At 41.4% G+C, this 498,922-nt stretch overlaps 2 protein-coding genes and 1 non-coding gene across 22 annotated transcripts; all 3 read left to right on the top strand.

Moving 5' to 3' along the window:
• The first annotated feature begins 42,182 nt into the window (after positions 1-42,182).
• On the top strand, positions 42,183-53,811 carry APOH (apolipoprotein H). 2 transcript variants are annotated; one of them, XM_032617011.1, is made up of 8 exons: positions 42,217-42,280; positions 42,674-42,850; positions 44,260-44,356; positions 45,803-45,879; positions 46,831-47,019; positions 49,392-49,571; positions 51,822-52,019; positions 53,664-53,810. In XM_032617011.1, exons 1-8 carry the CDS (start codon positions 42,217-42,219, stop codon positions 53,717-53,719), a joined length of 1,038 nt encoding a protein of 345 aa, XP_032472902.1. In that variant the 3' UTR covers positions 53,720-53,810. The 2 variants fall into 2 exon arrangements, with proteins under 2 accessions (XP_032472903.1, XP_032472902.1); XM_032617012.1 differs by lacking the exons at positions 44,260-44,356; positions 45,803-45,879 and having other exon boundaries at positions 42,183-42,280; positions 53,664-53,811.
• A 13,612-nt stretch (positions 53,812-67,423) lies between these two features.
• On the top strand, positions 67,424-493,999 carry CEP112 (centrosomal protein 112). 19 transcript variants are annotated; one of them, XM_032616342.1, is made up of 27 exons: positions 67,424-67,540; positions 73,547-73,660; positions 77,004-77,194; positions 78,919-79,094; positions 107,846-107,936; positions 110,602-110,679; positions 121,279-121,326; positions 121,585-121,662; positions 137,950-138,036; positions 140,625-140,724; positions 143,442-143,560; positions 149,608-149,751; positions 167,678-167,832; positions 168,148-168,277; positions 169,047-169,139; positions 170,018-170,077; positions 176,143-176,222; positions 238,927-239,062; positions 254,932-255,039; positions 271,382-271,564; positions 326,878-327,108; positions 392,692-392,754; positions 398,764-398,913; positions 450,958-451,047; positions 488,647-488,748; positions 492,195-492,259; positions 493,544-493,999. In XM_032616342.1, the coding sequence occupies exons 2-27, from the start codon at positions 73,555-73,557 to the stop codon at positions 493,545-493,547; spliced, it is 2,868 nt and encodes a 955-aa protein (XP_032472233.1). In that variant the 5' UTR covers positions 67,424-67,540; positions 73,547-73,554; the 3' UTR covers positions 493,548-493,999. The 19 variants fall into 19 exon arrangements, with proteins under 19 accessions (XP_032472233.1, XP_032472236.1, XP_032472241.1 ...); XM_032616353.1 differs by having other exon boundaries at positions 67,435-67,553; positions 78,947-79,094; XM_032616344.1 differs by having other exon boundaries at positions 67,441-67,553.
• TRNAE-CUC lies at positions 310,595-310,666 on the top strand. The gene has a single exon. It is a non-coding gene; the product is annotated as a tRNA-Glu (tRNA).
• Positions 494,000-498,922: the final 4,923 nt, after the last annotated feature.

Here is a 498,922-nt window from a genome sequence, read left to right as displayed (position 1 = left end):
CAATTTGAGGTTTCACCTGGCTCCAATATCCAACCCGCCCCCCCCCCCCGCCCCTCCCGGGCCACCACGCTGTTTATTATACACGGCAGGAGAAAAGGAGCTACTTTCAATCAGGGAACACGGGCCCTTTCACATGCCTCCGATTGAATTGTGCTTCACCTGCGTCTTGTAGAGACGTCTAATTTGGATGTTAGGACGGTTAAAGGACTCGTCCTGGTTGTTTATCCCGTTACTCACTGACTACCACAGTTAAATCGTGGATGATCAGGCTTTCTTGATTTTACAAGTCCAGAACCTTAATTTAGAAATCGTTTTGCATCCTAGGCTAACAACTGCCTTACTGGCAGGTGCAGAGCGCAGCCAGTACGTTTGTAAATTACCAAGTAAAACTGCTTGTGAAAGGGTGGCTGGCATGGGTCTTCGAGGACGCACGTGGGGTTGTACCAACTAATCACTTGCTGAATATTCATTAGTTCTGCCTGGAGGATGCTAAAATACATGAAGGAAACAACGTTTCATTATGGTTTAATTTCATCGTCAGATTCACTAAATTCACAAAACAACTTCATCTACTGAAGACAGCGAGAAAGGGAACATGTTTAATCCTTCGAGAGGTTTAAAAAAGCAAGAAAGCTTTCCTAAGATCTATACTATCTTAGAGCATATCACATAGACCAAATAGGGCTACCATTTTTTAAGATTGCCCAGTTGAACGCATGATGACAGGAATGTCTTTTATGTTTTGACACGTGTTAGTTATTGACCCGCCCTTAATGGGGCATGCACTTTGCTGGCTCACTTGCAATCTCTCCCGCCAATGTACTTGGAGCTTAAAGAGATTGCACCTGCTTGCTATTCTGGTCAGAAATTTTGCCAGTAGTGGTGGCCCCCTCCAGTCCAAGGGGGCAAAAAAAAAGGAATGAAAAGCAGGGGATGTCAGGAATATTGAGCAAATTCTCTGCAAAACACCATAAGCGTCTCACACCATGGTTGTTGATGGCTTAATACTTGTAAATCACATGGAACACGGTAGAAAGAAACATTCTTGCCTCACAGCCATCTCTGCATCTAAGACCAAGGTCCTCACACCTTTTATGAAGACAAGCTTCCTTCTGTTTCCCTGAAACCTTGATATAAAGACAGAAGAAAAATATGGGAGAGCTGGAGGGTGGAGTTGAAGATGGGGTGATCTCTGAGCACAGTGACAGGCAAGATGAGCTAAGAATCAAGTGGACCTTGGCAGCAGTCTGGCCGTCACCTGTGTGCGAGTGGAGCCACTGATCTCAGCAGTGGGGAGACCAGAGAGAGACAATATCTCTTTTCTTTCTGGTTGTGGCTTTGCTCTCTTGCCTCAGTGCTTACTGTCGTTCCTTACGGGCAAGGCGAGAACTCACTGGAAGTTTGTTGTTTGATGGCTGGGCTGAGCGTGAGTGCTCTATTGCCTACAGATGGGCTCACTTGTGGCGCAGGGCGTGGGGTTACACCTGGGGCGGGGAATCCTCGGGCAGTGGAACACCACCCCCGGCAAGGACAGATGAAAGTGTGGGCCACAAGTGGCCCTGAAACCGAGCCAGACCCTGGGCACTCCTGGGCACAAAAGCCTTTCTGTGTCCCCCACTTCTCAATTACAGGAAATAGGCTTCATTCAGCCTCCAGGACCTTCCCTGAGTTCCAACGGGCAGGTTCAAACAGTTACTAATCAGGGAAGGGAGGGGATGCAGAGACCAGGGAGGAGCGGTCAGGAAACAATAGTGCAGCCTTGGCGCAGGGCGTTGGTCCCCCCCTCAAAGGATACACACATAATATCTCTGAGCTGTTTTGCAGATACTGAAACCCCCTCCAGGTGGGAGAAGTTAACTGCATGCCGCCCACAAGCACGGAGACCCCAGCCCCGGTGGACCCAGAAGGCTGGTGATGCTGACTCCTGGTTACCTCCCCACCAACCAATCAGAAGAAGGTCCACGCACGAGCTGACCACGGCTCTTTGAACCATTACTAGAAAACTCCTCACTACCCCCTCCAGGTTGGGATACACAGTTTTGAGGGCATGAGCCCGCTGTGCCCCCCTTTGCCTGGGAAAATACAACTATCCTTTTCTGCTTCACCCAAAACCCTGTCTCCGAGATTTAATTTGGCGTCCGAGTACAGAGGCCAGATTCAGCTTCAGCCCCGGCAGCCCACCTGAGAAGGATCTCCATGGTGACACTAAAATGGAGGGGATTCCAGAAAGGGGAACCCCTGGGGAGGTGGAGTGGTCAGTGAGACATGGACGTTAGCAATGATTTTAGAGTCTGCTGTTTCCTGGGGAAAGTGCAGGAGAGCAGATATGGTAGACTGAACACACCGTTTGTGAGAGCCCTCCTCTGTGACCCCTGACCTTGAGGAGGAAGCCCAACACCCTTTGCAGAGGTGCTGCCTGGACCAGACTTTAGGAAAACCTCAAAGCAAAATACCATCGATCCCTAATTAGATACACTGTATTATAAGAGGCCCATAATTCCCTGGTAAGGGAAAGCAGGATGTAAAACGATATTCAGAGACGCCATTTTTAAAATGTATGTACACCCACACCTATATGATATAAATATGCTTGTGCAGTTACACACAGGTGTATACAAAGATATACATGGCAAAATGTTCATTTAAGTGACTGTCTCTGGATGGTGGGAATATAAACGCTTTTCTGTGCAGGAAGAGAAGCCTTTGGCCTAGGGTTTACATTTCGAAAGGGCATTGGAAACCGTAATTTTTAATGTTGTCACCAAAAGGAGGTATTTGTTATTTTTAACACAAAAGGTTTTATTGCCAGAAATTCACTGTTGTTGCATGGAGTAGAGATGGTACTAATTTGCATGTGAAATGCTCGGGAAGTGTTTTCAGCCGCTGACCCTCACCTCCTCCTTAGCCCCAATCCACAACTAGAAGTTAAATTCCTGAGTTAAATTCCTGAGGAAGCTTCTAGGGCTCCAAGGGTTCTGCTTCCGCCACAAAGTGTTTTTCCTCCACTTTCTCCCAGGTTTTCTCTAGTAGCCATGGCGCAAACCAGATGGAGGATCCAGAAAACCTGGGTTCAAGTCCGAGCTTCGGCACTAACTGATTTGTGTAATTTGGATAAATTAACTTCTCAATTCTCTCTCTCTCCATCTAAAAATGGAGATATTGATAACAGCCCTAGGATCTTCTTAAGCATTTAACCCGATGATACATATATATAAATGTATATAAATATAAATAAAACCAGCTGGTGGGTAGTAAATCCTAAAGTCTCCTACAAATGCAAGGTAGGATGGTGGGTCTCAGCTTTACCAAGCATGCATTTCGGAGAAAGTGAATGGTGAGACCCCCCCCTCCCACCTTTGGGGCCCATTATTCCTCCAGAAGTGACAGATGCCGTTCCCTCCACTCCCAGTGGCTGTGACTTAGGAAGCAAAAGATGACCCATGGAAGGAGTACCAAAAATGTAAGCTGGCGTTCATGTTTTAAACCCACTGCATTTCCCACCACCTTCACCCTTAAAGTGCTTTTTAGGAAAGGCCTGGATTCTTTGAAAAAACTAGTTGCAAGAGGACCCAAGCAACTCTCATAGTCTTCCATTCACCTAGAATTTAACGGGAATGGGAGCAGGTACTTAGTTGCTTCCCTGAACCTGCCTGGGGGACATATCAGCCCATGGAAGTGACAAAACCACGAATCCCATGTACCTGTCCCCCAGTTCCAACAATTATCAATTCATGATGAATCCTGGTTCATCTGTCCCCTGCCTTATCTCTCGATCTCTAGATAATATCAATAAAAGCTTAAAAGAAGGCAAAACATGCCCAAGTATCAACTCCAGGAGGAGACTTGGGGGGGAAGTTCTGTTCAGTATTTGTTGGTTTCACAGATATTCACATATCAAAACTCACCCAACTGTAGACTTCAAATATGCATGCAGGGCCTTCCCTGGCGGTCCAGTGGTTAGGACTCCTCACTTCCACCGCAGGGGGCACAGGTTCCATCCCTGGTCGGGGAACTAAGATCCCGCAAGCCGTGTGGCACTCGGTCAAAAACTAAAATAAATCAATATGCGTACAGTTAACTTAAATCAATCCTGTACTCAACAAAACTGTAAACATGTTTAAAGCTAAATAGCCAAGTCCACTAGTCCAAATAAACAGGTGAACTGGAAGACGAGGGGAAGAACCCGTGGGCCCTCCCACAGGGCTTGCAGCTGCCTTTCGCCGGAGGCTAAGGCAAGCCTGCTCTGTCCAGTAGGTGTGAGGGTCAAGTTTAGTTCCAGCCCCAAAGCACTCAGGGGCTCCATGTGTGTGGTGGGTGCTTCCAACCAGACTGTTCAAGCCCTCTTTTTTCTGCTTCCCCCCCGCCCGCCACATTCACTCGGAACCCTGCACGTTCCGAGTAGGCTCTCAGAAACCACCCGTCCCCAAAGGTATCCCCTCCTCTGCCCCCAGCTACAGGGACTTTTACTCCTCCTCTCCTGTACTATTGTTTTTGTACTCTTTATTATATATCACTTTCAACAAAACCTCCCTCTATCTTTCCCTTCAGGGTAAGACCTTCCATCCTCCTTCTATGATTTTGCATCAGAGAAAGTCTAGGAACCGCCTGTTTTAAAAACGGTATTTGGGGTAGAAACGAGCAGCAGGGTGGCTGAACAGAGGGAGAGTGCTGACGATTACTAGGCTCAATGCCTTTGTTTAACAAAGAATGCTGGGTCCTGGGATGTTAATATCTTGCGTTTACTCTCTCTCTCTCTCTCTCTATATATATACACACACATAGTATGCTCTCTATATATATATATCTGCCTTTGTGTCATTTACATTCTCTATGGTGATTTGAGTGGGAGAGGGAAATTTGTGGACACTTCTACCCAGGAAAATTGAACTCATCCACACTCTCACTTCAATTTTTTTTTTTTTTTTTTTTTTTTTTTTTGCGGTACGTGGGCCTCTCACTGTTGTGGCCTCTCCCGTTGCGGAGCACAGGCTCTGGACGCGCAGGCTCAGCGGCCATGGCTCACGGGCCCAGCCGCTCCGCGGCATGTGGGATCTTCTCGGACCGGGGCACGAACCCGTATTCCCTGCATCGGCAGGCGGACTCCCAACCCCTGCGCCACCAGGGAGGCCCTCACTTCTATTTTGATGATAGCTCTCATTTAACGCACAGGCATGACCACCTTCAAAACTTTGATCTTGTTTCAGTCTGGATGTTTCCTGCTGTACGCAGGCATGGAGTAAAAATAGCACATCTCCCACCAGTCGACATAGGGCAAAGATTCCAGGAAAACCTGGAGAAGCTGCTCAGAAGGTATGTCCCACAACGTTTATCTAGGTAAATCAGTAAGTGACGTGGCATCCCAACATCCCCTTGGGAGGAGCTGTTTCCCAAGAGTCAGTGCAGCGATGACAGCCTGGTTCTTCTGAATGCACACTTAATTTTTCTGGCAAACTCTACAATCTGCAATTGTTTCTGTAGTTGGCGTGGCCTTAGAACTAGAATGGTGATACCTCCCAAAGCCTTGGAATCCTTTCAAATGTCATTCAAGTTTCTATACAAGATATAACTCTAACAAGAAAGAATAGAAAAAGCATTCAGAAACACTATTTAATAAATATGCCTTGAGCACTTATGCTCAAGCACTGTTATAGAATATTGGGGATAAACAGTGAACAGAACAACAGTTTCAGTGGAGAGGTGGGAGTGTGTCAAAGCTTGCTTGGAGGGCCTTTAAAGAGGGGAGGGGACTTCCCTGGCGGTCCAGTGGTTAAGACTCTGTGCTTAATTGGTTAAGAGTGCAGGGGGCGTGGGTTCGATCCCTGGTGGGGGAACTAACATCCCGCCAAAAAAAAAAAAGTCGGGGTGGGGGGGAAGAAACTGAAGTCAGAGATTAAGGGGTACTGTTGCAAGCAAATGTTTTTAAAGAATGGAGGGTGGTCACTGAAATCTAAATACATTTTTTATAGGAAGATAACCTCATGTTTTTATGATCATGGGAATGACCCTGGAGAGGGAATAGTAAACAGGTATGTCAAATAATTATGTTGACTAAATACGGTTGATAGGTATTGGGGAAAAAAACTTTTCCTCTTCCCTCTTAGGTTGAGTGATGGGGGCATGTGAATTAAACTGACAAAAGAAATTAAGAGGAGAAAAGGCCAATTTTTTCCCCACGTACACAGAAGCAAAGAGAAAAATGTTACTTAAAGGGGTGGTTAGAATTTGAGGCTCATATTCCGTCTTAATAGGAGAAGAGAAGGGAACCAAAGGGCACTTATGTAAAGTCAGAGATAAATGGGCCCTTAGGAAAATAGATGGGAAATACGGTATTTTTGTGACAAGGTCTGTTTAGGTGATCTCTTACCCCACTGATTCCATCTCCAGTGATAAAAGTTGTGAAACTCCCAGGGAGGGGATTTATGATAGCTGAGTCCGTTTGCAAGGATCTGCTTTTAGGTAGATAAGGAAGTTCAGAGAAAAAGCCTCTTCCTGCATCTGTGATTCTCAGATGACTTCAGCTCAAAATAATTTTAATGCCACAGTGGTGTGTTCTATATTTTGGAGTCTGTGGCAGTGTGTCTATTAAAAACAGCCCAACTCCACAGGCATTCAGAAGAAAAGTCATTCTTGGTGTCACAGTTCCAGATTTCTTCTCTTTTGGAATGTCTGGTGATGACCTTGGCTAAGCGAAATGGTCACCTCAAATTGTAGGTCAGTTTCAATGTCTTCTCTTCAGTGGGTAAATGTCCTTCACTTCAGAGAGATCTAGAATTAGCTCTATCAATGATAAATTAAACCTGCAGTATTTGTATTTTTGAGTTAAGTTTAGAAACTGTGTATACTCGTTTTCAAGAAAATTTGGCATATTAGAGGATTTAACAGATTCTAATTGAAAATGTGTAACTGAGTAAGGGATGTGGGCTGTGATTTTAAGTTGAAATCTCACAGACTTTGTAAGCAGCATGAAGACACGAGAATTTTAAGATTCACCAGGTTTTTTCCTTTCCAGTTTTATTGAGATATAATTGGCACACAGCACTGTATGAGTGTAAGGTGTACAGCATCATGATTTTACTTACACACATGATGAAACGATGACCCCGGTAAGTTCAGGGAACATCCATCATCTCATTTAGCACCATTTTTATAATTTTAATTCCCTAGATTTATAAGACTTACTTAAGTTTTAAGCCTTAATAAGGGGTCCTTTTTTTTGCCAGAGAATTGACTGTTTATTATTGTTTATTATCCTCTTCCTCAAAGCATCTCTAAAGTGATTTGTAGGGACTTCCCTGGTGGCACAGTGGAAAAAACTCCATACTCCCCGTGCAGGGGGCCTGGCTTTGATCCCTGGTCAGGGAACTAGAGCCCACATGCCTGCCCCAACTAAGGAGTTTGCATGCCCCAACAAAGGAGCCCGCATGCTGCAACTAAGAAGCCCACATGCTGCAGCTTAGGAGCCCTAGAGCTGCAACTAAGGAGTCCGCGAGCCACAATTAAGGAGCCCACCTGCTGCAACTAAGACCGGCGCAACCAAATAAATAAATAAATATTTTTTTAAAGAAGTGATTAGTAATAAAAGAGTACCATTTGTAAACTTAAAAGTTTAAGGAAGAACTATATTTTTAAATCTAACTTCAGTTAATTAAATATGAATGTTAAAAATATATCCTTCTGAATGTTTTTCTGGACAAAAGAATGATAAAAGTGACCCTCAGTGTCATAAAAACTCACATTAACAGCTTTCTGTGTTAATTTTATCTTTGCTGTACAATTTTATCTTATACCCACATTTATATAGGGATTTTTTCCTGTCCTTTTAACAAAGGTCTCAGAACCGGCAGGAATCCCACGTTTCGTCGTTGGGGTGCTGTGCGCACATACACTTCTAAGAGTGCTTGAGTTGCTTTCTTAAAAGTATCAAACACATATTCAGAATGAATTGAACTAAAGTTGTCAAATCTTGATTTATTACCTTTGAAATTGGGTGCTTCTCTTATGGTCTGGGTGTCAGTGACTGAAAAATGGTTTGAGCTAAATATATATATATTTAATATCAATATACATTATTTAAATATATTAACTATATCAATATATTATTAATATAAATAATATAATATATTTAATATAAATATATTATCTAAATATCTATTAAATGTATTGTTAATATAAATATATTAATATAAATACATATATTTAGCTCAAACCATTCATATAGAGAGAGAGAGAGAGAGAAATGAAGGTTCAATATTGATAAAACTGGCTTACCAATTGCTCCATAGCCTTAGAAAAAAATTTTTTAGTGGAATTTCAAAGGCGTGAATGCAGAAAGCACACTGTTTGACGAGAGCTGGTCTGTCCCGGAGACAGCTCCAGAGGAGGTCTGCTGAGGTAAAGTCAGATAACGGTATTTCCTGGCTCTTTCGGACCAACGAAATATAATTTTGAAATTTATAAACATTGTCTCTAATAAATACCTCTCGTTGACAGTAAGATAATTTAGCTCTCTATAGCTGACCTAAAATGATTTAATAACTTATAAAGTTTAACGAGAGAAACGACAATAAAAAAGCATTTAACATTTACCAACATTCCTGACTATGTCCCAGGAATTATTTTAAGCTCTTTACAGGCAACTGTCAACTCCTTCAATCCCCACATCCTTTGAGGGGTATTATCCCCATTCAACCTATGAGGGACAAGGGGTGCTGAGCTGAGAGGAGGTGAAGTTATGTACCTACTATTGCTCAGGTAGCAACCAGCAGAGTTGAGATGTGAACCCTGGCTGCCCGACCTGCAGCCCATGCCCTACACCCACCCACTAAATGGCTTGCGGTCCACGGCCAGCGCCATCATCATTTTTCATGTCAACTCTTACGGCTATACAAGAGGAATTCTCCCAGGTTGGTCCTCTCAACTGTAGAGTGAGATTTTTTATTTTATTTTTTCTAGTTTGGGAGATCTTCTGGGTGAGGAACCGACGAACGCTGCTGCTGACAATGTAAATATTGAAAGAGTCAGAGAGAAGCCAGTCTTCCACCTAGTGGTGCAGGAATGGCTTTCGGTGACTAAACATGGAGCTTCCTCATGCAGCTCAGAGAAGGAATAAACAAGCAAAACAAATGTTTCAAGGCAGCTGAGTCACCATCTATTTGCTACATTTTTTTTTCTTTCGATAGAGTGTATAATTTAGCTCAGAGCACTTGGACTACAGGAAGATGGTGTAAAGGAACACAAACTCCCATGTTTGATACTTTGTAATTCCACAGTGATATCAGTTTTAACCAAGGAGCATCATTTCTTCTGTGCAAGTTAAGAACGGAGACATGCATAAGCTTCTGTGGCTGGGAACTATCCCGTGTTCCGTCATTTTCTGTGCTCTCTAACATGGACCCGGGAGGGCGCTTCTCTTATTTGCAGTAGTTTAACTTATGGACAGAACATGGTAAAGAAAGGTGATGTTATGGACTCTGACGAAGTTAGCAACAAACGGCAAGTTTGTTTTATGGTTTTTAATTGCTTTTCCTCTGCCATTTCTTAAACGCAGACTAGCAAATTCAGTAGAACAGATAAGTCTTAAACTCAACAGTTAGAATCTCAAGTACTATTCGTGAGACTGTAGAAAGACTTGAGCCAGATACACCTAGTTTTCTACCATAGATGCAACATGTTGCAAATGAAGTCTGCTGTTACTCCTTCTAAGGAGTTAGATGTCTGACCGTTAAGACAAAAATTCCTCTGCAACAGTTTCTGTCGGGCTTTGTCTGGATAAAGATAACCAGGCAGGCCTTGGGTAGGGACCACTGGGACGGCTGAGTTTGTCCCCACTTTCCTCTTCTCCAAATCAGTGGCCGGCTCTCCCCTTAGCTAGCAAGTGCTTCCTGTTGCCCTGATCCCTAACTTTTCCGTTTTGCTTCCATATACTCTGGGGATTCACCTTTTCATATTTAGGCTCACCAACCGCAAGCTTCGTAAAATCCTTTCTTGGAAACTTCCTGCTTTGTAGCCTAGCACCTAGCACATTGCAGCTTTGTTCATTCCGCAGCCAGTAAATACCCCTGGAGGTCCCACCATGCACAGGCACCGGGGATACAGTGGTTACGAAATAAAGTCCCTTCTCTTACGGGGCTTCCATTCGAGTGGGCTGGGCTGAACTCAACCATCAGAACCCAAAACGGAATCTGTTACCAGCCTTCCATACTTTGACCCAAACCTTTCATCTCTTGTTAACATCCTCACTTGATCTTATTTGTGTTAAAAATATTTTTTTTGGTCCATCTGTGGATTGTCTTTCTGGCTTTTTAGAGAAACCTGCCTGAGCAGGAAAGGGGGAGAAGATTCGGGAGGACAGGAGGCCTGCTTGCCCCTGGCATCATTTCAGTTTTGATGAGGGCCATGGAAGTAAGTCCCACTTTTGGGGCCTGTGAAATGGGAGATTGTCGGGGTGGGGAGGTCAGTCAGCCTCTCTCCTCTTCCCCCCACTTCCTTGTTCCTGCCTCTGCCGGGAGGCTGGTTCTCAGGGAGCACCGGTTTCTGAGGGATGCTGTCCAGCCTCTCCCTTTCTGTGCTCAAGGTTGCAGACTCTAGAACCTGCTCTGCCCATCCGCCATTCTGCTGCCTCCCTGCCCCCATGTCCCTGAGACCCCAAATATGCCCCAATAGCCCCCAGGGAAGGCACCTTTGTGCCATGTCATCTCAAGCATCGTGGCTGGAATCCACAGCTCAGGGTCCTGATTCTATTTGGACATCTGGCCAGGTCTTTGGAATCAGAGATGGAAGCCAAGGTTCCCGTCTTCAAGGAGCTCAGGGTCAACTTGTTTTTGTCCAATGACTCATGATCTTTCGAAGATGCTCTAACTTCACTTCTGACTGATTCCCCATAAATGGTCTTCCACACTTGAGTTTTAAGTTCTTATGATTCCCAATTCAACCAATTAATCATCTTGAAACAAATGCTAAGGTGAACTTGAAGAGCCATTACCTGAAGAAATTCTTCATGGAATTAAAAAAAGGATTTAGTAAAAACCATTCACAACATTTTTAATGTTTCTAATTTATCCTTTTATGAAATTGAATTTTCAGATATAGGGTCTCTTTAAAAAGTATACCTAGGGAATTCCCTGATGGTGCAGTGGTTAGGACTCACACCTTCATTGCCAGTCCCTGGGTTTGATCCCTGGTTGGATCCCACAAGCTGCACGGTGCGGCCAAAAACAATAAAACCAAATACAAATAAAAAGCATAACTATATCCATTTCTACCTACTCCAGTATCTAGAAAACATTGGATTATTGGGCTAAACTATCAAACACCAACCACTTTTTTTTTAAAGAGCCCTTTGGTGATAGAAAATAGCTTAACAATCACGAGTTTGCCTCGTGTCACTTCATATGAGAAATAAGTAAATATATGTACAGTTGACCCTTGAACAATACAGGCTTGAGCTGCACAGGTCCACTTACACAGATTTTTTAAATGATATTATTTATTTGTTTATTTTTGGCCGTGTTGGGTCTTCGTTGCTGCGCACGGGCTTTCTCTAGTTGCAGCGAGTGGGGGCTACTCTTCGTTGCGGTGCGCGGGCTTCTCATTGTGGTGGCTTCTCTTGTTGTGGAGCACGGGCTCTAGGCAAGCAGGCTTCAGTGGTTGTGGCACACGGGCTCAGTAGTTGTGGCACACGGGCTCAGTAGTTGTGGCTCACGGGCTCTGGAGCACAGGCAAAGTAGTTGTGGCTCAGGAGTTTAGTTGCTCCGTGGTATGTGGGGTCTTCTCAGACCAGGGCTCAAACCCGTGTCCCCTGCATTGGCAGGTGGATTCTTAACCACTGAGCCACCAAGGAAGCCCTTACACATAGATTTTTAAAAATCTTTTTACTGAAGAATAGTTGATTTACAATGCTGTATTAGTTTCAGGTGTACAGCAAAGTGATTCATATATATATGTATTATACATATATATGTGTGTGTATATATAGATATTCTTTCTCAGATTCTTTTCCAATAAATATAGTACCTATATATCCACTTTACAGATCTTTAAATGAACTAAGTGTGAGGAAAAGTCTGTGTTCGATTAGGGATCCCAGGACGTGTAATCAAAAGAACTAGGGTTTGAGGCCTGACTCCGTCCAAAGCGTTCCAGCTTCCCGCCCCTGGTGAGTCATCGACCCCTTCCCGTGCTCTTGCAGCAGAGATAGTGGTCTGCAGACTTTTGACTGTGTGGGAGGTAGGTTCCGCACCGCCCACGTTGTTCAAGGGTCAACTGTATTTTCAGGAAGGGCATGCGGAAGAAGGAGAGAGCATCTCTTGTTATTCTCTCTTCTCGCTGCAGCCAGATTGCCTGGAGGGACATGCAAAACGGATTCATAGTTATTGGGACAGATTCCACGTGGGCTCCAGCTGCAGCCTCCGAGGTGCTGGGATGCTTACCCATCCACGCGGAACCAGGCAGGGGCTCCGAATGAACCAGTCTCTGAGCTGGAAAATCTCCACTGACAGGTGGGGATGCTGGGGCCAGAGGTTCGCAAACAACACAAAGTAGAGTCGGTATGATTTCTCCTGGGACACCCAGCTAATTACAACCAAAATTGTTTCCCCTCAAATTTACAGGAGCAATGCCTCACCTTTCCCCTTCACGCTTGCCGGGTGCCTGTGACATCTAGAACCAAACAGAGCAACTCAGAAGTTAGGACCCACCCCCGAAACCCTGCCATCCGCATTTCCACTTGGTGCTCTTGCTGACAGAGGTGCTTGGGCGTTTACAGTAGGTACATCAGCTTGAGGGAAAGAGCAACGATACGTTTCCGGTGAATCTGGGCCAAGGGGGTGAGTTTTTCAAAAACACTGTCTGCTCTTGCCCCCTCTTTTGCAGGGGCTGATTTTTGCTTTTATTGAACTAGTTTCTGTTTTTTAAAAGAAGGCTCAGTTAGATACGTGGTCAAAGACAAATAGTAGAGAAGTGTTTTCTCCCCGCTGCCCCCTCCCTTCCTGTTCCCCACGGGTAACCTCTGAATGTACTTGCCTTTTAAAGAAAAATATTCGTGTTGCACGACCCAGTGTCTGGATCCAGGTTCTTAAAAAGTGAAAGACAGATGCTTCCGAGGAGCTGCCACCACTGCTATAGCCCACGCTCGTCTCTCTTTGAAAATATCAGCCATTGGTTCCACCAGACATTTGGAATGAAAAGATTAACCAGTATCACAGCTCAGGATACCTTCTTCTAACTACATCAGATCATGTCTTTTCACAGTCACTCAGCCTCGGGGGAGATCAATATGTGTTTGTTGATCAAATAGGTTATTCTTGGTTCACTAAAGAGCCATTTAATGAGAAAGTAAAGAAGCATATAGCCATCACTCTTGGCTTCTTTTACCACATAAAATATGTTCTGGGGTAGGTTTCCACAAATGAAAGAATCTCACTGCATGATCCGAAATGTAACTGGTCCAGAGAGAGGGAGAGAGAGGAAGAGAGAGACAGAGCTGAGGCTTGTTCTTGGAAAGGCCGCCAGTGGATTCATTCCAGAATTTATTACTGTTTCATTACTGCTAATAATCCAAGTAAGGGCCAAAACCCTCTTTTACTTCTTATGAAAAAGATTGGAGCAATAGCAGAAAATGCGCGTGTCTATTAGAAACTCCACCATGTCGAGTTGCTATGAAAGTTGCTACTCTTTTATGGGTTGTCTGAGAGATTCTATATAAGGAGCACATGGCTGCTGGACCCCATCACTCTGCCTGCGGGCTGAGCGCCCCGGCTGGTGGGGGGGCTGGCTGAGCTCCCAGAAAACCGAGACAGACAGCAAAGCCGTGGGTTCCTCAAGCTCTTCCTTGTGAGGATTTCTACTAGTAGATCAGTGGTGCTTGACAGAAAGACAGATCTGGACTTTATAAAAAGCAAGCAGGAATTCCATGTCTCTTTTGTGACCTTGGACTCAAGTGAGTAATTGACGTTTCTTTAACCCTTGATAGCACTTCACAAACCCTCCAGAAAATAACAGAGAGAAAAAGTGCTTTGGAATCCAACAGATCTAGTAATTCCCAGGGGCAGTTCACTTAGCTGTGTGACCTTGACCGATTATTTAAACTCTGTGAGCCTCAATTTCCTCTTCTGTAAAATGAGCGTAATAATGTAAATCACTACAAAGGCTGCTGGGAGAACTGAGATAATGTAGTTGAGACCCCAAGTCCAGTACCTGGCACATAAGTAGGTGGTCAAGAAATATAAGCTCCCTACTTAAGACATATATATTGGGAATGGGAGAAAGAAAGGATCATAAAGGAAGAATAAAAAGACAGGAAGGAGAAAGGACCGTCAGGAGAAAGAGTAAGAACTTAACAGCTTTGTGTCAAGGAGAAAATCCTCCGCGCTCAGCCTCAGCTGGTACGTATTTCTCGGACCTGCTTATCCCTCCTGAGGTTCAGCCTTTGGCCATTCCATTCCTCGTTAGCACTTTCCCCAGGAAGAAGAAGAGAGAGAGACCCAGGCTCAGATCCGTCAATTTTACAGTTATTAAGTCTTGTCAAGACTGAGCCGGGAGAAGAAAAGACACAGTGAAAATGAAGGCTGGAGCTGTGTGTGTATCTCCTCTCTCTCTCTTTCTCATTGCTCTTTACTCAGAGGGCTCTGTGGGGAAGTCTGGGTCCTACATCTCCACCTCCCCACCATCCACTCATTGTTTAACCCTTGTCACCTGTCTTCAATCACGCTCCGCTCCCAATCCAGTGCGCTGCTGAGCTTTTGCCCCTGCAGAGCTCACTAGTAACCTCCTGGTTGCAAAATCATACAGCATTTTCTTAGTCCGTGAGTGGTACCGGCACGGCTGTTCCTGCAACTAACTGCGCTCCTAAGTTTCTGGGGACACCGTAGTCCACCCAACCCCATTTGCCTCTTCTTCTTCCTTGCCATCGTACTCTGGAGGCGATGCACCCAGCTGAGAGCACATCCCAGACTCCTCAGCAGCTAAAAGCATCCAGTGAGACGTAAGCAGGACAATGCACAGGGATGGGCAGCCCGGAAGGTCCTCAGCCAAGTCTTCTGGCAGCTTGAACGCTGACCGTAGCCTCCTTTTCCACCCAAACGTGGGGGACCTGAGATCGTTAAGGAAACATTTTCCTAGGACTTACATGAATTCAGCCCTGACGAAATTCTCCCTCGTCCCTAGCCCAGGTGTGGGGTGAGTATCCTGAGTGTGTGGGTGAGGGTGTAGCTCCACTCTGGAGGCACCTGACGAGGAAGTGGAAAATCCATTTGGGAGAAGAGGGTTTCTGGGTGAAGCCTTGGGAATGACTCTTGGTGTCCTTCCTGGTGGCGGGTGACACATCCAGACCTGCCAGGAGCAGGGCGGGGGAGCCAGCCGTGGGAGAACCCCACCCTCAAGCAGCAGAGGTCCGGCTGGAAGGGGGGGACCTCTCAGCTGAGACAGGGTGGACACGCCCAGGCTCCTGCCCTTACCTGGAGAGTCTGAGGAAGGCTGGGAGGGTGGGGAGGCCAGCCAGCCAGCCTGAAATCTCCGCCAGGGCCAGGATGCTGGCTCCATCAGCAGGGCTGGACGGGGTGGGAGGGGGCGTGGCGATGAGCGTGCTGTGTGTACAGGAGCCAAGTAGGAAAGACGTGCAAAGGTCACCGGGGAGCTCTCATCATCAGAGCAGGCCACCCGGGCTTCCATGAGTCACTGTGGCATTGTGCGCAGCCCTCACTGGCTGGTTTTCTCAGTGACACAGCTTCCTGGTGTTGTGGTCACTCCACTGGCTGACCTGGAAGTTGGCACCAGCTGTTTACTCATCCACAGGAAAGACTGTCTCAACACCTCTACCAGATAATCTGCAGCAGGGCAGGGGCGTATATGTAGGAGCCGGTGAATTCCTGTGAACTGGGGCAAATTCTGTTTCTCTTCTGAGCCTCAGTTTCCTCAGCTCTAAAGTGGGAATAATAAAGCAGCTTTGTTGTAACGACCAACTGAGGTCATGTATGTAAAGTAGCAGATCTCAAACTTCATCCCTCTGAAGGGTGTTCATCTTGTTAAATTTTTATTAAATTAAAAAAAATCTTTTAATATTGTTAAAATACATGTGACAGGGCCCTACCTCCAGAGTTTCTCCCTGAATCGGGCCAGGTGGGGCCTGAGAATTTGCATTTTGAACAAATTCCCGGGTGATGCTTCTACTGCTGTTTGGGGGTCGCACTTCGAGGACCCCCCCCCCCCCGCTGGAAAACTTGCGGGCTTTCCTGGTGGTTTTAAATGCGGTTTTCACGAGTGCCTTTTCTTCCTCCCGTTCATGCAGGGGGAGTCTGTAACACGAGGCTTAGTCTGATGAGTCAGGTTCTGGCACACACTGTTCATAACTGCTCCATCCTTCTGGTATCATCCTTCTGATACCATCCTTCTGATACCATCCTAACGTTTGTGCAAAACTTTCACGAGTATACTTTTACTAGATCTTCACCAAAACCTCGTTTTGCAGATGAAGACACTGAGGTTGAGAGAGCTTCAGTAACTCGGTCAGACTCACGCAGCTGGCCGGTGGCAGAGCCTGGACTCAAACGCGTGTCTCCTGAGCCCAAAGCTGGGGTTCTTTCCACCAGATGCGGCTGACCTCATTTTTTGTTGTTATTATAACCTAATAGGAAGGCAGGTTTTCCCCTGTTGCCATGCATCTCTAATGAGGTGACTGACTCACTGCCAAGCCCCTGAGTTGAAAGGCTTTGTCACTTCCAGCCCACGGAGCAACTGCAGGTGTGGCTGGGTTTTAGTGTTTGTCCCCGAGCACGCTTGGTTTTAACCAAGGAATAAGCTAAAGCAGCTCCTTACATGAGAAAGGCTTGTCCTGCGTGGACCTTCCTCTCTAACAAGGATGCCCCCTGTCCTGTAGGACCATGTTGGAGCTGATGTGTCAAGGATGAAACGTTTGGAAACCACGGTCAATCAATAAAACTGCGGAAAAGCACATGGAAATTACATTCTATCCAGGGAAAAGGAGAGCCAGCCACTTCCCAGGGATGGGAAGTCCATAGGGCTGGAAGACACGCAGCTGGCTTCATCTGCAGGAGGCTTGGAGCCAAAAAGAAACTGTCACTTCAGTGCAGTTAGGGAATCAGAGCTTGGCCAGGAGCAGCAGGGAGGAACGGCTGGGGGAGGGGAAGAGGCCAGCCTCTGGACCGGACAAACCCGTCTGCCTGACTGGGCCCCTCCACCTGCTGGGAGCCCCGGGCACATCCCCAGCCTCTCTGACTGCACTTGCCTCTGGGGGCTGTCGTGGAATTAAATAGGAAAGGGCACACAGAGCTGGTTACTGCTCCAGGCACCGACCGTGCTGGGATCACCTTGCAGTGGACGTTTGTGTTTGTCTTATTTCGGTGGCGCTGTTATTTTGGTTTTTTTCTGTCTTACATCAGAACATTGTCCTTATTTGGAAGTGATACCTCTCCATATAAAAAATATTGTGGTGGAGAGGGGTTATTCAAGGTGGTCGTGTTGCCACCCTCAGGGGCAGGGTGGGTGGTCTGCAAATGCCATGGCTGGGCTTCCTGCTGTCTCCCCTCCTGGGCCTCTGTCTTCCTAAAGAATCCGCGGGCTCCCTGGTATCCTTCCAGTACATTCCTGGGTGCTCGCATCCGCCAGAGTCACTTGTTGTTACTTGCAGCCTGACCGATACACATCTAGACTAGAATCAGCAGAGCAACTGTTTCAGGGTACTCTGGACTATAGCCATGTACTAACACAAATCCTAGGGTCAGACTTCGTAGTATGGAGGTGACTGTTTTTAGGCAAGGTTCGACCTTTGTTAACAGCAAAATGGAAGAGGTCCAGTTGGTGATTCAGGAAAAGTGCTCTAAGCAATGCCTGTCGTTGGTGGAGGTGGGAGCGGGGGCGGGGGCCACCTCTTCTCCCTTTGCGTGTAGATAACACAGTTACTCTGACCGCAGGGCTGCCTCACTGGCTGGCAAATCCGTCTGTTTCCCGAAGATTCTGAAAGTAATGAGAAGACAAGAGAGCCATCTTGGCCTCCTAAAATCAAGCCTGCACTTCACAGCAGGATCTGGGAGAGTTACTAGGAAAAACATAGGTCTTTAACTAGGGTTATTCTCACCACTCCTCACCTGCTCCCATCCCTGGGAAGGGCAGGACAGCATGACACGTCCAGAAGCTCCTTGCTGGGGCAGCTGGAGAAATAACCGAATGGGAGCAGCTGGGAGGGAGTATGGCAGGCAGAAATGACCAGAGGGGGGCGCTGTTCCCTCAGAGCACGCATTTGGGTGCCTGGCCTGCAGCACCTCTGGCCAGTGGGCGGTGCTCCCGCCACCCTGGCCCAGAGCAGTGATGCCTGGGAGTCAAGGACCATCTCTTGGCAGTGACCAGGGCCTATCAGCAGCATCTTGGAGCCCAAAGAACAATTTGAAAGATGGGGGCCATCCTGATCACAGGCTGCGGCCCCAGCCCCTGCCCGGTTGTCTAACGCCACAGAAGTTGGGGGGCTTTATAACCAAGAAGAGGAAGACTGGACCCTCCAGAATCTCTTGAGACTGAATTTTCTGCAGTCACTAGGTAGGGGCCCAAAGCAATTTAAACTTGATTTTGAGCCATAAAGTAACAGGACCTCCAGTGCAGAATCCATACTTGACACGTAACTTTTTCACTTCACTTTCCAGCCTTCGCCGTAGTCAGTCAATGTACAGCCAAGTCAGGTGTGCACGATGATTTTCATCGCAGAAGCCATCTCTGTACGCAGACTCTACAGCAGAGCTGTGTTACGTGTTTTTGAGCAAACGGAGCTCCATCTAAGCCCGATGCAGGTCTGTAGCCCTGGATTCCCTCTTCCACTCAATCTTTGCTGTCATCTCTTTCTGGCTGCTTGAGACCCCTTCCTTGATGCTTCAACCGACATCACTCCCAGGTGAGGGTGGTCCTCTCTTTTTGGCTCCCTGGGGGCCTTCTGGGAACTCAGGACTGTGTCCCAGCCCTCAGATCAAAATGTGATCTACTTGGGCATCCGAAGAAGCTACAGGTCCCCAGCCCAGCGATCCACACTCCTGTAGTGCCTCACAATCACTTAGAGGAACATAAAAATCCATCCAGGTCCTGAACAGATGCCCTCCTGACTCAGAGGCTCAGGCAGAGGGCCAGGCATCTGTGTGTGTAACAATCTTCCCAGGAAGTTCTGAAGTACAGCCAGGTTCAGGGACCATTGTCTTGGCCAGAGATTTTCAAGCTGCCCACTTCCTAACCACAGAAGAGAACCAGCCAGGAGCCTCTGGGAAGAGTCTGGGTCCATAGTTCAACTGTCCACAAAGCTGAAATGCCTTTGAAGCCTGGTGTTTTGTCTTAAAACTCATTTGTATTCTGATTTCTTAAAGTTCACTTCTGCCCCCTGACCGCTCAGGATTTTGGTTGGAAGCGGGGTGGGATTGGAATAGAAATTACTATTTTCAATTGCTACTCCTGAGATTATTCTATAATCACCTGAAAAGTTCTTTTTTTAAAAATTAAATATAGGTGATTTACAATATTGTGTTAGTTTCGGGTGTACAGCTTTAGATTCTTTTCCTTTATAGGTTATTACAGGATATTGAATATAGATCCCTATGCGATACAGTAAATCCTTGTTGTTTATCTTATGTATAGTAGGGTGTATCTATTAATCCCAAACTCCTGACTTATCCCTCCCCAACCCATTTCCCCTTCGGTAACCATAAGTTTGTTTTCTATGTCTGTGAGTCTGTTTCTGTTTTGTAAACAAGTTCATTTGTATTACTTTTTAGATTCCACGTACATATGATATCATATAATACTTGTCTTTCTCTGCCTGACTTACTTCACTTAGTATGATAATCTCTAGGTCCATCCAAGTAGCTGCAAATGGCATTATTTCATTCTTTTGTATGGCTGAGTAATATCCCATTGTATACATGTACCACATCTTCTTTATCCATTCATCTGTCATTGGACATTTAGGCTGTTTTCATGTCTTGGCTATCATAAATAGTGCTGCAGTGAACACTGGGGTGCGTGTATCTTTTTGAATTAGAATTTTCGTCTTGAAAAGGGTTTGTAGAAGGGATTCCTGGACCTCCCTGCAGAGATTCCGATTTGCTGAATCTGGAGAGGACTCAGGGGGTAGGTCTCGGAAGAGCCTTTGGAGACCTGGGATGTACACCAGGGTTAAGAACCACTGGACTGACTGAGGGCCCACCTCCCAACCCCAGCACTAGATCTTCTTGATTCTAGGGCTGGATCATCGTTCTCAGCCGGAGTGTTTAAATTCCAACTCATTTATGAAAGGGACCAAGTCTGCCCTGAAACAGGCTCTGAAGACTGTTAAAAGTCTCTGAGAAGCAGAGCTCAGTGGCGGGCAGTGGCATCTTGACAGTGACTCAAGCACTGAGGACAAACATTAGAATGGTGAATGCCTGCAACCCCCTCAACCTCAGGAAGTATTGCCAGGCTTGGGAAGTGGTCATAATCCCGTTTCCGTGTCTACGGAAGTCATGGCACCCAGTTCAGCACCCCTTTGGACCCTACGGTGCACTGGCCCTAGCCCCATCGCCCCCTCCAGCATTGTCCAGCCCCTAACCTGTCCTCAGGGTGGGCGGGGGCACTGGAGAGAAGTGTGGGCAGAGACACAGCAGTGGGAAGCCAGCGCCAGGCTCCCTCTCTACAGTTAATAAACCCACGGGTCACCTGGGGATCTTGTTAAAATGCAGATTCTCAGCTGGTGTCGGGCATGGCAGAGATTCTGCACCCTGACACCTCCCAGGTGACTACCGACACCCACCGCTGCTGCCACATCCATGCGCGGGGGGCCGCACTTTGAGTAGCAAGGGTTAAGGGGTTCAGAGGGAGGTTCTGGGGTCTGAATCCCAGCTCTAGGTCATAACAGCTGCAAGACACTTAACCTCTGAGAGCCTCAGTTTCTGCATCTGAGAAAGGGGGAAATAATCGTATATGTCATAGAATTGCGAGGGTTACACAAGGTGTGGAAAGCACAGTGCCTGGCACGTGGTGGGGACTGAGCACCCGTATTAAGAAGCAGATTGAAGAAGGGCAGTTGTGAGCGGAGCGAGCGCTGTGAGGAGGTGGAGAACCTTCTGGACTGGACTTGAGCTGCGCTCTGGGTGCCACTGTCTCTTCTGAGGTCTTTCCTCCCCACCCCACGCATTACCCCATTCCTCAGAGACTCCACCACTCGTGAGAGTTTGTGGAAACGGCTGCTGCTTTATCACAGGCACTTTCTACGAGGCTTGTCCGGATGGTACTGATTGAGACCCACATTGCTGGTGGAAGCCACTTATGGGGTTCCCTTGAATTCGGTGCCATTGCATCTGCCCAGCTGCCACGCCTCAATGCGCTTCAGATCAGCCATCCATAAACTGCTATCCTGTTGCTTTAGTCCAACTACAGAGAAGCCAGTAATGAGTCCAGACTGATGAGGGATTCAGGTAGAAATATTCTTTTCTTTCCCCTAGTGAGATTTCATTGACTCCCCAGGCAAGACCCACTGGAAGCTGTGAATTATCCTGATCTTGTTAGCAGCTCTGGCTTACTATTGGCTGGCCCCTGGCAGTGAATACCAAAGGATGCTCATGGGGCAGAACCCTCACCTATACACCACTTTGTCCAATTTCTCCTGGAAATTCAAGACTCTGATAGGTGGGCTGCTAGCTCATCTTTTTTTTTTCTTTTGTAACTATGAAAGCTTCGTGTAACTCAGTGAGCAAAAAATCCAGGCTAGGATTGTTGCAGCAAAAAACAAAAATCTTCCAACAAACAAAAGTCCAGGACCAGATGGCTTCACAGGTGAATTCTATCAACATTTAGAGAAGAGCTAACACTTATCCTTCTCAAACTCTTCCCAAAAATTGCAGAGGAAGGAAAACTCCCTAACTGATTCTATGAGGCCACCATCACCCTGATACCAAAACCAGACAGAGATACTACAAAAAAAGAAAATTACAGACCAATATCACTGATGAATATAGAAGCAAAAATCTTCAACAAAATACTAGCAAACAGAATCCAACAATACATTAAAAGGATCATACACCATGATCAAGTGGGATTTATCCAGGGGATGTAAGGATTCTTCAGTATATGCAAATCAATCAATGTGATACATCATATTAACAAACTGAAGAATAAAAAACATATGATCATCTCAATAGATGCAGAAAAAGCTTCGGACAAAATTCAACACCCAGTTATGATAAAAACTCTCCAGAAAGAGGGCATAGAGGGGAACCTACCTCAACATAATAAAGGCCATATACGACAAACCCACAGCAAACATCATTCTCAATGGTGAAAAACTGAAAGCATTTCCTCTAAGATCAGGAACGAGACAAGGATGTCCACTCTCACTGCTATCATTCAACATAGTTTTGGAAGTCCTAGCCCCGGCAATCAGAGAAGAAAAAGAAATAAAAGGAATCCAAATTGGAAAAGAAGAAGTAAAACTGTCACTGTTTGCAGATTACTTGATATTATACATAGATAATCCTAAAGATGCCACCAGAAAACTACTAGAGCTAATCAATGAATGTGGTAAAGTTGCAGGATACAAAATTAATGCACAGAAATCTCTTGCATTCCTATACACTAACAACAAAAGATCAGAAAGAGAAATTAAGTAAACAATCCCATTCACCATTTCAACAAAAAGAGTAAAATATCTAGGAATAAACCTACCTAAGGAGGTAAAAAACCTGTACTCACAAAACTATAAGACACTGATGAAAGAAATCAAAGATGATGCACACAGCTGGAGAGATATACCATGTTCTTGGATTGGAAGAATGAATATTGTGAAAATGACTATATTACCCAAAGCAATCTACAGCTTTAATGTAATCTCTATAAAATTACCAATGGCATTTTTTTACAGAACTAGAACAAAATATCTTAAAATTTGTATGGAGACAAAAAAGACCCTGAATAGCCAAAGCAATCTTGAGGGAAAAAAATGGAGCCTGGCTTCAGACTATACTACAAAGCTACACTAATCAAGACAATATGGTACTGGCACAAAAACAGAAATATAGGTCAATGGAACAGGATAGAAAACCTAGAGATAAACCCATGTACCTATGGTCACCTTATCTTTGATAAAGGAGGCAAGAATATACAATGGAGAAAAGGCAGCCTCTTCAGTAAGTGGTGCTGGGAGAACTGGACAGCTACGTGTAAAAGAATGAAATTAGAACACTCCCTAACACCATACACAAAAATAAACTCAAAATGGATTAAAGATCTAAATGTAAGGCCAGACAGTATAAAACTCTTAGAGGAAAACATAGGAAGAACACCCTTTGACATAAATCACAGCAAGATCTTTTTTGATCCACCTCCTAGAGTAATGGAAATAAAAACAAAAATAAACAAATGGGACCTAATGAAACTTAAAGCTTTTGCACAGCAAAGGAAACCATAAACAAGACGAAAAGACAACCCTCAGAATGGGAGAAAATATTTGCAGAAGAATCAACAGACAAAGGATTAATCTCCAAAATATATAAATAGCTCATGCAGCTCAATATTAAAAAAACAAACAACCCAATCCAAAAATGGGCAGAAGACCTAAACAGACATCTCTCCAAAGAAGACATACACATGGCCAAGAGGCACATGAAAAGCTGCTCAGCATCACTAATTATGAGAGAAATGCAAATCAAAACTACAATGAGGTATCACCTCACACCAGTTAGAATGGGCATCATTAGAAAATCTACAAATAACAAATGCTGCAGAGGGTGTGGAGAAAAGGCAACCCTCTTGCACTGTTGGTGGGAATGTAAATTGATACAGTCACTATGGAGAACAGGATGGAGGTTCCTTAAAAAACTAAAACTAGAATTATCATACAACCCAGCAATGCCACTACTGGGCATATACCCTGAGAAAACCATAATTCAAAAAGACACATGCACCCCAGTGTTCATTGCAGCACTATTTACAGTAGCCAGGACATGGAAGCAACCTAAATGCCCATCGACACATGAACGGATACAGAAGATGTGGTACATATATACAACAGAATATTATTCAGCCATAAAAACGAACGAAATTGAGTCATTTGTAGAGATGTTGATGGACCGAGAGACTGTCATACAGAGTGAAGTAAGTCAGAAAGAGAAAACCAAATGTTGTATATTAACGCATATATGTGGAATCTAGAAGAATGGTACTGATGAACCTATTTGCAAAGCAGAAATAGAGACGCAGATGTAGAGAACAAACGTATGGACTCCAAGGGGGGAAAGAAGGGAGGGGGGCTGGGGGGGATGGGATGAATTGGGAGATTGGGGCTGACATATATACATGGCTATGTATGGAATAGATAACTAATAAGAACCTGCTTTCTAAGAAATAAATAAAATTCAAAAAAAATTGAAAATGATAGGATAAATATTCAATGTGTATCATTTATATCATAAATTATATGTATTATGTGTAATATAGATACACATGACTATGCATATAATTATGATATATAAACTCATGTATTTGGGTTTCCTAGCTAGAACTGAATGTGCTTCCATAGGATAATTATCATTTAAAAATTATCTGGATTGAATGTAGAGAGACACTGAAAATGAAAAGTTTTATGCTATAGTAGTAAATGCTAAAATTCATCCCCCCCTCAAAAAAAGAACCTGCTGTATAAAAAAGTAAAATAAAATAAAATTCAAAAAAAGGTCTTTGAAGTGTCTTCAGTCTCATGGGGCCTTTCTTCCTGTGTCAGAAGGATGAAGGGATGGGTCAGCTCCTCCAGGATTCTTACCTGTTATTTCAGAGACTTAAGAACTTACATCTGAGCTTTAGGTCTCCTCCATGTGATTGGATTCGCGGCAGGGCCTCGGTCTCTCTGGGTGGAAGTCTACAGCTGGGTGCAGCAAGGGGTCCTTTATTAATAAAAATGAGTCAACAGGAAAGGCAGGTGCAGGAGTCAAAGACCAGCTTGGTTTGTGGTAATGGTGGACTTGACGACAAGATTCCATTTGGAAGAATTGCACGGGTACCTGGTGCCTCAAGAGACAAAGCATTTCACACTTGAGCTGTTTCTTATGCAGATTTGTCAGAAATGCACTTCACACATCGCTGTGTGGAAAACCTAACCTTACTTTTTTAAAAAAATATTTATTTATTTATTTTTGGCCGCGTTGGGACTTTGTTGCTGCGCGCGGGTTTCCTCTAGTTGTGGCAAGTGGGGGCTACTCTTTGTTACGGTGCATGGGCCTCTCATTGCGGTAGCTTCTCATTGCGGAGCACAGGCTCTAGGCGCGTGGGCTCAGCTGTTGTGACTCGCGGGCCCTAGAGCGCAGGCTCAGTAGTCGTGGTGCACAGGCTTAGTGGCTCCGCGACATGTGGGATCTTCCCGGACCAGGGCTCGAACCTGTGTCCCCTGCATCGGCAGGCAGATTCTTAACCCCTGCGCCACCAGGGAAGCCCCCCAACCTACTTTCAATGGCAAACCCACCATTAGGTTACTGATTATGATAGTGACAAGTTCAAGACGTTTGGAAGTGTTGACCCTTATACAGAAGAGCCCCAAACCTTCAACTTTTTATAACTAACTTGTATTGCTCTCTCCGATTATGAAGTGATAGAGTTAAAAAACATTTTTTAAAAGTTACTCACGTGTATATAGTTTTACTGTCTCCTTCCAGACTATTCAGCTGTCCGTTTGTTTCTCTTGGTCCCTTTTAATCTGCTTGTAGCAACATCCCTCTGACCTGTTATCTTTGATCTAGAGTTAGGCTGAGAAACCAGACAACCAAGCTTATTACAGTCGCGTGTGAAGAGTGGCCTCAGGACAGATAAATGCTTAGCCGGTCAATGCTGCTCTTAGGATAGAAGTTTCTAGAGTGGCCTCAGGACAGATAAACGCTTAGCCGGTCAATGCTGCTCTTAGGATAGAAGTTTCTAGAGTGACCTCAGGACAGATAAACGCTTAGCCGATCAATGCTGCTCTTAGGATAGAAGTTTCTAGAGTGGCCTCAGGACAGATAAACGCTTAGCCGATCAATGCTGCTCTTAGGATAGAAGTTTCTAGTGGATAGTAGAAGAACCTTTAGGCTGTGGGATCAGATAGACCCTCGTATGAATTGCCTCTCTGACTCTTACTGGTATTGGGAGCTTCAACAAATGACCTTATCGTACTCAGCTTCAGTTTCCTCAACGTAAAATAAAAATAATAACACCTACCTTCCATGGCTGTCGTGAGGATTAAAAGAAATAAAACGCCACCTACCTGTCAGAGTGTTTGGCTCACTGCGGTGCCTTGGTGAACACTGGTTCCCCCCTTCCAGGCATCACTCCCAGGCATCACGATGCTGTGGAAGGAGAACGCCTCTAGGACCGAGGTTCTCAAACTTGAACTTGCACCAGAATGCCCTAGAGGGCTTGTGAAAATACCGGTTGCTGGGCCCCACCCCCAGAGTTTCTGATTCCATCAGAGAGGTTGGGGCTCAAGAACTTGCATTCTGAAGAAATTTCTAGTTATGCTGGCGATGCTGATGCTGCTAGTCTGGGGCGGGGAGGGCACATTGGGCACACGCTGAGAACCTAGAACTGGTCCAGGAGATCAGCAGACTTTGGTCCAAATTCTGTTTGGCCACTCGGTAGTTATGTGCATTTGAACAAGTCATTTTTCTTCTCTGGGCCATGACTTCCTAGCCCTTCATAGGTTTGAGATAGATACCTAGCATGTAATAGGTCTTCATCAATCTTAACTTTTCCTTATTTGAGGCAGGATCCCTTCCTGTTCAGCTTAAGGACTTTAGTGTCCCAAGGAACAACCACAACTAGACAATTTTGTCCCTAAAATTATGTACATCTCATCTTAGACACTTTACAAATAAGACCTCTGTCATTCTCTCAGGAGGAGCAAAAATCGACTCCGTAATAAGTAGTAAATATGGGTCCTGTCTAGGTAGCTCAGGAGATCAGTTTTCCACCTGTTGACCTTTTAGGAGAATGGTGGATTGATTACAAAATATTTCCCCCTACAGACTAGAAAATGTTTTGCAGGTGGGTACATATACATCAATGAGTACTTTTTCTGTTGGATATATGTGTGAGGTAGGCTGTAGGTTGGGGACAGTTATCTAAACTCCCTTCTTAAAGTGTGCTCATCAGTGGCCAAGCAGGTACAACTCTAACTGGATTTATTCTGTTCAAATGACACACTCTCCAGGAAAAAAAAATGTTTTTCTGCTGTGAAATTGGTTTGCTGGTGACCTGCCAAATGGAAGTCTTATCGTAGTAAATACATCAACTTTAATTATTCATTTCTATTTGCTTGAAGAAATATTCTCATGTGACATACATATGTTCGTACACTCCCTTGTTGCAGCAACATGAACTAAATAAGTCCCTTTCACACATCAATACAACTCCAAGAGCTATGATCGCTAACTTGTGTTCTCTGTACCATTCACACATTTTCCATTCGGCTGGAGAAAAGGTAGTATCTGGGTAATGGGGAAGAATTATGGAGCAAAAGATGAGGATCTTTTCAGGGTGCTTTCAAGTAAAGGGAAAAAAAGCACAGGCTCCCATCTGCTATTACTGATGAAATGAAACGCCTCTAACGACAGATTCAATAATGTACAACTGGTTCTCCAAATTCATCTACCGAATCTACGGAACCAAAAGGAGACTTCAAGTCTTTGCAGCTGATCTGCAAGTCACCTGTGGCAGACACATCAGAGTCTGTTCCGCCATCTGGTGTTCATGCAAGGAAACGTTCAGCGAACCGAGTTAAACTGACAGCCTTTCATACATTATTGGCGGCTGTGAAATGGTTACGATCTCAGTGAAAGGCAATTCCAGCCCCTCTGCCAAGTTCTGGTAGGAGGCTGTTTGAGAACATCTACTAAAATTTAAAATGCACACACCCTAAGTCTGGTGATTCCACTTTTAGGAATTCATCTTATGAATATGTTTATACGTCTGCACAAGGAAATGGGTATAAAGGTGTCTCAGCAGCACGGAATGTAATGGCAGGAAATGGGAAACAAGCTAAATGTCCATCCCTAGGGTACTAGTTAAATAAATAATGATATACCCACACAATAGGTCTAGCATGTAGCTGTTTGAAAAATAAGGCTAACCCTCCTACACTGTTGGTGGAAATGGAAATTGGTTCAGCCACTCTGGAAAACAGTATGGAGGTTCCTTAGATAACTAAAAGTAGAGCTACCATGTGATCCAGCAATCTCACTCCTGGACATATATCTGGAGAAAAAACGTAATTCGAAAATATACATGCACCCCTATGTTCACTGCAGCACTATTTACAATAGCCAAGACATGGAAACAACCTAAATGTCCATCCACAGATGAATGGATACAAGTGTAGCATATGCATACAATAGCCATAAAAAAGAATGAAATGATGCCACTTGCAGCAACACGGATGGACCTAGAGGTTATAATACTAAGTGAAGTCAGTCAGACGGAGAAAGACAAATACCATATGATATCACTTATATGTGGAATCTAAAAAATATGACACAAATGAACTCATACAAAACAGAAAGAGACCCACAGACGTAGAAAACAAACTTATGGTTATCGAAGGGGAAAGAGGGGGATATAAGTTAGAAGTTTGCGATTAACATATACACATTACTATATATAAAATAGATAACCAACAAGGACCTACTGTATAGCTCAGGGAACTATACTCAATATTTTGTAATAACCTCTAAGGGCAGAGAATCTGGAAAAAATATATATATGTATAACTGAATTGCTTTTCCGTGCACCTGAAATTAGCACAAGATTGTAAGTCAACTATATCTTAATTAAAAAAAAACTTTGAAAAAATAAAATAAAATGGAAAAAAATAAGGGAAATCTATATTAACAAGGCAAATTTATAAGCACTTGAAATTTCCAAAGAGATTTATTAGCAGAAGCGAACCTCAAGCTGGTGAGTGTCGCCGGGGAAATGGCTTTGAGCTGTCCTGTCACTTTACTCCTTTCTTCTCCCATCCCTCCACCCCCAGCCATGTATGGAGCATGGACTGTGTGTCAGGCACTGTCCTAGGTGCTGAGGGGGTGACAGGTAAAGACAGAGTCAGTCCTGGCACGGTCTGCACCCTAGGTGGGAAGAGAGACAATGATAAACAGATTATCAAAGGTAATTTCAAGTGCCCATTAAAGTGGCAGAGGAGGTAAAGCAGGGCCGTGTGGTGCCGAGTGAATGGGGGACAGAGTGGTCTTTTAGCCGGGCTTGTAGAAGGCACGAACCCCAGGTGATGAGAGGGAAGACAGCGCAGAAATTCAGGAGAAGGGTCTCCAAGCATGGAGAACAAGTGCAAAGACTCTGGCGAGTTTCAGAGAAAGAAAGAAGACTGTGTATATACTCCCAGCTTCATCCCTCCAGCCTACATGTATCTCTTCGACTCCAGATTCTTCTACCCAACTTGGCTCTTGTAGGTACCCAAGTTTATCAGGTAAAAACCAACCTCGAAGTCAACCCTTTACGGGTCTCCCCATCTCAATAAATGGCATCTTTATTCTTCAATTGCTGAAGCCTAAAATTAGGGTCATTCTTGACTCTTTTTCTGGAATCTCACATCACATCCATCAGCAAACAACAATGGCTGTTTCTTTCTAATGGAACTGAATCTGATCACCGCATACCACTTCCGTTACTACCACCTTGGTGCACAGATGCGTTATTGCAATCACCTCAGCAGTCGTTAGGGTGTTGGCTGAGGCGCGGTAACAAAAATATCATCCTGGCTAAGATGTTGAACTAAAGAGATGGCCCTTCCAATAAGATAGTAGTCTTTTTCTCTCCAGCCAAGAGGTAGAGGGCTCTATGTTGTGAGATCATCAGAGAACCAGATTCTTTCAATCGTGTGTCTCTGGTATTCCTTTAGGTATTGTTCTTTTCTTCACGGTTGAAGCAGGCTTACTACCACCCCTATTCCAGTCCACAGACAAGGAGGGGGAAAAGTGAGGGAGAGACTGAGTGTGTAGGGAAAGGGCCGCTTCCTTTGTACGGAAGCAGCCTTGAAGTTGACTGTATCCCTCCACTCACATCCCATTGGTCAGAACGTGGTCACATGGTCAAGCCTAGCTGTAAGGGAGTCTGAGAAACGTAGCATACAGGGGGACAGCCAAGGGCTCTGATTAAACTTGGGGGTGTTCTTAGATTAAAATGAATAGGGGAGAAACTCTAGCAGTCTCTGCATCCACAGAGATGCACCCCCAAAACCCTCCTTCAGGGAAGGACTTGTTGCCCACCTGAGGGGAGGGTGGCCAGCACAGGGTCTCTGCCGTCAGCTCCCCTGGGGCTGCCTCACTGCAGACTGCCTGACCTGAGGTCACACCCTGTCTGGGCAGCCTGCTTCCCGTGATGGGCAAGTAGGGGACACACAGGCTCAGCCGTTTTAGGGCCGGCGATGCCTGCTCCAGAGCCCTCGCTGGGTAGCCCAAGGCTTGCTGGGCTTGAATTTCAGTTCTCCTTCTTTCTCTGTGGAAGCATCTGGAATTTCTTCAAGCTGGAACGGCTCTTTGCCCTACTTAATCAACTTACAAGCTGAGATTTACAGAGATCTTGTGAAATTTATCCTGCGCTTTCTGGCCGATGTGTTGAGCTCTTTTTGAGATCAACTGTCCACATTCTCTCCTCTGTGCAAAAACTAACAATTTATGAAATTTTAAAAGTCTTCATCCAATTTGTTGAAAGTATTGAGTAGAATAGGACTGGGGACAAAATCCTATAGTTTTCTTCTGGAAAGTTTCTCTAACTTACCAGCTTTTCATAAAATGACCCGAGAGGATAGAAGACTGTATTGTTATGTGTGTAGTGCAAGGACCCTTGGCTCTAGGGTTCTGGTAGATAAATGAAAGATTTTGGAGCAGCGCAAATACAAGAAGGGGGGCATTCTATGCTGAAGAATCTCACATGAGCACACGTAGAAACAAAGGGAAATCACAAATAGTGTTGACAGGTTAATTAACCAGTTGGATTTATTTTTACCTAGGAGACCAGGGAAATCGTCCCTAAAGGTGCTTGATGTATTTGTATATATTCATATAATGAGATGCTTAAAGAATGTTTCTTAAAAATCCATGATCTTCTTAAGGGGTTCATCTAAATCAACATGATTGAGTGTCCACACTCACTTTAAGTTTGAAGATTTAAATTTAAAATAAACAGCAAGGGGCTTCACTGGTGGTGCAGTGGTTAAGAATCCACCTGCCAATGCAGGGGACATGGGTTCGAGCCCTGGTCTGGGAAGATCCCACATGCCGCGGAGCAACACAGCCCGTGCGCCGCAACTACTGAGCCTGCGAGCCACAACTACTGAAGCCTGTGCACCTAGAGCCCGTGCTCTGCCACAAGAGAAGCCACCAGAATGAGAAGCCCGCGCACCACAACGAAGAGTAGCCCCCGCTCGCCGCAACTAGAGAAAGCCTGCGCGCAGCAACAAAGACACAACACAGCCAAAAATAAAATAAATAAATTTAAAATAAATAAATAAAATAAAATAAACAGCAATAGATCGTTTTGCTGGGGAACATTTATGCTTCTTATTCTCTTAAAAATAGTAAACCATTCCCCAAGCTTTCTTTTACTTTCATTTTATTTATTTATCTGTTTATTTATTTATGGCCGTGCCACATAGCATGTGGGATCTTAGTTCCCAGACCAGGGATTGAAACCCGTGCCCCCTGCAGTAGAAGTGAGGAGTCTTAACCACTTGGCCGCTAGGAAGTCCCTACTTTCATATAATTTAGACTTATCAGAGCTAATCAAACGTCCTGGGGTTTGGTTTTTTCATATTATAGCTATTGAGCAGAACTTTCCACATATAGTTTGTATAAGCTGCTGCTAAGCCAGCTAATAGTACTGTATCCCAGTTCACATTTCAGCATCTCACTCGCAAGGGTACCATCAAGTGATAAGTCTTCAAATGCTTTGCTAAAATGGAGACACATTATTGCTAAAGCATTTCCCCTTATTTACTAACCTAAAACAAAGTCAGAACTAGAATTAGGCTTAATTTGTTGTAACCTGTTGGAAGAGATCACACGTTGTTTTTTAGCGATCGTTTCCCATTCATCAAACTGCACGTGAACCACCTTGGTTAACAATTCTTACCACCAGGCTGTGGATTTATGTCACACCTACTGAAGCTTGGTCTTCACAGTCCATTGGTTTTCCTCCTGTGTCTTCAGGCATCTCTCTTGTTTATCATTTCAAAAAATTCCTTTTTCTTCCACCATGAAGTGATACAAACACACTACATAAAATTTGTAGATAGAGAAAACAAGAAAAAAATCTGTTCCTAAATGAATTACTCTTTATGTTTTGGTGCATTGACTTCCAGCATTTTTCTATATATTTTCTTTACACAGATCACAATGTTGTACATATATGTCTTAAAATAAAATGTCCGTGGTACTAGATGGGCTTCCTTGACGTCCTATAATGTAAAGATTGATGACAGTGACACTGAGGTCACAATTACAAGTTCATGCAACCTGGGATATATTTTCCTGGGTTTATAGCCCCGAAATGCATTTGGGACGGCTGGTTACTTATATTACTTTCTAGCAAAGCTTCAATTCCTTCTTCATGATGTCCATTTTCCTTTTTTCGGTGTGAGTATAATTTTCTTTGCTGGATAAGCCAGAAGAAAACGAAAAATTAAATAATTCAGTTTCCTCTTTGTCAGTTAACATTACACTGTGTATAGAACCTTCAGACATTGTCAAGTTGGAACTTAAATTGGGCTAACCTTTCTGGAAGGCAGTCAAGCCATTTATGTATCAAGATCCTTAAAAATGTTTTGCCCCTTGTCCAAGTAATTCCACCTCTAGAAATAAGATCTTAAGGAAATAACTGATTCAAAGATTTTGCAAAAGAACTTAACTGTGGTGTTAGTCATAATGGTGAAAGATGCCACCTAAATGTCCAAAAGCAGGGAGATGGTTAAAGTATAGATGATGGAAGATTATGTAGTTACTTTAAAAAAAAAAGCGTGTCGTTAAAGCATAAAATAATGATCTAGGAAAGCACTTATGATATGAAAATCAAACACAAAATTGTATTCTGAATATGATACTGATTTTGACCTGGTTGTCTTTGCAGCGTTGACAAACTTATCTCATCCCGCACTTAGTTAAGTCAGCTGAGGTCCTGACATTTTGCAGACTTGGTTTATGCCGCACGTGGATTCATTCTGAGTAATATTTCCCTTCTTCCATCCTTTTTTATTTTTATTTTTTAACATGGTCTTTTTATATCTGAGCTCATCAGAGAACTTCTTGGAAGTCGTATTAGTTTTCGGGCTGCCTTTTCATTTTCTTCTACGTCAGTTCGTTAGCGAATGCATTTTCAGCATTTTATTCTCAGGCCCTCATCTGCTAACCCTCATTCCCTTCTAGAATCTCTAGTGGTGAGATCATGCTGATCTTGTCTTTGGATTTCTTACAATATGTTTTTCTACATAGTGTATGACACTTGTGTGTAGGGTCCCAGGGTTCTCTTCTTTGTGTTCCAAAGTGTAATGGCCTTTTGTCCTAACCTAGGACTTTGAGTGAAGCAGGAATAGGGAGGGAGCTGGGAGCTTTCCCTTAACCCACACGTCAGGGCTGGACGGAGGGCTGAGGAGACTGAGGTCTGGAGGGCCAGGCCAGGGTTTGTAATGACCACTAGACGTTACCTGGGTGAAAATTTGACTCTACTGAATCTCGGGGGAAACATCTGTAGTATTTTCTATACAAATGTGAGTTCCCGCAGCAGGGAGTCTGACGATTTGGTAAATAGCTCCCAGGAACGCTCATTTAACATATTGGAATTACATCCCTACTCCTGTGTTTGTGGATTTTCATACAGACATATCTTATTTTTGTTTTTATTTTTTGCCGTGCTGCGCGTCTTGTGGGGTCTCAGTTCCCTGACCGGTGATTGAACCCGGGCCTGGCAGTGAGAGCACTGAGTCCTAACCACTGGACCACCAGGGAATTCCTGATACAGACATATCTTATTTTTTTCCCCAAATGTGCAAATAGATTTTCTGTCTTACCTATTGATAAGATTTTAAAAATCAGTGAAAACAAAATAAAACAAAAATCTGACATATTAAAAAAAAGGAAGAAAGTAAATGCCCGTACTCCTCTGCCTAGAGATAACTGCTCCTCACACTTTGCAGTAGGGTACGGAATGTAGCTCTTTCTTTTTGTCTTTTGTTCTTTATGGTTTCTAGTAACGAGTACCAATTCATGGAGTCTCATTGAAATCTATTAGTTTTTTGGTGCCTTTGTGCACAAAAAATTATGCTTTTGTGAAGCAATTTCCAGGACTTTGGGGTAAGACATCTGAGGCATTGATATTGCTGCTAAGAAGGATACTAACGACGGCTAAACTTCATCAAGCCCTCAGTTTAAGCCAGGCACTTTGTAAGTACTCTGCATGCATTCTAATTTAATCCTGACCACAAGCGTGTGAAGTAGGTTTTATTTTCACCCCCATGTCAGAGATGAGAACTTAACCGTAGAACGTGACTTGCCCAAGAGGCCACAGCTAGTAAGAGGCAGAGTCATGGCTCAAACTCCAGTGTTCCCTGATTAAAGCCTCTGGCCCCAACCAGGACATCACACTTCCTCCAAGGTGGTGGGCTTGTCCTCTTTCCCTGATGGAGTCATCCTATGAAGAACCAAATAATGTGCTCCTTTTCTCTGTTTGTTTCCCATTCTCCTCCACAGACTCTGTATCCCAACTATAGGCACTTTTCATATACAGCTTTAAACCTGAACATCTGATTGATGAATCCTCCCAGCAAAATTCCCTCCAGTTTCTGAGTAATATCCTCAGTCCTTTGCTAGAATTCCACTCTTCTGGCATCTCAGGCCATGATTTGGGAAATAAAAGCCTTGCCTGCAAAGCGCGCTTCAGGAGAGCAGCACAGCTCCTGTGTCATCACGGCCAGGTGTACACGTGGGCAATTGCATAAAAATGTCCCTCGCTCACTAACGTGCAGCATTGTGCAAGGTTGGTTTGGAAAGTGAGAATGGAAGATAGGATCAGTGTGAGACGTACCAAGGGTTTTCTTTTCTCAACCCCTTTCTCTCCCACTCTGCCCACTTACCCCAATCTGTCGTATATGCCACTGTTAATATTCTTTCCAAAATACACACTTGACTTTGGTCCTCCCTTTCCCTGCAAACTCTTAAACATGGCATATAAAGAGCTTTTGTCATCCAGATCCTGCCCCCTCCCAGCCTCACTTCCCACTCTTCCTCACCTGAAATGTTCTGCTCCAGCAACATTCAGCTGTACTGCTGCTGTTGGGGTTACATCCTGCTGTCTTACGCCTTCCTGCTTTGACAGCTGCCTGGAACACCTACATCCGTATCATCTCATCCCACTCCACCTCATGCCCTCTGAATCATTAAACTCAAGGTTCTTTAAGACATAATCCGAGCGAAATATCCTCTGTGGAATGTCGGCAGATGCTTCCAAGGAAATTAAGAACCTTGGACTTTCATTTTTTCATTTGTAGCACCGTATCTCAGTCCTAGGAAACTGTGAACTCCTTACAGGCAACAGTCAAGTCTTGTGTATTTCTGAAATTCCAGTGTCAGCCACCAAGTAGAGCTTAACAAGGGCTTAAGAAATGTTTGCAAGAGAATGAATGAATATGTGGAACCTGGGAAGTAATTCACAAGGGATCAGGGAATCACGCACTATAGAAAGTATAAAAAGTAATCTCACGTTGGCAAGAGAGAGACTTATGTGGTGGAACCTTATCAGTTGAGCTTAGGTAAATACTGACATGCTGAATCCATGGGTCTTAACCCCCCACTGCAATCATAATTACCTGGGGACTTTAAAGAAGCCCAATGCCTGGACCCTTACCTCAGAAATTCTGTTGAATTTTTCTATTTTTAAAAAAAAAACAGTCTGAGAGATTATACTGTGCATCCAAAGTTAAGAATAACTGCTCTAGATAAAAATAGAAATTGCAGTATATAAACGTATTCGTTTCTACCAGGTGAGAGCTCTCTGCAAGTAGGGGATCCCAGAATTTGCACAAAGATGTCTCAGTGCAGACTTCGGCTGACTATGCATTTCTAGACGTATATAATCATGCCCATGAAGCCCTGGGACACGTTCCTTTATCCCCTCAGCAAATGTGCTCACAGCTCCTGATAGACTTTGCTGTCATAGGAGCAGAAAGGCATTTGCATCTTTCCACTGAGAGCTTTACTGGTGGATGTTAGCTGGAATCTCAATCCATAAAGAGACAACATTCAAAGCGTTTTTTAAAATCTAAACCGTTGCTAAATGTTTAATGTTACGGTCAAAGTCTCTGCTTGTGAAGTAAATAAGAAAGTTTTTGAACATGTGATGCAATGGGATTTCAGGACTACAAAACCTTGGACTCTGAGTCTAGGTCTCTCTAGTGAATTTACAAAGTAGAGTAGGAAAGGATATAAAGTCAGTAAGAATTTTTCCGCATTTTAAAAGATTGTGATAGAGTTGATGTATGATGTTATGCTAGTTTCAGGTGTATCCATATGATTTGATACTTGCACACATTGTGAAACGGTCACCACAGTAAGTCTAGTAGCCGCGTCTGTCCCCATGCAGAGCCGTCACAATATTGTTGACCGTATTTCTTACGCTGTATCCCCGTGGATCGTTTGTTTTATGAGTGGAGGTTTGTACGTCTTAATCCCCTTCACCTATTTTATCCCCCTCCCCAGTCATTAAGAATTTTAAGTACAAGGTCCTATGTCTCTTGTGAAACAAATGTTGTCATGTATTCTTCAACCTAAGTGTCTATGTGGTTCTGTATCCTTGTTCATGGTTAATAAAACATAATATCCTGTGCTTCCCTGGTGGCGCAGCGGTTGAGAATCCGCCTGCCAGTGCAGGGGACACGTGTTCGAGCCCTGGTCCGGGAAGATCCCACATGCCACGGAGCAACTAGGCCCGTGAGCCACAACTACTGAGCCTGCGCGTCTGGAGCCTGTGCTCCGCAACAAGAGAGGCCACAGCAGTGAGAGGCCCGCATACCGCAATGAAGAGTGGCCCCCGCTCGCCACAACTAGAGAAAGCCCTCGCACAGACACGAAGACCCAACACAGCCAAAAATAAATAAATAATTTAAAAAAAACAAAAACAAGAAAAAACATAATATCCTAAGTGCAACATTAAATCCCAGGGTTGGCTTCTCTTTAGTGCTGATTATAAACCTCAACAATACAAAACAGGCACTTGATTCGTCAGAATTCCTTGGATTTTTATCTTAATGCTTTTTCCATTTGCTCTGCCAAATCACACTTTAATGGCAAGTTTAAATGTGTCTTTAAAATGTCACTTAACGTTGATTCTCAGCCAGCTCTTCCGTCATTATATTATTGTTACTGGGGTGTGAGCTGCACCATGCAGAGAGGAAGATAGACCAGACTACACATCCACCAGCTGGTGCTGAAGTTATGGGTGAAAATACATCACAATCTAGAAGATGAAGGATTGTATCTCATCTTAAGGCTCATCACAAAGGTTTTTCATTAGACTCGTGTGTGTTTGTGAGGGTTCTGGGAACATTTTGTAATTCTCAGACGTGTTCAGGTGGCAAAGCACTCAGGACTAATAATAATTATAATTTATAAATTGTGCAGATTACCATCCATTATGTTTGTATTTAATTTTACAAAGAAGGGAAAGTTTTACTAGCCAAAAAATTTAAAAAAACGCAAACACTTGACTCTCCCTTAAAGCTGTCAAGCTAAGTTCGATTTAGTTGTTTCTTCATTTTCCTGCTGCTACTATTTTTTGCATCATTTTCCAAAGTTCTGTAGTTGGCAAATAGGAGCTGGTTGTCGATGATTCAAAAACAAAGTTTATATAATGATCTCATATATTATATATTAATATATATAGTATATATTTTATATTAATAGAATATATACATAAACCTAAAACTGAGAAAGTTCTGCCCACTGCATTGATTTTTAGGCAGTGATGTAAATAAAAGTTGAGGCCTCATATGATCCAGTTAAGACCAGTATCCTTTTAAAAGTGGAAACCACCAAAAGGACATGCATTCTTTCCTGTTTTTAGTCATATTTTTAAACAATTTCAAACATACAGAAAAGTTCCAAGAATAGAACAAAAAACTTCCATATACTCTTAACCCAGAGACCCCCTTCGAGTTTCACCAAATGTCCCCTCAGGCTCTCATGTGGTCCAGTCACTTCTCCTGACTCCCAGGCTCCCTCAGTCTTTCTTTCCTTTCATGGCCTTTGCCTTTTTGAAGATTACAGGGCAGTTGTTTTGCATGGTGTCCTTCAAGTTTCTCATGACACAACCCGGGTTATCAGGTTTGGGGCAGGAATATCTCAGAAGAGATGCTGTGTTCTTCTCATTGCATCCTATTGCAGGGGAGCGGGGTGGGCACACAGTGTCAGTTTGTCCCATTAATGGTGGTGTTAATTTTGATTACTTGATTCAAGTGGTATCTGCCAGGTTCCTCCACTATAAGTTTATTCCTTTCTCCTCTCTTTGTAATGAATTATTAATTTATGTGGTGACACTATTAAGACTATATGAGCATCTCATTTCACATCCTACTAACACCCCTAGTTTTAACATCCATTGATTTTTTTTTGGCCAGAATTAAATATTTCTATGATGAATTCCAAATTGTGATTTTCTAATTCCATATTCCTACTATATTAATTAGTTGGCATTCTACTGTCAGGAAGAACTTTCTTGTCTTCCCATCTATTAATGTGTTTATTGCTATCCATGTAGACTGTAGACAGATTCCTGTTTTGGTCAAAGGATTTAAGTTGTTACCATGATTATTTATTTTACACTCAAGTTGTCCCGTATTTGACTAACGAGAGTCCCCTCAGATGACTTCGGAGGTCTTTCTAACAGGTCCCTGCCATTCTCTGAGCATCACCTGGGTTGTTCTTCACCCCATGTTCCAGGCTTATCTTGCACTTACCCTGCCCCATTCCTAGAATCAGCCAATTTTCCAAGGAGCCCTGGCACCTTTCAGTGGAGAGTTGTATTTAGAAACCAAGATCTAGGCACTAGGTGTGCTCATTGCTACCGGGTATACTGCCATGCCCAGGCTATCTTAGTCGACAGAACTAGGAATTACATGTATACAGATGTACATACGTACACACATGCACGCACCTTCTTATCTATATTTATTTCTGGATCTGTCTCTATGTAAGTAAAGTTTGTACTGATATATCCACTTGCAGTACACCACCACAGGGTTTATTTGGGCTTCCGTTCTTTCCTTATTGCTACTTCTTTTCATCAGTAAGGAAACTGACTCCCATTAGCCTCAAGATATGTGCTTGTTTGCTCAATCCATTGTATATGCCTCTCCCGTGACACCACTGGGCTGCCATTCTCACAAGGGCCACTCTGAATGTCCCACTCAGGTCCACCCCATGAATTTGGAATGGAATTAGGAAGGAAGGAAGGAAGGAAAGAGGAAGGGAGGAAGGGAGGAAGAATAAAAGGAAAGGAAGGAGGGAGGAAGAGAGACATGCATTTTTAAGATATATATATATATATATTTTAACTTTTTTGGCTGTGTTGGGTCTTTTGTTGCTGCACGCGAGCTTTCTCTAGTTGCCACGAGCAGGGGCTACTCTTCATTGCGGAGCACGGGCTCTACGCGTGCGGGTTTCAATAGTTGTGGCTCAAGGGCTCTAGAGCACAGGCTCAGTAGTTGTGGCTCACGGGCTTAGTTGTTCTGTGCCATGTGGGATCATCCCGGACCAGGGCTTGAACCCGTGACCCCTGCATCAGCAGGCAGATTCTTAACCACTGCTCCACCAGGGAAGTCGGTGCATTGTTTTTAAACTGAGGTATAATTAATATATAATGAAATGCACAGTTCTTAAATGTTTAGTGGAAGAGTTTTGATAATTTCATGTACCCGAGTAGCAACCACCTACAATAAAATATAGACTGGGGCTTCCCTGGTGGCGCAGTGGTTGAGAGTCCGCCTGCCAATGCAGGGGACACGGGTTCGTGCCCTGGTCCGGGAAGATCCCACATGCCGCGGAGCGGCTGGGCCCGTGAGCCATGGCCGCTGAGCCTGCGCGTCCGGAGCCTGTGCTCCACAACGGGAGAGGCCACAACAGTGAGAGGCCCGCGTACCGCAAAAAAAAAAAAAAAAAAAAAAAAAAAAATATATAGACTGTTTCCACCCTCTCCAGAAAGTTCCCTCATGTGAGGAAGTACACCCATCAGCAAGCATCATTAACCGCCCCCCCTCCTCGGGCTTCCCTGGCGGCACAGTGGTTGAGAGTCCGCCTGCCGATGCAGGGGACACGGGTTCGTGCCCCGGTCCGGGAGGATCCCACGTGCCGCGGAGCGGCTGGGCCCGTGAGCCATGGCCGCTGAGCCTGTGCGTCCGGAGCCTGTGCTCCGCAACGGGAGAGGCCACAACAGTGAGAGGCCCGCGTACCACAGAAAAACAAAACAAAACAAAACAAAAAACCCCTCCTCATCACTGGTCCTCCCAATGTGTATCGTTCAGTTTGCAGCTGCTGCCAAAACTCTTCTCAATTTCAAACTTCTGCAGATTTTCTCTCCCTGCTGTGCAGCCCGTGGCTTCTCTCTGTTCCTCCACCCACCTCACATCTTTATTATACAGGACACCTTGGCCCTTTTCATTCGTTTTCTCTCTTTTCCCCCCATCAAGGGAATTCTCCACAGTAACGCAGAGCTTGCGAGCAATCAAACATAAATCCTTCTCCTTAGAAAAGGAAGGTGGAGTGTGCGTGTGCCCGCGCGCGCGCGTGTGTGAAGATTGTGATTTAACCACAAAGGGGAAGGACGCTTGTTTTATGTTAGTGGCAGTACACTCTCCTCCTTATCACGGAACGTCATGTTCATTAGCAGTATCGTTAAGAATCGCCGTCTGACAAGAACATTTCCCAAACTGAGGTGTCCCAAGGAACTTTAGACCTGCGCATATAAAACACCATCACCCAAATGAGAACAAGCAAAGGCTATGTATTCAGAGCTTGCTACTGGAAGGCAGTTAGCCATCATCATTTGTGTTTGGCAGACACCCCAAATCTGTTAAAGGATGGGAAAACTTTACTGCAGATGAAAAGGGAAAGCCTCAAGTATGCCCTGATGGGAGGGTGTTGGTTTGGGGAAGCTGGATGTGGACCAAATGGAAGCTGGGCATCCTATGTGATTGATTAGAGGAACACACTTGGTTTTCTCTGGTTGGTTCTAAGTTTGGCCAATTGCTAGAGATTGTGGGTCAGAGCTCTGTGTTTATGCATTGTCTAGCCATTGTCCATTTGTATACTCAGTCCCTCAGAGCGAGTGATACGTAGAACTACGGGGTCCTGGATGGTCTGCTCTGAGCCCTATCATTAGCCTTGGCCCATCCTCTCCTACTCGACTTCTGTACTTCTCAGTGTCCACACCTGTAATTTCACATCGACTTCCCAATCCCTCACACAGATCCCAATCCCTCACACAGATCGGCAGACCTAAGAAGTCTTCAGAACGGATGAGCGGGATTTTGCGTTGATTTGGCGCGGGCGGAGCTTGAGAATGCAAGGGTAGTGCTGGGGCTGGAAGCTGGCTACCAGGAGGGTCGTGTTACTCGCTGCAGGTAAGAGAGGAAGCAGTCAGTTTGTGAGAGAAGATGGTGACCTCAGTTTTTTAGGCTTTATAATCTTAAATGTTGCTGTGAAGATGTTCTTTGCTCATATATCTGGAACCTGGAACGTCATTTTAGAGGTGAAGAGACCTGAAAATAAGCGATGGTCCTCAGTTTGCATGCCAAGGCTGGGGGTGGAGCGGGTAATTCAGCCTTTGCGTTTTCTATCCACCGCTACACAAACCAAGGATGGAGAGCAAGACGTCTGGACCAGAAGCCGGGCAACCCGGAACTACCAGGATTGTATCAGAGGCAAGACCCAGCTGTTGTGTGCCATTAACATAAATGTCGTGAAGACAGAAACCATCTACCAAAGATTTCACAACAGACCCGCCAAAGTGAAAAGTAAATGATTAAAGAATGTAGGTCTTGGAGCTCCTTTCAGACCATGATCCTTTATCTTCTATTTACAGAGATAATAGTACACCCCCAAATGGTTAATATTTAAGCACTTTAATATTTACAGCTCTCTTTTTAGTAGAGGAAAGCCGCTTCGGTAGTGCCAGTGTGAGCCATCCACGATGATTCCTCCCGTCCTCATCTTGTTCTCAAGTTTTCTCTGCCATGTTGCTATTGCAGGACGAAGTAAGTACTCTTTGCTTTTGAAAAAAAGAATTCGGATATCCGTCCCCCTTGTGTATGCCAGGGATCCATAATGATTAGTTGAATTCTCTTTAGGGTGGATGCTTGAGAGAGTGGATTGGTGCTTGTTCTTTGATATAGCCATGCCTAAAGTTCCTGCATGAGGTATTTACCTTGTTTAAGCCTCAGTATACGGACCTGTGAAATGGAGATGACAATAGCGCCCTTCAAAAGTTGGTGAGATTAGACGAGGTATTGCATAAGTCAAGTATTTGGTACAGAACTCAGCGTGCATATTATTGGTAGCACGAAATACTTTTCATTTGTGTGTGCTATAGCTGAACTTAAAACCGCAAATACAGATTTCTCGGGCAACGGCTCTGTGCTCTGTTTCAGTCTGTCCCAAGCCAGATGACTTACCATTTGCCAGAGTTGTTCCGTTAAAAACATCCTATGCCCCCGGGGAGGAGATCGTGTACTCCTGCCAGCCAGGCTACGTGTCCCGGGGAGGGATCCGGCGGTTCACCTGCCCGCTCACAGGACTTTGGCCCATCAACACGCTGAGATGCACACGTAAGTCAGCCTCCATCTCATGCATTCTCCCCGTCATTCACATCCTGGACATGTTGGGGAGATGACCTACCTTGTCATGCTCGCGGTACAGAAAGCCAGCAGAACTGTGGAGTGGAGGGCTGTGAAGAAACAGGAGGGTCTGTGGGGAGTTCCACAGGAGAAGAGGCTAAGGACAGTAAGTGCTATTTGCAGCACAGCCTGGAACTAGGGGAGATTTTAAGAAGAGACTTGGTACGATAAAAGGGGAGGAAAACACTGCCGATGTGAAAAGAGAAGTGGAGATTATATTACAAATTATCTTTATAATAAAATATAAATATATTAAATTAATAATGTACAGGAATATTATATGTAATAATATATGTAATATAACAGTTATATATGTATATATACATTCACAGATATCTGACTTTATGGTAGATGGTTGCTTTTTTATTTTTTGGCCGCGTGGCTCAGCCTGTGGGATCTTAGTTCCCCGACCTGGGATTGAACCCTTGCCCTCAGCAGTGAAAGCACAGAGTCCTAACCACTGGACCGCCAGGGAATTCCCGATGGTTGCTCTTATTTATGCCTCAGAGCGTGGCTCTGCGATAGCATGCTGGCGTTATTTTTTCGCAGTCGGCTCTTGAATAATCCACCTGGGAGGGTTTCTGGCAATTTTATGTAGAAGTCAAGCAGCAAAAATAACTGTATGGACCTATCCGAGCTCGGGTTACTTTGGTTGTATGGGTGATACCATTTGTGAAAACGATACGTGTTCATGCAGTGATTTTAATATGCTTTTTGATTAAAAAAGACAAAACGTAATTGTTAATGAAAAACCACCGTAACATCATTAGGGAAAATTTTTCCGGAAATCAGCCTTAACTTTGCAACACTAACAACTTGCTTTTTCAGGTTATTTTCCGCGTGTATATTTTCCTCATTGCAGTGAGTTGACACCATTTTGTGTTTTTCTATTTTCACTAACATATCAGAAGCATGGACTGTATCTCTGTAGTCTTCATAATCCATATTTTATTGGCCGTATCACAGTTCAGGTGGATTTACCCTTTAATTACCATTAATTAAAATAATACCCTGATAGCGAACATTTAGACTGTTTGGCTTTTGTCATTAGAAGTAACAATACAGGGAATTCCCTGGCGGTCCAGGGGTTAAGACTCTGCACTTCCACTGCAGGGGGCGAGGGTTCGATCCCCGGTCGGGGAACTAAGATCCCGCATGCTGCGTGGCAAACAGTACAACGGGTGCCTTGGTGCATATATCATTTGACTTATTTTGAGTTATCTTCTTAGAATAGTTACCAGTAGAGTTACTGGATCAAAGGATAGAAATGAGTTTATACATTTTTATTTTAATAGTAAATTCTATAAATGGAAATTGACCTTTATATCTTTAAATCACAGCCAGAGTATGTCCTTTTGCTGGAATCTTAGAAAATGGAACTGTACGCTATACAACTTTTGAATATCCCAACACGATCAATTTTTCTTGCAATACCGGGTAAGGACTTCTGGCTCACAGATGCAGCCCATTCCTGCGCCCTTAAGCTAATCATCAAGGCTGGTCCGTTTCTAGTCTTTAGGCTGGACTTGCTGAGTACAAATCACCGAATACAAATCCACAGTGGTGTTGAGGGCGGGGTAAGGGGTGGCGAATACAACAGCTAGTGAAATACGAAGTCAACATTCTAAGCTTTCTGCTCCTGATTAGTTACTTATTTGAGGAGTACATTGAAATTGTTGAAACTGGGTGATAATTCTTTATGATCTCTGGGCCAAATCTTGGCATGAGGGTTAAAATATTTTAGTAATCGGACTTGGGCTTTAGTTATGAGGCTAATTTCATCGACTGTGACCTCGTGGAAGAGAATTTTATGGAGAAGGCTGAGTGTGATGATGTAAAACATAATCTTCATCCTCACAGCATCCCCAGAGGAAAGCACTTATGGCTGGTCATATGACTTACCTGCCCCATGAGCAAATACACCATCAGTGACACTGGCGAGAGCTCATCGGCTGTAGAGCAGGGCAAAATTTCACTGAGGAGGCTTGTTTGTGATTAGAGATTAAGAAATACTGTGTGTGAAAGAGAGGCAGTCCTTTCATCTGAAACACCAATTGACTGGTAGGCTTCATGATGAATGACCTTGAACAAACTGGCTTCGGGGACAATGGTACATTTGCAATGGAAATAGACTGCGTTGTTTTTAAACATTTGGGTCTGCAGGCTCTCAGAATATTAGGGATTATTCGGTTTGATTCACTTTTGTGAATTCGGTTTGATTCACTTTTGTGATCCTGAAAAAGAGGTGGTTCTTTGCTTGGAAGCAGTTAACCTGACCAGCTGGTTGGAGACAAGGGGTTTGGGCACTGGGTAGGGTTGGCTTCCATACCCACTAGCGATGGAACCTTCCCATTCTTCCGCAGTTCCCTGCAGCCTTAGGCTGGGAGACTTGATGAGCCTTAGAGGAATGTTAAGCCTCTCAGGAAAACAGTATTATAAGACGGAAAAGAAGCCAATAGTATTTTTTTTTGGGGGGTGGGGGGTCTTCGTTGCTGTGCGTGGACGAGCGGGGGCTACTCTTCGTTGCGGTGTGCGTGCTTCTCATTGCGGTGGCTTCTCTCATTGTGGAGCACGGGCTCTAGGCATGCGGGCTTCAGTAGTTGTGGCATGTGGGCTCAGTAGTTGCGGCTCGTGGGCTCTAGAGCACAGGCTCAGTTGTTGTGGTGCACGGGCTCAGCTGCTCTGCGGCACGTGGGATCTTCCCAGACCAGGGCTCAAACCCGTGTCCCCTGCATCGGCAGGCGGACTCTCAACCACTGTGCCACCAGGGAAGCCCTGAGAAGCCAATAGTATTATTCTGCAGCCACGCTTAACAGAAAAGATATTTGAGATGCCACGGGTGGGTTATTTTATAATTTAGTGGATTACATTTTCCCTTTGCAGGTTTTATCTGAAAGGAGCTAATTCTGTTCAATGCACTAAGGAGGGAGAATGGAGTCAGAAACTTCCTGTCTGTGCTCGTGAGTTTGTGGGTCCCAGTTATAGGGAGGTGACTAGCTGATTTGCCTGGGACTTCCCTGGTTTTACCACTACAAGATCTACACCCTGGAAACCCCTCAGTCCCAGCTCCATGAAATGGTTGGTCACCTTTCTGGGGACTGTCCATCCTGATATCTTACTCTGGAAGATGAAACAACCACTTTGGAATGACAAACTCTGAACCTGACCCTGACTCTAACACTGAAACTCCAGATTAGTTAGGTCAGGACGGCAACCCACTTCTGAGTCTCTGTGTGAAGCTACTCGTGTAAGCTCCATACAGACAGAGTACAAAAGCAGGAGGTATTCAACAGGAACAAACAAACCTAAACTAGGACCAAGATGTCACTCAGATGTCACAGATGACTTGTTGTCATCAGCAACTATTGCAGGAGGCTCCCTCAGCAAAGTCCTTCGCCAATTCTGACTCGCAGGAATGTCTTCCAAGGTAGCGTTTGGATCCAAGACGTATGGTATCTTAAGCAAAAAATTTCCTTCATCTTTTAGATTTTTTTTTTTTTTTTTTTTGCGGTACGCGGGCCTCTCACTGCTGTGGCCTCTCCCGTTGCGGAGCACAGGCTCCGGACGCGCAGGCTCAGCGGCCATGGCTCACGGACCCAGCCGCTCCGCGGCACGTGGGATCCTCCCGGACCGGGGCACGAACCCGTGTCCCCTGCATCGGCAGGTGGACTCTCAAACACTGCGCCGACAGGGAAGCCCCATCTTTTAGTTTTTTGACTGGTTCAGACATCGGATTTCCAGATCATATTTTCTTCTTTGGCTTCTCCAGCTGACTGTGTTTACCCTGGCATGTGATCAAAGTTTGCATTTTCCCAAGTTACTCTCTGGATTTTTTTTTGTTTTGTTCTGTAAAGAGTACTTTTAAAAGACTCAGCTATTTTCATTAAAATGATAGTTCCTTCTTTTTTCAGCTATAACCTGCCCTCCACCACCCATACCGAAGTTTGCAAAACTTAGTGTTTATCAGCCATTGTCTGGGAACAACTCCCTGTATGGAGGCAAGGCGGTCTTTGAATGCTTGCCACAGCATGCAATGTTTGGAAATGACACCGTTACCTGCACAGAACATGGAAACTGGACAGAATTACCAGAATGTAAGGGTGAGTGCAATGATAAGACAGAATAATCATGGGAGTGTAGAATCTCTTTTTTGAAGAGGATTGAAAATTTCTCTGTCATGGAGTGTTTCAAATGACCTTGTGTAACAAATGTTTATCGGCATCTGCCGGGTACCCAGGATACCAGAGGAGTAAGACCTGACTCAGCTCAGGAAGATGAGCTGTGATGCAGGGGTCTGTCTGCGGCTGCTCGGGAAGGCTTCCCAGAGGAAGGGCTCGCGGGAGCAGTGGAGAATGGGGGAACGGCATAGGCATACCACACAAGGGCGCGGGATGGCGAGAGCCAGGGGGGTGTGAAGGAACAGGATGTGTGCACGGACAGCTGAGTATTACTGTGAGGCTGGATTAAACTGGGGAGTCCTGAGAAACAGGCGAAAAACTGGGTTGCAGTCAGATTGATATAAGCTTTTGTAGTCTTTACCTAAACTTAAGAATCACAAGATTACTTGATTTAAAAATATATATGAAAATTCTTTCTCCTCTAATTTGACTCATCATCACTATCTTTGAACTGTCAACTGCATAACAAGTAGAATTTATCACACACACCAGGAATTATACTAAGGACTGTTACCTTCTCCCGCAGCGGGTGTTACAGATATCTACTGAATGATTCGAACATAAGTGCTTTTTAGCATAGGGAAACTACTACTACTACTAATACCTAGCACCTTTTGGGGGACTAAACTCTGGGCCAGGCACTGGTCTCCTCCTATATATGTGTCATCTCATTTAATTCTCCCGAGTCCTAAGCAGTGGGTTCTTTTTCTTTTCAGCCATTTACATAGATAGATCAGCCATCAGCATGTTGTGACATTCTCTCTCTTTCTCTCTATAGACGACATACTATTTTCCCCCTGAATCATGTGAAAATAAGTTGTACACATCATGACACTTACCCGTGAATACTTCAGCAGCATGAATGTCCTAAGACAACATTGTCATATGTTATCACTGTACCCAAGACATTTAACATATTTGGAATTATCAACAATAATAATTTAAACAATTACACTATATACAATTAACAAATTTATTTCATATGCAAATTACCCCAGCTGATCCAGAAGTATCCTTTATACACGTGTTTGGTTCTCTGTGAAATCTAATCATGAATCCCGTATTCTGTCTAGTTGTCATAGCTCTTTGGTTTCCTTTAGTTAAGAATTATCCCCTGCCTTTTTGGTTGTCTTCCACTGACATTTTTGAGGAGTACGTGCTAGTTGTCTTGGAGAAGTTTCCACAATGTGAATTTGGTTGATTATTTACTCATGATTGCATTTGAGTTAAATACTTTTTTTTTTAAGAATACACTCCATCACATCAGAAGGCACATGGCGTCAGTCCATCACTGTCATGCTTAATTTGATCCCTTGGTCAGGTGGGGTACGCCCCTCTTCTCTTGGTAAAGGCATCTCTTTCTCGTTGAATTAGTAAGCAACCTGTGGGTGACAGTTTGAGGCGGTGAGAATATTCATTTTCTAACGGTCATTTTAGCATCCACTGATAATCCTTGAACTCAGTCAGCTGAGACATTGCTGGTTACGAAATGGTGGCTTTCTAAGTTTATCTTTCCTTCTATATTTATTAGCTGGAATTCTTCTACAGGGAAGAGTTTTTCTTCCATGAACTATTTCTTTTTAGCGTTATTATAGACTCACAGATTCTTTTGCACCCAATTTGTGGAAGAGCCAAAGCTGATCCAAGCAGCCCAGCACTGGATTTGGTCCCCTTGAACCATCTCATTAGACTTCCTCCAAAGAGCTCTGTGCTCCTCCCTCCAGCTTGGCTTTCCTTACTGGGGTAAATAGGGATACAGGTTTGGGGTTCTACCGCCGAGGATCTAAAGAAAGCCGGGAAGCCTTCAGTTTTCTCCTTCATATTTCATGTTGGCTTCTTGTATAGTCTGAAGACAGTCATAAGAGTTAGATTTAACATTTAAAATCCAAATAATGCTGTTCCAGCGTGCATAGAGGGAATCTCTGTGTTTTAATTTCATGGTCTTTTGGTTAAAAGAGACAGACTTTTTCCGTCTTTCAAACCCACCATCTTAGACTGTGTGCAGATGAAGTTTGCAATAAATACTACCTTGTGATTATGTGAAAGCCCAAAGCACTTGGTAACTCGTTAATTTTCTTTCAAAGTGTTGTTGTTTCTATTTTAATATCCAGAGTTTCACAAGGATAAGATAAAGGGGACAGAATTAAGCACCAAGGTCCCCAGAAATTGTGTTCTAGGCACAGGGACACCCAGTGATTCAGTGGGTGAATAAGAGAGACAAGCGCGGGGCTATTCCGTAACCACTGGACCCCACGCTATTTATACTAATACGTCTTACTGCTTAAACTTTTTAGAAGTAAAATGCCCGTTCCCATCAAGACCAGACAATGGATTTGTGAACTATCCTGCAAAGCAAGTACTTTATTACAAGGATAAAGCCACTTATGGTTGCCATGATACATATGCCTTGGATGGACCAGAAGAAGTAGAATGTGGCAAACTGGGGAAATGGTCTGCACAGCCAAGTTGTAAAGGTAAGAAATATGGGTACGGTCTTGAACTGCCTCCCAATTCATCGAGTAGATCACCTTTACTTGCCATCTTCTTGTTCCAGTCATTTTCCACTTAGTTTCTCAGACTTGATTCACAGCTACTGGGATTTATATGGGCATGGGGAAACTTCACGCTTAGCAATCCTGTTTGAGATTAAACTGCATGAAATAAACATATTTTGTAAGCCTTGATAATATGGTGGAAGATTGTGTGGGCTTCCTATAATTGCTTTTAAGTCTTGGCCCATGAGCCTCCTTTTTTGCTTTGTTCTCTAGTCAAGACCCTTCTCACTGTGGCAAAACCCAACCACACATTCCGGCTAGTTCCAGGAAATGGTGACGAATTATAAACAGGTAACAGGCAATCGTACGGACATTGAATATGAGGAAATGAAACGCAACTGGTCCTCTTGAGGACTGCAACTGAAAGTCAGGAACTATTGCTACTCTTTCCACATCGCATTGGCCTCACGGTCTCTCTCATATCTCTGTTGCTCTGCTTACTCACCTTGAACCTGGCTTGATTCTACACCAGGACCTCTCAACTAAAGGATTCATCACTCACTGGCATCTTTTCCCTGAGATTCTGGTTGCTTCTGAGTTAGGTGTCTATCCTTGATCTGGTCCGTGTCATGCTTATGCAAAGAACACCGACTTTGCACTGCATTTCTGCTCAAGTTGCTGTGGGCTGGACAGTTTTGTTTTTTTTAAATAATGTGTTTATTTTACTTTTGGCTGTGTTGGGTCTTTGTTGCTGCGTGCGGACTTTCTCTAGTTGCGTGAGTGAGGGTTGCTCTTCGTTATGGTGCGTGGGCTTCTCACTGCCGTGGCTTCTCTTGTTGCGGAGCACGGGCTCTAGGCACGTGGGCTTCAGTCGTTGTGGCATGTGGGCTTCAGTAGTTGTGGCTCACGGGCTCTAGAGCGCAGGCTCAGTAGTTGTGGCACACGGGCTTAGTTGCTTCGCAGCATGTGGGATCTTCCTGGACCAGGGTTCGAACCCGTGTCCCCTGCATTGGCAGGCGGATTCTTAACCACTGCACCACCAGGGAAGTCCGGGTTGGACAGTTTAAATAGAAAAGGCAATTAGGCACAACAGGCAAAATGACATATGACTAGGTTGGGGTCCCCTACAAGCAGAGCCTGAGACAGGGATTCAAATACAGTTGGTTTATTAAGTGAGTCTCAGGAAAAAGAATGTGAGGCAGGTAGGATGGAGCTGGACACTGGTTCTCAAACCTCGCTGTGCATCAGAATCTCTAGAGGGTTTGTTTAAACAGAGTCTCTGATTTGCTGGATCTGCAGTAGGACCTGAGAACTAGCATTTCTACCGGGTTCCCAGGTGATACTGATGCTGCCAATCCAGGGACCATGTTTTGAACGAGGATGTGGTCTCAGCTAGAGTCTAACTTCAGTTTAATCCCCTGGGATCTCTGGACCATGGGAGTCCATCCCATCGAGAGGCAAGGGGACCTGATTATTTTGATCCCCTTCTCAGCCTGTCATAGGCTGCGGGCTGCTCCCTTCCCTGACCCTGGTGTTGTGGACTGATGTGCATACTCTCCTTGGAGAGGTGGCTGTCTTATGGCTGAAGGGCATTTTTCAGAGAAAGGAGCATTTATGAGCTGTTATGAGCCAACATTCACAGTGGCTGGTGGGTGGTGCAGCAACTCAGTAAATGGGAGCTGAGTGGGGTGGGGATGCTTACCTGAAACGGCAGGTATCTGATAGAAGTTCTTTTGCACAGAAGCCTAGTATCTGATGCTTCTGCTCTGACCTTTTTTTTGTTGTTGTTGTGATACGCGGGCCTCTTACTGTTGTGGCCTCTCCCTCTCCCGTTGCGGAGCACAGGCTCCGGATGCACAGGCTCAGCGGCCAGGGCTCATGGGCCCAGCCACTCCGCGGCATGTGGGATCTTCCCAGACCGGGGCATGAACCTGTGTCCCCTGCATCGGCAGGCGGCCTCTCAACCACTGCGCCACCAGGGAAGCCCTGCTCTGACCTTCTTATGTGGCTACTCCAGGGGAAGAAAAGGTGATCTTGGAAGCCATGATTAAAGGTTCTATTGATAAGGAGCAACAGTTAGCAATGATACTGATGTTACTTGATATCTTAGAACCTTCTCGTCTTGAGCACTTTGTTTCAGGTCTGAACATCTACTGGTTCAAATGCTACATTTTCTTTAAGAAAGAGTAAATGAAGTCCTGTCTTGACTACAAATATTGTCTCTTTCAGCGTCTTGTAAATTATCTGTTAAAAAAGCTACCGTGATATATGAAGGAGAGAGAGTAAATATCCAAGACAAATTTAAGAATGGAATGCTGCATGGCCATAAAATTTCTTTCTTCTGCAAAAATAAGGAGAAGAAGTGTAGCTATACAGAGGATGCCCAGTGCATAGACGGCATCATTCAAATCCCCAAATGCTTCAAGGGTGAGTTCAACCCTGGAACGTTTAGCTAGCACTTACGCTTGTCCTTCGCCATAATCAGTACTTTTATTACCTGATGACTAAAAGAAGCCATGTTAATGTGGCCACTGGATTTTTTAAAAGAGAGCGGGGCAGGAGGAAATAACAAGATGAAGCAGTAAGCTGCATTTAGTTTCCCCACATTTTCCTTTCTTTTTCTTTTCCTTAAAACTCAGGGTTGTGGTTTTATTTGATGAGTGTTGAATTATGCCATCATGTATAATTCCAGGTTATGCTTGAATACTAATAATAATATTGAATGGAATATTGAATAATAGTATTGACCACCTCTTGGTCCCAAATGATAAAGAACTCACCCCAAACTACAAAGTAACTCATGTCAATGGTCATTGGTTTATAGATCTTCTAACATTTCTTTCCTTCCTTCAGCAATTCCTGGAGTTTGAAAAGTACCCATTAGAGCAAAGTGTTCGTTAGAGCTAAACATTTTAAGGAAGATGATATTGTGTTTGTGGGTGATAAAGGAATGTATACTGGCCAGCATTAAAGCCATTAGTTTCAGGGGTTTTTTTTAAATTTATTTTTTAAAATAAATTCTGGATACAAAACTTTTTTTTTTAATTACAAGCTATGAAAATATCTTCCCTAAGAATGTGATTTTCTTTTAACATTGCCTACAGTAACTTTTTTTTATTGGAGTATAATTGTTTTACAATGTTGGGTTAGTTTCTGCTGTAGAACAAAGTGAATCAGCTATACGTATACATACATCCCCTCCCTCTTAAGCCTCCCTGCCACCCTCCCCCCACATCCCACCCCTCTAGGTCATCACAGAGCATTAGTTTCAGGTTTAAGGTCTACATATCTTTGTTTCTACAAAGGAGGAGCCAGCCAGAGGCTGAAGCTATTATTCCTTCCAGGTTTACAAATGCTTCAAGAATATTGACAGTCCTGTATCAGCTGGTAGAGGAGAGAGTTGGGAGCAGATTAGAGGAGAGAGGGGTCTGAGAAGTGGCCAGCTAGACAGAGAGAAGGAAATGATAACTAGCAAATAATACCCGCCTCATAGGTTTGATGATTAGAAATATTATGCGTGACATGGAGTAAGTACACAATGATAATAATGACGGTTATTATCACTATAATTACAAATAGTTAGAAAAGCACTGGATAAATTGTTATTGTTCAAAACATAGCAGAGCCCTAGTGAGACATTAAATACTAAAGTTGACAAAGCACAGTAATCCTAGCACAGACCAGCAGAAAAAATATTAGCAGAAGATAATTAAAATAAACCAAACAGAGCTTTGTTAATGCACTTCTTCATGCTGTTCTCTTTTACAGTCTTCAGACAGATGCAGCACTGTTGGCGCATTGGCGATTAAATAAGGGGCTGATACAGCTTTTTTCTTTTAATCTTGACTGTCAGAATTATACCTAATCTTTTATTTCCTCTCTTGGAAACGAGTGCCTTATCATTTCCCTGATTTTTCTCGAATCACTTAAAGCTCACACTGAATGCTTTCATTCACATAATTCGATTTATTCTACACGTTTATAAAATGTATTTGACTTGGCTTGGCTACTTAACAGATTTAAGAGATGACTGTTTCTCTTAAAAAAATTTTTTTTTTTCTCCCCAAACAGAGCACAGTTCTTTCGCTTTCTGGAAAACAGAAGCATCTGATGTAAAACCATGCTAAGTTGGTTTTCTGATTCAAAATTAAGTGTCATACTTGTATGTGTTTGTCCAAGAAACCTAATGGAAATGGAAAAATAAAGTGACTGAATTTATGTGTCAGCCATTGCAGTGTTACTCCAGGGTAGCTTACTTTGAATTATCTGGTTAAGAAACCCAAATATTTGGAACATTGTCCTTGCATGGCTGTGAAATGGAAAGTGTAAATAATTACCTAGGTAACCCAGTTACCCTCTCCCTAATTCTACTCCTAAACGCTTTCACCTAGAACAACTGCGAGGCAACAGTTTTCTTAGAATGGTCCACAGACCCCGGCATCAGTATCGCCTGGTAATTATTACAAAGGAAAAAAATGCTGTGTCCCGGAACTTCTGAGGATGGCCCCCAAATCTGCATTTATAACAAAGTCCCCAGATAATTCTTCGCATTCTGAAGTTTGAGACGCATCACCAAAAAGGAATGCATCGACTTTCAGGCCAATAGAAATGGATCTGAGCCCTTAAAGTTTGGTTTACATAATGCCTAAATAGCTTTCCTTACCCACTAGAATTCCGTGACCCATCACTGACATTGCTCCTTTGTTTATGTCTAACATCCTTGGCCTTTTCTCCTCCTGTAGTACGTGCTGGCAAAGCCCATCCCAGGCTCTAGCTGCCTTTCCTGTGCCTGCACCAGAGCAGCTGAACGTTGCTGGAAAAAACGAAAACCTCACAATTATGCTAATAGGTCCCACTTTGATTCATGAACGTGGGCCTCACATACACCCTCAACTGTGCCTGGCAATCCTACTGCATTTCACTAGTTTATTCTCTCCCCAACTCCCCAACGTGGCTGTGTCTCTTCTCAGCCCTTCTCAAGCCATCGTCTCTGTCCTCTCTCTCGGCCGATGACCTTGCTCCTTGTTTCGCAGAGAAAATAGAAAAGACCCTTTTCAATCTTCCCATGACCAAGTCTACCATCTCAGTCGTGTCTGTACCAGGGTCTCTGCCCTCCGTCTCGTTTCTCCGAGATCCCATCTAAGGGCAAACCTCATGTCCGGGATCCCGTCTTCTGTCTCCTACTTAAGGATTTTGCTCTTCTGATGAATGATCTTCCATGTTTATTTTTTTTCCCTTTCTATTGGAGCATTTCTATCAGCATATAAATATGCAATAATATCACCACTGTTTTAAAAAGAAAACCTTACTGTTACCTCACGTCTTTTTCTAGCTACTGCTCCGTCTCTGTATCCCTTTTTATAAAAGTCCCAGAAAGAGTTGTTTACTTTGCCATCTCCACGCTCTGTACTGCCCATCGCGACTGGTAAACTTTGTCTCCGCACAGGTGTTTCCTCCGGGATGCGTCTTCCTCAGGATTCACCTGCCTTCACGGGGTGTGGTCCGACATCTCCTCCAAGATGCTTTTCTCTTCCTCCTCCCTTTACAGAAATCAGTGTGCCCCCCACTTCCCAGGATGTCATTCAAAAGCTCCAAGTGCCCGTTACTTAACTTTAAAAAACAGCTTTACTTTTTCTTTCTGAATCCTTTCCTTCGATATTCTTCCCTCTTCCTCTCTCTCAACCTCTCTTGCTTCCCCCCTCCCTCCCTGCCCCCTCCTTCCCCTTCTTCTTCTTCTCCTCCTTCTGCTTCCCACACCCCCTTATCTTTCTCCATGACATGTATTGAGGGTCAGCTTTGAGAGTGGGCGGTTACTCCCCTTTCTAAACCAAAAAGCCCTATTTAGGCATTTTGCTGAACAAAAACCCATCAACCCTGGATTACCTCTTTTAGCACTAAGTTTTAGAACCACTGTTTTCTTTAACTTGTCACCTATTCACTTAAAACTGAACCTCCCCCGCATCTTACCTCACAGCTCTAGGAATGGAAAGAAAGCAGTAATAATTTTAGAGCCTTTCCCCTGCCCCAGACTGGATTGCTGGGTTTGCTCCAGAAAAGGAGAGAATATATTGTTCTATTATCCTCCCTTTTGTTGCAGATACTTTCCTAATTAAATTTATTGTTTCAAAAATTTTAAATATATAGACTTTTAAACTGTAAATGAAGCTTTTTTTAAAAATTGAAGTATAGTTGACGTACAGTATTGTATTACTCTCAGGTGTGCAATATTTTTATAGATTTTACTCCATTTAAAGAGATATTGTAAAATATTGGCTATATTCACTGTGCCATACAATATATCCCTGTAGCTTATTTATTTTATACATAGTAGCTTGTATCTCTAATTCCCTACCCCTATCTTGCCTTTCCCTCCTTCCCTCTCCCCACTGGCATTCATTACTTTGTTTCTATATCTGTTAAGTCTGTTTCTGCTTTGTTATATCATTCGTTTCATTGTTTAGGTTCCACATATAAGTGACATCACTCAGCATAATGCTCTCCAGGTCCGTCCATGTTGTTGCGAACTGAAAAATTTTATTCTTTTTTATGGCTGATTATTGTATACAATTGTGTGTGTGTATACACACACACACACACACACATTACATGTTTTTTTTTGTGTGTGTGGTACGCGGGCCTCTCACTGTCGTGGCCTCTCCCGTTGCAGAGCACAGGCTCCGGACGCGCAGGCTCAGCGGCCATGGCTCACGGGCCCAGCCGCTCCACGGCATGTGGGATCTTCCCGGACCAGAGCACGAACCCGCGTCCTCTGCATCGGCAGGCGGACTGTCAACCACTGCGCCACCAGGGAAGCCCTACATCTTCTTTATCCATTCATCTGTTGATGGACACTTAGGTTGCTTCCATGTCTTGGCTATTGTTAGTGCTGCTATGAACACTGGGTTGTGTGTATCTTTTCCAATTAATGAAGAAAACATAGGTAGAACACTCTTTGACATAAATCATAGCAATATTTTTTTGAATCTTTCTTCTAAAGCAAAGGAAATAAAAACAAAAATAAACAAATGGGGGCTTCCCTGGTGGCGCAAGTGGTTGAGAGTCCGCCTGCTGATGCAGGGGACGCGGGTTCGTGCCCCGGTCCGGGAGGATCCCGCGGGCCGCGGAGCGGCTGGGCCTGTGAGCCATGGCTGCTGAGCCTGCGCGTCCGGAGCCTGTGCTCCGCAACGGGAAAGGCCACAACAGTGAGAGGCCCGCGTACCGCAAAAAGAAAACAAAAACAAAAAAACAAAACAAAACAAAAAAATAAACAAATGGGAAGTAATTAAACTTAAACGTTTTTGCACAGCAAAGGAAACCATCAACAAATCAAAAAGAAGACCTACTGAATAGGAGAAAATATTTGCAAATTATATGACTGATAAAGGTTTAATAGCCAAAATATATGAACAGTTCATACAACTCAACATCAAAAAAACAAACAATCTGATTAAAAATGCACAGAAGACCTGAATAGACATTATTCCAAAGAAGACATACAGATGGCCAACAGGCACATGAAAAGATGCTCAACATCATTAATTATCAGAGAAAAGCAAATTAAAACCACAATGAGATATCACCTCACACCTGTCAGAATGGCCATCAGCAAAAAGACCACAAATAACAAATGTTGGCGGGGATGGGGAGAAAAGGGAACTCTCCTACCTTGTTGGTGGGAATGTAAATTGGGGCAGCCACTGTGGAAAATGGCATGGAGGTTTCTCAAAAAACTAAACATAGGGACTTCCGTGGCGGTCCAGCGGTTAAGACTCTGCACTTCTAGTGCAGGGGGCATGGGTTCGATCCTTGGTTGGGGAGTTAAGATCCCACGTGCCATGCGGTGTGGCCAAAAAAAAAAAAAAAAAAGACTAAAAATGGAACTACCAAATGACCCAGAAGTTTCACTCCTGAATATTTATCTGACCATATATGTTCTTTCAAATCTGTTTTTTGTTTTAATTCCTTGTCTTTTTTTTTAACATCTTTATTGGAGTACAACTGCTTTACATTGTTGTCTTAGTTGCTGCTGTATTCAAATCTCTTTTGCTGGAACTTTTTATAAGGAATCTCCAGATTGAACTTTTAATAGACTATTCCATAAAAACTCCTGGAATATGGCAAGTTTGTTGAGGATGGCTTTTTGCATCATTTTTTTCTTTGAAGGCATTTCAGGCCACTGGATAAGCTTGGGTCCTTGAAAATTAATCAGAGTAAACTTTAGAACTTAGGTCATAGTACTGATTCCTCTAATGATATTTTCACAGGAGGAAAAATCTGCTAGTTTTCATTCTGAAGAGGCAATTTGGATGAGAGGAGCCCATCAGAAGAAACTGCCCAGTTGCAGCCCCTCTATTTAGTGACTATATGGTCCATTTAGCCCCATAAGTAGCCTCTCTATGCGAAATGTGTTTCTTCTTAAATGCTTAGATCACTAGGTTGCCTGTTACCAAAATTCAGCTGTACCCTCCCCAGCCAGAGTGCAGTGACCTTCCCTGCTGGCTGAGGTACCAGAAAGTATTCTTCTTCTCCCCCACAGGCAGCCTGGTGCAGAAAGAGTGAAAGTATAATCACAAATCGATGGTTATCATCCTACATTTTAACAAGGTTGAAGGTGGTCTTCCCATGCTATGTAACGTGGCTTAACCCGCAACTGCAGACCCATGGAACCCTGTAAGCTGTTATGGCAGATGGGCTTCTGAACACAAAGGGATCCAGGTCATCACTTTTGTTTCCTGCTCTAACATGTTTCTTCAAGAAGTTATAGAAAATGAACTTTCTCATTTCTAAGACATTGACCGATCTTTCAATATGTAGGATCTGATTTCTGAGTCCCCAAACTCAATGATAAGTATTTATCAGTAAAATTTCCCATCTACTAGCCCGAGGGTCATTCCCTACCTTAACACTGAAATAGATTTAAAAGAAAGAGAAAGAAAGAGAGAAAGAAGGAAGGAAGGAAGGAAGGAGCGCTTGGGGTTTGTGCATATGGGTGTGAGTATATGTCTGCACATGTGAGAGTGTGTGTGGTTGGTGTGCATGTGTGTACGTGAATGTGTGATGTATGTGTGTACATGAGAGTGTACGAGTGTGTGCTCTGTGCCCGTATGTGCATGTGAGCGTGAATGTGTGATGTATGTGTGTACATGAGTGTGTACGAGTGTGTGCTCTGTGCCCGTATGTGCATGTGAGCGTGAATGTGTGATGTATGTGTGTACATGAGTGTGTACGAGTGTGTGCTCTGTGCCCGTATGTGCATGTGAGCGTGAATGTGTGATGTATGTGTGTACATGAGTGTGTACGAGTGTGTGCTCTGTGCCCGTATGTGCATGTGAGCACGCGTGTGTGAATGTGTGATGTATGTGTGTACATGAGTGTGTACGAGTGTGTGCTCTGTGCCCGTATGTGCATGTGAGCACGCGTGTGTGAATGTGTGATGTATGTGTGTACATGAGTGTGTACGAGTGTGTGCTCTGTGCCCGTATGTGCATGTGAGCACGCGTGTGTGAATGTGTGATGTATGTGTGTACATGAGTGTGTACGAGTGTGTGCTCTGTGCCCGTATGTGCATGTGAGCGTGAATGTGGGATGTATGTGTGTACATGAGTGTGTACGAGTGTGTGCTCTGTGCCCGTATGTGCATGTGAGCGTGAATGTGGGATGTATGTGTGTACATGAGTGTGTACGAGTGTGTGCTCTGTGCCCGTATGTGCATGTGAGCGTGAATGTGGGATGTATGTGTGTACATGAGTGTGTACGAGTGTGTGCTCTGTGCCCGTATGTGCATGTGAGCGTGAATGTGTGATGTATGTGTGTACATGAGTGTGTACGAGTGTGTGCTCTGTGCCCGTATGTGCATGTGAGCGTGAATGTGTGATGTATGTGTGTACATGAGTGTGTACGAGTGTGTGCTCTGTGCCCGTATGTGCATGTGAGCACGCGTGTGTGAATGTGTGTACATGAGCGTGTGTGTGCGTGCAGCATGCTTAGTTCTTTGTGTGCTAATGCTGCTTCCTAGTGGCATCTGCCACTTCTGAAAGTTCATGACAGACAGTTTGGAAGGAAAGGATTGACGTTTCCCGCGTCAGGCACCGGGAAGCACTTCCTTTCCCATCTAGCTCACCTGTGTTAACTCCCTCTCCCCAATCATCCCATAAGGATGGTAAAGACACTGAAGCTCACGGAGGTTATGTAAGTTGGTTTACACAAGTGACGGAGCTACAGAGCCAAACTTCAGGACTGTGTCTTTCCTCCCTTTTTATACACTGCTAGGGAAGCAACGCATTTCCCGGTGGCTTCCTGGAAATAACTGAATTCTAAAGCTGGCCTTTTCCAGCCTAGGGAGGGGTGCTGACACAGGGTGGTGAGATTTTGCATAGGTGAGGCTAGGAAGTGGCCGAGCAGGTGGTTGCTGTTTGCATGAACGTTGGTGAGAGCAACGTGTCTACAAATCTTCCTCGACGTCCAATGGGGTAACCTCCTGATAAACACATTGTAAGCTGAAAATGCATTTAATACACCCAACCGACTGCTCAGCATAGCTTAGCCTAGCCTACATTAAACGTGCTCAGAACACCTACATTAGCCTACAGTTGGCCAAAATCATCTAACACAAAGCCTGTTTTATAATAAAGTGTCAAATATCTCATGTAAGTTACTGAGTACTGTACTGAAAGTGAAAAACAGAAAGGTTTGGGTTCAGAATGGTTGGAGTGGAGGGGTTATTTATCCTCCTGATCGCGTGGCTGACTGGGAGCCGTGGCTGCCGCACTGCCCAGCATCACCAGCGAGCGTCTGACTTCAGATCACTACCTGGGACAAAAGCAAAATGCAACATTCAAAGTCCGGTTTCTACTAAATGTATATTGCTTTCGCACCATCATGAAAAATCTTAAGTTGAACCATCGTTAAGTGGGGGACTGTTTGTGTTATTGAAAGGGAGGGGGGACGAATAGCCGAGTTTATCTCTGTCAATAGCCTCTGGCACAGATCAATTGCCTCAGCTCAGTTCTGGCAAAAGAAAGGAATCCAGAATCGTGTTACAGGTTGTAACTCTGTTTTCTAGTGGTGATGAAAAGAAAACATGCCCCATAATTCTTGGTTTCTACTCTCCTTAAACTACATCTATCTGTGGTATAATTTATTCTTCTGTGACCTAGAAATAGAAAGTTCTGAATTATTTCCTACCCAATTTAAGGACTTTACTGGCTACAGGATTATTTTATTTATCTCTAATGTCTTTACATAACAATAATAATACTCATTCTTTGTATTTATAAATTGCTTTCCATTTAGATGACTGAGTCATTCATGTATTTCAATGTAATGATGCAGAGAATCTTAATAATGCAAAACGGTGAATCACTGACTGAAATTTGGTTATTCAGAACGTCAGCTTAGGCATCAGTACTGTGTACAGAGCCATTTGCTGATTTTGAAACAATAGATTAAAATATGGAAGACATGTATAACATGTGAAATTTCCCCCCAAAATGGGCAAAGGACTAGAGGACACTTTGTGGAAGAATTTGAAAAAAGGACTAATAGGAATGTTCAAATATTTCAGCTTTTCTAATAGCGGAAAACACAAATTAAAAAGAGATACTATTTTTATATATATAATTAGCACAGATTAGAAAAATTGTTGATGTGAGACAGCCACTCTCAGGGACTGTTTGAGTGGAATTGCAAATTTGCAAAACCCTTCCAGGAAGCAATTTGGCAGTAATGATCAAAAGCTTTCATTTCATTCATGCCTGCAGGAATATCTTTTATGGAGATAGTTGAAACTTCAACTGAGATGTATATATTAGAAGATAATTATTGCAGTGTTATATAAGAGCCAAAAATTGCTAATAACATATATCCAATCACAGGAAAATAATTAAGCAAATTATGTTATATCCAAGTGATGCAAAAATAAATAGACACTAAAATGATCACATATATATGTATAAGATTTGAGAATGTATTTATAATTGTTAATAGTGGCTATTCCTTAATGGTAGAATTAATTTTTATTTCTTCTTTAAACCTTTCAGTGTTTTCCAATTTCCATATAATATCATCAAAACTTTTATAACCTGAAAAAAATACGCAATTCAAAAATCTCAGCTTAGGAAGAAAAATTTTGTTTCTCTTTACAGTTAATTCTTGATTATTCTTGATAGTAAGTGGAAATAATTGCCTGATAATCCACCTCAGTGATCCAAAGTCACTAACATTTGTTTTTGTGTCTTGTACTTGCTTTGCAATGTGTTTATTATTCACAATCCTTCAAACTACTGGATAACTGACTTCACACTGAAGCTACTGAAACTTAGATTCCAAAATGTTTGAGAGGGCTTCCCTGGTGGTGCATTGGTTAAGAATCCGCCTGCCAATGCAGGGGACACGGGTTCAAGCCCTGGTCCGGGAATATCCCACATGCCGTGGAGCAACTAAGCCCGTGCACCACAGCTACTGAGCCTGTGCTCTAGAGCCCGCGAGCCACAACTACTGAGCCCGAGTGCCACAACTACTGAAGTGCGTGTGCCTAGACCCCGTGGTCCGCAACAAGACGAGCCACTGCAGTGAGAAGGCCGTGCATCGCAACAAAGAGTAGCCCCGGCTCGCTGCAACTAGAGAAAGCCCGCGCGCAGCAACAAAGTCCAACTCAGCCAAAAATAAATAAATAAATTTATGGAAAAAAAAAAACCACCCAAAATGTTCGAGAGGAAAGAATACAGTGAATTTCATAATTTTATGTCTGAGGAGAATACGGTGAATTTCATAATTTTATGTCTAAGTCAACGTTATCTAAAATAGAGCTATTTTTTGGAGAGATTTGAGGGTATCTAGGAAGTAAAATTGAAGGACTTACATCATCTTTAGTTTTGTTACCTAGAGAATCATTGTCCGCCTTTGAGTCACATCCTGCCACGTCGTTTTCCTTTGTGTGTGCGTGTGTGTGTGTGTGTGTGTGTGTGGTAAGTATGTAAATTGGTAGAATGGCTTGTAAACTATTTTGTAACTCATTTTCTGTGAGTAATATTAATAATACATTTATTACTATAGACTTATACATTTGGTATTGATCTTCAGGGAAATTAAGGTATGAAAGAATGCCTTTAGGAAACATATGTTTTTTGGGTTTTTTTTTTGCGGTACGCGGGCCTCTCACTGTTGTGGCCTCTCCCGCTGCAGAGCACAGGCTCCGGACGCACAGGCTCAGCGGCCGTGGCTCATGGGCCCAGCTGCTCCGCGGCATGTGGGATCTTCCCGGACTGGGGCACGAACCCGTGTCCCCTGCCATCGGCAGGTGGACTCTCAACCACTGCACCACCAGAGAAGCCCAGGAAACATATGTTTTATATACATATAATTTAAAGTTGAGAGAAGTAAATTACTGTATCAGGTTTAAATCTGACTGTATATAAACAGAATATTCAGACAACAGTAGCTTAAACAAAATGGAAGTAACCTCTAGTCTCTGCTATAGTTACTATAATTTTATAGAACAGGATTTTGAAATATATGGATAATCAGATTTAATACTTATAACAAAATGCAGGCCTAGCTCAAAATATCTATGAAAACTTATCTTTCTAATTAGTGAAAGTCACATTGTCCCAAGTTTTATGTAGAGAATCATTGACTTCACATTGCTCAGTATTAACCAGACTAATCCTTAATTTTAAGTTTATATTTTGAAAATAAATAGATCCCTTTCAACTTGAGAAGTATAGCAATTAACTTCCCACCTGGGAAAGAAAAACTATTTCGGGGATCACGTTTATCCTATCATTATCAACTATGTTACCATTTGATTTTTAAATATTGAGGTAAACCATTAATTTCTTTTTGGAACAATCCTTCTATTTTCATTTAAGTCATTTGTGGCTGATAGGAAATAACATTTCCAATGGAAATAATGTTTCAATTTCAATACCTTTTTAAAACCAAAGATAAAACAAGGTTCAGTATATATTTTCATATGGTAACTTTATAATCACAGTAATGTGTTTTCTTAATCTCCCCTCTATTCCCATATTATTTTAAACCAGGTGGCATAATCTGACTCTAATATGGTTATTCGGTATTTGTGTTACTACCTCCTACTATACTGTAAACTTTTGGAGGGAAGAAACTCATCTCTGTCCTCCCAACTCTTGAAGCTCTGTTATACTTGGAACCATTTGAGGTAACTCATCCATCCCCTCCTCTGAGAAAAGAACCCCAGCTACTCTCCCCTAAGCACAAGAGTGAGCTGCCAAAGTCATGTTTACATGATGGGATGCCCAGTCTCCTGACCTTACCTGATCCGACTAAGTGTGCTCTCCTGATTCACATTAGAGCAGTCAGACTCACTCTCTTAGGAAGAAATTTGGACTCCCCCATAGCAGGGAGCTATGGGGCGGCCATATTCCACTCCAGGTACAGAGAGAAGCACGAAAAACCCATCTGCGTTAATTCTTTGGTTCAATAAACATGTACGGATTGCCTCTCCGTGCTAGGAACTCTGGGTCTGCCGTGGTAAAACCCAGCAGATATGGTCCTTGTCCTGATGGAACCTATAGACATATTATTTTTAAAAAATTTTTTAGATTTATTATTTATTTACTTTTATTTTTGGCTGCGTCGGGTCCTAGTTGCGGCACGCGGGATCTGTGTTGAGGCATGTGGGATCTTTCGTTGCAGCGCGCGGGCTTCTCTCTAGTTGTGGTGGTGGGTTTTCTCTCTCTAGCTGTGGCGTGTGGCCTCCAGAGCGCATGGGCCCTGTAGTTTGCGGCACAGGGGCTCTAGTTCAGTAGTTGTGGCACGCAGGCTTAGTTGCCCTGTGGCATGTAGGATCTTAGTTCCCCGACCAGGGATCGAACCCATGTCCCCTGCATTGTAAGGCGGATTCTTTACCACTGGACCACCAGGGAAGTCCCGCCTATAGACATTTTAAAAAGATCTTTAATATCAGTTAATATTTGACTACAAATTTTGATAAAGGCAGTGAAGATAAAGAGCACGGGGCTTTGAAAGAGAGTAAGGGGTAGTTTGAGAAGCACTGATGGCCTCTCTGAGAAAGTGACGTTTAGGGTGAGCTGTCAGAACATTCATGGTAGAAGAAACATTCCGTTAAAACAATCTACACATACTAGACGTTCAATAAATATATATTGAGGTGACAAATTATTATCCTTAATGAAATAACTAGACATAGAAGTCATATCAATTGGTTGCCATAGGTCTGTGGCCATAAAACCTTCGTGTGAAATAGTATTTTTCAGGCCACGCAAGCTTGGGGCTGGCTACGCTGGAACATTTACAACAGAGTATTTATCTGTCTTCACCCTTGGGGTCCCTGAAGGGACTCCGATTCCAGATATTTCTTCCGAAGTATTCCCAGGGTGCGGCTCACGCGTGCTCTGCATCTTCCTAAGCCACCATATGGTGGGCATCATCTGTTTTTCTCCGAGTGTGTGTAGCTGTGAGGATATTTTTTTCATTGCTTGCCTCTGATGCTCGCTGAAGGCATCCCTGCTGCTGCTGCTTTTTACTAATGCCTGCCCTGAGGTAGCTGGAACCAAGTGTTGAGGGCAGTGATGTCTGTACTGAGTTTGTCCGTAACAGCTTCAGAAATTATGGACAAGAATGCCGCTATAGCTTCTGTTCTCAATGTTTAAGTTGATATAAAATCCATAGGGCAGAAGTTCTTAACCGAGGTTCCATGGATGGACTTGAGGAATTTGGGGAACCCTTTGATTTGTACTCATATTTTTGGGCATGTGGGCATTTAGGGGTGGTGAAGTACAGGGGGCAGGAGAGGTATAGCTTTTTAAGATTCTCAAAGGAAAATCTTCACCTTAAAAGATTGGGAATCACTCTGTTACAAGCAAAGGAGGAGAGCTGGAAGTCAACCCATGGCTACTACTTTATGTGGAACCACCTGTCCATTCAATGTTTGTGTACTGTTACTGAACCAGATCTGCTTACTGTCACCTAGGGTGAGTTACTTTCTAGAAGTTTACTTGGTTGTCACGGAAGGAGATTTCCAGTGGACATCGTGACACATAAGCTTGAATCCAAAGGTCAACACAGCTCAGGTTCCAGGTGGCATCCCAGCTACATATGTATTACATAAATAACTATAAAAATCCTATGTACATATCTTAATTTTTAAAATATATATATGTGTGTGTGTGTGTATATATATATGTATATATACATAGTGACAATCTCCTAGTTCTTGAAAATGTAAAAGGAGATTTTCTCTTCTTACTTTCACCTAAATATAGAAATTATTTTAAGAAACTTACCTTAATTTTTTTAACCTTTTAAGTCATGTATTTTTTTTCTGCTGCAGTTTTTTCTTAGATGAACTTGACTTTGTTGCATTTCCCCCCTCAATCCCCTTTTTTCTTCTACTTTTCTGCTAGTCTTCATTTAGACATCAATTGTCAAATTCATTTTATGTTCTTCCAGCAGCATGGTTTTGAACCTCTTCATTGGGTGGTCAAATTCCTGCAATTGCATGTGTGGGTTTTGCATCCCAGATTCTCTGTGCAAATGACCGAATTACCCATTATTCTTTAGCTATAAACATGTCAACTATGCTTTTGAGAAACTAAACATTCCTAAAAGTATTTCATACCTCTTCTTTTCCTTAGCTTTAATAATTTGTCACTGAAACCATGAAAAACCATTGGTGGGAAAAACTGTTACTTCCAGTGGGAGGGTTTGAAAAAGCACCTTGGAAAGAATATGCCTTCCTCTGGAAGCTTGAAAGTAACTAGCTACAGATGAATGAATCTTCTATTTTCTTTATGGAAAATTGAAAAGATGCTTCAAGCTGTGTTTATGTTAGATTTGGCATCACACTGATACTGCAGAAGGAATCCTGTGTGAAGTTACATGAAAAACAGTGGTAAACTGAATTTCATTTAAGTGAGTGTTTTTACAATTTAAATTTTGTTTCTGTTCGGTATTTTAAAAAATATATATAGTTCAGAGCCTTTCCAGAAATGTAACAGAAGAGCAAACCACAACATAGCAATGGAGACCGCCCCGAGGTGGATGAGACTTCCTGGGAGCAGCAAAAATACATTTTCCTCTAGAGCTTGTTATTCTATCCAGAATTGGTAAACACAAAGCCTTTTCATATTATTTCAGCATCTTCGGAATTTGGGATAAGTTTTTTCAGATCCTGGATAGTTATGAATGCAAAAAAAAAAAAAAAGCAGTGTTCATTTTCTCCTTTAATTCAACGGTATTCACCTCTGGGTTGTGAGATACCAGGCAGTAAGTTCTCAGTTCTTCAGATTCTTTCAATGTCGTTTGTCCACCCTCTGTGAATATCCTACTGCAACCCCATGTTCTTTGCTCTTTACCCGTTCTTTCTCTACAGCCCCTAAAGTGTTCACAAGCTACTGTCCGAGCCGGATGCCTGAAGCAGCAGTGTCTAGTGCGTGGTCTGCTCATCCCGGGAGTCTCTGCTTGGGATTGGTGTAGGGGCCGCCAGGCTGGAAAGCGAGCCGGAAGCTGCGCTGAGGGCCGGGACGTCGCCATGACAACGCCGCCCAGCGCAGTGGGGCGGGGAAACGCGAGCGCGGACGTGCCTGCTCCCGACCTGCTAGGCAGGGGCAGCAGAAGCCCGTAGCGTCGCCAGCGCAACGGCGCCGCGCGGCCTGGGGGGCGGGGAAACGCCAGTGCGGAAGTCTCCGTCCCCGGCCTGCTGGGCGGGGCAGCCGAGGACCGGAGCGTCGCCATAGCAACGGCGCCGCGCGCGGCCGCCGGAGGCTTGGGGAAGGGGGCGGGGCTTGCCAGCTGGGCGCCTCCTCCCGTCCCACCGCCCAGCCGGCTCCTCCCACCCCCCGGGCCTGCTGCGAGGCTGCGACCTCTGTGCCCGCACGGATTTGAAACCTTTTTGTGGCGGCGGCGGCGGCGGCGGCGACGGCGGGGGCCGCTCGGAAAGCTTGCACGTACGGGCGCCAGGTTCTCGTTTTTCCGATTTCCCCTCCGGGGTCCCCACACGCGGGTTCTCGGGTGGAATTTTGCGCGGGGAGCGGTCGCCCCGTGGGCGGGCCCGGGCCTCTCTCCAGGCCTGTGGGGCGCGCGCCGCGGGGGCTTCTGGGCGCGGGCGGCCGCTGCTTCGCGGGCGGACTGGAGTCCGGGCCGCGCAGGGCGGGGAGGTTCTGAGAAAGTTGGGGCGGGTCAGCATGTCCGGGTCCGGGCACCTGACGGGGTCGCGCCCGGGTCCCAGGCCGGCGGGAGCACTTCCCCCCGGAGCCGGACGGCGTCCTGGGCCCTCGGGGTGAGGGGCGGCCCCCGGGAGGCCCGGCCCGCCGCCGGCCCGCTGGCCACGACCCAGTGTCCCGGGTCCGAGTGTCCGAGGGACGAGGGACGTCCATGCGAGCGGCCTGTGTGTTGAGGGTCGTGCGTCCTTCCTGTTTACAGGTGCGTGGACACGGGGTAGAAAAGGCCGGTGCGGGGGCACGAGCCGCCCCGCAGGGCTCAGGCTGCGGCCCAGCCGCCCCCCAGCCGTCACTGGCCCCCCCAGGCCTCGGCGTGCTCCCCCGTCTCCAGGGTGATGCCGGGGCGCGGTCAGTGCCCGGTAACTGTCCAAACACCCAAAAGGGCGAGCCGGGTGAAACAGGCACCTGTAAACCGGCTTCATGTACCGGAGGACGGTTTTCAAGTTTTGTGTAATGATCCGCCATCTATTTAAAGTATGGTTTGATTGAACAAAATTGACTTCATGCAACTTTGAGGAGTGTGTTTATTCGGGGCCTGACGTATGTGAGGTGTGTTCCTTGTTGAGCGGTGTGGCTGCTTTTCCCCAGGACCTTTAATGTTTGTGGCCCGCTTATGCTCTGCTGACCCCTATGACAGCTAAGCACCTTGAGAAGGTCTTAGCCCGTTTTGTAGCTGTCCACATAGACACAGGTTTAAAAAAAGACAGTGCCGCTGAGTTAAATAAAAGACATGAGCCAACTATACTATAGCTATAAGCAAGACTCACCCAGTTTACTTCCTTTTTTGCGTTTGCACTAATTTATGTGACTGGCAGGCACACTCTAAGTATTTTAAACCTAAGTCAAAGATACAGCTTTCCTTATTTTTAAATTCTAATAATTTAAATCTGCAATTCTAATAAATCATAATAAAACTTTTTGATTAGCTGGGACTAAGTAGATATAACCTACTTATAATATGTAATTTCTGTAGCAAGAATTCCTTGAAAGTTTGGAACGATAACTTAATTTTTTTTTCATTTTGTTGGAGAATAAATAAGGGATAGGAAAAGCTGAGTTTTAGCTTTTACCAAGTATCACACTGATTCTTTATAGTGCTTTTAAAAAAAAGTGTACTCCAGTATCGCATGTTATTATAGCAATTATGATCGTCTTTCTACTTTTCTCCAACATCTTTACTAGTTGGAGATATTGCTGATTCATATTTAAATGACCAAGAGGTCAGATATGATGGATCTGAGAGCTAACGGTTTCAGAATTTTAGTTTGAGCTTTATGTTTAATTTCACGACTTTGGGTCTTTTTTACTGAGTTTTCGTTTCTCTAAACACTAACATCTCCTGCCTGTGTCAAAGATTTGTTGCGAGTTAGTGATTATTAGGAATCTTTTTGTCTAGCTACGGGTGCTCTCAGGCATATGTTAGAGTACATGGGCAGGATGAACTGTTTAAGCCTGTAAATACACTTCCAGGTCAAAGCTGTGCTTAAAATTCTGGGTTTATGAGTTTCCATTTGTTTGTTCATCCACTTGAATAGTTGCTTTTCAGCTTTATGATCTAACATCCAGCAGTGGTATCATAGCCTTCTGTTACCAGGTACATAACTGATGGAGTTATGTATGAATGCAGCTAGTTATTGTAGGAATGCAAAACAAAACCACGCAACCAAGTAATGCCAAGCCAGCTAACCAATCAGTAAATGCGCTTAAATAAAATTTATCTTAACCAAGTCTTGAATTTGAAATATGTTTCTTCTACTGTAATGCAGAAGGTACAACGACCGGTTTTGGTAAATAGAATTAAGGGCAATAGTATTTCTATTCTAGGGGACCTATTTGGTACTCAGAACAGAATTAAAAAACAAAACAAAACAAAACACAGGCATACCTTGTTTTATTGCGCTTTGCTTTATTACGCTTTTGCGTTTTTTACAAATTGAAGGTTTGTGGCAGCCCTGCCTTGAGCAAGTTTACCAGTGCCATTTTCCAACAGTGTTTGCTCATTTTGTGTCTCTGGGTCACATTTTGGTAATTCTCACAATATTTCAAACCCTCCACCCCCGAAAAGGTTACAAATTGCTGAAGGCTCAGATGATGGATAGCTTTTTTTTTAGTAATAAAGTAATTTTTAATTAAGGTAAGTATGTACATTTTTTTACCATAATGCTGTTGAACACTTAATAGACTATAGTATAGCATAAACATACCTTTTATGTGCACTGGGAAAGCACAGTGTTCGTATGACTTGCTTTACTGCGATGTTTGCTTCATTGCTGTGGTCTGGAACTGAACCTGCAATATTTCTGAGGTTTGCCTGTATTAGGCATGTAAAAGTAAGACATTAATCCCTTTAGTTAGCTTTTATTCACCAGTCGACTGATTCTTCAGCTTCTATTATGTGCCGTGTAATGTGCTAGGTACCTACTAAGATGTGTCAGTCACGGTCCTTGCCTTTCAGGAGCAACTCACAGATGGTGGCAGACCTGTAAATAGTACACAGATGTGTAAAAAAGAGGTAACAGCGTGATGAATGCCGTGGCACAGATGTGAGCAGTACACACTAAGATGGAGAGATGAGTCTGGGATGTGTGGGGCAAGCTCTACTCTGAAGTGATGTTTGAGTTGCATTTCTTGATGACTCCATGCAGCGGGACAGCCTGTGTGATCCTGTAAGGGCTTGGAGTGTTTGCAGAATGGCAGGGAGTTCACTGGTGGGGCACGGTCATCTGTGCACATGTGTGTGTGCGTGTGCGTTTGTGTGTAGGGAGCTCAGAAGGCAAAGGCCCTGGCAGGCCGGCCTAACTTTGGGTTTGGATCCTGTCCCGTGGCAGTGGGCGGTGGACACAGGAAGTGATGTGCGGAGCTTTGTACTTGGGACATCTCTGGTGCCAGTGAGGACTGAAGCAGGGAGAGTTAGGGTGAGTCGGCGGTGGGGAGGGCTTGCTCTGAGAGAGCGGCAGTGAGAATAGGCACACAGGCAGGTTCTGAGACCTTTTCGAGCGTTTGTTGCTGTGTTGGCTCACGGGGCTTAGCGAATGGGGACGGCGGAGGGGAAGGAGTCAGTGTGAAACAGCGAGGAGGCTCCTGACAGTGATGGAGGTCTCGGCGGCAGGGAGGACGGTCAGCGCTTCCGACGCGGGGGCGGGGGCGAGCACGTGAGGATGTGTTCCCGAGGAGGCGAGTTGGGCGGTGGAAGGAAGAGCATGCCGTTTTCTTCCCAGGAAGAGGTGAGCTTCCCACGTGGAGAGTCAGCGGAGCTGCAACGGCTTAGGGGCTTGGAGGGGGCTGGTAAAAGTTTCAGGGCTGCCTTGTGGACGGCGAAATGGGAGAAAACGGAGGATTGCGGTGGGACCTCAGGGCGGTGCCCGTTTTCTCCAGCAGACCCTCAGCTGAGGAGCGAAGGACGGTGTCGAGCGGTCTCTGTCGTGCGGAGCAGGGAGGAAAAGAGGCCGATCGGCCAGAGGGCATTTTGGTGGGCGGCAGCGATGCGGGGGGAGCGCTGGGTCCGGCCCGCTGGCGGGGGCCTCATGAGAGGGGCGTTGCGGGCGGGCTTGCGAGAGCCGTGGCTGGGAGCGGTAGCGTGGACGTCAGAGACTGCTTCCCTTCCCGGCACGGCTGCCTGCCGGCGCGGGGGGAAGATCCCCGGCAGGGCTCGTCGGGCCCCGAGGGAGCCGCCGGCCCACCGCCGCGAGCTGCGAGGGACGGCCGGGTCCAGGGCCGTCCGCGCAGGGGCTGCTGGTGTTGAGGTGGGCGTCCTGGTGAACGTTAGGGGCCCGCTGAGCAGAGGGAGGGCGTCTGTGGAGCAGGGCCGCCGCCGAGGCACACCAGAGCTTTCCCCAAACGTGTGGTTTGTAAACCGGCCAAATGACAAATTGGGGACCATGCATAGCGTAGAGATGGTGCGCATCCTTACCAAGGCATTTCGAACCTAAGAGGAACATGTGGACTCTTGGGTATATTTTTAACGCAAGAAATTTTGTCAGAAGCTCTGTGTCTGAGTTTGGGGGTCCACCCCCTTCATTTTCAGTGATTTTCTTCCTGATTAGGAAGAAGTACGAGGACTAGTATTTTACGTTTTTTGATGGAAGTTAAACAGTTTACATTTACGTACGGTTAAAATCGCTTTCTTGGTGTGCAGTGTGATGAATTTTTACACACTCAGAATGGGTTTTTATGACCTCGGGCGCAGAAGGCGCGGGACAGTCGCAGCGCCCCGTGTGCTCTCCTTGCGCCCCAGTGCTAACCCGGTGCGCCACTGAGCTGTTGTGTGCCTGTAGCTTTTGCCTTTTCGGGGATGCCGTACGAGTGGGTGTCGTCATAGAGCACGCGGCCCTCCGGGAACGGTGCCTTGCGCGTCGCGTCCTCGCGCATGGACGCTCACCCGTGTGGCGGGGCCTGTGGGCGCTTCCTTCCTCTCTCTGCCCGAGCGCTGTTTCGTTGTGTGGCGAGGCCACGGCGGTTTATCCATTTCCCGGGGGAGGGACACGTGGGTGTTTCCAGGGTTTGGTGGCTACAGAAGAAGAAAGCTGCTAGAAACATTACATCCGGGTTTCTGTGCGAATAGAGATTTTGCTTCTCCTGAATAAATGCCCAAGAGGGGGATTTCTGGCTCCTCCGCTTAAGGGTATGTTTAACGGGGTGGGCGATGGCTAACCTGCCTTCCGGAGTGGCTGCACCGCTCTGTGCTCCTCCCAGCAGTGCGTGAGAAGGCCTCTCGCGCTGTGCCCTCAGCAGCTTTGGTGGTGTTTGCCTTTTTAATTTTAGCTGTCCTAATAGGCAGGTAGTGATATCTCATTGTGGTTTTAATTTGCATTTCTCTAATGATTAATGATGTTAAGCATCTTTTTCACGCACTTACTTCTCAACTGTACATCTTCTTTGGTAAAGGAACTAATTTTTTTTGCTGATTACTTTTATTGGGTTGTTTGTTTTCTTATGGTTTAGTTTTAAAAGTTCTTTATGTATTCTTGATATAGGTCCTTTCTGAGGTAAATGATTTGCAGTATTTTCTCCCAAGCTGTAGCTTATCTTTTCAACTCCTGGAAAGAGTTCTTTGCAGAACAGAAATTTTTCATTTTGATACAGTCCAATATATCAGTTTTTTCTTTTACAGGTAGTGCTTTTATCTAAGAAATCCTTGACTAACACCAAGTCATGAAGATTTTCGTCTGTTTTCTTCTAAGAGTTTTATAGTTTTACATGTTACACTTAGGACTGTTACTTATTTTGAGTTAATTTTTGTATACAGAGTGAGGTTATTTGTTTAAATTTATTTATGCATATGGATCCCCAATTGTTACAGCATCGTTTGTTGTAAAAACTATCATTCCTCCATGAATTGTACCTTTGTCGAGTGTCAGTTGTCCACATTTGTGTTGGTCAATTTCTGGACTCTCTAGTTTGTTCCATTGGTCTATGTGTCTTATCCTTTCACCAATACCATATTGTCTTGACTACTGTAGTTTTATAGTGCATCTTAAATCAGGTAATGTGAGTGTTCCAAACTTGTTCTTCTTTTTCAGGATTGTTTCTGCTATTCTAATTCCTTTAACTTTCCACGTAAATTTTAGAATCAGCTTGTGTATATCTACAAAGAATACTGCTGGGATTTTGATTGGAATTGCATTAAATCTATAGATCAATTTGGGGGTATTTAATACTACCTTGGATCTCTTTCATGAGTTTTGTAGTTTTCAGCATACAGATCTTAATATTTTAATTTTAAATCTTCTACAGGCTGAATTATGGAAATGGGAAGCGAAGAAGAAAAATGGGAGAAGCTGGATGCGGAATTTGATCACTTTGTGGTAGATATGAAGCCCTTTGTTCTAAAATTACCCCATAGGTCAGGTAAGATTATGTTTGAAAATTACGTTCTTAAAATTAATTTTTTTCTTTGTATTATTTAGTCAAACCCATGAACTTTCAAAATGAAAAGTGGATTCATTTAATAACAGTTTTCATCTTAAGCTGGTAAAGGATTGTTTACCTTGAGCTGTTGGAGGGTAAACAGAAATTTAGTCATGGTGAACTACTGAACTGTGGGAAGGTATTATTACTGTGAGACCACTTCTCACAGGTCATGAGCTAAAATTGCATGGGTCTTTAAAGTTAGCTGTAACTGTTTTTTCCTGCGTCTTTTTCCTCCTACCATGAAGATGGTTCTTCTTTCAGGAGCCTACTGTCCACCCGTCTCTGACCCTTTTGTTTATCAAAGCAGAAAAGAATCTGTTAGTCTTACATGCTCATTGGTTGACTGACTAAAATCAAGTGTGAATGCGTTTTTGTTGGCATCTTGTCTGCAATTCCTAACCTTTTCTCCTCTGTGAGTCTTTGTCTCAAGTAAAAAAGGTTTATCAGAGAGCAGTTGAAGAGAGTTTGAGGGGCAGGGAAGACCCTCTGAGTCATAGTAGGTGTAAGGCTGGCCGTAAAGGTAAATCTGATTTGGGAGCTTTTGCGAGGAGGGTTCGGAGTGGGACCAGGAGACTGGCTTTTACTCCAGTGTTGTCCAAGTTCCCTGTTTCTGTGAGGTGTCTGAGTCAACTTCATATGCAACATGAGGAGCCGACTCAGTGTTAGATCTTTATTCCAGGGAGCTGCACTGGGAAAAGGGAGCGCAGTGTATGAGTTACGCATTCTGTGGCCACCCATCGTACCAGGCAGGGCCTGCAGCCTGTCCGGGTCCAGGGTGGCTTGGCATGGTCTTCCCTTCACGCCTCTTCCTCTGCCTTCTCTTGCCTTGTTGGATGGTAATCTCTTCTTCCTTCCTCTGCTTTTCTTAAAATGAATATTTCCTGTCCCGTGGCTCATTCACGATTAGTTGCATTAGTATTTAATGATATTTCTATACTGTGTCCTCTTCTGATACTCACTGCCTTTTTTTCCTTCTTGTCTTAGATCTGCTGATTAGCATAAGTGTATATTAAAATCTCTCATTATAAATGTACTTCAGACTATCCTCATATTTCATCTTCTTTTTTTTAAAGATGCAGTATCACTTTTTAAAAATTAATTTATTTATTTTTGGCTGCATTGGGTCTTTGTTGCTGCATGTGGGCTTTCTCTAGTTGGGGCGAGTGGGAGCTACTCTTCCTTGTGGCGCATGGGCTTCTTGGGGTGACTTCTCATTGTGGTGGCTTCTCTTGTTGTGGAGCACGGGTGCTAGGTGCGTGGGCTTTAGTAGTTGTGACTCGTGGGCTCTAGAGCGCAGGCTCAGTAGTTGTGGCGCACGGGCTTAGTTGCTCCACGGCATGTGGGATCTTCCCGGACCAGGGCTCGAACCCATGACCCCTGCATTGGCAGGCAGATTCTTAACCACTACGCCACCAGGGAAGTCCCTCATCTTCTTTTAAAAAGGGATTTGGGGTACATAGAATTGGATTAATTGTAATCTTTGGTTCATGACTCATTGTCAGTATGTATTGGTACATCCCTGACCCTCTTTTATGTAATTAATTCATAATGAATGCTCAGAAACTCACATCCCAGTCAAGAACCTGAACATTCATAATAACTTAAATTTCATTATAGTTAACTTCTACTTTTTTTTTTTAAATTTTTTTTTTTTTATTATTATTATTTTTTTTTTTTGTGGTACACGGGCCTCTCACTGTTGTGGCCTCTCCCGTTGCGGAGCACAGGCTCCGGACGCGCAGGCTCAGCGGCCATGGCTCACGGGCCCAGCCACTCCGCGGCATGTGGGATCTTCCCGGACCGGGGCACGAACCCGTGTCCCCTGCATCGTCAGGCGGACTCTCAACCACTGCGCCACCAGGGAAGCCCTTAACTTCTACTTTTGATAATGGTTTTCGCCATTATTTTAAATAGAGGAATTAATTTTTTTCATTAGCCAGATTGTTGTACTAAGTTCTATTCGTCGACTATTATATGGATCTCAGTTTGCTGCAGGGCACATAAACATATAGTTTGAAAAACTGTTTGCTTAAGTTTATCTGCTTTAGTTTGTATTTTCTTTTTGCACAAAGTACACCTGATATTTCAAGAAGTTTGTTTTGTGATTATATAATTTTCAAAGCTAAAAGTACAAAAGTTATTTAGAGACTACCTTTCATACGTGTAGTGATAAATCCAGTATGAGCAAAGTGGTAAATCTGCCCCAGGGATTTTTGTAGGTAAAACAATAAATGAATATGACCTTTAGAAACTAAGACATTGAAGCAGATTTATGATTTGTGTTAGATATATAATCCTCAAATTGAGTTAGACTGATAAAAGATTAATGTCAAAATGGTTTTCCTGAGACCTAAAAACAATTCTGTGTCGTGGTAAGATAAGATAGTCAGTAGGTCATTATATGTGGATTAAACTGTACTACATTTTTAAGGTAGCTTTTAAAGGGATAATTATTTTTCAAAATTACATGTAAATATGTAACCCTCAATTGTTTTTAGGGAGGTTAAAAGAAATTCCTAAATAAATCATCCACAAATCTCTGAAGATTACCAGTTTAATAAATAAAACATTTGAGATTCAATTATAGATTAGGTTAAAAATGCTAAATAAGATTGCATTCTCTCTCTCTTGGTTTGTGTAATGAGAATTACAGAAAGATTTTTCAACACAACTGAAATTATTTTAGAGATGGTTTTACAACAACCTTTTTTTTTTTTTTTAAACATCTTTATTGGGGTATAATTGCTTTACAATGGTGTGTTAGTTTCTGCTTTATAACAAAGTGAATCAGTTATACATATACATATGTTCCCATATCTCTTCCCTCTTGTGTCTCCCTCCCTCCCACCCTCCCTACCCCACCCCTCCAGGCGGTCACAAAGCACCGAGCTGATCTCCCTGTGCTATGCGAACAGCAACATTTTTGTCTCAGATTTATTTGGTAGCAATCCTGAGATCTTATTACTAGTTTAAAGTTAAACTCTAGACCAGGGTGGGTTGGCAAACTGTAGCCCTTGGGCCACATCCAGGCTGCTGCCTTTTTTATAAAGTTTTATTAGAAAACAGCCATAACCATTTGGTGATGTGTGGTGGGAATGGTGTGTGGCTGCTTTCATGCTACAGCGGCAGAGTTGGGTAGATATCATATGGCCGCAAAACCTAAAATATTCGCTGTCAGCCAAGCCCTGCTGCAGACTAGAGCAGATGTTTTATGGGTCTTTAAATGTAATGTTTTATTTTTTGAAAACTCAAGTCTCTAACAGCTCCTCTGTATTTCTAGAGCGGCAGAGGTGTGCACTTTGGATTAGAAAACTGTGTGAGCCTTCAGGAACAGGAGCAGGGGTCACAGGCAGGAGGAATCGGAATCTGTACGCAAAGCTTTTACTACACATGCTCAGGCGGGGGGCTCTCGAGGGCCCTTTCACCCACCGCCCTGAGCCAGGGACGCTGAAAACTTTACCTTCATACATGGTAGGTGTCTTTGACCAAAAGATGCATTCGTTTGTTTCTCTAAAAGTGTCAATTTATCATCCCATTTGGGAATGGTCATATTATTAAGCTACAAGTCCTAGAAAATATGTTAGCCAACACTATTTTTTTGCTCCCTGATTCAGTTTTTTTCCACCTTGAATGGAAATCAGATATTGAGCTCTAATGGAACCATACTTAATTGATTTAGTCATCCTGCAGTATTCTACAATATTTCTAAAAACATTAAAATGAATTTTTAAATATTGAGCCTTAATTTCCCACTAATTTTCACTGGATTATGTAATAATTTATGGATGTCAGTAAATTCTAGTTTATTAAGCTCTTCTGTATGTATTATTTAATGTAACGAGAGGTTGGATTGAATTACCTTTTTTTTAAGTTTTTAAAAAAAATTTATTTTTTATTTATTTATTTTTGGCTGCATTGGGTCTTCGTTGCTGCGCGTGGGCTTTCTCTAGTTGCAGCGAGCGGGGGCTACTCTTCGTTACGGTGCGTGGGCTTCTCATTGTGGTGGCTTCTTTTGTTGCAGAGCACGGGCTCTAGGTGCACGGGCTTCAGTAGCTGTGGCACGCGGGCTCAGTAGTTGTGGCTTGCGGGCTCTAGAGCGCAGACTCAGTAGTTGTGGTGCATGGGCTTAGTTTCTCTGCTGCATGTGGGATCTTCCCAGACCATCGTGTCCCCTGCATTGGCAGGCGGATTCTTGTTTTGTTTTTTTTTTATTATTTTTTGGCTGTGTTGGGTCTTTGTTGCTGCACGTGGGCTTTCTCTAGTTGCGGCGAGCGGGGGCTTCTCTTCGTTGCGGTGCGCAGGCTTCTCATTGCGGTGGCTTCTCTTCTTGCAGAGCACGGGCTCTAGGCGCCCGGGCTTCAGTAGTTGTGGCACGTGGGTTCAGTAGTTGTGGCTCGCGGGCTCTAGAGCACAGGCTCAGTAGTTGTGGTGCACGGGCTTAGTTGCTTCGCGGCATGTGGGATCTTCCTGGACCAGGGCTTGAACCCGTGTCCCCTGTATTGGCAGGCGGATTCTTAACCACTGCGCCACCAGGGAAGTCCCGGCCCATCTATTCTTAATGACCAAAGGTAGAACATTTTCTGAAACACATTCAGATGTTGGAATATGAGTGTATTGTATCATGCTTTCCCTTTCACACTCATTTTATGGAATTGTAGGAAAGGGCTTTATTTTACTAATGTTAATAATGTAAAGGCCTAGAGACCTGTCTTGGATTTTTCATCTAGCTTGTGAGATACTGCAGGATGACTAGAAATTTTTATTTCTGGTTTTTATTGATTTTGGTTTCTCTGCCTACTGATTTGTGTGTGTGTGTGTGTGTGTGTGTGTGTGTGTGTGCAGAGTAGTTAATGATCACAGAAAGAAATAGGAGAGCACATGATTTAAAAAGAACTTTTCACTTATCTTTACATACAGCTAATATTCCTTTTGTAATGTAAATCATTATTATCAGATGTATCTGTCATGTAATTTTATCATTTATCAGATTTCTTATACAGCACAACGTAACTAAAATGTAAATAGTTATCCATTTTATGTATTTTAATATTTCATTGAATGATGCATTTTTATATATTTTTATGTAATTGAATTTGAGTATTTGAAAAGTTGTCACTAAACTTGATGGAAATCTTAACTGATTATCTCATATAGTACATTTTGAAAGAATAATTTTTCTAATTTTTAAAAATCAGTCCATCTATTTTGATGAACCAAATCCAGCACAAGCCAAAGGATTGTCCAGCCCAGAAGGATTACCAGACTGGGTGATGGGCGAGCTGGGGAACCGTGAGCACAGATTCAGCGAGTCACGGACGCTTTCTTCTGGAGAAGATTGCTCTTTGGTACAGTCGCCGACCCATGTCCAGAGGTACGCCATGAACTTGGGGTTTCAAGTGTGTTTCATTATTTAGCCCATCTTTGGAACTGGTTAGTACATTCCATTTTTCCATGTGTTTTTTATGATAAGCAGTGGTTTACTTTATATTTTTGCTATGAAGTTGAGGGCTATGAAGGAATGTTGTATAGTTAAAATAACAGTTTTGCTTTTCCATTTGTTGTATATTCAAGATTATAGTATGTTTTTAGCTGCTTTTTGGATATATGTTAAATATTTCTATCTAGTCCACTGCTTGGAAAGTGGTGCCTGAAAATCTTTAAATGACACAGTTCTCTGTTTCCCTTTATGACAAGCATGACTTAAGAACATTTCACTGACTTCAACCAAGTATAACATCCTCCATATCCATCTTGAAGCTTATGCTTGAATTTCTGTCCTTTCCCCGTCATTGAACAGTATTCGTGTTGATTTAATAAAATAATGAATGCAAACATAAACCCTATTAAACTGTGCTTTCTTACTAGAGTACTAAGCTTAAATAGGATCTTTAGTACAAATAAAAGTGAACTTCTAAGTTTTTTAAGTACACAATAAAACAGTTGTTGTAGTATAACTTTTGGCCTTTAGGACGGATAGATTTAAATTGGAATTTTATCAGATTTTGAGTTTTACCTTTGGCACTGTTCCCTGAAATGCTAAAGTATTGGACAGTGTCAATTCATACATCACTGCTCACCATTCTCTTGGTAATTTTAATTTTTGGAATTTGAATAGGTTAACAATGTAATCTTTTCTGCTTTAATTTTTTTTGGTTTATTCCTTAAAAGATACAGAAATCTGATTAGTAATTTGAAGTGTCTTCGTAGTTGTTATAGTCTGGTTATGTTTTTCAGACCTCAGGTATTACGGTGGAAAAGAACAGGTGAACAGAAAGCAAGAGATCCAGTCCATATGAAATTTTTTTATTAGAAAGGGGAAACAAATTAATATGGAACAGGAAGAGGTGATATAATTAAGGACATGTTTCGGAAGAGTGAAAAGGAATGAATAGATGAGTCCATAGCAGGTGGTGTTAAATACTAATTTTTGCCTTCCTAGGAGATTCAGAAGCAGAAGAGGTGTGACTGGAATTTTTGTTAGCTGTGTAGCAGTAAGTTGGGGTGTAAGGAGATTGTGGTCTCGTTACAGAGACTGAGGCAGGGACAGTGTTCTTCCTGTCTGCACGGTATTTCCAGTGCCTGGCCCTGGGCGGGCACCTGTGACCAACGTTATGAGTCTTAGTTTTTGGTGAGTGCCTACATGAGTCAGTGAATGGGCTGTTAGGCAGTGCCACACATTGAATTTATTCTGGACACAGCCTCTTTGAGACAGGCATATTGTGGCAGAGAGAATGGCTCGGCTCACAAGGATTTGCAAAAAGTACTGTTAGAAAAAGTTGAGGGAAGGATAAATTTTAGAAGAAGTTAAGAGATGTGTGCTTATAGGCTACAGAGATGCCCTGTTTGTGTTCTAACCTTTTCATATTTTTAACAATGCAATTAGTAAAGGCAATGAAGGAACTGGAAAAGGCAAGTCTCTTTCTAGTCAAGTGTTAGAATTTCACTAAGGCCAAGGCCAAGTAGGGCTGCAAAAACAAAACTTCTCAGGGGTATCTTTACTTACATGCTTCTCTTAACTTAACTTGATCTATTTAAAAATTTTAATTTGCATGTACATTAATTTAACAGATATTTGTAATTTTACGTACATGAAGGCACTTAAAAATAAAACTAACATTTACTTCATCTAACGGCAGTACAATTGATTTAAGACCAGATACAAAATGTGTGAGATCAGATCAGTAGTGGTGGTGGAATCTATTGATGGTCTGTCTTCGTATTTTTTTCTGAAGTTGTTCCTTTGCTCTGAGCGGTCATACTGTGCTGCTGAAAAAGTTAGAATCTGCTCGTGTTGACCTAATACATCTCCTCCGTTCTGCAAGGAATTGTTTAAAAAGTTTAAGAGGCTTATAATATTTGACACATGTATGTTTTTGTAGTGAATAATTTATTGTTACTTAGAACTGAAGTTTAATGCTGCCTCATAAATGTTACAACCACTTCAACTTGTCCTTTGAACATCCTCTTTAATCTTAAAAGATTTTCCCCCTTAGTGTTTCTTTTTTGATCACTTTATAAAATCCTGCTTTACTTAGACCTTTTTGTATGTGAAGTATTTCTAATGGCATTTTAGATTATGCTGTTTGTGTCCTAGCCTTTTTATATTATTAAAGATGCAGAGTCCTTTTGAAGCCTCTTTGTTAGGACTCCCTATTCAATAGAGATGGCACCTTTCCTTTACCTTTATTCTTCCTGTAGGATATGGCATGTAGCCTCATTCTGGACACATTAGAAGTATTACGAGGTCATATTCTATCAGGCTTATTATCATGCTTTTTTCCACCAAATACACATTGCACACTAGTAAACTTAGCATTTCACTTCAGACAGTTTCAACACATAACTAGTCCTGTCCTGGTTTTATCCTTTGCTTTCCTTTTTCATAGTTCTTGGTGTAAGCTTATGTTATTACCCATGGTTTATTTTATAAAAACCACTTTCCAATTTGCCTTGCCATTTTATTAGAGATCTTTTATTGTATTTAATGTCAAATAGCTGCTTCCTTTCTTGACAATGAAATACTTGAATTATATTTGAATTTGGAGCATAGTTTTACAAAATGTTACTAATGAGACCATAGACATAGATCTCCTGCCTGTACAGTTTGGTTAATTTCATTTAGACAACCATACATGATACATCATGGTTGGTGTATGGAGATACATGATACACATGGTTGGTGTATGGAGATACATACATACATACATATATGGAGATACATCCATATAAATTACTTCCCGGTCATCTTTCAGGTGCTTACCATTGAGAGGTGGTAAAGATCCTAATTGTCTTTGTGGTACACAGAGTTTTAGGTGGCCCCGAGATCCTGCTCTGGGTGTTGACAGCCTTGTACAGTCCTTCCTCCTTGAGTGTGGACAGGACCTGTGAGTGGCTTCTGACCAATAGAGTATGGCAGTGGTGATGGGCTGTCACGTCCATGAATACATTACGATACATAAGACTCTGCCCTGCTGGCAGACTGGCTCTAGAGGCTTGCTGTCTTTTCCTTGCTGGCTTGAAGAAGCAGGCTGCCGTGAATCCCATATCCAGAAGGAACGGAAGCTGCTGACAACCGTGACAGTGGGGAAGCAGATTCTTCCCCATTGAGTCTCCGGATGAGAACCCAGCTCTGGGCAAACCCTGATTGCAGCCTTGTGTGGCCTTAAGCAGAGGACTGAGCTCGGCTGCACCTGCACTTCTGACCCACAGAAACTATGAGAAAATGTATGTGTTGTTTAAAGCTGGTATGTCTGTGGTAATTGGTTATGCAGCAATAGATGACTGATACAGTTTTTAATCCTCATTTTAGAAAATTATGCAGTCTATATATGATGCACGCTCTTTGTAAAAACCTCAGTGTAGAACTACGAAGGGTAAAAAGAGTCCTTCCCTTCATGTTCTTGCTTCACTTCCCTCACGAGAGGTAGTTGGCATTAACAGTTTGGTGTGTATCATTCCATAGTACACACATACCCACACGTATGTAATTAAAAATTATAGGGCTTCCCTGGTGGCGCAGTGGTTGAGAGTCCGCCTGCCGATGCAGGGGACACGGGTTCGTGCCCTGGTCCGGGAAGATCCCACATGCCGCGGAGCGGCTGGGCCCGTGGGCCATGGCCGCTGAGCCTGCGCGTCCGGAGCCTGTGCTCCGCAACGGGAGAGGCCACAGCAGTGAGAGGCCCGTGTACCGCAAAAAAATAAATAAATAAAAATAAGTTGGCTTGTACTACATGTATTGTTCTTTTGTCACTTAACTGTGTCTTAATCCTGTGTCATGTAACCTGTGTAATCTTTTTCATCACGGATAATAATCCATAGCATAGATTTACTGTAACTTACCCGTCTCGTTGCTTTTGATTCGTTAGTGTTAGAAGAACGCCTTAGTTAACATCCTGGTACATACATCATCATGCACCTGTGTGTGTTTGGGCTATTAGTGATGCTGTAGCTGGGCGCAGTAAAACATTTAATGGGTGAGCTGTTGGTGGGATTATTAGTAGGTTCAACACCTTGTGCAATGGTAACAAAAATATATGGGCTAGTATGGGCTTCCCTGGTGGTGCAGTGGTTGAGAGTCCGCCTGCCGATGCAGGGGACACGGGTTCGTGCCCCGGTCCGGGAGGATCCCACGTGCCGTGGAGCGGCTGGGCCTGTGAGCCATGGCCACTGGGCCTGCGCGTCTGGAGCCTGTGCTCCGCAACGGGAGAGGCCACGACAGTGAGAGGCCCGCGTACCGCAAAAAAAAAAAAAAAAAAAAAAAAAAAAAATATATGGGCTAGTATGGAATGATCTCTAAGATGTATAAAGTTCAAAAGAAGTACATCAAAGTGTAGTAAGCTTCCATTTGTGTGTGTGTGTGTGTGTATTTTAAAGAGGATATATGGATACGTATGGGTACGCGTGCATGGAATATTTCTGGGTGCCACGTACAAAACTGTTTTACCTTTAGGGAGTGGGAGTAATCTGGTGTGAAAAGTTCAAAAATTTTTTGTACACGTGTCTATGTTATTTTTAATAATCACACATTTTTTGATAGATGGTGTCAAGTTGCCTTCCAAAACACTATCTTATTAAAATGCTTGGGCACACACGCTGTTTACAGTAGTGGTGCACATTAATAAATCTCACCATATATAGCAAATACACAGATTTAAACATAAGAGTGCAATTTTCCCAGGGAACAATCTCAGTGTTTGTGGATTTCACTTGTATTTCTAGTTTGTTAAAATAGGAACCAAGTGAGGCAAGTTGTACGTTTATGGAGCACCTACTGTATGCTAAATACTCTTCTAGAAATCTTTTGTAAGTTATCTGATTTCATCCTGTCTGTAATTCTGTGAGGTTGACAAAATTGCCCTTTGTATTTATTGATGAGGTAACAGCTTCAGTAAAAGGTCAATAAACTTTCCCAGTGATGGATTCAGTATTGGAATCTAGGTCTTTGTGATTCCAGACCCCATATTCTTTCTGGTGTTCCATGTAGGCATGAGTACTTTATGCAGCAAACATGGGAACTTCACTATAATCCATTTTTTCTCCACTTGTTAGCAATCTTGGGCGACTATACCTTTGTTCTTGGTTATTTCTAGGTTGAGCTGAAATGAGGCAGTTTGCCTTTGCTCAAATATCACTTCTGACACTTGGCAACCATGTATCCTCAGGCAACTTACTTACTTTCTCTAAACCCCAGTTTCGTCTCCTGTAAGTTGGAGATGGGGGTAGTACTAACGTCAGAGTTGTGTGGGTGAAGTGCATACTGCATGTCGAGCTTCTGACCCGGGACCTGTGAAAGTGCTGGCTGTTGCTAACGCCATCATCAGTGGTGCGGGGATGGTTACTTTAACAGGCCACACAGGGGCTTGCTTGTTAGAGTGACTGCTCTTTTGCTTCTCTCATTATCTAATCTTCCCAAAGCGTATTGTCTTAAGATCCATTGGTCATTAATTATTTTCAGTTCCTAAAAGTCATTCTGTGTTCCTGAGAGAAAGAAATTAATGCTATGCAGAAAAGTTCACATTGTAAGTATGATTCCTGCACACTCTCAGAATAAAGAGAGGTAATAGTATTCTAGAAGAGGCTTTTGGGAGTTCCTTGGTGGTCCGGTGGTTAGGACGCAGTGCGTCCACTGCTGGGGCACCGGGTTCAATCCCTGGTCAGGAAACAGATCTTGAAAGCCACGCAGTGCGGCCAAAGAAATAAAAAATAAATAAAGTAAAAATAAAATAAAAGAGGTTTTGAATCAGTCTTTATTTAGATAACTCAGCAAGCCCCCTTTTCCAGGATAGAGGGAACACAGTGTGGCTGGCCCTGTTTTTAAACATTTTATCACAGCGTGTATTAGAAGCTGCCTAAGTGACATTAGACTTCAGTTCTTGTCGTCTCTCTGTGCTTTTTTCTGTGCATTATCCCAAAGACAGACACAAAGATAATAGATTTTATTTTGTCCTCCTGTTCTGTGAAAAATGTTTTGAAGCTTCTTTTTTTTTTTTTTTTTTTTTTTTTGTGGTACGCCGGCCTCTCACTGTTGTGGCCTCTCCCGTTGCGGAGCACAGGCTCCGGATGCACAGGTCCAGCGGCCATGGCTCACGGGCCCAGCCGCTCCGCGGCATGTGGGATCCCCCCAGACCAGGGCACGAACCCGTGTCCCCTGCATCGGCAGGCGGACTCCCAACCACTGTGCCACCAGGGAAGCCCTGAAGCTTCTTTTTAATGGCTTGTATTTATTTTTATAACTTTTCAGTCAAGTATGATATGGTCTGGTAGCTTATCACCAGAGTGTAGTTAGGTTCTGGGATAGGGGGCGATGAAAAAGAATGATGTAATACCCCTTATTATTTCTACTGGAAACTTTGGTTAAGAGTTACGAGTTAGGAGGAAACAAAGAGGAGAGATGTGGAATCAATGCCGACCTTTAAACACTGCTTCACGGGGGAGGAGAGACAATGCTGCTTATTTTAGAGGACTTCACTGCTGAGAAAGAAGTCATCAGTTGTTTACATTTCCTCAGATGCCACTTTATAAAGAGTCATCATCCAGATTGCTTAAGAATTGTAGGAGCATGCAAGCAGAATTATTGTTTATTATATATGACTTTTACCATATTAGATTTAGGTTAATTTTACATAAATTAAAGTTTTATCTTTTGATTTATGTTGTGTCCTTCAAATAACAAATATGTTCATACCGTTAAGAAAGGACTTGGAGAATAATTATCCTATTTTAAATGAGTATAGAGGACTATAATTTCCGCATCTTGCTTTAATGAGATCTTTCCATGGGTTATTTGATGCCAGATTTTAGTTTGGAATGAAGAATCTAATTATAGTCCTGCCTTTATGGAAAATATGATTTGCTTTACAATGAGCCTCTTTATGATGTGGTTTTCCAGGAATGCATTGTGGCAAAGAGCTGAGACTGTGTCCTTTAAAAATGTCTCCCAGTACAGCCAGCGTTTCATGTGCTGGTACAGTTTAAGAACATCGCCAGCAGATGGTGACCAAGTATAATGAAAAAATGTACTTATGGTTGAGTATGTTGATCTGTGTGAAAAAACATTTTTCACTTTAAAAATATTGATTTAATTTTTAGTCTGTATACTCAAACAACTGTAGTAGATAGAATCTTTTAAATTTGTTAAACTCCATTTCTATATGTAAATGGCACTGACCTATAAATAGCCCCTGCTTCTAAATTGTTGGATGAATTTATAGGGGAGCTTATCATTACCTTTCCTTCCTAGGGTTTCTTTATGTCCATTGGCATAGATAATTATGGTTAGGGTTACATGTAGTAAAACATCCTTAAATATTATTCACAAAAAGTACATTCATTTTATTTAAGAATTGCCCTGTTGATTAGGCAAAGATACATTCTGCATTAGTACATTACATGTCTTCATTCCATACGTATACTGCGTATATTCCGTAGCAGTGTGATACAGCGTCCCGCGGTGGTGGGCATGTTCCGCAGCTGTGCTGTCCAGTATCGCAGCCGCTATTCACATGTGACTGCTGAGCACTTGCAGTATGGGTGCTGTGGCTGAGGAACTGAATTTTGGGTCTTAATTAGTTCAAGTAGCCATATGTGATTAGGGGCTACCAAGTGGGGCTTGGAGTTCTAGACCTGGGTCTTCCTGTCAGGTGGAGAGCTGCTGTCTAGGTGGGCAGTGGGAGGTGGGTGTTGGTGCATCTAAACTGCCTCTGCCCCCGGGAGAGACCTGTGTTGTGTGCTTACTGCACTTCGTGGGTATCTCCCTTCTTTGGTGAGGATCGCCTGTGATCAGTATCTGGTAGCTTCCTGTTGGTCAGTCTAAGGTTTAAGAGGACCTCTCCCCACCAAGTCTTTTTGGAAGAAAGAAAAATTAATCATTTTTCTTAAATTAATGAAAGAAAAGTCAATCTTTTTCATCATTGTGTTTGGAGAGAACGTTTAGTGAGGAACAAATGTGATTAACTTGGTCTTTTTGCCAGAATGCATACTTGTTAGGTAGATGTTTAACCTTGAGCTCTAGGGGTAAGACTGCTTCATAAACAAGGGATGGAAACTTTCTTAGGATCCTCAATAGAACAGTATGTTTCACACCCTCATGGGACCACTTAGCTGCTCATTAATTTTCAACAGTGATGTGCTAATTAAATATCATTCTTAGGTATTTACCAAGGCAAGGCCAAGTGACAACAATTTGTAACTGAGATGGAATAGCTTTGAAAGTAATGGCCTTGCATTTCTTTTAGGCTTTTTTTTTCATTGAGTCAGATTTTTGACAAATTTAGTCACTTCTAACTTTTTAAAATTTTTTAACGAGTGGGGCTTTGTAATAAGTATCTCTTTGTTTCACAAGCAAGTTTCTTTTTGTGAGATCATAATATTGAACAGTTTAGTTCTGATTGTTCTTTTAAACAAAAAAGGATGACAGTAAGCTTATATGTGTTGTAAAACTTAGAGGGAATTAAAATACTCTCTTGAGTGTTGATACTATTAAACCAGAGATATATTAATAAACGTTGATTTAAATGAGTGACTTAAAGCTGGTTTTTAATTTTAAAATCAAACGTGTTATTTTAAAGTAGGAAATGGGGAAAAATACAAAGTCTTAAAAAGTTTATGAATCTCTGATCATTTTTTGGTTTGGTCAAGCTTCTCATTTATTTAAAATTTAGTTTTGTTTTTCTTTTTATTCCTAATAAAGTTCTCTTTGAAATATTAAAATAAATATATTGTGGATCCGTGGAAGTTATTTTCATTTTCTTATTTTCAGTGTTATTTGATACTTTACTGCGGTATTAGTTGTTGCTAATTATTTTTGTGTTTCATTGATATTTAGCAATACCATAAGAAAACTATTCCTCAGATGGTATATAACAGTATACTTGCTGCTCAGATGAATGCAAAGATGTGAAATCTAAAGTTCTCATTTTAGTTTCCTGATTTATAAGGCAGTAGTTGTATTACTCTTAAAAAGTTTTACCTCTGTGAAACATAGCATGTATGTAAAAAGTGTATGAAAATGACAGGTACAGTTTAAAGAGCAGTGAGAAAATAAACATCCCTATGCTGCTAACCCAGCCAAGAAATAGCACCTCACTACTCCAGGAGACCTTCGGCCGTGCCTCCTCCCCCTTGTCCTGAAAGGCCAGCGCTCTGTATTTTGTGTTGATCATTTCTTTGCTTAGATCAAGATAGAGAACATGACCAGCTCTCCAGAAACCTCTCTCTCGCTCCCTCCCAGTCATTTATCGTCCCCGCAAAAGGTGACCACTATTCTGCATTATATCAACATAGGTTAGTTTTTGGTTCATAAAGTATTTTCACTTTTTTCCAGCTGCTTTTGTTCAACATTATGTAGTGAGATTGATCCATGTTGTTGCATTTAGCAATGGACTTTTCTTTTATTACTGTGTGAATATATCACATTTTTATGTCCATTCTGCCATTGTTGGATGTTTGGGGTTGCCCCAGCTTTTAGCTATTAAAAATAATCCTGTGAACATTCTTTCACATGTCTTCTAGTGCACGTATGTATACTGTGTTGACTTGGAAGTGTAATTATGGTAGATACTGCCAAAGAGTTTTCCAAAATGGTTATAGCAATTTACATTTCCACCAGTAAGGCTTTCAAAGTCTGTGGCTCATCGTCTTTACCAGTACTTGGTTGGTCAGTTTCTTTTAGCTTTAGCAACTCTAGTCTGGTACATGTGAGTTTTAATTTGCATTTTCCCTCATGACTAATGATATTGAGCACACTTTTCTATGCTTGTTGACCATTTGGGTATCTTCTTTTGTGAAGTTCCTGTTTGTTCCCATTTTAATAAAAATGGTTTGTCAGTCTTTTCTCCATTGATTTGTTGCAACTCTTTATATATTCTGGAAACAAATTTGATACATGTATGGCAAATGTCTTCTCCCACGTTCACTGGTATGTTCTGTTGAACAATATTTAATTATAATATTATTTTTAGTCAGTCATCTCTGATATTCTCTTTTGCATGTGTCCTGTTTAAGATTTCCTTATTTTACCTTTCTCATTTGGATATGTGCTATATCTGGAGTTGATTCTTATGTATGAAGTGATGTAGGAGTCATCCCCCCACCCCTCCTGTGGATAAATGATAGCCATCTGACCCAGTATCATTTAAAAAAGTTATTTTTCCCCACTACTATAGTTGACACCATTATTGTAAACCAGAAAATCTTACTTGTGTGGGTTTCTGGACCTTGTCTCCTCCGATGGTCTCTTTGTGTGTGCACTAATACTAACTACACTGCCTCAGTTACTGTGGCTTTAAAATAAGTCTTGATTTTTGGTAGTGTAGTGCATGCACTCCAGGTTTCTTCTTCTTTAAGACTGCCTTGACTCTTTTTGGTCCTTTGCATTCCCATGTAAATTCTAGAATTATCTTGCCGGTTTTAATAACACACATACACATGCCCCCGTTGAGATTTTGATTGAGAATGCATTGAGTCTGTAGATCAACTTGGGAAGAATTCATATCTTTATAATATGGAATTACTCCACGCCCCAGGCAAGCAATGCTCTGCTCTCTGTCACTATAGTTTTGCCTTTTCTAGAAGTTTCTTGTGAGTGGAATCATGAATTATGTAGTCTTATGCATCTGGTTATTGTTTTTGAAGTTCATGTGGCATGTATCAGTAATTCATTCCTTTTTATTCCTGAATGGTATTTCATTGATGAGTATATTACATTTGTTTATCCACTGACTCGTTAATAGATATTTGGATTGTTACCAGTTTTTAATTATTCTGAATAATGCTGCTATGGACATTCATATACATATTTTTGTTTGGACATGTGTTTTTCATTTCTTTTGTGTAGATATCTAGCAGTGGGTTGTGTGGTAAGTGTATTTTTAACTTTTTTAGGGAATCAAATCATTTTCCAAAATAGTACCATCTGACATCCCCATTAGCAATATGAGTGTTCCAGTTTCTTCACACCCTCAACTCCTGGTATTTTCTGTGTTTTAGATTTTGGCCATTGTAATGAGCATGTTAGTGGTATCTCGTGGTTTTAACTCACATTTTTCCTAATGACTAATGATGCTGAGCATCTTTTCACATGCTCACTGGCCATTTGTGTCTCTTCTTTGGAGAAATGTCTACTCCAGTAGTTAACTGCTCCCCACACGCCCAACATACAATAATTACTATAGACATTTCTAAAAAGGAGAATAATAGGAGGTACAAAGAAGTCCATAGCAATTCTGAAATCCAGTTGGGTAAATGTTGGAAGTTCCTTAATTAAGGCTCAAGATCTGGGTATAATACTCCATGTCTCTTGGCTCCTCCCGCTAGGTTTTTGATTGCATCTTCTGAGTTATCCTTTCTTTTTCATGAAAAATAGTAAGTGTTTGCGTTTCGGTAGTTTGTGTTTGCAGGTGAGTAGTTTTCTTAGTCTGCTTCCTTCCAGAAGAATTTTGGGGGTCCAATGGTCCCTTTTCATTTTGTACTCTGTCCCTTTCAGTCCAAGGACAGTGATTTTGCTGATATAATTTTCTCAAAACCTTTGTAGACCTCCTGTGAATCCTATGTGTGTTCACTCCATTAGACAAAAGCCACATATACTAATCTCTTTTTAGGTTGGGTTACTTCTCAGAAGATTGAAGGACAGTGTCCTTAAGTTTTTCAGAAGCCCTGTTGTTTGAGATGCACACCCTTAATCTTTTTAAAGGTCTTTATGTATGAATGTACTCTGATGTACCACCTTTGATCTTCTTTTTAAAAAAATAAATTTATTTATTTTATTTTTGGCTGCATTGGGTCTTCGTTGCTGCGTGAGGGCTTTCTCTAGTTGCGGCGAGCCGGGGCTACTCTTCGTTGCAGTGCACGGGCTTCTCGTTGTGGTGGCTTCTCTTGTTGTGGAGCATGGGCTTTAGGCGCACAGGCTTCAGTAGTTGTGGCTCGCGGGCTGTAGAGCGCAGGCTCAGTAGTTATGGTGCACGGGCTTGGTTGCTCCGTGGCATGTGGGATCTTCCTGGACCAGGGTTCGAACCCATGTCCCCTGCATTGGCAGGCTGATTCTTAACCACTGTGCCACCAGGGAAGCCCTGATCTTTTTGATCTTAACAAAAGGTTGTTGATTTGTACTGTTGGCTTAATCTCTAGGCAGTGCGCAAACTTAGCTTGGTGCCATTTCTCAATTGCTCATGTTTTGCCTCTGGAGAGATGGAGAATTTTTAAAACCATGAAGCCCCAGTTCCTTTTTCTTCAATTGTCCTTCACTTACTACTCTCCTCTTGCATCTTACTGTAAGCAGCAAGACATACTTTGCTTGGAAATCTACTTAGCTGTAGCACTCACCCAATTCATTAGGCACGTTTTCTATTTTTCATGTTATTGAAGATGATGGTGTGGCTTTCTACCACTGTATAAAAAGGATTTCTCACTTCCTTTTGAGCCCTTACTGGCAATGTCCTCAAATTCCAGATTTCTACTAACAGCCTGTTGAAGTCAATTTCGTGTTTCTCTGGCACACTACTGAAAATCCTTCTAGACTCTGACCACTACCTGGTTCAAGAGACACTTCTGAATTTTTAGGCAGCACCTCACTTCCATGTACCCAAATCATTATTAGTTATCTATTGCTGTGTAACAAATTATTCCAAATCTTAGATGCTTAAAGCAACAAACATTTATTTCATGAGCATAGCTGAGTTTTCTGGCTCAGGTTCTCTTATAAAGCTGAAATCAAAATATTGGCCGAGACTGTGGTCTCAGTTGAAGGTTTAACTGAGGGGATAATCCATTTCTGTTCTCACTTATGTGTTTAATAGGATTCAGTTATATGTGGGCTCTTGGTTTGGGGCCCTCAGTCTTCTATGGCTGTCATCCAGAGGCCTCATCCAGTTACTTGCTTCTGGACTTCTCTGTAGGACAGCCCACAATAAGGCAGCTGGCTTCCATCAGAGGAAGTAAGCAAGATGGAAGCCAGAGTCTTTTTTTTTTTTTTTTTTGCGGTACACGGGCCTCTCTTGTGGCCTCTCCCGTTGCGGAGCACAGGCTCCGGACGCGCAGGCTTAGTGGCCATGGCTCACGGACCCAGCCTCTCCGCGGCATGCGGGACCTTTCCGGACCAGGGCACGAGCCCGTGTCCCCTGCATTGGCAGGTGGACTCTCAACCACTGTGCCACCAGGGAAGCCCAAAGCCAGAGTCTTTTCATAAGGTAGTTTTCGAAGTGATAATCCATCACTTTTGCCAGATTCTGGTTATTAGAAGTAAGTCACTAGGTTCAGTCCACACTCAAGAAAAGGGCATTACACAAGGGATTTTGGGATAACTGGGAGGCATATTAGATATTGCCTAGCACAGGGTTCCCCAACCCCCAGGCTATGGACCGGTAACGGTCCGCAGCCTGTTAGGAACCGGGCTGCACAGCAGGAGGTGAGCGGTGGGCAAGTGAGCAACCTTCATCTGCTGCTCCCCGTCGGTCACATTATCACCTGAACCATTCCCCTCCCACCCCCCGTCTGTGGAAAAATTGCCCTCCACAAAACCGGTCCCTGGTGCCAAAAAGGTTGGGGACTGCTAGCCTAGCACATACCTCGAACAAGTACTAAAAATATAATAGGCATACAGCTAGAAAGAAATATAACTAGAGGGTTTAAAATGGAATACAATGAAATAGTCAAAGAACACAGTCAAAGGAGGTAGGGGAGAAAGAACAGGAACAAAGAAAGATGGGACAAATGTAAAACCAATAGCAAAATGGCAGAGTAAATAGAACTGTATCAGTGATTACGTTAAATGTAAATGGACTCAACACTCTAATCTAAAGGCAGCGGTTGTTAGACTGGATCAGAAAGCACGAACAAACTGTATGTTGTCTGTAAGAGACATACATACAAGGACAAGTAAATTAAAACTAAAAGGATGTAAAGAGATGTGTAATGGGAACAACAAACATAAGAAAGCTGGAATGGCCATATTAAATATGAGATAAAATAGACTTTAAGACAAGGAGAATTACCAGAGATGAATAGAATCATTTTGTAATGATACAGGGGTCAATTCATAAGCATGACATAACAGTTATAAGTGTGTATGCATCAAATAATAGAGCTTCAAAAATACATGTAGCAAAGGAACCTCCATACTGTTCTTCATAGTGGGTGTATCAATTTACATTCCTACCAACAGTACAGGAGGGTTCCCTTTTCACCACACCCTTTCCAGAATTTATTGTTTCTAGATTTTTTGATGATGGCCATTCTGACCAGTGTGAGGTGATACCTCATTGTAGTTTTGATTTGCATTTCTCTAATAATTAGTGATGTTGAGCATCTTTTCATGTGCCTTTTGGCCATCTGTATGTCTTCCTTGGTGAAATGTCTATTTAGGTCTTCCGCCCATTTTTTAACTGGATTGTTTGTTTTTTTTGATATTGAGCTCCATGAGCTGTTTGTATATTTTGGAGATTAATCCTTTGTCTGTTGTTTCATTTGCAAATATTTTCTCCCATTCTGAGGGTTGTCTTTTCATCTTGTTTATGGTTTCCTTTGCTGTGCAAAAGGTTTGAAGTTTTATTAGGTTCCATTTGTTTATTTTTATTTTTATTTCCGTTACTCTAGGAAGTGGGTCAAAAAAGATCTTGCTGTGGTTTATGTCAAAGAATGCTTTTCCTTTGTTTTACTCTAAGAGTTTATAGTATCTGGTCTTGTATTTAGGTCTTTAATCCATTTTGAGTTTATTTTTGTGTATGGTGTTAGGTACTGTTCTAATTTCATTCTTTTACATGTAGCTGTGCAGTTTTCCCAGAACCACTTATTGAAGACACTGTCTTTTCTCCATTATATGTTCTTGCCTCCTTTGTCGTAAATTAGGTGCCCATATGTGAGTGGGTTTATCTCTGGGCTTTCTATCCTGTTCCATTGATCTGTATTTCTGTTTTTGTGCTAGTACCATATGGTCTTGATTACTGTAGCTTTGTGGTATAGTCTGAAATTGGGGAGCCTGATTCCCCCAGCTCCATTAAAAATAGAACTATCATATGACCCAGCAATCCCACTACTGGGCAAATATCTTGAGAAAACCATAATTCAAAAAGAGACATGTACCACAGTGTTCACTGCAACACTATTTACAATAGCCAGGACATGGAAGCAACCTAAATGTCCATCGACAGATGAATGGATAAAGAAGATGTGGTACATATATATAATGGAATATTACTCAGCCATAAAAAGAAATGAAATTGAGTTATTTGTAGTGAGGTGGATGGACCTAGAGTCTGTCATACAGGGTGAAGTAAGTCAGAAAGAGACAAACAAATGCTGTATGGTAACACATATATATGGAATCTAAAAAAAAAATGGTACTGATGAACCAAGTGGCAGGGCAGGAATAAAGACATAGACATAGAGAATGAACATGAGGACACGGTGGGGGAGGGGAAAGCTGGGGCGAAGTAAGAGCAGCATCGACATATATACACTACCGAATGTAAAATAGATAGCTAGTGGGAAACAGCAGCATAGCACAGGGAGATCCGCTCGGTGCTTTGCGATGACCTAGAGGGGTGGGATAGGGAGGGTGGGAGGGAGATGCAAGAGGGAGGAGATATGGGGATATATGTACACATATGGCTGATTCACTTTGTTGTACAACAGAAACTAACACAGTATTGTGAAGCAATTATACTCCAATAAAGATCTGTTTAAAAAAAAAATACGGGTACCAAAAAGTAACAAGAGCTAAAGAGAGACATAGACAAATCTACAGCCATTGTTGCAGATTTTAACATCCCTTTCTTAGGAATTATGGAGCAACATGACCAAAGAATCAACAAGGATATAGAAGATTTGAACAATACTCTGAGCTACCTCAACCTAGTTGACATCTAAGAAATACCCCATCCAATAAGTGCAGATTACACATTCTTCAAGTGCACATGGTATGTTCATCGGGATAAGTCACGTCTGGGTCGTAAAAGAAATTCAGTTGGTCTCAAAGGATGGAAGTCACACGGAGCATGTTTTCTGATCTTATTGGAATTTAATAAGAAACAATTATAGTACATCCAGAAAAGCTGTCAAACGTTTATAAATTAAAAAAACACTTCTAAATAACCTATTTGTCACGAAAGAAATCACAAGGGTTTATAGACATTTTGAACCAAATGATAAAGAAAATACAACATATCAAAATTTATGAGATGCAGCTTAGAGGGAAATTTAGAATTTTTAATGCTTGTGTCAGAAAAGAAGAAAAATCCAAAATCAGTGGTCACAACTTCTCCCTTTGGAAGATGGAAGAATAAGAGCTGAGTGAATCCAATGTAAGCAGAATGAAGGAAATAAAATAGATAAGAGTGGAAATCAATGCAACAGGAAAACAATAAAGTCAATGGAGGCAAACATTGTTTTTTTTTTTAAAGTTAAATAAAATTGATAAATTCTAGTTAGACTCATGAAATAAAAAGAGAGAAATACACTGGTAAATATAAAAACCTGTAGAATGGTAATTCTGGTTTACAACTCCACTTTTTATTTTTTATAGGATTACAAAGGCAGTTGAATAAAATGATATCCAACTATATGCTACCTACAAGGGACAAGGGACTCACTTTAGATCTAAGGACACATCCAAGTTGAAAGTGAAAGGATGGAAAGATATTCCATGCAAATAGTAACCAAAAGAGGGCAGGAGTGGATTTGTATTATAAGAAATAGATTAAGTAATAACCTGTTACAAGAGACAAAGAATGAACTTATATAATGATGAAAGGGTCAATGAACCAGGAAGATATAACAGTTATAAACATACATGCACCAAACATCAGAAGTCTTAAATATATGAGTCAAACATCAACAGAATGGAGGGAGAAATAGCTCTACAATAGTGGTAAGAAAACTTCAGTACCACACATTCAGTGATGGTTAGAACAATCAGAAGATCATAAAGAAACAGAGGACTTGAACACTGCAGGCCAATTTGACCAAACCAATATATAGAGAACATTCCATCCAACAGCAGTAGAATACATTATTCTCAAGTGCACGTGGAATATTCTCCAGGATAAAACCATTTGATAGTCCACAAAACCAGTTTTAATATATTTTAAAAGATTGAAATCATACAGAGTATCTTTGCTGATCAAAGTGTAGGGAAACTAGGAATCAATAGTAAAACTGGAAAATTCATAAATATGTGGAAAATAACACACTCATAAGAAGTCAAAAGAAATCAAAAGGGAAATCAGAAAATATCTTGAGACAAATGAAAATGAAAACACAACATACCAAAACTTACGGGATGCAGTGAAAGCAGTGCTATGAGGGGAATTTATAGTTGTAAAATCTTACATTAAAAAAGAAAAATCTGACATCAACAACCTAAATTTACATCTTAAGGAACTAGGAAAAGAACAAACTCTGAAGCTAGCAGAAGAAAGGAAATAAAACAGAAAATGGGAAAACATTAGAGAAAATCATGGAAACCACTAGAAAAAAGACAACTGAAATCAGACATGAAAGAAGAGACATTGTAACTGATTTTACAGAAATAAAACATTATAAGTGAGTACAATGAGCAGTTGTAAACCAACACATTGGGTAGCCTAGATGAAGTGGATAATTTCCTAGAAACACAGTCTACCAAGACTGAATCATGAAGAAATAGAAAATCTATTTCTATTTCTAGAACAGACCTATAACTAGTAAGGAGATTGAAGCAATATTCAAAAACCTTCCAACAAAGAAAAGCCTAGGACCAGATAGTTTCACTGGTGAATCTGTCAAACATTTAAAGAATAGTTAACACCAATCCAAACTCTTAAACTCTTCCAAAATTGAGGAGGAGGGAATACTTCCAGATTCATGGTATGAGGCCAGCATTACTGTGATACCAAAGCCAGACAAAGACACTACAAGAAAACTACAAACCAATATTCCTGATGGAATGTTGATGAAAAAACCCTGAAAAAAATACTAGCAAACAATTCAACAGCACATTGAAAGGATTATACACCATGACAAAGTGGGATATATTCACGGAATGCAAGGAAAATTTGACAAATGAAACAATCATTATAGTACACCACATTAACAGAATGATGGAAAAGAAACACGTGATCATCTCAATTGATGCAGAAAAAGCATGTGACAAAATTTAACACCCTTTCATGATAAAAATACTTGACAGACTATGAATAGATGGAAACTACCTCAAAAGAATAAAGGCCGTGTATGAAAGGCCCACAGCTAACAGCATACTTAAGAGTGAAAGCAAAAGTTTTACCTTTAAGAGCAGTAAAAGACAGGGATGCCCACTCTCATCACTTCTATTCAACATAGTACTGGAAGTCCTAACCAGAGCAATGAGGCAAGAAAAAGAAAGAAAAGTCATCGAAATTGAAAAGAGAAGAAAAATGATCTCTGTTCACAAATGATATGATCTTACATACAGAAAACTAAATATTCCACAAAAAACTATTAGAACTAATAAACAAATTCAATAAAGTAGCAGGATACAAAACCAACAAATAAAAATCAGTCACAATTTTATACAGTAACAGTGAACAATCTGAAAAGGAAATTAAGAAGACAGTTCCATTTACAACAGTGTCAAAAAGAATAGAATACTTAGGAATAAACTTAACCAAGGACTTGTACACTAAAAACACTACAAAATATTGAGAGGAATTTAAAAAGACACCAGTAAATGGAAAGACAGGAGTTCATGGATTGGAAGACTTAATATTATTAAGATGTACAATACAACCCAAAGTGATATATTGAATAATATTGGGTTGGGTAACATGGGAAACCCGAATGAACGTTTTGGCCAACCCAATACGATCCCTATCAAAATTCCAGTGGCTTTTTTTTCTTTTCAGAAAAGGAAAAATACTTCCTAAAAGTCATGGAATCTCAAGTGACACTGAATAGCTAAAACAGTCTTGGAAAAGAAAAGCAAAACTGGAATTCTAACATTTTCTAATTTCAAAACTTCCTACAATCCACAGTAATCTAAACAGTGTTGTGCTATCCTCAAAGGATAGAGTGAGCTTTCTGCATCAGTGTGCAGTTTTAATCTTACCTCCCTTCTAGTAGCTAGCACCTCATAATAGAGATTAGAGGTGTGGAAAGAAGAAGAGGTAAAAAGTGGCTATAAAATTGCTAGAGTTGAAAAAAAAACATCAGAAATGTTACAACCATGTAAATATTTTGGATATAGCAAGGATAGATTTCCCAACCCAGGTATAGTAGTCTTCCTGTTTCTGGGAAACAAGGCTATTTTGCAGGACGGTCAATGCTGATGCTAGTCTAAGATACATGAAGGAAAGAGAGAACTGTACACAACCCTACAGTTCACTTTCACGTTTGGTGTTTGTGCTGGGAAACGTGGGAAGCTAGATCTGTTGCCAGTTTTATTTACCTTTTGTAATGAACATATTTTTTTTTGCATTTTAAATAAAAAATAACTAGCAGTTTTTGAATTAAATAAGTTTCTTGCTTGGCTACACTGAGATGCTAAATTCACTTGGAGAGAGCACCAAAAAAATATATATAAGTCCACACACCTTTGGAGATTCTAGATGTTCTTTGTACTCGGTATTTGTTGAAGCAAAGAGGAAATGTACCCAAACCAACCTCTATACAAAGGACAGACAGCACTGTAAATGTGAGTGTGCCTGTTAACACATAATACATTGACCAAATTTGGTAAGTGAGGCACCACAATTTGTCAGTGTTAATGATATAGAGGCCACGGTACTTAGGTACCTGTATGTAGCAATCAATAAAGCGTTTTTTTTTTCTCCTTATGACTTCGTGTTTTATGAAGATGATGCAAAGACTGTTGGGAATGATCTTTAACAAACTATAGAAGGGGTGTCGTCTGCTCTGATATCAGTCTGTGGTTCCTATTCACAAAGCTCCTTGAGGAGAGAGACTGTCTTGCTCACAATTATATTCCTAAGGCCTGTCACTGTACCATGGAGCACAGTTAATAACTCAGTTATTTGTTGAATGAATATGAATGAATGAACAAATTAAGGATTGGATAAATTAATAAAAAAGTCTGGTACTGGCATAAAGACAGACATATAGACTAATAGATTAGAATAGCGAACCTAGAGATAAGCCCTTGCATATATGGTCAAATGATTTTTGATAAGGGTGCCAAGACCATTCAATAGGAAAAGGACAGTCTTTTCAACAAATGGTGTGGCAAAACTGGATATTCACATGCAAAAGAATGAAGTTGGACTCTTACTTTTTACTATATATAAAAATTAAGGGGGCTTCCCTGGTGGCTCGGTGGTTGAGAGTCCGCCTGCCGATGCAGGGGATGCGGGTTCGTGCCCCGGTCCGGGAAGATCCCACATGCCGCGGAGCGGCTGGGCCTGTGAGCCATGGCCGCTGAGCCTGCGCGTCTGGAGCCTGTGCTCTGCAACGGGAGAGGCCACAACGGTGAGAGGCCCGCGTAACGCAAAAACAAAAACAAAAACAAAAACAAACAAAAAAATTAACGCAAAATGGATCAAATACCTAAAGGTAAATATCGGGGGAAAGCTTCATGACGATGGATTTGGCATTGATTTATTGGATATGATACCAAAAGCACAAGCAACAACCAAAAAAAGCTCTAGATAAATTGGACCATGTCAAAATTTAAAACTTCTGTGCATCAAAGGACGCAATCAGCAGAGTGAAAAGGCAACCCGTGGAATGGGAGAAAATATTTGCGAATCACCTACCTGAAAAAGGGTTAATATCCAGAGTATGTGAAGAACCCCACAATTCAACAACAGCAAAAACAAACAACCTGATTAAAAAGTGGGCAAAGGACTTGAATAGACATTTCTCCAAAAAATTGATCAGTAATCATTCTGGAAATGCAAGTCAAAACCATAATGAGATGCCATCTATTAGGATGGCTACTATAAAACAAACAAAACAAGTGTTTGGCAAGGATGTGGAGAAGTTGGACCCCTCTGTGCTGTTGGTGGGAATGTAAAATAGTGTAGCTGTGGTTGAACACCGTCAGCAGCTCATCAAAAAAATTAAAAATACAATTACCATATCATACAGAAATCCCACTTCCATGTATATATCCAAAATAATTGAAAACAGGGACCCAAACAGATACTTGTATAGCCTTGTACATAGCATCATTATTTTCAGTAGCCAAAAGATGGAAGCATCCCAAGTATCCATCAATGGATGAATGCATAAAAATGTGGCATATAATACAATGGAATATTCTTGAGCCTTAAAAAGGAAGGAAATTCTGACACATGTTACAACGTGGGTGAACCTTGAAGATATGCTAAGGCAGATAAGCCAGTCACAAAATGAAAAATACTGTATGATTCCACTTACATGAAGTATAAATTCGTAGAAGCAGAAAGTAGAATGGTGTTTGCCAGGGGCTGAGGGGAGAGGAGAAAGGGAAGGTATTGTTTAATAGGTAAGGTGTTTCCGTCTTGGGAAGATGGAACAGTTCTAGAGGTGGATGGTGATGGTGGTTGCACAGCACTGTGATTGTACTTCCAGCCACTGAACTGACACTTAAGAGTGGTTACGATGGTAAACTTTATGTTCCATGCATTTTGCCACAGTTAAAAATTTAAAAATGGGAGAGAAAACACAAATTCGCAACGTCAGGAATGAATGAAAGAGGAGGCTCCACACAGATCTTACAGACATTCAGAATATGACGAGGTGGGAATTCCCTCGTGGTCCAGTGGTTACGACTTCTCACTTTCACTGCTAGAGGCCCGGGTTCGACCCCTGGTCAGGGAAGTAAGATCCTGCAACCACGTGGCATGGCCAAAAAAATAAATAAGTATAATGAGGCTACAATGTGTAGCAGTGAAAATTTGGATGAAATAGAAGAATTCCTTAAAAGACAAGAAGAAATGGGGAATCTGAGTATCCCTATAGTTAACCAAAGAAGTTTATTTTATAATTAACTACCTTCCTGTAAAGAAATCTGTAAGCCCAGATGGTTTCCTTGGTGAATTCTATCAGGCTTTTATGGAAGAAATGATATCATCTTACATGAATTTTTTTCAGGAAATAGAGAAAGAGGGAATGCTTCCCAACTCACTTTGTTAAGTCTGTATTCCTTTGTTTTCAAAAGAAGACAGACATGCCCAGAATGTAAAACTACATACTAATATTCCTGCATGAATATAGATTTAAAAATTCTTAATTAGCATATTGTATCCAGAAAATATACAAAGGGTATTATATCATGAATAGATGGTGCTCCTTGCATATAGAGAAAATATTCTAAATACATATATCTGATAAATGATTTGTGTCTAGAGTATGTGCAACTCAAGGAAAAGTAGACAACAACCCAATTAATGTGCAAAAGATTTTACAGACACTTCACAAAATGTATATATAAATAAATGGCTAATGTACACACATGAAAAGATGGACAACATCATCCTTTATCAGGGAAATGAAAATTATAAAGCACAATGTGATACCACTATACACCCATTAGAATGGCTAAAATGATAAAGACAGAAAACCAAGTATGGTGACAATGAGATGAAACTGGAAGTCTCGTACAGCATTAATGGGAATATAAAGTGCCCCCACCACTTTGGAAAACAGTTTACCAATTTCTTACAAAGTTTTAGATAATTTACCATATGACCTCACAATTCTATTCCTACATGTCAAGAGAAATGAAAATGTATGTCCACATAAATTCTTGAATGTCCATAGCAGCTTTATTCATAGTAGCCAAATGTGGAGACAAGTGTCCATCAGTACATGAATCAAAAAGGAAATTAAGGTTCATGCATATAATGGAATACTTCTAATCAATAAAAAGAAATGAACTTTGATACATGCAACAACATGGCTAAATCTCTCTACCTTAGTGAGAGGAGCCAGACATAAAAAGTGCATTCTGTTTGATTCCATATATAAGAGATTCTGCAAAATGCAGGTTGCCTGGGTTTGTGGGAGGGAGTAGATTGATTGCCAAGGAGGCCAAGAGAACTTCTGGATGTGATGGAAAGAATCTGTATCTTCATTGTACTGGTTACACAGGTAATATACATTTGTCAGAACTCTACATTTTAAATGGGTATGGCTTTACAGTACATAAATTATACTTCAGTAAACCTAATAAAAGTCATATCTAGGTGTAGGTGAGACTTTCCTGGTGTGGCTTCTTCCATTGTAAACACCTGTGAACTAAAGTTGTAAGTTACCTCCCCCCCACCCCCCAGTGGTGAGAGAGGGACTGGAGAATTCCCATTTAAAAAACAGGGAAAATGGGAGACAAAAACCAATGACAGTTCTATAGAAATTCTGAAATCTAGCAGGTGCTGATTGCCAGTTTCTTGATTAGGGCTTAGTGCTGCTTCCTGGAAGTGTTCTTCATGGTTCTCTGCTCTGTCTTTTGGGTTCTTGACTTTTCATTCTGAATTATCTTTTTTTTTTTTTTTTCTTTTTAACAGAAGCAATGATTTGTTTTAAGCTGAGTAGTTTTCTCAGGCTGCCTCCTGTTTATAGGAATTTGGGGAACCAAATGCCTCTTTTCACTTTTTTTTTTTAATTTTTAAAAATTATTTTTGGTTGCATTGGGTCTTCATTGCTGCGTGCGGGCTTTCTCTAGTTGTGGCGAGCAGGGGTTACTCTTCATTGCGGTGCGCGGGCTTCTCACTGCAGTGGCTTCTCTTGTTGCGGAGCACGGGCTGTAGGGCATGTGGGCTTCAGTAGTTGTAGCACGAGGGCTCAGTAGTTGTGGCGCATGGGCTTAGTTGCTCCGTGGCATGTGGGATCTTCCCGGACCAGGGATCAAACCCGTGTCCCCTGCATTGGCAGGCGGATTCTTAACCACTGCGCCCCCTCTTTTCACTTTGAACTCTGTCCTTTCATACGAAGAGTCTAGTTCCTTGGCTTTGAGGCCATGTCTGTGTTCCTTGCCTTTCCAGGGCACAAAGCTTCTTATAAGCCAGAGCTTTCCAAAGTGGTCACCAGCACTGATTTTCAGCTTCTTCTCAAGAACAAGGAACTCCATCCTTGCTTCTGGTTTCTTGATGAGTTTGACTTTGTCCTTCTACTTAGAGGAACTTTGATTCTCTCCTACTTGTCCAGAGTCATACTTCCTGCTCTTTCTAGCTGTCTCTGAAACCAGAGCCTGGCAGACCTTCAGTTCCTGTCCTTTTTATGACGTTACATTTTTAAAAATTAAAGTATAGTTGATTTACGATATTATATTAGTTTCAGGCATACTACTAGTGATCCGGTATTTTTATAGATTATATTCCATTTAAAGTTATTATAAAATATTGGCTATATTCCCTGTGCTGTACAATATATCCTTGTATCTTATTTATTTTATACATAGTGGTTTGTACCTCTTAATCCCCTCCTCCTACCTTGTCCCTCCCGCCACCCCTCTTGCTACTGGTAACAATTAGCTTGTGAGTCTGTTTTGTTATATTTGTTTGCTTTGTTTTTCAGATTTCACACATAAATGATAACATTCAGTGTTTGCCTTTCTGTGTCTAACTTATTTCATTCAGCATAATACATTTTAGGTCTATCCTTGTTGTTGCAAAGGGCAAAATTTTATTCCTTTTTATGGCTGAGTAGTATTCCATTGTATATATGTACCACACCTTCATCCATTCATCTGTTGCTGGACATCTAGGTTGCTTCCATGTCTTGGCTATTGTAAATAGTGCTGCTGTGAACATTGGGGTGCATGTATCTTTTTGAATTAGTGTTTTCATTTTCTTTGCATATATACCCAGGAGTGGAATTGCTGGATCATATGGTAGTTCTATTTTTAGTGTTTTGAGGACGATCCTTACTGTTTTCCATAGTGGCTCCACCAATTTACATACCCACTGACAGGGTGCTAGGTTTTCCTTTTTTCCACATCCTCACCAACATTTATTTGTGGTCTTTTTGACAATAGCATGGCATTACATTTTTTGGGGTTTTTTGAGCATTGCATTTTTGTCCGAGCTAAAAGAGATGTTCTAGGTTATTCCTTTAGGTTTTTCTCCAATGCAGTCTTGACTGGCATTGTCACTACTATTTCTTTAATTATTATTTTCCCAGTTTCTGTTTTATTTATGCCTTCTGGAATTCATATTATTTTGGTATGAGAGATTTTGAATTTATCTTCCTTATCTGTTGCATTTTTATTTATTATATTCATCCCTTAAATTTTTTGTGTGTTCTCAGAATATTTCTTGAAGTAGTTTTCTAATTCACTGATTTGATTTTATGCTATATTTTATCTGCCATTCTCTTCTTACATTGTGGTTTTAAAATTTGGTAATGATGTTTTTCATTTTTAAGCACATTTTTATGATCACAGATTGTTTATTTCCTTTTTATATCTGAAATGTCTACTTGAATCACATTGAGGACACAAATTAAAAAGACATTTTAGAAATTTTCCATATGTATAAGTTTCTTTTGCAGGAAGAAATTCAGTCAGTCTTTGTTTAGGCTTTTAAAGCTTATTATATGTCTCATTACTTATCTCTTTATTTTTATAGTGACAAGTCTATGTTTCTGTAGTATTTGGAATCAGCAAAGATGCTGGGAGAATGTTTCTGGATTGTCGTTGAAATATTTTAGCATTAGGAAAAAGTGAAAGGGAAAAACTTACATTTCCTCTAGTTTTACTCTTCCAGAGGAGGAAGGAGGCACTTGCACGTCAGGGAATCTTACTCATACTCCGAGACCCTGCTTTCTGGGCTAGCTTGGCACCCACACGTGAATGAGCCACAGTCCCTCCTCCTCATTGGCACAAGCTCCGTAGTCCTGACCTCGCTGTAATCGTGTCCCCCGTACCAACGGTAGGCTGTCTTCATAAGCACCATGACTTGCTATTTATTCTCTGTGGCAGGCAGCACCTGCTGTTCTTCCTAAAGGATAACACAGGGTTAAGCTTTGCCCCCTGCCCTCTGTCTCCCTGTTCACCCTGACCTCCAGCCCCATCACTGTGAATGTGAGCCGTCTTTGTGCCTCCTTAGAGTTCCAGTTAATTGTGTTTCCAGCTGGAGTCATTATCAGTGGCAGGAGATGAAACTTCTGTGCTTAATGCCCCATGCTTCTTGTGCCAGCTGGATCTTAGCAATGATGCTGACCTCCTTCTTTAGTTGGCTCAACTGCCTTCACAAGAAGCTGACTTCAGCAATGCCTCTGCTTTACTTGGCCTGCACTGGAGCATGTTTCAGGGGAAATAGAATGAATTTAGTTTGGGGCATGTTGAATTGGAGGTGGGGCTATTCAGTTTGTATTTGCAATGGGGTTGGAGGCCAAGAGAGCAGTTTGGGCTGGAGATGTAGATTGGTAATCAGAGCTTCTCCTTATTATTTGAAAAACTAATAGTATATTGGATTGACCAGGGAAAGCACATAAAAGGAAAATAAATATGGTTAGACACAGAACCCCAGGGATTATAGCATGTATGAGATGGGCAGAGAAAGAAAAGCTAGTGAAAAAGCTGTGAAGGAGATTTCTAAAGGACCAGATAGGAACCGGGAAAGAATGGTTCTGTGGAGCCAATAAATGTGGCATCTTTAAAGCACCACCCCTAACGTTTTAGTGAGAGCAGCCAGGGTAAGAACAGATCGCGGGTCATTTGCGTGAGCACCTAGGAGATCAATGCTGACTTTACTTACAGCACTTTCAGGATGAGTGGAAGTCAGATTGTAGTTGATTGGAGAGGACATGGTAGGATAGGACATAGATTCAATAACTTACTTTGAAAATTTACTAAGAAGGGAAAGAGGTAGGATCGTTACAGAAGACAGCTACATGTGACTTAAAAGGATGTGTTGTTTTATGTATGCACCCTGTGTAATAAATAGATAAATGTTTCAGTCCTCTTTTTTATTAATATTTTCTATGAGAAGAATTACTTTTAATATTTAAGCATTTTTCAATTTTTAAGTATCGCTCTTTTTATGATTGTTTAATCTATTCTTAAAGAAGAACAGGCCACTACTTAGTATGGTATATCAGGGTGTCTCTTCCCACATACTAAGTTTTAAATGCTTTATATCAGCTCAAGCACACTGGCTGATGAGATTATTCTCAAAATATTACTTTATCTCATTTATTTTTAAGTATTTGGATATCTGGACTACTGAGTAGGGGTATAAAAAAAATCCACAGCTCTCTTTAAAACAATTTTTTCAGACATTCTCAGTTACTTAGTAACTAGTCTAAGGAATGTTATTCTGTCAGTGTTAACTACCAAAAAACACATTAATTTTAATCTTGTCTTTTTGAACTACTGTTCTGTCTTTTGAGAATACTTAGTATGACCCACAACTTGTGAAGGAAATCCTGATATGGCTAGTGGTTGAAAGTCAGTGGCTTTAATTCATTAAATAATGGTTAGTTTTCATTTTGTGTCTCTTGAAGTAACCATTCAGAGAATAGATATTTGTAATCATGGAACTTCCATTGAAGTAGCTCGAATAGAAATATATGGGAGAGAAGTGGACATGAAGGGAAGTCAAATATTTTCTTAGGAAACTAGATTCCCTAGGAAAATGGGTAAAGTAATTTATCCATTATCCCTGGTAATATAAAAATATGGCAGTACAGGAAGATGATTGCACCAGGTGCCATCCACATAATCCAGTTAAAGAGTTAACAATATCGCATCGTATGTGTCTACCACTTCTGTGCTGTCCATTTCTCTGTTAATGGATACTTGGGTTGTTTCCATATCTTCAGCATAGTGCCTAGTTAACAATGTAGTATTGTGCTCTTCAAAATTTGTTAAAAGGATAGACCTCATATTAAGTGTTCTTACAACAAAACAAAAACAAAGGGTCACAGGGAAACTCTGGGAAGTACTGGATATGTCTGTTACCTTGATTGTGGTGATGGTATCACAGGTGTTTGCGTATGTTCAAATTCATCAAATTGCACACAATAAATATGTTCAGTTCTTTGTATGTCAATTATACCTCAATAGAGCTCTTTTTTAAAAAAGAAAAAATATATGGGAGACTCTAGGCTAAAGTAGAATATTGAGAAGGGCACTTTTTTGTACTATATTTTATATTGGAGAAAAATCTTTTTGTTCTAATTCATCTGGAAGCTTAAACTATTTTCCTGTTTATGCTCTACTTATGTTTTACCTAAATTAACATGGCATATTTTTAAATTTAGGACTTTGATTTATCTGTGGTTTCTGAGATGGCTTCAAATTAATTCAGACTTTCAGCTATGTGAAAGTTTTGTTATTTTATATATTTTAAGACTTCATCATGATGTGAAACATGAATCCAACAAAACTTGCTAACCTTTTAAAACAATTATCTTCTCTGAGAATGCATGCTTCAATTTTTCTCTTCCTACACGTAGGAAAATGGGAAATACATGTGGTTTATTATAGTCCCACTTAACAATAGCATTTGTTGGTAAGCAAGCATGTGGCATTTAGGTGACATTTTACTTATAGTTTAATAAATACAAGTGGTTATTATTCGTATTTCTTTTTTCTTTGCTATTGAAACGTCATTGTTAATATGAACAGTCATCTCATTTCCAAAAGGAAAAAAATATTGTAATCCTAGATTTGAATACCGCTGTGTCCTCTGAATTCCCCCAATTCTGACTGTGACTGTTTTGGTCTCTTAATAGGGAACAATGCATTGCAAAGCTCCAAACCAGATCACAGTCTATGAGTCCAACCTACAGAGATGATGGACAGATTATTACCCCAAGGAGTCATGTAAGATCAGATTCTACTTTTGCTTTTTGTTTGTTTGCTTCTTGTTTTCAAATATCTCCACGTAGGGCTTTCCTGGTGGTGCAGTGGTTGGGAGTCCGCCTGCTGATGCAGGGGACATGGGTTTGTGCCCTGGTCCAGGAGGATCCCACATGCCGCGGAGCGGCTGGGCCCGTGAGCCATGGCCGCTGAGCCTGCGTGTCCAGAGCCTGTGCTCCGCGACGGGAGAGACCAGTGAGAGGCCTGTGTACCGCAAAAAAACAAAACAAAACAAAAAAAACTCCACATATTTTTAGTTTCATATTGTTAAATTCCAACGATTACTTACAAACAATAAAGTCTGAAGGTTTTGGTGAATATCCTGGTTTCAAAGAAAGTGGTGTATTTGGTATGTTCCATAGCGTTCCTTCTGCTTTCTCAAAGACTCTGAGGCATCGTGTTAATCAGTCTATCATTTTTCCTGTGCATTGAAGAATAACTTTGAAAAGGTTTTGTTTTTTAGTTACTTTTCCCCTTTTACTCAGTATATGTCTAAAAATGATTAGACACACAATGGTCATAAACTTAAGAAACTGGGATTAGTTTGTAGTGAAGTAGGGAACACTGCCTTCCTGATGAAGGTGAACTGTTCCTATCTTGAAATATGAATACTTCTCTTGCATGTAACTACTTAACATAGATTTGGTTTGACCATGGAGCTAATGAGCATTCCAGTCAGCTGGATAAAGAGAAGGATTCTGCCTGCTTCCTACAGCATAACTCAGCTTGTCTTGGGTGATGAGACTTTTAGTTACAAGCAAGTCGAATGTGAAACATGACTGTTTTAGAACATTGGCTCTGAAAATAACTCCTTTCATTTTCTCCAGTGATGAAGGGTTCCAGTTTGGAACTTTCATAAATATCTTAATATAAAGAGCAGCACATTTTAGATATTTGTGAATTTATTATCAACCATATTTACTCAAAATAAATAAGGGAGGTGCATTTTAAAAGACATTCTCATTCACACATACACACACAAACATTCAAAAAGCAAGGGACCAACAGTAGAGGCAATAATGAATTTTAATATAGTGTATATAATAAACCCAACATTTTGTTCAATAGAAATCTGGAGATTCAGTAAAATATGAAGAACATTTTTTTTCTTTTAAATTTTGAATTTTATTTTATTTATCTTTTTATACAGCAGGTTCTTATTAGTCATCAGTTTTATACACCTCAGTGTATACATGTCAATCCCAATCGCCCAATTCAGCACACCACCATCCCCACCCCACCGTGGCTTTCCCTCCTTGGTGTCCATATGTTTGTTCTCTGCATCTGTGTCTGAAGAACATTTTAATGTATTTTTCATCACTTCAGATAATTTAAATGACCATAGATAAATAGATTTATTTGTTAGTAGTGAGGTTTTCTAAAAGCATGAAAATGCTATACCAAGAAATTAAATTTAAATTTAAATAAAATAAAATATTTTGGCTGTACTGTAGGATGTACATTATTATTTTCCACAGACTTACTTTCTAAGTTTGTAGGGCTTTCAGGTCATTGTCCATTTCTGGGTACAGATCTTTGGCTGTCCTCAGTTAATTATAATTTTAATCTGGTTTGATAAGTTTGTAATATAATAAATTGTATGGGAGGGAAAAGAGCATGGAATTTTATTTTATTTTATTATAAATTTATTTATTTTTACTTATTTATTTTTGTGTGTTGTGTCTTTGTTGCTGCGCGCGGGCTTTTTCTAGTTGCGGTGAGCGGGGGCTACTCTTCGTTGTGGTGCGCAGGCTTCTCATTGCAGTGGCTTCTCTTGTTGCGGAGCACGGGCTCTAGGTGCACAGGCTCAGTAGTTGTGGCTCGCAGGCTCTAGAGCGCAGGCTCAGTAGTTGTGGCGTACGGGCTTAGTTGCTCTGCGACATGTGGGATCTTCCCGGACCAGGGCTCGAACCCGTGTCACCTGCACTGGCAGGCAGATTCTTAACCACTGCACCACCAGGGAAGTGCCTTAATTTTTTTAAGAAGTAAAGAATTACTCTTTCATAATAAATAATTATGTTTTCATGATGTGAATCCAAAGCTTATTTCTCTTTATGTACAGTGTATGAATGAGAATTAATTTAAGAACAAAAAGCTTCTTGGACAGCAATACAAACTTCCCTGTTAACTAATTTTAATGAGAGTAAATAATCATTTTTTCAAGTGTTTCCCTACCCCCCTTTAAAGTTACTGTGGTATACCACAATTAAAACTTTTTGTGAAAGAACTTAAAGAGAAGGGTCTGGATTATTTTTTAAAGTATTCTTTTGATATTTTTTTTCTGAAATCTAGTTGCTGTGTGAATATATTGTGAAGGCCTCTCATAGCCTTAAGCAGCTGTAATAAACAGTCATTACTTAGAATTGAGAACTAACTCAGTTGTAACATAATCCTTTCCTCTGAGGGTAGTATAGCATTACTAAAAAAGGCACACAAAACTCTTATTACTCTGAATGACATATATTTTGTCCTGTTTTCTCCCTCCCTCCCTCCTTCCCTCCCTCCCCTCTGCCCTTCTTTCCTTCCTTCTCTCACTCCCTTCTTTCCCTCCTTCCTTTCCACTTTTGTTTCTTCCCTCCATCCTGTCTTTTTTTTCATCCTGCTTTTCTTTTTCTCTTTTGTACTTTAGGAAATTCATTCGAGGAAATCTGCTGTTTCTTTGGATGACAGTGACATCGAAGCTCGCCTTAATAGTTGGAATCTTGGGGTAAAAAAGTATTTGTTTCATGTATGTATGTTGATGTGGCAGAATCATGTTGTATTTGGAAAACATCTTCACTAATTCTAAACAATGACTATTACTGGCTGTTAGACATTTAGTACTGTGTGAGCACTGGGAAGGACTTGGGGAACAGGAAAGAGAAATAACATTCCAAAGAAGCGTGAATGGTCCCTGCCCTCGACAAGCTGACTTTCTTGTTGGTGAAATAAGAGATATACACATGAAACAGTTAAATAAACTTTAAGATGGTGTATGATCAAACTATATAACCAAAGTGAGTTATCTAGAAAGTAGAATCCTGAGGCGGAGGAGAGAGTAGGAGGACTTGGAGAAGCAAGGTCAGCTGGGTTAGAAACATTCTCCAGGCGGCCTCAGGACGAGCTGTCACCGTGGATGGCGGTTCTCATGTTCAGAGGCCGGCTGTGAATGTTTCTGGGTGGGTAGGGAGGAGGGGGCAGGAACTAGAGGCAGAAAGAGGCATGAAGAAAGGTGTGGCCGTGACCGGGACTCAGTTATGGTTAGAGGGCAGTGCCGTCAGGTTGGGCTGCATTGGAGCTTTGAATACTAAACTGAGAAGTTTAGCTTTTAAATTTTAGGCAGTAGTGAGATTAATTTTTTTCCCCTCCACATTCCACTTTACATATATGCTGTTTAAATGCTTTCAGGAAGTGAAAAGGGGTTTGATCAATTTTTTTAATCCCACTTTATTATTATCAAAATAATTTGTAACTTGAAAAATTTGAAAAACACATAAAGTCAGATGAATAAAATTTGTATTAACATTTTGTTAAATATATCTTTCCCTCATTTTTTTCTGTGTGTATTTATAAAATTAAGATTTAAACAAAATTGGGGTCATATTATAATTACTATTTTATTATGTGCTGTTTTAAATTTGGTATAAGTTAATAATAGTTCTATTAGCATGAATATTAATGGTAGCACTAATTTTTCTTTTGAGTAGATAGTTCATAACCTATTTAAACATTCTGACATTTTTGGGCATGTAGGTTGCTCCCAGTTTATTGCTAATATAAGTAATACTGCAATAAAATTCCATAAAAGAGTCCTTTTATACCTACTTGGTTGCTTTCTTAGGTTATGTTAGGTCTTGGTACATTGCCCTCCAGAAGGTGTATACCAATTTGTTCTCCAACCAGAAGTATATAGGACTGTCTATTTCTTACTTCTTCACTGACATCAGGTGTTGTTAGTTTTTTAAAAAAAACGTAAAACCCTTCCTACTAACAATGTTCTTTTTTTAAAATAAATTTATTTATTTATTTTTGGCTGTGTTGGGTCTTTGTTGCTGCGGGCGGGCTTTCTCTAGTTGCGGCAAGCGGGTCTACTCTTCATTGCGGTGCGCAGGCTTCTCATTGCAGTGGCTTCTCTTGTTGGGAGCACAGGCTCTAGGCGCACGGGCTTCAGTAGTTGTGGCACACGGGCTCAGTAGTTGTGGTTCACGGGCTTCAGTAGTTGTGGCAGGTGGGCTCAATAGTTGTGGCTCGCGGGCTCTAGAGCACAGGCTCAGTTGTTGTGGCACACGGGCTTAGTTGCTCTGCAGCGTGTGGGATCTTCCCAGACCAGGGCCCGAACCCGTGTCCCCTGCATTGGCAGGTGGATTCTTAACCCCTGCACCACCAGGGAAACCCCATATAAATACCAATCTTTAATGAAAGCAGTGCTTTAGGACATGTGACTAGGTGGTATTAAGAAGGTCACAGCGGGTGTGCATAGACACGGAGAAAGGGAGCCAACCCTCCTTTAGGTGTCTGTGGTGGACTCCACGGTGGTGTAGTTTCTGTGAAGACGGAAAGGATAGGAAAGAAACACATTTCAAAGAGAATAAAGAATGCTTAGTGGCTGATTGGTGGGCTGAATAGGAGGGCGTCTGAAGGTTTGGTTGCAGGAAGATGGGAAGGTTGTGTCTCTGTCAGTTAATTGATTGTCTGATGGGGGAAGCATTTCAGGGGTTTCAACGTGTTATTCTAGACTGGTAGGGTTAAGAGAGGCGGTAAGATTAATTGGGGAGTTCAAGGTTTTCAGCTCCATGAGTGAGTCTCCAGGGTTGGTGTCTTGTTTTGCAGCCGCACTGCTGTAGGTGGTGGCTGTATCCAGGGCCTGGGACAGATCGAGTCTTCAGAGACTTCAGAGTGAGGGGGCTGGCTGCGCAGTGGCCACAGTTAGAGGGGAGGGGACCCGGAAGGATTTAAAGCAGTGTGAATCTCCATGGCATCTGGGGAGTATGCTAATGAAAGAGAAGAAAGAATTGATAGTGAGAGGGCAATAAGAAGACCGTTTTCACATTTGAAGGGGTAGGGGAAGCTGCCACTGGAGGGGAGTGCTGAGTTACTGGTGTGGGAGAGGAGCACAGGAAACCCCTCAGAAAGACCCATTCTGTTTGCCAGAAAGCAGTATCAAAGTGAAAAATAAAATTCTGGGCTGTCCTTTTAAAATTGCCTTTGCCCTTAGCCATTTGAAACTTCTGCTGTACATTTCTTAGCACATAGAGTACTTTTCACAATTATTTAACTGTTCAGAGGATTAAAATTTTTATTCATATAAAAAATTAAGATAAAACATCTAAAATATTTTGAGGTAATACCCTAAAACTAGGACTGCCTGGGGTTTTGTTTCACATTTTTATTGTTCAGAGAATGCACTAACAGTGTAAAATATGAAAGTCTTGCGTTTTTATATATTTTTAACGCATATGCATTAATCAGGTTGAACTGTATCTCTTGATCACAGTAGAATAATTTAAATACCCAGTGTATTCAGAAGCTTCGATTTTGCTTTGATTTTAGTTTTGTATGGGAATGTGCAATGCACTCTTGTGTCTTTCTTCCTCTGAATGGTCGGTTTATAGCTAGTGAATTTTGTGCTCTGTACTAAGGGCACGTGTTTTATATTGCTGGCATGCCTGTCAGCACCTACTTTCTGATTCATTAGATGTTCTAGATTTTTAATTTTGTAGTTATTGTTGAAAAAATATATTTCTCCCCCAATTATATTCTTTCTTTTCCTAGGAGTGTGTTAATACTTTCCCTAGGAATGCATAATTCAAGTAGGAATTTACTTGGTAAAGCTAGCAATTAAATAATACAATTCCTCCTGTATTATTTTTTAAATTACTCTTTAACCTTTTTAACCTTTAGCTTTTGGGAAGCTTTCTTGCTTTGTTAACGTATATTTCATGCATGACTGTCTTTATGTAAAAATTTTTTCTTTTTTCATGAGCACGGCTGTGGGACCCGGAAGGGGAGGTCTCTCCCAGGCCTTCCATCGGGTCACCAGCCCCCCACCCATTCCCACCCGGGACCTAGGTGCTGACTGAGAGCCTCGCTCCCATCAGGAGCGAACAAACAGTGGTGACGCTTTAGGTGACGCCCTTAGGTCAGGTCTCTTCAGAATTTGTGCAGGAGATCTCCCAGGACAGTGGAGGAAATGGGACCCGGCGGAGGATGGAGTGGGGGAGGTCAGCGGGAGTGAGGCCCCCCGATACCGCGGGGAGCTCCCGAGGGTGGACAGCACCCCTACCCTAGTCCGGCGGCCCCATTGAGGGCAGAGCCCATGGGGGAGAACTTCCTGTCCAGGGCTGGGGGGCACCTGCAAGCCCTCGGCAGCTGGAGACGCCCCCGAGCCCCCCTGTAAGGAGTGAGGGACCCCTGGCTGTCTTCCGTGTGGTCGCCCTGCCGGGGCCTGTCCAGAGCTGTGCTCAGTCACTGGGCATAGCTGTCCCCGCGGCTGAGTGGACACGTGGGCGCGTCCAGGTGAGAGGAGCGCCCACGCTGCCGAGCCTCGGAGTCCTGGGCTAAATAAAGTGTGCTAGTTGGAAGCCAAGGAGCTCAAAGCTAATGGATACGGTAGATGCTGCCAAACAGTTTTCTAAAGTGATTGTGGCAGTCTGCACCGTCATCGGGATGCGGCGTGGACCGGTTCCTGCCCCTCTACTTTCTCTAACATACTTGGTGTTGTCTGTTAGTTTTTCTTTTAATTATAAAGCTTAGCCGTTCTTGACAGTGGTTAGTGACATTGGGAAATGTGCTTTTAATATGTATTTTCCTGATGACTGATAGAGTTAGATGCCGTTCAATACGTTGACTGACAGTTTGGGTAGCCTCTCAGAGTTAAGTGCTTACTGAAGACTTTTCCAGTTTTCCTGTTGGGTTGTCTGCGTTTTTCTTCTGAATATGTAAGAGCTTTGTATCTGTTCGGGATGACTACTTTTGGAATATAGTATTGTAAATATTTTCTTCCACCTTGTTGCTTTCCTTCATTCTCTTACTGGTGTCTTTGATGAACAGAAATTTAAAATTTTAATGCTGTTCATCTTCACATTTTCATCTCATGAAAAAATGCTTTTTCTGTCCTGTTTAAGGTCTGTGACTATCTTGAGTTCCTGACGATGTTCTATGTTTTCTTCCAACGACTCTATTGTTTCACTTTTTCTATTTAGATTTACATGCCATCTGGGGCCGATTGTAGTTATATGTTGTAAGATAGGAAGTTAAGATTTGTTTTCGTCCCTTATAAGTATCCAGGTGACACTTGCATTTATTGCAAAGACTATTCTTTTCCTGCTGCGCTGCAGTGTTACTTGTCTCATAAATCAGGTGACAGTACATGTGTGTTTCCATTCTGTTCCTTTGGCTTATTTGCTTTTCCTTGTGGCAGTGATTGATGTCCATATCTGTATTTCATTTGTGCTCATTAAATGTTTGTTGAAACGTGAGGAAACCAACAAATGAACCTTCATTTGTAGTATTTTTTTCTGTGGAAAACATTTTTCAAGTTCTAAAATATTGACTTAAAAACATTATTTTGGAGCATAATTGATTTGACATTGATGACTGAATTAATTTTATGCTATAGAAAGAGTTTTGGCAGTTCTGACGGATGCTGTGACTTAAAAACGCGTATTCTAGTTGTGCTGCTAGTAATATATTGCCCGAGAATGTCCTTTCCTCTAAGACAGCTAAAATATCAGATAAAGTGTCTTTCTGTATTTCTGGAACCTTGGAGCATCTCTGTCTGATCAACATTAGTTAGTCTATAAGGAGGTCAGTTTGACCAAGTCCTGAATAATCTCTTCAAGAAACAAACTGACAGACCTTTTTGTAACCGAAAAATTAGGCTAAAAAACTTAACAAAATAAAATGTTAAAAGCCAGTTTTCATTAGAGAGCATTCAGATATTTGTATTTATGTCTAGTTTAAATTATTATTTATTTTATTATTGTGACTGTTTTTCAAACAAGAAATGTTTTGTCACGTGATTTATTCATGCTATTGGAACTAAATTATTTTTGGCTTTGCTTTCTGTATAATATTTTGTTAGACTTTAATATTTCACATAAGTTCTTTTTATCTTCCATTTTGGACATTTCTTATTGTGGTATTCTTTCTTGAGGTGTTATGAGAAAACAAGAAGTCTTCTAAAAGAGCATGAAGAAAGTAAATGTTAAGACTACAGATTGCTGCAAGTCCATGTTACTTGTGGGCTACAAAGTGGGAACATTTAACTTCAAAGCACGTCTGGCTGCTGTTATAAAATCAGAAAATAGACTACTTATTTCCCTCAAATAGACTAAAGAACATGCTCTGCTATGAATAGTTCTCATTACATTTTAAAAGTGGGTATGAGACAAACACAATGTATTGTAAATGAGTAACAACAACAGGAGATTTATACTTGTTTACAGTGTTCATTCTTGCTTTTAAATATTAGAATAGATTTTTTTTGGGTCAACTTGAGAGAGGAAATTTATGATAACAGGATGACTCCTTAATTTCTGTATTTAATGGCTTTTAAAGATGAAGAGGATGAAATAGGAGTTATTTTTGCATAGTTGAGAGGCTACATTGTAATTAGCTAAACCAATATTTTGTACCCTGCTTATAAATGTAGAGCCGGGTAAAAATAAGTCACAGATGGTTTTCTTGGCTTTTGGTTTTAAATTTTAAGCTTAATTAGAGCTTGAGCATCTTTGGGAATTCTCTGTTTCCCTCTTCCTTTATTTTCCCCCTTATATTTAATTCTGCTTTATGAATTAGGGTTTTATATGCATGTGTCTTTGAAGGACTTACTTTCTATGCTGGTTTTCTCCATTCCAAAAATAGAGAATGGTTACTTACTTTTCATATATATACCTTCAGACAATAAATATTTATTGAGTGTACTTTGCTGCCTGCTGGAAATTTGCTGCCTCTGTTTTTCAAAAAGTTGTATATATGTATAGTACAGTGTTATTTACTAAAGACTGTGCATCTTTCTCTGGTATGCTATTTAAGTAGATTTTACTATTATCTTAATGAATGTTTCCCAAAGTAAATGCACTAATTCATACACCCAACAGTAGTGCTCCACATCTGGAACACTTTTATTGTCAAATTTTTAATGTATGCCAATCTAGTGGCTGTAAAATACCATCTCTTTGTGGTATTACTTTACATTTTTCATATTTCTCAACAGATTGAGCATATTTTCATGTTTATGTTATTCAGAGTTCCTCATCAGTGAAATGTGTCTCAAGTTTTTCCCATTTTTTTTTTCAAATGGGCTGTTGTTCTTTCTTTTATTTTAAAAGAACTTCTTTACACATTGTGTAGACTAATTATTTGTGCAAATATCTCCATCCAGTTTACGGCTTGCCTTTTCAATTTATTTATAATATTTTATTTAGAGAGAAGTTCTTACTTAAAGTGGTCAAATTTATTATTTCTTTTTTGTTTATGCTTTTTTAATGTGTTGTTTAAAGAAATTTTCTCTACTCCAAGGCCATGAAGTCATTCTTCTCAGTTGTCTTCTGAAAGTTTTTATAGTTCTGCTTTCAATTATAAGTATTTAATCCTTTGGGAATTTATTATACAGGGTGTGAGGAAGGGATCTGCTCTTATTTTCTTCCTCTTATTGAACACATCCTTATTTTCTCAATAATTTGCAGTGCTATATCTTTCATGAATCATATTCTTATATATATTTGAGTTTCTGGTACTTTCCAGTTAGTTCCTTTGAGTTATTTTCATTACTAGTTTTATTATGTCTTGTAAGGCAACCCACCTTGTTTTTTTTCCTTCAGGCATGTCTTGGCTATCCTTGTCCCTTTATTTATTTATATACATTTTATAATGAGCTTATTAAATTTTCCAAAAACCCTATTGAGATTTTGGTTTGGATAAATTTAGTCACTAGATCTAGTTAAGGGGAATTGACATTTTTATGATATTGAGGCTATCCAAAAACATGGTTTCACACTCCTTTTATTTCAGTCTTAATGTCTTTCAGAAAAAGCTAAATTATTTTCTCCATAAAGGGTTTATGAATGTTTTCTTAGATTTACTTTTAGGAGTTATATATTGTTTTATGATTATAAATTATGTCTTTGTAAGATCGTCTTTTTTCCTAGATGATTTTTGCTAATTTATAGAAATGCAGCTGACTTTTACGTATTGGCATCCGACAGCTTTGCCAAGCTCTTATTTGGTCAGCCTCTACTTAACATCTTTCTATTTTTTGTCTTTATTTGTTGTGTTCTTTATGAACTTCCTGAAATCATTTAAAAGTTGTACTTGAATATATATTGTTCTAGTGGTCGTGGAATGTAAATATCATCAAATATTGACCTGCAGGAGAGTGGCCTACCTTAAGCGGGCTGTCCAAAAAGCCTGATGAATCAGAGCACTGCAGACAGGGGAGGCAAAAGGGGGGCTGTATGACAGTTTTCTTCTGTTTCATGGATTTTTTAAAAAGTGATTCCTTCTGCTGACAGGTTTTGATTTTGATGTTCTATTTTTTTATAGTAAGCTTTTATGGACATCGGATTCTTTTTTCTGTTCATGATTATTTCTGTTAGGTTTTTCTGAATGAGCAATAGCCAGTGAGCGTACGGGAGTGGTGGCTCGGGTAGCGTACTTGCTTTATTTCTTAGTTCAGGGAGGCTCCCTTCTGCTCCACTGAACTGCAGTACCTTTAGTAGATGGTGCCTTCTGTGGCTGTCATTTTGGCCTGTCTTCAGATTCCTTGATTTCTTCTTGTTTCTGTAGAGCCCTTTTCTGTAGCCCCCTTTTCTTTTTTCCTTACGGACAGCCTTCCTTCCAGGGCCCTCCCTCTACTGCAGAAGTGCTCGCTTCCTAAGACCGCCTTCTCTGGCCCACACCCCGTGACCCTCTTTGACTCCTCTGTCTCCAGCACTCTCATCTCTCAGGCTTTTTGTCTGACCCACTTAAGCCACTTTCCTTCTACAGGTCAATATTTGATGACATTTATGTCCCACCACTAGTAGGACCCTCAGGACTTGCTTTTTTTCCATGTTATCACTCAGGTTTGGCTTAGGATCTAATTCTGCTGATTCGTGATCTTTCTTTGGCCACTTATATGTTATTCGAGTTTTTTGAAATCTCTTTCTCCTTGTTGTGATGTAGGCATGGGTGATGGGTATTAATAAAAATAAATGCTCTCTTTGTTCATCTGTATGGATTTCTGGAGGATGTGGAGAGAAATTTAAATCCAGGCAGTTGCCATTACTTTATGGGAACCAGCCTCCAGGTGAAAGAAATTATTTTGTAAATTTCTTCTAATCTAGGTGCAGAAATATAGTTATTCTTCAGATCCTATCTGTCGCTATAGAGGCTTAAAATTTTTTTTTGAATTTTATTGAAGTATAGTTGATTTACAATGTTGTGTTAATTTATGCTATACAGCAAAGTGACTCAGTTATACATATATATTCTTGTTCATATTCTTTTCCATTGTGGTTTATTAAAGGATGCTGAATATAGTTCCCTGTGCTATACAGTAGGACCCTGTTTTTTATCCGTCCTATATTAAAATTTTTTTTTTTTTTTTGCGGTACGCGGGCCTCTCACTATCGTGGCCTCTCCCGTTGCGGAGCACAGGCTCCGGACGCGCAGGCTCAGCGGCCACGGCTCACGGGCCTAGCTGCTCCGCGGCACGTGGGATCTTCCCAGACCGGGACACGAACCTGTGTCCCCTGCATCGGCAGGCGGACTCTCAACCACTGCGCCACCAGAGAAGCCCTATTAAAATATTTTTTGATTACGTTCTATTTTTAATTTCATTGCCGCTATATTCTCTGATTAATTGATTCTTTACTCCGAACTTTATTGTCAAATTGGGTATGGATTGTTCATCTTCCAGAATTATTAATTATAATACACCATTTGAGAAGCTGTTTGAAAACTCAGTGGGATTTTGGAGGAGTGGAACCCAGTAACATATATTTGAAAAAGTTTGTCAGTTGATGCTAATGGTTTACTTCAGGGTAAGAACCACTATTCTAGGTTGAAGTCATAATTAGTGTTACATTCATATTCTTGTACATTTTGAGATTATCCGTGTAGCAAATTGTGAGTTTATGATGTTAAGAGATTGGAATTCCATGATAATGATTTTTAATTATCACTTCATTTGTGCATCAAATAGTTGAGATTACAATCAGTGTTTCTAATTGATCATATAGTACATTAATTCAATAAATACTTCATTGAAAGCCTGCTACATGCTAAGTATTATGCTAGGATCCAGGAGTACAAAATTGAGAAGTCATCATCCTTGCACTCACTGAGCTTAAAGACAGATATGGAGACATACTGATAAACACGTAAATATGACAGAAGAGCCATGAGAGACACACAGCGTACTTCGGGAGATGATAAGAGGGTGGGATCAGGTGCAGTTTGCCCCTTCCTTCCTTCTTTTCTTTCTTCTTTCCTTCTTTCTTCTCTTCCCTCCTTCCTCCCTCCCTTCCTTTATTCCTTCTTACTGAATATTTGCGGGACACCCACTCCCTACTGGGTCCCGTGGTGGATGTGTTACAAGGCAGGCACAGTCTGTTTTCAGAGTCCACAGCTTTTGCAGAAGATAGATGCTAGATCGCAAGAAGCAGATGAACCTCCAGGGTACTGCTGCAGTAGTAGGAAGTTAAGTAAATTTCCTGGTGGACACATTCCTGAACTGAGAGTCTGGAATAAGTTAACCACATGAAGAAGTTGGGAGAATGATTTCACAGGTTGCAAAGACTCAGATATAGGAGAGAGTGTAGTGCTTTCAAGGTGAAGCAAGTTGTTCGGTGTCCTTGGAACATAGGGTGTGTTGGGGGATAGAAAGGTAGCTATAGGAGGAATCCCAAAGGAATTTTGTATTCCAGTTCTTATTATGGAGATAAAGTTAAGGATTCATACATCAAATCTTCCTGGGAGTGTAGCAATTAAATTGGGACTCGAAGGATGATAGGAGGGTACTTATAGGGGTTAGAGGGGTAGACAGAGGTAGAGAGGCACAGGAAGACCTACCGTATTCTGGTGATGTAGGTCATTCAGGGTCCTGGGGGATGAAGTGTGAGGTGAGGAGAAGTGGGGATGAGGCTGGGTGGTTAGGCAGGTGCCTTTATGGCACAAAGGAGTTTATGCTTTATATTTTATTTGTTCATGGGGCACTAAAAATATATTATGCAATACCCATTCTAAGAAACATACTAAATATTAAGACATACGGGAAACATTTTCATTATAGTTTAATTAAAACTCAGATATTAATGTCTTTATTTTATTTAAAAATTTTCAGATAGAAAATCCTCGGTACCTGAGACAGAAGCCTATCCCAGTTACTTTGGTAGGTGAGAAATGCATTGAACTTTTCCTACAGTCAGATATTTTAAAAGAAAGTAATCCTCAAGTTATTTAGAGAAAATAATGCAAGTCCACATTATGCAGCATTATAGTCCTATTAATCCTATCACGTGGAAGTGAATAAATCACTATTTTTCTCCAATATTGGTATTATTTTGGCATGAACTTCAGCCAATTTAGAGTTTACTTTTTAATAAACCAGGCCTGAAAAAGTATTGAATGACTCTTCCTCATTCAACAGATGACTCCCAAATTCAGCCTGAGAAAATCCAGCAGTCTCCAGGAGGATCAGTTACTGTCTCGAATGCATGAGAAGGAGGTAGGATCAAGATATTTCTGATGTATCTAATTTATTAAACAATTTTTGTATTTTGTGTAATGTGAATTTTCTGGTTAGAATAAGGTTGCATGGTAGGAAGAGGTTGTCATTGGTACGGATATAAAATACTGATGCAGGTAAGGCAGGGTGGTCTTCAACTTTGTGTTGCCTGTCTTCCATTTTGTGTGTGCTGGCCCCAGGCCTGCTGGACAGATTGCGCTGAGGGGCTCTCTCCTGACTATCAGTTCCTGCTTATCAGGGCCTGGGGGGGATGGCAGGTTTTAGAAGCAGTATCTTTGACCTCAGTGAATCTCTTCATCCTCTCTTTATCTCAACTTCCTCGTAATGTATCTTTCTAATCTCACTATTTTTACTGTTTCTACTATTTTAAATTGATCTGCTAAATTCAGCTATGCTAGAGCTGCTATAGGACACAATGTGCTATCTTTCTTTGATCATTTGAAAATAGAATTATTAAAGAGGCAGTGGTGTTTATTGGTTAAGAGCAAAGGCTATAGAGTCAAGAATATGTGGATATAAATCCTCCTTACCAGCTATGTGCAAATGGGCAGATACTTATCCTCCCTGAGTCTCAGTTTCTTCATCTTACCTGGGAGATGTCTGCTTTACAGGATTGGTAGGAAGATTTTGTAGTCTTTGGGTACCTGTGTACTCCACATGTATAATAGTAGTCATTAATTTGCTTTATTATTTTCTTTTAAAAACTTTTATTCTGGAAAATTTTAAAATCATCATTATTATTATTTTTATGCTTATGACACCAATGAAACACTGGTCATCTGTGTAGTATGATGAAAGACAATTAGATTAGGAACCTGAAAAATTATGTTCTTTTTTTTTTTTATTTTGCGGTACGCGGGCCTCTCACTGCTGGGGCCTCTCACTGCTGTGGCCTCTCCCGTTGCGGAGCACAGGCTCCGGATGTGCAGGCTCAGCGGCCATGGCTCACGGGCCCAGCCGCGGATGTGGGATCTTCCCGGACTGGGGCACGAACCCATGTCCCCTGCATTGGCAGGTGGACTACTCTCAACCACTGCGCCACCGGGGAAGCCCCTGAAGAATTATGTTCTTAATCTGCCTTAACCATTTTCTAGTTATATGACCCAGGGAAGTCAAGAATATTAGTTTAATTTTTGTTTAAACAGGGTTGTTACGAAGTCACATGAGAACAGTGAATATGCATCTAACTTGTAAATGGTAATGCACTATTTAAATGGGCAAATTGTGAAAAGTATTATTGGACTTAGATTAATGGTTCTAATTAATTTATTTCAATAATTTTATCTTTCATTTTAATGGGAGGCTTCTACAAATTTCTGAAATTTAATTTCAATTTGGGTATTTTCAACATGATAGAGTTTTCTTACCATCCTACTTATAAAATATCACAGAAGACAATGATATTTTTCTTAGATATTCCAAACAATATCATGAGCGTGTAAGTTTATTTTTGTTGATAACAGAGGAGGAAGTGCTATTTTTTCTTTTAAATTTCTTTTTTTAAAAAAGTATTCATGTATTTTAATTAATTGATATTGGAGTATAGTTGCTTTACAGTGTTGTGTTAGTTTCTGCTGTACAGCAAAGTGAATCAGCTATATGTATACATACATCCCTTCTTGTTTAGATTTCCTTCCCATTCAGGTCACCACAGAGCACTGAGTAGAGTTCCCTGTGCTATAGGGTAGGTTCTCATCAGTTATCTAGTTTATATGTAGTAGAGTGTATGTGTCAATCCCAGTCTCCCAATTCATTCCACCACCCCCCCTTTTAAATTTCAGTCTGGTGGCGTGACTGCTGCTGATCTCAGTAGTATTCCGTCGTTTTGTAGCTCCAATTTAAGGCATGCAGGGTTTTGTTCCTTAGTGCACTGCTAGTGTTTGAAGAACCTGTTGAAATAAAAAGAAGTTACACTCTAAAAAGTGTTTTTGAGGGTAATACTTACATTCAGATGCACCTTCTTTGGAACTCTTGTTTCGAAATGCTTTCCTTTTTTTTTTTTGTGGTATGCGGGCCTCTCACTGCTGTGGCCTCTCCTGTTGCGGAGCACAGTCTCTGGACGCTCAGGCCCAGCGGCCATAGCTCACGGGCCCAGCCGCTCCACGGCATGTGGGATATTCCCGGACCGGGGCACGAACCTGCGTCCCCTGCATTGAAAGGCGGATTCTCAACCACTGCACCACCAGGGAAGCCCTGAAATTCTTTCCTTTTAAAAAAATTGTCATTAATTGTTTTTACACGTCATTCTAAGTCATTACCAACTAATTTTCCTTTTCCTTTTACTGTTGAGAGTGCTTACCATAGAATAAATAATTGAAAGGACCTGGTGTCTTTTTGAATTTTTTTTTTTGGTGTTTCGTGAAATAATGTCCTTATTCTTTATGATGACATCTTGGGTCAGGGGTAAACATACCAAAGCTCCGCACATACTTGTTGAAAGAGAAAACATTTAAAGCTATTGTGTATTGCATTTGAGATTCATAATTTTAAATGTGTGTGGCTTTTTTTTCCGCACCCTTATGTTTTTGTTTTTCTTTTTGGCATACTGTAAAAATATTTGTGGCATCATTGAGAAGTTTGCAGGTAAACATCAACTTACACCATATCTTAAAATATATCCAGTGTATATTTTGGCTAAAATAACTCTTTGTGTAGCTACATAGTCATTTCTGACTTTTTTTTTAAACTCCTTTATTAGAGTATAATTGCTTTATAATGGTGAGTTCGTTTCTGCTTTATAACAAAGTGAATCAGCTATACGTATACATATATCCCCATATCTTCTCCCTCTTGCATCTCCCTCCCACCCTCCCTATCCCACCCCTCTAGGTGGTCACAAAGCACCGAGCTGATCTCCCTGTGCCACGCGGCTGCTTCCCACTAGCTATCTGTTTACAGTTGGTAGTGTATATATGTCCATGTCACTCTCACTTCATCCCAGTGTACCCTTCCCACTCCCTGTGTCCTCAAGTCTGACTATTTTTGATGAAATTTTTTGATCATATTTTTTTCTCCATCCTAAAATATTTAAAAGTATATGCTGAGTTGCCCCAGTGTGAGAATTGTCTTAGTTTCATCTTTCTTTTAAAGTAGTATTTGTGATTATAAAATAATTTGTGGATTTTTATTAAAGAAAACTTGGAAAATATAGACGTATGTAAAGAAAGAAATAAAATCGTCTATGAAATAAAAACACTGGTAAAATGTCATTGGGTTGTCTTTTAGTCTTTTCTTTATGTATCCTGTAAACATGTTATTTTTCTTTAGAAAATTGAGATGATATCATGTACATTGTTTTGTATAACTCAAGTATTTTATGCTACTAAATATTGTTCCTAAGCATTTATTTTCAATGGCTGTATTATAGTTCATATTATACAATTATCCCCAGTTAATTTAAATTATCCCTATTGTTGGGTATTGAGGTTGAGTTTTCACTAATATAAATAATTCTGGGAAGAATGTCCTTAGATGTCTGTCTTTATAAGCATTCTAAATATTTCTGTGGGGTAATGAATTATGTCTTACATGGTCAATTGAAATGATGGATTTTTGTAAGTTTAGTGTCATAAACAATTTAACCTCTAAAATAAAAATTAATGTCGGAAGTGTCATGAACATTGTATGTGATTATAAGGTACAAGTAAAGGATGTATTATATGCAAAAATGAGAATGAATATAAAAAGGCAAAGATAATTAGGAGCCACTTGAAGGTAGAGGAAGGTAGCAGTTTAGATTGCCTTTTGTAAATGTAAGATGACTAATTATATTTTTAATAGAGAACATGTATGTGTTTAAAGTTTTTTTCAGTTTCAGGAGATAGTTTAAATAGAGAATAGAGAATACTAATCATTAGAAGAAAGATATTCAGACTTTAGGAAAAACATTGATTTTCCTGAATTACATGTGTATCTCTATGCTAAACATAATATAACTGTTAGAGATCATGGTGTTTCCCCTGTTCTGGTCACTAGAAAGATCAGAGCTTCCACAGCATATTTTCAGCAACTGTAATATTTTATGACATGTACTTTTGTGTGCTGTCCTAAATCTTTGTCCTTAGTGGTCTCTTTCTATTGCGTATTCTTTTCAATTTTTTGTCTGTGTACTTTAATCTTATTATATTTGTATATATCAATATTTCTGTAACTGTATCAAATTCTTTCTAGAATGGTGCATGAATAGATGGATAAATAAAAAAGTCCATTTGCAAAAAAAAGAATTAACAAAAAAGAAAATACCAACCATACCGCTTTAATATTTTTGTCTGTTTTCAAGAGATAGTTTTCTAACTTGGATTTTTCCCTAAACTTAAATGCATAGTTACATTGCGATGTGTGTAGTTATCCTTTAGAAGGATGATCTTACGTCTGCTTGATTAAGTCACTTTTGTTAGACATATACTTGTGGGCATGAGGATAAATGCTTTTCTGTTTTGAAATTCAGCAGGCTCTTGCATGTTCACATCAGACAACCCTGATGTGTCTTGTACATGTTCTCATCTACAAATGCTTTTGTTGTTGCTGGGTGGCATTTTAAAAATAAGAAATAGCATTGTTTCAGGTGAGTTAAGTTTATTTTAAAATTAAATATTAAATGAAATAGTAATCTTCATTTCCTCAGCACCTGATCTTTACAAGGTAATCACTGCAGAAAATTTAACATGTATTCTCTTTAAAAGTTTTCAGGAATACCTCATTTTTAAAATACAAATAAGATCCTAGCGCATACTCTATATACTGTTTCATTTTGCTTTTTAAATGCTAACATATATTCTGATGATTTTTTTATATCAGTAGTATGGCATCATCTTTTTAAATAGTTGCATTGTATTTTATTTTACTGATGGACCACATTTTATTAATATAGATTCCTATTGAGGGATAGAGGTTTGTAGAGTATTTTGCTACAACAAATAGTGTTTCAAGAATATCCCTGTGAATATTTTTATGTATTGCATATTTCTTCTTATACAATAAATTCTGTGGAATTGAATTGCCCAGTAACAGGGTTGCAGGTTTAAAGTTTTGATTGACATTGACAGATTGCCCTTAAAATGAGGTTATGTCTGCCTCGGGCTGCAGGCTTGGGTGGGAGTAGGGAGTGACCGCCAGTGGGTGTGAGAGTTCCTTTTCGGAGTGATGAAAATGTCCTAAGTTAGATTGTGGTGATGTTGCATAATTCTCTGATGTATTAAAAGACATTGAATTGTATATTTTAAGTGGGTGAATGTTATAGTATGTGAATTATGTATATCTTAATAAACTATTAAAAAAGGTTAGGTCTGTTTGTACTTGCACCAATAGTGTATGAGAATGTCTATTTTCCCATTTCATCAACACTGAATTATAAACATTTTTGATTATCTGTGAGATGAAAAATAGCATCTTGTTGCTTTGATATTTCCATTGCTTTTATGTAAGTGAGAATGGACATATTTTTTGTCTGTTTATTGTCTTTTTTTTGCGGACCTCTCACTGTTGTGGCCTCTCCCGTTGCGGAGCACAGGCTCTGGATGCACAGTCTCAGCGGCCATGGCTCACGGGCCTAGCCGCTCCGTGGCATGTGGGATCTTCCCGGACTGGGGGACTGGGGCATGAACCCGCATCCCCTGCATTGGCAGGCGGACTCTCAACCACTGCACCACCGGGGAAGCCCTGTTTATTGTCTTTTTAATTTCACTTTTGTGAGCTGTCTTTTCTTATACCTTTCCATATTTTTGTTAAATTGTTTGTCTTCATTGTGATTCCTAAGAACAATTTATATGTTAAGGAATTCAGGTCTTTGTCATATATCTTACAAGTATTTTTCTCTGTATGTCTTTTGATTTATTTCTATTTTTTTAAGTATAGAAGTTTTCTTTTCAGTAGTTGGATCTATCAGTCTTTTCTCTATGGCTTCTGGTTTTTGTATTTTGTAGAATAGACTTTCTTATTCCAAGATTATGAAAAAAATTCATATTTTTGTCTCTTTAAATCTTATTTTTGTATTTAAATCTCACATCCATTTCACAGGGTTTTACTATGAGTAGTGATGATAATCTAGGTTAATCAATTCTTAATGTTATAAAATCAAAATTTAGGAAGTTGAAATGCTTAAGTTTAAGAATGCAGTAAGTGTGGAGAGAATTGAGTGACATGAAATTATATACAGATTACAGAGCTTGTCTGTGTTTAATAAATGATGCAAGTCTTTTGATGCTTTAGAGAGTCCTAAAATATTTAATTAGCCTTTGGAAATCAACCTTTATAAAACACAACTTCCATTTTAAGTTTATAACTGTGTGGAAAATACCTTAGATGTTAAATGAGTAATATTTGCAATATTATTTTATTAGAGTTGAAGAACTGTAGTAGTTTTCTTTTGATTGGTAAAAACACACCTATAAAATATTTTAAGATTAGAAGTTTTTTTTCAATTTATTTGGCATTGTGGGAAGACGATCGGTGACCGTGATCCTTTATTTTAACCTTAGTCTGTCATTCACAAACATACTTGGACTTGTTTGCCTTTGTAATTGCTAACACATTTCCTGTGATATCCACATCACAGAATTGTGTGACCTTGAGCACCATCAAGCAGTGGGGTTCTTTTTTTTTTAGTATTCTTAAAAAAGATTTCTGACATAGATTAAGACATTTGGAAAACTGTTGTCACTGAAAATGAAAGAAGAGACGACACAAGGGGAGATCAATTTTCAGAGCAGCCGTCAGTTTTCAGAGAACAGACAGTAGAAACTGCTCTTTTTGTGAAATAAAATAGAGTATTTCCTTTGAACTTCACCTCCACCCATATTGAATGTTCCCACCCATTGCCTAAAAAGGGATATTGCTTCTTTCTTACACAGAGTGCCAATTAGGCATTTCTTCTTTCTGCAAATCTGCTAGTTAAATGTAGAATTTAGATAAATCCAAGATGATGTAATCTACAGTCATTGACATAATGAGAGAATTTATATTTTAAAACATTTCTTATGAATATAGCATTCAGATACACGGAGTCTTACAAACTATAATAAATAATTATACAAAGGAGAACCATTGGAAAGTGCACGCAGGCAAGGATGAGATCATTGCCAGACGTCAGCAGCCTGCTGTCTGACTCTTCCCCATCTTACCTCATCCATCTCCCCCAGCAGTAACTGCTATCCTGACTTCTCTGGTAATTTCCCTCCTTTGTTTTTAAGGTTGACTTTACCACCAATGCCTGCATTCTTAAAAATGAAAGTATTTCTGTTTTAGTGGATTTTGACCCTCATTTAAATAAACCTAAACTTCACATATTTTTTTGCTCAATACTATGTGGGTGACGTTCATCCTTGTTACGCCATTTAGCTATGGTTGGCTTCATTTGCATTACTTTCTGTTCATTGAATCTTCCACAGTTTCTTGCCATTTTGTCGATGAATCTTTTCTAATTTTTGACTTTTGCAAACAATAACCCTATGAACAATCTTGTACATGTTTCCTGACACACATGTACAAGAGTTTCTCTAGGGCAGTGGTTCTCAGCGTGTGGGCTGCGAACCCTGTGGTCCCCAATACTCTTTCATGAGGTCTATGAGGTCAAAATTATTTTTGTAATAATTTTAAAATGTTATTTATTTTTGTGCTGTATTGACACTTGCATTGATGTTGCAAACACAGCGCTGGGTGAAACTGTACCCTAACCCACATCAAGGCAGTGGCACCAGATTGTACTGGCAGGCGTATTCTTCACTGTCACATGCTCACAGGGAAAAAATGACCAATCTGATTTAAGAACATCCTCGATGAAGCAAGTAGAAAATTATTAATTTTACTAAATCTCGTACCTCAGACATGCATCTTCTGGATATCTGAGTGACGAAATGGAGCCATGTATAAAGAACTTACGGTTCATATCCAAGTGCATATCCACGTGCCAGAGGCAAAACGCTTGTGTGCTTTTTGTCACTTACGAGTTGCAGTAGCTGCTGTTCTCGGGGAATATCATTTTTATTTGAAAGAATGACCAAGGGACAAAATATGGTTATTTGGACTTGGATAGTGTCAGACATTTTCTCAAAAATGAACAAATTGAGCCTGTCACTTTAAGCAAAACAACTGACCATATTTGCTGCTGGTGATAAAATTTGACCTTTTAATACAAATTAGAATTTTGGCAACCTTGTGTCAGTCACTGTGAGCTCAAGAACTTTCCAATACTAAGACCTTTCCAGTGAGATCGGTGGTGACATGAAACAGTGTGAAGTTTTTATATTAGGTAATGAAATTTTCAGTATTTGGAAATCTCTGTAACTCATTGAACTGATGTTTTCCAAATGAGTAATGGATGATGTTATAAAATCACGCATAGGCAAAAGAGCCATTCCAAGTTCAAGACAGACCAATAGAACTTACTGTGACAGTGTGAAAAGTGTCATATTCTATAGTGCAAGTGACTTTAAAAACCTATAGCACTTATGAGTGTTGGTTTACTTAAAAAGAATATCTACGATTATTCAGAAAGGGTACTAAAATACTCCACTTTACGACTACGTATTTCTGTAAGGAAACATTTAAGGAAGAACTATATTCCAGTATATATTACACAGGCTCTTTGAGATTGTGGAGGAGGAGGGAATACTTCTCAACTGCTTTTATTAGGCAGTCCCGACATGGTTAAAACCAAAAAGAACATTCCAAGAAAAAAATCAAATCCCCGTAAAACTAAAAAAGTAGTAACAAAGTTCATTGTCAATACATTGAGAACAGACTTTTATTTAGTAAATGATCCTGGTACAACTTTTCATATACTTGGAAGAAAATAAAATTGGGTCCTCTCCTCTAAAAACAAAAATAAACAAAAACAAATTCTGGATGTACCTTTAACCTATAGAGGCCCAGACAAAAAAAGCTTCAAAACAACAAAAATCTTGACATCAGAAGATCTTTCTAACCCAAATACCTTTCCAAACCCAGAACGTATAAAAGAAATGATAGAAATATTTGACTCAAATGAAATAAAGACTTTGTAAGGTAAAAAAAATACAACAAAAGATCAATAGAAAAATAATCGATTTGGGGAAAATATTTGAGACAGACTGTGTCTTAATGTGTACAGCATACCAGGTTTTACTGATTGACAGACAGAAGCGTGGATTAAAATTGTGAAAGGGCATTTCATAGAAGACCAGATTCATAAGGCCCCAGAACATGTGAAAAGGGGCTGACACACAGTAGTTTTCAGGGAAGTGCAACTTAGAGTAGTGGTGAGATATCTACTCTCGGTGGAAATGTGAATTTGCCTATAACAGAGGGCAAAACCTATTAAGATATAGCCACCATTGAATCGTTGGCATGTCTTTTGAGAATCCACCCTGTAGAAATCACAATTCAGGTGTGTTGGACTCATATGTGAGAATGTTTTGCAGTGTTGTTTGAAGTGGAAAAAGACTGAAAATAAAGTGAATATGCATTAAGGAGGATATGGTTGAACAAATTTTGTTTTCTCCTCATTAAGGAATAGTTGGTAGCTATTTAAAAGAATGAAAAAAACTGTAGCAGGTGTTTTTAGAGTGATTTCCATGAGATATGGTTCAGAGAGAAAAGCAAGGTGTAGAAAACATGTGGTTTTTTTTTTTTTTGCGGTACGCGGGCCTCTCACTGTTGTGGCCTCTCCCGTTGTGGAGCACAGGCTCTGGACGTGCAGGCCAGCCGCTCCACGGCATGTGGGATCTTCCCGGACCGGGGCACGAACCCGTGTCTCCTGCATCGGCAGGCGGACTTTCAACCACTGCGCCACCAGGGAAGCCCAGAAAACATGTATTTTTGTGTGTGAAACATTCATAATAAAAAAATCATATATTGCTAAGGGTATAACATATTATTATATATTGCTAAGGGTATAACAGTTTAAAGACGAGAATTTACTTAGCTGTCATACGACAGTGCAGGGCATGTGGGGAGTGTGCTGCTCTATGATGTCATCAGGGACCCAGGCTGGTGGGGAACCTCTCCGTCCTCAGCACACAGTTTCAGTCTCTGCATCTGAGGTCTCGGTTGCTCACCAATGCCTTATCTCTTAAGCGTGATCTTTCAGAAAGAAAGAGGTTGGAGAGAAAGCCACTTCTAAAAAAATATGTCCATCGAGGTTGCCTGCATTATTTTTGTCCCATCATCCCGCTTGACCATACTTACATATGGAGCAGCCATCTGCCCAGCCCAAGTTTGGTGGTGTTAGTGAGGCCCCAAAGGAAGAAGAGGAAAATAAATGTCTGGGGATCCGCCTAGTCTGTGCCACAAACCCCCATATTGGTGCATGCATTTTGCCCCTTTATATTTATATACGATTCTCTGAGCATGGCAGAAGTTACGAAAATATACTCCGTTGTTGATGTCCGTATTCCATACCCCATGCAGGTGTTGATGGAGGAGAGGGAGAGAATCAAATAGAAAAAGGAAAGGAATACCAAGGAGTACAGAGGAGCTGAACAAAATAAACAAAAACTCAGTATGTAATATGATTATCTCTGTGTTTCATGTAAATTGTGTTCTTGTATGAACAAAATTTTAAAAATTAGAAAAAAGAAAATACCAGCATACACTCTGTATGTTTAAATATCACTTCTTCCCTTAATGTGATGAGTTCTGAGGAGATTAGAAAGTACTGTTTAGGAAGATTTCATACATCTCTAAGCCCCAGTGTTAAGACAACAAGAGAAGGAGACACATTGTTATTTGTGCTGTGCTTATAAATGAGCACAGTGAATAACAATTGGCATTATGCAATATTACAAATGAACATTTTGAGAGTAGGATACTGGAGATGTTAATCAGGAAGAATCTTAATCACTGACACCGTAATTTCCTCTTACTAGTAACTAATAGAATTCTCTAAAAAGATGATTATAACAATTAGGTATCTGAGTAAGTAGAGTGATGATTATTTTATAAATCACTTCTTCTGTAATTTGCTGTGATGATTGTTGAGATGTAGAAAGTGTGACTAAGCAAACACATCATTGGGTTGTGTTGCTGATAATACTTTGGAAGTAGAGATGGTTGACTTCAGTCATGCTTTGACCATGCAGTAGAGTTGGTTGACGTCAGTCATGCTTTGACCTTCTTTTGTGCCTTACAATTTAAGGCACACAAAATATTTCAGTGATATTACAATGGCTACATTTTATACATCATTTAAAACTTGGCAAGTTGTAGAGTTATTCTTTGCATGAAAATAAGTCATGCTGTTTTGTACATTTTGTTCCTTTAGACATGGTTGAGGTAGTCGGTCAACATTAAAGCCTTGAAATAACATTGAAGGTTGTTCCTTGGTATTTTAAAGTGTGTAGTGATTCCTATCTAAGTAACTTTAATACGTTATTTTCCTTAAAAACTCATTAAAGGTTATTGTGCTATTTTATTTTGTCCTTCTGCTAATTTCAGTTCAAATGTTAAACATAACTTGCATATGGAAAACTAGTAATAGTAAAAGGTAGGATTTTGAATAAGAAACCTGCTTCTCTGTAAGAGGGAATGTTGATTATCTGAGTGAATAGATTGGTAAGTGTTCCTTTAAAAAAACCCTTGATCCAAAATTTGTGAATATTCAGTTGAGTAAAATGACATTGGTGATATTCCTAAAATCTAATTAGTTATACTGTAAGTAGGATATTTTTAAACCCAAGGAAATACTTTTACATGAAGTAAGTGAGCATTTTCGTCAGCTTTATTCATTTGGTAGGAATGTCCAAACTCAGAGCTATTCTTTGAAGGAAATACTTCAGAGAAAATGGGGCCCAGTGGATTTTGTAAATAAAAAAGCTCGTGGGAAAGCCCTCTTCAAAGCGAAGCTGCCCACTTTCAGTTCCTTCGCTTTAGCAGCCGGTTATCCGTAGAATGGCTTGTCACACACTCCACTTACCCCTGTGGAGCTGTCACCATCTCTTGATGGCTTTTACTTCTCTTTCTAGAAGTAGGTGGTTTAGCCCTGGGGTGTTTCCAGTCATCGTCTGAGTGGACCTTCTGGTCATATTGCCTAGGGACTTGGTCCAGTGAGGTGAGGCTTTCCTCTTGTGTTTATCCCAGTGATTCTCACGGTAAAATACTTTTGGTGGGGGCAAATGGCCCAGAGGGATACGTCAGTTCCAGCCCAGACCTCTCTGGCATTAGAGGCTTGCCATCAAGGTGAGAACAAGTCTGCAAGGACTTTAAAATGGGACAGGAGAGCGCTCCCCTTTCTTCCGCACTGCTTTACGAGGGACTGCTGTGCTCACACTCGTCGTGGCTCCCTCTGCCTTAGCCCGACACTGAAGATTCTGTCATTGAGGCTCAGTTATTTCTCTGCCTTTGCCATCTTGGTTCAGTAGGGCTGCAGTTCTAGCTGGGCTTTGGCTGTTGTGTCTGTGCAGAGAGGCTGAATGACAGTGGGGCTTGGCTTAGGAGGACGCCAGGACTTACTGCACTGCGCAGCTTCTAATACCGGAGAATGGTTCCTTCACAAATTGTATCCTGTTTGATGGCTATTAATAGTGGGAGGTGAGGTTGGTACTAGTTACTCCATTACAGCCTGAAGTAGATCTCCCTTCTTCTTAAGTCTGAAATTGATAGCGTATATTCTGAGCTCAGTATGGAAAACTTAAATGTTGTTTGTAATCAGAGTTACTTGGAGGTCAAACAAGTTAGAAGTGTTAGTCAGTCTTTCAATTTCAGTCTTTTGTGTTAAACTAAACTAAGCAAGGCTGTTTAATGTCTTTTCCATACACCTGTGGGTATGTGTATAAAGATACACACATATGTATAGCTATCTACATTGATAGTTATATCTATATCCTGTATCGTCTTTATATGCTATACTAGTTAGATTGTTTCCATGTTGTAATTCTGATGATTTATTATGAATCATGCTGTAGAGTATAGGGCAGAAAGATAGAGCTATTCTGTGGTGTCGAGGTCAAGGGAGGAGATACTCTAAGTAAAAAAAATTTTTTTTAAGGATGTCAGTAGAGAAACTTTATCATACCACCTTGTGATAACTTGGTGTTCACTATCTTAACCAAGTTATTAAACCTTACATTGGCGATATTGGGACAAACCGACCTCCTAATAAGATGGAATGAAAAAGGACGCAGCATCACTTTAGTGTCATTCTTGCCAAAATCTGCGAAGTCTAACTAATCATGAGGGAACATCCGACACATCCAAACTGAGGGACACTCAATAACCGGCTGTATTCTCCAGAAATGTCAAGGTCAAGAAATACAGAGAAAGGCTTTTCCCAGTTAATGGAGATGCATTGATATGACAACTAGTGGCAATGTGTCATCCTGGATTGGATCCTGGATTGTGAAGAAAATACATATAAATGACATTAGTGTGATAACTGATAAACCTCGACTCTAGACTGTACATCAGATAATATTATTGTGTTAATGTTACATTTCCTGATTTTGATGACGGCTGTGGTTATAAAAGACAGTCTGTTTTAAGGAAACATACACTGAAGTCTTTAGGGATGATGTCTCTGGCTCCCTCACAAATAATTTGTATTATATATATGTTGATATAGGTATAAAATGATAAAGCACATGAAGCAAAATGTAAACAGTTGGTGAAACTGGCTAAAGAGGAGCTCCTTGCAACTTTTCTTTAAGTTTAGTATTACACCAAAATAAAAAGTTAAACCAGAAAAATAGAATTTAGATAGATCTCTTTGGTTACAAGAACGGAGGTTCATGAAGCTACCTAAAGTAAACAGGAACACAGAAATTCTTTTGAATTCAAGTAAGGCTCGTCTCATGGAGACCATTGAAGCTGCTTCCTTCCTATTTCAGATGCTGTGCGGCTTCTAGTCCTTGCTGTTTTGTGTATTTGCTTTACTTTCTTCTGTTTCCTGGATTCATCCGCTTTCTCTTGGTTGCTGCCCCTAGAGAACTGGGGTTTGTTCCCCAACGTAGCTGAGAGTGAGAATCTGAACGATTCTTCTCTAGCTAGTGGATTCCTGAGGCAGGCGCCAGGCGTCACATCTGCCCAGCTTTGTCATGTTGCTGTTTGAGTTCGATTCCTCTGCAGTAGACCCCTAGTGCTTCTGTTGAGGATCTTAGGTGGATGTGGATCACCCAGACCCCTTTCTGCTAAAATGAGGAAGGATTATTGCGTGACTTAGAAGCCAGAGGATGGAAATGTTCAGAATTGCGTCCTTTTGCGTAGTAACCGGACAGCTCCCTCCCTGTCTGCCACTTGGAACATTTATTATTTTTTCTTTCAGTTTTATTGAGATATAATTGGCACACAGCACTGTGTGAGCGTAAGGCACACAGCATAATGATTCGCCTTTTACACACATTATGAAACGATGACCACAGCAAGCGTCGTGAACATCCGTCATCTCACAGAGACACATTAAAGAGACAGAAACATTGCTTTCCTCCTGTGGGAGTGCTTAGGGTTCCGTCTGCCAACAACCTGCAGTTATAGCGCACAGCAGGGTCCATTCTGTTTGTCGTGCTGCTCACTACATCCCTGATAGCTGATTGTCTTGTAACTGGAGGTTTGCACCTTTTGACCACCCACCTTCCTCCAGCCCTCCTTCCCCCCATCCCCACCTCTGGTCACCACAAATCTGATCTCTTTTTCTATGAGTTTGTTTGTTTTTGAAGTATAATTGACCCACAGCACTATGTGGGTTCCTGGTACACAGCATAGCGATTTGATACTTATATACATTTCAAAGTCATCACCATGATAAGTCTAATGACCATCTGTCAGCATACAAAAATATTACATAACTGTTGGTTATATTCCCCACATCATACCTTTCATACCCTTGAGTCATTTATTTGTACCTGAGAGTTTGTACCTCTTAATCTCCCGCACCTATTTCTCTCCTCCCCGGATCCCCTCCCCTCTGGCAGCCGCCTGTTTGTTCTCTGTATATATGACTCTATTTTGTCATGTTTGTTCATTTGTTTTGTTTTTCAGATTCCACGTATAAGTGAGATCATAGGGTATTTGTCTTTCTCTGTCTGACTTACATCACTTAGCGTAATACCCTCTAGGTCCATCCATGTTGTCGCAAATGCCATGAATTTATGTTATGTTAGCTTTTGTTTGTAAAATTTTAAACTTTCATTTTGATATATTTGATTATGCACATTTATCAGTTCAGATTCATTATTTATTTAAAACAGTAATTGAAAAATATGAAGTATGTTTCAAAAATTTTCAAGAAAATGTTTTGACAGTACGTTTCTAATATTTTAAAAGCAAAATTTCCTGAAGGTTGTAGACTAATGTTTTTTGCATTCCTACTTTGTACCAGTCATTGTACTGATTGTGGTTACTTAAATGATGTCATTGAATATAATTTTCACAACTCACTGAGGTAAGATAATTATCCTTAACTATTAGAAGAGGAAATAGAATCTCAGAATGGTGACTTGCCCAAAGTCACCACAGTTAATGTCTAGTGAGATTAGAATTAGAGTTAAAAATGAGGCCTGTCAGACTCCAATGTACATACTCTTTTAAATAGTAAGGAATCAGGTCAAATACTTTCACATTTAAGATAATCAGTTTTCTGTTGTTCTTCTTAAAACCTGTCACTATTACTCTTTTAATCCTAGGATGCACTCATTATTATTAACAAGTGTTGGTTACATTTTGCTGGCTTTGCTCAGAACACTGGTGGGTCAGGGGTCAGTCTGAGGAGTCTAGGAGGCTAGGAGCTGTTGACGGACGCTGGAGAGAAATGAAGTCACTGCCCTGAGGGAGTCGGAGTCTGTAATTCCAGGAGCGAGAACTGGAAAATCTGTGCATTATCAGTGATAGGCCTATATGGACAGTCTTTCACAAATTGTTATATTTAAGTATATAGGTAAATAAGAGCATTTAGAAATGAGTACGTAGATATGAGAAAGGAAAAAAGTAAAAAGTTGAATAGAGACTTACTCAATTGAAAAATAATAAACAAAGGCTAAAATACCAAGTGGGTTTAGCAAAATATCGCTTTAAAATGACTGCTTTTTGGCGGTGGAGTGGACTGGGAATCACTTACGAATCTGAGTTCGGTATTGTCACTTCTGCCTGTCAAGTGAGATTTATTCAAAAGACTTTTAATTAGCTTAGAAGTAATCGAAGAATGTGACCAACATATTGGTATATGTAGTATGATTGCTGGACTAGTGGCTATAAGGTAAAGGTGGAAAATGATACTCTCTTTCATATAGGTAGTTATTTTAATTTGTGTATTTTTGCCAAAGGGAAAAGTAAATTAATCACACCTTTGAAATATTTTCCTTGAAGTTGGACATGAAAACAAAAATGATGGAAGCTCAATATCATGAAGAGAAACTTAAACTGCAGCAGAAGCATGACGCTGATGTTCAGAAGGTAGGGTGTGTACAGTTTATTACTTTATTGATATTGACTGTTTGAAAGACTCTAGGTCTTGTGACCATCCCTCCCTCCATCCATCCACTTATTTAGGTACTTATGGGAGTCTGTCTTATAAATGGGATTTGCTAAATTAATATCCTAGCAAAAGTTGATCTTTAAACTTCATTTGCTAAACAGATGTATTTATGTAAATCCTTATAGTTTACATGACCTTTTAGTTCTTCTTTATCTATCGATGGAAGGCTGGTCTTCTTATAGTCCTTTACAGTCTTATCATTACCTTTCATAAAGGCTGAAATAAGTCATCAACTGTAAATACTAGAGTTTGTTTTGGTCTAAGATGCTTTCAGTTTTCTGGCAATTAAAAATTCCTTTATTTTTATTTATTTATTTATGGCCACACCTCACGGCATGTGGGATCTCAGTTCCCCGACCAGGGGTCGAACCCACGCCCCTTGCATTGGAAGTGCGGAGTCTTAACCACTGGACCGCCAGAGAAGTCCCTAAAATTTCCCCTTTAATTTAAAAAGAAACCCTTGTATTTAGCTCTCTTTGCTATAGACTGAGTGCACCGTAATGCTGGCACTGCCAGGTGGGCTTTTTGTTTTCAGTAGCTCGTCGGGATTTATGCCTTACAGTATTTCAGTTTGTACTTTGAAGTATAATTTTCTTCTTAATGAGCACAGCAAAAGTCATCAATTTATAATTATTGTACATTGAATTTGAATTTATAACTATATTTTAGTATTGATTTAAAAAATGTAATGGTATATAATGTATAATTTTAATATGTGATGTATGAATTTGTAACTCATGAAAATTGATCCAGATGGAAGCCTGGTGTTGTCTGTTTTGGAACTCAGCCTGTGACCTGCTTCACAGAGTTAAGTGACAAAGGTGGAGATAGGGAGCTGAGGCCACAGCATCACGTGCCCGTGCTTCCGTAGAGCTGAGAACATGCTAGTATTTAGTCAGGTGCCTGTTTGGCTCACCTTCTTTCAGAGCAACAAGACGGAAACCACTGGCTGAAAATTAGAAAGAGAAAAAATATTGAATCCTTTTCCTTCTCCTTTCGTCTTTTCCATTCAAATTTTAGAGGCAAATATTACTTTCTGCTCTTACTAGTATTTTACTTTACTTTAAATGGTTCAAGAAAAACAGTTCTCTTTCATGGATATGTTAGAGATTCAGTAATATAATTTCAATATAGCATATGTATATGTCCAAATGAAATAGAACCTATTGATGTATAAGATAAATAAATATAGAAATATATTTGGGAAAATTGTGGTAATAGAATTTGAAATGGGCTTCTTGGTATGTCTGTTACAAAGCTCTGTTCTAAGAAAAACATTTAATAATAGAATCCTTTCCAGGAATTTCTCTTCTAAAATAAATTCTGCATGAAAAAAGAAAGCAATGCAACTAGTTTGAAATGCCAGGTAAAATATAAATAAAATCCTTGACCTCATGCTAGATTTGGAAAGTATATTCATCAGTTTGTTGCATGTATGCCATTTCCTAAGTGTTAGGAATTGGGAAGGAATAAAATTGAGAGTGTTTTATCTGTTTGCATACATTCTTTTTCTTTTTTGCTTCTTTATGGACATCGGGCTCAAACTATCTCCTTTTCTTATTTACCAGTCATTCTTAGAGGTGGGACTAAAACAATGAAAGGTGAAGTAAAATGCTGGTAATAAAAGCACTAAGAAAAAGTTGGTTAGACATTGGTGAATAACCTGTTTTAAAAAACTGAATTTGGGTATATAGGAAATATACCTCAACCACAAGAAAAGTGGATATTCATACTTCTGCCTCAATTTGGTTTTCTTTTTTCCCTTTGGTTAGTACATTTTTTTTTTCTGCTTGCAAACTTTCTTACTCTTTGGTTATTCTCTAGTTTTTTTTTTTTTTTTTTTTTTTTTTTTTTGCCTGTAGATGTACTTAGAAGCATATAATCATAATTAAGTTTATTAAATGATTCATTTAAAAACTTCTGACACAGTATAAATTAAGGATGTAAAATATCCATGCAATTTTTGACATATTTTGAGCTGACTTTTTTGATTCCCAGTAGCAGAGCTAAGTATAAGAGAAGCCTATTGCATCACGTGTTCCCACGTGTCTGGGAATTCTTGTTATTGTGCGTGAAAGTGATAGAAGGACACTAGTGGGAGGGTTCAGGGATGTGCGTGTCTGCAGATGTTCTGTCCCAGTGTGGTGGGGAGGTGAGTTGTACTGTATCAACATATCAGGTTTCTGATGGCTTCTCTCTGCTAGTTTGTGACGGCTTAATCTCTGAAGTATATTTTAGAGAATCACCTAATTTACCATTTACAGTCCCCTTAAGAATTGGTACATGAAAATTCAAAGCAGGTAACATTTCTTTCGGTAATCAATTATTCTGGTGTAGTTAATATTTTGTCGATGCACTAAAGTATAATTTTTTCATCTTTTTTGGGAAGCCATTTATGAGATTAGCTGAGATAGACTTGCAAAAATATTGTGCTATTTTTTAAAAAAATTATGTGTTCCATACATAAAACATATTGTATACTAAAATATTTTAAATTCATTTGCAGATTTTAGAAAGAAAGAATAATGAAATAGAAGAAATGAAAACTTTATACAAAAAGAAACAAAATGAAACGGAGGAGACTATTAGAAAACTTGAAAAGAAAGGTGATGTTGTATTGTTATATAAACCTTTTAATAACACTTCCATCTTATTTTAGTTCTTGTATAAAGTAAAATTTTATTTCTGACCTTTTGTAGTATGAGAAGGGAATGTTTATGTGGGTTTCCATCAGTCGATCTGTTGATGTGAGCTTCTACAGGACTTAAGAAAAACTCTGTGTGTGTGTGTGTGTGTGTGTGTGTGTGTGTGCGTGCGTGTGTGTGGTAGCAATGGTGGTTGGTTTGGTTAAAGATTTGGAAGAGTCTGTAACTGTTACTCCTTCTTAATTCTCTCCCTCTTCACTGGGCTGGAGCTGCCATAGGTCAGTCATAGAATTAGAACTTACTGGCTTTCACAAGGAAGTCTAGAGAAATTACTCCTTTTGGTCTAATAAAATTCATTCCATTAAGTATCTTTATGCCTTACAGTATATGCTAGTATTGTGATCGACAGAACAAACATTTAAAAAGTATTCCCCATTTACACTTTCATTATGAAGGAAAAGAGAGCATGTAATCAAGTGTTAAATTGACTATGACTATAGGTTGAAACATTGAAATGCAACAGACAGTCATTAGGGAGAGTGCTGAAAATATTTTGTAAGATTGGATTAGTTGAGAGAAGAGTTCCAAGTCCTGGGATAGGAATGTGATATTGGTAAGTTGTGGAGGGGATGCTGCAAAACCATGTATCTAGAGTGGAGATCCTATACATTAAGAGACAGACTGAAAAAGATTAAGATAGGTGACTTGGCGTGACCTAAGCATGACCTTGAATTTCAGATTTAGAAGTTTATCCCATAGATGCTGGGGAGTCAGAGAAGATTTTTGAGAGGTGAGTTTTAGGACCTCATATTTTGGGTGGAGTAGTCTGGTAACAGTGGGCGTGTGAAACATGCTGAGGCCAGTTCCCGGTCTGTTATAATAGTCAGAGGCAGAATGGAGGGAGAGAGAGAGACAGAGAGAGAGAGGGGGAGAGGGAGAGGGAGAGAGAGGTGAGCACCCCGCTTATTAGGAAACTTGGTCTCTAATCCCAGACCTGCTCTTCAGCGTCTGCTGTGTCACATCAGCACGTCTCTGCGCCTCGGCTTACTTGTTACAAAATGGCCATCAGATAAGTAATGTATATGAAGTCCCTTCAACTCAAGGATGGTATGCTTCCATGCTTCTGGAATTTTGTGTGTAAGATGATGAGGACCCAGAATATCTGAACGATGGCAGTGGGAGTAGTGAGAATGGGATGGAAGAAGAAATTTTGAAGGGTCTGGTGAATGATAAGAGGTAGGTGATGAGTAAGAGGAAAGTGGAGAGGTTTTCCTTGAGCCGCTCCAAATTCCAGTGGCTACAAAAATATTTAAAATTTATTCCTAGGTTTTCGTTTTTTACCCTGATTCAAACCAGGCAGTTTAAACATGCCTAAGGTTTAAAAATATTATTTCCTAAGGCTTTTTGACTTGCAAACAGGGCTTAGTTTTAATTTTAGAATTGTGAAGTAAAATGTTGTAGATGCTTTTAGACTAATATTAGGTTAACTTGGATTCTTCTTCTCACCTTATTTGCTGCACAGTTGAGATATAAGAGTGAAAGAAATTTCTATGTAAATGTTTATGAAAATTTTGCTATCTTGAAGTAAGTGAATAAAAACATTCAGTAAGCTAAGGAAATACTGCGTTCAAGCAGATACACAGCTGAATTTATTTTGCCATCCAGATGACATGAATATATTAAACACATTTTCACTTGAATCAATGACAGTTCAAAGCATTTTTAAAAAGAAGATAGAAATTTAAATGATTTATAAGGGAAATCTTTTATATAATTTAAAGCGTATTTTGTTTCAGTCACACCAACTTTGGCAGCGATTTTAGTGTGTCCAGCAGCAGCATGTGGTAATGACGGCCCTTCATCTGTGCACTCAGTACACGTAGTTGGGAGCACTTGCCTCTGTGCCACTCTTTTGCTCTGTGGATAAAAAGTTGAAATATCTTTCTCCTCAGGAAATAAGCGAGTAAACCGCTATAACACATAATGTAATAAGTGACTTAGAGGAGAAATCTATGAGGCTCACGGGGAATAAAGAGGAGCTTCTTTCTGCCCCTGCAAGAGGAGGAGCCTGGTTGGCGAACGTTCCATAAAGAGGGCGCGACTTGGGCTGAGACTAAAGATGTGCAATGTTGCAGCAGGGAAGGCTGGGGCGTGCCAGGTAGATCAGTGATCGCATTTGGGCAGCGGTGCAGGAGCGGACATGGGCTCAGGGATCTGCAGATAGGCTGGTACGTTTATGAGTTTAAACATATGGAAGTGGCAAAAGGTGAGGCCAGAAAGCAGCCAGATCATGAGGAGCTGTTCTCACGCCAGAGGTTTTTGGCCGCCGTCTTGTAGGGGAGGGGAGCTGCGGGGTGATTTTAAGTCTGGGGGTGGCGCTATGGGATCTGCGCCGTAGGAAGACCTCCTCACAGCGGCGGAGGATCCATTGGAGGGGAGTGGTACCGAGGCCAGCACACATTGTCGAGGGAGTGAGTAACGGGGGATTCAGCCAAGGCTGTGGTAGTGGAAATGAGAAGAAGAGGGGAAAGAATAAGAGAGATTTTAGGGGAGAGAACGGATAAGACTTGGAGGGAAATGGAATGATCTGTTAACTGGTACACTATGTTTTTATTATCATCAGACTCTTAACGTGGCAGCTAGAATTGGTTTAACTATGTTTTCATCATTTTTGACAGTTCAGACCCTCGTACGTGAATGTCAAGTTATCAGAGAGACCAAAGATAACCAGATTGCAGAGTTAAAAAAGATATGTGAACAAAGTACAGAATCTCTGAATAATGATTGGGAAAAAAAGGTAAGCCACATAAAATAAAATAGTTATGGAAAAATATAAAGGGTTATACTTGAACGGAACAAATTTAATTATAAAAATAATGGGTGTTCACAAAATGTACAGAAATGTTTGAAAAAATAAAAATAACTTAATATTCTAGACTAACTGTTCATGTTTTGGTATATTTTTTCTGGAATTTTAATGGTTTGTAAACTAGTTTTCATTTAGAAAAGTTACTTTTAAGAATTCTTGAATTTAATTAAAGTTCTGAATTTTTTGTCAGAGCCAGTAGATTTTAAGCGAAATTAGCAGGGATGTAACAACAGGTAGTTTTTGGAAGTTAAACTGTTTAAACTTTAGACGTAGGCCCTGGATCATTTCTTTTCTGAAATCTCAGGTAACACAATATTTGTAGCATAAATTTGTTTTTGATGTAAACAAGATCAGTAGTGGATGGCTTATTCTTGGAGGAGCATTTAATTCCGAAAAATATTTTCATAAAATTCAGCAGTGCCAAGAGTAATGTAAAACATGCTCATTATGAACGAGTCTTACCTAGTCACGTGCAGTACTTTCACTAGGAGCCCTTAGCCATTAGTTGACATCACAGTACGTATGTAAGAGGAAAGAAGCACGTTACTTCTTTTGAGGAGCTCTGCGATAAAGATCTGCAGTTAACTCCTCCTCCCGATTGATAGTCCCCGATTAATCTGGGTTCAGTCTGTTTTCCTGAGAGCTCTGATGCCTCCCCAGGCAGACACAGGACTTATCTGTCCTGGCTGTGGCAGCTTCAGTGCCAGCCTGGGAAGGGCCCGTGTTCAGAGGGGCAGACTTAGCTCTTTTCTAGTTGCATTTTCATTTGAGTGGTTTTATCTTTTCTATAAATTTGGCATATTCTTCTGCTTGCGTCAGGTCCATTGCGTTCATAGTAGCCCCTGACTCCCTTTCCCCTAGTTCCTTCTTCCGCAATTTAAGTTGTCTGGTGTTTGCAGAAAAGAGTCTCTGTCTCCTGCCATGCGCAAGGGTACGTTTTATGCTTTCAGCTGGACCAGCAGCTCTTTCTTACAGTTAACACGGTGTAAAACACCGTGATGTGAAACACTGCAAATGTGGTGAAAGGTCTTTTTTGTGAAGTACAGTTGCATGTAAATCTGGGCAGAGATGAATGCCTGGTGCAAGCAGGGTAGGTGCCAAAAATGAGTAAGCAGAGGATAGATGGATGTTGTGATTTATGCGGTCATCCATTCAGAAAGTGTGAAGTATCTGTACCGCCGAGGTGAGGTGATATGTGTGTGTGTGTGTGTATGTGTGTGTGTGTGTGTGTGTGTGTGTACTCCCTCGTAGAATTCTCCATCCTACGTTTCTCACTTTAAGGCCCAGGTATCCAGCTACCTAGTTAAGATCTCTCCTTTTTAGCTTTTTTAGAGTTATCCTATGATTGACGCAGCAATGCCTTTCCTACCTGCATACCCAAGAGAAATGAAAACATGTGTCTGCACAAAAAGTTATACATGAATGTTCATAGCAGTATTATTCATATGAAAACCAAAAAGTAGGAATCAACTGCTGAGTGGATAAATAAAATGTAGTATCTTAATACAATGGAATATTGCTGGGCAGTGGAAAGGTATGAAGGACTGGTACACGCTACAACATGGGTGAACCTTGAAGACATCGTGCTAAGTGAAAAAAGCCAATTATAAAAGACCAATTCTATGACTCTGTATTAAATGTTCAGAATAGGCAAATCTATAGAGGCAGAGAGATGAGGGACGTGATAGCTAAAGAGCACAGGTGTTCTTCTGGGGTGATAAAATTGATTTTGGTGATGGTTGCGTAAGTCTGTGAACATACAAAAAACCCTTGAACTGTCTGATTTAAATTGGTGCTCTGTATGCTATGTGAATAAAGCTGCTAACGTTAATAAAGCTGTGGGGAAGAAATGGATCTCTCCTTGATCTAAATTCCATCATTCTCCCCAAACTCCATCTTCTTCCTTTGTTGCTGAAGCAGCCTCTCCCCGAGGCCCCCCTTCTCCCTGTTCCCGATGGTGGTGGCATCTGCTCGGCTGTCGCACACTCTTCTTTTGCCTCACCTCTCACACCTCATCACTCGCACTTCTGTTCTATTTGTTGTGATTTATTCACATTGTCCCTCCCCTAGGTCTGGAGACCGTGTCTCTGGCCTCCGCCGCTATAACTGGACCCTCGGCAGCTCCGCAGTCCGTGCCCCATGACACAGCCGTGTTGACGGTCTTTCTGAAGCACACATCTGGTGTTCCTCGTCACCGTGAATCACCCCAGTGGTTCCCAGCGGCCCCTGGGGCTACGAGGCTCTTTGTGATTGAGACGCCTCTCCCCTTTGCCGCAATCCGGCTCCCCTTCGTGCACTTTCTACTGGCTGCACAAGAGTGCGCCAGCTACCCGGCTCTGCCGTGCTGTTTGTCACCTGTGGGCCTTTCCAAAAGTGAGTTACGACTCGCGTGCCGTAAGATCTACCCTCTTAGAGTGTGCAGTTCAGTGGTTTTCAGTCTGTTCAGGAGGTCCTGCCACCATCACCACTGTATGGTTTTCAGGGCATTCCTGTCAGCCCAGAAGATACCTGGTACCCGCTGTCACTCTCTTCCCGTGTTCCCTTCCTCTGCCCTCTGCAACCACTCATCCACTTTCTGTCTCCACACTTTGGCCTATGAAATCATGCAATACATGGCATTTTGTTACTGGCTTCTTTCACTTACCATAATGTTTTTAAGTTTCCTCCGTGTTGTAGCATGAATCAGTAGTTCAGTCCGTGTTATGGTCAAATGATAGTCCGTTGTGTTGATGCACCACGTGTCACCAGTTGGTGGACATTTGGTTCCACTTTTTGGATAATAATGCTTTTATGAAAATTTGTACACAGGTTGTTGTGTGGCCTGTGTTTTCACTTGTCTTGGCTCCTGAAGAGGGAGAAGCACTGCCTGCATTTTCCTTTCCTCGCCCCTCAAAGCACTTCTGACGCCACATGTGTGGGCTTTGCACACATCAAGCAGTTCCCTTTGATGCCAGTTGGATGTCCTATAATTCAGTTAAATTTGACACTATTTACCTAGAATCAGTATCACATCCCACAAGTTAAGGTCTCAGTCCCACAAGAGTGCGCCCACTTCAACGTCAGTCGAAAGTCCCAGGTTATTGCCTGTACGTCTGACCAAGCGGCTGTAAATAGGAGTTCCCACCACTTCCTCCCTGGATTCCGTGATTTGCTGGAATGGCTCACAGAACGTAGGGAAGCACTCACTGACATTCTACCATTTAACCATTTTATTGTAAGGAATATAATAAGAGATGCAGGTGAGCAGCCAGATGAAGAGATGCACAGGGCCAGGTATGTGGGAAGGAGCGCAGAGCTTCCCCGCGCCCTCCTGGCACACTGCTCTCCCGGCACCAGCTGTTCACCCACCTGGAGGCTCTCCAAACGCTGTACTTTTGGGATTTTTATGGAGGCTTTATCATGTGGGGATGATTGACTATAAATGCGGTCCTGAGCCCCTGTCCCCTCCCTGGAGGATGGGGGTGTGCTGCAAGTTCCCGGCTTCTGATCATGGATGGCTTGTTCTTTCGGGTGACCAGCCCCCATCCTGAAGCTGCCCAGGAGCCCACCCAGAGTCGCCTTCTTGGAACCAAAGACAGTCCTGTCACCCAGGAAATCCCAAGGGATATAGGACCTCAGAGCCAGGAATTGGGGGCAGAGATCAATATATATATATATATTTCTGTTATATCACAGGTATATAATTAAGAGTGGAATTTCTGGGTTATGTGCTAATTCTGTGTTTAACATTTCAAGGAATTCCCATACTGTTTTCCAGAGTGGCTACACCATTAACCTGTTGGCTTTTACGATACTTTTTCTTCTATTTGGACAGATTCCTGGTTCCTCTAGGCCTCCTGTGGCGTGAGGCAAGTCAAATGTCCAGGCTATAGACCAATCTGTAGGATACTGAGAGGGCCTTTGCACCCCCTCAACCCGTTGCCAAGCCCTGGCTAAAATACCTCCTTGTGGGTTTATAGATCCCTTTATTGTCAGGGCCACGATGGCATCCTATGGCTTAGCAGGGTTTGTGCTTTAGAACATAACTAATAATATTTGCTGCTTAACCAGTTTATGCCTCAGGGGAATGTTTGCCCTCTAAAGGCTCCCGGGCCGAGTGACCTGGACTCCCAGTTCATTGCTAGGCTTGGGGAAGCTCTCGGTGACGCATTTGCTTGATATATGGTAGATGCTAATAAAATGTGTTGGATGGATGCAGTCAAAATTCGCTCTGCAGTTAGTTGGCTAAGTCCGTGGATGTGAGACCTGCGGGTGCGGAGGGCCGACCGTATTCTTTGGACGACGCCGTTTACGTTGGGGCCTGAGCACCGCGGATGGTCCGGAGCATACGCCTGGTGGCTACCCAGGACCGACGGAGTGCGCGATTAGTCCCCAGTCAGACCTCTAGGCCAAGTGCGCCTGTCCCCTCCTCAAACAGCTAGGCAAGTTCTAGCACACTTGTGCTGTGGCTGCGCTCACCCTGTGGGCTCTGCTCTAAACCCCCGGGTGAGCTATAAAGGGCTCAGGCTGACTGCAGACGCGCCCCAGGGGCAGCAGGCACCGGCCTGAGAAAGCGATGCACTCACGGGCCCCTGCGTACAGCAGGGGTGTGACGTTCAGGCGGTGTGTGGCGTGGGACGTATGGGGGACCACACACGTGAAGAAACCACCGCGACCTTCCAAGTGACTCCTTTACACCCTTTATCAGTGTTGCTGTGCACGTCAGTCAGCAGCTGCAAAGCGGTTCTGAGATGCAGGCGCTGTGGGCTTGGCTGCATTCACGTGCCAGACAAGTGACTGACTTCTGAATACCAGACATGACACTGGTTTAAAACGTGTACCTTGGCAAAGAAATATACCATATCAGTGATTTGCGAGACCACTTACAAATAGTCAAAATTGCATTTGTTAAATTTGTGAAACCCCAGGATCTTCTGTACGGCTATTACTGAGCCATCCTTGCTCTTCCTGTTCAGCCAGAAACTAGAAGGAAAGTTCCTGGGACCCTTCCCACTAACAGGCGTAGTTATGTCCTGTCTTCTCCTCTCGTTTCCACCATCTCTCAGGGTTTTCCCTGTCCCTCCAGTATCTTCCTAGTCAAATGAGGTCTCTGTGCATGTGTCATACCCTTGTCTGTCCCGCCTACTCAGGAATGGGAAGTAAAATGTATCTTTTAGACTGTTTTGGGCTCCTGCCCCCCACCCAACCTTGGATGAGTCAGGGATTGGATACAGGGGAGAGGAGTTATATTCTGAATTCCCCTCCCATGAAAGTAAGTGAACAAACGCCCACAAGTCTGGGAGCACAGGTGTTCAACTCCCTTTGGAACCTGTCCTTTGAACTTTGGTTTCCTTACCTCAGTTACATTGATATCTTAGAGCTTCATCCGTTCAAACATGTGTACATAATCTTCATAAAAAAAGGCCAGTATGCATGAGGACATAGAGTTCTCCCTAGAGAACTCTCTTTGATTTACAAATACCATCTTTGTGCCCACTTTTGTAAAGGTTATGGGATGGATAAAAATAGTTTCTCCTTGGGGGTAGGGTGAAGGGCAAAGCATTTTCAACATTACTCTTGTGCAAAATTTCACGCAACTAAGATGAAAGTACAGACGGTGAGATAACCTTCCTAAACAATAGCAATATTACAGATATTTCTGTTTTCTGATTTCAGGCTAGTACTAGTGTTGTTTAGCTGACGAATTGTATTATCTGTCTGATCTATTTACTGTTTGTACCTGAGGTGGATAATTCCCTTAATTATTTGTTTATCCATTAAAATTTTCAGTTCAGGAAAGTAAACAAAAAATTGTTTCTTAATCATGCTCTTTACGTGGTATCTTTACTTTGAATGTTTATTTATGAGTTTTATATCTCTGGTTGTTCAGGTCACCATATAAATAGAGAAGTGTAGGAAAACATGTTTTTCTGAATTGCAAAACAGTCTATTCTATAATGGTAGTGAAAGAGTCAGTTTTTGATTTCACCGTGTAGCTCCACAATGCTGTAGCAGAAATGGAAAAGGAAAAGTTTGAACTTCAAAAGCAGCACACTGAAAATATTCAAGAACTGCTTGAGGACACAAACATACGTCTGAACAAAATGGAGGGTGAATACATGGCACAAACACAGTCCACAGTAAGTCCTTTTTCTTTTCTTTGTCTTTTATTGTTGTGTTTATAAACTGTCCTGTTCATCTCCGTGTCCCCATGCTTCCAGGATGTGTGCAGTGCGTAAATTAACAGGAAACATCTCACCTTCCCACTCGACACGGGCTTACGCGTGACAGTGGACGGTCTCTTGAGGTGTGCCGTGGGATTTCACCCTGGGTTGTTTGATGCCACTGTTTGTTTTAAACCCACAGAAGCCTTAACAAATCTTTCTTCTTGTTTTCTTCACTGACTTTCAACCTAGAGATAATTTCTTTTCTTGCTTTATTTCTGTTTTATTGTTTGTTTCAGTCTTTTTAACTGAAGACTTGATTGTTTTTCTGAAAACGTCTCATGCTAGTGTGAAGACAGTCAAATTGGAGATGGGAGTAGTGTGAGCGATCGAGGACAGGTTTTCTTAGTAGATTTGTCTTGACCGAGGAGCCAGACATGGATACCACATGGGTAAGCCCCAGAGTCCCCTTCCGAAAAGGATGCAGAAGGAGGGCACTGTAGTGCACAGCAGGAGACAGTAACTTTCTCCAAGGGAAGACGGGGAACCCCTGAGAGCCCCCTCAGTGAGCACTGCTTGCAGAGGGTAGGTCTGAGGGTGTGAATGTTGTCAGCCTTCAGAAGCTCAGCTGACTTCCTGAGATACAGAAGCCTGGGCAGGTGGGCTCAGGGGCCCCTGGGCCAGGGCTCCTCACGTCTGGGGCAAGTGCGCCTTGTCAGTCTTGTTTCTGATATATGATACGGCTTTGTGGCGTAAGGAGCCCTGTGTCCTTCCCTGACCACTCAGCTCACCCAGGCCAGCCTGGCTTGGTCCAAAGTGCTTCCTTGAATTTAAAGCTGTGGAATTTGAGCAAGAGTCCATTACCCGGGCTTGTCTTGGAGACCCTAGACCAGCTGAAGGGCCTGTGTCAGAGGGCTAAAGAAATGGGGTGCAGGATCCACAGTGATCTGGGGCCTGGGCTTTAGGTCTCGGGCTCAAATCCCAGATCCTTAAAGCCGTGAGTGCCATGCGAGCTCTTCAGATGTTTAGTTTCCTCATCTGTCAGATAGGGTAACAGTAGTAGTAAAGTGTAATACATGTCGTTGAAAATATTAAATAAATTAATATACATAAGTTATTTAATAAGAGCTCAACAGATAATTGTTAATGTCTTTGAAATGGATAATTGTTAATGTCTTTGAAAATGTAACATACAAGAAAAGTAATCAAGAGAGCCATATACATGAGAAAGTACTCAATTCAAGAAGTTAATCAATGTTTGCGCAAAGATGGCAGGTTGAACTTGGTGTTGGCCTCCATTCCATCCCACAAAAATGGTAGTAAAGGGATAAAGGAAAAGGCATAGCCAGAAGGACAAAGAGAGTGTGAGGGCAATAAAATTCTGGAGTTGGAAAGGCAATGGATGAGCTGACACTGACCCAGCTGGTTCAAGAAAGCAGGACCCTACATCGGCATTGGGGAATCTAAGAAGCAAGCTGAGTTACACGTGGGCTTCCAGGGGCTCAGGACCTGTTGTACTGCTCGCCTCTGGAAGACGGGGTGCAGGTGCTGCTTCAGCACATGGAGAGCTGGGTGGTTTCAGATGCAGCTAGATGTGAGATCGGGGTGAGGAATACAAGCCGGCTTATTATACCATTCCTCCTACTTTTGTACGTTTGAAATGTCCCATAGCAAAACTTTTTTTAATGATAAAATTAACAGCAAAAACCAGCCGGCTCTTTACATCCTCTCCCCCACATCGTGAAGCGTGGGCCTGCTTCTCACCCACCTCAGCGGAAGACAGGAGGTTACCCTCCGGAGGGAACAGCAGCCTCTGGATTAGGACACGGGGGCACAGCTGGGATTTCTTAGCGCAGCATCTCTCTGTGTGCAGAGAGCATGTCCTTGGGGGGCCCGTGAGGGGCCAGGTTGTAACCCTCTCCCCACTTTCCACCACAGAGAAAGCATCAAAAAATCAGGTCGCTTGTTATAAGGGGAATGATGCTAAGCTGTCCTCAGATTTCTTCACCTCAGCGTTCCATGCCAGAAGACAGTGGAGCAACACTAAGAGATAAACTGAGAAAAAGCGTGGCCTAAGGCGGTTTTCAAGGGAAGGACACAAGCAGTTTCAAACATCAGCAAATACCTTTGATTTTTATCTGTGTTAAATGTCACTCCAGTGTCTCTAGGTGTGAGTACTGGGGACATTATTTGAGCCCTTCAAATTTGTGTTTTTCATTTTTCTTTAATTCCGAGTAATTTATATACATTATTTCTTCAAAAAAGTCTATCCTTCCTACTCCTTGGGTCTTATTTTATGTTTTCTGTCTCCTTGTATTTTCTTCCTATCCTCTGCTCCTAGGATAGTTTCCCATTCTGATCTTATTCTTACCAATTAATTTTTTAGTAGATTTCCTTCTGCTGTATTTATTTTATTGTTTCTAATTGTATCTATTACACCTTTTATTTAAATTATTATTGTTTTCATATCCAGTATTTTAATTTGGTTTTTCTTTCTCCCCTCCTCCTCCTTTATCTTCTTTAGGAATTTCCTGTTTTTCACATTGTTAATATATTCTTTATCTTCTTAAATATGCTTATTAGGCTTATTTGAAATTCTTGGTCCATCTGTTTAATTATTTGCCTTCAGAATATTATATATTACATATTACTACATTATATATGTATTATAAATTATAGTTGCTATATATTTTATTATTTATATATACATGTATTGCTGGCTTTCTTTCATAGTTGTCTGAAGGTGTCTAATTATTTTGTACTGTGAGCTCATGTCCTTTGGGTTTATCCATTATTCTAAGGTGTACTGGGGAAAAGCTGGAAGACCAGATCCTTGTGGGGATCAATTATACTTTAAATAGTGAGGAGGAGGTGACCCTCAGGGCAGAGAGCCCCAGAAAGCACGGGACCACTGCTGAACTCTCCTTGGCAACTTCCCATTTGTAACACACAAACCTCTTTAACCCTAAGGAAAATGCAACTTTGGAGGGAGGGCATCTCCCTAGATTGTCGTATATCAGCCCCCAAGCTTTGGAGAGAGAGATGATCTTTTGATGAAAGAAGATCTTATTTTTAACTTATTCACATTTATCAATCTTTTATAATTAGTGCTTTTTAAGTCTTTTTTTAATATAAATTTATTTATTTTATTTATTTATTTTTGGCCGCATTGGGTCTTCGTTGCTGCACGTGGGCTTCCTCTAGTTGCGGCGAGCGGAGGCCACTCTTTGTTGTGGTGTGCGGGCTTCTCATTGCGGTGGCTTCTCCTGTTGCAGAGCATAGGCTCTAGGCATGTGGGCTTCAGTAGTTGCGGTGTGCAGACTCAGTAGTTGTGACTCGCAGGCTCTAGAGCATAGGCTCAGTAGTTGTGGTGCACAGGCTTAGTTGCTCCGCGGCATGTGGGATCTTCCCGGACCAGGGCTTGAACCCGTGTCCCCTGCATTGGCAAGCGGATTCTTAACCCCTGCACCACCAGGGAAGCCCTTTATGTCTTGTTAAACAAATCTTTCTCCAGTACAAGTGCAGAAAGGTTCACCTATATATTCTGCTAAAAGCTTTAAAGTTTTGTTTTTAACAGTGAGTTCTTAGTCCATGTGGAGTTATTTTTTGTGCCTGGTATGAGATAAGGATCTAATTTCATTATTTTCTACCTGGATGACCTTCTTTCCCACATGCCCTCCTCCGCCAATTCCTACTTTTGGCTAATTCCTCCTTTACTCATTGATCTGCCATGCTGTCAGCTGTCAGACTTCCATATGTATGAGGGTCTTTCTTCTAGTTGGTTGGCTAATTTGTCTACCTCTGCTAGTGTCATACAGTCTTCATTATTATAGCTTCATGGTTACTCTTGATGTCTGTTAGAGAAGTCTTCCTTTCTTCCTTGTCCATCAGAAGGGGCTTGATTGTGCTGAGTCCTTTTCTTTTACATATACATTTAGAATCAGCTTTCCGAGTTGATAAAGAAAATAAAACCCAGGGGTCTCTTGAACTCCTTTTGTAATGTTTCTTCCTGAGTCTTTTAAATTTTTGTCACATAAAATTTTTATACTTTTGTTGTATAAAAGACTCAGGAATAAATGTATGTGTCATAACTTTTAACTCTTAGCATGTATATAATAAATATTTTATTATAGTTTATTGTACCTTGACCAGAACTTGCAGAAAATGTTAAATAATGGTGATGATAGTGGATTTAAAAATAAATTTTTTTTCTTTTGGAAAAAAATATACATATACTCTCATTATTGAAAATTTAGAAAAGTGATATAGTCAAAAAGAAAAGAAATGAATGTCTACATAATAAAATTACTCTTATTGGAAGTGTGTGAGAGTGCCCATTCTTCTACGTTTTGGGCCCAACAATGGGTGTTTTAATTAAAAACAAACAGACAGACAAACCAAAACTTTGCCAATTTGATAGGCGTCTTAGTTTCCTAGACTGCTGTAAGAAATGACCACACACCTGGTATCTCAGAACAAGAGAAACTTATTATCTCACAGTTCTGGAGGCTAGAAGTCTGAACTCATGGTGTCCACAGGGCCCTGCCCTCCCTGAAATCTCCAGAGGAAGATCTTTCCTTGCCTCTTCCTATCTGGTTATCTTTTTTTTTTTTTTTGCTTTGTTTTTGTTTTTTTGATGATAGCCTTCCTAATGGGTACAAAGTGGTATATCTCATAGTGGTTGGTTTTGATTTGCATTTCCCTAATGATTAGTGATGCTTAGCATCTTTTCATGTGCTTATTGGCCATTGTATATTAACTTTTGAGAAACGTCTATTCAAGTTCTTTGCTCTTTTTATGATTGTGTTTTCCTTGTTATTGAGTTATAGGAGTTCTTTGTATTTGTATAGGAGTTCTTTGTATTTCCTTGTTATTGAGTTATAGGAGTTCTTTGTATATTCTGGGTGTCAATCCCTTATCAGATATATGATTTTTTTAAATTAGCTATTTAAAAACTGTCCAAATACAGTCACATTTTGAGATGCTAAGGAGTTAGGACTTCAACGTATGAATCTGAAGGAAGACAATTCAGCCCATAACTATTGTATAAGTTAACAACAAATGTAGCATGCTGTATAAAAGTGAAAAAGCCTAAGTAGTTTTTGGCTCATGAGGTTAAATTTACCAGGCACCTAATATGACCAGGCACTGCAGTGGACCCTGGGGACAAAGTAGTAAACAAGAAGTCCCTTCCACAGTGTTCATGTTTCCATGGGGCGACAGCCAGTGAACAGCTACAGGTATCCAGTAGTGATAAGTGGTGTGATGAAGAAGAAGCCACTGTAAGACATGCATTTAAATGGGGTGATTTCAGCATTCCCTCTTTCGAGAGCACTGGAATCACAACTAACTGCTGAACGATCATTGACAGGAAGACACTGGAACTCACCAAAAAAGATACCCCGCATCCAAAGACAAAGGAGAGGCCACAATGAGACGGTAGGAGGGGCGCAATCACAATCAAATCAAATCCCATAACTGCTGGGTGGGTGAGTCACAAATTGGAGAACATTTATACCACAGAAGCCCACCCACTGGAGTGAAGGTTCTGAGCCCCACGTCAGGCTTCCCAACCTGGGGGTCTGGCAACGGGAGGAGGAATTCCTAGAGAATCAGACTTTGAAGACTAGTGGGATTTGATTTCAGGACTTCAACAGGACTGGGGGAAACAGAGACCCCACTCTTGGAGGGCACACACAAAGTAGTGTGCACATCGGGACCAAGGGGAAGGAGCAGTGACCCACCGGAGACTGAACCAGACATACCTGCTAGTGTTGGAGGGTCTCCTGCAGAGGCAGGGGGTGGCTGTGTCTCACCATGAGGACAAGGACACTGGCAGCAGAAGTTCTGGGAAGTACTCCTTGGCATGAGCCCTCCCAGAGTCCGCCATTAGCCCCACCACAGAGCCGAGTAGGCTCCAGTGTTGGGTCGCCTCAGGCCAAACAACCAACAGGGAGGGAACCCAGCCCCACCCATCAGCAGACAAGCGGATTAAAGTTTTACTGGGCTCTGCCCACCAGAGCAACAGCCAGCTCTACCCACCACCAGTTCCTCCCATCAGGAAGCTTGCACAAGCCTCTTAGATAGCCTCATGCACCAGAGGGCAGACAGCAGAAGCAAGAAGAACTACAATGCTGCAGCCTGTGGAGCAAAAACCACATTCACAGAAAGACAGACAAGATGAAAAGGCAGAGGGCTATGTACCAGAAGAAGGAACAAGATAAAACCCCAGAAAAACAACTAAATGAAGTGGAGATCAGCAACCTTACAGAAAAAGAATTCAGAATAATGATAGTGAAGATGATCCAGGACCTCGGAAAAAGAATGCAGGCAAAGATTGAGAAGATGCAAGAAACGTTTAATAAAGACCTAGAAGAATTAAAGAACAAACGGCTAGAAGAATTAAAGAACAAACAAACAGAGATGAACGATACCTTAACTGAAATGAAAAGTATTCTAGAAGGAATCAATAGCAGCATAACTGAGGCAGAAGAATGGATAAGTGACCTGGAAGACAGAATGGTAGAATTCACTGCCATTGAACAGAATAAGGAAAAAAGAATAAAAAGAAATGAAGACAACCTAAGAGACCTTTGGGACAACATTAAACGCAGCAACATTTGCATTATAGGGGTCCCAGGAGAAGAGAGAGTCCAGGAAGCACAGAGAGCCCCAGGCAGGATAAACCCAAGGAGAAACATGCTGAGACACTTAGTAATCAAGCTGACAAAAATTAAAGACAAAGAAAAATTATTGAAAGCAACAGGGAATAATGGCAACATACAAGGGAACTCCTATAACGTTAATAGCTGATTTCTCAGCAGAAACTCTACAAGCTTGAAGGGAGTGACACGATATATTTAAAGTGATGAAAGGGAAGAACCTACAACCAAGATTACTCTACCCGGCAAGGATCTCATTCAGATTTGACGGAGAAATCAAAAGCTTTACAGACAAGCAAAAGATAAGAGAATTCACCACCAAATCAGCTCTACAAGAAATGCTAAAGGAACTTCTCTAAGTGGGAAACACAAGAGAAGAAAAAGACCTACAAAAACAATTAAGAAAATGGTAATAGGAACATACATATCGATAATTACCTTAAACATGAATGGATTAAATGCTCCAACCAAAAGACACAGGATCGCTGAATGGATACGAAAACAAGACCCATATATATGCTGTCTACAAGAGATCCACTTCAGACCTAGGGACACATACAGACTGAAAGTGAGGGGATGGAAAAAGATATTCCATGCAAATAGAAATCAAAAGAAAGCTGGAGTAGCAATACTTATATCAGATAAAATAGACTTTAAAATAAAGAACGTTATAAGAGACAAGGAAGGACACTACATAATGATCAAGGGATCAATCCAAGAAGAAGATACAACAATTATAAATATATATGCACCCAACAGAGGAACACCTCAAAACATAAGGCAACTGCTAACAGCTATAAAAGAGGAAATTGAGAGTAACACAGTAATAGTGGGGGACTTTAACACCTCACTTACACCAATGGACAGATCATCCAGACAGAAAATTAATAAGGAAGCACAAGCTTTGAATGACACAATAGACCAGATAGATTTAATTGATATTTATAGGACAGTCCATCCAAAAACAGCAGACTACACTTTCTTCTCAAGTGCATGCAGAACATTCTCCAGGATAGATCACATCTTGGGTCACAAATCAAGCCTTGGTAAATTTAAGAAAATTGAAATCATATCAGGCATCTTTTCCGACCACAGTGCTGTGAGATTAGAAATCAATTACAGGGGAAAAAAACGTGAAAAACACAAACACATGGAGACGAAATAGTACGTTACTGAATAACCAAGAGATCACTGAAGAAATCAAAGAGGAAATCAAAAAATACCTAGAGACAAATGACAATGAAAACACGACGATTGAAAACCTATGGGATGCAGCAAAAGCAGTTCTAAGAGGTAAGTTTATAGCAATACAAGCCCACCTCAAGAAACAAGAAAAACCTCAAATAAACAAACTTACCTTACACCTAAAGGAACTAGAGAAAGAAGAACAAACAAAACCCAAAGTTAGTAGAAGGAAAGAAATCATGAAGATCAGAGCAGAAATAAATGAAATAGAAACAAAGAAAACAGTAGCAAAGATCAATAAAACTAAAAGCTGGTTCTTTGAGAAGATAAACAAAATTGATACACCTTTAGCCAGAGTTATCAAGAGAAAGAGGTAGAGGACTCAAATCAATTAGAAATGAAAATGGAGAAGTTACAATGGACACCGCAGAAATACAAAGCATCATAAGAGACTACTACAAGCAACTCTGTGCCAATAAAATGGACAACCTGAAGAAATGGACAAATTCTTAGAAAGGTATAACCTTCCAAGACTGAACCAGGAAGAAATAGAAAATATGAACAGACCAATCACAAGGAATGAAATTGAAACTCTGATTAAAAATCTTCCAACAAACAAAATTCCAGGACCATATGGCTTCACAGGTGAATTCACAGGTGAATTCTATCAAACATTTGGAGAAGAGCTAACATCCATCCTTCTTAAACTCTTCCAAAAAATTGCAGAGGAGGAACATTCCCAAACTCATTCTATGAGTCCACCATCACCCTGATACCAAAACCAGACAGAGAAACTACAAAGAAAGAAAATTACAGAGCAATATCACTGATGAACACAGATGCAAAAGTCCTCAACAAAATACTAGCAAACAGCATCCAACAACACATTAAAAGGATCATACACCATAATCCAGTGGGATTTATCCCAGGGATGCAGGGATTCTTCAATATACGCAAGTCAATCAATGTGATACAGCATATTAACAAATTGAAGAAGAAAAACCATATGATCATCTCATCAGATGCAGAAAAAGCTTTTGACAAAATTCAACACTGATTTACGATAAAAACTCTCCAGAAAGTAGGCATAGAGGGAACTTTCCTCAACATAATAAAGGCCATATACAACAAACCCACAGCTGACATCATTCTTAATGGTGAAAAACTGAAAGCATTTTCTCTAAGATCAGGAAGAAGACAAGGATGTCCCCTCTAGCCACTATTATTCAACATAGTTTTGGAAGTCCTAGCCATGGCAATCAGAGAAGAAAAAGAAATCCAAATTGGAAAAGAAGAAGTAAAACTCACTGTTTGCAGATGACATGATACTATACATAGAGAATCCTAAAGATGCCACCAGAAAGCTACTAGAGCTAATCAATGAATTTGGTAAAGTTGCAGGATACAAAATTAATGCACAGAAATCTCTTGCATTCCTATACACTAACAACGTAAGATCAGAAAGAGAAATTAAGTAAACAATCCCATTCACCATTTCAACAAAAAGAGTAAAGTATCTAGGAATAAACCTACCTAAGGAGGTAAAAGACCTGTACTCACAAAACTATAAGACACTGATGAAAGAAATTAAAGATGAAACAAACAGATGGAGAGATATACCATGTTCTTGGGTTGGAAGAATCAACATTGTGAAAATGACTGTACTATCGAAAGCAATCTACAGATTCAATGCAATCCCTATCAAACTACCAATGGCAATTTTCACAGAACTAGAACAAAAAATTTCACAATTTGTATGGAAACACAAAAGACCACAAATAGCCAAATCAATCTTGAGAAAGAAAAACGGAGCTGGAGGAATCAGGCTCCCTGACTTCAGACTATACTACAAAGCTACAGTAATCAAGACAATATGGTACTGACACAAAAACAGAAATATAGATCTTTGCAACAGGATAGAAAGCCCAGAGGTAAACCCACGCACCTATGGTCAACTAATCTATGACAAAGGAGGCAAGGGTATACAATGGAGAAAAGACAGTCCCTTCAATAAGTGGTGCTGGGAAAACTGGACAGCTACATGTAAAAAATGAAATTAGAACACTCCCTAACACCATACACAAAAATAAACTCAAAATGGATTCAAGACCTAAATGTAAGACCGGACACTATCAAACTCTTAGAGGAAAACATAGGAAGAACACTCTTTGACATAAATCACAGCAAGATCTTTTTTGATCCACCTCCTAGAGTAATGGAAATAAAAACAAAAATAAACAAATGGGACCTAATGAACCTTAAAAGCTTTTGCAAAGCAAATGAAACTACAAACAAGATGAAAAGACAACTCTCAGAATGGGAGAAAATATTTGCAAATGAATCAGCAAACGATTAATCTCCAAAATATATAGACAGCTCATGCAGCTCAATATTAAAAAAACAAACAACCCAATCCAAAAATGGGCAGAAGACCTAAATAGACATTTCTCCAAAGAAGACATACAGATGGCCAAGAAGCACATGAAAACATGCTCAACATCACTAATTATTAGAGAAATGCAAATCAAAGCTACAATGAGATATCACCTCACACCAGTTAGAATGGGCATCATCAGAAAATCTACAAACAACGAATGCTTGAGAGGGTGTGGAGAAAAGGGACCTCTTGCACTGTTGGTGGGAATGTAAATTTATACAGTCACTATGGAGACCAGTATGGAGAGTCCTTAAAAACCTAAAAATAGAATTACCATATGACCCAGCAATCCCACTACTGGGCATATACCCAGAGAAAATGATAATTCAAAGAGACGCATGCACCCCAATGTTCATTGCAGCACTATTTACAATAGCCAGGTCATGGAAGCAACCTAAATGCCCATCAACATACGAATGGATGAAGAAGATGTGGTACAGATATACAATGGAATATTACTCAGCCATAAAAAGGAACGCAGTTGGGTCATTTGTAGAGACGTGGATGGATCTAGAGACTGTCATACAGAGTGAAGTAAGTCAGAAAGAGAAAAATATCGTGTATTAACTCACATATGTGGAACCTAGGAAAATGGTACCGATGAACCAGTTTGCACGGCAGAAATAGAGACACAGATGTAGAGAACAAATGTATAGACACCAAGCGTTTCAGGAAAGCAGTGGTGGTGGGTGGTGGTGGGGGTGGGATGAACTGGGAGATTGGGATTGACATGTGTACACTGATATGTATAAAATTGATAACTAATAACCTGCTGTATAAAAAAGAAATAAAATAAAATTCCATAGAAAATCAGTGGGGTGATTTCATCCTCAAGGAGGTGGAAATTGGTTCTTGGGATTACAAAATTTAGATATTATACTGGATTGTGACCCTCCAGCGGGCATAGTTTATAAACAGCAAGACTGTGGTATTAAAATTTCATAGTAGGGGATGATTAGAAGAAAAATATCTAAACCAGCTTCTTGGTTAATTGAACAATGGCAATAATTGTTTTTTGTTTTTTGTTTTGCGGTACGCGGGCCTCTCACCGTTGTGGCCCCTCCCGTTGCGGAGCACAGGCTCCGGACGCGCAGGCTCAGCGGCCATGGCTCACGGGCCCAGCCGCTCCGCGGCATGTGAGATCTTCCCGTACAGGGGCACGAACTCGCGTCCCCTGCATCGGCAGGCGGACTCTCAACCACTGCGCCACCAGGGAAGCCCTGGCAATAGGTTGAGCAACACTGGTATGTGGAATAAAGCAGAGGCGAGCGCTGCTGCAGACAGGTGCTGGGGAGCCTTTCTTCTGAAGGTGCGATGCTTACACAGCGCCTTTGAGAAGTATGGGGACCGTGCGATCCTCTGCGAAAAGCGTTTCGGGCAGAAGGAATGGCCTGTGCAAAGATCCGAAAGCTGGGACTATCCGGCAGGTTCATAGAAGAGCAAGGGGCGGCACGGACGGGGTCTGTGAGCAGAAAGGAGCAGAAGGGAGCGTGGTAGGAAAATTCGTCAGTGGGCAAATCAGGGAAAACCCTGTATTGGGTTATTGTTCACCCAGCCTCACAATTTTAAAGAAAAACTCCCACATAGCACCAGTTCATCATTTTGAACAAGATGACCGTTTAGAAAAATAGATTTTATTTTTTAGGACAGTTTTAGATTTACAGAAAACTTGAGAAGATGGTACAGAGCGTCCCTATATACCCCACACCCAACTTCCCCTCTTTGTAACATCTTTACGTTATTTTGGTACAGTTGTTACAATCAGTGAATCCACAGGATACCTTAATAAACTGAAGTCCATAGTTTATTCCGTTTTTCTTAATTTTTACCGAATGCCCCTTTTCTTTTCCAGGATCTCATCCAGATACCACGTTGTATTTTCTGCTTAGGTTCCTTTTGGTTGTGGCAGTTTCTCAGACTTCCCTTGTTTTTAACAGCCTGGACAGTTTTGAGGAGGACTGGTCAGGAATATTGTATAATGCCCTGTATTGGAATTTGTCTCATGTTTTTCTCATGATTAGACCGGGGCTATGGGTTGAGGCAGTAAGATCACAGATGTACAGTGCTGTTCTCAGCATATCACATCAAGGGTATATGCTACTAATGACTTACTGTGGATATTAACCTTGATCATCTGGCTGAGGTAGTGTTTGTTAGGTTTTCCACTGTGAAGGCATTCCCTCCCTGCCTTTCCATACTGTCCTCTTTGGAAGGAAGTACCTATGTGCAGCCTGTGTATAAGAAGTGGGAAGTTATACTCTCCATACTTGAGGGTGGAGTATCTATGTAAATTATTTGGAGTTTTTCTGCATGGGAGATTTGTCTCTTCTCCCTCATTTATTAATTTATGGAATCATTTATTTTTATCAGTATGGACTCATGGATGTTTATCTTATGCTCTGGGCTATAATCCATTATTCCTTTATTTTGTTGCTTAAATTGTTCCAGCTTCAGCCGTTGGGAGATCCTACAGTAGGCCCCTCTGCCCCTTTGACCCACCCCATCAATGTGGATTATATGGAGACTGGTATTAGAAACCAAGATCTGTTTGCTGGGTGTACTTATTACTGCTGGGGTGTCATTTCTTTTATGTCCTCTCACCAGATAGAGTATTTGCATATATATAAACCTGTATATATATGCATATCTATAAACATTAGTATATGTAACCATCTGTATCTGTATTAAGCTAAACATAATCTCTTAATGATGTCTGTAACTCTAAACCATTACCACATGGATTATTCTAGCCTTCTCCTCCCCTCTGTAAATTCTCAATCCAACATTGGAAACTTGGCCTCCACCATCATCTTCTAATTGTTCAATTTCAGTGTACAGAAATGGATATAATCAGAGTTGTTGACCCATATCCCCATGGGAACCAACTTTGTCAACTAGGGAACAGTGCTGACGTGCAATTCCTTTTGCCTTTGGTCTCACAGATGCCACTCATTTCAAAATTGCGTAGGTCATCACCTTTCCCGCTACCCCTTCAATGAGGTTTTTATGTATTTGTAATAGAACTAGATTCTTTTATGTATTTGTAATAGAACTAGATTCTTTTTTCACAGCCTGAATTTCTTCTGGGGAAGAATGTGCCAGTTCTCTTGGCATATTAGATTTTGAACCTGGAAGATTTATGATTTTTCCACTTCTCATCTCCTGCATTTAGTATTTTACTCAATCATACTATTTACTTCTCTGAGAATTTTCCTGGACCTGCTCTCTCCCCTTCTGTTTCCACAGCTACCACTTGAGTTCAGGCCATTGTTGCCTCATTCCGGGATCTTCCAGTAGCCTGCCGGTCACTCTCCCATTCTCCTCTTGTTCCAAATCCCACAAGTGCAGTTTGTCCCATTTTCCCATGACCGAGAACTTGAATTACTAATCTAATGCCTATTATAACTTCTGTCTACAAGCCATGTCCTTTTAAGAACTCTAACCTCGTCTTCCGAGTGCCACCTCTGAGTTCACAATGTGGAAAGACATTCTTTGTACCCAAGGTAATCTGTTTGTTCCTTCTCTGATCCTGAAGTTATAAACTCTGGAATTCCCCTCCAACACTGTTTGTTACAGCCTGAAAAATGTGATTCTACATCAGCATCTTTTTATGATTCTACATTAGCATCTCTTTTTTTTGGCGGGGCGGGGTACACGGGCCTCTCACTGTTGTGGCCTCTCCCATCACGGAGCACAGGCTCCGGACGCGCAGGCTCAGTGGCCATGGCTCACGGGCCCAGCCGCTCTGCGGCATGTGGGATCTTTCCGGAGTGGGGCAGGAACCCGTGTTCCCTGCATCGGCAGGCGGACTCTCAACCACTGCGCCACCCGGGAAGCCCTCTCATTTCTTTTTAGTGCTGAACAATGTTCCATCCTCTGGATGTACCAGTTTATCCACTCACCTACTGAAGGGCATCTTAGTTGCTTCCAAATTTTGGCAGTTATGAATACAAAGCTGCTATAAACATCTGTGTGCAGGGACTTCCCCGGTGGTCCAGTAGTTAAGACTCTGTGCTCCCAATGCAGGGGGCCCTGGTTCGATCCCTGGTCAGGGAACTAGATCCCACATGCTGCAACTAAAAAAAGATCCCACATTCAGCTAAAGATCCCGCATGATGCAATGAAGATCCTGTGTGCCCCGACTAAGACCCAGTGCAGCCGAATAAATAAATAAATTAAAACAAGACAAAACATCTGTGTGCATATTTTTGTATGGACACAAGTTTTTAACTCATTTGGGTAAATGCCAAAGAGCATGATTCCTGGATTGTATAGTAAGAGTATGTTTTATAAGAAACTGCCAAACTGCCTTCCAAGACGGCTGTACTACTTTGCATTCCTGCCAGTAATGAATGAGAGTCCCTGTTGTTCCACATACTTGTCAGCATTTGTTGTCAGCATTCTGGATTTTGGCCATTCTAATGGGTGTGTAGTGGTATTTCATTGTTTTAATTTGCATATCCATGATGATATATGATGACATGTGATATGACATCCTTTCATATGCTTATTTGTCATCTGTATATCTTCTCTGGTGAGGTGTCTAAGTCTTTGACCCATTTTTTAATTAGTTTTTTATTTTATTATTGTTAAATTTTGAGTTTTTTGTATATTTTGGAAAACAGTCCTTCATCAGATGTGTCTTTTGCAAATAGTTTTCTTAGTCTGTGGCTTACATTCTAATCCTCTTTTTTTTTTTTTTTAACAGTACGCGGGCCTCTCACTGCTGTGGCCTTTCCCGTTGCGGAGCACAGGCTCCGGACGTGCAGGCTCAGTGGTCATGGCTCACGGGCACAGTCGCTCCGCGGCACGTGGGATCTTCCCAGACGGGGGCACGAACCCGTGTCCCCTGCACTGGCAGGTGGACTCTCAACTACTGTGCCACCAGGGAAGCCCATGTTCTAATCCTCTTAATATATATTATCTTTTATGGAATAGAAAATGTTAATTTTAATGAAGTCCAATTTATCAATTTTTTTTTCATGCATTGTGCCATGGACGTTGTGTCTAAAAAGTCATTGCCAAACTTAAGATAATCTAGGTTTTTCATATGTTATCTTCTAGGATTTCTGTAGTTTTGCATTTTGCATTTAGGTCTGTGATCTGTTTTGAGATAGTTTTTAAGATGTGTCTAGATTCTTTTGTTTTGCACATGGTTGTCCATCTGTTCTAGCACCATTTGTTGAAAAGTCTATCTTTGCTCCATTGTATTGCCTTTGCTCCTTTGTCAGAATCAGCAGACTGTATTTATGGGGGTCTCTTTCTGGCCTCTCTGTTCTGTTCCGTTGATCTATTTGTCTTTTCTTTTGACAGTACCACAGTGTTTTGATTACTGTAGCCTTATAGTAAGTCTTGAAGTAGGCAGTGTCAGTCCTCCAGCTTTGTTCTTCTCTTTCAATTTTGTATTGGCTATTTTGTGTCTTTTGTCTCTCCATATAAACTTTAAGAGCAGTTTGTCCATATCTGTAAAATAACTTGCTGGGATTTTGATTGGTATTGCATTAAATCTGTAGATCAATTTGGGAATAACTGACATTGACATTATTGAATCTTCCTATCCATGAACATGGACTGTCTTTCCATTTATTTAGTTCTTTGATTTTTCTCATTCTTTCATCAGAGATTTGTAGTTTACCTCATGTAGATCTTGTACATATTTTGTTATATTTGTATGTATTTGGTTTTTTGGAGTGCTAATGTAAATAGTGTTGTGTTTTTAATGTCAACTTCCCCTTGTTTATTACTAGGAAAAGTGATTGACTTTTGTATATTAACCTTGTATCCTGCAACCAAGCTATAGTGTCTTATTATTTCCAAGGGTTTTTTTTTTTTTTCTTTCCCTTCCCCATCTTTCCCTTTGGTAGCCATAAGTTTGTTTTCTATGTCTGTGAGTCTGTTTCTGTTTTGTATATAGATCCTCTCTTCATTTGTATTATTTTTTAGATTCCACATATGATTGATATCATGTAATATTTGTCTTTCTCTGACTTACTTTACTAAGTACAATATTCTCTAGTGTCTTATTATTTCTTAATGTCTTATTATTTTCAAGAGGTTTTTGATGTTTCTAGATTTTCTACATAGATGATCATCTTTTTGTGAACAAAGACAGTTTTATGTCTTTCTTCCCGATCAGTATACCTTTAATTTCCTTTTTTATATATTGCATTAGCTAGGATTTCGAGTTTCATGCTGAAAAGGAGTTGTGAGAGAGAGAGCATCCTTTTCTTTTTCCTGATCTTAGTTGGAAAGCTTCTAGCTTCTAACTGTTATCTGTAGGTTTTTTGTAGAGATTTTTTCCTCAAATTGAGGAAATTCCCCTTTATTCCCATTTTACTGAGTTTTTTTTTTTATCATGAATCAGTGTTGGATTTTGTCAAATGCTTTTTCTGCATCTATTGATATGATCATGTGATTTTTCTTCTTTAGCCATTGACGAGATGGATTACATTAATTGATTTTCAAATGTTGAAACAGCTTTGCATACCTGGGTGAGAGTTACTCTCTTTATTTGTATTATTGATGAAGTAATTGGGAGTGCACTCTTCATACTTGTATGGTGCTAGAGTAGTTGTTGTTATAAAAAGTGAAGCATAATCTTGCTGAGTTAGAGAAGTCTTCCATCATAAAATTCAGGACGGACAGTTTAATTTGTTCAAATGGGAAAAAGACTACATATACATATTACTGAATGAGATGATTTGATCATTACTCACCATTATACTGCTGGTATGGGTGTAAAGAGCAAAGTAAGGAAAAGGTTAGAGTTGTTCAGGGCAGTTTGGAATGCAGGAGTCAGAAGGTAATCGTATGATACCCAGTTGCATTGCCACTGCCTATTAGAGGGGCAGATTGTATAGGTATATGTACAATATGTACTTTATTTTGCTTATTTTATTTCTATTTTATCATATATATTTTATATATATATATATAAAATATATATTTTAATCACTGTTATTCTGTATAATGATATACACACAGCTGAGATCAAAATATTGCTTCAACATCCTGGACTTTCTTCTCTGATTTGTTGGGTATGTTTTCCTCTCACTTATTTTTTTCTTTCTCATATAACTAGTACTTTTATTCTTTTCTCTCATGTCCACTGTATTCAATATTCATATTGTAGAAAGATGGCTGACTGCTTTTCTGGCTAATAGAAACCCTTTTTCCTTAGCAAATTCTGGAGAATTACTTATTTGTATCAATTCAGTACTCTTTGCCTTGGTTTCTTTAACAATTTCTAATATTTTATAAGGATCACGTGTTTCTTTTTGCATTGTAGTTTTGATTTGTATTTCTCTAACAATTAGTAATGCTATGTCCCTAGATGAGAATAGTGCCGGGTTCAGTAAATATTTGTTCAGTGAATGAATGAATGGCTAAAAGCATATAAACACGTTAGCCTTACTTTTGTGGTAGAAAGCACTCCTTTTTTTAAAAAAAGAGACTTGGTTAATTTAGAGGTTGGTTTAGTTTTTATTAGTATGGTTTTTGATACATTTGTTTTTTCATATTCTTATCTCTCATATGTTGTATTTTTTCTTCAGGCTATTTAATGATACAGAATTGTTATAAAGTTAGAGGCTTTCTTAACAATGACCCATTATTTTAGAACCAGATGATCAAAGAACTGGAGTCCCGTGTCCAGCAGCTGACTGGAGAAGCAGAGAACAGTAATTTACAGAAGCAGAAATTAATTCAAGAAAAATTGGAACTTGAGAGATGTTACCAGATAACATGTAATGAATTGCAAGAAGTAAAGGCAAGGTATTGTCTGAAGTCAGATATCTCTCAGGTGTGGCTATAAAGTACTGATATTAACTCTATTAAATTACCTGCTGAAATTAATCACACGTGCATTTAACTTGGGAGGTTTCCAATCTAAATGCTGCCATTTATTAAATTTTTTAAAGTACCACTTAATATAAGAAGCATACTGTTTGAAAACAGTTGATAAAAATGTGGATACTTATTTGATATGTTGAAAGGTAATGCATTTGGATTTGGTTGACTAAAAAGTTCCATTTTAGAGACTGATTATAAATATATTGGAAATATGTTTTATTCTCTGATTGCTTTTAGACGCAACACATTGCATAAAGAGAAGGATCATCTTGTAAATGATTATGAGCAAAACATGAAGCTGTTACAAACCAGATATGATGCTGATATAAACCTTCTGAAAAAGGAACATGCTCTTTCAACTTCTAAGGTATTATAGATGCTGGTAGATGTCCACACAAAGTACTTATTTCCTTTACTCAGCATATAGCCAAAGGTAGTAGAAGCTAACTACTATCTGGCCTTTAAATTAGTCTCTCCTTCAGCTTAATTTAATGCTAAGTGTCTAATATATAGCATAACACAAATATTTAATAAACTAAAATCTGCTATAAATTAACCCTTTTAATTACCAAAGTTTTTAAAGGAGGAAACATAAAAATCCGAGAAGAAATGTTCAGTTGTGTTAATAATACATATTTTGGAGTAACTCTATACATTATTATTATTATTTTGAAATCTTGGTTATGCGTTAGTTTTCCTGCCATCACATACGCTTATATGAGCCCACAGACACCCTCAGGGGCACTCACACACTTTTGTGTCAGATAATTGAAACTTTCTGCAAAGAAAATCCTATAGCCTCAATACTAAAATAGTCAGTTACTTGATATTTCATGAATTAAATATTCTAGTGGATTTGGTTTTAAAATTAAAATTTAAAAAGTTTTCTGTATACCTATTCTTTTTACATCAGTATTGTATTTTCATAACTTTAAATGCCATGCAGTACTTAATTTATCTTTTTACTTTAAAAGATTTTTTAACTTAAAATTTTTTAAAAATTCAGATTTATAGATAATTTTAATTCTAACTGAAGCTTCAGGGGGGAAAAAGTTAAATTTATTGAACCAGAAGTTTGTAGGATGGTAGAAAAATCAAAGTTTCATTTTTTTATTATTTTCTTAAAATCTTTTTAGGCATCTGGTATGATTAAAGAATTAGAACAGAACATCTGTCAATTAAAACAGCAGTTACAGGAATCAGAACTTCAAAGAAAGCAACAGTTAAAGGTGAGTCCTGTATTTTTACACAGAATAATGGCTAAAACTCACCTCTCCTTTTCTTGGTGTATACATATAAATGAGAGTCGATGAAAAAAACTCAGAAATGCAGGTAGCCATTTCTGATTCTTTTATTGCACTGTATCATTTTTCGTCTTATTTACTTTAACAAAAGTAGAGGCTAATGGGATATAGAGTAAAAAGAACGATAATTTTAATTTGAACAATCTACTTTTTTTGAGATTAGTTAAAAGAATAAACCTTATTTAAATACATTATTATTTTAGAATTATTTCCTCTCTTTAAATTATTATCTGCCATTCTTTATAATTTCTCTCTCTTTCTTTCACACCTTTAATTAATTAATTTATTGTTTTGGCTGCACCGCTCGGCATGTGGGATCCTAGTTCCTCGACCAGTGATTGAACCCATGCCCCCTGCGGTGGAAGTGCGGCATCCCAACCATTGGACCACCAGGGAACTCCCTCTTTCACACCTTTTAGATCTTGCCTTTTCTCTCATGGTCAGAAAATACCAAGCACTTCCATATGATATAACTTCAAACTTATTATTTTCATGTTGATTCATTTGGTCATTTTTAAGTGATCTCCTAATTCTAAGGGTCAGAAAGTTTCTCTTTCACTGTAAAGTATGTACTTTTGAGAGTGGTAACATCTTCAGATAGCTAAGGTTCTATGGCCTCCAACATAAAGCTATGCATGTTTCTAGTTGTAGTTTAGAAAACTGGACAGGTAGGGCTCTCGTAAATATGCAAGACTCAAATAAGGTTTGTCATCAAAGAGATTGATTTGTTTCATTAGATTACCAATTTTATTGACCTAGAAGCAATTTTAAGTATAATAAAGATAAATATTTATTATTCACAGGATCAAGAAAATAAGTTTCAAATGGAGAAATGTCACTTAAAACGCACCTATGAGAAAAAGGTAATATGTTTCATGGGAAGCTATGACATTTAAAATAGCACATGAGGCAGTTAAGAATGAGGGTTGATTTTTATACAGCCGTGCATTCCAGCTCTTATTTCTGAGTTCATTTCAGTTAGCCAGTAATCAAATTTTTCTTCTTTTTCATGTTTATAAACAGCTTCTTTTTCATGTTTATAAACAGCTTCTTCAGTTTGATTTTTAATTATATCAACATTAAAACACCACTTCTCTGTTATATTTGAGTGAAGAGTATTATTATGTTCACCTTTCATAATAACCTTTTGAAATTATATTTTCTTTCTACCAGTAAAAATGTGATGTGACTGTTGGGTGTTATTTTTTTCTGTTGTGTCATATGTGTAATAAGAACTCTAAGAAATTAACCAAAGAATATGAAACAGCAAAAGCATTGTCTACTACGATCGATGAGTAAGAAATGGATTAGTCATTGTCTCTTGCGATTTAGAGCAGTGACGGTAGTGACTGTTTCTACTGGTGCATGCTGGTGTCCTTGTTACCAGTAACAACTAGGGTCACTGCCACACTGTTGACACCTTTGGTGATAAAGTATAGAATTCTATGTCTGTGGCTTTCAAACTTGAGTTTTGAATTTGTTGTTTGCTGTATGACTGTAATTGAAATAGCAAAGATTTTGTTGCTGCTTTTGTAATTATTTACAGTTCTAACATCCACCAAATCAATCCTCTTGTAGAATACCCACATAATGGAAAATGAGAAAAAAGTTACCCCTTCAACTAATTAAAATACATACAAATTAAAATTAGACAGATTTTATAGCACAAAGTTGTTAAAAGATGTAATACCACATCTTATCTATGCATATCGTCACAGCAGACATGCATTAAGTGCTTTCACGGGACGAGGTATCACACCAGGCACTGGATGCAGGGGAGGGGTTGAGGGTGAGCTATCCATAGACGCTGCTCCCCAGCAGCTTAACGTCTGGGAAGAAGAAAGTTTCTGTCCTTCGGAAAAGTGAGTGTTTCTTCTGATGTGCATTGACCTAAGTATGTGCTCTTTAAAATTCTAATTAATTTTCTTATTGTTAAAGTTTCCCTCCCTGCAGTTTCACTACAGCTCAGTGCAAGATACTGAATATATTTCATGCCTACAAAATGATATCTGAACAGGAGGGAGAAATACTGCTTTCACTGAAATAAAGAATTTTTTCGGTTTCTGCTGTTGAGCCATGCAGCTGCTTAACAACCTGGCTTGCCCAGGGCAGACCGTGCGCTGTCATAAGCCTTGCCCCCCACTGCCTGAGGCACGCGCATCCTCCGGGTGTACCTGTTAGTCCTTTGCTCTTCCTTTGGGCAGATGTCTGGCTCCCCATCCACCAGGGCCACCTTCCTGGCCTCCTGCTCTGTCACACTCCGTGGTCAGCCCTCCTCCTCAGTGATGGTACCTGCTTACCTGTGAGCCCCAGAGGGTTTGGTACCAGGAGGAAGGTGCACACTGACTCATATACAAGATTGTCTTCCTACCCCAAAGTTGAGTCCTCCTGTGGGCCGTGACATACAGAGTTGGGGCTGGAGAGGCAGTCTCTCCTACCACGGTCTTTTCTTGGCTGTGCGGCCACTGAGTAAATTCAGGTTTCTGCACCAGCCCCTCTCCCTGATGGACACACACAAGAAACAGAATGTTAAAGCTCAGTTCATCCCTAGCCAGCCACCTTCCCCCTTCCTATTCTGTTTCACTTCAGGGAGCAGACCTAAATCCTTTTAATTAGGTGTCGTAACTACAGCTTTTCCCTTTCCGTGAGCTATCAAGTGGTCTCGCTTTTAAATAACGTAACTAGTTAAAGAGTGTTAATTGTTTTCAGTGTAAATAAGATGCGTTTAAAATAGCAGCCATCTGTAAAGAAAAATAAGTGTAGTTGTACATATTGCATACGTTCTAACGTTATTTGTATAGGAAGAAAATGGCGCTCAGCGTGCCACTTTTTGTTTTACAATTAATTCCATAATCTCCCCCTTTTAAATTGACATCTGTTCTTCTTTCTTTATTAAACCTGCTGTGATCTCAGCCCTTGAAGATTTGATGTCCTGTACCCCCCTCAGGGAATATCCTCTTTGACTGCTCAGAGAGCTGACATAAATCTTACCGAGCACCAGACTGTGTAACCGGATAGCCAAGTGGGATGGATAGCGCTTTTGTTTTTGTCTTAGACAGTGTTACAGGTGTGCGCATTCAGTAACTTTTGGTATAAAACTAAGTTCTGACTATCTGTTCAGGAGGAGGAAATGCCATCTGAATGACATTATTTCCTCATGCCAACAAGAAAGCAGCATCAGAGTCTAACTTGTCTTTGAGGTAAGAGAAACAGCATCAGATGCTGTCCCGGACTTGAGCACACACACATTACCTAACGGTCTTTATTGATCTCTGGTGGCTGTTACCTGCTCTTCAGATCTTCGAACATCAAACAGATAATAGGTAGTAAAACTAAATTTCATTGTTTGATGAAGTGTCCTAATCTGTTAAATCAGGAAACGGTTAGGCTGAATGGTTTTACTAGCAAGGAAACACCTGCCTCCTACAAGTAACCTGTTGCCTGTTTTCCACACAGGCACCAGAGAGTTAAAAGATGGTGCTGTTTACCGGAAGACGTTCATGAGGCAGATGTTAAGCATGTATATCCTAAAATGTGCTGGAATTGAAATACCTACTTATAATAATTCTGATGTAACTGTGTCACACTTGAGATCTAAAGTCTAATGGAGTTCAAAATTATTAGGAATAGTTATTCCAGTCTTTAGTGTTTATATATAATTCTTCTAATTAGGTTAAAAAAATTTTTAATTTACACAGTTCTACGTGTATTGCATAGTGTTTCCAACTACTACCGGCCTAATTTTCTTTAAGAGGACAGGTGTCTTGAGTGAAGCTTTAAAAAATGAAATGGTGCAGTGAAATGATTTATAGAGGTAATGGCGCGCAATGCACCGTGTTTGTCATGGTGAGAAGCAGAGTGGGCAGTGTGGTTGTGAGACGCGGTGGGGCCGTCGGCTGGCCCGTGCACGAGCCAGCCGCGGTTCCACGCTCTCCTTTATGCTGTGGTGTCTGCCGCCATCTGTTTCCTTGCACGTAGCAAGCCTCTTTCTTCTTTACACAAGCACACCTTTTTGATAACTTAACTCCTTAGGGTGCGCGGGAATGAAATCTACATTTACTAAGTGCTCAATAAATGTGCTTCTGGCTACCTGACTCACTCATTTACAGCAGACGCCCATGTTGGAGAATATATGCTGTGTCTTTGTCTATCTGGTTTGTTTCCATTATTTAAATTATTAAAATTCATTTTTGATGCTAACTATATAGTAGGGAAAGGATTGCAAGCAAGTCAATTTAAGGCGTATTTCCCACTGCCGTTACTACATTCAGAAGCAAAGGTTGGCGGTAGCATTATTGCCGTCACCCCCAGCTCTCTGGAATATAGGTAAAAACTAAAAGTATAACCCCAGGGGTCCCTTTAGCATTCAATACAAATATATTCAATTAAGAACAAATAAGCAAAAAACAAACCCAGAACAGCATTTATTGACTATTCTAGTGCGGGCCAAGTGTTGTGCTGAGTGCCGAGGATATAAAAATAAATGAGAAACAGCTTTTAGCTTTGAGGAGCCACCAGCTCAGAAGCCTGTGCGTTGACACACGCATGTTTCACTCAGAAGGAAGGCTCTCATTCTCCCACCCAGATAGCCTCATTGCTGCTTTAGAAATGGTCCTAATAGTGTAGAAGCGATAAATTAGATCAAGGTGCTTGGGTAGCACAAGCCAATCAGGAAGTGGCAGCTAGAACTTGACCAAGGTTAAGATTGAATCGTGAGTGGTAAAAAGTGCTTACGAGAACTCAAAATTCTTAGCAATTCAGGGGCCGTTTTCTGAAAGGGCAAATAGTCCACAGGGAGTTCCATTATGTGGCATGCTGTATTGTGGTTTGGGGTGTTCATCATGACCTTGAATTTTCAAGAAAATGTTTGTGATAGAGTAGTCTGAGGAGGTGATGATCATTAACACTGCTGAGCGTTTATCACGTTCCCAATATTGTTCTAAGAGCGTTACCCGGGGTCACTTACTAACTCCATCACAGTTTTTGAAAAGAATGCTCATCCTGGTTTCCGTCCTCATTTTCCAAAGAGGCGACTGAGGCACAGTGTCGAGTAGCTTGTGAAGGGGCGAAACCTGTGCAGTCTGGCTCCAGAGCTTGCGGTCATAATCACCGTGTAACCCTAATAGATTTTTCTCAAAGTTGGTTCAGTTTTTGATATCTTCACCAAAGCGGGTAAATCTCAATTATGCTAGCGTGCAGAGAGTCCTGAGTCCCAGAAGAAAACCGAGCAGGAAATCGAGGGGGAACCCTGCTTGTGCAGCCAGCTGGAGGCCAGTGTGTCAGGTGCTGTTGACTTGCCAGTGACTCTGATCGCGGCTCCTGCGAGGTTTCCATGTAACGTGCGGTTTCGCAGAACCCAAGACCTAGTCTGTGGGGTGAGGGAGGACCTCCCCAAACCCTCCTGGGGATTTCCTGGGAACTGGATTTTCACTGCAGCTCAGGGGAGACCTCACTAGGGGACGTGGGACAGGAGCAGCGTTATGCCCCCCGTATTTTTTTTTTTTTTTTGTCAAGCACCAAATCTGAACAGATAATACTCTGTTTAAGAATGAGTAAGGGGAAGAAGCCAGAATGGGGTCTGTGGAAGAAATATTGTGGAGCAAAGAGAGGAGAGCGTGATACAGGCGACTCGGAGAAAGAAGTTTCTTCAAAAGAAAACATTAAGAAATTCATCAGTAGAATCCCCGAAGACATGATGTCCATGAAAGAGAAACAGGTATCATAGGGAAAGAAAAGGCTGAGGTGGAAGTGGAGGTAGTCTACACCTTGGTGATCGCCATCACAGCAGCCAGTAGGCGCTTTTCATCAAATATTGTCCTGGAAAAGCTCCCCTCTGTCCTCGCTCTTTCACTTTACAGGCAGTTTATTTTATTTATTATTTATTTTACTAAAATACCAAAGGAGAAAAATATAAGAGAATTGTAATAGGAAAAGGCTAAAGAACATAGAATTTTTGAGCTAAATAGTTCTCTGTCCAAACCAATGAATAGCTAACTAAATACAGATATTTTTGAGGAGCACTGATTCAGTGTTTGAAAAGGTTTGTGACTGTGTGTGTGGGGGCGTGTGTGCGTGCGTTTCGTTGACTTCGTTCTTCTCACTCCTCCTCCATCTCCTGTGCCCCACCAGGCACACAGTCCGCCTCACCTGGATTGCCGGCGGGTTGTGCTCGGGATCCCCGCCCGCTAAATGACTTGAGCTCCCTTACCTTCCAGCTGGGCTCTGCTCCCTCAGCTGTCTCCTCTGTGGGACCACAGCTGCTGTTTTACTCTCCCCTTCCCTCCAGCTGTAGCAGTTTCCTTTTCCTATGTTTAGATCCGTATAATGGGTCCATGTTAGGTATGCTTATCTGCATTTGCATACGAAGAGCTTTCTGTGAAGAGAAATATTCATTTGACCCTCATTATTCTTGCTGCCGTCCCACCTGTTCAGAGGATGCCACATTTAGTAAAGAGATTCTCAGGGTGGGGGGACTTCCCCTCAAACTCAGTAGATGTTTATATAGATCATTCCCAGAAGTGGAAGACTGTTTCATCATAACCTGTATGTTTTTGGGGAATATAGACACATTATTTATTGTATTCTCCTGTGTCTTGTTGGATTACTTTCCTTTGGTTAATAGGTAATGTTAAAAAAATTCAAAAGTGATTCCTCCCTTTCTGAATTTCTTACATATCAGTTTATTTTACAGGGAATCCACGTGCAGGTACATTTAAACAATGATTAACTTTGACCAGAAAATTATTACTGGGAGAATACTGTTAAGATAATTCTATGGTAAATGATTATGGTTAACCAAGCCTCTATCTTGAAAAATCTAAATCTAATTTTATATTAAAAATAGATTTAAGATTACTGTTTCATTGTATTTCTCCTTTGAGTAAACTTGACTTGTCTTTTAGTAAATTTTACATCTTTGTCATGGCAGGTTCATGACTTGCAGACTGAACTTGATAAAGAAAAAGAAGATGCTCAAAAGAAGATGCATAAATTTGAGGAGTCTTTGAAGTGAGTAAAATTGTAATATAGTTAATTAAAAGAAATACCCTTATTCTAAACTGTGAGCCAAATTAAGTAACTAAAACTCAAACATTATGATATTTTTATCATAACCGTGCTGTGGTTTAGCTCGAGTCGGTTTTCTATCATCAGTCTCTATTTTCAGAATTTTATTACTAGCCAGTAAAGGAAAAATATCAGTTCAGCTGTCTTTAAATGATAGGAAGGTAAGAAAGACAACTTAGTGGTTTCAGATGCTTTCTTCCTCTCAACTGAAAACAGATTTAAAAACAACAATAGCAACAATAAGATTTAGATCTAGGACATTTAGAAGTCCCTCTGTAGCTTTTTTGGGAGGAATTTGGGTAATGAAATGTTTCAGTTGTTATATTTAAAAATGGACTACTATACAGGCATTGTTTAGCAAAGGTTTTGTCTTATGGTACGTAAACATACACATTAAAATGTTATATTTTACTTGTCTTTTCCATTCATTTACTAAGTCGATTAGGCCCTACTTATCACTAGGTATCATCCTGCAGCTTTTAGCTGGAGAACATTGATTTATTCAGTAACGGTTGCGTTCTCACCATGTTTCAGGCAATGTCTAATTCCTTCCTGGAGGACCTGTATTGTAGTCCAGTTGGGAAGATATTCATGCACTTTGGCAGTTACAGTCCGGAGTGATGAGAACTTTCACGGGATAGAGGTCAATAGGGTACCTGCCCCAAGAAAGTGATTTAGGAAGGGAAGCTTACTTGGGCACAGGATATCTAGCTAACTCCCAGTGAATCAGCAAATTCCATTTTTTATGCTTTTCCAAACCTCCAAAGAGGAAAATTTAGAGAAAGGCCAAAAAGAATATCTAGGCTCAAAGAAACCTAGTATCAAATTCTTCCTGGGAAGATTGCATAACCGGAAGTTCCCTCTCCTTCGCTCTGCTTGTTAGTAAAATGTCCTGAATGGGTTGCTGAATAGGACATCTTAAAATAGTCTATGTGCTGTGACATCGCAGGATATCAGTTTCTTATCTATACCAGGATTGGTGCTTATTTGTTCACATCACCACATATGAATTAGGTGAAATTAGGGGAGAACTGTAATGTCCATTAAACATTAAGCCAGATAACTGTATTTTATAGCCCAACTTGAATAGTGACACAACTAGGGCATTCTTGCTTTATGGATGGGATGCCCTCCCTTTATCCCTCATTAATTCATTTTTTTTCCTCCTTAAAATGTTGATTCACAACTTTCTTCGTATATTCAACTTACCACACTTCCGTTTCTTTTTTGTTCTACCTTGTCTCTTTTTTTTTGTAATTTCTTTATACTTTTTCCATTAGCTTGTTGATGTGTATTTTATATCCATAAAGGAAGAGGTAATTCCTTCAAATAACAGGAAATCAACAAATATTTGTCTAGTACCTACAATGTCTATATACTGTATTATCATACGAAAGGAAATCGAAGGTTTAGAAACTATAGCTCAAGACATAATCCTGTTCTTAACAATTTTATAGTCCAGGGTAGGCATTTGAAGTCCCTGGAGTGTTAGGTATCAAGTTGTTGACATAAGTGCAATTGGAATAAGAAAGACTGTTGGCAATTGGAGAATTGGGAGTCGATGTGTAATTACACAGCATGGTCTTTTAATGTTCACCAGTGGACGGTGAAAAAACCCTGTGAAGCCTCTGTAGTTGCTATATGCAACATAATCTATTTAAGGCTTTAGAGGTCTTTACCAAAATACCAAATTTTACTTGGAGTTAAAAAAAGCTAGTTTAGATTGTTAATAACATTCCCCTGTGGATCTGTTTCTTCCATTCCTTGTGTAGATGATGTCTTATTTACACTAAATGTTGGTATGACCCTAACAATATAGCACCTGGTATAGCAGGAGCAATCTGGTCTGAAAATAGTAGCGTAAGTTATTGTGTGGTCTGAACTTCAAAGTAAACAGTACAACCTGGCTGTCTTCCCAGAGGAAAATATTCTAGGGCAACTGCTACTGCTTTTCAATCTAAGAATAGTGTTAGACCCGGTTGGTCCAGAGACAATTCCATTTTCCTAAAAGACAGGTATATGATATGGAAATTTGCCATGATTATTAGCATTTTTTTCTGTAATAAAAATATACACAAAGGTGAAAAAAATCTCACTTTTAGAATGTGGTGGTATTCATTCATTTATTCATTCATTCTTTCACTCAGTAGGGTTGTTGAATGTATAGTGGAGGATGTCAGAGAGCTGGAATTAACGTGTGCATTAATGTACATATAAATACATGATAAGTGGATCCAACTCAGTCTTTGGTTTCGAGCTCAAGTTGATACTTCAGACCCTGTTGGTTTTTAAGAGGGACACTGATTTGAAGTTAGCACTCACTGTAAATGTAACTCCTAAAGCTAATTTGCCTACTTGTTACTGTTTTTCAGAAAAATAAGAACACTTTAATTAATATTACTGTCCTACTACTTACAGTTTTTATTCTATGCATATCCTAAACAGGTTTTTGCTTCCTATTTCATTTCTGTTGCAGAAAATATTTTAATAACCTCCAGTAACTGAAAATTATCTGAAACTATAATTGTAAGTGGTATGAATTTTTTGTTTTGCGGTACGCGGGCCTCTCACCGCTGCGGTCTCCCCCGTTGCGGAGCACAGGCTCCGGACGCGCAGGCTCGGCGGCCGTGGCTCACGGGCCCAGCCGCTCCGCGCCATGTGGGATCTTCCCGGAAAGCGGCACGAACCCGCGTCCCCTGCATTGGCAGGTGGACTCTCAACCACTGCGCCGACAGGGAAGCCCAATGGTATGAATTTTGTGTGTTCATTTTTCAAAGATAGGTAATTAAAGTAAATGGGAAACGTAGTACTGAATGGAAAATTACCATCGGTAATAAAATAACTTGGTGTAACTCTCTGAAGGACTAACACTGAAAAAGTATGTTATTTTTTTGGAGGAGTTAAAACCTATGAACAACAGATGTAGATAGTATAGATTTGGTTTATCCCTTTTTTGATATTTATATGTTTACCAAATTTGATTTCTAAGTTTTTGGTGCTATAAAACTAATAAAGCATTGTTCTGAGATATTGTATAAATTGACTATTTTAAAGCATTCAATGAGACATTCCAAAGTCATCTTTTTGTAAAATATTTATTTATTTTTATTTTATTTATTTTTAGCTGCATTGGGTCTTTGTTGCTGCGTGCAGGCTTTCTCTAGCTGTGGCGAGCGGGGGCTACTCTTCGTTGTGGTGTGAGGGCTTCTCATTGCTGTGGCTTCTCGTTGTGGAGCATGGGCTCTAGGCACGTGGACTTCAGTAGCTGTGGCACGTGGGCTTCAGTAATTGTGGCTCACTGTCTTCAGTAGTTGTGGCTCGTGGGCTCTAGAGCGCAGGCTCAGTAGTTGTGGCACATGGGCTTAGTTGCTCTGCGCCATGTGGGATATTCCCGGATCAGAGCTCAAACCCATGTCCCCTGCATTGGCAGGTGGATCCTTAAGCACTGCACCACCAGGGAAGCCTCATCTTTTTGACTGATAACCTTTTTCAAACTCCTCTCTGGCAGTAAAATACAAAACTGTCTTGAAACATTTATTCCGATCCATTTTAACTTTTTTGTATTGTCAATTGTACACATCATAAATATTTCTACTCTGACACTAATATATATAAGCTTTCTGTTTTTCAGTTAGTACTGAAAGTGAGTAGTGGTAATTTCACTAGAGCATGTTACAAAATCAGTCTTTAGATGATATGATTATGAATGACCCTACAGGAAGCAAGCCCTTGTTTAACTAAAACATATTCTTTCTGTTGTAGTTGCTAACATATACATGTACATGTATACATGACTGTGTCTGAATGTATCCACCGCAAATAAAGCTTTTACTGGGTTTAAAAAAGTACAGAGAGATGAGGCAAATTTAAATCTGGGCTGTAACCTCTCAGGCCAGACGCTTTGATGTTACTAAAACAAACAAACATGCATTTTTGGTAATAGGAGGTGTCTCATGAAAACTGGATATTTCATGAGTCCCCTTTTAAATCATTATCTTGAATTTTTGTCACAATTACTTTATAACCCTGAAACATATGTTTAGCTGACTTTTTGCCAATTTATATGATACACAAAATGTAGATATATGAGATATTTGATTATATAAATATTTAGAAATGTCTGTTAAGTTGGCTCTCATTTAGACTTTGCTGTCAATAAATATAAGGAAAAGTGAAACAGTGGCTTCTTGTACCCTTACAGTTTTTAAAAATAACTTTTTAAAGCTAGGTAATAGAGATCCATGGTTTGAAATATGAAAGATAGGAAAAATGAGCATACAGGGAAAAGTCCCCTTCCATAGGAGCCCTCTCGCTATACATTTTTCCTCTTGGGAAGGAGCAGTGTTACCAATTCCCTGTGTATCCTTTCATATGGAAGCATCGATACTCTTTCCCCACTATCTCTTCCCCTTATGTGCTACCTATATCCTGATCTTTTTCACTTAACGTACCTTGGAGGTTATTTCATGTAAGGACAGAAAGAGCTTCCCCATTCTCTTTTATGTATTTGATGTACTTTATTTCACTAATTCTTTATTGATGAACACATGATGAAAATGTTTCCATTTTTCTCCTAGTACATATATGGTTTGGTTTTAACATTTAAATCTGTGACCCGTTTGGAATGTATCCAGTGTAGGTTGTGAGATATGGATCCTGTTGTTTTTGCTTTTTGTCAAATGGTTACCCAGTCATGTCAACATCATTAATTTAATGATCTAGCCTTTCCCTCTTCAGAGTTCTGCTACAGAACCTTTATCATTGGACTTGGGTCTAGACTTTTGGTTCTGTTTGAGAGATCTGAAAATGCTTGTGCCAGTCCCATACTCTGTTGATTTCCACTGTTTAAAGGTAATGTTTAGTGTCTAGTCAGACTACTTATCCTGTTACCCTGTGCTTTTTCAGAATCTTCCTTTTTTTCTTGTTTATATTTTTCCATTGGAGATTTATAATTAGCTTGTCTAGTTAAAAAAGAAAAACCATTAGTCTTTTTGTTAATGTTGCTGAACAGATATAGTTCAACAAAGGAAGAACTGACATCTTTTAATGTTGAATCTTTCCACACACATGATACGCCTCCCTTTGTTCAGGTCTGCCTCCGTGTCACTCTACAGCCAGATCCTGTTTTTGAAACAGACAGTTTGCAAGGAATTTGTGTTACTTAACTATCACAAGTTGGTTCTTTTATATTAAGTGTGTATTTTGACTGTCTATTAGGGTATGTGTTATGAAGCTTAAAATACGTAGGGAGTTGTATATTCTGGGTTTGAAGTTTCATACAGTTTGGGATGTGGATTTTAAACTCTCTGTACTTTGGGTCATACTGTTTATTTTTGAATGAAGAATGTAAAACTCTTGCAGGTATCACTTGTTTATACTTCTGTAGCCATTTAATACCTTAATATGTCATTTTAATCAAACTCATTTATTAATTCCTCCCAACATCTATTTTGTTCTAGGAACTTTGTTGGTACTGAGTATAAAGTGCCTGAGAAGGCAGGCAAGGCCTCTGCTGTGGCCACAGTACGTGGCTGCACAGCTTTCCTGTTGAATGCCCCACCGTGTCAGTGTATCAGTGCAGGACACTGGGTGTTGGTCCCCACAGAGTGCAGGGCACTTCCACAGAGACCCTGGGTGACGGTCGGTGTGTTTTCCCTGCTTCACTTGGTAACATGAGATATTCTTGATTTTATTTTATTTACTTTAGTGTAAAATAAGCACTTTGCCTCCTAGTGAACAACGCATTGTTGGGATTGCTGCATTGTTTGTAAAAGTAGACATTTTGGGGCTTCCCTGGTGGCGCAGTGGTTGAGAGCCCGCCTGCCGATGCAGGGGACACGGGTTCGTGCCCCGGTCTGGGAAGATCCCACGTGCCGCGGAGTGGCTGGGCCCGTGAGCCATGGCCGCTGAGCCTGCGTGTCCGGAGCCTGTGCTCTGCAACGGGAGAGGCCACGGCAGTGAGAGGCCTGCGTACTGCAAAAAAAACCAGACAAAAAATAGACATTTTGTAATGTGGGAAAAAAAAATGAAGTGTTCCAGTCACTGTTTCAGGAGTTACGATAGTAATTTATAGGAAGTCCAGAAGCAGTCTGCTTAACCTTCTGTGTCCATAACATCCTTTTTAAAGCTCAGTCGCCTAAGGGCCTCCTCATCATCTTACTGCTCACCTGGCTCTCCCTCAGCTGGTTACCATGGACTCAGATGTTCAAAGTGCACCATGTTCCTCGTCTGAGTAATTTTTTTCTCTATTCCTGTATGCAGAATGAAAATCAGTGTTTTTTCTTCCAGAGGCTGACCTAATAGAATGTCTTTAAAGCTACTCAGCTTTTCCTTTTGGAGAAAAAAAATCTTAGGGATTTAAATACAAAGTCTTATTTTCATCATGGAATTTCTATCCACAATTTTTTAGAATGCTACTGATCTTTTATAGTTCTGATTCCAAATAGCACTGTGAGTTTTAAATGCTTCCAGGATCATATCATTAAAATAATGGGTGAATACAGGAAAAGTAAATAACAGTAATGTTTTTTTTCATTTTTATTAAACTTTTTATTTTGAAATAATTTTAGGTTAACATGCAATTGTAAGAAATAATACAAAGAGATCTTGTGTACACTTTATCCAGTTTCCCCATTGGTAACAGCTTGAAAATCTGTAGTACACTATCATGACTAGGAAAGTGACATTGACATAATTAACCCATCTTGTTCAGATTTCCTTGGTTTTACATGTACTCATCTGTGTGCTTGCACGTGTGTGCATGTGTGTGTGTGTGCTTGGTTCTATGCAATTTAATCAGAGTTGTTTACTGGTATATCCAACATCACAGTTCTGTCACAACGAAGATCCCTTGCATTGCCCTTTTATAAACATAACCATATCCTTCCTACCCTCTCCCCATCTTGACCTTCCTGTCTTGAAATTCACTGACTAATTGTAATTTGTTCTCAATCTCTATTTTCTTCAATTAAAGAAAAATGTTATGCAAAAGAATCATATATAGGGAATCACACAGTATGTAACCCCTTGGGATTGACTTTTATAATTGAGCATAGTTCTCCTAAGATTCATGGAAGTCATTGTGTGTATCAGTTGTTTACATCTTTTTATTGCCTAATAAGCAATTGTATGGATACAGCATTTTTTTGTTTGTATGTTTTGTTTCTGTTTTGTTTAGTTTTTACCAGTAAACCACTGACGAATATTGGATGTTTTTAGTATTTTCTATTATGAATAAAGCTGCTATGAAGATTGCGTACACGTGAACATGTGTTTTCATTCCTCTGGGATAAATGCCCAGGAGCGGAATTGCTGAATTGTATAGAAACTGCATGTTTAGTTTTATAAGAAACTGCCAAACTGTGTTTTGGTTGCTGTGCCGTTGTATTTTCCCATTGGTAACGTATGAGTGACCCTGCTGCTCTGCATCCTTACCGGCTTTAATGTTGTCACTATTTTTTTTTTTTTAACATCTTTATTGGAGTATAATTGCTTTACAGTGGTGCGTTAGTTTCTGCTGTATAACACACAGAATCAGCCATATGCGTACATATATCCCCATATCTCCTCCCTCTTGCGTCTCCCTCCCACCCTCCCTATCCCATCCCTCTAGGTGGTCACAAAGCACGGAGCCGATCTCCCTGTGCTGTGCGTCTGCTTCCCACTAGCTATCTGTTTTACATTTGGTAGTATGTATATGTCAATGCCACTCTCTCACGTCGTCCCAGCTTACCCTTCCCCCTCCCCGTGTCCTCAAGTCCATTCTCTACGTCAGTAACAGTAATTTTTATTAGAGTTTATTTCAGCAAGTAAATAGTTCCTGTACTTATAATACATAGTTACAGTGAACTTATTACAAGAAACAACATAAAATATCTGTCTTTATTTCTAAAACAGACTGAAATGGTTTACAGTATAAGCAAATGTTAACATATAATTGAAATTAAAATCTATCATATGCATGTAAAGAAGGGTGGATATTATTGTACCAGAAATAAAATTATTTCTAATTTAAATACTAAATTTAGTATTTAAATTCTAAATTTCCCTTGACCTGAACTCTTTCAGGTGGTTTTGGGAGACATTTGAGTTTAGTGTACATTTAGAGAATGGACTCTGGATCCACTTATCACGGGTCCACATTCCAGCTCAGATCACTAGCTGTGTGACCTTGGGCGTGGTGCTCAATCTGTGTGATTAGTATTTACAGCTGTAACATGAGGATGATAATAATATCTTCCTCCTGAGATTGTTAGGAGGCTTAGAATGTTTAATACAAAGCACTTCAAACAGCGTTTGTTGTATATGTATATTAGCACTTATTATTTTATTTCTCATTATCTTATAAAGGATACAAACAAGTTTGTCAGAAGAAGTAATCTTTTCCTGGCACAGTTTTTTTTTTTTAACAGCTTTATTGAGATTTAATTATCACCCCATAGAATTTACTCAGTTTAAGCATGCAGCTCACTGATTTTTAGTAGAGTTGTGCAATGATCACCATAGTTCAATTTTAGAACATTTCCATCATCCCAAAAAGATCCCTCATGGCACCAAATTTTAGAAGGAAATTATCATGATTGATTTTTTTCTGACCAAAAGGAATAAGTAATAAGGGACAGGATCTTCAATAGTTATTTTGCAGAAAATGCTAAATGGCCACTTCTCATTCTGACCCTCAATGAAAGCTGAAATCATAATATTAAGATGTGTTTTGGCATTTTGTGGAGACCTGAGCTAATGTAGCCCTGATACGTTGCTTCCAAGTTGACTGTCTGATGTTTTAACTTTGGTACAAGGATGAATTTGAAAACAGATTCTGTGTGTGCGTGTAATGTGCTGAAAGGGGCCTGGAAATACATATATGCCAAAGTGTTGGGGTGATATCCATGTTTTCCTCTTTATATTTCTGTATAGTTTGAATCTTCTCCAATAAGAATATTGTATGTTACTTTGGTATCTTAAAACAATAGTAAAGACAAAAGAAACCAGTAAAGATTTTCGAAGGAAGAATGACAAACATTGATGATGGTTATCTTTAGTTGGTGAGCATATGGGATTTTAAAAAATTCCTTTACATTTTACATATTCTACAATAACTGAGCCCAGCAACCCCTCAGAGTCTTGAGAAGTTTCAGCTTGTCTCAAATCACTGAGCACCGGGTGGGGCAGCCTGTGAACTCAGACAGTTTCTGGAAATACCTGAACTCTAATTATTTTGGGGTTTTGACCAGAAAAACCTTTTATGTCTTTCTTATAATAAATGGATAGGTGATAAGGTTGATATTCCATTTTTTTTTTACAGGTGAGAATTTTTCTCACCTAGAATGGAAGGACACCCTGGCACAGCATTTTAGGGGAGGGTATTAGGAGGTCAATAGGATACAGACTACAAAATACAGCTTTCTAGTAAGTGTAAAATTAGGATATTTTCAATGAAAATACAAGGTATTTTCCATGAAAGGTAGGTTATATTACATTTTAAATGTGCTTTTTATGTTTCCTTACTGTGGAAATTCACATGAAATTCATAGATTCGTTTTCCACATTTATCAGTCTGTTTTTGTAAACTTGAATCTGATTTTAGCACATATATGTTGATTCCTACTGTCAGAGCAGGTTACTGTGCACTGGTTACCAATCCCAAGAGAGTAAAGCACTGTGCACTGGTTACTGATTCCTGGGGAGGACTCCAACTACTGAAACCGCACAGGACCCTGTGAGGCTCCTGGGCACAGAAGGCTTTCTGTCCCCTGTTTGTTGCTTGTAGGGAATAGACTCCAGCCTCCACGACCTTCCCTAGCCCCAAAGGGCAGATTCGAAGAGTTGCTTATCAGGGAAGGGAGGGGATGCAGAGACAAGGGAGAAGCAGTCAAGAAACAATGGTGCAGCCTTGGGGCAGGTCCTGGTTCCCCCTCAAGGGATGCACACAACAGTATCTTTAACCTCTTCTGCATAACTAAAACTCCAACCAAATGGAAGATGTTCCAGAGAAAAGGTCACAGTTTGATAACCTTGAAGCTTATCAGGAGACCATCTGAGACCAGATTAAAAGAGCACAGGCCCTGCACACACCCTGCTCCTTATCAGAAACCCCACCCTTGAACCATTGCTATAAAACTCCTCACCAGTCCCCCTGGGTTGGGACACACAGTACTTCAGGGCACAAGCCCGCAGTGTCCCCCCTTTGCCTGGCAAAGGAATAACACTATTCTTTTCTACTTCACCCACAACTGTCTCTCTGAGATTCGATTCGACACTGGTGCACAGAGGCCAAGTTTTCGGCGTGACTGTGGAGGAAAGCAAAGGTCATCACGATGCCAGGCACCAGGAATAGAAGCGCAGACGTTTCTGCCAACAGCATCTTAGCACTGGAGTTACCAGGGATACACTGCAGTCCAGCCCTGAATGGAACAAGCTTCACTTACACAGAAAGAGGCAGAGAAGATCAGCTTCCGGGGCACTGGGTCTCTCCTGTCCGCTAACACAAGACACAGGGCAGTTTTCCTGCCCCTCCTGTGCTCCCTAGAGAGACTCCGTCCCCTCTGTGTGAGGACAGAAAACAGTGGGGTTGGACAGGTGCCCTGTGGTGTACACACTTCAAGCCAAGACAAAAGAGCTTTCTTTGAGCTGAAGGGAAGGATATTCACGCACGAGGCCATCAGCCCAGCACAGACTTTGTGGGCTCTTTATCTCAGACAGGAAGCCTTCCGGCCTGAGGCCCATCCTTACGTGGCTGAGTGGCTTTGGAGGACTGCATGCAGGAGACTGCCTTGCCTGACCCCGAGGTAGCCTAGGATTTCAAGGTGCCTGAGCTGTTCTTTAGGGAGATTATCCTGGCAGGAGTGAGGATATCATCAGCTTGAGTAACAAGCAACAGGAAGCAGGAAAATAAGGAAGATGAGGCTACAGTAATAGTCCCTGTAAGAGACAGTGGACCCTGTGAAGGTGGCAAGTCAGTGATGAAGAGAGTAATTGCAGCCTCCAGGAAAACAGCCTCTCTGGAAACACTGTCTCATCTCAGCACCTTTATTTCATTCAGAGTCAGAATCAACTTTCACAAGTAATTTCCAAGGTATATACTGATGGAAGAGCTACACACACTGTTTTATATTTTTATTCCATGTGGAAGTAACTTAAGATTGTTGAGTAAAAGGAAACATGAAATATTAATACTGAATTTTTTAATACTGTTTCATGATTTCAGATGATTCCAATTTAAAGATGTCTTACTTATTATTAAATATAGTTAAATAACGCTGCAGTGAACATGGGAATGCAGATACCTTTTTGAGGTAGGGTTTTTGTTTCATTTGCACATATTTCTAGAAGTAGAATTGCTGGATCATATGATTCTATTTTTAATTTTTTTTCAGGATCCTTCATACTGTTTTCCCATAATTCAGCTGTTATTTCTTTAAATATGCTTTCTACTCCCTTCTGCCAATCTTCTCCTTCTGAAACTCCAGTAATTCACAAATGGGTTCTTTTTTTTTTTTAACATCTTTATTGGAGTATAATTCCTTTACAGTCGTTTGTTAGTTTCTGCTTTATAACAAAGTGAATCAGCTATACATATACATATATCCCCATATCTCCTCCCTCTTGTGTCTCCTCCCTCCCACCTTCCCTATCCCACCCGTCTACGTGGTCACAAAGCACCAAGCTGATCTCCCTGTGCTATGCGGCTGCTTCCCACTAGGTATCTATTTTACATTTAGTGGTATATATAAGTCCATGCCAACTTGAGTGATTTTTGATAGTTTGTGCTTTGGGGGTAATTTGTTTCATCCAAAATGTAGAATTTATGGGCAAATATTGTTGATAATATTTGCTTATTATCCTTTTAGTGTCTTTAGGGATTATAGTGATGTCTCTTCTTTCATTACTAATATTTGTAGTTTGTATCTTTTTTGCTCTCTGACAGTCTGGCCAGAGGTTTGTCAACTTTATTGATATTTTCAGAGAATCAGCTTTAGGTTTCATTGATCATTCTCTGTTAATTTTCTGTTTTCAACGTCATTGATTTCTTCTCTTTGTTTTTTTCATACACACACACACACACGCACACACTGTATTTTATTTTTACAAGAGATAAATAAACTGACACCAAGCATTGTAAATGGATGACCACAACAAAAGCAACAACGATTGCAATTACCAAACACGAAACACACTCACAGTATGTCATAACGTTGATATTCAGTCCAGTAATCCTCCAATGTAACAGCTCCTTTACTTTGCAGTGAAAATTCATTTATATACTTTTTGCCTCTGAGTCCTTGTGGGATTTTTTTTTTTATTCAAACAGAAAGTCACAAAAATTATAATCCTCCTCATCAGTTCACTCCGTCCCATGTAATTATTTTTTCATCTTGATCTTTCGTTAGTACTGTTATGAGTTCATCAGTTTTCCATTAGAGTTCTGAAAATGCTTATTCATTCAGTTCAGCAGTATAGTCAGTTACCAGAAACCTGTACTTGTCAGAGTCTTTTCCATGAATTCCTTGAAGATGAAACCCTTTTATTTATTTATTTATTTATTTATTTATTTATTTTGTGGTACGCGGGCCTCTCACTGTTGTGGCCCCTCCCATCGCGGAGCACAGGCTCTGGACGCACAGGCTTAGCGGCCATGGCTCACGGGCTCAGCCGCTCCTTGGCATGTGGGATCCTCCCGGACCGGGACACGAACCCGCATCCCCTGCATCGGCAGGCGGACGGACTCTCCACCACTGCGCCACCAGGGAAACCCTGAAACCCTTTTATAGGAACGTATTTGCAAAGCATCAGAGTACACCCAGAACTGTCTGTAAATGACAAAAGACTTAAAAATGACCACGGTTAAAGATTTGATGAAAGTTCATAATAATGCAATTGACAAGGAAATTTAGTTATTTCTGAGATATACATTTTAAAGTAATATCTAGAATTATGACTTATAACATTATACCAGAACATACAAGATTTTTAGAAATTTCATGTAATGTCTGAAACATTTATATTAACATATTTCCATACAATTAACCCAAAGAAAGTTTAGTGTTAGTTGGGCTTTTTTGTTGTTGTTGTTTGCTTGTTTATACTGCAGGTTCTTTTTAGTCATCCGTTTTATACACATCAGTGTATACATGTCAATCCCAGTCGCCCAATTCATCACACCGCCACCCCGCGGTTTTCCCCCCTTGGTGTCCATACACAAATGAGTTCTTCTGATGGTATTTCATAGCCCGTGTGGGCTTTCCTCACTCTTTTTCCTTTGTTCATCTCTCCTCTGACTGGGTAGTTTCAGAGTTCCTGTCTTCTATCCCACAGATTCTTCTGCTTGATTCATTCTGCTGTTGATGCTCTGTATTGCATTTTTTATTTCATTCACTGTATCCTTAAACTCCAGAATCTTTTTTTTTTTTTACATCTTTATTGGAGTATAATTGCTTTACAATGGTCTGTTAGTTTCTGCTTTATAACAAAGTGAATCATTTATACATATACATATGTTCCCATATCCCTTCCCTCTTGTGTCTCCCTCCTTCCCACCCTCCCTATCCCACCCATCCAGGTGGTCACAAAGCACTGAGCTGATCTCCCTGTGCTATGCGGCTGCTTCCCACTAGCTATCTATTTTACGTTTGGTAGTGTATATATGTCCATGCCACTCTCTCGCTTTGTCACAGCTTACCCTTCCCCCTCCCCATATTCTCAAGTCCATTCTCTAGTAGGTCTGTGTCTTTATTCCCGTCTTATCCCTAGGTTCTTCATGACATTTTTTTTTCTTAAATTCCATATATATGTGTTAGCATACGGTATTTGTCTTTCTCTTTCTGACTTACTTCACTCTGTATGACAGACTCTAGGTCCATCCACATCATTACAAATAGCTCAATTTCGTTTCTTTTTATGGCTGAGTAATATTCCATTGTATATATGTGCCACATCTTCTTTATCCATTCATCCAATGATGGACACTTAGGTTGTTTCCATCTCCGGGCTATTGTAAATAGAGCTGCAATGAACATTTTGGTACAAGACTCTTTTTGAATTATGGTTTTCTCAGGGTATGTGCCCAGTAGTGGGATTGCTGGGTCATATGGTAGTTCTTTGTTTAGTTTTCTAAGGAACCTCCGTACTGTTCTCCATAGTGGCTGTACCAATTCACATTCCCACCAGCAGTGCAAGAGTGTTCCCTTTTCTCCACACCCTCTCCAGCATTTATTGTTTCTAGATTTTTTGATGATGGCCATTCTGACCGGTGTGAGATGATATCTCATTGTAGTTTTGATTTGCATTTCTCTAATGATTAATGATGTTGAGCATTCTTTCATGTGTTTGTTGGCAGTCTGTATATCTTATTTGGAGAAATGTCTATTTAGGTCTTCTGCCCATTTTTGGATTGGGTTGCTTGTTTTTTTGTCATTGAGCTGCATGAGCTGCTAGTAAATTTTGGAGATTAATCCTTTGTCAGTTGCTTCATTTGCAAATATTTTCCCCCATTCTAAGGGTTGTCTTTTGGTCTTATTTATGGTTTCCTTTGCTGTGCAAAAGCTTTGAAGTTTCATTAGGTCCCATTTGTTTATTTTTGTTTTTGTTACCATTTCTCTAGGAGGTGGGTCAAAAAGAATCTTGCTGTGATTTATGTCATAGAGAGTTCTGCCTATGTTTTCCTCCAAGAGTTTGATAGTTTCTGGCCTTACATTTAGGTCTTTAATCTATTTTGAGCTTATTTTTGTGTATGGTGTTAGGGAGTGTTCTAATCTCATACTTTTACATGTACCTGTCCAATTTTCCCAGCACCACTTATTGAAGAAGCTGTCCTTTCTCCACTGTACATTCCTGCCTCCTTTATCAAAGATAAGGTGACCATATGTGCGTGGGTCTATCTCTGGGCTTTCTATCCTGTTCCATTGATCTATATTTCTGTTTTTGTGCCAGTACCATACTGTCTTGATTACTGTACACTTGTAGTATAGTCTGAAGTTAGGGAGCCTGATTCCTCCAGCTCCATTTTTTGTTCTCAAGATTGCTTTGGCTATTCAGGGTCTTTTGTGTTTCCATACAAATTGTGAAATTTTTTGTTCTAGTTCTGTGAAAAATGCCATTGGTAGTTTGATAGGGATTGCATTGAATATGTAGATTGCTTTGGGTAGTAGAGTCATTTTCACAATGTTGATTCTTCCAATCCAAGAACATGGTATATCTCTCCATCTACTTGTATCATCTTTAATTTCTTTCATCAGTGTCTTATAGTTTTCTGCATACAGGTCTTTTGTCTCCTTAGGTAGGTTTATTCCTAGGTGTTTTATTCTTTTTGTTGCAATGGTAAATGGGAGTGTTTCCTTGATTTCACTTTTAGATTTTTCATCATTAGTGTATAGGAATGCCAGAGATTTCTGTGCATTAATTTTGTATCCTGCTACTTTACCAAATTCATTGATTAGCTGTAGTAGTTTTCTGGTAGCATCCGTAGGATTCTCTATGTATAGTAGCATGTCATCTGCAAACAGTGACAGCTTTACTTCTTCTTTTCGATTAGGATTCCTTATATTTCTTTTTCTTCTCTGATTGCTGTGGCTAAAACTTCCAAAACTATGTTGAATAAGAGTGGTGAGAGTGGACAACCTTGTCTTCTTCCTGATCTTAGTGGAAATGCTTTCAGTTTTTCACCATTGAGGATGATGTTGGATGTGGGTATGCCATATATGGCCTTTATTATGTTGAGGAAAGTTCCCCCTATGCCTACTTTATGCAGTGTTTTTATCATAAATGGGTGTTGAATTTTGTCGAAAGCTTTCTCTGCATCTATTGAGATGATCATATGGTTTTTCTCCTGCAGTTTGTTAATATATGGTGTATCATGTTGATTTATTTGCGTATACTGAAGAATCTTTGCATTCCTGGAATAAACTCCACTTGATCATGGTGTATGATTCGTTTAATGTGCTGTTGGATTCTGTTTGCTAGTATTTTGTTTAGGATTTTTGCATCTGTGTTTATCAGTGATACTGGCCTGTAGTTTTCTTTCTTTGTGACATCCTTGTCTGGTTTTGGTATCAGGGTGATGGTGGCCTCGTAGAATGAGTTTGGGAGTGTTCCTCCCTCTGCTATATTTTGGAAGAAGTTGAGAAGGATAGCTGTTAGCTCTTCTCTAAATGTTGATAGAATTCACCTGTGAAGCTATCTGGTCCTGGGTTTTTGTTTGTTGGAAGATTTTTAATCACAGTTTCAATTTCAGTGCTTTTGATCGGTCTGTTCATATTTTTTGTTTCTTCCTGATTCAGTGTTGGCAGGTTGTGCATTACTAAGAATTTGTCCATTTCTTCCAAGTTGTCCATTTTATGGGCATAGAGTTGCTTGTAGTAATCTCTCATGATCTTTTATATTTCTGCAGTGTCAGTTGTTACTTCTCCTTTCTCATTTCTAATTCTGTTGATTTGAATCTTCTCCCTTTTTTTCTTGATGAGTCTGGCTAATGGTTTATCAATTTTGTTTATCTTCTTAAAGAACCAGCCTTTAGTTTTATTGATCTTTGCTATTGTTTATTTCATTTCTTTTTCATTTATTTCTGATCTGATCTTTATAATTTCTTTCCTTCTGCTCACTTTGGGGTTTTTTTGTTCTTCTCTTTCTAATTGCTTTAGATGCAGGGTTAGGTTGTTTATTCTAGATGTTTCCTGTTTTTTAAGGTAGGATTGTATTGCTATAAACTTCCCTCTTAGAACTGCTTTTGCTGCATCTCCATTTTCATTTGTTTTTTGGTATGTTTTGATTTCCTCTTTGATTTCTTCAGTGATCACTTCGTTATTAACTAGTGTATTGTTTAGCCTACATGTGTTTGTATTTTTTACAGATCTTTTCCTGTAATTGATATCTAGTCTTATAGCGTTGTGGTTGGAAAAGATACTTGATACAATTTCAATATTCTTAAATTTACCAAGGCTTGATTTGTGACCCAGGATACGATCTATCCTGGAGAATGTTCCATGAGCACTTGAGTAAAATGTGTATTCTGTTGTTTTTGGATGGAATGTCCTATAACTATCAATTAAGTCCATCTTGTTTAAGTATCATTTAAAGCTTGTGTTTCCTTATTTATTTTCATTTTGGATGATCTGTCCATTGGTGAAAGTGGGGTTTTTAAGTCCCCTACTATGAATGTGTTACTGGCGATTTCCCCTTTTATGGCTGTTAGTATTTGCCTTATGTATTGAGGTGCTCCTATGTTGGGTACATAAATATTTACAATTGTTATATCTTCTTCTTGGATCGATCCCTTGATTATTATGTAGTGTCCTTCTTTGTCTCTTCTAATAGTCTTTATTTTAAAGTCTATTTTGTCTAATATGAGAATTGCTACTCCAGCTTTCTTTTGATTTACATTTGAATGAAATATCTTTTTCCATCCCCTTACTTTTCAGTCTGTATGTGTCTCTAGGTCTGAAGTAGGCCTGTTGTAAACAGCATATATACAGGTCTTGTTTTTGTATCCATTCAGCCAGTCTCTGTCTTTTGGTGGGAGCATTTAGTCCATTTACATTTAAGGTAATTATCGATATGTATGTTCCTATTCCCATTTTCTTAATTGTTTTGGGTTTGTTGTTGTAGGTCTTTTCCTTCTCTTGTGTTTCTTGCCTAGAGAAGTTCCTTTAGCATTTGTTGTAAAGCTGGTTTGGTGGTGCTGAACTCTCTCAGCTTTTACTTGTCTGTAAAGGTTTTAATTTCTCCATCAAATCTGAATGAGATCCTTGCTGGGTAGAGTAATCTTGGTTGTAGGTTTTTCCCATTCATCACTTTAAATATGTCCTGGCTTGCAGAGTTTCTGCTGAAAGATCAGCTGTTAACCTTATGGGGATTCTCTTGTGTGTTATTTGTTGTTTTTCCGTTGCTGCTTTTAATATTTTTTCTTTGTATTTAATTTTTGACAGTTTGATTAATATGTGTCTTGGCGTGTTTCTCCTTGGATTTATCCTGTATGGGACTCTCTGTGCTTCCTGGACTTGATTAACTATTTCCTTTCCCATATTAGGGAAGTCTTCAACTATAATCTCTGCAAATATTTTTTCCGTCCCTTTCTTTTTCTCTTCTTCTTCTGGAACCCCTATAATTCGAATGTTGTTGCATTTAATGTTGTCCCAGAAGTCTCTGAGACTGTCCTCAGTTCTTTTCATTCTTTTTTCTTTATTCTGCTCTGCAGTAGTTATTTCCACTATTTTATCTTCCAGGTCACTTATCCGTTCTTCTGCCTCAGTTATACTGCTATTGATGCCATCTAGAGTATTTTAAATTGCGTTTTTTGTGTTGTTCATCATTGCTTGTTTCCTCTTTAGTTCTTATAGGTACTTGTTAAATGTTTCTTGCATTTTCTCTATTCTATTTCCAAGATTTTGGATCATCTTTACTATCATTATTCTGAAGTCTTTTTCAGGTAGACTGCCTATTTCTTCTTCATTTGTTAGGTCTGGTGGGTTTTCATCTTTTTATCCTTCATCTGCTATGTGTTTTTCTGTCTTCTCATTTTGCTTATCTTACTGTGTCTGGGGTCTCCTTTATGCAGGCTGCAGGTTCGTAGTTCCCGTTGTTTTTGGTGCCTGTCCCCAGTGGCTAAAGTTGTTTCAGTGGGTTGTGTAGGCTTCCTGATGGAAAGGACTAGTGCCTGTGTTCTGGTGAATGAGGCTGGATATTGTCTTTCTGGTGGGCAGGTCCACATCTGGTGGTGTGTTTTGGGGTGTCTGTGGACTTATTATGATTTTAGGCAGCCTTTCTGCTAATGGGTGGGGTTGTGTTCCTGTCTTGCTAGTTGTTTGGCATAGGGTGTCCAGTCCTGTAGCTTGCTGGTCGTTGAGTGAAGCTAGGTGCTGGTGTTGAGATGGAGATCTCTGGGAGATTTTCACTGTTTGATATTATGTGGAGCTGGGAGGTCTCTTGTGGACCAGTGTCCTGAAGTTGGCTCTCCCACCTCAGAGGCACAGCACTGACTCCTGGCTGCTGCACCAAGAGCGTTTCATCCACACGGCTCAGAATAAAAGGGAGAAAAAGTAGAAAGAAAGAAAGAAAGAGGATAAAATAAAATAAAGTAAGGTAAAATAAAGTTATTAAAGTAAAAAATAATTATTAGGAAAAAAATTTTTTTAAAGTAAAAATGAAAAACGGTCAGATAGAACCCTAGGCCAAATGTTGAAAGCAAAGGCATACAGACAAAATCTCACACAGAAGCATACACATACAGAGTCACAAAAAGAGGAAAAGGAAAAAGTAATAAATCTTGCTATCAATGTCCACACCCTCAATTTGGGATGATTCGTTGTCTTTTCATGTATTCCACAGATGCAGGTACATCAAGTTGATTGTGATTTAATCCGCTGCTGCTGAGGCTGCTGGGAGGGATTTCCCTTTCTCTTCTTTGTTCGCACAGCTCCCGGGGCTCAGTTTTGGACTTGGCCCCGCCTGTGCGTGTTGGTCGCCGGAGGGCGTCTGTTCTTCGCTCAGACAGGACGGGGTTAAATGAGCCGCTGTTTCGGGGGCTCTGGCTCACTCAGGCCGGGGAGAGTCAGGGGCATGGAGTGCGGGGCGAGCCTGCCGCGGCAGAGGCCGGCGTGACGTTGCACCAGCCTGAGGCGCGCCGTGCGTTCTCCCGGGGGAGTTGTCCCTGGATCCCGGGACCCTGTCAGTGGCGGGCTGCACAGGCTGTGCGGAAGAGGGGTGTGGATAGTGATCTGTGCTCGCACACAGGCTTCTTGGTGGCGGCAGCAGCAGCCTTAGCGTCTCATGCCCGTCTCTGGGGTCCGCGCTGTTAGCCGCGGCTCGCACCCGTTTCTAGAGCTCCCTTAAGCAGCGCTCTTAATCCCCTCTCCTCGCGCACCAGGAAACAAAGAGGGAAGAAGTCTCTTGCTTCTTCGGCAGGTCCAGACTCTTCCCCGGACTCCCTCCCGGCCAGCCGTGGTGCACTAACCCCCTGCAGGCTGTGTTCACGCCGCCAACCCCAGTCCTCTTCCTGCACTCCGACTGAAGCCCGAGCCTCAGCTCCCAGCCCCGTCCGCCCCGGCGGGTGAGCAGACAAGCTTCTCGGGCTGGTGAGTGCTGGTCGGCACTGGTCCTCTGTGCGGGAATCTCTCCGCTTTGTCCTCCGCACCCCTGTGGCTGCGCTGTCCTCCGCGGCTCCGAAGCTTCCCCCCTCCCGCCACCCGCAGTCTCCGCCCGCGAAAGGGCTCCTAGCGTGTGGAAACCTTTCCTCCTTCACGGCTCCCTCCCACTGGTGCAGGGCCCGTCCTTATTCTTTTGTCTCTGTTTATTTTTTTTTCTTTTGCCCTACCCAGGTACGTGGGGGAGTTTGTTGCCTTTTGGGAGGTGTGAGGTCTTCTGCCAGTGTTCAGTAAGTGTTCTGTAGGAGTTGTTCCACGTGTAGATGGATTTCTGATGTATCTGTGGGGAGGAAGGTGATCTCCGCGTCTTACTCTTCTGCCATCTTTCCCCTCTCCCAGAATCTTTTTTTTTAAATGATTTCTATTTGCTAGAGTTGTTTTGCTTGTGTATTGTTTTCCTGATTTCATTGAATTGTCTTTCTCTGTCTTTCTTGTATCTCATTAAATTTCCTTCAAATAGCTATTCTATATTCTTTATTGGGTAAATCACAGATCTCCATGTCCTTGGGGTCAGTTACTAGAAGATTATAATCCTTTGGTGGTGTCACGTTCCCTTGATTTTTCACATTCTTTGAAGTTTTGCGTTGCTGACCTCACATTTGAAGTAGCTGTCACCTGCGAGGGTCACTTTGAAAAGAAAAGGACCTCTCTTCAGCTCTGCTGGTTATTCTGAGGCTTTCTCAGCCCTTCTGGGGCACCCGCTCCCTGCTTCTTCCCTCTTGTGGCAGAATTCTTAGGTTCGTTTGCCTTTTTTCGATCCTGCAGTGTATCAGGCCAAGTGCTGACAGTTTCTCTTTTGTCTTACAGCAGTGGTGCCGAAGTCCAAGTGTGTGCTCTGTCCCCGACTCTCAGCCTCGGGCTGGCTTTGTACGTGTTCTCACTAGCCACCTGCTGAGGCCTGCTCTGGCTGCCCCGTTGGGAGCACACACGGGGAGATGGACTCGGGCTGGGGGGTGTGTGGCTGAGGTGCACCCAATGCTGGGTGTGGGCCTTTGTCTGTTGGGGGCCTGTTGCGTCGGGTGTGCCTAGCAGCCCATGGCAAGCTTCTTGATGGGGCCCAGGACGTAGCTGGTAGGATCTGTGTCCTTCAGTGCTCTCCAGGGGTCCTGTTTGCCATCCTCCTAGCCTCATCCTGCCCCTCATCATGCAGTTCTCGGTTCAGTGCTCTGGATGGGGTGACAGAGAAGTGGGCTTCTTTCAGGTTCGAGAGTTGTATTGTTAACATCATTGTAGTTCATTCATTCTCATTTTTTTAAGCTTCTGTTTTTTAATCTAAGTATAGATGATCTACAGTATTATGTTAGTTTCAGTTGTACAGCACAATGATTCAGTATTTTTGCAGATTGTCTCCGTCATGTTATTGTAAGATAAAGGGTGTAATTTTCTGTGCTATACAGTATAGCCTTGTTGCTTCTATATTTTTTTATGTTATTATTTTTTTTGCGGTACGCAGGCCTCTCACCGCTGTGGCCTCTCCCGTTGCGGAGCACAGGCTCTGGACGCGCGGGCTCAGTGGCCATGGCCCACGGGCCCAGCTGCTCTACTGCACGCGGGATCCTCCCGGACCGGGGCATGAACCCGTGTCCCCTGCATCAGCAGGCGGACTCTCAACCACTGTGCCACCAGGGCAGCCCTGCTTCTATATTTTATACATAATAGTTTGTGTCTGTTAATCCCATACCCGTAATTTGTCCCTTCCCACTACTTCTTCCCTTTGGTAACCACCAGTTTGTTTTCTATGCCTGTGAGTCTGTTTTGCATATATTTTTATGTATATATATATATATATATATATATATATATATATATATATATTCATTTGTGTTTTTTTAGAGTCCACATATAAGTGATATCATACAGCATTTGTCTTTCTGTGACTGATTTCACTAAGCATAATATTCTCTAGGTCCATCCATGTTGCTGTAAATGGCAGAGTTTCATTATTTTTTATGGCTGAGTAATATTCCATGGCCACATCTTTATCCATCCATCTGTTGGTGGGCACTTGGGTTGTTTCTGTGTCTCGGCTCTTGTCGTTAAGCAGTGCTGCTGTGGACATTCTTATTATTAGGTATACACACGTCCACCCAGTTTTCATGCTGCGCCAGGTGCAGCACCAGTCTGGGGAGGATGCGCCTGTAGCCTGTGCCCTGGTGTTATCACAGAGCCAGCTGAACTTAGCGGGGGTTAGGGTTGGTTTGGGACCAAAGGTAAGTTATTGCAGGCTTTTCCTCACTGTTATTGTACTTTGGTGTAGTTTTGAACCTCTAATTCTGAGGACACAGTCATTATATCCACTTCATTTGTTTAGGAGGATCTAAGACACAAGTGGTCTGATTCATGGACCTGCTATTTGGTGAATGGGTGATTATAGGCTAACTGAGCAAGCATTATGCGCCAGGAGCCAATGTGAATATTTCTTAAGGGCTTATTTTTACCATATTCTTGATTTTTACAAATATTTGTCCCTCCCATAAAGATTTCTGTTATTGGTAGCCGGCTTTTTTAGAAAATGTTTAATTTTATTTTCATATACCATTGCATTTACAAGTACAATTTTACTTGCACATGGATTGTTAGAAAAAATGCCTGATGTTTTCTAAAGTGACTCATGATCTTCTGGAATTATGTTTTTATTTGACCTGTTTTGAAGCCAACTTTCAATAATAGTGATATTCAGCAAATGTTCACCATCTGGTTTATTGAAAGTCATTCTATAAAATTATTTATTTATAAAAAAATTCGCAGCACCTCTTCTTTTGCCTAGCTTTATCTACAGTTTTGTCTAAAATGAGGAAATTTATGAAATACTTTTGGGGTGTTATTTTTCCAACAAACTGAGATATAGCTTTGAAAAACACAGTTTTTTCTTGCTCAATTTGCATAGTATTTATAATCTCCCATTACAGTGGAAAATACATTATTTACCCCTACAATTATATTTTTAAAGAAGTTTTATTTTTAAACACAGATGGAAAAGCTTTCGTATAAGGTTCTTTTAAATCTCCATTTATCTTTGGTTGCTTGTTTGTTGTTATAAATCAACATTTATAATATTAGTAGGAACAGGGATTAATCTTCAAATAAGAATGCCTTAGAGTAAAGATAGTGAAACTGCAAAGTTATAATGACAGTGTGTTTTGTACTTTTATTTGCTAGAAACTAATCTTAAAAGAAGATTTAAATGGAATACTAAACAATCTTGTGATTATTCAAAGAGGGAGTGGACTACATGCTGATTAGGTTTGTTTTTCAGTGGAACATTGCTTACTGCAGAAACTTTGATGAAGATGCATTAAAAGCAGATAACCTTGCAGTTTGCCCAGGGACTTGAATTTTGAATTTTGGTAGAAAGGGAGAGCTAGGCTAAATCAGTCTTGTGTAGGGATTTTAAAATGCAGCTAAATAGTATAATTCCAGATTTCATTTTATATACTGCCAGATTGAGGAACTGTAGCCTGGTCATTTTGTTTGTAAGGTTGGTGAAAAATATCTCAAGGAATTAATAGTTATATATTCTTTAAAATAGAAAAAAATGGAATCAAGGGGCCACCTAGAAAGAAGTTAAAAGAAGCCTGCAAACTTGAATACTCAGTCTAGAGATTTCTGTGCCTAAGAAGTGGATGAAAACATCTTTACAGGGTCACCTTGAAAAGAAATTTTATTCTGTGTCAAAAACACATTTTTACTTTATAAAGTTTTCTTGGAAGAGTTAGTAAAAATGGGTTCCACTACAGTAGAAAAATAGCCTGTAGCTTATGGTACTTATCAAAGAAGACGTGGTGTTGGTTTTAGCCAAGAATATATAAATTTAAAGACCAATTGATTAACTTTGTATATTTTCAGTATTTTTTCTATTACTATTGTGACTAAAATTAAGAACAGATGCAATTTATAACACATTATTCAATTAAAATATATCAGATTTTCATATCTGCCTTTAATGCTACCACTAAAAACCTTGGTACTGTGTAGGGTTGGGGTAGCGGGAAGATATTTGACCTATGTGAAATCATTTTAGATTTTATGTAGCTAGAATTAGATTAATGATATCAAAGCAGGATTAAATGGAACCAGAAATTGATAAATTGTTTTATAGTTATTTAAAAAGTTTATTATATGTCACTGCCGCTTACGTTCTGGGCTAATCCAAAAGAGAAATGACTTTTTTCTACCATCCTAATAGAGGGCTTATGTTAAAATGAACCTATCTAAGGCCCTTGGAGGGTGAGGATGCTGACATTGTGCAATGAGAAAACTTTTCAAAGTATCTATTTTTTCCTTTTATTTGCATCACAAAACTAGTACATGCTTACTGTAGAGCATTGTAAAATTACAGAAGAGCACAAATAAGAAAATGAAAATAGCTTATGATCCCCTTCAGTAGAGCTGTCTACTGTTTTGCTATTTTAGTTTATTATTTTTTATTGAAGTATAATTCACTTACATAGTTATTAGTTTCAGGTGTACCACAGAATGATTTGATATTTTTATACATTACAAAATGATCACCATATTAAGTCTAGTGCCACCTGTCACCATACAAAGTTATTGCAATATTATTGACGGTGCTCCCTAAGCTGTACATTCCATTCCCATGCCTTACTTATTTTATAACTGGAAGTTTGTCCCTCTTAATCTCCTTCACCTGTTTCACCCATCCCCTTACTCCCCTCTCCTCTGGCAACTACTAGTTTGTTCTCTGTATCTATGAAGTCTCTTTCTGTTTTGTTATGTTTGTTGGTTGGGTTGTTTGTTTTTTTTTTTAGAAGACCACAATGAAATATCACCCTACACCTGCTGTGATGCCTATTATCAAAAAGACAAGAAATAGCAAGTGTTGGTGAGGATGTGGAGAAAAGGGAGCCCTCCTGCAATGTTGGTGGGAATGTAAATTGGTGCATCCGCTATGGAAAACAGCATGGAAGTTCCTCAAAAATTAAAAAGGGAACTATGATATGATCCAGCAATTCCACTTCTGGGTGTTTATTGGAAGAAAGTGAAAACACTAATTTGAAAAGATATGTGCACCTCAGTGTTCATAGCAGCACTATTTACAATAGCCAAGATATGGAAGCAACCTAAGTGTCCACTGACAGATGAATGGATGAAGGTGTGGTACCTACACACAGTGGAATATTACTCAGCCATAAAGAAGAATGAAATCTTGCCATTGTTGACAGCATGGATGGACTTGGAGGGCATTATGCTAAGTGGAATAAGTCATACAGAGAAAGACAACTATTGTATGATTTCAATTATATGTGGAATCTATTATGCCATTTTGATTACTTCTAATACAGATTAAATCTTGAGCTCTCAGAGAATGAGAATATCCTCTTCCAGATTCTTTTTTCCTCCCCCATTCCTTCTTTATCTCCAAACAGACTATTCTTAGCCATTTGGTCTTCTATTTCAATTTTAGAATCAGGTTTTACTAAAATTTTGTTGAGATTTTTATTATATTTTCATTATTTTTATAGAGTAATATAAGTAGAATTAAAATTTTTACTGTATTGGTTTCTGTCTTCCATAAATAGTATTTTTCTCCATTAATTTATCTATTTTAATGTCTTTTAATAAATGTTTACAATTTTCTCCATATATGTTTTACATATTTTTGTTAGATTGATTCTTTAGTACCTTATAGTTCATGCTACCATTTTGTATTTTATCTTTTTAGCTAAGTAATGGATCTAGCTGAACAAAAATACATTTTTTTAATACTGAAGTCCTTCATCTAGCAACTTTGCTGAATTTATTTTCAGGGTTTGCAAGTTACCTTGGATTTGTTGTGCAGATAATGGCAATTAAATAATTAGTAAATGACCTTTCTTTCTCAATTTTTATGTTTTCTCTATCATCATCCTTACCTTTCTGAACTGGTTAGAATTTCCAGTAAAATGTTGAATATTGTGGTGAGTGTGGGCATCATTATGTATAGGGAATACTTTAACTTAAATGTGTAATTTTTGGTTGAAGGCTTTGATAGGCACCTTGTATCAGATTAAGAAAATTCCCTTTCATTCCTAAGAATTCTTTATATATATAATATATATATATATATATATATATTTTTTAAACATCTTTATTGGGGTATAATTGCTTTACAATGGTGTGTTAGTTTCTGCTTTATAACAAAGTGAATCAGTTATACATATACATATGTTCCCATATTGCTTCCCTCTTGCGTCTCCCTCCCTCCCAGAATTCTTTATATTTAAAAAAATTATGAATGGATGTTACAGTGTATCAAAAAGTTTTTGTTTTTATCGAGATGATCATATAACTTAAAAAAAATCTTTAAAAAGTTTAAGTTCTACTTTCCTAGCAAATTTTAATTATATGATAGTGTTATCAACTCTAGTTATCATTGTATCCTCAGACCTTATTTATCTTTAAGTGAAAGTTTGTGCTCTTTTAAAAACCAATCTCTACCTATTTCCCCCACCTTCCAGCTCCTGGCAACCATTTTTCTACTCTCTGTTTCTATGTGTTCAGTTTTTTAAAAAATTGAATTGTAGTTGATTTACAGTGTTGTGTTAATATCTACTATACAGCAAAGTGACTCCGTTATGTTCATGTGTACATTCTTTTTTATATTCTTTTTCATGATGGTGTATCACAGCATATTGCATACTGTTCCCTGTGCTCTACAGTAGGGCCACTTTTTTTTTTTTTTTAAGATTTCACATATAAGTAATGCCATGAAATATTTCTTTCTCTGCTCGGATTATTTCACTTTGCATATAATGTCTTGTAGGTTCATCAGTGCTGTAGGAAATGACAAGATTTCCTTCTTTTTACTTTTTTATTATTATTTTTTATTTCTTAACATCTTAATTGGAGTATAATTGCTTTACAGTGGTGTGTTAGTTTCTGCTGTATAACAAAGTGAATCAGCTATATGTATGTATATATATCCCCATATCTCCTCCCTCTTGCAGCTCCCTCCCACCCTCCCTATCCCACCCATCTAGGTGGTCACAAATCACCTGGAGATCAGGAGATCACCTGATCTCCCTGTGCTATGTGGCTGCTTTCCACTAGTTACCTGTTTTACATTTGGTAGTGTATATATGTCCATGCCACTCTCTCACTTTGTCCCAGCTTACCCTTCCCCCTCTCCATGTCTTCAAGTCCATTTTCTATGTCTGCATCTTTATTCCTGTCCTGCCCCTAGGTTCTTCAGAACCATTTTTTAAAATTTTAGATTCCATATATATGTTAGCATACGGTATTTGTTTTTATCTTTCTGACTTACTTCCCTCTGTATGACAGTCACCAGGTCCATCCACCTACCTGCAAACAACTCAATTTCGTTTCTTTTTATGGCGGAGCAATATTCCATTGTATATATGTGCCACATCTTCTTTATCCATTTGTCTGTTGATTGACACTTAGGTTGTTTCCTTGTACTGGCCATTGTAAATAATGCTGCAGTGAACATTGTGGTACATGACTCTTTTTGAATTATGGTTTTCTCAGGGTGTATACCCAGTAGTGGGATTGCTGGGTCATATGGTAGTTCTATTTTTAGTTTTCTAAGGAGCCTCCATACTCTTCTCCATAGTGGCTGTATCAGTTTAAATTCCCACCAACAGTGCAAGAGGGTTCCCTTTTCTCCACACCCTCTCCAGCATTTACTGTTTGTAGATTTTTTGATGATGGCGATTCTGACTGGTGTGAGGTGATACCTCATTGTAGTTCTTTTTTAAAAAAAAAAAAAAAAAAATATATTTTTTGCGGTACGCGGGCCTCTCACCGCTGTGGCCTCCCCCGCTGCGGAGCACAGGCTCCGGACGCGCAGGCTCAGCGGCCATGGCCCATGGGCCCAGCCGCTCCGCAGCATGTAGGATCCTCCCAGACCGGGGCACAAACCCGTGTCCCCTGCATCAGCAGGCGGACTCCCAACCCCTGCGCCACCAGGGAAGGCCCTCATTGTAGTTTTGATTTGCATTTCTCTAATGATTAGTGATGTTGAGCATCCTTTCATGTGTTTGTTGGCAATCTGTATATCTTCTTTGGAGAAATGTCTATTTAGGTCTTCTGCCCATTTTTGGATTAGGTTGTTTGTTTTTTTGATATTGAGTTGCATGAGCTGCTTATATATTTTGGAGATTAATATTTTGTCAGTTGCTTTGTTTGCAAATATTTTCTCCAATTTGGAGGGTTTTCTTTCGTCTTGTGTATGGTTTCCTTTGCTGTGCAAAAGCTTTGAAGTTTTATTACATCCCATTTATTATTGTTTTTATTTCCATTTCTCTAAGAGGTGAGTCAAAAAGGATCTTGCTGTGATTTATGTCAAAGAGTGTCCTGCCTATGTTTTCCTCTAGGAGTTTTATAGTGTCTGGCCTTACATTTAGGTCTTTAATCCATTTTGAGTTTATTTTTGCATATGGTGTTAGGGAGTGCCCTAATTTCATTCTTTTACATGTAGCTGTCCAGTTTTCCCAGCACCACTTATTGAAGAGCCTGTCTTTTCTCCATTGTATATTCTTGCCTCCTTTATCAAAGATAAGGTGACCATATGTGCGTGGGTTTATCTCTGGGCTTTCTATCCTGCTCCACTGATCTATATTTTTGTTTTTGTGTAGCTTTGTAATATAGTCCGAAGTCAGGGAGCTGATTCCTCCAGCTTCGTTTTTCTTTTTGAAGATTGCTTTGGCTATTTGGGGGTTTTTTTGTTTCCATACAAATTGTGAAATTTTTTGTTCTAGTTCTGTGAAAAATGCCATTGGTAGTTTGATAGGGATTGCATTGAATCTGTAGATTGCTTTGGGTAGTAGAGTCATTTTCACAATGTTGATTCTTCCAATCCAAGAACATGGTATATCTCTCCATCTGTTTGTATCATCTTTGATTTCTTTCATCAGTGTCTTATAGTTTTCTGCATACAGGCCTTTTGTCTCCTTAGGTAGGTTTATTCCTAGGTATTTTATTCTTTTTGTTGCAGTGGTAAATGGGAATGTTTCCTTAATTTCTCTTTCAGATTTTTCATCATTAGTGTATAGGAATGCAAGAGATTTCTGTGCATTAATTTTGTATCCTGCTACTTTCTAACTTCATTGATTGGCTTTCGTAGTTTTGTGGTAGCAAAACTTTAGGATTCTCGATGTATAATATGTCATCTGCAAACAGTGACACTTTTACTTCTTCTTTTCCAATTTGTATTCCTTTTATTTCTTTTTCTTCTCTGATTGCTGTGGCTAAAAATTCAAAAGCTTTGTTGAATAATATTGGTGAGAGTGGGCAACCTTGTCTTCTTCCTGATCTTAGTGGAAATGGTTTTACGTTTTCACCAGTGAGAATGATGCTGACTGTGGGTTTGTCATATATGGCCTTTATTATGTTGTGGTAGGTTCCCTCTATACCTACTTTCTGGAAGGTTTTTATCAAAAATCGGTGTTGAATTTTGTCGAAAGCCTTTTCTGGATCTATTGAGATGATCATATGGTTTTTCTCCTTCAATTTGTTAATGTGAAGTATCACATTGATTGATTTGCGTATATTGAAGAATCCTTGCATTCCTGGGATAAATCCCACTTGATCATGATGTATGATCCCTTTAATGTGTTGTTGGATTCTGTTTGGTAGTATTTTGTTGAGGACTTTTGCATCTGTGTTTATCAGTGATATTGGTCTGTAGTTTTCTTTTTTTGCAACATCTTTGTCTGGTTTTGGTATCAAGGTGATGGTGGCCTCGTAGAATCTGTTTGGAAGTTTTCCTCCCTCTGCTATATTTTGGAAGAGTTTATGAAGGATAGGTGTTAACTCTTCTCTAAATGTTTGATCTAATTCGCCTGTGAAGCCATCTGGACTGGGCTTTTGTGTCTTGGAAGATTTTTAATCACAGTTTCATTTTCAGTGCTTGTGATTGGTCTGTTTATATTTTCTGTTTCTTCCTGGTTCAGTGTTGGCAGATTGTGCTTTTGTAAGAATTTGTCCATTTCTTTCCAGGTTGTCCATTTTATTGGCATAGAGTTGCTTGTAGTAATCTCTCATGATCCTTTGTATTTCTGCAGTGTCGGCTGTTACTTCTCCCTTTTCTTTCTTTCCTTTTTTTTTTTTTTTGCGGTATGCGGCCTCTCACTGTTGTGGCCTCTCCCGTTGTGGAGCACAGGCTCCGGACGCACAGGTCAGCGGCCATGGCTTATGGGCCCAGATGCTCCATGGCATGTGGGATCTTCCCAGACCGGGGCATGAACCTGTGTCCCCTGCATCGGCAGGCAGACTCTCAACCACTGCGCCACCAGGGAAGCCCTACTTCTCCCTTTTCATTTCTAATTCTGTTGATTTGAATCTTTTCCCTTTTTTTCTTGATGAGTCTGGCTAATGCTTTATCAATTTTGTTTATCTTCTCAAAGAACCAGCTTTTAGTTTTATTGATCTCTGTTACCGTTTCCTTCATTTCTTTTTCATTTATTTCTGGTCTGATCTTTATGGTTTCTTTGCTTCTGCTAACTTTGGGGTTTTTTTGTTCTTCTTTCTCTAATTTCTTTAGGTGTAAGGTTAGGTTGTTTATTTGAGAGTTTTCTTGTTTCTTGAGGTAGGATTGTATTGCTATAAACTTCCCTCTTAGAACTGCTTTTGCTGCATCCCATAGGTTTTGGGTCATCGTGTTTTCATTGTCATTTGTTTCTAGGTATTTTTTGATTTCCTCTTTGATTTCTTCAGTGATCTCTTGGTTATTTAGTAGTGTATTGTTTGTTTAGCCTTCATGTGTTTGTACTTTTTACAGATTTTTTCCTGTAATTGATATCTAGTCTCATAGCGTTGTGGTTGGAAAAGAAACTTTATACGAGTTCAGTTTTCTTAAATTTACCAAGGCTTGATTTGTGACCCAAGATATGATCTATCCTGGAGAATGTTCCATAAGCACTTTAGAAGAAAGTGTATTCTGTTGTTTTTGGATGGAATGTCCTGTAAATATCAGTTAAGTCCATCTTGTTTAAAGTATTTAAAGCTTGTGTTTCCTTATTTATTTTCATTTTGGATGATCTGTCCATTGGTGAAAGTGGTGTGTTAAAGTCCCCTACTATTATTGTTTTACTGTCAATTTCCCCTTTTATGGCTGTTAGCATTTGCCTTGTTTATTGAAGTGCTCCTATGTTGGGTGTATAAATATTTAACAATTGTTATATCTTCTTCTTGGATTGATCCCTTGATCATTATGTAGTGCCCTTCTTTGTCTCCTGTAATAGTCTTTATTCTAAAGTCTGTTTTGTCTGATATGAGAATTGCTACTCCAGCTTTCTTTTGATTTACATTTGCATGAAATATCTTTTTCCATCCCCTCACTTTCATTCTGTATGTGTCCCTAGGTCTGAAGTGGTTCTCTTGTAGACAGCATATATACAGGTCTTTTTTTTGTATCCATTCAGCCAGTCTGTGTCTTTTGGTTGGAGCATTTAATCCATTTGGATTTAAGGTAGTTATTGATATGTATGTTCCTATTACCATTTTCTTAATTGTTTTGGGTTTGTTATTGTAGGTCTTTTCCTTCTTTTGTGTTTACTGTTTAGAGAAGTTCCTTTAGCATTTGTTGTAAAGCTGGTTTGGTGGTGCTGAATTCTCTTAGCTTTTGCTGGTCTGTAAAGGTTTTAATTTCTGTGTTGAATCTGAATGAGATCCTTGCTGGGTAGAGTAATCTTGGTTGTGGGTTTTTCCCTTTCATCACTTTAAATATGTCCTGCCACTCTGTTCTGGCTTGCAGAGTTTCTGCTGAAAGGTCAGCTGTTAACCTTATGGGGATTCCCTTGTATGTTATTTGTTGCTGTTCCCTTGCTGCTTTTAATATTTTTCCTTTGTATTTAATTTTTGATTGTTCGATTAATACGTGTCTTGGCATGTTTCTCCTTGGATTTATCCTGTATGGGACTCTCTGTGCTTCCTGGACTTGATTGACTATTTCCTTTCCCATATTAAGGAAGTTTTCAACTATAATCTCTTCAGATATTTTCTCAGTCCCCCCTTTTTTTCTCTTCTTCTTCTGGGACCTGTATAATTCGAATGTTGGTGCGTCTAATGTTCCAGAGGTCTCTGAGACTGTCCTCATTTCTTTTCATTCTTTTTTTCTTTATTCTGCTCTGTGGTAGTTACTTCCACTATTTTATCTTCCATGTCACTTATCCGTTCTTCTGCCTCAGTTATTTTGCTATCGATTCCTTCTAGAGAATTTTTAATTTCATTTATTGTGTTGTTCATCATTGTTTCTTTGCTCATTACTTCTCTTAGTTTCTTGTTAATCGTTTCTTGTATTTTCTCCATTCTGTTTCCAAGATTTGGGATCATCTTTACTATCATTACTCTGAATTCTTTTTCAGGTAGGCTGCCTATTTCCTCTTCATTTATCTGGTCTGGTGGGTTTTTACCTTGCTTCTTCATCTGTTGTGTGTTTCTCTGTTTTCTCATTTTGCGTAACTTACTGTGTTTGGGGTCTCCTTTTTGGAGGCTGCAGGTTCGTAGTTCCTGTTGTTTTTGGTGTCTGTCCCCAGTGGCTAAAGTTGGTTCAGTGGGTTGTGTAGGCTTCCTGGTGGAGGGGACTAGTGACTGTGTTCTGGTGGATGAGGCTGGATCTTGTCTTTCTGGTGGGCAGGACCACGTCTGGTGGTGTGTTTTGGGTTGTCTGTGACCTTATTATGATTTTCGGCAGCCTCTCTACTAATGGGTGGGGTTGTGTTCCTGTCTTGCTAGTTGTTTGGCATAGGGTGTCCAGCCGTGTAGCTTGCTGGTCGTTGAGTGGAGCTGGGTCTTGGCGTTGAGATGGATATCTCTGGGAGAGCTTTCGCTGTTGGATATTACATCGCGCCGGGACTTCTCTGGTGGACCAGTGTCCTGAACTCGGCTCTCCCACCTCAGATGCTCAGGCCTGACACCTGTCCAGAGCACCAAGACCCTGTCAGCCACTCGGTTCAGAAGAAAAGGGAGAAGAAGAAAGAAAGAAAGAAAAAATAAAGTTATTAAAATAAAAAAGAATATTTTTAAAAATTAAAAAAGTAATAAGAAAGAAAGAAAGAAAGAAGAGAGCAACCAAACCAAAGAGCAAATCCACCAATGATAACAAGCACTAAAAAGTATACAAAAAACAAAGAACAACAAAAAAACGGACAGAATGAACCCTAGGACAAACGGTAGAAGCAAAGCTGTACAGACAGAAGCACACAAAGAAGTATACACATATACACTCACAAAAAGAGAAAAAGGAAAAAAAAAAATATATATATATACTTAAAAAAAAAGAGAGAGCAACGAAATCAATAAACATATCTACCAATGATAATAAGCTCTAATTCCTAAACTAATATAAAACCAGAAACAAATTAGATGCAGAAAGCAAACCCCAAGTCTACCGTTGCTTCCAAAGTCCACCGCCTTAATTTTGGGTTGATTCGTTGTGTATTCACGTATTCCACAGATGCAGGTACATCAAGTTGATTGTGGAGATTTAATCCGGTGCTCCTGAGGCTGCTGGGAGGGATTTCCCTTTCTCTTCTTTGTTCACACAGCTCCTGGGGTTCAGCTTTGTATCGGCGCCGCCTCTGCATGTAGGTCGCCGGAGGGCATCTGTTCTTCACTCAGACAGGACGGGGTTAAATGAGCCGCTGATTTGGGGCTCTGGCTCACTCAGGCCAGGGGGAGGGAGGGGCACGGGGTGCGGGGCGAGCCTGCGGCCACAGAGGCTGGCGTGACGCTGCACCAGCCTGAGGCGCGCCGTGCGTTCTCCCAGGGAAGTCGTCCCTGGATCCCGGGACCCCGGTGGTGGCGGGCTGCACAGGCTCTGGGAGGGGAGGTGTCGACAGTGACCTGCGCTTGCGCACGGGCTTGTTGGTGGCGACAGCAGCAGCCTTAGCATCTCTTGCCCGTCTCTGGGGTCCGCCCTGGTAGCCACAGCTCGTGGCCATCTCTGGAGCTCATTTAGGCGGTGCTCTGAATCCCCTTTCCTCCCGCACCACGAAACAATTGTCTCTTGTCCCTTAGGCAGTTCCAGACATTTCCCAGGACTCCCTCCCGGCTAGCAATGGTGCACTAACCCCCCACAGGCTGTGTTCACGCCGCCAACCCCAGTCCTCTCCCTGCACTCCGACCGAAGCCCAAGCCTCAACTCCCAGCCCCACCCGCCCTGGCGGGTGAGCAGACAAGCCTCTCGGGCTGGTGAGTGCCGCTTGGCACCAATCCTCTGTGCAGGAATCTCTCCGCTTTGCCCTCCGCACCCCTGTGGCTGCGCTCTTCTCCGTGGCTCCAAAGCTTCCCCTGCATCACCCACCCCCCCATCTCCACCAGTGAAGGGGCTACCTAGTGTGTGGAAACCTTTCCTCCTTCACAGCTCCCTCCCCAAGGGGCAGGTCCCGTACCTATTCTTTTGTCTCTGTTTATTCTTTTTTCTTTTGCCCTACCCAGGTACGTGGGGAGTTTATTGCCTTTTAGGAGGTCTGAGGTCTTCTGCCAGCGTTCAGTAGGTGTTCTGTAGGAGTTGTTCCACATGTAGATGTATTTCTGATGTATCTGTGGGGAGGAAGGTGATCTCCACGTCTTACTCCCCTGCCACCTTGAAGGTCCCCCCCCCCTTTTTTTTTTTTAAAAAAAAAGAGCAAGTTTATTTTCTTTTTTAAAAAATTTATTTATTTATCTATTTTTGGCTGTGTTGGGTCTTTGTTTCTGTGCAAGGGCTTTCTCTAGTTGAGGCGAACGGGGGCCACTCTTCATCGCCTCTCGCTGTCACGGCCTCTCTTGTTGCGGAGCACAGGCTCCAGACGCGCAGGCTCAGTAGTTGTGGCTCACAGGCCCAGTTGCTCCGCGGCATGTGGGATCCTCCCAGACCAGGGCATGAACCCATGTCCCCTGCATCGGCCGGCGGACTCTCAACCACTGCGCCACCAGGGAAGCTCCCCGCCACCTTTTTCAGAAGAGAATAATATTCCATTTTGTGTGTGTGTGTGTGTGTGTGTGTGTGTGTGTGTGTGTGTGTTTGTGTATCTGTGGAGTCCAAACCCTTTGCTCCGGGGAGAAGCTGGGAGTTGAGAGTTTCCTCTCTGTTATGTGGCACTGCATGGAGGAGTGTGTGCATGGGGGCAAGAGTATGTCTCCTGCCCTATGAGGTGTAGCCCTGGTGTATAGCCAGGTCTGTCCCTGTGCCCATTCAGGACTGCTTCTTTGTTTGCTGTAGTCCTGTGGGACTCGTAAATGCAAGCCCTGCTGACTGTCAGGGGCAGGCCGTGTGTTGGAGTTTCTCAGATAGTTTCTGGTTTTCTTTTAGAGTTAATTGCTCCATGTGTAGCTGTGCAGTCAGTGTGTCTGTGGGAGGAGGCCTCCTGTGTTATCATCTTGGTTGACATCCTCTCATTTGAAGTTCTTTTTCCTCTTCCTGGAACTCTTTCCTCCCTGTGCTTCCATGGTACCAGAAGCATCTTATGGTTTTCTCCCTAACTCATTGGGTGCTCTTTTTCAATCTCTTTTGAACTGAGTCCTCCTTTTCTGCCGGGATTCTATGTTTCAGAGTTCTCCAGGTTCAATCCTTGACCATCTCTTCTCTATATACACCCACTTCTTAAGTGATCTCATCAAGCTCCCTAGCTTCAAGTACCATGTATTTAGTAAATGTCACATCTTTATCTCTGGCTCAGATCTGTCTGTTATACTCTAAACTCTTGTATTCAACATCTTTACTGAGTTATTTTGTATTTTTTAGCATCTTCTTTCCACACCCATTTTTAATCTTTCATCATTCCTTCATATTTATAATTTTATTTACTGTATCTTCATCTGTGTTTTTTTTGTCCTCTGAGTACATGTTTAAGATGGTTTATAACATTATGATTTTATTTTCTGCACCTAAATTTCTGCTATTTTCTATTTCTATTATGAATTTTTATTCTGCTCTAAAGTTTTATTTTTTAATCCCTTCTTTATCTTAATCATTCCTCATTTTTAATATTATTGAATTTTTTTAATCTTAGATAATTCTTAAGGCTTTATCCCCTATTTCATTGAGACTCTCTTCTGTCATTCAGGTACCTCACAGTGTTTCTGATACTTTCTTCTGGATCTTCTATTAGATCATTGGATGGTAGTTTTTTCTTCAGTGTACCTAGAATTTTCTTTTCCCTGCTTCTATTCCTAGGTTCTGCAGTAGCTTTCAGACTCTAATTGGTATTTATCTACATTGTTACTCAACTTTGAACAAGTTACATTTTGTTTGGTCTTGATGTTGTATTATTTAACAAACACTGAAGTTCTACTGTGTGTGCACTTTTGTAAATACCATCTGACATTAGTGTGCTATGCATATTGGGTATGAATTGTCTCTGCTCCATGTTGACTTGCATAATTTTCATGTTCTTTTGAAGATACGCAGCTGGGTAGAAAAAAATTATTTGTCAGCTGCCAGTGAAGTTCCAAATTTCGAGGAAAATATCACCTATAGAAATTCTACTTTACTGATGAGATACTTTTTTATAACCTATATGATGAGTATCTGCTTTTCTGAACAGATGTGGATCCTGTAGTTCTCAGTATAGTTTGAACTCGGGTTTCTTCTTTTTGTGTCCATCTATATGACTTTATCTGTGGAAATTACAGTTTTCTGCATACAGGACATCACCGTTTGTCCTTTCCTCCCAATCCAGATATTTTCTGGGAGTTCCTGGCTCTGAATGGATGTATGTAAAATGTCATTCGAAATTACTGTGTTGTCTTCTCTTCATGGAAGAATCCCAGCTACCAAAATTTTTGATTTTTTTAGACACAGAGTCTTTGACCTGAGGGAGGAAGATGGTTTCTTCCTACCTCATTTTTCTGAGCTTCTGTTTCCTGAGACCAATTTACATTTGCTCTCAGGTGGACCTGTATAGATCTTTTTTATCAATACACTTCCATTTGCTTTTTCTTTATTCAAGATTCCTCCCAAGTTCTTTCATTGGGTTTTTTGTTGTTTGTTCATCTCAGTTCTTGTTATTGAGATTTTTTTCCCATTTTTTCCTCTTTCTCTTTCTAGGTCTTTTAGTGTATATTTGAGAGAGGCTGTTCAGGAGATGGTAGCCAGATGTCATTTTGTGTATGAAGACTAGAAGTAGTCTCAACTTATTTTTGATAGAATTCTTTTTGAAATGTAATATATACACTCCCATCCATTTTATCCTTGAATAATGAAAACAATTTATGGTAAATTGGCATCATCATTTTTGGAATCAATTATTGTGATTTTCTGTAGATTGAATTATAGATTAGTTTGTGTGACTAAAATCTAAACACACAGTGACCTTCTCATGACCTTGAAACTTGATTTTTGAAAAAGCCCTTGATCTCAGCTTGGTTTGTGGTCTTTTGCCTCTTTTTCAAGAGGACAGTGAGCCATGTGGAGCTGTATGACCTCCTGAGCTGTGTAACACTGTTAGCTTTCTGCAAAATTAGTAAGTGAATCAAAGGCTGACTCAGATCTCCCAAATGTTTTTTTTTTAACTCCAGAAAATCATCATATTCTTTGTTGCCATGAGTGTTCTTTGATTTTTCACACCAGTGCTATATGCTTTATTATATATAATAGAACACAGTCAACTCCTTCTGAGCTCTTATCCTTATTTAAAAAATTCCCGACACCGTTCGTGGAGCATGTAGGGACGCCTTTGTCATCACCTCCTCCACCTCCGCAGTCTCCTATCGCCAATACATGTAAAAGTGGTCTATTTCTGTTCTGCCAACTCCAGTCTCAGATACTCTTTCCAATTTCATTAACGTCCTTGTTTTAAGCCCTTACTTTCTTGATTCTATTAAGCTACAAGGTGTGTCCCTGGCAGCCATCCTCCCCCAGTTCTTTGCCCCCCCTCACAATTTCCTGCATGTTCCCAATGTGCCATCTTAACTCAGGATCCCAGCAGGTCTCAGCTGCACTGGTCCTTTTAACATGTAGACAAGAGAAGGTATCCATCTCAAAACCTCCTTTCTCAGCCTCAACTCCTGTTCCTTCATCTGTGATCCTTTCTCCCTCTTTGCTTTTATAGTCAGTTCTCTTTAGAGTTGCTTTACTTGTTGCCTCTGTTTTCTCATCTTTCACTTCTGTTCTCCAGACCAGTCCGGTCTGGCTTCTTCCCAAGTGGCAACAAAACTTCTTTCAAGATTTCAGTGACCTCCAATCTGGATTTCGTTCAGTTCCCCTTCCTTACAACATTCTCTTCTTCAGCTTTCGTGACACACTTTCTCCTGGTTTTCTTCCTTTCGGTGTGTCTCCTGTGCATGTCCCTTCTACTCTCTACTCACTCTAGATTCTGTCCTGAGACAATCCAGTGCAGGACCCTGGCGTTAGAGACCATTATTCTATACCATCTTTATGGCAATGATTTACAAATGTATATCTTAGTCTCAGACCATTTACTTCCTTTACTTTCTTTATAGCACTCTTACTAGGTGGTATTTTAATATTTTTATTTATTTCTCGCTTTTTAAATTCCACTTTTAAATTCATTTTCTACAGAGTTCCAGGATGTCGTATAAGCCATTCCTTTCCCTTCATTTTTTCTCTTATGTGCTGCTCTTCTCTATCCTGCTTCTGTGCTTTTGTCCATTTTGTTGCTCTCCTGTTTGAGTCCATGCTTTCCAGCAGCTGTTACCAATTCCTGGGCTGCAGGTTCAGCCATTCTACACGTGTGTTCAGTTTGGCCTGCACAACATTTTGAAAATTTTTAAATTAATTGTGAACATTATAAAATCAGGAGATTTCACATGAAATTTGGGGTTCTGATTTCTCTTGAAAAACGTGATCTCTGGCAACAGTCAGCCATCTTCTTTCACGGCAACACGTGGCTGGAGCTGATTGGATAGTGCTTGCATAGTTTTCAAGGAATCATTGTTATCAAGACATTTTCTGTTTTTGGTTCAATTAGTAACAATAAACAGTTTTCTTTCTTTTTTTTTTTGTGGTATGCGGGCCTCTCACTGTTGTGGCCTCTCCCGTTGCGGAGCACAGATTCCGGACGCGCAGGCTCAGCGGCCACGGCTCACGGGCCCAGCCGCTCCACGGCATGTGGGATCCTCCTGGACCAGGGCACGAACCCGCGTCCCCTGCATCGGCAGGCGGACTCCCAACCACTGCGCCACCAGGGAAGCCCACAGTTTTCTTTTTAAACCCTCATATTTGGAAACTTAAAAATTGTACTTTTAAGTAAATTAGGTTTAAAAAGGAAATCATCATAAAACTTTCCAAATACTTGAAACTGAAGGTAATGAAAGTATTACTCATCAAATGTTATGAAGTATCTCTAATCCAGTGTCTGTGCTGAAATGAGCTAAGCCTTCACCTCAAGAAGCTAGATAAACACAAAAAAAGTAAATATGAAGAAAACATAAGAAATAAAGCCAAGGGCAGAAATCAATGAAATTGGAAACAGAATGCAGAATATTACCAAAAACACTTTGAAAAGAAGTTAATAAATTATACAGGTCTCTATTAGATTGGCTAAGAAAAGAAGACAAAAGACTAAAAGGAAAAAATTAAACAACTTTAAGGAAAAAAAACCCCAATCTGGGAACATAACTACATGCAGAACAAGTTGTTTTCAAGTCGCTTTTCTCATTTTTGTTACCTGGACCCTGTAGACATTATGATTTGGACCCCTGCTCCACTGTTCCTGCTTTTTTTTTTCTTTTTAAATTGAGGTGAAATTCACATAACATAAAATTAACAGTTTTAAAGTGAACAGTTTAGTACATTTAGTACATTCATAATGTCGTGCAACCACAACTCATGCCCAGTTCCAAAACATTTTCATCCTCCGAATAAAACTCTGTCCTCACTGAACAAGCTAGTCCCCATTACCCCTCCCCCAGAGCCTGGCACCCAGCGGTCTGCTTTCTGCCTCTGTGGAGTTACCTCTTCTGGATATTTCATACAAGTGGAATCACACAATATGTGACCTTTTGTGTCTGGTTTCTTTCACTGAGCATAACATTTTCTTGGTTCAACCACATTGAAGCATGTGTTACTGCTTCACTCTTTATGGCTGAATAGTATTGCGTTGTGTGTACTCTAGTTTTTTCTTCATTCGACTGCTGATGGACATTTGGGTTTCCACCTTTAGTCTATTGTGAATAGCGCTGTTAACCCTCAAGCGCAAATGTTTGTTCGAGCCCTTCTTTTTAATTCTTTGAGTGTATATTCAGGAGTGGAGCTGCTGGGACAGCTACTTTTTTCTTGTATTTGGCTTCCTTATTGGTCTTCAAAATGATGCTCTGGCAGATGGCACACGTATTTCCCTTTTTCCCTCGTTGCAGCTGCTACTATAGCTCGCAGAAGAATAGTCATTGCAAATTATGTAAAGGGCTTCTAGGCATTTGGTAAGAATATTCTTTTTTAGTGGACTAGCCTATTAAAGAATTCAAACCATTGATTAAAGCATTATCTGATAACATAGAATTATAACTAAGAGAGTTGGTTGTTCTCAAATGGTATCTCTATTAAGTTAGGGTAAGCAGTTAAGTTGGGTAATATACCCTTCTCTACTTTGTGGGTATTTTGCCTGTATCTCCTTTGCTAGGCTTCATAAAGAAAATGTTTCTGTGTTCATCAGTGCTGAAAGTACTCTGATGGATTTTTACCTTCCAGATTCATCCCTGCCTAGTCGTCAGCATAAAAAATGGGAAACTGAAAACATCACCACCTTGTGCCAGGGGAGTTACAACAGAATTGTTAGGTTATTACACCTGCTGACTGTTGGGCAGTATGTGGGTGTTGTCTCCTTTTGCTATAATAGCTCGTTTTTACAGTAATTTTAATATTTGATTGTATTTTTGCAAATCAGAAAAATAGTGCCAATGCTAGTGATAGGAAATCAAATCTTATGAAGGAAACATAATTGTGACACGATAGAAATTATTAGCCATGTTGAAAACAATGCTCAATGAATTTCACACTGGGCTTAAGCTTGTGTGTTAAAGTATAAAGGAAGAAAGCAAAATTAAATAATTCATCTGAAATACTGGAAAAACGTCCTCAGTGATGGTAACTTCATGGTTATGTTGGTTATTAACTATCAGATACTTTGGTTTTTTCATAGAGACTCAGAAAATAAAGTTTATCAGTAATAAATCTGTATATGCTAAGTCTCAATCTCGTATTAATTTTGGTAGTAGATCTCTTTCCAATGGTGTCCACAGTATCCTAAACACAACGGGTTATATACCTGATGTATTTATTCTTATATATAATAAGAGTCATCCAGGAAGTTGCATGAGTGTGAACCAATGTCTAGGATGGAGAGTGCAGAGTGTGTGTGAAGAAACCTGTGAAGTTGAGCCCACCTGGGACAGAAAGTACAGGAGACTCGTGGTCCAGATGGAGGAGAACCCTACATCCTCCAAGGGTGGGGCAAAAGGCCATACTTTTCCCCATAGGGAAGAGGGAACGGGGAAGAATTGGTAGCAGTGTGGTCTGTGATGACAGTGACATTGGAAGAAGACTTACTTTCCTAAATATTTCTCTGCAATAAACCAGGTTTCGAGGGAAGGACGAAAAATGAGCTGGTGGAGAGGAGAGAATTCCCCTGCCAGATGGGGTAAAGTATTTCAAAGGCGTGAATCTGGTAACATGTTAATGTACAAGCCATGAGGTTAGGAGTAAAGCAAACAGACCTCATTTTCTGGAAGAAAGATGCTGTCAGAATATAATAAACAATAGATAAGTAAATGTCAAACATTTCCATCCTTAAGAAAAACATGCTTTTATTTCCTTACTGAATTTCCTTTATTCTTTCCCTAAATCACAGTCCCTGAAGGTTTATGTCATGAAATTTAACAAGAGAATTTAAAAATTGGTGGCTTTGTTAAAATTCAGATCCTCTAGTTTTTTATTACTTGACATAAAAGTTACTCATGTTAGGTGTGGAATACACGAATGTCAAGGAACTTTGAAGGAACTTTAAGTGACTTGAACCATATATCTGTGTTCTTAGTGAGGAATGAAAACACCCCAAAGGAGGTTTAATGTGGAGTAAACCAGGTCTGGAAATGGTCTACGCTGAAAGACCTAATGGCCTTTTGATGTCTGATTCTTTGATTTGGCTTTTTCTTTTTAAAGGGGTACTATGTGATTATAATTAGAAACATTTCAAGCTCTTTACCTGGGAAGTTAATTGCTCCCTAACTTGCTCTGCTGTGACTCATCGTGTGGTTTTGAATGGTAGCCGTATTTGAAATGACTGCTAAGGAGATTCACCTTGTGCAGTTGAGAAAGTTCCAGTTCGTCATGAGTTTTATCACACACAGCTGATGGGAAGTCATCCATTTTGCAGCTTGCGGCTATGATGTGAACATACCTTTATCATATACTTAAGATGTTTCGTTTTAATGATTTACTAAGTCATTAATGGGAATATAATAGTTTGCTTTTCTTGCAGGTGGTACCATCGTATTTGAAGTGGGAAATTATGGATAAATAAGTAGAAGGCATTACGAAAATTTTACATTCTTTTTTGTTAGGTGTCTTAAAAAGGATTCGGCTTTGCATTGATAGCGACATTTGTGTCGTCTTGAGCAGTTATCCCTATGCCTTGGAGAAAATGTTCCTAAAAACTCTGAATATAATTTTCTTCTCAAAAATAGCTTTCTTAAGTATCACTGGTGGTGGTGGTGGGGACCCATCTGTTCTCTTTTCTGCACTCTGCTTGAGCATCTGAAACCATTTTAGATGGAGAGCAAAGCTTCCAGTTTATTGTAAGCATTCCTGAGCCCCAGTGAGCCTGCCTCTAAGAAGCACGATGGAAAGCTCGAAGGGAGGACAGAAATCTGCGGTGACCTTGTTTCAAGTTGAAAAGGAAATTTCTATTCTGTGAAGTCCTTCTTTGTGGGCACGTCTTCACAGAGCTCTGCGTTTCTTCTCACTGCTTTAAATGAGTGTCTGTATAATATGACAGTCAGGAGGCCTCTTATTGACAGAGACAGTTGTGACACCATTTTACACAATAGGTTTAATTTGGAACATGAGATTTTTAGGTTTATTGGATGCTTTCTTTAGAAATTAAGTTTGCAAAACTCATATCTTTTAGCTTCTTGAGTTTTACTACAATCAAAATTGACTTTGGCAATGAGATGTGGTGAACTAATATAATCCAGTGGGAGTTGATTAATAAAATGTAGCAATTCTTCATTTAATGTTTTATAGTTACCAAAATGATTTTAATAGATACCCTCTTAATTAATCCTCAGTAGGGTTTTATGTGGTTCATTAATAAGTTTATTGCTTATTATTATCTGCATTTTAAAGGGAGAAACTGAGGTTCAAAGAGGTGAAGCAGTTTAACCAGTGTGGCTTAGCTAGGGTGTGGCTGAGCTGGGACTTCCACCGAGGCCTTTAGATCCCTGATTCAGTGCTAGAACACTTTTACCTTCGGTATCACTCAGTAGATTCCTTTTGTGCTTTTTTAATGACTTGTTCCAAGTGATGACAACATATACTATGCCATTACTTATTCATGGCTTAATTCCCAAATGGGAACTAAGCTTCTGCCAGCTGCCCACCATGTTCTGTGCATAGGGCCACCTCCCCTTCTCTACCATGCTCACTGGGTCTAGCGTGGACGCCTGGTCCAAAGGCAGCAAGTTCACTTTACTCAGAGGTACACAGAGCTCAGGGTCACACCGCTGGTAAATGGAGGTGCCAGGATTTGAAATTGTGTGTGTTTGACTCTAGCCCTGATCTTAGCTATGCTGCTATATTGCGCTGCCCCTTCTCCCTGATCTTGGGAATTTGGAGCTGGAAAACCAAGAGACTAACTCGGTGCAGAAGCTAAAATCATTCCAAGTTACTCTGAGGAAGGTTGGCTGGGCAGCTGCGATGGGCCATATGCGAGCTGGAGTTTGAGCAGTTAGTTGATGCCAACAGGAAAATGGAGCCAGATGCACAGAGAGAGGCCAGATGCCTGAAGAAATGCAGCCCATGTGTAGACGAGCTTTGTCTCTTCCCGTTCCTTCTCAGGAGAGACACTTCGCCGCGATCCTGCTTCTTTGCAGTGTACGGCTGTTTTATTTTAGGTGGTGTGAGTTGGAAGGTATTTAAAAAATGTATTTAAATAGTTACGTTTATTTTAAAAAATAGACAAAATGTGGCCTATATACAACATGTATACGTTAAAAAAATACATTTATCTTAGAATAGATAAAGGCGAGCTTAAATGTCCCCTGTCAAAATCATCACAGACTCGTGCTAACAAAGTCTGAATTAGTTATGGGCATGGCATGCTTTTGTAGATTCCTTAGGAATATTAAGGAAGATTATTCATGAAAAATGAAATTAATGATACTACTTTTTAGCAACATCTAGGGTTTATTCAGTAGAAATAAATTCTTAATGTTAATGTGTATAAAATCTGAAAATTTTGTAACATTTTTTATTTGAGAGAGATTGGAGACCACTAAATAAATAATAAATAATCCTCCCGCATCGGGCTGAGTGTGCTCACCTGGTCACGGCCAGAGTTGCGAGCAGGAGCCTGTGCTGGATTCCTGGAGAGAGATGACGGGCTGAATGAACAGTGCTTTCAGGGCCGTGCCCCTCCCAAGGCCAAGGACTGTGGCGTGCTGGGGAGAGGGTGGGGCGGGAAAGGGCAGAGGTCCTCTTCTTGTCGGGGAAGAGCTGACTGCGGTCGGGGGAGAGCATCACACACGCAGCCCGCAGGTGCGCATTTAACAAAGGGTGCACCTTGTAATTAACGGGAAAAATGTCATCAGTATGGGTTTTCTCTCTTTCCTTCTCCAGAGGTAATCACGCCTTTCTTGATCCTACTTTATGCTTTTACCGTGTCTTTTAAAGGCTGTTTACTTCCTTGAAAAGATACCTGATTTTCATTAGGATAAATTCTCTTCGAGGAGAATTGTCTGTCCCTTATGCAAGTAGACTTTTGATAGTCATAACTGAGCAGTTTCTCACACAGACCAGGACACGTATGAATCCCACAACCAAAATCACAAATTAGTCCCAAATTATGACTCCCATTGTATGCACTTTAAAGTAGAGCAGCGTAATTCCAAACCAGATTTCAATTGCTTTTCTTTTTCTAACTTGTGTACTTAAAGCTCTAAATTGTTTTAAGAAATGCTGAAGTTGTGGGCTTCCCTGGTGGCGCAGCGGTTGAGAGTCCGCCTGCCGATGCAGGGGACACGGGTTCGTGCCCCGGTCCGGGAAGATCCCACGTGCCGCGGAGCGGCTGGGCCCATGAGCCATGGCCGCTGAGCCTGCGCGTCCGGAGCCTGTGCTCCGCAACGGGAGAGGCCACAGCAGTGAGAGGCCTGCGTACCGCAAAAAAAAAACAGAAAAAGAAATGCTGAAGTTGTATCCTACCAATTTTTATACCGTGTTTTCCTTGTGGTTCATTGATCTTCAGTATGATTTCTTATTAGACAGTTAGAAATCACCTAATGGTGTGTTTTCTGCTTTCCTGAGGAATGACCTTTATCCCCTCTCAGCAGGCAGAGATAGGAAACATGAATGAATACATCGACATGTGCATATGTGCGTACATATATATATATACATGTGTGTTTTTATTCATATACATACAATAATACACATATCTACCTCTATTTCTATATCTAGCTAAATGTATAAAAATCATGAATTCACACTAATTCCAGTTCCAGGGAGATACCACAGGGTTGTTTTTTCCCTTTCCTTATTTGTTACTCCCTTCTCTGACAACGAGAGGTCTGACTTCCAATATCTGTAAAGTTGTTTGCCCAAACCTTGAATGCCAGGAAGTGGTTTTTGAATTGATAAAGGATACTCTGTGACAAAAGAAACCTAAAGCTGTAGTTTAATTCTTCTTTGAGTTCTTTTTGTCCTTAGCCTTTGAGCCTTCGATCCAAGCGTCGTGTTCAAAACTTAACTTGGTAATTCTTCCCCCTACTCCTGCTTCAGCGTGACTATCTTATTAATCTTTTGAAGTGCCACTAGATTTTTTTATTATTGTTGTTGTTTCATCTTAGAATTTCCCTCCTCCGTCCTTGTTTATTTTATTTTTTACTTTTTAGTAAGTGGAACATTAACATGGCTTTAAAAATCAGATCAGAACGATAATGTGTATTCAGAGAAGTGTCTCCCCACCTCCATCCCTTCAGTCCTTTCCTCTCCGTTCCCAGCCTCCCCTGTAGACTGGTGGTCTCATCAGTCTCAGGCTGATCCTCTCTGTGTTTGTTTTTGCACAGATGAGCAGGTACATGTATATCTCATGATTTTCTCTTCATTCTTATGCTTTGCTTTTTCATTAGTTTTAAAGTGGAAGTCAGTCACTCTTCTTTCATCAGCATGGTATGCTGATATGTGGATGAATCATAGTTTATACAACTGCTGTCCTACCTATGGGCATAGAGATTGTATCCAGTATTCTCAATGACAGGATAGGAGATATATATTTTTGCATTGCTTGAAATACATATTCAGAGTAACTTTTTAGGAATGAGAATGCTGGGTGAAAAGACAAACACAGACATAGTTTTGCTGTGTATTGCCAAAGACCCCTTCATGAAGGTTGCATTGTTTGAATCTCTCCTGGCTCCCTATTAGGGTGACTTTTGACCCACAGTCTTCCAAGTAGAATGTGTGGTTGTATTTTAAATTTTTTGAAAATCTGATTGGTGATAAATGGTTTCTCAGTATAGTTTTAATTTTCATTTCTCTTATAATAAGCGAGAGTAAACATATTTTCATATATTTAAGGGCCATTTTAACAGCTTTATTGAGTTATAATTGAAATACAGTACATTCATGTTTTGACATATGTATACACTTGTGAAACTATCAACACAAAAAATATGTCTATGGGAGCATTAATTATTCCCCAGGGTTTCCTCTTGCCCCTGTGTAATCTCTCCTGCCCACCCTTCTTCCTTCTGCATATGCAGGCAGCCACTAATCTCCCGTCACTATATTTTAATTTCTAGAATTTTAAGTAGATGGAAGCATATTGTTTGTATACTTTTTGGTCTCACTTGTTTCCCTTGGCTTAGTGATTATGAGATGCATCCATGTTGTACTGTATATCAGTAGTTCATTCTTTTTTATTTCTGAGTAATATTCCATTGTATGGATTTACCATAATTTGTTGATCCATGTATCTGCTGATGGACATTCACACTGTTTTCACTTTGGGGGCTATTACAGGTAAAGCTTCTCTGAACATCAGTATCGAGTCTTTGTGTGGACATTGCTTTTTGTTCTCTTGGACCTAAAAGTCAAATATCTAGGTCATGTGGGAGGTGGGTGTTTAACTCTACAAGAAAGTGCCAAACTCTTCTCTGTTTTACATCCTCCCCAGCGTGTATAAGAACTCTAGTTCCTCCACATCCTTGCCAAAACCTCATATGATCAGTGTTTTTATTTTCACAGTTCCAACAGGTATGTACAAGTATCTCTTTGTGGTTTTAATTTGCATTTCCCTAATGACTAATGTTGAAAAAACTTTTCATGTCCTTTATTTTGCCATAAGTATATCTACTTTGGTGAGTGTTCAGATTTTTAGTCTATTTTTTAACTGGGTTAATTATTTTCTTATTATTGAGTTTTGAGAATTCTTTGTACATATTGGATACAAGTCCTTTAACAGATAGATTTGCAAATATTGTCTCCCAGTGTGTGACTTTTCTTTTCATTCTTTTAATAGTTTCTTTCAAAGAGCAGGTGTTTTCAATTTTGATGAAATCCAGTTTATTTATTTGTTCTTTTATGGATTGTGCTTTTAGTGTCATAGCTAAGAACTCTTTACCTAACTTCGGGTCACAAAGGTTTTCTCCTGTTTTCTTTTGGAAATTTTATAGTTTTAGGTTTTACATTTAGGAATATGACTTGTTTATTAAGTTAATTTTGTATATGCTGGGAAGTATGAATTGAAATTTTTTTCTGTTTATTTCGTGACATTGCCTTCTTGTCCTTTTAATACAAGAGTATAGAATCTGTAGTGACGTAAGCTGTCTCATTCGTAATACTGTTAATTTGTATTGTCTTTCTCCAAGTCAGTCTGGCTACAGTTTTATAAATTTTGTTAGTCTTCTCAAAGAACCAGCTTTCGGTTACACTGATTTTTTTCTAATGTTTTCTGCCCCTATTTTATTGACTTCTGTTCTGGTTATTATTGTTCTTTTCTTTCTTCTACTTATTTTGTGTTTAATTTTCTAGCCTTTTTCTAACTTGTTAAGGTGAAAGCTGATGCCATTGATTTGAAATCTGTATATTTAAATTTTTTCTATATAGTTATTCGGTTCTATAAAATTTCCCGCAAGTACAGCTTTAGCAGCATCTCTTTAATTTTGATATGTGTTATGTTCATTTTCATTAAGTTCAAAATATTTTCTAACTTCTTGTTTTATTTCTTCTTTTGACGCATAGGTTTGACAGAAGAGTGTTATTTAGTTTTCAGTTATTTGGGGGCTTCCTAGAAATCTTTCTTATATAGCTTTTAAATTTAATTCTGCTGTGATCAGAGAGTATGCACTGCATGACTTGAATCCTTTTAAAGTTTTTGAGAACTGCTTTATGTTCCAGAATATAGTCTATTTTGGTAAGTGTTCCACTCTTGAAATTAATAAGTATTCTGCTGTGGCTGGGTGGAATTCGATTAGATCATGTTGGTTGACAGTGTTGTTCAAATCCTGTTTATCCTTATCTGCCTGCTTTTCCTATCAATTAGTGATAGAGAGCAATATTGAGATTTTTAATTATAATTTTGCATGTCTTTATTCATCCTTGCAGTTCCGTAAGTTTATTTTTTGTATTTAGAAGATTTGTATCCTGTTAGTCTATTGAGTAATTACTATGAAATGACTTTTTTAATGTTGGCAGTATTCTTTGCTCTGAAATCTACTTGGGCTGATATTAATATAGCCATTCCAGATTTCTTTTGATTAGTGTTGGTGTGGTATATTCTTTTAATACTTTTATTGGCCTCTTTATTTTTTATTTATTTATTTATTTTTTTGCGGTACGCGGGCCTCTCACTGTTGTGGCCTCTCCCGTTGCGGAGCACAGGCTCCGGACGCGCAGGCTCAGCGGCCACGGCTCACGGGCCCAGCCGCTCCGCGGCATGTGGGATCCTCCCGGACCGGGGCCCGAACCTGCGTCTCCTGCATCAGCAGGTGGACTCTCAACCACTGCGTCACCAGGGAAGCCCAGACCATTTACATTTAATGTGACTAATGATACGGTGAATTTTAAGTCTAGAATAATACTATTTGTTTTTCCTGTATGTCCATTAGTTTCCCTTTTTATTTTTTTCTGCATTCTTTTGCATTGTTGCATATTTTTAATGAATCATTTCTTTTGTTGGCTTGTTAGCTACAACTAGTGGCTTTGTTATTTTAGTGGCTGTTTTAGAATTTAGCGTATACATTTTAAAGTTGTCACAGTCTACCCTCAAGTGATATTATACTAGTTCACATGTAAGAATCTTCCAGTTGTTTACTGCCATTTCTCCTCCTGTGACTTTGTGTTATTCTTGTCATACATTTTACTCTTACATGTCATAAACCACACATTACATTGTATTATTTTCATTCAGTGAATTATTTTTTACAGATATTTAAATAATATAAAAATGTCTTATATGCGTACCTTTGTGTATATCCATATTTCTGTTTCATGTCATTATCCTTCAGCTTGAGGACTCCCTTTATTATTATTATTATTTTTACTATAGGTGTCCTGTTATGAATTCTTCCGTCATTTATTTGTATGTCTGGGGAGTATTTCACCTTTTTTTGAAAAATACTTTCACTGGGTATGGAATTTTAAGATTTTTCTTTCAGTAATTTAAGGATGTTGCGTCACTGTCTTCTTGACTGCATTGTTTCTGCCAGGAAGTCTGCTGCCATTCTTATTTTTGTTCCTCTGATTTTTTCTGGCTGCCCTCAAGATTCCTTTTTTCTGTGTCACTGGTTTTGGGGCCGTTTGATTAGTGCCTTTGGTGTCGCGTTCTTTATTTTTCTTGTGCTTGGAGTTCTTGGATCTGTAAATTTATAATTTTAGCTAAATTTGAAAAGCTTTCGGCCATTATTTCTTCAAATATTTTTCTGTTCCCACCTCTCTCTTTTCCTTTAGGAAGTCTAAGTACACGTATGTTAAGTCACTGAAAGGTGTTACTGACGCTTCGTTTCTTTTTTATTATTCTGTTTTCCTTTCTGTGCTTTGTTTTGGTTAGTTTCCATTCCTATGTCTCCAAGTTCACTAATCTTTTCTTTAGCAATGTATAATCTGCCTTTAGTCTCATCCATTATATTTTTCAAACATTGTAGCTTTTCTGTAAAACTACAAAAATTCTCTCTCTAGAATTTCAGTGTGAGAAGGTAATTCTCAGCATCATCACAAGCCCTTTTCTCTGTTCTCTGTATTTTTGTCCTGTTGGCTCCTGTTCTCTTCCTTGAATTAACAACAGTCTTTCCCTTTCACAGCTTCTCCGTTTATTACCCTTTATGCTGGAATGCTCTTATCCTGTATTTTCTTTTACGCAGTCCTTCTCATCCTTCAGTTAACTGGAACATCACTTTCTTATATCCTAACTCCTAAGTAAGGTTTTTTTTTCTCCCTGTTATATGAACCCTTAATACCCTATATTTCTCCTTTGTTCATTGAATTGAATATTCATTAATAGTGATGTATTAATTCATGGTCTTTTCCCCTGCTAGACTGAAAGCTTCCTTAGCGTAGGAACTGGTTGTGACTAGTCCAGTGGTATTTCCTCAACCTCCAGAAGGTGCCTGGCACATAGTGGGTCCTTAACACACTAATGGTAAATGAATGAATGAACACCACATGGTAGCAGATTAGCAGATGACGGAACTTGTTATTACACAAATGTAAGATCATCACTGGGGTCTTGGAAGAGTTCAGAACGAGGTGGGAAGAAATGGTCAGTGAAATATGGATATATGTTTATAAATACATAGGTATCTTAAAACCAACATAAATCCAGGTAACATACTTTTATGTACTTATCAATAGAGTGTTTTATCATCAGTAAAAATTGTTCTGTATTTTATTATATCTCAAAGAAAACTTTAATCCTATCTTTAGAAATTTTTTGCCCCTACCATAGTCATCTTCCTCTTGAAAGAAAAATCTTCTGATGGAGATTTGCTTTTTTCATGGAAAGTATGATGGTAAGGAGGAAAATAAAAGATAATTTATAAATATTAAATACCAATATATATTTTACAAATACATACACATTTCACATACATATAGTTAACATATTATATATAATATATATAAAATACCTTTTAAACATTCTTAGTGATGATCTTACCAAAATGACACACCCTCTATGAAGCTTTTTACTCTATACCACAATGAATTCCTCTGGTCTTGTTCATAGTATTGTGTTCATATCATTGTGTAGTTTTTATCACATTGAAAACAGTATAGAATCTGTCTTCCTTCCATATTGAAAGCAGGGACAGTGTCTTGATTATTTTTGTATTTCTAGCACCAAACTCAGATCCTGGTATACAGGTGTTAAGTAAAAGCTTGATGAACATTTTAGCTTTCAAATGTTCTAAAAGTGATTTGATGTGCAAATATTAATGTCATGTAGGAATAAATTACAGTAAGGACCTAGTTGTAACTTCAGTTAATTAACTAAATCAGTGATTTCGTTAAATATATATATTATATATATGTATGTACATACAGATCTAAAGAAATAAAACAACTTTGACTCTGAGGTCAGATGGGCTGATTTAACTTCTCATTCTGTCATTTACTACATAAACCTGGGTAAATCACTTAGCTCTTCTAAATTTCATTGTTTTCATTTGTGAAAAAAAAATTTTTATAGTTATAATAATGAAATGAAATAATATATGAACTGCTCTACACTGTAATGAGCATAGAAATCACTCAGTGTTTACTCTTTTTCACCATTTGCAAGGACATTAAAAATTATGGTTACACTATAAACGTCACAGTTTGTAGCAGCATCATTCAGTAAAAGTACTAGAAAATATCTATTGTGACTTTAAAATATATTTCACATAATTTAGAAATCATTTATGAAAAGCAGAAAAATTTCTCTCGGTGATAAATACTACATTTATATTTGGTAAATAAAGAAAAAATTTGCCTACTTAAAATTTGATCTCCTTGTGCACAGTGATGAATGTAAGTGAGAATATTTTCCAGCTACTTTGAAATATTGAACTGCCCAGGGACAAGGCATGAATGATGTTTTGAAGGAAATAAATATTTCAGCTTCACATTTCAGCCTTTCTTCTTTATTCCTTTGATCTGGCTTTGGTTTACTTATCATTCTGCTTGAATGACTTCACACTGCCTTTTTGCTCTCCATAGTAACAAGAAGTGGTCTGCATCTATTTCAAAATATTTAGGCCTTGTCATTTCATAGGACGAACATGTATTTCCTTATTATTAACTGATATATTGCTGCCTGTAAAGTAGGGTGAATTGGTGGGTACATATGTAGCTTTGCAAGTATGATGTATAATTTATATATGGAACTTTTAATCAGTACTTTTTAAAATATAGGAAACATAAAAGGAAACAACATTAGATTTGGGATTTATATTGAAGTGTAAAGTGTTTAAAGGAATTTTTCTTCTCTGTACACCGAAGCCGTTTTGTCTTTAAGGATCATTGTCTCAGGGTTTTCTTATTTCACTGTAAAAATTTGAATCGCTTTTTTATTTGCTGAGGTAGAGTTCTTTTAACTTATTAATAGACCCATATTATAGGCAGACCTTAGTTTAGCACAAAATTCTTATGTAAAACTTTAAACTATTTAAATGTTTCATTACATTTACCTATATTGCTTTATTTTTCACTTTACACACAAATCTTCTGATCTTCTGACATTGGTTTTCTTATATAGACTCTCACTGCCCCTTTCCCTTTTTTGTATTTCTGTAGTATTTACAATTTGTCACAAAATATCCATAATATTACCCTACCATTTGATTTTACCTTGCATTTTTCTCTTTCCCTAATCAGATTGTAGTTTCTCCAATATAAGAACCATTTCTTGCACTTTGTCTGAGTTTTCTGCAGTGTTTCACTGAGTAGCTCTTAGAATTTGTTGCCAGGACCCTTGCCTCAGCTCCTGGAGCATGACTAAGTTGGCTGAGAATGTTGGCTAGGAGGTTGATGCCAGGATCAGTTCTTTTGCATCATGATTCAAATCCAGGTGATTTCAAAGGATTTATGGACCTCCTAGCTGACGTCCACATCTTCTTAAGAGATTTTTGGATAGTTGAAGAAGATTCCTCATTCTTATTCATAACTCTCATGCTTTAACCAAATACGGTTCTTCAAGACTGGAGTTTGACCCTGGGGCCATACTTTCTGTCCCAGTGGTTCTCAATCAGGTGTGATTTTGCTACTCCAGGGGACATTTGACATGTCTGTAGGCATTTTGGGGTTGTCAGAATTGGGGAAGGGATATTGTCACTGGTATCTAGAGAGGAGAGGCCAGGGATGTTGCTAAGCATATCACAGTGCACAGGACATGTCCCCACAGCAAAGAATTATCTGGCCTGAAATGTCAACATTTTTGTTGTGTTCCCTGGTTTTGTTCTGGTTCCATCTATATCAGCAGTCCCCAACCTTTTTGGCACCAGGGACTGGCTTCATGGAAGACATTTTTTCCACGGACGGTGGGGGGGATGGTTCAGGTGGTAATGCAAGCGATGGGGAGCGATGGGGAGCGATGGGGAGCGATGGGGAGCGATGGGGAGCGACGGGGAGCTGTGGGGAGCGACGGGGAGCGACGAGGAGAGGTGGGGAGCGGTGGGGAGCGATGGGGGGTGGGGAGCGGTGGGGAGCGACGGGGAGTGGTGGGGAGCGACGGGGAGCGGTGGGGAGCGACGGGGAGCGGTGGGGAGTGACGGGGAGCGACGGGGAGTGGTGGGGAGCGACGGGGAGTGGTGGGGAGCTGTGGGGAGCGATGGGGAGCTGTGGGGAGCGACGGGGAGCAACGGGGAGTAGTGGGGAGCAGTGGGGAGTGGCAGATGAAGCTTTGCTCGCTTGCCCACTGCTCACCTCCTGCTGTGTGGCCCAGTTCCCAATAGGCCGTGGACCAGTACCAGTCTGTGGCCCGGGGGTTGGGGATCCCTGATCTAGATGGTATACATTTATCAAAAAAATATTGAATAATTCCATATAAGTAATATACTAAAGGTATGTGCTATAAATAAGGGGAAGACACTGCTCTGTCCTCACACTCTCCATTCCCATGGTCTCAAAGAGATCTGATTATCCTGAAAAAGATAAATGTATAAATTAACAGCTGTAATAGTATATATAAAGTGCTATAGTAGTAGTATATAAAAGGCACTGACAAGGATGAAAGAAGCAGCTAGCAGCTCTATCTGAAGAGCTGACATTTGAGCCCCTAAAGAATGAATAGTAATCTGCCTATCAAAACAACCAAGAAGGGAGCTTCCAGTTTATTTGATGGCCGAGAAAGCTCCAATCAGACTGATCCTCTCGCAAACATAAACTCTGTACAAGGTATAAAATACCACTACCTGAAGACCCTGGAGAATGAGTAGGCACAAAGAGATAGTGGAAGACAGTACACACTTGGAAGAAGTAAAGGTGAGCTTCCCACTTTTGTAGCATTTATCTGGCCGCATTTGATGCCATGTGGGACAGCTAGAATTTGGGTAGATAACTTGTCCTCTTAGTGCTTGAAGAACCTGATGAAAGAATGGACGGTAAACTGGCAAACTAAGATGGAGAGACACCCAGGAAATAAGAGAGCCAGAGAAGGGAGCCCAAATTCTTCATGTGATCTCGGTGCATATTTGTGACTGACCCCTGAAACTCCAAATAGCCCAAGTAAGCTAAAAGAGCTGAATTTATATATGAGCTTCTGGGGAGACAGAATTTATAGTTTGAATTCAGCCAAGTTAACTGCCTGCTATAAAGAAATAATTAAAATTACCAATCAATACTATTCAGAGGAAAAAAACAGAATCCAGACTCTTTACTATGTATCATTCATAAAGATATAAGCGAAAATTTCTTGACATATGAAGAATCAGGGTAACACATGACCTGCTTATTTTCAATTAGGATAACGTGGCCTTTTTATTCTCAAAGGAAAATGCAGTCAATCAATGGAGACCACCCTAGGATAAATTAGATACTAGAATTAGTGGATAAAAATTTAAAGTAGCTATTATAATTATTTAAAGAACTTTAAGAAAAATTGGTAGTAATGAATTAAAAGCTAGGAAATCTCAATAGAAAAACAGTGGAAAATACATTTGAAATTTAAAATGTAGACTGAATATAACAACAGAATGGAGATTACAAGAAGAACATGAAGATAAATGAATAGAAATTAGTCAGTCTGGGGACAACGAAAAAATGTACTAGAAGAAATACGAGCTGCAGAGACTTGCAGGACAATGACAGTGTATGAAATATATTTAATTTGCGTCACAGAAGCAGAGGAAAGCGAGTAATAGAGCAGAAAAATATTTGAATAACGGCCCCAAATTTTCCAGTTTTCATGAAATACAAAATTATGCTAATTTAAGAAGCTCAATAAAGCCCAAGCAAGGTTAATGGAAACCAGAACAAAACAATAACACTTGTTATTATCTGTCTTTTGATTATAGCCATCTTAGAGGTTGTTTAATGGTACCTCATTGTGATTTTGATTTGCATTTTCTTTCTTTCTTTTTGCGGTACGCGGGCCTCTCACTGTTGTGGCCTCTCCCATTGCGGAGCACAGGCTCCGGATGCGCAGGCTCAGTGGCCATGGCTCACGGGCCCAGCCGCTCTGCAGCATGTGGGATCTTCCCGGACCAGGGCACAAACCCGTGTCCCCTGCATCGTCAGGCGGACTCTCAACCACTGCACCACCAGGGAAGCCCAAGATTTGCATTTTCTTAACAGTGATATTGAGTGTCCTTCCATGTGCCTATTGGTTAATTGTATATCTTCTTTGGAGAAGTATCTATTTGGATTCTTCACCTATTTTTATTTATCTTCTTTTTATTATTATTTTTAATTGAAGTATGTTGTGTTAGTTTCTGGTGTAAACAAAGTGACTCATATATATATATGTGTGTGTGTATATGTATATACTCTTTTTCATATTTTTTTCCATTATGGTTTACTATAGGATATTGAGTATAGTTCCCTGTGTTATACAGTAGGACCTGGTTGTTTATCTATCTTAGATATAGTAGTTCATATCTGCTAATCCCAAACTCCTAATTTATTCTCCTGACCCCACCCCCTTTCCCCTTTGTCATTTGGTAACCATAAATTTGTTTTCTAAGTCTGTGAGACTGTGTCTGTTTTGCAGATAACTTCATTTGTATATTTTTTTCGGACTCCACATGTAAGCAGTGTCATATGATATTTGTCTTTCTCTGTCTGAGTTCACTTAGTATGACAATCTCCAGGTTCATCCATGTTGCTGCAAATGGCATTATTTCCTTCCTTTTATGGCTGAGTAATATTCCATTGTGTGTGTGTGTGTATATATATATATATATAAAACACATCTTCTTTGTCCATTCATTTGTTGCTGGACACTTAGGTTGCTTCCTTGTCTTGGCTGTTGTGAATAGTGCTGCTATGAACATTGGGGTGCATGTATCTTTTCGAATTAGTTTTCTTCTGATACATGCCTGGGAGTGGGATTGCTGGATGATATGGTAGCTCTATTTTTAGTTTTTTATATAAATTTATTTATTTAGGCTGCTTTGGGTCTTCATCACTGTGTGCGGGCTTCCTCTAGTTGCGGCAAGTGGGGGCCACCCTTCGCCGCGGTGCATGACCTTCCCATTGTGGTGGTCTGTCTTGTTGTGGAGCGCGGGGTCTAGGCATGCAGGCTTCAGTAGTTGTGCCTTGCAGGCTCAGTAGTTGTGGCTTGTGGGCTCCAGAGTGCAGGCTCAGCAGTTGTGGTGCATGGGCTTAGTTGCTCCGCGGCATGTGGGATCCTCCCACACCAGGGCTTGAACCCATGTCCCTTGCATTGGCAGGCGGACTCCTAACCACTGTGCCACCAGAGAAGTCCCCTCTATTTTTAGGTTTTAAAGGAACGTCCACACTGTTTTCCATAGTGACTGCACCAACTTACATTCCCACCAACAGTGTAGGAGGGTTCCCTTTTCTCTACACCCTCTCCAGCATTTATTTTTTGTAGATTTTTTGATGATGGCCATTCTGACCAGTGTGATGTGGTACCTCATTGCAGTTTTGATTTACATTTCTCTAGTAATTAGCGATGTTGAGCATCTTTTCATGTGCTTATTGACCATCTGTATGTCTTCTTTGGAGAAATGTCTATTTAGGTCTTCTGCTCATCTTTTTATTGGGTTGTTTGCTTTTTGTTATTGAGTTGTATGAGCTGTTTGCATATTTTGGAAATTAAGCCCTTGTCAGTCAGTTGTATAGTTTGCAAATATTTTCTCCCAGTATGTAGGTTGTCTTTTCATTTTGTTTATGGTTTTCTTTGCTGTGCAAAAGCTTATAAGTTTGATTAGGTCCCATTTGTTTATTTTTGCTTTCATTTCTGTTGCCTTGAGAGATTGACCTAAGAAAATACTGATACGATTTATGTCAGAGAATGTTTTGCCTATGTTCTCTTCTAGGAGTTTTAGGGTGTCATGTCTTATATTTAAGTCTTTAAGCCATTTTGACTTTATTTTTATGTATGGTGTGAGGGTGTGTTCTAACTTCATTGATTTGCATGCAACTGTCCAGCTTTCCCAGCACCACTTGCTGAAGAGACTGTCTTTTCTCTATTATATATTTTTGCCTCCTTTGTCATAGATTAATTGACTGTAGGTATGTGGATTTATTTCTGGGCTTTCTATTCTGTTCCATTGAGCCATATGTCTGTTTTTGTGCCAGTACCATGCTGTTTTGATTACAGTAGCTTTGTAGTATTGCCTGAAGTCTGGGAGGGTTATGCCCCCAGCTTTGTTCTTTTTCCTCAGGATTGCTTTGGCAATTCTGGGTCTTTTGTGGTTCCATATAAATTTTAGGATTGTTTGTTCTAGTTCTGTGCAAAATGTCATGGGTAATATGATAGGGATCACGCTAAACCTGTAGATTGCTTTCAGTAGTATGGCTATTTTAACAATGTTGATTCCACCTGTTTTTAAATTGTGTGTGTTCTTTATCTTTTTATTATTGATTTATGAGAGTTCTTTATATATTCTTGATACAAGTCTCTTTTCAGATATATGATTTGCAAATATTTTCTTTCATTTTGTGGGTTTTCTTTTCACTTTTTGATAATATCCCTAGCAGGGCAAGTCTTTTAACTTGCTGAAGTCTATTTATCTATATTTCATTTTCTTGTTTATGCTTTTGGTGTTATATCTAAGAAGGCTTTGCTTAGGTCAAGGTCACAAAGACTTACTCCTATATTTTCTTTCTAAGAGTTTTGTGTTTTTAATTCTTACATTGAGGTCTGTGACCCATCTTGAGTTCGTTTTGTGTGTTGTGTAATGAAGGAATTCAACGTCACTCTTTTGCCCGTGGATGTCCAGTTGTCCCAGCACCATTTGTTGTAAAGACTATTTTATTCCCGCATTGAATTGTCTTGGCATCCTTGCTGAAAATCTACTGATTATCAACGTAAGGGTTTATCTCTGGAATCTTAATCCTATTCTATATATGTCAGTCTTTATGCCGGTAGCACACTGTTTTGATTACCCTAACTTTGTACTAAGTTTTGAAATCAAGAAATGTGAGTCCTTCAACTTTGTTTTATTTCAAGATTGGTTTGCCTGTTCTGGGTACTTTGCATTTCCATATGAATTTTAGGATCAACTTGTTAATTTCAGCAAAATGCCATCTGGGATTTTGACAGGGATTGTGTTGAATCTGTTCATCAATTTGAGGAATATTGTCATTTTTTCGATATTAAGACCACTGTTAATTTCCAATTTTACTGGTATTCCTTTCTAACTCTTGAAGTATCTAAATGTTTAGATGTGTCCACAGTGTTTATCGTTTTTAAGAAGAATTTAGCAGAGACCATTAGTCTTAGCAGTCACGTGAAGAAGAGGCAGAAGAAATCTATTTATTTATCATGCTTAGTGAAGGTATTATTTTTAGTGCCTTTAAAGGCATAGTTGTATCTTAATGTTTTTGACTGACTCACTTTAATCAACTTAAGTACCAATGGCAGCCAGGAATATAGATGATATAGCTGCTTGAAAGTCTTGTCTTCCAGCCCAGCTGGAAAGGGAGTGGAGACACTTCTAGCTGTTTTTCAGACGTGTTTGAAGTTTTTTGTTTTGTTTTGTTTTTCTTGGAGTTTCCAGTGGAGATGCCAAGCTGGCAGCGAATGAAGTCTACTGTAACATGAAGCCTTGTAAATATGTGTTGGATCCCTGCCAACATTATCAAAAGTGCTGGTGCAGAAATGTGCAAAGGGAAGATTTTCAAATTAAGGTTGGCCTGTACATATAAATGTTAGCTTTTCAAGCTCAAGAAATACTAAATTGTAGTCCATTAGTCTCCTGCATTTTATTGCGTGTTTGGAATAATCATGTACTTCAGAACATCCTTTAATCTGAACTGGCTTGTGGTTGTATAAGAATGCAGCTTCTTTTGTTCTTTATGCTTTATATACTCAGACGAGGAAAATTTACTGCATTTTATAAATAAATCAGAGTTAAAAAGCAGATTTTCTTCCCACCTTTTTATCCTCATGGAGGCCCAGCTTTAAGGCCTTTCAGTGATACATGTATACTTGGCCCCGCAGCTAGTTCCACGGAAAAAAATAATCTTCAAAGTCACTTTTTTTTTTGCTTCTTACAGGACACGTTATTTGGACTCATGGTAAAAGGAAGTACTGTTCTTACATTAGTGAGGAGCAGACCCTTCTCTTTTTCAAGTGCTGAAAATTTCCACTTCTCTTTCATTACTTTGATAGAAATTAAAATGGATCCCTCATTAAAATGAATATCATCTCTTTATTTAAAATAAGACATATTTTATTTATATTAAGACAGAAGATTTCTAAATATTAGTGGAGCTCAATGTATTTTCACAGTTAAACTGGACAGAAACATTGATACATTGGGTGGTGCCTTCACCACTCTTTGGTATTTAGCTTTACCACTAAATTAGCTTTGTAGGTGTGGTGGGACTGAAAATGAATTGGAAGGTTTTGGTCATTTCCTTGTGTCTGCTATTTAATATAAAACAATATTTGCTATTTGTAAATCAGGCTAGAAATGATCAGTCAAAAGCAATGTGCCTCATTGCACTAGGTTATATTTTAACAAACAGTATTTTTAATATGGTCTCAATATATAACTGATCATGGGTAAAGCTTATGACTTTGATTTATGTAGTCATAAGTCAGTTATAAAGTAAATGAACTAAACTCTTGGTAGGTAAGAATGAGGTAATATAGAGAAAATATTTGTCCTATTAAATTAGAACTATTTACAGTAACTAAGTAGCTCAGGTGAATTACTGGACAAAAAATATAAAACAACTGACTTTCAGCATTTATAGAAAAAGTTGATGTTTCAGCCATACGTCATATATTTTTATAAATTGTGTTAGCAGACTTTTCTCCTGGCTAATTAATGATACGTAATTTTAAATTATATGATTTATAAATTTTTAAAGTTTTCAAATATTGTCCAATGTACTTTCTTTTCTATTTTCATTTTTATTTTTTTTGCGGTACGCGGGCCTCTCACTGTTGTGGCCTCTCCCGTTGCGGAGCACAGGCTCCGGACGCACAGGCTCAGTGGCCATGGCTCACGGGCCCAGCCGCTCCGCGGCATGTGGGATCTTCCCGAACGGGGCAAGGACCCGTGTTCCCTTCATCGGCAGGCGGACTCTCAACCACTGCGCCACCAGGGAAGCCCTCTTTTCTATTTATAGACAGACTGAGCAAGCAAAGGTAAACCTTTGAAAACTTGTAATCCTAATTGTGGAATCGTCTTCCCAAATGTGTTTAGGAGGGCCTCAGAAATTAAAGAGCAACGTGGGATGAACTAGTCATGGAGTGTGTGGCAGGGAAGTAGCTCTTGGGCCTCCTAACCTTAGCCCCTCGTGGGGACATTGGCATCGACCGTGGCGGCCTTTGCCTCTTCTCCAGCCTCACGGTCCTTTGAATAGAGCATTCTAGGCAACTTCTTCCGGTCAGTTGGATCCATCGGTCAGAACAGACGTCCCTCAAACATTTGTAACAACTCTCTATCACATTTGCCAACGTGTATCTAGGTGGTCGTACCCAACATGGTACCTTTTATAAGGGCACTAATCTCATTTTGGGGAGACACGTTCAGACCGTAGCACATGGCATCTGGAAAATCAAGAAAGCAGCACAGCAGAGTAGTCAACAGCAGGAGCTCTAGAAGCAGACGGCCAGGACTCGAGTCCTGCCTTGACTGTTAGTGATGTGTAGGCTTGGAAATATTCTCTAAGCCCCAGTTTCCTGTTCTGTAAAACTAGAGATATAAAAATAGTCTTATACAAGTTGACTGTGAGAATGAAGGAGAGAAGACATATTAAACTAGTTTGCACAGTGCCTAGTACCTAGGTAGAACTCAATGGAAGTCAGTAGTAACTTTTGTGTACTTATAACCTAAAGCCTTCATTTGTTTCTTCTAGCAACATGCAGAGATTTCTCTTCTTTTGTTGGACCCTTTTGACTATTTAATTTTAGTTCAAGGTATAAAGAAACGAGATGGTTATCGGTTCTTTTAGGCAGGTGTACTTACTAGAGAGCAGCAGAATAATTTCAGGCGGCCACATCGCTCTGTTGCACCTGTCACCCTGCAGGTTAGCTTCTGCCAGATGTGCATGTTAGAGGTATTCTTATGGCACATTGTTTTTTTTTTTAATTGAGATATAATTCACATACTACTAAATTCATCCTTTCAAAGTGTACAGTTTAGCAGATTTTAGTATATCCATGAGGATGTGCAGCCATCACTACTATCTAATTCCAGAACATTTTCATCATCAACCCCCTCCCAAAACCCCCTATGTGTGAGCAGCCACTCCCCATCGCCCCCGTCCCATCGGCCCAGGCGACCACTAATCTGCTTCTTCTGTCTCTATGGGTTTACCTATTCTGGATATTTCTCCTAGGTAGAATCATACAATATGTGACCTTGTGTCTGGCCTTTACCCCTTGCACACTGTTTTCGAGGTTTGTCCGTGTTGTAGGGTGCATCAGAACTCCATCCCTTTTTTGAGGCTGAATGACATTGCATTGCATGGATGGGCACATTTTGCTTATCCATTCATTGGGTGATGGAGGTTCCTGGTTGTAAACAGTTTCGTTCTTAGGGAAATCATCAGAAGTAGTTGTGTCCTCATCAGAACACATATTATGGGTTTATATCCTTTTTTTCCTGAGGCAAATCATGTTATTGCCAGTTTTTTAAAGGGAAGTTTTATAGAATTTGGATCAAAAAATGGAAATCCGAATTTTATTTTAGAGAGGGTTAAATTTTGTTCTTTGATCCAAGCCAAGTTCCTTTATTTTACATTTTAACTCTGCGGCTTGTCTGAACTTTTCTAGGGAAAAAGAGGAGCAGCTCATCCGTGTGACTGAGGTTCAGAGGCTGCAGGCACAGCAGGCAGATGCAGCGCTGGAGGAGTTCAAGCGGCAGGTGGAGCTGAACTCGGAGAAGGTCTACGCGGAAATGAAAGAGCAGGTGAGAGGCCTCCGCGCCATCCGTGTCGAGAGCCCTTCTCTCGGGGGGAAGGTACGTTCTGATCTCACGTGTGCCAGCAGCATGTTTACTTGTTCAGAATTAGCCCAGCAGCTGGATCAGGGATTCAGGTGAGAACGAGGTCCTAGGCCTGGCGCGGGTTGACATGCACCACTGCCAGGGCCTCGAAGGAAGGGGAGGCTCCTCGCGGCCAGGAACAAGAGCCTGGGGGGAGAGGGCTCAGCCCGCAGACCCTCTGCTCCCTACAGGGCGTGTGAAGGGCAGGGCTGACTCTGTGCCCCTCCTGGGTTGCTGGGTGGGCTCCGGTCGGCAGCTCCTTGGTGACAGTGAGTGGAGAGGGCGGGGTGGGCCGGGAGAGGGTCCTCCTTCCTCCTTCAGGATTGCCTTGATTCACCCCCAGAGCAGTGCCAGAACGGCCATTTCAAAGTCCTGTCGACAAGTGTGGCCACGGCCAGAATGTGTCAGGCTTTGGAAGCATGGGTCAGTTGACAGGCAAAATCCCATGACCAGTCATTTTCTCCAGAGCAAGGCTTCAAGTTACCCTTGTCTGTGTTTGTTCGTGTGCCATAAACCGTGTTGTATTGATCAGTTACAGCAGATTCTTTTCAAGTGGCAGTTCAGGAGGACAGAGGCTGTCTCCAGTTCTTATACAAGTGGTATGTTTTATAGCGTTGAGAAAAATTTAAAAATTTATAGAAGAATACAGGGAACAAACACCTAGGTACCCATCAGGAAGAATCAACAATTGTCAACACTGTGTATTTAAACTAAAATGTTACAGATGTAGTTTTAGTTTGCTTTGCTATTCATGTCTAATCACGTTACTCTCTCCTCTCCTAAGAAAACCCACTATAATTAATTTAGTGTGTATTATTTCATACTTTCATATGCATATGTAATGTCCGTATGTATTATATGCATGTATTATATATGCATATATTTTATATATACATATATATATATATATATAGTTTTTATGCTTCTATTTAAAAAGAGGTAAGAACTACAGATTTTGTGTATTAGTCTTGTTTGCTCTTTTACATTGAATTTTATGTATCTGTGCCCTATCTGTGTTGATTTAGTGCATTCCTTTTAACACTGAATGTATTTTATCGTACGAATATACCCTATTTTATTCATCAGCTCCCCTATTCAAGGGTATTTAGTTTATTTTCAAGTTTTCTTGATTATAAAGAGTGTTGCAATACTTGCTGTGATTTCATTTTCAGCTGGGGTTATCCTCCTCAGGAGTCCTGAGCACACACTGGTGGCAGAAGCATCTCTATAGAAGGTTTTATGGCAGAGCCCCGTGGGGTTTACGAGTTTGGAACTGTGCTTTCTTGTTATTTTCTCGATTCAGATTGTGTGGATCTAGGTCCTGAGAGCAGGGTCTGAGACCCCCCCCTTCTGTCTGTTTTCCCACTCAGTGCCTTGGGCAGAAACTAGATTCCTGCTGAGAGTTTCTGGGCTGGAAGGTGGGGACTTTCAGTCCCTGCTACACGAATGTGCATCTCTTCCCAGCTCCCTCTGCTATGATCAGAGACCAGATCCAAGAAAGTATATATGGCCCAAATGTGCAGTGGAGCTGCTGCGCAGGGAACTCTTTGATCAGCTTAACGTTTAAAGGAATACAGAAAATATTGAAGGAGGGGCCCTGGCAAGAAGTTTTAAGTATACAGTGAAGAAGGCTAAAAAGGGCGCTTTTGAAAGTGCTCAGGCTAACAGTACAACTTTCTGACAAAAGCTGAGACTATGACAGGCACCTTTGGCTCAATAAATGCACCTTTTGGGGCTGGTGATATAATATTAACAGATTACCCAGAATTCATGGGTAAGGGGAAAAACAAGCAAACAACATGGGACTTGTGAAAACATTTTGTAGAACAAGAAAAAAGCGTTTGTATTCAGCAGTCACAGAATAAAAGCGTATTTCCGAAAACAGTTTACTGTAAACTTCAGAAAAAGAAAACTCAGAAAAGTAGTACCTTTAATAAGAAGACATGATCTATATGAAAGAGGCCACATATATTAAGTAAAATTAATGTAATTAAACCTGGATACATTCTGGAAAAAGTGTTGAACCTCAAGAATAAAATGAAAATCCACCAAGTTTCTAGGTAGGATGCAACTGGCAAAGAAATTAGAGAAATAATGGAGGAATGCTTCAGAGTTCTGAAGGAGAAAGGCAGTGACCCAACTGCATGCACAACCAAGGAGGTTTTCACTTGCAAAATAAACAGAAAAACATTTTCTTACTAAGAGCTCACATAATGTGCACTGATTATTCCTTTTCTGGAAAAATTATATCAATTCAGAGAGGAAGCGGAAGACATCCCACACATGAGGAAGATATCATACTGAAGGATGAGTAGAGAAAAATGGAATCCAACAAAATAAAGACAAATTTAACTAATTGCTACAAATCTAGTTATAAGATAGAATGCTAACGTTTACTGATACGTGAAGCAGAAGGTACAGAGTATAGAAAATACAAATGTGATAACGACTTAAATCTAAATCCTTAGGTTATGTTAATAAAGTTCAAGAAGCAGGTGGATAGGGAGAGAGGGAAGTACAGTAACACTCTTCCATGAAAAGGTGAGATTCAGAGGATTCTTAAAATTAGGGAAATGTAGGTTAAAATACTTTTTAAATGCATAAACATAAGCATTAATAAAATTAACAAGATTTTACATTCTCATCAAAATCTTGAGAAGATAAAAGCAAAACTCAAGATATTGCCAAAGGAACAGAAGTAGAAACAGAACAAAATGTCCAAAATAAGATAGAGTATATAATTGTAGTAATACATTTTAATAGGTTAAAAAGAGGTACTGATTAGCTGACATAAATCTGTGTATATGCTATTTATAATAAAGACACAACTAAAAGTTACACAAAAGTTATATGTGGAAAATATATTTTATCACTTGTATTCAGAATAAAAGAAAGAATGTAATACTATCATATAAATAAACATCGATGCAAGTCAATAAGCTGGAGAAAGGAATATATTTTTACATGAGAAAGCCAAGAAAGCCATGAAAAGGGTGTTAGCAATATATGAAAAAATTTACATAAATAGTCATGGGGTGTTTTAGTAAATTTTTCTCCATATTTGACTGCTCAGGGGGGGCAAAGCCTAAACAAATAGGAGATCTAAATAGCAGTTTATAAAACAGCTATATTTCTACTTTCTACGCTTCAAGTATGACATATTAAATTCCTACTCCCATGGAGCAGTTACAAAACTCAGTAGACCATAAAGAAACACTCAATATATATCTGAAACTTGACATGACAGAGAGCACGTACTTTTTACCACAGTGCTTAGTAAAACCAGAAATTAAATTTCAATTAAAATTGCTACATTGGACTTCACCGAAATTAAAACCTTTTGTTCTTTGAAAGACACCATTAAGAAACAACAAAAGGAAGTAAGGCAAGCCAGAGAATGGGAGAAAAGACTCACAAATATTTCCAAGAACGTGTATCTAAAATATAAAAGCAATCCTACAACTCAATAATAAGAAGACAAACAACCCAGCTAAAAATAGGCGAAATATTTGGACACCTCACAGAAGACTAATAAGCACATAAAAAGACGTTCGATATCATCATTCGTCAGGGAAATGCAAATTGAAACCAAAATGAAGTGCCCCTGCATGCTCACTGGAATGGCTAGAACTGTGAAGACTCGTTGGCAGTGCCAAATGTCGGTGCAGGGCCAGGGTGTGGCCACACGGGGCTCTTTTCCACTGCTGGTGGGAAAACTGCCGAGTTCTTAACGGCTAAAACATCCACCGCCATATGCCAGCCATTCCATTCCTGTGTGTTTAACCAAGAGAAACGAAGCCAGATCCAGACAAAGCCTTGTACACAACAGTTGCCAGCAGCTTTATTCACAAAAGCCTAAAACCTGAGCAACTCGCATGTTCCTCAGAAGTTGAAAGAATAATCAAATGCAGTATAGACGATGGAATACTACTCGGGAATAAATAGGAATGAACGACCGATACCCTCAGCAAAGGATGTGTCTCAACATCCTGCTGAATGAAAGGAGCTAAAAACAGAAGAGTACGTAACTGAATGTCGGGCACTCTCTGAATGATGTAGAATTCCCTAGATAATGTCAAGTTGCTTGTTCTAGTGGATTATCAACCCGGTCTGTTTCAGAGCAGAAGTCCTGTCTCATTTTCTATGGGTGGGTTCCAGTTTCAGTTAAGTTTCCAAGCCTTTGCTCTGCAGGGTTGGGTCTGTTTGTATTGTGCCACTCAGGAGTGAGTCTAGACTTGGGTGGTGATTTAAATCACTCCACCCAATAACCCCAGGCACTCATGGAACATTCCCCAGGGTAGACCATATGTTTGGCCACTAAACAATTCTCAACAAATTTTAAAACGACTAAAATCATACAAAATGTGTTCTTTGACCCAATGGTAATAAATTAGAAATAAAAAGAAATCTGGGAAATCCCCATATATTTGGAAATTAAATAACACACATGAATAACTCATGGATCAAAGAAGATACTACAAGGAAAATAAGAAAATATTTTGAACTGAATTAAAATAAAAATGTGGTATATTAAAATTTATGGAATGCAGCTAATGCAGTACCTAGAGAAAAGTTTGTAGCTTTAAACATCTAACTCCAAAAGGAAAGTTCTCAAATCAGTAACCTAAACTTCATCTTCAGAAACCGGAAAAAGAAAAGCAAGCTTCTGCTCAAGGAAGCAGAAGAAAGGAAATAATAGATAATTTTATATACATGCAGAAAGCAAAGAAAACATTAAAATAGAGAAAACCAAGAAGAGATAGAAAGTCCAAACTGTCTTATAATAGATAATGATGTTTAATTAGTAATTAGAAATCTTTTCACAAGGAAAAGCCCAGGACCAGATGGCTTCACTGGTGAATTCCATCAAATATTAAAGAAAAAACAACTTTAGTTCTTTGAAAACTCTTTCAGAAAATTGAGGAGGAAGGTACACTTAATCAGTTCATTCTCTAAGGCCAGTAGGAATCTAATATCACAGCCAAAGATGCTGCAGAACTAGAGTAGTATCTGTCATCACTGTAAACACGAAAACCCTTAATGGTATTTTAGTAAACTGAATCTGGAAACGTATAAAGATGATTATTCACCAGGACCAAGTAGGATTTATCCCAGGAATCCAAGGTTCTTTTAACATTCAAAAATCAATTAATATCTTACAGCATATTAATAGAATAAAAGACAAAACCTCACGATCGTACCAACAGAGGCAGAAAAAGCATTGGAAAAAGTTCAGCATCATTTAAGATTTTTAAAAAATTCTTGGCAAGTTAGGACTAGAAGCAAATGTACTCACCCTAATAAGGTACCTCTGTGAGAACCCTGAGCAAATATGCTTAATGTTGAAAGACTTAGTGCTCTTCCTCCTAAGAACAGGGAAAAGATGTCTGCTTTCGTGACTTCTATTTAACATTGTATTGGAGACTATAGCCAGCCTCTAACAGGGCCAACCAGAACCCCCCAAAACCCCAAACAAACAAACAAAACCCCAAAAGACATACAGATTGGAAAGGAAGAACTACCAATGTCTTTAGATGACATGATTCTGTATGGTCAAAATCCATAAAAGAAGTACTAGAACTAATAAATGATTTAAACAAGTTTGCAGGGTACGAGATCAACATACAAAATTCAGTCATGCTTCAATATACTAGTAATGAAATAACCTGAAAATGAAATTAAGAAAACAATTTAATTTACAAAAGCATCCAAAAGAATAATATATTTACAAATAAACTAATGAAACAACGTGAAGACTTATGCATTGAAAACTGTAAAAGATTGCCGAGAGAAATTTTAAACGATGTAAAGAGAGCTATTCTGTGTTCATAGGTTGTAAAACTCAGTATTGTCAAGATGAAAGTTCTCCACAAATTGATGTATAAATTCAATGTAATTACTGTAAAAAATCTCTATACATTTTTTGGGTAAAAATTGGCAATAAGAAATGTTTATTTTCACTAGTAAATTTGTTAAAAGTAAGTTAAAATAGCACTGAGCTATTTTCCAACTAACACACAGGTAGAAATCCATGAAGGCCTGTGGACACACATTTCAGGAGGAAGAGTAAAGATGTCACCTTTCTGGAGGATTGGTTTAACATTGTGCTTATGAGTTACCTGTTCTACTTCTAGGACTTTACTTTTCAGGACTCCAAGGTTTTTAAGATACGTGTTCAAGGATGTTTATTGTGATGTTATTTATTAATGGTAAAAAATTAGAAACTATACGTCAAAAAAGTTAGAAAGAATGTAAAAACTGATAATCTTTTTTTAAAAGATAAAAAAATGAAGTCTCAGAGTTGTGTGGCAGAACGGAAAGCCCTGGAGAGAATGTGATCTTGGGAACCATTAAATGAAGAACCCTACCCAGCCGCAAAGTGAGACTGCCGTAAAATGAGGCAAGCCAGGGATGAAAGACAGTATCTGTGCAGTTGATTCTGGAACCACCCTTCCAGTCTGTCCACCGTCACGTCTGACTGCTCTGCTCTGTGCAGGGTCATAGTCTGTCTGTCTTCCTTCACCAGCTCTGCCCACCCATTTGACTCTCCCATTTCTTGACCTTAAAAGAGTCCATGTGTTCCTACCATGGAGGTGTCACATCACTGTGGACTGGTTAGATGATCCGATGGAGGACCCTCTTTGGTGCACGCCTCTAGGGTCCCCTTCACCCCCAACATACCCCACACCTGTGTCCTGTCTTTGTCAGCAGTCCTCACTGATCTGTCCAGTGGTGCTAGATTCAGACTCAGTGAAAGCTGATAGTGATGGCAACTGACAAGCAGGAAATGTTTTGATTGCTTTCTGTTGGAGAAAAGTTCTTCTGTGGTTTCAGTCATAAATAGTTTTGCCAAGTGAAGTTGAGTTTCTGAAATAAAGTACCTTTGGTGTGAGTATAATAATAAGGAACCCCATTTATAATGGAATTCTTATAGCCAGGCTCATTTGCAAATTGAATAATTCTCACATGGCAAATTTGAACAGACATTAAATAAAATGTATATGTCAAAACATGATAAATTAGATATCTTCTATTCCAGATTGTCAGTTGATTAAAAAGTGTGGATCTGGGCTTCCCTGGTGGCGCAGTGGTTGAGAGTCCCCCTGCCGATGCAGGGGACACGGGTTCGTGCCCCTGTCCGGGAAGATCCCACTTGCTGTGGAGCGGCTGGGCCCGTGAGCCATGGCCGCTGAGCCTGCGTGTCCGGAGCCTGTGCTCCGCGGATCTGATATAGCTCAAATTCTAAAAGAAAATCACTCAGCAGATTTAGTATTTGGAGAATCATAATGTTTTCAGATTTTTCCATAGTCCATATTTTCCTTTTTTATTGTTGTTTTGAACTGCTCTTTTCTCTTCTCACTGAAATCTTTTGTGTAAAAGCCAGCAGAGCTTAGGGCATCTTTTTCCATTTGGAAACAGCTGCAGATAGAAGACAACAGGAATTTGAATTAAAAAATAAAAGCTTTGAGTTTGTTTTTGAAAGTGAATTGCTGTTTGAAAAATGAGGCCCATGAGAGAAAATGAAACAGACTTAAACTTTTAAAAAAAATTGCTTCCCACTGTTTCTTTCACTTTGAAGAACTTTCTGTCTCATTTAGGATTGCTTAAATAACCTAATTTTTACTCCAGTGGTGAAATCCATTATATGTGTTAGCTGCAGCAGTTGGTTGTGTAAAATACACACATTTTAATTGCGGAAGTGTATTACTCTGTTAGAGTTATTTCTGTATATATGTATATAGTTGTATCTCTTAAAGAAATAGTGTTCTATATTTACCTATTCTCTGTGAAACAAATAAATGACTGAAAAAGACAGGTATGTTTTTTGAAGTATTGGCAGCAATTATAAAGTGAAACTTTTTCATCTTGAAAACCGACTGAATGAATGTCAGATAACTACTTCCTCCTGGGGCTTCCACTAACCACTTGACTTTTCTAGTTAATTTTTCTCCCCTTGAAAATTCATCCTCATTAACTGGTATTTGCTGCTAATATCTGGCTTTAAATTCTGTTCCTTTCTCTTTGCAGCCGTCAGCTACATGATATTAGCTTTATTCTTGGAAAACCCAGTGGTTTGCCTTGAAAACAAAATTCAGAAACACTGCTGTTGACTAGTGAGGTTGCTTCTGCTTGCTAGTACATTTGAAACGGATAAGCAGTTTCTTACATTCTTAGGGATTATAAGTTTAGCTCATCATCTCATTATTGCTGTTGAATTAATGAAAAAATTCTCAAGGTACAAGGAAGGAAGAATGCCATCTGAATATATTTGTGCCTCTATAAATGTAGATGGATAACAAACAGACTTAGAAGGACCCATCATACAGACCACTCATTGTGACTTGTACCTTCGTCCTCTTGTCCTTTAAGGGTCATGCTGGCTCATGTAATTTTTTTAAAGAATTTATTTATTTGTTTTATATTTTAGTTTTGGCTGTGTTGGGTCTTCATTGCTGCATGCAGCCTTTCTCTGGTTGCTGTGAGCGGGGGCTACTCTTCGCTGTGGTGGTCGGGCTTCTCATTGTCGTGGCCTCTCTTGTTGTGGAGCACGGGCTCTAGGCACGTGGGCTTCAGTAGCTGTGGCTCGCGGGCTCTAGAACGCAGGCTCAGTAGTTGTGGTGCGCGGGCTTAGTTGCTCCACTGCATGTGGGATCTTCCCGGGCCAGAGATCAAACCCGTGTCCCCTGCACTGGCAGGCGGATTCTTAACCACTGCGCCACCAGGGAAGTCCAGGCTCATGTAATGTTAAATGAGTCTTTTTTAGACCAGTTTTAAGGTAAAGATCCAATATAAATAGAAGCATTTTCTCTCAGTTTTTTAAAATAATTAATTATTTATTCTTGGCTGTGTCGTGTCTTAGCTGCGGCATGCGGGCTCTTACTTTGTGGTGCCCGGGCTTCTCAAGTTGTGGTGTGTGGGATCCAGTGCACTTGGGCTCTGTAGTTTGCGGCATGCGGGCTCTCTAGTTGAGGCGTGCAGGCTCAGTAGTTGTGGTGCATGGGCTTAGTTCACCCACGGCATGTGGGATCTTAGTTCGCCTACCAGGGATCGAACCCACGTCCCCTGCATTGGAAGGCGGATTCTTTACCGCTGGACCACCAGGGAAGTCCCCTCTCTCAGTTACTTTTTGATGATAATGGATAAATCTGTCTACCATTGTAACATTTGAAATTTTGTCTTTAAATGAGATTAGGTAGCAGAGGTAAAATTCTAGAACTATATTTGAATATTTCAATAGAGCCTATTGTGCTAATTAATCAATTCCAAATGACAACATCCAAGGACTGTGTATAAATATTTGGCTTTGAAAAACAAAATTAAACAAAAAATCAAACAAATAATTAAAAGAGTCTTTAGGGCTTCCCTGGTGGCGCAGTGGTTGAGAGTCCGCCTGCCGATGCAGGGGACACGGGTTCGTGCCCCGGTCTGGGAGGATCCCACATGCCGCGGAGCGGCTGGGCCCGTGAGCCATGGCCGCTGGGCCTGCGCGTCCGGAGCCTGTCCTCCGCAACGGGAGAGGCCACAACAGTGAGAGGCCCGCGTAACGCATAAAAAAAAAAAAAAAAAAAAAAAGAGTCTTTAACTCTCATCCTTAAACGCTTAGGAGAGTAGTAAGTGAAGCTTTTCCTAATAATATCCATCAAATCTCTTTTGCAGAAGAAAAATAAGCCAAAAAAAATCTACTGAGAACATTGGACCAGGAAACACGTCATTCTTTTTATAATTGGCTGATGTGAAGGATTATTAATTGTGAAAACAGTAGCATTATTATTTTTTAATATTTCAAACTGTTTTATTGACTTATTGGCCAAGGATTTAACAGACCTGCTTTCTTCTTTCATTCATTTATAAAAAATTTATGACTACTTGCTCTATATCAGCCATTGTTGTAGATTCTTGGAATTCAGAGACTATTAAGCCACGTCTGTGGTCTGTGCGATAGACTGATGCGTAGCTGTGTGGTTGTAGTTGGCGGCGTAACTAGTGGAATTAATAGGTCGTTCGGCGAACTCAGAGGAGGCACATCTAAGGTAGCCCGGTAGATTATGCGCTGATCTGCAATTGTGGCATCTTCGTGTAACAATGAATTTCTCAAATGTTTCCTGTTAAAATGTAATTGGTAGTGAATTTAGCAAGGCTTCTAAATATAAGGTCAGATATACAATTCAATTTTATTTCTATATATTAGCAACCAACAAATAGAAAATAAACTTTGAAAAAGATACCGTGGTACCAGAAAGCTTCTCTTACCTAAGAATAAATGCAACAAAAGAAATGCAAGGCCCCTGTTTTGAAGACTAGGAAACATTACTGAGAGGAACCAAAGAAGACCTGAACAAGTTGAGGGATATATCACGTGTATGGATTCAAAGACTCAATGTTATAAAAATGTCAGTTCTCCCCAAATTAATCTATAGAATCAGCACGATTCTAAACATCAAAATGTTGCAGTGCTTTCTGGGGGGAGGAGTGAGGGAAACTGGCGAGCTGATTCTAAAATGGATATGAAAATAGAGAGGGCTCAGAAAACCTATGGCAACCTTATACCACCAGACACTGAGACTAATATTGAGCTATAGTAATTAATACAGTGTGGTTTTGGCACAAGGATGACCAGTGTTTTACAGGAAAGAGACCAAAAAGTGGGCTCACACATATATGATCAATCTGATTCGTGTCAAAGGAAGTATTGCAGTACAGCAGGGAAAGAAGGATCATTTCAGTAAAGGCTGCTGTGTCAGCTGGGTGGCCATATGGAAAAAGAATCCTGGCCCTTATTATATCCCATCACAAAATTAATTCCAGGATTGTAGATACACAAGTGATAGGTAAAACAATACAAATTTCAGAAGAAAATGTAGGAGCTCGGTGAAGATTTTCTGAATAGGAAACAAAAAGCGATAAAAAACAAAATGTTGTTAAATTTAAATTCATTAAAATTAAAAACTTCTGTTAATCAAAAGAGACCAGTAGATAATATAAGAGCGAACTCAGAGTGGGAAAAGATATTTGCAGTTCAGATATTGAACAAGAAAATTCATATCCAGAATTGATAAAGAACTCCTACTAATCAATAAGAAAAGGACAGGCACCACACATATGTTAATTAATTTTCTCTGTTAAGGATATTAGTTTCTACTGAGTCTTTAGCCAAGCACAGAAATAATTATTTATCTGTCTTTCTGCCATTTATGTTTGTCTATCTCTCTCTATATATATATATATGAAAATATTGGAAGGACAATTTCTTATAGTTTAGCTAAATATGTATTAAATACAGCAGAATACACTTTGAATTGTATATCTCTATAGGATTGTGTAATTGTCTCATATGAATTATACTGTCAAATAACTCAGAACATAACACAAGAGTACTTTACTACAGAAAGAACAGTAACGTATTGTGACCACATTTGACAGAGTGCCAGATCTTGGCCCAGTGCCCACTCCCACTTTCTTGGTAATACAGTACAGCCCTGATTTTATTTAGGGCAACATTAGACACAGCTTTAAAACTGCAGTCTCTTACCTTGCAGGTGGAGTTTGGCTTTTAATGTAGTTCTAGTGAATGCGATGCAAACAGCATAATTAATTTGCTTTTGACAGGAACTTGCAGGAAAGCCCCTTAAAAGGGTTTCCACTCAGCGAATATGGACCCTGTGCCCTTGTCCCGTCACCCTTTGCTCTTCCTCTCCCAGGTGTTCAGAGCTGCAGAAGCCATCCTGCAACCATTCTGGAAGTTGAATCACAGAGACCTTCACCCTGACATCTTTGAACTGCCGATGTCGCAGCCTATTTCTGAATGTTTTGTTACCCAGGGAAAACATAAAGGGCCTATGTTGCTTAAGCTCTGGAAACTTAGGTGTTTTCTTACATGCAGCTCAAGTAATGCTGGAGGCACCATCTAAGGAAAAGCCAACACCCTTGTTTACCTCTCTCTATTACCTGTAAACATTAGACATTCACAGAAATACACCCCAAGCCCTTTTCTGCTCCTAATTTGATCATCAAGTTCCACTCTTGGATTTTTTGGAAGCCAGAGTTACACACTGAAGGATTGGGTTCGGGTTCGTTTTTTTTTTTTTTTTTTTCCTTACCCTTGAAGTTAAATGGAATATGGAATGATGTGTGATCAAGCAGAATCTTTTGTATCTACGGCAACTGAGAACGCTGCGTTTCTACGCAGACTTCAAGTATTTTACAAGACTTGTTTTTATATTATTTTGGTTAAATTGTGGAAGGAGAATGGAGTGGGGTCTTGCATTTTCGGTCAGTATAAAATAACATTTTCTTATAGCAGTTATTATTTACTTTGAATTTTTCTTAATGTTTAGGTATAAAAGGTCTTTCATGTGTTTTAAATTGTTTTCTATTTTGATTATAGAAGATAATTCAGTTTTTTGAAGGAAGACATCCTACTTTTTACGAATGTTGAGTACACAAAGCTCTTCATTACATTAAAAATATTTTAATAATTATTATTTATTTTGAATATTCAGTCTGTGCTGAAGTAGAATAAGAACCAAAAATCAATTTCATATGAAGATCTGTCTTAAAAGTACTGAAGAAACCAGGTCTTGCCTCCTTGATTTACCTTCTCTTGTTTTCTTTCTCTTCTGCTTTTGCCTACCCTCCATTCATCCTTAAGAATTTAATTCATGTTTGTTCTGCGTACTGTGGCAATTAGTTAATAATTAAGATACAAAAGAATTATAAGCTGTAGTTTCTTTTATTTGGGAGCTCACGATCTAGATGAATAAACAAAGCTCACACATTTGAAACACTCCCATACTCTAGAGAAACATACAGTGTGCCAGGAAAATGAAGAGGTTAGGTCCTAGAGCACAGAGAGAAGGGAGATGTTGATGCCAGTTGGTGGATCAGAGAACACCACAGAGAGGAGAGGAGGCTTGAGTCAACCTTGAAGATGGATTGTTGGATGAGGAAAAATACAGAGGGGTTTTCAGATAGTGTGGGGAGCGAGGGCGAACCCAGAATAGCCACGGGAATCAGAGTGTGTAGGGGCGGAGCTTGCCGAGGACAAATCAAGGGGCCTTCGGGTGGAGGTCTAATGTAAAAAGCACTGAAGGAGAGAGAGCCTTGAAATCCACATCTTGACGTAGAAACGGAAGAAAACAACGCGGGCTCGACTGTGCTTCCTTTAGAAATTCCTTGACAGATTTGACCACGAGACTGATGGCCGACGGGGTCGGTCATCTTAGAACTCTGATCACTGAATTTGGAAGCTGATGACTTAGTATTATCAAGGTTGCAGTCTTTGGCATTTACAAAGAGATACTTAGGTACTAAATATCATGCCATAATCTAGAGCTCCAGCCTTCCGTGTAAGAACCAGAAATGGAAAGGCTGGTGTTAAATAGCAAATTCGTGGGCAGGAATGTGCCTTTTGTTCTCATCCAGTGAAACTGGCTGCTTCTCACTGAACAGCTCTGCTCCTCAAACCTTAAAGTTTAACTGTGTCTGAATAAATGTATTTGAATGGTTTTTTTTTCCCCAAAAATCTAACATGAAAAACTGAAGGGAGCCTTTTCATGGGTTATTTCCTCATGTTTTATCTAATCTTAGCATCTACCAAAAGGTAGCCTGCAAGAGGACATTGTGTGCAAGTTGAAAAGAAGAAATATCTCAGCGTATCAGCAAAGCAGAGCAAGAAGTGATACAAAGTAGCCAGTGACAGAATCGTTGTCACTTGAACTGACAGGTGCTTCAGAAAAACAATTTTTCAAAATTAAACTGGGGCAGAGAGACAGATGAAATCTTACGCCACTTTGAATGGAAGGTGCCATTTCCACGTCACCTAGCTGAATAGCTTTCTCATTACGTAAGGACCTCTCTTGCCTGTCACATGTAAAAGAGCAAGGAAAATAATACATCGTCTATCTCATTTTCTAAGTGACAGAAAACATTAGGTTCGACACTTCACTTTATATGTGTTATGAAGAGTCTGGCCCTATTAAGTGTTGAAAATTGTCTTTCATTCAGCAAACTTCAAACCAAGTTTGGTGCACTGTGTCTTTTTGGGATTTTTGTTTGTTTTCATTTGATTAGTATTTATTGAGTCCCCATATGCTCCAAGCAGTGTGCTGAATGGTTGGGATACATGAGTGAACATGGAGTTACATCCCCCTGGGGGAGACAGACATTGCAAACAACCCTAATGAATAAGTAAATTATATAGTATACCTAAAGATGCTATCTCCTGTGGTTAAAAAAAAATCATTAAAGCAAGGAAAGGGCAGCTGGGAGGGCTGCAAATTACAATAGGGTGGTCAGGGAAGCCTCAGTACAAAGGTAACATTTAAGCAGAACTTGAAGCCTTTGAAAAACAAGCTACATAAATGTTGGTGGGGGGCTTCTAGACCCCAAGATGAGAGCTTTGCTGACACGTTTTAGGCCTAGCGAGGAGGCTGGTGGGCTGGCGTATGGTGGTGATGGGGGCCCTAGAGATGAGCCAAGAGAGGTACTGGGATTGGATCATAGACTGTGGTCCATTCTTTGACTTTGACTTTTTTTTTAAGTAACAGCTTTATTGAGGTATAATTCACATACCAACAGTTCACTCGTTGTAAGTGTACAATTAAGTGTTTTTAAAATATATTCACAGAATCGTGCAACCATCATCACGAACAATTTTAGAAGGTTTCCATCACCCCACAAGAAACCCCATACCCTCCCAAACCCCTTTCACCCTAGGCAATCCCTAGTCTACTTTCTGTTTCTATGGATTTGACTCTTCTGAAAATTTAACACAAATGGGATGACACAGTACATGGTCTTTTCTGACTGCCTTCTTTCGCTTTGTTTTCAAGGTTCATCCATGTTGAAACGTGTATTAGTACTTCATCCCTTTTTATGGCTGAATAATATTTCATTGTATGAATAGGCCACATCTTGTTTATTCATCAGTTGATGGACATTTGGGTTGTTTCCTCTTTTTGGCAATTATGAATAATGCTGCTATGAATATTTGTATATAGGTTTTTTTAGTATGGATGTATGTTTTCATTTCTCACCTCGGAGCGGAATTCCTGGATCGTATGGAATTCATATGGGTGCATGTGGTTCATCTCTAAGTTTAATCTTTTGAGGAGCTGTCAGACTGTCTTCCAAAGTGGCTACCTCACTTTACATTCCCACCAGCAGTGTACGAGGGTTCTCATTTCTCCACATCTTCAGCAACACTTGTTATTATCTGTATTCTTGATTATAGCCATCCTAGTGGGTGTGGAGTGGTATGTCGCTGTTTTAATTTGAAATTGCCTGATGACTGTGATGTTGAGCATCTTTTCATATGCTCGTGGCCATTTGTGTATCTTCTTTGGAGACATGTCTTTCCAGTTCCTTTGCCCAATATAAAATCAGGTTTAATTGCCCGTTTATTATTGAGTTGTAAGAGTTCTTTACATATTTTAGATGCAAGTCACTTTTCAGAGAGATGGTTTGCAAATATTTTCTCCTGTTCGGCACATAACAAGGCCTTAATAAAATCTTGTTGAATAAGTATTTGGATGTTCAAAATTATATTTCCATCACAGTGTCATTGTAGCTTTAGAGTTTAGTCAATTGTATACCAATTATAGTTTCCCTGACTTAAAACTATTAAAACCTGTCAGAATAAATGGACATATCCTTCATTATTTTATCATCTTTAAATCCAGCACTATGATTGGTGAGGTGTTGAAAATCTGTCATTTTAATGATGGACAAGTGACAAAAATACGGAATACAAGTTGTCATTTAAAAATTTAATATTTGACTTTTAAATTTTATAGATGGGAAAAGTGGAAGCCGATCTAACTCGATCCAAGTCTCTTCGTGAGAAACAGTCGAAGGAGTTTCTGTGGCAGCTGGAGGACGTCAAGCAAAGATACGAGCAGCAGGTCGGTCCTCCTTCTGACGGCTGCCTTTGATTCTCTCACGTGCATATACGCTCTCTTCTAAATATCTCTTTATGTCACAAAACCTCTGCACAACGAAAATACTTACAAGAACATTATTACCAATATATTTGAAATGTTTAAAATAATGGTTGTTTCACTGGAATCTAGAAACAGAGAACTTTAGCTCTCCGCTGAAGTCTCTTCTGACAGTTGACTTAACTGAACGTTTAATTGAAACATTTATTGTGGTTCTTGCGTTCTCCTCCTGTCAGAGCACAAGTTTGACTTATTTATTTAAGAAATAGTTTGGGGCACCTGCTGTGGCCCAGGTGCTGTCACCGACCCCGGGCAGAGCGGTAAGCAGGGCCGACAGGATTCTTTCCTCACAGAGCTTGGATTTTGGTGGGCAGCCAGTCCATCAGTTAAAAATGAGATAATTTCAAAGAGTGAGTTGGGAAGAAGAAAAGAGGGAGTGTGCATAGACTTTGCCAGGCGGCGGGCGGAAGGGCCTGACCGGCACCGACAGGTGCGCAGGGGCCTGGTGCTGAGAGTCCTGGCGACGGGAGGGGCCGTGAGAAGGCTCTGGAGGAAGAGGGGGCCAGGCTGGAGGGATGGCAGGTTCAACGATGCTGCGGTGGCAGCGGCGGGGGCTGTTCGGGGAGCGAATGACACTCGGGCTGGATTGGCCGGAGCACCGAGGGGAAGGGTCCGGCTGGGACCAGGACGCGGGGGCAGCAAAAGGAGTTTAATTCTGTGCTCAGTACCCTGCCTCTTGTTTATTAATAAAAAAGGCTTTATTTTTATCTTTTTAAAAATATATCCCTGCAGACTCTCGGAATAGTCAAGGCAACTATTAATTTTTACTTGTTTGTCTAATTTGCTTGCCTTGTTTCCTTAACATCTAGAAAAATATTGATTAGCTTAGTCACTCAGTTAAAATTGTTTCCTAGACAGTATTTGAACCTTTTTGTTCTAGAAGCCTGAATAACTTTTTCTTTCATTATTTTATTTTTAATCCCTTATTAAGTGGGTCCTTCATCTGCAATTGCTATAGAAATATTTTCGCATGTGCAAGATGATATATGCTCATGGAAGATTATTTGAAATAATGAAAGAAAGTTATAAATAGAGCCAATGATTAAATTATTGTAAATCTATACTATGGAATGCTATGTACTCCTTGAAAAGATTGATATAAATTTGTAGGAACCAACAGACACAGATTTCTAAGACACAGTGTTAAGGGGGAAATAAAGCACATGACAGAACAATTGTTATATTATGATCCTATTTATGTAAAATTAAAATATATGTGTCTGTATCATATAGCTAGATATGTTAGTTTAGCTTTAAAATTCTAGAAGATTACACATGTCTATAGAATGGGCATGAAATAATAGGTTAGATTATGATAAATTGACACTTTCACTGTATGCTTTAAATAGACGTTTTTACTTAAAATTTCACAAAGAGCATATGTCATGCATTACTTGCATAGTTAAAATATGAAAGTTATGAATGTAAAGAAACAATAGAATAGAATAAATATAGAACATTTATATTATATCTGTAGTATTTTAAGTGGGTAATATATTTGGATTAATGCAATACAAAATCAATTCAAGCAATTACACATAAAATTGTATATACATAAAATTACATAAGAGATGAGAATCCTAAAAGATAAGAAAAGACAGAGAAGAAAGAGCACTAGCAGATTATTTCAGAAATACCAGAAATATATGGGTAACTTCAGATTTTCTAACTCCAAAACCCAGTGCAATAGAATTATTGTCTCAGAATCTTCTTTAAACAATGGTGTGAGAATGAAGTATCTAATTTCTGATTAATAGATGATGGCAGTGAAAGTCATTCTGACATACACCAGCTTAAAAACATGTATTTCCACTGACATACACTTTCTCTAAATAGTCGTGGAAGACGTTTTCCGGACCTTTAGTACTGGAGTGGAGGTTGCTTGGGAAACTAGCTTTAGAAACTAGGCATAGAAACTTACATAAGAAGTGGAGCCCACAAGTAGGAAGAGGTGGGGGTCAGAGGGAAACTGAGGGAATAATTCATCAAATATAAATAATATTTAACGAGGCTTGTTAACAAGATACAGTGTATAACCGAGGCGACTTTTGGATTAAAAACTGTATAGACGCACTAATAAAAACAAGAAAAATGTCAGTTTCTCCATGTAAACTGATGAAGGAACAGGGGAGAGAAGAAAACCAAGTTTTAAACTCTTTCTAGGACACCTGTGCTCATCAGAAGCTATTGTATGGCAGGGTGAGTGTGTGTAAGGGGTTGGAAAGTTCTCCGAGTGTTTTTAAAATTCTGTTTTCACTTTGACAATAACCATGTGGGTGACAAGTTTATAACCAAGTGTGGCCAGGTCACTGCAGGGCCTGATTTGCATTTATTCTGTGATCATTTTGGCACAGCTCTGACTTTTGAAAGTTGGATGTAACAAGTAAAACCACTGAGGAAAATGAACATTTGACTAAATATAAATTATTTTAAGTTAAAGAAATAATATTTGCCACAAATATCGTAGACAGAGTGATTCCCTTTGTCAAATTAATAAATGTATAACCAATAAAAATAATTAGCCTATAAAGTAATTAGCATAAATTTTAACAAAATCATTAATGCTCCAAGAAGTGACCTGGCAAAGGAAAAGAAACATATATGAAATAAATTGAGTAAACGACCGTGTAGAAACATCTTCAGCCTTGGTATTAAGAAAAATGCAAATTAGAATAGTGATGTACCATCTAAAGCTGGCCAAAGTTTAGTAAAACTGGTACTTTCATATATTGCTAGTGGCGTTATAAATTAATGTAGCCCAGAGGACTTTGGCAGTATCTACCAAGAGTCATAAAATTTGTTTACCTCTTCTGGCCAATTATCCTTAACCTTGAAAATCGGACAGAATTATTCAAACAATGATGTTATTTATTTTTCAGGTGGTGGAATAATTATTTTTCAGGTGGTGGAATCATGGTTCTTGATTCTTTTCTCACGTGCTCTACTTTCCACACTGTGATAGCGTCTTTTTAACGTGACAGTCGCTTTTTTAGTGTAAAAGTCAATTTATATAAACTCGTTTGAAGGAATGTTAAGCTTCATAGGCTTTTCTCTGGGTGATAGATTTAAAACTGTACCAAATTTTTGTCTTTTAAGTCTTGATCAAAAATACTTAATAAGGAAAACATTAATTCTTTAAAGAATTCATACTATTAATAGAAACCATACACTATTGCATCAATTTTTCTGTGTTTCATTTTCATGAAAAAGAGAGAAATGATATAAATGTTATACAAGTATATAATAGGAATTTTTTAAAAACCACACAAAGATCTCTGAGGTCAGTGCAGATTTCACCTGCTTTTATCCTTCCTGTGTCTGTAGGCCTCTTCACTAGAGTCCATGCTGAGAGTGAAGATCCCAGGCAGTAACTGGTAAAGGGAAGATAAAAGCAGGAATATGAGCTAGTAGGTTTTAGGAGAATATTTTTTGATGTGATAATATACAAACTTTTTAAAACCTTTTTTTTTTTTAAGCAGAAAATTCTATTAACTGGAACAGCATTGCCCCGACCACTCCAGATTGTTGGGGTTTTTGTTGTGAACGCTTATCACGAGGAAAGATAGGCATATGGGAGCAGGTCCCTATGAGCCAGCTCGAGCGAGCTCACTGAAAGGGAAGCCGATTAAACTGAGCTTATTCCCTTCTTTGGGCAGACTGGCCAGGCTGGTAGATAAGGAAAGAGGAGTAGATGTGATAGATTTGGACTTCACTGAGCCGTCTGGCGAAGTCCTTCTTGAAGGCCGAATAGGAAATATGGTTTAGCCATTGGTTCATTTATGGGGTTAAGAGAGAGTTCAAAGGGCCATCTCTGAATGACGATCGACACCCTAAGTGAGATTTCTGTGTGTCACACTGGGTAATGATATAAGAGGTTAGTTTCCTGCTTCCTTGGAGTTCAGAGGAGTAGTTAACATGCGGGATATGAAAATCAGTTTTCTGAAGCTTTAAACAGATGAAATTAAGAAGATTAAGTTTATTGGGATTGAATATAAAATTCCATGCTTTGGTTCAGAAAATCATCTGCAGAAAGTATGCGGTGGGGGAGATGTAAGGTTGTCTAGGCTGGGGGGGGCGGTGACAAGCAAGACAGGAAGAACCCCCTGGGGCGATGGATCCTGGAGGGTAAAAGGTACGGCCACCTTCTATTGTTTTCCCATCAGGTCGTATGAGGAGTCAGTCAGTTCTGGTCGCCACATTTTAAGTAGGACGCTGACAAACTCAAACATGTTCAAAGCAGAGTTTCCAGAATACGGGAACGTTTGGGTCTAGGTCAGAGGGAATATATCGAGGAATAAGGGTGTTTTGCCAAGAGAAGACGAGACTGAGGAGGGTTGCATATCTATCTTTAACTCCAAGGTCTGGAACAGAGGAGATTTTATGATTGGTTTGTGTAATAACAGTCGTGATAGCCACCAGTCAGGAGGTCATATGCTGAGCCGGGTACCGTTTCCACCTGCTTTAGGTGACTTCAGCCACCTCCCGTCCTCACAGTCATCTTGCGGGGCAGTGCCATTGTTCATTGTTCCATCTCCAGTTGTAGAAACTGAGCACCTCCAGTTAAGTCACTGGCCAAAGGTGCCGCACGGTTAATAGGTGATGAGATCAGACGTGAACGTGAGCCATGCTCTTAACCTCACTCTGACGGACCCCCAGGGGGCTCCAGGGGGCAGAAATTGAGCCTCTGGGTGTGGAACATTTTGGGTTATTTCGAGGTGGTTCTTTCCTAAAGAATTACTCAGATGTGCAGTGGTTCGTCTCGTAGCAAAGTAAGTTGCCCACCCGAGCGTGTTGAGGTGACTGCCCGAACGCTGCGGGTGGATGTCCCTCCCAGATCCGCGTTCTGTGACCTGTGCCTTCGTTGATTCGCCCCCAGCCTCCCGCCTGGCCCCGTGTGCCTCTTGACAGCCGTAGGCGTCTCTCACTTACTTACACACCTGTCCATACCTGCCTTCTCTACCTGCCACTCAAGTGTGAGGGTGACAGCTTTTCTGTTCTCTTGTCTTTGCTTAGGAATCTACAAATCTTAAATGCTACGGGTATAGCGTTTCACCTTGGAAGGGGATTTACATGCCGTTCACCAGGCCCTTGCTTCTCAAACCGGGGTAGGCGGCCCCTGGGGCAGCGCGTGAGCGCTGGGGTGCAGGGGCCTGATGCCTGTTTCCTGGAGTGTTGGGTTCACTTGATGACTTTGTGGGAAAGCAAAGTGGTTTTACTATTGAGGTAACATTCATACTAAAACAAACATAGACTTTTCCTGTTTTGTAAAATGCAAAATTCTCATGAATTTTTAAGATAAAATAGGACATTTCAAAGAAACTTCCAGTTTGCAGAGGCTGCTTCAGGCTATGCCCTCAGATCCCCCTGGGGGATCTTATTCATTCTCACTGCTGTGAGGGGTGCTTTGGTGGAAAAGTTTTAGAAGCACTTATCCGGTCCAGTCCTCACATTTTATAATGAGGGAACTCGCATCCAGGGGAAATGAATGACTCGTGCGCTCTGGGCCTCAATTTCCTTATTCAGCGCAATCTGTGAGCCACTCCCGTTTAGAAAGCATCGTGCCAGGAACTGTAATGCAGTGAAAAAAGCAGAGTGGTATTTTAAAATATTTTAGCCAAAATGCAGGCATAAAGCGTGCAGATGTGGAGAGAAAAACATCAAACACATGGGATAAACACTCACACCAATATCCTGTAAAGGCCAAGCTTTCCTCAAGGCTTCCTGTTTCTTTCCTGTATAACCCATTGGAACAAAGAGACAATTCTAATTGTCTTTTCACAAACCTCATTCAAGTGGGAAACAAACAACAAAGCAGGCATGCTAGGATTTCCTGAACTAGGGAGATTTTTTTTGGCAGTCCCATCATATCATTCTTTAATCTTATATTTTATATCTTCTCTTTTCACTACAAAGCCTTTAAAGGGAAATGTAGTTCAACAGATAAACAAGTGGTCAAATTCTCCAGAAAGTGTAAATACTTATTGTTGATGATGATAAAAAAACACTGAAGGGCCAAATCCTTACACGTTGCCATTATTTGAAACAAAACATTTTACTAGCAAAGACAAGTCAGAAATTATACAAGGTAGGCAACTGGGAAATTTTAAGAGCAGTTGAGATATTTAAAAAGCAGATAGCATGCAATTCCCAGTTTTTTCTCTGTGAGTATTTTAGTTTTTAGTTATCTAGATTTTTTAGGTAATATAGCCTGAAGACATGGACCTCTTTTAAATTAGACCATTCAGCCTTCACTGGGGAAGGACATAGCAGAAAGCAAGAGAGAGGAGACAGACAGGGTACTGGCTCCCGGCGCACGCGTGGCGGCTGGCCTGGGAGGACAGGCCGAGGCCTCAGCTGTAAGGGGAAGGCTGTTCCTCGCTTTGCCTTATTCTTCTTGCTCACCTTATCACACTCTTTTTAAAAGTCTTTTTTGCTTGGCTTTCCTTTTTCAGTTTGTAATCGTTTTTGAGCCTCAACTACAGTCATTGGACTCCTCGGTGGTGATCAAGACAAATTCAATCCCTGATCCAATGACGCACTAAGTCTTTCAGATTCTTTCTTTCCATAACTGCCTGATCCAGGGCGTGCAGCCGTGCTACAGAGCACAGATGGGTCTTACAGGCAGCTGGCAGAGCCAGGTTCCTGGTGTCTTAGGGTCCAGAATGAGAGATCCAGACTATGAAGCTACAGAGCCTGTAGTCCAGGCCAAGTTTTGGGAGCCTGGGTTCATAGAATGTGCAGTGATACTTGGTGAAAAGTACTTAAGGCAGGGCCTTTTCTTCCTTTTTCTTTTTCTTCTTTTCTTTTTCTCGGCTTGAATCTTTTCACATCTAGGTTCAAACAAATGCACCTTTACCTAGAGTGGGAATGAAAAGGGCAAAGATGAACATAGTTTTTTTCCGTGACTGTAATATGAAACATAGATGATTTGTTTTAGGGATACTTCATTTTAAAAAACGTTTCCTAGACAGTGATATGGCTACGCAATGATCCCACTCTCCAGGTACCTTAAAAATCTAAGGTCAAATCATGTCTTTGCAATCGTTCATCACTTAATTCATGTTTACTGAGCAACTACTTTGTGCTACACACTGTTCTGGGCACTTAGGATGTGGGTGAACACAGGAGAGTCTGTACTTATGGTGGAGGAGACAACGGTCCCCCAGCCTTAGGATATACTGTTCCGTAAGGTCATGGTCACTGCCGTGGTCAAGCAGGACAATGTGTCTGTGAGTGAAGGGCTATTTTATAGAAGGTGTCATTTCGTCTAAGACGTTATTTTAGAGAAGGTCATCAGTGAAGGACTTTAAAGAAGTGATATTTGAATTAAAACCTGAATGAAGTGAAGGAGGAAACCTTACAGAACCTGAGATGAGGAAAGGAGATTTCAGGCAGAGGGAACCGGCAGGGATGTGGCTGGAATGGAGTGAGCGGGGGCGGGGCAGATCCTATCAAGCCCTGTCGACTGTGGTGTGGGAGCTTGGATTTTGTTCTGCGAGTGGCGGGAAGCCACTGGAGCATTTGAGCAAGCTCTGGTTTGTGTTTAGAAAGCTTCCTCTCGCGGCTTTGTGGAGCGCCGATTGTACAGGAGGTGGCAGAGGACGCAGGGAGGATGGTTGGGAGGCGACTGGAGTCTGATCGAGGCTGATGAGAGGTGACCGGGGCGGGGCAGTGCAGGGCGGGGGGTCAACCTTGGGCTCTGCTCTGCAGGCAGGACTTGTGGATGAAAGGGAAATGGAGTGTGAAGAAAAGAGGGGACTCAGATATGACTCCAGCTTCCCCACTGAGCCACCAGGCGAATGGTGGTGACAGACACTGACACGCAAGAGAGAAAAGAAAGGAAGTGCCAGGACTGAGCCCAGGGACGCAGTGACAACTACTAGACATGGGGACGAGATGGAGGAAAAATAGCAAAAACGCCTGAGAGGGAGCAGCTGGTGGGTAGAAGGAAAAACCAAGGAGGTGTGACTTCCCGTGCGCCGCGCGCAGCCACTGTTTCAGGAAGGAGGACGTGAGTAACCTGTTGTTCAGGTGTCGCCGAGACGGGAAGTTAGATGGAGACTGACAGCTGACCACTGGGTTTGGCAAGAAGGTCTTTACCACCTTGACAAGTCCATTTTCAGTAGAACGTGGGAACAAAACCCAGGTGATGTGGGCGGGGAGAGAACACGGTGTTAGCAGCCCGTGGAGGGACTTTGAAAGAAAGGGGAGCGGAGAAGTGGGGTGGCCTCTGGAGGGTTATGGAGGGTCAGGGGAAGGATGCAGCGAAAACATCGTGTTGATGAGCACGATCCAGTGGAGAAGACGATGCTCATGAGGCAGAGAGCGACGGGGTCACTGTGAGAGGGGCGTGCTTATTTTGGCGAGAGCAGACGGTCCAGCGCACAGAAGGAAGGATTCCCTGGGCCGCAGGGCCAGCCAGGCGTTCAAGTCAGAGGAGGGCAGAGACTGTGCAGGTGGCAAGTCAGTTTGGTGATAAGGTAGATGAAGCCGCTCTCTTCTGACAGCAGGAGTCCCTCGGTCCCCACATCCACGAATGCTCAAGCCCCTCAGGTAAAATGGCGTAGTCCTTGCGTATCACCTACGCACATCCTGCTGTACGCTTTACATCATCTCTAGATGACTTATAATACCTAATGCAATGTAAGCGCTATGTCAATAGCTGCTGAAACGCTGCAAATTCAAGTTTTGCTTCTTGGAACCTCCTGGAATTTTTTCTTCGGTCCTCGGTTGGTTGAATCTGCGGAGGGCCAGCTCACCTTTTAGTTTTTGATTTTTGCTCCCGAATGCCACTCATTCCACGCAAAATGTTGAATAATTATGCTGCATTGTCGGCAGTGTGAGGACAGTATGAAGACAATACAGCCTTCGTCCATATGTTGGAGGAGTTTATAACCTGATTGATCTGTTTGTCCTTCTAAATTTTATACTAACTGGGAAACTCTGATGGTTTTTATTTTTCATATCCAACAGCAGGGATCTACTAGATTAAGACGAACTGAATGTATTTCAGATAAACAGACATAAGGTAAAATAAAGTAAAATTAAAATACACAGCTAAGACACGCGTTTTTCAAAAGTGTTGAACTCTGCCTAAGGGGGTATATTCTTAGTTATCTCAATTTCATTGGCTTGAGTAAACGATCATTAAACCACGAAGAAAAATCTTGAAACATTCGGCTCTCTGACCCCTTCCTGGGTTTTAATTGAGGTCCGCCAGGTACAGACACAGAAAACAGTAGCGAATTGTTCAGAAAGTTGTAAACGCTGCAGGTGGTTACTGTCACTCACCACCTACAGCTGGGGGGCAAGTATTTTGAAGTGTTACCTGGGAAAGAAAACTGCCGAGAATAGGACTTGCTTCCTGCCCGGGCAGCACGGATGGGCTGATCTCTGCTGGGCCTTCCTCCTTCGTGATCTCTGCTGGGGCCCTCCAGCCTCCAGCGCTCAGCGCATCCCAAGCTTGGGGCTCCGGCGGGCGTTTGTCCCCGGCTGTACAGGTTGACCCTGGAGGAAAAGGAGTGAAGAAGCAGTACGGGCCGGCAGAGCCTCGCTGTGTCTCCCGTAGTGGTTAGCACACTCCTATGAAACTTCCAAATGAAGAGAATTTGTGCGCTAAACTGAATTGCTGACTGACGGACTTCGTGGATGGCTCATTTCGTCGTAGCAAATGCGTAATCCTGGAGCCACAAGGCTCTCCATAGTTGACAGTTCTATTTCTGTTCTTGACACACTGCTGACTTTTTGCTGTTTCTTTTGGTGCCTTGTTTCTATTAACATGTTCAGAAAGTCAGACCATGTTGTAGTATTTTCTGTGCTAAAATGTTTTCTTCCTCTGACTCCAAAGGCTTGGAGTCTTTATCGGTCATGAAATGTAACGTCCAATAGCACATTTTATATCATATAACTGCAATTTAAAAAGAAAAGATTTGAACATCTTTTAGTAAAGAATCAGTGTAGTGAAACGGCGCTATCTTTACGGTAGACTCTGCCTCACTGGACCTAGATTTCTGGAGCTCTAGAGAATTCGGTAACTTATTTTGACGTTTCAAATGTGCTGTTTTGCAAATGCAAATGGAAGATTGCTCAGAGACGTAGCCTGATGATGTTAAGCCCTCTATCTCATTAAATGGAAAAACACAGGGTGTGATACACTTGTCTTTTAGTGAGGATCTTAATAAGTCTTATCAACGACACAAAAGTAGTACTGAATTTCACAACCAAGAAGCAAAAATTTTCACAGGGATCCCTTGAGTAGGAAGTGGGATGATGTGGGAGTGTCACCTGGCAAGCCCTACAGAAAATCCTCGACTTTCAATGGCTAGCACTTTATATCAAAGTGCTTTTTGAACTGTTATTAGTCTAACGTATGTAATTATTGACAAGTTTGAGCTGACATTCATCGCTTTTTTTAAGTCTGTAGCATGTTTACGAAGCTCGTGATTTTACTAGGTAGTGGGCGTCTCTACTACTCCAGCCACGTTGATCCGAGGTGGAGATGGCAGAACTGCCTTGGCATAGTGCTGAGGACGAGGTCGAAGCCTTAGGAGAATGAGAATATTGGAGTAATTCGTTGCTTGAGGCCAGACACCCTCCACCCAGGGAGGGCCTAGGAGGTGCTGAAGAAGGCATGGAGATGGGCCCCTGATTCCACTGAGCGGCTCCGGTCTGGCTTCCACCGTGTGCCAGGCCCACCGTAGGCACTGCTGTGCTGGAGCCGGGCGGCCACTTTCAGTGGGCTGCTGGGGGTCTGCCAGTGGGGCCCTGAACATCAGATGGGTGGTAGGAGTGACCGCTGCAGTGGGCAGCATGGCAGGAGTGGCCACCGAGGTGTCTTGCCCTGCAGGGGTCTGTGGCGATAGTGAATAAAGCACGGAGTTCTGAGGATAAGACAGAGACCAACGGGAGTGATACTTGTACAATGATCAAGAAAGTCAAGAGCTGGCAAGTGAACTTTAGACAGTTCTCCACTTCAATGGAAAATCATGGTTCAAGTTTCCAGATTTAAGTTCACAGTTCACAGACCCAGAATCCATGTGCTTGAAGGGAGACCATGTCTCTTGATAAAGCCTCTTGCAACGTGACAAGTTAATATTCCTCCCAAAGGGAGTTGTAGCCATTTGACATGGTAAATGCATACGATGAAGGAAGCAAAAATTCTAGCAAAATCTTATCTTCCAGAAATGACTGTTGTTCATCTTAGATGGTTATCATCCCAGACACTTTTATGAGATAGTAGAAGGATAGATAGGTATAGAGACAAAAGCAGTTTTTAAAAAATGGGACCATGCTATATTTGTCACTTTTACTAAAACATTTAATTTTATGTGAAATCAGTTAAAGAAGCAGGGGAAACTGAAGGAATTTCTGAAGTTTAGAAAATTGTTTATCATACAAGAAATGATTTCTTAGAAAGTTAAGAAATAAAGATTACAAATACATTGAGATTAGAGGCATTTTTGAATTTTATGGTTCAGCTTTTACTCCTTGTTATGAAAAGATAAAAGTAACGTGCTTCCACTTCCACCCACCCCTACCTTTCTTCTGTCAGTTATAGTATTATTTATACATTGTTGATTTTTGTAACATTTATATTCTCTTCCATAACCATGCTTCTCACAGTCATATAGTTAGCTTTTTAAGTTTAAATCGATTATATGTACACCACCAGAACTTTTTTTCATATCTGAGTCCTTTATTTTGATTCATCTGTTGACTGCTGAGATTTCATCAAGTCATTGTTCCCAGAAGGGCGTGTAGCTGTCATATCCACTGTGTTTCTGCCTGCTTGAGAGTCACCACTTGTTCCCTTGTTTTGAAGGATAGTTTGGCTGGGCATGAAAGTCTCTGCTCCTCCTTTCTTTCCCTGAAGCTTGCACACATTGACCCACTGCCTTTTGGCCCAAAGGTTGCTCTTAACACAGCTTTGTCAGTCATCTCTTGGTTGCCTAAATTTCGTCCTCAAGTATTTTTTTTTCAAGAGTGGTTTAGGTTCTATAATCTTTGAGTTTTTCCATGTTTGAATTTAGTTATAGTATTCTTGAGCCATTCTTTTACTCAGTCTAAATCAGTTTTTCTTGGTATACAGTTTGCTTTTTTGATGTAGGCATTTAACTCTTCGTTCATTTCAGGGAAGTCTTCTGATAATGTACCTGTGTACACACGGATTTTCTTTCTTTCTTTCTTTTTTTTGGCTACACTGCGCGGCACATGGGGTCTTAGTTCCCCGATGAGGGGTCGAACCCGTGTCCCCTGCCTTGGAAGCGCAGAGTCTTAACTGCTGGACCACCAGGGAATTTCCCACACACGGATTTTCTTTTTCCACTTTCTCTCTATATTATCTTTTCTTTGTGTCCTTCATGGACCTTTACTGTGATTATCTCCAGTCTTTTGTCTATATCAGTGGTTCCATTTTTAGCCCTGTTTATTCAAATCGTTTCTAATTTAGAAATTATTTTGTGATGCAGTTATTTGATCCTTAGTTAATTCTGTTGTTTTATCTTCTTGTCTTTGAGTTCTTCTTTCATTGCACTCATGTTCTCACTAAGTTCTCCTATCACTCTAGTTGTTTCTGATTTTTAAGGTATGTTTTCCTCCCGTCCAGAATGATGGGGCTTGCAGAATATAGATTTTGTCATCTGGTTACATTTGAGGTTATTTCAGTTAATATTTTTGTACTGCAGTTCCTCCTTTTTTATGTGTTGGGTGCATTCTATTACGTCTTTAATTTACTCCTCTGGTTTTGGAATTTCTGACCTTGAGGAGTATTACTGGGATGTGTTGATCTTCTATATACTGTGTACGGAGAAGTAATGACTTCAAAAAATAAGATTATCAGAGCGTGTTCAGGCCATATTTGCTAGCACTAATTCTGCTGTAAAACAGTTAGGAGAACTTAGCGTGTGTATTCCAAGGCCCTCAGGGACTTGGCTGTCTAGCACCCGCATCTTGTCGTCTCAGGGCCTGGGTGTGCTCCTAGCCCAGGACACATGTGTGGAGCTTCAGGCGGAGGGAGGAGGCCATCGACATATGTGGCAGGATACGGTCTGGGAGGAGGGCTGTGCCTTCAGGGATCTCAGAACCTCAAGGTCAGAGTGTGTTGGGATGGCATAGTGGGTGGGGCAGGGCCCTTATTCATCTCCTGTTGGATAATTTCATGTGAGTCAACCTAGTAGCTTCTAGGCAATAAAGCCATTTTCTCACGCAGGCCCCAACCAGCAGGCTATCAAGTCCAGCATCACAAAGGCTGGCAGGTGCTCCCAGGCACTTGCACGTGAGGCCTAATTACTCCCCTTGTCCTGGGAGACGTGCCAGTCTGCTTTCCCACCCGTCGAGTGGCATTACAAGCATAGTTACCTGGCCCACAGCTCCATGCTTTTGGATTAGGGAGCTTAAAGCCTTCCCTTCTGCGTTACAGGGAGCTTTTTACCTAGCCTTACTTAAGAATTCCTTGGTGATGGGGCCTCCTCTTCCCCCTGGAGCATAGATTATGGGCTCTGGACCACCTTGACTTAGAGACCCCACTGACCACTTCATCATTCACCCTTGCAGATGCTGTCTGCTTTCCCATCCTCCACACTGTCCATGATGTACCACCTCCTGGTAACCACGAGCCCCATTGCACATTATGTGGTCAACTAAAAATATCTAGTAGCTCGAGGTAAAGAGGATACGCTACTTCCTGTTTGCTGTTGAGAAGCACCCACATGTAAAGGACATTCATCTACCTGGAAGGGGCTAGGTTGAACTTTAACACAGATCCACCTTGATGATGGCATTGAATATGGTTATGAATATCATCATCAAGATGTTCCCGGAACATTAGGGTTTTTCTCCTGGACTCTACCATTAATCTGGAGAGGACACCCCTGCCTGAAATTGCTGACAGTGAGGAAACCTAGGCAAAGACTAGAAGGGGCTTGTAACCTCTAGAAGTTGGCCAAACAGCATTGGATCGAGCAGGCAGGGCTGAGCGATTTCATTTGAAAAGGCTCTGGCAACCTTGAGATTTGTTCATTAACCAGCATCACTGAGCAGCAGACCCTGACAAAACAGCGAACTATTTTAATAGTTTAACTTATGAACATCTATCTTTAGGCTTCAAATGCCATTATCTCTATTTCATTTGTTCCTGACTTTTTAAAATGAATGAACGGAAAGCAGGGTCACTGGTCCAAGTGTCAGAACTCCTCAGATAACTCAGAGTTTCTGTGGAAGGGTGTTGGTTCTGGAGCCTAGACCCAGGCAGCGCGGTTACTAACGATCCCACAGCCAGTCCTGGTCTTGTGTCTTTTCTTGGGGGAAAACTTCTGTAATTCTTCTGCCTTAATTGTAGGTCAATCGGTTACTTTTCCCTAGAGTATTGTAAAATATTTTGCTTTCTGTCGATTTTAAATCACACCATTCTCCCAGTTTTTTTGAGGCTTTTGAGAATCAGATCTCAGTAGAACTTTTTACCTCTTTCTGTTTCCTTTCAGTGTGGTACATGTTGAAATGTTTTACTAAAATTTATAATTTCATTATTATAATGCTTGATAGTATAACACTGAGTGGAAATAATAACGTGTCCAAGACTGTTCTAAAAATATCCTAACTCAGTAATTCATATACTTGGCTGCCTGAAAATGATGCAGTAATGTCAATAAAATTTTAAATTCTCTTTTTTGTTGGGATTAACATTGTAGTTGTGTGAATCACAGAGAAAACCATGCACATTTATTTTAAATAATCATAGAAAACTTTTCTACTTGGCATAGTATATAAAGAGAAAATTTATATGCATTTTTTCTGTATATTGCCTATAGTAGAATAATAGGCAAGAAAGATCCCTAAATTTTAAACAGACATAAAAATTCACTAGAATGCGTCTTTGTTCTCAGATGCAAAATAAAATTTTCCGTGTTATTTTCTGTACTATCTCGTTCCGATAAGTGTGTATATTCCAGAGTTAGTACACTTTCCTTTCTTCTAAATAGTATAGTAAGTTTATGAGCGGTTAGGAGTTTATTGTTGATTTTCCCACCCTCAAAGAAAAATCACAGTAAGAAAACATTTTGAAACGTACATTTAAAAACAATTTTAATCTTTGTTCTGATTCTTAATTTGCAATTAGAGGATGAGAGTTTTAAATCTCCAGAGAAAATAACTTCTGAAATGTGGTGCAGCATGCATGCCTGGAGAAATGAATGCTATAGCTTTAAGATAAGGTAGTCTGGTGATTCATTGCACGAAACAAGATCGATTTGGAGCAGGCTCCTACTGTTAGCTTTTTTGAAGATGGATTCTCACGCCGAAAATAACACAACGTATTCTAGATAACAGCAGTTTTTCCCCCTGAAATCCACCAAAACTGAAGAAAAATCCAAGTGACTGTTCTTAGCAGCTGTGTGGCCTGGAGTTCACTGGGGAAGCTGGCTTCCTGCAGTCCCTATTCATCACCTGCTTCAAAGACAGCCTGGCTGGCTATAGTGTGCAGGCCAGGTAGGGTGCCATTGTGCACAGCCTGGGAGGATTAGTATCAAAGCTGCGGCAACCAGGCCCTCGGTCTCGGGCTGCCATTCAGTCTAGCAGGGAGAGGCTAAGACTGGCCAAGGTCACAGTCTCCAGTGTGGAGTGGACTGGGAAAGGATCCTGAGAATAGAATGCTTTTTATGAAATCATGGCGCAAGCCTGCAGCACAGCAGGTGCCCCTCTGGAACACATAACATCTGTTTATGTTGGTATACCGTAGCTGACAGCGAGATAATAGAGCTTTGAAATTTATCATTTTATTTTTAGAAAGACAACTGTGTATACAATAATCCAGATGCGTATTTAGCTTCGATCTTTTATTTGAAAACCATAAAGAAAACTGACCGATTTAATTGCTGCTTTTTACGTCGTATATATTTCAGCAAAAAGCAAAGCGTACTGACGATTAACCATTTATAACCATTGCTGGTCAGTAATACCCAAATTCTTGGGGAGGAAATACCTAGCATTCGACATAATTTTTTTCAATGTTTCAGGCATTTGTGTCAACAGATTGCAGAAGGATTTACTGAATATGCCCAACTGTCTTGAATATTAGGAGGTTTAGATAAAATCCACCCCCACCCCCCAAATGAGAGTATTTTAAGGGTGAGGTAATAATGACGCAAAAAATAAAATTTTCAACTTGGGCAAATTAGAGAAAAATTAAGCTGGCCATGAGTTGTCATGACGACAAGGATGTTCTGTTGATGAACTGTCCTCATTGCCCAATCAGATGGTAGAGCTGAAGCTGGAGCGTGAACAGGAGAAGACGCACCTATTACAGCAGCATAACGCAGAGAAGGATAGCCTAGTCCGGGGCCATGAACGGGGAATTGGAGACCTGGAGAAACAGCTTCACGCTGCCAATATGGAGCACGAAAATCAAATCCAAGAGCTCAGGAAACGAGATGCACAGGTAATTATCAATAATATTTGATACAACGGGGATCTATTTTTAAAAAGTCATCAGCGTTTCATGTTTTCTTATTATTCTTGTTGATGCACGCTGTTTGATCATTTGCAAAACTGACAAATAAATGTGATTTTTTTGTTTTCTCCCCACCCCCTCTTTTGGGGGATGAATAAAGCTTTAACTACAGAAACCACAGGTAGCCAGATTAAAAATCCCATGGCACGCTATAACTTGGCCCCTTTTTTATAATCTTGTCTCAGTTCCTTTCATGATGGATTTTTTTTTAAGGTATCTGCCCCTTACCCCCCCCCTCAGCCTTAGCAAATCCCTAGGAAATATATCAGCCTCACCCCCTGCTTTTTGTTTTAATCTCTGTAGGTAATCAAGCAGCTGTTTTAATATTTGCTTTTCCTTCCTAGTGTTGCTTTTTCTCTTTGGACTCTATATTTGATTAGGTTACTGAGATGATAACTGATAAAGAGAAGGGCTACCCCCCATGAGCACGCCACGCCTCCTGCCTCACCCCTGCAGTCCCTGCTGGAGGCCATTTGCAGAATAACCCCCAGCTGTGGCAGCATTTGACTCTTCAAACTTAGGGATGGAATGTGCACTGTCAGCATGGAAAATTACCTTATAAATTTCAGATGGAAAAAAATCTTACCGGGTGTGTTCCTTTGTGGTACGATACATTCTTTACGGTATATATAATCAAAGGCCTTTAGTGTATCCTCTTGAGGAGGTTGCTGTGAAATTTTATTAAAGAAAAATTGAAGAGCAATTGATAACAGTAAAAAGATAATTTTCTTCTCTAATAAAACCATACCATCTACTAGGTCTAAATACCTCTCTCCCGTTGAAATCTAGCCGTATTATCCACACCACACACGAGCTTCTTCCTGGTTATCCTTCCTCCCCAAATAACATAGATTTTAAACAGCGAAATAGACCTTCTGTTTGTTATAATATGTGTTTAAGCAATTTCATAATTATCTAAACATAAAAGTACTGCTGATTAAATAGATGGTATGTCTTGAGTGGAAGGCGGGAGACGGTAAGGCAAAGAATAGGGCTATTGGTCATCTTCATTTGACCTTGGGTTGTGTTTTACCTTCGGATAAAGATGGAGGCACAGGCTTTTTTGTCAGTCACATGCATTTCTAAGAAAATTATTTAAATTTGTTTTATGGGGGTTTGTTAATTAAAGAGGTAGTCATTGTGGTAGCCCTAGTACCAGAATAGTCAGGTGGTTCCTGTGAAATCAACGTGTGTTATATTTTTGCCACCGACCTCATTAGAGCCTTTATAAAATATATTCTGATCTTTTAATTGTTAGTCATACAATTTGTTAAGAATATTTTCACCCTTACATTCTCCTTCGAAGATGATGTTAAGCCTTACCATTGTCTTCTTTGAGAAGATATTTGGGTTCTGAATCAGTGTAGGATCTGTTTGCATGGTAAAATCGAATAATCGATACAGTTAAATACATTAATTTATACAACTTCTAACTATTTTCGTGGTGATGTAGAAAGCTGACACAAACAGAGGCCAAATTTAGAGGAAATCTTTGTGACTTTGCATATGTCGTCTCTGCCATGTACAGGGTGCGGTTCATCCAATGATAACAAAGGGGAAATTTTAGAATTATTACATATAATTAAGCCACAGGGAGAGTATAATGAAGTTATTAATTGAATTTCTTCTAATTGAAGTATTAATCTGACCTCTTCAAATGCTGTAGCATACGATTATATTTCTGAGATTTTCTGCCTTTCTTGGAACAATTGGAATTGCTGTCCCGGGAATGCTAGTAGGCACTGGAAACTTAGGCTAAATGCATTCTTGATCAAAATGAAAATGATTTTCTGCAGAAGCTGTGCTAAGTTGTTTTTAGAGAACATAGTTTTAAAAAACTCTTATCAGTAAGTTATATTTTAAAAAATCTTATCGTGTATACCAAAATGCTGACAACTTGTATTTATTTTTGGCTATTTATGGGGGCTATTAATTCACAGTTTCCTCAGGTAAGTCCTAAATTTTCCAAATATATCTTTTCATGATTGTGGTCTAAATAGTCTAATGCATAACACCTTTTAGGTTCTGAAATCCATTCACAAATTTCAGGAAAAACAAAGTGACATATTTTTTTTAAAATAGAAGAGCCTTTTAAAAAAATCACTGTTTTGTGGTTTGATGCAGAACAAACACAAGTATCTTAAATACTGGATTGTGTAATGTTTTATTCGTGTTCCAGGGAGACATTTGATATTCAATTCATGCCTGGCTGCTCCCATTTAGCAATGGAGGCCATTTTGTAGAAAGGACTAGGTGGAATATTTAAGCAAAAGAGGACAGTGAACTATCTATTCTGGGGGCTGTGGCTTTGTTCGCTGCTTTTCTTCTGTCAGATTCTTGATTGCAAGCAATATACTAAGAATCTACTTTTGGCTTCTTTCACCTATGTAATATGTTGTATGCTAATAAAACCATTGTTATAAAGTATAGTCACCTACCTTAAGGCGAATCATATCAACCGGGAGCTCCCTTTTGGTGAATATGCTATATAATTATTACAGGTGCGTTGTTATTCAAGTAATTTTTGTTTTATAGAGAAACAATAAGATACAGTAATACAACTAAGGACAGTTAACCATTTCTCTCTTTTTATTTGGTGCATTTAGCTAATTATTCTATGCATACATTATATTTTTGCCATCATTCCTTGATTTTCAAGGATGGGAGAGTTTATGTTGTGATACTTACATTTGCTAAAATGCACATTAAATTTTCCTACCTTCATATGAGATGTTCGGTCTGCTGTGTACCTGAGGTCATAATGTTTAAGGAAAAGCGCCCAGATCAGTAGGTTTGGAAATTCGCAGCCTCATTATCAGGTATTTCTCGTTTGCCAGATCCCTCTTATTGAAGTTATTTTGGAGAACGATTTGCTTGATTCCATCGTGTGTTTTAACATAAAGGACATTTATAGTTTTGTTGTGATTGTCTTAGGAAAGCTTCTTCCAACATGGTAGTCCTCGTGTAATTCTTGTTTTGCTTTTGAACTGCAATGTCGTGAAAGAATTTCTGCAGTTTATCCCCTCGAACTTGAAGAAAAACAGAACGTAGATTCCTTGATCCCTTGGTTGCGCTTTTAGGACCCTGAACCACTCAGAGGTTGCTTGATCTTTGATGTTTGCTGCTGAACTGAATGGTGTGTATGAGCCCTTGTAGAGACTGTTCTAGAGGACCTTTGTGATTCACCCCAGAGGCGGTGTCCCCATGTTGGGACAGCTCTCTCTGTGAGCTGTTGAGGTTCGGATGCATTGAGTAGTGAGAGAGGAACCACAGCAGCCACTGTGAACCACCATCTGTAGAGTGGAGAGGGTTTTCAGCGACATCTGAAAGTTCTTTTACCTGGGGATCTGTATATAGTGAGGTGGGTCTTGCCTGATGCTGGCGTCTTGATGCCTGTCTTGATGCCCTAAACTGAGAATCATGATTCTCATGTGAACAGTGTTGCACAATAAGGACAGATCGTCTGGATTTTGCCATACTGACTGACAGTAAGAGGCTACATCGATCGCCGATTCTAAAATGTGGGATTCTTAGAGCCCCTCTTCTTTCTCTCTTACACTTAAAAAAAAGTTTTCCAAAAAAGATGTTTATGATACGACAGTTTTAAAAATTATATCTTGATAACATTATCTTCCATGAATTTGGGAATCTGGGCACAAGATAAAATGTCCATTTATAAACTGGGTGTGTACATGTGTGCAGTGGGTTAAGTATGGGTCATTATTCTTCAGAGATTACTGGAAGGGTGAATTTAACGGTACGTATGTTCTGAACATATTGTTGAACCTATACATGGTCTTTGGGCTTTGGGGTGGCTAGTACTTTTTCTGTTGAAAACGTTTGATTTTAATTTCTTTATATTCCAAGCATTTTCAAAAAGGACTTGAGGCAGCATTTTATGATAAACACATACAGATGCAATATAACTGAAAATGGTAATTAAGCAATAAATGATATTAACCGCCTCAGAAAATCCATACTTTTAAAGAAAATGCTCCAGTTAAGTACAAGTTTTAGCTCTGAGCTTGCCTAGAAGCCACAGTGAGAGTGAAACATGATGAATTGTGTAATTCTAAATATCTAGTGTAAGAAATCATACCAGTTCATTTTTTTTCTAACGCTCAATTCTGAGAGAAATATACAACATGGGGCTTAATGTAAAAGGCACTGACCAGTATAATTGATGATTGTCTCTATATGTTAAAACATTTGGGAATAAAATCCAGTGGGAAAACCTAAGATTCTTTAAGTACTTTCACAAAATGTAATTAGCAAGTTTATTTTAGTGTGCCAAATTTTCATTTTAATTTATGGGTAATGCCATTATCCTCAACATCAAAAAATGCAGTTGCTTTGGGAGATCCAATTTAGTGGATATTATGAATCAAAAGGAAGCATATTTTAAGTCATAAGCCTACATTTCTGTATTATCACTATAACGCTTAGAAAACATCTTTAGATCGGAAGTGCTAAACCCTCTTGCACTGTTGGTGGGACTGTAAATTGATACAGCCACCATGGAGAACAGTATGGAGGTTCCTTAAAAAACTAAAAATAGAATCACCATATGACCCAGCACTCCCACTACTGGGCATATACCCTGAGAAAACCATGATTCAAAAAGAGACATGTACCACAGTGTTCATTGCAGCACTATTTGCAATAGCCAGGACATGGAAGCAACCTAAGTGTCCATCGACAGATGAATGGATAAAGAAGATGTGGCACATATGTACAATGGAATATTAGCCATAAAAAGAAACAAAATTGAGTTACTTGTCGTGAGCTAGATGGACCTAGAGTCTGTCCTACAGAGTGAAGTAAGTCAGAAAGAGAAAAACAAATACCGTATGCTAACACACATATATGGAATCTACAAAAAAAAAAAAAAAAGGTTCTGAAGAACGTAGGGGCAGGGCAGGAACAAAGACGCAGATGTAGAGAATGGACTTGAGGACGTGGAGAGCGGGAAAGGTAACCTGGGACGAAGTGAGAGTGGCATGGACATATATACACTACCAAATGTAAAATAGATAGCTAGTGGGAAGCAGCCGCATAGCACAGGGAGATCAGCTCGGTGCTTTGTGACCACCTAGAGGGGTGGGATACGGAGGGTGGGAGGGAGACGCAAGATGGAGGGGATATGGGGATATATGTATTCGTGTAGCTGATTCACTTTGTGATACAGCAGAAACTAACACAACAATGTAAAGCAGTTATACTCCAAAAAAGATGTTTTTAAAAAAAAAAAGATAACCCAAGAACTTTCGGTGTTTGTTTAAAATACAAATAGAGGTTTTACCCAGCTAAGCCATTTTTAAAAGACTGTGGGGGAAATATTCTTTTTCTGATGTGAAAAACATAGGTTATTCCGAATTTTCCAAATAGGACAAAAATCCTTATATTCTGAATAGATGCGTTGATGCAAAGATCTCACTTTATTAGTATCCAATGGTGATGTAATAGAATAACATATGAACTAATAACATATTTGCATTAATATATTATTGTATATATTACTGTGTAGAAGAATACTATTTCTTAGATACTTAATTATGAGAAAATAGAGAAAGATGCCCTTTCAAGTAAAGTCTACATTTTTGGTAGGTCACCAGCTTTCTTTCTCCATAATAATTCTAAAATTCTGTGATTATTTTCATCTTAAAAGCACAAAAGTAACCTATATCTACCGATAATTAAACTATTATAAATAATTCAGCTTGGTCCTCATTGTGGAAAAAATTATATTAAGTTTAATAAGCAAAAACAGGCTGAGACGAGGAAATTGATTTCTCTAAGAATGATCCATTTATCGAAGTATTATACAATGTATCTTTAGTCCTGTGCATATTTTTAAAATGTGGCAGTTACCATGGAAACCACATTCTATGGCATGTGGTCCACTTTTAGATAAAGAATATTCCTTTTCAAGACAAGCCTTCCTTTGTTATTGCAAATGGAATAACATATAAAGTATTCCATTTGCAATAACAACTTCATATCAATCAATAATGATTGCTTTAAAAATCTGTCCTATGTTCTCATTATACTTAATGGATTTTTAAAGAAATATTTAAATTGTTTTGAAGAACATTAAGTTGTTCTTAATGATTAAATGCTGAGGATATTTACAATGGAGGGCATAATGTGATCACTCTGCAGTGGTGAAAACCGGGAGACTGCAAGGGAACACAAGTCTGTGTACACAGCGTGTTCCGACAGATAAGAAGCCTTTAGTCACATCGAGTGTCTGAATATCCAGCAATAATGTTGTCAGATTAAGTCATCACGAGAGATGACTGCATCCAATTATTTTCATTTGACACATAAAGAACCTGTGGTTCCAAGGTCATTATCTTGCCCAAGGTCACAGAACTAGCAAACCAGGGCTTCTTAATTCAGTGCTCTTTATCTCACAGCCTCTTCCAAGAAAGGTTTTAGATTTTTGGAGACACTTGGACATGGCAAAAAAGGAAGAGGGCTGTGTGAATCTCTGCCGGGCATGGGAGAGAGACACTGCTACCTTTGTTCCCATGCTGAGATTCTCATCTCAATTTGCATTTCTTTCATTGAGTTGGTGTACTTGACGGTGCTGCCGGTTGTAACTGAACTGGGCTGCTCGAGTCCGGTTCGAGTCAGCAGTGCCTCTGGAGCAGTCCTGAATTTCTCTGCTCGGCCCCTTCCATCGCATCACCTCATCCAGCCCTTCCAGTCCCCCATAAGGATTAAGTTTCCTATTTGGAAACGGTTTTGACCTTCTTGCCTGGGTCAGAAAATGACTTGTATGTATTTCCACTTTATCAGTGAGGAAGGATTCTGAAAGTGCAGCAAGTTGCCCAAGGTGACATAACTCATAGTGTAGCTGGCGCCCGGGACCACTTCCCCTGCCCATTCGCCTGCTTATGGAGGAGCTCGTTGTCTCTGAGTTTCATTTATTCTGCATAAACTCCATTCCATTTTCATTTTGGATTCTTAATACATTGCTAGATTTAGACACTGATACCCATACCTCAGGCTCTATAAATCCAAATCAGGTCTTAGCCAGTAGTTTCAGTCTCTCCCCAAAGTGACAGCCATGGCTATGTCTCTATTCTGAAACCAACTAAACTCTGAAGAGATATGCATTTCTTAACATTTTATTTGGAATAGAATTCCTTCCCACAAATTTTAGAATTTGTAGAATGGAAAAATGAATGTGCTTTTGAAATGGGTTCACTTTCGGTTTTCACATTATGAAAACCAAAAGTCCAGAGTAAGAGTCCAGTAAGCTTTTAGGTCAGTGGGACCTACCAATCTTCATAAAATATTGCTTAGGAATTTGCTTTTAGTATTGGCGAAATATGGTTTGTTGTGAATGGTTTACTATAGATGAATGTCTGTTATATTCACATACTAATTTGGAATATTACATATGATCCATTCCTTTTAACGGAGTGACTTTTTAAAGCTCAAAGACTTAAATGTTGGCATTTTTTCCCCTAAAGGGATCCTTGTAAGAATCCTATCACACGGCAACAGCTGGTCAAAACCTCCTAGAAATGAGGTCGAGGTGGTTTAGTAAGTTCAAACCTGGAGACTTTCTTGACAGAAATACAAAGAACAATTAGAAAAACAAATTATGTTGATGCAGTTTGAGCTGAGTTCTAGAGTAATTTTGGTCAAAATGAAGAACTTTCAGAAGAGTTTTCTTTTACATAAAATACTCCAGCAGTAAATCACTGTTCCACATGAGGGATGTCATTCCCATTGACATACGGAAAAACGCCTTCGTTTAGCCCTTTGCCCTTAGCGTTTTGCCCTTCCTTCTCCTTGCCTCTACCTTAAATGAAATTACTGAGGAAGTTGGCAGAAGTTACCTGGGAGGAAATATGGGACGAATAGCTCTTCTTCCTTGATGTCTTGGAAAAGTCATTTTTGGGTTTCTGACTCAGTTCCCTAAGAGACGTCCCTGATGTCTTCATTTGTATATTTGAGGTAATTTTTTGGGACCGAGAGGTTGAAGACAGAGTGCAAGAAATGACTGGCAAAATGATGATATCATCAAATGTTCAAAGAGCTGGCAAATTGAAGCTCATTAAACTGTCATTTTGTCTTTGGTTCAGGACTAATTGGAATCACGCCTAGTTGCAGGATACGAAAGATATTTAACACCTGAACATTTTCCATGAGAAAAGTCACAGAAATTTCTGTTGGGGAGACCCTGAACTCCTGTTTGAGGAGGAGAGCAAGGCATTACATGAAAATAATTGTCTATTTTCAAGCTACTTTAGTATTTGTGTAGAGAAAACCTTGGAAAATACTGTCGCTAGGAAGGAAACTTTTGGATAATAAAAAGTGGCCTCATTGAGACCTAGTTGGTGGATCATTGTGGAACTTGAGATAATATTTTTCCATTGAAACAAATACTAAAATTTAGTGAAAGTTATTTTTCTTCACTTGTTTTAACAATTAATTTAAATTGTTACCTGACCTCTCAAGTACTTTTGGGTATTTGTATACTGAGAGGTTGGGGAAAGATCACAAGAAATCATAAAGAAACAGTACACAATTAGACTTGCAGGGTTTGAAAATGTGTGTTATTTTTCCTGCTCATTTGGATTTGTTTTGCTCGGGTATGAAGTCAAAGCCTGAAGGTAGTAGTAATATTTGAGAATGAGCTAATGGTGTCCTCAGATACCATCAGAAGTTTGCTGAAGTTTGTGGCCTGGACCTGGGGTCTCTTTCCTTGTTAGTGGGGGCAGTTGCAATGCAGCAGTGCTCTCGGTGTGTGTGTGTGTGTGTGTGTGTGTGTGTGTGTGTGTGCGCGCTTGCGCACGCATGGGTGTGTTTGTGTCCCAGTGACATTATCGCTCTGTGGTACAGAGGAGCTTTCAGTGAACATGCAGCAATGGTCCAGCCAGGCCTAGCATCTTAAAACGAGGGAATTTTCCAGCAAGGACTTGAAAGTTGTAGGTCTTTAAAAAGGTTAAGATTAAACTGGTGATTCATTCATCTTAAGTTTACTCCTTAAGTCAGTCTTTATTAATGAAACAAACGCCAGATCGCTAGGGTCAAGTGGGACCTTATTTATTTCGTTATTTGCAAAGATGTCATTTAACGTACAAAGTGCATGTGTTTACCAAATGTTTCCTGAAAAGCTAATTTTTGTAATGTAAATGTTATCCACACTTGTTGGGCAAATTTTACAATAGCCCCAGATAAGATGATGCTGGCATGTGCAACAGGAGAAGTAGAGTGTGAGGGTGGAAAACTTTTGGTTCTTTATTTATTCAAAAATTGCTTCCAAGGCTGTTGTTAGACAAAAGCCCTGAGTTCAAGAGGTGCCGTGTGTCCCCGGCCCCTGTAAAGCCTGTGTGACTGTGCTGGTTCAGGTTTTGAGAGCCGTGGAGGTGTAGGACGTGCAGCAAACATCACAATCTATTGCCATAAAGTCGGTGTTTCTTAAAAAAATTCAATTCAGAAATAGGAATAGCAGAGTAAATCTTCTTAGAAAAATCATAATTATTGTTGACTGTTCCGATTGCTCTTTGAAGTCTCATTGTTCCATATCGATATTGACAAAATGGAACTCTGTGACTTGAACACTTTTATAATTGTGACTCTTTGGATAATGTATAAATCAAATTTATTTCCACATATGTTTTCCTATCTGTCAGAATTAGGCCGAATTATGTATATGGAATTTGCTTATGACAGAGCCTTCCTTCAACTTGATTCATTTACTCAATAAAGATACTTTGAGTGCAGTTCTGTGCCAGGCCCTGGGGATGGGGGTATACACCTTCAGGAGGTGGCTTTCACATGAATGTTGCCCCAAGTTGTGTAGGGAATGGTCTCTCTGGCCCTAAGAGGATTCCTTTCAGGGTTACAGAAAAGAACAAGATAGATCAGTCCTCTGCTCTAAAGGAACTTACACTTGAATGGGGGAAGACAGATGATAACACAAATCTTAACAAGGAGAGCATTGCGTGACAGTCCCTGTTAGGTGCAGAGCTGTGGTACTGTGCCCGGTGACTGTGCGCTGGCCGTCAGCGAGGCCGCTCCAGGGGGAGCTGTCTAAGCTGACGGAAGAGAAGAGGAAGTCTGTGTGTCAGGAGCAGAGCAGGTGCAGGAAGGGCCGGGCCTCTGAGGAGCTGGGTTTGACTCTGCATGCGATTGGAAGACAAGGAGAGGCTTCTGAGCAGGAAGGTGACGTGGTCTGACTCACGCTTCTAAAAGGCCACTGAGGCTCTGCGGACAGTCCTGGGTGTCTGTGTGATGTGTGCATTTGTCGGTAGGACTTGCTGATGGGTAAGCTGTGGGGAGTGAGGCAAAGAGGACTTCCTGTAGAGTTAGGGTTTGAGCAGCTATAGTTAGACGATGGTGCCAGCTATGAGGGCAGTTAGGAGGGAATGAAAACAAAGTTCTGCTGTTGCCGAGTTCAGTTCGAGCCTCACGTTAAATATCCAGATGGAGGTGCGTCAGACAGGGAGCTGGAGATGCGGGTTGAGACTCCAGAAATACGAATTTGGACATCATTGGCATACAGGTGATAAGTAACGTATGGGCCTAGATGCAGTGATCAGTTTCCTTCGAATGTGAAAACAAAGGTGCCGGTTCATGACCAGTCTCGACCACTTACTGGCTTTATAAACCTGAGTAACCAATTTCATATCTCTGATCATTGTTTTCCACATCTGTGATACTCAGTCGTTCATTCAGTGGTGTCCTCTGCTGAGCTCCCACTACGTGTCAGGCACCATAGTCAACCTTGGAATATTCCAAACGGAGTGATTCCTGCCCTCCAGCTCATATAGTCTATGGAGAAGCAGGCATTTGTGCATCTGTCATGATAGGAGGGCAGTATGGTTCCTTCCAACAGCTGGGGGCAAAGAATACCTTCCTTTCACGTAGACGGAGGGTGCGTCTTAGGACACATCCAAGCTGCATAGAGCAGAGACACAGTAACACCCCTGGTCAGAAGGACAACCTGCCCTGGCCCACAGGTCCCCATGGGGGCAACCTTTTGCTGACGGTGCCACCTGATCCATGTGATGATTTAATCGGGCCCTTTAGGATGCCTAGCTCCCCTTTCTTTGGGGTGGAGGGAGGTCGGTACCCTCCTGGCTGCTTTCTACTCTCTGGAAACTTTGCCTACATGCCCGCCTTGCCCACCTTGTGTGTAAGGAACTAGTAACAGTACCAGCGTGGAAATGGGCAGTTATATCTCGGGGCCTCCTCTAGCAGACCCAGCCTTTAGGCCTTCTAGAGTTACACACGTGTGTATAGCAAAGTGCAGTGAAGTGAGGAAGGTGCCTTGATCCCAGGTGAAGAAGAGACGGAGTTATGGAGTGTGGGGAGATAGGGTCTGGGGAGGGGATCAGAAAAGGTTGATACCATATGCACTGAGGCTTTTTTAGTGAATAGAAATTTGCTATGCAAATTAGAATAGGAAAAGCATTCCGAACAGTAGCAGCGTGACCAGTGCCTGCAAAATACTTTACACCGCGTTGGGAAGTCAGGAGCGGCTCTCCGTGAGCACTGGTCTCCAGTTTGGGGTTTATACTGTCTACCTGTACTGCCATTTCTGTGTCTTCCATTTCCTTACCTCAGTGTCCTACCTGCAACACTTGTTACCCCTTCTGGTAATTATTTAGAGCAGTGTTCTCCCAAGTAGGGCCCATTAGGATATAGGAAGAAAGAAAAGAACTTCCATTTATGTGTATTTGTATTTCATCTATTTTGTGTAAGTTTTTGTAATGTGCAGAATGTATTAATATGGTAGTGTTACAGATTTACACATATACGTGCTAGGTTGCACGCTCCAGTTTTTTATGATAGGCGTGTCCAGTGCAAAGTGGAGAGATCATAACTGTCGACATTCAGAAGTCACTGGAGAATTGAAGCAGAGGATTAAGAGTCGTAAGGCAGTGAGGTTGGAGGCTGGGTGGCTCGTTGGGAGTCATCCTAGTGACAGGTGATGAGGGACTTAGCCAAGGCTTTGGCGACAGGAAAGCTGATGTGGCAGAGAGGGAGGGAGAGGAGGCTGGAGCTGTGGTCCACGTGCACAGGGCACCAGGTGTTGGTGTCACATAGGCACCTGGGAATATAAGGCTAGAGTTCAGAGGAGAGCTCTCCTTTGGAAATAAAGGCTTGGGGTCACCAGGATGGATGGCAGCAGGTACCAACTGTGAGGATGAGCCCCTCTAAGGAGGGGAATGGAATGAGGGTGGACCACACTCATTGCCTAAGAGAAGATGGAGGACGTCGCACTGAACAAGAAGACTGGGAAAATGGCTCAAGGATGAGGGCAAGGGAACCAAGAAAAAGTGGTCATTCGGGAGCCATAATGCCTGACTCCTGGGTTTTTGTGAGTTTGAAATGGGCAAATATTTTCAAATAAGCCTGTAAACGTTAGTTTACTTATTTCAGTTTGTGAACTGTGGCCAAACAACGTAGACAGACGGCTGCACCAAGTGAGCAGCAGTCCGTAAGGACCGACTCCACGTGGCCCAGACCTGCCGCGGGACACGGGCTCAGATCAGGGAAGCCAGCGATGGGAAGGTAGACCCAGGTGAAAGCCGCAGCGCGGCTCGGAGTGGCAGGTCGTGCTTGACCTGCACCCACGCCAGCCCGGCTCCCGCCCGGCCCCACTTCCGGTCCCGCTGCCGCTCCCGGGTGGCTGGGGTCCACAGAGAGCCGCCGGGTTGGGGACGGAGGAGGGTGTCGCAGCCGCCCTGGAGATCAGCCAGAGAGGCGTAGAGGAGCAGGGTGTGTCCTGGCCTGCACGGGAGCTCAGCGTCTGAGCCTCCGAGCCTCCGAGGTCGAGGCGCGGGAGATAGGAGACCACAGGCTGCCCGCAGCCCTGAGATGCCCCGACGGCGCCCCTGCCGGGCCCGGGGCCCAGTGGCGAGGCTGCTGGAAATCGCCACGGGAGCCTCTCTCGTTTGCCCTCTTCCTTATTTAACGCGCGCGCCTTCACTGCCTCACTCATGCGTGCGTTTCAGTGTTCCAAACGGATAAATATTACACAGCAAGGCGACTTCTGGAGTAGGTAACTCGTGAACGCTTTTACACCTTAAATGAATAGAGGAGAAAGGAACAAGTGATTTCTCATAAGATGGAACTGTCTCCAAGGATTCCTTCACTTACCTCTTTGTTCATTCCTCATTTACGGAGCACCCTCATGCGCCAGCCACTGCGCTGTGAGAAGGGACACAAAACAAATAAGACACAGCCCTCGCTGGAAGAGCTCCCACTCCGCCAGGCAGTTTAGCGAGTCCGCAGAGCGCCGCGAACGAGAGAATCGCCCTTCCCTGCTTACCTGCCCCGCATTCCCAGTCAGGAGGCTGCGTGTGCCCCAAAGAGCCAGGGAACTCCCCAGAGGAGGGAAGGTCTGAACAGCACTGAGGTGCAGAGGAAAGTAAGCGTCATGCGACCACATCACGGAATTGTTTCTCGTTAAATGGCTCTCATCAAAGTGAAATCCGGATTGACATGTATACACTGGTGTGTATAAAACTGATGACTAATAAGAACCTGCTGTATATATAAAAAAAAAGAAAAAACCTCTTTATTAAAAAAAAATAAGGCTTTTTCCAAAAAAAAGTTCTCGTCGCATACACACACAAAATTGTAACTATGTGAGGTGAAGGATGTTAACTAGACTTATTGTGATAATTTCATACCATATGCAAACATCAAATTATTATGTGGCACTCCTGAACTAATACAATGTTGTATGTCAATTATACCTCAATTTAAAAATCATTATGTACATCTAAAGCTAATACAATGTTAGCTTTAGGGTAGCATACAGTAACTCTGTCAATTATATCTTTATTAAAAATTAAATTTAAAAAAAAGTGAAATCCGTCACAATGAAGAAGCGGGAATTTTGACGGATGGAAAGAGTGGAAAAGGAGACGGAAGAGGAACATTGTCCTGGTGGGACACCATCGAGGGTGGGAGCTGTGGTCTGGAGACTCGGGCACCTGGCGGTGGGGGGCGGGGCAGGGACAGATGCAGGAGCTGCAGACGACGAGGTGGGGACCTTCAGCTGCCTCGAAGTCAGGCCCAGGGTCAGCGGCGACCCGACAGTCACCTAGAGACACGGCAGAGGCCGCGGCCCCTCCCTGAGGAGGGTGACCCCGAAGAGCACCTGTCCTCTAGGGCCCGGGGGCTCCTGCCGCGTGGGCGCGGTGCTTACCGCCCCCTGCCTGCCGGGACGCCCTCCCCTGCACCCCAGCCCCGGCCCTGGTCCCCGCCTGCTGTGCCGCCTCCGTGGTGGCCCTTGTGGGACTGGCGGAGGTCAGCTCTCCGAAGCGGACAGGCGTGTGCTCAGGGCCTGACCCGTCGTGGCCGCACAGGGTGACGGCGGAGGGCAGGGCCCGGGCTCCGAGCTGTGGAAACAGGAGTAGCCCTGCAGGAGGGGAACGTTTCCAACTAGAAATGGCCTGCTTTTATTTGTTCCCGAGTCTCGCTTATCCTGAGAAGGAGAACCGAGCAGAGCGCGCGTGCTGGACACCTGCACCGGCTTTCTGGGAGGGGGCAGGTGTGAGCTCCGTTCTGACAGAAGGCGGGCAGACCCGGCCGGGCGGCGCTGGAGTGAGGGGCTGGGACTTGCCCCCACGTCGTGTGCCTTCAGAGCTGTGAGCGCTTCCCCCGCACCTCGTCATGGTATCAGTTACAGGCCAGCCCCTGGTGGGAAAGCCTTTTTCTGCTACTGCTCTCTGGTGGCTCGTGGTTGCTGTCCAGGAATACCGTGAGGCCGCTCCGCAGAGCACGTCAGATCGACGAGTCAGACGACCTAGAGCCTCTCGCCACCCAGAGCAGCGCCCCAGGGGCTTACACGCGGTATTAGGGCCCTTGCTTTTCGGGTGGCACCAACGTCACACTGCAGTTGGGGCTGCAGGGTTTCCCCCTAAGCACCTCTTTCTCTTCTGCAACCCTATGGCAGCCCATGGTTGTTTCGATGGAGCTCAGGAATGTTTTTAAATATTAATTTGGTTTGACATGACTTGGTGCACAAATTAATTATTCAAGCTCATGTTGTTCCACGTACATGAGAAGAACGGAGCTGTAGTGAGTCGCGTTCTGACTACCACATGTGCATCATAGTGTTACCAGCAACAGACTCTTAAGAGAACAAAAGCAGGTAGCACACAGTAACTCTGGATTTGGCCAGTCCCACTAGATTAGCATAAATATGTGAAGCGATCAGAACACTTTGGGACTTCCCAGGAAAGTGTCCCTATTCTTATCTAGTTCTAAAAGAATGTGGAGTAAACGATTCATTTAACCGAGGATAAAAATATGTCTGCTATGCAGTTATAATCGTGTGTCATTAATCAGAAAATACTGCAGAAACTCTGACAAATTAAAAACACAAGGATGTGTCTGCAAGGGTTTTTTCAGCCATTAAAAAGCTGCTTCACCTCTCAGGCAGGCTTTCATGGCAACTCCTTGCTCAGTGTACTGACATCTTCAAAGACTCTGACATCTGTCGGCCTTTGAACTACCATTAAAAAATATTATCCCATTTCCATTCTTTTATGCCCATTTTTTTAATTATAGCCCTTCTTTCAAGTTGAGAACATGGTTGGTTTAAATGATGCTGTCCTTTCGTTTTCAGCCACCCAGCTGCGGTTTGAATAAATTGATGTAGAATCAAAGGCGGGACTTTAAAGGAAAAAGGTTTGATGGACTTGGACTCCGAACCAGATGAGGTTTTATGATGAAAAGGGTTTAATCCCAGCACAGGCATTGCGTCTATCAGTTGAGCAGAACAAAGCAATTCATATATATAGGTTCACGCGAAATGATCTATTTTTTTTTAACAGCACAGATCTCTTCAGGACTTGCAAATGTGGCATTAGCTAATATTCAGAGAGCTGATTTCCTTTCATCCACCAGAAGCTTATGATTATAGTACAGTTCTCGAATTGGAAATGAGAGCTGCAACACAGATTTAAAGCTGTGCTGTCTGATTTGTATTCAATCTACATGTCACTGCGGGACAGGCTAGTCTGGGCCAAGCTGGTTCAACACAGGGGAGAACAGTTTCATCATCTGAGATTCTTAGTCAAAAATATCACCAGCTAATTAAGACAGCAGTCTCATGAGTATTAGCGAGGTGTTTGGTTGATTGGTATCTCTTAAAATTTGACAAGAAGGATTGAAGATGCATCCTCTCTTTTATTTCATATGCTTCTTGCAGTGTCAATGTGTACAAGTGCATTGCAGGGGAATGAAGTGTAGTCAGTTAACTCAGACCACTTTTTTAGAAAAGGAAAACAACGTAACTGTAAAACAGTGACTTATTTGGCCTTCAGATATTTCCCCTCATCCAATTATTGATCTGGAAAAAAAAAAAATCCTTTCTGAAAGTAGACTTCAACATTGCCTTTGCTCAGTAAACTACTGAATGATAAACGTTATTTTGAGCCAGACCATTCAGTAACTAGATAAGTCATTTAGGATAATTGCAAACCTAGAACATAGATCTAAGTCCACTTTAAAGTAAAAAGTGATTTAAAAAATTTTTTTTCTAACAATAATTCAGGGTAAATTGTACTTTTAATCCGTTAGAAATTTTCTTACGATCATGCGTACCTGTTTTACATTAGAAATGTGCTATTTTTTCAGAGTAAAGAAATGGTTCTTCCACTTACTTGGAAGCTTTGGTACCATTTACTTGTACAGATTTGATCATTCTGCGCCAATTATTTTTCATTCTCTTCAAATAGAATTTCTATTTTAAACTACAAATTAGTATCCAAACCGTATTTGAAGAAATTCTGAACATGCATAGTTTTAATCTGGCAAAACAGATGTCAGTTAGAGGAGCAGTACTTCAATTCTTCTCCTACTACAATCTGTGGTCTACCTCATAGTCTAGAATGCTTCATTGTCTTTTTTTCCTCCCTTCTCTTTAGAAGAAAACATGGAATAATGCACTTTGATACAGGGTTTAGCAGGAAGTACATTTTGCCTAGCCCTAACATATTTTTGTAGATTTATAAGTTTACTGAGTTACTTGGAAGAAGTTGGCTTTCTCTCAGTATAATCATCATTGCTTTTCACTCTGGAATCCTATTTTAGCTTCCCCCTTTTTTATTATGCAACGGTGAGCCAATCTTTCACTGCTATTAACCATGTAGTTACGTTTTCATCCCTATATACATCCCTTTTGCTCTATCCTACTGAATTATGTCTGTGTCTTCCCAGTGAGTCCTAGTTTTCCCCTGCTTCTCCCACTTCTCCATCTGAATTTCTTATTTCTCTACCAGCTCCACGACCTTACACTAAATATTGTGGTCTCCCCGCCCTTTTTTCCCCTTAATTCTTCTGTCAAGCAGCCGTCTGCATGTCAGTGGCCTTAAATAACAGCTATGTGCTAATGACTCAAAGCTCCCATCCCTCATGTGAGAACTGGGTGCAGATATCCAGCTGCTTCCTGGCCCCTTCTCTTAGCTCACAGACGCCTCAGATATCACATGTCCAGAACTGAAACCTCCACCCCCGTCTTTTCCATGTCTATGAGCTCAGTGCTCAAGCCACAACTTGGGTGTCATTCTTGAATGGCTTACCTTTCTCTTAATCCGTCAGTAAATACCATAGATTCAACCCCCCAGAATCTATCTCGAATCCATTCATTTCCTTCCCTTCCAGCCGCTCCCTAGTCCAGGACACCACTGTCTTTCACCCAGACCTCCACAGTAGTCCCCTAACTGATAGTCTTGCTTTCCTTCTTGTTCTTCTCAGCAACCATAATGATCATTTTCAAAATATATGTTGGATTACAAAACCTCCCTGCTTAAAATCCTTCAATAGCTTGTATTTAGAATAAACTCCAAGCTTCTTAGCATGGCCTACAGAACCTTGCATGAACTGGCCCTATTGTTACTTTCCCAACGCTTTCTCCCGCTCTTCTCCCCTGGCTAACTGTGCTGGAGCAACACCAGCTTCTTTCTCATTGCTGAAATATACCAGACTCTTTCTAACCTTCATACTTTGGCCCGTGCTATTTATTGGGACTGGAAAGCTTTTGCTCTGGCCCTTGGCATGAGCAGCTTCTTCTCATTCTTTAAGTCTTAGCCTAATTGTTAACTCCTCAAATGGGCCTTCCCTAAAAAGGGCTTCCTTTCAGTGATGCAGGCCTTCCTCAAGAAACTAGAAAAATCTCAAATAAACGACCTAACCTATCACCTAAAAGAATTAGAAAAAGAAGAACAAACAAAACCCAAAGTCAGCAGAAGGAAGAAAATAATAAAGATCAGAGAGGAAATAAATAAAATAGAGATTAAAAAAAAAAAAAAAAGGAAAGGATCAATAAGACCAAGAGCTCATTTTTTGAGAGGATAAACAAAATCAACAGACCTCAAGCCAGGATCACCAAGAAGAAAACAGAGAGGACCCAAATAAACAAAATAAGAAATAAAAGAGGAGAAATAATAATTGATACTACAGAAATACAAAAAATACAGCCTGCCAAACTGAGTCAAGAAGAAACAGACAAATTGAACAGACCGATCACTAGAAGTGAAATAGAATCTGTAATTTTAAAAACTCCCTGCAAGCAGAAGTCCAGGCCTGGATGACTTCACTGGGAAATTCTACCAGACATACAAACAAGAACTTATACCTTTCCTTCTCAGTCTCTCCCAAAAGATTGAAGAGGAGCGAACACTCCCAAAGTCATTCCATGAAGCTACCGTCACCCTGATACCAAAACCAGACAAAGATACTACCAAAAAAAGAAAATTACAGGCTAATATCTTTGATGAATATAGACACAAAAATCCTCAACAAAATATTAGCAAACCAAATCTAACAATACATAAAAAGGATCAAACACCATGATCAAGTTGGATTTCTTCCAGGGTCACAAGGATGATTCAACATATGCAAATCAACCAAAGTGATAAACCACATCGATCAAAGAAAAGACAAAAACCACATGATCATCTCAATAGAGGCAGAAAAAACATTTGATAAAATTTAACATCCATTCATGATAAAAACTCTACCAAAAAAAGTGGGTATAGAGGGAACATATCTCAACATAATAAAAGCCATTTATGACACACCTACAGCCAGCATAATACTCAACAGTGAAAATCTGAAAGCCTTCCTGCTAAATTCTGGAACAAGACAAGGATGCCCACTCTCACCACTTCTATCCAACTTGGCATTGAAAGTCCTAGCCACAGCAATCAGACAAGAAAAAGAAATAAAAGGTATCCAAACTGGAAGGGAAGAGGTAAAATTGTCATTATTTGCAGATGACATGATACTGTATATAGAAAACCCTCAGGACTCCACACAGAAACAGCTAGAAATAATAAATGAATTCAGCAAGGTAGCAGGATACAAGGTTAATATACAGAAATCAGTTGCATTTCTTTCCACTAATAATGAAATATCAGAAAGAGAAAGTAAAACAGCCCTGTTTAAAATGCATCCAAAAAAAATAACCTTGGAATAATCTTAACCAAGGAAGTGAAAGACCTATACACTGAGAACTATACAACACTGATAAAGCAAACTGAAGATGATTCAAAGAATGAAAAGCTATCCCATGCTCTCGGATTAGAAGAATTAATACTATTAAAATGGCCATACTACCCAAGGCAATCTACAGATTTAATGTGACCCCTATCAAATTACCCATGACATTTTTCACAGAACTAGAACAGATAATCCTACAATTTTTATGGAACCACAAAAGACCCAGAATTGCCAAAGCAATCCTGAGGAAAAGGAACAAAGCTGGAGATGTAACCCTCCCAGACTTCAGACAATACTACAAAGCTACAGTAATCAAAACAGCATGGTATTGGCACAAAAACAGACATATGGATCAATGGAACAGAATACAGAGCCCAGAAAAACTGGCGCACCTATGGTCAATTAATCTACAACAAAGGAGGCAAGAATATACAATGGAGAAAAGATAGTCTCTTCAATAAGTGGTGTTGGGAGAGCTGGATAGCTTCATGTAAATCAGTGAAATTAGAACACTCCCTACACCATATACAAAAATTAACTTGAAATGTTAATATCTAAATATAAGACATGACACCATAAAACTAGAAGAGAACATAGGCAAAAAATTCTCAGACATAAATCATAGCAATATTTTCTTAGGTCAGTCTCCCAAGGCAAAAGAAATAAAAGCAAGAATAAATAAGTGGGATCCGATCAAACTTACAAGCTTCTGCACAGCAAAGGAAACCATAAATAGAATGAAAAGACAACCTACAGACTGGGAGAAAATATTTCCCAATGATGCGACTATCAAGGGCTTAGTTTCCAAAATAGACCAACAGCTCATACAACTCAATATCAAAAAACAACCCAATAAAAAAAATGGCCAGAAGACCTAAATAGGCATTTCTCCAGAGAAGACATAAAGATGGCCAAGAGGCACATGAAAAGGTGCTCAACATCACTAATTATTAGAGAAATGCAAATAGAAACTACAAGGAGGTACCAATTCACACCAGTCAGAATGGCCATCATTAAAAAGTCTACAAGTAACAAATGCTGGAGAGGGTGTGGAGAAAAGGGAACCCTTTTGCACTGTTGGTGGGAATGTAAATTGATACAGCCACTATGGAGAACAGTATGGAGGTTCCTTAAAAAACTAAAAATAGGATTACCTTATGACCCAGCAATCCCACTCCTGGACATATATCTGGGAAAGATGAAAACTCTAATTTGAAATGATACATGCACCCCAATGTTCATAGCATTATTTACAACAATAGCCAAGACACGGAAAAACCGCAAATGCCCATCAACAGATGAATAGATAAAGAAAATGTGGTACATATATACAATGGAATACTACTCAGCATGAAAAAGAATGCAGTATTGCCATTTGCAGCAACGTGGATGGACCTAGAGATGACCATACTTAGTGAAGTAAGTCAGAGAACGATGAGTATTATATGGTATCACTTATGAGTGGAGTACAAAAAATAATACAAATGAATCTATATACAAAACAGGAACAGAGTCACAAACATAGAAAACAAACTTATGATTACCAAAGGGGAAAGGGAGGGGAGGAGGGATAAATCTGGAGTATGAGATTAACAGATGCAAACAGTAGTTTGTACATAAAATGGATAAGCAACAAGAATTTACTGTATAACACAGGGAACAGTATTCAATATCTCGCAATAACCTATATTGGAAAGTAATCTGAAAAAATATATATGTATATAACTGAATCACTTTGCTGTACACCTAACAATACTGTGAATCATATATACTTCAATATAAATAAATAGATAATATAAATAAATACATAAATAGGGCTTGCTCTATCAAGCACCTTGTTTGTGAACTTCATAGCACTTTTCCCAGTTTATATTACATATGTATTAATTTTTTTGTCTATTCCCCCAATGGACTGAGAAAATGGACCTTCTGCGCTTTCCTCACTTCTGTATACCCTCTACTGAAGAGATTCTTGGTGCAGACCGTGGCCTCGGCAAACATTTGTGGGCATCTGTGTCAACAAAGGCAGAGTCACTGAGCAATGGGAGCCACAGGAAAGTGGAGCTGGGCTCCCTCCGAGGAGCCGGCAGTGGCTTCAGAGTTGGGTTAGGTCACAGGGGTAGAGGCGACGGTCTGCCAGGCTCTCAGCAAGCTGCCAATTCGTTAGCGTGTTTTGGTTGTGTGTGTTTGTTCTTTGGGGGATGGTACCATCAGTGTATTGTCATTCCCATCTCTGAGTTCTCACAAAATTTCTAGTCTACAATGACAAAAATAGGTGTGTAGCATTAGCCCATAATCACCGTAACGTCATTATTGTTTCCATGTTTGTGTCTCCCAGAGGAGGGACTACACCTTACGTCTTTGCATCCAAAGATCCTGCCAGAGAGCCTGGCCCAATCAGTGAATGAATACAAATCAGTAAATTTAACTATTTTGCAGGGATTGGTCTCGGTCTGGGCTCTGCTTGTTCCCATATTTTTTAACCTTCAGATTTCTAAAATATGCATCCAATTTCTTTATTAAATCTCCAAATCGTATTGACTTCGGAGAATTGGTTGCCACTTGGGTAATATTAAATTATAGAATTTAATTATAGAATATTTATATTCTATAATTATAGAATATTTATCCAACATATGCCAAGGCCCTCCTTAGTTTCGGACACATTGCTAGCTGCTGAAGATGTAAAAAATGAATAGCGCACACTTAATCATTGGGGGAAAAGACAAGAAACATAAATGTAAGCAGAGCGTTGGAGACCTAATGGGACTTTGTGAGCTGTGAAGAAGGAAGGAGACCTCAGCCGTCGCAGGTGGGGTCCTCAGGCAGGGCGGTAGTGCCGTCTCTCCAGCGTGCAGGTGCCTTGGGCACTGCTCATGTGTTCTTTTCTCCCAACTGAAAAGAGTGTAACTTTCCTCCTTTATTATTTCTTTAACTTTTTTAGTAAGTACAGAACTATCTTACCTCTGTGTGGTGTCTCCGTGCAGAGGCTGTCGTGACCATAAAGGTCCAGGCACATAATCTGTAAACGTTCCTTTTTTAGTTCTTTGCTGAAAGCCATCACAACGAACTGAGGAGTGAATTACGCTACTGATTCCGTGGTGTTAGAACAATATTCCTACATATTTTAGTCTTCCTCTCCATAATTTATATTAAAATCTTCAAAAGGGTGGGAGAGTGTCTTTAATTTTGTTGTCTACTGGTAGCAACCATGAGATTGATCTGGTCTTATCTTAGAGGACTTCTGAGTGTTTCTCTGGTACATAAACTGAATTCAGTGTGTAGAAATCCTACTTTCCTATCACTGAGTGTTCCTACTCTGAGGACAAACGTTGCATCTGTGTCACGGGGTCCTGCGGTACCATAGAGACATCGCTTGTTCTTTCTATCCACGTCCAGTGGGTATGATGTTACAATTAAGGGTAGTTAGCTGGCAAAGGGAACATAGTCTGAGTTCTTCAGGAACTTCTCTAGCTCTTTTCCAGGCAATAAATTAACTTTTAAGGGGGTAAAATAACGAGACGGTTGTTTGAAGCTATGTCTGATGGCCAAGGGGAAAACATACACACATGCAAGTGTACGCGTGGACACACGCACGCACACACACAGAGCCTTTCTTCTGCTTTGCCTCTGAAGTTCATGTGTGAAGTTGGCTGCATCTGTTCTCATAAAAATGACACAAGGGAAAAAAACACATCAGTCATAATGAAGCAGCATTGCTTTAGCTCCAGAGGGCCTTTGACTTCCTATCTCTATTTTTTGTTTTTACCATAATCATAAACTTTCTCATCTGAGATGAAGAGTGTGGAATTATTACATTTTGTTCCTTTATTAGGCAACTCTGGAGGTTGAACCATCAGGAGATTTTATCGCTGGAATAAGAAGCGTTAAGACAATTACCTGGCGTTGAGTACTGTCCCCACCCTTGTCCTGTGGTCAGAGGGGCGACAGCCTCACCCTCAGGGGTGCGTCCTTTACACCCCACGGTCACGAGGTTGTTCACTCTAAATCAAAGCCCTCAGAAGGTCTTCCTGACTCTTAGTTTTTTCTCAGATTTTTCATTTGGACTTTTCAGTCAGTGTCTTTGGGAAGTCAGATTTCTTTCTCTTTATGCTCAAGAGTGATAGTTTCAAGGTCTAAAAAAATCTTGTTGTACTTTTCCTATTTATTTTCAGAGCCTCTTGTTTTCATTGTATAGATGTAATGAAATGTCCTCTCCCCACGTTTATGAACCACCGCTCTCCCCCAGGGTTGTTTTCCTGTTCACCTGTTACATGTACTTGTCTCGGCTCTTCTGTGCTTGCTGTTTGCTTTCTGTTCATGTTACAGAACATGAATATTGTATTAGTTGCCTGTTGCTGTTGTAAAAAATTACTACAAACTTCATTGCTTAAAACAACAGAAATTTATTATCTTATAGTTCTGAAGGTGACGAATCCAAAATTAGTCTCACAAAACTAAAATCAGGTTGTGGGCCAGGGTGGTCCCTTCTGGAGGCTCCAGGGAAGAGCCTGCTTCCTTGCCTCTTCCGCTTCTAGAAGCCGCCACCTTTCTCCGCGGGCCTGCCCCACATCACGCTCCCTCTTGTGCTTCCATGGTCAGCTGTCCCCTCTGGCTCTGACCTTCCTCCGTCGCTCTTCTAGGGACCCTGTGATGGCATTGGGCCCACATGCATACGCCAGGGTCCCTGGTCACATCTCTACCCAAAGATAACCCCTTTTACCATGTGAGGTGACACAGTCATGGGTTCTGAGGGTTATGACATGGATATCTTTGGGTAGAGGGGCCATTATTCAACCTGCCACAGACGGGATGGCAGGAGAGCTGTTTTGTTGTATAAACAGAGTTTCTTTCCTGCCCCACCTCCTAATATGTCTCTCCCTGAGTGGTAAATCAGAGTGAGTTCTTGGGTAGGGGTGACATTTAGACTGAAAGATGTGTCAGCATCCAGGTCCCTTAAATGCTAGACTGAGGAGGGCTTTATTCTGGGTTTGTAGAATCCACACCAGAAGCCTTAGGTTTCCCTGGATTGTTCATTCAATTTCTTTTCAGGTAAGAGCCTTCTGTTTCTCACCCAGATTGCCTGCAATCTACAGATTGGGGTGCGGTCCCCCTCCCCTGTACACAGAACCTCAGGAGCTTGTTTGTATTTTCACCTCTCGCTGATGTATTTACCATCTTTGCAGCAAGCGAGCCCAGAACCCAGAGGGGCCCGGGTGGATGGAGGCCTGGCTCAGCTGAAGCTTCCCCATTGGCTCTGCTTTCACAGCTCATTCTATCCTCAAACATCTCAATATTCTCGTAACTACTTTCTAATCTGCAGATGCCCCGAAAGCTCCTGATTGGTGAATGTCTCCCAAACATGCCTGTAGTGACTTTGTTCGTACATCTACAGCTTTTCCTTTATTCAGGGTCGCTTCTTAGCAGTTCACTAAATGGGTTAAAGGTCACTAAAAGCAGGATTCTTAACATATCACAATAGTCACTTAAAGATGTAAAAATATTTGTGATACAATGACGAAAATAGTGCATTCAAGGAATGAATACTGGTTAAAACTTTTTGCTAACTTGTATCTGATAACAAAATAATTTGATACTTATTACTTCTTAAACTAATGGCCTTTGAAATTGACTGGAATGAAGGGTCACTAGACACCTTAGTAGACATGCAGCCTGCCACTGCCTTCGGAATTTCACATTATAAAGTAGTGCAATCACAGAGCACATCATTAGGGGCATTGTTGAGGTTTGGGTTATTCTGGAAACAGGGCCCGATACAAGAATCAGCATACAGGTAGTTTACTGGGGAGGGAATTCCAGGACTCTGAGGTGAGGGAATGGGGAGAATGAAACAGGGAAGGGAAAAGCCGATTGATCAGTTACTACTAAGAGCAAGGGGGTCTCCATCCCACTGAGGACCCTGGATGATCTTTCAGAAGACACCACGGAATTGTCCTGCCAAAGAATGTGAAGTCTGGAGCATTTATCCCTGGAATTCTGGCTCCTTGTGATTGAGGGTGCTCCCAAAGGGCATCTGCCCCTGCGCTTCCTGCTTCTGAGCTTCCTTCCTGCTTCTCAGCTTCCTGCTCCTGTACTTCCTGCTCCTGCACTTCCTGCTCCTGTGCTTCCTTCCTGCTCCTGTCTTTCTAGCTTCACCTGAACCTGGACTTGAGTGGCCTTCCCTGGCTTTGAAGAAAGCTCGAGGTGGAAAACTGAGCTGTACCACAGCCCACTTGAGGTGGAATCGGGTACGAGTTGCCTGCCTTAGCTGGGCTGCAATCATTCGGGTCAGAAAGATGTGCCCCAGGACACCAGGAAGCATCTAGAATTTAATGGAAACAGTGAAAGTGGGTCAGAAATAGAGAAGCATCTTTTTTTTACACAATAGAGTCTTCCCTACATAACCGCATTAAAACAGCTTTCATAGATTTGAATCATGTTTATTTAAAACATACCAAAGAAGCCCCAAGTAATCAGACTACATGAGTTTCCTTCCTGTCCCTCACTAGGCCCCTTTAAAATGACAATAATGGAATAACAAAGGTATAAATCTACCACAACAAAGAAAGCACGAGGATGGCCATCAGCAGACAAGAGACTTAGGCGCATTTCTGGAAGCAGTGCTGAGATGGCCAGCTGCTAGCTACACGTGAAGCCTCGGAGAGAGCCTGTCTTCCTCATAAAACCCAGGAGAGGGCCAGGACTGAGAAATGCCACGAAGGAAGGGTAGCAGAAGAGATGTGAGGTGAGAAACAGGATTCGGTGAAAGTCAGCGTACAGAATAGGCGGCGTATCTCGACCACAATCCCAGGATGGACAGCATTTATTCCCAGGCTGAGGGGAGTAAAGGAGCAACTGCAGAGTGCAGGGAAGCTAGTGTGGGAAGTGACAGCTTGGGGCAAAGCCTGCTCTAGCACATGGTGGGGGTCCGTACCATAGCAGCATCCTCTCCTCTTGTTCACCCTCAAGCGCAGTGAGCCCTGTAAAATGCAGACTCGGGCTCCAGACACACACGGAGCTTCCACTCTGCATTTTACCTCCTCAATCTTGAGTATGAACAGACAACCCTGGATCATCTGACATTTGAGGCATGAAAGAGAAGGACAAAACGAACAGATGACTCCAGGGAAAGCAAGGTACTTTAGGGAACAAAAGGTAAATTTAAGGAGAGCAAGACTGAAATACCAAATACGGTATTATATTTATAAAAGAAGAGCAGGCTGCTATGAAAATGTAACAATCAAAGGAATAGAAACGGGTCTGAAAATTAAAAATTGTTTAAAATGTTTGCCAAAGCTAATGTTGAACAGACCTCCCACAAGCAGGAATAAAAAGCAGAGACAAAAATATGAGTATAAAAATGTGTTTTTAAAAGGTGAGACATAGTTGATTAAGCCAGGATGCTCAATAGTTAACCGACGTTCAAGAAATAAAGCGTGGAGGAATTATCAGTGTAGTCATAGTGGTCAAGTTCACAAGGCTGAAGGATGTGAGTCTTCAGACTGAAAAGGCTAATAAGTACCAACATAATGAATGAAAAAAACCTACCTCTGCACACATCACCACTAAACCTCAGAACAGGATAAAAGAGATATCCTAAAGCCTTGCAGGGTTCTTCACAGGAACAAGGTGGGTTGGCATTGTATTTCCAGTAATAAATGGTAAAAGACAGTAATGCCTTCACTAGAAGCATGAAAGGGAAAATTTTCAAACCAAAGATTTTTCAAATCAAAAGATTTCTATACATAAGTGAACAGTCAGTCATATCGGGGAAAGCCATTGCAAACACGCAACGATTTGGAAAGTTTATTTCCTGCGTTTCTTTGGAAGTTGCTTGGAGGTGTTCTTCAGTAAACTAAAGGAGCAAATACAAAAGAGAAACGCAAAGGATTCAAGGGCCATTGGATCCAGACAGGAGAAGAGAAAAGGGAAGGCCCAGAGAATGGCTGCACAAAGAATCCAGAAGATACCCAGTCCAGATCGGCACAGATGGGGGGTGACGGCAGGAAAAGTCTATAGAGTCTATCCATGAGAATTCTTAGTGTTAGGAGGCAATAAAAGCAGAAAATGAAAGGGAAAAAAAGAAAGTGAATTAGAAACCTTGGGGCATGGAGGGGAAAGGGCTGGAAAACTCCCAGAAGCAAGATGTAGTTGTTTTGTAATGTATTATCTGGCTGTTTTGCACAATAATTAGACTATTAAATTTCACCTTTTGAAATCAATTTTATATAAGCGTAGAAAATTTATTCATGGTTACAGACACGACATAAATGTTACCAACCTTAACAAAATGCAGATAATCAAGGTTATGAGCATGATCAGGTGAAGATTAGGTAGTACTAATGTACTCATCGAATTAAGTGGGGAGTTAAGAGACACCACCCATAACTGCTGGAAAAGGAAGGCTTAATTGTTTTATTCAAAGTTGTAGTTTTAATTTTTGGTGGAACCTCCGTACTGTTTTTCATCGTGGCTGCACCAATTTACATTCCCACCAACAGTGCACAATGGTTTCCTTTTCTCCACATCAAAAAATTTAAAATAGAACTACAGTATGATACAGCAATTCCACTTCTGGATATATATCTGAAGGAAACGAAATCACTATCCTGAAGAGATACTGGCACACCATGTTCACTACAGCAGTGTTTACAATAGCCAGGACAAGGAAAAAACCCAAGTGTCCATAAATGGACGAATGAACGAAGAAAATATATATAGATACACAATGGAATACTATTGGTCATAAAAAAGAAGGAAATCCTACTTTACTACAACATGGATGGACCTTGAGAGCATTACGCTAAGTGAATTAAGTCAGACAGAAAAAGACATACCATATGATCTCACTTATATGTGGAACCTTAAAAAAACAAAGTCATAGAAGCAGAGAACAGATCGGTGTTTGCCAAAGGGCGAGACATGGTGGAATTGGGTGACGATGGTCAAAAGCTACAAACTTCTAGTTACAGGATAAATAAGTTCTGGGGACGTGATGTACAGCATGACTACCGCTGACAGTACTGTACTGTAGATTTGAAAGTTGCAAAGAGAGTAGATCTTAGAAGTTCTCATCACAGGAAAAATAATTGTAGCTGTGGAGGTGATGGCGTGAACTGAACTTATTGTGACAATCATTTCACAATATATACATACATCAAATCATTATGTTGTATACTTTAAACTTATACAGTGTTATATGTCAATTATATCTGAATGAAACTGGAGGAAAGCTATAAAGGTAAACCATAAAGGAACTAAAAAAAGCAACCGTGTTTCAGAGATGGGAAGGAGTGATGGTGGATGGCTTGAGGAAGCCAAATCTTTCTCTTTCATAGCAGGAAGTAAATAGGTAGTGAATAAGTAGTAATTCGTGAAAGATATAAAGATATGAAGGTCATTATTGGAAGAGTTAAAAACACACCTGAAAGAGTTAAATGTGTCTACCTCCTGGTGGGGGGGGATTGGAGATGGGGAGTCAAAAGCAGTAAAGTACTGTTTGCATTCAGAGCCGTTCTGTACCATTTGGTTTGTTTGATGATGTGTATTTTAAAATTGTAAAGAAGCATTTGAGTGAAAATTTTCATGAGAACACTTTTGCCAATACAGTGGCCTAATTTTTCTTTTTCTATTTTCATTTAATCTTTGTTTTCTGAGGTGCTCCGTTAAAACAGATTCACAGAAGCTTTGGGCAGATTCCTAACTAGTTAATTCATGATGCGCTTTTTCAGAGAAATTTGGAGATGGTCAGAAGACATTTGCAATTTGTTGCTGATGTTGTGGAATGCATTTATCTTGCATCCTGTAGAAACATCTCATGGTAACATCATACTATGTTCTTATAAGAATGGTCAGTAAAGTATTTCTGTCATTGGTGCAACAAAGTTATATACATTTTAGAATTAAGAAGACAAGGATACTCATCAGTTGGAGTAATATATTGGGATGGGTAAGTTAAGGTTGCGCAGGGAAACCTTATCCGTGCTCCATAGTGGTGGTCATAGGTGCTTCAAATAAGAGTGACGCCAAGGTGAAAACCGGAACACGGGCATAGTTTCATCAGCATAGAAAGTGCATTGCCATCTGCAGCAATACGGATGGACCTGGAGATACCACACTGAGTGAAGGAAGTCAGACAGAGAAAGACAAATACCATATGACACCACTTACATGCGGAATCTAAAAAAATGATACAACTGAGCTTATTTACAAAACAGAAACACTCACAGACTTATAGAACGAAAGTATGGTTACCAGGGGGAAAGTGCCCGGGGTGGGGGAGGGATAGATTGGGAGTTTGGGATTGACATGTGCGCACTGCTATAATATATTTAAAATAGATAACCAACAAGGACCTACTGTAGAGCACAGGGAAGTCAGCTCAGTGTTCTGTAATAACCCAAACGGGAAAAGAATTTGAAAAGGAGTAGATACGTGTATAGGTATAACTGAATCACTCTGCTCTACACCTGAAACGAACACAGCATTGTTAATCAGCTATACTCCAATACAAAATAAAAATTATAAAAAGAAAGTGCATTAGACCCGCCCCACGATACAGTAGTCAGTGTTGTAGTGAGTTGAAGACATGAAACCTAAGTATAAGGATTATAAGATGCTCTGAGAAAGAGAAACTGCATGAAAAACTGAAATCTTAGCGGAAATAAATAGAAGACTGATTGAGGCAAGACTTTCTCAATAAATCTTGACTGTCGTGTTGAAATGTAATTTCATGATGCGATAAAATCTGAGGTGAGAAGCAATATCAGACTGTAATAAAATAGTATTATTTCAGATGGGTAATTCACCAGTGCATGGGAAATCACTCCATGGGGAAGACTCTAACATATGCTTTTTCCCACTAATGTTATTTTAGATTTCTTTAGCATTGACATGTTAGTTGAATCATTTTTATTGATCCAGGAGGCAACTGTTTGAAAAGCAAAATAAAATAAATAATGGTCATTTAATTAAACATTTAAGTGCCTCAATCGCTTGAGTCTAAGCCTCTGTGCAGAATTTCTGTGAGTTCTAGAGCAGGAAGTGTTAATTAAGCTGTCTAATGGAGCAGATGAGGACAGTTAGGTGCCTGGCAGCCAGTCCTGATTGCTGCTTGCAAGGTTTGTGAACTTAAAACAGATACGTTAACCCAATCTCTTAGAGCACCCACTTAATCATTTTTGTGGAAATGATAATACCTACGTATTTATTGTAAGGATTCCAAATCTGTGAAACCGCCTGTAAAATTTTGAAGCGTATGGAACACACACAAGTGCGCACACAATGGTTTTCTGAAATGTAGAATTGAAATGCAAGTGGGTTGCCTTATGCACAACATTTTACTGAACAGCATCCACTTTATTACATACATTCAATCGTAATCATACGGAGCTGGGAAATGTTTTTTCCTTTTGACTCATGAAATTAGTAGATGGCATATACCGACATTCAAGTCACCTCGTACTGAACGGACAGTGAAGACAAACAAAAACCACTTTGTTTAATCTCCTGCTAATGAAAATAATGTACTTTCTGATTTCTTTGATCAGATTGTTTTAGTTACGTTTCTGCCTCCTCATTGGCTGCTTTGCTTTGGAACTGCATGGAATAAAAGTAAGGTCATAAATGGAGTTCTGTCTCCATAGCAACATATATTTCTGTTTCAACACGTTGCTGGCATTTCTTTTCATCCTAATGCTTTCTTAGGGTTTGCTGGTTTCTTTGGGGATAAATGTCTCAAGAAATGGCCTGAGAATAAATCGAGTATTTTCAGTATTCTAGAAGACACAGGGGAAGGAGACCAGAAACCTAGGTAGCCAGGTATTAACATGGGCTGTTAAATTGTTGGGAGGGTCAGAAACTCAAGTAGATCAGTTTTAGGAGAATGAACTCAGATCAAGAGGTCAGGAAAAGGTCTTCCAAAGTCCAGGTAGTTAAAACAAGAGATAAAAAGGATGTAATCACTTAAAGGCAAGAATCTAATCATGGCGGCAGGTTTGGGGAGTGAGTAGTAACCGTAATTTTGAAACATGCGTGAAATCAGGAATCCAAATCTCAGATTATGAAGCAAATAAGTATCCGAGATAAAGGGTAACACGGAGGATTCGTCAGGCAGCTGAGCCTGACAGGCCACAACCAAGGTCCATGGCTGCGAGCCTGGCTTGGAGGCGAGCTGTGTTCTGGCACGTGTCCTGTAGGTGAGCGCTTGCTTAACAGGGGCTGGCAGGTGAGTGGACGGGGCAAGTGTGAGCTTGTGCCTGAGGTGGAATCTGGGAGACAAGGTAGGAAGGTTTGCTGAACTTTTCAGGTTAACGAAAAGGAAAATAATCTCGGAAATCATCTGTCTCATAAGCTGTCAGGTGGCTTTGTTCTCTGCGCTGAGTACATAGTCAGCTACCAAGAGTTTAACAGGCCTTGGGAGCTTGGATACTGACTAGTGGAAGTTAGAGATGGTCACACGGACGTTTTCATTGCAGAGTGGTTTTGGAAGAGCTCTGCATTAAATGGAGTGGAACATTTTTCTTAACAAAACCATCAGTTTTAAAATCCATTGGATGTTGATTAGTGTTTACTGGAAAAGACTCAATTCACATATTTATCAAAAAAATGTTAAGCGAATTGAAACGTTGATTTTTTGTTGATGTTCATCTCTAAATTTACTCATAGCACTTTTTCCTTTGGGTTTTGAAAAACTATTGGTATCCATGATCTTGGCCCTAGGTAGCCTTTGTTCCTCAGTTTGTTTTTGAAAGTGTTACAATGAAGATCAGTGTGCCTGAGGCTGTGTTTGTATGTCTAAGACATATAACTTTACTGAGATCTCATAACTGTCTAGTTTTACCAGATTCAAGAATATAATGTTGAAAAGAGTTTAACATTGTCTTTAGTAAGATAGTAAGATCTATCTATCAATTCATTGAAAGCCTTTATTTTTATATTATATCATTGTTACGAATCCTGTTTCTAATGTCGGTATGCCAGTTATGATAGAACTATGTATACCTTTTGAATATACACTTGAATATATTTAAGAACAACCTTTTTATACTTTTATTGAGTCTCAGCTAAAAAAAAACTACAAAAATGTTTGAAAGTAATTTTAAACTGAAAAGCCTAAATTATGAAAAAAATTAACAATGATATTCTTTGCCTCTCCTTATGTTTATAAGCAGAGGCAAAGGATATCACCTTGGATTTGGTTAGTGCATTTTCCCCTAGTTATTTGCATTGGCTTTACCCATACAATTTTCTTTTATATTAAGTGATTTCATTTATGAATAGAGAAGTAAAAGCAGCAAGTAGCAGGTCATGCACAAAAGTACAAATTATTATAGTAAATTAAGTTATTTTTCACCATTTCTTGGGGTTGCTGTATGGACATCAGAATTATCCAGGATGCTTTCCTCAGTGGAATGGATTAATAGTGAGGTAATCTCCCTCTCTCTTCTGCCCCTCTACCCTACACCTCATACAAGGTATTCTTACACCTAAGAGATCTTGGGAAGGCCCACCTGGCAGTAACTGTACTTCCATCTCAAAGCTGTCTTTTAAGGTCACGTTGACATAGGAGGATACTGTGCTACTGTGTGAAGATACTACCGATGCCTTCGTGGCTTTAAAAGGGTGCTTACTTTGAGCTTCTTTCAAAATTCCTAGAAGTAGATCTACCAAGAATTACGCTATTTTCTGCAGTGAGTGAGAGGACAGGAATATTAAGCTAGAAGTCCTGGTGTTTACATGGTACTGACTTAAAACCTATCATGTGATTTTTCTGCTTTAGTTTCGGCGTAGATTTAAAGAATTGGTTGTATGTAGTGCACACAATGCACAAAAGTACACACGCCTGGGAGGAAATGCTGTTAGAAACAAGAATAAGAGAGCACGCACCGTGTCCATTCTGACAGCGGCACACCGGCAGGCAGCCTGGACTTTCACCGGAGGCGGGCGGCCCTTCCTTCCGTTGGCTCATTGTTTAAAGCGCAGAGTGTTCTAGATTTTCTTATATTTAATTAAGCAGCCAAAACTTCTGAATATCCTGCTTTAGTCAAGTCACCTGGTTATTAGCACAGTAATTAGTGTTTTCTTAATGGCACTAGTATAACATTTGGGCTCCTGTGACCCTAATGCATATAGAATGTTTGGATAGAGAGGCTAACAGAGAACCAGGAGAAAACTGGTTCTTTGCTTTCCTGGGAAAGGGAAGTATAGTAAGTGGAGAGAATGCTGAAAATCTGCTTTCTGATTACCTGAATGTCACTCTATAGAAGAAGTTTTCTAGTGAGGAAGAACCTAGCCTGAATTTTATTTTTCTTCCAGGGCCAAATAGGTTACCTGTTGCTCCTGGAAACACTCTGTCAAAGGAATAGCTTTAAGGGTTTCTAGATGCTGCAAATAACATGTTCCCGACATGTGGTCCTCCTGTTCGTTAGCCCTGATATTGTACCAAAGTGAGTTGTGGATAATACGTCCGTGTTTGCTCTTTAATACTTTATTTTGCATTCTCAAGATGAGATTTTTAAGAGTGCTGTTTGAAGATAGTGTCTTTGTAGTGTCCTAATTCTCCAGGGGACTGTTCCCACTTTTATAATTCCATGCGAGTCTAGAAAATATATACATATTTATATTTTGTGCTTCTGTTCATTATTAATATATTTAATCTATAAAATAAATGCTCATCCACAGTCATTTTAAGTGTAGTAGACATTTCATTTGCAAGTTTCCAAAATAGGCCAATGAGAACTTCCTTTTTTCCCTATTAATTGTAACTTAACCTAAAAGCAAATTGCTGTTGGTTTTCACTCACTTTCCTCAAGACCTATTTGCAATTAGATGATTTGGGTGGTTCTTTCAGAATAAAACTATAAATTTCAATATCAGTTATGAATTTTTAGTAGTATCATCATTATTCACAAAAAACAAATGCAGACGTAATATTTGCCAGTTCATGTGTCTCATTATATGTTCTGCTTCTCCTTTTGAAGTTTTTTTTCTCCAGATAGGCATGTAAATTAATGAGTGCTTTTCTTTTGTACTTTCACCCTATTTCTTTTTTTCTTTTTTATTCTCCACCTAGAGTGCTCTCTTCTTTTGCAGGTGAAAAATATATTTTATTTCTTGACGTAAGCCCTTTGTAGTATGTTCCAAAACTGAGTATTAATTGTTCTAAGAAGTTTTAATCAAATTAAAGTTTTTCTTGCCTTTCCTATATGTTAGGCTCCATCCTCTCCTTCATCGTGTAATTTAGTAGTGTCATTGTGATCAACGATACCACATTTTAATTTTGTGTATAGAATTCCTTCCAGAGCTAAGCTATTCATTTGGAATTTGGGGCAGTTTAAACTGCTTTCTCATCTTTACAAGTTGCAGAGGTAATATTTTTCCTGAACTGCAAGGTGGGCAAATGATTATATTTTTAATTACTGGGTCTAATAACTGTAGAACAAGAGTCTAGAAACACAAATGTACCTTAAATATCCTAAACATGCATATTGGATCTTAGAGAAATCTTTGAATAACCATAAGGTAAATCTGCTGACTCTTCTTTCTAAGTATCTCTGAGTCACGGAAGGGATTTTTTAAATGTTTTCCATTTGACAGAACATAGACATTATGAGTCAAGAAAGTTCTGTTTGCAGCCTAGACGCAGCAGGTTATAAACAGGAAATATGCTGCCCTAGGAATCTGAAGACCTGGTTTCTTACCCAGACTTTTATGTGACTTTCCCTGCATCTCTTAATGTTTCTCTTTTCTGCTTTTATCAACTACCTGTCTTTCCTATGGCTTATGGGAACACACTTTAAAAGCTTTTTAGCCCTATAAAAACACTAAAAAATATAAACTTTTATTCTAAAACTCAGGAAGAAAATTAATTCACATGTAAAGTAATTTTATAATACTTGGCTTAATTTGAAATCATTAATTTCCAAAATATGTTAAAAGATATATTGAATGTTGTAGGATATAATTATACAGTAAAATAGGCTTTTATTTTAACTCTTTAGATGAATTTCAGGTTTTAAATTATAATCAACATTGGATCTCATGTAAGATATAGTTTTATGCTTGGTATAAGTTTAATGTCTGTAAAATAGATATAGATATTTCTAAAATATTATTTTTTGTTGATCCAACTGCATTTTTCTAATATATCCCACTCTGGACTTTTTTTTTTTTTAATATCTTTATTGGAGTATAATTGCTTTACAGTGTTGTGTTAGTTTCTGCTGTATTGACTTTTTAATATAGATGCTATCCTTCCTTGAAGTCTGAATATCTACTTTCACATCAATTCTATATATTTAATCAGATCCCCCAAATTCACGTTTCATTCAAGGTATTCCTTTTATTCAAAAATAAAATGAGACATTTGGAGTAAAATTAAAGTTCTAGGAGAATAAGATCTGAAGTTGCTTTGAAAATAACTGACATAAGGAGTGATCAATAACCGAGTATAACAGAAAGAATCTATTATCTGTATTTTAATTTTTAATTAAATTTTAATTTTTAAATGAATTTTTAAAATACAATATTTAATAATAAAATATATAATACTATAAATTTATAGCAAGTATATTTAGATTATGTATTACAACTAACAAAAACCTTACTAGTCATCAGGTTGTTTTCCCCACAGAATGATTTGAAAAACATCCATGGGTTGAGTTTCTCCATCGTAAGCTGGCAGCTGCCAGCACTGAAAGTTATCTTCCAGTATTTTCTGTTGACAGCGAGCTCAGTGAGGTCTTAGAGACATCTAACTGAGGACAAATTCTAAACGTTTACATAAAGCACATTTAAAGCAGGAACTATATTAATAAATACAGCGAAGTTATGTAATGAACTCCTACTTATTAATAGACTCTAAGGCAAAAGAGCACTTCCATCCTGTTCTCTGTGCTAATTCTAATCTCTGTGACCCGGCAAAGGACATTCATGGAAGGCCGGTTCCTAGGTTCCTCACCCTTGATGGTGGCAGGGCACCTCCAGTGCGTAGGCACTGAGGGGCACGGGCTGTTCTCTTGAAATGCAGCCCCGCTGAGGATTCTGCTTCCTTGATAAGCCCTGTGTATAGATGAGAACACAGCTCTTCAAAAACGGACCCTGAGAATCATTAATAGATACAGACAACCCAGCTCCTTAAAATAGGATGTGATGAGGCAATGGCCTTTGAGATGGATGGGCTCACAGATGGGCAGACAAACCAGTGACTGACACAGCTGACCAGAGAGCTCTGAACTACCTGAGGATCGAACGTCTCGGAAGACCTGAGACCTAAGTCAACGCGAGAGTCCTCTAGAGATGCTTGCCATTCTGTGAGCGCCTCTGCTTCAGATCATACTACGTTCCAACCTCCTGATCCTGACTTCCTACCATTTTGTTTCTCTTTAATCCTCCCTAATCCATATTGTTTGATCCTACGACTGCCTGAACCATGGTGTTCATTACACACCAGTTGTGCTGGTTCAAAACACAGCTGATTGGTGTTTAATTATTGTATTTAATTTGTTAGAAACACACTAATCATCTATCATTATTTTTGATACTTTTTTCTTTGGGAGACAAAAGCAATGTTTTCTTACAAGGTTAAACTGTCTTTTATGCTAAGGTTCCTCTGAGAGTTGTTTACAACAAAAATAGAACATTCTGTTGCATATGATATTTATAAAATAATCTTAGAAGGTTAAAAGACCATAAGTTAAAATAATGTGTTTTCTTTCATCTGTAGCCTTAAATCCAAAGATATATTTATTGTGTCCAGCATAATGAAAATGGAGAAATTATTTTTGATCAATTTTGCATGACTTCAAATAATGTTTAGTGGCCTTAATATTAACCATAAAGTATTAAAATATATTCTAGAACTATTAATATGTTGTTATTTTAAATTAACTTTTTTCATGATAAAAGTAAAGAATAAGGAAACAATGTGGTATTTGAAGACATGATTGAAATTGAGGGTTCCCTATAAAATAGGGAACCTATGAAATAGCCCCAACAAAAGGAAAAACTGTAGGATTTAAAATTTTTTCATAATAAATAGAAAGACTATATTAAAATAAGTGCTGTTAAAATTTATTTTAACAACAAGAAGTGTTTCCTTGTTAGAAGCATTCTCCTTGCCACCTGGGCTTAAACCCCTGCAACATCTTTTTAAATTTATTTATTATGTTGTGTTTGATACATAACGAAGAATATATGTCATAAATAGCACTTCAGTACTAATGCATACAAACAAAATGAACGTCATGAACCAACCACCCGTGTTAAGAGTTAGAAAAACATTATTCAAACTCTCACCTCTACTGTATTCTTCTTTCCTTCCACACTCCTGGCATCCCTGTCCCTGAGGCAGCCGTTGTTCTTGTGTGTTGATAGTTTCCTAACATTGTTTTCAGTACAGCTTCATCACGTGTGTGTTCTCTAAGCAGCATACTCTTTACTTTTGCTTGCTTTTTAATTTTATAAATATGATTACATATTATAGGTAATCTGTTATTTGCATTTTCACTTACATTCTATTTGTAATATTCACCCATTGTCGTGTGTAGCTCTGGTTTATTCATTTTGCTGGATATAATATCCCATTGTATGACCAGCAGTCAGTTAATTGTGATGGAAACCTGAGCCGTCCCTAGTTATATAGTTTTTAAAAAGCTACGATGTATATTCTTGAACATGTCCCTGGAGTACACATGAAGAGTTTTCTCTATAAAATGTTGGGACATAGCTTATGAAAATGTCCAGCTTTTCTAGGTAAAGCCAAATTAATTTACAGTGGGGTTTTGCAACTTTACACTCACATCAGTAGTGTGTAAGAGCACCATCCTTGCCAACATTTGGTACTGTCAGACTTCTACATTTTTGCAGATATAGCGATTGTAAAATGATATCGCATTTTCTGAAGAGTGATAAAGTAGGATACTTTTTCATATGTTTACCATTAAAATTTTGCCTCTTATGAAGTTCCTGTTCATGTTGCTTCCTCATTTTTCTGTTGGGTTGTTTATCTTTATTTGTTGGTGTGCTTTACAAAATCTGGATACTATTCTTTTGTTAATTGCCTATATTGTGAATCTCCCCTTCCAGGTTTTGATTTATCTTTTTTTTTTTTTTTTTTGCGGTACTCGGGCCTCTCACTGTTGTGGCCTCTCCCATTGCGGAGCACAGGCTCCGGACTCTCAGGCTCAGCGGCCGTGGCTCACGGGCCCAGCCGCTCCGCGGCATGTGGGATCTTCCCAGACCGGGGCACGAACCCGTGTCCCCTGCATCGGCAGGCGGACTCTCAACCACTGCGCCACCAGGGAAGCCCTGATTTATCTTTTCATTAGCTTTGTGGTGTCTTTTGATGAATGAAGGTTCTTAATTATATTTTATCTAATTTATCAACCTTTTCAAGTTAGTGCCCTTTGAGTTATGTTTAAGAAATCCTTCCTTACCTTGAAGTAAAAACGCCATCTCCCAGGGAATTCCCTGGTGGTTCAGTGGTTAGGACTCAGCATTCTCACTGCCATGGCCTGGGTTCGATCCCCGGTCAGGGAACTAAGATCCCGCATAATGTGCGGCCAAAAAAGAAGCCATCTCCCATATTTTAAAAAATTTTGTCTTTCACATTTGGTCTCTAATCCACTAAGCATTATTTTTAAAATGATCCTTTGTTGAGATGTAATTTCCATACCATGTAATTCACCCATTTAAAGTGCACAGTTTGGTGAGTTTTAGTCTATTCACGGAGTTGTGCAGCCATCACCCATCAATTTTAGAGCATTTTATCACCTCCTCTCAAAACACTGATAGCCGTTAACAGTTACTCTCCGTTTCCCCCAAACATTCCAGCCCCAGGTATCCACTAATCTATTGATAAATCCTCTCTCTGGATTTACCTGTTCTGGCTAGTTCATATGGTGGAATCATGCCACATGTGGTCTTTTGTGACTGGCAGTTTTATTCAGTATGTTTTCAAGGTTCATATATGTTGTTGTGTGTTTTAGTTCTCAGTTTCTTTTAATTGTTGAATAATATTCTGTTGTTTGTATATACTAGACTTTATCTGTCCATTCATCCGTTGATGGACATTTTGGTTGTTTCTACTTTTTCGCTATCATGAATAATGCTGCTTTGAACATTCTGTGCACGTTTTTGTGGGGATATGTTTTATTTCTCTTGGACATGTAGCTAGGAATGGAGAGGGTTTATTTTTGTCTATTGTGTAAGATGAGGATATGATTTCTTTTTTTCCCATTTGAATCACTTATGATCTCAGCACAGTTTTGAGACTAGTTCATTACTTGCCTACTGAGCTGCAATGCCAGCCCTGCCCCACGGGAGCTCGTTTCTGGGCTCCCCGGTCTCTGTGATAACACGACACTGTTCATTTCAGTAACATTTTTCTAGGTCCTGATATCAGGGTGGAATGCCACAGCACCTGTTCTTTAGGAACAGCATGGTACTGTGTTCATTCCTGTACGTTTTAGATGCCACTTGCCAAGTTTTTGGAAAGCTTTTGTCGAAACTTCAGTTGGATTTGCATTGATTCTGTAGATCACTTCGGGGAGAGCCGATGGAGAGACTTTTCATCACTGCGATGTACCTCTCGGGTATTTAGAGCTTCTTTAATATCGTTCAAAAAGGGTTATAGTTTTTTCTTCAGAGTTTTGCACATCTTTTGGTAGACATATCTGAGAAACTTATATTTGTTATACGTAGCTATAAACGGTGTTTTATAATTTTTTCGGGTGTATAAAAATTACAAATGATTTTTAAACATTGGTCTTTGATTCAGATACCTTTGTAAACTCTCTTATTATTTCTAGTAACCTGTGCATTGATTTTACTTTTTCTCAATAGACAATTACAACATCCATGATTAAAGACAGTTTTGTTTTCATATTTTTTTTCTTGTCTTGCACTTATGAATACAAGTAGTGGTAGCAGGCATTCTTTGCTTCTTCCTGGTTTTAAAAGAGCTATTTTGAAACTTCACAATAAAGAATGAATAAAATTTGCTGAGTGTTTGGTAAATTCTTTTATCTGGTTAAGAGTGGTTTCTTCTATTCCTATTTTACTAAGAGTTTCTATGGTGGAATTTTATCAAATGTTTTTCTGTGTATTGAGATAATCATAAGGCTTTTTCTTTTAATACATAAATGGAATAAATCATATTATAGGTTATTGTCTAACATTAAACCAGCATTATGTACCATCCAATTTTTTCATGATGTAATATCATTGGATTCAATTTGCTAATAATTGTTGAGAGAGGTTGACCTGAGATTTTTCTTTTTTGGACGTGTTTTTCATGATGTTATGCTAGTCTCATAATTTGAGTTGCTGAATAAACCTTCTTTTTCTATTCTCTGAAAGAATTAGTGTACGAGTGAGATATTTGTTTCTTGAATATTTGGTGGAACTGGCCAATAAAGCCATCTGGGCTTGATATTTTATTTCTGGAAAGATTTTTGACTACTATTTAAATTTTTTTAGTGGTTATAGGATGATTCACATTTTGCAGTTTTTTCTAGTCAGTTTTGGAAAAATTTTATATAGTTTAGGAATTTTTTCTTTTCATCTAAATCTGATATTTATTGGCATTTATAGAATTTTATAAATGTTATACTGCCCTTGCATTCTCTGCAACTTGCTGTTTACATATTTTATTTTTATGCATTACTGGACTTGATTTGCTAATAACTTATTTGAGATTTTTATGTCTGGTTCATGACTGAGTTGGCCTATAATTTTTATTTCTCTTCCTATTCCTGTCATCCTTTGGTATCAATATTATGACTTCTGAAATAGTTTCAGTGTATATTTCTCATTTTCTATTCTCTGGAAAAGTTTGTAAAAGATTAGAATGATCTATCTCCTGGGTTATTTTTCTAGGACTCACCTACAAAATTATCTGAGCTTAGTGTGAGAGATTCTTAACTGTTCTTTCAATTTTTTAATTGGATTGTTTTAGTTGATTGTTTCTTCATTCTTCATTTTCCTAGGAATCTGTTTCACCTAGGATCTCCAATTATTGGCATAGTATTGTTATGGTATCACCTTATTATCTTTTTGATCTGTGATGGATCCCATACTACGTTGTTCTTAAATTTTAATATTAGTTATTATCTCTTTTTTCTAGATAATATTGCCATACTTTGTTTTTCTCTCTCATATTTGTTTATTTGTGCCTTCTTTCCTGTTTCCTTCATCAGTCTTACCAGAAATAGTTCTGTCTTGCTAATTCCTTAAATTGGCTGCCTATTTCACTAATAATTCATCTTTTAAAAATAAGTAGCACGTTAAGGCCACCTATTTCCTTCACTTTAGTTTCATCCTTCAGGATTTGATAAGGCATATTTTCATTATCAATCATTTCTCAGAATTTAAATGTTATGAATTTATTTGATTAGGAAATGTGTTAACACCAATCAGAATTTAAAAGTCATAAAAATAGAGTGAAATATCTCCCATGTGCCCCTGTCAGCACTAACCCCCTCATTCCCAATTAAAACAGCACAAATGTAAAAAGTGTGTGTGTCTTCTTCCAGAGATTATTTCTAAGTACATTTAATTTTTATCTTAACTTCATTTTGAAGCATGGGTTATTTAAGGTGTATATTTTAAATTTTGAAGTATATGGGATATTATTTTGGTTTTGTTGTTGCTATTTTTGTCATGGTTCTTAATTTAGTTGCAGTCTTGTTAAAGAATATCTTTGATACCACCAATTTCTTGCAACATGTTGACACCTGAATTTGGCATGTGTTTGTGTGTGTGTATGATGAACTCTTTTACTGGAATGGTGGATTTGACCATTTTCCCCTGTAGTTCTGTTAAACTTGTTGTATATATTTTAAGATTGTTTTATCACATGTGTACAAACTTAGATGTGTCTCTCTGGTGAATGACATTAAAAAATAATTTAGTGATACTCTATTTTGAGACTACCTTTCATTAGTAATTTACTGGTATAACTTTTTTCATCCCTTTGGTTTCAATTTCATGTCTTCATTGTTCTCATAAAAAACATAGATGAATTTTATGTTAAAAAATTTAAACTATTACACTCTTTTAATTAGTAATTTTGGTCCATTTACATGTATTGTGATTTTTGATATACCATCTTACTTTTTTCATCTTTCCCACTTTCTTCTATGCTTCTTTTTGCCCCAGTTTTTAAAATAGACTATTTTAAAAACAGTTTTATATTTATGGAGAAAATGAGAGGATAAGGTATAGAGAACTCCCGTTTATCCCACACCCAGTTTCCCCTTATTAACATCTTACATTAGGACGGTACGCTGCTTACAGCTTTGCAGCATCATTAACTAAAATCCATACCTTATTCAGATTTCCTTAGCTTTTACCTAATGCCTTTTGTCTGTTCCAAGATTCCACCCAGAACATCAAATTAATTTTAGTTATCAGATCTCCCTAGTCTCCTCTTCACTGTGATTGTCAGATTTCCCTTATTTTTGATGATCTTCTGATGATCAGAATTTGTAAAATGCCCTTCTATAGTAATGTGGAATTCTTTTGCAAGGAAGATATGTCTCTTCTCCCTTATTATTAATGAAATCATTATATCAGTATGTACTCAGAGATATTTATTTCACCTTGGGATAGAATCCGATGCTAGTTTCTCACATTGTTCCGGCTTTGGGCTTTGGGCTCCGTCAGTGTGCACTTCTAGGACAGCAGGGTGTTCCAGGCTCAGCTCAGGTATTTTCTGCCCATTTGCCCAAGGACCACTGGTTCCTTTCACTGGAGGATGGTATGAGAAACCAAAATCTGGGACTTGGTGTGCTTATTGCTACTGGGATGTCACTTACTGAGTGTAATCTGTTTCTTACCCACTTTGTCTGCTTTTAAGTTTTTCACTTTGTCTTTCATGTTCTGCCATTTCATTACCCAGTATCTAAATGTGGATTTCTTTTCTTTCTTTCTTTCCTGTTCTTTTTTTTTATTTTCTATTTTTCCATCTTGCTTGATGTTTATCCTGCTCACTATTTCTGTGGAGTCTTGCTTTTCCTCAGTTCTGGAAAGTTCTTGGTCATCATCTTTTCATGTCTGCCCTGTCTTCCCTTCTCTCTCCTCTCCTTCTGGAACTCTAGGTATATATCAGATCTTACTTTCTATTCTGTAGCTTTAAACATCTCACTATTATTTTTCTGATATTATTGTGCTGTATTGTGGGTAGTTTATTAAGGTCTCCTGTTTCACTGCTTCTCACTTCTGCTCTGTTCAAGCTGCCTTCACTCATCCATTCTATCTTTTATACAAAATTTTTATTTGGTTCTTTCTCAAAGCTTGGAATTTTTGTTTAATCTCTTCTGGTTTACTCATTTTGTGACTCTGTCCTTTGTTTCTTTAAACACTTAACACGTTTATTTTATATTATTTTTCTGATAATTCCCATATCTGACGAACTTGCTTGTGGGAATCTGTTTCTGCTGACTCTTACCAATGGTGTTTTTTGGGGGGACTTAGTAATTTTTTATTAGGAGCTCATATTTGGTTTATCTTAATTTGTGGAAACCCGGAGACATTAAAATGAAGAAGCTTTTCCCCAGAGGGAACTTGTTTTAACTTCAGGTGGAAGCTGATGGCACTACAGACCTGAAGCCACTTCTATCCTGCTCCAGGCTCCCCACCTTGGTCGGTGGTGTCATGTTCAGCTCACACATTGCTTTCCCTTGAAGCAGCAAAGTAGACGAGGACATTTTCCCTCAAAGATACCTGGCCTTTGATTGTGCTTACTGCTTATTACCCTGTTTCTGGCACATGCAGTTTTACATGTATGTGGTTTTTGTTGTTTTGTTTTTCCCTCTGAATGTTTCTCTTACTTCCAGTGAGCAAAGAAAGAAGCATTGAGTTTTATACAGGATCTAGATGTTTCATCTCATGAGGGTGTATCTAGTCTGGCAAACTACTTGAAACAAACATCCTCAGTCACCAGCATGCCTCACTCCTCCTTGCCTTCAACATGCATTTAGCTGCTTAGTTCTCTAAATTCTGCCTCTAAGACTGCACTCCCGTCTGTTCCACTTTTTCCTCACCGCTGGCTTTCTTGCCTGAGTGTGCCGAATCATTGTGTAAACTGCCTCCGGGTTCGTCTTTCCTGGTACAAATGCAGTGGCATCGCTTGGCTCACTGGCCCCCATTCCCTCTCCAGCAGCCAAGTTAAATCTTGTCGCTGCTTCTTCAGTTCCTGAAATCCAACCCATGTAGCTTAACGTTTGAAATCCTTCAATAACCTCACCAAGTTTCTCTTTTCTGAGTTTCCCTTCTTCCTCTTTAATGCTCTGTTTTTCTTCTTGCATGTGGCTCATTCTTTCTGCCTGAAATGTCCTATATCTACCCCTGTCCCCGGATGGTGCTAATTTCTCTCTTAAGGTCCATCTCAGATGCATTCAGTTTTATTCAGTTTTCCAGAATCCTTCCAAACTCAAAGTAACTCCTCCCTCTTTTGACCTCTTATGGCCCTTTGTCTTCATGCCTTGTGTGTGTGTGTGTGTGTGTGTGTGTGTGTGTGTGTGTGTGTGTACATGTATGTGTAGCTTATGTATTATAGTCTAAAGTATTTTAGGGAAGATTTTTTTTGGAAGTCATTTATCAGAGTGGCTTCCACATCATAGATCTTAATAAATAGTGAATTATACATAACTAGTAATTATACATAACTATAAATGAAAGAGAGGCACAAACAAAATATTTCAGCTTGTGGTGATGATTACCCATAAACTTTCTATGAATGTACAAAGGTGACCTAATATATCAATAAGTTGTTAATGTGTCTTTATTCCAAAAGTGCCTGTAGAATAATTTTTCAATTTTGAAAATAATCTAAACGATTATTTCTTAACCATGAACATGTCCTCAACTTAAATACATTTTGCTTTCATAAAGTGCATTTAAAATTTTTGTTTGGGATGATAATCCTGGCAATCCATAATCTTTTATAAGACGTTTCAACCTCTTACTTCTTTTGCTAGGACTTGTCAGATTCAGAGTGGTTTAAAGAATCATTAACTTTCTAAGGAAACTGGTTTATATTGTTGGGGGGTTTTTTGTAATAAATTTTTTTATCATGTTAAAATACACATAATGTAAAATTTGCCATCTTAACCATTTTTAAGTGTACAGGTCGGTGATATTAGATACGTTCACCTTGTTGTACCACCATCACCACCATCCATCACATAACCCTTTTCACCTTATTAAACTGAAACTCAGGGCTTCCCTGGTGGCGCAGTGGTTGAGAGTCCGCCTGCCGATGCAGCGGACATGGGTTCGTGCCTCGGTCCGGGAGGGTCCCACATGCCGTGGAGCGGCTGGGCCCGTGAGCCACGGCCGCTAAGCCTGCGCGTCCGGAGCCTGTGCTCCGCAACGGGAGAGGCCCCAGCAGTGAGAGGCCCGCGTACCACAAAAAAACAAAACAAAACAAAACAAAACCTGAAACTCTGTACCCATTAAACAATAACTCTCTTTTCTTCCCACCCCCCAGCCCCTGACAATCACCGTATACTTTCTATCTATATGATTTTGACTAAGTACCTCATATAAGGAAAATCATACAGCATTTGTCTTTTGGTGACTGGCTTGTTTTACTTAGCATAATGTCTTCAAGATTCATATATATTGTAGCATATTGCAGGATTTCCTTTTTAAGGTTGAATAATATCCCACGTTTTGCTTGTCCATTTATCCGTCAATGGACTTTTGGCTCGCTTCCACGTTTTCTGGTCTATATGTTTTTAAACTGCTAACTGAGAGTCAGCTTGACTAAAAGTTGTCCTGACGGTTTGTCTCTTAGAGACACAACCTTTATTAGATTTTGAATTTTGGGAATAAATCTGCTCTTTTATATCAGTCACATAGATGCAGTTTTATAGCTTTACTATTTATAATATTAAAGAAATGACACATCTATTCCAAACCCATCTTGGCAGTCTCATCACTCTAGCTATCAGCACATGCTAATGACTGAAATATTAAATACCTAAGGGAAGCCTTTGGCATCAGGTTTTTTCATTTAATGTTTCTTTATCCATAATTAGTTGATACATTTTTCAGCATAATTTTTCTATTTGAAAATCACCATTGGATTGAAGCCAGTTCATATCAGTGTTGCCAGCAATTTAAAATGCCTTCCTCTAAGCTACCATTACATACCTAGTCAACTGATAAAAATACACAGAATGGTGAAGTGCAGCCCTGGAAGGGTGTGGAGGAACAAGTACACATATACATGTTGTTCACATTGGAAGTGGGTTCAGTGTTTTTGCAGAGCAATTTGGAAAAAAAGTTAAAAAGTTATTCTTAGAGTTTCTCCAAATAATTTTGGAGGACTGCTGTGAGCCTAAAAGCCTAATATTGTAGGCTTTTATAACCTAAAAGCAAAATATTGTAATTCATTCCGTGGTGTCGCCTATGTAATAATAATTGGAAATAAGGCAGGTATTCAAGAATAATATGATATGATACACGGTAATGATGAAATACCAAACAGCCACTAAAAATAGCAAATACACTCATAAATGAGACTGAAGATAAAAAATTAGATGTGGGGAAAGGTAGAACGGTATCTACTCAGTGAGTATACCATTAAAAATATTTTTATGTACATTGACAAACATTGAAATTCAGTTTGCAGTGGTGTCAGTGCCTGTGGAAAACTAACTTTTTTTGTTCTTTTTATTTTTTGTAAAGATTTAATAACCTTGTGGCTTTTGGATGTTAACTTTGTGTTAATCATAGTGAAGGTTAAGGATTAGACGTGCACGGTAAGAATAAATGAATAAAATACATACTATACTGCTTATGAATATCCTTCTTCATGGGAAATTCTTACTACTTTGACACAGTGTAGTATGTGATAAAAAGCAAAGGTTTTCAAATCAGATTGAACTTGGATAAAGTCTTTCCACGTCTCTTTTTCTCAGACCCCATGGCGTAGTTTGTCCGGGATGCTACAACAAAACACCACACATTGGGTGGCTTATACAAAACAGACATTTGTCACAGCTCTGGGTGCTGGAAATCAAGGTCAAAGCAGCAGCGTGGTCGCGTTCTGAGGGACATCCTCCTGGTTTGCAGCAGTGCCTTCTCACTGTGTGCTCACGGTGGAGGGCAAGGGAGCTCTCGGGGGTCTCTTTTATAAAGGCCCTAGTCCCGTTTCATAAGGGCATTAATCACCTCCTAGGGGCCTCACCTCCTAGAACCATCAGCCTGGGCATTAGATTCTCAGCTTGTGAATTCTGTGGGGACACTGGCATTCAGAGCGTAGTACTCTGTTACCCCCATGCCGTCACTTCCTCTGTCCTCCACAGATCTCAACTTCTCTCTCATAGTTCCTGTGTCATGACCTTTTCCTGGTGCCTCTGGGAGAGTTCTTCCATCTGATCATATGTACAGTATACAGTTCTCTTCTCTGGCTGTAGCTGACCTTTTCTTTCTCCCATCATTTCCACTTCCTCATTCTTTTCTGACTTCTTATTTCTGCTTCGTGTCTCTAATTTCTTTGCTTACCCTTTTCAGTATATTTTTATGCATATATAGTCACATATATATATTTATTTTGCTTTTAAAAAATACTTATCCCCCTGTTGCAGTTATACTGCTGCAGGTAACATATGCCATTCGTTGTTGTTGCTTCTCGATAGTAGCTTTGCTCCTCAGGGATCCTGAATTTGGCCAGTGAGCTTGTATTCCCCAGGGACTATCAGATAGTCTAGACGGTCACTTCTCCTGAAAGAGCAAAAGGCCAGGCTTCAGCTCCCGACCTGCTGGATGAGCTCCTAGAAGGAGGAGAAAGAGGTTAAGGACCCTCAGCCAGAGCACCTCATTGCTGCACCTCCCCACTCACAACTCCTCCACCGGGAAAATCTGCTGCCCAGGAGCTCACCTTAACCTCCTGGACAAAATGGCAGTAGGAGGACGCAGTTTTCTAAGGTCGAATGTCATTAGTTCTGGAAGCTGGAGGGGACAGTGCACAGCGTGAGTGCCCAGGAAGCTCCATGAGTGAGCACCTGCTTTCTCCAGCTCCTCTCGCCCCAGCAAGGCATCTGCTTGCCTTGACCAGACTCAGGGCAACACCATGTTGGGTTCTTGTTTCCAACACGGCAGTGGGACAGATGAGATTGTCCCAGGGCTAAGCAGGGGGAGGCGGGAGCAGAGAGCAAAGCTTGCTTCCCATCCCGCTTCTTTCAGCTTACGGGTTCCGGGTTTTCTTCCCAGACTGCAACCCCTTCCCCTCCACAGACGCGTGGTCTGCAGTTCAGGACACCTTTGTCCTCCCCAGGAGCTCCTTGAAGTTTGTTTTTCTGTTGTTTTTATTGTTGTGGTGGTTGTCGTTATTAATATCTCAGACTCATGCCTCCTGTGGTTTCTCCATGGTTGATTCTGGGAAGCAGAGTCAGCAGCCCATCCTATTCTGTCGTATCGATATCCCTGAGTGTTTTTAAAAGATTATTTTGTCCCCTAAAAACATAACTGTTGTCACTACCTAAGCCTATCTGCTCTCAGAAGATTTCTCTTCTGTTTCAGAACGTGATTAAATTGACCGTCTCTTCTCTTCTTACGCCCAAATATTGTGTTCAAAGGGGAGGAGTCTTAAAACAAGGAGTAGAAAGCAAGAGACTTTGTTTTCAGGAGAATTGGTTTAGAGCTGTGTACCAGTATCCAGGTATCAATACATCCATGAAACAGGAGAGCAAATGCACTTAAAAAGCCTTTTATATAAAGTCCTCTTACACTCTTCCCAGGGATCATCTATTTCCAATCAGCTTTTTTAGGATAAAAATGGAGCACCCTGTCACCTCCAGCTCCCAGTCTCAGATTTGTTATCATTCAGCCATTTCTTCTTCTCCAGCATAAATGCGTTTGACCAGCCATCTGTCATTCCTGTCTCTTCTGATCTAGTGTCGAGAGGGGGCAGGGCCAGTAGCTGAAATAGTATGAACTAACCCCAATCCAAGGTGAAGGAAACTTTGGATTTTAACAGTATCCGTCATGTTGGCTTACTTAGCACCTGTCACCTTCAATGAAGTAATCTGCATCAGATGCCAGGCGCAGTCAATACTCAGAGTCTAGCAATTATTATTTAGCACAGAAATTGTAAAATTGTTAGCGTTCAAAATAAGTGAGTGCAGGATTTTTATGGCAAATGGGGTAATCTCATATTGTAGGTATTTTGGTTTTTAAAGCAACTTCTCAGTATTTGCCTTTGTATCCTGTTCCCATCATCCCAGTGTAACTTTTGTCCTTACTGTCACTTTCGGGTCTTCTAGTTCCCGGTCAAGGAATTGTTGGTTTATACGGTGCTTGTTGAAGTACATAGTACCTAAAACAGTTATCACTGTGTTTCAGAAAATGCTGCGTTCTTAGCTAATGCAGAGACAATAATAGTAATAATAACAACGACAGCAAGTCCCCTTAGCCTGGACTAACTGTTCATCTGGTAGCATGGCATGCTAGGTTCCCTGATCTCCTTCCCCTCTGAAAACAACTAAAAAGGCTAGATACAATTTTCTTTTTTAAAGAACATGTTTTTGAGTGTATTCACTAGCTGTTAAGTTAGGTAGGATACTCAGATATCAACATCTAAGTGAAAACAGAAACCCAGAGGTGTAAGCAGAGCACTGAGGCAGCTCTCACCTTGAGGACCTTTTCTAAAACTGAGTGAACTTGAACTTCAGTCTGGGGCCTCTTATTGGGCACAGGGGTAAAACAAAGTCCAGGGTTTGCTTAAGGTAGAGGATCTAGGCCACTACTGTGCATAAAGCTGGGACACCAAGGGCCACAGCCACCATGTGCAAGTGAACTAGAAACAACCTTAATGTTGAGTGGGGTGCCCCTGAAAATTCATAACCGTAAGCCAGTGCTCGTGGATGTGTGATTCCTGAATTCGCACCGTCACCGTGTCCTGGAAAACGAGTCTGAAGCCGTCCAGACATGCTGACATCTCCAGGGCCCTGTCAGAGTCACATGATTGCCAGAGGACCACTTTCAATTCCAACAGATACGAACTTGCACTTAAAAAGAACAACAATGCAAAACGGTAGGAGAAAAAACAAAATACCATGAACCAGGGTCTTAAAAGTTTTTGAACAGCAGAATGAGACCTGCAAAGGCTTGAGAGGCTGGAATTATCAGCCACAGAATAGAAAATAGTCATAGTTAGTATATGATGTAAACTTAAAGATTTTAAAGGAATTGAAAATACTAAAATGGCAAGGGCGTTTAAAAATTACCATGCATATTTGTAAAAAAAAAAATAAACTCCTAAAAATAAAACAACTGAAATTCAGAATCTGAATGGATTTGAGAGCAGATTACACACAGAAAATGTCTAGAACGTAGGCGAGAGGAAAAGATGAAAAATATGAAAGAGAGGTTAGATGAAATGAAAGAATGGGAAGATCTATGTACATCACGTGAGTTCATAAGGAGTGGAGATAGAATGGAACAGAGACATTAAATTAATAGGTTAAGCCTGAGAGTCTTGCAGTAGTTATAAAAAACAGAGCCAGAGGAGGGGCATGTCCCAATCAGAATAAATAAAAACATATCTACACTTAGAAAAATTAAAAAACTGAAGAATACAAAACACAAAGAGAAGATCTTAAAAGCAGCCAGAGAGACAAAAAAAAATTACCTTCCAATGAATAGCAGCTGACTTTTCAACAACACCCCTAAAAGTATTTTCAGATTAGTGAAAACTGAGAGTGCTTGCCACTAAACTTCTTTAAAGAACTTAAAGGGTGCGCTTGGGGCTAAAGGAAAATGCTTGTATGGAAGGTCAGAGTTGCAAGAAGGAATGAGGAGACAAGACAGGGGGAAATATATGGATATATCTAAGCAGCTACTGAATAATTAGCAATTTTGAGTTGATAAAAACGAAATAAACTGAAAATAACAACTCTAGCATATAAATATGGGAGACTGCTACAGGACTTAAAATGTCCTAAGTCTCTTTCGTTGTTTAAGGGCATATAAAAAAATAATTAACTTTAAAATTTGATAAGTGAAACATGGGTGTTGAGGCCTCTCACTGTGAGCACTAAAGAAGATACAGTGTATCACTTCCAAACCAGAGAGGAGAAGAAAGCTGAAGGAGGAAAACATTTATTCATTTAGAATAAAAGAGGGAAAAGGGGGGAGAAAAACAAAACATACAGAGCATAGGGCAAACAGCACAAAATAAGAGACAAAATAAAGGCGAATATGTTAGCATGTACAAACTAATGGACTACATTGGAATAAATGCCCCATTTATTTATTTATTTTTTAACATCTTAATTGGAGTATAATTGCTTTACAATGGTGTGTTAGTTTCTGCTGTATAACAAAGTGAATCAGCTATGTGTATACATATATCCCCATATCTCCTCCCTCTTGCGTCTCCCTCCCACCCTCTCTATCCCACCCTTCTAGGTGGACACAAAGCACCGAGCTGATCTCCCTGTGCTATGCGGCTGCTTCCCACTAGCTAACTGTTTTACATTTGGTAGTGTATATATGTCAGTGCTACTCTCTCACTTCGTCCCAGCTTACCTTTCCCTCGCTGTGTCCTCAAATCCATTCTCTACGTCTGCGTCTTTATTCCTGTCCTTCCCCTAGGTTCTTCAGAACCATTTTTTCTTTTTTTAGCTTCCATATATATGTGTTAGCAAACAGTATTTGTTTTTCTCTTTCTGACTTACTTCACTCTCTATGACAGACCCTAGGTCCATCCACCTCACTACAGATAACTCAATTTCATTTCTTTTTATGGCTGAGTAATATTCCATTGTACATATGTGCCACATCTTCTTTATCCATTCATCTGTCGATGGACACCTAGGTTGCTTCCATGTCCTGGCTATTGTAAACAGAGCTGCAATGAACATTGTGGTATGTGACTCTTTTTGAATTATGGTTTTCTCAGGGTATATGCCCAGTAGTGGGATTGCTGGGTCAGATGTTAGTTCTACTTTTAGTTTTTTTTTAAGGAGCCTCCATACTGTTCTCCATAGTGGCTATATCACAGTGCAAGAGGGTTCCCTTTACTCCACACCCTCTCCAGCATTTATTGTTTGCAGATTTTTTTTTGATGATGGCCATTCTGACTGGTGTGAGGTGATACCTCATTGTAGTTTTGATTTGCATTTCTCTAATGATTAGTGATGTTGAGCGTCCTTTCATGTGTTTGTTGGCAGTCTGTGTGTCTTCTTTGAAGAAATGTCTATTTAGGTCTTCTGCCCATTTTGGGGTTGGGTTGTTTGTTTTTTTGATATTGAGCTGCATGAGCTGCTTGTAAATTTTGGGGATTAACCCTTTGTCAGTTGCTTCGTTTGCAAATATTTTCTCCCATTTTGAGGGTTGTCTTTTCATCTTGTTTATGGTTTCCTCTGCTGTGCAAAACCTTTTACGTTGCCTTAAGTCCCACTTGTTTATTTTTGTTTTTATTTCCGTTTCTCCAGGAGGTGAGTCAAAAAGGATCTTGCTGTGATTTATGTCATAGAGTGTTCTGCCTCTAAGAGTTTTATAGTGTCTGGCCTTACATTTAGGTCTTTAATCCATTTGGAGTTTATTTTTGTGTATGGTGTTAAGGAGCGTTCTAATTTCATTCTTTTACATGTAGCTGTCCAGTTCTCTCAGCACCACTTATTGAAGTCTTTTCTCCATTGTATATTCTTGACTCCTTTATCAAAGATAAGGTGACCATATGTGCGTGGGTTTATCTCTGGGCCTTCTATCCTGTTCCATTGATCTGTATTTCTGTTTTTTTGTGCCAGTACCATACTGTCTTGACTACTGTAGCTTTGTAGTATAGTCTGAAGTCAGGGAGTCTGATTCCTCCAGCTCCGTTTTTCTTTCTGAAGATTGCTTTGGCTATTTGGAGTCTTTTGTGTTTCCATACGAACTGTGAAATTTTTTGCTCTAATTCTGTGAAAAATGCCATTGGTAGTTTGATAGGGGTTGCACTGAATCTGTAGATTGCTTTGGATAGTATAGTCATTTTCACAGTGTTGATTCTTCCAATCCAAGAACATGATATATCTCTCCATCTGTTTGTATCATCTTTAATTTCTTTCATCAGTGTCTTATAGTTTTCTGCATACAGGTCTTTTGTCTCCTTACGTAGGTTTATTCCTAGGTATTTTATTCTTTTTGTTGCAATGGTAAATGAGAGTGTTTCCTTAATTTCTCTTTCAGATTTTTCATCGTTAGTGTATAGGAATGCAAGAGATTTCTGTGTAAATGCCCCATTTAAAAGACAAACTTTGATGAGATTTTTAAAAGAAGTTTCCAAAATATATGCTAGTTATAAGATATATAGCTAAAACTTGAGGGTACAAAAAGGTTTAAAAGCGTGGATAAAAATATACCACACGGGCTTCCCTGGTGGCGCAGTGGTTGAGAGTCCGCCTGCCGATGCAGGGGACACGGGTTCGTGCCCCGGTCCGGGAAGATTCTACATGCCGCGGAGCGGCTGGGCCCGTGAGCCATGGCCGCTGAACCTGCGCATCCGGAGCCTGTGCTCCGCAACGGGACAGGCCACAACAGTGAGAGGCCCGCGTACCGCAAAAAATAAAAATTGTACAACTGGCCATCAAGCAATCTCAAAAATTTTCAAAGAAGTAACGTAGTATAGAGTACATTCTCTGGCCACAATGCAGTTAGAAGTGAATAACAAAAAGACAGTCATTAAACTTCACATCCTAAATTGGTCGTTGTCCCTCTAAAATTTCATATCCACCCAGAAGCTGGGAGTGTGACTCTGTTTGGAAATAGGGTCTTTGCAGATGTAATCAAGTTAAATGAGGTCATGCTCGATTAGGAGGAGCCCTAAGTCCAAGGTGACCATTATCCTTATAAGAAGAGGGAAATTTGGACACAGAGATACAGACACACAAGCACAGCCACGAGGAGATGGGGGCAGAGGCTGGAGCAGCGCATCGAGAAGGCAAGGATGGCAAGCAGCCACCGAAAGCTGGGGGAGACTCTGCCTCAGAGCCTCCAGAAGGAGCCTGCCCTGCCAGCACCTTGCTTTCAGACTTGCAGCCTCTAGAACTCTGAGAGAATAAACGTTGTCTTAAGCCACCCAGCTTTTCGTACTTTGTTGGGACAGCTCTAGGAAACTAGTATACCCCATAGGTTTGGGAATTAAGAAACATACTTCTAAGTAGATCATAAGTCAAAGAAAAAAATAAAAATGGAAGTTCAAAATGTTTTGAATTAAATGGTAATGAAAATGTCGTGTATCTAAACCTAAGAGATTAAACTTAAGCAATGGTAGAGCGGTATTTATAGTCTTAAGTTTATATAAATCAGGAAAGAAGAAAGGATAAAAATAAATGAGTTAAATATCCAAGATAAGAAGTTAGAAGAATAAAAAACCCAAGAATGTAGAATGAGGGACGTAACAAACGTAAGAGCAGAAATCAATGAAATAAAAACAAAAAATACAGTAGCAAGTACTAGACGAATCTTAGAAACATAATGTTGCCTATTTGAAGAAGCAAGCTGCAGAAGAGTACATGTAATATTCCATTTACATAGGTGTTTGAAACAAGTAAAACTAAATGTGATATATGTGGTAAACGATTTTAGGTAGGATCTCTGTCTGAGCTAGAAGGGGTGGCATGGGATTGGAGAAGGAGGGAAGCAGGAGGAAGGAAGCAGTGAACTTCCTTTGTTTGGTAGCCTTTTGCAGTTCTTCTTTTACGGCTCTCCTAGTCAGATCCTGTGACCATTTTCCCATTTTTAAAAACAAGGTTATTGCTGACATGGAGGCACAAGTCCACAAGTTGAGAGAAGAGCTGATCAGCGTGAACTCCCAGCGGAAGCAGCAGCTGGTGGAGCTCGGTCTTCTTCGTGAAGAGGAGAAGCAGAGGACTGCTCGGGACCATGAGGCTGCCGTCCACAAACTGAAGGCTGAGTCAGAAAAGATGAAAATAGAGCTGCAAAAGACTCATGCCGCTGAGACAGAGATGATGCTGGAAAAGGTAAGATGCCCACCTGGATGTGTTAGAGACAGTCGAGACCCGTGTTTGAAATCCACTGATGCCACCGTTATATTTAATCTCGAAGAGGTAGGTGGTGGACTTAGAATTACTCTCCAGTTGATAAGCCATTCAAATGAGCATTCTAAGTGTCTTGCTGTGTGTCTCAGGGAGTTTCCTGACTTTTCCCTTGACTTTTGTGGAAGGGATTGTATGGAATATCCCTTCCATAGTTATTAAACATACACTGTGAGAAAAGTGTTATAATATTATCAAATATACTGATTAGGAGTATTTGGGCTGTAACCTTGAGTTTTTCCTAAGGTAAGACTAGGTTTCAGATCTTTCTTATGTTGTCTAATGGTCATTTCTAGATTTTACAGTGTTTTATGTGTCCCATAGATGATGACATATTTTCCCAGATTGATATTTCAAATAAGGGACTTTCTTTAGAATTACACATTTTTGAAATATATGTCAATATAATGTTTACACATTTTGAGTTGACTTACATTCCAGAGACAGCCTCAAATATTTGTTCTTCTGGTGTTCTGGGAAGGTGTAAATATTTTAATCAGGTAGTAAAAGTGAATTGCTATTAATCATGACAACTGTCAACTGCCCCTTGAGTTCTTTAAGACCAACCTCTATCCTGGGATCAAGACACTGGGAAAGGGGAATTTAAGAATCTTCTGATTTTATTTCTTTCCTACCTCTTCCTGATCGTTAAATGGGAAGCCTTCGTAGAGCACACCATGCCATTCTTGGTGCTGCTCTACTGATTTTACCTGGATCGTGGCCCTAAGGTGCTCACTTTGCATCAGTACCGTCATTTACCTGAGGGTCAGATTTCAGCAGACTGGGCCCATGGCAGCCTGGCTCTGAACCCAGAGATAAACCGGAAGAGGGCTCTGAAGAGGCAGGAGTGAAGAGGCAGGAGTGCACCTGGCTTCCTGGAGGGACCGCAAGGAGGCCGGTGTGGCTGGGAAAGACGGAGGAGGGGAGGACGAGGGGCTGAGGTCAGGGACGAGGCCTCTGGGGACGGACCGGGCCCCGTAGGGCTGTGGAGGCCACTGCAAGGGCTTGGCTTTGACCTCCATAAGTAGAGGAAGCCTGGCGGATTTGGAGCAGAGGGCTCTCGGACCACGCCCGCCTGCCGAGGGTGAAGGTGGAAGTGGGGAGACTAGTTAAAAAGCTATTGCAGTGATTTAGACCAGAGTTGAGAGATGCTGGGCTTGGCCAGTAGCACTGAAGGTGGTACACGGCTCCGGCTGGGTTACGGTCTGATGGTCTGCAAGCAGAGCTGACGGGATCTGCTTTGGGTTCAGACGTGGGAGTGAGGGGCGGGGGGTCGGGGAAGAGGCGGAGGGAGAGAGAACGTGTGAGTGAGTCACCCAGCGTGATTCCAAGGCGACTTGCTGGAGCCACGAAGCAAGCGGAGTTACGTGCCCTTTGCTGTGTGTGAGAGACGGCGAGAGCTGCGCAGGCCACAGGGACACGACCTGGCTGAGGGCCCTTCATACCCCAGTGAGGATGCTAGCGGTCATTCCATCAGAGCAGCGCGGAATCGTGCTCTTTGATACCAAAGTATACAAGGTGTCAGGAACTGGGGAATGTCCTGATACCGAGTAGTTTTAGCCCCCTGACAAGCGCACAGGAGAGACCGATGGGGAAGCTGCTGGGCACTGACACACACCGCACCTCAGCTCTGCTCACTGCCACCAAAAGTTCAAAGTATCTCCAAGTAAATGTGCTTAAATGGCACGGATACCAGTGCACCTCGATTTTTTAAAACACTGGACATAGTAAAGCCAGACTTATAAAACATACAGTTTAGGCCTTCATTTTCTTGAATCATGTGTTCACATTTCAAAGGTTTCTTTTTAATAGGAGATGAATTTTTCAAGTATAGGTTTATATATGTTAGTAACGAGTTGGCAGGTTACAGATAATAAAAGAAATTAGTATTAGAAGCCATCAGTAACTTCTGTGGCAAGTATTTCTTGAATATTTTCTATATCTCAAAGGCATTATCCCAGGCACTTTGGGGCTACACAGAAAAAGGGGAGAAAAGGCACTGTCCTTAAGCAGATTATAAAACAGTAGTGGCTGCAGGACACACACACGTACACAGATACCTGTAATGCAAGGCAGAGTGTGAACTGGGGGGAAATGATTTTCTATTAAGAAAATCAGGGGAAATTACCTGGAAGAGATGGATGTCACTTGAACTGGACACGGGTAATGTGTAGGATTTTCTAGTAGGTTCTAAGCCACAGGAATGACAACAGCAAGAGCCATGTACGTGGCATAGCGGCTACCAAGGGAGAGTGGTCAGCGACGAGCCTGGAGACAACGGGGGGCGCCGGAGGCCTCCGAAGCTGTGGTGGGGATTAGGCTTCACGGGGTAACAGTGAGGAGGTACTGAAGGGTTTTTTTTGTTTTTTTTTTTTTTTTTTTGCGGTACGGGGGCGTCTCACTGCTGTGGCCTCTCCCGTTGCGGAGCACAGGCTCCAGACGCGCAGGCTCAGCGGCCGTGGCTCACGGGCCCAGCCGCTCCGCGGCATGTGGGATCTTCCCGGACCGGGGCACGAACCCGCGTCCCCTGCATCAGCAGGCAGACTCTCAACCACTGCACCACCAGGGAAGCCCAAGTACTGAAGGTTTTTAAGCCATGAAGTGTCAAGATTCAAGCGGTTATTAGGAGAATCTTTCCAAGGTGCCATGGAGTAGAGGTAGTTGGCACGACTGGATTAATCCAGGTGACAGGTCCCCGAGGGCACCTCAGAGGTACGGGAATGTGGTGGGGGCCTCGTGGTGAGCACGGGCCAGAGGAGGCGTGTTTGAGAGTCAGCCCAGCCAGGGCGCCGATTAGACTTGTGAGGTGTAAACCCCGCCCTGGATGAATGGGGAATGTCGCAGTCTCTGGTCCGGGGAAGAGGATAAAGTCGGTTATGAACGTCAGTTGCATTTGGACCCAGCTGTGACGTTCCCTTGCGGTCGAAGGGACGTCTGTAGCTAATCCCAGGAAGAGCAGGACCGGAGGAGTAGCTCCAGAATGGAGCCTGCGCAGGGAGAGTACAGACGGAAAACCAGCAGCTGGGGAGGACTTCATCGGTGAAGTCGGAGAGATGGTCCAAGAAGGGCCCTTACGCCTTACGGTGAGAGGGACGCGAGAAAGAAGGCATTTTCATGGGAAGGCAGGAGGAGAGTATTTGGAAGGAGGCTTGCCAAGAATGCGACAGAAGACCCGGAAGGATGAGGGTGAGAGAAGGGCCCCAGGATTGGAAACCGAGAATCGTTGATGACCTTGGACGGATCGCTGCAGGTGGCGGTGTGGCCGGAGCACGGCTGCAGGGGTCAGGGAGGGGGGAGCGAGGGGTTGGAGATGAGGGGAAGCCTGACGCTCCAGGGAGGTGTCACCCGGAGAGCAGCGGGAGTTACGGAGGGCGCTTAGGTGGAAACACCTGGAAATGCCTGGAAGAGGGAGAGAGAGACGAGAGACCCGCGCACCACTGCGGCTTGTGACCCGAGCGGCGAGGGCGTGAGCGCGGCAGGCAGGGCTCTGCTCCTGGGACCCGCCTCGCTCTCCCTGCCTGGGATGCTCTCGCGCACGTTCTCCTATAGTCGTCCTCCCGCTTGTCCCCCGCTCTCCTTGCAGCCCCACCTCTAGCTGACGTCCTGTCCCCCTCCCTCCTCAGCACCTCCCGAGGTCTTCACAGCTCGTCTCACTCTCTGAATACATCTTCATTTTTTTACTTATTTGCAACGCCCACCCCCCATTACATAACCTCACTAGCAGGACCTTGTCTGTCTCGTTCATTTCTGTACTGCCAGTGTCTAGAAAACTTGGCCCATGGTGGGTGCTCACCTGTGTATGTTAAGGAGGGGATGGCAGGAGCCGTGACTTTCTAGGGGGAAGAAGGAAGGAGAGAATTGGGAAGGATACAAAGGAGTCTGTGACGAGACTTGAGAAGAGCTTCTGTCTGATGTCATCTGGATCCTTAGTAAAGTATCACCGCAGTCTGAGGAATTTCAAGATGAGCGGGACCCCCGGGCCTCAGGCTGAGATGGTGGCTGGGATGCAGCTGAAGGAAGGGGATGGAGGGAACGTGCACGGGTAGGATTGGGGTTCCGCAGGGAGAGAGCAGAGCATGGCGGGGTGAGTCTGGAAGAATGGAATGCCCTGAACTGAACTGAGAGCACAAGTGATACAGGAAGATAGAAGCGGGGTTTAAGTGGAGTGATTGTAGCTGACGTGGATAATGAATTAGAATGCAGGCACTTGGTGGCATCGGGAGGGCCTGGGGGACAGGAGGAGAGCATTAAGTTGCCATGTTAGTGCCACGAGTTCCAGAGTCCGTATGATAAAATAAGTGCTCTGCTCTTGATGCGAAGAGTAATTTGCGTTTCCCATCGATGTATATTTTTCCTTAGCTAGTTGAAGGAGTTCCGCACGCAGTGAGAACAGCACTGTGAGTTCCCTGAAACAGTCCTTGTGAAATATTCGTTTCCAAAGCTTCAGGATCACGCATGGTGCCTCGTACAAAGCAGGCATTCATACATGTTAAGTGAATAAAAGAATGATGATGAGCTTAGAAATTCAGTTCTACAGTTTCTGCTACTGTGAATGGCAATATGAGTAAATAAGAAGTTGTCGTCGATTCATCCAGGCTTTCCACCCAGTGTGTGTGCTCTGGGTGGGACAAGATACATCATCCAGGCTTGCTTTCAACCCAGTGTGTGTGCTCTGGGTGGGACAAGGTACATCATCCAGGCTTGCTTCCAACCCAGTATGTGTGCTCTGGGTGGGACAAGATACATCATCCAGGCTTGCTTCCAACCCAGTGTGTGTACTCTGGGTGGGACAAGGTACATCATCCAGGCTTGCTTCCAACCCAGTATGTGTACTCTGGGTGGGACAAGATACATCATCCAGGCTTTCCACCCAGTGTGTGTGCTCTGGGTGGGACAAGGTACATCATCCAGGCTTGCTTCCAACCCAGTATGTGTACTCTGGGTGGGACAAGATACATCATCCAGGCTTGCTTCCAACCCAGTGTGTGTACTCTGGGTGGGACAAGGTACATCATCCAGGCTTGCTTCCAACCCAGTGTGTGTACTCTGGGTGGGACAAGATACATCATCCAGGCTTGCTTTCAACCCAGTGTGTGTACTCTGGGTGGGACAAGGTACATCATCCAGGCTTGCTTTCAACCCAGTGTGTGTGCTCTGGGTGGGACAAGGTACATCATCCAGGCTTGCTTTCAACCCAGTGTGTGTGCTCTGGGTGGGACAAGGTACATCATCCAGGCTTGCTTTCAACCCAGTGTGTGTGCTCTGGGTGGGACAAGATACATCATCCAGGCTTGCTTTCAACCCAGTGTGTGTGCTCTGGGTGGGACAAGGTACATCATCCAGGCTTGCTTTCAACCCAGTGTGTGTACTCTGGGTGGGACAAGGTACATCATCCAGGCTTGCTTTCAACCCAGTGTGTGTACTCTGGGTGGGACAAGATACATCATCCAGGCTTGCTTTCAACCCAGTGTGTGTACTCTGGGTGGGACAAGGTACATCATCCAGGCTTGCTTTCAACCCAGTGTGTGTGCTCTGGGTGGGACAAGGTACATCATCCAGGCTTGCTTTCAACCCAGTGTGTGTGCTCTGGGTGGGACAGGGTACATCATCCAGGCTTGCTTTCAACCCAGTGTGTGTGCTCTGGGTGGGACAAGGTACATCATCCAGGCTTGCTTTCAACCCAGTGTGTGTGCTCTGGGTGGGACAAGATACATCATCCAGGCTTGCTTTCAACCCAGTGTGTGTGCTCTGGGTGGGACAAGGTACATCATCCAGGCTTGCTTTCAACCCAGTGTGTGTGCTCTGGGTGGGACAAGGTACATCATCCAGGCTTGCTTTCAACCCAGTGTGTGTACTCTGGGTGGGACAAGGTACATCATCCAGGCTTGCTTTCAACCCAGTGTGTGTACTCTGGGTGGGACAAGGTACACCTTCATATTCAAATAGTCATTGTTTATTGTTGGAATTCCCTTCATATGAGTAAGTTAAATGCAAAGCGTAACATTTTTTAAAGATAGTTTTTTTTTTTTTTTTTTTTTTTTTTTTTTTTTGCGGTACGCGGGCCTGTCACTGCTGTGGCCTCTCCCATTGCGGAGCACAGGCTCTGGACGCGCAGGCTCAGCGGCCATGGCTCACGGGCCCAGCTGCTCCGCGGCATGTGGGATCTTCCCGGACCGGGACACGAACCCGTGTCCCCTGCATCGGCAGGCAGACTCTCAACCACTGCACCACCAGGGAAGCCCTAAAGATAGTTTTAAAAATTAGTAGATATTTGAGTCCTCACTATAAAAATTTGAATTAGCTCTAATGAACTGATAGATAATTCCCTTGCTAGCCTGTTGTGTCATCGTGCATGTTACTTGAATTCTTCTCACTATGTCTTATAAAAGGTTTAATGTTTTATCATTTTTAAATAAATCTGAAAGTTAAAATATTTGCTAGTGTTTCAAACTCCAGTGAGAATTGAGGATTTAGAAATTGATTTTCTCTCATTAAGTATAAAGTTGAGGTTCAAAGAGGAGAGAATAACCCCAGAATAATAAATAATCTAAATGTAACCTTCCCTGTGGGTCTGGGTTGTTTCAGTAGCACTTACAATGTTAAGGTTATAAAAGAATTCCTAAGTCCAGATCCTGCCTGAGTTTCTGTCAGCAGCGATTTAGACCCCAGTGATATCTTCAATGGCTCTGAGTTAAGAGAAACATAAAATACCTACACAAGGTCAAAATACTTGAAATAGAGAAACCAAGAGAATAAATGATTGACATTTGCAAAGTGAAAGCTGCCTTTCCAGCCTTTTAAAATCCTTTTAAACCAAATTGAAACAAAGTCCATAAAATCTGAACCTTTGAAAAATTAAAGAACATTATTATAAATGATGGTCGTGGGTAACTCTCAGATGTTTGATTAAAACTTTGGTATTTTGGGGCTTCCCTGGTGGTGCAGTGGTTGAGAGTCCGCCTGCCGATGCAGGGGACACGGGTTCGTGCCCCCGTCCGGGAGGATCCCACGTGCCGCGGAGCGGCTGAGCCCGTGAGCCATGGCTGCTGAGCCTGCGCGTCCAGAGCCTGTGCTCCGCAATGGGAGAGGCCACAGCAGTGAGAGGCCCACGTACCGCAAAAAAACAAAACAAAAAAACTTTGGTATTTAAAATTTACCATTCTTTCAGAAGTCTATTCAGCTATTTTCAAAATAGCCTTTCTTGAAGATATTTTAGAAAATATGGGAAATAGAGAGGTGTAAAATTCCTTGTTACTGTCACCACCCAGAGATAACCAATAGTAGTAATTTAATATGTATATAAAATAGCTATATTAACTTAGCTGACTGAGATCATACTAAATAAACAGCTATGCCTTTTGCTTTTTTAAGAGCTATGCTAATAATAGTCCAATGTCATTTGGAATTCTTTGAAAATGTAGTTTTCATTTTTTCATAATACCGTGTTTTATGGATGTAGCATGATTTAGTGTGAAATTCCTTTATTTTTAAACATTTAGCTTTAAACATTTTTATGTAAATTGATGCAAAAATTAACATTTTCATACATCAAATTTTGTCAACATTTCCCTTTTTTTACCCCTTAGTTTAAGATCCCAGTAGAATTACAGGATCGAATTGCTTTTCAAAACGGTTGTACTAATTTGTATTTTCCCCAACAGAATATCTGTTTTATCTAGACAGTCCTTAGTATTAAACCTCTTCTTTGGTTTGGGGAGGGGGGTGGTGAAAAACGTTAACTGTTTCTAATTTGCATTTTTAAGAGTGAGACTGAACACATATAATAGATTTGTCATTCGTGTTTCATTTTCTGAGAAGTGCTTGTTCACCTCCTTTGTCAGTTTCTCTTCTGTTAATGTCCTAGTGTTATCCTCATCACCTTAAATAAACTTGTTTATGTTTAGGATGACGAAGCTCTTTGTGGCAGGTACTTTTGGTATTTGCCTTCTAATTTTGTCATTTAACTTTATGATACACAAAATTCTTATTTGTACTTAGTGTAATCTATCAATTCCTTTGTGAAGTCTCCAGTATAAGTAGTTGTTTTAAGCTTCACGATGTGATATTTTAAAATATATGAACACATCAAGCGTTTCCCCCACTGTACTAAGTGAAGTGCGCTTATGAAGTTGACATAGCACTTACCCGCTTGGGCTCCTGGTCTGTAATTGTAATGGTACCTGAAGGATTATACTGGAATTCTGCCAGCCTGAAGTCATTAAAAGGCTTTGAGCAACAATTCAGCATCTTTTTCAAATTTAAGAAAAGCTCCATATGGTACAATTATTCAAAGCTAAGGTCATAGAAACTACTTAAACCTTTGAAATTTATAATTAAAGGATTAATATTAACTTATGAAGACGTCATTTTGGCTTAAAATGGATTTCTAATCTCAATTCTGTTCTTTTTACTTTGATCTTTTCCCTGAGTTTTTCCTTTGCTAAAAATGTGAAGTTTGTATCCTTACATTTTTAAATATGATTCTCGAACAGTTCAGATTTATAAAAATTGATTGACAGACAACATCCCACTTGATTTTTACAGTATCCCACAAATGTTGATGAACTTCAAGTCGGTGTTTTCTTCTGGGTTTTTAACCCACAGCTTGGTATAATGGACTCTAATGATACCTCTAAAAGTAACAATAAATTAATCTGGAAAAGAAAAAAATTGCACAAATGGAAACTTGGAAAACTTTGGGTGTGTTCGTAATCTGAATATGATGGATTGGTGTTCATTTATATTGTTTAGAATTTTAAAGTATCTTCAAATGGCCTCAATCGTAAACCTTCTTTTGAATGGTGAAAGGGGCTATGTCTTATACAAAAGCTAAGATTTTTTTGTCATTTGGACAATATATTCAAATCAGTCCAAACCAAATATTTTAGTTCAATCAGTTAATGTATCTCTGTGTAACAGGAGGAACTGTGTGTTCCTTTGAGACTCAGTTTAACATCAATTTCCAGCTTTCTCCCACTTCTTCTGATTCTGATGCGAGGCACCTGTTTCACAGTGATCCCACTAAATACTGGAATCGTACCTGGGGTGTCTGCTTATTCAGCCGAAGTAGCAGAGGATCTGTCATCATTCGTGCTTGAACAGTTACGTTGCCAGGGTTTTACCGCCCTCTCCTGCGTGGGCTGCAGCGTCGCGGGCGGGTGAGGTGGAGAAGCGCTGCTGCCTGATGCACAGCTCCCCACCGTTCCCCTGAGAACCTCTCGCACCCCCTCTACCTGTGCTGCTTCCTGTAGCGGAGGGCTCCTGTTTTCCAGCAGATCTGGGAGAGCAAAGCAGTAGCTTCACTTCAGAGGCTATAGCTTTCCTAGGCTAGAGAGCTAAGTTTTACTAGGAGGAAATGAAAAGACAGTGTATTTTATGTTAGGGATTATTTGAAAATAAAATCTAGAATTATAAATGAATCATTGTTTATTTTTACAGTAAACATTTAAAGTTTCTAAGATTAACCCCTCTTGTCATTCTGTAGCCTAACTAATACTCTAATCGCACCAGTATAAATGGGAGTTCTGCCACTCGCCAGTTGTTGTTGGTTTTATCCTTTTTGGACGTTCTTAAGGGGAAATTTTTTACCTAGAATAAAGGAAAAAACTCTTAGGTCAGTGCAGCGAGTGATAGTAATCGGTAAGTTATTGAAAGAAGAGCAGTTTACTTGCCGTCCTCAGACTGATACCCAAACTAAGAGAGTCGGGAGCAAGTAAATGAGCAGGTATTTGTGCCCAGAGCCTTTTGTGTGTGTGTGTGTTTAAGGTTAGTATTGATAACTGTACAGTTCTTTTGATCCTTTTGGCTTCGTGGCCAAACCTACCTACAGGAGTGTTATTTATTTGAAGTATACTTGACGTACAATATTATATCAGTTTCATGTGTACAACATAATGATTCAACACTTCTCTACATTACGAAATGATCACCACAGTGTACGTTTAGTTACCATCTGTCGTCATACAAAGTTAACACAGTATTATTGACTCTATTCCCCATACTATACAGTATATCCCCATTGTTTATTTTATTTAATTTATTACTTATTTTATGACTGGAAGTTTGTACTTCTTAATCCCCTTCACCCAATTCATCTCGCCCCTCAACCTCCACTCCCCTCTGGCAACCGATCAAACTCTTCTCTGTATCCATGGGTCTGGGTTTTGTTTTGCTTTTTAGATCCCATATATAAGTGAAGTCATGTACTGTTTGTCTTTCTGTGTCTGACTTATTTCACTTAGCATAAAACCCTCAAGGTCTATCCATGTTGTTGCACGTGGCAAGATTTCTTTCTTTTTATGGTCAAGTAGTATTCCACATCTTCTTTATCCATTGATGGCTACTTAGGTTGTTTCCATATCTTGGCTATTGGAGATAATGTTGCAATGAATATAGAGGAGTATATATCTTTGCAAATTAGTGTTTTCATTTTTTTCAAGTAGATACCCAGAAGTGAAATTCCTAGATCATGTGGTAGTTATATCTTTAATTTCTCATATTCTGTAGTGGCTGCACCAATTTACATTCCCACCAACAGTGGTGGGAGCCTTTTCTCCACATCCTTGCCAGCATTTGTTACTTCTCGTCTTTTTGATAATAGCTATCATGACAGGTGGGAGGTGACAGCTCATTGCAGTTTTGATTTGCATTTTTCCCTAATTACTAGTATTGTTGAGCATCCTTTCATGTGTCTCTTGGCCATTTGTATGTCTTCTTTGAAAAAATGTCTGTTTAGAGCCTCTGCCCATTTTTTAATTAGTTTGGTTTTTATTGTTGATTTGTATGAGTTCTTTATATATATTTTGGATATTAACCCTTTATCAGATATAATTTGCAAACACCTTCTCCATTCAGTAGGTTGCCGTTTCATTTTGTTGATGGTTTCCTTTGCTGTGCAGAAGCTTTTTAGTTTGAGGCAGTCCCATTTGTTTATTTTTGCTGTTGTTGTCCTTGCCTTTGGGGTCAGATCCAAAAAAACATGGCTAAGACGGATGTCAGAAGCTTACCGCCGATGTTTTCTTCCACGATTCTTATGGTTTCAAGTCTTACAAGTCTTTCAAGTCTCTAACCCATTTTGAGTTTATTTTTGTATGTGGTGTAAGATAGTGGTCCAGTTTCATTCTTGTGCACGTAGCTGTCCAGTTTTCCCAGCACCACTTATTGAAGAGACTGTCCTTTCCTCGTTGTATCCTCTTGCCTCCTATGTCGTAAATTGACCATACACGTGCGGTTTTATTTCTGGACTCTTTATTCTGTTCCACTGATCTGTAGGTCTGTTTTTATACCAATACCATACTACTTTTTTATTTCTATAGCTTTGTAGTATAGTTTGAAACCAGGGAGCATGATATCTCCAACTTTGTTCTTCTCTCTCAAGATCGCTTTGGCTATTCGGGATCTTTTGTGTTTCCATACAATCTTTAGAATTATTTGTTCTAGTTCTGTGAAAAATGCCACTGGAATTTTGGTAGGGATTGCATTAAATCTGTAGATTGCTTTGGGTAGTATGGACATATTAATGGTATTAATTCTTCCAATCCATGAGCACAGAATATCTTTCCATTTATTTGTGTCTTCTTTAACTTCCTTCAGCAGTGTTTTATAGTTTTCAGTGTACAGGTCTTTCACCTCTTTGGCTGAATTTATTCCTAGGTTTTTATTCTTTCTGATTCAATTGTGAGTGGGATTGTTTTCTTGATTTCTCTTTCTGATAGTTCATTATTAGTGTATAGAAACACAACAGGTTTCTGTATATTAATTTTATATCCTGCAGCTTTACTGGATTCATTTATTACTTCTAACAATTTTTTGGTGGAGTCTTTAAGGTTTTCTATATATGGTATTATGTCATCTGTAAACAGTGACAGTTTTTCTTCCTTTTCAGTTTAGATGCATTTTATTTCCTTTTCTTGCCTAATTGCTGTGGCTAGGACTTCCAATACTATGTTAAATAAAAGTGACCAGAGTGAGTATCCTTGTCTTGTTCCTGATATTAGAGGAAAAGCTTTTGGCTTTCCACAGTTGTATATGATAGTCATACACAGACTTTATTATGTTGAGGTACATTTCCTCTTTGTTGAGAGCTTTTATAAATGGATGTTGAATTTTGTCAGATGCTTTTTCTGCATCTATTGAAATGGTCAATGATTTTTATCTTTCATTTTGTTAAGGTGGTGTGTCATCACCTTATGAACCATTAGAATTACGAACCATTCTTGCTTTGGAGTAAATCCTACTTGATCATGGTGTATGATACTGTTGATGTATTGTTGAATTTGGTTTGATAATATTTTGTTGAGGATTTTTGCATCTATGTTCATCAGGGATATTGGCCTGTAATCTTCTTTTTTATGGTGTCTTTGTTTGGTTTTGGTATCAGAGTAATGCTGGCCTTCCTTGTAAAATGAGTTTGGAAGGATTCCTTCCTCTTAAATTGTTTGAAAAAGTTTGAGAAGGATAGGTATTAAATATCTTTGAATGTTTGGTAGAATTCACCCGTCAAGCCATCTGGTCCTGGACTTTTGTTTGTTGGGAGTTTTTTGATTAATGATTCAGTCTCCTTACTAATAATTGTTGTTGTCAGAGTTTCTCTTTGTGTGTGTGTGTGTGTGTGTGTGTGTGTGTGTGTGTGTGTGTGTTTCAGATTAGTAATGATAATTGTACAATCCTTTTTGATTCTTTCAGCTTCATGGCCAAACTTATAGGAGTCTTATTGGACAGGGCATCTTTTTTTCATAACACTGAAGAAAATAAAATGAAAAAATCTGTTTTATTAGTATCTTCATCAATGATGACATGATTACAAATAACAACATAAATAATAATTTATGGCACTATCTTGATAGTTTACCATAAATAGTGAGCCTATACATCCCAATTTGCCCAGGAAAGTCCCTGTTTATACCTGTTGTCCCAGTATCCTGTATGATTTAACGTTTCCCTAGCCTCTCTCACTCTTAAACATGTCCCAGCTTGCATGCTAAGTTATATGATTACCCTAATTATGAAGGTACTTTTTATGTAAAGGAGGCGTCTTTTCCTTTTATATATCCTATGACTTAATTATTAAACATTATAATGCTGAATACATATATTTTAAATGAGTGCCTTTTTGACAGTAATACTGAACTTAGGTTTAGATACTAGACTCTAGTTATTTTAATACCCCAACTAGCCTTTACTGATGTTTTTTTCCACACCAGACTGACATTTCAGTAGCATTCAATGCACTTAGCTCAAAAGTTTATTAGGAGACTTAAGGAAGTTGGAGTAAAGAGACAGAGCCTCCCTGTCCACACTCTTGCCTTATTTTGCTCAGAGAGTCTCTGTGAGGGGAGGGCGGATGGTGAGCTGATGGGCTTTAGGTGTTGGGTGTGCAGTGGAAGAGCTCTGGGCTGAGAGTCACGTCTTGTTCTAACCACTGTTCATAATGGAAGGGAAGCGATCATGCTCTGTGAGGCGGGGTTTCCTGATTCAATACTGTGATGATTAAATAATGATTATAAGTGGTCAACTAACTGAGTTGAATTGAATACATTACAGGATACAGAAAAAAAAAATGATGTACATGACTAGGAAAAGTGCAGTTGGCTTAAATAAACTTCTGCATCTTCACAGGTAATCAAGGAAACACTAATTGAGACAAGATGCTACTTCGCATACATTGAATAAACACATTATGTTAATAATACCATGTTTTGTTTTAAATTAATAATACCAAATACCAAGTGTACAGTGAATAAATACTCTAAAACGCTGTTAGTGTGAGTAGAAATTGGTACAACCTTCCTGAAAGCCTTCAGTAACCTAAGTTATTAACTTTAAAAATATCTATTTCGGGACTTCCCTGGTGGCGCAGTGGTTGAGAATCTGCCTGCCAATGCAGGGGACACGTGTTCGAGCCCTGGTCTGGGAAGATCCCACATGCCGCGGAGCAACTAAGCCCGTGCGCCACAGCTACTGAGCCTGCGCGACTGGAGCCTGTGCTCTGCAACAAGAGAAGGCCGCGACAGTGAGAGGCCCGCGCACCGCGATGAAGAGTGGCCCCCGCTCTCCGCAACTAGAGAAAGCCCTCGCACAGAAACGAAGACCCAACACAGCCAAAAATAAATAAATAAATAAATAGATAGATAGATTAAAAAAAAAAAAAAAAATCTATTTCTTTTGACTTAGTAATTTTTCCTGGTTAGCGTAATATTGATAATAAAAACCCCAGAAATATATCCCTCTAAACAGAAATTAATCTCACTCTGAATATTGTTAAAAAATGAAATAAAATATTAGGCAATAGAATCTAATAGTGCATTTAAAACATCATATACCATGATCACATGGGTTTTATTCCAGGAATGCAAAGATGGCTTGATATTAGGAATGCTATGAGTATAATTCACTATATTGATAAATCACAAGTGAAAAATTGTATACAGTCTTCTCCATATTCTTCACAATGAGCCTAAGCTGCTGTAAAAAAAGAACCCCAAAACCGTGGACAAGTGAGATTGGGAGTTTACTTCACTCTCTCATCACAGTCTGGTTCAGGGGTGGGAACAAACTGTTCCGTCCCACTCGGTCATTTAGGAACCCAGGCTGGCTCATGGAATGGCTCTGTCATCTTCAATGTGGAGCTTCCACCTCTGCCTCAAATGGTTCCAGCTGTCACCACTTCTCAACCAGCAGGAATGGGGGAAGGAAGATGAGGACAAGTAAGTACTTTTTAGGAGGTGCCATGGCAACAATCGCATGTGTCATCCCCACTCACGTTCCACTGGAGGAATCTTAGTCCTAGGGCTGTGTGCCTGCAGAAGCAGGGACTTGTTAGCATGTGCGCATTACAAGTTGGGGGGACTATTATTTAAAAAAGAAGAACTGATGCTAAGGGGAATTAGCAGGCAATGGCACGTTTGTAATGCTTTTAGCATTTGATACCTGTTCTGTGTAGAGTGGTCCTAGACGCTTGGTGCAGCGGCGAACAAAGAGCCAGATATTCCTGCCTTCTCAGAGCTCACATTCCAGCAGGAGAGACAGACCTTAAGCCGAGAACGTGCTATGTAAGCAGCATACATAGAATTTTTAAAAGTGCCCAAGTGCCATTGAGTAAAATGATAGAGAAGATTAAGGGAGGCTCTGGAGTTCCAGAGTTGGGACCATTTAAATAGTGTGGTCAGCGTTGGCCTCACTGATAAGGTCAGTGAAGGAGTTGAGTCGGCCTTGTAGGTATTTGGAGGAAGAAATGTACGGCAGGGTGAACAGCCAGTGCAAGGACATGGCCGCAGGAGCATGGCTGGCATGGCCAAGGAACAGCAGGGAAGCCATTGTGAAGAGAGGAGAGCAGCCCAGGGAGAGGAAATGGGAGATGAGGTTCGGGGGACCCCAGGGGTCCTGACCACACAGGCCCTTCGAGCCTGTCGTAAGGACTTTAACCGCAGGCACGGAAGAAAACCGAGTACCGTGCCGTGATCTGACTCAGGCTGGAAAAGGTCATTCTAGTCATGTGAGAGCACAGGTGAGCGGCCAATGACGAGGGCACTGCAGTAACCCTACTGAGAGGTGGTGACTAGAGGTGGTGACTAGACCAGAGTGGCACCAGCGTGGGTGGTCAGGTTCTGGATATATTTTAAAGTTGGAGCCATCACGACTTTCTGAGGGATTTGATATGGGATGTGAGACTAAGAAAAAGTAAGCCATAGATAAACTTACATTTAGGGGGGGAAATGGAAATAATGCTAGCTCATTTCTTTGTGTGATGGGTTTATATGGGATTTTTAAATTATATTTTTCAGTTTTTTCTAAATGTTCTATGTTATAGCCACTTTGTAAGCTGAACAGTGATGTACAAAAGTCACCATCTAGTTATCTTATTGCCCTGCCCGTAGGCCCTAGGGCATCTTCAACTTTCTTCCCATTTTTCTGCCCCTGGGAGACCAGAGTCACAAAGAAAGGGATGTGCTGGTACTCAACCCTGGAGTTACATGAGCAGTTACATGAGTTACATCAGAAACTGAGCAGCGTGATTGTGACATCAGTAGCCCCTGCCCACCCCGGCCTGAATCCCTGTCCCCTGACTCATCTTTCTGTCAGGGCAGGGCGGCTGTGCCCTCATTAGCCTCGAAGAGGGCTGTCCTGCAGCCTGTTCATCCAGCTCTTATCTTAGCTTCTGGAATCTTCCTGGGGGTCAAAGGAAATGTGGGCTTCTCTGACGTTAGACTCCTCGTCTCTCAAGGAAAGTCAAGCCCTGCGTCTGGTAGGGATGAAAGGAGAACATGGTAACACCCCCGAGACAGAGCAGGCTGGTAGTCTGAGGCCCCTGAGGGACACAGGACCATCTGGCCTCAAAGAGAAGAAGGTAAGACTGAGACACAGGGCAGGGGTCTCCCTAAAAGACAAATCTCATTGCTGGGCTGGATCAGGCCCTGGCAATGTCAAAACGGCCTCTCGTCTCAAAGAGAGTTATTTTAATGAGGCGGGGACAGTGGAAGGAATGAAACTCTGATTCCATTTGACTGAAATCAGAGCCTCTGTCTAGATCTGTTGGACAGCTGCCCTGAGAAGCACCAAGGAACAGCGTCAGGCAGAACCTTCAGGACAAGGTAAACTGTGAGTGAATGGCGTTTCCCACTCCTGCTTAAAAGCTTCCGGGTACCATTGCCCACAACAAAGTGAGTTCCCACAGCACCTTAGTTTTCTGACCAAGGATTTATATAACCTCATTTCTCCTCTTCTATTTTCTCCTTTTTTTCCTTCTTATTAATTTTAATTACCTTAATTTTTTAGTGTACAGTTCGGTGGCATTGAGTACATTTAAATTATTGCACCATCCATGTCCAGAACTTCTTTCTTCTTGCAAAACCTACATGATGCCCATTAAACACTACCTCCCTGTTTGCCCATCCCCCAGCTTCTGGAGACCACCATTTTACCTTCTGTCTCTGTACCTGACTACTCTAGGTGCCCCACACGAGTGGAATCCAGCAGCGTTTGTCTTTCTGTGGCTGGCAGATTTCACTTAGCATATTGTCTTCCAGGTTTATCCACCTTGTAGCGTATGTCAGAACTTCTTTTTTATTCAAGGCTGAATAATATTCCATTGTATGTATGTATAGACCACATGTTGTCTACCCGTTCATCCCATCAGTGGACACTTGGGTTGCTTCCACCTTTTGGCCATTGTGAATAATGCCACTATGAACATGGGTATACAGATGTCTGAGTTGCTGCTTTCAGTTGTTTTGGGTATATATTGAGTAACGGAATTGCTGGATCATATGATAATTCTGTCGTTAATTTCTTGAGAAGTCTGCCGTGCTGTCTTCTGTAGCTGCTGCACCGTTTTACATTCCCACCAGCAGTGCACAAGGGTTCCACTTTCTCCACGTCATTGCCAACACTCGTTGTTTTCGCTTTGTTTCTTTTGTTTTTATAGTAGCCATCAAAATGAGCGTGAAGTGGTGTCTTCTTCTACCTTTAACTGTCTCCCCCACCACAGACACATCTGTGCTGTGCCCAGGCCAGACACTCGCTCTGTAAACAAGCAGGCTGCAAACACTCTCGCTTCCTGGCTCCACGCGGGCAGTGCCCTCTGCCTGGAAGACCTGCCAAACTCATCCTCGTTCAGACATGTGGCCTGTCCGTCTCCCGCTTCCTACACCAGCTCCTGAGAAATCGTGCTCTTTCCGATACTCCTGTAATTCTTCATTGATTGCTCTCTTTTTAAAATATTTTTTAATCAAGATATAACTGACACACAGATTATGTATAATTCCACAGATTTTGACAGACCATCGCCGCAATCAAGATAACTGTTCCATCAGCTCATATATTCCTCCAGACCTTGGGTGTCGCCCCTGTTCCTCCCCCTAGCCCCAGCTCCTGGTACCCGCTCATCTGTTTTCTGCAGCTGTAGATTTGCCTTTTCCGGAGTGTCATATAAATGGATCATTCGATATGAGCCTTTTGAGTCTGATTCTTTCCTTTAGCATCATGCATTTGAGATTCATTCGTGTGTGTCACAGTAGCTCGTTTTCTTTTTTTGTTTTTTTTAAATAATAATATTGCATGGATGTACCCGTTTGTTGAGAAATTTGGGGACTGTTAAGCATTCATGGAAGGATTTTGTGTGAACATAAATGTTTTATTTCATTTGGGTAAGTAGCAAGGAGTGGGATTGCTGCGTTATATGGTAACTATATTTTTTAACTGTACTAGAAACTGCCAGTCTTTCTGCGGTGGTCGTATCATGTTGCACTCCCATCAGCAACGCGTAGTAGTTCCAGTTGCTCTGCCTCCTCACCAGCACTTGATGTTCTTGAGTTTGTAATATTACTTTAGCCATCCTAATAGGTGTACCTCATTGCATGTGTATTTCCCTACTAACTAATAATGCTGAGCATCTTTTCACATGTGCATTGCTCATCTGAATATCTTCCTTGGTAAAGTGTTTATTTAAGTGTTTTTCTAATTTTATATTAAGTTGTTTACTTTCTTATTACTGAATTTTGAGAGTTCTTTATGTATTTTAGATACAAGTCCTTTATAAGATATGTGATTTGAAAACCCTTTTCATAGTCAGTGGCTTCTTTTCATTCCTTTATCTTTCCAAGAGCAGAGGTTCTTAATATTTATGAAGTCTAGTTTATCATTTTGTTCTTTTATAGATAGTGCTTTTGGTGTCACATCTAAGAAATTTTTGCCTAACTTAATGTCACAGGGGTTTTCTCCTGTTTTCTTTTACAAGTTCTGTAGTTTTAAGTTTTATACTTATGTTCTATTTTGAGTCAATTTTGGGACTGGTGCAAGATATAGATTAAGATTCAGTTGTATTAGCACTGTTTGTTGAAAAGACTGTCTTTTCTGTACTGAATCGCCTTTGCAGCTTTGTTGAAAATCAATATACTGTCCATGTGTGCAGCACTACTGGGCTCCCTGATTTTGTTTATTGACATATATGTCTTTCCTTTTCCAGTACCACACCATCTTAATTATTGCAGCTTTTATAGTCAGTCTTGGAGACTGGTAATATGAGTTGTCCAACTGTGTTCTTTTTCAAAATTGTTTTGCCTATGGTAGTTCCTTTGCTCTTAGAATCAGCATAATGAATTCTACACAAAATCCTGCTGGGATTTTTCTTTTAATTGTGTTAAATCTATTTCTCAGTTTGGAAAAAATTGAAATCTTAATGATATTGAGTAGTCCAGTCCATGAACTTAGACTGTCTTCTCGTTTATTTAGTTTTCTTTAATATCTTTCATCAGTGTTTATAGCTCTTAGCATATAGATGTTGCATTTATTTTGTTAGATTTATGCCTATCATTTCATGTTTTTAACTTTAATTTCCAATTGTTCATTACTAATATTTAGAAATACAATCGAGTTTGTTATAGTGATTGTTTATCCTGTGACCTTTCTAAACTCACTTATTAGTTCCAGTCATTTTTTTTTTATAGATTCTTTGGAATTTCTACATAATCAGATAAGTATCTGGTATTTGATAGTTTTCCCTGTGGGGGAATTAATTTTGATGTAATGAAGCAACATATGTCAACATATTTTATTTCTCACACTAGCATATTTTATCACTAGGCTGATGAGTTTTAGAAAATGACTTCTCAAAACAAACCTAACGTATGAAGAGTCAGGTGAGGTCACACTAACCAGAGAAAATGCTTATGAGACACGGAGGTCCTGGTGTATTTGTGTGTGTCCTAGGACACACATGTGGCTTCTTAAATAACAGTAATACGCAGATATTTTAAGTGCCTCTTTTTTTTTTTTTTTTTTTTCCTTTGGTACGCGGGCCTCTCACTGCCGTGGCCTCTCCCGTTGCGGAGCACAGGCTCTGGACGCGCAGGCTCAGCGGCCATGGCTCACGGGCCCAGCTGCTCCGCGGCACGTGGGATCTTCCCGGACCGGGGCACGAACCCGTGTCCCCTGCATCGGCAGGTGGACTCTCAACCACTGCGCCACCAGGGAAGCCCTTAAGTGCCTCTTTTTAAGATACAAGTTATTCTTGGTCTTGACTCTCCATATTAATCATTCTTTTTAAACATCCAAATGATTTAAGATAATAGTTTATGTACATATTCTAAATATTGCATTAGATTGAGAACCTCTACTACTTAAATAACTACAAAATTTTTGCAAAAACAACAGTATTGAAATCAGGCCCAAAATATATTTCTCCTACACACGAAAAACTGGTGGAAAAAAAAACCCCACCATTGCTTGTAATATGTCACTCTCAGTGAAAGAATGTCCTTTTAAAAAAACAATATCACTTTGATAGTTGAGAAGTTTTTTTTTTTTAAATGTTGGAATCCCCAAATTATGTAGAAAAATCTGACTCCTGTCTCTTAAAATTATAAAACCCTTAAAAATATTTTCTCTTTTTAAATTGATTACAACATTAGGGTATGTTTTGAATTTTATATTCTGAATATATACATATGGAGAGAGAGGCAGAGAGAGAGCGCTGAGATATATGTCCAAAAAAGTTACTAATAGATACACACATATGCGTGCATATATCCACAGAGTACACTAATCAATTTCAATAATAGTGTAGGCTGTATCATTGCACTTATGGCTAAAACACAGCTAACCAGCCAGGTGTAGAGTATTGTATGCTATTTTTTAAAATGTTCACAATGTATTACAAATTATTATTGGAAAAAAAGAAAAGCTACACTTTTAAGTGTGTGCAGATGTGAATTTTGGCTAACAGAACTGTTTTTAATATTCATCTATGGTATTTTCTTGGCAAAGAAAACAGACATTTGTTCCCACTGCATGAACTTAGCAGCTCAGTAGACATCCTAGGAATACTCTAAGGAAGCAGCCCTGGTCGTGGAAAACATCTCTTCAAACATCAGTATCTTTGAATCTTATTTGTGACAGCTGCTTTTACTATTACACGTTTCATATTATGATTGGAAGAGGAATTTTAACAGATTTTTAAATAAGATTTTAAAGATTTATAATTTAGGCCCATATTTCTACTAATTATTGCAATTCTAGCATGGATTATGGTATTTACTCAACCCAGATTACCTTATTAAATTGAAGGAAGTATTGTACGTTTTAGAGACTTCCTGTGAACAAGAAAGTATTAGAATTGCCATCCTTAGCTCATAACTAATGGCCCATTTCGTCCTGTATTTGGTGTCTAATAACACAAAGAGGGAATAAATGGGTGACGTGAACTTCCAAATCTTTAGTTTCCGTAGTTTGTGGGTGAATGAGTCAACATATATTTAACAAGCATTTACCGTATACTTAGCTCAGTGCTGATCAGAAAAAGGAATGTAAATCTGTCCCTGCTTTCTGGAGACTTTTCTTATAGTGGTGGTAATGAGAAATACAAGCATAAAAGAACTTAAAAAGGGCTTCCCTGGTGGCGCAGTGGTTGAGAGTCCGCCTGCCGATGCAGGGGACAAGGGTTCGTGCCCCGGTCTGGGAAGATCCCACATGCCGCGGAACGGCTGGGCCCGTGAGCCGTGGCCGCTGAGCCTGAGCGTCCGAAGCCTGTGCTCCGCGACGGGAGAAGCCACAACAGTGAGAGGCCCGTGTACCACAAAAAAACAAAACAAAAACAAAACAAAAAAAAAAGAACTTAAAAAACTATATAACAATGCATAGTAAAATTCTAGATTAGGGTACGATGCTAGAAATCTGAGGTCTGGGTAATCAGAGGCTGTTTTATGGAGAAGATGGTCTTTGAAATACAATATTTGAATTGACACTAGGTACAATTTTCTGAGGCAGTCCAATGGGATAAAAAAATGGCAAGCTAAGAGCGTAGGACAAATTGGGGGAATGTCAAACGGTAATTATGAAAACTCTACTTATAAAAAGATAGAAGATGACTTTGTAAAACTTTTTTAACTTTTTATTTACACTTCCTGAGAAGTTGCAAACATAGTGCAGAGAATTCCCACACGTCCTTCACCCTGCTTCCCCCCTTGCAGCACCTTACTTACCCGTAGTGTGGTCACTGAAACCAGGTGGTTAACACTGGTAAAAAAAACTTGACCTTTACGCTGGTGAACAACCGTAGACCTCCTCTGAATCTCACCAGGTTCCCACTAACGCTCTTTTGTTGTTAAGGGGCCAGTCAAGGGTCTGACAATGCGTTTAGTTGTCATACCTTTTTAGGCTCCTCCAGTCTGTGACAGTTCCTCAGTTCTTCCTTATTTTTCATGACCCTGACACTTCTGAATAGTACTAGTTATTTTGTACAATGTTTCTCACTTCGGATTCATGTCATGCTTTTCATGATTAGATTGAGGTCCTGCATTTTTGGCGAGAATCCTACGGAAGTGGTGTTGTGCCCATCTCAAGGGCATAATATCGAGGGGTACATATCGAGATACTGTATTTGTGGTGACATTACCATCGATCGTGTGGTTAGGTGATATCTGCCAGGTTTCTTTGTTGTAAAGTTATGTTTCCCCTTTGTAATATGTGAGATATCTTCAGGAGATATTCTGAGACTATTTAAGTATCCTGTATCTCCTCAGACTTTCAGCTACTACTTTTATCATCCATTGGTGAATCTTGCCTGCGTTTTTTTTTTGTTTGTTTGTTTTTTTCATTCAAGAGCTCTTTTGAAGTTCTGGCATTTTCTGGCTTTAACTTATGCTAAGGGTGTTGTTGTTGTTTTTCCTTTTTACTTTTCCGTATCTTTAGGGGAGAAAATATTAGAACTCAAAGATGACTTTTTAAATGCAAGTTTTTTGAGAGTAAGGAATCAAATCTAGAGGGAAATAAAAAGAAAAAACATGAAGCTAGAGGTAAGGTTTATGAAAGAACAGTGAATGCTAAGAGGGTTTGTATACCTCCTTGGGAGGGACATGCATTTGACTCTACATTTTTCAGGAACAAATGTAGAGAGAGCATCACAATTAGAACGAGATTCAGTGCAAAAAAAAAAAAAAGATTCAATGCAATATAATTTCAAAAGTCATTCGTTCAAATTCCTGGAATTGAACTCTTCCGAGAAAAATTTACTAGGGGTTCTCAATGAAGAAGAAAGTATGTAATGTGGTTAATATCCTCCAAACATTTCCATGGAAAATGCCATTTTTATAGGGTATTTTCTTAAAATGGAGGTGTAGTAGGTATTATTTTGCCTTTAACTTTTCTAAAAGAGTGATTATTAGAGTGAGATGTAATGGATTAGAAGTCGATCTGAATTCCAGAGGCCCTTAGAACTCACAAACTGTTTTAAGGTTTGTTAAATTATTTGGGGCTCAAATTACTGACCAGATAGTTTTCACTTTAACAAAAATTCAATTTCTGCTATTCAAACGCTACAGTACTAAATAACCAAAATCTTCTCATGATAGTACTTTCTCTGGAGTAGAAATCATTTAGTCTCAAACCATGTAAAGCAGATTAAAGAGAGATGTCCCCAAATGACCTTTTTATAAAATAGTACCACAATATTAACCTTGCAGAGAAAATTAACAAAATTGACATTTGTCAAGCATTCGCCTTATTTGTTGTAATGCTTGACTTTTTCCTTCTGGTTTTGCCTTTTTTTTTAATTGACATATGGTTGATTTACAATATTATATTAGTTTCAGGTGTACAGCACAGTGATTTAGTGTTTTACAGATTATACTCCATTAAATGTTATTATAAGATAAAGGTTATAATTCCCTGTGCTCTACTATGAATCCTGGTTGCTTATCTATTTTATACATAGTAGTTTGTATCTCTTAATCTCATACCCCTAACTTGCCCCTCCCCCTTTCCTCTCCCCTCTGCTAAGCACTAGTTTGTTTTCTATATCTGTGAGTCTGTTTCTGCTTTGCATATATATATATTCACTTGTATTTTTTTTTAGATTCCACATATAGGCGATGTCATACAGCATTTGTCTTTCTCTGTCTGACTGATTTCACTACGCATAATATTTTCTAGGTCCATCCACGTTGCTACAAATGATGGAATTTCATTCTTTTTATGGCTGAGTAATAGTCCATTGTTTACATGTACCACATCTTCCTTATCCATTTGCCTGTTGACAGCGCTTGAGCTGCTTCCATGTCTTGGCTCTCGTCAGTAGTACTGCTGTGAACATTGGGTGCATGTATCTTTCCGCATCAGTGTCAGGTTTTGCTTCTGACCGTAATCTTACCCACCTGCACAGAACCCTGAGAAAGGGTGTTCAGAGAAGTGGGAAGCAGAGAAAAGGCACTCATACGCTGCCTAGGTTATCTGTCACTGTGTTTCTATCTCCAAAGAGCTAGAAGTATTTGAGATTTTGACATTATCTTAAAATATGGGACTCTTGATCTGCAATGAAGGCTTTGCTATTTTTAACAGAAAAACTTTAAAAACCCCTTTCACAATATTTATATGAATGGCTGCCCACCTGAGATATGCAAAGTGTATTTGTACATTTAGAACAACTTTGAGTAAAGGAACGCTAAATGCATAGTTACTGTTTTCATTGTATATCCCACTAGGGTCTGGATTTCTGGATTATTGTGCAAGTCGCCACATCAGCAGTTGAATTTGGTTGAACTTCATGTTCCAGTTAAGCGTTTGCCGAGCACCTAAAATGTGAGCTTGGGAATGTGTTAGAGACCAAAGATGCAAAGAAGAAAACTTATAATTATTGATCAAAACATGAAAGGTTAAAAAATATTTTAACACAGATTTTTTATTTTTTTGCGGTATGCGGGCCTCTCACTGTCGTGGCCTCTCCCGTTGTGGAACACAGGCTCCGGACGCGCAGGCTCAGTGGCCATGGCTCACGGGCCCGGCCGCTCCGCGGCACGTGGGATCTTCCCGGACCGGGGCACGAACCCGTGTCCCCTGCATCGGCAGGCGGACTCCCAACCACTGCGCCACCAGGGAAGCCCTTAACACAGATTTTTTAAAAAATTACAAATCAGTTTATTTCCCATAAAATGTATCTGGGAATAAAATAGCCCCAACATGGTATCAGCTCAAATTAAGTAAAAAGATAACCCAGGGTAAGTGGACTACATTTGGCAGGGTTCATAGAATTTCCATGTTATTTGCATTTGTTAGTTATATGCTGAAAATAAAATACTATAAATGTTTCCAGTCAGAGTGGTGCTTTGGCATGACTTTTAACTGCCCTGTACCATCTTTTTAACATGTACCTTATATGGCCAAGGAATTAGACAGCATTTTAATAAAAATCCAGATGTGACGATTGAGACTTGTCTTTTAAATACTGTTTGAGAGCTCAGGAGTAGAACCAAGTCAAAGTTGTTGAAGGTTATAAACCTAATCTTTACTATTCAGAAGCTAGAAATAGCACAATTTTTGATAGGCAAATCTTGAGGAAATCTTAGATTTTAAAACCTACACATTTATAATTAATTGTTTTTTTGACCAAAAAATGTGCTATAATGAATGGGGAAAGGATAGTCTTTTCACAAGTATCAGTGGCTCTGGAACGATTGACTGTCCATAAGGGGAAAAAAAGAACCTCTACTTTCGCCTCACACTGTTACCAAAGAAACAAATAAATCCTGGACCTAAACATGAATGCTAAAAGTATGAAACCCTAGAAGAAGATCTTAGTAATGCTGGTTCAGGCAGAATTTTTCCTTGATTGGAATAAAAAAGCATGAGCCATGAAAGAAAAAAATGGTAACTTGGACCTAATCCAAATCAAAACTTTTGCTCTTCAAAAGACACTTTAAGAAAATAAAAAGGCAAGCCATGGACTGGAAGAAAATATTTGCAAAATATGTACCTTATATAAGATTTTTATCTAGTACATATTAAGAAGGCTTATAAAGTTAGTAAGGCAACGCACTTTTAAAAAATCAGAAAATCATTTAATAGACTCTTCACCATAGAAGATGTATTGTAGTAATTGAAAATTTAACTATTATGTTGTTGAGGCACTGGGTTTAATCTAACCCACCCATGAAAACTGAAATGCACGCAAATCAAAATGGTGCACAGCAAGGACTACCTATATTTTAAAACCATAATCACAACCACTTTCAACGTTTGTGAATTTCATGGGTTTTCATTTGTACTAAGTGTCGGACAAGGGGCACATCCTATAGTGTTTTGGGGAGAGCTCCACACCACGAGTGTGTTGACATCTGGTATTAAACACTCTTTGCCCTAGTTGCCCTTACTGACTAGTAATAAAAATGACCTACATGTATTGCATCAAGTGTCAAGCATAGTTGTAAAGGCTCATCTCATTGTCTCTTCTCACCGCAAAGTATAAGTACTGTTATTCTTTGTGGAAGCTTAGGTAGGTTCAGTAATTTGGAGAGAAGAGATTCAAACTCAGCTGGACTCCAGAACCTGTGCCCTTCACTAATGTAATACATGTGGAAATGAACCATATGGTGACTTTGCAGTGAGGAGAAACACAAGGAGTTGTGACCTATGCCAGAGTGGACAACTTAGCTGTGGGACCACGTGAGACTTTCCCCAGGAAACAAGGTTTAACTTCTTTGGTGAGAATGAACGCTAGACACACATGCAGGGAGACAAGTGGGTTCTAACCAGGCCTTTGTCAATACCTGGGTAGGCAGCGTAGACCAGTGATCTCCCTGCACAAGATTCTGTCCTTCACTCACACGGCTACTGTCTTTCCAAGCTTTAGCTTTTCATGCTTATCAAGAAATAGGCACCTTTAGGGGATAAAGATATTTATTATCTGAGTTTATGTTTGCAAATAATAAGTTTGTTTACTATCTTCTATTCCCTTCTCATTTCCACGCCAACAATTTGACGACGAAACACAAGATTTTTTAAATAGTTGTTCTTATAAAAGTTGACATTGCCAGTGTCATGAAACAAATTATCATCTCTGTATTTTCTTAAGGTCACACGACACAGATCCTCTGATTTGCATTTCCTTGTGCTCAAATTCCTGAAAATAATCGATGTGATTTAAACAACGGATGAGCATGTAGAGTATGTATTGGCCCGATGGAGGAAGGTGTTTATGTGTGCCTTCCACGGGCCAGGCACTTTCACATACATTGTTTAACTCTCACAACACCTTGAAGTTATTATTCCCGTAGAACAGTTGGTGATACTACGGCTCGGAGGAGTGAAGCAGCTTGCTCCGAGTTACACAGCTACAGGTGCAGAACCAACGTGCTAATTCCAGCGTATCTTTCTCCAAAGCTTACGCTGGGAATCGTTTGCTTCCCATGCCATTACCCGGCTAATCCAGCTGTCTCTTGGCTCAGACAAGTCGCCACGAGCATAAGATAGAAGGAGATCCTGCTTCACAAGACAGTTGTTTTGTTTTTTTTTTCTTAATGTTTTTCTTTTTTTTAGTATTTATTTATTATTTGGCTGTGCCAGATCTTAGTGGTGGCACGCGGGATCTTTAGTTGCAGCATGTGGGATCTAGTTCCCTGACCAGGGATCAAACCCAGACCCCCTGCATTGGGAACACGGAGTCTTAGCCACTGGACCACCAAGGAATGAACCAATTCATGCCTACTCCACATTCCTCACTCCCAGCCAGACTCTGATTTGGGTTCCTAACTGCCCATTCCCCATGTTTCTTATTTCTACCTTGATTGGTCTTCTTGACTATTTGGTACCTGACTGACCTTTAGCTTTTATTTGATCGCTTTGAACTCTATCTGAGATCCATTCAACAATGGAATCCTCTTCATGTACCTTTTCAAGCAGAATTATTGGTCCAGATCCCAGGACAAGAACCAGACCTTTTCCTGGTGTTTGTATAGGATGACCAGAAGTGTACTCTTCCTATAGTGTCCTGCAAGTCACCTGGGTCCTATGGTGTCAGAGGAAATGCTCACTCATGCATTACCTTTATTCAAATTGAAGTATAGTTGATTTACAATATTGTTAGTTTCAGGCGTACAGCATAGTGATTCAGCTATTTCTTTGCAGAGTATATTCCATTATAGTTTATTATAAGGTATTGAATACAGTTCCCTGTGCTATACAGTAAATCTTTGCTGCTGACTTTATGTATAGTAGTTTATATCTGTTAATCCCACATTCCTAATTTGTCTCTCCCTTTCCCCTTTGGTAACTGTAAGTTTGTTTTCTATGCCTGTGAGTCTGCTTCTGTTTTGTATATTGATTCATTTGTGTAATTTTTAGATTCTGCGTATAAGCGATGTTTGTCTTTCTCTGACTTTTTCACCGAGCATAATATTCTCTAGGTCCATCCATGTACTCTTTATTCGGAACATTTTTGTTCAATAATAGCTTTGGAAAAGCGGTGTCTGCTTTCTTTCAACCTTAAAAATGTTGAAAACAAGATTTTATCTCATATAAATTCTAAAGTTTTATACATTCATTTAAAAAAGTGTTAGTTCTCTTTTTAAATTTTGCATTTTGACAACTGCAGAAATTTCTGTCCATTTAAATAGCCGTGCTTGAAAGTCACTTTGACTTTTGAAAGCCGCCAGATTGCCTTATCGTTGTCTTTGAGAGATTAGGGATGCTTGTTTGGAAGGTTGCTTTATTTCTAAATAAAACTGAAGTTTTGTTTTCCCATTGTAATGTTTCATTTTAATCTGGTTGGTTTCTATCTGGAGATAATTTATAATAGGAACCCAAAATAGTTCAATGGAAAACCTTCCATTATAAATGGCTGACTGTCGTTTGCTGCCTTTAGGTGTCCTTGTCAGCCGCATTAGACCGCTGCGTTTGATAGACAGGGAAGAATTTTCTCTGGGCTCTCTAGGTCTGTGTCGGAGCAGGAATTCTATTCCTTTCTTAAACATGAACCATCGACAAGAGGAAGAAGCCATTTTTCCATATAAATATGCTTCAAAGCAAGAAAATGAAAACCACAGACGAGTCAGATACTTTTCAGTAAGAAAAAGGTGCTTTCGGTACATATGCGTATGATTGGAAAACAGCAATGAAAAAATAGGTATTCATGGAGAGAAATTAAGAATGGTTTTTACATATATTTTAGTAGTAAAGTGCCACTTCAATTTAGAGTTTCGACAAAACTAAGGCATTCTGTTATTGTAGAAATGCATGGCTTGTCCTTTAGCTTTAAGTTATCGAGAGATTAATGAAGAGCAAAATTTTAAAAACTTTTATTTAATTAAATCTCACTTTTCTTATGAAATTTAGATATTTTTCAAACACTGTCTTATTCATAAGGCTTGACTTTCGTGGCTGTAAGTGGTACGTGATTAAACCAGTACAGAAAGTACAAAGCATGTCCTGACACGAGTCATAATTGTCCACAGCCAGGGTGGCATGGGATGGATGGACCCACTGATGAGAAGCATTCCATCACACCGGCCTCTCGGTTCCTTTAGCTCATCACTCTTCTCCTCAGCTCTCTGCCCATGGTTATGACCTAGAGTCCTTGCCCTTTCTAATACCTGTACCGTCTTCAAAATCTTGGCTTCAGGCATTCCTCTCTCTCTCTCCCTGTCCCTAGCCCACCCCCTTTCTAACTCAGTTTAGCATCCTCTCTAAGATCTTTGCCCCATGGGGACTTCTAATCCATGAACCTTGCCATGTTTCACATTCCGTCAGCTTCCTTGTGCCTTCCTTCCCCAGCTTAGCTTTCATATCCCAGCAGTGCACTCACCGCCCCCTTGGACTGGCCTCAACTTCCTCCTCCCTCCCTTGCTTACAAGTCCCCAAGGCTGGTTAAACCAAATTCTCATGGACCCTACTCTTGTGTCTAAACCGTTGGACACAGTTCAAGAGAAGACACACTTAGGTTAACTGGTCTCACTTAAACGTAAGGCCAAAAAGCTCGAGCGGGCCCTCAGCACTTCCTGGTTAATTCATTTTCCCGCTCTCTAGGAAAATTTCATACCTCTCTTTTCTTCTCAAACCTCCAACGGTTCCTTTTACTTTCTTCCTCTCATTGTTGACTGTTGTTTTGCTGGAAAAGTAGAAGCAACAGAAGAGAATCACCTCGTCAGCCCATCCCACATCCCCCTCCAGCTGCATCCGCGTCTGTGTGGTCACCCCTCCCCCCTTGGAACACGCGTGGACACCTTACTTAAGGAAGCGTGTGTCTCTGTCTAAGGACTTCGCTGGTGCACTGCAGGCCTCACCTCTACCGAAGGACTTTCCCTTTAATCATTCATCTCTTGTAGCAACGTTTTTCTCTCTACAGTATTATTTCCCAAATCATAAAAACATTCTGTAATATTTTAAAGAATCCTTTGACCACTTATACCAAATTATGCTATGTTATACTGTGGTAGCAAATTGACCCCAAGATTTTGGTGGCTTAACAAAGGTTTACTGTGAAGTCATAAGAAAGTGCTGTTTTTGTAGGTCTAAACTGGTTAATTACCAATAAATTTCATGTGATTAATACTTTCCCAGATCCTAACTCCTGTATCATTCGACAAAGAGACTCCACTATTTTTTTTAATATTTTTTTATTCTGTATAGATTTAATATTAAAATATTTTTAAAAGAGTACAAGCAAAAACATAGGAAAGTATTTTTATAGTCCTAAAGTACAAAGGTCTTTAAACTTCTACATTTTTTTAAATTCTACCTTTTCTTTTAACTTTTTAATGTGACCACTAGAAGATTTAAAATTGCATATGTGGCTCAAATTATATTTCTTTTCTTAATAGTGGAGTGTATTTGATTAATAATGTTGTGTTAGTTAGTTTCAGGTGTATAACAAAGTGATTTAGTTATACACATACATGTATCTCTTCTTTTTCAGATGCTTTTCCCATTTAAGCTGTTACAAAGTATTGAGTAGAGTTCCCTGCACTACACAGTATAGGTCCTCGTTGGTTAGGTAGTTTAGGTACAGTGTGTGTCTGTTCATCCCAAGCTCCCGATTTCTCCCCCCACCCCCTGCCCCGCCATATTTCCCCTTTGGTCACCGTAAGTCTGTTTTGGAAGTCTGCGGAGACTCCACTCTTTCAAATGTCACTAGACAAAGGCCCACTTACCTGCAGGGGCTGGAAAGCGGAGGTGGGGTGTGGGGAAGGGGAATGGTACTCGACGAGCAGTAAATGCTCTGCTGCAATGACGCAGACCCCCTTCAGCCACCGTTCGTCTGCTTTTCCTCGTAGCCAGACTCCCCAGCGAGGGTTGGCTGCCTACCTGCTCCATGTTCTCGTACTCTCTTCTTCCACCCGTGTCCCCGGGGCTCTAGCCACTCCGGTAACTGAAACATGGGTCAGATCAACAAGTGGCTTCGGCACTAAACGCGGTGTTCGTCCTCAGTCTTCATCTCAGTCGACCTCTCGGCAGTTCTGACACCACCGGTCACTTTCTCTTTGACAGACTTTAATCACGTGAACAGGTGGTGTCACACTCCCCGGGGGTTTCTCCTGGTTGGACACCTGCTGTGATAGTGGCTCCACCGTGTCCTCACGCCCCTTCATGCCTCTTTTCTCATCCTAGCTGACCCTGTCTCGCCCCACAGCGTCAATGCCATCTGCACGCTGGCGGCTTCCAGTCTGCATCTCTTGTCCTCGTCTCTCTCCCGAGCCCCGGACTTGTATATCCAGCCTCTTCCTAGATTTCGGCCCTGAAATTCTGCTGGGATGCTGGGACCCCGCACTTAGCATTTCTGAAACAGAGCTCTCAGTTCCCCTCCAGTCTTCTCCAAGTCAGGAAATAAGACTCGCAGGCATCCCTGACGCAGTTCGTTCTTTCACAGCCGCATCCTTCCTATCAGGATGCCCCTCTGGTTTTGTCTTCAAAGTACGTCCCGTGTCATACGGCTTCCCGTCACTGATGCCACGACCGCCTGGTTTAAAGCACCCTCGGCTGTCGTCTGGACTCTACGGCGGCTCTCACCTGGTCTCCCTTCCGCCGCACTTGTTCTCTCTAAACGCTGCTGTTCACACGGATTCCTCTGCTCCTCACCTCGCAACGGCCCCTCACCACTATTATAGGACAGAAGGGAAACTCCCTCACTTTGCCCTCAAGGTGCAGTGGGATCTGGCCCCTGTCCTTTCCGACTTACCCCCTGGCCCTCCCGCTGGTCACCCAGATCCAGCAGGGGGCTTTCTCGCCATTTGTAAATAGGCCGAGATTGTTCTGGGTTTCTCCTCCAGATCTCGTCCCATCCAGTGACCAGCTGGCTCCTGCCTAAATGTTAGCGCCCCCTCTCACTTTCTGTGCTTGGACTGTACCTTTTTTCTCCACATTACTTTGCACTTCCTAGGATTTATTATTTTTATTGCTTGATTTTTCACTGTTGTTTCTCCTGTGTCTGGAACAGTGTCTGGCACATAGTGAGCAGCCAATAAAAATTTGTTGGCTGGATGGATGGACGGATGGATCTTCATTGTTTTCTAAACTCTAGCTCCCCAGTTAGACTGAAAAGATTTCGTAAAGAATAATTATTGGGCCATGGTTTCACCAACCTGTGAAACTGACACAGACACTTCTTGCTCTCTGGAAACGGAATAGAGCAAAACATTTTTGTCTGCTTTTGTATCAAATACGATTTGAATGAACTTAATGAAGCTTAAAATTATGAAGATAACACAGAACTAGTGAACCTTTGAAACAGGGTAACTAAAGTGATAAAGGGAATGAAGCAACTTGGACACGAAGACATGTTTTCATTTTAGGCAGAAGATCGAGGGATTCTATGATCACATTCTCTAATCTTCTCATACCGTGAGTGGGTTAATTCTGATTTTTTTTTCAACAAACACTGTTTAGAAGAACTTGAAAGAGATAGTTTCAAGACAAATAAAAGGAAGTACAGGAATGCCCCATTTATCCGATATTGCTTAGGAATAAATTGTTCCACATGTCAGTTTCCAAATAACTAAAATGTAATCACCACGTATGTGCCAAAACGTTCATTTTGAAGGCTTTCTCTAACATACCGCTCTACTCTTTTAGACAAAAAATGCCGAAACCATCAACGCCCCTTCCTGACAACTCAGAGTCATCACTGTGAACGTTTGGTGCCACGCAGAAACACCCTACAATAAATGTGCCCCACGTTGTCATTCTGGTTCTCTCTCCCTTTCATGGTTCTTCCCACCCCTCTATCTTCTTTCCGTCATCACTTTATCCTGGTGGCAGCTGCTTTCAATTTGTTGACTGATTTTCTACACCCGATAGCATACGGGCAGGGGCCGTGGGGCAGCTCCTAAACAATATACATGATCTTGCCACTGGAACTCTGACCTCCGGGCAAGGGAGTATTGTGGTGGTAGCAGAAATAATACAATAACATAAAATATATTAATGATGGTGTTGATGAAGACCTTTATGACTCTTCCTGTTACTGTGAAGATTACGGGTACATAATGGACTTGGCCAGATGGACTGTGGAGCTGACCTAGCATGGTGGTGTTTAATCTTGTTCTGTTAATAGTGTAGCGGAGATGTGATTCATACTTAGGGTGACCTCCGGTTCCTGTTTCAATGCCTGTTTTCTCGCTGTGATTCTTAACACTCCATTCACTCTCAAAAGTTATCGAATTCTGACAATAAATTATACATTCACCCATATACATATAGTATTTTAAATAATTCACAAAGCACTATTAATTTTTTTGCTTCAGCCCAGAATGTAGCTGCCTGAAATTGGCAAATAAAACTCAAATAAGGGATTTTTTAAAATGACATCAGAAATATACTTTATGTGAAATTATGCTCAATGTACTAAGCAAAAAGAAAAATGTGAATTGAGGACAGTTTTCCTGATATTTAACTGTAAACTATATATCTCTTCTAAGGGAAATGTTGGCGGTTTATATAGTGCTCCCAACATATGTGTTGAGTGAATAATTACATTTCTTCACCAACATGTGAAACGGAAAAATATCTAAAATTTGTTTTTTAAAAAAAGCTTTATAGACTTAGAATACAAAACAGCGTCAGGAGCATAGATTGCACATTTAATTTTAATGATACAAAGAAATTTTCTTTTATATTTGTGAGTCAAAGCTTTTCTTGTTTTTACTTAAATTGCTATTCCTTTTGGCTTAGATAAACCAGACAATACACATTTTTAGAAACTATAGGTAATTAATCCCAACTCTTAAAACACGTTGAAAGGTTATTGAAAAGTGGCAAATTCTTTTGGATGAGGCTTTGTTTAATGTTTAAGTTCTTTTATCTGTGTTAAGTAAGCATCTGTTCTAAAGAAATATAATCTCAAGATATTCACAGCTATTAGCTTGAGGTTAAATATGTGTTAAAAACAGAATCATTATTTCTGTCATTGTGGATTTGTTTACATCTAGGCTATCTTAAATAATTCATAAATATAAACTATTTTAAATTCATTAAGTATCACTAATGTGTGAAAATTCAGAATTAACAGAAGTGCTCAATGATTTATAAAAGGACTCTCTTGATTAGAACACTACAAAAACATGTTAAGACATTTAATATAGGAAAAATTTACCAAGAACAGTCAAGCATTGTAACATCAATGATCCAGAAGTTATCTTTATGATCCAGAAGTTATATTTATGAAATGATCTATTTGGAGGGAATGGAGAATAAGGTTTTTGCCTTTTGGGGTACCATATAGTACTTGGTTAAATAAGCAAGTTATTATTTGAAAAACTATATTTTGAGAAAATAATGCAACCCCTAAGTATTTTGGGAAAAGACTTCCTTGCTGGATGCCAGTTCATTTTGCATACACATTAATTACATTTTGACATTTTTTGATGCAGGTATGAGATACTTTTCTTTTAATCACATATTTATCACTTTTGATGCAGGTATGAGATACTTTTCTTTTAATCACATATTTACCACTTTTTTTCCATTTAAAAATGATGCATGGTAGAGAAAACAAAGATGAATATTGTGTATGCACCAAGATACTTCTCTGTCATCATCTTCATTTCTGCATTTATTACTTTTTTAGTTATCTAATGTTGTAAAACAAATCACCACAAAAGGTAGTGGCTTCAGAAACAACATTTATTATCTCCTAACTGTTTCTGTGGGTCAGGAGTTGGGGAGCTGTTTAGCTGAGTGTTTCTGGCTTGGATTCCTCCTGTGGCTGCAGTCGGACGTAGCTGAGGCTGAGGCCATGTGAGGGCTTCTTCACTTACATTTCTGGCTTACACAGGGAAGGCTGTCTAACAGCTCCCCATCTCCACGTGGTCTCTTCACGTGGCAGCTTCAGGGCAGCTAGACTTCTCACATGTTGGCTCAGGACTCCCAACGCACATGTCCTGAGACAAAGAACCAGGTGGAACCCATACCACCTTTTTGACCTACCCTTAGAAATCAAGCACTGTCATTTCCACCTCATTCTTTTGGTGGAGGCAGTTACAAAGTTCTGCCCAGGCTCAAGAGGAGAGAACAGAGACCCCATCTTTTGATGGAGGAACGTTGACACTATGTTGTGAGAAGAACGTGTGGGAAGGTGTATATATTGGTGTGGCCATCTTTGGAAAATAGTTTGTTGCACGGATAACACATATGACTGACTCTAATGTGCTGGGTGCTGTGATGAGTCCTAGGGATGAGAACATGGGTCAGTTCTTGCTTACGATGCTGAGAGTCTAGGGAGAGGATCATTGTGTAAACAAGTGTTACACAGGGGACAAGTGTATTAAGAAAAGAGAATGACTCACTTTGTGGGAGTTGGGATGTTGGAATATTCGACAGAGGAGGTGTTTTAGTGAAGACTTGAAATTTTTTTAAAAAGAGAATAATCTAGGATGCCTCTGAGTTTCCTGGTATGGGAACCAAGTGGATGAGTGGTTTCAGACGTGTTGGGCTGGAGACACCTGTGAAATACACACACAGAAATGGCCATTGGTCATCAGTAAGTCTTCCAAGGGGGAATGTTAGTGTAGAAGATGTAGATTTGAGAGTCAATGACTTTTGGGTAGAATTTGAAGGCCTAGACAGGGATAATATTTCCCAAGGAAAGTTTGTGGAATAAGAAGAGAAAACAGGAAAGGATGTAACCCTGTGGAAAACAACACTTAATGAGTGTGCTGGGGAGAATGCCAGGGAAAATGGCAAAATAAGAACCTCCAAAAATTGCCCTCCATAAAAGCAATTAGAAAACAGGCAAAAATGATCATAACCTTTTCAGAACTATGGAAATTAACCAAAAGCTTACAGCAATCCAAGGAGCATTCATTCAAAAACAAAACAAAAATAAAATCTGGATCTTGGTAGGAACAGCCAGCTTTGTGACTTTTCAACTTTCCCAATGTCCGTACTTTCTTCCCAGCTCTGCAGTAGTGTTGAAAACCAACAGCGAGCGATCAAGGAGAAAATCAGTAGCCTGGAAGCCACCAGAGGGGGCGGAACAGGGCAGCTCCTTCAAAGCCCCATTTCCTGAAAACTGTCATTTGATTACTCTTTGACCCACCTGTCTGATGGGTCCCAGGAAGACCCCACCCACAAGGCTGTCTTTATTTGTCCTGACTTGGAGCTCACTCAGTATGAGGACCCTTTTACCAGAGGAGCATTTTTCAGAAACAGCTAGAGATCATTGTTTAGGGTCCCAGCTGCCTGAAGCGGTGTGTAACAGTCGGGGCAAACGGTAAGCTAACTCAAAAGCTTAAGGTGTAAGCTGGGACCGAGCTGTCCACGGGGGCTTCGGTGATCTCCAGCGCATTCCTTGGAATCTAGCGTGCCATGTACACGTGTGGGGCTGCGCGCGCGCTCAGGAAAGATCTGAGGAGGTTCCAGTTCGCGCCTCTGCACAAGCGGGAGGAGGAGGCAGGGTTGTAATCTGCCGCTTGAGTGTGGAAGGTGTGCACTCACAAGCACACAGAGCCCTTGTTGAAATCTGGAAGACCTGTTGGTTCTAGGCATTTAAGGAAACCTCTGCCCAGTCATTAGCAGACCACTAATTGAGCAGAGACTTCCGTGACCGTGTATGACAGAGAGTACATACTTTATAGCATTAGTTCAGAGGACTCACTAAAAAACAAAACAGACAAACAAAAAACCCCTAGCAACAACAACAAACCCCGGGGAAAGGAGAGAATCTGATTTCCATAATTGCCACATTACGATATTCGAAATGTCCAATTTTTAGCAAAAGAATTTTGAGACATGCAAAGAAACCAAAAAGCATGGCCTAGGGGCGGGTAAAAACAAAATCGGCAGAAACTGTTGCTGAGGAAGCCCATGTTGAACCTACTAGATAAAGTCTTTAAATCAGCTCTTTTAGATATGCTTGAAGAACTAAAGAAACTATATCTAAAGAGCTAATGGAAATATTAACAGCTGTTTTCTGATCAGAAACCATGAAGGTCAGGAGGCAGTGGAATGAAATATTCAAAGTCCTGAAACAAAAAGACTATTGACCCAGGATTCTCCATCCGGTAAAATCACTCTTCAAAAATGAAGGAGAAAGAAAAGATCCATGGATAAACGAAGACTAAGAGAATTTGTTGATAGCAACCCTGCTAGGCCTCAATGTAAGAGTTAAAGTTATAAAACCTCTTAAAAGAAAATATACCAGTAAATTTGGGGGACCTTGGATTAGGCAGTGGTTTCTTAGGTATGACAACAAAAGCAGAAGCAACAAAAGAGGACATAGACAAATTGGACTCTATCAAAAGTAAAAACTTTTGTGCCAGCAAAAATGTGAAAAGATAACCCACAGAATGGGAGAAAATAGTGGCAAATCATCTATCTGTTAAGGGTCTAGAAACCCATACGAAGAACTCTCATAACTTAACAATAAAAAGACAGACAATCCAATTTTAAAATGAGCAAACGATTTGAATAGGCATTTCTCCAAAGTAGGTACACAAATGGCCAATGCGCACATGAAAGGATTCTCAGCATCATTTGTCATTACGGAAATGCAAATCAAAATCCCAATGCAGTACTACTTCGCACCCACCAGAATGGCTGTAATCAAGAAGACAGACAAGAAGAGGTGTCAGAGATGTGGGCAAATTAGAACATAAGGTGCAGCCACTGTGGAAAACCATTTGGCAGTCTCTCAAAAAGTTAAATATAGAATTACTATAGAGCCCTCAGTTCCACTCCCGAGTGTTTCCCAATTACTATAGAGCCCTCAGTTCCACTCCCGAGTGTTTCCCAATTACTATAGAGCCCTCAGTTCCACTCCCGAGTGTTTCCCAATTACTATAGAGCCCTCAGTTCCACTCCCGAGTGTTTCCCAATTACTATAGAGCCCTCAGTTCCACTCCCGAGTGTTTCCCAGTTACTATAGAGCCCTCAGTTCCACTGCCGAGTGTTTCCCAATTACTATAGAGCCCTCAGTTCCACTGCCGAGTGTTTCCCAATTACTATAGAGCCCTCAGTTCCACTCCCGAGTGTTTCCAATTACTATAGAGCCCTCAGTTCCACTCCCGAGTGTTTCCCAATTACTATAGAGCCCTCAGTTCCACTGCCGAGTGTTTCCCAATTACTATAGAGCCCTCAGTTCCACTCCCGAGTGTTTCCCAATTACTATAGAGCCCTTCAGTTCCACTCCTGAGTGTTTCCCAAGAGAATTCAAAACATGTTCATGCAAAAACTTGTGCACAAACGTCATAGCAGCATTATTTACAGTATTCGAAAAGTAGAAACAACCCAATTCCCATCTAATGATGATAAGTAGACAAAATGTGGTATATCCATCCAGTGGGGTGTTATTCAGTCATAAAAAGTAATGAATTACGGATACATGCTACAGCAAGGGTAAACCTTGAAAATATTTGCAAGTGAAAAGAGCCAGACACAAAGAAACACACATTATTCCATGTATACGAAACATTCAGAATAGACAAATCCATCGAGACTGAAGGTAGATTCGGGGTTTCCTGGGCCTGAGGGGAGGCAGGGATGGAGAATGACAGCTAATGGTTCAGGGTGTCCTTCAGGTGATGAAAATACCCTGGAATTAGACAAATAAGATAATTGCACAGCTTTGTGAATATACTAAAGATTGCTGAACTGTACACTTGGAAAGCGTGAATAAGATGGTAAATAAATTATATCTCAATTTAAAAAAAGAAAATGGGTTGTGGAAGAGAAGGCCATCAGTAATACTGGGAAGAGTGTATCGAGAGGTGGGAGCAGCTGTGAGAGATGACGTCACATCCACACAAGACAGGTTCTTATCCTCAGTTTCTAAGGGATTATTTATGATTCACCCATAGTTAGATCTCTCAGTACATCTTCCATTTATCCCAGTTGCACTCTGAAAAATATACCAAAATTCTTCATCTTGAAACGAAGAATTACTACAGGAAAATCCATTTGTGAGCGTGTCAGCATTTGGGTGCCCACGTGTTTCTGTAAGATAGATGGTAGAAAGGTAGATGACACGTAAAGAGTTCAAAATGCTGTTGTTCCCTTTGGTTTAACTTTCTGATTTCCCCTAACGTAACTTTCTCCTTCAGAAAGAGGCACAAGGCTGGGCTAACCCCGTTTCACTGCACTTGTCTCCTCAATTACTGTAGCTGTGTTAGGACTTGAAACAAAAGCAGCAATTCTCCGACTGTCGCCACCGTTTTCTGCTCTGCTCTTCTGGTTCCTTCTCCTTAGTCCTGGGGGACGCGTCTTCCCTGTGACAGCTCACCTCGTCCCGGCTCACAAAGCTCTAATGCACCCACTGCATCCAGAGTCGCATCCAGATTCCTTGGCTCGAGGCTCCTTGATTTGGTGAAAACCCTGAATTTTTGTCTCTGAAGTCAGAGTCGAGTAGGAGACACAACAAGAGAGTAGATCTAACCAATAACGCATATGTCGGGGTGAAGCGGAGCGGTGAGTGTTTGGGAAGCATCAGGAGATTTTCGTCTAAGCTGTGAAGGACGTAGGGTTTCTTATTGGTAGATATTCCTAAGGATCTTCTGTTGGCAGCCACAGATTTTATTTCAAATGTGGGGAAAAAAGAACACTTTAGGAGATTGTGCATAGAAAACATTTTCTCATTATTTCACCTCAAAATAAAAGGGAAACAACACTGGAGAATTAAATACTACATTTTTATATTTGAACTTTGTAAGCCAAATGGAGGGGAGCGGCTTTTGAGTGTATTTTGGGTTGAAACATTTGTATTATACCTTTGACCAGTCAAGACAATTTTAAATTTTAGTTTCTGCCTCTTTGGCTAGTAAATTATTTAGTTCATGTCTTTTGTGTTTTTTTTTGTATTTAAATATTCAGAAGGCTTGTGACCATTTTAAAAGATTGAGAGTCCACCAGGGCACTGAGGGACGAAGCTGGCTTGGGGTGCGTTTGCATATAGAATTTTATTTTTCCTTTTATTTGAGGTGGATTGAAAAGCAGTCATACAGTTCATCAGAAAAGCACTTCAGGGATTTTAGTAGCTTCGCGTTCTGAAGCAATGAACTATAACCGTTCCAAACAAGAAACCGTAAAAATGCTTCGAATTTTTCCAAGTTCTGTTCTGAGATACAGTGCCAGAGATGAGTGTTTCTGACACATGATAGGTATGAAGCATGTCAAGAAGCGGGTTTAGAATGTGAGCAAGGTTATGTGCAAATCTAAAGGAGATTTAAGAAAGGATAGAAGACAGGATAACAGAAAACACCCTCTAGAACCTGGGTCTGCTATGGCTTCAGTCTGTACGAGTCGAATAACCCACCCAGGGGCACTGGCAACACTGAGTGTGTGTGTGGACCTGCAAAGCAGGGGATCAGACTGTGGCCCATGGGGGATTCAGAAGATAGATGGCAGCGCATGGATGGCGTCTTGGAAGTCCCAGCAGTATATACTCACCTAGGTGAGCGTCTTTCATTCAAATACCTGTAAGAAGACGTTGTGTCAAGTATTTGAATTGAAGTGATGAATATATAATTTGTCTTTTATAACCAGATATCCTGGAGAGGCGATAGGAGGTGACTCCTCACTGACTGGATCATAGGCTGACAGATACCTAAAGATCCAAGGGGCAGGGGTCTGGGGGGATTCTGTTGAGAATCTCAGCGCTAGGAAACCAGTGAGGTTCCAGAGGCTACGTGGAGCTCCGGAAGCCCAGCCAGACCACTTGGCCGAGGCTTTGTCCTCTGCAGGGGTGCTGGACGAGGGAGCTGTGGGCAGCCCCGCTCTGCCACCTCGGTCAGGAGCGTGAGACCCTCAGGCCCATCGCCACCCGCAGCACCAGAGCCACCGTGACCCCCTGAGAAGTGGTCTCACAGGAGACCTTAGCACCATCTGGTCTGACATTTCCTGCCCTGAATGCAGACGCATGTTCAGAGAGAGGGAATTTCAGGGAAACTTCAGTTCTAGCAATTCCAAAGACAGGTCTTGATTTCATTATAAGTAGTGCCTAACTGTCTAACCTGTCCTTTTCTATATCATAACCAAATATAAATCTCCTTTTTTTTCAGAGTCTCCTGAGATTCCCATGTTTGTGTTTATTCACTTACTTCAAATTAAATGGAGAAATTTAGCCCTTTTCTTTGAGAAAAGAGCATTAATATGCGACTAGTCCTGCATTGTTTTAATGAGAACAAAAGCAAAATGTTCCAAAGTTTTTTGCTTGCAGCTACAAAGCACGTTTAAGGAATAAAAATCTCCTTCATTAAATGCATGAGAAAAAAAGAATTGTTTGAAGTTCTTAGGATCGGCTTGTATAGGCTTCATTGTAAACTGATACTAAAGAGTCCCCATTATGATCGGTATATTTTGGTGCCAGAAGGTTTTTTTCTTATGCTAAATTATTAAGTTCTGTCAGCTGCTGGGCTGTCATATAGAGATATAGTAAATCACATTATATTTTGTCATGGATTACACAGAGCAATAAATTTGGGAATAAAGATCAAAGTAGTTCCACAATCACATCTGAGTATAGAAGGGATGTTTAACTTGTAGAAAACTGATTTAGGTGAAGCTGTTGCAGTTCTTGTGCGAATTCGAAATGAATTTGGATATTTGGTTGAAAATAAATGAGGATCAAACCCAAAATGACTTTCCATATTTGTATTTAGCTCAGAGACATTAATTCTAACACCTAGCTGCATGATTTGAATTAGATAAACAACTACATGCTGAGAATGGCGGACTTGGTGAAAATTGTATTTATGTATTTTAATTGCTTTCGTGAGTAAACAGTACGTTCCAGTCTATTTTTGTTTGGGGTTTGTGGGGAGCACATAATTAGTCTCATACTCTGGTAGTAATAGTGTCTGGCTCCTTGGAACTGTTTGCTTTTTACTGCATTTAAAACCAATAGAAGTAAGCCAGCCTAAGATCACTAAGCAACCTTGATTATTTAGATCTTGGTGGTTATTATCTTTGTTCTGTGTTACCATAGAAACCCTTTCAGGGTTATCAAAGTTGATGATATTCATTCATTTAAAACAACCAATCTCACTTATTGGGCTCTTTTTACGAAAAAAATAAATCACAGTAGAAATGAGATAGCAGAATGGGTAAGCTGAAATTATGTGCTTTATATAAATTATTGTCCTAATGCTTTTTTAAAAAAAATATACTTATTTGGCTGTGCTGGGTCTTAGTTTGCAGCATGTGGGATCTTTAGTTGTGGCACGCAGGCTCTTTGTTGCAGCATGCGGGATCTTTAGTTGCGGCATGTGGGATCTAGTTCCCCAACCAGAGATCGAACCCAGGCCCGCTGTATTGGGAGCTCGGAGTCTTAACCACTGGACCACCAGGGAAGTCCCTGTCCTAATGCTCTTATTTTAAGAAAGTGCCTCAGTCATATCCTCAATTAACTAGAACAGTGGTTCTGCAAATGGGCTGATTATCAGAAGTAACAGGAGAGCTTTTAATACAAATTCCTGGATTATGAGATCCTGGTGATTCTGATTTAGTAAGTTTAGAGTCTCAAACAACATTTTTCTTCTTTCACACTGATACCTTTTCTCCTAGTTTCCTCCTTCATTGTAATCCTGTTTGGGAAAATACTTTTCAATGCTATAGACTATTAACAGACATTTAAGCTTTACAAATTATTTCTCAGATTTTGTTTCCTTGTTTGATTTCGTTTCCTCTTGTCATACTTTTATTGATTCCTTTTTCTCTAGTGAAATCAGACTTACCCTAATACTATAATAAATCAATCTGACATTAGATATAAACAAATCACCCCCCAAAACTGATATGAGGATTAAGACTTCCCCATTCCAAATGGGATCAGAATAACATGTAGTTGGGGTGTAGATATGACGGCCTGCAGTGCTGATTTTGGTCTGAAAGGAAGTAAAAGGCCGTTGGTGAGTGAGTGCATCAGGTGTGTTCCCAAGGGGGGTGTTAGACTAAGATGGACGGCTTGGCAGTGATTCTGCCCAGGCCTAGTTGGAGGAAACGGAACAGTCTGAAGAACTCAACCTCTGTAATGGTGGGCTGGGGAGGCGGGGAAAAACCCTTCCACAGAGATCATGGAGATTCTATCTTCAGGCCCCGAGCACTTCTAACGTGCTTTTCTCGTGTCCTCTGACAATGTGTGATGCTTCATAAGTCCAAGGCTCCCAGGTTGGAGCCACTATTTTAGACCATCACTGTGAAAAGCCAAAAGCAAGTAGAGCCTTCAGAGAATGACCTGAGCTCACGTGTTTACTACAGGTTCTGTGCAAGGAACGGAAGGAGTGGGGGACTGGAGAGGTTAAGGCTGCAGAGAGGAGGCTGGGCGATGGGATCACACTCACAGTTTACATAGAACACCAGTAGGTGGATCTATATCAGACAGAAAAAAAAGTGGATGAAAAGGGGACAGAACTGAGAGAATAGTGAGAAGGCTATTGTAAAATTCAGGGGAGAAAAGGTGAAGACCTACAAGTGAAAATGGGCAAGACAATCAAGGGTGAGAGAAAAGGATCCTGGGAAATTCTTCTGTTTCAGGTTTGGGTGACTAAATGATGGTGCCGTTAATGAGGTGAGGAAGGACAGATCCCGGGAAGATGATTGAGTTCAGCTGGGACGTTAGTGGCGTGCCTGTGAGAGGTCTCAGAGAGCAGTGCCATCTAACCTGTGGCTGGACAGGGGTCTGGGTGTGGGTGCAAAGGGAGGTCAAAGTTAGAAAGAGTAGGAATTCACACCAACAGAATGGTGACTTAACACTGTAAGAGTGGATTCTAAAATTTTAGAGAAGAGTGGAGTTTAGACAGGGAAGAGCAGGTGGCATGGGGCAATTCTTATTTAAAATCAGGTGAGACCGATAAGCAGTTATCAGAGGGGTGCCTGGAGAATCAAAAGGAAATAATGTCATGGATGCCAAGGCAAGTAGGAAGTTTTAATAAAAAGTGAGTAAGTCATACAGTAAAATCAAAATTTGATCCTTTGAAAGACTAGTAAAATACAGACTTCCTGGAAGACTAATCGGAAAAATAGGGAGAATGCAAAAGTACACGAGAGGAAACGAGAACAAGGACTCCTGACCAGGAAGGACAGAAAAGATCAGAGTAGAGTGAGTACCTTTATGCCAAAAAAAACTGAAAATCTGGACAAAATGGAGAAATTTCTAGAAAATGTGATTGAATGGAGAAGAAATAGAAAACTCTTAATAGTTCCATAAGCTGTTAAATAGAGCATTTAGTTTTAAGTGTTTCGTCAAAGAAAACAACAGGCCCAAATAATTCTACACTCAAGTTCTTACCAGACTTTCAAGGAACAGATAATTCCAGTAATATACAAAGCCCTTCAGAGGAAAGAAAAAGAGGACATATTCCCCAGTCCATTCAAGGCCAATATAATCTTGATATGAAAACCAGCCAAAAACAGTAAAAATACAATTACACACCAGGCTCACATTTCATCTTAAGTGTGAAATTTCTAACAAAAAGTGAGAAACAGAATCTAGCAGCATATAAGAATGCTTGTGACAGTCATTTGGATATAATGCAGGAATTCAAGGGTGAATTCAGGTTACAGGCCCATGAATATAATGCACTGCATCTGCCAGATGGAAGGAGAGAGTCCATGTGATCGACTCAGATGAAGGAAAAGCATTTGCTGAGATTCCACCCCCATCTGTGATGAATACTCTTAATGAGCTAGGAATAGGAGGGAACGTCCTTAACCTGATAAAGAATAGCAGTCAAAACTTAGAGCAGGGCTTCCCTGGTGGCACAGTGGTTGAGAGTCCGCCTGCCGATGCAGGGGACGCGGGTTCGTGCCCTGATCCGGGAAGATCCCTACATGCCGCGGAGCGGGTGGGCCCGTGAGCCATGGCCGCTGAGCCTGCGCATCCGGAGCCTGTGCTCCACGACGGGAGAGGCCACTACAGTGAGAGGCCTGCGTACCGAAGAAAAACAAAAACAAACTTAGAGCAAACATCACTTATGGTGAAATATTAGAAGGATTCCTTTTAAAACCAGGAAAAGAGAAGGATATCCACTACCACTTCTGCTGTTCAACATTGTAACAGAGATGCCATTAATCACAACACAAGAAAAAGAAATAAACTGGATAAGAATTAGAAATAGAGAAGCAAATCTGATATTATGTCAGAAATGACCCATAAAAGAACGGGCTAAAGATGTGATTGTGTTTCACAGAAGTGAGAATATAAGTAGCCAGTAAAGACACGAAGAACTGCTCATGTCATCAATAATCAAGAAAATGAAAACAAAGACCCTCACGAGATATCCTTTTATACATAATAGATTGACAAGAGAAGAAATAAAAGGCATCCAGATTGGAAAGGAAAAAGTAAAACTATTCCTATTTGCAGATGACAAGATCTTACACACAGAGAGATTCTAAGGCGTCCACATCAAAACAAAGAAAAAGCTACTTGAAAACTATATGAGTTCAAGGTTGCAGAATACAAATCAATATACAAAAGCCAACTGTATTTTCATAAACTAGCAATGAACAATCTGGTAATGAAGTTAAGAAAAATCCATTTAAAGTAGCAGGAATGAATTACTTAGGAATAAAGTTTAACCAAAGAAGTGGAAAATTGTACATTTAAAAACTAGAAAACGTCACTGAAAAATTTAATGAATATGTGATAAATGGAAAGCTGTCCACATTCATGGATTGGTAGACTTAATTTTGTTAAGACGGCAGTACTACCCAAATTGATTTGTGCTCAGGTTCAGCGCAATCCCTGTCAAAATCCCAGTTGCCTTTCTTTTATAAATTGACAAGCTGATCCTAAAATTCATATGGAAATTCAACAAAGAGACCTGGTACAACTGGATATCAACATGCAAAAGAATGAAGTTGCACCCCTGCCTCACAGCATACACAAAAAATTAACTCAAAATGAATCATAGACCTAAATATAAGAGCTAAAAGTGTAACATTCTTAGAAGGAAACAATAAAAGAGGAAAGTGCTATACAACTCAGAAGAAAATATGTGAGTAAATCTTCATGACATTGGATTAGGCAAAGGATTTTTAGATATGACAACAAAAGGACGAATGACAAAGAAGAAGATAAATTGGACTTTACCAAAATATAAAACTTTTGTGCTCTAAAGGGCATTATCAAAAAAGTATGAAAACAGCTCATAGAATAGAAGGAAGTAATTGTAAATCATATATCTGGATAAGAGTCTAGTATCCATTCTATATAAATACCTCTAGAACTCAACAATAAAAAAAATAAATAACCCAGTTTTTTAAATGGGCAAAAGATTTGAATACACATTTCTCCAAAGAAGATATACAGATGGCCAACAAGCCCGTGGATAGATGCTCAGTATCATTAGTCGTTAAGGAAATGAAAATCAAAAAATGCAGTGATATACCACATCATACCACTAGGATGGCTATCATCAGAAAGATGGAAACTAACACATTTTAACAAAGATGTGAAGGAATTAGAACCCTCATACTTTGCTGGTGAGAGTGAAAAATGGTGCAGCCACTTTGGAAAATCGTTTAGCAATTCCTCAGAAAGTTTAATATAGAGCTACCATATGACCTAGCAATCCCACTCCTAGGTATTTATCCATGAAAACTGAAAACATATTTCCCAAACAAAACTTTTACAAGAACGTTTACAGCAGTGTCATTTTATAATAGCCAAAAACTAGAAGCAACTCAGATGTTCATCAACCGACAAATAGATAAGCAAGTGTGGTATATCCATACAAGGAAATATTATTTGACAGTGGAAAGGAATGAAGTACTGATGCACGCCACGACATAGGTGGGCCTTGGAAACATGCTAAGGGAAAGAAGTCAGACACAGACGGCCTATGTTGTATGACTCTGTTCATGTGAAATGTCCAGACTAGGAAAATCCGTAGAGACAGAAAGAAAATTAGTGGTTGCCAGTGGCTTTGGGGGAGGAGAAAATGGGATGTGACCACGAGTGGATGTGGGGTTTCTTTTTGAGGTAATAAAAGTGTCCTGGAATTTGGTAGCGGTGATAGATAAACAGCTCTGTGAATATACTAGAAAACAGTGACTTGTGCAGTTAAAGTGTGAACTATGAAATGAGAATTATACCTTATTAAAGCTGTTGTTAAAAATAGGAACTGGACAATGCAAAGTGTGGCTGAAAGTGTGGAACAAAAAGAATGCATATACTGTGGTGAGAATACAAAATGTTGGTGGCTTTATCCGGTAAAGTTGAACGTTCGATCTATCAACCATCAGTTCAGCTCACTAGCGTACGCCCCAGAAATTCACAAATACACACCGGAAGACGCGGACTGGAGTGTCCGTAGCAGCCTAGCTCATGGAGGAAGAAACTTGCCAAGTTCAAATGCCCGTTAACAGGTGAATGCATGATTTTTGTCTGTTCACACAGTGGGATATACTAAAGCCGTGAAAATGGACGAAATACAGCTTCAGACGAAACATCGTGAATAAGTCTTAGAAACAGTGCTGTGTGAGAAACCGCACATTTCAGGAAATTACATGGAGCGCAATTAACATGGATTTATAAAGCTGAAAATCGTAAAACCAAACAATACGTTAGAGGCACTTGCACGTGTACTGTTTCTTAAGCCAGGCAATAAATAAAATTCAAGAGAGCGCGCATCCTCAGGAGAGCCAGGGGATGCAGTGGGGAAGGAAGCGCCGGCACTTGCAATGCTGGATGTTAAGCTGTATGGTCGTTTGAAGAGGGTTCTGTATCGTGTTTCATAAGCATACATATGTCCTGTATGTGTCAATTATGAACATCGACAAATAAATATTACTAGCAGTGGCAAAAGCAGCCGAGCACCCCAGTCCTGGGGACACGTCAGGAAGAAAATTGCTTCTTCAATAAAGCAAATTGTTATTTTTATGGACTTCAAGTGGGAGAACGAGAAAGAAAGAGTAACGAGAATTGGCTACAAAAGACTGATTTTGATAGCTGACTTTTCTAATTACCTGGCCTTACAGTTTTGTAAGCTCAGCTTTAGTAAAGTAAGTTTCTGTCTTGCTTCCACTTTATCCATCAAACAATGCACCCGTGCCTTAGACTGGAACCTCACTCAGCTAGTTCACCTTCAGGATCTGCGTCTACCAAGCTCTCCTTTTGATCGCTCTTGCCTCTCCTTTTGTTTTTCCTGCTCCCTCCCGCATAAAGAACGGGCCTTATCCTCCTGCCAGTGCTTACTCAGCGCTCTCTGATCCCTTGCCATCTTGAGCGCCCCCCCACCCCGTTCCTACATGGCTAAAACCTCAGTCCAGTTTAATCTTTACTGTCCACCTTATCTGCACATTAGTAAATCATTCCCAAGAAAGTTAGATAATTTGCCTGTGGTCACACCAACCGAGGTTGGTTTTAACTTCAGAGCTCGTGCTCGTAACCACCATGCTCCATTTGGCAACAGTTGTTGGACTAGTCAATCAAAGCATCTCAGGTTGATGAAAAACATGGTTGGAGCAGCTCTGAGGGTCTGGGGTGATGGGAAATTCACCTGCACAGCAACAAAACTAACTGAAGACCTTCTGTGTGCAGACTGAATGGGGGATGGGGCATCATACTTGTCAAATGTTTTGGATGTTAGTTTTCAATGAAGTGGTATGGGAATTCTCTCGGTATAGATGACCCTAGAAAACTACATATGCTCTAGGCCTTTTTTAATAAGGAAGGTCTAACGACTAAATCTCAAGAATGTCCTTTCAGCACCTTCTCGAACGTCCAAATTATCCAGGAAAGGAACTAAAGCTTTCGTTAAGTATTGAGATTACTGCTTTATATCGAACTGCCAACAAACCTAACATAGCAACTTCCTATAAATACTTTATTTTATAAACTTCCCAATTAATATTCATTACATTTCTTTGTATACAAGTGAGCCAAAAATGTAGAAAATTTTCCAAAATAAGTAAAATATTAATGGGATTTATGAGTGTGCCAAATCAGGACATCTAACTCCTAGATTCAAAGCTTATTTGAAGTAATTTATTACTTGACCAATAATTCAATTAACATCATGTGATCATTGGACGGTGCCAACATTTTTTGATGTCTGAAGTCACGTATTTGAAATACATCTTCTAAAAAAAAAAAAAACAAGAAATACATCTTCTATCTGCTTCCTAAAAATACCGTACCAACAAATGTGCCACTCATATATAAATATATTAAACATATTTAAAATGTGTATTATGTATGTTGAAATTAGTTAAATACAGTAGTCATTTTCCTTTAACATTTGTCAAGTCGTGCAACATTAGATTTTGGTATAAAGCATAAGAGTAGCAAAGACATAAAAATATTATAGGAGGTAGAAAACCTTAAAAAAGTTAATTGGCCCCATTTACATTTGGTCTTTGATGATAAATTCTTCTTTGCACATCAGAGAATAGTTGCTTCTTCCCTAGAGCAAAGTAAAGTTTTTTTTTTTTTCTCCTTCGTTCTCCTAAAGTTTGTATTTCTGGCCCAAGTAATACATGAGTTTCAGTTTCTGTGGCCTCTGCTTCAGAGAGCTTCTCTAAGGGTGAGCTTTTGAAATATGATTAGATCTTAATTCTTTAAACTATTTCCATAAGCTTATTTCACAGTTTGCTTTCTTATTCAGTAGTGGGAAAGGAAGTTCATGTAAATCTTACGTGATCATTTATGGGTATTAAGGCCACGTAAGGATATATGTTGCAGCGGTGAGAAAATTCTCCCCGGTGAGTTACAGCGATGGCAGACAACCAGCTGCCCACGTTATTCTTTAGGTTTAGCTGTCATTAAATGCACATTATTTTAGTTCACAGCACTGACCACAGTTACTAAGTCTGTACAGAGGACGTAACCATACTAATTTGGCATATTCAGAAATAGGGCCAAATTCAGGAATCTGGGCATTCTTTCTGAGAATGGATCCACCAATAGTTACAGAGCAGATAATCAATAGTGATATTGATAATGATATCACAGCCCTTTTCCAAAAGTGTCCAGTTTCTTCCTTCTATAATAGAGGATGTAGCTTCTCCATGGGATTCTTACAAAAAAATAGGCAGTGACAAAAACCAAAACACTTGGGGTTCCTATTTATTAGATTATTGTTCTGGGTAAAGCAACCATATAAGATGACTCAATCAATTTTCTAGAAGTGACTTAAAATTGAAGAATCACTAAATATGACATTTGTGAGTGTTTTGTAATTTAGACTAGTTCGCCATTTTCTCTAGTTAGGATTTGTACATAATGATGGAAAAGAAAAAGGAGTCTTTAAGTACCATTTCTTGTAATGATTGTATCAAACTGAGACCTTAACCTTGACTCAAAGTAAGATTCAGATGTTCTAGGATGCAACAGCAGGGACTTTCTCTTATTCATATGGGTATTCTCACCTGGCACATAGTATGGATTTGACGAATGTTCATTCATTTCCTGTCCCAATTAGTTGTTTCAAAAAGGGACTTTGAAATTAGAAATGTGATCATCGGAAGTCTTGTAAATGACCATCTCCCCACTAATCCTCGATTAAGTAGTTGACCTTGGAGATTGTCATATGATTGAGAGAATTAGGGCCTCCCTGGTGGCGCAGTGGTTGAGAGTCCGCCTGCCAATTCAGGGGACATGGGTTCGTGCCCCGGTCCGGGAGGATCCCACATGCCGCTAAGCGGCTGGGCCTGTGAGCCATGGCTGCTGAGCCTGCGCATCCATCCGAAGCCTGTGCTCCGCAACGGAAGAGGCCACAGCAGTGAGAGGCCCGCGTACTGCAAAAAAAAAAAAAATGATTGAGAGAATTAGTATGATCACGTCATGGATGGATTAAACCTTTTTCAACATTCAGTTCAATAAACACTGTGTCCAATGAATGGCAAAGCAGTATGAGTATTTCATTAAATGAACAACAAATAGAAAATGTACATTACATTAATTTTTAATTAATTATATTAATTTTTAATGTAATTTTTAAATTAACTACATTGATTTTTTTAGTCCAGTCTGAAAATTGAAGGTTGTAGAAGTGAAAGTAAAGATAGTTCCTTAAAAACATGGATATTCTGTTTGAACAAGCATAATAGCCTGCAAGACATAATTACATATTATCTCTCACTTAGCTTTCATGTTTTTAACTAAGTAAAATTGTGTCATTTAATATGATGTTTGGAAAAAGTTATCACTATAACTGCAATGTTAGAAAAGTAATACTTTGAATTGATACTAAATTATACCTTTAAAAAGTTATTTTTATAATCAACTTTCTTGTAATATTTGAATTATCTTAAAATGTCTTAAAATGTCTGTGGCATGTAAAATAAGTTACATTTACGAAGACAAGAAAGAGTATGGATGCTTTCTCTCCTAAACATTTATGCTCAATTTCCATTCTGCTCCAAGATGTCTTTTATCTCCTCTTAGAAGAGATAATAAAGTACGGTAAACCACATTTTAAAAATACTCATGAAACTTCTCACTCTGCCTCTCCTCCACCTTACCTTTCATATGCTGAGTGGAGATGAAGAAATAGAAAGCGATCTTTTTCTTCAAAAATTGTCAAAAATCTTGCCATTTCAAACCATATACACTCTTTTCTTCATTAACTCATTAAACAGTATTTTCCAGGAAACTACTAAGGGCACAGCAATAATGCCAGAGCCACAAACTCTGTTCATAATCCATTGGGAAAGATAAGACATATTTTCAAAAGACTACAGTACAGCCACGCAGATTACCAGGAGTGAGGCCTGTACGTACAGAAGGAAGGAAACCGAATCAGTTCTAAAGGATGTGAGCAAAGAAAGCGTCGGCATCTGAGTTGGTCTGTGTGTGTACACGGGTAGGCTTAGAGAAGAACGCTGTGCTTGCAGAGAGATGGAGTCTACAAAGCAGCAAACTAGTCTGGAAAACCCCATTAGTCCATATTAGAAAATGTTGATTCACTCATTCAACAGTTATTGGTCGTATTATGTGTCGGTCTTGGGATATATCAGTTAATAGAACAGACAAAGATTCCTGTCTTTGAGGAGCTACCCTAACAGGGTGAAGTTAGTGCTTGGGGTGTTGAAGCAGGAGAGAGATGTGGGCTCCGCATCACTGAGGGCCTTGAGGACCGGGCCAAGGGGTCAGACTTTGGAAGCAGGATTCTTCCGCAGGGGTTCAGGGTAGGTTAGAAGCAGAGGCAGCGAGGCAAGTCAGGAAAACATTGTCGGCGTGAGACTGAGAAAGAACTGAACTGGGTAAAGCAGGAGACATCAGAGACCAACAAACTAAAGGAAAAGCAGTGGTTTAAACCCATGGAGAGGCAGAATTAGTTCCATGGTAAACGTGGTGAGGCTGCAGGGACAGAGGCGTTGTCTTCTCTGGGTCACGTACTCCTTTGAAAACCTGTTGAAATATTTAGATCCTCTTCCAGAAGAATACAGTAAACCTAAAACTTTGTATAAAATGTTAGGGGTGTCCATGGACTCGTAAAGCCTGTCCGTAGACTGTGGATTAAGAATCTCTATGAGGAGGAGAATTTCAATCACCAAACCGTTACTGAGCATCTGCTCTTTAAAAGGCACTTGACTTTGGCCTTGGTGTGGGGCGGGCTGGGGGCGGGGGGAGGATAAACGACGGTAGCACAGCTCCTACCCCCAAAGTGTACAGAATTGCAGAGATGTTGGATTTTGATGTTGCCAAGGGGACACCTTAGGTGGAAGGGTTACCTATAATGATAAGGTATTAGAAACAATCTCAATATCCAGTAATAGAGGAGTATGGTTCGATAAGTCACGCTGTATCCTTTCAGTATCTGAAATAAAAAGAGAAGCTGAATTTATTGCTTATTATCATAAGGGACAGCTTTGCCGGTCGGGCACAGCCTCTGAGCACAGCAGACTGCTGACCTGCTAGGGGGCTCGGGCGGAGAGCTCAGGGCCGGGGTGGGGACTTCCAGAGCCCTACGTGAGACGTGCTGCCTGGCCGAGCCTCGCAGCTGTGCTTGTTGGGGTGGGTCTGCCTCTGGCTGCCGGCTGCCAGGAGTGAGAGGGGCTGGCACCTCTTGGTTGGCTTGCAAAACTGCGTTCACCAAAGTGAGATCACAGGTTTAAAACCGGTTCGGATGACTCCTTGCGACGTGGCTGCAGAACGTCTTTTCCTACATTTGTGGGAACATTTTTGATTCTCAACTCATATAATCAAGTATTAAGCTTTTAAAAATTATACTTTGAAATATGAATTACGTGGAAAAACGTTGCCTATATAATGCAAAGAGGCAAAGCCGATCCCAGTGCTTTTGCCCCCGTTCCCAGCACACGGAGCTGCCCTGATGCTGGCCGGGTTTGCGGGGGTGGGCAGCCTCCCGGGTGTCTCACTTGCCTGGCTCTGTCCGCCTCAGTTCCCTCGGCCGTGCCGTGCGGGCCGAGACGGGAGTCTGTACGGAGACAGACGGTTATTAGATTTATCGTGCCGATCGTTTCATAATGCATGCAGTTGTCAAATCATTCCTTGTACACCTGAAACTAACAAAGCACTGTATGTCAACTATATTTCAATTTAAAAAAGGAAAATCATCTTGTGTTGTTCGGTAGCACAAGATAATATAGCACAGGGAACTCTACTCAATATTCTGTAATGACCTATATGGGAAAAGAATCTGGAAAAGAATAGATACATGTGTATGTATAACTGAATCACTTTGCTGCACACCTGAAACTAACACAACATTGTAAAGCAACTCTGCTCCAATATGAAATCAAGAATTTTTTAAAAAGCAAAAAAAAGTCTTCAAGTTAAAACCTTACAAAAAACATCATCTTATGTTAAGATTTATCATCGACCGCTCCCTGAAAAGGATGAGCTGGATATTACGGGAAGAAAATTATAGGGGGAAAAAAGACTTCAGAAATATCCTGGTACATGCAAATATATAGCACATAAAAACTCATTAAAATGTCAACATTGTTACTGTGGATGATAGATTACAGGAAATATATATCTGTCTGTTTTTCTACATTAAGCAAGTATATACTTCTTAATTAATGATTAAATGAAAATGGAGGCAGAGGGTAGAGATTATCTTTTCAGGAAATATGGCTGGGTAGGAAGAAAAGAAAGCATGGTGCCTCAAATATACCATCTTGGAAACCCATTTTGTACCTGTTACCACTATCACCTGGAATTTTCTTCTCTTTCTTTTTCAGTTAGTTGATTCCTATTCATTCCCAGCTGGTAACCTTGAGCAAGTTTTTTTTTACTCTTTCATCTCTCAGTTTCTTTTTCTATAAATGAGGATAATAATTGTGCTTACTTCACAGAGGTTTTGAAGGGTTAGATCTGTTAATTTGGGTAAGGCATTTAACAGTAGAGTAGGAGCAAAATAAATACTAGTTAACTTGTTGTTGCTATCATCATCACCATCACCACCATCATCACCATCAACACCACCATCATCATCATCACCATCACCATCATCACCATCACCATCATCAACATCATGGTCATCATCACCATCATCACCATCATCACCACCATCACCACCATCACCATCATCACCATCATGGTCATCATCACCACCATCAACATCACCATCATCATCACCACCATCAACATCACCACCACCATCATCACCATCATCATCACCATCAACGCCATCATCATCACCACCATCATCACCATCACCATCACCACCATCATCATCACTATCACCATCACCACCATCAGCAACACCACCATCATCACCACCATCACCATCATCATCACCATCATCACCATCATCATCACCACCATCACCATCATCATCACCATCATCACCATCATCATCACCACCATCACCATCATCATCACCATCATCACCATCATCACCATCATCACCACCATCATCACCATCATCACCATCACCACCATCATCATCACTATCACCATCACCACCATCAGCAACACCACCATCATCACCACCATCACCATCATCATCACCATCATCACCATCATCATCACCACCATCACCATCATCATCACCATCATCACCATCATCATCACCACCATCACCATCATCATCACCATCACCATCATCACCATCATCACCATCATCACCATCATCACCACCATCATCACCATCATCATCACCATCACCACCATCACCATCATCACCATCATCACCACCATCATCACCATCACCATCACCACCATCATCATCACTATCACCATCACCACCATCAGCAACACCATCATCATCACCACCATGACCACCATCATCATCATCATCACCATCACCATCATCATCACCACCATCACCATTATCATCACCATCACCATCATCATCACCATCACCATCATCACCATCAACAACACCATCATCATCATCATTGCCATCATCATCCTTTAATATTTGTCTCCTTACAAAAGCCTTCTCTGATGTGAAGTATCTCAGGTAGCTTTTCTCTAATAACACCCTGTGCATAGCTCTCTCATGATGCTTATGCTGTATTTTATTTACTCACATATCTGTCTCCTCCCCAACTTCATTAAATCATTTTCTTTATTTTTTAATTGAAGTATAGTTGATGTGCAATATTTTATGAGTTACAGGTGTACAATATAGTGGTTCACAATTTTTAAAGGTTATACTCCATTTATAGTTATTATAAAATATTGACTATATTCCCAGTGTTGTACAATTTATCATTATAGCTTATTTTATACATAATAGTTTGTACCTCTTAACCCCCACCCCTATTTTGCCCCCTTCCCCACTGGTAACCACTAGTTTGTTCTCTATATCTGTGAGTCTGCTTCTTTTTTGTTATATTCACTAGTTTGTTGTATTTTTATATTCCACATATGAGTGATATCATTACAGTATTTGTCTTTCTCTGTCTGACTTATTTCACTTAGCATAATGCCCTCCAAGCCCATCCATGTTGCTGCAAATGGCATTATTTTATTCTTTTTTATGGCTGAGTAATACTCCATTGTCTATATGTACCACATCTTTTTTATCCAAATTCATCTGTTGATGGACACTTAGGTTACTTCCATATCTTGGCTATTGCAAATAGTGCTACTGTGAACACTGAGATGCATGTATCTTTTTGAATTAGTGGTTTTGGGTTTTCCGGGCCTACACCCAGAAGTGGAATTGCTGGGTCACATGGTGAGCGTCCTGTGCCCAACACAGAGGAGGTGTTTCAAGTAAATGTTTGTGAAGCCATCACAGGGATATACCAGGATTTCGGGGATGCTGTTGGTGTGTGTGTGTGTGTGTGTGTGTGTGTGTGTGTGTGTGTGTGTGTGAAAAACTAGCCTATTTATAATCACATGGTAACAAGTCTATGTAGGAGAAAATATTGGTGACATGAGAAGAGGGAGACTGGGGAGAACTGATGGTGTAAGTCTTTTGATTGTGGTGAGAGCTAGAATCCATGTTTTGGTGAAGGAACATTTTGCTCCTTTAACCAGTTGTCCTGGTGTAATTTATGCCTTCTGTTTTCTGGAAGAGTTTATGTGGAGTTGATATTATTTACTCCTTAGGTGTTTAATAGAGTTCACTAGTAAAGCCAGATGGGCCTGAACATAGGTAAGTAGGGTTTTGTGTGTGTGTGTGTGTGTGTGTGTGTGTGTGTGTGTGTGTGTGTGTGTGTGTTTTAACACATATAGGGATATAGGACCCTTTGAATTTTCTATTTCTTCTTGAGTTACTTTTGGTGATTTGTATGATTTAAGAGATTTATGCATTTTTGTCTAAATTAGAAGAAAACTTGACGATATGTTTACAGTATTTCTTTATTGCTCTGTTCATGTCTGTAGGATCTGATAGTGATGTCCCCTTTCTCTCATTCCTGATACTGGTAATTTATACCTTCTTTCTTCTGTTTCTGATCAGTCTGTCTAGAGGTTTATTGATTTTATTGATGTCTTCTCAAAGAACCAGCTTTTGGTTTCATTGATTTTCTCTTTTGTTTTTCTATTTTCTATTTCATTGTTTTTCACTCTTATTTTTAGTATTTTCTTTCTTCTGCTTACTTTCTCTTTAATTTGCTATTCTTTTTCAAGCTTCTTCAGGGGAAACTTTTATCATTCATTTGAGAATTTCTTTCTTTGCTAATAAAATAATTCAAAGCTAAACATTTCCACTAGGCACTGACTACCATTCCACAAATACTATGCTTCCATTTTCATTAATTTCAAAATATTTTCTAAGTTCCCTTGTGATTTCTCATTTGACTCATAAAAATTAGATTATATTGTTTATTTTCCAAACATTTTAGGGACATCAGATACATTTCTATTACGGATTTATAATTTAGTTATATAATTATAACTAAATAAAATTATTGAAATTTGTTGTATGGTCTAGAATATGGTCTTTCTTAATTAATGGTCAAGTTGTTTGACAGCCTTTTTCAGATCATTTATATCCTCACCAATCTTCTATCTACTTTTTCTATCAACTCCTGAGAGAAGAGGGTTGAAATACCCTCAACTGTAATTTGTAGATTTGCCTATTTCTCCTTTCAGTTCTGTCAGTCTTTGCCTTATGTATTTTGAAGCTCTTGAAATTAGGTACAAACACATTAGGATTTTTATATTATATTTATGAATTAAATTTTTTATCATTATGAAATATCCTTCTTATTTTCTGCTAAGCTCCTTTGTTCTCAGATCTACTTTGATATTAGCTATGCTACTCTACTTTTCTTATAATTGCTGTTTGTGTGGTACATCTTTCTTCATCCTTTTAATTTTAACATTTTAAAATATTTAAAGTGTTTATCTTGAAATTACCATGTAGTTACGCCTTCTTTTTTTTTTGTTTTTTACACCTTCTTTTAAATCCAGTCCAACAATCTCTGTGATTTAGATGGAGTTTTTAAACCATTTATAATAGTTAATGTGATTATTGATGTTGTTGGGTTTCAATCTATTATTTTGCCATTTGTATTTCTACTATTGGCATATTAGATATACCTCTTCTCTTTTTTATTTTCTTTTTCCCCGGTACGTAGGCCTCTCACTGTTGTGGCCTCTCCCGTTGCGGAGCACAGGCTCCGGACGCGCAAGGCTTAGTGACCATGGCTCACGGGCCCAGCCGCTCCACGGCATGTGGGATCTTCCCAGACCGGGGCTCGAACCCGTGTCCCCTGCATCGGCAGGCGGACTCTCAACCACTGTGCCACCAGGGAAGCCCTACCTCTTCATTTTTTATATGTACTTTGTTACACCTGCCTTCACATACTATTATACCAGTTTACATAAAATGTAAGTATCTTAATAACAGTATACTTCCATTTCCCTATACCTGTTTCTACCTATATCGTCAGCTCCACAATATACTTTTATTATTTTTGCTTTAACAGTAAATTGTCTTAAAAAGAAATTTTAAATGAGAAAAAGGACAATTTATATTGACACACGTATTTTCTATGTCCAGTGCCCCTTATCCCTTTGAGTTGATCCAGGTTTCCATTTAGCATCATTTTCCATCTGCCTGAGCAACTGCCTTTAACCTTTTATGTAGTGCATGTCTGCTAGTAACAAATTCTCTCAGATTTTTGTTTGAAGATATCTGTATTTCATCTTCAGTTTTGAATGATGTTTTCACTAATTATGCAATTCAAGATTGACAGATTTTTTTGCTTTCAGCACTTTAAAGATTCATTATGTTATCTTCTGACTAGCATAGTTTCAGATGAAATATCCTTATTCCAATCTTTTTAATGTATCTTTTTTTTCTGGCTGCTTTTAAGACCTTATTTCTGTTCTTGCAATTTGATTATGATGTTTCTGATGTGATTTCCTTTGTGTTTATGTTTTGTTGTTGTTCATTGATCTTCAACTTGTGGTTTTATAGTTTTCTTCATATTGGAAAATTTTCAGCCATTATGTCTTCAAATATTTTCCCAAACCTTCTCCTCCTGGTATACAATTTCACATATGTTAGATGATGTGATACAGTCTCAGAGATTCATTAAATCCAGTCTTTTGTCTCTCTGACAATCATTTGGATATTTAAAATGCTTTTTCTTCATATTTGCTGGTCTTTTCTTCTATAATGCCAAATCTGTTATTTATCCTACCAGTGAAATTTTCCTTTCAGATAGTATATTACTATGCTCTAGGCTATTTAGTTCTTTTTTATACTTCTATCTCTCTCTTTGCTGTGTTCAATTTTTTTATTTAAATATTTGGGTCTCTTTTAATGGGTAGTTTAAGATCTTTGTCCACTAATTCCACCATTTCTATCATTTCTAGGTCTAATTCTGTTGACTGATTTTTCTCCTGCTTACGGCTCACATATTCCTGCTTCTTCTCGTGTTATCTTTTATTGGATGATCAACACTGTAAAATGTATATTGACTTCCTGTAAATGACTTCCTTTAAAAAATATTCGGCTTTGTTTAGGAAGCAATTAAGTACTTGCAGGTGACGAGTCTGACCCATCTGAAGCTTGTTCTTGAACTTTGTTAGAACTGACTTGAGGTTTTCTTTACTCTAAGGCTAGTTTAACCCCATGACTAAAGTGTGGCCTTTGTGGATGTTCCGTGATGACTCTTCATTCTGGCCGGTTAAAACTCAAATATCTCCCAGATTTGTGTGAGCTTTGGGAATTGTTCATCTTAAAGCTCACCAGTCACTGTTTACTTGGCCTTACAGAACTTAACCCTTTACGTACCCAAACTATCAGCAACAGACTCAAGAGGAAACCAGGTAGATTCTGAAGCTCCTTCTCTACATAGCTTCCTCCTGTCCGGTACTCGGTGCCTACAAATTCCAGCTTCCTCAGATTCCCAAACTCCAGTCTGTGTTTCCTCTACTCACAATACTGCCATGCTGTGCTTCGATTCCCTTTCCCTGTGTTCAGGCCCAGAATGTGCCCTGCGACGGGAGCAGGGGTGATTGTAGGGCTTGTCCCATTTGCTTCCCTTCCCTTCACAGGGTCACAGTCCTGTGCTTCTTGTTTCCCAGCGTCCTAAAGCTGTGTTTCCTGTGTCTTGTCCAGCTTTCTGGCTGTTTACTACAGCTGATTAAGTATGGTCCCAGTTACTCTATCATGGCCCAAATGAAAATCATGAATTTTGTTTATGACTCTAAATTTATACTTTTATTTTAAGGTAAAATACAGAGATTTTCAAGTTTGAAAGTTCTGTAAATATATTAAATTAAATATAAATGTTTGTTATGAATTCTCTGAATATTTTTGTTGACAGGGTAGTACAGTTATATACTAAAATCTGGCACCAGCTGGCCATAACTGTATTCACAGCGTTTGAAGAAGCTTCAGATGAGTGCCTGCAAAGCTTTTGAACAGGAAATACTGCACAGTGCACTGAGCTTTATGCTGTGTTTCAAGAATCTGGGAAGCATCTTTCTTTTAAATCCTAAAAACAAATATTTAATTCAGAAATGTATGCTATTATATTTTAAAGAAATTTCTCTTTATAAGATCTGGGGCTGCCTTAAGTATAAGTATTCTAGAGGAGTCTCCTAATTTTCTTCTCTCCACATCACCTTCCTGGAAATCATGAATGCCTGAAGTTTCACCATTAATGATAGGAAAAAAAAAAAAAGGAAGGAGAGACTTTTTTTGAATTAAGACCTGCAGAGAAACAGTAGCAATTAAGATAATTAACAAGCATCGACACCTTTGTGAAAATTGTTTGCTTTGCTCCTTTCCAGTAGGATCTTTAAAGCCAAGATGTTGATGGCAATTACGTAGAGAAACAAACGCATTGGGCTCTTCAGCAGAGAAGAGTGACCTGAGGACAGCAGAGGGGACTGAGGGCTTGGCGGAGGGGGAGGGCAGGCCAAGCACACGTCGGGGCAGAGAGAAAGAGCCGGAGATAAGAAAACAAAACAACTTTCTCCTTTCAAGATGACGATTTTCCTCTCATCTGTTCAGGTCATGCTACAGATGATTGTTTGGAAATTGTATTTCTTCTAATCACGTGCTTTTCATGTGTTTAAGAAGATAAAAAAAGATCCAAGATCCTGCTAAAGTCTAAAATTAGCATACTGAGAAAAGAATTTGTACTCTCTTTAAAACCATTTTTACCAGTTTTCTTTGGTTTTACTGCTTTCTTAAATAAAACACTGCATGACTTCCAAGTTGCGTATTTGCATACTACTTTAATTTACAAATTATTTTTTAATCAAATATCTTGACATTTCGTTTCTTTTCCTTCGGGATGTTTAAATATGTTACTGTAGTAGCAAAACTTTTTCATTTTAAAAATCTCTACTACTAATTTTAATGTTGATTTGTGTTAAGTAAAAGTTAAGTCATACACTGCAAGGTGTAGGAAGATTTGTTTTAAAGAAGCCCATGATACAGATTTGATTACTGAGTTTGAACTGTTAACTGTTGAACAGGTTTAGACTTGTGGCTTTCTTTCTCTGGTTCGTTTTTGCTTTTACTTCTATGCTACACTAGTTTGCCAAGTAGCAATTGCACTCTGCAATATTGCAACAAGGACCGGGAAGACTTTTATGGATGTAAATGTCTATTACGGTTTGCGATAGTATTTCCCTCTAGTTCTCAGTGATTTAAATGTGACCAAGCCTTCTGTACTTTGTCACAAAAAGCGGGTTTTCCAGGTGGCTATTTTGGGTGAGTGTCAAAATAAGAATTTATGGTGTATTATTGTCGATTCACTTTGAATTGAAATATATATATATTGCAAAAAAAAAAAAAAAGAAAATCGTATTTCTAAGTAGTAATGATAGCTGTAAAAATCAGATTTGGATGAAAAGAGCTAACCCTAACCTAAGTTTATGTATGGAAATAAAACGGACGGTGAGAACCATCCTGAGAATAAAATTATTCAAAACTGTTGTAGAGACAGTTTGCATGAGAAGTGAGCTATCAGTTTTCAGCCATGCTAAACTGGAGCTTTTCAGATTCATCTAAGAAGAGTTCAGAAATCCAGACAACTGTGATTTAGGCTCAAATAAATAGTAAAAACCTTAAAGGTTGATAAGTTCATTGTATTTCTTCAGTTATTCCCATTATTCTCCGAAGTGTTGATTCTGCTCCATGTTGCTATTGGCAGTTTCTAGAGGTGTTCATATCTCACCCATTGGCCGCACTTTAAACTCATACTGGTAATGTCAGGTGGGCCCTAATACCTCCTGGAGCCCTGGGGCTCATACCGGATTCCTCAGCCTCTTCCCTTTCCCACTTCTGACATGGCTATTCATACCCTTTCCTCACACCTCAAATCTCCAACAGTCTCTTCTGCCATCCTCATGCTTCACTGAGGAATCTTTCCTCCTGCTCCACGGAGAAGTTCCCACCACTGTACCAGGGATAATTGACCTGCGCTCCCAGCAGAGGCCACCCTGTCCCCTTGTGCCCTAGAACTCACCCCTTCTCCTTCACTCCAGGACATGCCACCAGTAGGTCTCTGGCATCATTTGTCTTTTCCTTCTCTACGGCCAGACCTTTCCCATCATCTTGCACGCGTGCTGCTCTCTCGTCTTGTAAAAAAGAAAACAACCATCAGCCCTTTCTTTACTCACTTCCCCTGCAACTTCCAGCCCATTTCTCTCCTTTTTTTTTTGGTAACAAAACTGTGGACCACTTGTCTCGTCTTCTCCAGTTCCCCCCTCCTACCCTGAGCTCCCTCCGATCCAGCTTTCCTCCTTGGTGCTATACCAGAATCACTCACGTCCAGGCCACCACTGTCCTCCACACGCTCACGTCGCATGACTCCCCGTAGAACCCGACACAGCTGACTAGTCCTGGAAACACTGTCTTCCCTTGGCTTCAGGACCCCACACTCTCCTGAGCCTTCTCTCTCTGGTCATTACTTCCATTTACTTTCCTCCCCATCTCCAGCCTCCTGACATCTGCAGGCCCAGGGCTCAGCATTCTTAGACTTACACACTCAGTGCCTTGAGATCTCCTCCAGTAGCATAGTTCTACCTGCCGTTTATATACTAGTGACACTTGAATTTATACTTCTAACCTAGACCTCTCCTCTGGACTCCAGAACATTTGAACATATTCAAATGTTCACCTCAACACGAGGTGTCCAGTAGGCATCTCCAAACTTCATGTGTCCAAAACCAATCTCCTGTGCCGTGTGGCCTCGATTCTGTAGTAGAGAGTGGCTTTATTAGTCATAGAGCTAGAATAGAGTCTGGTGATTTAGTAGAGAAAACAGCAATAGTCACAAGCCCTCTCTAGTCGGGAAAAAACAAAACTACCCAGTATATTCAGCACCATTATAGATGCAAAGAGATTTATGGGATAAACTCTAGAGAACTGCTTGTGAACTTCAGTTCATAAATCACACGGCTGTTGTCTTAGTCAGCTTGGGTTCTGTTACAGAACACCACAAACTGGGTGGCTTATCAAGAACAGAAATTTATTTCCGATCGTTCTGGAAGCTGGAAGTTGGAGATCAGGGGGCTGGTGTGGTCCAGTTCTAGTAAGAGCCCTCTGCCAGGTTGCACACGGCCATCCTCTCACCGTAGCCTCAAACGGCAGAAGAACTAGCTCACTGGCCTCTTCTTATAAAGGTGCTAATCCCATTCATGAGGGCTCCACCCCCACAACCTCATCACTTCCTGAAGCCTCACCCCAAATACCATCACACTGGTACTGGGGCTTCAGCCTTTGAATTTATTCCATGTCCACCCCTGGTTTGCTCCCTGGAGAGATGGAATGCGAGAGGGGACCCAGGTATAGCTCAGGGTTAAAATAAAAACGGGGCTATACAAGAATCAGTATCGTGAACATCTAGGCACCCTTCTGAATACCCTGGCAGCCCGACGTCTGCCGCCAGGCGGTAAACCAGGGGGCACAGCTCTGGGCAAAAGGGTCCAAGAAGGGTGTCCAGTCAGATACCGGTATGAGAGAGTCCAGGAGCCTTAGTGATACCCTGTAATGACTCCACCTGTCCCCAGGCCTGCCTGTTTTAGAGGGCCACACTTTAAACAAGAAAGAACACCAAAGATCACCAAAAATTGAGGACAATTTCTAAAGTGAAAAACAGAGGCCCAAACAGGCTGGTACAGCAAAGAAATAAAAGGAACTAAGAAAAATACAGACACTCTCGAGAACAGAAAGAAAATATAAATGTGTGTGTGTAGGTATAGACATTGTATAGGTGTGTATGAAGTCAGTCACCTCGGAGAAGTGGGATTCTCTGGGACGCCCTGTGCCGTGTGTTCCAGCCGGTGAAGCGCTTGTGCTCTGCCACGTGGGGTCGGGTCCTGGCTCCCTCGCTTCCTAGATGCTCCGCTGAGCAGCTCTCTTAACCTCTCTGTGGCACAGCTTCCTCGTCTGTTAAAAATGGGGAGTGATGGCGTGTTCAGAGAACAACAACGAAACTCTTGGAAATTACAAACAGGACAGCTGGAGTCTTTAAAATCCAATACAAAGTTTAACATTTAAAGTTGAGAATTGCTACAAAAGATCAAAAAGACAAAGTAATGGAAAATAGAAACAACAAGAAAAAGATGCTAAACCTGTGAGGTCCAATATTCAGAGCTGCAGAGACAGGCAGACAGAGAGACGAGAGAGAAAGAGACCAGGGGGAGAAAGAGAGGAAATTAAGAGAGAAGTGACCAAAGCCTTTTCTAGAAATGCAGGACACGAGCGCAGATTGAAAGGGCCTGTTTAGTGCCTGCACAATGGATGAGAAAAAAGGCCCGGCTAGGGCAAGTCACCGGGACATTTCCGAACACGGAGGATAAAGTGCAGATCCTGAGGCTTCCAGGGAGACGGAAAGCAGGTCACACACAAAGGATGGGAACTCGGGTGGCGAAGGAGATCGTGGAGTTCTAAGTAATGTGGACTTCTGGGAAGGCCTCCCTACCTCCAGGCCATAGAAGTGGTTTGATTTAGATGCATCTGTCACTTCAAAAAAAGAGCTCTTGTGTGCCAGGCAGAATAGGGCTCGGACCTTGGCTCAGTGAGTCTAAAATCTCCTGTCAGCCTCCACCAGGAGGGTCTAGTTCTTTTCTCTTTAAACTAAGGGAAAGAGTGTTAAATTTACCGTCTTCCCTCCCCCACCTCCGATTCCCTCTCCCCTCGTTTCCTCTTCCTTCTCCTGTGTTTCCTCTCTTCCCTGACTTCACACACGTTTGCTGGGTCTATTTCTGTCTCTCCTTCTCCCTTTCTCTTTCCACAGAAGTCTGTGTTTGTCTAATAATTGGCAGGAGAGATCTTTTTTTTTTCTCTTTTGCTTTTTGCTTTTTAAGTGATGAATAGTTGGCGTTAGATCAAAGGCAAGCCCTGTGGTTTTCTGGCTGCCCCAGAAGGGCGGTGCAGCTGGCAGCCATCCCAGCTGCCTGGTGATAGGCGTGTGCGAGAGATACCAACCTCACAGGTCACTGTGTGTGTGTTCATTGCATGTGTTTTTCAGGCCAACAGCAGGCTGAAGCAGACTGAGAAAGAATACACTCAGAAGCTTGCCAAATCCTCACAGGTAAGAGCTTTAAAGAAAAAAAGAGCAAAACCAAAACAAACAAGAGAGAAACCTACCATAAAAGCGCTTGTACTTTAGAGCCGGAGGTGAGTCTCCTCAGTTTTTACGGGTCAGCATCGTAGTTTTGAGGAGCATACAGATGCTATTACGATTTCAGTCTCAACTTCCCGAAATCAGGCATATTGAACCCTTTGAACCGACACACACACGCACACACGCTCACACACACACTCAGATGTTGTAAAACCAGCCTGTGTACTTGAACAAGTCCAGGCTGAAACACATTTCCCAGGGGCTGGAGATACACACCCACATCTGTGATGTAAGCGGTTTGATACCATCTGTGCTTTTTTTGCAGTATGCCATTTTGCTGCACCTAAAGACCGCTTAACAACAGGATTCAAAATGGCAAGTATACTGGGTGAAATTAGCACCTCAACTGTTGACCCCTTTTGGGAAAAAGAAGAATTGCAAGGGTCAGCATTCACATCTTGCTGGATGTTGTTACCGTAGGTTACGGTAGAGGCTGAACACGTGTCTCGACTTGAGTCACGATGCTTGGAGGCCTTCTTCTGCACAAGTTGTTACAATGATGTCCTCTGGCGTCATCTAGGGAATTCCAAACATTCCTTAGTCGTATGAGTCATTGTGGAATAAATAAAAGGCTAATTTTCATCTTACAGATGGATAGATTAAGCCATTTCACTTTGTGGACATCATATCTGACGATTTTTAAAATCAATTTTTCTTAGTATTTTTGCCATGTATAGTGAGATGTGGCAGTCAACGGAAATGTACGTACACAGTGGTAGTACTACCAACGCTACAACAAAGCAATAATGAAATTAAGAATTTTATGGGGCACTAATCATATTGATTCATTCAGTTTCATTCACAGGAACTCTGGGGTTAGAAACTATTACTGGCCCCATTTTACCGTTTGAGAAAACTGAGACTCAGAGAGGTGAGGTCACGCAGGTTAGCAAGTGACTAAGCCAGGACCCAACCTGTCTTCGACATTGGAACGGAAGGTCTTAACCTGACACCACCAAGTCTGGCCCAACCCCTCACGTTTTTAATATGGCAAAACTCTGCCGATAATTATGAAATTGCTTAGGTTCTACAGTTATTTCTAAAATGTGCATATATTATATAATTCACATCCCATTAGGAAAGCAAAAAGTCTTTGTCTAAGTGAAGACGAACGTGTTTATCTAAAAGATGACGGTGATGTCTCGAGGGCCATTATTCCAGGAAATAACATGGGGAAATATCCTTTTTAATCCACTGAGAGAGATTCTTATAATCAAAAGAAATCTTATTACTCCAAAAGCTAAACTAAAACGTGAAAAAACCCGGCTGGCATACCCTTACATCCTGCTTATTTTGGTTTACGTTAAATGGCGGAGGTAGACCAAAAGCGAGCTGATAGAAATGCTTAAACACTGAGAGTATTTAAGTTTTACCTAAAGGAAGGTGTGAAGAAGCCTGACTGGTCCTCATTAAAGCAAATTAAATGTAAGTTGGGGGGAAGAAAGCCTAAGCTTTGGAGTCCACAGACCTGAGTCCGAATACCAGCCCCACCACTTACGTGACCTTGAGCGTGTGTAAAATGGGGGAGTAGTATACTTACCTCAGCACAATGCCAGAAAAGTGCTTAGCACAGGGCCTGGGACACGGTAAAGCATTTAACAGCCATTAGTTCTTATAGGAGCCTATGAAATCTCAGTGGAGAAAGGAAAGGGGGAGCAAAGAATGAAAAATGTATGGACGGAGCAAGAAATTATGTATTTTAAATTTATTTCTGGGTGTTCCAGAACTGATAAAATCTCCCTCCAGAATTTGGAGAGGCAAAGGGTTGCTGGATATTTCCCCGTGTAAGGACATGAAGGAGGTAGGAGCAGACATCAGCTGGTGTCGTGAGCTGTGGCCACCCTTCATAAGTGAAAGGGCAGTGTAGCACCCAAAAAGAAAAATCCTAGAAAAGATAGAATAACACGATACAAGATAGTCCGCCTTCTCGTAAGAGGTAGGATGACCTTACATTACGAACATTTTGTTTGCCCACCTCTAAATAATAGAAATATTTATATGCATATAAATATATGTATATGTTTATATCTGTGAACTGGCATTTGAGAAACACTCGTCTATAATAAAGTCAGTTCAGAGAAACAGATTATTTGAAAATAAACCGTATGCAACAGAACTGTGGATGGACTTCTGCTGTTTCCCAGTGATGGTCTGCTGGAATCTCGAACTCATATCTCGGCTGAGGAGGGTGCCCGAATCAAAGCTGCTTAACTGTTTATCAGATTTTTTAAAATCCCTCTCTCAAAAAAAAAAAGTAATAAGATGGATGCATTAGTAATGAATACACTGGTACCTAGGGAAGCATCAGGTTAAATTTGGAAAATATTTTAATACTCCCTTAAAGGAAGTCACTTAACCTTTAAGATTTTATCAAGCTCCAGGACCTAGTAGACCATGCACTCTGAACGCTCACAGGCCCCGGACGGCACCCCTCCTGGGTCGCTCGGTGTTCACCCTGATGGCAACGGTGGCACCATCCCTGAGAACACTCCCAAATATAACTTCCATCAGAATCGCGTATTTGTTCTTTTTTATCTTAATATTACATATTAACCTTGCCTTTTCATCTTTCATGTGGTTTTCCCCACTCATCTGACTTACCTAGTGGTCATTTTTCAAAGAAAGCTATTGCCGTTTTTGCAGGAATGTAGGTAGCTGCGGAGAAATGCTAGCAGAGCCTGCCCATCGCTGAGGGACCGACGTCCCCCCACATGGCCCCCAAGCTCCCACTGGCGCAGACTAGAGCCTGGGCTCATGCCCCGTACCCATATGCCCCCCTCCCTGCCACTCTTCAGGGTGGCCACCCAGAAGGCACGGGTGCCCCTCTTCCACTTATTTTCTGGGGATCTTCAATGTTTGCCAAACCTTGCCATGTATGCCTTGTCCAGTGTATTTTAAAGAAGAGTTTTATGAAAATCTCAAACTCTACTATGATCTAAAAAACAAGAGAGTTAAAAATGAAATCTGAACCTCTATTTAGAACCCTGTTATTTTTAAGACCTAAGAAGCCCACTGACATTTATGCAAAGTAGAAATTGCTTAGCAATATGACGAAATGTTACAGCTTTCGTTGGTTCGGTTGCTCGCAGTATTAGCCCCAAGTAACTTTCCTCCTGCTTCCCCAGATCTTAAGTTTGAATATCCATGTGGAAATGCTCTCATCCACTTCCTTCTCTGAAGCTAATACAGGATAGACATTTAGTTGAGTGGTAGCATTTTGTCTTACGATTTTTAATATGATTCAGTCAAACCCGGTGGCGTTTGAGTATGATTGCACAGGTCAGTTTTTCTTTTTCTCAGAAACTTTTTACATTATTACTCTATGAAAAGACTAAATTATCTCAATATAATTTGCCAGGGAATTATTTTTTCTTATTTACTGTGATTATAGTTCCAATACTTAAATATCTGTCGAGTGCCGGTTGTGTGCCCTGAGCTAAGGAGAGAATAGTCCGTTGTCTTATACTCTAGGTCTACAGCCAAGACCCAATTCATCTAGTTCGTGTGATTATTTCGCAATCTTAAAGTAAACCTCAAATCTGCTTCCAATATTATCCATATTTCAGCCGCCTCTCTAAATCCATCATGTCTGTCAGTCTATCAATTCATTTATCTATATGAGGTATTTCACCTGAAGTGTTTTGACGCTCTCCCTATATCATCTTCATAAGTTTTAAAATATAACTTGCCAAAGATAATCTCATTATCTCCCCGAAGGAATTCCATTATTCCCGCAAAGAGCGTTAAGGCTTCATTTTCTACACAAAAGCGAGTGTGTTCTCCTCAGAGCATCCTGGTCTTCACCCGTCATTCCTTCCAAAACCTGCATTTATTTATTTTTGATGTACGCTGTCATAAATCTTCTGAAAAGAAGAGATCCATGTCTTATGTCCTGGTGGTCATTTGAAGAGCCCCCAAATATTTTTTACCTTCAGTCTTGGTCAGTTAGAAGCGAATCTAAACCTTACTAAGTTTTAAAGACACAAAATTACTTTGTGCCATAAAAACGCGCCGTGTAATCGTGGTGGCGGTATACGAATCTACACGTGATAAAATTGCGTGACAGAACTAAACACACACGTGCGCGCGCACACACACACACACACACACACACACACTGAACACATTACAGAATTAAACTCACCACTTCTACCACGTTTCAGTTTACTCAACTTGAAACACTGCACTAGTCATTGCAATAGTTATTTTTACTATTTGGCCCCATGTTCTTATAAAATATCACTCTTAAGTTTCATGCTGGGCCAAGGCAATCTGGTTGTTGCTTATCTCCAGCTCCCCTTGCTCTGTGACTGTGAGTGAGCTGATGGCTCTGTGCCCCAGTTTTTGACATTTACTCTAAGAATTTAACCTTCCCTGTTTCAGAGGAGTGCTATGAGAATTAACTGAATTGCAGCCAGAATGGAAACACTTAATCAAAATTCAGAAAACAGACGAAAACATCTTCATTCTCAGTAAACGAATCCCTCTTCTCATTGCAGAAGGTTCAGATTTGCATTTAAAAATATTAATATATTTTGTCATTTATTTCACACTTGTTTTATATTTGATTATTTACAAACTCTAAGTGTTAACCTTTGTTACAGTGAGTTTGCTCACTTCTCAAAGCTTAAATGTTCCTTCTTTGGGTAAATATGCTACTCATGTCAGTAGTAACAACTAATGCTTCTGTAGCACTTGGCATCTGGGAGACTCCAGACACTTTCTATTTACTGCCTTATGATACTGGAATCTAGTTTTGTCATCAAATAATAGTTGAAAAACTGAGCTTCAAGGAAAATATAGTACTAACTGGTTCAGTGTTTCTCACCAGTCAGCCCTTCTCCTATAGACCCAACAGCATAAAGTTCTAACCCAGGACCAAGGTTGCTTCTTTTATTAGAAGAAACAACCATTTCCTGCTTTTGAAAGGTCGATCACGATTGAATTTGAAAGGAAATGGATACATCCAAACCAAAGGAAGAGCAGTGCTCTCAGTAAACCTATTAAAGAAAAGGTCCCTCATCCGATTTACTTTGAGACCATGGAGGGAAGCCAGTCATGGAGAGACCCGGTTCTCAAATGTAGCGAATACTGCGGGAGCCTCTGAAATGACTCATTTGAACCAAAAATAAACTTTCATGGATATATACCAGTTAGGAAGAAAGCAACCTATTTGGAACCGTATCATAATAAACGTCTCTTCAATACCAAAACCTTGTTTAAAAGGAAGACAAAGTAGTAGCTAGTTAAGGGGAACCAACTAGTACAGCCTTCGACCTGTCTGCAGGGTTCACATCCTGCCTGTCTCCCGGTCGCATGGCATCTTCAGCGAGGTCACGGGTTGACCTCTTGCGCTGCCTCTGCCTCTCCATTTATAAAAGATGGGCAATGACAGTGCGTGTCACACAGTAGTAGCTGACACAGGAGCGGAAGTGCTTAGCACAGTACACGAGCGTTAGTAAACACTCAGAAATCATTGTGTAGAATTAGGTAGCTGTGGACCGTGAGCTCTGTTCATGATCTTCTTTGGTTATTAGAGTTCAAAGTATTATGAAAGGCGAAACAGGTTTTCTTTCACCCTAACAAGTACGTTTCTCAGGAAAATGAATCCTGACACATTTCATAGTTTTGAGATCACAGATGTCCTTTCCTCTGATGAGTAAACATTGTGGAATGTTATAGTGGGAACGGCTTCCAAGTATATTTGGTTCAGCAGTTGTTCACCATTCACAGTTTTATTATAGTCTTTTATCGTGTGGAATTTCATGCGTTCGTGTGTGTGATACATTCATTGAAAATATTTAGTTTGTGGACTAGAGTTTTGCCAAATCCATTCTTTCGTGAAGCATAAATACATATAAAATAGAGGCCTCTCACTGAAGAATTTGAAGCTACAGCATGCTGTTCTCATTTTAGATCATAGCAGAGCTTCAGACGACCATCTCCTCTCTGAAAGAGGAGAGCAGCCAGCAGCGGCTCGCTGCAGAAAGGCAGCTCCAGGACGTTGTACAGAAGTTTGAAGATGAGAAGCAGCAGCTGATTAGAGATAATGACCGAGCAATCAAGGTAATCTGGAGACCCCAGTAACCAGTGGTGCCAGCTGCTTTAATGTAATTAAAAGGAGGGCTGAAACCCCGGCAGTGGGCGGATGAGTGCAGGTATCTGGCTTGCTCACCCAGCCTGCAGTAATCCATTCACTGGACTCTAACTTCGATGTAGCCAGTGACTCAGGCTGCCTTCCCTCTAAAAGATCACATGCCGGCGGAAAAAGTCATTTTGGGCGAGCCCAGTCCATTCACATGGAACAAATATTTGAAAAATACCCCATCCTTTCTCTTGAGGGCCACTTTGGAGCTGTCTCTTGAAATGAGAAGGACTGTTTTAGCCCAGGACTGCTGCTGAACTGAGAAGTCAGCTTCCAGTTTACATTCTGTTCTCTGCCCACATCCTTTCATTACGGGTTCGCACCATGAGAAAGAACCTGTTGGAGGTTTGGAATGCCAGCCATCCGATATGCTTGGACACCGTACTGTGTGGCTGCTGAGAACCTAGGTTGTTTCCAAATGGCTTCAGAGGATCACACCTTTAATAGCCACAGAAAATCCCCTGGACCCCGATTCTTTAGGTGGTAGGCAGTTAGATCTCCAAGTAGTTTCTTCTTGGCTTCATAGCAGTGAATATCTTTGTAAGTGTCTACATCGTGCTGTGTTTAATCTGTGAGGATAAGCATCTGGAAACCTTTACAAATAAGATTTAAAAGAGAACAAAACATGTTTTAAAGAATTCCCAGCAAAAGATTATTTTTCAGTGATTTTACTTTGTTATAACAGTGCTTGAAGTATGTGATCATACAAAGCAAAGAAAAGTAAAAGAGACATTTGGGTCACTGCCTTTTTCTGCCTAATCCCTCCATCTTTCTTTTCTCGAGCCTATCGTAGGCAATCTGAGTAATTTAGGGAGAAGTCAGTGTTAATGTCAGTTGCTTTGTTGTATATACCCTTTAAGCCTGGACAGCACTGAATACAAGAAAAACCTTAAGACATGGACCAAACCTTAGAGGCAAGTATATCCAGCCTCCTCACTCTACAGGCGACGACTTGTTTTGTCGTTAATGAGATTTTTCCTGTATTTTTCCATCTGTGAGCGTTTTCTCCCCCTACGTGTGATGAGACAAAAAAAGATGTTTCTTTTTCATATTCTGGTAATTTTCACAAATCTTTGAAACTCTTCATTTATAGATGCAGAGGAAGTACTCATGGATCTGTAGAACTGTTTTGCTTTGCGTGAACTGAGTTACAACTTTATTTAAATTCTTTTGCTATATAAAAATTTCATTTTACATGAGTTTCTTTTCCACTTGATACCCAGATACCGGGTGGTAGGTAATTTCCACATTTTCAATAAGTAATTGAATCCCAATATATGCAAAAGGGGAACATTCATTTACTTCATAACGACAGAGTTTCCAGTACTGTTTCTCAAAGATTGAAACATCTTGAAAGAAATGTAATTAGTACAACTGCCTATTTTTAATTAATTTTTCTGTAGTTTTAATCCATTCACCTGTTAAAAGGGAAAAACATTCTGACCCTAATTTCCAACAGACTGTCTAATCATAAAGACTGAAGTTGAAGTTAAAAGATGGCAGTATATATATATATATATATATATATATGTGTGTACATATTTATATTTATGACATATAATGACCAAAACATAGGTACCGGAAAATAATTAAAATCACGATGTAGATAAGATATAGTTGAGTTTTGATTCACTCACGTAGATTATGGATAAAGTGAATGACGTTTTCTTCCACTAACCTATATCAGATAGTTAACGTATAGGCACTTGTTGCCTTTCTTCCACTAACCTATATCAGATAGTTAATGTATAGGCACTTGTTGCCTTTCTTTCACTAACCTATATCAGATAGTTAATGTATAGGCACTTGTTGCCTTTCTTCCACTAACCTATATCAGATAGTTAACGTATAGGCACTTGTTGCCTTTCTTCCACTAACCTATATCAGATAGTTAATGTATAGGCACTTGTTGCCTTTCTTTCACTAACCTATATCAGATAGTTAATGTATAGGCACTTGTTGCCTTTCTTCCACTAACCTATATCAGATAGTTAATGTATAGGCACTTGTTGCCTTTCTTTCACTAACCTATATCAGATAGTTAATGTATAGGCACTTGTTGCCTTTCTTCCACTAACCTATATCAGATAGTTAACGTATAGGCACTTGTTGCCTTTCTTCCACTAACCTATATCAGATAGTTAATGTATAGGCACTTGTTGCCTTTCTTTCACTAACCTATATCAGATAGTTAATGTATAGGCACTTGTTGCCTTTCTTCCACTAACCTATATCAGATAGTTAATGTATAGGCACTTGTTGCCTTTCTTTCACTAACCTATATCAGATAGTTAATGTATAGGCACTTGTTGCCTTTCTTCCACTAACCTATATCAGATAGTTAACGTATAGGCACTTGTTGCCTTTCTTCCACTAACCTATATCAGATAGTTAATGTATAGGCACTTGTTGCCTTTCTTTCACTAACCTATATCAGATAGTTAATGTATAGGCACTTGTTGCCTTTCTTTCACTAACCTATATCAGATAGTTAATGTATAGGCACTTGTTGCCTTTCTTTCACTAACCTATATCAGATAGTTAATGTATAGGCACTTGTTGCCTTTCTTTCACTAACCTATATCAGATAGTTAATGTATAGGCACTTGTTGCCTTTCTTTCACTAACCTATATCAGATAGTTAATGTATAGGCACTTGTTGCCTTTCTTCCACTAACCTATATCAGATAGTTAACGTATAGGCACTTGTTGCCTTTCTTTCACTAACCTATATCAGATAGTTAACGTATAGGCACTTGTTGCCTTTCTTTCACTAACCTATATCAGATAGTTAACGTATAGGCACTTGTTGCCTTTCTTTCACTAACCTATATCAGATAGTTAACGTATAGGCACTTGTTGCCTTTCTTTCACTAACCTATATCAGATAGTTAACGTATAGGCACTTGTTGCCTTTCTTTCACTAACCTATATCAGATAGTTAACGTATAGGCACTTGTTGCCTTTCTTTCACTAACCTATATCAGATAGTTAACGTATAGGCACTTGTTGCCTTTCTTTCACTAACCTATATCAGATAGTTAATGTATAGGCACTTGTTGCCTTTCTTTCACTAACCTATATCAGATAGTTAATGTATAGGCACTTGTTGCTTTTCTATCACTAACCTATATCAGATAGTTAATGTATAGGCACTTGTTGCCTTTCTTCCACTAACCTATATCAGATAGTTAATGTATAGGCACTTGTTGCCTTTCTTCCACTAACCTATATCAGATAGTTAACGTATAGGCACTTGTTGCCTTTCTTTCACTAACCTATATCAGATAGTTAACGTATAGGCACTTGTTGCCTTTCTTTCACTAACCTATATCAGATAGTTAACGTATAGGCACTTGTTGCCTTTCTTCCACTAACCTATATCAGATAGTTAATGTATAGGCACTTGTTGCCTTTCTTTCACTAACCTATATCAGATAGTTAATGTATAGGCACTTGTTGCCTTTCTTTCACTAACCTATATCAGATAGTTAATGTATAGGCACTTGTTGCCTTTCTTTCACTAACCTATATCAGATAGTTAATGTATAGGCACTTGTTGCCTTTCTTTCACTAACCTATATCAGATAGTTAATGTATAGGCACTTGTTGCCTTTCTTTCACTAACCTATATCAGATAGTTAATGTATAGGCACTTGTTGCCTTTCTTCACTAACCTATATCAGATAGTTAACGTATAGGCACTTGTTGCCTTTCTTTCACTAACCTATATCAGATAGTTAACGTATAGGCACTTGTTGCCTTTCTTTCACTAACCTATATCAGATAGTTAACGTATAGGCACTTGTTGCCTTTCTTTCACTAACCTATATCAGATAGTTAACGTATAGGCACTTGTTGCCTTTCTTTCACTAACCTATATCAGATAGTTAACGTATAGGCACTTGTTGCCTTTCTTTCACTAACCTATATCAGATAGTTAACGTATAGGCACTTGTTGCCTTTCTTTCACTAACCTATATCAGATAGTTAACTGTATAGGCACTTGTTGCCTTTCTTTCACTAACCTATATCAGATAGTTAATGTATAGGCACTTGTTGCCTTTTCTATCACTAACCTATATCAGATAGTTAATGTATAGGCACTTGTTGCCTTTCTATCACTAACCTATATCAGATAGTTAATGTATAGGCACTTGTTGCCTTTCTTCCACTAACCTATATCAGATAGTTAATGTATAGGCACTTGTTGCCTTTCTTCCACTAACCTATATCAGATAGTTAATGTATAGGCACTTGTTGCCTTTCTTTCACTAACCATATCAGATAGTTAATGTATAGGCACTTGTTGCCTTTCTTTCACTAACCTATATCAGATAGTTAATGTATAGGCACTTGTTGCCTTTCTTTCACTAACCTATATCAGATAGTTAATGTATAGGCACTTGTTGCCTTTCTTTCACTAACCTATATCAGATAGTTAATGTATAGGCACTTGTTGCCTTTCTTTCACTAACCTATATCAGATAGTTAATGTATAGGCACTTGTTGCCTTTCTTTCACTAACCTATATCAGATAGTTAATGTATAGGCACTTGTTGCCTTTCTTTCACTAACCTATATCAGATAGTTAATGTATAGGCACTTGTTGCCTTTCTTTCACTAACCTATATCAGATAGTTAATGTATAGGCACTTGTTGCCTTTCTTTCACTAACCTATATCAGATAGTTAATGTATAGGCACTTGTTGCCTTTCTTTCACTAACCTATATCAGATAGTTAATGTATAGGCACTTGTTGCCTTTCTTTCACTAACCTATATCAGATAGTTAATGTATAGGCACTTGTTGCCTTTCTTCCACTAACCTATATCAGATAGTTAATGTATAGGCACTTGTTGCCTTTCTTTCACTAACCTATATCAGATAGTTAATGTATAGGCACTTGTTGCCTTTCTTTCACTAACCTATATCAGATAGTTAACGTATAGGCACTTGTTGCCTTTCTTTCACTAACCTATATCAGATAGTTAATGTATAGGCACTTGTTGCCTTTCTTCCACTAACCTATATCAGATAGTTAATCTATAGGCACTTGTTGCCTTTCTTCCACTAACCTATATCAGATAGTTAATGTATAGGCACTTGTTGCCTTTCTTTCACTAACCTATATCAGATAGTTAATGTATAGGCACTTGTTGCCTTTCTTTCACTAACCTATATCAGATAGTTAATGTATAGGCACTTGTTGCCTTTCTTTCACTAACCTATATCAGATAGTTAATGTATAGGCACTTGTTGCCTTTCTTCCACTAACCTATATCAGATAGTTAATGTATAGGCACTTGTTGCCTTTCTTTCACTAACCTATATCAGATAGTTAACGTATAGGCACTTGTTGCCTTTCTTTCCACTAACCTATATCAGATAGTTAATGTATAGGCACTTGTTGCCTTCTTCCACTAACCTATATCAGATAGTTAATGTATAGGCACTTGTTGCCTTTCTTTCACTAACCTATATCAGATAGTTAATGTATAGGCACTTGTTGCCTTTCTTCCACTAACCTATATCAGATAGTTAATGTATAGGCACTTGTTGCCTTTCTTTCACTAACCTATATCAGATAGTTAATGTATAGGCACTTGTTGCCTTTCTTTCACTAACCTATATCAGATAGTTAATGTATAGGCACTTGTTGCCTTTCTTCCACTAACCTATATCAGATAGTTAATGTATAGGCACTTGTTGCCTTTCTTTCACTAACCTATATCAGATAGTTAACGTATAGGCACTTGTTGCCTTTCTTCCACTAACCTATATCAGATAGTTAATGTATAGGCACTTGTTGCCTTTCTTCCACTAACCTATATCAGATAGTTAATGTATAGGCACTTGTTGCCTTTCTTTCACTAACCTATATCAGATAGTTAATGTATAGGCACTTGTTGCCTTTCTTCCACTAACCTATATCAGATAGTTAATGTATAGGCACTTGTTGCCTTTCTTTCACTAACCTATATCAGATAGTTAATGTATAGGCACTTGTTGCCTTTCTTCCACTAACCTATATCAGATAGTTAATGTATAGGCACTTGTTGCCTTTCTTCCACTAACCTATATCAGATAGTTAATGTATAGGCACTTGTTGCCTTTCTTTCACTAACCTATATCAGATAGTTAATGTATAGGCACTTGTTGCCTTTCTTCCACTAACCTATATCAGATAGTTAATGTATAGGCACTTGTTGCCTTTCTTCCACTAACCTATATCAGATAGTTAATGTATAGGCACTTGTTGCCTTTCTTTCACTAACCTATATCAGATAGTTAATGTATAGGCACTTGTTGCCTTTCTTTCACTAACCTATATCAGATAGTTAATGTATAGGCACTTGTTGCCTTTCTTTCACTAACCTATATCAGATAGTTAATGTATAGGCACTTGTTGCCTTTCTTTCACTAACCTATATCAGATAGTTAATGTATAGGCACTTGTTGCCTTTCTTTCACTAACCTATATCAGATAGTTAATGTATAGGCACTTGTTGCCTTTCTTTCACTAACCTATATCAGATAGTTAATGTATAGGCACTTGTTGCCTTTCTTCCACTAACCTATATCAGATAGTTAATGTATAGGCACTTGTTGCCTTTCTTTCACTAACCTATATCAGATAGTTAATGTATAGGCACTTGTTGCCTTTCTTTCACTAACCTATATCAGATAGTTAAGGTATAGGCACTTGTTGCCTTTCTTTCACTAACCTATATCAGATAGTTAATGTATAGGCACTTGTTGCCTTTCTTTCACTAACCTATATCAGATAGTTAATGTATAGGCACTTGTTGCCTTTCTTTCACTAACCTATATCAGATAGTTAATGTATAGGCACTTGTTGCCTTTCTTCCACTAACCTATATCAGATAGTTAATGTATAGGCACTTGTTGCCTTTCTTCCACTAACCTATATCAGATAGTTAACGTATAGGCACTTGTTGCCTTTCTTCCACTAACCTATATCAGATAGTTAACGTATAGGCACTTGTTGCCTTTCTTTCACTAACCTATATCAGATAGTTAACGTATAGGCACTTGTTGCCTTTCTTCCACTAACCTATATCAGATAGTTAACGTATAGGCACTTGTTGCCTTTCTTCCACTAACCTATATCAGATAGTTAACGTATAGGCACTTGTTGCCTTTCTTCCACTAACCTATATCAGATAGTTAATGTATAGGCACTTGTTGCCTTTCTTTCACTAACCTATATCAGATAGTTAATGTATAGGCACTTGTTGCCTTTCTTCCACTAACCTATATCAGATAGTTAATGTATAGGCACTTGTTGCCTTTCTTCCACTAACCTATATCAGATAGTTAATGTATAGGCACTTGTTGCCTTTCTTTCACTAACCTATATCAGATAGTTAATGTATAGGCACTTGTTGCCTTTCTTTCACTAACCTATATCAGATAGTTAATGTATAGGCACTTGTTGCCTTTCTTTCACTAACCTATATCAGATAGTTAATGTATAGGCACTTGTTGCCTTTCTTTCACTAACCTATATCAGATAGTTAATGTATAGGCACTTGTTGCCTTTCTTTCACTAACCTATATCAGATAGTTAATGTATAGGCACTTGTTGCCTTTCTTTCACTAACCTATATCAGATAGTTAATGTATAGGCACTTGTTGCCTTTCTTCCACTAACCTATATCAGATAGTTAATGTATAGGCACTTGTTGCCTTTCTTTCACTAACCTATATCAGATAGTTAATGTATAGGCACTTGTTGCCTTTCTTTCACTAACCTATATCAGATAGTTAATGTATAGGCACTTGTTGCCTTTCTTTCACTAACCTATATCAGATAGTTAATGTATAGGCACTTGTTGCCTTTCTTTCACTAACCTATATCAGATAGTTAATGTATAGGCACTTGTTGCCTTTCTTTCACTAACCTATATCAGATAGTTAATGTATAGGCACTTGTTGCCTTTCTTCCACTAACCTATATCAGATAGTTAACGTATAGGCACTTGTTGCCTTTCTTCCACTAACCTATATCAGATAGTTAACGTATAGGCACTTGTTGCCTTTCTTCCACTAACCTATATCAGATAGTTAACGTATAGGCACTTGTTGCCTTTCTTTCACTAACCTATATCAGATAGTTAACGTATAGGCACTTGTTGCCTTTCTTTCACTAACCTATATCAGATAGTTAACGTATAGGCACTTGTTGCCTTTCTTTCACTAACCTATATCAGATAGTTAACGTATAGGCACTTGTTGCCTTTCTTTCACTAACCTATATCAGATAGTTAACGTATAGGCACTTGTTGCCTTTCTTTCACTAACCTATATCAGATAGTTAACGTATAGGCACTTGTTGCCTTTCTTTCACTAACCTATATCAGATAGTTAACGTATAGGCACTTGTTGCCTTTCTTTCACTAACCTATATCAGATAGTTAACGTATAGGCACTTGTTGCCTTTCTTTCACTAACCTATATCAGATAGTTAACGTATAGGCACTTGTTGCCTTTCTTTCACTAACCTATATCAGATAGTTAACGTATAGGCACTTGTTGCCTTTCTTTCACTAACCTATATCAGATAGTTAACGTATAGGCACTTGTTGCCTTTCTTTCACTAACCTATATCAGATAGTTAATGTATAGGCACTTGTTGCCTTTCTTTCACTAACCTATATCAGATAGTTAATGTATAGGCACTTGTTGCTTTTCTATCACTAACCTATATCAGATAGTTAATGTATAGGCACTTGTTGCCTTTCTTCCACTAACCTATATCAGATAGTTAATGTATAGGCACTTGTTGCCTTTCTTCCACTAACCTATATCAGATAGTTAATGTATAGGCACTTGTTGCCTTTCTTTCACTAACCTATATCAGATAGTTAATGTATAGGCACTTGTTGCCTTTCTTTCACTAACCAATATCAGATAGTTAATGTATAGGCACTTGTTGCCTTTCTTTCACTAACCTATATCAGATAGTTAATGTATAGGCACTTGTTGCCTTTCTTTCACTAACCTATATCAGATAGTTAATGTATAGGCACTTGTTGCCTTTCTTTCACTAACCTATATCAGATAGTTAATGTATAGGCACTTGTTGCCTTTCTTTCACTAACCTATATCAGATAGTTAATGTATAGGCACTTGTTGCCTTTCTTTCACTAACCTATATCAGATAGTTAATGTATAGGCACTTGTTGCCTTTCTTTCACTAACCTATATCAGATAGTTAATGTATAGGCACTTGTTGCCTTTCTTTCACTAACCTATATCAGATAGTTAATGTATAGGCACTTGTTGCCTTTCTTTCACTAACCTATATCAGATAGTTAATGTATAGGCACTTGTTGCCTTTCTTTCACTAACCTATATCAGATAGTTAATGTATAGGCACTTGTTGCCTTTCTTTCACTAACCTATATCAGATAGTTAATGTATAGGCACTTGTTGCCTTTCTTTCACTAACCTATATCAGATAGTTAATGTATAGGCACTTGTTGCCTTTCTTTCACTAACCTATATCAGATAGTTAATGTATAGGCACTTGTTGCCTTTCTTTCACTAACCTATATCAGATAGTTAATGTATAGGCACTTGTTGCCTTTCTTTCACTAACCTATATCAGATAGTTAATGTATAGGCACTTGTTGCCTTTCTTTCACTAACCTATATCAGATAGTTAATGTATAGGCACTTGTTGCCTTTCTTTCACTAACCTATATCAGATAGTTAATGTATAGGCACTTGTTGCCTTTCTTTCACTAACCTATATCAGATAGTTAATGTATAGGCACTTGTTGCCTTTCTTTCACTAACCTATATCAGATAGTTAATGTATAGGCACTTGTTGCCTTTCTTTCACTAACCTATATCAGATAGTTAATGTATAGGCACTTGTTGCCTTTCTTTCACTAACCTATATCAGATAGTTAATGTATAGGCACTTGTTGCCTTTCTTTCACTAACCTATATCAGATAGTTAATGTATAGGCACTTGTTGCCTTTCTTTCACTAACCTATATCAGATAGTTAATGTATAGGCACTTGTTGCCTTTCTTTCACTAACCTATATCAGATAGTTAATGTATAGGCACTTGTTGCCTTTCTTTCACTAACCTATATCAGATAGTTAATGTATAGGCACTTGTTGCCTTTCTTTCACTAACCTATATCAGATAGTTAATGTATAGGCACTTGTTGCCTTTCTTTCACTAACCTATATCAGATAGTTAATGTATAGGCACTTGTTGCCTTTCTTTCACTAACCTATATCAGATAGTTAATGTATAGGCACTTGCTGCCTTTCTTTCACTAACCTATATCAGATAGTTAATGTATAGGCACTTGTTGCCTTTCTTCCACTAACCTATATCAGATAGTTAATGTATAGGCACTTGTTGCCTTTCTTTCACTAACCTATATCAGATAGTTAATGTATAGGCACTTGTTGCCTTTCTTTCACTAACCTATATCAGATAGTTAATGTATAGGCACTTGTTGCCTTTCTTTCACTAACCTATATCAGATAGTTAATGTATAGGCACTTGTTGCCTTTCTTTCACTAACCTATATCAGATAGTTAATGTATAGGCACTTGTTGCCTTTCTTTCACTAACCTATATCAGATAGTTAATGTATAGGCACTTGTTGCCTTTCTTTCACTAACCTATATCAGATAGTTAATGTATAGGCACTTGTTGCCTTTCTTTCACTAACCTATATCAGATAGTTAATGTATAGGCACTTGTTGCCTTTCTTTCACTAACCTATATCAGATAGTTAATGTATAGGCACTTGTTGCCTTTCTTTCACTAACCTATATCAGATAGTTAATGTATAGGCACTTGTTGCCTTTCTTTCACTAACCTATATCAGATAGTTAATGTATAGGCACTTGTTGCCTTTCTTTCACTAACCTATATCAGATAGTTAATGTATAGGCACTTGTTGCCTTTCTTTCACTAACCTATATCAGATAGTTAACGTATAGGCACTTGTTGCCTTTCTTTCACTAACCTATATCAGATAGTTAATGTATAGGCACTTGTTGCCTTTCTTTCACTAACCTATATCAGATAGTTAATGTATAGGCACTTGTTGCCTTTCTTTCACTAACCTATATCAGATAGTTAATGTATAAGCACTTGTTGCCTTTCTTTTACTAACCTATATCAGATAGTTAATGTATAAGCACTTGTTGCCTTTCTTTTACTAACCTATATCAATCAGATAGTTAATGTATAAGCACTTGTTGCCTTGCACGATTTTTTTTAGGCTGTGTCACAAAAAATAATAGGAAAAATAGCTGATATTTCTTCAACAAGTAGTATGTCCCAGGCTCTCTACCAAACATTTTCATTCACCTCACGTTCCATTGTCTCATTTAAGCTTTATGAGTAATTTTTACGAGGAAGAGTGTTTCTATCATCCCCATCTTACAGATGGGAAAACTGAGGCTCTGGGGTGAAGTAACCAGCCAGAGGTCAGATGGCCAGATAACTGTTAGAGCCAGGTTCAAGTCACGGTCTTCTGACCTGACAGCCTCAGCTATTAACCGTTACACCAGACCCCTGCATCTACACTGTCTGTGAAAGTGAATCGGTTACCAAGCACGTGACCAAGTCAGGGTGTCGTCACTCTGGTTCCCTGTCTGCCTGAATGATGACAGCACTTTTGCAACAGCTGTTTGATCTGGACATTCTAATTGTGTGTGAGTGTTTTGTACACGCAGATACATGGAGGGATAGAGATACTCAGAGAGAGACAGAGTCACCCCGAGGCTTGTATTTGGTTTTCTGAGACCAAGTACATTTGCCTGCATGTAGATTCAAGTAAGCTCGTATGGACCTAATACTTTGCAGTATTAGGTCTTACTGTGTTTAAATATCCACTGTAAGAACAGTGTGCGTGTGCTCATTATGAAGTGTGCCTCACCCCGCTTTCTGGGTGGAGGACAGAGTGCACAGAAGGCCCAGCGCTCACTCGGCGAGGGCCTCAGAGTGTTCCCGTGGGTAAGGAGCCCTTTCATTAAAGTCAGTCTTCAGAGAAAACGGAGGTATCGAGCGGAGGCCGCTGAAACCCAATTAAAGGGCCGCCGGTCTGGGGTAGCGTAACACGATAAAACATCTCCGGAGAATAATTTGGCAATACCTACCATTATTACATTGCCCGAGAGACGTGCCTAGGCTTTGACCCATTTCCAGAATTTGCCCTACGTGGCAATTAAAAACTTGCACTGAGCTTCAGCTAGCCAAAAAGATGCTCATTCTAGCACTCACTCATTTACCTCATAACTGTTCATTGATCTCCCGTCATGTGAGGGGCATTCACAGCACCGGCGTTTTTGGTCTCCTTGCTATACTTTCTTTTCCACCGTAGCACGTCAGCTGAAAACTAAGCAATATTGAAAGCGATGCTGGAGAAGGATATTTAAGGGTCTTGAAGACGTTCGCAAGACAGTTGTCAGTGAAAGTGCAGTTTACAAGACAGTAGGTACATACGAGGTCATCTTTGCCCAAAAAAAGGTACATATAAAGAGAAAAAAAGACCGGAATTACACATCGGAATTTTACTCGTGGTTATATCTCTGAGTGGTGGAATTTGTGGTAATTTTCTTCTTTTATCTTAGCTCTATACTTCAAGTTATAACAACAGTCTTACAATAAGAGACAATAAAAAGTGTCTGGTGAAAAAGGAAGAGCCTTCGTTAGCCCAGAGGAACCCAGTGGTCATAAGGGAGTCATGCAGCCCAGACTCACAGCAGGCACGAGCCTTGTGCCTCAGAAGCGAGGCCTCTCACAGAATGGAATTCCTGGGGCGCAGAAGGAGTTAGAGCAGAAGAAGCGCAGTCACGCGAGCGCGTCTTTCATGCCGCAGTGCACCCTACCTCGAGAGCAAAGGGTCTTCATCACTTACTTACTGCTTTAGCCCACTCCTCACCTGCAGAGTCAAGCTTCTAAAAAGAGCTCTCTCTGCTGTAGAACAAATCCCCCCAAAACTGGGTAGTTTAAAGCCACAGCTCTGTTATGTGCCCACGATTCTTTGGATCAGAGATGTGGGCAGGGTTGGGCTGGGCGGGTCTTCTGCTCAATGTGTAGCATTGGGGGTTGGGGGCCTCGTCAACAAACATTCTTCAGGAAGCTTGGCCGGGGCTGCGGCCTCCAGGGTGGGTCCAGACCCCCCATGTCGCCTCGCTCTCTGGGCAGTCAGACCTTGTACGTGGAAGCTGCTGTCTAAGAGTGGGGTTCAAGTAGGTGAGGGCAGACCTGCACTTCCCTTACGGCTACCGTAGGAGACTCACAGTGGCACTTCCACCGCATTCTATCGGTCAAGCCAGGTCCCAGGGCCAGCCCCGAACCAGGGGGAGGGGAGAGAGGCGAGGGGAAGAGGTTGTGAGGCCAGGTAGATCCCCAGCAGTGGTCTGTGCCCAGCGTCCAGCGCCATCTCCTCTTACCCCTCACCTGCACAAAACAGTACAGGGGAAAACCTGTGTCCATATTCCTACCACCCAGAATCAACATTGGTCATTAACTAATCAGGGCATATTTTTAAAGAAAATCTACTCTATTTTTGTAAAAAATGGGTAATGGCATATGCTCGTAAATAATTCAAAATGCAGGGAGCCAGAAAGGTAAAAATATTTAAAGTCACCACAGATTTCATCACCCAGAAATAGCCATCTTGGCATTAAGATGAACATCATTTCAGATATCTGACTACATATAAGGAGAAAAGAGAAGGAAAGCCAGAGAGACGTACAGAATGGGTTAATACTCTAGATCCGGTATTTTTTTAGTTTTAGAAAAATCTCAAGTTGATTTTACTTGAATTCAGCTGACGAAAGAAGCTAGACTAAAACAGGAGGAATTGTTAAACTTTGGGGCAGAATTTGATTCGGGGCTGAAAGCTGAGTAGATTAGAATACTCACAGTCGTTCCCATTACGCCCCCTCACCACCTCCTGCCTGGGGTTGTGTTGTATCTTTACAGCGTCTGGGTTTACGATATTCACAATTTGTCTTTAACCATAACCCTTAGTTTAATACCCATGCTATCTTTAAAGGACATGAATGACATGGTGCTTACCACTAGGCCTTTTATACCCCAGCCTTTTGCACTTCCATTCCCGAAGTTTTTACTTTGATGTGGTTCTTAATTGGCTGGATTTCATGGTCAAGTAGTTCCTTCAAGATTCATGGTACTGGGCTTCCCTGGTGGCACAGTGGTTGAGAGTCCGCCTGCCGATGCAGGGGACGCGGGTTCGTGCCCCCGTCCGGGAAGATCCCACATGCCGCGGAGCGGCTGGGCCCGTGAGCCATGGCCGCTGAGCCTGCGCGTCCTGAGCCTGTGCTCCGCAACGGGAGAGGCCACAGCAGTGAGAGGCCCGCGTACCACAAAAACAAAAAAAACAAAAAAAAAGAATGTCTGCCAATGACCTTTATGTTTGAATGACATGTTAGATGGCACAATATACTTGTTTTCATTTATTCCCCTGAGAACTTAGACATTGCTCATCTAGCAGTTAACATTGCTATGGAGAAGGCTGGACAAGGTTTGAGCTTTCCCTCACGTCAATGATTTGCATTTTCTGGGGGATTCCTGGAGCAGTCTTTCTTTATCTGGTAAGTTTAATAGATTAACCAGGATACATTCAGCAGTTAACCAGGGTCCCTCTAAACGTTCAACGTCCCATATCAAATGTTTCTGAAACACAGCGCATCTCCCCTGTCTCTGTGTTTTCTGGAACCCGAGGGAAGGGGAGGACGAGCTGGAGTAGAGACGTGCCTGCAGTCTGGTTGGGCTGACTGTTCAGTTGCTGAGTTCGCACTACCTTAATGGGGTGGGGGGGGCATCATAGAATCCAACTTGGTGTGTCGTCCTGAAGGCTGGACACCTTCACTTTCCTCAGTGGTAGACAGCCCTGACTTCTACCTATCCACCCATCCCACAGGCAGAAGAGGAGAAAGCTGAGGCTACCCACACAGTGTCCTTGTCTTCAAAGTTGGTGGTATTAGTGGGAAGTCCTGGGGCTTTGTTAACCCTAACAAGGTAACAATTTGGGGACATTCTGAAGTCAAGTCACTGAAATGCTGTAGTGTCTCCAGAGTCATGTTTGTTTCCTTCACCACAAGCCCTTGAGGGTTTTTTCCCATTATGTCCACCTTACTACCCTATCTCAGTGCCTTAGTGCTCATTTTTATTTACTCACTTCATTTGGTGTTGGGAGAGGGAAATTCAGTCTCCTTTGTGATCTTAGAAGCCTGTTTGACTCCTTAATAACACTTAGCAAGGGACCTGTGTTAGTCAGCAGTTGCCACAATGCTGTGCAACAAACAGTCCCCCAAGTCCAGTGACTTGTCATAACACACATTTGTTTTTCTTAAAATGTATCTACGGACCGTTAGTGTGCTTTGACTCCAGGCTTTAGATTGGGCTCAGGCCTGCTCTACTTGTCTGTACAGTCTCCTTGGACTAGCAGCTGCCTGGGTGTCCTCCTCATGGTGGATTACAGGAGGGCAAAACATGAGCAGGAAAAAAGTCCCTGCAGCCTCAGCTTCATTTCCATCCACATCAGTGGGGCAGGGAAATCATATACCCTCTCTAGTCTGAGACCGTGAGCATCTATGAACAGTGATTTAATCTGCCAGTAAACAGGCTCTGAAAACTGCCTTAGCTCCATGGCGGTGCTTTCCCCGTTCATCAACCATCCTGAAACCGTTCCTCCCATCCCCTGTCTCCTTTTCCTCTTTTTGACACTCAAATATTGGTGTTAAGCAAAGCCTCTTCTGTTTTCTTTGTATGTGCTGTCCCTGGACAATCCCAGCCCCTCATGTAAACTTCCACGCAAATGAATTTTGAATCTCCACCTCCACCCAGACTTCTTCTGAGCTCTCAATCCACATTTTTTTTTAACAGGATGGAAATTTTATTTTTATTTATTATTTATTTATTTATGGCTGCATTGGGTCTTCCTTGCTGCATGCAGGCTCTCTCTAGTTGCGGTGAACGGGGGCTACTCTTCGTTGTGGTGCCCGGGTTTCTCATTGCAGTGGCTTCTCTTGTTGTGGAGCACGGGCTCTAGGCACACGGGCTTCAGTAGTTGTGGCACGTGGGCTCAGTAGTTGTGGCTCGCGGGCTCTAGAGCACAGGCTCAGTAGTTTTAGCGCATGGGCTTAGTTGCTCCACGGCATGTGGGATCTTCCCAGACCAGGGAACCTGTGTCCCCTGAACTGGCAGGTGGTCAGTCCACATTTTTACGTACTGTTGCACAGTTTCACTTGGAGGACCCTCAGGCTGTTCAAACTAGATACACCATAAACTGACTTTATCTTCCTCCCACTCCTCTCTCACCCCAACCTGTTCTTCTTGTACTAATTATAAGAATTAAAGTACCACCATCATCCACTCAGTCACTCAAGTCGGATTCTGGAAGCCCCCTTGAATGAATTCTTTGCCTCCCTCCCTCCCCAAGGTCAGTTCCTAGAATAACGTCTGCATATTTCCAAATGCACACCCCATCCCCCAGTCACTAGCTCCTACCTTCTTAGACCTTCATGTCTTTGACTTTGCCTGTTACAATCCCTTTTTTGTAGAATCACTGCCAGTAGCTTGCCCCTCTCAAATCTGTCCCTCAAACTGTTGATAAAGTTGACCTTTCTTTTTTTTTATTTATTTTTTTGCTGCATCAGGTCTTAGCTGTGGCACGTGGGCTCCTAGTTGCGGCACGCGGGCTCTTAGTTGTGACGCGTGGGCTTCTCTCTAGTTGTGGCTGCGAGCTTCTCTCTAGTTGTGGCGTGCAAGCTCCTCTCTAGTTGCCGTGCGTGGGCTCCAGGGCGTGTGGACTTTGTAGTTTGCAGCATGCAGGCTCTCTTGTTGAGGCGCGCGAGCTCAGTAGTTGTGGCACACGGGCTTAGTTGCCCCACGGCACGTGGGGTCTTAGTTCCTTGACCAGGGATCTAACCCATGTCCCCTGCGTTGGAAGATGGATTCCTTCCCACTGGACTACCAGGGAAGTCCCATAAAGGGATCTTTCTAAAGCACAGATATGAGTATGTGGTGTGCTTCTTAAAATCCGTCGGTGACTTACCATTGCCCACGGCATGAAGTCTACCCTTGTAGCATGGCGTATGAAACAGTTCACCACCTAAACCAGTGGTTCTCAAGGTGCTGTCCTCAGACCCCTGACCCCTGTGGGCCCCTGAGATCTTTTCAGGGGCTCCACCAGGTCAAAACTACTTTCATAATGGGACGAAGACATCAGATGCCTTTTTCACTGTGTTCACATTTGCACTGATGGTACAAAAGCAGTGGAGGATAAAGCTGCTGGTGTTTTATCACGAGACATGGCATTGACACTGAACTGTATGAGTAGTCATTTTCTTCACCACCACATACTGTGCTTTAAAAAAAACGGAAACACATAGTATTAACTTTATTAAATCCCAATCCCTGAGAACACATCTTCTAACATTAATAGGAAGTACACGTAAAGCACTCCTGCTGCATGCTGAAGTAGGATGGTTGTCCTGAGGAGAAGCAGTTCTGCATTCGTTTGAGTGTGAGCTGAACTCTAGTCCCTTGGAAAGGACGATTGAAAGGCAAACTCCGCGTATTCTGTTCTGACTACCCGGCACGGGTTTTCTTGAAAATGAAGGAAGTGGGTCTGACGCTTCGAGGATAGCAACTGACTGTATTGTTGCTAATGATAAAATCCGAGCTTTCAAGCAAAAATTAGGAATTTGGAAAACTTATACCATCACTGCAAGCGTGACAGCTTCCCAGTACTTGAAGACTTTTCCGATGAGATCAGTGGTATTACTAATGATGTGCACGGGAAGAAACAAGGAAGAATTAGTGAAGTGTATCAACATTTGGAAGATTTTTATAGCTCTCTGAACCAGTGTTTTCCAAATCACTGTTGTTACAAAATCACGCATAGGTGAAAGACCCACTGAAAAATCAAAGTGGACCAGTGGATTTTAATGTTAACAGTACACAGAGTTTACTGATGGAGTTTCAGATTCCCCATGGCAGCTAATAACGTTTTTAAGAAACTACCGCTTGTCAATTTTTGAGGTACTCACAAGGAATATCCACAATCATCTGAAAGGTTACTAAAGGACCCCTCCCTTTTCAACTGCTTACCCGTGTGAGACTAGATTGTCTTCCTGTACTTCAGCCAAAGCAACATCTCGTAAGAGACTGAATGCAGAAGCAGAGATGAGAACCTAGCTCCTTCTACTAAGCCAGGCGTTAAAAAGATTTGCAAAAGTATAAAACATAGACACACTCCTCACTAATTTTTTCTTGCTTTGGAAAAGTAGTTACTTTTATTTTAAAAATCTATGTTTAGGTTCATACATAATGGGTTTATTACTGGTATTTTTAAATGAATTAATACATAAATGTTTTAATAGTTGTTAATTTTAATTTCTAATATAGTGCATATCAGTAGATATAACCCACATAAACAAAACCTCTTCGGGCTTCTTGATTTTCTAAGAGTGTAAAGGGGTCCAGAGACCCAAAACTTTGAGAACCACTTTTCTAGATGTGGCCCTTCTCTCCACTGTATCAACAGCCAGCCCTCAACCTTCACGCTCTCTGTGATCACACGAGCTCCGTGTAGAGTCCTTTCTCTTAAGATTTCAATGTCATCTTTCTGTGAGGTGTCTGAGTGAGAAGCCCGTGCCAGCTTTGCTCCTTCCTCTACTGAAGCTTTCTCTGCACTGTAATGGTGGTCCCCAGCCCCTTATCCAAAAGCTAGAATGTGTTTTGCAAACCAGCATCTGCAGGTCTAGGGAGGTGGCGTAGCGCTTGTCTTTATCTCCAGGTGGGTCTGGACAACACGCTGCACCCAGACTCACGTGCAGAGTGATGCATGTGGATCCCCCAAACGGGACAGACAGGAACTCTGAACACCCTCACGGCGTCAGTCAGGTTTTGTTGCTTCGCAGGTTAACCGCAGCCTTTCAAAAACAATTCATGATTTGAAGAGGATTTGGGGACTGGGAAGAGGAGATTGTGACCTGTATTTGATTCCTTCTCTTTACCACCAAGTAGACTCTGAGCCTCTTGAGAGCAACCACTTACTGAAGTTCATGGCTTAGTGGAAGTTCTAGAAATATACTGAGTAACTGAATGATGTTACCACATAAATCAAGGCTCTGGAAACTAATCATGTCACTTTATTCTCATTTAATTGATGGCAGCAAACTTGTAAATATTTTGTGATGCTATAGCAGATATGCAAAAGTAACTAGATTGCGGTAACAGTAATATATTTTGCCCAATAGGCAGACTCTAATAAAATACCCTACACCTTGTTTACACACAATTTCTGTGCTCCAGCACTCCAGTGGGAGGTCCCACCAGGCTGTACCCCAAAGCCAAGTCATCTGCTCAGCAGTGACTGCTCTCTGCTGAACTCCCAGAAGTTCATGGGGGGGAAACTGATAGAAATAGTTGTATGGAAAGACCGGGGAACATTCCTCTGGCATCATGCCCCACCACGGCTAAGCCCTTTCTTTGAAGCTGGTGTATTGAAAGTTCCTCACTGTGAAGCCAGATGTCCGAGCAGAGATTTCATATCAAGGAGAAATGTCATCAAATTTTTGCTTGCAGGCCCAGAAAAGAGATTCTAAAGCACGGACGCTCCTCTCCCTTGGCCACTGACTAGAGTTCACGAGAAAAGGTCGGCTGCCAGTAGGACATCTAGAAATCTGGTCTGTGTTACCCGAAGGGCTTGAGGGAGGGAAAAAAGAACATTTCATAAGATTGGGCAATTCTCACTGTGCTAAAAGCTTACAGGAATCCATTTCTCAAAGAATAAAATTACAGACCTCATTGTGGGGTTTCAGGAGCATTGGGAAACAGAGAAAACTCAGTGCCTAGCATCACATGGCTTTGTTTGGGACCCGCTCGCTCGTTATTTAATTGTCGTCCCCCCTGCCTGCACGTCCTAAGGGCGTGGAGGGCGCAGAATCGGAATGAATAACGCTAAGAAGAGAGATGTATTTTCCATCCCACCCAAGAAGGCTTGCCTGCTCACTCAGAAAGGAAGACAGCCATTCAGTCACGTCAGCATAAAGCATGAGTGCCATTGTCCAGGAAGGGTACTGCAGAAGACGGGCTTGGATGCAGTGAGGCAGCGAACTATGACCCTGCTGCTAGAGCAAGGAGGCGCAATGGCAGTGCGTGGGCAGAGAAGCAATGCACGGTCCCCGCAAGTGCTCTGCCCCCGCCTTTCCTCCAGGTCTGCTCTCTGGCAGATTTTTGTTTTATTTAAAGACCAGTTGAAGATTATTTGTTCAGTGGGAGAAAAACCTTCAAGCACTGTGAAAAATGCCTTCAGCCCCTGGGACCTCGCCTGTGTATACTGAGGAATGGAGTAGGGCTGTGGATGGCTGAGCACGTGACTGAGTGGGGGCAACTGAAGGAGTGCAGGTGATACAGGTTCTTCCCGCCCTGGCGACTCTGCACGGTTAGTTTAATTACTGCCCCGTCCGTCCAGAATACGAACGGCTTCGGCTAATCAGACATTGGAATATAGATGTATCGTTCAGGTTTTTTAATGTATAAAAAATCAACAAATAACTATTTGGAAACATTTTCATCTTTAATAATTCCGAACTGTATCAGAAGCCATTTCAATGTGAGTATGATGGACTGAAATATATAATTTCATCATTACGTAGGCAGCAACCACTAAAATGACTGAATGATTACCATGTATACGTATGTGTTTATACAGGTAATTGTATATATTTACATACATGTGTATATTCAGAAGCGCTGGGTTACATAGGATCCTAATTATTAGAAGACTTGATAATGATTTTAATATATTAAGCTAATTTTATTTTAAAAATCGGGCAATGTCTCACCACAAATGGCTCTTTCACTCTGGCAGGAGCTGAGCTCCTGTTCCGTGCCTGGTGACTCAGCCGGCCTCTCTGTCACCACTTCCCAGTATTGAAGTCCGTGCCTTTTCCTTCCACCTGCCATGACATTACCTCTTGCTTCCCAGGATTTCCTGGGAAAGGATTCCACACGCTGCTCACGTCTCCCTAGGCTCCATCCCCCAGCCTCAGCGCTGCTGACAGCATCACCCAGTTGGTGCGCTGGCTTGAAGGAGCCTGTCGGTGCGTTGTCAGGAGAGCTGCCAGCTGGAGCACGTGCACCGTGGAAATCGGGGCACACTGCTGCAAATGCTTCTTGAGAGCCAGCTTTTCCCAGCGTTATTAAACTTTCACCAGCCTTCAGCTGCCGTGGTCCCCTCCCCCTCCTTCCAGCTCTGGTCCCCCTGGTCATGAGGACCGTCTGCCTTCCCAATACAAGGGGTGTAAGGACAGATAGGTGGATGGACTGCGTCTCACCACCCTTCTTGGTGCGCTTTCTAGCCACCCGCCAACCTCGTGCTCTGCTCTCTCTGATGTGTATGAGTCAACTCTACCAAATGTTCCCTTAAAGCCCCTTTTCTAATCCCAGTGCCACAGTCTTCAAAGTAACCTGCTAACTCTTGTCTGAATTGGGTGCTGTTTCCCCACTTCTGATCGTCCCCCGGCTCCATGCAGCGTTGGACCAAACTGACCAACAACTTTCCTTCTAGAGCGAGGCTTGGAAAACTTTTTCTGTAAAAGGTCTGGATAGTAAATATTCTAGGTTTTGTGGGCCATAAGGTCTCTGTCACAACTACCCAGCTCTTGCTGTTGTGGTGTGGAAGCAGCCTTAGACAGTTGATCAACAAGTGGGCGAGGCTGTGTTCCAATAAAACTTTATTTAGGAAGATGGGCCAGGTGGCAGATACGGCCCACTGGCCACTGTTTGCTCACCCCTGCTGTAGAAACTCACTCTTCTCTTGGCTTGTCTCCTCTGCTGGTCTCTCTCCCTCCTCGTGGGTGTCCTCAAGTCCGTGTCCTGGGCTTTGCTTCTCCTTTTCCCTGCACAGTGAGCTCATCTCCCCTGTGACTTGAGCTGTCACTTCTATAGAGATGCTTCCCAGAACCCTTGCCTGATTCCTGGTTGGGCCGCGTATCTCCCACTGCCTGTAAATCGTCTTCTTTTGGAGAAGGCACCACTGTTTCACACTCAGTAATTGCAACATGCAATTAGCATCTTCCCTTCCAAATTGGCTCTTCTTTGCAGTCTATCAGGATTACCCCCAGTCTTTCTGTTTCCTGTTAGAAACTTTGGGCCCGTCTTTGTCCTTTCTTTCCTTCATCCCCGTTTATCTCAAGTGTATCACCAGAGTCCTAAAATGTATTTCTTATTCCTCTGATAGGACCCTGTTCAGAGCCCTTCTCAACTTGCGATTGATTTAAAACAGTCTCCCTCAGCTGGTGTCCCTGCCAAAAACTCTCAGCTCCGGTCCAGCATGAAGAACTCTGCCAGAGAGATCTTAAATCACCGATTTCCCTGCCGTACAAAGAGCGCTTAGAAATCAATACGAAAACACTAACCAGCCAGTGGACCAAAAGAGCAAAGGATATGAACACAGAACTCACAGACAAAAAGTAATATCCAGTAAATATGGGAAAGCGTGCTTATTCCTAATTTAAAAATGTAAATCGAAACGGCAAAGTTTTGAAGGGCCTGGCTGCCACTTGAGGGGCATAAATTTTGAACCTGAAAACACAGCCCGTGATGCAGCAGCGTTACTGGAAGTTGAAATCAGTGCAGCCTCTTTGGAGGTCAGTGTGGGGGAACGTGCTGCCGTTTCAAGTGCACAGAACCTTTGAACCTTTGGTTCCACTCATAGGAATGTGTCCCGTAGATATAGCTGCCAGGCTCTACAGTATCTTTGTAGCGCCATTGGAGCAAAAAGCTAGGGGAAAATAAATTATGGTCCATGCAAACAATGAAATAGTATGAGGCCATTTTAAAAGAATGAAGTAGACCTCTGTGAAAGTGAGACAGGATTGCCGACACTGGTAAGTGAAACGAATGCAGAATGCTATGTACATCTAAAGTTGCCGGAATGCATCTCAGACCTGGGTAAATGGTTATTTTGGAGAAATAGGACTTTTTATTTTTCATTTTGTGTCTTCTGATGATGTTTTCATTTCTTACAATGTCATATTACTAAACTGAATTTAAAGGCTCTCTTTTAACGACAAGGTCACTCTCTCGCGCCCCGCCCAGGTCCCTCAGCGTTCCTCAGCGTGTGCGTTCTGTTCTAGCCACCTGGACTTCTCGCTGTCCTCAGGTTCACGGCAGTGCCGCGTCCTGCCTTCACTCGTGCTCACTGCAGCCGCTTCGTCTGTCCTCAGCCTTGTTGAGGTCAAGGCCATCTCAGGGCCCTCCCTGCCTCCTCTGGGGAGTTTCTCTGACTGCCCCGGTCCCTGGGGAGCCTTATACTTTCATGAGGTTCTGCCATTAATGCTTAGTGGTCCTCTTCTTGTTTCTGGTTTCTGCATAGCACCCACAGTACTGGGCACCCAAAAATAAAGACTTAGTTGACTTAAAGAATATAATCTCGAATTATTATATGCTAATTTTTTTGTCTGTTATTGTATTTCAAGGCAGCTTTAAGCACATCAGCACCAAGCCTGCAGTTAAAAGAAGTAAGGGATACACACACACACACACACACACACACACACACACACACACACACAGTCTGCAATCAAATACCTAAGCCTTTGGGTTGGCAAACTCCTCTCTGAAGATGCAGAGATCCTTGATGTGTTAACACATTCAACCACTTGAAGAAGTTCATGCTGTAATGTGAAATTGTTTCACCAGAGACTTTCTTCCCAGCAATTAGATGAGCTCATCTCACTTGAAGGACCAGGAAGGACTTAGCATCTAGAGCAGGAAGTGCTCCCCACATAGACGGTAATTTAGGGGCCTGAGGAGTAGAGCTGGTGGTGTCTTCAGGGGTGGGACCAGCCGCTTCAAGCTTGGGCCACCGTGGAAGAGGGGGAGTGATTCATACGTATTTGTTACTGTGGTTTACATGATCCTACACTGGCACGTACAGGCTGAGATACAGGTACCCTTTGTTTTTGTTGTTGTTTTTTTGCGGTATGCAGGCCTCTCACTGTTGTGGCCTCTCCCGTTGCAGAGCACAGACTCCGGACGCGCAGGCTCAGCGGCCATGGCTCACGGGCCCAGCCGCTCCGCGGCATCTGAGATCTTCCCGGACCGGGGCACGAACCCGTGTCCCCTGCATTGGCAGGTGGACTCTCAACCACTGCGCCACCAGGGAAGCCCTACACAGACTTTTTAAGGAACTAAATCAAATCAATAAATAATGAAGATAAACCTAGTTTTTATACATGGATTATATTTTCCAAATGCATATAATTGGAAAAAATTCATGTGATGCTGTCATGCCATCAAAAAAGACCAAAATGTCATTTCCGGGGATGTCAATAGGAGTCTTTTGCTATCATAGCAGGGGTAGTAGCAGCTAAAACTAGAGGTTTGGAGCGAAGAGATCTGGGTTGGTTGGTGGGTTACAGGAATGCTTTAATGTTGGAAGCACAGAGGAAAGAGTAGAATTAAAAACAAAGACACAGCCCCCATGTTTTTTGAGAGGCAAGACCCTTTTGCTTTTATGTTTCTGTCACTTGCTCCAGGATCCTTCAGAAAGCCCTCTAACCACCTAAATAAATATTCATATGGCTGCTCAGCATCTCATTAATAAACCAAGATTTGGTGGTAAAATATTTCAGAGTAACATATGATTTGCATCTCACCCTTGTTTAACTTTAAATCTCAAGCAATTAATAAATTAGACTCGAGAGGTTTTTAAGAAGTAACATCTTACACGCACCACAAATTGCATTATTTTTATGTGTAAATAATGATGAAAGGAGAGATTGTTCCTTTGATGTGTATAAACTGCGCTGTAAAATATGCAGAGAACATTCTTGAGTTTAGTTGCAGCCAAAACAAATAGACTAGTTCATGAAACAAAGCAGCGGCATTCTTAGAAACAAGAGTTACTTTTTCTTTTCTTCCCAATTGCTCTTTTCCCATCTTATATTCTTGCCATTCCTTGGGGCAGATTCATTCCAAGTTCAAAAGCGATGCTAGCCTGCATTTCCTCATCCAGGGAACCGGGTCCTTCTCAAGTTCTTCCCGGTGAACTTGTCTTCCTAGCAAGCTCAGACCAGATCGCAGTTGGGCTGCTGGTTCTCCTGCAGTGAATCATTTTTGTCAGTAGTATTTCATTGTTGCTTAAAAAGCCAACTATTTCAAATGTTAGCAATATTTGGAATATTGGTTAGGAATATCGGTATTCCTCAGAGAGATATATTTACTTACTTTTCTATCTTCCAAGCTGGCTTATCTAGTTTCCTTTTATTTTATTTTTTATTTATTTTTTTGGCTGCATTGCGTCTTCATTGCTGCGCGCGGGCTTTCTCTAGCTGCAGCGAGCGGGGGCTACTCTTCGCTGCAGTGCACGGGCTTCTCATTGCGGTGGCCTCTCCTGTTGCGGAGCACGGGCTCTAGGCGGGCAGGCTCAGTAGTTGTGGCTGGGAGGCTCTAGAGCGCAGGCTCAGTAGTTGTGGCACACAGGCTTAGTTGCTCCGTGGTACGTGGGATCTTCCGGGACCAGGGCTCGAACCCTGCATTGGCAGGCGGACTCCCAACCACTGAGCCACCAGGGAAGTCCCTCCTTTTATTTTTAAATCGTATCTGTAGATCCTTGTTTACAGAGTCTGAGTCTGGCCTGATTTCATCTTTGGTATATACTCAATAAACAGCACCTTGTTTTAAGTTCACGTCTCCCAGGGGAAACGGATGCAGAAACGGTTTGGACTCCTGTTAGAATGTGGAGCAAGTTCAGGATGGACCTCACCACATGGTTCGTGTTCTACATCTGACCAGGCACGTCTTCTTCCTTGAACACGTGTAGCGAAGATGAACTATGAGGTAGCTACGCTGAACTGCAGAGGCCAGAGGTGTACACTTGACCTGCAGTCCCTCCCAGCCTAGAGAGCGGGTCTTCCGCCACGGGAGCGAATTTGCTGCGGCCCTGTCTCAGCCTTGCTGACAAGTCCACCTTCCCTTCGTGGCCTGGTGCTTTTTCATTAACACTGATCCTGAGCGCTGGTCACTTCAAATAACAGTCTTGTCTATCAGATCCTGAGTCACCTTTTCTCTAGCTGAGTTTTTATTCCGATTTCTTTTCTTCTGATAGCAGTTTTCCACTCAAGTTCACCATCTTCCTGTTCTCATCCATCCTCCCTTTATTCTTAACAAAGTTTGATGAGCAGAGTATTAAATATAGTGGATTCCTGTGAAACTTGCGTTTTATATCAGCTAAAATCGCAGTCCCACGATACCTCATGGATCAATAGTATCTTAAAGTTGAAAAGACTCTTAGAGAACTGGCTCCCCAACCTCCCATGCTCATCCCATCTCACAGATAAAAATCCTCAGCCCATCCGAGGGGACGTGCGTGGTCCTTTTCACATAGCTGTTGGCAGCTTCAAGCCTCGAACCCAAGGCTTCCACGTCTTTGGTCTTGGCCTTGTGCTCCATGTATTCAAACACACATGAGAATGGAAATAAAGTAAAACGTATTTTCCTTTAAAATATATGTGAGCTGCCAAAGTGGACGAAGCACCTTCCTCACAACCTGATGGGGTTCCTGTGACTCAGTAGAACTTCCCTTTGGCTTTTAGACTGGGGCTCAGCGAAGTCATTGCTTATTTGGACTGTTGAAGAAACGCTTCCTTCTGTAGTTGGCTTTGTTGCTTGCTGTGATTTTTTACAATTATCACTAGTTGTCCTTGGAATCAAAATGTTTAAGGCCAATTTAGAATAGAGGTCATGATTTGAAAAGCAAGTTTCTAAAACCACGTTACCTAACTTAAAGAGCGTTTCGAAGGAGGGAAATGGTGAATAACGGTCTCTCACGGCCTCATAGACGTGGAGCTTCGGCAGACACACCACGATTGGTTTGTGAGAAGACCGAAGAATTCGTTTTCCAAGAGGAAACCGATCATTTTGAGAATCGTGTCGTTCAGATGGCTTTATTTCTACGATTCCAGTGATCAGTGGGTGAAGTCAATACAGCAGCCTTCTTTATTTCTGGAAGGACGCTAACAGTGGACTGAAAATGGCAGGCTCTGGGGTCCCTTGGAGTAATTTTTTCAACCTTTGCCGAACTGTGAAGTGTTACCCGAAACCCCATCTTTTTGTTACCGCTGTTTCATTTTTCTGAGGCTCAAAGCAACTTCTTAGATGTGCTTGCCTGTGTTGCATTTCAGAGACGTACAGGGCTTAATAACGTGGATTCTGGAGCCAGGACTGCCTGGGTTCAAATCCTGCTCTACCGTTCAGAAACCGTGGGACCTCAAACACGTTACTCTCTGGGCTCTCTGTGCCCCAGTTTCCTCATTTCACAAAACGGAAGTTACAAAAGATGTGCCGGCATTGCTGTGAGAATGAAGTGGATTACTGCTCGAACAGCATTTAGGACAGTGCCTCCATTTACTAAGTCCTACGTATATGTAACTGTTCGATCATGAGTTCAAAGACCCGATCCAGTGAGAGTGGAGGGGTGCTCGGATGGAGCTCCACTGAATCCCCGCTCTCGAGCCCGGCCCCTCGAGCCGCTGTCTGCGCTCCGCGCCCGCGCGTTTCCTCTCGCTTTACAGGCTGACTTGGGTCCCCGCCCCTCACGGAAACCGCTCCTCGTGTTGCTGGCGGCGCCCTCGTTGCTCAGCCCTCGGACCCCTGCCCTCACTCCGCGGCCCCTGCAGCACCCGACGCACCGGGGGCGGCCCCTGCTCGGCCCTGTGTGTCCCTCTTGCCCTCGAATCCCGTCCATCCTCGGGAACTGTTCCACCCTTCTCTGGTTCGGCCGGGTGACGCACGCGGCCTCCGCCCCCACTGCCGCCTGGACGTGGCGCGTCCTGTCCGTACCCCACGTCCCCGGTCTCACTGCATTCCAGACCTTTCTGGAAGTGCCCTGGTCCTCCACACACAGCTCGGCGTAGCCTGCGGGAACCTGAAACTCATCGCGTCCAGACTGCGAGGCGTGCCCGGGCCCCTTCCACGCGCTCCCGGACGCGGTAGCGGCCCGACCTCCTTCCCGCTCGTCGCGCGTCGCCGCAGGCGGCCTGTCACCCGGCCTCCCGTCCCCTTGGCTCGGCCCTTCCCCTCGCGCAGGGGGCGCCCTCTGTGTCCTGACGCTGAGCGGCGCCGCCCGCAGGCTCGCTCTCCCGCGCACCCAGCGCCGGCTTTCCTCCCCCGGGTCCCGGGCTCCCCCAGGCTTGCGAGGCTCCCGACCCACTGCCTCGGCAAGCTCGTGCCTCCGCCCTGCGGGCACCCCAGCCTCGCTCCTCCGCTACCCTTGCGACCTGACGCCTCTGCCCCGAGGAGTACTGCGCTGGCCACGGCCGCCTCCCAGGACTGCCTTGCGCTCCACCCTTTCGGCCCCCTTGTGGGCTCGGACTCTCTCCCGGCCGTGGGCACACGGGCGTGGTGACAGCCGCCACCTCTGCGCCGGGCGCTCGGCTCCAGCAGGACGAGGGCCACTCACCGCAGCCCCGGGCCCAGTCTGGTGCCGAGACCTCGTGGTCGCGCAGCGCTCGTGTGTCGGCCCGCCGGATGGTCACTGGCGGATAAAGGCCTAGTGTCCACTCGAGTGTGGCCTGTGTGAATTGGTGAAGACAGAGTGCCTCTCAGAAAGCACTTTCCTTTCTTCAGAAGCAGGTTTTTAAAAATTTCACTGGGGTGTAGGTGACTTACAGCGTTGTGCTGGTTTTGGGTGTACAGCATAGTGATTCAGTTCTACGTGTACAAATTGGTTTTTCAGATTCTTTTCCCGTACAGGTCATTACAGAATACTGAGTAGAGTCCCCTGTGCTGTACAGCAGGTCCTCGTTGATCATCTATGTCATACATAATAGTGTGTATATATATTAATCCCAGACTCCTAATTTATCCCTCCCCACCCCTGACGCTTCCCCCCTCTGGGGACCGTAAGTCTGTTTTCAGAATCTGTGAGTCTGTTCCTGTTTTGTAAATAAGTTCATTTATATCAATGTTTTAAATTTATGGCAACACTCATGCAGAGAAAGCAAGCGATTTAATTTCCGAAGCATCCCTGAACGCTTATATTCTCCACCACGCGTCTGGGGCACGTCCCCAGACTCAGCCTCACACCCCCGCCCAGTCCCTCCTCTTTCCTGTTTTCTGTGCATCTCTCTGGGGCAAATCATTCACAGCATCTCTCTGAATTTTCCATGCAGCAACACTTGATAAAATTTTAGGGCTGAAAAAACAATCATACATACAGTTTTACCCCAAGATAAGAACATTTTCTGGTCTGTCCTCTTTCAGTTATCAACCCCTAGACCATCTAGAAGTTCTGAAAAGCTGGGTTTCCTTTCCCTTCTCCTTAGGGTATTTACCCCACTTTTTGTTTCAGCATGTTCAGGCTGGATTGTCTCATGACATTTGCTAATGTTTTATCAATAAACATAAAGAAATATGTGCCCCCCAAAAGTTCAGCTAAATCCTCCCAAGAATGAAATCAATAGAACTTAATACAAGTACATGTTTAACTGCTAATGAAATAGACATTAAAATTAAGGGGTCCGTGAAAAGAGGCTGCCTTCCTAATGGGATGAGTTGAAGGAGGCGCTTTGCGAAAACTTAATCACTGATTATGTTCTAGAGAAAAATAGTAAATATTTGATCGAAATTAAAATGGTAAATGCAACTTCCAGTTAAGATATAGCAAAATGTGGCCTTAACATTCCAGGACATTCACTTAGTCAAGTATTGAGAGTTGAGATAGATACATTTTACATTAATAGAGAAAAGTTGTCAGAAAAAAATACCTGCGGGCAAAAGAATTGTATCGTTCCCTTTAGTTTTTAGAGTGAGTTGCTTCAGATGCTTCTGAGGTCTGCCTGCCAAGTGCCCATCAGTGGGCAAGACAGAGCAATCAGCTTCTCTACTTGTATTTCCCGTATTTCTTCCTGGCCAAGAAGCCAGGGGCCCTTGGAAACATTTTCACCTTCAGCCACCCATGCCTCATCGGGCACAAATTCTCTAGCTACTAGTTTTCCAAGAAATGGTGTGCAGGAAAATTAAAACTTGAAAGCCGGGAGAGTCTGGAAAAAGAGATTTGACCCAAAAAAATGTTTTCAAAGCAGTGCTTTGTATTTATCATATGGCATCTATAAAGTACAGCTCCTCCGCTGGGGGATACTGCATGAGAATATGTACTTCCAAATGTCTGCCTTTAGGTTAAGCCCTGGAGCCAGGAGGAAGAGCCAGGATTCAAAGGCCAGAGAGGAAAAAGCACTAATCAAAAGAATAGATAAAAATTATGTACAGTGACCATAGTATGGCATTTCTGAAAATCATCAGATCAGTTTCAAAACCTTATTTTTGTTCTATTCCTAGTGCCGTTTTGGAGTTTTTCTCTGTCTTCTGGGACTAACCTGCCTTCCTATCTGTGAGATCATTACAGTTGAGAGAGAGAGAGTGAGCTGTGTGCTGCGCATCTGGCCACTTGCCTGAGGTACACGACGTCCTTTCAAAGGCTATTTCTGAGGAAGGTTTAAAATTCATAGTAAAGACTTTTAAGTGTGGTGTAGTCAGAAGTCCTACAATAATACATATTTATTTAGCTGAGCAAATTATATTTCCCAACAGGAGCCCAGTCATAAAGGTGAGCATTTTTCGAGGAATTAAATAAAATGGAACATGTAAATATAAATTTCATTGCAAATGAGAATGTCTTCAGGCTTGAATTATTTGCACCATTGTTTAGAGACTGGCTTCTGTGGGTATAAATGCCATTTTTAACTGAAAAGTGATGGCAATATTAATCATTTCTAGAATCCAGACCTGGCATTGCAGCATGACTCCCAGTGTGCCATTTGCCGTAACTCTCTTGCCCCATCCGGTTCCCAGCAAGGCCCTCAGAATCACATCATCCCCTGAAATGCCCGTCTGTGGCCTCGTATTCTCTAATTGTTTCTCTCCTCATAGTGTCATGATCCCGACTCTTCACTCCCACCCTTACCCCCCACATTTTGAATCGATTACACACACCACCAAGGCTGTTGTAGGAAGATGTCTCCCTTGCGTCCCAAATGGAAACGTGTTTCCCAACAGAAACATTGTAATAAATGGTGGATACTGGGTCTCACGATGGTACAATATAATATTTCATACACATACGGGTTAAATAAGCTTTTTCAGGTTCAGCTCTTCCCCCAGATACAAACTTTGACGTGACCCTGAGTACCCTCCTCCCACCCGCCACCTGGCCCGCTTTCCCCTCTCGGCCTCTTACACCCGCTGGAGAGCAGGGCTCTCTTCTTCTCTTCTTCTTCTCTTCTGTTCAGGGCTCTCTTCTCTTCTTCTTCTCTTCTGTTCAGGGCTCTCTTCTTCTCTTCTTCTTCTCTTCTGTTCTCTTCTTTCTCCCCGTGCGTTCCTTTCTGGTTCTTTGCTTGATTCCCGGCGCCCAGTTCAGTATGTGGCAAGTAGTGAGCCCGCGTTCAATGTACGTTGAAGGGAGAAATGCAGTTGGCATTTACATCAACCAGCTCATAAAAGCACGCTCTTAAAAACGGTCGACTTCCGCCCACGTGTTTTCCGTATCAGCCGTGGGAGTGGGGATGGCGCTGGGCCTTGTGACGGAGGTCACGTTGCTGGCGATGGGGTGGAGGCTGTTGGTCGTGAAGCCGTGGCTCCACACTCCTCTTAACGTGTCCTCTATGGTCGCACTCACTGGCTCTTCTTTTCTCTTCGGGAGCCCTGAATATAAATTCTGCACCAGTGCTCTACGATTTTTTTCTCTATTTTTTCCCCTCAGTAAACTCACCTCGGATCGCTCTGCAGAAGAATCACGGCTTGGACCCTAGTTTCCCCTGAGTTGACACCCCAGTGGGGATGAGCTCTCAGAATCCAGAGCTCAGCGTGTGTTCTCCCCGCTCGCACCGCGCGTGACGCCGGTTATACTTGGCTCCTCGGCTGCCTTGTCCCTTCCTTGACTCCTGCACAGTCTCCTGTTTCTGCGCCGCGGCTTCACCCTGTGCTTCCTACCCGGTTTACGCCTGTTGCCTCTCTCTCCCGACTCTTCCTGAGTCTCCCTGCTCCGTGCCGTCCAGCTCTTCCGTGTGTCCCTAGAGCAGATAAATCAGCCCCATGTCTAAACAGACCGAATCGTGTCCCTCCCCCACTCAGAAGCTTCCAGAGGGGGCGATTTTTATCGCCTAAATATACCCACTGTTTCCATGTATATAGATCTTTAATGATGTTGTCTCTTTCGCCAGGTCAGAATATGGGATTGCTTAATATAACAAAATGGAGGCGAAGTTAAGGTTTTCGGAGGAGAGGGAAGAGAGGAGCTCAGAGCATATGCCTGAGGACACAGGTGGCCAATTGGTGTAGGGTTCGGGGAGGGAGACGGCCAGGGCTGCGCGCTCACACTCTGAGCCCAGAGGGGAAGGGAGAAGAGTCAACAGACGGAAGCGTATTCCGTTAGTAGCGTTCGTCTTCACAGCGGGGAAGTCAGTGGTGAAGATTTGGACGCTACATAGACCTTCCCCCCCAAAACGAATATTGTAAAATATCTGGTTTGTTGGCCCTTTTACACTTGGATCAGTTGGGTTATCACAACCCAAAGAAAATGAGATGTGACAAACAGAATTACCTAAAGAGGTCACATATTTACACTGCGGGGAGGGAAATGAAAATATATATTTTTATACCTATATATATGTACATACGTGTGCATGTGGACGTGTGGGACACAGAGAGACGTGGGCGGGGGCTGGGAGGGGCTGTTAGAGCTGGGTTGGAGCTGTCTGGTCCCTGCTCTAATTTTCACTTTTGAAAACTGAAGTTCAAAGGGACATATTGTCTTGGGAAAAATCAAGTCCTTTCTGGAGAGGAGAAGGTAGAAGATGCTTTTACATAACTTAGGTGAAGATTATATTCAAGGTTTGAAGAACTGATACTCAGACTCCTTTACAAGGGTGGCTGGGAAGCTCGTGTGCACACGTGCCGAGTGGCCAGAATTAGAGAGAAGAGGCGGTTTGCGTGTCATGCCCTGCAGCTCCTTGGAGGGGAACCTACGGCAGAAGGAGAGTAAACTGACCTGGCCTGCAGGAAATCATAGCTCTCAAAGGATCCGAGGGATGGGAATGGACTGTATTCGTGGAATATTTGCATTCTGCCGTCGCCTGGACTTGTTTTCTTAGGAACCATTGTGCAGCACGACAGTTGGCGTGGCTCTGAAAATAACTTCTAAATTGTCCTTTAGACAGTATAGGTTTTCCTCACATGGCTATATTTAGAGTTTCTTATGTTTTTGTTTCTAAAGTTAATATAATTTGTATCCTTTGCAGATTTGGACTCGAGGTTCCCCAAAATAAAAACAGCAATTTCAGAAGGCTATGTAATAATTTCAATTATATCAGCAGGTTCTAATTGTCTGCATACCTGGTAACACCCTAGACCACTACTATCTGCTAGAAAAGCCATCCTCTACTCCCAGCTTACATGATGCGTTTCCGTAAGCTACCAGAATACTCGGGAGCCATATGTCATCTACCTACCTTACTATAAAGTTCAGAAACCAGAAAAAACACAGGAAAAGTGAGAATGATTGATGTATGGAGACTGCAGTGGGGTTTGTGTTGTCAGTGTACGAGGCCGCGAATGCTTCCAACGTGTTTCCCATGTGTTTGTTTTGTTTTTTTTTAATTTTTTTAAAAGATTTTTATTTTTACTTTTTTTGGCTGCATTGGTTCTTTGTTGCTATACGCGGGCTTTCTCTAGTCGTGGTGAGCAGGGGCTATTCTTCGTTGCAGTGTGCGGGCTTCTCATTGCAGTGGCTTCTCTTGTTGCGGAGCACGGGCTGTAGCTGCAAGGGCTTCAGTAGTTGCGGCACACAAGCTCAGTAGTTGTGGCTCGCGGGCTCTAGAGCTCAGGCTCAGTAGTTGTGGCGCACGGGCTGAGTTGCTCCACGGCATGTGGGATCTTCCTGGACCAGGGCTCGAACCCGTGTCCCCTGCATTGGTAGGCAGATTCTTATCCACTGCACCACCAGGGAAGTCCCTTCCCATGTGTTTTGTGCCTTGAGTCTGCCTTTCCTAGTTTTTATGCCCAGTTTTCACCTCGTTCCTGAGCCAGCATTAGCCGGTTCAGCCTGGCACAGGTGATTTGGGGCATAAACGAAGTTTCATTCCAGTTCCATGGTGCACAGCCCTGAGTCCCATCTAGTCCTTGCTTCTGAGTGTCACCCGTGCGCCCGCCTACACAGAGGACAGACTCACTCACATCTTCTCATCAAAAGTGGGAAGTAGAGCAGGGCCCACACAGCTCTAACCCAGCTTACTTTCTAGTACTATTTTGGTCACTATTTACATTTGCTGGGGAGAAAGCAGAAGGCTTTTTTTGTTGCTCAAAACCCTTCTGAAGCCCCATGGCACAGCAGAAATTATATGTTGGTCTGGGCTTTGCTGGTCAGATGGACGAGGGCGGTCACTACACATGGAGGATGGGGCTGCGTGTAACCCTGCCCGGCTTCGTGTCAGTGCCGCAAGCATTTTAATACGCCATTTTCGGAACTATTCCTGCGTGGCGTATAAGCAATGTTAGACATCGTTTTCTCCAGACTACTTTCCACCTGACATATAAATACAGAATAGTCTCCTCGGAGACCCAGAAGAAGTGGATAAAGAGGTGTTTATTTTTTGTCCTATTATTCATCTTCTGTGTGTCTTATCCGTGAGTTATAGGAAAAGTCATCAGAATTACCCCCTGAGGGCAAGACCCATCCATCCGTCACCCCAATTTCCCTCACTTGCAGCATCTCGGGAATTGTTCTGTTGAGGACAGTGGGCTTTTGATACAAATCCGTTGCATGAGCACGGGGTGAAAGTGAGACTTCTATTCCACGTGCCGCTCTCTGCAGAATGGGGGGCTGGGGAGGGAAGATGACCCCCGCATCCAGCTGGCTGAGAGCAGCACACAAGGGGGCAAGGGGAAGGCAAACGTGGAGGGGTGTTCCCAGAGGAGCGTAACCTGGAAGAACTAGCGTGGCGAGGCCAGGAGACACCCCACATCCACGCCCGTCTCAGCCATCATCAGGGGTGCTGGGGTGCGGGGGGCCCCCCCAGGACCACCCCGCTGACTCAGGTCCCTGTTCAAAGATAAACAGGAAGTCGACGTGCCTTGATAACAAATCATAGGCTGATGTTCTGGAGTCCCTTGAATGTGTCTTGCCTCGGATTAGATTGAATTAGGAACAAATTGAATGTGTTGAGAATGATCCCAGAGGATGAAGACCACGTGTGAAACTTAAAAGTGGCCGTGGGACTGGAGGGACCTGGAAACTCAAGGCCCCTTTCTGAGTTTTCACCGAGGGGTGGAAGAGCTACGTGCATGGAGCAAGATTAAAAGAACGGTGGGAGACAGAGGGATAGAGGCTTTACGATTACACTCAGTGAGCGCGCTGCTGTGGTGCGCGTGGGGAGAAGACGGGAAAAAGACGCTGGGCTCAGAGAGGTGTATGTGGGTGCGAGGAGTATGGAAATTTTATTTTCCTCTTTATGCTTTTCTGTTTTTCTTCACCTGGCATGTGTTATTTTACAGTCAGAAGTAAAGCATAAAAACAAGTAAAACATCAATTTTTAAAATAGATGTTAGGCGCTAGAACAGAGATTGATCTACCAGTGGGAGATTGAGAGGCCTTAGCTATTCTGAAGTTGGGCCAACAAGCCATGCTAGCAGTGAATCAATGAGGAAGTAGAATTTTTAAAAATTTATTTAAAAAGTCAGATTTCCTAGGCCACGTCTTGCGATGCACTAAAATGAGTTTTACCAATTTTGACGAGAAACAACGCTTATCTTAAGCTGTAGGTAGGTGTTTGGTTTGAGGCAATTCATTTCAAAAAACCTGTGCTAGCCTTACGGTTTTAGTTACAGGCATAATTCATTAGTAAAAGCAACCCTTTGATGAAGTTAAGGTTGAACAAACATATTTTGGCTTCATTCTACCAAGAAACAGCTTTGGTTTTTGCTTAAAAATATTTTTTTGACGATTTGCATCCCTGCATTAAGTGCCGTGTCTTTTGCTTCAAGCCAGTTCTTCTATAGTTCAGGAAGTCTCGCACATTTTTGTCTTTTACTCAAGTTAGTTTGAAAGGTGTTAAAACGTGATTAAGGGCTTTTCTTTGTATTTATCACGTACTACCCCTAGTGATTAGAGGGATAACACTTACACTCCTGGAAACAGTTACTCTTAATTCAGTAACTCACAAAAAGTTGTAATCCTTCATGTTCTCTTCTTAAAATTTTTTTTTTTATTGAAGTCGAGTTGATTTACAATGCTGTGTTAGTTTCAGGTGTGCAGCGGAGTGATTCAGTTCTACATGTATCTATTCTTCTGCAGATTCTTTTCCCTTACAGGCTGTTACAAGATAATGAATAGAGCTCCCTGTGCTGTACCGTAGGTCCTTGTTCTTTATCTATTTCAGATCTAGTGGTGTGTATCTGCTAATCCCAGACTCCTAACTTATCCCTGCCCCCCCCCAAACACTTTCCCCTTTGGTAACCATAAGTTTGTTTTCTGTGTCTGGATGGGTCTATTTATGTTTTGTATATAAGTTCGTACGTATCATGTTTTTTTAGATTTCACATATAAGTGATGTCATACGGTATTTGTCTTTCCCCGTCTGACTTCACTTAGTATGACAATCTCTAGGTCCATCCATGTTGCTGCAAATGGCATGATTTCATTCCTTTTTATGCTGAGTAGTATTCCATTCTTCTTTATCCATTCATCTATCCGTGGGCACATAGGTTGCTTCCATATCTTGGCTACTGTAAATAATGTTTCAGTGAACACTGGGGTGCGTATCTTTTTGAGTTACTATTTCGTTTCATTCAGATACATACCCAGAAGTGGAATTACTGAATTGTATGGTAGTTCTAGTTTTAATTTTTTGAGGAATCTTTATACTTTTTTCCAGAATGGCTGCACCAATTTATATTCCCATCAACAGCACATGGGGGGTCCCTTTTCACTACATCCTCGCCAACATTTGTTATTTTTTGATAATCGCCACTCTGACAGGTGTGAGGTGACATCTCATTGTGGTTTTGATTTGCATTTCCGTATCGATCAGTGCTGTTGAGCATCTTTTCATGTGTGTTGGCCACCTGCATGTCTTCTTTGGAGGAATGGCTGTTCAGGTCTTCTGTCCATTCTTTAATCGGGTTGTTTGAGTTTTTTAATGTCAAATTGTGTAAGTTCTTTATATATTTTGGATATTAACCTCTTATTGGTTATATGATTTGCAAATGTCTTCTCCCATTCATTCTACTGATGGTTGCCTTTTCATTTTATTGATGGTTTCCTTTCTTGTGCCAAAGCTTTTTAGTTTGAGGTAGTCCCGTTTGTTTACTTTTGCTTTTGTTGCCCTTGCCTGAGGAGACAGGTCCAAAAACATATTGCTAAGACCAGTCACCAGAGGGCTTACTGCCTATGTTTTCCTCTAGGAGGTTTACGGCTTCGGGTCTTACATTGGAGAATGTCTTTGATCTACTTTGAGTTTATTTTTGTGTGTGTGCAGGACAGCGGTCTGGTTTCATTCTTGCGCATGTCGCCGTCCAGTTTTCCCAGCACCATGTATTGAAGACACTATTTTTCCTCCGTCATATATTCTTGCGTCCTTATCATAGATGAATTGACCATATATGGGTGGGTTTCTTTCCTCTTATGTACCTTTGCAAACACTGTTTCTTTAGCAGACAATTTTCCCCCTTCCCCACCTCTGCCTGTCAGAGTTGTTGCTGTTATTCAAGGTTTTTCCCAAATGCCACTCCCTACCGGAAGACTTTCCTAATCACCCTGTGCTTTTCCCCCAGGTCATTTAATTGTATGTGGGGTTTTTCTTTTAAGTTTTATTATAAAAGTTTGCAAACATACCCAAAAGTAGAGAGTTTAGTAGTATGAACTCCAGTGTATCCATCATGCAGCTTCAACAATTACGAAGATTGGGCTGTATTTGTTTTACACTTTCTCCTTCTTTTCTTGGCGAAAATATTTTAAAGCAAATTCCAGACATCCCGTCATTTTATCCTGCATATTTCAGAATGCCTCTCGGAAAATGTGGACACTATGTCACTCAGCCATGGTGCCAGTGTCACACCTAAGAAAATTAACGATTATCTTTTAGTATCATCTAATACCTGCTTCATAATTAGATATCCCCAATTCTCCTCAAAAGTGCCATTTTAAGTTGATTTGTCTGAATCAAGATCCAGACAGAATCCGAGCGTTATGTTTGGTCGTCACATATCCTGTGTCTTTTTCAGTCTAAAGCGCACCCTCCCGGCTTTCTGTTCCACGCCGGTGACTTCCTGCAGAAGCCCGGTCAGCTGGCCTGTAGAAAGTCCCACCTTCTGCATTCATCTCATCTGCTTGCTTCTTTGTGGTGTCGTGGAACTTCTTCCTGTGTCCTTCCCTTTTCCTTTTGTTCTCTCAATTGGACACTTAAGACACTTACAGAACTCGCCTGCTTTTTGTCCTTATCACATACCTTCTAAGATAGTGCGAGCGCCTTAAAAGGTGAGACCGTGCCTTATTCCACATTTTGCTTCCTACATGATGTCTAGCACGTTGTACGTATTTTTAAAAATATCATTCATTTGAATTATCTAGAAAGAGTTTTGCTTCCTCTTGCACAAATGTGAGCTGGAGGTGTAGTCAATGCCAAGATACTTATATTAGGAATTAAGCTGCCAGAGAAATCTCAATAATGTAAGTCGCTGTTTCCTAATTTGCACTGAAAGAATTAGAGCCTAAAGTCTAGTGGCACATTTTTATATCCGAAGATGCTAAACACTTAAGTGACATCTCTAAGCCCCTTACACTGTCTCCAGATCCATATAAGAGTGACCTCAGAAATCAGCTGTGTTGTGCGTTCAGCATGAAACTAGGTCACTAATCACTTTTCTGATCAGAGAATTGAATTTTGCTTTAGTAGTTCAGAAATCAAACTGAAAGAATGACTGTAAAAACGCTGTCATGTGTGCTTTGTTGCCGATAACTAACCGCAGTCCAAGCCTCAATAACCAGAAGGAGGTGGAAGACACTTCAGAAGGCTGCGCGATAAACGTTTCTGACAGCGTGTGAGCTGAACGTTAAGCAGGGTCTTTGCAAACCCTCTCGTTCTAGGTGGTTTAAGCGGAAGGTTTTAAACTTCCTCCTTCAGAAGTATTGGCTCCACATGGTGCAGTATCCTAAGGGTGAAAAAGAAAAAGAGAAGAAAAAACGCTTCACCTGGCGTATATATAATTTCCATCCCCTCTCTGAATGGGACTGCCGGAAAGGCTCACCCAAGAATCTCTACCTTCACGTCTTAGGAGTTTTCTCCATCATGTGTGGGAATGTGCCGGTGTGATATTGGAATGGGCTCCTTCCTAACCTGACAGGACTGTGTGCACCCAACTACAGGAAGACCAGCGAGTACATGTAACAGCAGTGATACTCTCCTAATACGGTCTCATAATGAGAATACTCCTGGTTCCTTACGTGGATGAAGTGAGCTGTAGAACTGGGTAGCACGAAAGGAGTGGAGGCGGGGTAGAGCTTCAGAGAGAAAATATGTAAAACAAGGGAATTTTCTTGCCATGTATATCAGTTTCCTAGGGCTGCCATAACAAAGTAACACAGACTGGGGGGCTTCAGACAGAAGGCTGTTGTCTGACAGTTCTGGAGGCTAGAAGTCTGAGCTCAAGCAGGGCCGGGCTCCCTCTGAAGGCTCCTGCCTTGCCTCTGTTCCCTTCCCGGGTCCTCCGCGATCTCTGGGGCTCCTTGGCTTGTAGGTGGCTCACTCTCCAGTCTCTACGTCCATTGTCACGTGGCCCAGCCCTTCCTGGGTGTTTCTCCTCTTCTCATAAGAACACCTGTCAGATTGCATGCAGGGCCCACCTGCTCCGGTATGACTTCATCTTAACTGATTACGTCTGCAGCAGCCTGTGTCCAAACAAGGTCACATTTTGAGGTTCTGTGGGTTAGGACTTAAACATATCTTTTGGCAGGGATGTAATTCAACCCATAATTTCTTTTTTGACGTCATACTCGAAGAGGCAAACCATTGGCATCATTGTTACTGTTGAATGTGTGACTTAGGAACTTTTTCTTCCTGCTTTTCCTACATTTTAATGGATCACGTTAAAGTCTAAACATAGTACAACCGAACCGAGTCGTTCCAGGTCACTGGAGGCTTCTGAAGGGAGGTAGCAGGGCGAACAGGGAGAAGAAGAGCGTTGCAGGCGAGGCGGGGAGAAGCGCCAAGGCCCCGGGCGGTGCGGGGCTGGGCCCCCGGTGGGTGGCGGGCGCGGTCTGCGGACTGTGCGCGTTAAACCGGGGCGCGGGGAGGCGGCTGCGTCGCCGACCAGAGGGCAGCCGGGCAAGCTGCTGGGGTGCCCCGAGCTGCGTCTTGAGCTCGGTGGGTTTGGCGTGACGCTGCTGACAGGTGCGCGCGGGTGAGAAGCAGATGGAGGGAGGACTCGTGAGGTGATGGGAGCGCGGCTGAGCTTGGGGATCGGCGGCAGGAAGGCCCCAGTGGACCCGCGGTTACCGGGCAGGTGTCCGCGCACGGTCGCTCCGCCCCCGACCTGTGTCTTCCTCGGCCCCGTGTTCTCATGCTCAAGCCCCTGCCGTCATGTTGCTTCTGAACGTGTGTCGCCGAGGAACTTATTTTTCTCTCTTCTTGTCCATATGTTTTTTTCTGCCGTGTTCCCCGCCTTGCTGGGTGGCGGCTGCTCGCCACCGATGCTGGTCAGGCTTTAACCCTCCTCTCTCGTACCCGCGCCGGCGCGCTCTTACCAAGCCCCGAGGTTCTGGCCCTGGCTCTTCTCCCATCCCCGCGTGCCCCCCCCCTCCCCAGGCCCATCCCTTCTCCCCAACTCTTATCCAAGCCGGCCCCACGCCCCTCGTGGTATCGAGGTGGCCTCGTGAGGGTGCCCCGGCTCTGACAGGGGCAACTCCTAAGGCAGATGGTCCTGCACAAGACAGTCTGGAAAACTGTGCTTTTTAAATTTCTTTTGATTTTTTTAGGGTTTCCGCAACATCTCTCACTGACCTGAAACTTGCCGTTCTGCCTCATTCTGTATTCCTAACCCTCGGCAAAATCCCTGTGCTCAGCCTTGGCACAGACGGTCGTGAGGCTTCGAGCACAGTTTTCTGCCATGCTGACACACAGAGCAGAGGCACGCTTTTTCCCCAGCTGGTCCCGTGGACTCGCACGTGTGTCTGGCCGAGGCTCTGAAAGCACTTCCAGAGGGCCTCGTTGCCACCACTTGCCACGCTGTCACCTGGATGTTCTTCCTGATCTGCCCAGCTGGTCACCCTGGGCCCTTTGGCGGTTCCCTTTACTGCAGGATAGAATCCATAGTCCCCTCGGCCCCTGAGGCCCGTCACGGGAGCCCAGGCTGCCTCTGCTAGTTGGTTCCAGGCCCACCGTCCACATGCCAGGCCCCGTGTGCCGCCAGCAGCCTGCCCCCCGTGTGGCCACGCCTTGCCCTCTGCAGTGAATCTGTGCGGACGCCTTCCCTGTGCCTCCCGCGGCCACAGCTCACCTCCCCGCTCGTCTTCCTCCCCACGTCCCGCCTTCCTCCACGCTTGCCAAGACGTCTCTTTGGTGCTGTTTACGTGATGTAACTATTCCTTTATAAATTTGCCATATACACAGGAGCCAGTGCTTTCGCAGGGTAACGTTTGACACGGGGCCTGGTATACGTTCAGATCATAGACATACTTTTATTAATGTATGAAATGGATTGTCTGAAGAAGACTGTTTAGAGAGGAAAATGGAGCGACGAGAACCTGGTTCGGGAAAGATCCACAATTTAAAGGGAAGAACGGGAGGACAAGCGAAGCGCTGGAGGAGGAGGAGGGTCGCCAGGGCCTCATGGCCTCGGAGCAGCCCTGGAAGGAGGGTCACCGTGGCCTCGGAGCAGCCCTGGAAGGAGGGTCGCCAGGGCCTTGTGGCCTCGGAGCAGCCCTGGAAGGAGGGTCGCCAGGGCCTCGTGGCCTTGGAGCAGCCCCGGAAGGAGGGGATCTCGCAATGCTCAGGGCAGCAGAAAGGTCGAGGCAGGCAGAGATGCGAGAAAGGCCATCGCGTTGGCAAGGAAAGCTTCACTGCTGACCCTGCAGAGAGCAAGTTTAATAAGATGTGGAGACCAAAGTCAGACTCCAGGTGAGGAAAATGGTAGCTGATGGGCGAGAATCTGGGTCACGGAGTAAAATGCTTGAGAAACGTGGCCGTCAGGGGAAAAAGGAGCATCAGGACTGAAGGGGCCTGAAGAGTGTCTCCCCAGAGCCGACGTCCGTTCCCCTGAACAACGCGCACAAGGGGACCAGTTTCCAGCGGGCAGCGGGGAGAGACAAGACGCCGAGAGAGGCTCGGCAGAAAGGGAGGGGTCAGCAGTGTGGCCGAGCCTTGCAGGGCACGTGGTCCTGTCCAGAACGGCCACTGGGTCCACGATTCACTAAATAATACAAACATTTAACCTAGTTAAAATTTTATTGACGTTATTTTTATTGTCATTCGTGGTGGATTTTGGATTTTACGTTTATTGCTGTTCTTCCTCATCGTGAATCAGCAGGATTGCTCTCAAGCCGATGAGCAATTACTCTCAAGTATGTATGGACCCGACTATTGGCACTGTATGTGTTAGATAATATCTGTGTACAGTTTCGGTTGTATGAATTTGATCTTGTCAGTGTTGTTGTGAAGCTGGAGCTGTACTTGTGTGTGACCACCAGGAACCTGGGTGACAACTCGTTCGCGACTTTGCCATTTGTCCGTTAGCGCTTCAGGAAATCTCCACGTGGAAGGGTGATGCGCTACCACCAGCTTCTGAGATGTGCTGTGCCAGCTTCTGCTGGGCTGTCTGTCCTGTGATCACCGTTTAGTACTGATGTGTGAACATTCCAGGTTTCTGCTGCACTCTTGGGGCGTCTGGTCTTCTGCCCTGCCGGTCCTTCCACAGACATACACCCTCAACACGACCTATTCGGTCATCTGATTTTTCTTCCGCCTTCTCCACAGCGTACTCCAAAGCGTCATTTTCATCTTCCAAAGGCACAAATGGAAGTTTAAACGGCACGCATGCACGCTTACAGGTGTACAGGTGTTACTTTCTGTTGTCATACACCCCCACGTTAGACCCAAAGAAGGTACTTTTCGCCACAGTGATTGTGAAAAGTGAAACAGGCATCCTCTTACACCTGCGTTGGGTTGAGTAGTTGAATTGCAGCCATAGTTGCAATCTTGAAACCCATCTGCACAATGAAGGGTTAATGCTGAGCCTTCTTCCCTGTGCAGATGCAAGTGTGTTCTCATGTATGTGTTCGTAAGTGTACTTTTGCCTGTTCACGGTGAAGGGTCCATCAGAGGCACAGTGTAGCGTCACACAGCAGCTCACAGTCCACACGTGCGTGACCTGTGTCGGTGCCGCTTGAAGGTGTTGTCACTGAATAGAGTGCCTGGCGCCTAAATAGCGAACAGTGTCACAAGCCGTGCAAGTAAGAATTCTCTCATTGTCTTGAGCGCCTGAATCGTGCCCAGGAAATGGTCTTCTGCGTCTGGTCACTTTATGCTCATCTGGAACTTCAGTTCCATGCAGTGAAATTGGGTTGACTTGCCTCTTCAATGTGTTCTTTCTGGCAGCAGCATCAGGACTCCTTCATCACGAACATCACGGAGAGAGTTCTTCCACGGCTTTGCGTTTGACTCTTCTCTGCATGTCGTTTTAACCTGTCGGGTTTCCTTATCTCCCCTTCAGCATCCACCTTGTGCGGATGCTTTCTGGTCCCGTCTGGAATGATTGTCATGTTATCCAGACCCCGACGAGTCGTCCATCAGGCACTGCAGAGCCCCACCTCTTCGTGGTGTCAGTGCCTTTTACTCCTCTTCCTGTTATAAAGGTGGAAATGGTAACAGAAACCAGCGTGATGTAGCGCTGGCTTTTCTTTTTGTGAGTATACTGTTGCCGCCATATTCCACTGAGAACTTTCAGGTAAAGGTGTTATATTGCCAAGCAACAGAAGAAGGGGTATTTTTTTTCTTTTGTAGCCATCTGACCAGTGATGACTGGTTTACTGGTAGGGGAACCTTACTAATGTCTGAGGGATTCCACAGCCCATTTGGCTGGGCTGGGTCAGCCGGTAGCTGGGCAGCAGCTGAGGGCACGGCGGCCCACGCTGACTAGCAGGTACATGTGGGGGTCACACCCACTGAAACCGCTCCAAAGAGCAGCAGGTGCTTCTTGTGGCCCACCAGGATGGTCCACCTACAGGACACTGATTCAAGAGAACATCTCCCGTTAAACCGTGGCAATGGGGCAGCAGTGGGAGGGTTAATCAGATGCCTGGTGTCCCCTCACGGTGGCTGTCACACGCGACCACCGTGTATTAGGAGAGCACGCCTGTCCTCGCTCCTCCAGAGCCAGTGCTCTGTCACTGCCCGTGTTACATGGAGGCTGGGCCAGGCTCCTCCCTTCAAACTCCACCCTCCACCAGATGCCCGGTGACGTGTCAACACGCCATGCGCCGCGAGATCCCAGCCCCGACTTGCCGTCCTCTGCGTGTTTCTCTAACTTTAGGTCTTGTCTTGGTGCACATACTTAATACGAACCCCGCGATTCTGTAAGAGTTGGACCCCAGCCCGTCTACCTACCCCTGTGCCCGGCCACCGAGGCAGGAGGGGTTATCGTTGGCAGCTGCAGCCACAGCACAATTATTGGACCAATAAAACATGATAGTATCTTTAATACATTTATTCTATAAACCAAAGTATAAAGAAATGGAATGGGCTGTTTGAATCCAGTGGACGTTTTGATAGGCGCAAACACCAAGGAACTTTTGGCCTGGACCAACGTCTCGATGGCCACTTTGGACAGGACTAAATGTCCGCTAGTTGTGACCAACCCCTTAGAATTTGAAAAGAGAAATGAGGGCACTGATGGATGCACTCCCTTGAGGAAACAAGAAGGGACACCCCTTTGGACAGTTGAGGGAGCAGACTGGGTAAACCTCAGACATTTTTATCTAGGGACACAGTAAGGAAAGGTAGTTATGTAATTTGAAGGGGGGGGGGGGAATGAAATCTGGAGAAATTTTAGCAGGAACGCCCCAACCGTTTTCAATGAAAAGCAGCTTGTCCTTCATATAAGTGGTTCATGTCACCAATAACTACTATTACCATAGTCCCAACACTTTCCTAAGCATCTCAGAGATTACTTTAAAAATACGGGCAGGAGTGTCACCCTTGTGAAGCTCATAGTCTAAGATGCAGGGGGGGAAGTCAGATGAATTCACAGCTCATAAATATGTTATCATATAGGGGACATACTGACTTAGTGAGAAGTACGACTTCAGGTTCAACAGGGTAGAAATTCACGTCTGTCGGCAGGGGTTGGAATGATGCTGCCGGCTCAGGGGACTGCACGTGTGAACGATTAGACATGTAAGTAAGTAAAAATTTAAACCAGTGACTTACGGGCGCTCCGCATTCCCTGGGCTCACGCAGAGGAGGGGCGGCCTCTGTTCTGCAGAGACTGACTGCAGTGCAAATGCTTATCACACAGGCTGAATGAGGAAATTCCTCTGAGATCCTGAAACATCGTAGCCGGGCTTCTTGAACTTGATCCTAGATTCCTACCACCCGAGATAAGAATGTGTTCGCAAGTGAAGCTGTCTGGAGGGACGCAGTAGGGCAAATGTGCTTTGAATTTCCTGAGTACGGATGCACTGACCACTCCCGGAGGAGACGTGGGTGATGGCAGGACGGTCTCTGTGTGACTGGGGAACATTAACGAGGTGTGTTAGGACCTTCCAGCTTCCTTAGATCATCCAAGTTTTGGAATAACGTGATTTCTTTTCCTGGAACCTCTGCGAAGACTGGGAAACACTAACTTTTTAAAAAGTGCAGTTTTAAGACTTTTAAAGGAAGGTTTTTAGGAAATTTTAAAGGCCTGAAAGTAGGTGAGAGAGAGAAGAGAAGAGAGGGAAAGCGAAAACTTTCGTATTCTTTGGTGAAAGTGCTACTCTTGTTTTTTATATTGGCTGCAATACTTTTGCCTTTTCTGTTGAATCAGTAGCCTAATAAATACCATAAAATAGCTCGTATCAAAGTGCAATTTCTCATTCCTGCGGTTTGTTGCAACAACTAAAAAGTTTTCACCGGAAAGGAATTTTGCCTCATGTGAAGAGTATCATATGTATTGAAACCCCTTTTCTTCATACCAGTACCACAAGAGGCTGACTTATGAGGGTTAAAAAAAAGAAAAGAAAAGGTACTTGCATGGAGTGTGAAAAAATTAAAAGCCTGAATGGAAGCCTTAAAGGAAAAAAATTATGCTATTGTGTTTTGAATATGTTAGTGGCCTCGGCAGTAACTGTGGTTCTAGTTCAGTAACTTTACCTCTAGGGTACAAACCTGTTCTCGGTTCTACAGAATCACTAATAAAACGTTTTTACGGTTTGTTATTCATTCTGGGTAGGTCTGAAGAAATCACTTTGATAGAAATCTTGACCGGCATTTCAGCTGAAGAAGACTTGTTGCTTTTGTTAGTAGGTTTGGCCTACTTAAAAATAAAATGAAATGAAAAAAGGAGCCACAGGGGCCTGTGTAAACGGCCAGCAAGGCCACCCAGTCAAAACGTCACTCTCTGCTCTTGTGTCACCTCCCCTGACCCCAGATTTGTATCTCCTCATCCGGGGCACAGGGCTTGGGCTTTTTGCTGGATCCCAATTGTTTAAGATGTGATTTTTTTTTTAAAAAAAGTAATGAGATTTTATTGTTTTATTTAATTTTCCCTTACCTTTCGGTTAGCAGTAGTAGAAAGAAAAGCATTTGCTGTTTCTGTGTCAGTTTACCTGTCAAAGAAAACCTACTGATCAGAAATATTGTCAGCACCATTTGTAATCTTGGGCATTGTTAAAAAGGCAGTTAAAGTTCAAATGAGAGTTCTGCTTCCTTCCCTTTTATAACTTGTGTCTCTTCACTGTAGTCACAGGTCGGGTGTCATTTCGGTTTGATGGATAAACCAATCAGTGGAAGATGGTTTATAGCGAGATTTTATTATCTGAACAGATATTTTATGGCACAAACTTTTAAATCATATTACATGTTTTAAATGGAAAACAGACCATCACCATTTTTTTAAGAAATTTTAGAGTTTTACCATAAGTAAATTGTATCTCAATAAAAATATAAGTAGGCCTTCTCTTTCCTGTTATCTTCTCCTTAGGTCAAAATACGAACACCCCACTCCCTGCTTCCAAAATATACATGGGGAAATCCTTACACATCCCGCCTATTCACTGAAGGACGAATGAATCATCTGTTTTTTCTGAAGTAAAACAGTAAATTCAAACCTCATGAAAGGAAGGATATGGTGACTTCATGTTTTTTAACTAGAAAAAGCTTTAAAAATTCTTTTTTTCTTTATTATGGAAACTTTCAAACATACGCAAAAGTAGGGAGAATAATATGCAGAATCCCCATCTACCCACCACCCGGCTTCACCAGTTTTTAACAGTTTGCGGGACGGACTCCTTCTTGGCAGTGTCTTTCATACAGACACTGCTTTTCTTCCTTGCCCATCTCCTTGGCTACACGGAGTTGCCGCTGGTGAGGCCCCTTCTGTGTCTCACCCAGCAGAGGCTCGTCGGCTTCCTTGATTCCTGACCGCAGACTTAACGCAAAATCAACGACTTTGAGAACCCCTGTTGTATACTTAAATAGGGCAAAACTTCATCCGCAATCTTTTCTGCTTACATCTGATTTAATCCAGTCCCTTTAAATGAAAGAACGCTGTACCATTCAAGGTCCCACTTCCGGGAGAACATGTTCTATGGGCCAGCACTCAGGGAAGGAGCCGTTTGCGCTTCAGCCCTCATACGGACGGCTGGCCCAGAAGATGTACCACCGACCTCGTGGTGACTTGTGACAAAGCCAGACACAAGCATGAGCCACGACCTGGCAACACAGAATGAGGCAGGGTGCACGGAAGACACACCGAATCTCAAGTCAGTGAGAACTGGTCTGAAAACTCCTAAAAAGTGGAGGACACAGTTCTGTAGAATGTGTGATTCAGGAGAAAGGTGACTTCTATGCCACTGATTCTGTTTCGATCTGCAAGTGGATTTTTCCACATTTCTCACAACTGAGGTTTTTGGTAAAGATGGGAAAGTGGGGAGTTTGAGATCATGCCGTCTGGTGAGACCCTGCAGTGCAGGTGGCCCGGGTTATGAGACAAGTCTGCATGCTCGACCGGCCAGATGGACGCCCACCCCCCAGTCCCACCCTCAGATGAGGGGAGGACCTGGCTGAGAGTTTGGCCAAAGACAAGGTCAGAAATCTCTAGAAAAACTTGTGCTAAATCCCTAAGTCTGAAAGCCTCTGTCATGCCTTGTACACTAGGGACGCTCTGACTATATCTTGTGTATAATTACAGCCCAGTCTTTCTCCTTTCCAATGAAATTTTCCTTTACTAAATAACTTTTTAACCACTTATAATTCAAACGAACTTGCATTTCATGTGTCCATTATTAAAAGGCATGTATCTGCCATCATTTCATGTTTGTTTAAGACCTATGAGAGATACTTTGGTGTTTTGTTTTGTTTTGTTTTTGATTTTTTGGCTGCCTTGGGTCTTCGTTGCTGCACGTGGGCTTTCTCTAGTTGTGGTGAGCGGGGGCTACTCTTCGTTGTGGTGCACGGGCTTCCCATGGCGATGGCTTCTCTTGGGGAGCACGGGCTCTAGGCACGTGGGCTCAGTAGTTGTGACTCGCGGGCTCTACAGCGCAGGCTCAGCAGTTGTGGCGCACGGGCTTAGTTGCTCCGCGGCATGTGGGATCTTCCTGGACCAGGGCTCGAACCCGCGTCCCCTGCGTTGGCAGGAGGATTCTTAACCACTGCGCCACCAGGGAAGCCCCGATACTTTGGTGTTTAGAAGTCCTTAATGCGTGGCTTTACGAGTTGAGCAGCTGGCCTCGAACCATGTTTATAAGTTTTATGGAAATAGCGTTGACTATAATACTCTTTCTCTGACGAACAGCAGAGCTCTGGGACCATCACAGGTGCCCCTCGGGGCACATTAGCTACCCTGGCTTCTCCTCACCCTGGAGAGTCCATGAAACTGTCAAATCTTTTACACTTTAATGTGCTCTCACTACTTTCATATTTCAAATAAACAAATCAAGTTATCCTATAACCGGCTCCCTTTTAAAGAGTGTGGCCTGCCCTCGTTGTTCTTGTAGAGCTGCTTATGTCATGTACGTTTTTCTTCTGGAAAATGTCATTCTTTGTTCACTGCCCGCACGAAGTTCTCTGAGAGCCGGCTGAGGGTGGCCAGGCCCAGCAAGCCCACTTGCATGGCATTTAAAGGCTGGTTTAACTGGGAGAAAAGAACTGTCTTTCAGCAGTGACGCAAGTTCACACAGCAGAGCTGAGGCGGGGCCTGCTTTTGCAGAATAAACAGCGTAGCCGTTCAAGTTGGATTTTGGTTTAGATTTTTGACCCAGTGTTGGACATTCCATTCTTTAATGATCTTGGGCTTTTCTCAGGAATAAAGTAAAAGTTCTGTTTTGTGGGTGTGTCAAATGTCAAATTGGAAGGTTTTTGAATAAAGAAGCCACAACTTAAAAGAAAGGTCCTTCTTGTGCTCGCTCAGTAGTTGTGGTTGTGTTCATACGGGCCTCTGGCAAACTGGGGATGAACATCTCATGACCTAATAACTTTTTAGAATATGAGACCAGGAACAGCTGTCCTTTTCCTTTAGTCTGATACATTTTCACTTTTTGGAAAGTGGGATATTACTTGGTTACTCTCCATTTTTTAAACTGATTTTTTTTTTTTGAGTTTTTTTGCTTGTTTTTTTTTTTTTTTTTTGCGTTACACGGGCCTCTCACTGTCGTGGCCTCTCCCATTGCGGAGCACAGGCTCCGGACACGCAGGCTCAGCGGCCATGGCTCACGGGTCCAGCCGCTCCGCGGCATGTGGGATCTTCCCGGACCGGGGCACGAACCCGTGTCCCCTGCATCGGCAGGCGGACTCTCAACCACTGCGCCACCAGGGAAGCCCTATACTCTTTTAAATAGAGGTTCTTAGCCTGGGGTCCATCCATGGACAGGCTTCAGGCAACTGGACTCCCTGAAGTCACAGGCAAAATAATAAGCACTGTTTTCCACGTGGGGAGTGACCACACGGCATTTGCCAGACGCTCCAGTGGAGCTAGAACTCCAGAAAAAGGTAAGAACCACAGTCTCTGTCTGCATGGAGAAAAGGCTGGAATTGCATTGAAAGGATTTTTAGTGGATACAAACCGAGACATCGTGTCTGAACTCCAGACTCTTCCCCCCGGCTGCTGCCCAGCATCTCGGCTTGGATGTGGAACAGGCATCCCGCACTTGACGTACCGCAGGCTGAGCTCCGACCTTCTCCCCCACACCTGTCCCTCCCGTCCCGAACCTCCCCAACTGCGGTCTTCTACCTGCTCAAGCCAAAATCCCGGAGTCTCTTCTCTTTTTTTACTTTTCATGCTCTGCGTCCTTTCCCTGGAGCTGCGATCTCTATCTTCAGATAGACTGGGAGTCTGCCTCTGCCTCACCCCCGGCTGGTCCAGTTCTCCACCACCCTTTCCCGGTGTGTTTTCACGGCCTCGACCCTGCCTCTCTGCCTCTGCCCATGTCCCTCTTCCATCTGTTTTTCACGGCAACCAAAGCAACCCTGCCCACAGCCCTCCAGGAGCCCCCGTCTACCTCGAATAAAGCCTGAAGTCCTCAAGTGCCCTCTGAGGCTTCACGGGACCTGACGTGACTCGACCCCCGGTATGTGCAGGGGTCCCTGCCTGGAAGGTTCTTCCTGCATGTGTCTCTGTGACCTGCTCGCTCTTCTCCTTCAGGTTTGGCTCAGTTAGGTTGTCTTGGGCCATCTGTTTAAAACTGCAACACCCCTCCTCACCACGTTCCAGGATAGCCTCCTTCCCTGCAGTATTTTCCCTCCACACTTACCACTGACGTATATTATGCTGACCGTTTGCTTATTGTCTGCCCCAGTACAGCAGGAGCTCCGTGAGAGCAGGGAATGTGTTTTGTCTGTTTTCTTTCACCGCTTTATTTGGAATACGTGTCACAGTCCTTCACCTAGAGCAGAAACTCAGGAGTCTTAATTGAATGAATTTTATTTTGAGAATTCGTTTAGCGTCTTTGCAGTCACTCTTTGAGAGTGTGTTCTGTTCGCCGTCATTTCCCACGTGCTATATCTATAATTAGCATCAGATTGTTTGAATGGATCCTGTGTCTTTTCTAGTTCACCTCTTTACTTAAAGTAGTAATGGATACAATGATATTTACTGATCTTTCCATTCCCGGCTTCCCCCAGCCTGAACCTGAATTTGATTTCCAACAGCTACTTGGCAACTGAAAGTGTTCATCTCTGTCTATTTCTTACAGTTTCCTCAAATTCCATGCCATCCTCGATGGCTTAATAAAAAATGCCTTTAAGGTTACCATAACGTACTCCAATGACCAGAGTATAGTTTTGAACAATGTCGTGTCGGTCCGGTGTTACGATTCCTAGCTATCAGGACACTTTTCAGAGTGTGGGTGTACCTCGCAGGTGTCCTGATAGAGCTCCTTTAATTAGCAATAGTTCTACTCTTTATTGCGTGCTTGTGTGTCTATGCTGGGAATAGGAGATGTTTTTATACGATGAATTGACACCTGCTAATGTGCCTGGTTTGTGAGTTTGGAGTTTCTGATACTAGTTATTCCTAAAGTAGAAGACATCTGGGCCTGATACTAAAAGGCTGGTTTTGGAGCCGCAGTAATAGACCAGAGCTGAGGCCTTTTTGATACCAGTTCAGGTGGTAAAACTTTTTTCCAAGGCTGCTAGTTTTTAATGTTTTTGTATTTATCTTATACCGTTTCAGGCTTTACAAGACGAGCTAGAAAAGCGCTCGAATCAAGCACGATGTTTGGAGAAAAAACTGCAGCACAAGGAACTGGAATCACAGGAGCAGGTACTGCCCGCTCGGCTGGTTTGCTTGTTCACTTTCTCCAGGTCCAGGAGCTCACGTGTGTCCTGTTTCCACCGGGTGCTTTGGCCGCGAGTAACAGAATCCTCGGCCCCTTGCTACAACGGAGGGATCTGTTGCCTCGCAACCTGTTAACCTCTGTCGCAGAAAGCCTGTAGGTAGGGTGGGCTCTGGGCAGGGAGCCCTGGGTCGCTGGCTCCGCCTCTCTCTCGCTCCCGCGGCTCTACGTCCTGTGTAGGGTCCATCCCAAAGCCAGCTCCGCGGTGCTCACAGCAACTCCAGGCATCCCGTGCAGATCTAGCAGTATCCAGGGGCAAAAAGGGACTTACGTTTCCGGGGTGCCCTTCTGCAAAGTCAGGAGACCTTTCCCAGAAGCACCCCCGTACGCAGCTCCCTTCTCATCTCATTGGCCAGAGCAGGTCACACGCTCAGAGCAGGTCACACGTCCAATCCCTGGCGGGAGGCTGGAGGGTACCAAACTAGGCTGGACCACTTAGGGTCTGCCTGCCGGCGATGGGGTCATAAAAGGAAGGACAGCCCAGACAAGGGAGAGGGGAAATGTGTTGGGGACGCAGCCAACGATGTCTGCTGCGTCCTCATATCAGAGCACAGGGACATAGATCATGTTTTCTTTTGAATTTTAATTTTCTCCTCCTTCTTTCCAGTGTGTTAATGAAACAAATCTAGTATAACCAGAATAATCCGGCTTTGACCATAGCCAATGACCTATCTTATTTTCAAACCACAGGATCATTTTCATCCAATTCTTTTACATTTAAAGTAAATTTAACTAAATTTAAACTGAAAAGTCAACCATGTATTAATAAACTTCATGAGTCTTAATGAAACCCTTTGTAAACGCACTGTCCCCAGCTATTGCGTACAGCATTACTAAAATTCTTCTAAGTGCCACAAATCTTTATGGACAGAACCCGCCGTAGGTGTTGGCAGACGCTTATACTTTGGTTGTCTCGTAGTCAATTCAGTACAGGGATATCGGGTTAGGTCATTTTGGCCTTGTCAGAAGAGTAAGCCCTGAAGTAAGGCGAATAGAGGAACTTTTGTCACCTCTGGAGTTGTTTACAAACAAGACCCCAAGGTAGGAATTGCACAAAATGGCAGGTGTAAGCGTCTAATAGATGCCAAGTAATAATACTTACTGAATGGACTTGACCTCCTATAATTCCTTCCTACTGTCTAATATATGCCCTGCATCATATACATGTCATGTTTGTGTCATGTATGTATATATCATGTCTATATACGATATGTCTTGTATAGGGTCTGTGTCGGACAGTCCATGATAGGATCACAAAATAGGAAATTCTAGGATGAAAAACTAATAGTAACTATATTTATTGAAGGCCCACAAGATGAGAGACACTGTACAAGAAACGTTACACATGTTAGTTCATTTATCCTGATAATAACCATGTAAGGCCAGTATTACCCCCCCCCATTTCCCAATTGGCACGCTAAAACCCAGAGAGGTTAAGTGACACGTCCAAGGTCACACAGCTGGTAACCAGTACAGATGGATTCACACCCTGGTTTAGCTGAATTCCAAATCTTTGCTCCTTTCATGACAGTTTTTTTTTTTTTCTTTTTTTTTTTTTTTTTTTGCGGTATGCAGGCCTCTCACTGCTGTGGCCTCTCCCATTGCGGAGCACAGGCTCCGGGCGTGCAGGCTCAGCGGCCATGGCTCACGGGCCCAGCCGCTCCGCGGCATGTGGGATCTTCCCGGACGGGGGCACGAACCTGCGTCCCCTGCATCGGCAGGCGGACTCTCAACCACTGTGCCACCAGGGAAGCCCCTTGACAGTTTTTAAGTTACAGCATTTCTAGTTTAAAAAGCTGCCTAGCAGTGATAGGGAAAGTGAGTTTATTAAAGATGGCAGGGAAAAAAATACCACCCCAGACACCAGGTACAGCGGGCAATGCCATTAACTCTCTGTGGGCAGAGAGCAGCAAAGAGCAAAGCAGATGGAAGCAGAGCCCATTTGGCCACAGGTGAAAATACGTCCTTGGGTGGCTGTGTGGCCTTCAGGTGGGACTGGCACAGGCTCAGTTGTCACTGAGGTCATCTGAGCCTCCCTGCAACCCCCCAGCTGGCTGGGATGCCTGGAACTAAAAGAAGACAAGCTTCTTAAAAGCAGGAAACAGGTCTCCCTGGAGGACTGGGCCCTCCCCAGTTTGTGATAGAATATGACTTAAGGTAAAACTTTGTTGACATCACTCTAATTCATGGCAGAACTTCACACGGAAAATTCCATAACATATTGAGAGCAGGGAAATTAAGAAATCCCAGATGGACAATAGGGAGGATTCAGGAACCACTTCAGTCTTATTTCATTGGCTTCTGCTTGATCATCAAAGTTGCTTTCATCTTTGTAGTGACAATAGCTTTCTAGACCGTTTCTTACACTAATTCCTGATATCTTCTATTAGCCTCCAGTTCACCAAAGAAATGTCAGGAAATACCCATGGGTAAAGCTGAATATTTCATAATCTTTGCAACCATGAAATGTTGGGTTCTTTCCACGAGATCCTAGGGTGTAGCTGAGCAGAAATGCCAATTGTTTCAGTAAAGCTGAAGAACAAATCATGGGCACTTCATAAATACTATTCATCTATATTTAATTTGATTTAACTTTTATCTAAATCTGACCTTTCCATTCGTGACACTAATAGAGGTAGTCAAAAATAATTAGAAGAAGTATCGTCATGTACAGTTTTTAGGGTCTGATTATATATATGCTTACTGAGGGATTTTAAAATGTTGAAATTGTTCTTTTCTTCTTTGCGTCTGTCAAAGCAATTGCAAAATAACAGTAGCTAGCCTGACATCAGCCAATCAAACAACCAAAATGTGTGCAGAACAGCTTCTTGGAACTTTTCTTCTCTTTCATTTCAACCAAATATTATTATCCTGATACTAGTTGCATAAAGAATCAAAATTGAAACTGGCAGGATTACAAAGGACAATTTCCTGGGCTTCTTTTTTTAACTCGCTTGCTTAAAAAAAAAAAAAAAAAAAGTTGAAACTGTCTCTGTTTTTCATTTAAGAAAAATTCCTGTGTTTTGATTTTATAAAAACAAAAAAATGAATGAGGCATTCTAAAAGTTGTGTTTTTAATTAAACGCAAAAAGCTGCTTCTCATCAGGTCTTGATGGGTGGTACCCTAGCTGCCCACCACTGGCCTCAGTGGCATCAACCCTCTCCTCTAACTCCGCACCCTCGGCAGGTCTGTCACCAGGGTGCCCAGGGAAGGCTGGTTTATCCGTGGTTACAAAGGGTTAATTTGCCCCTTGTGAAGCGTCAAGATAACACCGATAAAATTGGAAAAGACCAACTTCCTTCTAAGTCAGCCTTATAGAAACATATCTTTCCTGTAATCCATAAATAGGAAAGTAATTAAAAGCTATCATTCTTTTTTTCCATGCCAGGAGTTAATAATTTCTAATTCCCGATAAGATCCGAGCAAGAATCCCATAGTTGCAGCAAAGGAGGGGAGATCAGAGCTCTGATCAGACTTCCTCGTTATGTAAGGAAACTGAGTCATTGGAAAAGGCCACGACTTCCCTACCATGGCAGTGGCAGAACCGGGGCGGGGCAGGGGGAAGCAGAATGCCCACCCCGGGATATGACTTGCCACTGTATTGACCACAGTGTGAAATGCATCTATGGCGTGTATCACTCGGGTCCAGGCTGTGGGTAAAAATAAATCTCCTATTCGGGAACAAACAATGTCTCATTATTCACAGGGAGACTAGGTGATTTGCCAGCCCTTGCCAAAATAATTCGGTCTGATAAATTATAGAAAAGAAACAGTCTACAGTTTTACTTGGCGCTCTTAACACTGTGCTAAGCAAGCATATACTTATCACGGAGGCGCTAAACAATGGCAGCCTTGAACCTAGTATAATACGTAACATACATGTTAATATGCACGTAACAAAACCCCTGCTTTGAACTGGGCTTTTTCAGTTTCGCACGTATGAGTAGCTTTGATTACATGGATCACTCCGTTTCCCAGAAGATCCTTTGACATAAATTAGTGAGAAGAACTAATACCTTGAGACCTCGTAAACGGAATGCCGTGCCATGCATTTCACAGCAGCGCCATACAATTACCCCACATCGCATGCCTCTGACAGGCGTGTTGTGCTGGCCCGTGACAGGTACTGGGAAGAAACACGGATGAGTTCTCCTTCCAGCCGCAAGGAGTTTACAGTCTAGCAGAGCAGAGATGGGTGTAAAGTGTAGACTGCAGTCACGGCATTTAAAAGACGTTCCTTTTCTTCCAAAGGCTTCGAGACTCAGCTCACACGATGCGGGAAGAAGGCAGCCCTGGTACTGCCCGCCGCCTTCCCGACCCTGCGGGAAAGGGTCCACCACCCAAGGCAGGGCCTGGTGCTTGCTGACAGGCAGGAAGTGTTTCCAGCACCTGCGGCCGGGGCCTCTCGGGTTTCCTGGCCGGCGTGTTCCAGCCACCGGCTGGTTTAGTTCTCATCTAAACCTGGTGTGTCCAGGCATTCAGGTCTGGATGTGCAGGCGCAGGTCACCCTAAAGTGTCTTAAAATATATTCCAGTCACAGCCTTGCAGCAGGCATTTTATATCCAGTTAAGGCCTAGACACGGCAGATGCTTCAGCAGCGGTGAATCTGGTAATTCCCTGTGTTTGGGGAGGGAACAGAGGTTGTCCTGAGACCCCTAGCGAGACACAGGGAGGGGAAACAGAAGAGGCTTCAAGGACGAGTAGGACGCAGCAGGGAAGCACTGCAGGTAGCAGTCCGCCTCTGCCACCACCGGTCGTGTGGTCTTGGGCAAGTCACTTAACTGGTGCACGTACCAGGCTCCTAAGATGTCAGTAATAGCACCTCCCGCGGGGTTCACGTGAACGCCGAAACAAGATGCGTGTGAACCTCAGAACTAGAGAACATAACGCAGGTGCCGTGTGCGTGGCTACAATTCTCCACAGAGGAGAAGGCCCCGTGAGCTGGTCACCAGCAGAGAGGGGACCCTGGGCTAGGACGAGAGGGGTTCGGGGGTGGAGCAGGCTCGGGGGCGTCCTGGCCAGAGGGGGCGTCAGTGGGGCGAGGACCCAGGAAGTTAGCTACCTTCGTTTCATCCACTAAAAATAGCGATAGCATCAAATCTTTGTTACTGTCTACTCCTTACCCTGCACTGTGCACCCAGCAAGCTTGGATACAATGCCGGGGACGTCGGTCATTGGTCAGAAAGCAGTTTTCAGCCACTGAGGATGTTTTTTTCTTTAACTGGGTAGTGTTAGATGATTGCGTCTTTCCTTTAGAAAGATTAATCCAGCAGCAGAAGATAAAAGGAAAAAGACGAAAAGAGATGAATTCATAGGTGATCACACTAAATTCACATCACTAGTCGCAAGAGAGATCAAAAGGGCTTGAACTGGATATTGTCAACGGGAGTAGAAGAGGAAAAGAGTAGATGTGAAGACTCACTTAAAATTCATAGAACACAGACTTAGAGAGTAAAAGAAAGGAATATGTCAAAACTAATACCAAGTGGGCAACAGCATCATTGTCTAGAGGCAGAGTCTGAGATGCTGGCAGCCGAGCGTCCCTTTGGAGACAGGTAGCTAAAAATCTGAACTAGAACCCCAGAAAGGAAGTCTGAATCTAGAAGGTAAGAAAGAGGCCACGTTGAAAATCTGGATCTAGAACTTAAGAAAGAAGCGCGAACGTTTCTGAATTATCTTGACGGATGATTTTGACAAGGAAAAGCAGAGAGGGAAGAGGGCCGTGGGCGGAACCGTGGGCTGGACCAGGTTCCAGGGGCCACAGAAAGTAGGGGAATATCCAGAGAGGATTTAGAAGGGATGAATGGTGAGAAAGATGAGAGCAGAGCCAGAAGAATTTAATGTCGTGAAAACCAGAGACAGTTTCCTAGTCAACATGAAGCCCCTAGAGGGCAAGGACCCGACTGGCATCTTCACGGCAGCGCCGGCCCTTGGTGTTGTTGAACCGCTTGTGGGGCCTCTGCTCCTCTGCGTCTTGTCCTCAGGACAGTCTTGCCCTGGCCCCCTTTGCTCTGTGCTCTGGTCATACTTTCCGTGAAGCTCCATTAAAGGTTTTCCCATCAGGCTCCCTCGGGAGACTTTGCTCTTTGAGGGAGGGTCCCTGAGCTGGGACTGTGTCCCCTTCATCCGTACACTCAGCACTTAGCCCAGCACCTGGCCCACGTGGCGCTCAGTGAACCCGTGGAAGAAAGGAAGAAACGGAGGAGGAACGGAGGGAGGGTTAGCGGCATCGCGTGGTGCAGGGAGTTTGAGGGCGGAGAGTTCAAAGGCCACCACGCCTGAGCAGTGATGACAGGGGGTTGTAACGCGCATCCTGCACGCGGTCTAGACGGACTTTCTCTACACATATTCTTGTCTAGACTTTTCTTGTCATAAAGATTACAGATTTTTTCCATAATTTTCGTCCGGGGTGAGTAGGATTATCAAGACTTCTCCTGGCTCATCTGTGGCCCTCAGCTCTTCCCCAGGCCTCTGGCACCAAAGGGTCCGTGGTCCAGGGAAAACCAAGACGGAGCAGTATGCCAGCACCCTCTGCCACATGGCCCACCTTTCCCCTTTGTGTCCTCAGTCTTTGTTTTTCCAGTCTTACTGAGGTATAGTTGATAAATAAAATTGTATGTTTTTAAAATGTACAGCGTGATGACATGCCTTGTGAAGTGATTGCCACGGTGAAGCTCATTGGCACATCCATCACCTCCCACGGTTACTTTTGTGTGTGGTGAGAACATTTAAGGTGTCCTGTCTTAGATTATCACTCATACTGAAAAGGTATGTAATCCTTTTGGGAAAAAATGAAAGAGAAGATATTACAATTATTCTCACAAATAAAAAAGATTTAAGATATTATTACGAGCAATTATAAAGCAAAACATTGGACAATCTAGAAGAAACAGAGAAATTTCTAGACATACAACCTACCAAGACTGAATCATGAAACACTGCGCAAATCTTTTTTTTGCGTTTCAGTTGCATTTTTACCTTTCTTGAAATAATAAAGCATAATATGCCGAAAAAAGAAAGTGGCCTCTCTTAGCCAATTTCCGGTACCCAATACGGTATCTTTAACTATAGTCATCAGGCTGTGCATTTAGACCCCAGAACCATCTGATGTCTGGAGGTTTGCACCCTTTGACCAGAAGCTTCCCCCACCTTCTAGCCCCTGGCAATCACCATTCTTCTCTGTTTCTATGAATTCAACTTTTTTCTTTCTTTTTTTTTTTTTCTTTTTCATTCCATAGATGAGTGAGCTCTTCTTTCTGTGCCTGGTTTACTTCTCTTAGCATAATGGCCTCCAGGTTCATCCACGCTGTCACAAGTGCCGGCCGTTCTATTCTTCCCTGAAATAGGGCAGACCTTCCTTGCAAGATCTCTTCCATGGGATGCCCTCAGAAGGCCAAAGCAGGATGAATACAAGTGGAGCCCTTGATTTTCTCTACTAAGAAATTGAGCTTTCTTCTGCTTCCTTCCCAGGTTCCTTTGGTATCAGTAGCTTTGGGATAACGTTAACATCTCAGCTCCTTCCGCCTGCTGTACAGTTACAACATTATCATTTGTATTCCCAAAGAATGCATTGGCCTCCCACCAAGCCCACTGATCTGTCGGGGAGAAACATGAACGCCAGGAGAAGCAACATCAATATATGTAAAGCTTTCATTGGGTAGCACCGCTTATCTTTAAAACACCTCGGTCAGCATCAAGGGTAACCAGCAAATCTACAGTCGCAGGCAATGCAGACAGAAAATCAGTTAAGCAACAATCATGACAATTGTTAAAAGGAAGAATTCGTCTTTTACAGGTTTCCATTTTCCATAATGGATTTTAAAACTTCACAGTCTTAGCCGCTATGGGCTAACTCGTCTGCAGTGAAATTTACTTGAAAGGACCAACAGCTCAAAACTATGTTTTATCCCAAAGCACATTATGAAAACAGGAATAATAATCGCAACAGAAATATAATTCAAAGACTGTTACTGACTTTTCATGTTTAATGGTTATTATTCTGGCTTGTTTCAAGTAATTTTTATGACCACAGTTTATTTACAAATTCAGACTAATTCTTTTGTTCCCAGACAGCTGGTATGAATGCATCATTCTAAAATTTGAGCTGTTATGAGGGATAGAACCACATTCAATTTGGGCCACATCTTATTCTCAGTGAGAGTTTGAATACTTGCCCCTGTTTTCTGAAAAACACTTGAAGCATACATCTCATCAGACCATTCCTCGGAAGTCAGTTACTCTGGTAGATTTTAGTGGCAAATCAAGTCAGACACTTGTACCCAAAACCAGCGCTAAAAACTACGTGATGATCGCAGAGCCATTTTTAATGGATAACTTGCAGCAGCTCTTGTGGGGTGAATGGCTTCTGTGTTCCATCGTTGCTTTCTCGAGATTCCCTTTGTTTTGAACTTCGCTGGAGGAGAGAGCAGGCGGGTCCCTGAGGCGCCCGCCACGTGGTTTTAATCCTGTGCTTTGCTGACGTATCAAAGCCAAGTGTCAAGATTAAGCACCCACTGCATCATTGCAGCTGTTTTTCCAGAAAGCATTTTCTGCGTGGCTCTTGGTCAATGCACGTTAGTGAACACGGGTGGGAGCGGGGGGCGGGGGGGGGGGACGATGAAGCAGGGGTGGAGGCTGCCGGGCTGGCCGTGCTGGGATCTGACCTCTGACCCGGGGCTCCCAGGTTCAGAGCCGGGCTGTGCCTGCCCAGGGTGAAGTGATGTGCTCATGCATTCTTACTTCTTTCGGTTTGTTCCTTTTTTTGAGGTAGTTTTGGCTTTAAGTTTAGTCTTTTTTTAAATTAATTTTTAAAATCCCAAAATGATTTAATCCAAATGATTTACTCCAAATCAGCAAATTATGGAGGCCCTTAAAGAAAAAGCAGGAACAAAAGCTTAAAACCAAGTTGGGTCCTACCCCACCTTTTAAAATTGGAGGACGAGGAAAATGATCAGGGATTAACCTGGGTAATCAGATATCGTCTCCCAGGAAGATAAAAAGGGAGACTGTATCCCTGAGCTGTGTCTTTAGGGCTCACTTTTCTGGCAGCTACTAAGCACTGAATTCATGGAATTGAGTGAACAGCTGGAAAGAGGAAGTAAAAGAAGAGATAAACACAGAGATGGTAAAGAGGGTGGGAGAGTCAGCACGGTTAGAGGGAGAGATGTCCGATGACTATTTACTGTGCTTGTCACGTTCAGGAAAGAGTATCAGATAGTCTACGGTGCCACTTACATGCAATTCCTTTTCTACCATAGTCCAGCGAGAAAAGACCTCCTTTTCCTGTTGAGGAAGGGCTATTTTGAGGTAGAAGCAATTGAAATTGTTTATTGTCAAACAAATGACAGAGCAGAGGCATTTTAGATGCATCAGATGTATATCAATTTGAATTAGAAATAAGGGAAAAAAGGTGATTTTTTTTAATACAAAGGAAAATTCAGAAGTTTAAAAGGCCATCTGAGTATACTTTCCATGTAAATCACCTTTTGGATTTCTACACAGAATTAGAGGACATAGTTCCAGTTTGAAAAAGAGTATTATAAAACCTTCAAGGAAAAGAATGATTTATTGAATCAAATGGAAAATGTAGAACTGGTGAAGAATATAGCGTCATTGGCATTATTAAAGTTTTGTGAAATAAAAGGCCGATTGTGAATCAGACAACCTAGTACCTACTCAGCTCTCAGCGTACTGAATCTACGTGGAAAACTTGGTGTCTTCCAGGAGCTTCTATTATTATAATAAAAGAGAGCATTGTTTAAAGATCCATTCTTGGTTTCGTATGTGAGATTTACACTCAGGTTTATTCAGAAGGGATGCGGAGAAGCAGCGGGGAGACTCTGACAGGAGATTGTCTCACTTTTGATTAAGAAGCAAGAGAGGAATTCACAGCCCGCCGCTGTGGGCCCTGACAAACTCGCGGGGGGGCTCTTCCCTGCTCGGTAGGTAGCCCAGTGTGGGCAAGAGAGGGCACAGGCGCCAGGCTCGGACGCTGTGCTGGGTCTCCCAGGGGCAGCAGCAGAAAGGTGGCAGTGGTCGGAAGGGTGGTGTGTCAGGCCGGGCACCCCCTATGGAACCAGAGCCACCGTCTCTCTTATATTTCTGCCCTTCAGCTTTAAGATTTTATTTGAATGGACGCCCCTGCAGAAAGAATGGGAGAAAATTGGAAAACTGGACTGAATGATCCCAAATGCTTCATTCAGCACCATAAGATTTTGAGGTTCCGCTTGACTTGATAAACAGGGGAAGGTAAATGAGATGGTAAATCAGCGTGTGCCATGGAAGCTAAGTGACAGCCCAGAGTGAATTCTTTTTCTAAACTCCCAGCTGATACATACCTTCGACATTTCAATTCAGTTCAACAAATATTTACTGAGCGCCTGTGATAGATCATGCCCTTTACTGGCCCTGATATGCATCGGTGAACAAAGCAAACAAAAATCCTTGTTCTTGTGAAGCGTACATTTTAACGATAGGTTCTTCATAGCCTTTTGCATTTCTATATAAATTTTAGACTGGACTTGTCAATTTCTAGTAAATCTTCCAGTCCATGAACATAGAATATCCCTCTGCTTTATTTAAGCATTCTTTAATTTCTTTGTGACATTTTTTATCATTTTATGTAAAGATATCTTGCACATTTTATGTTAGATTTATTCCTGTGTATTTGACAATTATGATGCTATTTTAAATGACATTATTTTTAAATTTCATTTTCTCACAGTTTGTTGCAGTACTTAGAAATACAATTGACTTTTGTATAGATTCCCTTTATCACATTTAGGAAGTTTCTTTCTCTCCTTACCAAGAGTCTTTTTTTCTTTTTAAAATCGTAAATGGATGTTTCTTACATGCCTTTTTTCCATCTTTTGAGATAATTACATGAATCTTGTCCTTTATTCTGCTAATGTAGTGATCTTCGTAGACTGATTTTCTAATGTTAAATCAAGGTTGCATTTCTAGAATAAGCCCCACTTGATCATGGTGACTCACCCCTTTATACCTTTTGCTGGATTTTGGTTCACTAATATTTTGTTTAGAATTTTTACATCTATGCTTATTAATGAGATTAGCCTACTATTTTCTTTTATTGTGATGATATTACTAGATTTTGGTATCAAAATTTGATGGTCTCATAAAACAAAATGGAGTGTTCCCTCTTTATTTTCTGGAAGAGTTTGTACAATGTTGATAATTATTTCCTCCTTAAAATGTTTGGTAGATTAAGCCATCTGGGCTGAAGCTTTCTTTGTTGGAATATCTTCAATTAATTATGGATTTACTTTCTTTAGTGGTTATAGTATCAGATTTCCTATTTTAACTTCTGCCAGATTCTCTCTTCTTTTGAGACTATAAGTATATATACATATAGCTGATCTTCTAACTATGTTTCCTGCGTTTTGTATTGATTCTGGAGATTTTTAAATCTAGCTTCTGTTTCACTGAGTCTCTCCTCAGCTGTGTCTAACCTGCTGTTACACCCACTCTTAATTTTGGTTACTGTAGTTTCCAGAGAGAGAATTTCTACTTAGTTCTTTTTTTAGTTTCCTGTTCTATGCTGAAGTTCACAGCTATTTTTCATATTTTGTTGAACATTTATCTTGGTTCTTGTAAAGTCTAGGTCTGATAACCATTATCTGGAATTCACATGGTTCTCATTTCATTGTATTTGTTTCTCTTGGCTTTTGGTCATATAGTCTTGCTTTCTTGTGAGCCTGGCTACTTTTGATTGTGTGCCAGATATTTTATATAGAACTTCATAGAAATAATTTGGGACCTGGGATGATGATAATTGTCTCCAAAGAGAATTTACATTTGCTTCTAGGTAAGCAGGTAGCGGCACTTGCCGTCTTGAATAACCTTAATCCATTTTCAGGGACTGAGATTGTTTGAAGCTAGATTTCAGTTTTGGAGAGGGCTGGTCTGTTTCCAATTCACTCCTACTCCGAGGGTGTAGCCCTTTGGGCTCCACCCAAAAGCATGGAATTTTACCAGGAACTCCTGGACTGCAGTTTGTGTCCCCCTGACTTCTTTTGTGAGGCTGTTAGAAGATCTGTTCAGCTTCTCAACCTCTCGCCAACCAATCTAGAAGTGGCAAAGGCCACTGTGTTAAAATGTCACCAAATGCCAGACTTACAAGTTCTCTTGATTTCTCCCACCTCCAGGATTGGCCCCATAATTCTTCCCTGCCTTCTTAGTTCCCTAATACCCTGAAGCAGACTTGGGAGGGAATTACGTAGGCTTCCATTACTAGAAGTGGAAATCCACTACAGATCTCCCTTGACTTACGATGGGGTTACATCCTGATAAACCCATCCTAAGTTGACAATACTGTAAGTTGTAAATTCATTTAATACACCTCACCCACCCAACATCAGAGCTTAGCCCAGCCCCCCTTAAACGTGCTCAGAACACTTACGTTAGCCTACAGTTGGGAAAAATCATGTAACACAAAGCCTATTTTATGATAGTGTTGAATATCCCATGCAGTTTATTGAATACTGTCCTGAAAGTGAAATTTTTTCAGAATGGTTTGTCTGGGGACACAATGGTTGTCAGTATGTTGGTTGTTTACCCTCGTGATCACATGACTGGGAGCCCCTGCCGTGCGTCGCGAGAGAAGATTGTATCGTTAGCCCAGGAAAAGATCAAATTCAAAATTCAAAATTATGGTTTCTACTGAATGTGTATCACTTTCACACCATCATAAAATCAAAAAATCATAAGTTGATCCATCATAAGTCAGGGACCATCTGTATTTACATTTCTGTGAAATACCTGATCACATTCGTTGCTAATCTCTTCTATTGACTTGTGTTTCTAACTGGATCTATAGAAATTCATTTTCTTACAAATTCTGTATATTAATGATTTGTTAAATAAGTTGCAAATACTTTCTCCCAGTTGCTTATCTTTAATCTTTTTATTCAGTGCTTTAATTTTTGAGAACATTACCTTCCGTGTTTTTCTTGATGATTTCTAAGCTTGCTTAGGAAGGTCCTCCCTACCCAAAATTATAAAATATGTTCTCTTTTATTTTCTTCCATTTTTACTTTTAAGAGTTTTGTTTTCTACATTTAACTCTTTAATCCACCTCAAATTTATTGCTATATACCATGTGGTATAAGGATTGCAATAGAACGTTCCCCAAGGAGGTTCATTCTCTTGTCCCTGGAATTTGTGCGTATATACATTATGTGGTAAAAGAGACTTTGTAGATGTAGCTGAAGTTAAGGATCAGTGACCTTAAAACAGGGAAGTTATCCCAGATTATGCAAGTGGTGAGCCCAGTCTAAACATATGGCCGCTTTAAGGGCAGAGAAATTTCTCAGGTTGAAGGCAGAAGACAGGTAGCCGAAGGGGAGGCCAGAGAGCTTCTTGGTGTGAGAAGGGTCCAGTGCCCCAGGGTGGGGGGCACAAGAGGAGGATTGCAGGGGGCCTTCAGGGGTGAGAGAGGCTCCCAGCTGGCAACCAGCAAGGCAGGGGGGATGTCGGCTCTGCAGCTGCAGGGAGCTGAAATCTGTCCACAGCCCGAAGGAGCTTGGAAACAGATGCTCCCTCAGCGCCTCCAGGTAAGAGTCTGGGCTAGCCCACACCTGGACTTTGGCCTGCGAGACCAGAGCAGAGAAACAGCAGGGCCCGCAGCCTGCAGCCCGCTCAGACTTCTTACAGAACGAGGAGATGATGGATTTGTGTCGTTTCAAGCTGCTACATTTACGGTAATTGGTTACAGCAGCAGTAGAAGCTTATACAGGGATCTTACCTAATTTTTTTTCTAAACATATACCCAGTTATTGGTACCACTTACTGACTGAGATAGTCTTCTGCCATTTATTTGAAATTCTACTTTGTCAAAAATCACATTTTCGGGCTTCCCTGGTGGTGCAGTGGTTGAGAGTCCGCCTGCCGATGCAGGGGACGCGGGTTTGTGCCCCGGTCCGGGAAGATCCCACATGCCGCGGAGCGGCTGGGCCCGTTAACCTTGGCCGCTGAGCCTGCGCGTCCGGAGCCTGTGCTCCGCAACGGGAGAGGCCACGGCAGTGAGAGGCCCGCGTACCGAAGGGGGAAAAAAAAAAAAAAATCACATTTTCCACGTGTGCATGGATCTGTTTGGGACTTTGTATTCTTTCCTGACCATCCACTTCCTGTGCCCTGTGCTATGACTTCATGAGTCATAGATTATGGCACTTGAAGAAACAGACTCTGTAGCACCAGTGCCTGGGTTCAAATCCCAATGCCACTTCCACTTACCTGCTGTAGAACTTCACACGAATTAGTTTCCTTTTTTTGCTTAAGTTTTCCTGTCTTGAAAATGGGTTAATAGTAATGCCCACCTCATAAAATAGTTGTGAGGATTGTCAGTTATTACAAGGAGCACTTTAGAAGGGCACTAGTACACAGCAAACTGTATTATCTATAGGGGAGAGTCTTCCCTCATCACTTGTGTTAGAATTGTCCCAGTTATTCTTAAGCATCTGTACTTTCATAAGAATCTTAGAAAAACTTTCATGTTTTAAAATCTGAATGATTGATTGGTTGGAATTGGTCTTATTACACCTTCACGAATTAGTCTGGGAAGAATTTGCATCTCTTTGAATTTCATTAGGTCTTCTTTAGTGTCTTCATTACAATTGAAATGTATCCTTTGATGGATGGTGTGCATTTCTTTTTAGATCTTTTTCAAAATATATTACGGCATTTTCTTCCTTTTGTGGATTTTCCCCTTATATTCTCTAAACCGTTATTGCTGTTGTTTAGGGACGTAGTCACATTTGTTTGCATGTATCCAGCCAACCAGAGCTATTGTCAATATTAATTTTGATGATTTTTCAGTTGATAATTCTTAAGTTTTCTAAGTAAATTTTCTGTTGATTTCTTAAATTTACCTATGTAGGTAATTACATAATTCCTTAACAGAGACAACTGCTGTGTCAGCTTGCATCCCCCTGTGTTTTGGTTGGTGCCCAGGCCGGGTCTCTGCTCAGCACTGAGGAGTCATGACAGAACACGTCCCTGCCTCTTACTCATTTCCAGTGCGAATGCTTGTCAGGTTCCGCTCAAGCGTTTGGTTTCTTTAAATTTTATTGAAGTATAGTTGATTTTACAGCATTGTGTTAATTTCTTCTGTACAGCAGAGTGATTCAGGTACACATGCATATATTCTTTTTCATATTCTTTTCCATTATGGCTTATCACAGGATATTGAATATAGTTCCATGTGCTCTACGGTAGGACCTTGTTGTTTACCCATCCTATATATAATAGTTTGCACCTGCTAATCCCAAACTCCTAATCCATCCCCTCCCCACCCCGCTTCCCACCTTGGCAGCTACAGGTCTGGTCTCTATGCCTGTGAGTCTGTTTCTGTTTTGTAGATATGTTCATTTGTATCATATTTTAGATTCCACATATAAGAGATATTATATGACATTTGTCTTTCTCTTTCTGACTTACTTCGCTTAGTATGGTAATCTCTAGGTCCATCCATGTTGCTGCAAGTGGCATTATTTTGTTCTTTTTAATGGCTGAGTAGTATTCCATTGTATATATGGACCACATCTTCTTTATCCATTCATCTATTGATGGACATTCAGGTTGCTTCCATGTCCTGGCTATTATAAACAGTGCTGCTGTGAACACTGGGGTGCCTAGGAGTGGGATTGCCGGGTCATATGGTAGCTCTAATTTTAGTTTTTTGAGGGACCTCCACACTGATCTCCATAGTGGCTGCACCAATTTACATTCCCACCAGCAGTGTAGGAGTTTCCCTTTCCGGTTTCTGAGGGTTTCTGCTAGCTCCTCTTTGTTGCATTTAGACAAACACCTTCATTATAATTACTTGTGTATACATTTCGTCATTCCTACTAGACTAAGACACCTTTGAGGGCAGAGGGTATATTGTAGTAGGAATACACACACACACGCACGTGTACGTGTACCTGTAGATGTGTACACACACATGCACCTGTACATGTACCTGTAGATGTGTGTGCACGCACGTGTACATGACCTATAGATGTGTACACACACGCGCATGTGTGTTGTGTGTATGTGACACCCGGAGAGCCTCTCAGGCGTGTGGAATGGAAGCGTCACCCCTTTCCCACGTGTCCCTCATCCGTCACGGAGTGACTTCTCGGCCCACCCTTATTACCCCATCCCAGGCTCTCTTAGACACAGAGCAGGATCCTCGTCTCCAAGGTACAAAATCCCCTCGTTAGGGGTCAGAGGGGGCTTCTCCCCTTCCTGCACACTCTCCCTTCCTCCCAGTTTCCCCACCTGGAGCTCTTCGACCACCATCAAGGGGGCTCTTTTCTATGATGTCACCCTGTGGTCTGACCTTCAGATTCCTGGCTCACTGACCACCACTTTCCCTTTGACAACCTGCTTAGAAAATGTCCCTTTTCGCCCGGCTGCATGCTGTTTGTTTTACCCACGCTCTGCACAGCCAAGCGACCTCAAAAGGCATCTGGAAATGCATTTTCCTTTGGAAATAGTAGTAAACAGTGCTTTATGTACTTACATGTTAATCTGTTATATCTATTATGCGTGTATTCTTTATTTCTTTTCTAAAACCATTTACTTACTTATTTATCTTGGCCGTGCTGGGTCTTAGTCGAGGCACACGGGATCTTTAGCTGCGGCACGCAGACTTCTTAGTCACGGCGCCCCAGCGAGGGGTCGAACCCAGGCCCCCAGCAGTGGGATTGCGGAGTCTCACCCACTGGGCCGCCGGGGAAGTCACTGCTTTATTTCTTTGAGTTCTTCTCTTGAGGACGGTGACGTGAGTTGGTTCCTCAGTCATTTCCATGAAGCTGAATCTCGGTACCTCCAGCCCCATGCCCCCAGCCCGAGCATCCACACGGTGCTACACGCAGGGTGGGCACTTGCTGCTTCGTCAGTGAGTACATGAGCTGTACAGTACGTTCGTTTGGGGATTAAGTCGGTTAACGATCAGATTTATTATTCTGAACTGACGTCTACTTCGTTTTCATTAAGCTTTAAAACTGCTAGATCTTTGCTTATGTGTACACTGACCTTTTCAGTGAATCTTGCCCAAAATTGATTGTAGCGCACGCAGAAATCATGTTACTGAGTCGCTGCCGGTTCCACTGCTTTGTGACCCGTGGCATTTAGGAGCATCTACGTCTGGGGGGAGGCGAGGTCGGGTGGCAGCTTGAGGAAGGCATGATGTGTTTTAAAGGTGCACTTGTTGGTTGGTATTTGGGTTTAGGTGCAGGTGACAAAGAATGATCAAAGTGTTTACATTTGTGGGTACAAAATGTTGCCAGCAAACAGAAAACGTCCTGAGATTTTAAATTACGAGGTTTTTAAAATTCCGACTAAGTTATAGCAAAATATACAGAAAGCGAAGCGACCCGAGCGGTGAGTTGCCCCGCCCGGGAGGAAGGTCTAGCTAAGATACGTACACAGGCACATTAGGGTGTGATTAGAGTATATTTCAAAAATCAATAAACCTCGAAGCAGACATGCCTCACTGAAGAGAGAAACAAGTTATCTTCCTTAATTTTAAAAAAATTTGTGTACAATTTTTAAAGGTTATAGCCCATTTATAGTTATTATAAAATCTTGGCTATATTAATTCCCTCCCCCTACCTTGGCCCTCCCCCTTCCCTCTCCCCACTGGTACCCCCTAGTTTGTTCTCTGCATCTGTGAGTCTGCTTCTCTTTTGTTATCTTCACTAGTTTGTTGTATTTTTTATGTTCCACATATAAGTGAGATCATACAGTATTTGTCTTTCTCTGTCTGATTTATCTCACTTAGCATAATGCCCTCCAAGTCCCCAGTCCGTTCATGTTCCTGCAAATGGCAAATTCTTCTTCTTTTCTATGGCTGAGTAGTATTCCATTGTGTATATGAACCACATCTTCTTCATCCATTCATCTATTGAAACACACTTAGGTTGCTTCCATATCTTGGCAATTGTAAATAATGCCTCAGAAGCAAGTTACTTTTTAATAGGAGAAGGCTCTTATTCATTCAGCCAACATGTATAGAGCACCTACTATGTGCCAGACACCATCAGCCCTGGAGCATAGCATGAGTGAATCTTTCCCTGGAGGAGCTCAGATCTAAGTAGCAGAGATTCTTAAAGTTAACTTTCATTGGCTTGTTGATTATCCTATTTTTCTGCTCCGTTTTAGACCCCCCTTTACAATCTCTTCTGTGGACTCCCGGGCTTTGGCCTTTCCCCTTATCACAGGTAAGCTGTCTTCTGGTCTCTGTTTCTTGCTTCTTCCAGCTATACTTTCTCTTTTCTTCAGTGATACCATCTATCCCCAAGGGCCTCCGCAGTCATTTCTGCGGTGATTTCCAAATTTCTATCCCGAGGGCGCACCTCTTTCTCAAACTCAGGTCCTGCCTTTATATCTGTGTGGTGACACATGCACCTCAATGTGGCACGATAGCCTCTCAAATCTGAAAGCAAAGTCTTGAGAAGAAACGCTCCCTGATGCTAAATCTAGGTTTTACAGTTGATCTAACAGTTCGGGCTCAATGTCATAACATCTTGGAAAGGAAAGAGAGACGAGTCAGTCATAATAGGCAATGATAATTCAGTTAGTCTTAGTACCAGGCAAAGTCAAACCGGTGGTGTGATTTCAGTGAAGAGAGAAGGGTCAGTTGCCTCTCTTCCAAAACGTCTCCCGTACTCACACACTGAAAACTGAAATCACCGGGGCAGGATTTCAGGTATCAGGGACCAGAACTATATTTTTCCACTAGAGACTCAAAGTGGTCACCCATCAGAGCTTCTTTACCCAAGGACAGTTGTGCTGGGAGAGTGGTGAGAACACGTGACAGTACTGGGCACCGGAACGGTGCCGGGTGGGGGGGGGGGGGAGGGGGGAGGCGGGACTCCGCGTGCTGGGGAGGATGGAGAAAGGAGAGACCAGGGGCGAGTGTCCCTCGAGAGTTCTGCGTGGCGCGAGCCTGTCCTCGGCTGAGATGGTGGCACTAGCTCTTACCGTGAATCAGTAGTGCTGAACTGGGAGAAGAGAAACCACTGAAATTTTAGCAAAACTAGAGCGGAAAGGAAACCCTTCTGTTCCATCCCAGGAAAGGAGGAGACGTAGGTCTGACTTTGTGTTGTTGTCAGAAGGCGCTTTGATTCCTTTTCAGCCTGTAATCCCAGGAACGCTGCTCCCCAAAAGCCGCGTGCAGTCGGGTGGTTTTAGGGTTTTCTCTGCCCTTGTGGTTTTGAATTATATAGACTTTCAGTGCTTAACTACAAACAGAGGGTTTTCCAGGTGGGGGATCGGAGTTATGGAAAGAAAAATGCTGAAATACAAGTCACTGGGGTAATAAGGTCTCTTGGATGTGGGTAGAAAGTTCTTGACTTAGAGCCGAAGGCTTGCCGTGTATACTGAACAGCTCAGCATACCTGGAGGGCCCCGGGGATGCATCAAAGAACAAAGCCTAGTTGGTTTTGATGTGTGAATAGTTTACAAGCCAAAATTAATTTTTTTTTAAAATGGACTCATCACCAAATTTTAGTTTATCAGAATGTGGTGACCTCCCTCAGAAGTGTCCCAGGCATCGGGCCCCAGTCCGAAGGGCAGGGGTAGAGGCTGGGACCAACCTTCCCAGGCAATGGGAGACCCTGGACAAAAGTGACTGCTCGCCTGTCATGGCTGCTGTGACAGCTGCATTCTTGTGCGTGTTTCGTTCTTCGAGGTTCCGCAAGTTTATCCTCAGTGTGTACAAACATTACAGACTGATCTTAATCCTTTTTCCATTTTGTCTAAACGTATGAAATTTAAAATATACTTGTTCCTAAAATTAATTACCACCCTCATTCCCACTGCTAAGTTTTTGCTGCTCTTGGATCCTTTTCAAAAGGCGCTTGTGTGTGTGTGTGTGTGTGTGTGTGTAGGAATGTTTTTAAAATGCATATCCTTAATATACTAAATTATAGAGGGATACAAGAAAAGAATATCGGATTTGGGAGTTTAAGGGGTTTATTGGGGATATTTTGTCGTTCTAGTTGTTTGGTTGGGGGTTTCTGTTTTGGGGGGTTGGTTTGGTTTGGTTTTGGTCTTGGTTTTCGCTTTCTGGTACATCTGAGTGGGCCCACAGTTTTAGTCAATCCGATAACAGATGCCAACTCAGAAAGCATCATTTTGTTCCCCCGCCCCGTTGCCCTGAAGTCGTGATCACTCTCCGAACTCACTGGGCTTCTCCACTTGGTCCCCTGGACATTTTCCCAAGCTTGCTCAGCCATTCGCCTCCTGGGCTTCCGGGTTGAGGTGCTGTCAGATCAGATCGAAATCATGTGTTAAGGCTCAGTGAGACCATAATTGTCTTCAGTTTAAGAAGCATTTATAGAGGTCACGACTTCGCTACAAAGAAGGTGGCTCCAATCCCTCACTCTATGAAAGGGAATGCGGGGTGTGCGTTACACCAAAGGCACCAGGACCCCAAGAACCAGCCGTGGGCTCATTTTGTCCTCTAGCTCTGTGTACGTCAGGGGTGGGTGGTACAAAAGCAGATGTAGACTATTTTTCAAATACTCCTCTGACTTAGCATTAAAGTGCCCTTAGACCAGATGCCAGTGTTTAACTAATATCCTGCAGGATCCAAAGAGAAGGAATTACTCATCGTGTTTCGTTCGTATAAAATCTGAAATAAAGGGGAGAAAAGTACAAAGAAACCAAAGTACCTTGACTCTGCCTTGCCAGACTATGGTCATTTGAAAAGAGCTTTGCCTCACTTACGAAAGCTCAGGAGTGAAGCGTTCTTTTTCTTTAATTATCAATTGAATTTGCCAGCATTTGTTATTAGTGCTTTTTAGTGAAAACAAAGGCAGACCGTCGTAACTTCTCTCGCAAAGCCGCTTGGCTGTGTTTTTTGGGAGGTGGCTGTGTCCTTTAAGCACTTCCATTTACTTGTGTTATTGATTTATACCTTGCTCGCCGCAGTGCCTGCTTTGATGGACCGCCTCAATTAAGACACAGCAGAGAACTAAACTCTCGACTTTGAATAAAGTTATTTTCTGGGGCGCTCCCGACATATTGCTTCAAAGGCTTCACCAGGCACAGGTGCCCCTGGGCCCTGAATTCCGGGGCCAGTCGCTGGCAGATCATCGACCGCGTCGGCTACTAGGTCTCTTGTCAGATAGCAGTTGTGTGGGAAAGGCCCATACAACGTGACACGGAGGCTGACAGCGGAGAAGGGCCCCCGAGGTTAGGTAGCGTGAATCTGTAGCTGACCCTGTCGAGACAGTGTGTGTGTGTTATTGTTGTTGTTTACTCTCTGCGGCCCCAGGATGAAGAAAGCAGATGTCAGGGAGCCCCCAGAGCTGGGATCTGGCCCAGAGGACCCAGCGGTACCAGACGTCAGCGTATCAGGTCTAGGTTAGGTCAGCAGGAGAGTTCAGGAGAGAGCTGACCAGTTAACTGGGGAGCAGGCAGACCGTGGGTGGCAGAATCGTGATAGGGCGAAGAGGAGGTGAGCTGGCTGGAGATGCGGAGGGAGGTTCGGCTGGTCGGTGCCGTCCAGCTCGCGGCCGGCGTGGCAGTTTCCCCCTGGCGTTGCTACCTCGCGGGCCGCCTGGTCAGGACCCTGGTTTTCAGGTGCAGAATCAAGGCCCCTGGCAGAGAATCTCGGCTCCGGCCAAGAACTCCATTAGAAATAGCTGGCGGGGGTTTCCCTGGTGGCGCAGTGGTTGAGAATCTGCCTGCCGATGCAGGAGACGTGGGTTTGAGCCCTGGTCCGGGGAGATCCCACATGCCGTGGAGCAACTGGGCCCGTGAGCCACAACTACTGAGCCTGTGCTCTAGAGCCCATGCTCCGCAACAAGAGAGGCTGCGACGATGAGAGGCCCGCACACCACGATGAAGAGTGGCCCCCGCTCGCCGCAACTAGAGAAAGCCCTCGCACAGAAACGAAGACCCAACACAGCCATAAATAAAAAATAAATAAATTTAAATCATATAGGCTTCTAAGGAGACCTCTGCTTAAAAAAACAAAAACCAAACGGAAAAGAAATAGCTGGTGGGAACTCACACTGGTTTAAACAATAAGAACTTTTTGCCTCATGTAACTGAGAAGCAGTGGAGGCTTAACCCGGTTACTCGAGTTATGTGACCAGAAGCCAGTTGCCCTCGCTCCGTTTTCAAGCTGCGTTTCCTCATCGTCGGCTCCAGCCTCCGCAAGTTTTCTTCCTCGTGGCTGCGAGAGGACTGCTGGTTCCTGGTCCAGGCTCAAATCACAGAAGAGAAAGTTCCTTTCATAGTAGCTCCTTTGTCACTGGCCTGAACTCCAGTCCTAGTAGGGACCTGGCGCAGCTGGCAGGGGAAAGGCAGCTCATGCCTGGGAACTGGGTTAGTGAAGCCAAGCATCTCCTGGGGCCCGAGGGCCCTAGTCCTGGGGCTGCACAAGTAAGAGAAATCCAGCCGTTTGCAGGTGCTGGGCCTTGGCCACTAAGGAGCCTCCTGTCCTTACCTGTGTTGTCTGAGCAGCTTGCGAGGTCTGGGCTTGCCAGTGAATAAAAGGCCAAGTGACACAGCAGGTGGGGGTGGAAACGCCCATAGTGTGGAAACAGAAGCTGTTAAAATCGAGGTGGTATCATGGACTGGTTATCGTATCCACCTAGAATTCATATGTTGAAGCCCTAAGCCCCAGTGTGACAGGACCTGGAGATGGAGACGTTGGGAGGTGATTAGGTCGTGGGTGGAGCCCTCTGGATGGGATTAGTGCCCTTGGAAGAAGAGATCTGAGAAATGGCGTTCTCTCTCCACCCTGTGAGGACCGTGGCCATCTGTAGGTCATGAGGACAGCCCTCGCGGAACCCGACCCTGCTGGCACCCTGATCTTGGACTCTCCGGCCTCCAGAGCTGTGAGAAAGAAAGGCCCGTTGTTTAAGCCGCCCAGTCTCGAGGATATTATTGCAACAGCCTGAGCTAAGACAGGTGGGAACCAAGAAGCCAAAGGTATCAGGACGGCTCCTCTGTGTGGACGCTGAGCCCTGACAGCATCAGCGGGGCTGAGAGAAAAGGCTCTGCTGGAACTCTCCATCAGCCACACTTTATAACCATTTCATCACAAGTCCTGTTATTTCACCTCCCGAAAGTCGCCTCAGTTCTGTGCATCTTTTCCATCCGCCTCACGTCTCTGTCCTCCACACTGCCACCTTTGTTGGAACCCTGATCACCTTGTGTTCAGGTGAAACAGCCTCTCCCTCCTTGGCCTCCCTGCCTCTCCCCTCTGAGTAATTAAGTGCTGCTGTCATCGTGCTTCCCTGCTTGAAAATATATGCCTGGCTTCCACTCGCTGAGCGGACTTCTCTGCCAGACGTCTGAAGGTCTCTGTAGTCTGGGTTAATTGACTGTCTGCTGTTTCTTCTAAGCATTCCTTGACATCTCCAGTCGGGCCCTCGGCTGGGTGGGCTCTGGGCGTCCACACCTGCCGCACTCATTTTTCCCTTGACTCGTGCTTTCTTTCCCTTTTGCCTGGAATTGCCTTTCACCGAACCTTTGCCCATCCAACTGCAGTTCACCTTTGGGCGCTCACCTTCTCCCTCAGTCCTTCCCAAACAGTGCCACGCCACAAAGAGCTTCTTCTTGACCCCAATTTCTGTTATACTTAGTTTCCCCATAGCTGTTTGTGGGCTAATTTTGTTTCCAAGGAAATGGTAAACTCTCTGAAGACAGCGTTTAATTCGTCCTTGTTCCCCCGCCACATACACAGAGCACAGACTAGCGCTGGTGACCTGCTAAGCGCTCAACATTGGACAGAACAGGGTAGGTAAAGAGGGACCCACTGGCGCAAGGTGTGTGTCCAGTCCTGGGCACGCCATAGGCTGGTCTTCCTTGAAGCAGCCCCACCCGTCCTAGGAGGCTCCCACCTAACCGCCCACCAGGCTCTACCATCCCGCTGGCCTGGAACCCTTTACATTAAGAGGAGATTGCTCCAGGGACCCTGAGATGGCGGATCCGTGGCCTCCACGCCTACCACCAGCCACCCTTTGATATCCTGTTGCTGGTCCCTAGACAGCGTGCTGGCCTGCGCCTCTCCCAGCTTCTTAGGGACAGTCACCACCTGCGATCCAGAAACACAGTCGAGCTACACCACGAATAGATTAAATTTAAAATTCCAGACGAGTCTTCCAAAAGTTCCTATTCCGTCAAACATTTAATTGCCTTAAGGGACGTTTAAAGCATATATTAGCTTAAATTCACAACAGCCCTTCTATTTCCAAGATCACTGGACCAAGGTCTCACAAGGCCACTGTTAGGACAGGGACTTGGGCTCATCTGTCTGACTGTTTAAAATCTTCATCAGGCCAGAGGAAGCGAGATTAATTTTCTCAAAGGAAATCTTTGAGGAAAAGATTTTCTCAAAGTTGCAAAAAAAATCGCTCACATGATGCAAGATAAAATAGCATCCTTACCCCAAGTCTTAGCCTTGCAGCTGCCAACGTCGGTTTTAAATCCACATGGGAGGTAAAGAGAGGGGATGGAATTGCTACGGAGCCCTCAGTTACCACTTAGCCCTCAAGCTGCACAGACTACGGAGCCCTCAGTTACCACTTAGCCCTCAAGCTGCACAGACAGAGGCTTCTGATAGCAGCCTCCAATGGTTGGAAATAAAGCACACACAGACCTTCGAGAACTCTACCCGAGTAAGAAAAGACCCTTTCTGTTTGTTTTCACGTATAAATAAGGTAGTTAAAATTTTCACCGTAGTATGTTTTACCTTGAGGGCCAATAAACACAAAGAACGACAGTGTTAGTCGTCATTAGTCGTAATATCAGAACACAATGTTCAGCGTCTTTCTAATTTTAGAGAGTGATTTTTCTCTGCCATTGAAGTCAAGAAAAAAGCCGTCCCACAGAGGATCGCACAGCCCTCTGCCACCAGTGACAGTGGAGAGCTTTCTTCTTTGTCGTTTTTACTCTGCCATGAATTCTTCTCAGACATCATCAGAGTCTGTTTCTCGATTTCAGTACATTTTTAATATGAAAGCAATGTCTTCCGACTGAAAGAACAAAAGCTTCCTGCTCTTGATTTGACCTTTGTTGGTTTGATGTGTTTTAAAAAAGATCTGGGCAACAGTTTTACAAAGAACGCCCAGAGACATTCCTGGAAAAGCAACTGAAAATAATGATGAAAAAGACTAGGAGAGGAGGCTTCTCGCTCAGCCTGACGCACTGTTGCTCCCCCCACACAGTCTCTGAAGGCCGTGGCGGTTTTGTCTGAGTCAGGAGCAACGCACTGAAGTTTTTTAAAGATACTTTAATGGGACTGTTTCTAACAGAAATTTTACTTTCACATCTGTCCAAGTGAACCAAGCCAAGTTAATATTCATTACTGATTTATCTGATTTGTAAAAATAGAAACCCCAGCCTCTTTTTAACTTTTTTTGGCCACACGGCATGGCATGCGAGACCTTAGCTCCCCAAGCAGGGATTGAACTTGTACCCTCGGCAGTGAAAGAGCCGAGTCCTAACCACTGGACCTCCAGGGAAGTCCCTGAAACGCCAGCCTCTCTTGAAAGCCTGAAAGTGGACCGCTCTCTGGCCCGCCATTTCCCCATCTCACCTAGCACAGGTGTGGTGCTGGTCACGTGAGCCCAGGCATATGTCTTCGGGTGTGTTCTGCTTCCTGCGGCCTCCAGCCTGCATAAGAGGCTCGCAAAGATGCCTTTATGTTGGCAAAAAAAATCCATATAATATTTTCAAACTTCAGATAAGTAACGTAATCTTATTTTTATAATCTCCAGTAAAACATAGCACCTACCCTCAGGGAACCCACAGCCTATGGGAAAAAGCAGTATGTAATCAATAATTACAATTTATGTGATAATGAAGTAAAAGCAGAGGCGCTGGGGTAAGGAGGACCTCGCTGTGGCTGTCAGCTCAGCTACTAATTAATTAGCTGTGTGACTGTGGGTAGAATAGGAACCTCTCTAGGCCTATTCCTCCATACATAAAAAGCCGTAAATGGACCACATGCAGTTGATTGATAGGGAGATTAAATAAAATATGATACACTACGCAGAAGAGCACAAGACGGCACCTGATACATAGAACACGCTGGGTAAAGGTCAGTCGTCGACGGTGATGGTGATGATGACGGTCACAGCTGTTAGATGCACAAGGTTTGTGGCATCTTGGAGGAGGGAATGGTTACCTTGACCGCAAGGCTGAGGACGGGGCTCCTGGAGCAGGTTCCGTGTGAGGGCATCGGGGAGCAGAAGGGGCACGGGACGGCGTGTGCAAAGAAAGGCGCGAGGCGCAGACTGGGTGGGGTTCTGGGGAGAGACGCAGGTCGTTACTGGAGCACAGATGTCCTGGGAAGTCAGGCCCAGGTCAGCTTGAGGAGGTCCTTGGATGCCCCGTGCCGGGGACGTTGTCCTTCAGCTACAGCTAAAAAAATCATGCAAGTACTTTTATGATGGGGGAGAGAGGGCTGGGCGGTCAGGTCCGCCTTTCAGGGAAACGGGCCGGCAGCGCGGAGAGTCAGCTGAAGGGAAATCTGGAAGCAGGGCGGCTGCAGTAGGCTCCCTGTCCTGTAGTAGAAGTCAAGATGCAGTAGTCTCCAGTCAGAGACGTTGAGATTTCCCATCGTCTACCGCGTGGATCCTGACCGTACAGCCTCCACGTGGCTCCCTCAGCCGCCGCCCCTGCACGACCTCCATCCACAGCACACTCCGGCCCCCGCCGGCGTCCCTAAGTGCCGCACACGCCACCTCTGTGCTTCCCACTCTCCCCTCCGCCAGCAACGCCTGTCCCTTTCGTCCACCTAGAAAGCATCCGGGTCAGATTCCATCACCTCTGTAGAGACTTCCGTCCCCCGCTTAGAGGTGATCAGTCGGCCCTGCTCCTGTCCGGGGCCTGTCACACTCCAGTCGTGCCCTTTCTGCACGTCTCGTGGGGACAGTGTAAGCTTCCAGGGGACAAAACCCGTCTCACACTCACTCTGCTCCCCACGCAGAGCTGTGCCGGGTCGCCTGCCGTCACGCTGGCTGGACACACACCCCGACCGTCATCGCTCAGAAAGCCTGTGCGACGTCTTGATGACTCCACATTCCCTAACTTTTAATCGAATGGAAATTCCTTGTACCTCTGCCGTGTGAAGGTGAACACTCGGGAGCTTGGTCGGTGACGGCTGACATGGTGTTCTGAAGCTTTCTGCTCTGAGGCTGCGGGGTCTCGGTTCCCATCAGCTGGGAGGTGAGGGGACTCGTGCACAAAAGCCATATTCTGCTCGCCGGAGCCGCCTGCGTGCATCGCGGGCGCGCCGTGGGACAGTGACCGCCGTCGTGTTCCTACTTTGTGTTTTGTGTAGAACGCCGTATCTGGCAAGACAGGCCTCCTTAAACGTAGGAGGTAATTGGTGCTTTGAGGGAGAGATTTAACTTATCTATAATTGTCAAGAGTTTAAAAATGCAGGAAAGAGCGAGCAGTCATGGCTTGCCTATTTTGAAAGATGCCCTCGAACCAGTTCAAAAACCTCTGACTAAATCAGGTATTTTGCAGGATATCTAACTGAAGGTTAGATCTGGGCACTTGTAGTGTAATCTTTGCTTTAAAAATAGGAAACAACGTGTTGAGCGCCGATTGCCTCTTGAACTCTGCTGGTAGCATCGCTGCTCACCAACATCTCTGGTGACCGACAGGCTAGCTGGGCGGCCCCGTTTCGTGCGAGGTGGCGGCGTGCCAGGGAGTCGACAGAGGTGGCCTTGGCCTCCCGGCAGCATCTGACGGCTCCTCACTTGCACCCACCTCTCTGGCCATCCCGGTCCTAAACGCTGGTGCCTCCTGTGCGTAAGTCTTGGCTCCTGGGAGATTCCTGGTCTCTCTCTCCCCCTGCAAGGAGCCCCCTTTCCCCGGCTTCTGCGTCCCCCTCTGGCTCAGTGGTCCTCTGGCGTCCAGGCCCGGCTTCCTCATGAGCTGTGCTCGTGCCTGTCTCCCGGGCACCTGAAACACAGTAAATGCGAACCCAAACCAGGCCTTCTCTTCCCCACATCCTCACTCTTCTTGGCACACGGCTGAGATGTAAATTCTCATTCGACTCACCTCGTGCTTTTATCTTTCACAAGCCACTCAGTCGTCAGCTTCTGTGATACGAGGTCCCCACAGCCGTCACCCTACAACAAGAACGTCTCCTGATCCCTGCACCACGGCTGTCCCCTGAGTCCCAGGCCACCTCCCCTCCTGAGCTTCTTTACAATATTTCCGGATAATTCCTCCTCCCAGGAATGAGGAGGTGGCGGTTTCCATCGTGGTCCTCGCTGGGAGCCTGCGTCTGCGTCCACGACGTGGGTAGGATAATATCTCCCTCCCAAAGTTGATGTAAGGATTAAATACAACCTTCACGACGTGTGGAAGTTATCTATCAGCTCCTTATACAGTGCCTGGTGTCTGTCAGATGTTCCTAAGTGGTGCTTTCTCTTCTACTTTCTGTACTTTCTACGCCATTAAATCTAAACTTTACTGCCCGCCGCGATTTCAAGGTCCCACCTCCCTATTCAAATGTATCTTCTTTCAGACAGCATTACTGAGCACCTACCGTGTACCACGTGTTCTAACCTCACTTCAGGGTACAAAGAGGAAACATCCAACGGAACCCAGACCCCGTGTCCGCCTCACTGAATACCAGTCTCACCGCATAGGTCTTCCTGGCCTTTCATTCACAAAGTCGGTTACACGTCTCGGGTGTCTCCCCCTGCCCTTGGCTGGGGTTTTGCTCCTCCGTCGGTGGACACCCCCTTTTCAGGAAGGGCTGATCGACTCTCCCTCTGGGAGGAAATCCAGACAGTAAACAAAAGGGAAAACCGCGTGTCTTCCCGCGGGCGTTCTCTCCAGACCCTTTCAGGGACGTGCCTTTTGACGTAAAGTGGACAGTTTGCCGTCCTCTGACGCGTGTGAACTTGCCCTTCACGTGCCCACGCACCTCGCTGCACGGACTCCCCACCTTCGGGTGGATCTCTGAGACCACTTTTGATCTTGGCAGCCCCGTAGGTACTCTGGACCCTTCTGAAGGTCCCGTCATCTTAAGACAAAGACTGACTTAACACCCACAGTTGTGTGCGCTGAGCTTTTGATTCATTCATTCACTCAGCAAATACTAAGGAGGCGCTGCCATAGGCCAGGCAGTGAGCGGAACGCCCGAGCTGAAGGAGTCAGCCAGACGGACACCGTCCCCGACCTGCAGTGTCACAGTCTAGGGCAGGGGTCGGCCTGCTTTCTGCAAAAAGCTAGACAGAAAAGGTTTCAGGCTTTGTGGGCCATAGGGTCTCTGTGAAGAGCCCTCAGCGAGGTCATGGCAAAGTAGCCATCGATAATACGTAAACAAATGCGCATGGCTGTGTTCCAGTAAAACTTCATTCACCAAAAATAGGTGGTGGGGGCTTCCCTGGTGGCGCAGTGGTTGAGAGTCCGCCTGCCGATGCAGGGGACGCGGGTTCGTGCCCCGGTCCGGGAGGATCCCACCTGCCGCGGAGCGGCTGGGCCCTTGAGCCATGGCCGCTGGGCCTGCGCGTCCGGAGCCTGTGCTCCGCAGTGGGAGAGGCCGCAACAGTGAGAGGCCCGCGTACAGCCAAAAAAAAAAAAAAAATAGGGGGTGGGCCGGATTTGGTCTGCAGTCCAAAATTTGCTGATCCCTGGTTGGGCAGATGCATCCCATACATGCAGGTTAATATTTTGCACGTTCTGCCTTGTTTCAATAGGAGTGTGTTGGGTGCGGGTGACAGAAAAGGCAGCCCAGGCAGAAGAGTCCAAGGAGAGGCTGACTCCTGATCAAGGGCTGGTTTCAGGCTCTCCAGTCTCAGCTCCTCCTCCTCTGGGCTGGCTCCACTCTGTCACCTCTAGCTTCTGGGCAGCAAGATGGCTTGTCACACCCGAGTGACATCCCCCGGTGAAGTCCAGCGGGGAATGCAATGCACTGTTGGCACTGCATTCCGTACCCCCAGCGCCACCGTCCCTAGACCCCGCCTCCGCCCACCTCCTCCCAGGCTTTCCAACCCCTTCCGACCCTTCAGAAGCCCAGTGTCTTTGTAATGCTCTCTACTGACACCACCCCCCGCCGCTCACCCTCCCTCAGAGTGTGGACTGGGCTCCAAAATTCTCTCTTGTTATTTCGCCCTCCCCACCAGTCAAACTCAGTTTTCTTTCTGGCCTTCAACTCAGCCATAGAAGGACGGGGTTCTGAATAAACTAACCCACAATGAATAGGAGCATCTGGTGATGTCCCTTAACCCTCCCACAGATTTCTGCTTGGGAGGGATCCAGGCTGGGTGGGTGGTCTTGAGCTGGGATCCCTCCCTGAAATCATTGATCAGGGAGCACTTGTTCCCCACCTGCAGCGAGGGTCTGAGAAAACCCGTGGACACACCAGTCACTGTTGTGGCTTGGCTAAATAATACGGCTCAAAAGCAGATAAGTAGTGTTTCCAAACGTATGTCGATTATTTCGATTATACAGTGAAGATTCATTTGCAATCGATTCTGAATCTATAGAAGCTTTTTGTCACGATGTCCTTTCTCAGTCAGTAGATACTAAAAAAAATACAAAAAGAGGTTTAAATGCAATCCTCAGGCTAATCACGAATACACGCAGATAATTAGCAGAAAGTCTAAAAGATTGGCTAAATGAGATATATACTTAAATTTAATTCGTGACTTACATACATAATACTAAAATGAAATACGTTACATAGGTATAATCTCCATTATATGCTGTAGTGATGTTTATTGAACTTGACTAAGTGCCATTCTTGTAAAAATTATACATGTATTAAATCCTCTAGTCCTCATAATAGCCTTGAGAAGTTTTCATTCCCATTTTCCCGATAAGGAAACAGAAGCACAGAGAAGTTAACCTTCCCAGGGCACGCAGTTTAGAGGCACAGCCCAGATTCAGTCCCCACCGTTTCTCTTCCAGAGTCTGGGCTCTTAACCCCTAGGCTTTACTGTACTGAGTTAAAGGCAGGTGGCAACCAGTCTGCCCTTGTACAGGAAGGCTCTGCTGGGTCATGTTATGGGGCACCCCTGTGCTTCAGACACTCAGCGGTGATCGGTAAAATCCAAGTAAAGTAAAAGATGTATTTGGTATCAAAAGCATGATGAGCATCTGTGTGGCTAGAAGCGGATCAGAACCCCAGAGTGGTGGGTGAAGCTGAAGCCTCCGGGACGGGATCCCAAGCCCGACAGCAGGCAGAGGCAGCGGGGACGGAGATGCAGAAAGGGCTCTTGCTGGTGAGTGACAAGAGACTGGGTCGCAGCTGGAAAGCCAGGCTGGTGTGGAGACTGTGGACCTCCGTTACCTGCCCGTAAGCAGGGCCATGGCTTCTCCAAGGCTGGAAGGCAGCGACCCAGACATAGCCACATCACGGTCTTGGGAAGCTGCCCCAGCTGGGTGCCTGGACCTACAGCAGCCCTGAGAGCACCACAGAGCAGGACCCGCCAGCACCCCGAGTCCAGGTGGAGGCAGTGGCACGCCCCCCCATGAGACAAGAAGGAACCATCAGAGAAACACGAGAAAGGCCCTGGCGAGAACAGGCATCCGGGCACTTGGTGAATAAACTCAAAGCAGGCTAAGCTGTCTGATGTTGCAGACGTGGGGAGGCTCTCTGGGGAGACCGCAGGGTGAGAGACGTTTAAGGGCCAACTGGGCGGGACCTCGTTGGCCACGTAAAGGGTTTTGATTTTCACTTTAAAGATTGAGCAAATTTGACTCAAAAAGCAAAACCAACATACGGGCATTGCGGTAGTTGGGGGCCAACTGAGGCACTGTGGATGGGGATGGGCCAGTGGAGAGGCAGCTAGGAGGTGACGTCAACTCTAAGAGTCCTTACAGTTCCTTGGCGCTCTGCCGAACTGACCCCACAGGGCTTGGTTGGAACGCGCTTTGTAAAGTAACACTAGGCACTGTCACTCTGCTGACCCTGCCGAGACGTGTGAAAACCCGCAGGATTTCCCAGTGGCGACTCAGCAACTGGCCTCCCCGCGGCTCAGCTCTTGGAAGGTGAGTCTGGTATTGGCTGCATTGGCACCTGTGATAAAATATCGTGTGTTTGAGACCCCGTCCCTACGTTGTTTGTACAAAGCTACTCACTTCCGTCTCGTTGTTTTTACGATAGGAGGTTGACGTATTTGCTGTAGTTTGGACATGACTAATTGATATAGGGCCACCAGACATGTGTTACTTCTCCCTTCCATATTTTTTTTTTTTTTTTTTTTTATGCGTTACGCGGGCCTCTCACTGTTGTGGCCTCTCCCGTTGCGGAGGACAGGCTCCGGACGCGCAGGCTCAGCGGCCATGGCTCACGGGCCCAGCCGCTCCGCGGCATGTGGGATCCTCCCAGACCGGGGCACGAACCCGTGTCCCCTGCATCGGCAGGCGGACTCTCAACCACTGCGCCACCAGGGAAGCCCCTCCCTTCCATATTTTTAATGAAATTATAGAGTTCCAAGGTTCAATCTTTTTTTCAACATCACTTTGAATTTTTCTCTGCAGACACCCTCTTGGCTCAGGTCCACTTCATACACTCCTATTTATCACATGAGTATTTATCTGATTATACAGGATGTGAGCTTTACTCCATTGTGATGCTGAACTCCAGGTCTGAGGTTCTTGGTCTTCAGTCATTTTTTTTTTTTTTTTTTGCGGTACGCAGGCCTCTCACTGTTGTGGCCTCTCCCGTTGCAGAGCAAGGCTCCGGACGTGCAGGCTCAGTGGCCATGGCTCACGGGCCCAGCCGCTCTGCAGCATGTGGGATCTTCCTGGACCGGGGCACGAACCCGCGTCCCCTGCATCTGCAGGCGGACCCCCAACCACCGCGCCACCAGGGAAGCCCTTCATAGTTTATTTTTAAAGTCAAAGGAAATACTGTCAGTGCTCTGCCTTCGAAGGAAAGGTGGGCAGTCTGTGGCCAAAGAGGCAAGCACAGCCCTCCCTGTTCACGTGGGTACCAGGTTACACATACGCCGTTTCCACTCGGCTTACATTACAGGAGCGTCACTGTTTGTCATGATGTCCTGAGTTTCCTAATCTTCCTTTCCTAAAGGAAAGAAGATGGAAATGGAGAGAGAAGTAACCCTTGTGGAGAGAGGGAAGCTGTGTCTATTGGATGGGATGCTGGAGGGACGAGGAATAGCGGATAGTTCTACGCTGGGCTTCTCGAGGGCAGTGGGAAGGGTGAGGTGGGACGGAAATTCCTTCCAAGAAGGACTCAAGCGAGAACGACCTTCGAATCCTTCCACATTTCATAAACATCGTTCACTATTACAGTTGGACACTGTATGTGAATAAGATTTAATATTCAAATCTAATAGTAAAATAGATTTACATGTAAACAATTTTGACCTCCCTTAGTTTGTATGCCCATCAAACCCTTTGCTTAGATCAACTCAACTTCCCCTTGTTTCTTGCCAGGTTAACAGCCAGAGGGGGAAGGCAGGGAGGAGGGAGAGGGGCACGGTTAGCAGTTAGCAGTTAATAGTCTGCACTTAGTCTGTAGACAAATGTCATCATTCCCTCATTATTTCCCCTCAAACACATCCTGGGACAGACGTGGGGACAGAAAAATAGTAGCGGGAGTCAAAAGTGATAAACAGAAAAAAAAAAAGTGATATACAGGACTATATGCTAATTCTTTCCTTCCTCCTTCTCCTTTTGCTGTGGAACAAACTTAGATATATCCTTCACTGGTCGGACTTTAAAATGTGTGCTTATGTGGGGGATTTGCGGAACTTTTGTTTTAGGTCAGTATGTGCACTGCATTTGTACAGATGTTTAAAAATTAGTCTTATCATAAATGCTTGGTAACTTAAAATTTTAAACCAATGGGAAAGTGTAGGGAAAACATACCATATTGGAACCAATTGTTGTTGGCACTGTTGTTATTGTTGTCATTAAAAAAATTAAATAAATAGAGCAAAGACCAGCTGGATGTCTGGAAGGATGTCCCCTGGCCCCTGTTGCGCTAGGGAGAGCACAACTGTGCAGTGGATGAAGCTGCCGTAGCTGGTGGTGTCTGTGAAGGAGACCCGTCAGCATGTGGGAAGATTGTGTGAGAAACTGCAGGGCACAGTGGCTAAGAATATGTGCTGGAGGGTCAGACTGCTTGAGGTCAAATTTGTGCTTGCCTCATTGGGTTGTCAGAGGGATTAAACACTTCTTAAAATACTCAGCATTGTAACCGGCACATAGAAAGTACTCAATAAACGTTTGCTGGTAGTAACGTCATTAACCTCATAAGTAGAGTAAAACGGATGGGTTAGAGTTTCCCATGACTTTATTAACGGATGGGTTAGAGTTTCCCATGACTTTATTAAAGTCACAGGCGTCTGCTGGGCATAATGATGATGAAATTCAGGATTTGGGTTTAAGGATTCAGGGTAGTAATATTTTCCTGAGTGATAGTCTCACCCACAGGAGAGGTAATGTCGGATTTTCCAAGGGCCCATTTTAAGTTCACTCAGATTCACCAAAATCATAAAAACAAAGAAGAAAGGGATAGACAGAAAGTAGAAATGGCAAGATCCTCAATAAAAGTTGGGGAATATAGCATACTGAATTTTAAAAGTGGTGGAAGGGATAGTGGTGATCAATGAGTGACCTTGCTCACACACAATTTTCTGCTGGCTACGACTCGCCTCCAGTAGAGGGAGACCATCAGGTGTGAAAAGTGAAGTGGGAAAAAAAGAGAGTCCAGAGAAGCTACGAACGTTAACTAAAGGGCTTCAGTCCTTGGCCCTGACCTCCAAAGTAGCTGAAAACTAAGAGCAGGTGGGCCTCAAGAACAAACGAAATAATAGGTTTGATCAAAGGGTGTTGATGACAACAAAACTGAACCATAGCTGTGGCCTGCCGCAGCTTACTCCCTACCTCAGCATTCAGAAAATTGCTGGTTCCATTCAAAAATGAAATTTTAATTTTTTTTAAGAAAAAGGAACTAGGTTAAGAGTCTTGCTAGGTTAAGAGAGAGAGAAAGAAGGAGTGGAAGCAAAAAGCAAATTAGAACATAGATCTAATGGGAAATTACCCAAGAAGTAAGGAGAAGGTTCAGACAAATTACAGTTCTTTGAAACCAAAACAGTTCTTCATAATGTCAAAGCATTTACAAAACACATTGACATCTCTCTCTGTCAAGGAAAAAGGTGGGGAGAGAGAGAAGAAGAAGAAAAGAGATGTGTTTAAAGATGATATAATTCAACAAAGATGAGAAGTGATTTCTCAGAGTTTAGGAAAAAAGGTAGTCAAAATCAAGAGATTACAGAGATTGAAACCATATTAGAAGAAACAAAAATGGGAAAATCATAACTGAAAACATCTAAGGAAATACGGTGATCACACAAAATAAAATGAAAATAGAAAACATTTATAAATTGATAAGAAAGTAAAATAATAGAGAAAATTGTAAATATGGAAGATTGTCAAAGAAGAGCCAACACATGCAAAATCTCTGTTCCTGAAGAAGAGAACAAATCGAAAAAAAATCATATATAACATGAATATATGTAACTATTGGTATAATAGAAAACAATTCTAACAGAAGAAGCTTTTCTTCAAAGAATTGAATATAAAGATAGAAAGAGGGACTTCTCTGGTGGCACAGTGGTTAAGATTCCATGCTCCCAATGCAGGGGGCCTGGGTTCGATCCCTGGTCAGGGAACTAGATCCCACATGCATGCCACAACTAAGGAGCCCACCTGCCGCAACTAAGGAGCCCTCCTTGCTGCAACTAAGACCCAGTGCAACCAAATAAATAAATAAATATTTTTTTAAAAGATAGAAGGAGCACACACATTGTCTCAGGAAAATTGATATAGAATCATTAATACCAAAACATATCCCAGTGAAGTTACCTAATCCAGGGAAAAATAAAATCATATGGACATCCAAGCAGAGAAAGAAAGTCACATTCAACATGGAAAAAAAATTAGCCTAACTTCAGACTTCACCATAGCAATGCCAGAAGACATTGAGGAAACACCTCCAAAGTTCTGAGAGAAAGAACATGGGACAGAAGCATTTTTATACCCAGACAAGTTATATTTCAAATGGACAGGCAGAGGGCAGACATTCTAAACAAACAGGGATACAAAAAATAGAGCAAACATGAGTCCTTTTTAAGAGTAGTAGCTCAAAATTTCAGAGCCAGTGATGAGCGATAGAAAAAAAAAATACTCAATATATAGTAGCCTGTGAGCCCTTGATAAAGGTTGCCCCTAAAGTCTGATTTATAAACCATGTGTTTTACTTTGTGTTTGCCTTTCATTTGAGTCAACTGACAGATGTTACTATTGGACTTACGTCCAAGAAGATAAAATGGGAAAAATCAAATATTTCTTCAGTGGGAGAGATCATTTTTCATCATTTTTGTTTACCCTTTAGGTATAAATCACAAGATTGTAACATACCTCAAAAAAATACTTTGCTAAAAATTTAAAAATCGTGTTCTAGAACATTTGCCAGGGGATTTTAGTAGGTAATAAAATAAACTATTTGAGCACATTTCTCCCTTAATTTAGTTTAGTATAAGAAAATTTGGGAATTAAAGGCTAGTAATTTTAAATTATCCTCAGTAAATCCATAGACTTGTCTAACTGAACTCAGTTGCACATATTTTCATAGTCTATTACCTTATTTCCAGGTGTGTCCAATGACTCATTTGTGGGATACACTGCAATTCAGCTTTAATATTTAGTTAAGTCCCACACAGCACATGCAACACAGTTTTGAATTCCATAGCATCTCAGATTAGGAGAAGGAGAAATAAAGAAACAGAGCTGGAGGAAGGCACCAAGACGGACACACTCACATTCGTGCTCACCCTCAAACACACCTCTTCATCCTGCTGAAGCATATCCTTCCAAAGACTTTTCTTCCACCTTCCTTACCTATTTGTAGTTTGATGAGCCGCCAGCTTTTCCTTGACCAGCCCAGTGACCGTCAGTTAGTTGAGCAAGACCTGGCTGTATTCCAGAGGCAGAGGGAAACTCATGAATCAGAGATGCTCATGATGGCAAGGGCCCTCTGGTTACCTGTATGGGGAGGCTTGGAGACACAGCTGTGCAGATTTTCCTTCACTTGCATCTTCATAATCACGTGATGATATCAAGCACCCAGGTACCTAGACGGTTAGCGGGGAGTGTCTTAGCCCAACAGATGACATACTATGAATTGTCCTCACACACAGCTTAGTATGATCCCAGCCCACACCCTGATCAGGAAGAGGATGTAGGATTAGCATGATGTGTCCATAATGAGTGGAGAAGAGAGGACAGGTATTTTCCTTATCCGATGCCAAAAATTGTGTCAACGAGGGTTTTAAAGAAATAAAGTGCTGGGGCAGGGACTCTCTCTCCCAGATTGACAAGGACAGAGCACCTTGTTCAGTTTGTGTTTCCCCTTATTTCATCTCAGTTGTCTGGTTTCTGACCACATGTAACAAACTTACCTTTGTAATGAATGGACATTATTCTGGGATTTCTTAAATTCAAAACAATCATTTCCGTGGTTAAAAAGATACGCTTTTTTGGTTCATTTTAGATAACTTACATACGACAAGAATATGAAACAAAATTTAAAGGATTGATGCCAGCATCTCTAAGACAAGAACTTGAAGACACTATCTCCTCCCTAAAGTCACAGGTAATTTCTAGAATCAGGGAATTTTCCAAGGGTTTAGATCAGCGGTCCCCAACCTTTTTGGCACTAGGGACCGGTTTCATGGAAGACAGTTTTTCCACGGCCGGCGGGGGGGCACGGGGGGCGGGGGGATGGTTCGGGTGATAATGTGAGCGACAGGGAAGCTTGCCCGCCGCTCACCTCCTGCTGTGCGGCCCAGTTCCTAACAGGCGGCGGACCAGTACCGGTCCACGGCCTGGGGGGGCTGGGGACCCCGGGTTTAGATGACGTGCATATCTTAATTAATGTTTGTTTCTGAACTGATGCCAGAAATCCATGTGATGTCACAGAATAACCGAGTGCCCAGGATGAATTGTTTTTTGTTTTGTGGGGTTTTTTAGAATTTTTTCTTACCAGCTTAAGAACTCTTTGTCTCGATAAGATTTTCTTAAAAGCATCCTTGAAATTGAAAAGCTCAGTTATGGTTACTTTTATTTACAGTCTGCATTCCAACACAGACTCACCCTTTTATTCTTGGTTCCAGGCCCAAAATGCCATCAGTTAGCACATTGCTAACTCCTTATCATGTGAAAGTGCAGAGAAATAAAAAACATGGCTAAGTTAGAAGCATTTTTATTCTGGTGTATTTTCTATGATTGTCAGAGATAACAAGATGCATTTTAGGATCGAGGCAGGATAACGACATGGTATTCAAACAATTCGGTTAAATATTGATATTTCTGCTGATACAGTAGTTTATAAGAGCTAAAATTGACTTCAATTTAGATATTAATTAAAAACTTCCTACATAAGTTTTCTCTAAAACAAGTTTTATATATTGCTGTAAATATTTTATATAGCATCAGTTTTATAGATTCCTGGTTTTTTAAAAAACAAATGTTTTAACTCAACATGAGAAGAAGTTCACATATTCCCATTTCTAATACACTTAGAAATTTAAAACATACCTTTTTCCTGGAAAAGCTCTGCAAGGGAAAGATTTCTTTTCTCTTTGTGCCAAGGACAATGCCTGTCACAGAGTAGGTCCTCAATAAATTTATTTACGAATGAAACAAATGCTGTAGTTTGATGAAATTCACGTTAGCTATTTATAATGTATAGGACAGATACGTGGAGCAGATGTTAGCCGTGCCTTTTCTGTTCCCCTCAGCAGAAGTCTCTTATCTGAAAATGAAAAGTTCATTACATCAACCCTTATGCTACTGTTAGCTGTCGCTTCTGTAGGCTAAGAAGTTTGGCTGTGCTCACTCCTACCTATAAAAATAAGTATGACAGGAGAGTGTTAACTTACAAAGGATTAGGTCGTCTTTATTTACGTGGAAGGCTCTCCTCAAGATGTGGTTTACCCATTCACTTGGTAGGAGGGCTTCCTTAGGGTCAGCTGTGTAGGACCCAGCACCTTCAGAGGAGGTATTTTTAAGAAAAAAAGAAAGAAAAGAAAGAGAAACCTGATATCCACCTGCAGGGCTTCTGTTATCATTCACATCATTGCACTGTAATAAAAGCCACTCAGCCTCCTAAAACTGGATGTTGACCCAGAAAGAGAGCTGCCAGCTGCGTGAGGGCCTCAGAATCGGCAGCTGTGCGGAGGTGCAGACCACAGAGCGAGCAGATTTAGTTTGAGAGCGCAGGTGCCTGTGTTTTTGAAAATTGTTGGAATTCCAGTGGAGGCAGGGAAGTGGGATCAGTGTAGTCCTTGCATCTGTCAAAGTTATCGGTGGTCCTGTGGGTCACTGGATTAATTGGATAAAATTCAGACCAGGGTGATGTAAAGAGTCAGAAAAGCAGCGGGACCACTTTGATATGTACCCATTTAGAAAAGCCGTGCTCGGGGAGATCAGCTCGGTGCTCTGTGACCACCTAGAGGGGTGGGATAGGGAGGGTGGGAGGGAGACGCAAGAGGGAGGGGATATGGGGATGTAGGTATACGTATAGCTGATTCACTTTGCGATACAGCAGAAACTAACACACCATTGTAAAGCAATTAGACTCCAATAAAGATGTTAAAAAAATAAAAGAAAAGAAAAGCCGTGCTCCCTCTCTCCAAGCACAGTTTCTACTCTGCCAGCTGTCCTGTCTTGCATAACCATGTTTCAGAATGGACCGTTGCCATGGTTTCAGTTCAGACCAAAGAGACAAGAGTAAAGCTCCAAAGTGATCAAGTGCCACTGCCTCCTGATCACGTTAAGCCATAGTGTAAGTTATCCGGAAACCACTGCTAGTAGGTTGTGTAAAGTGCTTTTGAATTTATGCCTGATACAGGTATTTTTAATAGTATAGAAATTTGTTCTTCAGGATAATTCAACCGTGCTGTGAAGGTCTAACTGAAGAGACTATTCTTGACGGCCCAGTTTCCCCCATCCCTAGCCCCTCAGGGGCAGGGGCCACAGGGTGGTACCTGCCAGGATCTCTGGACTAGGCAGTTCCTGTTAGTCACTTCCTGTCATCCTCATGACCTTGGGAACTGGCTGTTGTTCACCCCATTTCACAGATGAGGCGTCAAGAGAACAAGGAACTTTCCTAGAGCTATGGAGGCCAAGTCAGGAGCTGAACGCCAGTTGGCCTAACTCCAGACAAAGCGCAGGCTCTTTCCACGACAAAATACTACCTCTGCAACCTCAGGGAATCCCCGGAGCAATTAAGGTTTCTAGTAGGCAGTAATGTTGTTTCCACTCACTCACTCATTCCTGAAACAGCTAGGGAATGCCAGCTACATGTCCAGCCCTGAAGAAGAAACTGGGGTTACAGAGATGCTCCAACATTATCCCTGCCCCAGGAGAGCTCTCGGGCATGGGGGAGAGACGTGAAGACAGGTCACCAGAAGGCAGTTGGAAAAGTGCTAAGAACAGAACAGGAGAACACAGAGGAGGGGCCGCTGGCTGCCTGGGGCAGGAGGTGATGAGGGGCAGGGCTGGAGGGGGGCGGGGCAGAAGAATTCAGGAGCAGAGGTGACCTTGAACCCAACAGTGGACAGTGAATAGGAGGCAGTTGGCCAAGCATTCCCAAGCAGACGATGGCAGATGGCCGCAAAGGGCCAAAGGGCCGCAGAGTAGGAAGGATGCGAGGTGGAAGGTGGTGATGGTGGAAGAGAGGAGATGAAGCGCCCAGGTGGGCCAGGGCCAGGTCCAAACAGCTCTGCAGTGCGGGGTTTGAACTGGGTCCTGTAGCCTCTGATGGAGTGCCAGGGGGGATGGGATGTGATCAAATACAAAACCACACAAACAGCTCTGCAGTGCGGGGTTTGAACTGGGTCCTGTAGCCTCTGATGGAGTGCCAGGGGGGATGGGATGTGATCAAATACAAAACCACAGCATTAGCACTGAACAGATCCTCTGCGTTTTATCTAGAGAGTTGTCTGAATTTAAATAAAGTCCGACCAGACACTGTATCTGCACAGTGTCGCCCTGTAAGCCACCTTCACCTCTTCTCACACGAGGTCTCTTTTCTAGGTTAACTTTCTGCAAAAGAGGGCATCCATCCTTCAAGAGGAGCTGATGGCCTACCAGTGCAGAAGGTACTGTGGCCAGAATGTCTCCTGAGTAGTTTGTACTGTCTGCACCTGTGGGTCTCCTGGTTGGGTGTTAAAATCTTCATTAAAAATACGTTGGGGCTTCCCTGGTGGCGCAGTGGTTGGGAATCTGCCTGCCGATGCAGGGGACACGGGTTCGAGCCCTGGTCTGGGAGGATCCCACATGCCGCGGAGCGACTGGGCCCGTGAGCCACAACTACTGAGCCTGCGCGTCTGGATCCTGTGCTCCGCAACAAGAGAGGCCGCGACAGTGAGAGGCCCGCGCACCGCGATGAAGAGTGGCCCCCGCTTGCCTCAACTAGAGAAAGCCCTCGCACAGAAACGAAGACCCAACACACCCAAAAATAAATAATCAATTAATTTAAAAAATTCGTAAACATATCAGTTTTGAAAAAAAAGACTTATTTTTCGTAAAAAGCCTGTCTTGGAGAAGACCCCCTCCTTGCACCATCCAAACGAGATGAGGGTCCGCCAGTGCCTGACAAGGCCGGGCTCACCTGCGGAGTCACAACAGGACGTTGTCTTGAAGCCCAGTTGCAGGGTTAAGGAGACGCTGTCTTCCTCTTAAGAGAGTGAGATGGCGTGGTCCTCAGTGTGGTCACCCGCATCTCCAGAGCCCCACATCCCTGGACGCTTGGCTCTGTAGCAGATGTTTACCAACCCCAAATATCAATAGATAAACGGCTCCGTGGTGTCCAAACACTGTGCCCCCAGGAGCGCACACCTCGGGGACGCAGGAGACCCTTCCAGTCAAAGGTTCCCAGAGACGTCACTGACATAGATCACATTTACCTGCTCTGATAGCCCTCCTCTTAGCACAGTGAGAGGCTGAACCATTTAGTTGGCACTGAATTAAAAGTAAAAACTCTGGATACACGGTACCATGTATAAAATAAACAACGAGGGCCACAGGGGACTATAGCGCAGGGGACTATATTCAATATCTTATAATAATCTACAATGGAAAAGAATCGAAAAAATATGTACGTAGATACATTTGAATCACTTTGCTGTACACCTGAAACTAACACAACATTGTAAATCAACTATACTTCAGCTTTAAAAAAGTAAAAACTTTGTGACATTCACTTTTCAAAAGATTCTTGGTATAGATAGGACTTGATCCCTTATGGGTGTAAATGATGAAAATTTGATATCAAATATACTTTTTAGCCTCTCTCCAGCTCCTCCTGAGTTAGAGCATATTTTGTTATGGACGTGCCCGTTAAACCTAGAGAAAGTTGTAACTTTGGGGTTTTTGATCTTCAGGTAACCACATGGTGACATACCTGAGTAACCCAGGAGAGTGGGATGGATCAAACCGTCTGGACAGAGCTTTGGATTTCTTCCCACAGGTTTGAAGATTTGGATGTTGTAAATTGTGAGATCAATGGCATTTTTTAATACTTAAATGTAATTGAGATCATAAAAACATGCATCACTCGTACACTAACGGGGTGGTTTTATTTGTGTCTGCCTACATTATTTTTTTTAACATTCCTTTATTTCTGATTTCCATATCTGTGTGCGTTTGAGTGTGTACTGAGAACTGCTTATATTGGGAAAAGAAATGATTTCTTGCGATGCCTTGTTAATGCCTTTACACAGAATTTTACCAGTTGCAGCTGACCAAGATCACGTTTGTAGAATCATATCAAAAAATTTAACGTTTACATTGTTTTCGTGTTCATGTTCATATATTATTAAAATATTACTTTGTATTTATCAGTTTTATTTCTACTTTTTAATTGCACCTCGTTTGCTAAAATAAATATGACGTGGCAGTTTTTTCCCTAGAACATACTGACCATCTCAAATTGTGCTACGGGAAAAAATACCTATGTCATGTCAGAAATCAAATCCATAAGTAGTGCATTTATTTAGAATAAAAGTCACTGAGTCATCTGACATCAGTCCAAGTATTTGTCATGTTGGTTGTCAGTCTCATCTGGGACCAGAGGCAGGATAGGGTACGAATTTTATGTAGCAGCTCTGGTTTTATTGTTACTTGCTTGATCTCTGATTTTATGGTTGTGGTTTAATTATAATATCAATTGACGCTCCTCAAGGAAGCCTGAAAATGTCAAGATGTGTTGGGAGGATGCTCAGCACACCAGCAAGTGATGACAGAATGAGCTTCGCTCGGTCCTGTTTTCCTTGTGGAGAGAACTTGGTGTTGGCGCCCGAGGCTGGGTGTTTTAAGTCCCCACCCGTATGCCAGTCAGCAGTTCTGTGCGGATTGGTCAACGCTGATTTGCCAAGGGAACTTTGAACCGCCGCGGATGGTCATGTTCTCTTGGCCATGCTGTGGTGTGTACGCCGCGGGCCCTCGGAGGCTCTCGGAAGATCTGGGGCGTGCGCAGGGCTGTAATCATCCGGTTTGCTGTGAAAGGACAGGGCAGAACGTTTACTTCGTTTTTCAAATTCTTTTCCCTTTCCCACGCCCATCTTTGTTGTTTGCTGCCCAAGGATTAATTACCCTTTTTTGTACTGTAACTGAGACCTGGGATGATAAGGAAGTAGCAGGTTTTCCAGCCACTTCCACAGCCAGGCCAGGGTCAGCAAGAACACCGCCTGGTCATCAGTGAGAGGCCTCAGAGTCTTGCACTGGATCGTCTCGGCCTGGTCACCACGCTGCCTGCTAAGGGTCACCCGACACCTCCTCCAGGAATGTAGGTCTCCGTCCTCTGAAAGCTCGGGTTTTCCTTGCATGTGAAATAAATGATAGCACTGGCTTAAAGACTGTTCGGAGAAAAAGCAAAACTATCAGATGCTATTAAGACTAGCTAACAAGGAAAGACAGTTGGTACTCAGACTGTGATTTAGCACTCGGTAGGGAACGATTGCGACACCGTGATTAATTTTAAGCCCTTCTGTACAGACCGTGGCAAACGGGTTGACGGTCAGCAGATTTCATTAGGAAGGTTATTTAGCGGCTTGAAGTGAAAATACCTTGTGAGTTGCGTCGTGCGCTGCCATTGGGTAAATAGGTGTTTTGGAAAGTTGCCTGCTGTTCTTTCTTTTCCTTATTTCAAGGGTGATGAAATTACAAACATGGGTGGACCTTGCACATCACCCAGATCCGGTTTCCCTTCTGAAGAGTGTCGTACAGGTCAGTTGGATCGTGTGTGGTAGGGGCTAGGTGGCTGACGCGAGTGTTTTTGTAAACGTCCTCCGATAAGGAAGAGGAAGAAAGATTGCACTTGGCATGTTGAAAATTCCTTACTGAGTTGAGTACTCAGTTTAAACGTGGCTACCGGGAGAGAAAGCAAGTGCTTCGGAATAAATTATAAACAGTGTGCCTCATTATAAAATCATCTACGATGTCATCCTCTCTTTTATCTGGTGGAAGATCGATTGCCCATCACAAGTACCTAATTTAGTCACATTGCCAGCGTTGTGGGCACTACCCCTGAGTCAAGCACCTGTGCTTTTTCCACCTCAACATGCCACGGTCGACAGGTAGTGGCTGGCAGAGCTGAGCAGGAGGAAAGGTGAGGGGTCATGGTGCCCTCGGTGTGCACGTCTGCCCGGTGAGGGGGCAGCAGGAGAGCGGTAACAGGAACGCTGGCACCGGTCATCGGCACGCGTCAGGGTTTCGTCTGATCCACCGTTTCTGCGTCGCCCCACAGTGAGCCATTTCAGGGGTCTGGCCTCCGGTTCGGCCACATCCCCGCTCAACAATCAGCTGTCCTCCGAGGGCAGCCGCCCAGGGGCACAAGGGAGAAAAAAGAGGACAGAGAGGGAGGGAATGGAGAAGGGGCGGACTTGCTTCCTAGTTTGTACAAAAGGGTTGACTGAGACTCAAGGGAAATAGCTCGGATTCGAGCCTTATCCTGTAATGTCACAGACGAGCAACAACTTCCTCGGAAACAGGCACGTGGCTCTATGGCGAGCACCCTCATTAAAGGCATCGGCAGAGAAAGTGCAGAAAGCAGAAACTGAGTTTGAATGAACAATTAACAGCTTTCTTATTGAAGTGCCTGCCCATCTGCAGAAGGCAGGGGTGTTTTCGCTTTCTTTCTAAGAGTAGAAAGGAAAAGGTAAGACATCAAAAATGGTGGGAGCAAAGTTTCAGAACACGAGGTCATTTTAATTCATAGTTTCCTTTAAAAAAACTATCTCCTCAGCTTTCATATTTTGTTCAGAAAGGTCGTCTCTTTTAAGCCTTGTCATTAGAGACGGTTTGCTCTTTAAAGTGGATTATCAAAGGGTGTAGAAATTGCAAGTTACTGAAACTAAAATGCATGATCGATTTTAAGTCTGCTAACTAAAACTTACTTAGAATTGGATGTGCTTTTGCCCTGGCAGCCCCTTTGATAAAACCAGGAAAAGATACATGGTTGGTCAATTCAAAGTAGGAAAAGATGATAATTAGATAAAACTTTTTTTCAACTATTGAAGTGGTTCTTGGATTTGGAGACTTGATTAGGGAGTAGTGGCATAGGCTGTATTTGAAAAGGAAAAATTGAAGAGCCCAGATTTTGACCTGTATTAACATTCTTCTCTATAGTTTTAAGAGCTGAATCAAACCTCAGATCATATTATTTACCTCTCAATGGGGGAAGAAAAATGCAACTTGAAACATAAGGTTGAAGGAATTTTAAAATCTGGATCCCTCACCAGTATCTAAGGCAGCTGAAGATCCGTGCTTCTAGACATTTCAGTTATTTCAGTTTTAAGCAAGGATTTCCACCAGGCAAATGGTTTAAAACCAAAGGCCCAAGATGTTCCTATAGATTCTGCTGTTTTTAGAACTGAGCTTGGTCTAGACCGGAGGCTGATGAATACTCTTATATCCTCTTTGGGAGTCTCCCGTCTGAGAGCGGTCTTACGGAAAACAGCTAGGTGCACACAAAGACTTTACACGGAGCGAAACGAGAGGGCTACCAAGTGAGAAGCCTGGTGGGTGTAATTAGCTAAAAACGGGCTTACGTGAGTGAAACGTGCAGTTTTGTCTGCAGTCCTTCACTTCAGCTAGAAAGGGAGACTAGTTCACGGGCGGAGTCTACACGTAAGCCTTGTTTCCTTAGGCAGTTCTCTTCAGCGACTCGAGCCTCACCGTTCTAAGCTGTAACATCAAGGGTACAGCTCGACCGTACTTCCTAACCTGCACCACTTCAGGCCTCTAATTCAGTGTTTCTCAAACTAGCATTCCATCAAGCCCTGTTCTGTGTATGACTCGCCTTCAGGCATTCAGATAGTCACATTTAGGAAACGTCACGCCGCTAGAGCCCCCCACCGCAAGGTTCACATTACATCGCTGGCCCGGCCATTCACTCATCCATTTACTAAAGAGCTGTTGATGCCTGCTACGTGCCAGACACGAACGGCCCGGACCCAGCGGCTGGAAACAGTGACTTATCATCATCTCTCTGGTTGCTACGGGTTGACCAGGCTCCAGTAGGCTGTTCTCACGTGGGCCTCACGCAGGTGCAGTCAGGTGTGGGCTGCCCAGGCCCGCGAGGGTTCACTCACGTGGCCGCTGTGAGGGGTCCGCAAGAGCAAGCTCACCCGGAGACCAGCCGTAGCGGCCGCCAGCCGCGTGAGGCCTGGGCCCCGAGGCGGCCCAGCATCACTTCTGCTGAATTCTGTCAAAGGCAGAGGCCCCCAGGAGCCAACGGTAGAAGACACAGACCCCAGCGATATCCGAGAGTCTGTGACCACCTCTTTGTTAAAGAAACCTGTCTAATTCTTGCCTCTGGAATCTCCTCAAATGATTTGATCCATGGAATCATTTTCCTGCGGCCCACATATTTTATTGTTTAAAGTTCCGTGAGCTATTGATTAGAAAAGTCCAGATCTAGGTGATGACTTAAAAATTCCTTCCTGTTCAAAGATTCTGTTAATCAGTGTTGTATCTTTACAACCACAGGTTAAGTGAGGGATCTGGAAACGCTGCTTGGGTTAGGAGTATTCAGGCAAGCCATATCTTCCTCTGTGATTCTTTAGGAAGATGGTAGTCACCAGAGTCGAATAATTCTTCCCGGTCTTCTCTGTTTGAGGCTTGGTACGCCTGGCCTTTTGTAATTATCTCGGCTAGCGTGTTATTATAAAGCTCCACCAAAACACATACCCTGTGCTTAGCCTGGTTTTTCCTTCCTTCGTGGAAATATGGAAGGATGTGGACTTGATGAGGCTGGGAAGGAACATTTCCTGAGCCACAGGACACTGACGAACTGCTCCTCTAAGCAGAGCAAAACCATCCGGATAAACAAGTGAATCAGCCTCCTAGCTGCCCGTCAGCCTTCTCACCCCTGCTAAGGGATCTCGATTCATCCCGCCTCTGCCTGGTTCTTCCCAGCCTGAACCTAAGTGAGGGGCCGTAAACACGTGAGTGCGGCCAAGCGCCCAAGGACAAGAGCGAGGCCGCCGTCCTGCTGTCTGACCCTCTGAATCTCACCGACTGCCGCAGGTCACTGGACAGTCCAGCCACCCTGGTGACCAGCATGTGTTCTGAAAGAAATCTAAACGGTTGGTATGAATGGCGTTTGGCTCTGTTCCGCAAGCAGGGCCTGAAAGTTTAAGGCGGAAAAGGAAAACAGAAAAGAAACCTTGTTTCTTTCGGAAGAGGAAGTATTTTCCTAACAGGCTAGCAGAGGGTCCTGAGAATCTTGCATCTTTTGCAGAAATATCTTGACATCAACT

The sequence above is a fragment of the Phocoena sinus genome, chromosome 20 (assembly GCF_008692025.1).
Source record: "Phocoena sinus isolate mPhoSin1 chromosome 20, mPhoSin1.pri, whole genome shotgun sequence".
Lineage (NCBI taxonomy): Eukaryota > Metazoa > Chordata > Mammalia > Artiodactyla > Phocoenidae > Phocoena > Phocoena sinus.
This window is presented reverse-complemented; position numbering and strand designations above follow the sequence as displayed.

What these genes read in the sequence shown, in the direction of transcription:
- APOH (XM_032617011.1), top strand. Translation starts at nt 42,217, where the DNA reads ATGATTCCTCCCGTCCTCATCTTGTTCTCAAGTTTTCTCTGCCATGTT. An exon ending in AATTTTTCTTGCAATACCGG is followed by an intron (nt 44,357 to 45,802) that starts GTAAGGACTTCT and finishes TTCCCTTTGCAG; the next exon opens with GTTTTATCTGAAAGGAGCTA. An exon ending in AATCCCCAAATGCTTCAAGG is followed by an intron (nt 52,020 to 53,663) that starts GTGAGTTCAACC and finishes CTCCCCAAACAG; the next exon opens with AGCACAGTTCTTTCGCTTTC.
- CEP112 (XM_032616342.1), top strand. Translation starts at nt 73,555, where the DNA reads ATGGAAATGGGAAGCGAAGAAGAAAAATGGGAGAAGCTGGATGCGGAA. An exon ending in ATGACGCTGATGTTCAGAAG is followed by an intron (nt 138,037 to 140,624) that starts GTAGGGTGTGTA and finishes ATTCATTTGCAG; the next exon opens with ATTTTAGAAAGAAAGAATAA. An exon ending in AGCAAAGATACGAGCAGCAG is followed by an intron (nt 255,040 to 271,381) that starts GTCGGTCCTCCT and finishes TTGCCCAATCAG; the next exon opens with ATGGTAGAGCTGAAGCTGGA.